The following is a 542,207-nucleotide window of genomic DNA, read 5'->3' as shown; positions in this document are numbered from 1 at the left end:
TTTAGCAACTTGTTCAGTTTTTCTACTCTGTGACCTCCCTCTGCCTCTTTCGCAGGAAATATTCATTTACTATTGAGGAGGATTTTTAAAAACCTACTAAGGGACAGTCTATAGCTAGCGAGGGGCAAGAATCTCTCTCAGACCTAGGTTGGGGATGATAATATTTAGAATTACTCTTACCTCTTTGCCTCTGGTTGATCCTTTCCACTAAGTCTGTGGATCAAGCGAATGAGCTTTGGTAGTAGGAAAGGATGAAACCTCAGGGTACCTCCATCATACTTCAGCATCATTGAAGATTAGCGCTGGCAGGAGTTAAACTGCCAACATATATACTAAAACAGCTTAGTTACAGATGTGTCCCTGGGTCAACGTATCTGGTAGGATTCTGTGTTTCTGGATCGAAACCTCTAGCAGGATCACTGGCTACCCTAACACTAGAGTGAGAACTTTCCTGGCTGCCAAGTCTTCCCTTAAATAATTTTATATAGTTTTGGCTGCGCTTGGTCTGTTGCTATGCACAGACTTTTCTCTAGTTCCGACACGTAGGAGCTACTCTCTAGCTGCAGCGTGCAGGTTCTCATTGTGGTGGTTTCCCTTGTTGTAGAGCACAGGCTCTAGGGTGCTCGGGCTTCAGTAGTTGCAACACAGGGGCTTAGTTGTTCGGTGGCATGTGGGATCCTCCTGGACTACAGACTGAACCCACGTCTCCCACATTGGCAGACAGCTTCTTTACCACTGGGCCACCAGGGAAGCCCTGCCAAGTCTGTCTGATGGCCTCCTGATGGCACCTGGCTCACTGGGGATATGGTGCTGTGGTCCCGTTGCGCCTCAGCAACAGCTCTGGCCGCTGGTGCCAGCATCCATTGTTGGAAGCTTTCTGCCACCATATTTATTTTCCAGTTACCCAAGCTCTGTTTCTGGGGATACCAACCTCTGTCTCTGTGCCCAGGACACCCCAGACCTCAGACTCACTTCTCTTCCTGTAGGTAGGCAGGTGGTCTCTCCCCATTCTTTAATTACTGTAGCTGTATAGAAAACTCCTCTGCAGAGATAAAGGCAGTAGCCTCACTGTCATTCCAGACCAACTCTTTGTTTTTGTTTTTTAAAAAGATTTTTTTTGATGTGGACCATTTTTAAAGTTTGTTAGAATATTGCTTCTGTTTATGTTTTGGTTTCTTGGCTGCAAAGCATGTGGAATCTTAGTTCCCTGACCAGGGGTGGAACCCACACCTCTTGTGTTGGAAGGTGAAGTCTAAACCACTGAACCATGAGAGAAGTCCCCAGTCAACTCTTATCTGTGTTCTATGGCCCCAGAAGCTCACTGCATAGGAGCACTGTCTGCCCTCCCCTCCCCATGGTTATCCCTCACACATTGTTGATTTTCCTCTTTCTGCTTCCTGCAGCCTTAAGTCTAAGGTTGGAGTGTCAGTCTCCATTATCTGCTTTGTGGGGTTTTCTTTTCCAACTGGGTAGCAATCTCCTTAATATTTAATTGAACAACCTAGGTTTGAGTTTATACTGCAGATCCTGCTAGTAGCAGAACTGAGCAGACAAGCCACAGAAGCTTACATCATCGTGATGACAGCTTGTTTTTGTTTATTTTTTTTATTCCATTGTGTTTTCTAATGAAATTAGAGGAAGTAGGTAGTATTCAGTAAGTGTTTATATTTACTATGAATCACTCCTGTATGGTTGTCTGTTTTAAGAAATATGATCCCAGATTTGGACATCTGAATTTAATAAGGATTTTAGAAGCCTGTGAAACTCGAGAGTGTGTCTTGCTGTTACCAAGGATGAGGAATGAGAGAGGACTTAGTACTCTTCTGAGGAGTCAGGCCTGCAGAGAGAATTCACATCTGTTATAAAGGAAACTAGCCCCACCTGTTGTTCAGATTCATTTTACTGGCGTGCAACAGGAATTCTATCCCTGGAAGTTTCTCCTTGGGTGGGTGTTTCTCTTGTTCTGGGCAACATCAGAAAAATGATTCCTCTAAGAAAAATGTGAAGGGAGAAATCCCATCTAGAGATGTGTTATTGCATTGAACACAGACAGAGGAAGTGATCTGAAATGGTTGGTTGTAAAAGCATCATCAAGTTGTAAGATGTTTATTTTGACTTTCTATTATAGTGTCTTTGAAAACTAAAGATGAAAATTGCTTTTCATTTAATTTTCCATTCATGTACTAGGTCTTCACTTACTTTTCATCTTGTCTGAGTCTCAGCATCTTGTACAATCATGTTAAAAATAACCCAAGGGCTTACTGTGAGGAGTAAGGCAGATATTGTAGAGGAAACAGCTAGTATATTCATTGACATATAATGTTCATTCAAGAGATGTTTAGTCTTTTCCTCCTTTTATATATCTTAGCCTATGATCGACATTCTAGTATCAGAATGCAGTGTCAGAATCTAGTATCTAGTCTCAAAGAATTTAACTTAATCCTAGATTTTATTTCATGTGTTTGATTGAGATCAGTAGAAAAGGACACATTGGAAAAACCATTGGCTGTGTTTGCTTAATGTATCACGTGCTTTAGCACATAAGAACTGCCAGTGAGTGGGCAAAATGCAAACACAGAGGTTTGGTTTTATGTTTTGTTTTTAAGCGCATTTCTAGAAGCTAATATGAATGGTTTCTGTTATTTTTAGGGCTTGCTGTATAAAGAGAGAAAGGGAGATTGTAGTGATGTATGTGATAGATACCAGGGCTCATGTAGAAATTAAACTTTTTGAAAAGTAATAATATTTAACAAGCATTATTCAGCACCTTCTCTGAGCCAGAAACTGCTCTTTACTTGAACTCACCAGGGGTGGAAAACAGACTCATTCTAAACTCATATCCTAAATTCATTTACTCACATCCTGGTGCTCAGCACCTGGTTCTTGCCCTCATAAAAGTCACAATTGCATGAAAGATTCTGGTCTGGAGGAAATCAGTTTAAGAAAAGAATCATCATTCTCATGATGCTAATAAATTACAAGAGCTGGTCCAAGAAACTTGCAAATTATCTTGTAAGTATTAATAATAAATCTAAAGTTTATTACCTGAATGGCTGTTTATCTATATTTTAATTCAAGTTCTCATAAATATTATAAATAATAACTTCAATATTAGGTTAATCTGAATGAAAATTTGCTTTCATTTAGTGGAATTCGAAGTACATTATTGTGTTTTTAAAAGACAGATATTATGAACTGAAATTTAGGCAACACTGGTTTCTTGGCATGTGAATGTCTGAACAATTGAAGGAGAAAATTGGCTATATGCACAGCACCCATTGTTTTTCTCATTCTTCTCAGCTGTTATTGTTGTGGCCTTTGTCAGATTGCAAACAAATGATTAATCCCAGTTGGTAAGACATTTTGTTTGTTTGTTTGTTTGTCTGGTCATGTTCTGGCTTTATACATGCACATGCATACACAATTTTAAATTTAGGCTTATATAAAAAGAATTTTATTTAAAGGTAGATTATTTGAGCACTGAAGGTGTGTTTGTACTGCTGAACTTTCTTTAGAAAATAGTCACAAAGGATGATTGAAGAGGATTTTTTCTATTAAAGGCAAGAAGTTTAAAAATTCAATTCCATGACCACTGCTACTGTGTATTACTTTGGTGCTTACATGAATGGTATTGTTGAGAAATTCCTGTTAGCTTACAATGAGTAAAATTCTAAATTAATTTCCCAATCCTGATGAATCATTTTTTAATATAGAACACTCAGTTATTTAGAATTGTTATATAATTTTTAATTATTTTGTAGAAAAGAACGAGGAAAGAGTTGCTGTGACTGAAGTTGACAACTGAAGATTAAAGGCAACAGTTGGATTATTTGTCTTTTAGTCTCTTTACAAAAATGCCTGTGTATGGCAAGATCCAGTTTTCTAACTTATTACTTTACTATGATATTTTTCTCTACTCAGAACTCTTTAGTGAGGTTCCAGTTTGGAGTAGATGGAGTAAACAAGGACTTCTCTGGGGGCTCGGATAGTAAAGAATCTGCCTGCAGTGCAGGAGACCCAGATTCAATCCCTGGGTTGGGGAGATCCCCTGGAGAAGGGAATGGCTGCCCACTCCAGTATTCTTGCCTGGAGAATTCCATGGACAAAGGATCCTGACGGGCTACATACAGTCCATGGGGTCTGAGCCCTGTCTCTTCCACTGAATACAACTATCAAACCCAGATCAAATGCATGGATTATATATTTAAAGACTCTGAGAAGTAAATAGTGACACATGAATTGAGAAAGCAGAAATGAAAATGCTGTAAAGTGAGTGGTGAGTTCCCTGTTTTTCCTCTGGGGTAATACTCAGTTTCAACTTGGAGAAACAGAAGTGGAATAATCAGCATGAACAGAAAGAGCTCCAGGACTGGCTGAAAGTAAAAACTGATACCTGACATCGTCTTCATTATATGTAGATTTACCACACAAAGAGGGGCATAGAAAAGAAGTCTAACTGATGGTAGATATGGTTTCTAAATCCTATTTGAAGGTATAAAATATTGATTCAAAATAGAAGGTGAAAATTGAGTATGCATATTGTAATCCCTGGTGCAACCACAAAATAAATTGTATGTTTACACAAAGAGATGTGGTTAAAAAAAAAAAAAAAAAAAAGAATAGATGAATTTAAATGGAACACCAAAAGAAGATCCAGAAATGAGAAATAGGCAGAAAATGAGAGGGAACAAACCCAGAAAGAACAAACAGCAAATAGTAAAATGGTAGACTTAAATTCAAGTGTAGTAGTCTTACACTAAATGTAAGTGGTCTAAAAATCAATTAAAAATCAATTTTTGAGTGGATAAGGAAAAATACATGATGTTACAGTATGCTGTGTAAAATAAGCTCATTTTGAAATAATGACTGCTGCTGCTGCTAAGTCACGTCAGTCGTGTCCGACTCTGTGTGACCCCATAGACGGCACTGAACAGGTTCCTCTGTCCCTGGGATTCTCCAGGTAAGAATACTAGAGTCGGTTGCCATTTCCTCCTTCAGTACATGAAAGTGAAAAGTGAAAGTGAAGTCTCTTAGTCGTGCCAGACTCTTAGCGACCCCATGGACTGCAGCCTACCAGGCTCCTCCATCCTAGCTATTTTAAAAGTAAAAGGATAGGAAAAGATAAACCATAGAAATTTTAAACAAAAAAGAAAATTTGAGTTGCAATGTTGATAGCAGACAAAGTAGAATTTAGGGGGAAAAATGACCAGAGATTAAAAAGGAAATTAAATAATGATGAACAATTTCCCAATAAGATGCACATAATAATCTTAAATAAGTGTGTATCCAACACCAGAGTGTCAAAATATGTGAAGTAAAAATTTATACAGATGAAAGAAGAAACAGTTATATTCATTATTATAGTTGAAGGTTTCAAAAATACTCTCTCAAAAATTGGTAGAAATAGTAGGTAGAAAATCTGGTAGTATGTTGAAAAACTGGAAGAATGAAACTCTTATCAACCAAATGGACATAAATAACATTTATTTAACATTTGAACCCCAAACAATAGAACATACATTCTTTTCAACTGCACATGGAATACCCACCAAGGTAGACCTAATTTGTGTGAGAAAAAATTTTTTTGACAAGTTTAATAGAAATAAAATCACAAAAAAATAGGTACTCTATTCAATTGGAATTAAATTAAATATCTGGAAATTTTCCAGATATATGGAAATTCAACAATACACTTCTAAATAGTTATGACTGAGAATGGAAACTAAGTTTAATATTCAGAAATCAATATACTCCTCCAAATAAACAGTTAAAAAATTAAAAATATATCATTTCAACTACTGTAGAAGTCATTTGACAGAATTCAGTTGACATTCATTTTTGATAAAAAGCTCTCAGCAAACTCAGAATGGAAGGAACTTCCTCAAGTTGATAGAAGACCTGTACATAAAACTTACAGTTAACATCATACTTAATGGTGAAATACTGATTTTTAAAAATGTGATTTGCCAATTTTGTTTGGAGTTCTTCTACATTCATAGTTGAGAGTATTTTAAATTTGTGTTGTGTATTGAGTGGTATCAAGGTTTTGTTGGCTTGGTGAAGTGAATTGAGAAATTTCATATTCTAAACTCTGAAACAATGTGAATACTGGAATTACTGTCAGTTATAGTAATCAATATCAGAGAAGACAATGGCACCCCACTCCAGTACTCTTGCCTGGAAAATCCCATGGACAGAGGAGCCTGGTAGGCTGCAGTCCATGGTCGCTAAGGGTCGCTAAGAGTCGGATATGACTGAGCGACTTCACTTTTACTTTTCACTTTCATGCATTGGAGAAGGAAATGGCAACCCACTCCAGTGTTCTTGCCTGGAGAATCCCAGGGACGGGGGAGCCTGGTGGGCTTCCATCTCTGGGGTCACACAGAGTCGGACACAACTGAAGTGACTTAGCATAGCATAGCATAGTAATCAATATGGCTTCCCTGGTGGGCTCAGACAGTAAAGAACCTGGCTGCAATGCAGGAGATCTGGGCTCAATCCCTGGGTTGGGAAGATCCCCTGGAGAAGGGAATGGCTACCCACTCCAGTATTCTTGGCTGGAGAATTCTATGGACAGAGGGGCCTGGCAGGCAACAGTCCTTGGGGTTACCAAGAGTTGGACACAAATGAACAACTAACACTTTTATTTCATCATATCAATACAGTATATTAAAGAGATAGATACATAAATCAATAGAACAGAACCCAATATCCAGAAATAGAACTGCACAAATACACTCATTGATTTTTGACAAAGATAAAAAGACAGTTCTCTGTAGAAAAGATTATCTTTCCAAGGAATGGTTATTGGAAAAATTGGAAATCCATATGTATATAAAAGGAACCTCAACCTAATCCTTACATATTGTGCAAAAATAAGTGTGAAGTGGATCATAAACTTAAATATAAAAAATCCAAAATTATAAAACCTTTAGAAGAAAGCATAGGAAAAAGTCTTCGTGACCTGGGGTTAGGCAGCAACATCTTAGATATGACCCCTAGAAAGGAAAGAAATATTTGATAAGTTGACAAATATTTGATGATATTTGATAATTTTAACAAGATTAAAAACCTTTGTTCTGTGAAAAATACTGTTAGGAGAGGAGAAAGATACACAACAGACAGAAAATATTTATGTCTCATATCCACAAAAGGACTTGCATTTAGATATTTAAAAAATAAACTGAAAAGTCAATGGTATGAATACAAACAATCCAGTTTAAAAATAGGCAACGTCTTAAACAGGCCTTTCACCAAAAAGGATATAGACAAGGTAATGAATCACATGAAAATATGCACACCATCATTAGCCATTAGGGAAATGCAAATTAAAATGACAATGTGGTAGCACTAGAATGGTAATTAAAACAAAACAAACAAAGTACTGTCACTATCAATTACTAGTAAGGATGTGTAACAGCTAGAATTCTCAAACATTACTGATGGGGATACAAAATGGAATAGCCACTTGAAAAACGTCTGGTTGTTTCTCCTGAATGTAAACATATGCTTACCATATGACCCAGAAATTCCACTCCTTGCTATTTACTCTAGCAAAATAAAAGTGTATGTTCACACAAACCCATATGTGAATGTTTATAATACTCCATATTTACCCCCTAATTGGCAATAAACCAGAAATCTTTAAATGGGTGAATGGTTAAACAAACACTGGTACGTCCTTACAGTGGACCACTACTTAGCCATAAAAAGGAATGGGTATTGAAACATGCAACAACTTGGATGAATGAAAGGAGAAACCTCAAAAAGTTGCCTGTTAGATGTCATAACATATCAAAAAAGGAAAGCTACAGTGATGAAAACAAGTCAGTGACTGCCAGGGTCTATGACACAGGAGAGGATGTGCCTACAGGGAGATAGAATGAGCAGTTGTTTTGTTTTGTTTTGTTTTGGTGGGGATGGAACTGTTCTGTATCATGATTCTAATGCCAGCTATATAAATCTATGCATGTGTTATAGTCCATAAAATTTTACTGTAAATTAATTTTATCTGTAAAATAATTACCCTTCAATTAAAGTATAAAATTAAAAAACAGTCAATTATAAAATAAAATCAGAAAATAACCTTCTCAATGAATGTCTACTGACTTCAGATAATCTCCCAAACTCCAGAGCAAGCAATGAATGACTTCCATTCCAGTCACACCTGTCTTCCTGCCTGTTTTTCCATGATTGCTCAGTTCTGTCCCAATTCATGGGGTATCTCTATTCCTTAGTGCCTCATTCACTTTGGTTTTTCTTTATTCCTTAAAGATCCAAATCACAGTATACAGATCTCCCCAGGACTGATATTTGTTCCAGCATCATATCTGGAGCTGGTTACCTGGCAGATGTGATTGGTTACAGCATGACCTTATTCACCAAGAACGTTCAGTTTTCAGAGACTTGAAAGGGGATCAGTGTTTTCATTTTCATGGTTTTAAAACTTCTTTGGGCAAGGGTGAATTTCATCCTACTGACATTCTGAACAATTTTCTGTGACCCTAATACCCCTGTGAAAAGATGAAAGCAGCTCAGAGTATTTACCCCAGCAGAAATACAGTTGAACGGAGATAATAAACCATTCAGATAAATGGAGAACAGTTGTTCTGCTTATTAACAATTGATATAGGCAAAAGAAATGCTCATCAGTTGTACCATGAGGGATTAAGAAGTGCCATAAAGAAGAATTTCCTACCATGAAAAGTGTTACCCTGCTGAAAATCATGACTGTGGCTGACTATGGAATCATTCTCCTGATCTCTTTAAGACAAGTGTAGATTCTTCATCGTCTGAGATGGTTTAAGAAAGGCCTAATAGAGGGACTTCCCTAGTGGTCCAGTGGTTAAGACTCTGCACTTCAGAGTAGTGGGCACAGGTTCAATCCTTGGTTGGGGAACTAAGATCCCACATGCCAGGCAACATGGCCAGAAAAGAAGGGCTTAATGGAAAGTTTGAAGGAGATCCTTCTGCAGCTTCATTGTGGATTCTGGCATGTTTCCTTCAGGTTCCTCTTTACTAGGTCAATATTGAAAGAACTTGAGGGTTGCAAAGCTTCTTCACTTGAGAGGAGAGGCAGATTTTCCTCCACTAATGATCAGAGTTTAATACTGGATCACTCAGGGCCAGATTCATTTGCAAAATATTTGCTCAGCTTTGATGCTTTAAAAGCCTCTCCAAAGTTAAGGAAACCCCAAGAAATGGATTATTTATGCAGCTCTGCAGAGCTTGGTATCCGCCATGGACTGTGTTTAATCCCTTCCTAAGCATTAGCATTCTAAATTTATGAAAAGTTTCTGACCTATATTAAGTATATTTCATGAAGTTATGATCTGACTCCAGTCATCTGAATGTAAGATTCCCACTCTTTCTGAGGGAATTGAAAGCCCTGGTGAAGGCAGATGGTAAAACTCAGAAACCCTGGCGTGCTTCTTTTTCATTAAGCTCCTGGCTAATTTCTGATGAGATGTCACAGATTTAATCAGTTTTCATTTAAACGGCAGCTTGAGAAAAATTATCTTCTTTTCATTAGTGTTAGAAAAAAATCTTATAACTGAATTTTGACTACATTGAAGTGATGTTTAATTGCAAATACTTTCCATTATATATTCATGGAGTAGAAAATTCAGTATTATTTTCTTTAAAAGTAAACTGGGCATCTATAGAATATTAGAGGAAACAAAGCCAAGAGCAAGGTTCTCTGAGATGGTTTTGAATTCTCTAAGACTTTAGAAATAAATGGAAAAATGATGATTTGTTATCTAGGTCCTGGACTGGAATAGAGGATTTCTGAAATAAAATGTCACTACAGGCCCTCCAATCAGCCCACACCTGTCTCTACATCTCTTGCAATCAGCTCTGAGGCTTCCCTAGTGCTCTATAATAGTTAAGACCTTGACCATGGTCATCAGAGAGAGGTGGTTTGGGATCTAAAATTTACCAGTTATTAATGGTATGATAATAAGTGAAGAAGGAAAGTTATGACCAACCTTGTATTGAAAAGCAGAGATATTACTTTGCCAACAAAGGTCCGTCTAGTCAAGGCTATGGTTTTTCCAGTAGTCATGTATTGATGTGAGAGTTGGACTGTGAAGAAAGCTGAGCACTGAAGAATTGATGCTTTTGAACTGTGGTGTTGGAGCAGACTCTTGAGAGTCCCTTGGACTGCAAGGAGATCCACCCAGTCCATCCTAAAGGAGATCAGTCCTGGGTGTTCATTGGAAGGACTGATGCTGAAGCTGAAGCTCCAATACTTTGGCCACCTCATGAGAAGAGTTGACTCATTGGAAAAGACCCTGATGCTGGGAGGGGTTGGGGGCAGGAGGAGAAGGGGACGACAGAGGATGAGATGGCTGGATGGCATCACCGACTCAATGGACATGAGTTTGAGTGAACTCCGGGAGTTGGTGATGGACAGGCAGGCCTGGTGTGCTGTGATTCATGGGGTCACAAAGAGTCAGACACGACTGAGCGACTGAACTGAACTGAATGAAGTGGTACTTTACATACATCTTAGAAAATACTCTCCATAGAAACATGTTCAGTAAGAAATAGCTTGCAGTTAGTTAGGAATATAGATTACCGAGTGCCTCCTTATCTTGAAAACTGAGATAAAATCTGTCATCTTATAAAAATCACATAAGATGATTTCCATGAAGAAGTAAATATATAGCAAAGTGTTAGTTGATCAGTCATGTCTGACTCTTTGCAACCCCATGAATTGTAGCCCTCCAGGCCCTCTGTCCATGGAATTCTCCAAGCAAGACTACTGGAGTGGGTCGTCATTTCCTTCTCCAGGGGATCTTCCCTACCCAGGGATCGAACCCATGTCTCCTGCATTGCAGGCAAATTCTTTACCATCTGAGCTACCAGGGCTTAGCATGGCATACAGTATATACAATATACATAGCAAGGCATACAGTAATGGCATCAAGGGAAGAAATATTATTTAAGGGAAAAGTAAAAAGGCATTAGGTAAGCTAGTATCTTTTTTACTAAGGAAACAGTAAAACAAGGTTAGGATGCAGCTAGAGGGTGACTTCCAGTCTGGGTCCTGTGAGATCACACCTTCAATGACTTAGGATTGTATTGCTCTGCGGCGACTATGCTACCAAGTGGGATCCTGTCACTTGTGGAATTTTAGGGGTTTCTTTTCATTCTGGAAAAGTGACAAATATTATTTAAGAATTCTTAGGAGTTAAGAATGGTTATTACTATCAGAACGTGAGATCCACATTTCTTTTACAAGTATACTAAACTACCTGCCACCCTCCAACCTCCATGCATCCACTTGCAGCCTCTTCTCTCTGCCAAGGAGAGAACTGTGGACAGAATACGTGGACTTGCCCCTCCCCTCCTCTTGCCCCAAACTAATGGCATGGTGGCCAAGGTGGTCGTTTGCAGGCTGGCCTGGAGCTTTTGATATGGTCTTCCTTGCTTGAAAAGATAAGATGTCATCTTTGAAGACTGACATGGAAGGAGCAAAGCAGTGAGTGAAGCTGAACGCTTGTGATGCAGAGAGAGATCCTGATGGCCATCATGGGCAATGAGTTAAGCTGAAATTGAAGGAAAGTAGAAACTTTGAGTATGGGTAAGTATGATTTACAACATTGAGATGGGTGCTTTATAATGTAGAGAAAGATATTCAGATTAGAAAATGAAAAATCCAGAAGGCAGCGAGAAGAGAATGGAGTAGGTTTCTGGGTACTTAGAGAGTGTCTGAATCCATGCCATGCTGTGCCTTTAGAGAGTATTATATTCTAGTACTTTTGTTTGAGGATATGAAGGGAGGTCGTAATTCTTTTGGAAAAGTCTAATATGGAGTTGCTCCATACTCTCCACTAGAAAATCCACAAAGCCTCCTGGCTTAATGAAGATGCCAATAAGAGCAGTAAATGCCCTTGCGTTTTAATCCTCCAAACATTTGTTCCTAAAATTTTTTTTTTTCTTTAATGAATGTGAGTAAAAAGGAAGTATTGCCTAGAATGGACCTAAAAGGATGCTCCATTTGTTTATGTATTTTAAAATACATATTGGCCACCAATAGTGTGTAATATTCTTCACTAGGCCCAGTGTATGCAGTAGGAACCCATCTCATGTTAGGCGACAAAGAAGTAAATAGATCTTGCAGTATGGGGTGTCCCAGCCATGTTGTTAATAAAGATAAGGTGCTGTGGGAGCTCAGAGGAGGGGCATCTAACTGAAACAGTTTGGCACTAATGGGGCAGAGAAGGTGAGAAAGTTTCCTCAAAGTATAACACCTCACAGACTCATGACCTGCCAGCAAGCTCAGCCAGGTGAAGGGCAAAGGGAAGTGCTTGTGTGAAACTCCAGGAGGAGAGAGAATGGTGTGCTTAGGAATTGAAAAAAAAAAAAAAGAAAGAAAAAAGAAAAATCTGTTCCTAGACCACAGGATATGAGAGTATAAGTGGCAGGAGATTTGTTGAGGGTTGGAGGCAGATTCAGAAGCCAGGACCAGGACATGTGAGCTGTTCTACGGCATAGCTCATGGTTTGGAGTTGATCCTTACAATGTAGGAGGTTAAGAAAGAGAGTTCATATTTGAAATGGGGAGATGACAAAGTGGTCAGCCTGGAGAGAGATTAAAAGACTAGAATTTACTAGACTTGGACTCAGCATAGATTCCTGTAATGATATTTCAGCGGGCTGAAGCAACATGATACACAGGAGGAACAGTAATTAGTTCTCATGAAGGAAATGCAAGTGGCTTTGAGATTGTTGAGTTGAGATGTCCTTGGGATATATGGGTGGTGGAACAGAATAAGTCATAGGATACAAATAGGTTTGGAAAATAGGAGAGAAATCCAAGATTAAACCATTTCAGCTTCCATTTCTATAATAGCCAGATAGTTGGCTATTTGGATAACTTTGTGCTATGTAACTAATTCAAGCTCTAGGAAACACTTTCAAGTCTATGAAAACCAATTAGAAGTCTTTTACTTCATCTATAGATTTAAGAGTCTGTATTTTAGTGAGTTGTATGGTCCAGAAATCTAATTTTGAATGGGTAAAGAAAATCAATATAAGTTCTGTCTTGGATATAGAAATGTGAAAAAAATACTTTGTTTACCTTGCTTTTGTGTATAGCAGAGAACTATCTAAAATAGGTTAACACAAAAATGAAAACCCCTAAATCAATCAATTTGCCGTAATATTTATGAGTTATGCTCTATCATATTCCTATGGACAACATAGTCATTGTAAACACACTGATGAGAACCTGGATTTGCTATAAGTGTTTGTATTAAATGTGAAGGAGGAAGAGTCACCCCTTCTGTCACCTTTGATCTCTACATTAGACTTGGCTGATACGGATTGCTCTACTCGGTGCCTCCTCTGTGGGCACATGCACAGAAAGCCTTGGCACTACACACAGAATAAACCACGCTGAATAAACTTGCTCGAAAGCAGAAAATTATTCTTTGGTTGAGTACATAAGTATAACTGCTGTACTTAAAATGGATAACCAACAAGGACCTACTGTATGGCACAGGAAATTCTGCTCAGTGTGATGTGGTAGCCTTATTGGAAGGGGAGTGTCAGGGAGAATGGGTACACGGATATGCATGGCTGAGTCCCTTTGCTGTCCACCTGAAATCGTCACAGCACTGGTAATCAGCTATACTCCAATATGAAAGAAAAGTAAAAAAAAAAAAGTATGTGAGTGTAAGGGTGATTGATAAAAGCATAGAAACTGATTAATGCTCCATTTGGAGACTCCTTAATGGCCAGGTGATATGGATAGATAGCTGGATTGACTACATAAGTGATGCTTGACTCCTGAGTATCCATATTTGGTCAAAGATGTGTGAAGGCATGTGCGTTTCATTGTGTCTACCTTGTATCTTCAAAGCTGAGCACAATGGCTGGTAGTTACATGCTTTACAAACATAGTGATGAATGAGCCAAAGAACAAATGAATAAAATGTTTCCACTAGTCACCATGGAGGGAGGATAAAACTGAAAAGAAAAGCCCTCAGGAACTCTGGACTGAGCTCAACTCCACACCCCAGGTCACTTGGCCACTCAGCTTTGTGTAGGAATTGCAGCACTAGAATTTGAACTGAACAACCAGGATGAGGGGGGTCATGTTTTGGGGATCAAACTTGTTTTCATCGTGAAAGCTACTGGGTGGCCTCTGACATGATGTGTTTAGTTATCAAACATGTCAGTTAATACCATGGAGAGAGCACATGTATTAAAAGTGACAGACATAACAAGGGTCAGGGATTAAAGGTGAATTGAAAAGGGCTTTTGACTTCATCGTGTTGTTATAACAGTTTCTGTAGGTGGGATACATGAGTGAAAAAGAATGATGAGGCATCATGGTGAGTAGTCGTTTTCTTTCTCAGGCTGCTCAAGAAATTTTTTCTACCTCGAGCTGAATATTTTTTAAATGCTGTGACAATGACTACATCTATGTTGTTTGTGGGAGAACACAAGCATAGTTAAAACAGTTACCTGTTCTTTATCACTAACTTCCATTTGTCCAATTTTTATTGGTTATTTTTTTCTGATTATAAGTAGTATAGACTTATAAAAAAATTGATGAATGATATCAAAATTAAAATGTGTATAATAGCCCCTTGAGTATGACCATGTGAGGTCTACATTTCTCCATTTTAATTTGAAGGTAGTGTTTTCTCTCTTAATCAGACATAAGGAACTACTGGAAAGCTTCCTTTGCCCCACCACCATGTTGGATACTATGATATATACTGAAATTTCCAGGGTGGCTATGGAGCTTCTCCAATGGCTCTGCAGTTAAAGAATTCACCTGCAGTGCAGGAGACACAGGCAACATGTGTTCAATCCCTGGGACAGGAAGATCCCCTGGAGAAGGAAATGGCAACCCTCTCCAGTATTCTTGCCTGAAAAATCTCATGGACAGAGGAGCCTGGCGGGCTATAGTCCATGGGGTCACAAAGAGTCAGACATGACTGAATGACTAAGTATACATATGGAAATGATAGATAGACATGGGGAAAGTCTAATAGTATTACTCTGTACCCAGTGGTCTGTTAAAATGCCACACTGGGTGGTGGTGGTAATCAGAGCACATATGCCTGAGTTCTTTCAGGGTAGATGCCAGTGTCTTTATCTTGGGATCCCCAAGGATGATGCAAAATGTTCAGCTAGCACACTGAATGAATGAATTCTTATTGAGTAAAGGGTCAGCTGTATGTGACCATAAATGGAATAAGAATCTGTTAAGAGGGAGATGGTTGCAGCCTGCAGCCACTAACAGAAGGTTTAAGTCCCTGGCTACACAAATATGTCAATTAATAGCATATTATTTTTAAAGCATTTAGATAATGATATTTGTGGAAGTTGTGAGCAAAACTAGGGAATAGTTGACCACGTTTTTAAAGTTCCATTCTATTATCTGATTTATCTGCTGGCTATGGTGTTGCGACTGTTGCTTTCTTATATTGGGTTGGCCAAGAAGTTCATTTGGGTTTTTCCATAACATCTTACAGAAAAACCCGAATGAACTTCTTGGCCAACCCAATAGATCAGTACTATTAATACACTGTAGCAATCCACTGGGTAAATCAGGCAAAGAGTAATCAAAGACTGATATATCAAGGAATTGGCATCACCTACTCTGGCTTTCTTTGTCTCTTTGGTATAAAATCTGTCTGTGGTAAAGCTTCGGGTGTTTACTAATTCAAAAGCAGCCATTTCTCTTACAAAGCAGCTTAATTTATAAAAGCAGACCCAGCTTCCATGTTTTGTTCCAGCTGGCTGGGATGTTGTTGTTCTTCCTCAAAAGTTTAGAAATAAAGACACAGAACGTGATAGCTTTGAGGTGAATAGTTTTGTGTGCAACATTTGAGGAAGAAAAGCCTTTTTCTACGTACAATATATTTCAATGTCTACTTAGCGTGCTAAGGGCAAGAATTTCCTGTTTGTCACTGGCCAGCTCCATTCAAATTAAGTAAATTCCCCTTGGGCATCAGTATAATAGATCTATCATTGTAAAAGATCTGTACATAAGGATCTTGACTAAGTTCTCTCCCCACTTTATTTCATTTGTAATTCAGTGAAAATCTAGCTGTAATTTTAGAGAGTGCAGCAAGGCAAAGCATTTCTCTGAAGACAAATGGAAGAAGCTAAAGTTACTATAACCACTTGTAGCAAATTATAAACTGAGTCCATATCTTTCTCTTCTCTTTTCCTTTGTCCTAAGTCCCTAGAAAGGCATACAACATATTTTGACATTTTCTTACTTTGAGTAGCTACTCAGCTAGGTGCTCTGTGAAGACCTCGAGGGGTAGGATGGGGCATGGGTAGGTGAGGGGAGGCTCAAGAGGGAGTGGATATATGTATCCTTACGGCTGATTCACATTATACTGCAGAAACCAATACAACATTGTAAAGCAGTTATCCTCCAATTAAAAACAAACTTAGAATAAAACTTCCTCCTTATAACTTTTAACTTACTGGTATAATCTGAAATCAGAAAACTTGCTTGGGTGCTCACCACCCAGATAGAGATCCCTATGATGGTGTTTTGCTTGGTTATTACACTAAACCTGGTCATATTCCTGCAGGATTATAGGCTGAGAATTGTGACTTTTGTTAGCAGAGTAGGTAGAGCTGGTTCTATTCAGAGTCAGATTCATGTTAACATATATTGTGTTATATACAGTTTTAAATGCAAACCAGAATGCAATGGTTTTGATTTACAATGATCAATTTAACTGTTACACAGGGTATGATGCTTAAGTCAACAATGAGTCCCAGAAGACTGTCCCCATAGACAAGCTGCTTGGGAATCCAAATTATAATCAGAATGCCAGCTTATCTATTTATAATGAGAAGTGCATCTGTCTGATGAGAACATCACTTGTTGGTCTGACAGATTCATTCTCTCCCTATACATTAGAGACGTGAGTTGCCAAGTTTTCTGAAAATTGCTAGGGAATATGGATTCAGAACAATGGAAATGAGTTGATCTTATGTCTGGTCTTCCAACTGAGATGGTTTTAACATTTACCCCTCTACCAGGCTGGCCTTGCCAAGAAAACTACTTTGTTAGTCCCTAAATGAAAGTGGACCGTCCCTAAATCAGTGTTTGTGTTCTTCCTTTTCTTTTTCTGTGCTTTTCTTGGCCAACTAATTCTCTCCAAAGAAGGACATGATGCAACTCTTTGGGCTTTTGTCTACCAGGCTGTCAGTTCGTCCAATCCCAGTCACATTGCAGCCCTGCAGCTCTAAGCTCAAGTCCATATAATATTTATAGGCATTTAGCGGTATTGCCAAACCCTCAAATCACATGTGTAATTTATTGGTCTAACTCTAGGTTTGTTTAATCATATCCTTTATTTTCAAATCCTGGAAATCAATTCATTGCAGCCCTCCAACCCAGCCTTAAAAACACTTCTATTTCTTTGCTACATTTTCCAAAATGGCAAAATAAATGGAATTGTGAGATCCAGGGGAAATAATATTGTTCTTTGTCAGTGATATTTAATACAAATTAAAATGAGTTTGAGGCTTATTTTCAAAAAATCAAAAAAAGAAATGCAAAGAAGTAAAAACTAGACTTTCCTTTTTTGGTGATTATAAACAGAATATGAGATGATTTGGGGGTTGAGGGTACTTTTTCGGGAGCCGTGTTAGGCGTTACTGACACTTTTCAGCATAAATGACTAGACTGACATCAAATACCCCCTGGAAGCATTCATGAGATGGCTCCATAATCTTCTGCTATCTGCTCAAACAACTGGATATACACTGAGGGTCAGCCAATATAGTGTCCATGTACCCACCCTCAAAGATGTCAACTTCTTCAAAATAAAGATGGCCAAAACCTGAATAATTGTATGTTATCTTTGACCCATGACCAAATCTGATTGATTTATTTTCCTAATCCAATATGACATGTATTTAGTACTTGGGAGAGTAGATCCTTAAATAAAGGATGTGTTTATATTGCAGAGATTAAGATAATCTGGAGTTCTTAAACTGTATCTGTGTAATGACATTGTACTTGATCAGTTATTGATTTCCTTTGCCCATATATTTATTTTGTTTTGAGCCCTACAGTGGAAATGGCCTGATGCTCTACACCGAATCCTGCATATTTGCACTTCACAAAGGTTCAAAGGTTTGCATATGGCCTGGAACAGTAAACATTAGTCCTAAAGTCATCCTTCAGCTCCTGACTAGGCTTGGGGTTTAATTGCTAGTTCATTAATACCGGCCACAGGGTGTGGATTTGTCAAAACAAATTCTGACTGACTGAGATGTTTCATGGTTAGAGATTTTAACCACTTCCCACTCGGTGTTTCTTAAATTTCCAACTTCAAGAGGCTGGTTTGGTAAACATGCCCTGTCCTCTAGGTCATGGGGTTAAGTATCAGTTCAGTCTTTCTGAACTTTTCACTTTTTCTGTGTAAGTATAAGACAAGTACTTACTGCATTGAAAACTAAGAGTCTATGAAGATGAAAGACCTTATTGAAGTAGCGAAGTAAGCAAAATATCTTTACAGTTTCTCACCCTGCCTTTTGGAACCATTTATCCTTTTCTTGGTGAATATCACCTCATCCTTAGGTTCCCAGTATTTATACCTTTTATAGATATTTGCATTAAAAAATAAACATAGGGAAGGACTGTATTTAATCCAGATGATTGAATTGCTAATGGTGAAATTTGATAGAAAAAGAAGAAACTTCAGATACTGAAAACTATAACTCAAGAGAAATGTCTACATGTAAAGGATATATAATATATATAAATGTCTATATGTCCCTATATAGAAAAGTTATGCAGTCTATAAAATAAACAAGGATCCCACTTTGTAGTGGTGCCTAATACAATTCATGTGTTGCACACACAAAAATTGAATGCAGTCAGTACTTAATATGAAATGTATTATACATACAACTACTATGATAAAAGTATTACATACCAATACACACACCAGGTAGCACCAGAATTCTGCTGATGAGAAACCAGAATGCTCTGCTCCATACTCCCCATTCCATTCTTACTCCTAGAGGCATCTTTTAAGTTATGTTCTTATTTTAGGCAATTTGGTAGAGACCTTGGTAATTTCTTGACTGACTGGACTTAAACAGTTCACTCTGCAATTTGAAAGATGGATTTTTGCTCACTTGTACTTCACCTTCCTTCTATTAATATTCTTCTCCTTCTCTTAATGTAACTCTAAGGTAATTATAAGCTTTGAGTAGAATCTTCTATTTCTGATAATTTGCAACACTCTCTTTATTCCCTATAAAATCTGCAAGATGGTTAAAATACACCATCTTAACTAGCTTTCATGAAATTTAAAAGACTGCTACCATATCTTATTTACCACACACTGACATTTAAGGAAGACTTGTACTCTAATTTGGAAAGCATTTTTTTTTTCCACCCCTGGGACAGTTTTGTTAAAGAGGAAACTTGTCTTCTGTTTCCATCAAAGAAAGACATAAATGCTTAGATATGAATCCCTTTTCTTGGGTGAGAAGTCAGTTTCAGAACATGGAAATAAAATAGACATTTAATAATGTATAATATCCAGTAAGTTGGCAACTGAATTCTTACTTTGTACTTTTTAAATACCCATTGGATTAAATTGTGTTGTGTCTACAAAAAAAAAAAAAAAAAAAAAATACAATGAGAATCTTAGTCCAACCCCCTTTCCCCAACATTTTCTTTCTCATTTCAGGTCTTAATTCTGTCACTCTTTTTCTGTCTTTAGATTGTAGATATTTTCACTTTATGCTAAAAATACAACCAAGTCTTTGTCCAGAGGTTAATTTTAAATATAGAACAATAAAGCGTATGGGGTCACAAAGAGTCGGACACGACTGAGAGACTTTGACTGTCACTTAATGTTATTATGACTACATAAATGTCGTTTAGTTTTAGGTCAAGATCTGTGTTGGAACTAAAATTTTTTTTTAAGAGTCCAATGTCACAACACCCTAGTTCACTGAAAAACAAAGATTCCTAACGTTTAGGTTCAAATCAGTGATTTTGTTCTCACATTGAGTCATTTGCTCAGAATCAAGCCTCATTTATTTATTTTAAAAAATTAATTTATTCATTTTAATTGGAGGATAATTACTTTACAATATTGTTGTGGTTTTTGCCATACACTGACATGAATCCGGCATGGGTGTACATGTGTTCCCCATCCTGAACCCCACTCCCGCCTCCCTCCCATCCCATCCCTCAGGGTCCTCCCAGTGCACCAGCCCCGAGCACCCTGTCTCATGCATCGAACCTGGACTGGCAATCTATTTCACATATGATAATATACATGTTTCATTGCTATTCTCTCAAATTATCTCACCCTAGCCTTCCCCCCCAGAGTCCAAAAGACTGTTCTTTACATCTGTGTCTCTTTTGCTGTCTCACATATAGGGTTATCATTACCATCTTTTTAAATTCCATATATATGCATTAATATACAGTATTGGTGTTTTTCTTTCTGACTTACTTCACTCTGTATAATAGGTTCCAGTTTCATCTACCTCATTAGAACTGATTCAAATGTATTCTTTTTAATGGCTGAGTAATACTCCATTGTGTATATGTACCACAGCTTTCTTATCCATTCATCTGCTCATGGACATCTAGGTTGCTTCCATGTCCTGGCTATTGTAAACAGTGCTATGATGAACATTGGGGTACACGTGTCTCTTTCCATTCTGGTTTCCTCTGTGTGTATGCCCAGCAGTGGGATTTCTGGGTTGTATGGCGGTTCTATTTCCAGTTTTTTAAGGAATCTCCACACTGTTCTCCATAGTGGCTGTACTAGTTTGCATTCCCACCAACAGTGTAAGAGGCTTCCCTTTTCTCCACACCCTCTCCAACATTTATTGCTTGTAGACTTTTGGATAGCAGCCATTCTGACCAGCGTGAGATGGTACCTCATTGTGATTTTGATTTGCATTTCTCTGATAATGAGTGATGTTGAGCATCTTTTCATGTGTTTGTTAGCCATCTGTACATCTTCTTTGGAGAAATGTCTGTTTAGTTCTTTGGCCCATTTTTTGATTGGGTCGTTTATTTTTCTGGAATTGAGCTGCAGGAACTGCTTGTATCTTTTTGAAATTAATTCTTTGTCAGTTGCCTTGTTTGCTATTATTTTCTCCCATTCTGAAGGCTGTCTTTTCCACCTCACTTATAGTTTCCTTCATTGTGCAAAAGCTCTTAAGTTTAATTAGATCCCATTTGTTTATTTTTGCTTTTGTTTCCATTACTCTGGGATGTGGGTCATAGAGGATCCTGCTATGATTTATGTCATAGAGTGTATTTTTAAATTCTATTTTCCTGTGTTATTTGTTGTCGTTGTTCAGTCACTAAGTTGTGTCTGACTCTTTGCTACCCCACGGACAGTAGCACTCCAGGCTCCTCTGTCCTCCACCGTCTCCCAGAATTTGCTCAAATTCATGTCAGATTCCTTACTTCTGAGCCACCTGGGAAGCTCCTTTATCATACTCTCATATATTTGGACTCTTCATCATATCATCTAGTCTATTTGCTTTGTCCTCTCTTGTAGCCGTGAATCTCCCCCCTTGACTCCTCCTCCCGGACTCCCAGCTCCTAGACCTGGGTTTCATATTGTTTGTCTTGGTTAAATCTAATATTTCTCTACTGATTTCTTAGCTTATCTTCTCATTTTATTGTAATATATGATAAAGTAAGTCCCAAGAGAAGACTGTTGTTTAGTCAATAAGTCATGTCAAACTCTTTGGCAACCCGATGGACTGTAGCTCAACAGATTCCTCTGTCCATGAGATTTCCCAGGCAAGAATACTGGAGTGGGTTATGATTTCCTTCTCCAGGGGATTCTTCCAATCTAGGAATTGAACCTATGGCTCCAGCTTGGCAGGTGGATTCTTTACCACTAGTATATTCTGCTTCATGCATTCACTCATCCTTTGCTCCTTTTGTCCTATAATGTTGTGTAAAGCTTCCCTAATACATCAGATGGTAAAGAGACCCAGGTTCAATCCCTGGGTCAGGAAGATACCCTGGAAAAGGGAATGGCAACCCACTCCAGTATTCTTGCCTGAAGAATCCCATGGACAGAGGAGTCTGGTGGGATGCAGTCCATGGGGTTGCAAAGAGTCAGACACAACTGAGCAACTGACAGTAACACCAACACTAAACAGTATGTTCACATATAATTGGTATTTATATAAATATAGTAATGTTTGATATATAATTAATAGAATCTCTGAAAGGAGTGAAGGCAAAATGTACTCTCTTCTTGAATTGCAGTATACTGATACTTTGGCTGCTGCTGCTACTGCTGCTAAGTCGCTTCAGTCGTGTCCGACTCTGTGCAACCCCAGAGATGGCAGCCCACCAGGCTCCCCCATCCCTGGGATTCTCCAGGCAAGAACACTGGAGTGGGTTGCCATTTCCTTATCCAATGCATGAAAGGGAAAAGTGCAAGTGAAGTCGCTCAGTCGTGTCCGACTCTTTGCAACCCCATGGACTGCAGCCTACCAGGCTCCTCCATCCATGGGATTTTCCAGGCAAGAGTACTGGAGTGGGGTGCCATTGCCTTCTCTGATACTTTGGCTGAGTATGGAGTTTTAGGCTGGAAAGAGTTTTGCTTTCAAGCATTGTTCATTCTGATGAGAACTCAGGTACCAGACTAAGTCTAAGGTCTGTTTTTCCATAAAAAACTTTTAGTATTATCTCAGTGTTTTAAGTATTCATATGTTTTCAGTGGCATACTTGAGGCTCTTTTTGAGCTTATGATATTCATTCAGTGAGGTTTGTTGATGCATGGCTTCCTTCAGCTAAGGAATCCTCACCTCTCTCATTTCTGTAATAATTGCTGTCTGCCACCTTTCTGTGGCTCCTTATACTTGGATAGTAGACCCTCCAGAGGTATCCTTTCTCATACTTTCTGTCTTCATTCATTAGTCCATATCTGTAAGAGCCTCTTGGCTGTTTCTTTAGTCTTTCTACAGTACTTTATTTCAGTGAGCATGGTTTAGTTTCTAAGTATGCTTTCTTGTTCTCTATTTTAATTATTCTCTTTAGAAAACTTGTTTTTGCTATTAGTTGTAATAGCTTTTCCTTTGCCTAAGTTTATCAGATATTTCCCCCTACCCCACCAGCCATTTCTTACATTATCTCTGTTTTCCAGCCTGCCTATCTGAGTATTTATCTATAATGTTGCTGGATTGCCTGATATAGTGGTGTGCTTGATTGTTTGGTTAATAAAGGAAAAAACAACTGACTATTGTGGCTTTCTTTTATTTTTTTAGAACTGTTTATTCTTAAAATTCATCTCTGAGTAGAAATTCTGGGATTAAAAGACATAAGGAAGTGTGATCAGGTATCACATTTGGGTAAAGAGGTATGATTAGGCATCAGTGGATCTCCACCATAAGAGAACGAGAGGATTGTTATTCTCAGATGCTGAAATCTAACTAAAACTTTGTCTTTCTCCTGGGAGTTTGTGTAGTTTTTTTAGAGACACACTATCAATTTTTATCTTATTTTGGATCTTGATTTTGAATCAATATTATTACTTAACTAGTAGTAATAGTTGTTTTAGTCACGTTGGTAGTATTTTATTATTTGCTTGGGGGTGAATCCAGCTCTTTGCTGCGCTCCAGAATGGAGAAGATGTACTGAGGAAGAAAACAGTGTATGTAGCTGTTTCAAATACAGAACTTGTGTTGGGTTCTGTTTTGAGTCATACTTTCGAATCTTGCACTCCACTGAGATTCCTGCACAGATGCCCCACCCACTCTGCAGTCGCCTTAGAGCATGTTTTGGACGGTGACTTCCCCTGCCTGTTCTTAATAATAGTCCCTTGTCCTCTTCTGTCTGCGTCACCATCATCTCAGTGCCCACTCTTCTTTGCTCTTGCCCATTTTCTCCTTTTTGTCCTACTGTGTTGCATAAATAGTATGTCCACATATAACTGATACTTATAAAATGTATTAGTAAGTGTAATATATAAATGTTTAATAGAATCTCTGAAAAGAGTGGAGGCAAAATGTACTGTCTTCATCAATTCCAGTAATTGCATATCTAAAGTATCACTAAATCTTTTCTATCTAATCATATACGAGTAGATGGATTCTGAATCTTTTCACTGTGGTTTGTTTTTGGTTTTCCTTTTTTGGGGGATTATTTTAGGATTTAAAATTCTTTAAAGCATAAGACCTACGGCCAATTATTAACATACTTACCTCGGATGTATTACTTCTGAGTATGCAATACACTCCTGATATCTGAAATTTCTCTTGCCACAAATACCTGTTTTTCAATAGTATAACATTTTGTGATCACATTTATTTCTGAACTTCCTTTACTCATGTAATATGTACACATTTCCCCCCAAGAACAACAACCACAGACAATTTGACTTGATCCCTTTTCCTATGATCTGTAAAAATAGGACTTAACCCTTACACTGGTTTGGCACATTCAGTGTTATATAGCATATACAACAGCCTTCCAGTAGTGAGGTTTTAAAGCGAGGCCTGTAGGTGTCCATAAACTAAAGCACTCTGAGGCTCCCAGTCATCTACTATTCACTTCATTTTTTTTCTCTCCTCTTACAGCTAGGAAATCACATTTCAGCGCCTTTGATCTTGGTGAATGCACACAGCTAGGCAGGAAATGGGAAGAGGCATTAGTGAGTAGCTGTTGGCCAGCGAGCTTTTGGAAGTCTTGCTCTGTGGAATTCTGGAGGTACAGAAAATGCCTCTGTCACCTCTGTGACATATGTGGTGTCATATTAAAATGTAAGTCACGGGGAGAAATCGTAAAAATAAAATCTAGCCAAAACAGAAGCAGGAGGAGGTTCCAGAAGACAGAGCAGAGTTTCCAAGAATGAAATTACATGACAGACATAGCAGTACCCAAGAGGATGTTGAAATTCAGAAAGTCTCTTCTCCAGGTGTGGCATGTAACAAATCTCCTCAGTGTACGCACTTTTGAAGCATGTCAATTGGAAGAAGAGCATGTGATAGTGGACAGTTTAATTCTGTTTGGCTCAGTGACCTTTTAAAAGGGAAGGGTCCTCTCAGATATTTCCAGTCCACTCATGCGTCTGCCATTGAATATGCATGGCAGAAGGTATGTGCATCACAGCAAAACTTTCCTCAGAGCAGAGCCTGCCTAATTGTCCAAAAAACGGTGCTTCAGGGGTATTGTTCCAGTGCAATAGAAGAGCTCTCCCCTGCGTTTGTCTTGCTACTGAGTGGTTGGACCATTAAGAAATAGACCTGCAGACCCCAAATTTGGAAGGAAGTAGTTTTGTCTAGTTTTATACAAATTTGTGCATACAGCTGCTGTAGGCTCTCCTGCTTCATACAATCTGACAGCCTCATGGAAAGTTCAATAAATGATTATTGCCTGGATAAGTGAGGACTCTTTCTATTGAGCTCAAGAGTCCATCACTGAGAGAGAAGTGCCTTTTCTTTTCCCCTATATGTCTCTCAAGTATCTATTTCCCCCTCTTCTAGCCCAGGGAAGATACATTTCATTCATCCATTTAACAAACATTTTCCTTAGGGCCCTGCCCAGGTGCACTGGCCACCTTCCTTGCCCTTGCACTGATGTTTTTCTGACATACCTCGTTTATACTACCTTTCATGTGATTTCTTTTGGATGCCCAATTCCCTGAGGGCTGGAATCATGACTTTCTCTCCTGGCATTCCTAGCACCTGGCAGAGCCCAGCTCTGACTAGAGATGTCCATAAATATCAATTCATTGACTAACATATCATACATACATACATATGACATACATATCAGATGTATCAGGGTGTGGAGTTGGGGTTCAAACCCTAATCACTTCACTCCAGAGTCTATGCTCTTAACACTGTTCTAGACTGCCTCTGTGAAAACGAATATCATAGTGTGATAAGTGTTGATAGCCACTGGTGTGGGAGAAAGAACACTGGCTTATAAAGTGTGTTCAGAAACTTGCTCATGTATGCAGTATGGAAAAAGTAATTTCTGATTTCTGAAACTCAGTTTGCTCATTTCTAAAATGAGAAAGTTATACTGGATATTCTTATAAAATTCATGACAGCTCTAGAATGCTCTAATGATGTATCTAGTGGTACATATTAGAATGTAGACTTGTGTGCTCTAATAGATGAGAGGAAAAAAAGCCAGGCAAGACATGAATCAAGAAGATACAAGAGATGTTTTGGCAGCGATGGAGACAGATTTAAACACTTTGAACCATGGACAAAGCTTATATAAATTAAGAGGCAGAATGAAAAACAGCGTTGGGCAGAGGTGGACAAAGGATTGGGACTTCCCAGGCAGCACTAGTGGTAAAGAATCCGCCTGCAATGCAGGAGACACAGGAGAGATGTGTGTTTGATCCCTGGCTCAGGAAGATCCCTGGAGGAGGGCATGGCAACCCACTCCAGTATTCTTGCCTGGATAATTCCATGGACAGAGGAGCTTGGTGGGCTACAGTCTACGGAGTTTCAAATATGACTGAAGTGACTTAGCAAGCACACATGCAGGCAAAGAATCTAAAGACGGCTGGTACTCGTTTTAGAAACAGAAACTCTGAAAGTTAAGTCAATTTCCAGAGGACAGAAACTGGGCGTTTCTGTCTCTAAGTTTTATGAGTTGGTACCTAGTGTGGAAGCACATGGACTGGAAATAGCAGTACCACTATATAAAAATTTACACGTGTGACAAGGAATGATACTGATCATGGATGTACTGAAAACTATCCTCAGACTCATTTAAATATTTTTAAATATTAACTACTTATTTTAAATTATTTGAGAAATTAAATGCATGTTTTAAAATATAAATATTCCTAAATAGTATGAGTGACTGTTTTTGTTTAATTAGTGACTTTGTTTTTATCTATCCAAATTATTTGTTTTTGTCTATCCTGAAAATTAGGGAAACAATGAGTAAATGTAATTGGGCACTATTTTTTAACCTGTATCAGCCACTGAAAGGCTAAAGTCCAGTCTTAGTCTAGATGCAACACGTTTTCATTAATTTGGGTGAAGAATAAATGAAAAGCATGATTTTTTTGAAAAGCATGATTTTTAAAAATAATTTTGTTATTTTTCATTTTATTCTAACAGTTTAAAAACATTAAAGATTTTAGTTGATAGACATTACAAAAATTCCAAAGCAAGGACAATTTACAGTGCATTTGTTTAATTGTTTTATTTTGTTTAGGAAATCATAATGTTCCAGAAAAGTAAAGTTAAACTGAGTTTCTAAGCAAAAAAGCAAATAGTATGACATATGTAATAACTTAAACCAGGATAAACATATGCACTCACTCCAGTAAATTGTTGCTTCTCATAGACTCCTAGATTATGTATTCTAGAAAAATCTGATTTGTGCTTAACATGTGAATTATATATAAATAAGTATTTTTTTAAGTATTCATTTTTAAATTTTTGGCTGCGCCTGTCTTCATTGCTGTGCACAGGCTTTCTCTAGTTGTGGAGGGTGACGGCTACTCCCCAGTTGCGGTGCGTGGGCTTCTCCTTGGGGGCTTCTCTTGTTCTGAGCATGCGTTCTAGAGTGCGGGCTGAGTGTTTGTGGTGCGCGGGCTTAGTTGCTCCATGGCGTGTGGGATCTTCCTGGACCAGGGATCGAACCTGTGTCCCCTGCATTGGCCGGTGAATTCTCAATCACTAGACCACCAGGAAAATCCCCTAAATAGATTTTTCTGATGTCTAAATAAACTGCTCTCCTGGAATTATACTTACTCAGAGAGGTTCATAGTGAATAGTACATCCTGATGGCAACTAGAAAAATCCTGGTTCAAGTTTTGCCTTACTACTTGTTTCTTGTGTTACTTTCAGCAAGTTGCTCAACTTTTCTGATGCTCAGTTTCCTAACATGGTAAAAAGGAATTGTTGATGACATTTGCTTTCCAATTTGTTGTGAAGAAAACAGGTGAAGGTTATAAACATATGGTTTGTGTGTTGTATAGTACATGCTCAATAAACTACTTAGGAATCACTAAATTAAAGGGCAGGATGAGTCTGTTCTGGTTTAAAGCATCTTCAGCTCCAAGTATTAACGCACTTAAGTGACAAAGCAGCAGAACATATTGCAAATAACATGGGTGCTAGAACTTGGGTTCTAAAGCTATTAATATAGTTGTGTGATCCTAGTAGGCCAATCAAATATGTGTGGAAAAATAATGAAAAATAGTTGATCAATAGTTGATCAAAAATATTGAGCTATAATTATATAATGTGATCTGCTTCAATGATTCCCACTCTCTGGACTTTGAAGTTTCTGAAAATGGTCTCTGAATCTATATGTACATATATTATTTTGTCAATCAACAGATATTAAAGTGTATTTGTTCTCATTAAAATTATTACTATTAAAAAGGGACCTACAGTCTGATACAAAAAAAGTAAGGATGAATTACCTATGCTGGGCCTCTGAGATCAGCTAAAATTGCTCATCTCCATTTTTCATTTTCACTGAGGTTTGTCCTGTGAGATTCAGCAATCCTTGGCCAAAACTCAGCTCCGTAGTACATGACTGGAATAGACTGGTGTCAGTTCTGCCCTTATCATGAAAGAATGGCTTTCTAGAATACATGTTCTTCTAATTATGCCAGTGTATCCTTTCTTGTCTGCCCCTTGGGTTGCCATCATTTTCTCTAGTAATGTCCTGATTTGCAGATGACTGCCCCACGTAGATGCGTTCTGTTTCGGCTACCCACCCCGTGTAGTACTTTGATTAATCTTAAAATTCTTCTATTTTTCAGTGGAAAGAAATAAACCACATTTCTGGAAAATGAGGAAAGCATATGAAAAATGTTGTGAACCCTGTACTGACTTTAGATTAAAGGAAGAGAATTTGAGCCAATTTGATTGAGATACCTGTGTACTTGTGTACTTTGAATTTCTTCAGAAATTGTCGGTGTGTTCAAGATGCCACATGGCGGGTGGAGGCTTCCTGTCTTACCACTCAAGGGTTCATCATGCTGAGAACTCAGTAGTCAGTTTATGCCCCTCAAGGGACCTACATGACCTTGTGATGTGCATGAATCTCTCTGGGTCTGCTTTCTGGAGAACACCTGTCACTGAGTTGTGTGTGAGAAAAGAGAGGTCTTTGGTGTATTTTACCAGTTTTGGAAGGTACTTGATGAAGTAGTCATCCCTTTTGTCTCTCATCACTTGATTGCCTGCAATTCTAAATGATTCCTTCCAATTATTCTTTAGATCTCACTAAAAGAATTCTGCTGGTCGTTCATTCTGGTTCTGTCTCTGTATTTAACACAGACACAGTCCTCATTACTTTCATCAAAGTCATTTGATAATCTCTTTAATGGGAAATCCCTGATTACAGTTGCATTCTTTTGGCAACCCTCAGGGGTTGAAATTGCTCTAATTTTTTTGGTTCTGTGCATTAGGCTGAATTGAAATCCCTTGAGGACAATCTCTTCCTTATTGAATTCCTGGGGAAGAAAAGACTATGTGTGAGCAAGTTGGGGAAATGTGCAACATTAAATGTAGTGGAAGCTGTGCCTTTTGCATCTTTTAATAGACTACTGTAAAAATATAAATGTTCTTTAATTAGTTTTACTTGTTAAATTCATATTTCTTCCAAATGTAATTCAAGGCTGAGATCATCCAAAAGATGGCCAGATTTACACTGATTACCCTGGCAGCTCAGATGGCAAAGAATCTGCCTATAATGCAGGAGACTTGAGTTTGATCCCTGGGTCATGAAGATCTCCTGGAGAAAGGAATGGCAACCCACTCCAGTATTCTTGCCTGGAGAATTCCATGGACACGGGAGTCTGGTGGGTTAGAGTCCATGGAGTCACAAAGAGTTGGACACCACTAAGTGACTAACACTTTCACCATCACAATGTATTCATTTGATTAAGGGCATCAGAGGTGAAAATGGAATTACATAGGGTTCATCGCATATCACCAAGGTCTGAAATGATAATATAGAACACAGAGAAGAAGCTTTAGAACACAGCTGCAGCAAACCCATCTGGAAAGAAACCTCAATCAAAATATTTTCAAAGATCAAACTGTTAGGGGGACCAGTGCTTGATGGAAGGATCCCACATTACTTATCATTAGTAGTTGGTAATTGGAGAGTTTAATGTATTGTTAAAACCTGTGTGAATGAAAAGGGGAAATCTTAACAATTATCCTGTGACAGCAGGCTTTAAACTAAGGCTCTCCCAGGAAAGCTAGGATGGACAATCTACCTGGTAATAGTCCAATTACTATACATCTGCACTCTTAAGCACACAAAAGACATCTCGTAATGAAAGAAACAGTCAACTAAGAAAAATAGCACTCAAACTTTCAGCAAAGCTGGGAAAGACTTGTTTGGCCAAGATGGGAGAGAAATTCTAGATGTGTTGAAAGTTGTGCACTGAGTAGCAGAGAGTGTATCTCAAACTGCTTCTACTGTCCTGCGTTTACAGGTTTGTTGATTTTCAGTCTCTATGTCATGTCTGACTCTTTACCTCCCCACGGACTGCAGCACTCCAGGCTCCTCTATCATCCACTCTCTCCTGGAGTTTGCTCATATCCATGTCCATTGAGTCAGTGACACTCTCTAACCATCTGTCCTCTGCCATCCCCTTCTCCTTTTGTCTTCAATCTTTCCCAGCATCAGGGTTTTTTTTTCCCTAAAGAGTTAGGTTTCATCTGTCAAAACGACTTGTCCCCGAGACTGTGATTTAATGAGTGATACTAGCTGGCAGTCACCCTAAGTATGCCTTAGTTGATGACTCTAAATCCTGACAGGTCTGCCGTTGTTCAGCTGTCTTAGAAGGAAGGGTTTGATTACCAACATAGAGTGGATTCCAGTCTCATGGACTACTTTTTTTAACTTATTGCCAAAGTCTGTAATTAGTAGGATGGTAATAAATAGCTTATTAACTAAGACATGTGTAGATTACCATTGCTGCTGCTAAGTCGCTTCAGTCGTGTCTGACTCTGTGCGAGCCTATAGACAGCAGCCCACCAGGTTCCCCCGTCCCTGGGATTCTCCAGGCAAGAACACTGGAGTGGGTTGTCATTTCCTTCTCCAATGCAGGAAAGTGAAAAGTGAAAGGGAAGCTGCTCAGTCGTGTCCGACTCTTAGCAACCCCATGGACTGCAGCCCACCAGGCTCCTCCATCCATGGGATTTTCCAGGCAAGAGTACTGGAGTAGGGTGCCATGGGGAAAATGATTTCCTAGGACCAGATTGGTGGTGGTGGTTTAGTTGCTAAGTCGTATCCAACGCTTGCGACCTCATGGACTGTAGCCTGCCAGGCTCCTCAAGTCCATAGGATTTTCCAGGCAAGAATACTGGAATGGGTTGCTTTTTCCTTTTCCAGGAGATCTTCCTGACCCAGGCATCGAGCCCGGGTCTCCTGCACTGCAGGTAGATTCTATACTGACTGAGCTATCAGGGAAGCCCAGGTCCAGATTGATCTAAGCTAAACCTTTTGGAAACTGCCTCAGCCAGTTAAAAGAAAGAGATCACAGACTTCTAAGATCCCTGTCAGCATCTTTTATCTGCTTTTGACAGCTCTTAAACCAGCAGTGTAAGAACTTCAAGTGAACAAAACATAAGTGTACAATTTTATGGACCTATTAAATGAGGGCCCTATATTATGTGTGCATTCTAAGTATAGACATTGATTTCATAGCAGTATAATTGATGATATTCAAAAGTGGGGAAAAAAATTGGCTTGGGAAGCAGTAAAAATGTTCAAGACTCAACCAAAATTGAAAAAAAAAAAAGAAATCAGGATACCTGCATTTTAATTTTAGTTCTTCTTTTGATTTGGTTTACAAATATATGGAATTTAATATTTCTTGCCTTAAAAATAAATCAATGAAAATGCTCATGATGGCATCTTGGCTGCTTCTAACCCTGCAGAGAGATTGCCATAGAGAAAAGTACTTAGATGCAGGGGTGGGGAGAGGATGGAGACTGTGGAGCCACATATACATATGTAAAATGACCCTGAAAATGAACTTCAACTCGGGAACAGATTGGCAGGCATTTGACTCCTCACACACTAAGGAGATCCTCTCCTCCACACCCATTGGGTTGGGATGTCTCACTTGCTAAAGAGATTCATCTTCCAAAAATATTAACTATGTTTTGTGTATTTTTTATCAAAGATTACTGAGGAAATGTGGAAATTCGTTTGTCTATTGGTTATTTGGATTTAAAAAAGAGAAAAAAAATCATCTTTTTCATCCCATCAAGACTTAGTTTGATACATTTTGCAGGAACTTTTAAAGATGATAAGACCTGGATGTATTTCTCTATGTGTGTGCAAATATTTTACATTGGTTTAAATGGTTTAATTTATATTTGATTATTTTAAATTACATTAACATTAGACATGACCCTCTCAAGTTATTTTGTGGAAGACTCTATTTCTAAGATCTCCATGACTTTGGTGCTGGCAGCCTCCCTTATCAGTGCAGTGTTAATATCTTGGTCAATTGTGTGGATCTACTTTTTAAATTAGCCAGTTCCTTCTGTGCCATTAACTAGGAAACTCAAAACACTTGAGGGCATTTCATTATTATTTAACATTCCTAATATGACAGTGGAAGTGTGGGGAGCTGGGTGAAGAAGTCAACTGAGGTTTTCTTGTATGATAACCGTTCTTGAAAACCTGGTGCAGTGAGAAAGCATTCCTTAGCAGGTGCAAGGGTGTTTGGGGGAAGCAGCTGTTGGGGTGGTTGAGCACAAGGGCTCTGTAGTCAAATAAACGTGGATTTGAATCTCAGCTCTGTTGTTTACAAGTTGCACTGTTTACCGTTACTGAACCTTTCAGATCTCTATGTCCTTAATACGTTAGCAACCATTTTATTTTATTATATAATTTCATATCCAAGGCAGTTAGGTAATGGCAGGCATATAAGGGTAATGTTCTTTAAGAGTTCAAATTTAAATTTCTTCAGGCCCAGTCTGCTTAATAATAAATGAGTGAATGTTTAAAAAAAATATGTTGTGCTAATTTCTGAAAAACAAGCCAGTTCCGTGATGACCATGATGGCGTTAATTGGTGCAGCTTCTCTATAGCTCTACCCTCTTCATTTACTACCATTTCAAGTCTTTTGCTTAAGTTTTTCTAGACCTTGCTCATTTTTCTTGCTAACATCTGTTGCTGTGTTAGGGGAAATTTTGAATGAACAGATAAAATCTTCCTACTAGCTACTGTCCTAAATATAGTCTCTGACATCAGGTCTGGCCAGAGAGATAGCCGAGGTTATTTTTAGGAAGTCAGCACATAGGGAAATTAGGTAATAGTAAGAAACTTCTGGTTTCTATCTCTGTACGTACCCCATTATGAGACACACGCATCTACACCAGTATCTTGTTTTCCTGCCCCTCGGGTATTCCGAGTCACTCCCTATCTTGTCTTTAGAACATTAAGCAGAAACTTGAGACAGGAGGTAGCAAATGCAACCTTTGCATTTGATCTTGTGATTTTTTCTGTGCAGAGCTTCATAGAATTTCATTTCAGGTTAATAAGGGGGAAATTAGAACTGAGGAGAAAGCTTAGGCTCTGCCAAAATATACCAAGGGTTACTAAGTTCAAATGTAGAAAATAGAAAATGGGAATAAAAATGGAAAAGTCCTGGCAGATCTCTGTGTAGCAGTCTTTCCTTAAAAACGGAATGGCGCCCAGCGCTTAATGGCACAATGTCATCACAGAATTATAACAAAATTGCTCTGTTTATGCGTCTTTCTTTTCTAAAGCCTGAGTGTCTGACAGCCAGATGATGCATCTAGTACCATCCTCACTTTACAGAGTGGAAAGATGAGACAGAAAACTATCACTACCCTGCCAGGAAAACGTTTCTAAGCATTTAATAACAGCCATTTAGGCTGCATCTATGCAATTCCACGCGTAAGTATGAATGTCAAAAGTTTATTGAATGTTCCAGGTGTTTCAGATACACAGTTGGTTTATTTTTGTATAAATAATACATTCAGGTAATTGAGATATAAAATTTTTATTTGGAGTTTTTATCAGCATGCTGGCAATCATAGATTAAAAAGATTTCCCTTTTTCAAAATGATACACATGAACTTACAAAGCAGAAAGAGGCTCACAGACTTAAAAAGTGAGCTTATGTTTGCCAGGGGAAGGAGGAGGGTAAGAGATAGTTAGGGAGTTTGGGAATGACATGTACACACTGTTTTTAGAATGGATAACCAGCAAGGATCAGTATAGTGCAAGGAACTCCCTCAATGTTTTGTGGTATCCTGGAAGGGAGAGGAGTTTGGGGGAGAATGGATATATATAAAGGTATGGCTGAATCCCTTAGCTGTTCACTGGAAACTATCACAGCATTGTTAATTGGCTCTATCCCAATACAGAATAAAATGTTCAAAAAATAATAATTGCCACCTCAAGAAAAGGTTTTCCTTTTTTATGTCCTACCTATTTCATTTGTCAGGTTCTTTTAAATATTATTAGTCATATATTTATTTATTTTAGCACCTTTTTAGTAAATAGTACTTTATCCAGAATCAGAATGAATGACTTATTTGATATCGGATATTATTAACAAAAAAATGTCCTATACTGCACAAAACTCACTAGACAAAGGCATCTTCCAGAAAGTTAACTCAGGTCACTAACCTCAGTGGCAACCACCAAAACAGTTATTGGTGTAATTCTTCAAGCAGGTATTATACTAGGCAAGGGATGATTACTATATCTTAATACTTTCTGTGATGGCCACTCAGGGTCGCCAGTGGGTGTACATTCTTCATTCCAAAGCACAGACTCTTCTACATCTACTTTTGAGTTTTGTCTTCTCTCCAACAGTCAGCTGTTACCTCTTATTGCTATAATAGCTCCCAGTAACAATTGCTATAGGCTTCAAACCTGATAGGAATATGAAAGTTAGGTAATCAAGCTTGATAATTAGTGCGGGGGCTTGAATCTCATGCTTAAGTAGTGGTTTAAAAAGACTCCATGGGACTGTAATTGCAGACTATAGGATATGGTTTTAATAAAGTAGACCCACAAAATCTGTTCAGATTCTCCTTTCTGTCCAGAGATGGAACCATGTTCCTGAAGCCCGCACAGCACTGAGTTTATTGCTGAAACTTGCCAGGACAGTGGGTGTGGGTCCCCAGGCGGCATGTCTGGCAGTTCTTAGTATCCAGCTTGTTGATTTGCCATATTCCTTTCCTCTGTTCTGCTTATTGTGACGTTAAAGTAACTCAGGCCATTTCATTCTCAGTCAGTCACTATTACAAATTCATGATGAAATTGGCCATGTGGAGAAAAGAATAAGTGCGGTAGATTTCTTTCATTGTAGCCATATTTGTTAATTACTGGGTGGGGTTTAGGAAGAATTTATGCACTATTTATGAACAAATTATTGATTATTCCTTCCAATTCATATGGACAATCTAGAGGTAGAACAGCTTTAATTTTAAAAATGCTTGAAAGACATATAGTAGTTAAAACAAAATCTCTGGATAAGATGACCTAAATTCAAATCTTAAATATACTATTCTTTGCTATGTACTTTTTGGCAAGTTGCCTCATTCTCCTCATGCAAAATAGGGATGATGATAGGAGTTGCTTATGGGTTGTTATTGTGAATAAGTTAAGTGACTTACTGTGTGTAATATGCTGGAACAGCAACAGGGCTGGGGTAAGCTCCATGTAAGTGTTAGCCCTTAAATAAAATGAGAACTTTTGTAGAGATACTCCATAAAGACAACATACTCCATAAACACAAAGATAAATGTAAACATTTATCTTTAGCTTTTAAAAAAAATTAATTTTGTTGTTGTTGCAATGCATGAGCTTTTCTAGCTGTAGCGCATGCGCTCTGGAGTGCATGGGTTCAGTAGTTGTAGTCCACAGGCTTAGTTGCCTCATCGGCATGTAGGATCTTAGTTCCCCTACAAGAGGTCAAACCTACACTCCCTGCATTGGAAGGCAGATTGTTAACCACCAGACAGACCTCCAAGGAAGCCTCTATCTGAAGCTTTTAAGCCCCTAAAGATAGCAGCCCCAAACTCCTCCATGACTTACCATACTAATAGTAAGCAAATGAAGAAGATACTACTCATGTTATAATAATAATAAGAAATCAGATGTGTATAAGGCAAACAGGATATAATCTAGAACCCAGGGCTTTTGAACTTATTCCGGTTTCTTCTCATAATAATCACATTGTGGCCTTACTTAAATAAAATTAACTCTAAAATCATTAACCACTGCAAGCATAAATATTAATATCCACTTACTCGTGTTTCCAAATTGCTGAGTCTACCTGTAGCATTACTTGAGCATTGCACAAATATTATTGGAGGAGATAATCCTCAAAAAGCTACTGTTGTCTTCTTTTTTACTCTTTCTTTCCAGTGGGAAAGTATATGCTTTGAAGTATATGCTTCCCTGTTGTTCTATATAGTTTTTCCCTCTCTTCTTTTATGCCCACATGTCTTAGGAACTCCTTTATAGAATCAGGTGAAGATTACCATTAATATGATCTGTTTACCATTAACATTACCCAAATTGTCATGATTTACTCTTCTCAGACTTATCATGACCCATGTAGTTTTAGGAAACATTCTAGACCCTGCAGAGTTTGTAGCCCTGATTAGAAATGGAGCAGATCTGTTCAGGCTTTGATTTTCTTTTGTCTGTGTGATCTATTATGTGTGCATGGTTCCTATGTTTAAGTCAACCGAAATGTGTTTAATACTTAAATGACTGGAAATTTATTGTTAAATATTAAAAAATAGTCTGAGATACCTCAGGACTATTATTCTGTAATCCCATGCACAGAGGAGCCTGGAGGGCTATAGTCCATGGGTTTGCACAGAGTCAGATACAATTGAGCGACTAACCAACCAACCAACCAACCAATATTGTAGATAGAGTGTTTTTGTTCAGTTGTTTGTTTGAAAGAGGTTTAGGACAAAAGTGAATCATATAGATAAATATTTTAGGAACAGCTAAGTGGAAGAAAGTTCACCTATATCTTATACCAAATTATTATGACAGAAAATCCTAACATTGACTTACAAAAACATAATGCTGGGCCATGTTTAAAAAGTTGCCAATGAAAAGGACTGCCTATATTGATGACATAGTAAAACTCATAGAATATTAGATATAGAAAGTACTAAAGTATTTTAAAACCCTTATTTGCTAATCTTTGGTCAACCAGTAAAATAGTTTTAGAACCCAGGGCTTATGAATCTACTTCAACATTTTTCTCATACTATCATATCATAGTTCTTAGTAAATAAAGTTACAGAACCCCTCTTTTAAAAGTTTTAACCATAGCGAGCATAAATATTACTATCCACTTACTTGTGTTTCTGAATTTAGACCACAGGTGTTAACAGCACTTGAATCCACAGTGCCTGCTATATAATAGATTCAATGTAGATTAATGGAATGAGTCGTAATCATAGGTGATTTTTACTTTCTTCTTTGTGCTTTTTAGTGTTTCTGAATTTTTACATTGATTATGTGATTGTTCTGTGAGAGATTTTTTAAAAGCTGGTTAAATATGTAAAACTATAGACCTGGGCATCACATTAGTCTATTAGCTGGAACAAAAAAATGATAAGTTTCCATCAGATACTAGGAAGTTTGAAGAACTGTATACAGATGCTAAGTGGTCAGATTTGTCTAAGAAAACGATATAAGCAGTTTGATCTGGAATTAGGGGAAGCTGCATAATATGGGAGTCAGTTTAGTTCAGTCGCTCAGTCGTGTCCAACTCTTTGTGACCCCATGAATCACAGCACGCCAGGTCCCCCTGTCTATCACCAGCTCCTGGAGTTCACTAAAACTCATGTCCATTGAGTTGGTGATGCCATGCAGCCATCTCATCCTCTGTCATCCCCTTCTCTTCCTGCCCCCAATCCCTCCCAGCATCGGGGTCTGTTCCATTGAGTCAACTCTTCACATGAGGTGGCCAAAGTATTGGAGTTTCAGCTTTAGCATCAGTCCTTCCAATGAATACCCAGGACTGATCTCCTTTAGAATAGACTAGTTGGATCTCCTTGCTGTCCAAGGGAGTCTCAAGAGTCTTCTCCAACACCACAGTTCAAAAGCATCAATTCTTCAGTGCTCAGCTTTCTTCACAGTCCAACTCTCACATCCATACATGACCACTGGAAAAACCATAGCCTTGATTAGATGGACCTTTGTTGGCAAAGTAATGTCTCTGCTTTTTAATATGCTATCTAGATTGGTCATAACTTTCCTTCCAAGGAGTAAGCATCTTTTAATTTCATGCCTGCAATCACCATCTGCAGTGATTTTGGAGCCTAAAAAAATGAAGTCTGACACTGTTTCCACCGTTTCCCCATCTATTTCCCATGAAGTGATAGGACCAGATGCCATGATCTTCGTTTTATGAATGTTGAGCTTTAAGCCAATTTTTTCACTCTCCTCTTTCACTTTCATCAAGAGGCTCTTTAGTTCCTCTTCACTTTCTGCCATAAGGGTGGTATCATCTGCATATCTGAGGTTATTGATATTTCTCCTGGCAATCTTGATTCCAGCTTGTATTTCTTCCAGTCCAGCGTTTCTCATGATGTACTCTGCATATAAGTTAAATTTGGAACCAGTCTGTTGTTCCATGTCCAGTTCTAACTGTTGCTTCCTGACCTGCATATAGGTTTCTCAAGAGGCAGGTCAGGTTGTCTGGTATTCCCATCTCTTTCAGAATTTTCCACAGTTTATTGTAATCCACACAGTCAAAGGCTTTGGCATAGTCAATAAAGCAGAAATAGATGTTTTTCTGGAACTCTCTTGCTTTTTCCATGATCCAGTGGATGTTGGCAATTTGATCTCTGGTTCCTCTGCCTTTTCTAAAACCAACTTGAACAACTGGAAGTATGAAACCTTATGGATGAAAGACTGATTCCATCCTACTGGAGGCTAAATTCTCTCTGGCTTCACCTGAAGAGCAGTATTGGAGCTCTCCTCCAAGTCACCAAGAAGGCAGTCCAGCCCACTTCCCATATCAATTTTAGTTAACCATACAGTATAATATTTGGTGATGTTATTCTTTTTTTTTATTTTATTTTATTTTTAAACTTTACAACATTGTATTGGTTTTGCCAAATATCGAAATGAATCGGCCACAGGTATACATGTGTTCCCCATCCTGAACCCTCCTCCCTCCTCCCTCCCCATACCATCCCTCTGGGTTGTCCCAGTGCACCAGCCCCAGCATCGAGTATCGTGCATCGAACCTGGACTGGCGACTCGTTCCATATATGATATTATACGTATTTCAATGCCATTCTCCCAAATCATCCCACCCTCTGCCTCTCCCACAGAGTCCATAAGACTGTTCTATACATCAGTGTCTCTTTTGCTGTCTCGTATACAGGGTTATTGTTACCATCTTTTTAAATTCCATATATATGCGTTAGTATACTATATTAGTGTTTTTCTTTCTGGCTTACTTCACTCTGTATAATAGGCTCCAGTTTCATCCACCTCATTAGAACTGATTCAAATGTATTCTTTTTAATGACTGAGTAGTACTCCATTGTGTATATGTACCACAGCTTTCTTATCCATTCATCTGTTGATGGACATCTAGGTTGCTTCCATGTCCTGGCTTTTATAAACAGTGCTGCGATGAACATTGGGATACACGTGTCTCTTTCCCTTCTGGTTTCCTCAGTGTGTGTGCCCAGCAGTGGGATTGCTGGGTCATATGGCAGTTCTATTTCCAGTTTTTTAATGAATCTCCACACTGTTCTCCATAGTGGCTGTACTAGTTTGCATTCCCACCAACAGTGTAAGAGGCTTCCCTTTTCTCCACACCCTCTCCAGCATTTATTGCTTGTAGACTTTTGGATCGCAGCTATTCTGACTGGTGTGAAATGGTACCTCATAGTGGTTTTGATTTGCATTTCTCTGATAATGAGTGATGTTGAGCATCTTTTCATGTGTTTGTTAGCTATCTGTATGTCTTCTTTGGTGATGTTATTCTTAACTTTTCCATTTTTGTGAAAGAGAAACCATCCCCCCCCCCGAAAAAAAAAATCCTCTTAAATAGGCGACAAATTAATAGGCAACATATAAGTAGTCCAAGAGGACACATGTAGTTACCTGTGGAAAGTGCTGACTCGAAGCTCTCCCTGTATTAATGTGATAGAACCAAATAAAATGGAACCTTCATTTTATGAATGAACATCTCTCCAATTTGACCTTGCTGAGCTTTGTTTATTAACTTCTTTCAGTATCCATGGAAAAAAAAAATCTCCATGTCTCCTTTTTCTCAGGCCACTTTCCTGACAGATAGAACCTCTCTCTCCTTTACTTTTTTGTGAATTGCACTTGAACTGCCCAATCCTGAGAAAATGAATGAATGACTCACCCTCTATTCAGTTGCGGATTTTCTGCAGCTGGCCAACACTGTCCTGTGAATGTGAATTCTGTCATCAGGGTTGAATTAAGATATTAACTGGCAGTTACTCATTAATTTCCACCATGAACAATGACTTGACTCTGTCAGCCATTTCTGAAACATTTCCGCTGACATTTTTCATGCTGAATTGAGCTGGACTTAAAAGCTGGGACAGGCACATGGGAGGAAGTCCGAAATATCAGTAATGCTGATGGGTGCCCTCCAATAGGAACTAAGGCGAATGGATTTAACACAGAATATAGAACAAAACACACAAACACACACACATGACCAATTATACTTATAACTGCGTTTCACTTTTAGGGTACCCCTATGAGTATTTGTGGCTCTTATCGTATTTTTTCCTCATGTATACTTAAAATATAGAGCAGATATTATACTTATTTTTTACAGAAAAGAATGGGTTAAATAGTCAATAACTGAGCAAAAGCTATATCCAAGTTCTGCAAATTTTCACATAAATTATTCCTTTTACCTTTCACAGCCCCACCCTTTAAATTGTATTATCCCAATTTATAGATGTGAAAACTGAGACTAATTAACTTGTCTAGAATCAGGGTGGCAGAGCCAAGACCAGAATTCAACTTTCCCTTTCTCTAATTTCACATTCTGTCCTGTACAAACATAAATATTCTTTAAAAAAAAATAATGAATACGTAATGGCAGGGTTTGTATCCATCAGGCACAATTTTCTGCCAGAATTGCAGTGTTTACCTGAAGTAAAATATGCTCATAAACAAAGCGGAGAGTGCAGCTGGTGATTACATCTGGGATGATTAACTGGCATATACAGTATTTTTTTCCTTCAGTTGCAAAATGAATGCAGTGAAACCTCAGGATAATGGGTTTATTCCCATATGGGACAAGGTGATCTGAATGATATACCCGGGAAATGCTTCATGTGGGAATAAAATTTCAAGGGATTCATTAAGTATCTTTTGTAATTCTTAAAATAGTGTTCAGTGTCTACACATTCCAGGTTAAAAGCTGTATATCACATGCATACAAACTTATACTCAAATATATACTTGGCTTGAAAAAATAGAGTATTTGTTTTAATGAAATGTAAGCAGTGTTGTAAAAAATATTTACAGGGAATTGTATAAGATTCAGGGCTGAGAGGAAAACAGTGGGAAAAAACCCTAAATACTAAGATAACATAGTTGGCATTGTCTATAATAGCTGTTTAATAACTGTCAGAATATAGAGCATAAATTGAATTGCTTATCCTGCTTTTAAAGGAAAAATTTTCTCCCCTTTAGTCCAGCCTTAGTGGGGGAGAAGAAGATAAATGTTCAGTTCTCAACATGATTGTTAGTCTGACATTTGATTTTAGGATTCTACCAGTGGAGAATGTCTGCAGGTGTCCTGGTATTTGAAGGAGCGGCTTGAAGGAAAGAAGGTGGAAAAGGAGCATCCTTCACCCTCCCCTTACAGAGTGCTCAAGTGACAGACAGCAGTGTGACACAGTCATGTCACTGTGAGTTATTCCTCGGCCCTTTCTAGAAGCACAGTCGCTGCGCGTGTGCTCAGGTAGTGATAGTCTGATGCTACATGCTGCATAGGAATAGTGATAGCAATAAAAATATGGTACATGAGGATAGATTTATTTTTTATTACGTATGTAAAAAGTAATCCAAAAAAGAAAGCCTCTGTCCATCCCCAGAACTTTCAACATAACCACCTGCAGAGAGTAGATCCTTTAAAACCAAATGCAGCTGGAAAGTTCCCACGTATAATTTCCAGACTCAGAGCCTAGGAACAGGAGTGCCCAGGTTGGGTATGGTGAGTATATTAGTTAAGACTCTCCAGGGGAACAGAACTCATAGCCTGTGTGAGTTTATTTATTTTAAGGAAGAAATTTATTTTAAGGAATTGGTTCATGTGATTAGGGAGGTCTGAAATCTGCACAGTGGATCAGTAGGTCATAGACCCAGAGAAGAGCTGATATTGAAGTTCAAGTTATAAAGGTCGTCTCCTGGCAGAATTCTTCTTGCTTAAGGAGATCAGTCTTGTGCTCTATTCTGGTCTCCAACCAACTAAATGATGCTCACCCACATTATAGAAGGGCAATGAGCTTTACTTAAAGTCTACCAATTTAAATTGAAGCTCATCCAAAAACACCCTCATTGACACATTTAGACTATAGGCACCATATATCAGCCAAGTGGACACACAAAATTAACCATCACATCCATCTCTAGTCAACTTGGCACCCATTTAACCCAGTTAACTTGGCACATCTCATTTAACCATATTTAATCACAATCTAACTATAATTACTGTCACTTTCTAAGGAACTGAAGTTTAGAACTTGACCAGAAAAGTTTTGAGGAGACAGTTTGGTCCATAACATGGGAGTTGGCTTGGGCTTCTTTATTATCATTCTTATTGGCAAAGACCATTGAGAAGAAGGGATGTTCCCTTTTATTTATTTTACCATCCTCTACATCTAGCCTTTAATGCTCCTGCCATGAGAGAATAGGATGAGAACTGGGGCACAAAATGGGGATTGAGTCCAAACATCCTGAAAGTTAGCAAGGAGGACACTCACATCAGTGGAGTAGAGATGGAAGAAGTGAATAGTTGAGATTGGTAGGAGACAGATTTGTTCTAAAATGAAAGAATGGATATCAAATACAGTAGATAGGTAATAAGATATTTTGGGAGATATATCTTTTCCAGAAGAAGTATATTTACTGAAATCTTGGGAAAACTAATTTTATGGTCAGATACAACCAAGCCATCTTCCTTAGATTCCAGAGTCCTTTGAGCAGGAAGAGCTTTGATAAACATTGATGTCGTTGGGGATATGGGATGCCACTGGGGAAAGAAGAAAGATGTTCATAGCTGTGGATTATTATCATTTGCCCAGGAGGCTCTTTGATTCTTAGTAGCATACTACTTCTACCTGAGGAATGTAGACACCCTGAGGTCTTCATGCCTCTGGCCAATCTGAATTGGGACCACAGGATATCCCTTTTACTTTAATGAGTCAAATCTGAAATTGGCTCTGAACAAGGATCTGGTGGGGATGGCAGAAGGAATCTCTTCTGAAATGAGAAGAGGCATGCCATTGAGAGGGACTCATCATCTAAACAGAGTCCTGGTGAAGATTCCCCAGAACCTTCATTGACAGTTTGAGCTTGTCAATGAAGACAATGCTTATGCAGAGAGGTGATGATGGCACCCTCTGAGGGCATCCTCTCGCTCCACGTCTAAGGGGTATTTTCAACATGGTGTTCTTACTCTTACATCTTGCCCTGACAAACAAGAAGAAACTAAACTGCCACCCTATAGTGTGCCTTTAACCATAGAGGGCAGACAGCTACATGCCAAGTATCTTTTTCCTGTTCTTTGTCCCCCTTCAAGAGCACTGCAGCTGCATGACCACACACTCATCCATTTTGTTCCCTACTTCTAGTATTTGCTTGAAGATCTGATTTGAAAACAGATAGTATAAGTAAAATACTGTTGCTTCTCCAGGGATCCATTTCCCCAAATTTCACTGTTGTTCTATGTATAGTCACCTTGTCTATCAGAAGATATATGTTGAACTGTTGCATGCAAATATTATTTCGATTTTTTAAAAACTCAAACAGCATGCTTATAGTCATCATAAGTAAATGTATATGTCCACATCACCCTATCCCTGAGTCCTCCCCCACCAAAAATGAAATAAAGGGCAAGTGAATAAATAAACAAAATTGTTCAGACTGCTGACCTTCCTGTCAACAAATGTGACACGAATTACACGAATCTGTTTTCCAGCTGGAGACGTGGGCGCAGCCAAGAGTATGCCTACATCATTAACACCACCAAACCCACAGACTGCAAACAACAGCTGTGTAAAAGGGCCTACCTTGGTATTTTGTGTGTTTTTGAGGACTTAAAAAAATACGTACATGCACACAAAGCTGAATTAATGACACCAGATGATGGGTCGAGGATAGAAATTTTTAGGAAAATGTTGTTTCTGAAAGTATATTTACAGAAAATATATTTTACCCCAAATATGTTTAATACAGTATTTTCAGTACTTTATTAAAAGGGAAAGAAAAATGGAGAAAAAAGACTCTAAACTTGCAACTCTACTTCTGTTACAAATTTAAGAGACAGAGTTGGAGAGAGAGAGAGAGAGAGAGAGAGAGATTGTGTGTGTGTGTGTGTACGCTTGTGTGCTCATTTGCTCTATCAATATAGTAAATGAAATGAATGTTGGATCACCTCTGGAGTAATATGGGAAGTCTTATCTCAGATCTCAACTTTATTTCCCAGTGGGAGATTTGGACCATGAGCAGAAAGATTTGGCTTGAGGTTAGTTTTCAAGTTCCCAGAGTTTTTGCACCTTCCTAGCACCACGCTTAGACTCACTAATCTTTCTATCTTTAAGACAGCTGGATAATGAGCCATCTGCACAGTTGGAAATGGATCTGGTTTGTTCTACATTTTACAGTAGATACAGGTCAGTTACAAAACAAGGATGGGGAAATTTGAAAACATTAAATTTTATTTCATGTCATATGATACAGTATATGTGTGTTTTTTAAGAAAAGCCCACATGTATTATCCCAGGTGGCTCAGTGGTAAAGAATCCGCCTGCTGATGCAGGAGATGTGGGTTTGACTCCTGGGTTGGGAAAATCCCCTGGAGAAGCAAATGGCAACCCACTCCAGTCTTCGTGCCTGGGCAATCCCATGGACAGAGGAGCCTGGTGGGCTACAGTTGATGGGGTCACAAAGAGTAGGACAGGACATGGCTTAGTGACTGAATACATATGCACATATAGTGTAATTGGATATTTAGATTGGACTCTTCTCATACAGCTCACAATAATAAATATTTATAAAAACCTCAGCAACTTGAGAAGGAAATATTCCCCAACAAGATGACTGACACCAGTTTTCAAAGTGGTAGAGAGAAACTGAGGCATGAAATTACCCTAGGACAATAATGTTGAAATGGGACAAAATGATTGCATTGTCTTTCCTCACATCTCTCTTCTGGATATTACCTTTTAGCACAGAGATAGTACTAGAAAGAAATAGACATTCTAAATCAAGACCAATGTTATAAAAAATTAGTATCATTATTACCATTACCTTTATAGAAACTAAAAATGGCATGCGTGCTCAGGATTTATACTGTAATAGTCTGTTACTTATCTGAGATAACTACTTTTAGACACGTCATCCTTATTAACAGGCACTTATTATGAATTCACTTATGGAAATATCCTCTCACAGAGTTTTCTCAGAGACTTTTCTGAGATCTTGAAATGAGGTCTCAGAAACACAATTAGAACATAGACATTTAGTTTCCTAGCAAACACTAATCCTTTCCAGGGAAATTCTATAAGTAAAGAAGCAAAGCTGGTTGTCAGTAGTTTGAAGTAGCTGGGTTAGATTGTGAATATTAATGTGTAAATTACAGCCTGAGTCAGCTACATACAACGTGGGGTGTATGCATGTCTTCCAATGGTTTATTTAAAATATGATTATGCATTCTGGTCTAATTGAGTTTCAAAAACAAACTTGAGATACCACTTGCAACTTCAAGATGTTTTTCTTTGAAACTTTCAAATAGGTAAGATCCTCCAAAAGTCAAATCTTAAAGTTTATTTGTACCAGTTTTAGAAAACATTCTGTTCTCAGTAATTCTTAAGTGAAAATGGTGGTTACATTGGAGGTCATAAGACCCAGTCTTAAAAGCGCCAAGCTCGAATATGGCTGGTTGGCTGATTGGGAGGGTTGCAGCACCCCTTCAACAAGAGATCAGAAATGAGGGGCCAGGAGCCAAATGCTAGGTTCAGGAGCCTTCTGAGTGCAAATCAGGGTCAGGGGAGAGGTTGTTGGCTCTTCTCTAAAGAGAACTGTTTCTCTGTTTGAAGGAGCACTTTTAATTCAAAATTATATTGAAACATGAAAGAGTTCATGGGGATGAGTTAATCTCAGGCCAAGTAATGAGCTACATATAGTTCACTATCCAGTGATCCTTCCTGTGTAAACACATTAACACAGCAACTACATAATTATGCAGGTCATTACAGGGCTTCTCCAAAGTTAAGGACAAACCCCTGGTCACTAGCCTATTGGGAAAACCCTTTGCTCAAAGAAGGCAAGGAGTATCTCTGGAATCACTGTTCTGAGTTCTTGGCTTATGACATACTTCATTCTCTGGCATTTAAAATTTATGTTCACTAGGTCATGTGATCCTTTCCACTGTGTGTTTCACTGGTCATACATTTTGTTGGTCATTTCCTCTATGCTAATTAGAGAATTCTCAGTATCTTTTGTTATACTTGTCTTAACATGATAGAAAATTTCTGCCTGGTGCTAGGGAGATTTTTGGGTTGTGACACTGTTGCTGAATTAGTTTTAACAGTTAATAGCATTATTTGATAGAGCTACAGCTCTTCTCTAACATGAATGCTGTGTCATTATGCCTTCAGAAAAAAATGCTTAAAATTGCCTTCTTTTAAACTGTGGTTTCTAATGAAAGGATTCTCTAGACTTTGCTCGTTCTAGGTTTGAAGATATTAACTTTCAGACTGAGTGTTCACTGGAGAATTTATTCCTCATTATCCCAAAGTGCTTTATTCTACAAATGTTGGTGTCTCCCTCGTTAAATATACCTCCAGTGCAAGTAAATGCAGTTGAGGCTTAGAACTCTGTGAAATCCTCATAGAGCACAGAAAGATTAAATCATATTTCTAAGAGTCACAAGTTATGGGTACAGTAGAAAGGATGTTCTTGTGACATTATCTTAATGCTAGTTATATTGGAATTCTCTTGTAAATTGGCATTTTCTTAAGGCATATTTGCTTTTAGCAATTTAAATGATAGGTCTTGGTATAAGTATGATGTTTTGTGGTGGACAGTACAGAAAGATAAATAAAAATAAAAATAAATAAGGATTTTCTTAGCCCAATTAAAAACATACATATACTTTTGACCTACATGAATCACACCACCTGAATAATTCAGATTACTTTGCCAAAAAAGGCAAGGCAAGGTATTTATGAGAGTGTCCCTACATTTAGATAGGCTTTATAGTTGGATACTTAGAAATGTTCCATTAGGGTTTCTTTGAATTTGATGCGGAATATTGAGCAATTGAGTAAGTTCTGTGAACATGCATGTCAATTACAAATATTGGTCATCTCAGTTTGTATGGAGCACACTTTCTGTTGGACCAGGCAGGATAAACCTGGGTGAGAGGATCTATGTATTATAATAATTTCATGTTAAGGTGCCAATATGCTCTTCCCTCTTTATTTTCCTAAGTCCACATTCTCCAAAGACCATAATTCCTGCATCTTAACCAAAGGTAAATTGATAAAAACATAATTTGGAAAGTGATTAGGGATGTTAAGGTAAAGAATTGATAAACTACTTGGTTTTTTCAGATTATTGAGGAATGATAGGGAATAACTGACTAATAAAACTGTATGTATTTAAAGCATGTTATTGATTATTTTCATAGTAGTGCTATAAATTTCACTTAGTCCAGCTAACTAGATGGAATTAAAATGGGTTTATGAACAATAACAATCTTCATAAAAGTTTTTTCATTATGGCAAAAATTTTTACACTTATAACAATTTTTAAGTGTACAGTATAGTACTGTTAACTGTAGACAGGATGTTGTTCAGCAGATCTCTAGTTCTTCATCTTGCAGAACTGAAATTTTTTACCCATTGAATAGCAGTTCCCCATAGCAGCCTTCCCAGGTGGTGAAGTGGTAAAGAATCCACCTGCCAATGCAGGAGATGCAAGAGACGTGGGTTCAATCCCTAGGTTGGGAAGATCCCCTGGAGGAGGAAATGGCAACCCACTCCAATGTTCTTGCCTGTAAAATTCCATGGACAGAGGAGCCTGGCAGTCTACAGTCCATGGGGTCACAAAGAGTAGGACATGACTGAGTGTGCGTGTGCGCGCGTGTGCGCGTGCACACACACACAGCAGTTCCCCATTTTCCCCTTCCTCTGGTCTCTGCAACCACCATTCTACTCCCTGCTTCTGAGTTTGACTGCTGTAGATTCCTCATACAAGTAGAATCCTTTAGTGTTTGACCTTCTGGACGGCACGGTTCACTTTGCCTATGACCTCCAGTTTCATCCAGGTTGTTGAATGTTACTACAGTTTTCACAAGACCAGTTCGGTGACCAAGACTTAGCTGACGTCAAACGGAATGTTCCTGGTCTCTGTCTCTTGACTTGACCGTGGCCCTTCCTCATTCCCACCCCATTCTGTAGAACTGTATCCTAACCATCCTTTAAGGTCCTGCTCACATGGCAACTCCACTAGGAAGTTTGTTTCCAGAGTTCTACCTTACCTCATTGGAAAACCAATGGCCCTCTTGATAGTACTTTGCAGTGCCTTTGTGTCTATAATCTATCTCAACAATTAAAGTGAAAGAACCTGAAGGCTGGAGACAATGTTTCTCTCCTTTTCATGTCTTCCACTGGGCCTTGTATTTAATGGGTTAACAAGCAATGAACCTGCAGTATCTGTGGATAGATAAATAATCATGGAAAATACATCCTGTCCCAGGTCTGAAAAAGTGAATTATAAGTGTAAACATTGTTCAAACTCTAAAACTGGTTGAAAAGCAGTTTGGATATAGTGGATGGACTACCTGAGCAAAGATACTGTATCTAACTCTTTTCTTGAGTTCATAGAACTTTCGATCTGGAAGGGAATTTTGAAATCATCAAATTTACTGACTAGTTCTCTAAGTTAGAAAACATGGATCCAAAGACTGGAATGACTTGCTTAAATGGCAAACAGATAGTATCTGCAGGAGTTGGGAACCCAGCTTTCTTGAAGCCAATGTCAGATTTCTTTTCACTCAGCTGCACCACCGCCTACATGCTGCCTATTTTGGTCTCTAAGTTGTCATGAAAACAGGTGCTGGGTCCCTGTCAAAATGTACATTGCTGGGTATGAAAAGGTATGCGAATATGTCTGTGTGTGTGTTTATGTATGGAGGGAGGAGAAAACCGTTTTGCAGCCATAGACTTTGTTAAGTTGCATACAACATACCCCACCTCTGGTCTATTCATTCTTCATGACAGCAGTGGGCTTCCTAGGTGGCACAGTGGTAAAGAATCTGCCTGCCAATGCAAGAGATGCAGGAGACCCAGGTTCAGTCCCTGGGTCGGGAAGATCCCCTGGAAGAGGAAATGGCAACCCACTCCAGAATTCTTGCCTGGGAAATCCCATGGACAGAGGAGCCTGGTGGGGCTACAGTCCATAGGGTCTCAGAGAGTCATATACTGAGCAGACATGCATTCATGATAACAGTATGATTGCTAGAGAATGATGATGTATTTTGCATCAGGCTCTTGGCAATGGCAAGAATATACCCCTGTAAAGAATGCTCTCTTGACCTTTTAGCATTACCCACACTTAATAGACAGAAAGAATTAATGTGTCTAAAAGAGGTTTTCTCCTGATTGAACACTCAATGTTCACCTCTTAAAACATGAGTGTTTTGTTCCCTTCTGTGGAAGAATGGTAATAAGACTACTAGTAATACCAACTAAAATATTTCAAGCAATTTTTTTCCCTAAGGGGAAAATGTTTTTCTAGGACAACAGTCTTCTTATATCACTTTGAATTCACACTATAAACCTTGGTAGCAAAAAAAAACACAGAATTATCCTCTTCTCAGCAGCGATACTGTATGTGGAGCAGATGCAGTGAGATAGAAGTGAGGTTAATTATAAGAGTATCAGAAACAGAATAGCATAAAACCCCATAAAATTAGGCTTCAGTGGTTAAAGCCAGCATATATCTAGAAATGGAAGGAGTCCACTACCTTTGCAGAGATTAGAAATATGAAAGAAAGGGAGGGAAGAAGGGAGATGGATGGAGGAAAGGAGGGAGTTATGTTTTGATAATGCTTTTAATGGTTGCATTTGTCCATTTCTTTATAACAATGATGAAGAAGCTGTTAGATAATGACAAGAGAATATATATATCAACAGTAGGTTCATGCCTTGATTCTGCCTCCTAAAGTCTGTAAGACCTTGGAAAGTCAAGTCACTGAACTTTTTGAACATGTTTCCTCATGTGTGGAATGGTGATCCAATCTTACCTTATACTGATAAGAAGTGAATGAGAGAGGTTGTCAGTAAGTGCTCAGGAAATGGTAGACTGTTATGCAAATACTATACTGGTTATGATTAACTTTTATTTTGGCTTCAAATATTGATAAGTTGCATATGGCTAGAAATACATGGACTCAGTCATGGACCAAGTGAGTGTAAGGGTATTTTTGAAACCATAACTTTATCATCAGGGACATTAGAATTTCAGAAGGAAAACTTGGGGGTTACTCCAATCACCTCCCTCCTTTTACCCCTCCAGCAACCTGAGGTTGGAAAGAAGTGACTTGTGTCAATAGCACAAGGGGAAGAAGGGGAAGTAGAATCAGGACTCAGGTCTTTTTATTCCGAGGATCTTTCCATTAATTCCACCAGGCTCTACATTTGTCACCACTCCTACGACTGTGATCATTATTATTATGACCAAAATTAAATTTAAACAACTTTTTTTAATTAAAAAATTAAATTGCTTCTTAATGAAATAGATAAAGCAGTGTGTATCAGTTTTCTCTTTTGTCACATCAAGGAATTGAATCAGATGGTATAAGTGGTTCCTACAGTTTCTTTTTTTAAAAAAAGTATATATTTATTTGACTATGCTGGGTCTTCCTTTAGCTGCAGCATGTGAGCTCTTAGTTGCAGCCTATGAGATCTAGCTTCCTGACGAGGGAGGGAACCCGGGCCCCCCTGCATTGGAAGCATGGAGTGTTAGCTACTGGATCACTAGGGGCGTTCCATTCCTACAGTACTTCCAGTGATAGATGCAGTGCTGGTGATACCAAGGTAAAGGGGGAAGAGAGGGCATTTCTGAAACAATGTAAAGGGGGTTGTGTGTTGACACTGTTTTGCATTTTACATTTACTTTTTCTTATCCAAATCCTAGTAAAAGGGCTAAAATAAAATTTTAGCTAATAGGTGACCAAGCATATCCTCATGGCTGTTATTATGCCTGGCTTGGTCAGACTCACACTGCTGTACCACATCCCAGGTTGGAGGTCATTCCCAGGAACTAACATGGCACTAACCAAGATAAGATTGGAGCAGGAACCAAATTCAGGTCCCAGAGCTGGAGGTGATTCACCACAGTTAATCAAGAAATGATGAAAAAGATGAGCTGAGAGGGAGAGAGGTGAATAGTGACTGAGACCTGAAATTAAGTTGTCAGATATTCAGAGGTGATGATGTGGAAAGAGGGAACTCAGAGCTGAGTGGCAGCCAGGGCTGTGCAAAGCCAGAATGAGGAGAACCAGTTGGCAAAGGCAAGACTGTAATCAAGACCAAAGTGAGAGCTGGCTGCAGGGGACCTCTTTGGAGAACAATGACACCACCCTTTTGAAAACCATGACACCACCTTTTTGAGAGAAAGTGAAGAAGAACTAAAGAGCCTCTTGATGAAAGTAAAAGAGGAGAGTGAAAAAGTTGGCTTAAAGCTCAACATTCAGAAAACTAAGATCATGGCAAATGGTCCCACCACTTCATGACAAATAGATGGGGAAACAATGGAAACAGTGAGAGACTTTATTTTGGGGGGCTCCAAAATCACTGCAGATGGTGACTTGCAGCCGTGAAATTAAAAGACTTGCTCCTTGGAAGAAAAGCTATGACCAACCTAGACAGCATATTAAAAAGCAGAGACATTACTTTTCTGACAAAGGACCATCTAGTCAAAGCTATGATTTTTCCAGTAGTCTTGTATGGATTTGAGAATTGGACTATAAAGAAAGCTCAGCACCATAGAATTAATGCTTTTGAACTGTGGTGTTGGAGAAGACTCTTGAGGGTCTCTTGGACTGCAAGGAGATCCAACCAGTCCATCCTAAAGGAAATCAGTCCTGAATATTCATTGGAAGGACTGATGCTGAAGCTGAAACTCCAATACTTTGGCCAACTGATGCAAAGAACTGACTCATTGGAAAAGACCCTGATGCTGGGAAAGATTGAGGCCAGGAGGAGAAGGGGACAACAGAGGATGAGATGGTTGGATCGCATCACTGACTCGATGGACATGAGTTTGAGTAAACTCCGGGAGTTGGTGATGGACAGGGAGGCCTGGTGTGCTGCAGTCCAGGGAGTAGCAAAGAGTCAGACACGATTGAGTGACTGAACTGAACTGACCTTGATCTGATGATGGGTTTGCTTGTTCTCAGTGCTCCCACACACATATTGCTTAAAGTTTCATTCTTAATTAGACAACCAGAGATTGAAAGTGACTATAAATCTTGCAGGGAAAGGACACTAAAACCTTTCATAGAAAAGTAAAATTTCTAAAAACCTTATTGCACAAAATATGCAAAACCCTTAAAATAATTTGACATTCCAGTACATATTTTGGGGCACCAGAAGAGAAATAAGCAAACTTATTTAAAGAGAACTTAGTCCAGAACATGAAAAAGACTTGCCTATTTCCACAATTTGGATTGACTTTGCCATAAAGGATATAATATTTGGTCTATAGTGAAACAATTATATATTTTTACCCCAATTTTGGAGACGTTCTTGAGAATTCCAACCAAATGTTTGTCTCCCAGCTAATAGTTCTGTTATCTCAGCCCTAACACCTTCACAAAAGTACTTATCTTTTTTATCCCCCTGCAATAAAACTATTTATGTTTTCATAAAACAGCTGCTCTGAATGGCTTCTAGCACCAATCATAATATTAAAAGGTTAAAAAAAAAATAGTCTCAGATTCTTCTCACTTGTTAACTTGCTTTCAGATCTGGTTTTTTTTTTTTTTTTTTAAATTTGTTGAAGTATTGTTGATTTACAGTGTTGTTAATTTCTGTTGTACAGCATAGCAATTCTGTTCTACATATTTTTATGTATATATACATTCATTTAAATATTCTTTTCCATTATGGTTTACCTCAGGGTATTGAATATAGTTCCCTGTGTTGTACAATAGGACCTTGTTGTTAATCAATCTGTATGTAATAGTTTGTATCTGCTAACCCCAAACTCCCAGTCCATCCTGCCCCACTCTCCCCCTTGGCACCACAAGTCTTTTCTCTATATCTGTGAGTCTGTTTCTATTTTGTAGATAAGTTCATTTGTGTCATATTTTGGATTCCACATATAAGTGATATCATCTGGTATTTGCCTTTTTCTCTCTGACTTACTTCACTTTAGTAGGATAATCTTTAGTTCCCTCCATATTGCTGCAAATGGCATTATTTTGCTGTTTTCTGTGACTGAGTAGTATTCAGTCATTTATGTACCACAGCTTCTTGATCAGTTTAATCTATTGAGGGACAGTTAGGTTGTTTCAGTGTCTTAGCAATTGGAAATAGTGGTGCTATGAACACAGGGGTGATTGTATCTTTTTGAATTATAGTTTTTTTTTTTCCAGATATATGCCCAGGAGTGGGATTGTTGGATCATATGGTAATTCTATCTTTAGTTTTTTGAGGAACCTTCATACTATTTTCCATAATGGCTGCATCAACTTACATTCCCACCAATGAAGTAGGAGGGTTCCCTTTTCTTTACACTCTCTTCAATATTTGTAAGTTTTTCAATGATGGCCATTCTGACTGGTGTGAGGTGCTACTTCATTGTAGTTTTGATTTGCATTTGTCTGATAATTAGAGATTTTGAGTATCTTTCCATGTACCTATTGGTCATCTGTGTGTCTTCTTTGGAGAAATGTCTATTTAGATTTTCTGCCCATTTTTTGATTGGATTTTTTTGTTGTTGTTGTTGTTGTTGAATTACATGAGATGTTTATTTTGAAATTAAGCCCTTGATGGTTGCACTATTTGCTAATACTTTCTACACGTCCATAGGTTGTCTTTTTGTTTTGTTTATGGTTTCCCTTGCTGTGTAAAAGCTTGTAAGTTTGATTTTGTCTCATTATTTATTTTTGTTTTTATTTCTGTTGCCTTGGAGACTAGCTTAAGAAAACATTGGTGTGATTTATGTCAGAGAATCAGTATTCTTTAATATAGCTATGGATTCACTACTTTTAACATGAGGACAAAGTAGAGGAGTGTGTAATTTGGAATAAGAAGGAAGACTAGGCTCATTGACACTGTCTTATCACATCTGATACTGGTGTCTCATCAGACAGAGTTTCTCACATCCTTTGAATCTATGCATTGTAAAATCCAAATATTTGCATACACATTAAAGGTCAGTCATTTGGATATTTTTTCTATATGATACTCATTTGTTTCTAAATCCTTCTTTTCCCCAAGGATTTGGACAAGGAACACTGACTTGGAATAATGTGAGAAAACCCATAGCATAATGCACATTCATAGAATATATTTTTAGTTGTCTGGACATGAAGAATAATATCTAGCTGATTAGATGTGTTTAATAGAATTTTTGGAAAGAATAAATTACCCTCTGCCATATGACCTGCTATTTATAGCTTTGTTCTGGACAATGAACATCAAAACAGAATGAATTAATTGTTCTCCATGCTATTATGTCTTATATATAGTCATATCAACATCTATAAAAATATCAAATCAGTACTGATAAAAAATAGAATGTAATTTTCCTCTATTGTCCTTGAAGAAGGAAAATTATTATTATAGATCCTGTACCTTCCCCTTCCACGGACTGAGGAGAAAAGTTCATATTTATCAAATGTAAAAGAATTTGTGTCATAAATTTGGTCAAAGGTATAACCCCAGTTCCTTCCTGACTTCCATCCCATCCTGATTCTTTCTTAACTAATTTTTTTATTGCAGAAAAATAGAGAAATCAAAATTTATTATTTAAATCATTTTTAAAAATATTTACTTATTTGTCTGTGCTGGGTCTTAGTTTCAGTATGTGAGATCTAGTTCCCTGACCAGGAATTGAACCTAAGCCCATTGCATTGGGAGCACAGAGTCTTAGCCACTGGACCACCAGGAAAGTCCCCATTTAAATCATTTTTAAGTATACAGTTCCGTGGCCTTAAGTGCACATACATATTGGGCAACCATCACTACCATCCATCTGCAGAAAGTTTTCATCTTCCCAAACTAGTACTTTATACTGGTTAAACAAAAACTCCCCATCCTCCCCTTTGTCCCGTCTGTGGTAACCACTGTTTTCTTTCTATCTCTATGGATTTGCCTGTTCTGAAATGTTGTTGCTGAACCACGAAAAGATGCCGGGATTCTTGGCCTCCGGAGGAGAAGAATTCAATCCGGGGCCAGAGCCAAGGCTTGCTCGCTCAGAGCTTTTGTGCAATAGAGTTTTATTAAAGTATAAAAGGGACAGAGAAAGCTTCTGACATAGACATCAGAAGAGGGCAGAAAGAGTACCCCTTTGCTAGTGTTAGCAATGGAGTTATATACTCTCCAACTATTTATTACAGTGAATCAAAAGAATGTCTGGAGGTTGTAAAGACCTCACTAGACCTACTCTCATAATTTAGATTTTAAGATAACAAGATTAGCCAGAAGGTTTTTTCCACAGACTGTCCTCAAGCAGGATACATTATTGTTATATAATCCTAAGGAATATAGAGGGGAAAAAAAGTTTGTCCTTTCTTCTTCCTTGAGAATCCCAGACCCCTCTCTCCTTGGGGACCCCTGGACTTTTTATCAACCTGCCTAGGAAATGACTCTCTCAGTACTAGGTACCTTATATTAATAAAATCATGCAGTATTTGTCCATTTGTGTCTGGGCTTATTTCACTTAACAGTAATGTCTTCATGGTTCATCTGTGTTATAGCATGTGTCAGGGTTTCATTTCCTTTTAAAGCTGAGTAATATTCCATTGTATGTTTAGACCACATTGTGTTTATCCAGTCATCTATTAATAGCTGTCTAGATAGCTTTCTCCCTTTTGGCTATTGTGAATAATGCTGCTGTGAACATTGGTATATAAACAGCTGGTCAAATTTCTACTTTCTTTTGGGCCTATACCTAGAAGCACAATTGCTGGATTAGTGGTAATCTTTGTTCCAGTTACCTCTGAATGCTTTAATAATTTTGTTTGGGTCTCTACGTCAGACAGCTTCTCCTTAATCTTGTTCAAAATGCTTTATGGAATATTTAATACTATAAAATTTGAAGGGATGCCAGCTATTAATGATTTTATTCATTTAACCAGTACATAACAAAAATGTGGTAAGCATTTGGAATGTCCAGGTACTTTTATAGACTTTGGATTCAGGGAATAAGATGTAAACAAGTGAGGAGATAATACAACTCCAGCATGGATATATAAGAAAATAGGAAGGTAATATGATGGAAAGTATTCAGGGCTACCTTAGTTTTGCTCTGTATGGAAGGACTCTCTGAGAAGAAAACTTTTGAGCTTGGAGACCCTAGGAATGAGGAGGAGGCAGCCATACCAGGAAGACTGTTACAGGTGGAGAGAATAATAAATGCAAAGACTCTCAGGTGGAAACAATTCAGGCCATTGTAGCCAGAGTCTGTTGTTCAAGGGCAGAGTGGTATGGATAGTGGAAGTGGAGGGTGTAGAAACTTTGCGTTTTATTTGAAGTTCAACCAGAGACCAAAAGACAGCATTAAGCATGAAGTGGCATTATCTGATTTAGAGTTTTAAAAGATCACTGATTGTTCTGTAGGAAGACAAGAAACAAGAGAAGCAAGGAAACCAGATGGGGCTATTTCAGTGGTGCAGGTAAGAGACTGTACTTGGAGTGGAAATAGTGGGTAAGTGCAAAAGAAGAAGAGAAATTGAAATCCTATTTTTTTTTTACATAAACAAGTTAATTTCTCTCTCATGTAAAACTTTGTTAAGAGCTGTTAATGGTGCTCTTTGGTAAAAAAATCTTGGTGCCTTTTTATCTTTATCATGTGTAATTTCTGTTGTTAAGGTCATTCCATGGTCCAAAATGGCTGCAGGAAATCCAGCCATTATATCACCTGGAATATATTTTGAAGATAAGGTCAACAGAACTCATCAAATAATTATAGTTAGGGAAGGAAGATATGCAACTAAGGTTAATGCCTATTTGTGGCTTAAGTAATTAGATAAATGGTGGTGGCACAGAATGAGATAGAGACTATTTGGGGACTGTTTTGGAAGGGTGAAATGCTATTAGAAATATTTGCATTTTAAGTGTTTTGTTTTGTTTTTTTTTAGTTGAGATATCTACTTTGTATCCAAGTGAAGATGTAAACTAGAAAAGTCTGGAATTCATTGAGGAGGTGAGGGTTTGAGAGATATATTTGGAAGTTATTGGAATAAAGATTTAAGTCTGTTGGCTAGATGAGATCACCTGGGTAGAACATAGATACAGAAAATGAAAAAGTTCAGAACCAAGCTCTTGGACTTCAGTGTTAAAAGTTGACAGAGAAGGAGAAACCAGCAAAGACTGAGTGCTAGGACTGACAAGGTGGGAATAAACCAGGAGTGCACAGTATCATGAAAGCACCTCATTGTCAAGGCCATGTTGATTGAGAAGACAGAAGACTTTCTGTTGGAGTTGCCAATGTGGAGGTCACATTAGTGATCTAAATGGTACCATTTCAGGAAGTAATACATTGAAATTCTACATCAAACTAAAAGTCACCCACTTCATACACTCCAACTGAAGGCCTAGCTGTATGAAGTTGGTACACAGTGTCCTGGGAGTACATGTTTTGGTTTTGTCCTTTGGATTCCCCTGTTAGATATACATTGCTCTTAAATAGAGCTTCAGAAATAATGTCTTGGTGATGAATGATTCCAACAGGATCAAATAAATCCCAGAGTGTTAAGCACATCGGGTTTATTGTTAGTTGTTTCCTGAAAACGTTTGAAGCCTTGACTCTGTTAGGTGAAATATAACTCCATTAAATTGTCTGACTTTTTAATACTTTAATTTAGTGCCATGGACCACTTTTAGTGGAAAATGTTTTGGCAGAAGGATCCCTTTTAAATGGCTTGGCTTTCACAATTCTGCCGTTCACCTTTCAAGCCTTTTCACCTGTCTATTCTGAATTTGCATCTGGCCCAATGATAACTGGGAAAGAGTTTTAATTAGCAAGGATGAAACAAGTGAAAATTGTTTAGGAAGATAATGAGATGAAAACACATTGGACTAGAGGATGAAACCCTGATTCATCCTGCAGGTGTCTGTCACTGACCCTCTGCATTACTGTGGTATCTGTAGAACCTTTTTAGCCCCCAGGTTTCACATTTGTAAACTCTCTAAATAAGGAATGGGAATTACATCCTTAAATACTATCAGGATCCTCTTATGTATTCTAAGGCATGTAGTGACAATCCATGGACACGGGTCTGGATTATACAGATCTAGCCTTACTAGCAAAGAACTTGCCCTGGATATAGAACTGGGAAATGTCATCTGACCAAAGGTGGAGATGAATGACATCACCCTAGGTCAGGATGGACTACTTATTATTGTTCAGTTGCTAAGTTGTGTCCAACTCTTTGCAACCCCATGGACTGCAGCATGCCAGGCTTCTCTGTCCTTCACTATCTCCTGGAGTTTGCTCAGAATCATGTCCATTGATCGGGGATACCATTTAGCCATCTCATCCTCTGTTGCCTGCTTCTCCTCCTACCCTCAATCTTTGCCAGCATCAGGGTCTTTCCCAATGAGTCAGCTCTTCGCATCAGGTGGCCAAAGTACTGGAGCTTCAGCTTCAACATCAGTCCTTCCAGTGAATATTCAGAGTTCATTTCCTTTAGGATTGGCTGGCTTGATTTCTTTGTGGTCCAAGGGACTCTTAAGAGTCTTCTCTAGCACCACAGTTCAAAAGCATCAGTTCTTTGGCACTCAGCCTTCTTTATGGTCCGACTCTCACATCCATACATGACTACTGGAAAAACCATATCTTTGAATATACAGATCTTTGTAGGCCAAAAGGAAGACGTAGGAATAGTACAGGAATGGAGGAAAACATGGTGGAAGGGAAAGTGTGACAGTGAAGCAAGTTGGAGATTGAAAGGCAAGAAACTGAAATCCAAGGCTTCACAGTAGTTGCTGGATTTTGGTCACAGGTCAGGCAGCATCACATAGGCTTATGAGGAATGAGGACAAGATTTGTTTGGCTTGTTTAAAGCTGTGCCACAGAGTGGGGAGATTGTGGCTCAGCTTCAGCTGGATGGATAGAAAACATGAAGCTGAACTGAGAGATTTCTCAACCGTATATATTAATAGGTGTGTAAAGAAAAAGCCTCTTGCTGTAGATGTTTGTGTTAGAACACAGTGAATGAAGGGAGAAGGTGTGGAGCCTCCGGCTGGAGAGATTGACAAGGTATGTTGCAGAGAAGGATCTGGAGCAGGACAAGAGCTGAAATGTGGAGGCTGAATCTGTGACCAGGAGATGCTTAGATCAGATTCACTCTTCATAGTCTTTGTGTCTCTCCTTCTCTTTCTTGGGTCTCTAGAAAACACGTGATTCCAAAACCAGCAGTGTTGCGGCACTTTGCTCCTGCGGCCCTACAAAGAATAGCGTGCAAGAGTTTTAAGTGGTGGCAAGCTCAAAATAACATTTGTATTGCACTTTATAATACATAAAGCACTTGAATGTAATTAACTCATTTGATTTGATCATTACAATAATGCCTGAGGCTGATAGTTATAAACCTCACAACTGATGAAAACAGATGAAATCTTCATCAGCTAAATCTGAGGCTTAGTAATTAGCAGAGTCAGCCAAGCCTACTTCCGGACCCCATGGTCCTCTGGTCCTCAATGCCATGCTCTTTTCACTATATGGTGCCAACTTATTAAAAATTAAAAGTCTGTTTTTAGGATAGCTCATAGTTTTAGGTACCAAAATACCAGTTATTTATTAGATATGAGGAAATAGAGCAAATTTGAGGATTTTTACCCCATACTTTAATGAAATTCTAAAGGCCAAGAGGCAACTGGCCAACAGCAGAAGGAGAACCAAAGAGGGTGAATAGTTGATAATGTTTATACTGAACCCAGAAACTGGTAAAGAATCCACCTGCCAGTGCAGGAGATGCAGGAGATGCAGGTTCAATCCCTGGTCTGGAAGGTTCCCTGGAGGAGTAAATGGTGATCCATTCCAGTATTCTTGCCTGAAAAATCCCATGGACAGAGGAGTCTGGCGGGCTACAATCCATAGAGTTGCAGAGTTGGATGCAACAGAGCATGCGTGCGCACACACACACACACACACACACACACACACTCGATCCAGAAACTGTCAAAGTTAGGTGATGTTTGAGTTGTTAGAGTTGCCTGGTTATTCATGACACCCAGTGACGCTGAGTCTTGGTAATAAAAACTTCAGAGAATCTGAAAGAACTCATCATTTGCTTTGTTATTTTGAGTTTACCACTGCAAGGGATAATCTGGAATTGGATCACATGATTATAAATGACTTATTTTTAGGGGCATAATAAGCAATGCAAAGGACAGGTCTGGTTATTAGTGCCAAAATATGTATTTATTCCACATGCTGCTTTTTTTCAGACCTTTTCTGATATATTGTTTCTGACTATTAAATTATACCCAAATAGAATATGCAACTGCATGTATCCAGCTTATTTCAGTGGGCACTCAGGGCAGCATAAATAGAAACAGAATAATCAGAAGCATTTAGAATTCTGTTCTTATTCATCTAACAGGCTTGTCCTTATTCTAGAATGCACGTGGTGATTTTAATCCTCTTTCCACACTTAAGACTTTCTCTGGGCCTCAGTTTCTGGAATTCTCTTTCTCCATGAAAAGATTTCCAAGACAAATATCCACCTATGACTGCTTGTTCCTTGTCCACACACACAAATCAAAGTTGCTCAAAACATGGGAAACAATGATCAAGAGTAAAAAGAAAAAGCTTATTCCTTAGAAAGAAGGAAGCTAGAAGATTTTTTCAGACTTTCTTGTTTGGGGGAAGCAGACTGCTTTCTTCTTCTTTTTTTTTTTTTTTTAGTTAAAGCAGATTTGGAATGTGGAAAAAAAAAATGACCTAGATTGTGTTGTGTTCTTCCCTGGAGAAGGGAAAGGCTACCCACTCCAGCATTCTGGCCTGGAGAATTCCATGGACTGTATAGTCCATGGGGTCACAAAGAGTTGGACATGACTGAGCAACTTTCACAAAGAGTTTAGCTGAAGTGAGCTCTTCAGGCATTGGTTTTAAGTGAGAAATTTGATTAGTCCTATAGGAAGCAATAAATGCAATGTTGGGGGAAATGCAAGGTTGAGAGCATGTCAAAAAAGTTGCACAATAGTTATGTTTAATGTGGAGGAAAAATTAAAATCAAACAAACTGAAAACCCACATGTACCAAATGTTCCCCCCCTCCATTAACTGTAGAAGTTAGAAACTGTTCTGTATGCGCCTTCCCAACCTGTACTGAGATTTTGAATTTTATAATTTATACTAATATGTCACTCTACCAGATGTAGTCTTTTGAGGCACTCTGGTTATGGAAAGCAGATGAAGTGAATTGTCTGTTGAATTGTACTTTTTTATCTTTCTTCCTCTTTTTTTTGAAATATGCTTTTCAGTTATCCCTTTTTAAGAGGACTTTGGATTAGAATTGGGCAGTTGAGTTGACTTCCTTGGAAAATGAATCTGGGTGTTAGTTAAATCTACTTGGAGGGTTTTCTTTTCAGAAGCAGACTTGAATAAAAAGTGGTTCTTGCTCTCAAATTCACTTTTAACAGTCTTCAGGCAGTTGACAAAGACTTTTGTGTGCTAGGTGCTGAGGAATACAGAAATAAAAGTGACACTGATTCTGCCCTCCAAGAATTTACAGTCTAGAGAAGGAGCCAGAATATAAACAAAGACATTGATAAACAGTTAAAAATTGTGCTAAGCGCGATGATGGAGAATAACAGGCATGCTTTATATCCATGTGCTTTGTTAATTCCTGGCCCAGCAGGCACACTATCCATCTTTGAGGTGTCTTGGTGTTCTTTCTAGAAGCTCCTCTGGGGAGAGATGATGGAAATTGATGAAGATGAGAAGACAGCAGGTTGATGTAGCATAGAGGTTTTCAAGCTGCGCCCCCCCCTTATATATATATATAATTTAGATTCTAGAAAGAATATATATATATATAAGTTATATATATATAACTTAGATTCTAGAAAGAATATATATATATAAGTTATATATATATAACTTAGATTCTAGAAAGATTCTGCCATGGAGAAGGCAATGGGAGTGAGCAGGGAATAAGGTTTGAGGCTCTGGGCTCCCCCACCTCAACTTCTCTTAGACCTGCTCTGTCTTTATATGTTGAAGACTTCTGCTAAAGGAAGAAAAGCATTATAAATTCACTGTTGTGGTCTGAACAGATCAGTCTTTGGAACTAGACAATTCTGAATTCCAAACAGTAACCCTTGAGTAGCTTGTCTTAAATCCCTTGAGTCTGTTGCTCATCATTTGTAAAATGGCACCCAAGCCCATTCTGTGGGAGTTTTCAAGGCTTGTAAATACTGCCTAGGAGAGAGGACCTTACTGAGGAAAGCAGTTCTTATTGTTCTTATTACATATATATGTGATTAGCGTGCACAGATTATGAACTTATTATAAATAACATTTTTTCCCAAAAGTTTTGTGGTGATAAAACCCTTGGATGAAATAAAGCACGGCTACTTTGGTTAATAGGTTCTATGCTTTACTTTTTTTTATATCTAGGATTTTTTTTTCAAATACTAGAAATTCATCTGGAAACTTAAATCTCACCCCCTGTTGAGAACAGTTCTTGATGTGCTACTCATTCTGCCAAATGGACAAACTCGACTGTTCTCTCAGAATACACAATTACAGAAAGCAAAAGAGAGTTGGGAAGTAAAAGACAAAAAAGTTATGTGTACATATGGCCATGGGAGAACTGCTTTAGACATATTTGGTCTGTAAATGCCTGTGGAAACTTGAATGTATCGCCTTTGTTTTTTCAGATTTTGCTCATGGGAGGGACACTTAGTTTGTTCTTTGAATTTAACCATTGTATTTTAACATACATCCTGATTTAATCATATTGGTCAAAATTTTCTTTTTATAACATCCAGACAGCTTGTGCATATAACCACATGCAGTTTTATTTTGTTGCCAACTGGTCACCATATGGAAGTCCGTTGAAATGTATTTTGATTATATAACTCTGTACATAGGCAGATCATCCCAGGGGGCTCAGGTAGCACTGTGGCAAGTGGATTCGGCTTGAGACTAAAGATGTGGTTATGATAGGTGGCATTTCTGGACTCACAGTACCTTGTTTAAGAAAAACTCATAAAATGGCAATCGATGCCTTAGATTATTTTTTTACAATGAACTCATACAAATATGTACTATCCAACTTTCTTCAGATGTAATTAATGTTGCAGATATTTCTTTAGTAATTTGACTACTCTAACAACACATTCACAATAAAAATATATATAGAAAAGAGAAGCAGAAGGAAACCTAGAATGAGTTTTTAGAGTTGTTGAAAATGCATATGTAATTTAAGCCCTTTTAAAAATTTTTGAAGTTGGGCTATTCTATGGCGCAGAGACTTCTGTCATAAAAATGAAGAATGAAAACTGTGTTTTTTTTTCTTCCTTATTCACCCCTGGTATTATAAATATTATTTTAAGGCCATTTAAAGTAAAATAACTGCCTGATTAGAATTTAATTACCTGTTGTGTTGAAAATGTCATACTTTACAGTAGAAATAAATTGAGATACATTTTTAGTCTCAACTATAGGGATATAAGGAAATAACATACAGTAGTTTTCTAGATGCGATTAGATATTTGTTTTCCATTTTGGCATTTCCTTTCAGTTGACCTGACATGATGATAAAAATGACAGCTATTTCTCAGTTGGCATTTGAAAGACTAGAGCAATAAGAAACCCAGCAGAACTCCTGGAGAATTTTCATAGGGAAAATAAGCATATTGACATTCTTTGACTTTTGTATATGGATTTTTGGCTCCAGCTGTTCCAAAGCCATTAAGAGTTAGAGTTAATCATTCTTGATTTTTTTATTGTCAGTCAGTCCCCTTATTCATAATGCTGAATAATGCCAATACTATTTAGTTTTATTTATGCTCACAGGCAGTGCTATGGCAAAAATTTCATAAGGTGGCATACTAAAATTCTTGCAGGTAAGTGATAAAATATGTGTTCTTTAGCAGGCTATTGATTGATGTTCTCAGTAAAGGAATAAATCTTTTGCACTTAAGAGGTGGTACCCAAATAACCTTAAACAATCCTACTGTGTAAAATATATCAGCCATCTCTTTCCTCTAAAGATAAACTGAAGGCTCTTTTGAAATATGTACAAATCCTTAATTTCTAAGTTTATTGGCTAAGTCAGCTTATTTAGTAATGAAAGAAATGACTCTTCATTCTTATGTGAGCATCTACTTTCATTGCAAGATTATCAAAGCTTCTTGATGGAGATTGATGCTGGCATAAGGTCTCACATGCTCTCTCCCTATGGATTCATAAAGTGCTCCTGTTCATACCAAACTTTTAAACCCAGAAAAAAATGGATGGTGTGGTAATAAGCAGAACAGTGACGTTCCAAAGACGCCTATGCCCTAATCCCTGAAACCTGTAAATGATATGTTATACCACATGGCAAAGGGGAATTAGGTTTCAGATGGAATTAAGGCTACTAATCAATTGATCTTAAAACACAGAGGTTATTCTTGATTTTCCAAGTGGGTCTAAATTAATCATAAGTTTCCTTAAAAGTAGAAGATAGAGATAGAAGAGGTGGGACTGATGAGGCTGGAGAAGGACTCAAGTCATTATTACTGCTTTTGAAAATGGAGGAAGGAATTTCATTCACTAGCCAAGGAATGCTTCCATCTTCTAGAAGCCGAAACAGGCAAGTAATCAGATTCTACACTCGAGTTTCCAGACAAGAATGCAACCCTGAGAAGATCCTGTTTTAGTCTTGTGAGACCCATTCCAGACTTCTATACAACTGTAAGATAATAAATGTATGTTGTTTTAAGGCAATAAGCTTGTGATAATTTGTCACAGAAGCAATAAAAAACTAACACGGACAGCAGAAGACAATAGTGTCTTTTATTTTTTATTTTATTTTATTTAACTTGACAATATTGTATTGGTTTTGCCATATATCAAAATGAATCTGCCACAGGTATACATATGTTCCCCATCCTGAACCCTCCTCCCTCCTCCCTCCCCATACCATCCCTCTGGGTCATCCCAGTGCACCAGCCCCAAGCATCCAGTATCGTGCATCGAACCTGGACTGGCAACTCGTTTCATATATGATATTATACATATTTCAATGCCATTCTCCCAAATCATCCCACCCTCTCCCTCTCCCACAGAGTCCAAAAGACTGTTCTATACCTGCAGTCATGGAACATCTATTACTTTTCTGTTTATTAAATACAGTTTAATTCCTACTGCAGCATCTTAGGTGTAATTAAAACATCCTCCCATGAATCAGAGTGAAAATCATACTTGAGTGTCTGTCAGTTGCCTTGATAACAGCTTTATATTTTCTCAACTAATTATATTAGGAAGGCTGGAGCTTAGTGGAGTGAACAGTGGGGTGGAAGCCCAAAAATCTTTCCACCCATGCACAAAATATACAACCATTCCTTCTCTATCTCATTCCTAAAGTGCCCTGTTAAGGTAGAAGGATGCTGGCTTATGACGGTCCTTGGGCACATGCAGAGTTCAGTTGCCTGAACAGGTTGATTTGGGGGTATAAGAAAAGTATTAAAACATAGACTGAATTTAAAAAATAAATAAAAAATATAGATTGGCTCCTCTGTCCATGGGGATTTTCCAGGCAAGACTACTAGAGTGGGTTGCCATGCCCTCTTCCAGGGAATCTTCCCAACCCAGGAATCGAACCCAAGTCTCCCGCATTGCAGGCAGATTCTTTACCATCTAAGCCACCAGGGAAGCCGAAGAATATTGGAGTGGGTAGCCTATCCCCTCTCCAGGTGATCTTCCCAACCCAGGGATTGAACCCAGGTTTCCCACATAGCAAGCGGATTCTTTACCAGCTGAGCTACCAGAGAAGCTGAAGTATTGATAGAAGGGACTTTTGAGACCATCTAGTCTAATAGTTTGGTTTTACCAATGAGGAAATTCAGGCCCAGGGTCACTCAGCTGGTAGGTAGTCAAATTGAGATGAGAAACCACATATTCTGTTTCTCCCTAGTTCTTTATTGTTTCTACTGTAGAATGAATTCTAACCAGACCTATGCAATCAGTTCCTCTGCTGGTCCAAATTACAATCACCATCAAGCCAAATGCACTTGAAGTATTACATCCAGGAACCATAGTTATATCTATTTATGTTCCCTAGATAAAGTCCCTATAGAATTCTCGTTAACACCAAAAAGCTCAAGAGGAAATGAAAAGTTCTGTGTTCAATAACAGTTGAGACCAATAATATTTGTGGATATAAGTGATATGACTTAAGCTAAGAATCACCAAATCATTCAAGCATAAAGAACAATGAGTTTATATTTTACCTTGTTTATTAGCTATAATCTCCACTACTGGATTGACCCAAAGCCTCGGTGACTTTGGGTGACTCTGATATTAAACATGACTAAATGTCTTCTCTATGTATGGTGCTTTGGGTAAATTAGTCAGCTTTTCTGAGCCTAGGCTGCTTCCTCTGTACCATGGAACTGACTGTTCTTTATGTTAGTTTCTCAGTCTTGTCTGACTCTCTGTGACTCCGTGGACTGCAGCCTGCCAGGCTCTTCTGTCCATTGGATTTCCCAGGCAAGAATATAAGAGTGGGTTACTACTGGAGTGGCTTGCCACCCCTTCTCCAGAGGATCTTCCTGACCCAGGGATCGAACCCCAGTCTCTTGAATTGTAGGCAAGATTCTTTACTGTCTGAGCCACCAGGGAAACCAGACTACTCTGTATCAGAGAGCTATTAAAAGGATTAAAGGAACAACACCTGCAAATTCCATACTGTTATTTGGAACATAACCGGTTCTGAGTAAACAGTAGCTATTTTATTGTTAAATTTAAAAAAAAATAAAACTTGCTAAAATTTCTGAAGAGCATATATATCTCAGTGGGAAGGAAAACAGAAGGAAAGCTAAGCAAGACCCTTGGATCTAGAAAATGAGAGGAAAGAGACGGGAAAGGGAGGATGACAGGGGTGTTGGGATTGGGGGTGGGGAATGAATGTCATTCCAGAAAGGGGGGAAGATTGGAGAAATTCAAAGGCTCAAGGGTCAAAGGAGAGGCTAGAAAAAGTGTCAGAAGGAAGGGCAGAGAGAAGGTCAAAGGAAGAGAGAGGAGAGGGGAAAGAGAAGGAAAGCAGAGAAGCCAGCGATGGTTTATAAAAGTGGTAATTGAGGAAGACATGAGAAGAGGGGAAAAAAAATTAACACAGAGAGTGATTGAAATCACCAGGTCATATTTTCTTCTGATTCATCTCCTAAAGGAAATACTTTGTAAAGGAGAGCTTTGCTCTTTTGTGTACTAAAGAATATAAAGTAAGAATCCCTCCTTCCTTTTTTCTAATGATGACCCTGAGCAAGGGTATGCTCCCTCTTAAACATCCCTCTTGTCTGAAGCTCTGTGTCAGTGTGATCACATAGGGTCTCTTTGATTTATGGGACTGATGTCAATTTCAATGGTGTCTCTGGTAGCTCCTTGTCAATTGATCCCTCTGGAACTGAACCCAAAACTCAAGTGATCCCCAGTCCCTTACAGATAGATGGCTTTTGTCTTTTCCCACAGTCCCCATAATCACTCCCCGAAAGTATAAAAGTGAAGTGAAAAAAATGAACGTGTTAGTCGCTCAGTAGTGTCTGACTCTATGTGACCCCATGTACTGTAGCCTCCCAGGCTCCTCTGTCCATAGCATTCTCCAGGCAAGAATACTGGAGTGGGTTGCCATGCCCTCCTCCAGGGGATCTTCCTGACCCAGGTATTGAACCCAGGTGTCCTGCATTGCAGGCGGATTCCTTACCATCTAAGCTACCAGGGAAGCCCAAAAGTGTGAAAGTCTTTCTCAATAAGACCTGGATGAAATAGAATAATGCTGTTTTCCCCAAACTTGTCTGATTATACAAATACTGAGAAGCATGTCTATCTGGAGATGCTTATTCTTCCCTCCAGGTGATTCTTATAATTACAAACTTGAAATTTTGTGCCTGTAGAAATTCAAGCACTTCAGAGTAAAGTAAATGATTGTCTCAGTACCTGGGCAGTTCTAAATCTGATACCATCATTTTCCCAAACCAGAAGTTGACAAATTGACAAATAGACTTCAGGTCTATATTCTTAAAGTAGTTATCTCTGTTTTAGCTGAGCGATCTTACTGCTACTAGTGATGATAATTTTATGGATGACTCTGGTCTATATTGTCAGTACTCAAGAGATAACCTCCTCTGTTAAGTTTTTGCTCTGCTTTTTACAAGACTTAGTCATTCTTTCCCTGCTTCATGTCATAGCCTCAGATATGAATTACAGTCATATGGTGAGAAAATTGTCTAAGACTTCTCACGACTCCATGCTTTTTCAAGTAGAGGTTGTGTCTTATTAATTTTTAAGTCTTCAGTAGTTTGCCTGCCTGGTACATAGTAGATATTCAACACATGTTTAGTGAGTGAATATTCAATAGACTGTTACGAAACTGTACCTGGGGAATGAGAAATTGAGCTTATCCCAGGAAAAGAATATGAAACAGTGGTAGGTTTGCCTCAGATCATCTTTACATTCTAATTAGGCCAGAAGCCCCAGGACCTGTCTCTACATCTCTCTGGGCATCACATTTCTTATCTGTCTAGAATGGGTGTAGAATTGATCTCAGAGGTTGGCTTGAGCTTTATCACTCTGTGGATGAACCTCTGATAATTAGGCTTTTCTTGTATGCTCAGATTGCATGGAACCCTGTAGAGAGGGAATGCTAGAGCAGGGGGTAAGGGGCCGGAAGGTGATAATGATGACTAACTCGAGATAATTTATTTTGTGACATGATGCTGAACAATAATAATGTATTGTTGTGTCAAATACTGTAGCATTCAACTCTGCCTCAAATCGCACAAGATGTACAAAAGGCAAAGACCATATGAGGTTTCTGAACTAACAGTGAATGATCACTGCAATATTAAGATAGAGAATTTACACTAATTGCGTTAGGGCTTCTTTGTATTAATTAATATTCCCCGTGAGCTGACTCCTGCCAAATTTGTCTGGCTGAATTCCTGGTGTAGCTGTTAGTAAGACCAGGATTACATCAGAAAGTGAGGCTAAGAAGATTTTATTGTGGGAAAACCTAAGGTCTAAATTTTGACAGAGGACAAAGGAATAAGGGGAGAGAGTTGGCTGCTATTTGGAAGAGAAGTTGGCACCTACAGTTTCACTTCATTTCTTAATACGGGTTGGGAAGGGAATTGGCCACTGAAGTCAAGTCCGCATGTATTTTTTCCTTTACATCTCTCTTATAAGGCAAATTTTGAAGGAAAAAAGAATGCTGTATTTCTCCATTGTGAATTGCGCTGCTTCTTCAGCAGAGAAGCAGGAGAAATTCTATTTACATACTTTTACATCTTTTCAGCTGCTCTTAACAAGCCCCCAAAGGCTGAGTTAATGTTTATTTGGACTTGTGGTGGCCAAAGGGAATAGCAAGAATTATCCTCTGGATTGCAGTGGCAGAAAATGTGAGTCCTTTCCTGAGCTGGAAGAGGTTTACCTGCATGATTCGCCCTCTACTTTCTAGTACTGTCCTGGGAGATGGAATTGACCTTTGGCTTACTAGAAATAGTGTGAACTTTGGTCTCAAATATACCAGGCTGGCTTCAAATTTCACTTTATTCACTTTTATAAAACCCCCAGTGTGTGTGTGTGTGTGTGTGTGTGTGTGTGTGTAAGTTGCTCAGTCATGTCCAACTCTTTGTGACCCCATGGATTGTAGCTCACCAGGCTCCTCTGTCCTTGGAATTCTCCAAGCAAGAATACTGGAGTGGGTAGCCATTCCCTTCTCCAGCGGATCTTCCTGACTTAGAAGTTGAACCCAGGTCTTCTGTATTGCAGGCATATTCTTTACCATTTGAGCCACCAGGGAAGCCCCGAAACCCCCAGTAAACTGAATGAAATCTTTGAGCCATGGTCTTCTCATCTGTACAGTTGCAATAACCATGCTGTGCGCTAGAAGGGTCTCACGGTTGATAGGCCCACTGCAAAATGAACATGCAGGACTCTGTTCAAACAATATTTTGAATTTCAGGATGGTGATAGCAGAGGATTCAATGAGAGCCAGAGCCCTTTAGAGCTTGTATGATATAGCAGGTTATATCTCCACAACACTGCCCCTGGATGTGCAGGCCATTTGTCTGCTGGATATAAGATGCTCCCCCTGTGTATGTCTGTATCTCAGAGCTGATCCCTGAAAACTACATTCCCACTGGCTGCTAAGTAGGTGTGAGCAATGGGAAGAAATGACAGGAGATTGGAAATTGGGAGAAGTCAAGTTCGTTCTTTCTTTCTCTTTCTCCCCTTGTCTTTTAACTTCTCAGATGCATCTCCAAAAGTGACTGAACCTCCTCTTCTGGCTCCAGCCACCCCAGACCAGCTCACCTTCTGGGGTCATTCTTTCCCTGACCCCACTTCCTGTTACACAATCCGCTGTCCCAGGTCTCTGCAGGTGGCCCTTCTTCTGTGCTTCGATAATAGCATCTTTTCCCACAGTTTCTCCAGCCTCCCTAAAGATAGCTTCTTCCTACTACTGCCTGTACCCTGCTTGGCATTTCAGCTCTTCTAAGCTCTTCTAACTGGTTCCTCTTATTCAGTGTTCTCCTGAGCTATGTCACATGGAATCTGATACACATATCTGCCTTGTGAGGTTCTTACAAGAAATTCATTGGTCTGTGTGCTCTGTCTCTAAGTCATATCCGACTCCTTGCAACCCCATTGCAGGCAGATTCTTTAACATCTGAGCCACCAGGGGAGCCTATAAGTTGGTCTAAGGCAGTGTTTTTCAACCATAGGTGGCAATCCATTCGTGCGTCATAAAATCAATCTAATGGGTCAAAATGGCATTTTAGAATCCCAAAATAACATTGAATAGAAAACACGGCAGTGCATTGTGTGTGATTAGGGTAAGTAATGTTTCATAAAACTTTTTAGTTGTCTGTATGTGTATGTTGGGCTTCCTTGGTGGTTCAGATGGTCAAGAATCTGCCTGCAGTTCAGGAGAGCCAAGTCGCTTCAGTCATGTCCGACTCTTTGCGATCCTATGGACTGTAATACTGGGGTGAGTTGCCATGCCCTCCTCCAGGGAATATTTCCTGCAGTGCAGGAGACCCAGATTCAATCCCTGGGTCAGGAAGATGCCCTGGAGAAGAAAATGGCAACCCACTCCAGTATTCTTGCCTGGAGAATCCCATGGATAGAGGAGCCTGGTGTGCTACAGTTCATGGGATTGCAGAGTTGGACACAACTGAGCAACTAATGCTTCGTGTGTGTGTGTGTGTGTATGTGTGTGTGTAGTGTGCACCAGTTCATAATGTAATAAAACTCTCTTTCTAGCAGCTGAGATTAAAAAAAAAAAAAAAGTCAATGGTCTGTGATTATCTGGCACCTAATTAGCACTCAACAAATTGTAGCAACTCTTTTTGCCATCTACATCATGCCATATAAACACAGCCTAGTCAGACAGGACCCAAAGACTTTACTGTTTCATTTGACTTTGGCTCATCAGGATAGTTCCACAGAGTTGGGCCAGCCTGTTCTGAAATGGTCAAAGCATTTACTTGTATCTATTTGATTTCTCCTAGGCAAGCCCAGCCTGAGTCACCACGCTTGGCTGGAAGTGAAGCCAACCAGGTTCAAAGAACAGAAACAATTTTAAGATAACATTTTATTTGTCTATGATTCACTGCAAATCTGTCTCCCTACAGCTGCCTTCTTTAATATGGGCAAATGTCACCTAGAAAATTGGGAGTGGGGAGAAAGTGATGTAATAAACAACTTCCTGGTCAGCAAATTAGTAAGAATGCCATTTAGGTCTCTGGCATTCCTGTTTTCCAGAGATATCCAAGAACTCTACAAAGATAACGGTGCTTCCAGATGGCCATGAGATTCAGAAATAACAAATATTACCCACACCAGCACTTGCTGATGGGAGATCTGAAAGCCACAGGCTCCTTTATTTCGCCACCACAGCTGTGAATGCCTGCTGTTAAAGCTCCAGGTTGGTCATGATGGGAAAAGTCATAGCAGAAGAATTTTTGGCCCCTTGTCGAGTTCCTATCTATTTCATCAGGCAAAGAAACTCAAGTTCCCAACCAGTCTTGAAATCCATCCAACTTCAGAGAACAAGGGAGCTGAGTAGTAGTGAAATGATGGACTTTTCTGCTTCATAACCTTGTCCCAGACCTCAGCAGAGCTCTCTCTGGGGTTGAGGGCAGCCTTCCAAGCTCTCACACCTGTTTGACCGCATGGCAGACAAGGATCCTCAGATAGGTACGGTTTGGGGTGTATGTTTTGGCAAGAGAAAAGCCTATTTCTACCACTGCATGATAAGAGTATTTGCAAAAGTAAGGTGACAGAGAAAAGAGCAGAAACGGTTAACATTTACATAGGACTTATGTTGTGCCAGAAGTTGTACTAAGTATTGGGTTGGCCAGAAATGTTGTTCGGGTTTGTCTGTAAGATGGTACAGGCACTCCTGAATGAACTTTTTGGCCAACCCAATACTTGACACATATAAGCTCATTTGAACCTCACAATAACCCTGTCAGGTGGGTACTATTATTACTCTCATTTCCTTGCTAAGGAGGTGCATAGTTAAGGCAAATAACTTGCCCTAATTCACACAGCCAAATAGTCGTTGCTGCTAAGTCACTTTAGTCGTGTCTGACTCTGTGTGACCCCATAGATGGCAGCCCACCAGGCTCCCCCGTCCCTAGGATTCTCCAGGCAAGAACATTGGAGTGGGTTGCCATTTCCTTCTCCAGTGCATGAAAGTGAAAAGTGAAAGTGAGGTCACTCAGTTGTATCCTACTCTTCGCGACCCCATGGACTGCAGCCTACCAGGCTCCTACGTCCATGGGACTTTCCAGGCAAGAGTACCGGACTGGGGTGCCATCGCCTTCTCCAAAATAGTCATAGAGCCATGATTTGAACAAGACATTCTTGACTGTACAGTCAATGGTCTTAAACCTCTACTCGGCCTGGGAGTCCAAGGATGGCATTCTAATTTTACCATTAATCAATTTACCTGATCGGTTGGGCAAATCAACCCCTCTGTAGTGTCATCTTCTCAACCATAAATAAAAGCATTTCTCTGGATCTTTGAAAATCCCTTCTAGTTGCTACCTTTCACGTTTCTTGATGTTATAGTGTTCAAAGGGATCATATTAATTCATGGAATGTATTTTATTACCCCCAACTATGTCAGACACATCACTTAACTACTTTTCCAAACTGTCCAAACAGGGATAATTTTCCACTCATCCACTCCCGAATTAAAAGTGAGGGGTCCTAGTGTTTTGCCGCTGGGTCTCTGTCTATGTTCGTTTCCTCCTCTCCATCCTAAAATTGCCTTTCCTCCTTCAGCACCTGGCAGGAAATCCCAGGAAAGCTTGGAAATCCCTGAGTCTGTCACCCTCGCCCTGAAGGGAGTGCTGAGTTAGAGGGTCTAATGGGATTCATATATGAGAGTGATACACACTGAGGAGGTACCGGGGGAAGCAGGACCCTAAACAGTGTTTCCAATTAAGAGTAAGGTCAGAGAGAATCACCCTTCTGGATGGAACCTTCCACCATCTGATGAGCTGATTAAATATCATGCTGCAGAAAGTAAATGTTTATTCCAAGCCAGGTGCTTGGACCATCCAGAACTATATTAAGCATGAGTAAGTGGTTTAATTGGCTCACCTTTATTCAACTGTTAGTGTTTACTTCTTACGTGCCTGTCAGAGAGAATCTTTGCTTTCCCTTCTACAGCTGGCTCATAAAAACATACATTCATCTTCAAATGTTGAGGAGGGAATCTTACTTTAAATACCTCCTCTCTTTCCTCAAATTTGTATAAAAATGGGAGGAAGGAAAGACAATTAAAGCATGTTCTTCTAGCTTGCTAGTCTATCAATTTTATCCAAATTCATAGAACTGCATTTTATAATTTGTTCTACGTTTTAAGTGCCGTTTGTCTTATCTCTTGAAGATGGGATCCTAGCTAAACACTATGGACTTAATATAACTGTGAAATCACCAAAATTCATTATTTAGCTATCAGAATGTCTCTAAGGGAGATCCCTCGTGATATGCACATGACATTCTTATTAATATAGGAATTTGTGGTCAGCTTGATTTGTTAGCCATAATTGACTTCATGCTTCTTTTCCTCTTGTGGTTTTGTTGTTTTTGAATTTACTTTCCAGGCATTCTTTTTCCAAACATGTACTTATTAATTCATCTGCCTGGAATGGTTTGGATCGAAAACTATATCCAGATATCAGAAATGCTCTCCATCAAAATCAAAGTAGCCATGATTGTATCCATTCCTCCTTTTCCTTTTTCTTTCTTGATTCTTGGTTCTCTAACACTGTGGTTACTCAGGAAATACTATAATAATGATTTGGTTTTGAAATTCATGATGGACTCAAAATTTACTCTGTTTAGTGACTCACTAGACTTATTTTTGAAGACAGTATGAAGAATATAGAAGTATAGCTTTTACTTAAATATGAGTTAATGTTCTTCTGCATACTCATGCCATATTATAAGTGTAGGATGTTCTTTCAGAATAATCTTAGTCTGGTTCATTGAGAATTTTTGGAATTCATTCTTCAGTAAATTGTTTCCCCAAAACATGTCCACAGAGCATTGTCTTTACAATATGCTTCTTGAAAAAAGGTGCTGTGGGTCTGACAAGTTTAGGAAGCCTTATACATTCTTTCTCTTTTCTTAAGAGGAATCCTAATAATAGAATATTTAAGACTTGGAAATTCATCAATAGAGGAGCTCATTTTTTTTAACCAGTGTAGTTCTCAAAACTACTTGACCCCATCTACCAATATCCTTGCTTTGGTTCTGTTAACTATCCTCATTATAAAGTAGCTTTCCTCAGGGTAGACCTGGGAAATGGGCCGTGGTTATATGCCCCCTGTGAAACAGAGTCACCATCATTTGTTGAACCTTTGCTATGTGGTAGCACCATTTTAGGAGAAGGCAATGGCACCCCATTCCAGTACTCTTGCCTGGAAAATCCCATGGACAGAGGAGCCTGGTGGGCTGCAGTCCATGGGGTTGCTAAGAGTCAGACACGGATGAGCGACTTCACTTTCACTTTTCACTTTCATGCATTGGAGAAGGAAATGGCAACCCACTCCAGTGTTCTTGCCTGGAGAATCCCAGGGACAGGGGAGCCTGGTGGGCTGCCGTCTATGGGGTCACACAGAGTCGGACACGAATGAAGTGACTTAGCAGCAGCAGCAGCACCATTTTAGGTACTCTAGATGTTGTAATAGCTAGCTATTTATTTGGATGCTTTGAAAGAGCCTGGAATGATAGCTTTATTTTGTTTTTAGTGTAACTTTTTCTCCATTTTTTTTTTTTAGGTGCGGGAGGGCGGGGTGGCTGCACATGGCATGCGGGATCTTAGTTCCCCAACTGGGATCGAACCCATGTTCCCTGTGTGGAAGCATGATTTCTTAACTACTGGACCGCCAGGAAAGTCCCTGATGGCTCTAAACAAGACAAACCATTTCTCTTTGACATAAACATCCAAGATGGTGAGTAGTGCAGGGAGTTAGGGCGTCTGTCTTTGCCAGCGTTTTCCAGGCACACAGATACTTTCTGTGGTGTTGCGTCATCCTCCTTCAAGGTGTCTCTTCTCTGCAGGCTGGAAACTCGCTCATCATACTCACTCATGCCCCATCCCTAAGAAAAAAGACTAAAAGGACATCCCTAACCAAAGAGAAAATAGGGGGCTGACAGCCTGCTGTGAAGAATTGGGTTTAGATTATACTCATATCCCATTGCCCAGCATACCTCGCGCACCAGGAAGTCTGGGAAATGTAGAGTTAGCCTGAAAGTGAAAAGTGAAAGTCAGTCACTCAGTAGTGTCCTACCTTTTTCGACCCCTGGACTGTAGCCCGCCAGGCTCCTCTGTCCATAGCATTCTCCAGGTAACAATACTGGAGTGGGTTGCCATTTCCTTCTCCAGGGGATTTTCCCAACCCAGGGATTGAACCCAGGTCTCCTGCATTGCAGGCAGACTCTTTACTGTGTGAGCCACCAAGGAAAACCCAAGATACAGAGAGGGTAAAGCTAAAAATCGTGTCTTGTTCAGTGACTTTGAGCTTTGATATCAAGCTACCTAATTCCAGAGCCTGATAATGAACTAATACGCACACAGTGCTTTCCCCACAAATTTCTCGTAGTCGCCTCTTTTCTTGGGCCTTTTCTCTCCTCATTTTAAAGGAGATTCATTTTCTAAGTCAGTTGTGCTTAATGTCTTTTGTTTCTATTCAGTGAATTATCTACATGAAGTTAATGCATTTTAACTCAACCCAGTGATAACTGCCTACAACCTCACATTGGATGCTTGAAAAATCTTGGGGCTTAAGGGGTGATTTATTATCAGGCACTCCCTTAGGGAATCCGCATGGATCGATCATTTAACTGGGAAGTTTTGTTTCTTGTTTTTTGCCTTACCTTTGTAAGGTAAATTACAAAACCTCAATTTACTGGAGTGTTCCAGTTAATCTTCTGCTTTATTGAGTGTCACACTGAATTCCCTGTTTCTTTTAACCTTTGTGGTGAAAAATCATTCTAGACATGGCTAAGCTACCTCACTGTTCTGTGAAGAAAAAATATTGAGTTAAATTTCATTTTAATGGCTGAAAAATGTGGAACATCGTTTGCTTTGTTATACATCTTTTTGACATAAACTGTTTTGAGAATATAATAAGAGCTGTGGATAAGATAAATTATCAAGAAAGACAAACACACACACAATTTTGCGTCCAGTTTGTAGACCCCTGCAGCCCACCTTTAAGCCCCTGATACTAGGCCCCCAGGTTAAGAATCTCTGGCGGAGAGTGCTTTGGCCTTATCATTCTAAACATTTGTTTGCATTGTAATAAAAACATAGAGAAAAAGGGAGTTGTTGAAAACATCACTCAAAAATTGAGTACATTAACTCTGCTATATTTAAAATGGATAACCAACCAGAACCTACTGTATTGCACAGGGAGCTCTGATCACTGTTATGTGGCGGCCTGGATGGGAGGGCAGTTTGGGGGAGAATGGATACATGGATATGTATGGCTGAGTCCCTGTGATGTCCACCTGAGACTGTCACAACATTGTTAACTGGCTATACCCCAATATAAACTAAAAAGTTTGTTTTTTTTTTAATTGAGTAAATAAAACAATGAAAAATACTTTTCATGTGTATGCCAGGGAAGTTACTTGTTAATTCCCTTATTAATTCCTTTATCTGTCTTATTGATTTGCCTTTCTCTTTTAAAAGCAGAATATCAAAAGCATAAGCCTGATTAACCAAGCAAGGGTTTTTGTGCAGTTGATCCTCAATAAGTGAGTTATATTTTAAGAGCTTTTCAGTGTATCCTATGACTTCAGCAGGCAAAAATAAGTTCCAGAGTTTAATTTCCCAAAAGCAAGTACAAATACATAGGGGAAAAAAAAAAGAAAAAACCCAAACCTGAACAAACATCAAATATTCTTTCTTTCTAGCATATCCTCTACTCTCTTTCTCTAATTGGTTCTTAATGGGTATTCCTTAACGGTATTCTTTTCCAAAAAGGGTTTTGGAAATTTAGGGGTATATTTCTGGTTCTCAGGAACCAGAAAGTCAGGAGGTGCTGTAAAAACTATGTAGATAGCCAGGGTTGTATCTGTCATGACTTTGTGATATTCCCCAGGACATTCATGGGGGTGAAAATCCTATTCCTAATGACCGAGTTAGATTATAAATTTATTTTACAAACACACACACACCATATTTTTTATGGTTTTTAATGCACTCAATTTTTTAAGAGTACCTGAAACTGCCATAAACTGCCATGTATATTGAGGGGAAATTGCTTTTTGATTTGGTTAAGAGCTTAACTAACAGTTGTTTTCCATTTCAGAAAATGATACTGTTTATGTTGAGTTGTTACCGTAAAACAATAAAACAGCCAATTTTTTTTTTTACGTTTATTTGGAAACAGCAGAGAATTGCAAATCAGAACATGCCATCAATGGTGAACTACAGGGAAATCAGCAGAACAAAAGAGAGAAAGAAATAGTCTTTTATAAAGGAGATGGGGGGCAGTTATAAACAAATAGTCCATTGGGGGAAACTGGAAATTCAGAGTATAGTGGCTTTTCATTGGCTGAGTGGTGACAGTCTCTCATTGGCTACTGCCGGAGTCCCGCCCCGGCTGATCCAGGGTATTTGAAGGAGAGACGGCGTAGGCGACCTATTTATTTAAATATTTATCAAAGATATAAAGAGTAATAGAATGAGGATAGCTCAGTAGGAAAATTCAGTGGAGAAAAGGGGCTGAGTAGCTTGGTTTACGCGGGAGACCAATAAAACTTCAAGACAAGAAGTTTGCACCACTTACGTAGGCCTCAGGCGTCCTTCCGTTCTCCCGAAGGAGAGGAGACACTGAGGCCTCCCCAGTTGGATCTTCAAAGCCCAGGCATAATTAGTAAGCATGGCGGGTTCTGCGCTCCAGATGGAGACTCAGCCAGAATTTGAGAGAGAGCAACATGGGGAGACCAAGTTTCAGTGAACAAGGCCCGCACTTTATTTTCCAGAGTAGTTTTTATACCTTAAGTTATGCATAGAGGATAATGGGGGAAGGGGTAGAGTCATGCAGTAAGCCAGGCTTTCTTCCTGCAAACTTATCATATGCAAAAGTTTAGGTGATTTGCATCATCTTCTGGCCCGGAAGCCTGTTAACATTTTAAGAAACTTATTTTTCTCTAAAGGTGATTATTCTAAAGTCAGGTGCCAGCCTCCAAAAAAGCATTGGACAAAGCTGCATTCCTGTAGGGCAAATGTGAGGTGGGCTCAATCAAGAAAAGAATTAACTCAAGGGTCCCAAGGTTACAAACATTGAGGCTACTACTTACATTTCTATACACCCATTATATCAATCAATACACTGCCAGGGACACAGTAGGTAAGGGGTATGGAGACTTAGCAGCAAACATTGGCCCAATAAGTGAAAAACCCTTCACCAATACAATTTCTAATCAATCTTTTAACTACGCAAAGGAATCTGTGTTTAGACAGTTTAGAACATCTCCTGCCTCTCACAGTTGGGAGGCTCTGAACAATCACATGTGGCCAGAAAAACCTATTCAGGCAGGCTAGAGGATTTCCAAAGGAGTTTGTAGGTTGAAACACTGTCACACCCAGGAATTATTAACTGGAGCTGTAAGCTAACTCTTTTTTCAGAGAGAGGTAGTGGGGGACAGCCCCCCGTAAAGTCAGAGGTGTAGGTGAAAGCACAAAGCAGAAAGTGGGCAGACTCTGGTTTTGGGGGTAGATGCTCGAGAATTTCCAGGGGGACTCCTGAGGCTCAATCCCGCCTTTGTGTATGCTGAGCCTCCTTCCTCATGACCTTTGCCATGGGCAGAGTTCCTCACTCTGGCTCCCGGCAGTGATAGAATTCCAGTTGAGCTATTCCAGATCCTGAAAGATGATGCTGTGGAAAGTGCTGCACTCAATATGCAATATGCAATATGCACTCAATATGCAATATGTCGGCTCCCGGCAGGCTACCCTGTTGCCAGACAAGAAGAAAGTCCTCTTTCCTTTTGCTGGGTAGTAAATTAGTAACCTTCTTACTGTTAGTAAAGCCAATTGACATCAAGTGGTAGGGCATGAGAGTTCCTCCTTCTGGTCTCCTGACCCTATTTTAAATGAGGTTTCTGTTTACTGATTTTCATAGTCAAAAAAAGATCACATCTGTATAAATTTACCTTCAAAACTGTCAGATTCACAGTTAGTTCTTGTACAGGTATAAGTTCTACACCACTTCTCTGTCTTATAGTACTGTTATCCCAAATATTCATATGTTGAAATATTTTTATTATGACTTCATTTTAGTCTGTATTTATTCTATAAATTACAATATATTCAAAATTTCTTTGAGAAAAATGCTCTCAGTGAAGTTCTATCTCCTCATTCTTTTTACTACTTGCTAAAGAAAATTCACTGACACTAGTTCTGGATCTTTATCATCATTCAGAGCTGTGTAGTTAAAGAACTGAGTGAATTACTACCTTCAGGAGCTGAAACTCAAGGGGGCAGTTTGACTATTGACTAGTGAAATATGATAGTGGAAATTTACTTCTTGCGTTGTTAATACAATCACCTATGAAACATCCTTAAACTAAAGGAATAAAATTATTTATGAACATAAGTTGGGATGTTTAAATTCATTTTCTCTCTTTTCCCTCCATTTCAAAAACCCTCCATAATGCAAGTTAAGTATAATGAAATATTGCATCAATGGCATGTGGCAACCTAATTGAGTATAAGCTGGGGAACCTGGTAATACTTTAACTTCAAAGCCCTTGCATTTGATTCCTTCATTACTTTGCCTCCTTTCAAAGCATTCTTTAGCCATGCACCAAGTTTGCACGATGACAAATCCGATCTCTAGAGCCAAACATAGTGTTTCAATGTTCCCACGAATTAATTGGTACGTCTGATGAGCATGCAGTGTACTTGGTGCTTCATGGACAATTCTCGAAGCCTGACACTAGGCTGAAGTCCGAATTTGTCAAGGCTTCCGTTGATGCCCCTTTGTGCTCGCGACCCTGTTCTGCAGTCCTAGGTCGTTCACTGTACCTGTGAAGTGAACTTGAATGAGTTATTTCAATTAGGCACACTATCCTGTTCATGCTTCCACTCCGGTAAGCTTCATGAAACCCTTCTTCCATGTTTCAAAGGCAGCAACAAATATCCCCACATCAAAAGCAGTGCATATTTCCTAGGTGGTTGTTTGTTTTAGCCACTCAGTCATGTCCGACTCTTTGTGACCCCATGGACTGTAGCCCTCCAGGCTCACTGTCCATGGGACTTCCCCAGCAAGAATACTGGAGTGGGTTGCCATTTCCTTCTCCGGGGGATCTTCCTGACCCAGGGATCGAACCCATGTCTCCTGGTGGATTGGCAGGTGGATTCTTGACTGCCAGGCCACCTGGGAAGCATTTCTTAGGTACTCACAGTTGATGTATGAGAACTATCAGAGTGCTTTACCCACATTGCCTAATTTAATTCTCTTAGCCTGTGTGATAAGCTCTACTGTTATCCCCATTGTACAGATGTGAAAATGACATTCTGAGAAATTTACAGTCATCAGTACCTGCAGAGGTCACACAACAGGCCTGTCATTACCAAGCCCTCTTCCCTATTATGCTTTCCAGGCTTTCATCTTTATATCCTTGAATTTCCATGAGCTCTTGCTGCCTGGAATCTCACTCTTTAGGAATTATTTCTGAATTTTGTTGACAGATGATACATAGATCACCAAAATTATCCATTCCAACTTCTTTCCAGAGTTGACATCACTCCCCACCTCAAAAATTTATAAAAATCTACTGTGGCAAATCAAGACTAAACTCCTTAGTCTGACTTTAAACAACCATGATAATCTGACACAATCTGTCTTCTCTATTTCAACTTTATTTACCTCTTTATTGATTCTCATTTACTTGTTTTGTGGATGAAATAGTCTACCTACTCACCCCACCACCAGCTCTTCTTTCTTTCGTGGCTTGTGTTACTATGCTCTCCAGTCCTTTGAGCAGAGAGAATTCATCTTCACTACCATTGACTTCCCTACGTCCCTTCCTCTCTCTCTTTCTCTCTCTTTCTTTCTCTTCTCTCCTCTTTATCAGCTGCATCAATGTCCCTGGCATATGATTGTATTATGGCTTAGTATCTAACTTTTCTTTAAAAAATAAATCTCATCACAATAAGATGGTTAGGTCCTGTTGATATTTTGTGATTTACTGATTAAGGGATTTTCTTCATTTATCATGTTGAGTCTTTCATTTTTTTAAGTAGAGTCTATCCTTCTTTCCTCTATGCTTCCACTGTGCCCTGGATACTCCTCTCCTAGAATCCTTTCTAATTCTTTACATTCTTAATTTTAGGGCAAGGCAGGAACCCTCCCTTGCCCAGCTTTGTATCTTTCCAGAACTAGAGCTAGTAGATATTCCGTAACTGTTGAATGAATGAAGATAATGCTGGAAAAGAAACTCCAGGAATTTTGTGAGTGTTACACATTTTCTTTGGATCTTGTAAAAGATAAAGGCTATGACTGAATTAGAACCCTTCCCATTAAGATGATATGATATAAAGCATAACCGCTTAATCCACGTTAAAATGCCATTAGGCAACAACCATGCTTTGACTTCAGGGGCTGGGAAGCAAACAACCTGTGTTGTCCAGCTGCTCTTGCTGGTGGCAGAGAGGGCAGATTTAAGGAAGGAAAATATAATATGATGTTTGGCCAAGATACAAGGTTAATGTCTCCGCACCTTCCAAAGAGTATGGAAGGATCATTCATCATCACAGCTGTTGGGGTTTAGAACCTTCTTCTCATCCAAATGGCAGTGTTTGCTACAGAAGGTTATTCTCCAGGGCTGCCCTAATCAGCCAGTTCGTCCTGTAGAGGCAAGGTTTGCCCTGGCTGGCTGTATCCAAGTGGTGACTTCAGCCCCTCTAAAGTCCTTCATTAAGGCAAACAACAGCCCAGCCCATAGTGGCATTGATTCCTAAAGCTGAAGCCTTGGAGAAGGACCCTGATTTTCCATTGTGCTGATGGTTTGTTTTTTTCCAGCAATATGTTTACCTCTTCAGTTTTCTCTCTGCCAAGTACAAATCACTGTATTTCCAACCTCACGGTGTCTTAACTGTGCCTTGCCGGCTTCCATGGCTTCCCTTCAATGAACAAGCAGCTGGGAAAGAGCTTTTCAAGTCACATGAGCAGAAAATCTCTAAGGACAGGATGGGCTACATCCCACATCTCCAAATCCTCACCAGACATCTTCTGTTAGGTCCCTGAGGAGACAGACGCAGAGAGGATGCTGCAGATGAATGAATACCCTGATGGGTTGGGTTTGGTCACAAACATATATGTAGTTTCCTATCCTAAGGATCAGGGCAGGGTCATGTATGATCAACTGAGGATTCCTTTGCCTCCTTAGTTGAAAGTCTAGAATGTAGGACAACTGGATCTCTTGTTTCTTTGGACTTCTTGCTAGATCAGCACACTGAACTTGGCTTTCTGGATATTACCTCTTCAGTTGCAACAAGAAGCATGGAAGCAAAAAGTTTAGGGCAGTTTTATTCTCATTTTAGCTCTCCATGAAAGTGAAAGTGTTAGTTGCTCAGTCGTGTCCGACTCTTTGCAACCCCATGGACTGTAGCCCACCAGGCCTCTCTATCCATGGGATTCTCCAGGCAAGAATACTGGAGTGGGTAGCCATTTCCTTTTCCAGGAATGGCTCTTCAGATCTTCACTGCATGTGGCCCCAGCATAAGCTACTAGATCTTCCAAAGGGCCTTCCAGGAAGAGGATGGCCACAGACCTTTGACATCAAACTGTGAACCTGGGAAAGAAAGAAGATACAGCATGTTTACCCAAAGCAAGAGAAGAGTTAGCTTTTTACTTCACTCCTTATACTTCACCCTTCCACAGAGTGTGGGTCCTTACTCTGTTTGGGGGCTCCTCTCTTTGGAGTGGAATATATGGGTAGGTACCTGGGCACACACACATGTGTATATTTCCAAAGTTAGAAGCATGAGATCTTAGGCTTTCCTGGAGGTCAAAGTGTGCCTTCAAACAAATCGGTACAGGAAATAAAGGCTTCTGTAGTTTCCAGTCTTCCAGTGAGTACACAATTAAGTGAACATAAAAAAAGGGGCTGATTTGGGTGTAGGTGAGAACACACTGTTGTCTTTTTTTCTGCTTAGTGGCTGTGCCATCATTGGGATAGCCAGACCTGGTTTAAGAACATTCCCTCTTCCTTTCTCTTCCTCTCCATCAGCAGTTTTTGATGGCTCATCTAATGAAGGATAGATATGTAAAGTCATATAGTCAGAGGTAATGTCATGTTAAGATTCTTCTTTTCCCCCATCCCTACCCTGTAATGTGTAGGGTTCTTCCAACCTGAGCTCAAGATTTATTTTCCTCCACTTGGTGGCGCTGTGCACATATGTACTTGAGGGACAGGGACAAGCCTTTGCCAGACACTCTCCGCCCGCTGTTGAGGACTGAGTGATCTTTCCAGTACAGCATTCTGTCTTTATACAGTGATGACTTCCCCGTGATGGCAGGATAGTTTTCGTTAGTGGGCACTGTGCACGTCAATAGCATAGAGGGCGAGAATATGACATGTTTGTGGTCTCAGTTTCATTGTCAACCAGCTGTGTGATTCTCATCCAATTATTTTGCTGTAACAGTTGGTGCCAAGGTAGAGTAGGGGAGTCATTCCTGTTTAGTTTATCTCTGGAGTTTGCTGGAGGCCAAACATAAAATTAGATGTGAAAGTGCTTTGGGAATTTAAACAATGGATAACAGCATATCAGAATGCTACTTGAATTCTATCCGTTCTCCTAATATGCGGGCTGCTAGTGTCCAATCTTCTCTCACCTTCCAATCCATTTTCCGCACCATAATCAGAATGATCCTTCTCAATGTATATGTGATCATAGCCATCCCCTTACTAAAATGCATATGTCTCCCTCCCATAGAATGAAAGTTGCAATGCCTTAAATGTATTATAAAGCCCTTGGCCATAGGCACTCTTCATCTCTGGCCGGTCTGTCTGTCTCCTGATAGATTAAACAGTGCATTGAACATTGAAGCCTCTCTTGCTCTTCAGATTCTGGTCATGTGGTTCTCCTGGTCTGGAAGAGGCTTCTCCATTCTTCTCTAGGTGAACTCCCACTCATTGTTCCAGATTTCACATCAGGTTAGTGTCACAGGGAGCTCTTCCGTGGTCCTCTATCAGAAGCCTCTGATTGGTGCTCCTACAAATCTGTATTGTCCTCAGATGTTTTATCTGATTGCTTTTCCTCCACAAAGGCACATTCATAATCTGGATCACTCAATACTGTAAGACTCTGGCAGCTAACACGATCTCAAGCCCATACAAGATACTCGAGAAATATGTGTTGAACGGCCAATTGGATGGTAGATTAGATTCCTAGGACAGCCAAAACAAAGTGCTGCAAACTGGGTGTCTTGCAAGAAGATAAATATATTTTCTCATAGTTGTGGAGGCCTGGCGTCTGGAATGAAGGTATCAGTAGGGCCGTGTCCTTCTGTGCCTCTCGCAAGCTTCTAGTCGTGGCCAGGGAGCCTTGGTGTTTATCTCATAGCTGCATCCCTCCAGTCTCTGCCTTGGCCCTCACATGGTATACTTCCTCATCGTCTCTGTCTTCACATGGCATTTTCCTTTTTCTATAAGAGCGTCAATCTTGTTAACTTCAGGCCAACCCTAATGACTTCATCTAAACTTAATTATATCTACAAAGATCCTATTTTCAAATTAGATCACCTTCATAGATAGCAGAGGTTAGAGTTGCCTCATATCCTTTGAGGGGACATAATTCAAACCATAATGAATCAGAAACCAATTAATTAGTAATTAATTAATACAGGTTATAGACAGAAAAGGCTTCCCCTGACTATGACAAAAATATATATAATAGATATAATTAATATGCTGGCTTAAATAATATATGTGTAAAATGGATATGTGTATTTGTGTGTGTGTATACACACATGTGCATTAAACATTCTCTATTCCAAAAAAATTCTGCAAGGCTCATTACCCCAAATAAGAAATACGGGGTGATTTATTTAAGGACTTTATAGACATCAGCCTTTTTCAGATGTAAATTTTTCTGGATGACAAGAAATGATTTCTTTGCCTGCTTTTAGAATCCTCAATTATGATAATCCATCACCTTGTAAATTCTGTGTTCTTACCATTTAAAAATTTAAGAACCTAGAGCTTGGTAGTAATTTTAGTTATACAGCAACAGCCTACCAGGCTCTTCCGTGCATGGGATTCTCCAGGCAAGAGTACTGGAGTGGGGTACCATGGCCTTCTCCCATCATTTATTCAGATTTCCAAATTAAGGGACTCTGTGGTTAGAAGTTCTCCTCTTTGTCACTTTCCGGTTCTGCAGTCCTGTAGTCTGTCCTTTCCTGTTTCCTTACAGATGATTCATGGATATACTAGGTATTTTCCCTAAGCCTCAGATTACGAGAAGCAAAATTAAACCAAAAAAGCAAATGATCTGTTAAATTACGTCCTAATTTACAACATTTGGCAGTGCAAAAATCAAGAAGAAATTTTCACAGATATCTTGGATGAAGTGCATTTTTTCAGATTAACATTGGGTAAAAGGAAGTGAAAGATTTCTTTTGCTTTTTGGTTTTAATTAAAAACTTTGAAAGTCATACATTTGAGGAGCTATTAAGTAAATTGCTCCTTTTCTTTAATATTCATTTGAATTAGTGTTGATATTGGGATCAGCATTTGGATCCAGCCACCACAAAACCATCTGCATTGGTCTTGTTTCAAGTTCAGAGCTACTAAAGCAATCCCTCCAAGAAGCTTAGAGGACATAACCTTTCCTGTTGATGTGAGCAAGCATCTATGCTGTAGACTAACTGGGCTGAAACAGACAGTTTAGTTGTAAATGCCTATCTTAGACAAAGAGGATTATAGATGAGTAACCTATCAAGACATTCTTTCAAATTCCATCCCTAAGTCTCTAAGTAAGAGACTTAGCGTTTCAAATTTAGTTAGCAAATCCCAGTCTCATCCGTTTCTAACTTTCCCTAGATATTTGTGGATGAATATTCTTTATTTTTATTTTTTTTTTCAAAGTAATGGATTTTTATGTAAGCAATAAGTAAAATCAGGATACCTAAAAGTCTGAGCAAGAGTTTAATGTATACTTATGGTTGATTCACATTATCATATGGAAGAATATTCTTTAAATTTTAGAAATGGAGGGGAAAAGTGTTGGGAGAAGGAAGGGCCCAATGAAGGAGGAATCAGGTCATTGCATTGTTTTAAGGCAGTTTGCAGGTTGCCTTCCTAGATGAAATATCTAAATTAGAGCCCTTTAAAAGGTGGAGTTGCTAAAAAACATTTATTACAAAAGAAGGTCAGCAAATAAATGAGCTAAATCCTTGTACAAGGTACAAATCAGACCTTTAATTTCCAAATACAATTGCTATCAAAAGTTAATGATTAATTCCTTGATAAAGATGTTGGTACCTACAAGTGCACTTGATGGGCATGGTTCCCCATTATGAAATATTAATACCTTGAAAAATCAAACATGCAAGTGAAAAACACACCTGTGGTCCCATCTTCAACACAGGTATACATGTGGCTGAGTCCCTTTGCTGTCCACCTGAAGCTATCTCAACATTGTTCATCGGCTATACTTCAATATAAAATAAAATGTTGGAAAAAACTATATGCAAAAAAAAAAGTGTGAGGAATAAGTATAAAAACTCTTAAACAATAGGAAATTAGGGCTGTGTAGAAATAGACTGCATTACTGTCTGTGTATGTTCAACTTATGAAAAAGCATCCCTTCTTCCACGATTCCTTTTATCAACCATAAAGGGCTTCAGGATAGCAAATTGCATATTTATCTCCATGTTGAGTGAAATATCCCTAAAGTCTAATGCCCAGGGGCCATTCAAGAGTGATGAAAAGAGCTTCAGAGAAGGATCTCCTGTTTTACTGAACCTCTCTCTCTAGTTGCATCAATTTCCATGTTGATATTATGCAAACCTGTGGCCCGTTGAAGTTCATTTCCTCCAAGGCTAGTACACTAATATGTGAAAAGCATTTAGAATCCCCAAGAGAAAGGTGTGACATGAAAGATGTGTGCTATTTGTATTAATGCCTTTGTTGTTAATTGCTCTTATTGTCTTAATCCCATAGCTATGGGAGAACTCAATGTAAATGTTGATAAAGCACATAATAGCATCCTGTGTGATAGGAATATTATAAAATGGTAATTATTTCCTTCCTTTTGCATAATTACTGAGGTTGTCTCTAGTCAGGAACGGTGAACTCTCAACTTATTTTCTGCAGCCATCTTATTAAAAGAGCTTCCAGATTTTTTTCCCAGGCTAGAAACAAAGAAACCCAAGCAAGGTCACTGAAAGGGATATTTTATTTAAAGCATAGTTGTTGTTGTTATTGTTTAAAGAATAATCAACTCCACATTGAATAATAAATAAGATTCAAATTAAAATCCCCTTTGGGCTAATTATCTGGATGTTTTCACTAACTGGCCTGTAGCCATTATGTTCTTGTCCTAAACAAATTAAGAATTGCTCCCTCATTTTTGACAGGAAGTAAAGATAAGAGAAGGAAAGAGAAGAGGACTGTTACAGAGGATTTATTGTGTATTGTGCAATATATCCCTTTTCATGTGGGTCATTTCCATGATAACCTTGTGAGGAAGATGTTATGATTCCCAACTGAAGGGTAAGAAAAAATTTCAGATTAAATATCTGACTTTCCAAAGACATCCATCTATTAAAAGAGGCAGGATTTTAACCCAACGTTTGAAATGCCTGGTTCTTTTTTTTAAATTTATTTATTTAATTTGTTTATTGAAGGATACTTGCTTTATAGAATTTTGTTGTTTTCTGTCAAACCTCAACATGAATCAGCCATAGGTATACATATATCCCCTCCCTTTTGAATCTCCTTCCCATCTGCCTCCCCATCCCACCCTTCTAGGTTGATAGAGAGCCCCTGTTTGAGTTTCCTGAGCCATACAGCAAATTCCCGTTGGCTATGAATTTTAAATACGGTAATGTAAGTTTCCCTGTTACTCTCTCCATACATCTTGCCCTCTCCTCCCCTCTCCCCATGTCCATAAGTCTACTCTCTATGTCTGTTTCACCATTGCTGCCCTGTAAGTAAATTCTTCAGTACTATTTTTTCTAGATTCCGTACATATGCGTTAGAACATGATATTTATCTTTCTCTTTCTGATTTACTTTACTCTTTATAATAGGTTCTGGGTTCATCCATCTCATTAGAACTGACTCAAAAGTGTTCCTCTTTATGGCTGAGTAATATTCCATTGTGTTTATGTAACACAACTTCTTTATCCATTTATCTGCCGATGGGCATCTAGGTTGCTTCCATGTTCTAGCTATTGTAGATAGTGCTGCAATGAACAATGGGATGCACGTGACTCTTTCAGTTTTGGTTCCCCCAGGGTATATGTCTAGGAGTGGGATTGCTGGGTCATATGGTGGTTTTCTTCCTAATTTTTTAAGGAATCTCCATATTGTCTTCTGTAGTGACTGTATCAATTTACATTCCCACCAACAGTGCAAGAGCATTCCCTCTTCTCCAACACCCTCTCCAGCATTTATTGTTTTTAGACTTTTTGATGATGGCCATTCTGACCAGTGTGAGGTTATATTTCATTGTAGTTTTGATTTGCATTTCTCTAATAATGAGCAATGTTGAGCATCTCTTCCTGTGTGTGTTAGCCATCTGTATGTCTTCGCCTGTTTAGGTCTTTTCCCCACTTTCTGATTGGGTTGTTTGTTTTTCTGGTATTGTGTGTATGAGCTGCTTGTATATTTTGGAAATTAATCCCTTGTCAGTTGTTTCATATGCTATTATTTTCTCCCATTCTGAAGGTTGTCTTTTCATCCTGCTTATTGTTTCCTTTGCTGTGCAAAAGCTTTTAAGTTTAATCAGATCCCACTTGTTTACTTTTGCTTTTATTTTTGTTACTCTAAGAGGTGAGTCATAGAGGATCTTGCTTTGATTTATGTCATTGAGTGTTTTGCCTCTGTTTTCCTCTAAGAGTTTTACAGTTTCTGGTCTTACATTTAGGTCTTTAATCCATTTTGAGTTTATCTTTGTGGATGGTGTTAGGAAGTGTTCTAATTTCATTCTTTTACATGTAGCTGTCCAGTTTTCCCAGCACCATTTATTGAAGAGGCTGTCTTTGCCCCATTGTATTATTCTTGCCTCCTTTATCACAAATAAGGTACCCGTAGGTGCATGGGTTTATTTCTGGGCTTTCTGTCTTTTTCCATTTGAACTGCCTGGTTCTTAAGGCCACGTTCTTTTCAATACATCATACTAGTTACTAAAAGGTATGAGATTGACATATGGAGGTTACAGCTTTATGTAAATACAAATACAGAGACTTGAAGGGCTTCTGGCCTTGGCAAGGGACAGGAAATACAAAGTGATGGACCTACTCTGGTCCTAGACTTAAGTAGTGCTGTGATCTAAAAATGATACATCTTTATATTTGCATTTTTGTTTCCTATTCACTAAGCTCCCTTCCCATGCTCTGGCTATGGGGTGTGCAGAAGTGGCTTTTTGTGATAAATTATCATGTTTGTGTGTAAATAAATGAAAGGATGCATCAGAGATAAGGTAGTGTTGACTGCTTTGCTATTAGCACAATGGGCTGTCTTTATGAAGTGTAATATTCAAATCTATGCACCAGTGCTCTTTCAAATACAGAATCTGCTTCCTAGTTTCACTTAAAACAATCCTTTATTTTAATTAAGAGGAATGTGGTTTAATCATCTATCTTTACAGCTAAGGGAGTTTTTCAGGCTTATAGTACTTTCAGATTCTGGGGTATATAAGTGAGAAATAGACAGACACTTTTAGGGAAGAAATGGATCTTTCTCTCTTGCTCCCTCCCTCCCATCCTTCTTTCCTTCATCTCTGGGAAGACTCCATTCTGCAGGCTGGCAGGTCTCATGGATGGTGTGTGATTTCACAAGCTGGATTCCATCTCAGAACATCGGATCCAGATCTTTCTGAAGCTTCATTCCAATGTCATTACCCCAGGGATCCCAGGGATGTGTGCACATGTGTTTATAATGGTAGGACACAGGATTTCTACATGCATCTGAGGATTGGAATCAGTGATGTGGTTTAATGAGCAGCTCTTCAGTGGGAGTTGGGGAGACAGAAAGAGTGACTGAGAGCAAAATCTTGATTTCTAAGGTTTGCCAAATTCTGTGGTGTCAGTATTTCCACCATGGCCAACTTCAAGGCCATTTTTTTCCCTTGTTACATTTCAGTAAAGCCATCTAAGATGTTTTACAGAAGATAGCAGCGATAGGAAACCATGGAGTTGAACTGATATTCACTTCTGACTTGAGACTTTATGCAATTCAAAGAGCTATTGGTTTCAATACCCTAGTGTCTGTCTTCCAAGAAATCTTTTCCTTCTTTCCTAGAGAGATGATATTATACATTCATCACATAATTGAGGAGGTATCACTTTTTATTCTATCACACACCTCATCATCAATGCTCTTTATAAAACTAGATTTGTGAAAAGATCACGACTTAATGTTTATTATATCCAGTTGGTTTGAAAATGAGATGTTTGTTTTGTTAATCTGTTTTCCTGATTAAGAAATTGAGGCAGCAGGCTATTAAAAGTTTTGCTCAAGGCACTACAATGGTTGACTAGAAATTTTCAAATTAAATAGTGGTAATTTCTTAGATCTGTTCATAGACTATTCAAAAATAAGATAAAAAACTGTTTGTTTTTTTTCATGACTCTAAAACACAGTGACTCAAGGGACTATTTTATGAATATACACTTTTTGAGAAACATAGATTAGCTTATGAAAGTAATTTTACCAAGTTAAAACTTAGAAAACAAGATAAAAGAATTTCATATTCTGCCAAGGAACTGTGCCCAGCTATATGTAGCTGCTTCTGCATCTTGCATCTTATTACTTATAGGTTCTCTAAAGAAAAGAGTCTCTTTCCTTTTAACTGTCAAAATCTCAGTCTCTACATGGTGACTATACGTGCTGCTGCTGCTAAGTCGCTTCAGTCGTGTCCGACTCTGTGTGACCCCATAGATGGCAGCCCACAAGGCTCCCCTGTCCCTGGGATTCTCCAGGCAAGAACACCGGAGTGGGTTGCCATTTCCTTCTCCAATGCATGAAAGTGAAAGGTGAAAGTGAAGTCGCTCAGTCGTGTCCGACTCTTAGTGACCCCATGGACTGCAGCCTACCAGGCTCCTCCATCCATGGGATTTTCCAAGCAAGAGTACTGGAGTGGGATGCCATTGCCTTCTCCAAGTGACTATACGTAGCAGATACTAAAAAGTTTTTATAAATAAACCAATTTAAAAGATAAAATAGCAAAGTCAAGTCTTACACATTATTTCTATAACACTGCTTGGTTTTAAGTGTTATTGCTTATGAAGTAGGAAGTTTAGTGATGATGTTTGTTGTTTAGTTGCTAAGTTGTGTCAAACTCTTGCGACCCTGTGGACTATGTTTATCAGGAAGTGATTTAAAAGCTCTCTATAAATGCATTATTCATTTTACCAAGGTTTTTCTTTTACAGTTACAGCTTTTTGTGTCCTGTTTAAGAAATCCTTGTCTACCCTAATTTTTTTTTTTTTTTTTTACAGAAAACCTTATCGTTTTACTTTTCACATTTAGATCCACTTATGTATAGTGAGGGAAAGATTCTAGTTTTGCTTCCTGTTTTGCCATCCAGTTGACTTAGTCTTTTGTTGAAAAGAGTATTCTTTCCCTATAGCTCTGTAATATCACCTTTGTCATGAGTCAAGTGATGCATATACGTGTGAGGGTCTGCTTCCATGCATTAAAATTTGGAGGTGCCACAAAAAATATATATAAATAAATAAAAGCACTCTCTAGGCATAATGTGTGAATTAAAGTAGTTCATCTTCAAATGAAAGGCCCCCAGATGTCTGAATAACTTCTATATATGTGGACCAGGTTGTGCCAAAAGATAATAAAAGAATCTTACTGTTTTAATTACTGGTGGTGTTCTTCGGGGAACCCCTACCTTTGCCAGTTCTTACACGTTATTTATTCTTTTGTTCATCCCGCTCGCTCTCCATTTATTTCAGAAATATTTATTGTTCCAAATGCTGTTTAAGTAGTAGGCATATCAGAGCAAGCAAGAAATCGTCCAAGAAATCCTCATTACTAAGGAGGTAGTAGCAGTGTTGATAAGTATGATGCCAACAATGAAAATAGAATGATGTGACCTGAGAATAACTAGATGATGATTTTAGGTTGGGTATTTGAGACTGAAATATATTTAAAATGATACCGGAATGACAAAGAACCACCCTTGCAAAAATAGGGAGAAGTGGGAGAGGACAGGATATCAGGGTGACAGACATCTATCATGATGACCCTAAGGCTGACTTGACTTTCTTTCTGTTTCTTGAATAGACCACAGCTTGGAGGATAATGAGTGAGAAGAAAGCTGGTGTTAAGATGAGGCTGAACAGGAAGGCAGGGGCAGATCATGGGGCTTTGTAGCTTGGTTCAGGAGTATGCATTTAATTCAAAATGTAACAACACACTGTGGCAAGTAAGAAGTTAGAGAGGACATAGCTTAGCTGGAATCTAATAGTGTCTTTGCTTGGGCTGCCATAACAAAATGCCATAGATTGGGTGGTTTAAACAATAAAAATTTATTTCCCATGGTTTTAGAGACTAGAAGTCCAAGATCAAGGTACCAGTGGGGTTGGTGTCTGGTGAAAGCTCTCTTTGGGTTTAGATAGCTGCCTTCTTGCTTATTACGTGCATGGTTTCTCCTTGGTGGAGAGGGAAGGGGAGAGGGAAGGGGAGAGGGAGGGAGGGAAGGGTAGTAAGTTCTTTGATGTCTCTCCTTGTTAGAGCATTAATTCCATCAACCGAGCCCTACTGACCTCAACTCAACTTCATTAACTCTCAAAGGGCCCATCTCCAAATACCAACACTCTGCGTGAGGGGTTAGGATTTCAGTATAGGAATTTTATGGGGACACAGTTTGGTTCATTGCAGATAGAAAAAAGAAGGGAGCCCAAGATCCCTCTAACATTTACAGATGAGCAGAGAAATAGAAGCCAGGAAAAGAAACTAAAAAGGAGCAAAACCAAACTAGAAGGAAGCGAAGGAGCAGAGGGTGTGTGTTGAGGCAGTGGCAGCTCAGGTGACTGAGGGGAGAGAAGGTGGGAACAGTCATCCATGAAAGTGAGGGTCACACTGAAGAGACAAGGACAGGTCTCTGCAGGTCTTTTGCCTTTTTGCTCATCTCAGAGTCAGAATCGCTAACTCCCTTGTTTCAGGACTTTTCTTCAGGGCTGTAGAGTGAACCTCCTTGGGAGAGAGAAATTGTGTCTTCCTCCAAAGCCTGTCTACTTACTGTTCAGGACAATAAAGAGAATGTCACCTTCTGGGGCAAAAGTCCGACAGATTTTACTGCCTGTTATAAAATATTCAGGTTCCCTAATGCATGTTTTCTGTCTTGTAAATGAAACCTACCTGTGTGTACCACATGCCACCTGGCTCTTCCACATTGCCTTGGAGATCTAGAGCTCAGGGAACCAGCACAAATACTGATGAACTGACTGTTGCTCTTGTTATCATATAAAGTCTTTGGTCTCTGATCTTGAATCTCACGTCTCCAGGCAGCATCCATGAAACAGGGACAGGTTAATGCTGTAAGAAGGGAAGGGTAACTTCTCAGGTCTCTCACGGTTCTCCACAGGTAATAGACAGTTTTCATTGTCCACTTGAGATCTGATTATGGTGACATACTTTCACCAACCTGGCAATATTCAGTGGCTCTGATGCAGGCATGGTGTGTATAGATGGGTTTAAATATCAAGTTCAACATGCGTGGCTTGTCGCAGGAGCCCATAGATCCTTTTGGCTACCAAGAAGAGCCCCTTGCTATTTGGTTGTACAGACAAATATTTTAACATTATCAGGTAAAGAGTTGATCAGGGTTCCAGCATATTTAAAAGAGGCACTAAGATGGTAAATACTTTACTCAAACATTGGTCACAATCAAATTGTATATTCTTATGCTTAGATGACAATTCATATTAAAGACTTGGGCCTCATGTAATATCCTAGTATTAATTGTACTTGACTAACCTTCAGACTGTGAACTGCATTTAATTAATAATAATTAGTAGTACTTCATACATTTTCCAGAGAAGGCAATGGCAACCCACTCCAGTACTCTTGCCTGGAAAGTCCCATGGACGGAGAAGCCTGGTGGGCTGCAGTCCATGGGGTCACTAAGAGTCAGACACGACTGAGCGACTTCATTTTCACTTTTCACTTTCATGCATTGGAGAAGGAAATGGCAACCCACTCCTGTGTTCTTGCCTGGAGAATCCCAGGGACGGGGGAGCCTGGTGGGCTGCTGTCTATAAGGTCACAGAGTCGGACATGACTGAAGCGACTTAGCAGCAGCAGCAGCAGCAGCAATATCCTAGTATTAATGGTACTTGACTAACCTGTAGACTGTGAACTGCATTTAATTAATAATAATTAGTAGTACATCATACATTTTCCAGAGAAGGCAATGGCAACCCACTCCAGTACTCTTGCCTGGAAAATCCCATGGACGGAGGAGCCTGGTAGGCTGCAGTCCATGGGGTGGGTAAGAGTCAGACACGACCAAGTGACTTCACTTCCACTTTTCACTTTCATGCCTTGGAGAAGGAAATGGCAACCCACTCCAGTGTTCTTGCCTGGAGAATCCCAGGGATGGGGGAGCCTGGTAGGCTGCCATCTATGGGGTTGCACAAAGTTGGACATGACTGAAGCAACTTAGCAGCAGCAGCCGCAGCAGCATACATTTTCAGGGCGTATATTACATATTACATATTACAGAGGCATGTGATATATCTCGGGCTTATTAGGTAGAGAATCAATAAACATGTTTTTAGTGTGATTTCTATCAAGGATTTTTAATTGAATTGTAGGGAGTTCCTTTGCCACTTGGTTGCCAGTTTCTCTCTTGTTAATATAAGGATATTATCCTACAAAACAGTTAACTAGAGATTTGTCTGTAAAGAGATTTAGTGGAAATGATACTGTCTCTGCATATGTGCATATATGAAGTACTAAGGGAGTCCACATATTTGACAGTCTGTTTCACCTACAGACAGCTGTCCAGAGGGAGAGCCATTGCAGACTCAGTCTCTGGTTCTAAGTGTTACTTCCTCTCCTCCACCTCCTCTTTCCATGACAGCCCTGATGTACACGGCATGCCCATAGCTCAAGTTCTGGTTGCCTGTCTCCATTTGGGTATCAGAAAATTGCTTTCCCTGACTTCTGAGTGATTCTATGCTGCCGCAGGCCAGTCAGTATTTATTCATTTCTAGTCTGAATCTTCTTGCTCATTCCTAAATGTGTGTTTTGTATGTAATTGTTTTGCCAAAATCAGCTTTACATTACGATTGTTTTCTTAGGTTTGCCAGACACTTAAAACATATCCTGTGTTTGCTGGTGTGCTCTTGGGGCTGAAGGATCTAGAAGCAGAAACAGAAGAGGGTTTTAATATCATGGAAGGATGCCCACTGTCCTGTTGGGAGGAGGGGAAGGGCAGGAATCCCTTTAAAGTCCTCCTGTCACCCCCATCCGTTGCTTCTCTCCTCTGCTGCATATTCAGCAACTATGCCTGACTAGGTAGAGCCTGACAGCAGCGACTAGCATAGGTGAGTGGATTTCAACTTTGGGGGCCGTGTACTGGTGGAATAAATAGAATATGTAATTGTTGCGCTGAGGACTGAAAGTGGCTTCACTCTCCATGGGGGTCCTTATTTAAGCCCAACATCCAAGAAAGACAAACATCTGAAGCTCAGCATGGGGTCCGCAAGGCAGGGGAATACAAGCAAAGCGTTTTCCTTACAGAATGCAAGTTTCATGGCAATAACACGGTACCAAGCAGAACACAGCTTTTGCCCTTTTCAGGACCTGAAATGGTAACCGTGGCTCATTGGTACCCACGATTCTGGGAGCTCGGTGCATAAGAATGTTCTGAGGCCAGGCTCCTTGGGAGGCTCAGAACAGTTTCTAATGGGGGAATGGTTGAACCCAGTTTTGTTTTTCTTATTTCCTCTCTTAAGTCTCAGCCAGGCATTTTTTCAAAAGAGAAGACAAGAAGGAATTCAATATTTTGCCATTAACATGGCATAAAAGAATCCTCAATATTTTGAGCTCAGGTAACCATTCTGACCACATCTTCCCTCATCCTCCACTCACAGTCTCCAGGCACACCCAGAGAGTTGAGTTTTCTGGAACATAGTACTCTCATAATTCTGTTGTCTTCATGTTCAATGTCCCCTCTCCTATCCCATTTCCACCTGGGGAAATCACATTCATCATTCAAGGTCAAGTGTAAATGTCTCTGCTGCTGCTAAGTCGCTTCAGTCGTGTCCAACTCTGTGCGACCCCATTGACGGCAGCCCACCAGGCTCCCCCGTCCCTGGGATTCTCCAGGCAAGAACACTGGAATGGGTTGCCGTTTCCTTCTCCAATGTGTGAAAGTGAAGTCGCTCAGTCGTGTCTGACTCTTTGCGACCCCATGGACTGCAGCCCTCCAGGCTCCTCCGTCCATGGGATTTTCCAGGCAAGAATATTGGAGTGGGGTGCCGTCACAATGTCTCTGAGGAAAGTCCTATTCAACCCCATCCTTCCCCACCCATTTCCCAGAATGAAGGAGCCTGGGGAAGAAATCTGCTTACTTGACCTGGTGGATGACAGAGGATGGAATGGGAGAGAGAACTATTAATAGCACAACCATGGAACACAGATGAAAGGGAACCCATGTTTTCCCTGACAAATCATAAATCATTTTGAAACAAAATGAGATGTTAAGAAACTTTTGTTGTTGTTTAGTTGCTAAATCGTGTCCAACTGTTTTGCAACCCCATGGGCTGCAGCCCGCCAGGCTCCTCTGTCCATGGGATCTCCCAGGCAAGAATATTACAGTGGGTTGCCATTTCCTTCTCCAAGGCATCTTCCCGACCAAGGGATCAAACCCATGTCTCCAGCATTGGCAGGCACGTTCTTTACCACCGAGCTACCAGGGAAGCCTTCTGTTATATATACACAGATTATAGAAATACTCAAGGCATGTTAATGCATATCTTAGTGTATTTGGAAGTATATGAATGTGTTTGCTTAGCTTTAAAAGATAAGGTTACAAATAGCAAGATGAGAATGCATGCTTATAATGTATGATAAACTCTCGGTGACAAGACTCATGTGGCTTATTTTGGGTATGCTTCATATTTTCTAAGGAGGTTCCTTATTTATGGAGCCTAAGGTGATCCCATAAGGTATTCATTTGTAGCTGAGATGCACTGAATCATGGACTCTTGGATTCAGTAGCTGTAAGTTTTGTAGTCATGAATGCAGTAGGATGGTCATGTTTCTTTCCCCGCATGGCACACTGACTCAGCTGCTAAATGCCTGAGGGACCCAAGGTCTATGATTATCCCTGTCAGGAAATATTCCCTTGCTGGAGGAAGGAATCACTTGAATACTGCAATTCTGGAATTTGAATCAACAGCCCTGAAGGTCAGGGCTATCCTTTATGTAAATGGATTTCTCTCACCTGTACTGAGCCATCTGTTTAATGTCTATGATGTTGTCAGGCAGGGGGGCATCATTTATTTCCTTCATGCAGAGACTCAACCAACACCCAAGACCTATGATCATCTGAATCCTTCCTGCCTGTCCAACTTTATTTTTCCTGCTCTGTAGTACAGATTCTCTTTCAGGCAGGCAGATTTTTCTCCTGTCATCTCCAGTTACTGTGCATTACTCACATCTTTCTCATCTCCTGAAATGTTCTTCCTCTTCCTCTTAGCTAATCAAGTACTTCAAGGTACCTCTGGAGTCCCATCACCTCCACCTCCTTTCTCCTGAGCATTTCAGTCCCATTTATCCTTCCTCTGAACTCAAAACTTACATTCATATCAATACCTTTGAGAGCCTTTGAGTTCTTACTGTGGTGCATGCTCTCTCACTCTCCATCTCTCTGTTTTCTCTTCTCTTCTCTTTTCTTTCTATGATTCTCTGTCTGTTCTTTCTCTTTCTCTCCCTTCTTCCACATCACCTTCCCTCCCTCCATCAATTATTTTAATCTGGTACTTGGTACTGATGAGCACATCTCATTAATAACTTAAACCCTTTCAAAACGGGAAATCTACATTGTGCTTCTCAGGGGATCTTTAAGAAGCTTAACATAGGGATCAAAACTATGTAGTGATGAGTTGGTTGGTTATTACCAAGTAAAGTAAGGACTCAAGACAGTCGGGCCATTCTAGGACGCAGTCAAGGGATGTGATGATACCAGGACAGCGGTAAGCTGCCAAGGGAAGATAAAGTAGTCATTGCACAAAACTGAGGAACTTGGACACAGTGCAGATATTCCGCTAACACTTGGGCATTGTTAGCACAAGCTATAGAAATGTTTTTCATAAGTTAGTTGATATTTTTTGTTAAGAACCACTAATGCACTCCAAAGACATAAGCCATGTTTCTCTTCTTTCTTTTACTGCTGAAGCTAAATTTTGGCCTGTGAAACCTTTGCTAATGTCCAATTTTGCTGGAACCATTTAGCCAACCTGTGTCTACAGATGTGTTTTTTGTCAGATATCAGATAGTTGCTTGAGTTCGGCATATATGTGTGTATATGTAAATATGTATCCACATATCCAATGTGTTCCTGACTTTCCCCCTCATCACCAAATAACATTTTAAAAATTGACAAATGACTCTCTGTCTAAAGATGAGGATAACTGTTTCATTTGTTCCATGGAGATGTCTGTCAAAATCTTGCCCAGCTCCCGGTATGCCATGCAACAAACAATAGAAAAAAAAAAAAAAAAAACAACTTCATGTAACTTCAACTAATAAAACTCATTGCTTTTCCAGTTTGGGGGAAAAAAAAAAAAAAAGAATGGCTGCTTGGATTTCATGACTAATATTCCCAAGGCTGAAAAAAAAAAACAAAACAAAAAACGTCTGTTCAGGGCAAGTTCCCACTGCTGGAGGTTTGGCAGTAATCTTTAGCTCTGTGTGACATCTTTGGACTCTGTTACCATCCCCTGAAAGTAGCTGTCCTCTTCCATCAGTTTCCTGGGTAGGGGATCAAACCAGCTATTAAGTGTCTATTTGCACTGCATGAAAACACAATTTAATGTAAGGAGACTTATGGCTTCCCTATACCTACAGCCCCAGGAGCCTCATTCAGCCTGACATCAGGCATTCTTTGAACTGATAGATGAATGGATATCCAGTGCATCTGGTTGACCAGATCATCTTAGGGTGTTCAAAGTCCTAATGACCGGTACCTGGGGATGGCAAAGGTGACTTGGTTGTGTTTGTATTTTCCTGCTCTTTTGTTGTTTGCAGTCATGGGATGCTAGGTCCTTGTGATGTGAGGGTTGATAACATTTGTTAATTCTCAGACTTCCTCGGCTGTGTAATCTCCTTGAAGAGCCCATCAGCACACTTGCTTTGGAAAATCAATATTTGGCATGATTATTCTTCCACTCATGTGTCATTGACCTTCAGAGACCACTAATAGGCAACATCTACAATCTTCCAATTTCTAAACACGTGTTTTGGAGGGGAAATTTCTCTTTCCTAGCTGAGGAATGCCAGCTACTAGTCTGGAGAACATCTGCCTAGGAAACTGGAAGGGGCCAGAGTATTTAATACTATTGAGACCTCCTTTCCATTTTCCCCCTTCTTGGAGTATTGGAGCACAGAGCAAAAGAAAGCCTTGATTTTTTTATACTTGTACTTATAAATTATTCATTAGACTGATGAGATAATAAGAGAATTTGGCCTCTGAGAAAGAAAGAAATGTTTTTGAAATAGGGCAAGCACAGATGTACAAATACAGAATTATATCAGGGACATATTAGAATATGGATCAGGTTTCTAAATGTGTATTTATGTCTGTCTTGAGTTTAAACCAAATTTTTGCATGTATCTTAAGAGTCTTAGTGTGATAAATGTGATGTAAGCTAAATCCATATTACTTCCTTTGTCATATCATGAAGACCCCAGACAGAGGTCTTTCCTGGCATGTGGGAAATGCAGACTTTCAGACATCAATCAGAACCTGGAGTCTACTGGTCTACCAGCCTCTGAGTTAAGGCTCTGTCAGCTTGAGAACAATAGAACCCATGTGACTGCTTCTTCTTCTGATTGGTCTACGTGAATGTGGTCTGTGTCTGCAGGGTAAGTTGCTATGACTTTTCATAGAAAGAAATATTTATTTGCCTTCCAAAGGAGTTGCCTCTGTGCTAATATTCCTGGAATTTTTTGTACTAATAATAAAACAAGTGAGACATCACTTTGCCAACAAAGTTCCATATAGTCAAAGCTATGGTATTCCTAGTAGTCATGTATGAATGTGAGAGTTGGACCATAAAGAAGGTTGAGCACCGAAGAACTGATGCTTTCAGATTGTGGTGCTGGAGAACTCTTGAGAGTCCCTTGGACAGCAAGGAGATCAAATCAGTCAATCCCAAAGGAAGTCAATCCTGAATATTTATTGGAAGAACTGAAGCTGAAGCTCCAGTACTTTGGCTACCTGATGTGAAGAGCTGACTCACTGGAAGAGACCCTGATGCTGGGAAAGATTGAGAGCAGGAAGAGAAGAGGGTGATAGAGGATGAGATGGTTGGATGGCATCACTGACTCAATGGACATGAGTTTGCACAAACTCCAGAGATAGTGAAGGACAGGGAAGCCTGGCGAGCTGCAGACCATGAGATTACAAAGGGTTGGACATGATTTAGCAACTGAACAACAACAACACTGGAATAAATTGGATTTTGTTAGGGATAAAAATCTCCTGATACTGGATTATCCTGTATTTCAATAACTTGTAGTAACAGAAAATGGACGTATACTGGAAATGCCCATTCTTCACCAGATGATGAGCTCTATGGAGACAGAAGCCATAGTTGCTTGGTGTACTTCTTTTCCCATTATTTCCACTGTGCCTAACACACAACAGGTTCTCTGTACCCCATTGAGTGGATGTGAATTAACAGTGGCATGAACTCGGTTTTTCATGAAATTTGGACAGGTATATTTCTCAGGAGACTTTTTCGGTCCAACACAGGAATAAAGGGATGAAATGTGGGAAGCTGTTAGGGCAGTTACCTAAGCCTGCTCTTTTCCTAAAACTTATAGTTTATCATATTCCATTCAACACTGAGTTACCTTCTCTTCTTCCCAAAGTCAACAGGGGATCTTCCTGACCCAGGGATCAAACCTGTGTCTCCTGCATTGGTGGGTGGATTCCTTCACCACTGAGCATGAAGAAAAGCTGTATAAGGATGGCTGTGTGTGTGTGTGACTGTCAGCCTGGAAGCCCAGGGACCATGCTTAACCTCTGAAAAATTGTAGGCAAATTTTTAAGTGTATGTTTAGAACTACTTTTCTGAGAACTTGTATATTTTTCACTGGATTCTCAAAGGGTAATATGACCCCCCCCCAAAAAAAAAAAGGCTCAAAGCCACTCCATTCAAAACTGAGCAGATGTCACAGATATCTAGACCTTGGATGTCTTTTCTTTGGCTTATTTGTTGGGAATAGTTTCCAGCATCTAAAACTCATGGGGTTTCCCATAAAATAAATTATCTGCTTGTCTGGAAAAATCAGATCTGGCAACTGGACCCAAATTCCTGCCTGAAATTGAGTAAGTCCCCTCTCCAGATGGGGCGTTGTCCTCTCCAGGCCCAGGAAGTGTGCCGCTTCTCATCTTTTCCCAGAGCTGCTTCAGCTACCTGCAAGTTCGTATTAATGTTACTGTTCCCCTTCCTGTAAGCATTTGGAGGGTGCTCTAGCCAGGGGCTTAAAGTTTTGAGCTCTGAAGCAGACTATAGGGTCCCGAATATTGGCTTTACGCTTTGTTATCCTGTCCCTTTGGGCAATTTTGTAAAATCTCTGTGGTTCCAATATTTCAAGGGTACAATGGATACAATAAGAGTACTTTCTCATAGGATTATTGAAAGAATTATAGGAATTACTATATGTTCAAGAATTTAGAAGAATGTCCAAAACCCTGGATAAAGCCTGAGTGTCTGAGCTACACTGAAAACTTTGACAAGATCACCTCAAATCTGTTGATCTATGGATCTCCCACTTTGCACTGATCTTCTAGAACAGCTTGCGCCTTTATCTAAAAATCTAGAATATATTTGAATAGATTATAAGCTTAACTCATTTTTTTCTCGCAACTTTTAAAGTCTGTGCTACAGAAGCTACCCTTCGGTGGACAATTTAAATGACCACATTATCATTCCAGGAGCGTCTATGTTTGTGTGTATTGTCTAAATAGTGTCTGCTAAAGATACAATGAGTATTTATTGAATTGAATTAGTAACAGTGTAGAAGATATTTGACTCTTAGCTAGGCTGAAATTGCTTAGTTCTATACTGTCTTTTGGTATGAGATTTTATCAAATCTTTGGAAACAAAAAGTCAAGTCAATTTACTGGAGGTCTCGTCTTCTAATTTCTTCCTTTTTTTTTTTTTCATTTTCTCTATTAAAAGAGAAGTAATTACATTTTTAGTAGAATATTCTTGAAAACACTTGAATTGCCTGAATACAAATGGCTAGAAACATGGATTGTTCCACAGTGAAAATAAATCCTCCTTGGGACTCACACACCTAGGGGGCTGAGATTTTGTCTGGAATGTTTTGTACATCGTTGGATGCAGCAGGGACTGGCTAAAACTGCTGAGCTGGGATGGATGAATCCTTTAAGGTGCCCACTAAAATAATGACATTACAGGTCAAATAGTTTCATGATCACAACAACTAAAAATAATGGAATAATTACAGCAGATTCTTGGGTCACCCCTGAAGTCCTTGTGGCCTATGTCTTTTCTTCAGTTCTAGTTTCTAAGTGTATTGCTAGGTTTCAACGCATGCATACTTGTCAGTTTTTGAAATCGAATTTGAAGCTTGAGTGACAGGCAATGCCCTTTTTGTTTGCATTGATTTCCATTATTCTATCTTCCGTTTTTCGCCTCTGCTGGCTTGTTTGTGGTAGCAGAGCTAGGCTGCCAGTGGCATGTCTGACTAGGGTTTCACAGTCTCATCTTGGCTTAGCCAACTAGGTGGAAAAATCCAAAGGTTTAGAAGTAACCAGATTCATCCAAAGCCTCAATCTTTCCTTCTTCTCTCCTCTTTGTTCTACCTAATGTCTGGCCTGGGAAAGTATAAATAGAGATTTCCCAGGAAAAGGATAAAAAATATTAAAGGGGAACAAATTGCTTTCTTGTTTTCTGGAATACTTATACCAGAACCTACTAAGTACATCTCATTTTCTTTTCTCGTTAGGATGAATGCTATTCTTAGATGCTTAAGTGCTTAGTCGCTCAGTCGTGTCTGACTCTTTGCAGCCCCATGGACTATAGTCCACCAGGCTCCTCTATCCATGGGGATTCTCCAGGCAAGAATGCTGAAGTGGGTTGCCATGCCCTCCTCCAAGGGATCTTCCCCACCCAGGGATCAAACCTAGGTCTCCCGTGTTGCAGGCAGATTCTTTACCAGCTGAGCTACCAGGGAAGCCCAAATGAGGGCCTGCTTAAACTATTTATTTAAAAACAAAGTAGACATTCATATAAACATAAGAATAATATCTCTTATAAATACATATGAACAGAATTCCAGTTAATCTTGATTCTAAGTTTTTGTTCCTGAAGTTCAATGCTCAGTTCAGAGTGTGTGACTTTTTCTGTGATGCCTACAGGGCTGCTGTAAATAATCGTGCTATATGTGTACTGAACGGAGTACCCAGTCACGGGCTAAAATCAACTAATCACCTTTTGCTAAGTATTAGTTCTATGCACGGGTCTGTGTCTACCCTAGAGAAGTGCTTTTTCTAATTCTCATAAAGAGAAAGTACACAAATGATGGAACCATCTGACTTTAGAACATGAATGGACGTGAACATCATGAATGCGGCCACCCATCCATGGTGTTCGAATGCTTATTACAAACAATGTTTGTAGTACAGGCTGCTGCTGCTGCTGCTAAGTCTCTTTAGTCGTATCTGACTCTGCGACCCCATAGATGGCAGCCCACCAGGCTCTGCCATCTCTGGGATTCTCCAGGCAAGAACACTGGAGTGGATTGCCATTGCCTTCTCCAATGCATGAAAGTGAAAAGTGAAAGTGAAGTCACTCAGTCGTGTCCAACTCCTAGCAACCCCATGGACTGCAGCCTACCAGGCTCCTCCGTCCATGGGATTTTCCAGGCAAGAGTACTGGAGTGGGGTGCCGTTGCCTTCTGCAAGTACAGGCTAGGGCTGGCATTTTCTGATGCCCTGTCTCCCTTAAAATTCAACTAATTCCATGCAAGTTTTGGAAAGTGAGCACAGAATCTCTGGTCTTTGGAGTTCTTTGGGAAGGGGTGCAAACTGAAAGGTGCCAAACACCTTCTTAGTGACTATAGTTTTATGGAGGCCAGTACTTGGTAGCCGAGGTCTGATGTAAACCACATTGGATCAGTGTCTAAACACCTAGAAATTTTAGATGAGTATCAAGGAAGGACATAACAGAAGGAGGAATTCTATATGCTCAGTGTCTCTGGAGCGGAGTGCAAAGTCAGAACCTGAAGTTGTTCACCAGGACATATAGGGGATGTCTGACTCTATGAGAACTTTTTCGTGTTGGTTCCTTTAAGTCTGTGTCACTGATGATCTCCTAGTAGACCTTGTGAAGAGTGTAAAATGCTTATTAATTGGAACCAAAGCATAATTTCCTACTGACTAGCTTTGATGGTTTTACTTCCCTTAGGGGAAAAAGATAGACCTTGATGAAACTACTAAAATGAAGATTAATCATATTCATAGCTTTCAAGTATATCCTGGAGTCAGAGTTGGTCTCCTGGGTCCTCCCTATCTGTATAAAATGATGTTCAGAATGATAAACCCAAGGCGCATTAACCTAATCAATGGAAATCTTTGCAGTTCTCTTCCTTATGCTGTATTGACTGTCAGCAATAGAGGCCTATAAGTGTTAGACTTTCCACAAAGAAAATTGTCACAAATGACTTGAAACTTATAATTAGTCAGGAAATTGCCTATTCCTTGAAATTTGTTTGATGTCACTAGCAAAGGACTGGTGAAAGTGTGTTTAAACTTAGTGATTCGGTGGGAAAAATTTCTTGTTAATCTTAGCATCCATAGCTTTGTTTTCTGAAAACAGTGTCATTTGATGTTTCTTCCACCTATTTGTTGGAGGAAGCTTTTGTTTAGAAAAACTTTTGATTTCTTTAAAAAGCCAAGGAAAGAACAGCATGAAAACATGTGGCAAAAAAAAAAAGGAAAGGGAATAAGAGATTGAGAGATTATCATGAGGGTTTAATTAGAGAATTACATGCCTTGTAAGATGTGTGGTATGTATAGAAATAGTCAGCATTAATTTTCTCTCAACCTACATCTTATCTCTGGACTTCGCCTTCCTTTCTCTGGCGAGAGCATTTTTGGCCAGAGCATATTGGGTTGGCCAGACAGACTGGTTGGTTCCCAAAGAAAGGAAACCTATGATCTCATGGGTCCCAGAGCCCAGCCCACTCCAGCCACTGTTGTCTGTCTTAGAACACGTCCACTGAAGTTCTTGCAGAAGTGCCCCCTGAGGACCTAATTTTTTTGGTGAGAAATGTCTGTGTGTATAGGGCCAAGGATCTACAGTGGGGAGGAGGGTGTCATAAAAGAAGCAGAATTGGAGCATTGGTGACCTACCTTTGTGCCATATCTTTTGTGCTGAGTTTAAATCTCATTCAAGAGGGATGGTAGGGGGAGGGAGGAGGGAGAAGGGTTCAGGATGGGGAACACATGTATACCTGTGGCAGATTCATTTTGATATATGGCAAAACCAATACAATATTGTAAAGTTAAAAAATTAAATAAAATTTAAAAAAAAAAAAAGAAGAAGATCACTACACTGTATGGAACATTCCAGGCGTCTTGGCAGGCTGTGTACTGTATGTGAGTTTAAGTGGAGTTTCCCTTACTTGTATGCTCACAGCTCACCTGTCTATGGCTGGCTTTCCCATGTCAACACTAACCTGTGCTGTCAGCTTCATTTCTTCCGGGCTCTGAAGGTGCACAGTTTAAGTCCCTCCACCCTGCCACTGGTTTTGACCTGTTTGTTATAACAAGCAACTTTTTGTATTTTAAGCAGAGGATTTTGGATGTTAATGTTTTAGCCCCAAGGCATCAATTTCTTGATGGTTTTCAGTGCAAAGACCCAGAAGAAGAAAAATCTTTGATTCAGAGGGCTGTCAGGGTTTTCCCTTCAGCATCGTCCTGTTCAGCACATTGTTGAAGGAGTCCAGTGCCGGGATTATTACTTCTGAACCCTGAGGGGTAGGGCTAGGACCAAAGATGCGCCATTTGTAAAGAGTTTGGACTTTTGTTTTACTTTTTTTGTCTTTTTGAGAGATAATACCTTAAAATTATAGATTGAGCAGAACAAGCATTCAGTGGGAAAATTGGGTATTCTCTCCAGCTTCCCTGCTCTAGCTGTGTGACATGATGTGAGTTACTTAACCTCTCTGAATCTTCATCTATTTTTAAATGGACATATTAAAAGAAAGGCTTTAAAAGAGCATTGGCGCCCAGAGTTGACAAAGATAGATTGATAGATGGTAGGCAATCTCCTGTTCTGTTGATCTGAGCTTCCATTGGTGCAGCTTTAATGGAGGACAGTGTATATCAAAATGTTTGTTCTGATACCCTTTCAGTTCAGTTCAGTTGCTCAGTCTGACTCTTTGTGACCCCATGGACTGCAGCACACCAGGCTTCCCTGTCCATCACCAACTCCCGGATCATGCCCAAACTCATGTCCATTGAGTCAGTAATGCCATCCAACCATCTCATCCTCTGTCATCCCCTCCTCCTCCTGCCTTCAATCTTTCCCAGAATCAGGCTCTTTTCCAATGAGTCAGTTCTTCATATCAGGTGGCCAAAGTATAGTTTCAGCTTCAGCATCAATCCTTCCAATGAATATTCGGGACTGATTTCCTTTAGCATGGACTGGTTGGATCTCCTTGCAGTCTGAGGGACTCTCAAGAATCTTCTCCAACACCATAGTTCAAAAGCATCAATTTCCCCTTCCTAGAATATATCTGAAGAAGATAAATGAATATAAAGCCAAATGTCTTTATAAAGATATTCAACGCAACCTTATTGGAAATTGTGACAAATTGGATACAACCATAGTGTTTGTCAGTTTAAGAATAGCTGACTATGCATAAAAACTATAAATAACATGAAATCTATGCAGTCATTAAAAATGATAATGTGCAAGTATATTGATAGGCATGGACAATTATCGTAGCCTATTAATGAGTAAAAAGTATCACTTACAAAAGGGAGTGCTTACTTCATCCTAAATAAATGTCCCAGTAACCAATCTTCTTTCAGAGGCAAAACCCACAAATTATCCTTGTCCCCTGATCTTTCTCATCTTCTGTATCTAATCCATCATGACACCTTTTAACTCCAAATGCCTTTCAAACTATACCCTTCCCTCCAACTGCACCAGTATCCCCTACATCCAGGCGTGGTGTTCAGTTAATGCTTGTGGAGTGAACACTGAGTATGGTCCCATTTGTGACATCGGCACGTCTGTTACATGTACGTGTCAAGAAACAGGTGATTGGAGGGGTGTTCACCAGACCACTGGCTGTGGTTTACTGTGAGGGGGTGGAATTCAGCATTATTTTTCCTTTTTTATTTGAATTTTTCTGTATTATTCAAAAAATTGAAAACTAATGCTATATGATTTACTCCCATGCTCCCCAAAATTGTTAGGAAATAGGGATAATAACCATTACCTTACCATTCTCTCTGGATAAACATAGTGCTCAAATATACTATTAATAGTACCTGTGAAAGCTTTTGTAATATGAAAACAAAGTTATTAGCCTGGTTACTATGAGCCGTCATCATCATAATAGTTTAAAATCACAGATGCTAAATTTCTTGAATGCCTGTGACCAGTGTTTTGGGTGTATTAACTCATCAAGTGTGTGGTACTATTAATGTTCCCATTTTAGAGGTGAGGAAACTGAGGCAGGACCAGATTCAGTAAGTGACCCTGGTAGACACCCAGAGCTGACAGAGTGGAGCCAGGATTTGAACCTGACAGTCAGACCCCAGGGGCTGAGCACTAACCACTCTGCCATAACCAGAACACACTAGAGAAGCCGCAGAGGTGAAACTTAGCTTCAAAGTATCAGACTCTCCCCACGGTGATGCCCTTCAAGGGAGATTCACATAGATCACTTTACAAAGACTTTCAGGAACTGCTGAACGATGTAGGGAGTGAGGCCAAGTCACGTGACCTTGGGAAGTAGTTTAGCAGATTATGCATTTAAATATTAGAGGCAGATGGCACTGTGGGAAGTAGTTTAATAGATTACATATTTAAATATTAGAGGCGGATGACATGGGGAAGCAGAACAAGCAAACGTTTGGGAAATGTTAGTTTTTATACACAAGGCACCACGTAGATACCATTCCACTGACTCTTCACAGTGCTCCAGAAGGGCTGGTTATTTTCAGTTGTTTTCCATTTACTATCACAGATAAGGTAACTGAGATGTGGATTTATTATGTTATTTGCTCAGGTCTTTACAGCTATTAAGTTGTAGAGGAGGAAATCCATCAAGACTCCCAATTTCAACCTGTCCGCTTCTATTATTCTCCAGTTGGGCAGCAATCACCAGGGGCTCTGTGTCTTAGCAGAGTGGTTAAGAGGAAAGACTTGGAGAACATCAATATTTAGGGGCTCGAAGCTGATCCCAGAGTTTACTAGTTGTGTAGATTTAGGCAAGGTAGCATCACGAGCCTCAGTTTTGTCATCCTCAAGGTGGGAATAATAGAAATATCCCTACTTCTTAAGAGAATTTTAATTACTGTCTCTCTTTAATTACTCCTGCACACATGTGTATAAACCCATACAGAGGATTACAAAGATGACAATAAAGCTGAGCTTTTAAGAAACCTGGACTGGGGACTTCCCTGGTAGTCCAGTGGTTAAGAATCTGTGTTCCAGTGCAGGGGGTGCGGGTTTGATCCCTGGTCAAGGAACTAAGATCCCACTGGGCATCTGAACTCATGCACAGCAAGGAAAGATCCCACATGCTGCAACTAAGACCCAAAACAGCCCAATGCATGTATAAAATATATATTTAAAAAAGAAGCCTGGACTGGACATTTCTAAAAATTTTGCCACCTCTTTTATACCTAATTTCCAAAGTTATAGTTAAGTGCAGACTTATTACACTAAGTTCTCTGTCTGTGAAATTTCTTGTTGACCTCTTCCTCATCTTCTAATAAAGCACGTACCCTCTGGTGTCTCAGCCTTGGCTCCTGGGTGTCTCCTAGCTGGGAAAGCCTTTCCCACCCTCAGGAACCGAATCAGCTTCCATGAACAACCTCCCTGATCACTTAGGTCCGAAGCAGTGTCCTTCTTTTCCTGATGTCCATGATGCTGAACAGGCCATTTAATATAAATTCCCTTAGAGGTTATGTATTTTGTTATGAATTTATGTGTTTTCTTTAAAAATAGCTTACAAAGTCCTTGAGACAAGAGCATTCTTTTTCATCCCCATAGAGAATAGTGCAGAGGCATTCAGTACCTCGTTGTTGATTGTTCTGATTTTACAGAAAAGGAGGAAGACTCGAATAAAGTGGCCACTATGTGGCAGGAGCTTCATATAATTATTTCAAGTCCCATAAAAAAGTAAAATGGTTTTCTTGAGTTGGTTACAGTAGCTTTAGAGGAGAAACTTTCCTTCCCCAGGTCTCAGTGTCCCCATTTGGAAAATGGAGTTTGCCCATATATTTTGTCCAACAGGTTTGACATAAGCAAAACCTGATGAATGGTTGTAAGCTATTTGGAAACATAAAATGCAAGGGGAATTCTAAGTAAAAGGACTGATCGATAGAGAGTTCAGCTTTAAAATTCTTTCATCTGCCAGAGTTGTTTTCTTGGCAGTATCAGCAAGACCTGAAATTTTTTTTAAAGAATTATTCTTATAAATGTATTGATTGAATGTATTAAGATGCTTTATTACCATATCTGTTTGCTTATAAGAAGGCATTTGTATATGTTAAATGTAATTCTCAAAAGACAAATAAATGAAAATAGTGCAAAGCAACTGAGGTTACATGGCATTTACAAACTGCATTTTTGCTCATTTTCTGTACATGAAAGAAAAGAACAAAGAGGTTGAAAGCCTTCTAAGACAATAAATGGCATATTCAGTGGAGAAGACACATTTTAATTTGCAAACATCTCCTGCTGGGAGTATGGCAGAATGAAAAGAACCCTGCCCTGAGGGTACCTGAGCATCTCAGTGCCTTTGAAACTCTAAGAGGACTAGACTTTGTTTCCTCATTTGTTCAGAAGATACAGATTAGTGTGAATGAAGAAGTGTCCCATTCCTATATTCATTGCAAAGCTTCCTATCTCCTATTATCTGGTGTGCAAAAACCAAGTTGTAAAATTTTTGTGTACTTTTCAGATTCCAGTGTTTTTCAACCTTCTATCAACATTTGCATCAACAGAGATGGGATCTAAGGTGTTATCTTTGTTATCTTCTCACCTGTAAACTGGAATGGTGGCCAGAAAAAAAAACAGAGAGAGAAAATTAGATTGGAGATTTCTTATGGAGAGATGTAATAGCTAAAGGGTATCTATATTATAGATAAGAGGTAAGATGGCTGGTGAATAAAACAGTTAAACCAAGTAGGAGCTGCCCTTGATCCAGGTATCAAGGGGAAAAAATGACATATGCATAGCCCAAAGAGATTTCTAAGAAGTAGAGATTGGGATATATTATTTCTTGACATGTCTGGAGACTCCTTGGATACAAATCCTTTAACATGTCTGAGAGGCTGCAAGAAAGCAAAGAAGCTAAAAATCAGGCTGTCATTTGGACAAAAATAAAACCCACCGATATAAATTAAGCAACATGAAATAAAAATGACTTTCTAAGTAAAAGGGCTCTTAGCACATGGTTCTGCAAGTTGAAAGAAGGTTTGGATCTGAAAGGCAAGTCAAGTCAAGAGGGGAGGTGGTGGGGTCAGCTATGGTTTAGAGCTGTATAGAAGTCAGGCCAGGGGGAGGCCCCAGTGCTCTGTGAGTGAGACCTTAGGAAGCATGACATCAAGGGAAAATGTGAGGGGTGGGCAGGAGAAACCATGAGGATGAGCAACCTGAGAGGTGGTACTTGCTAGGGAAGTGGGTAAGAAATGAAAAGGAGAGCCCCAGGTGAAGCCGCTGAAATCAGGAATCTGGGCCAGAGGACTTGGCAACAGGCAGGACGGGCCAGAAGGACAGGAGCGGACGTGGATCCAGACTTCCTCCTCAGGCCCCAGACTTCAGTGTTCCACTGTGGGGCCTGGTGCCTTTGGGTGACATTTATAGAACTGCAGTGTTGGAAGGGACTTTAGAGATCATTCACCACATCCGTTCTATGGGGACCAAACCTTCTGCAGTATTTCTACTGAGAGGGTAGGAGCACTTAATGGAAATAGGGAAGAGAGGACAGAAATGGAAACTTCTCACCCCATCTATGGGCTTCCCATGTGGCTCAGATGGTAAAGAATCTACCTGCAAGGCAGTAGACCCAGGTTCGATCCCTGTGTCTGGAAGATACCCACTCCAGTATTCTTGCCTGGAGAAGTCCATGGACAAAGAAGCCTGGTGGGCTACAATGGGCCATGAGGTTGCAAAGAGTCAGACATGACCGAATGACTGACACTATTACTATCCCTTTCTATAAATGCCCCATCAGTGAGCTAGGTTCTATGAAGCTACATTTAAAAATAAGACTCTGTAAGTTAGCTATTTATTTTGTATCCAGAGAACTCCACAGCTATATTCAAATAACCTTTTGCACTCTGACATTCTTTACTGTCCATGTAGTGTTCGGACGTTACATCAGAGAGAAACATTGCTTACTAAGTAGAAGAGAAATAGTAGTTTTTTCTAAGTCATTTTTTTTTTTTTTAATACGGAGATAGACTTCACTCTGGGTGTTGGTGATGGAGACTTACAAGCTATAGAGGACACTTGTGGGCCTAATATTTGAAGATACCTTAATGGCATTGTTACATATTGTAAGTTTAACTTTTAATTTTAAAGATAAGTTAATGGATAAAGAAAAATGTTTGAAAAAGACTGCAAACCCTAGTTTTAGTCATGTGTAGGTACTGTTTTAAGGACATCTAATTCATACTCATAACTCAGATAATGTAGGGGGTGATCAATGAATATGAGATAATTTCCCATAAGATTTCTTTAAATAGTAAACTCCTTGGGGCCTACAGTCCACACATCAATTTATACAGAACTATTTCCAGTAATATAGCCTGTCTCCAATTTATAAGAAAATACTGATTTCAAAGCAAGCTGTTCTTTGGAAATCAAAAGCAACTGTCCCAAAGAATATGTTGAACCACTTAAATCCTCAGGACAGCCCCCAAAATACACTGCACTAATGAATCTGTGAGGCAAGTTTGGTTATTCACTTTTAGATAGAAAAAAATTAATGAGATACAAATGACTCTCCCATCTAAATAAATTCACCTGTTATGACTATCTATCTGAAGGGATAAGAGAACCCATTCAGATTCTAAACCCATTAAGAAACCCAAAGGTAGGGCATAATCATATTCACATATAATGATAATTCTTTGTGAGAAAGCCTACTGTATTTTGAGCTTCCCTGGTGGCTCAGACAGTAAAGAATCCACCTGTAATGTGGGAGACCTGGGTTTGATCCCTGGATGGGGAAGATCCCCTGGAGAAGGGAAGGACTACCCACTCCAGTATTCTTGCCTGGAGAATTCCATGAACAGAGACTACAGTCCATGGGGTTGCAAAGAGTCGGACACAGCTGAGCGACTTTCACACCATACTGTATGTTGTTTTATTAATAGCAGAGGGGATTTTCCTTTTGCCTTGTGGCTAAAAAAAAAAGTGAAAGCCAGGGGTTTCCCCGAATTCTAAAAGTTCAATGGGCTTTGAAGTGTGGCAGAAGGTGCTTTTTGTCCCAATGTTAGTCTCAACAAGGACCAGCCGCTTTCTCATCAAAGGCCTCAGCCGATAGCTTTTAAACCAGGGTTTCCCTTCGTTGTCCATTGGGAAAGAACTTCCGATTCTTCAGAATAAATGAATAAATCTGTTAGCAACAATCAGAAACCAATGAGGTATGAAGCAATCTCTGGTGCTTCCTTTCTCTTCTCTTTTCTTAGAATTTGTGGTGAAAGGGGGAAAGTACAGAGGAATTCTAACATTGAATCCACAAAGCTTTGAAGGAAGACTCGAGATAAGCTGGGCATTCAGGAGGTTTCTTCCAAGTGGGTCAGAGGTCTGGGCAGAAGTGATGTATGGGGTTCAGAAGGAAGTAGGGGCAGAGCTGGGGGAGGGTAGGGGGGGGACAGGGAAGGGACAATCCCACTTCAGAAGCAGAGGAAGAAGAAACACCCCCCAGGATGAATATATCTTGTATGTTTTTCCCTGTCCCCTCACTATTGGCAGCCTTCCCTCCATGATCTGCCGTAGACTGACTGTTGATAAAGAGAAGGATGACCAAGTACAGAAAAAGAGAGAAGGAAGTATTGGGGTGGCTAAAAAGTTCGTTCGGGTTTTCTCATAACATCATATGGGAAAACCCAAACAAACTTTTGGCCAACCCAGCAGATCACCAGGTAGTAATAGTCAGGAAGAGAGTGAGGGATAAACAAATTTTTGCCTCCGTGGTCTACCAGCTAACATTACTGGAACTGATGGGTGCCCTTTCTGGGGCTCCAAGGAGCTCCATTACCACCACCCTTTATGTCTCAATACAGAGAAGAATTCAGCAAGAGCAAAGTGATAGATAAGAAGTGATTGATTAGAATAGGATGCTTATGAGGCTTATGTGCAAGCAAGACATGCCGAGCCCAAGAACTTAGTGGGCTACAGTTTTATAAGCAAAGGAAAAGTAGGGAGGAGAAAAAGAGCTTCTTTGTCTTTCTTGAGAAGATGTCATGCTTCCATTATCAGCTCCTCCCCCAGGTTGAGCAGGGGAGTTTCCTTGTCCCTGTGTGGTTAAGCTAGGTCCACAAATTGGTTTTCATGCGTGCAGAGAGCATGTCCTAAGGATCGTTAATTTACTGAGCTCACTGGGCAGGATGTGGATCTTACGCCACCATTGTTTTATTGTTTGGGGGCATGTCTCCTGCTTCTGCTACATGGTTTTGTTAAGCAAGCCTGCTTGGTTTTATTTTTAAACAAGCCAACCTGGCTTTGATGCTAAGCAACTTGTTTTTCTTTATGAGTGAGGCTAGCCCACAGTGTTTTAGAATTTCCCCGTTACTTTCTTGAGTGATCATTGGTCTTACTGTGGTCTCCCAAAGCCCTCTACATTCCCCTATCTACAGTTCCCTAATGGAGTTTCAAAGCAGCTATTTGATTATCCTTCTCTCCCTGTCATTACTACTCATAATTTAAGGTATGCAAAGAAAGTAGGTGTTAGCTATATGCAGCCAACCAAATGAGGAGGTGCAAGCCAACTCCTTGACGTTCTCTCCTCAATAGCAAAATATTGCATGTCACTAATTTTTTCAGTCAAGAAACCCACTGAAAAACTCTTCAAGAATATTCCTTGAATCTGAATTCTGATACATTGCTGACTTCTCAGAGAGCCTTAGGGCTGGAAAACTTCAGAGCCCATGGGTGCATGAAGGAAGAAAGTGATAGCGGTATTCTTCTGTAGATATGAAAAGACGTCCAAGTAAACAAGAGCTGGAGGCCCTTGGGTGGTCTGAAAAGTAGAATGGGAGGACATAGTAACAGTTTAGTTCTGGGGATCAAATAACCACCCTGGCTACAGAGCTTCCTTCCAAGGCAACATGAGAGAGACTAGGTGCTTCAATCCAGGTGTCGGGACCAAGTCCTGCTGAACATGTGCTTTTTTGCAAACGGCAGGCTTGTTCTTTGGTGTGGCTCTCTTCACCTGCAACTCTTCTCTCATTCTCTCTTGGCTGCTTCGTCTTTTGGATGAGGAGAACGGTAGCCTGCATAATTTACACTGCTCAGTCAGCAGTCAGTAGAAGAATCAATCCAAGTGTTGGGTTAGCCAAAATGTTCGTTTGGGACTCAGGAGATGCTAGGGATAAACCCAAAATGACTTTTTTGGCCACCCAATAGATTGGCTAGCTCTGAACCAAAGCCCTAGCTCTAGACCGTACTGAGGAAAGTCAGTGCAATTTTGCAATCTTTCTCTCCTTCCCTCCTCTTCCTCCTCTTCCATTTTTCCCTCCTCCTGCCTCTCCCTGCTTTGTCCTTCCCCTTTCTTCCTCCAGTGATGAGTTAGTAATACCTGAGGGTTTTTAAAATCTTCCAGCTTTCTTCCTTCCCCACTCCCTTCTTGTCTCCTGTCCTTTCTCCCCTCCTCTCTTTGCAAGATCTCCTTACCAGTTTCCACCCATTTTCTTATGCAAAGCACTTTTGAATTTGAGCCATCTGTGAATATAAGGCAGTGAAAAATATTGAAGTCACATCAAATTCCACTTGCTCTGCCAGTGAAAAATACAGATGCTTCCTGTTTTATGCTTTCCTCTCACTTTCTCTGGAGTTTAAACATGAAAATATGTTCAATGATAAAAACCAGCACATATTCCCTTTCACCAGGAAACATATTCCAAACAATGAAAGGTAGAGTTATTTTCCCAAGTCCAGCCGGGATATTTAGATGTTGGAGGAATCGTACATGGAACCATACTTTCATAGAAGAAGAACATAATTATTCACGACGGTCACATTTTATAGGTGAAGAAATTGAGATCACAGGGAATTGTTGTAATTGTTCTCAGATGTGGTCCTCATAGACTTGCCAAGGTTCACATCAGCTTATATTTTAACCCAACATAGCCGAGCCTCAATTGCTCTATGGTGCTTTTTAGCTCCCCGCCACTTTCAAAAACTATTCTTTGGCTACTGGGAGAGGCCAAATCCTTGAGCAGTGAACCATTAGCTTGAAATTCCATTCATATGCTGGTGTGAAAAAAGAAATGTAGGGCTGAGAGTCGAGACACCTGGGTTCTAGTTACACCTCTGTTGCTACCTGTGAAACCTAGACAAAAATTTCTACTCTTGGCCCACGAAGGGGCTATGTCAAATGATCTCGAAGTTTCCTTCTAGCTCTTTGAAATTTAATTATTTTTCTCCCTTTCCTTTTCTGCTGACTCAGAGTATATGACATTTGCCACATTATTAAGTGCCATAAATCACCATTTTTATGACTGCAAAGGAAGAAGAACACATTCCCATAATTTTCTAGCTTCTACCTACTATATAATCTTGCACAAAATGGACTCATTTTAGAAATTGTGACCCCATGGACTATACAGTCCATAGAATTCTCCAGGCCAGAATACTGGAGTGGGTAGCCATTCCTTTCTCTAGGCGATCCTCCCAACCCAGGAATTGAACCCAGGTCTCCCATGTTATGGTGGATTCTTTACCAGCTGAGCCACCCGGGAAGCCCAAGAACACTGGAGTGGGTAGCCCATCCCTTCTCCAGTGGATTTTACCAACGCAGGAATTGAACCAGGGTTTCCTGCATTGCAGGCAAATTCTTTACCAGCTGAGCCACCTGGGAAGCCCAAGAATACTGGAGTGGGTAGCCCATCCCTTCTCCAGCAGATTTTCCCAACCCAAGAATTGAACCAGGGTTTCCTGCATTGCAGGCAAATTTACCAGCTGAGCTACCAGGGAAGGCCTTGGGTTTTTTATATCTATGGTGATTCTAGCTTTAGTGACTAATTCAATAAGACAGCAGTCATACCCTTGGGCAGTGTCCTTAGCCTTAAAGACACTGTATTGACCATGATTCTCACCCCTCTTTGCTTCTACCATATATATATATATTTTAATTTTAATTTCACATCTGTGGCTGAGTCCCTTCGCTGTTCACTTGAAACTACCACAACATTGTTAATTGGCTATACCCCAACACAGAATGTTTGGGTGTTAAAAATAAATAAATAAAAATTTTAAAAGTCTCAAAAATATTTATTTATAGTGCTGTGCCATATCTTCTTATATACTCTGTTATAACCCTTGTAATATTTCTGCAGGATGGCACATTGTATGTCCCCGTGTTTTCCCTCTCGTTTGTGAGTATCTGGTGCTATGTGGTTATTTTCTATGTCAATGACTAGCTCCTCACCCATTTCACTAATGTGGGATATATGCTTCCTCACTGTGTATTTCTTCTGAATATCCAACGATTCACCAAATCCTTATTGATCTTATCTCCCCGCCCGTGTCATTCAAATTCATCCACTTCCCTTTCTTTCTCACATTATATCCTCCTCTAAGCCATCACTCCTCCTCCCCTCAACCACACCATTCCACATAAAAGTCAAAGGATTATTTCAAATCACAAATCTAAGCACATCACCCAAATCCAATAGATTTTCACTGCTCTTTTTTTCCTTTTTATTATTCAATTGTGCATATTTTTATTGGAAAGAATTCAAGTTTTTCACTTAAATCATCTGTACAGCAAAATTTTTGTTGAATGAAGAGTTCATACCAGTGTTATAAAGTTATATATGCATGAACTGTGTTCTTTTTTCTCTATTTTTAAAAATTATAGTCAATTTACAAAGTTGTATTACTTTCATGTATATAGAAAAGTGATGGGTTATACATATATAGTTTATGTATACTTTTCAGATTCTTTTCCATTATAGATTATTACAAGATATTGAATATAATTCCTTGTGCTATACAGTAGGTCCTTGTTATTTATCTGTTTTATATATAGTAATATGTCTGTATTAATCCCAAACTTCATCACTCTTAGTGTAATCCTTACCAAGAATCCTTACCAAGAGCTCCCGGGCAGGCAGCTCCTGGCCCTTGTCTCTGTTTCCAGTCTCCTAGTACATCTGCCTAATCAATTATTGCTCTTAGTTTTCCTTCCTTGCTATCCTCTCTTTGGAGACAAGGACTTTGCTGAGAAGGCAATGGCAACCCACTCCAGTACTCTTGCCTGGAAAATCCCATGGATGGAGGAGCCTGGTCGGCTGCAGTCCATGGAGTCGCTGGGAGTTGGACACGACTGAGCGACTTCACTTTCACTTTTCACTTTCATGCGTTGGAGAAGGAAATGGCAACCCACTCCAGTGTTCTTGTCTGGAGAATCCCAGGGATGGGGGAGCCTGGTGGGCTGCCATCTATGGGGTCGCGCAGAGTTGGACATGACTGAAGTGACTTAGCAGTAGTATAGTTATGAAGTGCCCCCTAGCAGTCATCTAGTTAACTCTTATTTATTCTTCTGGTTTCAAGTTAATGACCCTGTCTTCAAGGAAGCCTTCTCTTATCTCCATTAAGTCAGTTCCCTCTGTTAGATTTCCTCACGGCTGTTTCCTTGTTTCTATTACACTCATCATAGTTGCAGTTTTACACTTGATCCTGTGATGCTTTTAGAATTGTTTTTGGATGACTTCTCCCTCAGTAGATTGCAAGTTCCATGATGCCAGGTCTATTTTCCTGTCATCATTGGAACCCCAGTGCCGAGCACAGTAATTGACACATAATAGGTACACACTAAAAGACTATTGAACAGATAAGTAAAACCGTGAATGGAAAGAAAGAATAGAAGCTCCTGAGATCAAGAGCTATTTCCTCACCCCCACACATACAGGGTTGGAACCAACCAACCCTTGTGGCTCAGCTGGTAAAGAATCCACTTGCAATGCGGGAGACCTGGGTTTGATCCCTGGGTTGGGAAGATCCCCTGGATAAGGGAGAGGCTACCTGCTCCAGTATTCTGGCCTGGAGAATTGCATGGACTGTATAGTCCATGGTCGCAGAATCGGGCACAACTGAGTGACTTTCACACCTTCATAGAAAGCAATTAATAAATAGCGTTAAGAGAATAAAACTGATGAACCTTGAAGTATCCACTGGGATAGGAAGTTCAGAAGCATTAAATATTAAGCAATGGAGTTAATATTATGTTTTTAAGGAGCAGTACTATTAAATATAAAATAACTATTCATCAGTATAGCCTCTAACCAAGCCTCAATATATGGAAAAAAGAAATAGTTCAGATGTCAGATTATAACTCCCTTTCCTTATGTGTGTAATGAGAAATACCAAGACAAGCTTTAAGTGCTATAAAGTCAAACAAGAGAGAAATCAGTAAAACTAGGGTTACCAGGAAAAGCTCCCAAGAGGCTCTGCTTGAACTGTGCTTTGAAAGGCATTATAGTTTGAACAGGGGAATGAGTATGGCTTGTATCTTAAAGGTCCGTTTACATGATAACTCTTCGTCATTTGCTGTTTCTCATACACTGTCTACCTGGCTCTCCCAACTCTGTGTACTGGGATGCTGGAATCAATAGGCTCCCTTGCCCTCTGTCTTCAAGTTGGGTTTCCCTAAAGGGGGCCACTGACCGGAGTTCATAGGTTGGAAAGGAGAGAGCCCTACATATTCATTTCCCATGAATCTTCCTTACCTGGTCATGGTTTTATGTGTGTGTGTGTGTGTGTGTGTGTTAGTCATTCAGTTGTGTCCAACTCTTTGCGACCTTATGAACTGTAACTCACCAGGCCCTCTGTGCATGGAATTCTCCAGGCAAGAATACTGCAGTGGGTTGCCATTTCCTTCTCTAGGGCTGGTCATGACTGGCAGTACCTAATACCTCTTCTGAAGGCCCCAGCCCCTGTTGGAGCCCCCTTCTAATGTACAGCTAGTTTCAGTGGGTTACCCCTTCAGAATTAGGGGTGGTAATGGCTCTCTGATGCTCTGATCCCAGGATACACTTAGAGTCTGTATTTATCCATTGTGAGGGTATCATACATTTCCTGGCAAAAATGATTGACTGGGGGTAAAAAATTGGTAAAGAAACTGTCACTCTGTCAATGGGAATTTTCTCCAACAAAATATAGTTATGTTTTTCTCCTCTTGTTTATTCAGTTCAGATAATGCATATGCTTTACCTGAAATGGATTACGAAGCAAACGCCACTTTAAACTGATTATCACAAGCTGACTGGCAGAATGCAACTTGTGTCACTGAAAGTAAAACACTTTTCTATGTATGAGAAGATGCAAGAATCTGGGCTCATTGAAACCATTCTTTTGATATGCACCTCAGCTATCTGGGGCCAGTATCCTGTGTTCATATTCTCAGGGCTCACCATAGGGAGTGGCTGCAGTCTGATGGCTGCTAGATGGCAGGTATTCTTTTCCTTCCTGATTTCCCTCGGGGCTCACCCACTCACTGTCAGTGGGGGCTGCAGTCGCTCATGACTGTGTTGTTGTTCAGTCGCTCAGTCTGTCTGACTCTTTGGGACCTCATGGACCCATGCCAGGCTTGGCTTCTCTGTCCTTCAGTGTCTCCCAGAGTTTGCTCAAACTCATGTCCACTGAGTCAGTGATGCCAGCCAACCATCTCATCCTCTGCCATCAACCTTCTTTTCCTGCCCTCAGTCTTTCCCAGCATCAGACACTCTTCATTTACTGACAAGGCAGGAAATCTTCCATTTCTCACTAGGTATACACATAGAAACTCTCCAGTTAATCCTAACGTCATAGACTCAGGAAAGAGGAACTGTGAGAAGCCATCTCTGCTGGAAGGGGTGGGAGCGAAGGGTGGGGGTAAGGAGGAGAGCAGAATTAAAGTGAAATTTGAGCCCAGAGAAAAGCCACTGTATCACATCCATCCTGTCGAATTCATCCATCTAGGAGATGCTACCTGAGATAGGCCCCCAAATCCTTCTACACAAGAGTTTGGCAGGGGTTGGTGCTGCCTAGCTGTGGTCCAGAAGATGCCAAGGTCACTTCATCTGCCACCACATACACGTATCAGAAGAGGAAGAATGCCCAATAAACATGGAAGCCTTCCTTAGGACCAGCTTTTCAATCCTATAAGCAGTAAAATCACTCATGATTCTTCCACTTATCAACATTTTCATCGGTAGTAGCTAAATCAGTAGCTTTAGACAGAATTGTGTAGAACTACAAATTTTATTTAACCTCTAAACTACATTGATTGGTTTAAAAAAAATTAAGCCTATATGTGGCAATTGGGAATAGAATTATTTCCTCTAAAATTATCCCAAGTATTTTTAAAATAAATACTTGGTTGATGAAAATATAGAATATGTATGATCATTAGAATAATTGAACACATTGCATAATGTCTTTTGCCAAAAAAAACTTACGTTTGTACAGTGGTTAGGAGGGACATTAATCTGAGTAATCTTAATATGATCATCCTAATGACCATAATGGAATGAATCACCATATGTTGCAATTATAATTCAATAATATATATTTTTGGAGATCAACTCTTTCATGACTGTTGGAATGGAATGCAGTAATAGGAGAGCAGTAATTTTGGCTAACGCCTTAGATATTGTGAGAAAAGCCAGCATGATAGGAGAATTCATTTTCTCTACCGAATTATCAAATGTCCAAAGAAGTATCTTGGGGCAGATAAATTAGTCTTGTGTGCAAAGTCATTTCAGTCACATCTGACTCTTTGCAACCCCATGGACTGTAACCCTCGAGGCTCCTCTGTCCATTAGATTCTCCAGGCAAGAATACTGGAGTGGGTTGCCATTTCCTTCTCCAGGGGATCTTCCCGACCCAGGGATGGAACCCACGTCTCTTATGTCACCTGCATTGGCAGGTGGTTCTTTACTACTCGCGCCACTTGGGACATCCTAAGTAAGTGTTGGATTTGCCAAAAAGATAGTTCGGGTTTTTCTGTACATTGTTAGGGAAAAATGTGAATGAATATTTTGGCCAACCCAATATATGAGTCTGGCAGAGGAAGAGAGTGTGTTTCTTCTCTTTGGGGCATTTTGTGGAAGCCAAATGTGGAGTGACAATGGGAAAAGGAAGAATGGGCTGGCAGAATTCTGAAGGCCCACAGCATGTGGGATGCGGGCTCGCATGGGCGATCTGGGTTCATTCAAAGGAATTAAGAATTAAACCAATTCAAATATGCTGATGAAGGGTAGTAAAAATAGCCAGTGTTTGGTGAACCCTTGCTGTATGACCAGGAAGTGTGCGAAGTGCTTCCCTGGAGAGAATTCACACTCATGCTCACAACCGTTTCATGAGACGAATCATGATTTTTATCTTCATTCTTCAGATGAAGAACCTGAGCCAATGGTGTTAGAAAATATGCTCAAGGTCATACCAGTGGTAACTGTGAGGCGATTTGAACTCAAACTGACTCCAGAGCCCATGCTGTTAACCATTAAGTGAACTAGGATGGCATCCCATTCAGGATGTCTTTAGATTTCACAAAAAGTCAAATAACTTGGAGGCAACAAAGCCCTATGGCTGGATTGGTGCTAATGCAAAAGTACTTATAAATGCCTCTTTTATAGGCAAGACATTTTAATCTGGCCAGCCTTTGGTTATAATTAAATTTGTTATGTCCATATTATTAAAATATAACTAGATTAAAACATACCAGAAATTTTGTGGATTTTATAGAACATCTCCATTTATAAACACTAATCCAGTTAGATTGATTCTTTTCTCTGGTGATTTCTAAAGTCCTGTAGTAAAGCCTTTAAAAACAACAACAACAACAATCAACTCTATTTATGGATTTGAAGGCCTGTATTTTAGTGTATTAATAATGCCTTTTCTTAAGGTTGTTCCTGAGTTGTCTTGAAAATTGATATGTTACTTGATGCCCATTTTACAGATGGAGAATGTAGTGACCTCAAAGGATAAAGCCTACAATGCAGTCAAAGATAATTAACTCTGCACTTTGTTTTCTTTTCCTGAGCCACATCAATGTCTTTAAGCGTCATCAGAGAGGGGAAATTAGCATTCTGTGTCTTTAGTTTCTTACAGTAAGGTAAGCCTGAAGAGATTAAATTTAAATTCTTCATCCATGGTTCCCTGGACCAGAATTCCTCAGGAGTTCTGAGTTATAATCTGTTCTAGCCCTCATTTCCTTTCAAGCATTGTTTCCTTAGAAAGGGTTAGAACAGTTATTATATTCCTAATCAAATAACTGAGATGACTTAAAATTGGTAAATCATAAATTATAATTGCAAATTCTAAATAAGAAAACAAAAGATATCAGACAGTCTTTGGCAAAGATTCATTGAAACAATTAATTAAGGACGGAGAAAAGGCTGTAGTACAAGCTGGCAAAATATTGCTTATATGGGCTGGGAGCCCACTCTTATATATATAATAAAAGTGACTCATGAACCTGAAATTATAAAATTAAATGTGAGAGATATATAATATTAGATTGTCCTCAAATGAAAAATGATGTATTATCTGTATCAAAAATGGTATACCATATAAAACATTTTATCTCTGTATAGGCAGTTTGTTGGTATTAAGTTAAGTCGCTTGCTCAGTCGTGTCCGACTCTTTGCGACTCCGTGGACTGTAGCCCACCAGGCTCCTCTGTCCATGGGATTCTCCAGGCAAGAATACTGGAATGGGTTGCCATTTCCTTCTCCAGGGGATCTTCCCAACCCAGGGATCGAACCCAGGTCTCCCGTATTGTAGGCAGACGCTTTAACCTCTGAGCCACCAGGGAAGCCCCTGGTGTATGTATAGGCATTTTGTTGGTATGCTAGCACACAAAAACTTGGAATAAATAGACAACGCTATCATTTTTATGATTTGGTTGGGGCATGACAACTGCTGTTTAAAAGAAAAAACAATGCAGGACTTCCCTGGAGGTCCAGTGGTTAAGACTCTCCTCTTCCACTGCAGGGGGCATAGGTTCAATCCCTGGCTGGGAAATGAGGATACCACATGCCATGCAATGCAGTAAAAAAAAAAAAGTTTAAAAGAAAAAACAACTCTTAGTGTTTTAATACAATGAAACCTTTTATCTTACTGATTTAGATTCCAGCTCAGTTGCTTTTGGTTGGTTTACTCCCCTAAGAGGTGACTTGGGGATTTCTTTTTCTCCTAGGCTGTAGCAGAGGAAGATGGCTCTTGTGTCATTGACACTTGGCTTCAAGGTCACTATATAGCCAGCACACTGTAGGCAGAATGAAAATGTACAAAAAGGCAACCATACACATGAACACATATATACACGTTCTTAAATGCCTTGGTTAGGAAGTGACGCTTACTTTCTGCTTCCATCCTATTGGTCAGGATTAGTCACATGACCTCCACCTAGGTTTCAGGAGCCTGGGAAGTGTAGTTTTGGTCCTGTGCTCAGGAAGAAGGAACTACTCATTTAATTACTCTCTCTGATAAGATTGGTTTGAAAACTGTACCAGTAATAACAAAAATAATTCTGTTCGTTGCATTCTGCAAGATGAACAGCTTGAAGTAAAATATGTATGCATATCCTTGCACCCAAATTTTGCATAGTGTAGAAAAGTCTAAAGCATATTCCTTAACTACTCATTTCAAGACTTGCCATTATAAACTATAGGCACATGTCTCTAAACAGATATAAAAGAAATATTGGATCTCGGAAGAGACATCATCTGTCATCATGATGGCAACTTAATCTATACCTGAAAATTGTTGAAATGTTTGGACCAGTAGAGAATAGATCAGTCATCTCTGTTTCGTGAGCAAGTGTGTAAATGTTTCACTTGGGATTCAGTTGCATTAGTATTTCATAAGCATAGATATAAATTGTACTAAAGTGTACAAGGAAAATACAGCCAAAGACATGGCAAAATTGTATTTTCAGGAAAAAAAAGGGCAGAAAAAAATGTTTCTAAAAATAAAATTACCTCAGGTAAATAAAAAAAATTTTAAGTGACTGAAAAGTAAAACTGAGCGTATAACGAAGTGGTAGTAAGTCTCAATTCCATGGGAACTATTTGTCAGTTACTCTCTTCTTCAGCTGCACTTGAGTTCTGATATAAACTCAAGACTCCTGAGTTATGACTCACCATATATGTTTTGTGAATTGGAGAATGGATTAGCAAATTCAGGTTTCAAAAAGTTATGGGATTTACTACTAGACTCTTTGGGGTTATAAATTTGAAAGAAGTTGCTGCCTAGAAATATGAGCTGTGTGTAATTACTCCCACCTGCTGGGTAAAATCTTTACTACATGGGTATTGAACTTCACTCCCACCGCAGGGTGAGGAAAAATGCAGTATGACCCATCCACATCACAGGGTTTGTGAACATGATCTTTATTCACGGCGGCTCTTGGCCTGTGGGTCACTTCCAAATTCCAAATGTAGCATAACTTGAGACTGGAAACTGCAAGGCCATGCTTACTCTTGGTATAGAAAAGTTTATTTCTCCCCTGAAAGAAAAGCCAACGGACAGGGGGATGGAATGACCAATGGATCTGCCATATTTATCCAAAAGGTGGTTAAGCTCTAGGGGAAGAGAGACAGGAAGGGAACCGTTCCAGCAGAAATGGTTCTAAGCTCTGGTTTTCTAGCTAATGGACGCAACTGGAAGGAACTTGATGCATGGTCATTGGACACCCTACATGCATCCTCCTTCAGATGATGTTGGTGTGTATGTGAAGGCACTCGGTTCAGAAACAGAGAAGAGTTTCCCACTCTTAAAGGCACATTGTTGGTAAAGGATGGTGGGAACCCGTGAGACAATATTACAGTCTTTGATGAGCTGGGCATCAAAACACGGGCAGGCTTTTGTTAAGTGGAAGGGAAGTTTTCTGGGGCTGTAAAACCTGAGAAAACATGTATAAGCATCTATGCTATTGTGTAATAACTCCTTTCGTCCTTAGCAGGAGGTGAAAGAATGTGGGTGACGCTTAGGAGCAACCATGGTTTGAGTGTTGTTTTCTTTTGCTTTGCTTAACACCAGTGCCCTGACTCTCAACAGTAGTTTAGGAAGGAGAGTTCCAGAAATGGAATCTTCTTTTGCTCCAAGAACAGGTCACAATCAGAAGTGTATAACTAATCTTTTAACTAATTTCCTCGGCCCTGGAAGGAAGAAAACAGAGTTAGCAAAGGTGAAGATGCTCATCTGTCAGGAATAGCATTCTTGTTAGGGGTTTTGACCTTGTATTTGGCTATTGTGTGATTGACAGAGCTGAAGAGCTTCTTTTGTGCTAAGAAGTCTTTGGTGAAATTGCTGGCTTGGTTTTCTGTCCTTCAGCAACTAAAGTAAAGAGAAATCAGGAGTAAACGTAGAGTTCATGAATCACTGGCTTCTGTAACTGGCAATGGCAGTTTGTGTGTGTGAATTTCTTGTTTTTCTTATTTCTATTTTCCCACCTCAACCTTTTAATCACTCTTCATTCTGTGTGTTCTGTTGCCTTCGTGTCTTCCATCTCTCTCTCTCTCTCTCTCTCTCTCTCTCTTTCTCTCTCTCTCTCTCCCCCTCTCTCTCTCTTTGGCTGTACTATGCATGGCATGAGAGAATCTTAGTTCCCCAGCAAGGGATTGAACCCCTGCCCCCTGCATTGGGAACACAGAGCTTTAACCACTGGACCATTAGGGAAGTGCCTTGTCTTCCTTCTCTTGGTTTCCCTATTCTAAACCCCCTTTTCCTTTATCCTTTTATCCTTTATCCTTTATCACAGGTAAGATTTTACCTGTGATCATGATGTAAGGTGTAAGCACCGTGGAAAATGCTAGTTTCACTGTCTCCATCTGAAAAAAATGCAACCAAGGAGAGGTTGACTACATCTTTCTTTGAATTTAGAGGGCTTCCTGCCAAGAAAATTATCTTCTGAGCCTCCTTGCGGCTCGCTGTCCTCATGAAGCACACCGGCCAATAAGCTACCTCCTGATTGAGCTCGATCTGGGTCGACTTTGGCTGCAAGTTGTTCCAGCCAATGAAAGCAGAAACCCTAGGTCAGTGTTTCCCAGACAGATTTTGTGGGACAGTAAAATTACCAAAGAAAAACTGAAGAGATGGATATAGATAGAGCCTTTTGTTTAAATTTTAACAAGAAAACACTTTCTAAAACCTCCATTGTCACCATTATGTCATAAAAGCCGGCATTTTTTGAAAGATAATCTCAACACAAGTTGAATAAATTTAGCCTATGAAAAACTCACTGCCTTGCCTCTATTATCTCATTTTATCGAAGACTGGGTATGAATATCAGCCATACAGCTGATACAACTTTAGATCCTTGAGTCCAGTAAAATTGTTCCTTTTCCCATACCATCAGTTAAGCCTTGGGACTGACTACTCTGCCTCTCAGGGGTTCTTATATTCTGCTACTTTTATATCGAGGATCTCAATTTCATTCTCAGAGTTACAATACCCCAAAGAGGCTAGTAGTAAATTCTTATCCCCGATGTATAAATGGAACCATAAGAAACAAAATGAATTTGATCCACACAGAAGAGCTAGTAAATGGATCAGCTTTATTTCTACATTTTTTTTGGCGGGGTGGGGAATGGGAAGCTCTGTGCAAACTAGGGTGGTGGGAGCAAAGCATATGGGAGGGGCGAGCTATTGAGAAACACAAAGATGTGGCCCTATTCTTGAATGGATTTCCATCTAAATAGCCAGAGGTATGTACCCAATTCATAACACAAGCAGACATTAGAGAATGCTTAATTGAGAAATAGGAAAGTACTAATGGAGGGCAGAGAAAGGAATAACTCATTTCACTTGAAGACTCAAGGGAAGAGATCATGGCAGTTGAATTATGTGTAATTAAGTAATTGTGTGATTACTTGGTAATTCCTCCCCTTCATAGCTACGGTATAAGCTCAATGAGAATAAGGTCCCTATCAGATGTGAGAATCACTATATCACAGCTCTGAGCGTAGTGCCTGGTATCTAGCTCATGACCCAGAATATTTCCTGAACAAGTAAATGAATGCCTACAGTAATAGATGCTGTGAAAGATGCTAAGAAATTAAAGTTTCACTCATTGACTTTAAAGCATCTGCAAGCGCATAGGTCTATAACATGACAGATGTGTTCAGTCAGCTCTGTGCCTGTGTACAAGACCACAGATGGTGCTAGTAACTTACTTATTTCATTCTGAAATGGCATAATTTCATCCCCACTCGACTTTTCCCTAGGCATGGGGTTTGATGCCATATTTATCAAGACATCTACTTGAAAGTGGACGTCATACTGTGAAGAACCATTTTGGACAAATGTTACAGCCCCTTGCCAAGTAATGACTTATGCTGGGCAGTTGCTTAAAAAGCTGATTTTACTCATTTTATTTGCTATGCTCATGTACTGCTTAGGGAAGAGGGGAGGGCAGCAATTTTTTTTTAAGCTAGTAATTATTTGCAGAGGTCCGTGGGCAAAGCACTCAGCCCACACCTGGGAACAGAATTCTGGTTTAGACGGTGACCATGGTGATATTTCTACATCTCCAGATTGTGCTTTGCCAATTGAAATGCAGACATGTGCAGAAACAGCCTCATTGTCATTCTTTGTTTTTGTAATATTATCCTTGGCTCGGCAGATTTATTTTTTTCCCTTCTTCCACTGTCAGCACTGTTTCAGCAGTGAGTTATATTATCCGGTGACATCAGAGGAAGCAAAGTTACATATGTCAGCTTGGCAGGAATCATCCACTGACGGCAAATTTGTGACAAGTTGCATTTTTCTACTATTTTCACCTTGAGTGATGAAGTATCCACAGTTCAGAGAGATATACCATGGGGTCTCCCTTGATGGTAACCATGCTCTGTCTAATGGAGCTCCTGTTGCTTCAGTCCTGGAGGGAAGGAACCAGTGATCTTCAAGTAAATCCTTTCCTATGAGTAGTGGGAACATAGCCCCAGAGTTGATTGCCTGTATCTACGGGTAAGGGAGGCTTAACAGGCTTAAAAGTTACAGCCAGTTTCATCCTCATTAAGTTTAATGGTTTGTATAATGAGAGGCTGCGACTAATGGAATAACCAAAAGAACAATTCATGAACTATTTATGGAAGAACACCTTCACCATTCAAAATGGACATTAAACTATGGCTGGTTTCATTGCAAGGCAGAGGTTCCCTTCTTTATTTTCTGGTTAGGTTTACATACAGCCTATATAAAGTGTGGTACATACTGTATCTCAGGAGAGAGACTGAAGCTTTTAAGCTAATGAGTTTGGACTTTGAGTGTTTTCTAGTATTATTATTACTATGATTTAAATTAGTGATATATAATGAGGAGCTGGTAAAAATGACTTAAGATGTAACAAATTAATGGAACTTAAAGCCAAAAATCCAGCTGCTGCTGCTGCTGCTGCTAAGTCACTTCAGTTGTGTCCAACTCTGTGCGACCCCAGAGACGGTAGCCCACCAGGCTCCCCTGTCCCTGGGATTCTCCAGGCAAGAACACTGGAGTGGGTTGCCATTTCCTTCTCCAATGCATGAAAGTGAATAGTGAAAGGGAAGTCGCTCAGTCGTGTCTGACTCCTAGCGACCGCATGGCCTGCAGCCCACCAGGCTCCTCCATCCATGGGATTTTCCAGGCAAGAGTACTGGAGTGGGGTGCCATTGCCTTCTCCGAAAAATCCAGCTAGGGAAAGCCAAATATGCACATTAAAATGACAACTTCTGCCCTCATCCCTTGAGAACTCACAGGAAATATAAAATTTTGGTTAACGTGCCACATCGTATTATGTAAACCAGAATATAAGTGTCATGAAGTTAAGAACTATTTCTGTTCAATTCATTCTTGTATCCCTTAGGATCTAGGAAGATGCCTAACGTATAACAGATACTCAACAAACATTGAACATGAGTAGTTGACGAATATATATCCCATCCTCACTGAGATAGCTTAGTTTCATTTCTGAGGAGGGGACATTTCTTTCTTTCAGAAAAAGTAGAAAATGATCCGTATGAAAGAATTCAGCCTTGGTTGATATTGGCCCCGGATCTATCTTTCTTCACAGAGAGCTTTTCCTGAGAGCAAACCACAGGGATTTGTGGCTGTCGCCATCAATGACAGATTTGGGGTATGATAAAATGTAGAAAATGGCTAAGTAGAAGAGCGTACATGCTCTATAAAATAGAATTTAAAATAATAGCTATCAGCAGGAAGCACATGCTGGGAAAATATAAACCCCACCCGTGTGATGGCGTCAGCTACAAATTGAGAAATGAATTGGACAAGCAAACAGAATGTGTCTTCAGCAGCCCTTCAGATCAAAACATCAGAGATAACTGTGCATCTCTGGAGCCTCTATTTTCTTCATTTTGAAAGAGCTATCGTCAGTAGGGAAATGAAGAGGAAATGGGTTTATTCTCCGCACATGTCTTCGGATATTCCTTGGGAGTTTGGATGCATTCAATTCTCTTACTGTTGCTCAAAGGGCATTCTCACTGGGAAAAAAAAAAAAAAAAAAATTCACAAGCTAAAAGTAGAACATTCCAGTACAGGTCAGAAGAACTAAGAAATCACTTGTTCTTTGAACACAAGAACTCGGGTGCGCTCCTCTCGAAGGCTGAAAGACATCTTCTTTTGTGGATCTGTGATCCTTGGCGTTTTTCTGCATCGTTCCTGACACCCCCCAGCTTCAGATTCCCTGAGGTCAATGCTGGTGTCATCTTTACAGAATGACTTCAGGCTTCTAAAAATGGGTAAATCACATGTTCAAGTGGATCCATACACATCCACCTGCAAGGGAGCATCCCAGGTGGATGCCTGAAACTTGATAGATTCGGTCTTCGAGGCACAAGGCCAAGTGATGAGTAACTGTTTTAAGATGTCCTGGTTTTTCTGTCTGCAGTTGTGGCTGGGTGGTCCTCTCCACATACCTGGTCATGGGTGCAGGCTTTTCATAAAATTGACTCTCTAATTCTGCTTCCTTTTAACCATCCGTGAAGGAATTTTGAAAATCTGTGGTAAGGGAACATGTAGGCATTTGAGATTTGTAAGTGTGAACACATAATTTGAGAGTGGGGCCCAAATGACCAAAAGAAAATAAATTCTTATGTTAATAACTGTTGTTAGGAATTCACTAGAGCCAAGAATTCTAGGGCTGAGGTTCTGGGAGTTGAGTTCAGTTGGTGATGAGGTGCTTGACACTGATTAGTGAAAATTAAGTGTATGTCATTGAGAAAGTGCTGGAAATTGGAGAATCATTTGTAGTTGATGAATAACGTGGAGGGATGAAGCACAGTGGAAACTCAGGAACTGACTGCTCCATACAATTCTACCTAAATTACAAATTTCTGGTCCAAAGATGGAAATAAGGACAAGTTATTTTTCCTCCAAGTAACAGGTTAATAAAAACACACAATCAGTAACACAACAGAAAACGAGAAAGATGTCTTTTATCCATCTTTTATAAACAGCCCCCCACCTGGGGGAAAAAAAAAAAAAGATGTGTTTAAGTCTTGACTCCCAGTATCATTGAATGGGACCTTCTTTGGTAATAGGGTCCTTGTAGGGGAATTAGTAAAGATAGGATCATACTGGAGTAAGGTGGAACTTTAATCCAATGTGACTCATATCTTACAAAAAGAAAGAAGACAATGTGAATACACAGATACACAAGATGAGAGTGCCATGCAAAGAAAGAGGCAGAGATTAAAGTGGTTCACCTACAAGCCAAGGAATGCCTGGGGCTACCAAAAGCAGCAAGAGTTAGGGAAGAATTGTCCTTAGAGACCATGGATTGAGCCTGGCCCTGCCAACCCTTTGATTTCAGACTTTCGGCCTCCAGAACTTTTAGACAACAAATTTCTGTTGTCTTAACCCACCAAGTTTGTGATCCTTCATTTTGTCATTCCTGGGAAATGAATATGCCTTCCTAGACCCAGGTGGTAAAGCAAAGGGAAGACCCCAAGCCAAAAAGTGGAGTGCAAAGCTGTAGCTTCTCACCACTTGTAAGAAGACATGTATGCTCTGGCAGAGAAGAGAGTTTGCCTTTTCTGGAAGCCTGGAAGGTCCTCTGTCTTGTCTAGTAAGGGGAGGACTACCTGGAGTGTCTCAGCAGGTGAAATAGCAGCAGCCAAGACCAGGTGTCTCTGCTGCTGCCTCCAGCTGCCCAGATGAAGCATCACCAAGCTGGCTTTATTGATGACACCTTTGGCTCTAGGGAAGCTGGCAAAACTGACTCCCAGATTATTTTTAAAATGCATGGATAAAAGCCAGTCACTCTCTTATTTTTCAAATAAGACACTGATGCCTAGCAATCAGCTTAGTACATTTCATCAAGTTGCATCAGCTAGTCTTATATTTGACATCTGTAAGCTTCAGTTAACTGAAGAATAGCATCATGGTCAAGCAAAGAAGATTTCATTAAAGATGGAAATGCTTTGAGGTATCTAGCCCTTCCAAAATGATTGCCCTTGAGACACCTACCAATCCACTGTGGCTTCTGGATAATTAATGTTTTGATGATATCCACAAATCCTCCTCTGCCTTCTCAGGGGTAAGCAGAGCAGGCTGGAAATCGTTTACCCGGCTCTTTACCTGCATTCCTCATGCATACCCCTATGTAGCTTCTTCCAGTATCATTTACTCTGATCCATCAACAGATTTTCTTTACTTCCTGTGGGTCTACCTTGTTGAGGGTTTATGGAGGGGAGGGGAGGATGAGTAGATTTAGGGGGATATAAAGATTATCCAAAATCTTTGTCACTTGCTTTCTGCATTTTAGGGAGAAGAATGATGGAACAAAATACCTTATAAAGCAAAATTCTTAAAAAAATTCAGTTCTTTAGTAAAAAAGGAGATTGTGGTGTAGCTACAGCAGTAGAATGTTCAACTCATGTCACTCATTTAATGCAGAGCATCAATTTGTAGTTAGTGATTATGCAAATAGAAAAATGGTGACATTTAACTTGACATTTTTAAAGAAACACAGATGTAGAAATATTGTCTGGAAAGCATTATGACTCTGTCAATATTATTTATTTTAAAGAGCAAACCTCATTACAAGCCTATCTTGTTCATCTACCCACTTGACAAATGTTTACTGAGTACCTACCTGGTGCTGTGATAGGAGCTGGAAATACAGTGAGAGCAAGGACATGGAGCCTGCCTCCTGGGCCCTGTCTAGTAGAGACACAGACGCAGAAATAGGTGGGACAAGAGTATCTTGCTCGGAATTGCTGCTTGAGGCGGGAACTCTGTAACTATTATAAGCTGGAAAGTGATGGCTATTTGTCAGGACAAAATGTTGGGGTAAGGGGAGGGAAATAAGGTTCTAGGAAAGAAGTGGCATATTCAAAGGCTCAGACTTCCAGGAGCCTGTGTGTCTGTGGTACCAAAAGTAATTTGGTAGGACTGTTGCTTGGATGGAGAGGGAAGAAGTAGTGAGAATTGAAACCTAAAGATGGAGTCAGAGGTCATGTTGAAGATCTTGCATTGCAGTTTAAGGAAATCCTGCTTTATTCTGAAGGTCATAGAGGGCATAGCAGCAGAGCAGTGACTAAGAAAAATCACTGTGGCTTTTGTGTGAGAATATGGTGACTGTGGAAAAAAGAAGAGAGTTCCAGAAAAACATCTATTTCTGCTTTATTGACTATGCCAAAGCCTTTGACTGTGTGGATCACAATAAACTGTGGAAAATTCTGAAAGAGATGAGAATACCAGACCATCTGACCTGCCTCTTGAGAAACCTATATGCAGGTCAGGAAGCAATAGTTAGAATTGGACATGGAACAAGACTGGTTCCAAATAGGAAAAGGAGTACGTCAAGGCTGTATATTGTCACCCTGCTTATTTAACTTATATGCAGAGTACATCATGAGAAACGCTGGGCTGGAAGAAGCACAAGCTGGAATCAAGATTGCCAGGAGAAATATCAATAATCTCAGATATGCAGATGATACCACCCTTACGGCAGAAAGTGAAGAGGAACTAAAGAGCCTCTTGATGAAAGTGAAAGAGGAGAGTGAAAAAGTTGGCTTAAAGCTCAACATTCAGAAAACTATGATCATGGCATCTGGTCCCATCACTTCATGGGAAATAGATGGGGAAACAGTGGAAACAATGTCAGACTTTATTTTGGGGGGTTCCAAAATCACTGCAGATGGTGATTGCAGCCATGAAATTAAAAGACACTTACTCCTTGGAAGGAAAGTTATGACCAGATATGACTAGATAGCATATTCAAAAGCAGAGACATTACTTTGCCAACAAAGGTCTGTCTAGTCAAGGCTATGGTTTTTCCTGTGGTCATGTATGGATGTGAGAGTTGGACTCTGAAGAAAGCTGAGCGCTGAAGAATTGATGCTTTTGAACTGTGGTGTTGGAGAAGACTCTTGAGAGTCCCTTGGACTGCAAGGAGATCCAACCAGTCCATTCTAAAGGAGATCAGTCCTGGGTGTTCTTTGGAAGGACTGATGCTAAAGCTGAAACTCCAATACTTTGGCCACCTCATGCGAAGAGTTGACTCATTGGAAAAGACTCTGATTCTGGGAGGGATTGGGGGCAGGAGGAGAAGGATGAGATGGCTGGATGGCATCACCGACTGGATGGACATAAGTTTGGGTGAACTCCGGGAGTTGGTGATAGACAAGGAGGCCTGGTGTGCTGCAATTCATGAGGTCGCAGAGTCGGACACGACTGAGCGACTGAACTGAACTGAACTGATGGTGACCTGGACCAGATCAGAGTCAGGGAAGCTATGTGGGAGGCTGCTGCAGTACCGCAGGCTTGCGCTAGGTGGCAGTGCCACCGGCAGTGGGAGTGGAGACACATCTGTAAGTTACAGGAAGGCTAGATAGGCTAGATTGGTGATTATGAACTTTGGAAATGGAGAAGGAGGAGTCAAGGCTGGCTTATACATGAAACGTACGGAACTTCTTTCTATCCTAGAAAAGAATCACTGTCATAGGACATGATAGAAATTGCTGGACATAGCAATCCAGAGCTCAATGTCAGTGCTACGTGGCAGAATTGTATGCCCTTGAAGTGTTCACTTTGAGCCAGGGGTGTACGCTTTGTTCCTGAAGACTCGGTCCATAACCTAGTTATGATTTTAGACCCGTTAACTCTGGAAGGTAGGGTAATCCACAGCCTCCCACTCAGTGTTTCCAAGGCCCTGTGGTCATAAACAGAGGAGGGGCGTTCACATCCAGTGGCGGTGGGGCAGAGAAAGGTGTTCTTCCTAAAGCCAGAGTGGAAAGAGAAGGTGCCTTAGCCATGTGATGACCACTCGTCCATTGACTTCATCAACAGATTTTAGGTGGAGAGTATCTGCCCCTCGGAAAACACTACGAGGCACACATCTCTCAGGAAATCTCCATATGTTTCCACCATTGAAAAGTTTTCTTAGATGTCTGTTTATTTAAGGAAAGTGACAAAATTTCTCAGGCAGTAACTGCCACAACTGATTACAGCAAGTCCCCTACATACGGATGTTAAAGTTGCAGACTTTCAAAGACACAAACGTGTGTTCCATTAACATCAGGTGTGAGTGAAATTGCAGCTTGCCCCCGTCTTCTGTTGCTGAGGACGCTTCGGCTCTCCCATCTCCCTCCTGTCAGTAACTCTTCCTGGCTGTTCACGGGATACCGGCCCCTGTATGCCAGCTGTTATCCTGTATTACTGTACTTTTCAGGCTACTGTGCTGTAAAATTTAAAATGTTTTCTTTTTTTTTGCATGTGTTTGTTTTTTTATGTGTTATTTGTGTGAGAAGTATTATAAACCTATTACAATATAGGACTATGCAACTGATTATGGTTGTTGGGTACCTAGGTTAACTTTGTTGGACTTAAAAATGCCCACTCAGAATGGAACTCATTCATATGTAGGGGACTTATTATATTTATCTAGGTAAGAAACTCAGGAATTTTTGCCAAGACACTCTTCTGGAAATTGACTGCCCCGTATAGGACCTCCTCTTCCAGCTTCTGAGCCAGCTGTGTGTATGTCCTGCCCTGTTCTTCTAACTAGCTATGTGATCATGGGCAAGTTATTTAATTTTCATGTTTAAAAAACCTAGAAGAATGTGAGGAGGGTAGAAAATGCTATGAATGCAATAAAATAGCATACTGTTTGTTATTAGGTAACAAGGCAAAATATCTTGAGGCTTTAAACTCCTTGCTTTTATTTTCTGTACATTCATTGCTGGCCCTCTATGTCCTCAGGAAAGGCTTTTCAACTTCCAGTGATGTTTCTCTATTGTCAAATCCCAGCTGAACAGACTGCCTTTCATATTCAGGAAGTGTTTGGTGCCTGTTAGCCAAGACTGTCCAGTCTGACCAATGACATTTTCAGTGGACCTCAGTTTTTATTCCCCGTCTAGCACAAATGCTTTGTATCCTTTGACTTTCTTCTATTCATAATCCCTTATGTGTTATAGTATTTTAGGCCCTATTTTGGCATCTAATCACAGCATTTTTATGGTTGTTTACATTTTTTCAAGGACAACACATGAAACTTTGAAGACCCAAGTGCAACTAGAGATGTGGGCTGCTGGTCTGTGCTTAGTCATTCAGTCATATCTGACTCTTTGTGACCCCATGGACTGTAGCCAGTCAGGGTCCTCTGTCCATGGGGATTCTCCAGGCAGAGATGTTGGCAACTTCACATTTCTGCCTCCACTCTAAGGCCAATCATATGCTGTCGTTCTCCTTGCTTTTTAAATCTGAGCACATATTTTCACTCTGAGTCTTTTCTACCCATCTTTTTGTCTCTTAAGTTTTCACCAGGTAAGTGTATGTTTTGCCTTGCCAAAGCACTGTCCAATTTTTTTTCAGGTCTTCTTGATATATTTCTCCTGTATTTCTTGAGTCAGGGGCTTCTGCAGTCCTCTCTGAAGGAATTTCGATTTCTCTTACCCCTTTCCTCCTACGCTTTTGCTGCTGCTGCTGCTAAGTTGCTTCAGTCGTGTCTGACTCTGTGTGACCCCATAGACAGACTCCTACCAGGCTCCCCCGTCCCTGGGATTCTCCAGGCAAGAACACTGGAGTGGGTTGCCATGTCCTTCTCCAATGCATGAAAGTGAAAAGTAAAAAAGTGAAGTTGCTCAGTCGTGTCCAACTCTTAGCGACCCCATGGACTGCAGCCTACCAGGCTCCTCCGTCCATGGGATTTTCCAGGCAAGAGTACTGGAGTGGGGTGCCATTGCCTTCTCCGACGCTTTTGCAGAGTTTTGTAAATACATTCTATTGGTGTACAAATCAGCCTTTCTATTTACATCTGGTTAAGTATCCTCTGGTTAAGTATCCTCTCAGAGAAGGCAATGGCACCCCACTCTAGTACTCTTGCCTGGAAAATCCCATGGACGGAGGAGCCTGGTAGGCTGCAGTCCATGGGGTCGCTAACAGTCGGACACGACTGAGTGACTTCACTTTCACTTTTCACTTTCATGCATTGGAGAAGGAAATGGCAACCCACTCCAGTGTTCTTGCCTGGAGAATCCCAGGGGGAGCCTGGTGGGCTGCCATCTATGGGGTCGCACAGAGTCGGACATGACTGAAGCGACTTAGCAGCAACAAGTATCCTCTGACCCTGGTGGTAAATGTTTTTGGTGCCATGGAGCCCTTGGGCATTTTGGTGATGCCCGGAGACTCAGCCTCAGGATAGTGTCTTTAATATCTGTGTAAAAGACATTAGATTACCAAGAAGCCATGAAAGACAATCCAATATTCTCTTTCTGATAGAGTAAGATTCTGATAGAGTAAGAAACCCATTTCTTGGGTGGTGGATAAAGTAATAAGATGAAGCATCAGAATTCTATCAGAAATGTCTGCAATTTCTGTTGGTCAAAAATCACGGTTAATATTACTGTGGTTTGTTGCTTACATTTGAAATCGATGGAAATGCTAATTTTCAGTTAGAGTTCAGGGAAAGGGAAAAGGTGGATGTTTTTCTTCCCATCTGAGTTCATGTATCCCCTGCTTTCTATCCACAGATGCTAGGGGGTTGTCCAGATCCTAGGTTTAATAAGCCCTGCTAGCGGTCCTTTGTGGTTTGAGACTTAGCTCAAGTAACCATCTCCTCTATAAAACTTTCCCGAATTTCACTAGACCCACTAGTATAGGGACTCTACCTATCCCTATACTATTTTGTTCATTCACTATTATGCAATATTCATTTATTATTCTGATTACTATTACCATCTTTTCCTGTATTTTTCTCCTCTTTGTAAATATCTCTGTGTATAAGTATCTCTATATACAAGTATATAAAATATATTTTTTTTCTTGATCCAGGACAGTGTCTGACATACTGCAGGCACTCAATCAGTGTTTTGTTTAATAAATGAATTAAAACCCTAATTAGCTTCTGGTAAGTTTACCCCGATCACAAGTAACAGAAGGGCTTGCACTTAATTTATTCATTTCTACAAGGGGCACAGTATACAAGCATTGAACTTTAATAAGAGGTGTGCTTTCATCAGTCTTCCTGGGCCAAGTCTGAACCTTTTATTCTGCATTGATAGATACCTAATTGCTCATGAAGTCACAGTTGTGAACTTGTAACCAAGTCTTCAAAGTACTTTAATACCTTATGAACATACAATTGGAAAAAAAATGAATTCCCTTGTTAGATAAAAATATATTCTAAAGATTACCAGCAAACAAATAAATATTTCTATTTATAACCTGACAATGGAATATTACTTGTTCACAAGACACTTATTCTGAGTAATGTGTTGGGAGATTATAAATAACTCTCAGTAAAAAATGTACTTACACAATAATTTATTCTAATTAGCCTGAATGTATTAGACTTCCTACTAAGAAGCATGAATTAGCTACTCTTTGTGTAAACTTTTACTTCCATCTTGCCTAATTGTGTTCTGTATAAAGTCAGACATCAAAAATCAGCTAAGGTTAAATATCAGGACGTTTTAGTCATTAGGAGACAGTGGAGGTGGGCACAGTCTCTGATAAATAACCATGACATGAGCACCAAGACTCATATACAGAAAGATACAGGGAGCTGGAGTCAGAGGAGAGAGAATCCATACCTCTTGAACTTGGCCTTCAGCAGGCTCTCAGGAATGCTGGTGTAGATAATCTAGAAGCAAACTCTGCTCCTCTGTGTGTGTCTCTCTTCCTAACACACACTTTCTTCTTGAACTCCTCCCCTTGTGCTGTCCTAGTAAGCAAGCCTACGTCTTCAATCCTGTCCAACTCTTTGCGACCCCGTGGACTATGGCCTGCTAGGCATCACTGTCCATGGGATTTTCCAGGCAAGAATACTGGAGTGGGTTGCCATTGTTCCAGAGGGAAGGGTAATTTTTTAAGGTGACTACAAAATTCTTATATATTTTAATTCATATAAAATACTTAACAAAAAATGTTCATTCTGGCCCACAGTGAATTGCATGAAAAGATTTTCACTATGGTTTAAAACTACTCTTTATGTAGGAGATCATTGAGATTAAAGAATACCAATATTGGTGAAGTAAAAGCCATTCCTGCTTCACTGCTTTAAAGATTTCAATGTCTTTTTTCTTTTTTTAAAATTTATACTGAGTTTATGGGGGGAGAAAAATTACAATGAAAAGCTGTCAGGATAAATAAGGTCCTATGACCATGAAATGTTTGGGAAAGAATTATAATTCTTTTTTTTTTTTTTTTTTTTGGCAGCACGGTTAGGTTTCCAGTTTTAAGAGGGGAAATAAAGAACCCCATGAAGCCTTAAGGAGGCCAGGGAAGACTACTTTTCATCCCCATCTGTGAATAGTGGATGTAGAATGTACATTCTAGCTTCAGGGAAATTCTTTGCTACAAAACCATACTGAAATTTGTAAATCACACAGACCAAGATTTTCAGCTTGACCTCACGTCACATGGGGCTTTCCATGATGCCAAGGGTTCAGGTCCAGTCTCTTTCTTCCTCTTCCCTACTCCTGTCTTCCTCTTTTTTGGTTCTCACCTGAGAATGTATTCCAATTTTTATTTTCTTTTTCTCTTCAAGCCCTACAGCTCTGCCCAAGGCAAAATGCTGCAGGGATTAGAAAGATGAAGCAGCCAAGTCAAATCGATAGTGGCAGTCAGAGAACGCAGATAAATTTCAACAAGCGAATGTGTACCATTATCTCTGGGGCCTCCCACCAACATGAATGTCACTCAATTACCTGATCTAAGATTCTCATGAAACAAAAATAAAATCTCTAACAAAGTACCAGCTACTCAAAGCCTTCAAGTTAATGAGTTCAATCTTTATTAATCTCAATTTAGAGGTCTTGAGTCCACACACATTTGGGAGGGAAGCATCCACCCAAAAGGAGCTTGCCTCCCATTAATTAAGCAGAGATAGGAAAACACCCCTCCAGCTCCTGATAACCACTTCGGACATCCTTTCCAGCTCCTTAGCATTTTTGGATGGCATGTTATGGGGAGAATGACTGGAAATTGAGACTACTGACGCAAGAAACAGCTTAACTCAGCTCATCTGTCCTCTCTGATCACTCCCGGTCACTTCCTTGAAGGCTTTGTGTTGACTGAAGTCATGAAGTATTTTCTTAGACAAAAAGGATGTGTAGTTTAGAAGGTGGTGAGGTGGTGGGAATCTTGGAAAAATAATTTAGTAACTCTTCAATTGTGTATTATGTGTATGTTTGGTGGTGGTTTAGTCGCTCAGTCATGTCTGACTCTTTGCAACCCCATGGACTGTAGCCTGCCAGGCTCCTCTGTCCATGGGATTCTCCAGGCAAGAATATGAGAGTGGGTTGCCATTTCCTACTCCTTATGTATATGTACATGCACATACAAATATATGTCTATGTATATATTGTGTATTGTCTATATTTTTCACTTTGTTTCAGTGATTTTCAGGAGTGGTACAGAAATAGCAACACTTCACATGACATGTGCTATAGAAGTTTATTTTGACCTTTTCTTAGAACTGGTAGAACCTAGTCAAATTTTCCTATTTTCCTGAAAGTACATTTAGACACAGTATAGAAACTGATGCTTTGATGTTTTATTTTTGCTGAGGCCAAACGAAATCAAGGCCCAATATGCCCCCAAAGCATTTTTACTTGTCATGAATTTCCTCTGAACTGGCATTGTGTTGATAAGAGTTTTATTTAATGTATAAAATTTCAAGGATTTTGATAAACTTGATTTCTAACATGATAACATTTAAACTAGAATAATGGTGTTTTTCTCAATATATGCTAACTTTTATGCAAAAAGTAAGAAAATCATCTGGAGAGTGAACAGATAGCTAATAGAGGTAATGATGTCTTCTTCAAAAGAGACGTCCTTGATTCTTGCATTAACTTTAGAGCTCTTACTTTACAGAGCTACACACATCTCATTTTTATTCTGAGTTGGAATAAAATGTAAAAATCCTTCCTGAAGAATATGCATGTGTTTACTTTTCAAAATGATAGTGAGACTTAATTGCACATTAAGGTAAGATACCAAGGAGGTGGGTTTCCAAGGATTCTTTCTGGGGAAGTCTTTAGAAATTGATTTTAGTTGACTCAGTGGCCTCAAAGGTAGCAATGAGCAGAAGAATTCCTAGAAGGACATTTCGATATTAAAATCTTCTATTCTTACCTAGGTAGACAGCATTCCAGAGACTAAATAAATAATTGAAATTCCATACCATATTTTTCACTTTTCCCAAACCCATTTACTCTGGGGAAAAGGTACATTCTCTTTCCACCTTTCTAAACTCTTATTCTACATTCCCTTGAGTGACGAGGCTTCCATAATGGAATGCAGGTTTCAGTTATGTGACCAATCTATTTGGATCAACCAGAATCAAAGGTAAATCAATTTGGTTTTGTATAAATGACACCAATAGCCCAGCCTCACCCAGTCTGTGGCACTCTGCTACTCCTTTTAATGTTGTTGATTGGCAGCCAGGAAAGAGAGCCAAGGCAGGCCCAGGGGAGCTCAGACTTGGAGGCAGGAGGGCATCAAGGATGCTCCCAGGGGCTGAAGCTGTCAAACTTAATCAGACCCATCATGGGAACACAACACAATCAGGTTTTCAGCCCTCAGGGTCATTGGTACCCACACTGGCCTTTTTGCTGTTTCTGGAACACACCAGATCTGATCCCACTTCCTTCTCTTTGCACTAGCCCTTGTCTTCACCAGGTAACCCAGGGTTCACCTCCTTCCTTCCTTCAAGCCTCTCTCAAATGCTACCTTGACAGGGACCGCCCCATCCCCACCCCCATGAATTGTGGTGACTTATACACACACACACGAAAACATTCAATGCCCTTTACCTGCTCTGTTTTTCTCATCTTCAAATATATCACTACACAATTTATTTAACAAGAATGTAAGCTTAATGGGCAGGACATTTTCTTCCCCGATTTTTCTCAGACACTTAGATCAGTGCCTGGACCATAAATAAATAAAAATTTTGAATAGATATTTTCTGAAGAATGAATGAATGTTAACACTGAGGAGTGTTCATGGTTACTTGCCTTATTCCTACAGAGATAAGCCCACTCAGCTGATATACCAGTTTCAAAACAGCATTGGCTGGGCTGGATCCTCCATGTGTGGGTGTGAAATAGTAATAAATGAATGAAACAGAGCAGCAGCGACCCTGTTGATGATAATAATGAATCACATTGATAAAGTGCTTTTCTCCTTTTACCTTTTTTTTGTGGTGGAATTCCCCTCAGTGTCAGGGTGATGGATAATCCCCATTCCTTCTAGGAAAATGGCTATTCCATCTTAATGCAGGCTTTTAGAAATGAAAAATAATGCCTTCTGCAATCAACTTTTAATTATCTACACCAATGGAGTGCTGATGCTAAAGAAATAATCCCCAGATCATTTCCATTTGACTTCGGGATGCAACCAGGAGCTTGTAATCAGGAAAACAACAGTAGAATATCAGCTGCATTGTACAATAGTAGAACCAATCCTAAGTCTGGTGGTTGAGAAAGAGCGTGGAAGAGACTCAGTGTTTTGGATTGAACTGTGTTGCCTAAACTGGAGGAGGAAATGGGAACCCACTCCAGTGTTCTTGCCTGGGAAATCCATGGACAGAGGAGCCTGATGGGCTGCGGTCCATGGGATTGCAAAGGGTCATGTTCCATAAAAGGACATTTTGGAGTCCTTACCCCCAGGAGGTCAGAATGGGACCTTATTTGGAGATAGCTTCTTTCCAAGGTAATCAAGTTGAAGTGAGTTGATTTGGGCGGACTCTAATCCATCATAACTGACATCTTGATGAAAAGGAAGAAATTGGATATGGAGACAGACATGTGCATGGGAGACTGCCATGTGAGGATAAGAGTGAGGAGGCTACAAACCAAGGAACCACCAAGGTTCAGGAGAGAGGCCTGGGTCAGATTCTTTCCTAGCACCTGCAGGGGAAGCACAGCCTTCTGACACCTTCATCTCAGAGCTCCAGCCTCCAGGATAGTGAGATAATAAGTCGCTCTTTCTGAAGCCACCGGTTGGTGGTACTCTGTTATAACAGCCCTGAATAACTAATGCACTCAGTGACTCACTCAACTTTGATATACTCATCGAACATGCAGTTTCTTTTCCTTGCAAAACTTCCATTTCCTCATCTCTAAATAGAAACCTAAGCCCCTTGCTGCTTTAGGACTCTATAATGAAAGCTTCCTGCGTAAAGTCCTCCTCAGCTCTGCTTCTCCCAATTTAGCAGTCATTCCCTCCTTACCTCATTGTCCTCTAAATTAGAGAGTGACCTTAGAAGAGAGTTGTACATATAATCTGCACAGCAGATAAAATGCACACAGAAGGGACTCCCTTCAAACTGAACAGTTTTAATCTCTTTCTGGGGAACTCAAAGATTTAACAGTGTTACCTGAAAATAGCAGGAGTGGCATCAGTTCAGTTCAGTCGCTCAGTCGGGTTCAACTGTCTGCGACCCCATGGACTGCAGCACACCAGGCCTCCCTGTCCATCACCAACTCCCGGAGTTCACTCAAGCTCATGTCCTTTAAGTCAGTGATGCCATCCAACCATCTCATCCTCTGTTGTCCCCTTCTCTTCCTGCCTTCAATCTTTCCCAGCATCAAGGTCTTTCTAATGAGTGGCATACTGTGTTGTAATAATAATAATCTGGCTCTCATCTTATTTCTGTTAGCAGAATTCTTTCAGGCGCCCACCCAACCTCATTCTTTTTCCATATGTTTGACCATTAGGTCAAACACACATAGGTATCCCCTAGCCCCTGGAACACTAAAGTCAGCTGGGATGAGAAGGATCTGATTACATCCCAGAGCAGTAACAGTCACAGCCACCTCACCCGTGGAATTTCTTCTCCGTTGCCTCATTTAATATTTGGAGAAGGTGCGAACAGTACATGCAGCCTTTACTCCAAAGCATGTCAAAAGTGAGAGCCATGGAAAACGTTGTCCCCAAACACTTCACTATTTGGGAACCATTTTTAAATCAGTCACTTCTTGTAGTGTACCCTGCTTCATACGCTTCAGCAGAACAAAACAAAAACAACTAGATTTCCTACAGACACTATTGCAAGTATAGAAGTTGCTCCCAGAAGAAAACCACACCCATTAAATAAATTTGTAATAAAAAAAAGTTTCCAAGTGTTCTGATAACGCCACCAATTTCTCAGTAAGTGTAGCCTCTTCCGAAGAAGTACTTAGGAGGATTGGTGTACCAATGTATAAATTATTTAATATGATTAAAGTGGAAGGTGTTTCATCACCGACTCTGTTATTAGTAACAGCATTTTCAGTAACACCTTGGACTTGGAGACGTCCCTTCTGGGTACTGGAGTTATCTAGTACGGAAGCAAGAAGTACTTACCAAAACCCCATATACGGTTAAAATAGGTCACCTTGAATGCTCATGAGTTCTGGTTCTTAATCAAAGCTTATTTGTACCTGACATAATTCTAGTCTATTGAACTGTTTGGTTTACTAATTCACATTAAAAGCTGAGGACAGGAATCAGAAAATCTATTAAGAGGAAGTGAAAAAAGGAAAAAAGCACGACAGTGTTAGGTCGTTATGTCTGAGTACAGAGACCCTCCAAAACCCCAAACCACCACAGTCTCTGAGTGCACCGCTGACCAAGCTCAGTCATCGAGAGGAATAACTATGACCTTGAAATAAATCCTAAGACAGAACTCAAAGACCACGTTTTACAAGTTAAGGAATCGGGTAATATATTTACCAAAAATATGCCAGGTGAAGTAGTTGATTTAGTCTTAAAACTGTCAGTTAAGGTCATGGGATCATAGAACAATTGAAGTTACTATGCTAGTGCCTAGACAAAGAATGTGCAATAAAAGCCATGCCTGGTATTCTTGGGACCCCATAGAGGAGAGGATGAATACATATACATACACATACACAGACGTTATACATTATATATTATTATATATCTATGCATACTATGTCGGAGAAGGCAGTGGCAACCCACTCCAGTACTCTTGCCTGGAAACTCCCATGGACGGAGGATCCTGGTTGGCTGCAGTCCATGGGGTCACTAAGAGTCGGACATGACTGAGCGACTTCACTTTGACTTTTCACTTTGATGCATTGGAGAAGGAAATGGCAACCCACTCCAGTGTTCTTGCCTGGAGAATCCCAGGGATGGCAGAGCCTGGTGGGCTGCCATCTGTGGGGTCGCACGGAGTCAGACACAACTGATGCAACTTAGCAGCAGCAGCATGCATACTATGTATTATATATGATTATATATATATATTTTGTGTGTGTGTGTGTGTGTCTGTGTGTATAGTGGGTGTGTGTGCCTGCTTTGGACGGAAGTTATCCGTCTGTATTCTTTCAGTTCATTAAACAAACTTTTGGGCACTACTGTATGTCTTGCATTGACCATGCTCTGGGCAGCCATGATGGATGAGATGGGACCACGGGCCCAAGGAGCCCCCAGTCCCCGAGCAGTCACGGTGGGGGACAGAGGCAGTCACTCAGACATGTGGCTACAGGCTGATGGGAAAGTGGGCAGGAAGCGATGTCATTTGTGAGCTCTCTCACATTCACCAGAGAAGGCTTTCTGATAAAAGAAAACTTTCATCGCCTATGCCTAGAACTTTACACTCAGGACTGTTAGGGAGTAGAAAAGACTAAATAAAGACAGATGAGAAAGCGAGCTGGCTCCGTTCATCTAGTGATTTCGTGCTCTGAATCAGTCTGGGGCTGGCAGAAGCAGACATGCCCCCGGCAGAGAGCCCTAGGAACAGAGAGCCCAGGTGCATCTTTTCCAGCTCTGAGTTTGCTTGCTCCCCTGGGTTTGGGGATGGGATCACTAGATTGTGTGTTTCTACAGTTGGCTTTCTACCAGGTGTGTTATCAGACCACTGTAACTCTGAGGGAAAAATCCATCTCAGCCTGCTACTGATTCTCCTGCTCACACACAAGGACCAGGGGATCTGTTCTGTCTTCTCTCTTTATCTTTACTTCCTGGAGTCTGCCTCAGCTTTGCATCCATTGCCGTCACAGCCTCTGTTAAAGATTGACTCAGTAACTGAATTAGTAGTGTTGTCTACACCCGTGGAGCCAGCCTTGGACGCACATGTTCCAGACTTTGTCCAGCTCTTTGCCATGGGAATAGTTCATCACTTCTGAGGCCTCACTTTCTTTACTCAGAATGTGAGAGCCTGGACCAGATCATCTCTAAGGTTCCTTCCAGTTTTGACCTTCCACCGTAAACATCTGGAATACATACATTATTGGCTTATTGTATAAGTTTGGGCCAGTTATTTCAGCTCAGGGAACTGAAAATGAGTCCTGGGGCAGATTCAAGTCTTAGAAGACTTCTTTCCTAGTATTTGATGTTTCTTAAATCATTTTCTCTTTCCCTTAATTTCTTCTATTCTTTTGGTATTTTTGGTACTTGTAGAGCCCCCTGACATTTGAGCAGAAGGTTGTAAATGCTTGTCTTAATGCTTGGCCATGTTACAGGAAGTGATCCACATGTTGTCACATCTGAGAACATTTCCCCTGCACTTTGAGATCACCGAGTGCACGCATGTGTGCATACACCTACACCCAAGCCACCCGCCCACCATGCAGGAGCTTCTGAGGATGAATGAGTATTCCTGGGTCAAATAGTACAAGAGGATTTGGGCAATATTTTGGCAGGTTGAACAACACTTGTATTTTTGCTCTCTGGCAAGACCATTGCTTCATCATCCTGTTCTTACTGAAGGGCACTGCTTTCTAATCAAGATTAGTTAACTGCCCTTGGGGTGACATTTAACACTGCTGTCATGTTTTCATAAAGGATCTTTCTCCAGCATCTAGAAATTTAGATAAAGTTGAAAGAAGGAACAAGATGAAACATTTACTGTGCATCTATTTTCTGATTTTACATGTCATTTGATTTTTCCTTAAGTATTCTGAGGTCAAGATTCTATCCACTTGATTGGCAAGGAAACCAATGCCCTAATTTAGTTTAGCGACTTGTAATTCATTAATGACAGGGCTCTCTTATTCTTAAGACCATGTTCTTCCCCCTAAACCATGTTGCTTTCCTAAAGAAGTATTACAACTTGGAAATTAGGCTCTGAGCCTTTCCTGGATATTTTTCAGCCAAACTTGCTTGGACCTTGTCCATATGTCTGTCTGCTGGCTTCAGATTTGAGGCTGTCTCTATTTTAGTTAATAAGCTGCCACTCAGATGCCTGTTAATTTGTTAAAATTCTTATCCATTGTTGCCTTTCCTATTGTTTTGTTTGTCCTTGTGAGTTTGTAATCGATTTTGACTTTTACTTTTTATTGTCACTTTAGTTGCATTTCAGTAGAGTGAGTATTGTTGTTTTTGAATATATACCCAGAAGTACAATTGCTGAATTATACGGTAGTTCTCTTTTTAATTTTTTGAGGAATCTCCATACTGTTTTCCATAACATCTGTATGATTTGTATTTTCCCCAACAGAGCACAGTCATTCCCTTTTCTCCACATCCCTGTCAATGTTTGTTCTATTTCTTCTTTTTGATAATAACCATTATAACAGGTGTGGGGCCATATCTCATTGAAGTATATGGTCTGTGCATCATATGTAACCATTATCCAGCCTGAACTGTTATAATCCCCATGGCAGGTCCCAGGTTCTGCTGTTTGAAGCTTCAGATAGACCAAAATTGCCTCTTTTTTTTAAATGAAAACTGTAATGCAGTTTAAAACCGTTACCTTTCCTATGCAATTCCACAGAATCAGAGTCAAAGGAATTTGGTGATCATATATTCCAGTCTTCTCTCCGAAGCCTAAGTTATATCCCTAATAGGTGAGTTGAATCTCTCCAATGTTGATGAAGAAATTGCTTTCACGTGAAATGGTCTATTACCGTTTCAAGTCCCATTGTTGTGAAAATTAGTGCTTCTAAATATCCCTGTTAATGCCTAAAATCTGAGTCCTGTAAATTAACAATGACTAATTAAGTAACACCATAAACATTGGCTGGGGGGAGGGTGTTTCCAATTTTACCTAATTTAAATAGACCATAGAAAAGGATGATGTCTAATGTACACACTGCTATATTTAAAATTGATGACCAACAAGGACCTACTTTATAGCACGGGAAACACTGCTCAATGTTATGTGGCAGCCTGGATAGGAGGGGAGTTTGGGGGAGAATGGATACATGTATATGTATGGCTGAGTCCCATCACTGTTCACCTGAAACTCACAACATTGTTAATTGACTATATCCCAATACAAAATAAGAAGTTAAAAAAAAAAAAGGATGATCCTGGATTTGTCATTCCATCAAATTCAATGGTTTATATTCACCATTGCTGTATTTATCATCCAAAGTGATTCCAACCTAACCTATGGCATCAGTTGAAGAGACCTGAAGAAATCCACCTGGATTTCAGAGTAGCAGGACTGATGGCTGCAGTCTTACTGAAAGTTCTGTGTGATTAATGAGAAATATCTATGGAATATTTTCAGAGACTTATTTCCCACATAAAAATCTCAAGTTTGAAAAAGGCTTTATTTGCTGTACATCAGTCAGCTTGTAATAGAGTGTAAGTTCCTCAGGGTTGTGGTCTGGATGAGCAAAATGCAATCAGCTGGAATGAAAGCAAAGAAGAAAACTCCTACCAGACATTTTAAAAATTATTTTTTATTTATAATATGGAGGATCGGGGTAAAAGGATCTTTGTCCATCTTTCCACTTTGTGGAAAGGATTGAGGGCCCTTCAAGGTATTTTTGTTTGTTTGTCTTTAAATTTTTTAAATTGATATATTATTTTCAGGTATAACACATAGTGATTTGATGTTTGTATGTTTTGTGAAATGATCATCACATTTGTGTGTTCTATGTCATGAATATTTTGTAAAGCATTTGATGTTTCTCATTTAGAAACTGAAATATTGCATACTGGCAAACATACTTTTTTTTAAAGAATGACTTTCTTAATCAGAAGTGTGTTCAAATACATCTGTAAAGATGATCACCAAATTTATAGTTTTATCATTGGAAAAACATGGAAACAAATATAAAATGAATGAATGAATTTGTGGTACATAAATAAATGAAATACTTTGCTATCTTTAAATGCCACTTTGTCAGACACTTGAGAATTTACACATGGTACATTGTAAATAGCATTACTAATAGCTTAGATGCTTAGAAACATACTAGAAGGAAATACATTAAAATGTAAATAGCATCTTCAGTGCAATAAAAAATATTTTTATTTTCTTTTTATCTTTCTTTACAAATATTCCTGCATTGATTCTTTATTACTTATGTAATCAAAAGTGGCCAGTACCAATTATCCAATAAATCTTGATGGAATGTAATTGTAGAGAAGATTAGAAAGAGTAGATGCAAAGATCACCCAGTAACTAGAAACAGGAATTCAACACTCATTTTTTTTTTTTTCCTCAGTGATTCTTTGACTATACATAATTAACACCTGGAGGGCAAAACTGTCATTCTTTTTACTGGAAGATAATGCCTTTATTATCTGTGGCACTGCTGCTGCTAAGTCACTTCAGTCATGTCCGACTCTGCGACCCCATAGACGGCAGCCCCCAGGCTGATGGGGCAGCACCAGGCTCCCCCGTCCCTGGGATTCTCCAGGCAAGAACGCTGGAGTGGGTTGCCATTGCCTTCTCCAACGCATGGAAGTGAAAAGTGAAAGTGAAGTCGATCAGTCGTGTCCAACTCTCAGCGACCCCATGGACTGCAGCCTACCAGGCTCCTCCATCCATGGGATTTTCCAGGCAAGAGTACTGGAGTGGGGTGCCATTTATCTACCAATTAGTGCTGTATAACTATATTACCGTAAACTTAGCACCCGGAAGCAACACACATGTATCACCTCATAGTTCCATTTGGTCAAGAGTCTGGGTGAGGCTTAGCTAGGTCCTCTGCAATCAAGACAAAACTATAATTTGATAAAAGATTTGTGGTTATAAATTTTTCACACAAAACTTAAGGTGAAAGACAAATGAATTTCTGAATGAGAAATCAAATAGAACGGTATTTACCAAAATCCTGTTCTTCAGCTCCATCACCTTGGCAAAAAGCAGCATGACTGTCGCCGCACTCTAAAGAAGAAAGGGACAAACTCAGAGTCATTCTCTGCATCAGATGGTCCTTTAGAAAAATCAGGCATTTGCTTAATAGTGCAATTCACCCTCTTTACTTTCTGTTAGGAAGGCAAGAATAGCTGTGATTGAAGACTGTTGAAAATGTCGACTGTTGGCTTGGCAAGGTGAATATTTCTGGATCCGGTTTGTTAAGACCATGGTCCATCTACAAGGTTTCAGGAAAGAAACAAATAAAAAATGCACAAACGAAATCCAATGCCGAAATGTTAGTACTAAAGGTGTTTTTGTTGTTGTTTATAAATATTTTTTAAACTTTTTATTTTGCATTGGGATATAGCCAGTTAATAATGCTATGATAGGGACTTCCCTGGGGGTCCATTGGCTAAGACTCCATGCTCCCAATGCAGGGAGCCCCGGTTCAATTCCTGGTCAGGGAACTAGATCCCACAGGCTGCTACTAAGAGTTTGTGTGCTGCAACCAAAGATCTCGCATGCCACAATGAAAACAGAAGGTCCTTGTGCCACAACTAAGATCCAGCACAGCCAAATAAGTTAATTAATTAAATATTAAAAAAATAATGTTGTGATAGTTTCAGGTGAACAGCAAAGGGACTCAGCTATATGTGTACATGTATCCATTTTCCCCCAGATTCCCCTTCCATCTAGGTTGCCACGTAACACAGAGCAGAGTGTGTGCTATGCAGTAGGTCCTTGTTGGCTATCCACTTTAAATACAGCAGTGTGTACATGTCCATCCCACACTCCCTAACTATCACTTCCCCCTATCCTGTAAGTTGGACAGAGAAGGAGAAATATCATACGACATCTCTGATGTGTGGAACCTAAAGGTGGTTTTAAAATAATTAGAACCAATCTTATTGAGAAGTGATGGGAAAGCACTTTGCGATGGACCTCCTGGTAGCAGAGTTCACCTATGTGTGCCCCAACAATATCTCAAAATGTCATGGGGTATCCTGCACTACCAGTTGATCCTTCAGGCTTCAATGGCTATTGTGAAGCTGTGGAGGATACATCAGATCAGATCAGATCAGTCGCTCAGTCGTGTCCAACTCTTTGTTGACCTCATGAATCGCAGCACGCCAGGCCTCCCTATCCAACACCAACTCCCGGAGTTCACTGAGACTCACGTCCATCGAGTCAGTGATGCCATCCAGCCATCTCATCCTCTGTTGTCCCCTTCTCCTCCTGCCCCCAATCCCTCCCAGCATCAGAGTCTTTTCCAATGAGTCAACTCTTCCCATGAGGTGGCCAAAGTACTGGAGTTTCAGCTTCAGCATCATTCCTTCCAAAGAAATCCCAGGGCTAATCTCCTTCAGAATAGACTGGTTGGATCTCCTTGTAGCCAAGTCTGATATTCATTAAATACACAGGGACTTCCCTAGTGGTCCAGGGGTTATTAAGACTTTGCTTTCCAATGCAGGGGGTGCAGGTTCAGTCTCTGGTTAGGGAGCTTAGATCCCACCTGCCTTGTGGCCAAAACACCAAAACATAAAACAGAAGCAGTGTTGTAACAAATTCAATAAAGACTTTAAAAAGGGCCCACATCAAAAAACTTTTTTAAAAAATTAGATACCCATTGTATTAAAAGGGGGTAAACGTAAGGGGAAATGGACATTATTGATTATCAAGGACCAAGTATCTTTGTGAGTTCCCCCCAGTTGTTTAAATGCTTTGTTTTTAAAGCTGTAGATCTTAACGATCTAAAGAAGACTGAAGATACCTTTGGTTTTTTTCTGAATGTTGGCAACTTCCTTCTCTATAGCCAATTGGTATTTTTATTACTATCAAGGCAATGCTTCTCCCTGACCAGAATTATTATCTTAATTATTTGGAAAGGAAAACTATGCCTGGCTAAAATATTGGAATCCAGGCTTCTACCATAATCCATCTTTTCTATTAGTTATTGCATACTTATTTGCATATTGCATATTAGTTATTTCATTAGCCTCCCCGGTGGTACTAGTGGTAACGAATCTGCTTGCCAGCTCAGGAGAAATAAGAGACCCAGTTCCATCCCTGGGTCGAGAAATCCCCTGGAGGAGGGCGTGACAACCCACTCCAGTATTCTTGCCTGGCGAATCTCATGGCCAGAGGAGACTGGCGGGTTATAGTCCATAGAGTTGCAGAGTCATGACCAAAGCGACTTACCATGCATCGTTTATTTCAATGCTTTCTTCAGTATTATAAACACTACTGTGTTCCCCTTTTCTATTTAATACATAGTTGTCAAAGAGTGGAAAATGACATTTTGTTTTTTAAAATACATGGAACACTTTTTGGAGGAAGAAATCCATTAAAACCTGAGGGTCTCTAAGACAAGCAATTACAGGTAATTTAAAGTATTTTTTTATATTACTGTTTTCCAATGTCTTATAACAAAATTGCAATACTAATATTATAAAAATGTAACACTCATATCATTACAAAAACTGACAGAAAAAGCAAAACACATATTTCCAGACTTTAGGAGATGTTTAAATACCAAGGCTTAAAGCCTTTTTTCTTTCCCCAAGAATTTTAGTTACTTCAGTTGTAGCAAAGCAGGCTCCCTCTCTACCCTGTCAGATACCTCTGCCCAGTCCGAAGCTACTACTCTGTTCTTGCTAGTTCCATTGGGGAAAAAAAAATCCATTTCCTTCTTTGTTTTTAGCTACTCTTTATGAATGAAATGTGATTACATCTAGCAAGACTATGGAAACATCCTACTAGTATATGGGGAGCCTTCTGTAGTGCCACTTTGCTATTTTTGTCTAATGACAGATTTTAAAAATCCAATTACGCAGTTTGAAAAAAAGGAAGCCCAAGTTAAAAATATCTGACTGTTTGGCTCAGAGCAGCAGGGGCATGGTTTATAGGCCAATCTTTCATGGTGAACAGGCTTTCAGTGGTGAGAACCTCGCTTCTCCTGCCCGTTAGAATAAAAATTTTTCACTCCTCACGCTGCTCCAACGCTTCTTACTTAATTATATCCCTTTAAATAGCAGACAGTCTCCCTTCTTTTATGGGAAAGAAAATCATGTTGATTTGCCCACACAGCACCATCCTCGTGTGTTAGGGGCCTGGGGTTGACCTAATGGAAGACAAACAGATGGATCAGGAAATGAGACGTGATTTTTCACAGCATAGTTAATGTACAAGAAAAGACATGCCTGGGTCTCTGTCTAATGTCTACATGTGGTTGTTGAGTAATTCTTACATGACCCTATTGGGTTTGATTTCTTAACTACATTAGAAATAGATGAAACCATTAAGAAATCATTTTTCACTTATCATATTGGCAGATGGAATAAAACTGTTCAGTGTAATCGAGGTTGTAAGGAAATTGGCACTCTCAAACATTGCTGGTGGGTGTATGTAGACAGTGGTTTAATTTTTTCAACTGTTTGACTATGAAAATAGAGTTATTCCATAAAATAATCTAGCCTAAGTAATATCATCAGAGAGGCAGTAAAAAATTGTGTTTATAGATGCTCATGGCAGTTGCATTTATAATAAGGAAGAATTGGGAACAGCCTAAATGCACAAGAAAAGAGAATGGTAAAGACATGAGAAATACAGAAAAATACAGTGTTAAGTGAAAATACAGTCTTAACCTGAGGAAATTTGAGTACACTATGATTTTATATGTAATTGTCATATATAATGTATAACATAATAAGGTGTAATATGAATACCCTTCAAAATGAATGGTGATTTTACAAAGCCATAGGTTTTGACATTTTTTTGTTTTCTTATAAATGCCTTTCAGCATTGTCTGAGTTTTCCTTAACTAGTCTGCATAGCATAATTTACCCTGAGAAGTGGTGCTAAATAAACGCAGAATCATGTCAAGATAATGGATGTCACAGTGAAGGTCTGGGTTTGGATCCCATTGGTGTCTTTCACTAATTAGTAATTTCAGGAAATTCTTTAACTTTTCTACTTAGTTTCCTCATCTGAAATATCTGGATACTGATGATGTCTTTTTCCTAAGGATGTTGTTTGCATTAAATGAGTTCCTTTATATAGACCATTTTAATGATGAATGCCTAACAAAATATATGTTCCATAAATCATCACTATTATTTTTGTTACAAGACAGAAATGCTACTATTAAATTGAAAAGATGGATAAATAAAATAGCAAAGAAAAATCTATCTCACTGGTTTATTGATAGAATCCTCATACCATAAAATTCACCCATTAAAAGTGTATAGCTCAGTTTTACTATGTTTTTGCAAATTATAATTTAAGGAAACCTATTGAAAGAAGGTTATTTTGAAAAATAAAATGCATGTGCTTCTATTGAAAGAGCAAAACATTATCTACTTAGGGATCACCCTCAAGTGAATTTCTTTCTTCTTTTGGTGTCATTACTTGAGGAAATGGGAGTGGGCTTGGTGATAAATTTCATGCATTTCAGTGAACGTTTCATAAATTCGATGAGTGAGAAGAAGCACATGGAAGTCAGGCAAGGAAGCCACCTTTGTGTTCTGGGTCCCACGGCTGTTATCTGGGGCAGGAAGTGAGCTGGGGTAAACCTGCTCAGGGAGCGAGCGAGTCCTTCTCAATTATGAGGTTGTGGTTTTTTAGTTCTTCAGATTTTGATGTTGTTAAAGAAGTTCTTCACATGGTTCTTACAGAATATGATAAACACAATGATTAAAAAGTTTTTTGTAAGGATTCGTCACTAAAGAAACTATGAATGAAGGCAGAATGTATCCTAATTGTAAGGATATTGTAAAACAGGAATACTTAAAATTTTGGTTTCAGAATTCCTTTATGCTTCAGGATGCCAAAGAATTGTGTGTGTGTGTGGGGTGGGGGGGTTCTGTCATTGTTTTTTCATATTAGAAATTGACATTGAGAAAAGTCTGATGCAGAGGAATACCCAAGTATATATTTCCATTAGTCACCAGAGCAATGATATCACTGCATATCCTATAGCTACAGGAAAATTCCACTGTAGATTTGTTTAAGAATGAGAACGAAACAGGCAGATAACATCTTAGTATTGCCATGAAAATAGTATCGACCTCACAGACCCCCTGAAAAGCTCTCGGGATCCACCAGGAATCCCTGCATCACACTGTGAAAATCACTCTTACGTCTCTTCCCTTAACCCTCTGCCGGACAAAACTAGTTTTGGAATCTGGAATTGTCTAACAGCACACAGCAGCTAGATCTGAGACCTTCAAGAAAAGATGAACTTTATCATCACTAAAGAAGCACAGTAGCTGAAAGCACACACCAACTGAGTTTTCTTCCTCCCAGTCTGCAGACCACCTCATGTAGGTGCTGTAGTACTGGTCAGTCCTAGGATTTGATGAAAACTACTGGAGAAATTTACAAGATCTTGTTTGTAGAAAGAGTGTCTCAGTCACTGATATCTGTGGATTGCAGCTCTATCTGAGTTATAGCAGCAGCCCAGGACATATCATTCATATGATAATTCTTTCTCTTCTCTCATAGATAGATAGATAGATAACCTGTCCAGAGAAAGGACGAAGAGGAATTGGATGAGAAAAACTAGTACATACAGAGTAGGTACCAGTTTACTAAGTACATTTGTTGTAGGTTTTCTTTTCCTCTGTTTTTTATTTGGTTGATTACAATATTAATGCATCCTCTTTACAAAACATTACATTAATCCTTAAGTACAATAAATGGTTTCCCTGATAGCTCAGTGGTAAAGAGTCTGCCTGCCATGTAGGAGGTGCGGGTTTGATCCCTGGGTCAGGAAGATCCCCTGGAGAAGAGAATGGCAGCCCACTCCCATGGACAGAAGACGTTGGCAGGCAGTCCATGGGATTGCAAAGAGTTGGACACGACTTAGCAACTAAACAACAACAACAACAAAGCACAATAAGTAAAAAGAAAGCTTAAGTTTTCTTTTTTTTCCTCTTGTAATCTTCTCCCAAATCGCATTTCTCCTAAGACATCCATGTTAGCATTTTGGTCTGCATTCTTACAGCCCTTCTTGTTGCCAAGTTATAAGCACAGATAAATTGGAAGGCTAAGTGAAGAGTCTTGTTTTGTTTTGCTTTTTCACATAAATAATGTATCTTAGAAATCGTTCCAAATGTCAAGGACGTGCATTTCATTCTTCTAAAAGGAATGCACGTTATGTCATAGTGTGGATAAAGTGTGGTTTATTGAATCATAATAACTGATAGGCATTGAGGTTGTTTATAGTTTCTTTCATTTTATTAACAGTATTGCCATGCAGAGAATATCTGTTGTGCAAAAATCTCCGTGACATGGGTTAGATCCCCCCAAAGTGGAATTGCTAGACGAAAAATGTCCTCATTTTAAAATCTGATAGACATTATCCTCTTGAGTGCATATCAAGTTACATAGCTGCCAGTGATTTATAAGGAGTTCGATGCACCAACTCTGTAATACTGCATATAATCACCCTTTGAAGATTGTCCAGCCTAATGAGTGAATTATGGTATTTTGTTTAGTTTTGCATTTCTCTGGCTATCAGTGAATTTGAACATCTTTTCACATTTTTATCGGTCATTTGTAGTTCTTCTTCAGGGAGGTATTTGCCCATATACTTGGCCTCTTTTTTACAGGACTGTTTGTCTTTTTCTAACAAACTTATGCAACCTCTTTATGAAAGTTAGTATTTTTGTTTCAAATATTTTCCACCACCTTATTGCTGTCTTTTAAGCTTGATTATAGTTTCTTTCATCACAACTGATACTTTTAATTTGTGTGCTCTTAAGTTGTTCAGTATCTTTCTTTAAAGGGTCTGAGTTTTGTTTCCTTTAAGGACTGCTTTTACCCTAGACTGTCCCCCAAAATATGAGAATGCTGTGTTTTCTCCTAGGATTTTTATATTAGTATCTGATTGTACTTTCTCATTTATATATTTAAAGCTATATCTTTGAAGTCATGTAAGGTACATAACTCATTAATCTTTTTCTCAAATGGATAGCCATTTGCCATAACACAATTTAGTGGGCATTTTGTATCTTCCCATTCCTTTGAATCGCCACCTTTAACACAGGGCTGTTAAATAGCTTCACAATTAAAAGCGCAGAGTACTGCTAGAATCAGACTTCCTGGATGTGCATCCCAGATCTGCCACTGAAAGAAGTATGCAACCTGTGATGTATTTAATACCCTACTGTTCTACAGATTTCAGAGCTGTAAAATGGAAAAAATAATAATAAATTAAACTTTATGAGGATTAAATAAGGTAATATGAACGTGTTAGACACTTAAAATAGCTCTTGATATTTTAGGAGCCCTCAATAAAGTTAGCTCTTATTAAATGTTTACAACTCCGTGTATGTATACCTGGGAATCTGCTCAGGAGTGTTCTATAGCAGCACCATCCAACAGAACTTGCCATGTTGATAGAAATATTTCCTATCTGAGCTCCCCAGTGTGGTAGTCACCCGTTACACTGAACACTTGGAATGTGGCTAGAATGACTAAAGAAGGAAACATTTAATTTTATATAATTTTAATTTATTTTAACTTTAAATAGCCACGTGTGGCTGGTAGCTACCATATTGGACACTGCCAGTTTAATGTTTGCCAAAGGCTTCCCTGGTTATACTTCATTATAGAAAACAGGTTTTCTTGAACTCCTCACTAAGGATTGTTATAGGACTGGATTTGGAGTTTTATTAAATGAATTTTGTAATTTTTTTCTTTGATCTGTTTAAGTTGAGAGCTTGTAGGAACAATAAATCTAGTCCCTAGTTGGAATCAACTCATTCTTGAAATAAGCCTTATTCTTTCTTATTTGATTCTTTGACTACATAGTTATATTTAATTTGCTAATTTTATTTAGAATCCTTCTACATTTGTAGTTGAGATTATTTTAAATCTGAAGTGTACCTTGAATGGTATCTAGGTTTGTTGGCTTTTAAAAATGAATTGGGAAGTGTCAAAGTCTAAACTCTGGAACAGTTTAAGTACAGGACTTACTATCAGCTCTTGAGAGTTTAGGAAAAGTGGTAATAAAGCCATCTGGCTTTGGTACCTTGGGGTGGGTGGGGTAAGGGGCATGTTACATAAGCATGTTTATTCCATCATTTGCACTAGGTAACACTGGAAACAGCAGTGAAAACTGGTTACATAGATATTATATACCCATTAAAATCGTGCTATAGAAAAATGATTTAGTTCTCATCTGACTGGTGGACTATACAAATATTAATATTGCTTTTCTTTGAATAGTAGCACTAGAATGACTTTTTCCCCATTTGCATCTTTGCTTTCTTCAAACTTTCTGTGAAAAGCATGTTTTTAAACCACCTTTTAAGCGTAAGTCAGGAAAGCAGTGGTTGTGTTTCATTCCCAGAAACCAAAACAGAACAAGACAAACCTGCTGAATACTTTTGGTGTTCCACGCACCAGGTAGGAAATAAAATGAATCAGCCCCCACTGCTCCCCTGACTTGTAGAGCAATGATGGTAACAGCTAAAAGGTTGCATAGAAAAGCAGGCAGAATGGGACGAGTGCTGTGGAAATGGTCCGTTCAGGGACATTTTTGTTTGGTCCTAAGGCCCTGTTCCCTTTCTCTACCACCAGATCTTCCTGGTAGCTATTTTAAATGAACTTGAAGTTTTCTTTTAGGGTAAGGTTGCTGGATAAAAATATAAGACACCCAGTTAAATTGGAATTTCAGATAAACAATGAGTAATTTTTAATATAATTATACCCCACGCTTATTTATATCTACTAAAAAGTATATATTGTTTAGCTGAGGCTCATATTTTACTGAGCTAAATCTGACAACCTTACCTTAATGTGAAGTCACTCAGTCATGTCTGACTCTTTTCACATGGACTACCTACCAGGCTCCTCCATCCATGAAATTTTCCAGGCAAGAGTACTGGAGTGGGTTGCCATTTCCTTCTCCAGGGGATCTTCCCAACCCAGGAATTGAACCCAGGTCTCGCGCATTGCAGGCAGACACTTTACCGTCTGAGCTACTAGGGAGGCCCAACCTTACCTTAGGCATAAGTTATAACATCATATAATAGTATAAGGTAGCATTTCACAAATAACTCCTTTAGAACACCAATTCTGTGAAATTCAGCAAAAATAACTATGTTGCAAAAGGTCACTCACTGCTTGCTCTAACTGTAATTCAGAATGATATTCACCTATTTTAACAACTTATTGAACAGAGACATATTAATACACCTTTTGTTACCTGAACGACGTTGACTGGAGTGTTGCAGTATTGACTCACCTAACAGTATTCACTTACACAGGCATTAGTTTCTGCAGAAATCTCTGGGTCAATAATGTGTTAACAATCAGTGTAGACTGGCAACTGACAAGTCGGAACAGATTCTGGTCATTAATGCCTCTGTGACTCTCCTGAGAATACAGTTTACACCATTGAGCATCTGCTATTTGCCAGACGCCCCACTGGTGTTTTACGTCCCTCAACTCATTAAATGGCCACACCTGTGCAGAAGCTAATGGGCTCGTACACATGTAGAAACTGGGGCTCAGAGAGGTGAAGCCCTTTCCCCAAGGTCACACAGTACTGAGTGACGGAGTCTGAATCTAACCCCTCCACTTCATCAGTAGAGGTTCACTGTATGAATTAGCTCATGAGAGGCACTGAGGAGTCTTCAGGAAAAGAAGCTTTCTGACACTGTTTAAATGACCATTTCCTAGATGGCGCCACAGACAATGTGGGTGGAGTATTTTACAGTTTCCCACGAATTTTGATAGACGTCTCACCTCTGAGCACCTTTTTCAGGTAATTTTCAGTTTCAGATTGCAGTCTCACAAATCCACTGGGCTCAAAAAGTGACTTTTCTGTTTCGGGATTTCTGAATTTTTCTGAACCTTTTGGTATTTTGTGTTCTCCAAGATCTCCGTTTCCTTCTTTTTAAAAACACAACTTCTTATAGCAATATCTTTATATGGACTACCTTTTATCATAATGTTAGCTCTTCAAAAAGTCACACAGTGTTCCATAGATGTAGTCACTGCTCAAACAAGATAATGTGTAGAGCTCTTAGTTCTGCAGTATTATTCTTGTTTATATATGTAATTGGAAAAGTATGGGGTCAACCATGACTGTCTTTTGAGTTATACCTAATATGCTATACCCAATTAGTTATTCCTTTTTTAAAAATGAATTTTTATTGGAGTATAGTTGCTTTACAATGTTGTATGTATTTCTACTCTACAGAAAAATGAATCAGTTATACATATACATATATCCCCTCTTATTTGGATTTCCTTCCCACTTAGGTCACCACAGTGCATTAAGCAGTTCCTTGCTATACAGTTGGTTCTCATTAGTTGTCTATTTTATTCATAGTATCACTAATATATATGTGTCAATCTCAGTCTCCCAATTCCTCCCCACTTCCCCTTTGGTATTTATCTGTTCTCCATGTCTCTGTCTCTATTTCTTATTTTGCAAATAAGATCATCTATACTGTTGTTGTAGATTCCACCTGTATGCACTAATATATGATATTTTTATCTTTCTGACTTACTTCTCTCTGTATGACAGTCTCCAGGTCCATCCACTTTTCTACAAATGACCCAATTTCATTCCTTTTGATGGTTGATCCAGTCAGTTATTCTTAATGCTTTGGTGAGCACAAGATCTACTATAAAAGAACTATCTGGATTCAAGGATTCCCTGTGTCACTAGGCTTGTGATTGTGAGTCTTTCAAGGCTTTGGGGCTAAATTATAATGCCATAAATGTCTTAATTTACTGAGCTGGCAAAATATAAGTAGATGAGAAAAACTAAGATTCGGGGAGCTTAGTTGTTTTGGCTAAATCCATAACTATTTAGTTCAAAAAATCTTACCAATGTGTGTGAAGTTGTAACTTCAGCACTCACCAAGAAAATACTGCATATAACTTATTCAAGTGTTTTTCAGTGATGTTCTTAGATGCATGTGGTCTAGCCAACAGAAATTACTTTGAATAAAGAAAGCCAAGAACTACTTGAAACTGTAGGGTTGATATTGTCATTTCTATCCTTTTGTGAATAGGATGTTCTTATTATAATAGTCTTATTTTTAAGAAATGAATGAAAAACCTTAACTATTTTTAAACTAGTTGAAAGAAACCAGATGGGAAGATGGAAGAAATTGTCAATAATGAAGAATGCCTCTGTGCCAAAAACTTTCCCATATTTATTGATTTATTCATTTATTGTTTTAACTCAACCTACAGTTCTAGAAATACTTATTGAGTACTTAAACTGTGTCCAGCAGTGATCCAGACATCCATATTACATCATTGGACAAAACAGGCAATGATCCTGCTCTCATGGAGTTTATATTCTAGTGCGAAAGTGAAAGTCACTCAGTCGTGTCTGACTCCTTGCGGCCCCATGGACTACACAGTCCATGGAATTCTCCAGGTCCGAATACTGGAGTGGGTAGCCATTCCCTTCTCCAGGGTATCTTCCCAACCCAGGGATCGAACCCAGGTCTCCTGCATTGCAGGCGGATTCTTTACCAGCTGAGCCACAAGGGAAGCCCAAGAATACTGGAGTGGGTAGCCTATCCCTTCTCTAGGGGATCTTCCCAACCCAGGAATCGAACTGGGGTCTCCTGCATTGCAGGTGGATCCTTTACCAACTGAGCTATGACAGAAGTATACCTTTAGCATATAACCGTCTCTAAACTAAATCCTAGTTACATAAAGTCATGTCAAACATGATCCCTACTTCCACTTCAAAAAAAAAAAAAATACAGCATGTATAGAATGACAGCTTTTGTAGACAATGAAATAGAGGCATGCTTAAGTTAAAATCTGTATGTGTTGAAGTCCAGACTCCAGTCTTTCCTGTATACCTCACCCACTCCCTGCTAACCACGTTTGAAAATTACTGGCTATTGTCTTCAACAGTAAGGAGTTAATTAATGTAAGTTCTTGAGCAAAAGAATGATGCAGTTAAGACGATACTTGAGAAATTGAATTCTGGTTGAGTATTTGGAAACCCAGACATATAGGGGAATGTGAGGGATGTAAAAACTGTATTGGGTCCAATAGGACAGAACCAGAAGTGATGACAACAACAGGTTGAAATGGTTGGAGGGATAAGCACTCAGCATCAGAAGAACTTGAAGACTGGGCCTGAGGAGCTCCGAGGGGTGTTCATCACCCTTGTTTTCAGTCCAAGACCCGCTTAGGAAGCCACCCCACATGAGCTCTGTACGCTGATGGTGACTTTGGTCACCCTGACAAGTTTAGCTCTGATGGGGAGGATACCGAGAGTCATAGGCTGTGTTGTATGGGGCTGCCAGTCTTGCCTCTCTCCATCCATGAGAGATGACAAAGTCGTTAGTAAAGCTTATCCTTCTCTGGCTTCCAGAGAAGCAGGTGCCATTTTTTTTTTTTTTTTTTTTCCCCTGTGGCCTGCACTGTCCTTGTCTGTAAAATGAAGGTGCTGAATCGGATGACTATTATGGTCCTTTTAAATGCCAAGTTTCTGTGAGTCACTTTTTGGTTGTGTGTATCAAGTAGCACATTATTTGAGGCCTGCCTTTGACAATATTTAGAGGTTAAAGGATGCAGAATCAGCCTGAGCCGCTTTGGGCACAGAATCAATAACCATTCTTCACTTATTCCAGGGAAGAAGGGCAGGACTCCCCTTGGTGTTCAAGGTCCTTATTCATAATAGGAGTACATGTCAGCATCCTTGATAATGACAGATTCAGAATCAGGAGACATTCACTGAGTATATACTTTCTGACAGATTCTTTTATTTAAAAATTGGTAATATGAGTAAACAAGGTAACAACTTTTTCTGTTAAGTGATTCAGAAGGATTTCTGTGATTCAATAGGATTTCAAAGATCTGTTAAATTTTGGTGGATCTTATAAAAGTCATGATTTCTAATTGTGTTTAAACTTGTATTTGTTGTGATTTAGGAATTTATGTCTAAGTTAGTTACATGATGCAATAGTTAACTTTCATTATCATGAAGGTCAGAAAATGTTACCGAGAATAAACACTATCTCTGACACCTAAAATAGCTTTCTTCTCTCCTTTATCTGATCCTTCATGTGATGGAGTTTTATGAGCTTTGGCAGGAAAACAAAGAAATATGCCTCTTGGTTTTTAGGAACAAAGAAGCAGCTCATTGAAAACAACTATTTCAAAACCTATTGAAATATTCCACCAAGAATGGATGCCCTCTTGTCAAAAACCCTGTCATTTCTTGCTCCTATGTTTCTCTCCTCACAGTCAGGCATCATCCAATTTGCAGTTCATGTGATTATTAAAACATTTATGAATCTGCCTTTTTGCCTGGGTTACAAACATCTGTTTTCCAGTTCTGTTCATACACATTTGGGAGCCCTTTATGATGGAGCTGATACACTGACAAATACTTAATATGTTTCATTTAAAAGAATTACAGTCTGATCCTTCTTGTAAAGAAGTGGGCAAAGTACAGTTTCTGCTTCTTGGTTACTGTAGTCTGTTCTTGAAATTACATCTGCGTTGTGTCATATGCAGTGATGAGATCCTCCAAAGGAATTTCTGGTTGTCAAAGCCAGACCTAGAGACTGTCATAAGGACTGAAGTAAGTCAGAAAGAAGAAAAAAAAATAACCAAATATCCTACGTTAATGCATATATCTGGAATCCAGAAAAATGACACAGATGAACTTATTTGCAAGGCAGAAACAGAGACACAAATACAGAGAACAAACGTATGGACTCCAAAGGGGCAGGGTGGGTGAGATAAACTTGGAGATTGGGATTGACATATATACACTACTAGGTATAAAATAGGTAACTAGTGAGAACCTAGTGTATAGCACAGAGAGTGTATAGCACTCTCCTCAGTGCTCTGTGGTGACCTAAATGGGAAGGAAATCCAACAAAGAGGGGATATGTGTATACATACAGCTGATTCACTTTGCTGTGCAGCAGAAACTAACATAATATTGTAAAGCAACTATACTCGGATAAAAATTAATAATAAAAAATAAGAAAATAAAAAAATGGTACCAAAATTTCCAAATTTCGCTTAGCCTATGGGATTTGCCCACTTGCTTCAAATCTGAGTGTTGCCAGGGACGAATGCACAGCGAAGCTTCCTAGATCATCATGAAATCACCAAGGAGAGATACACCCCAGGTTGCCAGAAGTTTAACCTATGAGGAGGCTATGAAGGGCAATCCTGGGAGGGGGAAAAAAAAGACAAGGGGATTCCTCATTCCTCACAGGGTTTAAGATGAGAAAGTGTTGAGTAGGAGGTGCTCTTAAATGCATCAGCTCTCCTACCCGCGCAGTGGGAATTATTAGCCCCTGATATTTTCCCTGCACTTAACCTTGCAGCGCTAGCTGCTCAATGACATCAAGCGACAGTTAAAAAAAAAGTTATCTCATTTTAGCTTCAAGGACTTGGCTTGCTTTGAGGCTGTTGCCCTGGAGCCTTTAAATGCAAATGAGGGAAACCCCAGGTTATAAAGCATCTGCTTCTGCAGACGGGTTTGCAAGCCTGTTGCCTTAGCAACATTTGTCCTTGTATTCCACAGACCACCTTGACAGAATGCGTGATGTGACGCGCAGAGAGATGGGGGGAGAAACTAGAAAGAAAAGCGAGCGCACGGAGGATGTAAAGATGGGTTAGTGGCTTGGGATCCTTCGGATCGTGTCCTTGTAATAAAAATAGAAACCTCATTTCCAGAAATAAAAGAAGCTGGGGAGAAATTAAAGCCTTGATTAAAGAGGGGAAAAAATAGCAGAACTAGCTGGACATGAGAGAGCAGAGATTTTCCAAAAATAGCCCTCCCATCAGCCGCGCTGCAGATGTGACACTGTTGCTCAGCCAGGCAGGCCATCTGCTGCAGTGTTTCCCTGGAAACTCCCAGCCACGCCCCTCCCGGAGCTCCTCCGCCGGCCTCCCCGGCTCCAACCCAGCGCAGGGAAGATGCTGGCCCGTGACGTCACTGCTTCTAGCTGGGAGGGAATCCCAGGACGTCCCTAGGGTGGAGCCAGTCATGGTTGGCTCTAGATGCTGGAAACCTGGGGTTTTTCACCATAAAGAATTACAAAGGCCAAAAAAAAAAAATGCAATTCATCACAGTCTGAAAAAGCACTGTTTATTTTAATAGATTAGCAATTCGTGATTTAAAAAAAAAATGAGATCTATAAAAGAGTGCTAGCCTACAGGGGCAGCGCAGCAGCCAACCCTCCCACGGAGTTGTAACGTAACCTCTTTGGATGCATGAAAAAAGAAATGAAATGCTTTTGTTAACCACTTTTAAAAATAAAGGTAATGAATGTTTCTTCTCTCTATATTGTGCACTGCATTGTGGCTTCTGCCGAAAACTGGGATACGGTTCTCCGATGAGCTGTGGCTCCGTAGAGACTGACAGCTGTGGGATGTCTAGCTAGGATGCATTTTGTCATTCCATGGGTGGTGGGTGAAATAAGGCTTTACCTGCCTTTTCCCCCGCTACTACAGAGGGTTAACCTCTGGGTAGAGGATTGAAAATATGAACAAAGAGTTGATTTTGAAAGATCTTGTTGTCTCTAAATGTGTTTGCCTCACGTGGTCAGAATCATGGCAAAAATAATGATAATAATACAATACAAGCTTTAGTAATGTTGAAGTGGAGCACCTCAACTAAAAGTAGATATGATATTCTTGGAGATATGATCTCTATTCAAGAACTGCAGATAATTACAGTTTTGGTGTCCTGTTGTTTCTAGGCAGTAAATCACAGTAAAAATAGTAAATGCTTAGGGAATAACAATCTCCGGTTTTTTTTTTGTTTGCTCTGAACAAAAATGAGGCTATGATTACAACATATATTGATTGAGTGCTGATTACTGGATACTCATTATTAGTTTTTGTGGTCCTTGCAGGCTAAATGTTGAGTCCATGAATCTCTCTATTGTGTTAGCATTGCTAGGAAAGGGGTCATATTACTTGAAGAAATTGGTCTTAAAGGAAAAACATTGGAACATACACTTTTATATTTTTTTGTTCTCTTCTCTACAGTATTTGTTGTTTGGCTACATTTAGAGGGTGCATATCCTTACATTTACAGTTCTATACCTGTCATTCAAATTTTTGTTACCAAAATACATTTGCCCTTTTTCCCCATTCGTTATGCATCCTCTTCACATTTTCACAGTTAAATTGTGTGTCTATAAGGGAAACATACACACAACCTGTTTTCAGGCCACAAACAGGAAGACATTCATAAATGTATTTGTCCTTTCAATAGAATCTACATACAAGAGCCTCCGATAAGGTTTGTCTGGAAATAAAGGCCAATGCTACTGACTTCACGTTATTGCAATGTGTCAGCTCTATGTAAAAATGTATTTGAAGAAGGATAAAAATCAAGACATATACAGGAGCTCCTCAAGGCTTTTTTGAACTTAATCCTTTGGTTTCTTAACTCCTTCCATTCTAGCCTATTAGGAATGAGATGAGGAAGAGTAACTGTAAAGCTGTTAACATTTATAGCAATCAGCATATAAGTGTTATGAGCATTATCATCACATGTAAGGTTTCATTTGTGAAATGAATCTTTCAAACTCTAACTTCTTGAAACAGAAAGGATAAAGACATTTTGACCCACTCTAAATCTTATTTTCCCTGCTGTCTCCTTCAGCCATATTAGGGCAAGTCTATCTTTCTCAAAACCATTCAGCCAGCCCACAGCTCTTGTCTTTTCAAATTTTGAATTTCACCGTTTACCTCTTAGCAATGGAAACCTTTGGTTATCCCCCATGCCTTCTCAGCCTTTTCTTTTCCTCCATCATTTCTACCACGGTCACACCTGGCCCTGGTTTTGTCTGGCTCCCTGGAAACAGGCTTCTCATCTGCCTTTACCAGGCAGGTCCCAGGTGTTCCCACTTGGAGGCGACTGCCCTGTCAAAAAGGAGGAGATAGAAAACTTAGAATGGCTGGAGAAAATAGAGAAAACAAGGCTTTGCAGACCTGCTTGTTATAAATAGATGCTATTTCTGTTTTGCCAGTGACAGTACCAAGCAAACAAGCAACATTATGGGTCTGAGAACAGTGCATGTTAAAGGCACTCAGTTAATCACAGGGAGAAGAAAAACATTGGCTTTCTCTCAAAGGTCAGATATTTTATAATGGGAAACTGTGGCATTACCTGCTTTTCTTTACTTCACATAGATGGGAGAAATGGGACAAAATAGCATGCATTTGTTTTGTTAAAAAAAAATAAATAAAATCATATTAAAGAAAAAAACAAGCATAGCTAGAAAACACCAGGCAGTTCTGGGGGAAAGTAATCAGATTTATGATTACTGGGCAAGATATTAATAAAGGGCAATTTTAAAATGTTTAAAGAAACCCGGTTCCTTAAAATGATAAACAACTCTCTAATTGGAAATTAGTATGTAAGCTATAGCTGCTACTTTGTCTTTTAATAATATGAAATAACTCTGGGGTTCCATTTGGTTACATTTCAAAGATATAATACCTGACCACTCTTCGGTTGAAATCTTGGAGAAATAGAAATGCATTTTCAAGTTTTATGCTAACGTTTTCTGGGATGTGCCATTCAATAGGAGGATGTATTTTGCTATTTCTGTGACCTTGGGTATGTCAGTCCGTCTGAACCTTGGTTTCCTTCTTTTGTTGAAGACAGAGACAGTGATACTTGACCTTGTCCTCCCATATCGTGGTGAGGTGAAAAAAGCCTGTGTAAGCGGACATGCTTTTGTAAATAGTGATGCATATCGGTTCACTGCTACGTGTGTGTGTTTGTACTCGCTTTCTCCTGCTTCAGAGGCCATCCTCGTCCGTGTCAGCTGTGTGTGATCATGTTGCCCTCTAGTGACCGCAGTTCGTAGAGGCCTTGAGGAAGCCCTGAGAGAGCAAGGGAAGTTACTGGATTTAAAGGAGGTAAGGGAGAGGAGGCTGGTGGTAGGCGATTCTGACTATTAACCAACACAAGTGACAGGAAAAATAAGCAGCAGTTTTCTCTGAGTAAGAGGGACCCGATGCACAAAGTGAGAAAAAAGAAAGGAAATAGAATAGAGAAAAAAATAAGATGCAGAACTCAGTGGCCAGGAAGGCTTCATTCTTGACCAGCATGGGATCTTCTCCAAGCTCGAAGTAACCAGCCCCCCATTAACAGGGAAATAAGATGATTAACATAAAGGTCTGCTGAAGTGCTTTGCAAGACCAAAATTCTCTGAGTCAACGGAAGAAGATGAGAGAAAAACTAGAACCATAAGAAAGAGACAGGAGAGAAAAGTGATGAAAGATTTGCCCCCCAAAATGTCCAGAGTGATCTTTTTACTGTGTCTAAAGTCACTTCAATATTTCAGGATCTTAATCACAATCAAGTGGCTGAATGAAGCAAACACATTGGGAGATTTGTTGATTCATATGAGTGTAAGAAGCATAATGGAGTCTTCCCCTTGAGAACCCAGGAACCTCAAGGACTAATTTCCTCCTTTGGGAAATAAATCCCTCTTTTCTTAGAGCTATCTGAGATCAAATATTACTGTGGGAAGCTTTTTAAGTCTAGCTTCCCATTTCAGATGATAAAGTTTACAATCCTGAGTGGATTAGGCTTATGTGGTACATTCACTTAAACCAATTGGGTCTTATAGAAAAGTCATTGAAGTCCACCAGAATTGTGGAATTCAAATAAGGACGGCACACATCATTGTGAAGTTCTGTCATTGCTCTCTGTAGACAAATGAATGAGTGCTTGAAATAATCTTACTAGCAGACATTAGACTTCAATTCAATGGAAAGAGTACTACAGGCTATCAGAGGGGTAAGTTTTAGTTCTGACGTTGACATTTGCTAGTTGCATGATCTTCATAATCATGGAGGAAATAGCAACCCAGTCTGATATTCTTGCCTGGAGAATCCCATGGACAGGGGAGCCTGGCAGCCTACAGTCTATGGGGGCGCCAAGAGTCAGACTGAAGCAAGTTAGCACACGTGCATTAAATATTTATAATGTGCCAAGTTTGCTATGTTGAGCTCCCAGGTAGTAGTGATGAGCAAATTCTAGTATTTCTAAGAGTTGTGATAAAGATCAAACAGGTGTATCTTTTAAAACTCTCAGTACTGTAACAATAAAAAGTGTTGTGCATCCCTAAAGCAAACAGAAACAATGGAAAGTTTTCCAACCCGGAGAGCACTATTTAAGATGGAGGTTTAGTTTGGGAGCATGTGACCCATGGCAACACTGGAAATGACATTGCCCCATGAACATTTTTCGTCCAGTGAACACAAAACCTGTTACCTCTCTAGAATTAATTGTCAGAGAATTTTTCATTCAGTTCAGTTCATTTCAGTCACTCAGTCATGTCTGACTCTTTGTGACCCCATGAATTGCAGAACGCCAGGCCTCCCTGTCCATCACCAACTCCCGGAGTTCATTCAGACTCACGTCCATCGAGTCAGTGATGCCATCCAGCCATCTCATCCTCTCTTGTCCCCTTCTCCTCCTTCCCCCAATCCCTCCCAGCATCAGGGTCTTTTCCAATGAGTCAACTCTTCGCATGAGGTGGCCAAAGTACTGGAATTTCAGCCTCAGCATCAGTCCTTCCAATGATTTTCATTAGCAAGTAGATAAAGCAGTTATTACACATCAGGCTGCAACTCTTTGTTTAAATATGTTCCTCCTATCTAGAAGCATCATGTCTAGTAGCACCCTGTCCCTTTTTTCACAGAGAGAAAGGAAATGGTCCCTTGTGACCTCAACATCATGTCCCTCCTAACAGGTATCACCTCCTCTACCCCTGTTTTGCCCAGGACTTCTAAAACTATTTCATGGGGCCACCAGGTGGCAGTTAGGGCAAATGGTTTTAGGCTTCTCTACCTGGCTTTCCCCAAGGTAGAGGAGAAGTGGAAAACCAGGCCCTGGAAATTATAAAATGATATTGTGAAGCTCCGGGCTCTGTGTTTTCACACACAATATCTCAGCCAATCCTTGTGCCCATCTCTGCTAAATTCAGCCATTAAACAGATGGAGATAAACAGGGATAACAAGGCACCTTCTCTAATGGAGAAGAGCTAGAAGTACCACAGTGTAAATACAACAAAGTGATGAGATATCAAAGTAGAGTTCCTTTCAGAGCAGCACGGGGTCTAAAAACTAAAGATAGGGAAGGGGTGGACTGTGTGATTAAGGTGACATTTTCAAAAGATTTTAAGAGTTTTCACAGTAATTTAAGAACTAGTCCATTTCCCACCTCTTGGTCTCCCCCGCCCCCATTTTTCTTTCTTTTCTGCTCACCTGGTTTGTGATATTTCTCCTTCTGTAGGTTGTCTCTCTCTTTAGTTTTCAGATTCTATAAATTTTACTTCTCTTTGCAAATAAATGAAATCTTGGTGTGAATCTTTTCAGGGGCCTGTTGCAATGAGAATTGAAGATAGGGGGACTTCCCTGGTGGTCCAGTGGCTAAGACTCTATGCTCCCAGTGCAGGAGGCCTGGATTCGATCCCTGGTCAGGGAACTAGATCCCACATGCCGCAACTAAAGAGCCTGCACTGTCAAATGAATAAAAATAAGTTGATTCATTTTTAAAAGATAGAGAATTGAAGATATGACTCTAGGTTCCTTACTGCTTTGGTGGAGAATCCACATACAAAAGTTCACTAAAGTAAAATGAAGAATGAGACATTTGACTTCTTACTCCCTCTTTCTATAGTGAGTTGCTAAATGTTAGAGTTGATTTAGCCAACTATTGCTCAGTATTTCAGGCTCTTAATAAGAAATAAGTTAAGGCTATTTTTTTCCCTTTCATACAGCACATTGCTATTTTAAACCTAGAACGTCTATTACTCAAATTGGCAAAGAAATATGCCACCAATTCATTATTCATTTTCTGGAGACTGTGAATGACTTGCTACGTATATGTGTTCTCATTGGCAGAAATTCTGGGTAGCTATTATTCTCAGTTTGTACACTCTCAGTTTTTTATTTCAATACATATTTCAAGATGAAAATTCAAGAATACATGACTTCAATAGACCTGTTCTTTTCCGGCATTTGAACTTATCTCTTGGGTAAAGTTAGGAACAATTGATTTCTGATTCTGTCACTTCTTTCTCATATTTCAAATCATTACGTGAAACTATTGAGAATAACTTTTTGGAAGTTTGTCTTCTCTTGGGTGATAAAAAGTGCTTTTAAGTTTTTGGTCCATTCCTGTTTTCACGGGACATGCCCTTTGATTATAAAGTTTTTCTGCTAGAAGAGTCATAGGACAGCAAGCATGAAAACTGGGAAAATGATTTTGTGGGCAATTTTTTTTGTCATCTGATTGCATTTTGTGGGAAATAAATGTTCCCTTTCAAACTGTCAAGTTGTTTTGACTTCACAACAAATGCACAAGGAAGTTCGTAAACGTAGAACAATAACCAGTAACTAGAGAGTGCTGAGTTCTGCTTATTCTCCCTTTGTATCACAGCAGAGAAATGAAACGTGTCTTACAAATGTCCATGCAGCAACTCGGGGTCACCTGGCACGCTTGTTTTTCATCGCTTCAGAAAATAGGATCCTGGGTGAATATTCTGGAATGTGCAGAGTGTTACTGTTAGTACTTGTGGGGACTTCTGTCAAGGGTTGTTACTTCCTTTCTCCTTTTATGCTGCAGTTTTCTTGAACTGAGTCGTTCAGACAAAAAGCACACATTTCCTGAATTCCAGCTGTGGGAGTGTTTCCCTCATAGGGCTGTGTCTCCCAGAGCCAGGTCTGGTGAACATGCTCATGAGCCCTGGAACATGTTCTCAGCTACGCAGAAGTGCTTAATCCATTCAGAAGTCAAAGACTCACACATTGGTGGCAATGAATTGAATTGTAAGCATTCTTTATTTATGAATGCATTAGTTCTACTCCAAGAGCAAGAACACCCATTATATAAAGTGAAATAACACTCAAGGGTATAAAACGTTAAACAGTTCTACAGTCTTGGGGATTATTTTAAGAAAAAATCAAGCATCTATCTTGTTTTGTTCTTCTTGTTAGTTTCATTTTAATTTTGGAGGATAACTCAGGTACTCAGGTTATTCAAATATGTGTGCTTCTATTTTATTTTTGTTATTCTTAAAAATCGAGGTGTAGTTGATTTGTGCCGATCTCTTCTATACAGCAGAGTGACTCAGTTTTACACAGGTATGCATTCTTTTTAATATTCTTTTCCCAAGCATCTATCTTTGCAGTATTCTGTCTCTTACTACACAAAGGAGTTAGAGTTAAGTGATTAAAATTCTTGAGAACTAGAATTGAAAAATAATTTTTATTGATGTACAGTTGATTTACAATGCTGTGTTAATTTCTGCCGTACAGTGCAGTGAGTTATACATATATATACATTCCTTTTCATAGTATTTTCCATTATGGTTTGTCACGGGATATTGAATACAGTTTCCTGTGCTCTACAGTAGTACCTCGTTGTTTGTCCATCCTATATATAATAGTTTGCATCTGCTAATCCCAAACTCCCATTGCTTCCTTCCCCCATCCTCCCCACCCTTGGCAATCACAAGTTTGGACAACTAGCATTTTTGAGCTATATTGAGTGAAGTCAAACATTCCTGTTTGTTCTTTTCTGAATTTCTTTTGGGGTTAAGAAGGGTCAATACTGGTCTTGCTTTTCACAGGAGTAAAGGTTAGACCAGACAAGCACCCCGAATCATTAACATCTTATTTCCCAGAAGTGACTAAGCGCAAATCTATCAGCAGAGTACATGCCAGGACCCTCTCTGCTTTTTTCTGGCCTGAGCTTCTTAGGAATGTACTCAAACAACCACAACATTCCTGATCACTGCCTCCAGGTGTGAATAAGGAAAAATGAGTAGCAGTGAACCAGAAGAGGTTAGGCCATCTATTTTATCCTAAAAACTGCTTGGAGATAAGACATTTTTGTTAATTAGCAAGCACAGTGGGAATATAGATACATAAGATATTAGCAACATTCAGAAATATAATTTCTGTAAATCTTTATTCTATCCTCTCTCAGATATTGATAATATGCTTTACTTTTTCTCTTGTTTTTCTAACCTGTTATTTTTTTGAACTGTAACAGTAAAATTATCCTTGAATTTTTACATTGTGATTGGCAGTGCTTCTACTATAACTTCTTGGCACAACTTTATTAATAGTCATATTTACTAATTTTTGCCAAAATCTGAGTAAAGTATAGAGTGAAATAACATGTATGTATTCACTATAAATAGATATTAAGATTACTGTACTTAGTTCAAAAAAATAATACTCAAATAAATTTCACACTTAACAATCCCATGCAATTACATAACAGTTAGGTAGCCCCACTGAAGCAGGATTGAAGTTGATAACTTCCCAAGTCTTTTATAGTTCTACTTCTTTTCAGTGCTAATTTTCATTATTAGCCTGAGTATCTGGTTAATTTCAATGTAAAAAAAAAAAAGGTACCCAATTACCCCAATTATGATATGACTCTATTTTCAATATCATAGTGGTATTAGTTCTATTCATTTCGATTTTTTAGTTTTTTCACTTAGCTTTGCACATATGAATGGGTTAGAGAATACCTCTGTGTTTTCTATATACCTTATATAGTACGTGTGCCAGTCCATTAGATTGACTTTTCTCATTAACGCACCCTCTGTCAATCACTGTTGTATATATAAACCAAAAATATTATATCCTAATTTATATTATAGATAATTTAAGTAAGTTTTATTAGACAAATATGAAAGCAATTTAAGACTCTGACAATTAAGTCATATAAATATATGTATATTTGTATGTGATGTATATACATATCATAGTTTATATATATGCAGCATGTTTGCATGTCTACTCTCCACCAAGTTAAATCCCCTTTTATCCTACAAACTTTCCTTCAGGAATAAACTTAAATCTTCTATTTGTGAAATCAAAGAGAATTTACTGCCAGAGAAACACAAAGAAATGTAGGTAAATAACTCAAATGACTAACTCAGGCTTAAGACCGTTTGATAGTTCTTTCTGCACCAGTAAACACAGAAAATTTGAAAGCAGCTTTGTGCCAACTCAGTGGAAAAAAATCTCTCCTTAAGAGAGCATTGTCTTCAGTAGGAAATGCTGCCGTCTACCTTGCATCACCGAGCTAATTAGTACACCGGAAAGACGCATGATATTTCCTGTTGGCAACCATGGAGTGTGAGAACTGGAAGGCTGCTACCTCTGGCATGTGCCAAGGCCCCCAGATCATGTAAAGAGGTGAAATGGCACATGCCAAGAAAATCGCAACTACAGGAAGAAGCAAATAATATGAGGCTTTGTGTCTCTGCTACAAATGTAAATACTCATTTACCAGGAGCAGTTTCAGATGGACAGCTTTTGGATTCATGATGCTATAGTTAGCCAGGGTGCTGTTGATTGGGTGAGACAAGCACGCAGCAGTATTGTGAGCAGGGCCCGGGTGAGTGAGAAAGCTCAGCTCCAGCCATGTGGGAAGGGGGTTAAGACTGGTAGTTTCAGGGCAATGTCGAACTTTCTTCTGGCAATAGCCAGACAAAGCCACAATTGGAATATCACCCTCTGACAGGTTCTAAAATCTCTTTCTCTGACCCTCTTAAGGTCCGTAAAGCATCCTTGGTCAACAAAGGGAAAAGCATACAGTCAGTGAGGGAAATGTTGCCAAGACATTGCCCATGCAGTTCCTACTGTGATCAGTTTGGGGTTTAATGCAGTTTAGAATTCACCATTTTGTCCTTAATGGAACACTTAGAATTATTGGAAAAATAGAAGCAGAACACAGTCATCTTTCAAAATCTCAGACACAGCTGTCCTGTTCCCTGGAAGTCTTTAAGACAAAAAGTTGCAAACCTGTCTCTTCTCATTCCCCAACTCCAACCCAGATGACATTGTCTGAAAGCTTTTTACATCTTGACTTTTACTACCTGAAATGTAACCGGTAGGAATATATTATTGTTAATCAGGACTATGAGAATTAAAGACTGGTATCTTTCCTTCTAACATTGAAGCTGAAGCCAGCTATACTGAGAGCTTGATTTGTAACTGTGGAGCCTGGAAGAGAGTGAAGTGTCTTCCTTCCCTAATTTTCAAAGAAAGATGCTGGGTGAACTTGGGGGCAGCCAGTGGTTCCTGATGGAGAAGGACATGGCAACCCACTCCAGTATTCTTGCCTAGAAAATCCCGTGGACAGAGTAGCCTCGTGGGCTTCTGTCCATAGGATCGCACAGAGTCAGACACGACTGAAGCGATTTAGCATGCATGCATGCATTGGAGAAGGAAAGGGCAACCCACTCCAGTATTCTTGCCTGGAGAATCCCAGGGACAGAAGAGCCTGATGGGCTGCCGTCCATGAGGTCACACAGAGTTGGACACGACTGAAGCGACTTAGCACAGCAGTGGTTCCTGGAAGATAACAGAAAGGAAGTTGCAAAAAGGGAGATGTCTACAGACAAAATTTTCATGTCTTGAAATATTGCTAATGTTGTGTGGGTCTCCAACAGTAAATACAGTAATTCCCCTACATATAAACCTTCAAGTTGCAAACTTTCAAAGATGCAGATGTTCATTCCAATAACATCAGGTATGAGTGAAACTGCAGCTTGCCCTCCGTCTGCTATTGCTGATGACCCTTCAGCTCTACCATCTCCCATCTCCTGTCCCTCCTCCAGTCAGTAACTCTTCTTGCCTGCTCACTTGATGCCAGTCCCTGTGTGCCAGCTGTCATACTGTACTACTGTACTTTTCAAGGAGCTGTACTGTAAGATTGAAAATATTTTTTGTTTTGTTGTGTATTATTAGTGTGAAAAGTATTATAAACCTATTACAGTACAATACCATGTAGCTGGTTGTGTTAGTTGGGTACCTAGGCTAACTGTGTTGAATTTATGATCAAATTAGACTTACGAATACTCTCTTAGAATAGAACTCATTCATATGTAGGGGACTTACTGTACTGGTTTCCTTCCTTTCCTGTACCTACAAGGTGACTGCTCCCAGGACCTAGAACTTGAGTGGTGGGAATGAAGACTACCCATGGGGGAAGAAGAGTTTAAGAAGTGGAAAATTCAGGGCAATTCATCCTGAGAGAAGTAGAAAGTTACTAAAATATTTTGAGCAGTGAAAAGTCGATGAATTCAGTGCAAGAACAAAAGATGGTAGAGGCTTATCTTAAGAGTCCAAAGTGAGAACAAAAAGCCTAGATTCATGACATTGCAGAAGAAATAGAAGATAAAACAAGTGTGCATTATGTGTGCAAGATGTTAAGTAACAGGATTTTTGACTGATGGAACTTAAGATATGAAGGAAAGGAAGGAGTGAAACGTGACTCTGATGTTTCCTACGAAACTGGTGAAAGAATATTTCTGTCTAATGAAATAGGAAAATTGGAAGAGAAGACTAATTTGGGGGGAGAACATAACTTATTTTTAGATATATTAAGTTTATCAAATTTATTGTTGTATCTTAGGGCTCAATTACAAACCCAGGTATAAATTTATGTGTTTTATAGAACACTGTTAACGTGAAGGAAATACATGTATTTTGTTAAGTGATAGAAACAAGTTAAAAGATCATATTATGTTATGATTCTACTTTGTAAAGAAAAATGTTTTTCACATATATAAAGGACAATTTAATGTTATATGCTATATTTAATGTTATATAATAATTGTGAACAGTACTTTTAAAAATGGCCTTGCATTGCCAAATCTTTTAATTATTCTACCTTGAATGCATTTTTGTTTGTTATAAAGCAATCAAAGTTATTTTTCAATAACTTGATAATTCCTATTATTCAAGTTTTTCTCGTAGTCACAGAAAAGCTAGTTCCAGGACAGTTTATAGAACCCTATAAAAAACCTCTGGAAGTCAACAGAATTGCAAGGATGAATAGTTTTCATTTTCTCCGATTGTTCTGTATGCTATAGACAGTATGTTACATTTTATGAAGCCAAAATCAAAATACATGTTTTAAAAATAAGACATTATTAAAAATAGTACCTAAAATTTGTATGGATCAATGGGATGTGTAGAATTGATCCTAGAATAGAGTTGCCTGGGATCTTACTGGTGTTTCTTACAGAGAAAGAAACCTGGTTAGTCATACAATGAAGGAAAAAGAGAAAATGACCCACAGCTTTATCCAATATTATTTGTATTATCAAATCTTCTGATTTTTGTACCGTTTTAGCTGACTCTGGCCACTAAAACTTTAACTAAACTCTGTATTTATCGCTGGGTGTTAGCAAGGGTCACATAAAAATGGCCATTTCCACATTTTTGTAGTATCACATTTGATATTTTCTTAGATACATAATTGGGATTCTTTGTATAAAGATCTATATAATAAATTCCTTCTCTATTTTTTTTTTGAATCCAACATGTTTTGTTTCTCCTTCAACAGTATTATGTTTCTCTTTACATATTAACATTATGGAATTTATCACAATTTCCACTTTCTGCTATATACCAAGTCATTCAAAGCTAATTGTGTTGCTTATTCACAGTAACCGTATTTGCTTCTCTTACATATGTCATGACTTCCAAAATTGTATTTCTATATGCTTTGTCTCATTGACTCTGTTTATTAAAGTTGCATACTACCTCAAATTCTTTTTGAAAAAAAAAATCAGAAGTGAACATTATAAATAAATACTGACAATGTATCTGCATAAATGAAGAGGCTGTAAAAGCAAGCAGATATATTATGGCAACATAGTGGGATATAGTGGATATAGGGATGTACTGATATAGTGGGGATATGGTGGTAAATCTGTTGCCCCACAACTCAGGAGATAATTGTAAACCCTGTAATGCCCATAAAAGCAGTAGAACCTACTTAAAATCATAGCATTTTATTGTCTATGTATTTCAATAGGGAGATTTTTGAAAGATATCACCATCTTTATTTTTGTTTCTTAGTTTTATCATGCACTTCAGTTTCATAAGTGTATATAAGCCTAACTGTCAAGGCATTAAAAATACAGTGTATTGATTTTTAGTTGCAAAAGAAATTCATAAACAGAATAATCATTGAAACTTGTGTGCAAGAGAAAGTGATGAGGATGTTTTGAAAACTTGTAGAAAGACCAAGATGGTCAACATCTTTCTCTTTGTAACTTTGCTACTTTTATGGACATTTGCAAATACCCTAATAATAGGTATTTATGGGGCTTAATTTTAACCAAGGTAGAGAAAATAAGAAAAGCTGCTTAAAAGAGTGGAAAATCTTCTAGATACTTCCCCAATCCCTTTAGAGCTTGGCGAACCTGTCTTGTCATCCTCAACCTCATGTTTGGTCTTCATTAAGTAGTGTTTTCTTTTTGACACTGGCTAAGTTCTTTGGAAGGAATGATGCTAAAGCTAAAACTCCAGTACTTTAGCCACCTCGTGAGAAGAGTTGACTCATTGGAAAAGACTCTGATGCTGGGAGGGATTGGGGGCAGGAGGAGAAGGGGACAAGAGAGGATGAGATGGCTGGATGGCATCACCGACTTGATGGACCTGAGTTTGAGTGAACTCCAGGAGTTGGTGATGGACAGGGAGGCCTGCCGTGCTGCAATTCATGGGGTCGCAGAGTCGGACACGACTGAGAGACTGCACTGAACTGAACTGAAGTGCTCTGCAGTTTATAAGCCAACTTCCATATATATCATTAGATTCAACCCTCACAACAATTCCATATGTATAATCTGATTTAATCCTCATAATAGTTATCTCAGCCTTTAGTTTAGAAAACTAAGGCTTTAGCAAGCTAAGAAGTGGTTTGCCTAAATTCACACCTTTAGATTATGGGCGAGTCAGATCAGATCCATGCCTGGGAGCTCTATATTCCATACCCCTCCCACTTAATGGAACAAGGATTTGGAGTAAAATTGCCATCAGCAAAAAGAGTAGGACAGTGACTTCATTACTGAAATATTAGAGGTGGTAGATAGTATGGATTGCAGTGGAGGGTAAATTCTGGAGCCCCTAAAAACATTGATGAATTTACCTTCTATTAATTATGAAACAAATAGGTTGGAGAGTGAGGAAATGTAGGTGTTGTTCCAAGAACCATTATTGATCAAGTCTGTGCTTTGATAATTATTTTCCCTTTGTGACAGTAATTATACTAATTCTCTCCATAGAGACCTTCTCTTCTTTATATTCTACCTTTGTTTGATTCTTAACCTCCTACATAAGAGACTTTCATTCAGTGTCTCATTTTTCTCTGTTGTGAGAATTAATTAATACTCTTAGTAGCATTCAAGTTGGAGAAGGCAATGGCACCCCACTCCAGTACTCTTGCCTGGAAAATCCCATGGATGGAGGAGTCTGGTAGGCTGCAGTCCATGGGGTCACTAGAGTCGGACACGACTGAGCGACTTCACTTTCACTTTTCACTTTCATGCATTGGAGAAGGAAATGGCAACCCACTCCAGTGTTCTTGCCTGGAGAATCCCAGGGATGGGGGAGCCTGGTGGGCTGTCGTCTATGGGGTCACACAGAGTTGAACACAACTGAAGTGACTTAGCAGCAGCAGCAGCATTCAAGTGGTTGGTTTTCATGGGGACTTTACGCCCTGGTGAATGCAACACCCTGTTGGAGCCTCCCAAGTGGGACAGAGAGAGATGAAAGATGTAATGTATCCTTTTGGTTCTTAATAAAGCACTGTTGATTGAAAAACAGGTGGTGTTGTGGTCAGATGGAGACCTACCATCTGACAAACTCAAGGTCATGGCTAACAGAGCCTCTATACCAGTGCTTGTCAGACTTCCAGTGACATAAATAGAAAACACTGGGGGAAAATAAAAGTACCAAGTCCCAGCCCCCATCCAACCCCTTATAGTTAGTAAGTCTAGGATGTTTTAAATAGCTTTTCAGGTGATTCTGAATTTAGAGGCACTGGTTGACAGATTCCAATGCAAGTCGTCAAGATTTGCACTTTCACAAATACGGTAGTAAGTTTGGCATGCTTCCAGGTGCATTGGGGGCGGTTTTGGGATTAGCAGTTCTCCAAAGGTAGATCTTGGGTTGCTTGCCAAACATTTTTATGGGAAGTACAGATATCTCTATTTCACCAAGAGTCTCAGGCAAACTGAAATCTGATGATCACTATTGTTAAGTCCCAGAACCAGAGCTGTTTGACTGCAGAACAAATGACATGACCAAACTAGCTTCTTTGAATGAGCATGAGTAAGAAGTTGTCCATCATGTTTCTTGAGGCTCAGATACATTTGTTCTAGAACTTCTGAAAAAATATATACTGTCAAAATCTTATTTCCCGGTATAAGGATTAAATAGTTGGGGTTCTATTTTGTCTTGTTTTGAAGAACGAGGTTCCTTTTTTGTCTGAAAATGTTGTGATCCACCTGAAAGTTTGTCTGTCTTTGAGACAATTTAACCCTAGAATCAAACCCCCCAAAAAAGTTCAGTTTATTATGACTTTCAAGAAAATCTTGTTGAATTTCAGAATTCCTTTATTTCCTGATCTCTCTCATTTCTTTCTTAAAATAACATATCTGCTCTAAAAACAGAGGACAGATAATATAAATATTGAGCAAAATGAAAAGGAATTTTAACTTCTTTATCCTTCTAGACTGAGGCAGATGAGCTGGCCATAAAGCAAAAGGGAGTTCTTTTGGTTCATGTGCCATGAATTGGAGTGTGGATATTAAGGGTGGAAACAGGCTATTAGATCATCCATTCACTTTACTCTCCAAGCAGCAATTAAATGTGTTTTCTTTTTCTCTGCTCACTCTTTGCTCAAGGAATAAAAAAGAAGAGCATTTTAGCTTCTTACAGAGAACTCACTGAACGTGGAACACTTTTCTGTCCACATGTGTGGTGGCTGAGTGGAGGAGGCAGGAAGGAAAAAGGGTAGTGGGGATCATAGTTAATCTACAGGATGATTTTGGCTATTCCCCATGGCTAATGGGAACAGCTTGGCAGTCAGATGCAGCTCTCAGAGAAACAACCGACATCTATTATCCATCCTAAGTATGTGCTCCTACTTCCAGTTTTTGGTTGTTTGTTGTTGTTTTTTTAATATTTTTTTGGTGTGGACCATTTTTAAAGTCTTTACTGAATTTGTTACAATATTGCTTCCGATTTATGTTTTAGTTTTTTGGCCACAAGACATGTGGGATTTTAGTTCTCTGACCACAGATTGAACTAGCACCCCCTGCAATGGAAAGGCAAGTCTTAACCACTGGACCCCCAGGGAAGTCCCCCTACTCCTGGTTTTAATGCACAGTGTACTCTGAGATGAGAGTGCTCTTATCACAGTGCTAGTAACAGATGCACCATGAATTGCATTCCAGGACTCGAGATGGGAATGAGAAAACTAACTGCCCCCACCCCCCCAAAAATATATAAAACCAAAAACTTAGGAAAAAAAGAACAAAATAAACCACACTATAACTCTAGCCTTGAGGGATCATCTCCTGAAACTGGTGTATGAAATCTCTCAACTCTTTTTCTCAGATAGAGAAGACAGATCCACTACAGTCCTGATTTCCTGCCTTTCTTTGAGGGATTTCTCTCTTTGTCATGCACTTAATCTTTTCCCTTATCTGAATGTTAACTCTGTGTGAAGGTCTCCCAATTTTCCAAGTTCTAGAGATGGAGCAGAACATCACAGAGCTTGATGAGTTTCCTGTTAGAAATGTTTTAGAAAAGACTTCATTGTGTCCCCACTTTTCTGAGCTTTTGTGTGAGCCCTGTATGCCCAAAGTTTTCAGCACCTCCTGGAATGTAACAAAGCCTACAGAATTGGCATTTTCCCTCATTTTATTACTTTCTTTTACATCCCTTACTTAACTGCATCGGATGTCTTTGTTCTGACACTTTATTTAGAGCATTTTGACTGTGTTTTGGTGGGCAACAGGGACACATATCTAGCTTATTTTTCCCATCTGGGCAGTTTTAAATATAAGGTGATTGTGTGTTCCAGAGATAAGCACGTCAGTCTTTTCTCCTACCAGAAAAGGTTCTATTTTAGTCGTCTGTAAAGTAGACAATAGGGGCTGAGTTATGAGTTGTTAGTAGACCTGCTTACAACTAAAATTATCAACTGAAACCACAGTTGATAGTTTCTCCCTGCCACTTTCTGGTTATGGTTATTGCTTGGTTTTTAGCTGAAATTCTGACTTTTTAGCAGGGTCTGTTAACTTTTCAGAGTGACTAACTTTAGTGGTTAATTACATGGGTTCTTGGGCTTCCTGGGTCACACAGTGATAAAGAATCTAACTACCAATACAGGAGGCACAACTTTGATCCCTGGGTTGGAAAGATCCCCTGGAGAAGAAAATTGGCAACCCACACCAACGTTCTTGCCTGGAGAATCCCACGGACGGAGGAGCCTGGTGGGCTGCAGTCCATGGGGTCACAAAGAGTCAGTACCACTGAGCAATAACACACACACACACACACACACAGTAATTATCTTTAAAAAGTAAAAATGTGATTTTTTTGTAAGATGATTTTAGTAAGGTGTTTTATTTAACTCAATATATCTAGAATATTGTAATTTTACTGTAATCAATATAAAAATTATTAATAAGATATTTCAGGGACTTCCCTGGTAGTCCAGTGGGTAAGACTCCATGCTCCCAATGCTTGGGGTGCAGGTCTGATCCCTGGTCAGGGAACTGGGGGCTTCCTGGTTGGCTCAACAGTAAAGAATCTGCCTGCCAATGCAGGAGACACAGAAGACTTGGGTTTGATCCCTGGGTTGGGAAGATCCCCTGGAGAAGGAAGTGGCACCCAACTCCAGTATTTTTTGCCTGGAAAATCCCATGGACAGAGGAACCTGGCAGGCTACAGTCCATGGGGTCACTAAAGAGTCAGGACAGGACTCAACGACTAAACAACAACAACAACATGAGTTATTTCCTCTGTATTTTCTTTGTTTAAACAATTCATTAACTAAAACCATCTTTGGAAACCTAAGACATCCTTCCAGGTAAATGTCTGTAAAAAATATAAATACCATTCAGGTCTACAAACAAATGCAGCAATTGCCAGAGTGTGGTTATCTTTTACAGTCAGCCCTGTGGTTTTAATGTGAAAAAATAACATAAAAGCTTCCTGTCGATTTGGCTTAGAGGATTATCTGATTCAAAAAGTAGTAAATGAGGAACAGATAGAGCTATAATAGTGTCTGCTTACACAAAAACTAAGGTATGTATGTTGTGTTTTAGGCATGATTCTATTGCACATTTGATAGATTACAGTTTTATATGCACTGGGAAATCACAGAAATTGTGTGGCTCACTTCATTGTGATAGTCCTTTATTGCGGTGGTCTCAAATGGAACCTGCAATATCACTGAGCGATGTCATATTTGACAAGGATTAGATAATGTAGGAGGGAGGGGAGTTTAAGTGTCTATAAAAAGGTGGCGTGAGGGGTCCTGTGATGGCCCTGCTTGGTGCCTTGACTGGTGGTGGTCACACTAATTTTTTACCACATTTGTTTTATCACATGATAAAATCAAATAGAACTATCTGTATGCATCCACTCAAAACTGGTGAAATCTGAATGCTTTGAGTGAACTGTATAAACAGTGATCTCTTGGCTGTGATAGAGAAGTATAGCTTTTGTCAAGATGTTACTATTCAGAGACACTGAGTGAAGGGTCCTGGGACCTCCCTCTACATTTTTTTTGCAACTTCCTATGAATCTATAATCATTTTAAGATGAAAAGAATTATGAAGACCCTTCCAGGTCTTCTCTTTTGTGATGTAACCTTTGTTTAAGAAAACTAATCATTTGCTCACCAGTCTTCTCTTCCCATTTGAAGCAAAGTCAACAAAAAGATGTTAGAAGAGAAGGGTAACTAAGGTCACCTGAGATTCCAGGAGTCTGTAGCCCATGTTCTTTCCTTTGTCTTGGCCATGCAGTGTAGCATATGGGATCTTAGTTCCCTGGCCAGGGATTGAACCCATGCCCCCTGCAGTGGAAGTGCAGAGTCTTAACCACTGGACCTCCAAGGAAGTCCCTGTAGCCCACGTTGTTTGCAGCAATACTAGTGAGAAGAATGAAGGCTGGAGCCCTGGAGTGACTCTGTAAAACAGTGGTTCTCAAACTTTGGCATACATCAGATTCATTTGCTAAAATACAGCCCCAGTAGATCTGGGGTGAAGCTCAAGAATTGACATTTCTAGCAAGTTCTCATATAATGTTGGTGTCCATGCTTACATTGTTGGTCAGGACCCACACTTTGAGAACCACTACCACAGAAAATCAGAGGGTAGGAATTTTAAACTCCCCCAAGAATCTTCTAAGTAAAATGCAATGAAATAAACTATTAACAATTTTTCTACCTTGACATCTTTTTTTTTATTTGTATAGTTCCCTCCCTCATTTGTTGGCTGATAAAAATGTTATTTTTGGTTCTTCATCTGTGTGGGCTCAAGAAGTATGTCATTGAGTTAATTTACAGAGTCTCCTGTTGCACATCTGTCACATTCTCAGAAAATATTATCCCAGAAAAATCCATCAACACAACACATCAGCCCCTAAATGTACTGCACACTTGGCATGCAAGAGAGTGAAAGAAACCAATGAAATGCAAAAAGTGATCTATACAGAGGTCTCAAAGTGAGCTACAAAGTTATAGCCTATGACAGAATTTGGAATTCCATTAGGGGTTCATTTTTATGAATTTCTTCAATGGTTTTCTAAAAGAGAAATGCTGTCCTAGGCAGAGCATTGTAATGATGGTTGACCATGGTTTGGAGTCAAATGCCTCTTTTATCCCCATTTAATTTTGTTACTTACAAGCAGTCTTCATATGGTCATGATAAGTAATGCAAGCTTCAGGTTCCCCCTGTATAAAAATATATAATAATGCCTCAGTTGCAAGGATATTTAGGAGAATAATTAAGAAGATATCAAAGCAATTAGCACATTGTCAGTTAAGTTCTCAGTCAATAGTTGTACTGATGATATTGAAAAGGACAGCGCTGATGGTGATTATCTGTAATCATATTTCTTGATCATGTTTTGGCAGGTATACTCTGAGACAGAAATTAAATAACAATTACAACCATTGCCGTTGGTCATTGTTTTATGAGCAGTTACCAAGTGCTCAATGAAAGCTCATACCAAGCTCTATTAAAAGGATTGTCCTCTTTTTTTTATTGAAGGATAATTGCTTTATAGAATTTTGTTGTTTTCTGTCAAACCTCAACATGAATCAGCCATAGGCATACATATATCTCCTCCCTTTTGAACCCCCCTCCCATCTCCCTCTCCATCCCACCCCTCTAGGTTGATAGAGAGCCCCTGTTTGAGTTTCCTGAGCCATACAGCAAATTATCATTGGCTGAGGAGTTTTAAAATCTATTTTAAAATTATTATTAATTACTATTATTAATTATTACTATTATTACTATTAAAAAAATTCTATTTTAAAAATGGTAATGTAAGTATTCATGTTACTCTTTCCATACATCTCACCCTCTCCTCCCTTCTCCCCATATCCATAAGTTTATTCTCTATCTCTGTTTCTCCATTGCTGCCATGTAAGTAATTTCTTCAGTACAATTTTTCTAGATTAGGTATATGTGTGTTAGAATAAGATATTTATCTTTCTCTTTCTGACTTATTTCACTCTTACATGTAGAGTGAAAGTGACTTATTTCACTCTTACATGTAGAGTGAAAGTGACTTATTTCACTTTTACATGTAGCTGTCCAGTTTTCCCAGCACCATATAATAGGTTCTAGGTTCATCCATCTCATTAGAACTGACTCAAAAGTGTTTCTTTTTATGGCTGAGTAATATTCCATTGTGTAAATGTACCATGACTTCTTTATCCATTCAACTGTCAATGGACATCTAGGTTGCTTCCATGTTCTAGCTATTGTAAATAGTGCTGCAATGAACAATGGGATACATGTGTCTTTCAGTTTTGGTTTCCTCAGGGTATATACCTAGGAGTGGGATTGCTGGGTCATATGGTGGCTTCCTTCCTAGTGTTTTAAGGAATCTCCATATTGCCTTCCATAATGGATATATCAATTTACATTCCCACCAACAGTGCTATAGCATTGTCTTTTCTCCACACCCTCTCCAGCATTTATTGTTTGTAGACTGCTTGGCGATGGCCATTCTGACCAGTGTGAGGTGATATCTCATTGTCATTTTGATTTGCATTTCTCTAACAATGAGTGATGTTGAGCATCTTTTCATGTGTTTATTAGCCATCTGAATGTCTTCTTTGGAGAAATGTTTGTTTAGGTCTTTTTTCAACTTTCTGATTGGGTTGTTTGCTTTTCTGGTATTGTGTGTATGAGCTGCTTGTATATTTTGGAAATTAATCCTTTGTCAGTTGTTTCATGTGCTGCTATTTTCTCCCATTCTGAGGGTTGTCTTTTCACCTTGCTAATAGTTTCCTTTGCTGTGCGAAAGCTTATAAGTTTAATCAGGCCCCACTTGTTTACTTTAGTTTTTATTGCCATCACTGTAGGAGGTGGGTCATAGAGGATCTTGCTTGATTTATGCCAGCGAGTGTTCTGCCTATGTTTTCCTCTAAGAGGTTTATAGTTTCTGGTCTTACATTTAGGTCTTTAATCCATTTCGAGTTTATCTTTGTGGATGGTGTTAGGCAGTTTTCTAATTTCATTCTTTTACATGTAGCCGTCCAGTTTTCCCAGCACCATTTATTGAAGAGGCTGTCTTTGCCCCCATTGTGTATTCTTGCCTCCTTTGTCACAAATAAGGTACCCATAGGTGCATGGGTTTATTTATGGGCTTTCTGTCTTTTTTATTGGTCTATATTTCTGTTTTTGTGCCAGTACCCTACAGTCTTGATGACTGTAGCTTTGTAATATAATCGGAAGTCAGGAAGGTTGATTCTTCCAGCTTCTTTCTTCTTTCTCAGGACTGCTTTGGCTATTGTGTTTTTGTCTTTTGTGTTTCCATATGGATTGTGAAATTTTTTGTTCTAGTTCTGTGAAAAATATCATTGGTAATTTCATAGGGATCACATTGAATCTGTAGATTGCCTTTGGTAGTATAGTCATTTTCACAATATTGATTCTTCCTACCAGGAACATGGAGTATCTCTCCATCTGTTTATGTCATCTTCGATTTCTTTCATCAGTGTCTTATAATTTTCTGTGTAAAGTTCTTTTGTCTCCTTAGGTAAGTTTATTCCTAGATATTTAATTCTTTTTGTTGCAATGGTGAATGGGATTGATTCCTTAATTTCTCTTTCTGATTTTTCGTTCTTAGCATATAGAAATGCAAATGATTTCTATGTATTGATTTTGTGTACTGCAACTTTGCTAAATTCACTGATTGGCTCTAGTAATTTTCTGATTCTATCTTCAGGGTTTTCTATGTACACTATCATGTCATCTGCAAACAGTGAGAACTTTATTTCTTCTTTTCTGATCTGAATTCCTTTTATTTCTTTTTTTTCTGTGATTGCTGTAGCTAGGACTTCCAGAACTATGTTGAATAATAGTGGTGAAAGTGGACACCCTTGTCTTGTTTCTGCTCTTAGGGGGATGCTTTTAGTTTTTCACCATTGAGAATGTTTGCTGTAGGCTTGTCATATATGGCCTTTACTATGTTGAGGTAGGTTCCTTCTATGCCCATTTTTTGAAGAGTTTTAATCATAAATGGGTGCTGAATTTTGTCAAAGACTTTTTCTGCATCTACTGAGATTATCATATGGTTTTTTTTTTAATTTTATTTTATTTTTAAACTTTACATAACTGTATTAGATTTGCCAAATATCAAAATGAATCCGCCACAGGTATACATGTGTTCCCCATCCTGAACCCTCTTCCCTCCTCCCTCCCCATTCCATCCCTCTGGGTCGTCCCAGTGCACAATATGGTGTATCACATTGATTGATTTGTGTATATTGAAGAATCCTTCCATCCCTGGAATAAACCCAACTTGATCATGGTGTATGACCTTTTTGATGTGTTGCTGAACTCTGCTAAAATTTTGTTGAACATTTTTGCATCTATGTTCATCAGGGATATTGGCCTGTAGTTTTCTTAAATTAGTAGAATGAAAGAAATCATAAAGATCTGAGCAGAAATAAATGAAAAAGAAATGAAGTAAACAGTAGTAAAGATTAATAGAACTAAAAGCTGGTTCTTTAAGAAGATAAACAAAATTGACACACCTTTAGCCAGACTCATCAAGAAAAAAAAAGAAGAATCAAATCAACAAAATTAGAAATGAAAAATGAGAGGTTACAACAGACAATGCAGAAATACATAAGAGACTATTATGAACAACTATATGGCAATAAAATGGATAACCTGGAAGAAATGGACAGATTCTCAGAAAAGTTCAATCTTCCAAGACTGAACCAAGAAGAAATAGAAATTATGAACAACCCAGTAAAAAGCACTGAAATTGAAGCTGTGATCAAAAATCTCCCAAAAAACAAAAGCCCAGGACCAGATGGCTTCACAGGAGAATTCTATCAAACATTTAGTGAAGAGCTAATGCCTATGCTTCTAAAACACTTTCAAAAAATTGCAGAGGAAAGAACACTTCCAAACTCATTCTGTGAGGCCACCGTTAACTCAGATATCAAAACCAGGATTTTCCTCTTTTTTTTTCACATTAAATCTTCACATCCAGCCTATGTAATGAGATGGGTACTATTCTCATCTGCTATATGAGTCTGGTGTCTTCCTCATGGTTACCCAGTGTGTTAGTTTTCTAAGGCTCCGTAACAAAGTGCCACCAACTGGGTGGATTATATAATAGAAATTTATTCCCTTATAGTTCTGGAATCCAGAAGTCTGAGATCAAGGTGTCAGCAGTGTTGGTTAATTCTGAAAGCCTTGAAAGGAGGATCTGTTTCAGGCTTTTCTCATTGGCTTGTGCATGGTGGTCTTCTCCCTGTGTCTCCTCTCTGTCTTCCCCCTCTACACATCCGTGTCCAGAGTTCCCTTTTTAGAAGGACATGAGTCTTACTGGAGTAGGGCCCACCCTGGGGAACTCATTTTAACTTGATTATCTCTGTCAAGACCCCATCTCCAAGTAAGATCACATTCTGAGGTCCTGGGGGTTAAGACTGCAATATATCTTTTCCTCCGGGACAGAGTTCAACCCATAACAAGCAAATAGAAAACCTTCAAGCTGAAATTTTAACCTGACTTCATAGGCAGTGTTATGCATAGAATGATTGTCTGTCCCACTAAAATGCCTACGGTGGGTAGATACTCCATGATGGGACAAGTGCCCTTGTAAGAAAAGAAAGAGACCAAAACCCTCTCTCTTCACACCATGTGAGGAAACAGCAGGAAGATCAGTTCAGTTCAGTTCAGTTGCTCAGTAGTGTCTAACTCTTTGCCACTCCATGGACTGCAGCATGTAAGGCCTCTATGTCCATCACCAACTCCTGGACTTTACTGAAACTCATGTCCATTGAGTTGGTGACGCCATCCAACCGTCTCATCCTCTGTTGTCCCCTTCTCCTCCAGCCTTCAATCTTTCCCATGATCAGGGTCTTTTCAAATGAGTCAGTTCTTCACATCAGGTGGCCAAAGTATTGGAGTTTCAGCTTCAGCATCAGTCCTTCCAATGAATATTTAGGACTGATTTCTCTTAGGATGGACTGGTTGGATCTCCTTGCAGTCCAAGGGACTCTCAAGAGTTTTCTCCAACACCACAATTCAAAAGCATCAATTCTTTGGCACTTGGCTTTCTTTATGGTCCAACTCTCACATCCATACATGACTACTGGAAAAATGATAGCTTTGATTAGATGGACCTTTGTTAGCAAAGTAATATCTCTGCTTTTTATTTTTTTATTTTTAAATTTATTTATTTTAATTGGAGGCTAATTACTTTACAATATTGTAGTGGTTTTTGTGATACATTGACATGAATCAGCCATGGGTTTACATGTGTTCCCCATCTTGAACCCCCCTCCCACCTCGCTCCCCATCCCATCCCTCTGGGTCAGCTGTCTAGGTTGGTCATAGGTTTTCTTCAAAGGAACAAATGTCTTTTAATTTCGTGGCTGCAGTCACCATCTGCAGTGACTTTGGAGCCCTAAAAAATAAAGTCTGACAATGTTTCCATTGCTTCCCCAGCTATTTGCCATGAAGTGATAGGACCAGATGCCATGATCTTCGTTTTCTGAATGCTGAGCTTTAAGCCAACTTTTTCACTCTTCACTTTCACTTTCATCAAGAGGCACTTTAGTTCTTCTTCACTTTCTGCCGTAAGCGTGGTGTCATCTGCATATCTGAGGTTATTGATATTTCTCCCGGCAATCTTGATTCCAGCTTGTGCTTCATCCAGCACAGTGTTTCTCATGATGTACTCTGCATATAAGTTAAATAAGCAGGGTGACAATATACAGCCTTGACATACTCCTTTTCCTGTTTGGAACCAGACTGTTGTTCCATGTCCAGTTCTAACTGTTGCTTCCTGACCTGCATTCAGATTTCTCAGGAGGCAAGTCAGGTTGACCCATCTCTTTCAGAATTTTCCACAGTTTATTGTGATCCACACAGTCAAAGGCTTTGGCATAGTCAATAAAGCAGAAACAGATGTTTTTCTGGAACTCTGTTGCTTTTCTGATGATCCATCAGATGTTGGCAGTTTGATCTCTGTCCTCTGCCTTTTCTAAATCCAGCTTGAACATCTGGAATTTCACAGTTCACATACTGTTGAAGCCTGGCTTGGAGAATTTTGAGCATTACTTTACTAGCATGTGAGATGAGTACAGTTGTGCAGTAGTTTTAGCATTCTTTGGCATTGCCTTTCTTTGGGATTGCAATGAAAACTGTCCTTTTACAGCCCTGTGGCCACTGCTGAGTTTTCCACATTTGCTGGCATATTGAGTGCAGCACTTTCACAGCATCATCTTTTAGGATATGAAATAGCTCAGCCGGAATTCCATCACCTCCACAAGCTTTGTTTCTAGTGATGCTTCCTGAGGCCCATTGACTTCCCAATCCAGGATATCTGGCTCTAGGTGAGTGATCACACCATCGTGATCATCTGGGTCATGAAGATCTTTTTTGTACAGTTCTTCTGTGTATTTTTGTCACCTCTTCTTAATGTCTTCTGCTTCTGTTAGGTCCATACCATTTCTGTCCTTTATTGAGCCCATCTTTGCATGAAATGTTCCCTTGGTATCTCTAATTTTCCTGAAGAGATCTCCAGTCTTTCACATTCTATTGTTTTCCTCTATTTCTTTGCATTCATCACGGAGGAAACTTTCTTATCTCTCCTTGCTATTCTTTGGAATTCTGCATTCAGATGGGTATATCTTTCTTTTTCTTCTTTGCCTTTCACTTTTCTTCTTTTCACAGCTATTTGTAAGGCATCCTCAGACAACCATTTTGCTGTTTTGCATTTCTTATTTTGGGGGATGGTCCTGATCACTGCCTCCTGTACAATGTCATGAACTTCTGCCCATAGTTCTTCAGGCACTCTGTCTATCAGATCTAATCCCTTGAATCTATTTCTCATTTTCACTGTATAATCATAAGGGATTTGATTTAGGTCATACCTGAGTAGTCTAGTGGTTTTCCCTACTTTCTTTAATTTAAGTCTGAATTTGGCAATAAGGAGTTTATGATCTGAGCCACAGTCAGCTTCCGGTCTTGTTTTTGCTGACTGTATAGAGCTTCTCCATCTTTGGCTGCAAAGAATATAATTAATCTGATTTTGATATTGACCATCTGGTGATTTCCATGTGTAGAGTCTTCTCTTGTGTTGTTGGAAGAGGGTGTTGGCTGTGACCAAATGCAATGGGGTGTTGTTTTTGCTTTGGCTCCATCTCTTCATTCTTTCTGGAGTTATTCTCCACTGATCTCCAGTAGCATATTGGGCACCTACTGACCTGTGGAGTTCATCTTTCAGTGTCCTATCTTTTTGCCTTTTCATACTGTTCGTGGGGTTCTCAAGGCAAGAATACTGAAGTGATTTGCCATTCCCTTCTCTAGTGGTCCACGTTTTGTCATGGACAAACTCTCCACCTTGACTTGTCTGTCTTGGGTGGCCCTACATAGATTGGCTCATAGTTTCTTTGAGTTAGACAAGGCTGTGGAAGATAGCCATCTGCAAACCAGGAAGAGGGCTCTCCTCAAACACCAAATCCACTGGCACCCTCAGCTTGGACTTAGCCTCCAGGACTCTGAGGAGTAAGTATGTGCTGCTTATGCTATCCAGTTTATGCTATTTTATTATAGCAGCAAAACTGACTAATATACTGCAGTATATTGCATGGCTTTGTGCTGTGGGACTTTGAAGGGGACTGCATCTCATTAGCAGTGCCAGGCAGTCAAGTTTATTGGATCCTCACATTCAAAAGACACTTTAATTTTTTTTCATATTGTGCCAACTCTTTCTATAAGATACATAAAACTTATAAGAAAACATAAATTTGCCATCTTTATATTCTACTTGTTAGCAGGATCCCTCCAAGGAAAGGTGTGATTGATAATGATATTAGACATTACATGGGAGCTTTGAGGCTCAGTAGAAGTGACCTCCTTGTATTTTTAGAAGTTCCTTATCTTAAGTCTAAATATTGAATCTTAGTTAAGACCAAACCAGCCAGAAGTTATATAAACCAGTTGTTTCTGTGTGATTAACCAAAGCAAAAACTAAATTAAAGAGTTTAAATTTAGAGTTTGAATTTACGCTGTCAGAGTCAGTATGCAAAATTAAGGCAATGACTTCATTCAGGCCATTGCATTTAATGAGGAATGTCTCAAAGAAAAGGAAAGGGATATGGAGTCTTGTTGATATTGAAGAATGAAAGGTTTGTTGTGGGGATTCTTACGTACTACTGTTTTCCAGGAGCACAATGATTTGTTAATTTACAATATTGTCAGTTCCTCCTTTTGTTCAAGATGAATGAGTGTCATTCAACCCTGAAAAACTCCAAAGTGAACATCTTAAACCTCTTGCATGAGGCTCTTGCAAACCTCTTGCATAGTCTCTCAAGAATTTCTTGTTGGCATCATCCCTGTAAAATGTGTAAACCACTTGTTTAGGGGTGGTGGCAGAAGTCAGTTGTTTTAGAGTCCTAAAAATAGGGCTCCTTAAAAGTGAGATACTGGAAATGAAAAAGACATGTTAACATCGAAGATTATATTAAAGAGACAATAGTTGAACTCTGAGGGTGCCAGTCCAGTGGTTTCCAGGAGGTTGGTGAAGGAAAATCTTTCAGTTTAATATATTTCTTAGATATTAACAATATGTCCATGCTCCTGGTGATTTCTAGTCATGGCTGTTTCTCATATAAGAGAATGAATGACCTGAACTTTCATCAGACTTTGTTAGTGGCCCAGGCAGTGACTTGTCTTAGGATAAATCCAGCTTATACATGATCTGCTGCAGTGGTGAGTTCTTCAAAGTCAATATCAAATTGAACTTTAAATTTTGAACTTCAGCTCTCAAGATTCTTCAGATCTTGGAGAAAAGGGCTCACTTCCAGGCAGTTTATCATCCCAATAGGAATTTGAGCAATCAAGTTTTAGTTCTCAGTGATGCTGAGTCAGGGAAAGAGAGAAAGGTTATAGCTGGATACTGAAGGAAACTGGAAGATATGAAAATTCTGTAAAGACTGATAATTTAGTCAAAATAGCAGACCCAGACCAATTTACAGGTAGGCAGCAAAATTGGTTCCTCTGTAGATGAGGAAGAAGTCATTGCAATGTCTCCAGACAAGTCAGAGTTTGCATACCCTTCAATTATCTGCAGTTTATAAAAAGATGCAAAATAGCTCAGTGATAACAAACATGCCTACAATCTGATTAAACTGGAAGGATGTGTTATAGTTTTCTACTGAGACAAAATTTATTGCCATTGTCACCGCTCAAAAGATCAAAGATACTCTCAAAGAAAGATGGTTCTTGATCACAAAATATGGCTGATATCATCTGATTTGGCCTAGTTCTTTACATAGGTGTAGTAAGAATGAATGAGCAAGAATGAGATGGCTGGATGGCATCACTGACTCGATGGACATGAGTCTGGGTGAACTCCGGGAGTTGGTGATGGACAGGGAGGCCTGGCGTGCTGCGATTCATGGGGTCACAAAGAGTCGGACATGACTGAGCGACTGATCTGATCTGAGCAAGAATGATAATATACTGTATAGGTCTTTCTACATTTGCTTTTCTGAAGGTTTCATAAGGAATCTTGGATTGGATTTTTACAAGCCTCTTTGAGGTCAGTAAGCTAAATAAACTAAGACCTCACCAACCGAATCTACTTGTAGTATTTATACATTTGGGTGAATTCTCTTCTGGAGTTCCCCAAAATATCCCAAGTTTTCTGGTCCTGCCAGGAAATGACTTTCCACACTCACCTGTAAAGCAGGGAACCACTGTAAGCCAGGAATCAGGCCAATTTTCCCAAGAGAGCTTTGTAAACAAGGCTCCATGAAATCAACCTTGGTTCCTTAACAGTGCCTGGTCATATCTGATTAAATAAGTAAATTCTCAAATAAACTTTCCAGGCAAGAACATGGTTGCATGCCTAATGTTTCCAATATTTCCTGATAACAAGTAAGACAGATTTATATTGAACCTGTGCAAGTAACTATATCATCATGAAAATCAAAGTACTTAAAAGAGTTTCTGAATTCTGAAGCAGTCAGATAGAAAGAAAACACATTTACAAACATTTTCTCTTTACAAAATCATATGCCACTGAATTGTTATGAGTTACAGATGGCTTAAGAGAAAGAGGTTCCCTATATCCAGAAAATAGACCATGAAAACATCAACAATATTCCAGAATCCCGTCATTCCCTTATCAGATCATTCGATTCTAAATAATTCTTATTCTGCTCCATCATGGCTTAGTGGTCTCATAAGCACATGTACTTTTCCACTAGGGTTCTGGAAATCCTGCCTCAGTCCCCTAGACTCAAAGTTGTTTAAGAAATGTTATCAGAAGGCTTTGTCCCAAATCGAAAGAACCTGGCATAGCCTTTATCCATGGGGCTCAGAGACAATCTTTTGTTTAAGACAAAATACTCTGGCCTGTAGCTGATTTGCAAGAGCTTTCAGGAAGGCACCAAAGTAGAGTAAAATTTATCTTTAGATGACATAAGACTTAAAATGACTGTGGTTAACTTATTACTGTTAGTTTCCAAAAGCAAAAGATCTACTGAGGGTTCATTATAAGAATCCCCATTGGAAAATCACTGGTTTAGAAGATGTGAGTTTCAAATTAAAGAAGTAAAGCTGTGACTGAGTTAGCATTTATTTTTAAAATAACAACTTTATTTTGATTTAGTTTGATTATAATTCACATACCATACAATTGGACACGACTGAGCACACATACCATACAATTAACCCATTTAAAGTAAATAATTGGCTTATATTCTCTTGTGAAGTTATCACAACAATCAATATTAAAACATTGTCATCAACCCCCAGAAGAAACCATATACCTATTAGTAGCCATTTTCTATTACCCACAATTCCCTCAGGCCTTGGCAACCACTTTTCGTCTCTGTGTGCTTAGCTGCTCAGTTGTGTCTGACCCTTTGTGGCCTTTTCGACTGTGGCCCACCAGGCTCCTCTGTCCACAAAACTTTACAGTCAAGAATACTGAAGTGAGTAGCCATTCCCTTCTCCAGGGAATCTTCCTGACCCAGGGATTGGACCTAGGTCTCCTGCGTTACAGTCAGATTCCTTACCTGCTGAGCCATCACGGATGCTTTTTGTCTATAGATTTTTCATATATATATATATATATATATATATGTATAATATATATTTACATTTTTGTGTATAGATTTGCTTTTCTGAACATCTCATATAAATGGTTACACAGAATACATGGCCTTTTGTGACTGGTTTGTTTTACTTAGCATGTTTTCAATGCTCATTCCTGTTGTAGCATATATCAATACTCCATTTCTTTTTATTGCTAAATGGTATTCTGATGTATAGATATACTTTATTTTTTCTACTGTGAATAAGGCTACTGTAAACATTTGTATATGCATTTATATGTAACATACATTTTCATTTCTCTGGGGAGTATACCCAGGAGCGGAATTTCTGGGACACATGGTACTGAGTTAACATTTTCAAACTAACAAACTATGATGAGAGTGTGCTGCTGTTGTCTTAGTATTAGGCAAGGCAGTACCGGGGTCAAAAAGAGACATATTAGGGGTAGGAAAGGTACTGATGATCCTCTAGGAATTTCCTGTACAGCACACAGTTTCTGAAATATTTATAGTAATGATGTTTTACCTTAATTTATCCTAGGGAAGGCTAAGCATTGCTTCTAATTTGACAGTGATTCCCATGCAACTCATTAGAAGTAACATATCAAATAAACCTAATTGTTTTTAGTATCTCCCTTTTTACAAGGTGAAATAATACATTCTTGTGATTTCCAGGAACTCTTTGGGAAATATCAAAGACAGTTTTAGATGCAAAAGATATCACGTAGGGCTCAGTTTCGGGAAGGAAAAAATACCAAAAGTCAGCAGATTTAAACACCTGATTAAGATAAGACCAAGGGTTGTTTGAAACACTACTTTACTACCTGCTTAACTAAAGGGACAGTAGAAGATTTTAAAAGTAAACACAGATGGTAATGTGATTGTAAAGAATCTTAACTTTTTCAAAAGTAAAAAGATTTTGTTTTCTTAGATAATCAAGAAGATAGTAAAGTCAACATAAAATACAGGAAATTGTTCTAAGACACAGAATCTTTGCCTTCTAGGCAGATTACTCAGAAGAAGCAAAACATTTACAGCTTTTATTAAAACTGGACCAGTAATCCCATAAACGTTTGTCTTTTTAATGGAGAGAAAAGCTAGTTCTACTTGCGTCCGTATAGTGTTTGATACTGAATGTCATTTTGAAAAATCTTATAAATGAACTCCTCGAACTTTAGCCAGGTTTGACTACAGCTTTGACTCTCTTTTCAGAAGCCCCTACAACTCTCTGAATCCACTTGGATTCTGTCCTACACATTAGCAACTAGCCATTTGATTTTAGGATTAAGCTATTTTTTTTCTTAACAAAAACATATCCTGCAAATCTTGCTTCCAAAGTTGTACTTCTCTGCCACTATTAATCCTCATAGAGTCTCATTCACATACATCATTATAAATTTAACCACGGTAACTTTTATTTTCCAGAGGAAGAAGGGAGATGAGTGATTGTGAACTGTCTGTTATACACCAGCATTTTATAGCAGACTAGCAGAACTCACACTTGAACACATTTCACAACTTTTAGTAGCCATTCATATCCCTTATGTACAACATTGCAAAATGGCAAAAAGGAATACATTTGTTAACAGACCCCAAAATGTCTAGCCTCGCTCTAATATGGAGTTGGCCAAAAAGTTCATTCTGATTTTTCTGTACTATCTTACGGAAAAACCCAAATGAACTTTTTGGCCAACTTAATACATAAAAATAAAAGGGAAAATGTAAATAACCTTAAAATTATGTTTAGTGATCATCATTTCAATAGTCTGTCTTACTTTTTCCCCATTTCCCCCCCCCCCATTGGATTTAGATATCCAGTAATTCAGCTTCATATCAATCCAGTTTTGAGTAAATAACTCGATTCAGTATCAATTTCCTTAATTTCTGGGAATTTTAGAAATATTCAGTTTATACAAATGATATTTTATCTCTAAGCCAAGTAAAATCAAGCTCCTGTAAGAGATTTTACAATCTAATCTGGTAATACTTTCCTAGGTACAAAAATGTTGGTTGCTCATACAGTGAGAGGGAAAGTCCTTTCTGAATTACAGACACACAGAAATGCAGACAGAGTTTAGCTTCAATTTTAAAATTTAAGCTATGGGTGAAGAGTAAACACAGAACTACAGAAGTTACTGGTCCCTAGCAAAAAGCTCTTCCCTTCCCAATAGATATGAATTTTCATTGATTTGACCTTAAAATAGAGAAACAGAAAAAGAGTAACAAGCCAAACTCTCTGTCATCTTCACCCAAGAGGGACAAGATCTCCACAAATCATTAATCCACTTATAGAGATCACCAAATGGTCAGGCCACAAAACCCAAAGAAGGTCACCAGAAAACAAGTGAATACTCAACAGGAATGCCAATCAGACCCTTGCCGTGCTATCAGTGAACCAGAGTTGACATTACAGCACCAGTTAGAACCAGGGATTCATCACTGAATCCCTGGACTAGGAATGGAGCTCTGTGGTCCCTAAGAGGCCTCATTACTTGTCTGGAGTAAATAAGGATTTGGATGCAAGAGCCAATCTGTTCGAGTCATGATACCAAACTGTCAAGACAAGATGTACCAGGCAATGAAAGAGATTATTTGATTCAAAATATTGCAAATGATACTGCAATAATATTAATGATGAAGATGCTGAAGCAAAGGAAAGGGGTCTGGGGTTATACAGAGACAGATAAACAGGGGATTCATCTACAAGTCTTATGCGGATAATGAGGAAGGGTGGCCACAGGTCTTATTTCAGTGTGTACAAAGACTGGTTCTTTGCGGTTAGTTGTTGGCCAGAACACAAAAGAGTGGCGAGATCTCTTAATCATTATTTCCCAGGAGCACAAGATTCAGGTAAAGTTCAACATTTTCAGTGCCTTTTATATTCTCTTTCTCATCTCTTTCAAACAATCTTCCTGGGAAAATCCCCTGGAGAAGGAAATGGCAACCCACTCCAGTATTCTTGCCTGAAAATGCAATGGACAGAGGAGCCTGGCAGCCTACAGTCCATGGGGTCACAAAGAGTCGGAAATGACCGAGCACACATATACCGCAATATTTGCTATTCTACTCTTTAACTGATCCTGTCAAAACAATTGACATAAAACACCTAGCAAAGTTACACTATAGTTTGGTTATTTATTATGCATTACTACCTCAAGGAAGATTTGAGGCACTCTTTCCAAGAAAGCAATGAAGTAAGAACTGTTACAGATGGCTTTGTATTTGACTAGAGGCAAGAAAGAGGACTATGTAAGTGGATCACAAGCTTTTTGCCACTGAGACCCACAGTCCACAATGTGTTCATTGATATTTTCATGTGTATTTATTTAATTCCAGAAATAGTAGAAAGATTTTTATAACACAAAACATCACCTATGTGATGCACAGTGATATTTCTATTCTATTCTCTGCTCCTCTATCTCATATTTTAAAGGGAATTGTGACTCATTAAGAATCGATTCTCATAACACACTGAAAAACACAGTTTGAAGTACACTGGCTAGAATATCTTTTTAAATTACATTTTTTAATTATAAAAATATTTAGCAACCTTTTCAAAAATCTTACTATCATTTTTGTGGACTTTTAAATATACAATTATATTGCCCTCTAGTCTTTTTCCACATACTTTGTGGCAAATTCCAAAGTCTATTTTAATAGATTAGAAGTTTCCAGTACTGTTTGGACTCTGATGATGTTTTATTAGAGATAGTCTGTAATGAAAAATTGAAAGAAAGGATGACTTTGTAGTTTGCAGACATGTATAGTCATTCATTTATTCAACAAATATTAAGTACCTTTTAAATTCTAAAAATGGCTCTGGGTAATAGAGACAAATAGGAATGGCTCTTACATTCTAACTGAGAAAAAAATGTTGAAATTTATTGAAAAATAGACATTTTCCTTCTCATATTCCACTTGACTGGCTCCTTCTGAAAATGTATGTATGTGCAAATATCACTTATACTATCAAAGTATTAAAGAGTTCTTTTTTATGAACGGTGACAGTAGATGATAATTATGTTTGTTTTCCTTCAAAAATAAATTTGGCAACTTGATATCAATCCTTATTTTTTTTTAAATTATCTTACTAGCTTATAAAACCTCAAAGTCTAGAGAAGACAGGTAACTGCTCATTTCCACCCCACCCCCCATCATGAGGTGATGATTGACAGCCAGCTCTAACTACACAAAAGAGGGCAGTAAGACCGCATTAACTTGGATACCAGTGCCTCTCAAAGTGATTTGAAAATCAATAGCAAGCTCTGAAATTCACTGTGTAAGAAATAGTAATGTTGAGGGTCATTTAGAAGAAAGATTAGTCTAATGAATTTTGGCACGCTGTTTAAGGCAGAAAACCATGACCATGTGCTAAGTACAACCATATTTTGAGCCGTGTGTGATTCAAAAGAGTGATTTAATAGCTGTAATCTAAGAAGTGTTGAAAACTCTGGCCCACTTTATGATTCCGAATCTAGGACACACACAAACAGGATGAGAAATCCAAGAATCAAACTGATGACTGTGTTGAGCTCTGGAGAAATTTCATTTTAAGACACCAAGCCAGATTTTTTCCTTCCTTTCTGCACACTCGCCTCCTACAGTTTTCCTTGGGTGTCTTGTGTGTGAAGAGGAGGATTTAGCTTAGTCTCTCTGTCCATCTTGTGCTCCTCCACTCCCCCTCTAAAGTACCATTTCAAAGCTGGGGGAAAAGTAAGGGATTTGACCCTCCTACAGTGAATGACTGTAGGGCTTCCCAGGTGAGTGAATGAATGGATGAATGAATGATAGGGCTTCCCAGGTGATGCAGAGGTAAAGAATCTGCCGCCAAGCAGGAGACTCGGGTTCGATCCCCAGGTCAGAAAGATTCCCCTGGAGAAGAAAATGGCAACCCACTCCAGGGTTCTTGCCTGGAGAATCCCATGGACAGAGAAGCCTGGTGGACTGCAGTCCATGGAGTTGCAAAGAGAGATCACTTAGTGACTGACCACACAATGAATGATAATGATGATAATAGCCAGTCCTTGTATACTATGTGTTAGGGAAAGTTCCAGACAGTCTACATCTCTGAACTCATTTAGTCCCTTCAGTCCCATGAGATAAGTACTGTCATCCCCCTTTTGCAGAGAAGAAACCTGAGTGCAAACAGTTATGAAGTGAGATCACACACAGCTATTGAGTAGCAGGGCTAACAACCAATGCCAGGCCATCTAGCCTCAGACTCCAGCCTCGTAACTACTGCCAACAGACCACCTCTTCAATGAAGAAAGCTCAGAACGAACAATTTTAGTATCCGAGTGCAAAATGAAATATAAGTTAGCTCAGCAGCTTATTGTTTACTTGAGATCAATAAGAGTAAACAATAAACAATAAGAATAAACAAACACAGGGCTCGGGACTACAGTTTTGATAGATCCCTCTGATTCCAATCCCAAACCCTAATATGGGTCGCAGAGATACTCTGACCTGGGACTCACCTTCCAGGTAGAAACCACCAAAAAGAGAAAAAAGTTTTGACTTTTTGCAGTTAAAAAAAGAGGCACGTAATTACCTCCCTTAAGAAAAACAGAAATATAGGATTTTTTTTTCCAATCAATACAGAACTACCAAATAATAGCTATCTGAACAGTAGCTATTCTGTAGAATAGCTACAGTAGAAATATAAATAGGAAGGGGAAATATAAATAGGAAAGATACACTAACTTTTCTTTTCCCTAAACTCTCATTTCTGTCAAATGCGAAAGCCTGTGGGTTTTACTCTTGTTCCAGTTTATATAATCACATTCCAAACTACTTGCGTGAAAGTTTCCCCCCACACACATCTCTCCTCTTATCAACCTCTTGTAATCAACTTTATACAGGAGTTATATTTCATTCATTTCTTTGTCTTTGTCCTCTTTTATAAGTTCTGGGACTTGGCTGTCAACTGCATCCTGCAGTGGGTAATTAGATGGTTCATAAGCTCCCAACATGTTGTAACGCATGTCGTACCCCTGTGTACTTATCTGCCCCAACTTGATAAGATGAGTGATCCTGGGACACCATTGTCATGCACACCCCCAAACCTGGGCGTGTAGCCTTCAACTGCCTGAACTTGTTTGGATGGAAATGGGATTGCTCAAACACCTCGATATCCTTCCTGTGCTGGTTTATTTTGAAAGGTACATCAGAAGAGAAGCTCACAGAGAGGAAAGTCTGGAGAGGGAAGAAAGAGGTCCCCCAAAGGCAGGAATCCTTTGGGAAAACCAAAGGTCACAGGCTACTTAGTTTGGACCCTGTGTATAGTAACATAAGTTTATTTCACTTAAGAAGGGGTCATTGATGAAATATGCAACTTTGGAGAAAGTATCTGGCTGTACCAGCCCATTCCACACTTCAACTCCGATCAGGAGCAACCTGTAGAACATAGACACCTAAGGTCTCAATCATCTGTTCTTTTGTTCCTGAGAGTCTTCATTTTTCCCTCCTGCCCAGTTCTTCTTTTTCAGTGCTCTGTGATGAGCCCCTCTTCGTTTCTGAAGTTAATTTGCATCAACATTAACTCCCTATTGTATTCATTTAGTACCTTCTTTTCAATAACCCTTTAGAACTTGATTCCCCATCTCCTACCAGGGCCCTGCCCCCATAGCTTTTGCTAAATGCCAAAAGCATTCAACCATTTGATCCCATACAGCAGCAGAGAGAAATTTCTCAAAGGATCAGTGTAATCTCTGTGATTCAGAGAAGCTTTATGCAGCCTCCAGCACCTTCCCTGGGCTGGGTTCTCCTGGATTCTGCTTCTCCTCAGTGTTCTCTTGATCTCTTTGCCCCTCCTGACCTTTCACTTCCTACCTTCTCTCTGCCTTCCCCATTATCACTTACAGCTACGGTTATGGAAGAGAGAAACTTAAAAGCTGTGGGCTACCTTAGGATCTGCTTCATAACTTGGAAAACAGAAATGACACTTCCATTTTCTATCTGGATTTGATGATGTTTTGAAAACTTTACTTTTTACTTTAGAATGATCTTAGGTTGGCATCAAAGTTGCAGAGAAAGTACAGAGTTCCCATCCACTCTTCACCTAGCTTCCCCAAAGGTTGGAAGTTTGCATAAACACAGTAATTTGTTAAAGCGAGGAAATTAACATCAGAATAATACTATAGAAAGCCCCCTATATATGCCAAAAGCGTGTTCATTAAGTCCAATTTGTCCAACAAAATTAGCCTAGGTACCCAACTAACACAGTCAGCTGTAGAGACTTTACTGTACCATAATAGGTTTATAATGCTTTTCACAAAAATAATATATAAAAAACAAACTCAGAGAATAAACATCTTTAATCTTGCCATACAGTACCTTGAAAAGTACAATAATATAGCACTACAGCTGGCATCCGTGGGCACCTTCACATCTTTAAAAGTCCTCAGCTTGAAGCTATGTATGTACTGCTGCTGCTGCTAAGTCGCTTCAGTAGTGTCCGACTCTGTGCGACCCCATAGACGGCAGCTCACCAGGCTCCCCCATCCCTGGGATTCTCCAGGCAAGAACATTGGAGTGGGTTGCCATTTCCTTCTCCATTTGTATGTACAGGGCTTACTATATTAACTAAACTTCATACTTTATTTGGATCTCACTAGGTTTTCTACCAGTATCATTTTTTTTCTGTTCTTGGATCTAATCCATGATGCATTCACTACATGATTGTTTTAAATGGTGGTTAAAAACAAAACATCTTCCAATGCTCCAATCACTGAAGGCACACGTGTGTATGTGTGTGTGTCTTTATCAAGTCATGCAAGTAGAAAGGCTATTAATTAAACATGACGTTTTTCTTTGTAGCCTCTTAGATCAGTCACTACTGACGAAGTGGTCAGGGGTTAAATTATCATCAAATATTAAATATCTTGAAGCATTTGCTCTTCAACTACAACTACACACCAGCTTCATCCAAGGAATGTTTGTAAAATAGGCATAGTCATTCCCCACCCAAGCTTTATTGAACAGTAGTCTCTGTAGAGTGAAGACCAAAATCTGTGCTGGTGTAACCTCCTCAGCATTGAGCGGTCATGGCCAGAAAAGATCACCTTAGACCTTCCCATTACAAAAGCTAAAACAGACTCCCAATTTTATATCCTCTAATATAGGAGGTATATCTGAGTGTAAATATGTACATGTAATAATTTGTGATGAATGTCAAATGTGTTTAATAGCTCTCCCTTGCAGAATATTCTTTTCCCTGCTCATATTTTCAAGCCTGTCTTGACTCAAGTGGACTTCATGCCCTAGACCCGTACCACTCTCAGTCTTGTGCATGTGTGTTAAGTCACTTCAGTTGCATCCGACTCTGTGTGACCCTGCAGACTGTAGTGCACCAGGCTCCTCAGTCCGTGGGATTCTCCAGGCAGGAATTCTGGAGTGGGTTGCTACGCCTTCCTCCAGAGGATCTTCCTGACCTCGGTTGGTCAAACCCACGTCTCTTATGTCTCCTGCTTTGGCAGGCACATTCTTTACCACTAGTGCCACCTGGGAAGTCTTACTTGATAAATTATTCTCTGTGAACCTGGCTCTGACCTTTACAAACTTGAGAAAGTTCATAACTTTCTTGTAATTGTTTTCTGTGTGATGGAGGCGAATTGTTGTGACTAACCTGCAAAATTGCTGTGAGCAGAAACCACCTAACATATGGAAGGCTTAGGATACAGTATTCTTTACCAAATAGTGATAATCCTAAAAATCTACACCACCTGGAAAGTGAGAAGATTTATAAAAATCACAAAATTGGGAATGAACAGTATTAAATCCTGCGTTTGTCTTAGTTTCTTATATACTCAGAAATGCCTCCTCCTAAGAATTTCCAACACAAGCTCCAATTCAATAGTTCTTTCATATATAGTGTGTAAAGGAAAACCAACTTACTGGCAGTTATAAACGAGACAAAAAAAACTTGCCCAAAATGCTGAACTTGTGAAAGCAAGTATCAGAAGCAGAAATGATCAGGATTCTGCATAAGGGACTAGCAGTTCTGTGGCTGAATTGCAGCTTTGGAACTTACAAACACCTGGCATTCACCTCATTTTCTATCTCTTCTGCCAGATATGTTCCCTTTTGAAAATATCTGTGGGTTTCTTTTTTTTTTTTAATTCACTCTGCAAAGTGATAGTAAATGTTATCAAATTTGTATATAGTTATATGCCCTTGACTGTAAAGCCCATGACAAAAATATATTACATTAAATTTCATAGAAACAACCTTGAAAAATAGAAAAAAAAATATGCTTGTCATGATGGATTACAAGTTCTCAATGAAGAGACTTTCCTATTTTGAGGCAATACATTTTATTTTGTTGATATGCTGTTATTATCTTCATGTTTCAGACAGTAATCTGAATAGATTAGGAAACCACCAAGGTAACATAGCTGATACGTGGATAGAAGCCACATAAAGTGTATGTCCTAAACATCATGGAATATTGCCTTCCTGTCTGGTGCTCCAGAGATGTGTGGGCATGCCTTGCAGGTTCCGGAAAGTCGGGCACTGGGAGAAGTAATAATTTAGTTTCACTCTTATCCCATGAGCCCACATCCTGTTCCCATTGTCCAGTGTTCACTTTTTATGGTTTCTTCTCCACCTGTCTTTTTTCAAAAATAATTTTATATATTGTTTTGGCTGTACTGCATAGCAGATGGGATCTTAGTTCCCTGACCAGGGATTGAACTGTGGCCCCTGCATTGGAAGCACAGTCTTAACCACTGGACCACCAGGGAAGTCCCTCCATCTTGCCTTATCTTTCTCGTCAATAGTTTTTCTAGGCTTTCAAAATATATGACTAACCATTAACAGAGAAATTAGCTTTGAAATTTCATTTCACTGTTTTATGTTCTATTACCTAAATGTGGATTCACTTTTTTTTTCATTGATTTCCCCATCTATATACTCACATGACTGTGAAACTTCATAAAAATCCTGAGATTTTCCTGAGTGGGCCACAAAGAGATTCTCACTCTGTCAAATCCTCCAAGAGCTCTTTTTAAATTCATCATCAGTCTAGAAATTTAAACCAACACTGAAAACCAAGGGCCTGAAAGATTTATATCAGCTTTTAAACCTCCTCCCCGATGTTCTGGGGCTGTGTCAACATAGGCAGAGAGAAGTAAAGAGCCAAGGATATTTAAGAATCCCACAGTGTGAGAGGTGAAGGTCTTGGAGATCTTTTAACCATCCTCCTCCATTTTAAATGTAAGAAATGGAATCAAAAACCAATAGTAGAACTGTAACTGCCTACCTGCTATCTGGGTACTTCTGATAATAATGGACTATTGTGGAGAAAAAATAAAGGTGTTTGATTTTTTTCCCAAAGATTGGCATCTTTAACTAATTACCATTTTTCTGAAATTAACACAGCCAATGAGTAACTCCTACGTAAGAATAATTTCATAAATACCATAAAATCAATTCAGTTCAGTAATCAGTTGTTGAGTGTTTGTTTATTGGGTTATGTTTAAACATTCTGGGTCATCCCACAGTTAAGATAGCCACAAAAATACATAAATGTAAAGAGTTAATATAACTAACTGAATTTTTTGAGAGAAGAGTTAAAAATTTTTAATGTAAAAAAAATAGTAAAGCCAAAAGTAAGATAAACATGTAAAAAAAACTAAAAATAGGAACGTCCCTGGTGATCCAATGATTAAGACTCTGTGCTTCCAATGCAGGGGGTACAGGCTTGATCCCTGGTCAGGAAACTAAGATCCCACATGCCTCATGGGGCAGCCAAAAAAATAAATAAAACTACCATGTCATCCAGCAATTCCACTCCTTTGGTATATATCCGGGAAAAGTGAAAACATTAATTTGAAAAGATACACATACCCCAGTGTTCATAGCAGCATTATTTACAATGGCTATGCCCTTGTGTATATGTATACACACACACTGGCATGTTACTCAGCCATTAAAAAGAATGAAATTCTGCCATTTGCAGCAGTGTGGATGGACCTAGAGAATATTATGCTTAGTGAAATAAGTCAAAGACAAATACTGTATGATATCACTTATATGTGGAACAAAAAAAAAAAAAAGAAAACATAAAGGAATGTATATCCAAAACAGAAGCAGACTCACAGATTTAGGAAAAAAGGAAAAGAAAACTTGTCGTTGCCAAAGGGAAAAAGAAGGGTGGATAGACAAATTAGGGGTATGAGATTAAGAGGTATGAACTGCTGTGTATAAAATAGATAAGCAACAAGGATATACTCTATAGCATAGGGAAGTATACCCATTATCTTACAATAATCCATAATGGAATATAATCTGCAACATACTAAATTACTGTGCTATATATATGAAACTAATATACTATTATACATCAACTATACTTCAGTTTAAAAAGAAAATCTATGCCATCAAACTCTGGAGACATACCTAAAAGAAAACCAAGTCCCTAATAAACACAGAGAGAAAAGCGGATTAACTCCAAGATTCATAGTTGCTGTAATAATCAAGCAAACCATTTGTCAGGATACTATACAACATTCCAAGATTAAAAAAAAAAAAATCTGAGAAATGTTTCTTGTTTTAATAATGAGTGTCTACAATTTGCCATGCACACACACACACACAAAATCGGCTGAAGGCTGTTGTAACTGGACTTGTGATTCACTTGGAAAAGACACTGAAAACAAACTATGATATGAATGAGCATGAAATGAGTGCTGTCGTAGTGGTTCCAAAATAATATTATGAGATTATAGAAGGAGGAAGGATTCTGAATGGTGGGATTTGAGAATACTTCCTGGAAGAAGTGGCCTATCGACTGGGCCTTGAAAGCTGCCCAGCTCTGCAAAGGAAACAAAACAGCTTTCTTCTTTTGCTAATCAATTGTAGAGAAGTGTAATTCTTCAGTATCATGTGACAATGACAGATTTTTATTTCCTCTGTCATCTAGAATTGTTGTCAATGAACATTGACTAATCTGTGTGATATTTATCAAAGCCACACTTAGTAACTGCAGTGATCTTTTAAAATAAAAAGTAAGGTGCGTTAGAAAGGTCTCAGCATAAAGGAAGCATTAACATCTCATCTGTATAAGCCTGTGACCTTTTGGATGAGAAGTCTGAACAATGTGCAAATGATAGTTTCACAACAGCAATGGCACATACTGCTGTGTAGGAGGAGAAAAGGAGCTTTGGGTCTTGATTTGAAAACCCTCTTATGAAATGTGAAACTAACAACTGACATGATTAATCCATCCAGCCAGGCACGAGGGAATGCTTACATTTTGCAAGTGAAGTTACTTCCTCGTCCCTGAGGTAGCACATATATTCCTGCAGTAATACTTGACTAAACCAGATCCAAGAAGAGGTAATGCTGTTGTTGTTGATGTTCATTTGTTCAGTCGTGTCCAACTCTTTGTGACTCCATGGACTGCAGCATGCCAGGCCTCCCTGTCCTTCACTATCTCCCGGAGTTTGCTCAGATTCCTGTTAATGGACAGTATCTAACAGGTTAGTCTCAGTTTGTCAAAAGGACCAAGCCACTGTGATTTATCCTGACTTTTGATTCTCCCAAACTATTAGTAGATATAGTTTGGATTGTTTACAAAATATGGCTTCCCTAGTTTGGGAGAAAGAACACTGAAATGTGCTTTCTGTTTGTAATTGTTAAGACAGGGAAGCAACCTAAGTGTCCATCAAGAAATATATGGATAAAGATGATGTGTGTATGTATGTATGTATCTATATATACAGATGATGTGTGTATGTCACACACACACACATATATATAATGGAATATTCAATTCAGTCGCTCAGTCGTGTCCGACTCTTTGCAACTCCATGAATCACAGCACGCCAGGCCTCCCTGTCCATCACCAACTGCCGGAGTTCACTCAAACTCATGTCCATCGATTCGGTGATACCATCAAGCCATCTCCTCCTCTGTTGTCCCTTTCTTCTCCTGCCCCCAATCCCTCCCAGAATCAGGGTCCTTTCAAATGAGTCAACTCTTCACATGAGGTGGCCAAAGTATTGGAGTTTCAGCTTCAGCATCAATCTTTCCAAGGAACACCCAGGACTAATTTCCTTCAGAATGGACTGGTTGAATCTCCTTATAGTCCAAGGGACTCTCAAGAGTCTTCTCCAATACCACAGTTCAAAAGCATCAATTCTTCGGCACTCAGCTTTCTTCACAGTCCAACTCTTACATCCATACATGACCACTGGAAAAACCATAGCCTTGACTAGATGGACCTTTGTTGGCTAAGTAATGTCTCTGCTTTTCAATATGCTATCTAGGTTGGTCATAACTTTCCTTCCAAGGAGTAAGCGGTCTTTTAATTTCATGGCTGCAATCACCATCTGCAGTTATTTTAGAGCCCCCCAAAATAAAGTCTGACACTGTTTCCACTGTTTCTCCATCTCTTTCCCATGAAGTGATGGGACAAGATGCCATGATCTTCGTTTTCTGAATGTTGAGCTTTAAGCCAACTTTTTCACTCTCCTCTTTCACTTTCATCAAGAGGCTTTTTAGTTCCTCTTCACTTTCTGCCATACTCAACCATAAAAAGGAATGGAATTGCCATTTGCAGCAACATGGATGGACCTAGAGATTATCATACTAAGTGAAGTATGAATAACTCATAGACAATATCTTATGATATCACTTATATGTGGAGTCTAAAAAATAATAGAGATGAATCTATTTATAAAACAGAAACAAACTCAACTTACAAACATAGAAAACAAACTTATGAGAGAGTTTGGATAGCATATTGAAAAGCAGAGACATTACTTAGCCAACAAAGGTCCATCTAGTCAAGGCTATGGTTTTTCCAGTGGTCATGTATGGATGTAAGAGTTGGACTGTGAAGAAAGCTGAGTGCCGAAGAATTGATGCTTTTGAACTGTGGTATTGGAGAAGACTCTTGAGAGTCCCTTGGACTACAAGGAAATTCAACCAGAGAGGGGAGAGAGGAGGAGAGGGATAAATTAGGAGTACTGTATTAAATGATATATACTACTATATATAAAATAGATAACAAGCATTTAACTCTATAGCACAGGAAACTATATTCCACACCTTGTAACAACCTATAATGGAAAATAGTCTGAAAAGCATATATATACACACACACTCATTTATATAATGGAGTCATCTTCCTGTACACCTGAAATTAACACAATATTGTAAATCAACTATACTTCAATTTTTTAAAAGGTAAAAAAATATATAGTAAAGAAAAAAAGAGAAGTGTATTAACCAGAACAGAGAGAGCTGTCAGCTGGTACAGTTAAGAAGCACTAGGATTAAGTGCTATCTAAGAGGCACAACAATGATAGTGTTTTAGCTCAGTAAGACCTTGTTTTAAAAAGCTAGTTTATCTATTGCTCTGAAGATATCAAAGCAAGATATTCTAACCACAAATTAGGGAGAGAAATGGTAATTCTTAAAAGACATTCTCTGCATTGTGATGTCAAAGAAGTGTCCCAGGCAGTCTTCTGTAAACCCCACTTTGTGATCCCACTGAAAAGGGGAACGTGGTCTCAGCACACCTAAAATAACTCAGAATCCACCACTCTTTGGAGAAGCGTGCCATTTATTTCCACTGACGATAAGGCGGTTAGAACAAGTAACCTTTCCCCTGCCTTAGATGTAGTTGTGCTTTCAAAATGAACTCTCTTTTACCCAACTCACAGAGGAGGCTGCTTTTGGGGGGAACACAGAGTATCAAACACAATTAAGAATAAAAGCAGGACTCCCTTTGAATGTAGAAGAAAATTAGTCCAAACTTCTTGTTCTAAATGAATGGAAAATACAGCTTTCATGGCACCTAGGTCCATAATATTATGGGAGAAATATGTGATACTTGCTGTTTGGGGTTCTATTTGGCTGTTGTTTACAGATAATTCAGATAAGTTCAGTTCTAGGCATATTTTTTCCTAATTTCCCAATGAGATTGATGTTCATTCTCTCTTTATGTCACAGTGCCCTTTTGCAACAATTTCACAGAAAAACATTAAGAATATTCCTGTGTAATTTGGGGGGGGAGTCGTTTCAAGATGATTTCTTACTGTGATGAACAGACTCTGAAAATAGTCTCCTGACCTCAGGTCAGTCTCTTGCTGCCTCTCCATGAAGGCAGCAGGGCCTTTGACTTGTTTTTTTACTGATAAAATTCAGCAAGGTTGACCAGATATATGTAATTTCCTGTGTGTGTGTGTGTGTGTGTGTGTGTGTGTGTGTATTACCTGATTACATTACAGATGATTATATGTCTTGCTGGAGTTTCTCCTTTTCTTACTGCCTTTGAGGAAACAAATGGCCATGTTGGGGAACCCCACTCAGAACTGAGGGTGTCCTCCAGCTGAGAGCCACTGAAGTAGATTCTGTCAGCATTATGAATGACCTTGGAAGCAGATTCTACTCTCGTTGAACCTCAAATGTGGCTACAGCCCTGGCCAACACCCATGAGTCCCTAAGTAAGGCACCCAGTTACACCGTGTCCGGACTCCTGATCCACAGAAACTGTGGGATAATCAGTGTGTGTTGTTTGAAGCAGCTAAGTTTGTGGAAAACTTTCGTTGTATGGTAAAGGTCAGTTTTCATTCCAATTCCAAAGAAAAGTGAAAGATCACTCGTGTCCGACTCTTTGCAACCCCATGGATTGTAGCCCATGGGATTCTCCAGGCAAGAGTACTGGAGTGGGTTGCCATTTCCTTCTCCAGGGGATCTTCCTGACACAGGGATCAAACCCAGGTCTCCCGCATTGCAGGCAGAGGCTTTACCTCTGAGCCACCAGGGAATCCCCAAGAAAGGCAATGTCAAACAATGTTCAAACTTCTGCACAATTGCACTGATCTCACACACTAGCAAAGTAATGCTCAAAATTCTCCAAGCTAGGCTTCAACAGTACATGAACTGAGAACTTCCAGATGTTCAAGTTGAATTTAGAAAAGGCAGAGGAACTAGAGACCAAATTGCCAATATCTGTTGGATCATAAAAGCAAGAGAATTCCAAAAAAACAGATACTTCTACTCATTGACTACACTAAAGCCTTCAACTGTGTGGATCACAACAAGCTGTGGAAAATTCTGAAAGAGATGGGAATACCAGACCACCTTACCTGCCTCCTGAGAAATCTGTATGCAGGTCAAGAAGCAACAGTTAGAACCAAACATGGAACTATGGACTTGTTCCAAATTGGGAAAGGAGTACGTCAAGGCTGTATGTTGTCACCCTCCTTATTTAACTTATATGCAAAGTACATCATGTGAAATGCTGGACTGGATGAAGCACAAACTGGAATCAAGATTGCTGGGAGAAATATCACTAACCTCAGATATGCAGGTGACACCACCCTTATGGCAGAAAGTGAAGAGGAATTGAAGACCCTCTTGATGAAAGTGAAAGAGGAGAGTGAAAAAGCTGACTTAAAACTCAACATTCAAAAAACTAAGATCATGGCATCTGGTCCCATCACTTTATGGCAAATAGATGGGGAAACAATGGAAACAGTGAGAGACTTTATTTTGTTGGGCTCCAAAATCACTGCAGATGGTGACTGCAGCCATGAAATTAAGATTCTTGCTCCTAAAAGAAAAGCTATGAAAAACGTAGACAACATATTAAAAAACAGAGACATTACTTTGCTGACAAAGGTTTGAATAGTCAAAGCTATGGTTTTTCCAGGAGTCATGTATGGATGTGAGAGTTGGACCATAAAGAAAGCTGAGTGCTGAAGAATTGATGCTTTTGAACTGTGGTGTTGAAGAAGACTCTTGAGAGTCCCTTGGACTGCAGGGAGATCCACCCAGTCAATCCTAAAGGAAATCAGTCCTGAATATTCATTGGAAGGACTGAGGCTGAAGCTGAAGCTGCAATACTGTGGCCACCTGTTGTGAAGAGCCAACTCTTTAGAAAAGACCCTGATGCTGGGAAAGATTGAAGGCAGGGGGAGAAGGGGATGACAGAGGATGAGATGGTTGGATGGCATCACCAAGTCAATGGACATGAGTTTGAGTGAACTCCGGGAGTTGGTGATGGACAGGGAGGCCTGGTGTGCTGCAGACCATGGGGTCACAATGAGTTGGACACGACTGAGTGACTGAACTGAACTGAAGTTTGTGGTAATTTGTTATACACTGATAAAAAGCAGATGTGCTTACTAAAACAGGGAACAGTCATCAGTCCTGGTAAAGGGATTTATTTCCCAATAATTTCCATGAATACTGTGTGGATAATGATTTTGCTGATTTGCTTTATTCTTTTATTTCTTCATATTTAGGATATTAAAGATAAATTCAAATTTTCAACATGCTGATAACCTCAGTCTTTCTTCTCCTTGTATTTGTGTGTGTGTGTAAGTTTAGTCATGGTACAGGAGATGGTTAAAAAGGTTTTTAGAAAAGAAAAATCTTATTTCTCTGAGATAGTTTCTTAAAGGCTGCCTCAGTTTTTTCCAAAATATTTTCTTCTGTAACACCTCCACATTCTGCTTTGGATTTTAGTTCATGTATTAGGAGTCCACCGTCCATCCAACAGGTCTTTCTGAGGTGTATGATTTGACCAGTCCCCTGCAGGACTCTCAAGTTTTCAAGCCAAGGAGGAGTAAGACAGCCTCATCCATCAGGGTATGACAGTATTAGAATATCATTCAAAGGACAGGTCTAAACTACATGTTTAGAGACTACAATGTTTGGAGCCTGACTTGGCTCACAAAACCATAGTCATTATCCAAGTTAGATACTTCAGAAAAGTATCCAAGTTAGATACTTCAGAAACTTAAAAAAAAATCACATTGTTTCTTTTCTCTCTCCCTCTATTTCTTATTCCTCCCTCCTCCCCTCCCTTCTTTCTTACCCTCCAAATACTTATAAATTGTGGCCTTTATTAGCATAGAATCATAGACACCCATGGCTGTAAAATAAAGTGTCAAACCAGGCTCCTCCGTCCATGGGGTGCTGGAGTGGGGTGCCATCGCCTTCTCCGTAAAATACTCCTTTAGTCTCTTGTAAAAAATATCTTGTCAAAAGAATCTTAAAAGAGTCTTTGTGGTGATAAAAAGAGGAGAGCCAAGTTTTGTTTTTAAATAGTCGGAGAAGGCAATGGCACCCCACTCCAGTACTCTTGCCTGGAAAAACCCATGGATGGAGGAGCCTGGTAGGCAGCAGTCCATGAGGTCGCTAAGAGTCGGACACGACTGAGCGACTTCACTTTCACTTTTCACTTTCATGCATTGGAGAAGGAAATGGCAACCCACTCCAGTGTGTTCTTGCCTGGAGAATCCCAGGAACGGGGGAGCCTGGTGGGCTGCCATCTATGGGGTCACACAGAGTCAGAGACGACTGAAGCGACTTAGCAGTCCTAGAGAGCCTAGAATAGTTCTAAATCCTAGCAACTCTTGATCAGGGCTCCATATGCTATTTCTAAAAAGTCCGTGGACACTTGAGAAATTGGAGCACTTTCCATGACTTCCTGCCAGTGCTTCCAGGTGGGGGCTCTTTTCCCAGAGGTTATGCCTCTGATCTGCTCGTGGTCTCACATTCCCTGTCACTAGAGCATACTTCCCTGGTGGCTCAGAGAGGAAAGAATCTGCCTGCAATGCAAGAGACCTGGTTTCCATCCCTCCATTGGGGAGATCCCCTGGAAAAGTGAATGGCTACCCACTCCAGTAGGGACAGAGGAGCATGGCGGACTGCAGTCCGTGGTGTCGTAAAGAGTTGGATGTGACTGAACGATGAACACCTTCACTTCACTTTTCATGCCTTTGACTTGCTTGTGGTCTCATAGTCCCTGTCACTAGAGCATAAAGCCTCCAGATCCCCATGGAACCATGACAGGGAGGCTTGGCTGTCTACCTGTGCCTCCTAGAGCCAGGACCCAGTGGGAAAAATAGCTCTGGTGCTGACATTTCTAGGAACAGGGTGGCTCAGACAGTAAAGAGTCTGCCTGCAAAGCGAAACACCCGGGTTCAATCCCTGGGCCTGGAAGATCTCCTGGAGAAGGAAATGGCAACCCACTCCAGTACTCTTGCCTGGAAAATCCTATGGATGGAGGAGCCAGGTAGCTACAGTCCATGGGGTCACAAAGAGTCAGAGACGACTGAGCGACTTCACTTTTTCGCTTTTCACCTGGGAAGACAGACAAGCTCTCTGGGTAAAGCCAGTCTAAATTTTTAAAGTGAAATTCTAGTGATAAAAGGAAACGTTTCACTTTGTGGGATCATAATGCATTTTGGACCATGCCAATGGGAGACAAAAGGAAATTTCCTACCAAGATATCAAATGATTTATTGATTTTTTCAATTCACACAGATGGGCAGAAAACAAGAACTTACTATTATTTTTCTCCTGTTGTGAAGTTTTATCAAGTTTGTTTGTTTGTTTGTTTATGTGGACTCTGTTTAAAGTCTTTATTGAATTTGTTATGATATTGCTTCTGTTTTATGTTTTTGGTTTTTTGGTCTTGAGGCATGTGAGATCTTAGTTCCATGACTAGGCCTGGAACCTATACCCCCTGCCTTGGAAGGTGGAGTTTCAACTACTAGGTGGCCAGGGAAGTCCCTTTCATAGTGACGTTTTAACCAACAAAATGCATCTTTCACGTGAAGAGCAGTGTAATGACCATTGCTCCAGTGGTATGTGAACCAAAGGTGATTAGAATGTAATTTACATCCAAGAGTGCTCGTCCTCTGTCCCTCATGCATGATCAGCGCTTGGGGTTTGTAAAGAAATATAGCATCTATTTTTCATCCATCCATACACACACACAACAATCTGTAAATATTTTATGAACACCCATATTAAACACAAAATCCTTCATTACCTTAAGTGCTGCTGTGAAGCTGAACGTTTTAATATAAAGTTATCAGAGCAGAATAAAGACAAGGTTGTATGTAAATAGGAATGTTAAGTGGTCTGCTTTGCATGGCAAGTGTATTGAAGGTAATAAGACACTTCATCAAATTCATCTATTAACCTTGTGGCATGTGGAGTCATGAAGGTCCAGAAATAAATGAATAATCGTCTAAACCATTAGGAAGGGCTGTCCCAGCCTCTGATTAGAGATCCTGTGGAATCATGAATTATGTGAAATACAAACAGCATCACTATTGGGTCCTCAGTTTACATATTGAATTTGCAACTTCTCATTCTTACATCACAGGAGTTGTTTTTTCACTTACTTGAAAGAAATAAACTATTTAAAATTTGAACATGACCATACCAGAAGATGACACAAACTCATAGGAATACTTATGGAACAGAAGGAGGGAAATACAAATTTTCATTTTCAAAAAGTGGACATTATTGGAAAATATATTTTAATAAATGTTCCAGAGACACTTCAACATGTTGTCTTGAAACGCCCGCTACTCCTCCTTTGAGCTTACCAATTTCAGCGTGACGAACCACACTAAATTTGGTCTTCAGCAGTAGAGTAGAACAGACTTGACTGGCTCACAAAAGCCAATTATATGCAGCTCTTCCTTGTGTATTACATATGTATTATGTAATACATTCAGTAATGTATGTAATGCATTCCTTATGTAATACATTCAGTGACATCCTCTTGGTAGCTTGAAATTGGTCGTGTTGGGAGCATTTACACCACAAAAAATTGGCAAATGATAGCGATCAAGCTACAAATGCTGCAGACTCATTTTCTCTCCACCCCCACCCCGCTTTAAGTTAAAATCATGATCCAGTTAAACATTGATTATACTGATCAAGCACTTGTCAAATATTTTCTTGCTCTCGTCACCACTTTTGATTTTATTTTCCTTCTGCTCTCCTCCTGGTGCTTCTAAATTAAAGCTAATTGCAGGCCTTTGTATTTAAGGGTTACAGCAGTTGTAGCAAAATAGAAAATAGGTGAAATGTATTTTGGGGCTTCTTTGCCTTCTCAACCCAGGGATCGAACCCAGATGTCCTGCACTGCAGGTGAATTCTTTACCATTTGACCACCAGGAAAGCCTTTTCTCCTAAACTTTTCCCTTTCCTCTCTCAGAATCTTGTGTTCTTTTATTTACAACATTGTGTTCATTTCTGCTGTCCAGCAATGTGATTCAGTTATACATACATATACACTCTTTCACTTTTTTTTTTCCCCTTTTCAGTCCTTTCCCAGTTCTACCGCAGCTACTACTGCTAAGTCGCTTCGGTCGTGTCCGACTCTGTGCGACCCCGTAGACGGCAGCCCACCAGGCTCCCCCGTCCCTGGGATTCTCCAGGCAAGAACACTGGAGTGCTTGCCATTTCCTTCCCAGTTCTAGGTCTTCCTAAATCAGAGAAGTTTCCAGAAACAGTGAGACTATATTTTCCATAGTCTGAGACATTCTTCCCAGAAACTAATCAGAGAAGTAGAGCTAAAGAAGAAGAAGAGGTTGAAGCTTTATATCAAACCCTGTCTAGTTAGGGGTAGCTTGGTCAAGAGCTTTTGAACACAATTAACAAATTCTTTAAGCACAATTTAAGAAATGGAAGTATGAGCGGCTTCCCCAGTGGTCCAGTGGTTAAGACGTCTTGGCCCCAGTGCAGGGGGCCTGGGTTTGAACCCTGGTCCAGGAACCGGATCCCACATGCCACAAGACCCAGTGCAGCCAAATATATAGATAATTTTTTTTAAGAAAGAAATGGAAGTATTAGAATTGGGGTCTTGACTCAATGATACCGGAATTCATAGATTAGAGGGAAATGAAGGAGAGAGGAGTCTGGGCATTAATGAATCTCCAAAGTGGGTTAAATCCTTTATTATGGGAAGACTTTGCTTTTGCTCCTATCTAAAAAGTCCTGTAAAGCCTGTTGTTACATCCATTGCAAGTCTTTTTACGTTTGACTGTGGACACATGTCCTTAGTTTGCTGGAATGTCACTGTCAGGGAACCGTGGGGACAGCCTGGTGGGTTCCCACACCAGTGCACTTGCAGACACATCTCCTGCACCGTGAATCTCTGGGTGGACTCGCCTTTGGGTCTCCTCCTGAGGGTGGACCCAAGGCACATTAGGTTTGGTCAGGATGGGTCTCTTTGTATATGTTCTGGACTACATTCCTGTTCCTGAGGCCAGTGGAACTTCCTGAAACCAACCTGAGCTCTTGAAGTGTGAGACCAGAGCCAGCATGCATTTTTAGAACAGGATACAGACACACAGCATGACCGCCTTCTAGAATACCAACGGGGCACAGAGACGGTTGAGGCAATGGCATTATTGGTGGCTTTTTTCCCATTAGCTTGCCTTCATGAGAAAAAATCAACAAAAAACACCATTCACTCATCCATTCAGGTTAGAGCATTGCTTTTTCAAGTTTCCAATATTAAACTTCTATTTTTCCTGGCATGGGGACCTAGTAACTAAATACTAGCTGATAATATCTTTGTTAGGATCTGTCACTGGCCAGTCTCAGAACACCAGACCCCGAGGAAGTGATGCACACAGGTACATTTGAGGTGGGAGCAGAGAGACAGCTGAAAGGGTGCTTGGTTGGGAGATTGAGGTCAACATAGAAAAGAGGTGCTAGGCTTCTGGAGGTCAGAGGCTCAGAGAGGGGCTAAGAGAGTTCACTGAAGGCAAACTCCTACCTCATAAATTTGCCTCTAACTCCTCCTGCCTCTGTGTCCCAAAGGATCATGCATTATTGATCAAACTGTCAGTCTACCTTTGGACTGTGTTTCAAAGGGTACTTCTGTTATCTTAGAGATCTGTACCAAAATATTAGTGGTTCTCAGTAAAATAAATCAGTATTTCCCTTGTCGAAACTGGAAACACCTCTTGGAACTTTTATCAAGTTATTTGGTGAGAAAAAAGATTGGTAAGCACACTTTCAATTGAAAGGAGGCATATTTCTTCAAGTTCAGAGGGCTGGAGAACTGTGTTTTGACTGACAAAATAATGACCCGTTGAGAGAGTCCAGAATGAATTGGCTGAATCTGTGTTCGTTTCTCCATAAATTTGCCCAAGTCAGAAGAGAAAATCCACAGAGGTACAATGATGAACCGTTTGATTAAGCATGTTATCAGCCTGGTCGGGGCCAAATTCTCCCCTCATATATGCATACACACATTCTTTCCTATGACTTGCATATGTGCTTTGTGGTTATAGGACAGATTTAGATTTGTTTTTCTTTCTGTCTTTCCCAGTCCCCAAAAGCATCATTTAAAGTTTTTGGAAGCAATTTAGAGATGCTATGAGACTCCCCACCCCCTCTCAACTTCTGGAATACTTGCAGTTTTTTTTTTTTTCCTGGCACAAAAACAATCAGAAAAGAATACAAATGCCAGGATAGCTTCCAAAGAGAGACATAAAAGTACTGCCTATATTATTTGTAAACCACCATGACTTGCTTATTCTTACCTGCTGTTACCAGAAAAGTCATTTAAGCTCTAAAAGAATAATGAAAGTCATATATTTGGGGGACAGTGGAGTTTGGGTCCCTCAATTGCAGAAGTACTGCTTTATAATCGCAGAGAATGGTTGATTTTGTTTGGCCAGGGCTTAATTAAAGTTAGGTTTGAGAGGTTTGAGAATGAGATGGTACCTTTGAATTACTGGAGACATTTTTTTTTTAATTTTTAAATTATATTTAAAATTTTTTAGATGTAGACCATTTTAAAAAATCTTTATTGAGTTTATTACAACATTGTTTCTGTTTTATGTTTTGATTTTTTGGCCTCCAAGCCTGAGGGATTGAACCCACACCCCCTGCATTAGAAGATGAAGTCTTAAGCACTGGACCACCAGGGAAGTCCCTATTTTAAAAATTTTTGTAGTATAGTTGGTTACAATGTTGTGTTAGTTTCAGGTGTACAGCAAAGTGAATCAGTTATCCACATATCCACTCTTTTTTAGAGTCCTTCCCCGTAAAGGACATTATAGAGCATTGAGTAGAGTTCCCTGTGCTATATAGTAGGTCCTTATTAGTTTATCTATTTTATACTAGTATATATATGTCAATTCCAATAATGGAGACATTATTTTTAAAGCAGCATCTTGAGACATAATATAAATTGATTTGGAATTGGTTATCATTGCACTTTATTTCTAACATTGAGTGATTATGAGAATATGGTATTTTGATCATTTGTGGTAGTTTGGGAACCTGAAATGAGAGAAAAAGAGCCTTAAAAGATGGATGTGTTTCAGAGTTACTAAGAACTATGTTGGATTTTTTTGCTGATAATAAAAATATATTTGTAGACACTAACATTTTTCTAATATGTGAATGTTAGACCATCTTCTGTCCACAGAGCATTGTCTAGTCCTAAGTGATAGCTCTGTGTATGAAATTTTCAGCATTTCTCCTCCAGAACCACAGGGATTATTATCTTTATATTCTTTCTTATAAATATCCCTATGAATACCAAAAGCCTACAACAAATTTGTTTAAATGGCTGGAAAAAAAAAAAAAGAAAAAAAATTAATTCCAAGCAGAAAATCTGAGTAAAGACGGTGGCAGTGGGTCACTTAATGATCCCTTTGTGCTTCAGTAACTAAAAATATTAACATCAACATCCAAGTGCAATTTGCTGAATATTTCATGTATTTCAAAACCTTTCCCGGTGTTGTATCTCCACCCTAGTTGCAACTTCTTCATAGAGCTGACTTAATCCTCAACACACCCACACTTCATGTGAAAGTTTTCATTCAGGTTTTGAGAGTTTGGTATGACTGGGGGTCTGGCAAGAGAAGCTTTTCTTTTAACAATTCTCCAGGTAATGTTTTAGCTTTCAGACGACCCATGCATAGATTAAGCAAGGCGTTCTGGGGACTTCCCTGGGGGTCCAGTGGTTAAGACTTCAGCTTCCAGTGCTGGAGATGCAGATTCAATCCCTGGTTGGGGAGCCATGCCTCCTGGCTAGAAGACCAAACCATAAAACAGAAGCAATATTGTAACAAATTCAGTAAAGACTCTTTTAAAAAGATATTCTTATGTAGCTTGCCTGGTGGTTCAGATGGTGAAGAATCTGTCTGCAATGCAGGAGGCCAAGGTTCAATCCCTGGGCAGGGAAGATCCTCTGGACAAGGAAATGGCAACCCACTCTAGTATCGTGGCTTGGAGAATTCCGTGGACAGAGGAACCTGGCGGGTTACAGTCCATGGAATCACGTAATCGAACATGACTGAGGGACTAGCACTGTTCTTATATATGAATTGTTCTTCAACCCTACGGTCTCAGAGGCTGTTCTTGAGCCTTCATCGTCTTTCCACCCATTAACATTGAAGCATAGCTTTGACGGGGCAAGAGAGTGAAAGATTAGTCATGATTCAGTCTGCTGTTTTGTACACTGCACCTCTGCGCATCCTCCATGCTCATCTTTTCCAGGCACCTGTCCTCAGACAGTGTTACCATCTCCCCCATCTTAACCCCAATTTAAACATCCACAGGAAGCCAAGCACAACATGCCCATCTGCTCCAGATGTGTCCAATCAAGTTCTCCTATTTTAATTCTGTTCCAGATAAATCTTCCAGCAATGTATAAACAGGTTGCTTTTTAAGAAGTAAATCTTTCTTCTGGAAAAAAAGGAAAATCCCATGCATTTTGGAAACTTTGGCCATTTTCCCTTTAAAAAAAAAAAACACCTCATCTAAAGGAAATGCACAGCTTGATCCTCCTGTTTGCTGTTTGCCAGAAAGGGAGAGGCAGCTCGGTGTTTTGTTCCCAGAGCCTCAGCTTGATCCGGGCTTATTCTCTGACTGAGCAGAGAATCTGCCCCGCAGTCAGATACTTGCCTTTGGCTGAGATTCATTTCTGGGCAGCTTTGAAGGGAGCATCACAGGACGTCAGACAAGACAGCCAGACTCGTCGGGTGATCGGGAGGACCCCAGCCTCTTCTGTGTTCTTTCGGAGCCTCCTCCCTCTCCAGGGACTGAGCCCCATAAGGATGCCTGATTCAGTTATCCATTGAGTCAACAATTATTTACTAACAGCATACTGTGGGCTAGGCTTTGTTCTAGGGTCCAGGGATTCATCAGTGAATCTCCCATGAACCTGGAGACAGACAATAGGAATGTGTAGCAGTGTATCACAGGGCAGGTGGAGGTGAGCACTCTGATTTAAAATAAGGATGAGGAGTGACCTGGGACACCAGGGCTGGGGGCTCAGAAGGGCTTTAGTCACAGTGATCAGGAAGCCTCCGGAGTTGAGATGACATTAGAGGCACCTGCAGGGGGTGAGTGGAAGGTCAGAAAGCCGGGCTGGGACATGGTAGATTGAATGACTGCAGAGCCCCAACTGGCAACAGAAGAGGAGCGAGGGGAGGGCAGAGGGAGATGAGGGGAGAGAAGCAACTGCAGGTCAGACCATGAGGACTGAGCTCCGCGAGCTCCAGTGTATGTGCCGACCCTGATTTAGGAGGTCTGGGCAGACCCGGAGTCTGTGTGCCTCAGACACACCTGGGAAGCCCTCGTCACCGCTGGTCCCCAGACCATCTCTGAGTAGCCAGGATCTGGGTGCCAGAGCACGACTACTCCTATATGTGGAATAGGAAGGCTGGGAGGCTTTCGAGTTGAGAGGGAATGCAGCATTTGATTTGTTTCAAAGAAGGCAACCTGGCTGCTCTGTGGAAAATAGCAAGGGAGGAAGCAAAAGACCTATTAGGAGACAATAGGCACCATGGAGGCGAGATGTAGCTGTGCTCACACCAGCATCACACCCAGAGCCATTCAAGGCAATGTGTGGGTATGCTCCGCAGCCCAGGTGGGAACGTACCTGGTGGTCTTAACCCGTGGCCTTGTGGAATCTGGCAAGTCAAAAGCTCTTTAATGATTTGGTGAAAAGAAAATCTGAGACGCTCGATTCCTAGAACCTCATCTGCCTCATCCCTGGATTTCATTTCCGTTCCCCATGCCCGTGTTTCTGTTGAGTTAAATGTGAACTCAGTATGTCCTGTCACTATAATGGATGTATCCCACTGCAGGGGAGGGATTCTCATCCTTCTCCAGAATAAGTGAGCTTGTCTTGTGCTTGCATTACGATGGGGCACGTGAGGCCCATAGACACATGAGGTCTATTTCATTTTTTAGACTTTATTTTTGTGTCCTTATATAAGACATTTGACTGTAAGTTCATCTCAAGGCAGGAAATTTTACTTGGAATGGAAATTAATATCCAGTCAGTGGCATATTGGGGCTTCCCAGGTAGGGTAGAGAACCCCACCTGCCAATGCAGGAGACTGAAGAGACTGGGATTCGATCCTTGGGTCCCAAAGATCCCCTGAAGGAGGGCATGGCAACCCACTCCAGTATTCTTCTCTGGAGAATCCCATGGACAGAGGAACCTGGTGGGTTATAGGCCATGGGGTAGCAAAGAGTCGGACACAAGTGAAGCAACTTATCACACACGCCTGCAGGCATGCAGTGCACGTTGCTATGGGGGGATCATCTTGTTTACTTAGAATTCGTCACCTGAGTTACTTCCTTTTTAATAGTCCTGAATCTATAATGAAATATTAATGATATATCAGTTCAGTTCAGTCACTCAGTCGTGTCTGACTCTTTGCGACCCCATGGACTGCAGCATGCCAGGCCTCCCTGTCCATCACCAACTCCTGGAGTTTACTCAAACTCATGTCCATTGAGGCAGTGATGCCATCCAACTATCTCATGCTCTGTCGTACCCTTCTCCTCCCACCTTCAGTCTTTCCCAGCGTCAGGGTCTATTTCAGTGAGTCAGTTCTACACATCAGGTGGCCAAAGTATTGGAGTTTCAGCTTCAGCATCAGTCCTTCCAATGAATATTCAGGACTGATTTTCTTTAGGATGGACTGGTTGGATCTCCTTGTAGTCCAAGGGACTCTCAAGAGTCTCCTCCAACACTTGTTGGAGTCTTCTCCAACAGTTATAAATGATCATAGTTCATGATATATTCAGAGGGATATTCTTTCACTATGATTTTATAATTTTCCTGAGAAACCTTCCCAAATTTCTTGAAACTTCTCTGTTCTAATGTTTCTCAACGGCAAATGATTCCCTGCCCGCCCCCCCTACCCAGGACATTTGGCAATATAAATTGCAGACATTTTTGATGACTGCAGAAGGAAGAGGCTACTGGTACCTAGTGGGTAGAGGTCAAGTGAAGTGAAGTGAAAGTCACTCAGTCGTGTCGGACTCTGCGACCCCATGGGCTACACAGTCCATGGAATTCTCCAGTCCAGAATACTGGAGTGGGTAGCCTTTCCCTTCTCCAGGGGATCTTCCCAACACAGGGATTGAATCTGCATTGCTGGCAGATTCTTTACCAGCTGAGTCACAAAGGGTGCTGATAAACATCCTCCATGATCAGGAGAGACCCCACAACATAGGATTGTTTGGCAAAAAATGTCAACAGTTAAGTTTGAGAAACTCTGTCACTGTGGTGACTGTGTGACCTCAAACTGCAGAAAATGTCATCCACCAAAGTCCCCAGCTGCTGGGCTCCGAACTCCATCATGGTTTTTGTACCCAGTCAGCCCTTCACACGGGCTGCCCTGAGCCAATGACCACACACGGCAGGATACCGAGGGTTCCCTGAAGGTCACCTTCAGCTTCTGGACTCCCCAGCACCCTTGCCAAACCTTGCTTAGACAGCACAGCAGTCTCAGACACTTCATCTCACTTTCCGCTTTCCTTCTCTCCTGCCCAAGTCAGACTAGCATCTCAGAAGAAGACCCTCCCAGCATTTTCCCTCCCAATTTTCTCCCAAGACTTTTTCCCAAATAAAATCCTTGCACAGTGTATTCTGTTCTAGGGTCTGCTTTTCAGAGGGTCCGATTGATATGTCATGGCATTAAATAATTGACAATAATGAACTTATGAACCTTCCCCATTGTAGGGATAACGGAAGCAAGTGTTCTAAGACACAGAAATGGCTCAGAAATAAGAACTTTACTACTAAATTGTTGGACTTCCCAGGTGGCTCAGTGGTAAAGAATCTGCCTGCGAATGCAGGAGAAATGGGTTCAATCCCTAGTTGGGAAGATCCTCTGAGGAAGGAAATGGCTATCCACTCCAGTATTCTTGCCTGAGAAATCCCATGGACAGTGGAGCCTGGCAGGCCACAGTCCACGGGGTGGCAAAAGAGCTGGACACAACTTAGTGTGTAAACGACATCAACAACTAAATTGTTAGAGCAACAGAGTAAGTAAATAAGCAAAAGACAGAAATATTTAGTATGATATTCAGTTCAGTTCAGTCACTCAGTCATGTCTGACTCTTTGCAACCCCATGAATTGCAGCACGCCAGGCCTCCCTGTCCATCACCAACTCCCGGACTTCACTCAAACTTATATCCATCGAGGCGGTGATGCCATCCAGCCATCTCATCCTCTGCCATCCCCTTAAGAGAACCCAATTATTAAAAGAAGAGAGAGAGAATTAGCTATTTTTCATGTTTAAAACCCAACTAAGACCTCATCTGAAGCAACTAAAACAAGGAACCAGCATTCTCTCCCCCAGCTCCTATGCACTTTTGAGAATGGGAACTGGTTCCAGACATGAACATGAGGTCATCATTCCTAATTAGAGGAACGATTTCTGTTCTTGAATGTCTAAGATGAACATGCCTCCACCCTCAGAGAGCCTGGCAGTATTTGCAGCTCTGCCTGCTCCACGTGTGAGCTCCTCACAGCCTCTGGTCAATCAGGGTCCCGGTGTGGATGCATCACCACAGGCCACTCCGAGCCACACCCTCGCCTTCACCAAACATGCACCTCCCTTCCACTGGCTTCCAGACGCTCATCTCTCGGGGTAGATTGCCCACCGGCGACAGTTGCTCTCTGTGGATTGCCAGCCGGTCGGTGAGTCTCTCCTGGATAAGACTGTCCCTGATGAGATGGCATTCACCTCCATGCAGGCGGCCACTGGAGACAATGGTCCTGAGACTCACAGATCCTGATCCGTGCTGTGTTATGAACTCCAGCCAGAGAACCACTCAGATCTTATTCCTGACTCATAGGAGACTAGGTTTTCTTTGGATTGAACCTCTTTTTATGCCTCTCAAGATTTACTCTGCTGATACCTAAAAGGGTATTCTCCCTCTCAAACCAGCATGCTGGTTTTTCTGAAGCAGACTTTCCCTGTCCCCAGCTAGCAATCTCAAAGAAGCCCAGGAGATGCTGATTCTTCATTCTGGTGCCTACAGGTCCAGGGCTGGCTTATTGTAGGGCTGCATGGGTATTGCGAGGATGGGTGTCTTTGGAGAAAACCCTGCCGGAGGGCCTGGCATTTTCTTAATGCCTTCAACGTGCCAAGCCTTGTGCAAGTCACTTTTCAGGCACCAACTTGTTTCATTCCTACCAGAGTCCTGGCATGAGTATGTTTTATCCCCATTTTACTGATGAGAACACTGAGGCTCACAAAGTTTTAAGTGACTTGCCGCAGATCACAGTGTTAGTAAGCAGCAGGGGAGTCACTGGGCTGTGCTTTTACATTAGAGTCTGGGGAATAGCAGTCTTAGGACCCAGGTCTGCCCTTTGAGTCTGTTTATGTTTTTCTGGCTGATAGATAGAGTAGCACAAATAAGGATGCCTCTACCACAAGCCAGCGTCTCCACTCAAGCACGCAGGTAACTGGCAGTCCTCCCTGGGTGTACTCGCCAGTGCCAGCTGACTGAGGGCAAAGGCAACTCTCCTAGGGCAGGGCCCAAGCTTCTGATTCCACCCCAGGGGTTGGGAGCCAAGTCAAAATGACCTGTCACCACGTTGCATCAAGATCCCTCATTTATATGCAACAGGCACTTGGGAAAGGCTGACAGATTCCTACATGAATAAATGAAGGAACAAACAGGAGCCTTCATCTGTATAAGTCACAAGGCCTTCCAACAGAACCAGAGTTTGAAGCTCATCTAATTCAAAATTCTGCAACATCCCCACCAAGTGGTTATCTCAGTCCTGCCTGGCTCCTGGGTTGGCAGGGAATTCGCACACTTCCTGAGGGAGTCTGTCCAACGTCGTAGGACTCTGGCTGTTCAAAAAGGGAGCACTGGTCGAATAAGACCTTTGAAAAGGAAAAGTCAAGGGACTGGAAATAAGAAGGAAGGACTTTACAGGCTGGCTTATCCACTTAGAGATTCTGTTACTTCAAAACTCTTGGTTCAACTTGAAAACGTTACGCTGAGTGAGATAAGCCAGACACAGAAACACAGATGGTGTGACATTCCACTTTGTCTGGATACACAGAATAGGCCACGTCACAGGGACAGAAGGTCAAATGATTGTTCCCAGGGGCTGGGGCCAGGGAGAACAGAGAGTTATTGTTTAATGGGTGGAAGATTCAATTTGGGATGATGAAAAAATCCTGAGAATGGACAGTAATGATGGTTGCCCAGCAATGTGAATGCACTGAACTGTACACTTACACATGGCTAGTGGTGGCTCAGCTGGTAAAGAACAGGAGATACCATGCAGGAGATACAAGAGACATGAGTTCGAACCCTGGGTCTGGAAGATCCCCTGGAGGAACAGATGGCAACCCACTCCAGTAGTCTTGCCTGGAAAATTCCATGGACAAAGGAGCCTGACAGGCTACAGTCCATTGGGTCCCAAAGAGTCACACACAACTGAGTAGGCGTGCACATACATTTTATCACAATGAGAAGAAAAATGAGTTTGAGGGACTTCCCTGGTGGTCCAGTGGTTAGGACTCCATGTTCCCAATGCAGGGGGCAGGGTTTCAATCCCTAGTTAGGAAACTAAGATCCCACGTGCAGCACAATGTGCCCAGCCCCGACCCCCGCAAAAGGTTTCAAGAAAAGTACGTATAAACATGACCAAGAAGTGTTTAATTCATCAGTTTCTGGTATGCAGTGATATCTTTTGTAAATGAGAATTGGATGTTCTGAGGCTTTTAGGAAGAAATTAAGGAAAACAAGTTCCCTTTGTGGAAACTTACCCTTCTCTAAGAGGCTGGTGGACTATGGATTTGATGACACAGCTTTTAACTTGATGGCATGGGGATCAAGGCTATAGGAATTTTAAGTCTTGGAAAGTTCAAGATGGGATATAAATGGACATAGGGTACCACTCACATGGGGCATGTGTACCCCTGGTGGACAGAGCACCACGTGCACGGGGAAGAAGGCTGGGCAGTCATTCTCTCTTTGAGTTTCAAAAGAAGCCATTTACTGGGACTTCCCTGGTGGCCCAGTGGTTAAGACTTCGCTTCCTAATGCAGGGGGTGCCAGTTCGATCCCTGGTCAGGGAGCTGAGATCCCACATGCCTTGCAGCCCAAGAAACCAAAACACAAAGCAGAAGCCATATTGTAACAAATTCAGTAAAGACCTTAAAGAAGGTTCACATCAAAAAAAATCTTAAAAAAAAAAAAAAGCCAGTTACTCTTAGCGACTCAATACCTTCCTCTCTCAATCTGAAGAGCAAGCATGACATTTCCCACCTCAGATGGAGACTAAGCCAGTTGACCGGCCAGGAGTCAACAGAAAGGGTACACATGATCTTCTTTAGGCCAGATATACCGTCCGCCTTCAATAAGTGGTTCGGCATGCCTGTGTGATGTGGTTTCCTTCCTGCAGTGGTTCCTGCTGGCAAAGCTGCGATGGGTTTCTCTATGCAGACCACTCATTTCCTCTAATTGCTTCCAATGAGAGGTGGGAGGCAGAAGGGTGGGTGCCTCGCTCAGGGCTGCTGTTCTCCCCATCAGCCTGACCATCCCTAGAAGCAGCCTTCATGCTCAAGATCATATTTGGGTGAGAAAGTCAGGTCACACATTCTGCGATTCAAGGATCCTCAACAGGTAGCTTGATCCCTAAAGATCTAACCTCCTTCCTTTGTTTTTGTTTTGAGTTTTTTTTTTTTTTAATTTGCCCAAATTAGGCAAGTTAAAGTGTGAAAGTGTTAGTCGCTCACTTGTGTCCAAGTCTTTCGGACTCCATAGACTGTAGCCCGCCAGCCTCCTCTGTTCATGGGATTTCCCAGGTGAGAAAACTGGAGTGAGTAGCCATTCCCTTCACCAGGGTATCTTCCCATCCCAGGGACAGAACCTGGGTCTCCTGCATTGCTGGCAGATTCTTTACCATCTGAACCACCAGGAAAGCAACTTAGGCAAACTTTATTTTTTCTTAAGATTTTTTTTATATGGACCATTTTTAAAGTCTTTATTGAATTCATTACAATATTGCTTCTGTTTTATGTTTTGTTTTTTTGGCCATGAGACATGTTAGCTCCCCAACCAGGGATTGAACCACACCCTCTGCACTGGAAGACGAAGTCTTAACCACCGAACCACCAGGGAAGTCCCTTTATTATGAGTTTTTAAGGAATTTTCTTTCTGATGATAACAATAATTTTTACTCATTATTTCAAAAGATGGAAAAATGCAGAAAAGGTTACAAAAGGAAATTAAAACTACCCTCTAACCTATTAATCTAGAAAGAACCCTATTAAAAAATTTGGACCTCCCTATGTTACTTTTAAACTGTCAGTTGAGAAAATATCATATATACAGATTTGTATGTTACTTAACTCTGTTTAACATAAAATCAAAAAACCTAATTTTTGAAAGCTGTCTAAAATACCATTCCCTAGTTACATGTTTTGGAGTACATGTGGTTTTTATCATAAATAATGTATCATGACATCCTATACCAATTTCTGTCTTTATTTCTGATATGATTTTAGGTTTGAGTCCTAGAAAAAATACTGGACTAAAGGGTCTGTGAACTTTTAATTTTCCTGGAAGATTAGTAAAACTTATTATACAAATTTTAAGTGTGCCACATGACACTCTTACTTGCAATAAGGATTATCCTCTTGGTTAATATGGTAAGTGAAAAGTAGCATTTTGTTGTCTTAATTTGCATTGCTTTGATGACTGGTGATCTTAAAGATGTTTAGACTTTTTGTTTCCTCATTTCTTCATCTTTTATGAATACCTTCTGTAGGGATGTTTATATACTGTGTCAAACACGTAAACCGGTTTACATTGAGGGGATTAATTAGTTATTCCAATTGTCACCTAAGGGCAAGGTAGAGATTAAATTCATGAGGGGAAGAGGGATTGGGGGCAGGAGGAGAAGGGGACGACAGAGGATGAGATGGCTGGATGGCATCACCGACTCGATGGACGTGAGTCTGGGTGAACTCCGGGAGTTGGTGATGGACAGGGAGGCCTGGCGTGCTGCGATTCATGGGGTCACGAAGAGTCGGACACGACTGAGCGACTGAACTGAACTGAAAGGACAAGTAAGCTTTTTGTTTATTTAAAGGAGAACAGGAGTAGGAGGTTTCCACAGCCAGATGGAACGAAGCCCTATCATATGGTGAAATAGATCTGGGGGCCAACCCTAGTAGTGGTCAGAGGCAGTATGAGGTGCTAGAAGATCGAGGGTGTTTTGAAAGAAAGAAGGGACGTGGCACATGAGGGGGGGGTGGGGAGGACTCTAGCAACAACTTTTTTGTCTATTTTTGTCTATTAGTTTCCCGAGTCTGGCCCTGCTGATAAGCGTCATGTCATTGTTGTATTAGCACTTGTAAGATGCTGGCTTTCCAGTGACCTGGTCTCCACTCTACTTTTTGAAATACTCTGAGCTCCAGTGAATACAACTAGGTCTTGTTGGTGGCGCATCCAGCAGAGGTTCTCCCAGGCCGTGCTTGGAACAGCCTCCATCACAGAGTGTTTGTGTCTTGTCTCCTTGTAGGTGGGGAAGCCCCGTAATTGGTCTGCTTGGTCCCTGTGTGACAAACAGTGCATGGAGGACCTTGAGCTTGAGAGTTTCAACTGGACATAAAGGCAGTAGTTCATGGACATCCCTTCTGCCACATTGCGTCCAGGGTATATGCTGAGCTGTCCAGCACCCCCGGGGGCACACTGAAATGTTACATAATAGGCATGGTAGAGAAAATACTTGGTCTTTTTTTTTTTGGTGGGGGTCAGGCCATGGAGCATGTGGGATCCTAGTTCCCCACCCAGGGATTGAACCCGCACCCCCTGCATTGGAAGCCCAGTGTCTTAACCACTGGACCTCCAAGAAAATCTCCAAGACACTTGGTTTTGATAGTGGATGACATTTTTCCTGAAGCACTTCTGCAAATGACAGGCCCTTACTCCTGCTTGTCAGAAATCAGACATTCTAACTCCAGGCTCCGTGTGACTTACCTCTGGCTGGGTGAAGTGACTGCCTGAATACACCTCGGTCTCTGTGCCTCAGTCTAAGTCACACTCTCTGTTTAGAAAGCTGTTACAAACCTTATGACACGTTTTTGTTTGTTTGTTTTTTAAATATTTATTTTTCATTGATTGATGATTGATTTACAGTATTGGTTTGATTTCTATCATACAACACTATGAATTAACCATTGGTGTACATATGTCCCCTCCCTCTTGAATCTCCCTCCCACTTCCTACCCATTCCCAACCCTCTAGGTTATTTCAGAGCCCTGTTTGAGTTCCCTGAGTCAGACGCAAATTCCCATTGGCTATCTATTTACGTATATTAGTGTATCTGCATCCATGCTGCTCTCTCCATTCATCTCACCCTCTCTCTCTTCTCCCCCACCCTTGTCCGTAAGTCTGTTCTCTATGTCTGTGTCTCCATTCCTGCTCTGCGAACAGGTTCATCAGTACCATCCTTCTAGATTCCATGCATATATATAAAGCAAAAAAACCTTATGACCTTAAGACATTGTGAAGTCACCCATCCTGAGCTAGAAAGGCCCTTCGAGATCACGTAGCACAAAGGAACCGCCCATTTTACAGATGAGCAAACTGAGGTGCCGAGAGGTGGAACTTGCCCAAGGTTACCTGATAACTTGGTGGCATAGACTGAACTAAGTACTCTTGGTTTGGAGGTCTTTCCACTTCATCGTTCTGATTTCTGTACACTCATTCATAGCTGTCAAGTAGAAGGCCCAGAGAGCAGGATGAGAGCCTGAAATCACAGGACTAGAAGCATGCTCAGCAGTTACCTGAGAGTCCAAGGGTCCAGAGGACCTTGGCCTTGCAACTATGGAAGACAGAGCAAGGGGAAAAGGGCATCTCTCTTGACTTCCAATGCAGTGTTCTCCCTACACTGCACTGCGCAGCATGAAAAAGCCTGTTACCTCCAGGACTGGCAGAGGTTGGCCCATTCAAATGTTATTTTCAGTTTCATGCCTGCTTGGGGTGGTGCATGCTGATTTTTATTTCATGGGTGTACTGGAGACTTGATGATGAGGTTCTGTAAGCCTCCCTCTAGGCCGTTGTATTGTTACCATGTCGTCTTCCTGTAAAGGGAGCCGTTACCGTGAACCAGAAATCTGTCTGGTTTATTGCGATGGTTGTAGGCAGGAGGAATCATGGTGTGGCTTCTGAACAGACACTGGCTGCTCTTTAAGTTCAATGAAGTGAAAAAGAGGCAAGTTAATGGACTACAGACATATGCAGGCGAGCTCTCAGCCAGGCCATAGGTTGGTTTGGTATGTGCGTGCTTACAAGATGGGCAGAAACACTCATGTAGGCACTTCATCAGCGGACCCATGGACCTTCACCAGAATGAGCTCCCATGGCTTGCTTCCTAGGGATACTGTGTCAGGCCATCAGTACTTTTTAGAGATGGGATTGCTATTGTTATCTCTTAGTCACTCAGTCATGTCCAACTCTTTTGCAACCCCGTGGAACTGTAGCCTGCCAGGCTCCTCTGTCCATGGGATTTCCCAGCAAGAATATTAGCTGCTGCTGCTAAGTCACTTCAGTCATGTCCGACTCTGTGCGACCCCATAGACAGCAGCCCACCAGGCTCCCCCCTCCCTGGGATTCTCCAGACAAGAACACTGGAGTGGGTTGCCATTTCCTTCTCCAATGCATGAAAGTGAAAGTGAAGTCGCTCAGTCGTGTCCGACTCTAGCGACCCCCTGGACTGCAGCCTACCAGGCTCTTCCGTCCATGGGATTTTCCAGGCAAGAGTACTGGAGTGGGGTGCCATTGTCTTCTCCGAGGAATATTAGAGTGGGTTGCTATTTCCTTCAGCAGGGAATCTTCCCAGACCAGGGATCTAACCCGCATCTCCTGCATTGGCAGGCAGATTCTTTACCGCTGAGCCACCAGGGAAACTCAGAGATGGGATACATGTGGGTAAACAGGTGATGCCATCTTGATGTTTGCAGTGATTTGTTGGTTTCTATCAGTTAGATATTGTTGCGTTGCATGCCATGGGAGCACTCAGTGGCTTGAACTAATGAGCATTTATTATTGCTCACAAGCCCAGGGATCAGCAGAGTGGTTCTGCTGATCTGGATCCGGCTTGGCTGAACTTGAACAAGCCCTTTCATGCCTCTGCAGTCAGTTTGGGGCTAGGATGCTTGACTCACGTTTGGCTACTGGCCGGCCATCAGCTAGGACTGAACGGATGACTGGCTCCCATGTCCCTCATCGTCCAGCAGAGTAGCTGAGGTTTGTTCATATGGTGGAGGCAAGGTTCTGAGAGAGAGAACTGAAGCAGGCACAGAGTTGGAGCACGGGCTGCAAGCTAGAACACTCATTTCTGCCATGGGCTGTTGGCTGTGGTTTTGGCCAAGTCACAAGGGGATCCCACACTGAAGAGGATGGGAAGTAGGCTCCACTCGATGGTGGAGACCTCTAAAGTCATATAACAAGTGGCATGAATAGAGGGTGGGATACAATTGAAGACATTCTTACAATTAATCTACTACCAACTTACAGAGGACTTTAGGATTGCTTTCTACTCTAACTGGTGTCAATCATGTGACTTAAAGAACGCTTCTGAAAGGTCAGACATCTTTCATGAATCCACTGTCCTCCAAAGGGACTGAAATCTTGTTCCACTGTCAGCTGTCCCCAAGGGCTCTTGAACTATTTTGCAAAACCCACATTTGCTTGAGATCCAAGCACCTGGATATATTTGTTGACCATTTACCAGTTCCTGGTTCTGTGTGCCTGGGAGAGGTCCCAAAACACAGTAGTCCTCTGGATGTAGAGGAAAAGGTGTGTCCATCAGAGAAGAGGCTTTTTGTCAAATGCCATTCACTGCACTCCTGCTGGAGTTGGCTCCCTTTTAATTTAGAGATTAGTAGGTTCTTCATGTTACTTAAGTTGTTTGCTTTAAATCAGTTCCTTGATTCTGGGATCCAGATATCACAACATGTATCATGTCTAAGATCAGACAACCTGGGAAGTAAAAACAATCTGTTCCAAATTAACTACACACTCACTATATAGGGAAATATATATTTGCATATATTATATACATACAATATATGCAATATATAATATGTAAACACATAAGTTTGCCTGATTATTTACATGTAACATGTTGGACCATAAAGGAAGCTGAGCACCAAAGAACTGATGCTTTTGAATTATGGTGTTGGAGAAGACTCCTGAGAGTCCCTTGGACTGCAAGATCAAATCAATCCTAAAGGAAATCAGTTCTGAATGTTCACTGGAAGGACTGATGCTGAAGCTGAAGCTGCAATACTTTGGCCACCTGATGCAAAGAACTGACTCATTGGAAAAGACCCTGATGCTAGGAAAGATTAAAGGCAGGAGGAGAAGGGGACATCAGAGGATGAGATGGTTGAATAGCATCACCAAATTGATGGACATGAGTTTAAGCAAACTCCAGGAGTTGGTGACAGACAGGGAAGCCTGGTATACTGCAGTCCATGGGGTTGCAAAGAGTCGGACACAACTGACTGACTGAACTGAACATATATTCAATATATAGAAATATATAAATACATATATTTGCATGTCTTGATTACATGCATCTCACCATATGGGAACATATAATATAGATATAAACATAGATTTTCAGTACACATTTGTAAGTAAACACATTTGTGGTTCACATTGCCAGCTTGTTCATGCCAGTCTACCAGTGACTGGAACCAAGACTAAAGGGGAAAAATGCATTGCTATTTACAGTCAATGTGGATGGCACTGAATGATTGCTTCCAAAATGGTTATTTTTTGCACATTGCCAAGTAAATAAATATAGAGACAGAAATTATTCTAACCCCCAAACTGCCATTTAGAGAAGATTATTTATAGTGTCAAGAGTAAGAGTGATTAGCAATTTGGGGGGTGGAGTAATGACCTGCAGTGTCCATACCAACACTATTGATTTCCAGTAAGTTCTTTAATTCTCAGAATATTTCTTTTTTTTGAGAAAAATGTTGAGCAATAAAATTTTGTAATTGAGATGGCTATGTTGTCAAGGAAACATAAAATTGAATGAATCCATAAAGAATAAAGACTTAAGCTTTGACTTAAAAAGAACATCTCACAAAGTTTCCTTAGTTTTTTTTTTTAATTTGAAACACAAGTTTCCTTAGCCAATTGATAATGAGATTTTTATGGCATTGGTGAGAGAAATCCGATTCTAGATCTCATAATTCCTTCTCATGCACTTTGTTACATCTTTCTCCTGACATTCACTCTTTACCAGGCAGAGTTACTTTGTTGAACACTTACCATCCTTGATTACAGCCCAGTCCTCAAAAACCACAATTTTTCCCTCTCTGTTGGAATTGTTAGCCTGAGGAAGTGGAAGGATCATAAGATGGAAATACCCAGTGACAGCTCGAATAAGCCACTAGCTAAAGAAAAATATGTCTCTGCTTTTCTTCTCTATTAGTTTCCGTTTGTTTCCTTGAAAGTGAAAGTGAAAGTCGCTCAGTTGTGTCCGACTCTTTGTGACCCCTTGGATTATACGGTCCATGGAATTCTCCAGGCCAGAATGCTGGAGTGGGTAACCTTTCCCTTCTCCAGGGGATCTTCCCAACCCAGAGATCGATCCCAGGTCTCCCACATTGCAGGAGGATTCTTTACAAGCTGAGCCACAAGGGAAGCCCAAGAACACTGGAGTGGGTAGCCTATCCCTTCTCCAGGGGATCTTCACGACCCAGGAATCGAACTGGGGTCTCCTGCATTGCAGGCGGGTTCTTTACTGTTTCCTTGAAGAGCTACAGAAAAAGGGAAATGTCTCTCTCCACATTAGGTCGGGATCCTTCATAATGACTTTTGATGATTACCTTTAATTTTCAAAGTTTTCACTTTAATGCAGATTTAATGATGTGGACAGACTAAGTTCATTTACCCTCATTCTTCCTTTGAGGAACTCTTAGAATTCTCTGAATTCCTGATAGTAAGAAGAGAAACAGGTTAATTTCCTTTACCGGTTTCTCCCACTCTCAGAAAGTAAAGTGGTCCCATGAAACCTTTCCTAAGTCGAATGGGGGTAGAGTGAATGAACAATTCACTCTTGCTAACAGAGGCAAAAATAAACGTATATAAAGCACAGATGCTCACAGACAATATTCAGAGCTATGGAAGCTGGATACTGAGTGCTGAGTGTTATTTCCGGGGAAGTTTGGTGGGGCCACATTCACTGCTCTGTTCAGTGTGCATATTGCTTTTATAATGGCTCACTGGACCAAAAAAACAAAAACGCTGAACCCTACTTTCTAGTCTTTCTTCGTAAAAGCAAAAATTGTCTTCCGATTTCTTTCGGTTAGTGAAAGCAGGTAGTCATGTAGGTCTTTTGTAAAGCCAAGTGGTGTTGCTGCTGCTGCTAAAGCGAACTTTAAAAAAGTAGGGGATACCTGTACTTTTCTCTTTTTTTTTCTATTTTTAAAAAATTTTTATTTTTCTGTCTCTTGATGACACTTCAGATAACAAAATGGATATTTTCTTAACTTGGTGATTTTTATTCATCAGTGACCCTTCCTAGGTACTCAAGAAGTTAATGGCCCCCTGATTCTTCACTTTTATACTCTTTAATCCTTAGGGATAGATTCCTGACCTCTGTGGGCTCAGACCTTAGACAGGAAAAGAACCGTCAACTTCTCACCAAGCCTGCCTTGCTGCTGGCCCTGGAGAGCTGGCCTGGTCCCGGCCTGTTCTGCTCCTCCAAAATAGCATTCTTGTTTACCAACTCCAAAATGAGACATCACTTTTTATCAAAAACAAATGAGGACAACATTTACTCCCAGAAAAGACTAGTCAGAGGTTACTCTGATTTTAAAATGAGATTGTGCACTATCAGAATTACATAATCAAAATCATAATTGTACTTAGGTCTAAGTTTGGCTTACAAACCTCATTAGCCTATTTATAAATCAGGCTAGTTTTAACAACCATTCTTAAGGGAACTTTGATTAATGATTTTGTTTCCTTTTCAAGTGTAGTTAAATGTTTTTCAACACTTAAAGCCTTGTGCATTAATTTAATATGTTTAATTTCCTTTTAAGTACTTTAACTTGTCTGACTTCACAAATGAGATACTCATGAATACTTGAATAACTCATCAATTAAGTACTTATAAATATGAAATATTATTTTTAAGTCCTTAAATTTCTAAAAGTAAGATTTCAACTGAAAACCACAAGTCTAAATCGTTGACTCAATTTCACAGTTTAAATTGGAATCACAGTTGCAAGTTACTGGTATGCTAATTGGGCAAAATATCTTGCTATCAGAAGTGTATACAATATCCAATACAGACTCTAATGCAAAATTATTTGATACTATGGGGTTTTTTCCTTACATATATATATTTTTTCTTAATTTTATGTCTTCCCAGGGCTAAAGCATGCTGACCCATCAAGGAATCAATGAGACCATTCCATGCATGGAGTTCTCTTCCCTTATAGATGTTGTGCTTGCCTCTTCAGCACACTGAGATTTCTTGAGACTCAGAGGGTGACCTGTCCTGAATAAGGACCGGGTTCTAACCCAGACATGACCCTAACTGCCATTCAGGAAGAGTGAAATAAAGACAAGCCAAAAAATGATTCCCCCAGAGATAGTCATGTCACATCCCTGCAACCTCTGATGTGATTGAGTTGGGCTTCCCTGGTGGTGCAGTGATAAAAAATCTGTCTACCAATGCAGGAGACCTGGGATCCATCCCTTGGTTGGGAAGATCCCCTAGAGGGGGTAATGGCAACCCACTCCAGTATTCTTGCCTGGGAAATCTTATGGACAGAGGAGCCTGGTGGGCTACAGTCCATGGGGTTACAAAGAGTTACAGGTCCTGAAAGTAGGTTAGGGTTTAGTCAAGCAGGCCCTAAATGCAGTCACATGTCTACTTACATGGGAGACACAGAGGAGAGTTTGAGACAGACACACAGCAGATAAGACAGTGTAAATACAGAGGATGATGTGGCCACAAGCAAAGGAATGTCGGCAGCCATCAGAATCTGGAAGAGACAAGGAACAGATTCTGTTTGGAGCCTCCAGAGGGTGTGTGGCTCTGCTAACACCTGGAGTTCAGACTTTGGGTCCCTAGAGCTGTGAGAGGATATATTTCTGTTGTTTTTAGCCACCCAATTAGTGACCATTTGTTACAGTTGCCACAAAATATTAGTTCAGACAGTGATGTTGTGGAAATTAAAAATTAAGGTATAATAAAGACTTTGACACTGTTATTTATAGGTTTCTAAGAGAAGGCATTTTAGTCAATTGTATGAATATTCTAAATTAGTAATTAAGATTTTAAAAATCTGTTCTGGCTAATCATGGTAGTCAGATCACAAATACCTGTCAATCTTAGTTAATTAGTGTTTCCAAGGGAGTAGGGGGTTGAAGAGGGATGAAACAGGTGTTCAGGGTTAGACAGTGGTCCCCACCCTTTTTAGCACCAGAGGCCAGTTTCATGGAGGACAATTTTTCCACGACCTGGGGTTGGAGGGGATGGTTTGGGGATGATTCAAAGCACATTACATTTATTGGGCACTTTATTTCTATTACTGTTGTATCAGCTCCCCACCTCCGATCTTCAGGCATTAGCTCCCAGAGGTTGGAAACCCCTGGTTAGCAGATGCAGGCTATTATATATAGGATGGATAAACAACAAGGTCCTGACATATAGCACAGGGAACTATATTCAATATCTCGTGATAAACCATAATGGAAAAGAATTTTTAAAAGAATGTATGTATGTGTATGACTGAATCACTTTGCTATATAGCAAAAATTAACACAACACTGTAAATTCAACTATACATCAATAAATAAAATAAAAAACTAGAGTTTGGTCATAATTTATATAAGGGGGGAAAGCTTGCCATTATATTATCTCCAAAAGTCCTAAACATTGAATTCATCAACCCACACGTTATGCATTGTTTTAAAAATAGTGCTTTTAAACCGCTAGATTCCAAGCCTGTGCAGAATCAAATATATCGGCATCTTAGTTTGATTACTTGGTCTGAATTGGAAACATTTCCAATGACTACCAGTTGCACACATCATTATCCACTCATAATTGGTTGTTTAATTCGAAAAGAGTAGGTTCTGCTCCATCACCTAACATCTGTTCACTTGGCTCTTATTTCTATTCAACCAAATCCAATTATTGTCGGGAGAGGCTCAGGGTAGACTCGTATCATTTGAGAATGACTTCCATTTCTTTGTAGATCCTTCTTTGTTTTTCTCATAGCCGTTTTGTTTTTTAATGATGAATGCTTTGAAGTTATTTTTCTGAATCTGTGCTTGTATCCAAAATCAAAAGGCTAGGCACTGAAACCTTATTTATGTTTGAGGTCATATAATGCCTCAAAACATAGCTTTAATGCTAAAATTATTAAAGTATACTTAGAAGAACTCTTTTAACAATTCTGAGGGCAACAGATTTTTTGCAATTCTCACTTCGATGTTACTATTGTTAAACATCGTTTTAATTTCCAGTTGTGTTGAAACTCAAGTGTTTCTTGACTTTGATCATGGTAGTGAGAAAGTATTCAATGTTATTACTTAGGGATCATGTGGTTCCTAATTTAAGACAAAATTCTCAGCAAAGATAGTTAGTTTGATGTTTCATGTTGTTTGTGGTTTTTTTTCCAAAGCATGCATTGGTTTCTCTTTTTAATTGAAGTATAATTGACATGCAATGTCACTTGGCTTCAGATGTACATCATAGCAATTTCGTATTTAAATACATTTTGAGAGGGTTACTATGGTAAGCTTAGTTATCATCTGTCACTATATAAAGTTATTGCAATATTCTTGAATAAAGTTTCTATGCTGTACATTACATCCCCGTGACTTTCTTACAACTAGAATTTTGTACCTCTTAATCCCCATTATCTATATTTTGTCTGCCTCCCTAACCCCTTCCTTCTGGCAAACATCAGTTTGTTCTTTTTTTTTTTTTTTTTTTTTCAGTTTTTTCTTTGTATCTATGAGTCTGTTTCTATTTTATTATGTTTGTTCATTTGTTTGTTTTTTAAATTCCACATTATAAGTGAAATCATATGGTATTTGTCTTTGTCTGACTTATTTCACTTGGCATAATGCCCTCTAGCTCTATCTGTGTTTGCTCTAATGTCAAGATTTCATTCTTTTTATGGCTGAGTAATATTCCTCTGTGTGTGTGTGTGTGTGTGTGTGTGTGTGCATGCGTGCGTGCTGCATCTTCTTTATTGATTCATTTCTCGGGCTGAGAGTCCCTTGGACTGCAAGGAGATCCAACCAGTCCATTCTGAAGGAGATCAGCCCTGGGATTTCTTTGGAAGGAATGATAGTAAAGCTGAAACTCCAGTGCTTTGGCCACCTCATGTGAAGAGTTGACTCATTGGAAAAGACTCTGATGCTGGGAGGGATTGGGGGCAGGAGGAGAAGGGGACAACAGAGGATGAGATGGCTGGATGGCATTACTGACTTGATGGATATGAGTCTGAGTGAACTCCGGGAGTTGGTGATGGACAGGGAGGCCTGGCGTGCTGCGATTCATGGGGTTGCAAAGAGTCGGACACGACTGAGCGACTGAACTGAACTGAATATTCCTCTGTGTGTGTGTGTGTGTGTGTGTGCGTGCGTGTGCTGCATCTTCTTTATTGATTCATTTATCAGGCGCTGAGGTTGTTTCCATATCTTGGCTATTGTAAGTCATGCTTCAATGAATATGCAGATGCATATCGCTTCTCAAGTTAGTGTTTTCCTTTTCATTGGATAAATACCCAAAAGTAGAATCACTGGATCATATGGTAGTTCTATTTTTAGTTTTTTGAGGAACTTCCATACCGATGCCCATAGTGGCTGTACCAATGTACATTCCCACCAACAGTCCATGAAGGTTCCCTTTTCTCCACACCCTTACCAATTCTGACAGGTGAGAGGTGCTATCTCACTGTGGCTTTGAATTGCGTTTCCCTGATGATTAGTGATAGTGAGCATCTTCTTAATCTGGCTGTTTGCTTTTTTGATATTAAGTGTCTAAGTTTCTGATTTCCTTTGGGTATTAACCCTTTATCAGATATATGACTTGCACATATCTTCTTCCATTGAGTAGGCTGCCTTCTCATTGTGTTGATGGTTTCCTTTGGTGAGCAGAGGTGTTTTTTCAACGGTTTCTTTCTTATATACACAAAAATTTCCAGAATAAAACATGTTACAATAAAAGGAAGACTTTTTTAATGGCTCTGAATTTTGTTGCATCATGACACATCTAGAAAATTTGGGGTACTGGCAGAGTAAACATGCTTAAGAGGCTCTGGTAAAGCTGAAAATGGGGTGAGGAGAAACCTGCTTTACACTGGTTTCTATCACTTGTTCTTAGGGCAGGATTATGGGAAAGACTCTCTTTTATTCCTACAACCTCCTACTTAACAAATGACAAGACCCAGCATCTTATAGTAAGATCATACCTTCTGGTAGAATCATCATGGTACAAATTATTTGAATCATGCTCTCTGTATGTATTGATGAAAGATATATTATGATGACACTCTGGTCCTTCTATTTCCAGGGAAGTCAGTGATTTGAGGAGATTCCCTAGTACTTCAGCTGGTGAAGAATCTGCCTGCAATGCAGGAGACCCCAGTTGGACTCCTCAGTTGGGAAGATCCCCTGGAGAAGGGATAGGGTACCCACTCCATTATTTTTGGGCTTCCCTGGTGGCTCAGATGGTGAAGAATCCACCTGTGATGTAGGGGACCTGGATTAGATCCCTGGCTTGGGAAGATCCCCTGGAGGAAGGCATGGCAACTCATTCTAGTATTCTCACCTGAAGAATCCCATGGACAGAGGAGCCTAGCAGGCTACAGTCCATGGGGTCACAAAGAGTCGAACACGACTGAGTGACTAAGCACAGCACAACACAGTAATTAGAAAGGATTTTAAAGAGGTTTGATTGCTTTCTTTTGTGAGTATAACCCTGTAACAATTTTTACTGCCATTAGTACATATACGTTGAAATTAGTCATACCAATTTTATCATTGGCAAGACATGTAAATAAGATTCAGTGTACATCTCCATCACATTAAAGAACTCCTGGCCAGAACATGTGCAGGTTTCCTGGCTGTGGCATGCAGTCATTGAAAGTCTGTAAGCCAGAACATAACATGTTGAAACCATGTGAATCTATATGCAGATGTGTGCACTTTTTAAGTTCTGTGGTGAAAGGGGAGGGTAATAAGAAAAAAAGAATAAAGAAGGAGCATTCAGAGCTTCCTGAACACAAAGAAACATCTATGTTGCCATTATTTGGGCTATGCATTTTTTTTCTAGTGAAATGATATACATGTTTAGTATATAACCTTGGAAAATACACAAAGGAAAAAAAATAAAGCAGTTAAAAATCCTGCCATCCAAAAACAAACATTTTGTAATATTTACAACTAGACTTATGTTTATGCATATTTGAAATATTTGTAATCATACTTAGTATTCAAATTCTGCCTTTTCATAATTATCAAAAATTTAATTTTAAAATTTCTAGACTGTCTTGTAAAATTCTGAGAAAACCAAGGCAAGTTCATGGTGATCTATTATATAGATCTTCTACCCAGTGAGACATCTTGACAGTAAATGAATGCTTTCCTTCAGATTTGAGTTATATCATTAAAGGAATTTGCCTGTTGGTGTTAGGATCATTTAATAGTACATCAATCAATAGTACATCTATCAGTATAGTTTATTCCAAGCAGAGGCTAGCCATGGTATCTGGGGATAATATGTAATTAGTTATCTAAGTCAGAATGCCAGGGAAGCATATGAATAAGCAGCAAAAAGATGTTGGGTTGAAAAGAAAATACTTGGCTGCCTACTAGATGGCTTACCCTTCAGTTGCTGCTTTCTTTGGACTCTTCCCAGGGATTCGACACATGAAAGACCCATCTCTCAGGAAGAAGTCATTGCTCAGGGCTGTTTATCTTAGTTGAGTACAGCCAGGTATAAACCGGAGTAAAGTCACATCTCGACTTCCTGTTGGGCACCACTATCTCTGCATTGTTCCATAGCTAGAGTCTCTCCAAGACTATTTCAAGCCACATTTCTTTTAATAGCATGGGTAGTATAAGCGTAGTCCATTCAAAATCATGACTGCAGAAATATCTGAAAGGACAAGTCCTAGTGGACCCATAGAATTCTTTCCATTTAGGATTAATCCCATTATGTATTGTTTTTGCAGTGAAAAACATTCATGCCATAGGTCATCATAGGCAATGTAATTGAAAGAATATTTTGCCAACAGTATTACTGGAAAGTGCACTCATTCATGATTTATTTTTAAATGATTAGGACCCTTAGTTAACCTATAAGGATATCACTTAAATTAGAACTTTTAAAATATGCAATGCATGTTCAATAGCATCCAAGTATTAAATAGCATCTTAAAGAGCGTAAGAAATGATTAAGACTAATTAAGTGGATTTATTGGCTAATTGGTGTTTCCACATGTATTTATTTCTGCAATTATTATTCATTTGCTGATTTACACAGCACTCTTCTCAAAAATTACCCTGGCATTAAATGAAGCTGGAAGACATCTCCACTTTGGAAAACTTACTAAGCCAAGACCTTTCAACTTAAAGTTGGGATGGTACTCAATCAAAGTCTAGCAGAATTGATTCCAGAGTCAGAAGTTTATTTATCGTTCTTAACTCCTCCTTCTCCATTCAGACCAACCTAGTAAAACTTTTCCTCTTCTAAACCATGTGTATCTAATCTATACCACGGCAATGATACCATTTCAACTGTGTAGAGAAGTTTAGCAAATTTTCATCCACTAATGGCACCCCACTCCAGTACTCTTGCCTGGAAAATCCCATGGATGGAGAAGCCTGGTAGGCTGCAGTCCATGGGGTCGCTAAGAGTCGGACACGACTGAGCGACTTCACCTTGACTTTTCACTTTCGTGCATTGGAGGAGGAAATGGCAACCCACTCCAGTGTTCTTGCCTGGAGAATCCCAGGGATGGGGGAGCCTGGTGGGCTGCCATCTATGGGGTCGCACAGAGTTGGACACGACTGAAGCGACTTAGCAGCAGCAGCAGCCGAGGTTATCTACTAGAGACACTAGCCCTTAACATTTTAAGAAGAAATTATACATTGATCACTCAGGAATTATATTTCCTTTCTATACAAATTAACCTTTCATATAAATAGATCAGCTGGAGATGCTTTCAGCATGTTTCCTCAATTGATAACTAGTCCTTGGAGCTATTGTTTCCCTAAGAATTATAAAAACCAAAACAAACACAAACCTGTTTACTCTGTCTAGGAACATGGATCAGTGTTGAAGACCGGAGATATATTTGACTCCCATGGAGAATAAAAACTCTAAAAATAAGCTTTCTATCTAATTTATTTGTATATTCATTTAATTGCTCAGTGAAGGCAACCACTCTTGAAAGTAACCTATAGGTAAATCACCTTATTTAAAAAATCAAGGACTTTCCTGATGGTCCAGTGGTTAAGAATCTGCCTGCCTACGGGTTCAATCCCTGGTCCAGGAAGATCCCACAGCCTCAGAGTCTAAAGCCCAAGCACCACAACTACCAAGCTGGCACTCTGGAGCCCATGCTCTACAACGAGAGAAACCACGATGATGAGAAGCCCACACGCCACAACTAGAGAAAGCACGCTCAAGGCAATGAAGACCCAGCACAGCCATAAATAAAATAAAGTTAAAATTCAAGGTGGCGGAACAGTTACTGGCCACGAGATGCAGAGACACATGACGAAGGAAAAAAAATTAATTTAGCTCCCTAAGGCACTGACATTTCATCAGTTAGGTGAGGAGAGAAACAACAGAGTTCAGACTGAATCATTTTGAATGAGGAATAAAATAGAAATAATGGAACAGCTAGTTTGGAGAGAATCTGTCATGGACATATACCTCGTCTGACTTCATAAGCCTCACTCGCACCCTTTCTTCCAACAGATTCTACTCAAGCCACATATTTCATAGGACTTCAAGCTAGAACCAGTCTCTGGAAAACTAATTAAAAGCTGAAAAAGACTGATCTGAGATTGACCACTGTAAGATTGTTAGCACACTTTTCAATACAGTCAGCCAGCCAGGATGATAAATAAAAAAATTAAAAATTATAGGGGCTTCCCTGGTGGTTCAGTGGTTAAGACTCTGAGCAGGGAGCATGGGTTCATTCCCTGATCAAGGAACTAAGATCCCACATGCCCCAGAGCAGCTAAGCCCATTCATGGTAACTCTTGAATCCACATGCCACAGCTAGAGAGCCCAGACAATGCAAGGAAGACCCCACACGCAGCAACTAAGACCCAATTAAATAAATATTTTAAAATTATTAAAAGGAGCTGTATCTGGAAGGGATGACCTCACCAAATTTTATCTTCATAATTGTTAGACTCCATCAAGAGAAAAACAAAGGTTGTCTTCTGCGACTGCCTGAAACAGATTGGTCTTGAATATATCATCAGCAACTTTAAAAGAAAATTTTCTATGCATGCACATCCCTGAAGATACTTTATATTGCAGAGTTAGTGAATAACACAAGGAAATATAAGCTTAAGGGACAGGTGAAAAATGAAATTATGATCTATAAACTCTGAACATTACTTTAGAACACAGTGGTAGATACAGTTGATTAAAGAGTGCCATCCAGCTGTCAGGAATAACTGTTGTAGGTTTCTGAAAACCATCATTTTGTTATGGTGTTAGATTTGAATAGCTAGAATTACATGCTTAGAAACACGTCTAATGCCTTAGAGATGAGTTCCTGGAGGAAAGTAATTCACCAGTTATTTGGAGGCCAACAAGCAATGTATGTCATTTTTGAGTCACAAAGGAAATGACGTTGTTGTAAACTCTGCTTTGTCATGCACACAGGTGCTAGACCAAGACATTTATACAAAAGAGAAACTTATTTGTAGAAAGTGGTCCTTTCCTTTAAAAAAAACACAAAACTTTATTTATTTATTTCTGTTTGGCTGTGCTGGGTCTTTGTTGCTGTGTGGGCTTTTCTCTAGTAGTGGTGACCGGGGGCCACTCTTCGTTGAGGTACCTGGGTGTCCCACTGCAGTGGCTTCTCTTGTTACTGAACACAGGCTCTAGGGCACACGGGCTTCAGTAGTTGTGGCTCGCGGGTTCTAGAGTACAGGCTCAATAGTTGTGACTTAGGGGCTTAGTTGCTTTGCAGCATGTGGGATCTTCCTAGATCAGGGATCAAACCCCTGTCTCCTGCATTGGCAGGCGATTCTTTACCACTGAGCCACCAGGGAAGCCCCAGAAGTGGTCCTTTCTGTAAACTGTATCTGCATTCTTCCCGATCACAACATAATACATAAAGTGACATTTTTGAAAACATTGCAAATGTCATGAGTTCTTTATTTAGAAAAATCCAATGATTAATAGATTATCAGTTATCCAATATTTAGTTATAGTTATAACTAATAGTTATAGGATATGTTTAATAGTCTAGGATAACTATAACTAATACTTATTGGATAACTTATTGAATTTCTTAATATAAACTAATAGATGGCCTGGGATTTTATGTGACCCTTACCTCTTCCCAGCAGGTTTTAAGGAAGGAAATTTCTGTTTTACCATTTCATTTCTGATTCTTTTGAAACGCGGGCACAATTAGTAATGAGAGTGTGCATTTATAAACGTGTGTTGCCACTGGGAATTTACTGAGGATGACTCAGATCCCATTCTATACTGGAAAAGGTGCATTTGGCTGGTAAATGAAAAGATCGGGCCAATTTCTTTCTTGTATCAACCCTGGGTAAAATGTCCTTTAAGAAGAAAATAACAATAATGAATTTGTTGTGTAGGCAAAGAATTTAACTACTTGTTAGCATTCGAATGGGCCCTAAGGAAGCATGCAAGTTAATTAAATCAGAACTCCCTTTTTAAGTTTGCTACCAGCTGGGCATCAGTTGGCCTTCCCAAGAAGGTGTCACTGAAATCAATAGGTTTGAGGCTTAATGTTGAGCCTGGACAACAGAGTACTGGGAAAGTGACACCACACCACGGTTTATTAAAGAATATCCCTGCAAATACATTTAATGCTTTTTTCTCCTTTCTCCATTTGATTCTGTATCTCTTCCTCAAGTTGAAGCAAGAAGTAGCCTAAGGATGTTTTTTACAGTGAGAGAGAAGAAAGGAGTGAAGTTGATCCTAATTTTAGTACCTTATTAATTATCAGCAGAATATTTTTGCAGGGTCAAATAGTAATCAATTGATCAATTAATTAGTCAATTAAAAATGCCAAGAGAAAGGTGGTCATTAGTTAAAGGAACTCATTCAAGTGATTTGTGGTCTGGGTTTTATCAGTTCTATTCCTAGAGCATTCTTATTCTTGTTGGGCTTAAATGTAGTTGAAATTTTAATCCCTTGATTGATTTGCTTTATTAGCCCACCTCTGATGTGAGTGAGTGCTCAGTCGTGTCTGACTGTTTGTGACCCTATGGATCATAGCCTGCCAAGCTCCTCTGTCCATGGGATTCTCCAGGCTAGAATACTGGAGTATGTTGCCATTTCCTTCTCCAGGGGATCTTCCCAATCCAGGGATCGAAACTGCATCTCCTGAGTCTCCTGCATTGCAGGCGAATTCTTTACTGCTGAGCCATCAGGCAAGCCCAATCCCTACTAGGTTTTTAATAAGGGGCAGCTTTTGAGAAATTAAAAATCCTTATTCTCATTTCCCCAAAGAAAAGGTAATGCAGATGTCATAATGCTTTGGGGGAACGTTTACAAAGTCATGCCCTGCCCAGGACATGTTTCTGGTTTCTTTAAATGTATCTTAACTTGCCCATATGTGGTCAACTTCCCCTTCTGGAATCTATTGATAAATCATGGCAGAAGGAAACCACTGCATGGAAACAATGTCTAAAGGAGACCCTCTTTATCCCAGAGAGGAAACTCAGAGAACAGGGCTCAACCTGGCTAATGTCAAAAGGCCTACTCCTGGATTCAAATCAAAAGTGTCAATGCGGCCAATTAGAAATAGGAAGAGGGTGGTTCAACTGAAAATCTGGGGCCTTGGGCATTTTCTGGAATGTGTACAGTCAGACTGTGCAAGTGAGTCAGCAGAGAGAAAGCAAGCCGGGGCACCTCTCTCCAGAGCAAGGAGTCATCCTTCGCCTGTGGGTCAGGAGTGTTTGTCTTGGAGCGCTGCGTCTTCCAACCAACTGCTTTTCAGCACAAATGGCAACGTTATAAAGTGTGAAGACATTGGGCTAGGAATCACCAATGCTGGCCATGCCATTTCCTACTGTAGGAAAATGACCCTGTCATCACCCTCTTGATGTCTTGGTTTCTTTCCCCAGGAACTAAGGATGTTTGACAAGGTGACTTGGAAGCTGTAGGCTGGGAAGGGCAGCCAGGATTTCTATGGGTGTTCAGTTGCTTTGAGGGTAGCTTGACTGTACACACGGGGGTGCAGAGCAGGAAAGGGGGCAAGAGACGTGAGCATGACCCTTGTAAGTCCTTGGCACTCACGTTTTAAACCTCCTGGGATGCATCTCTCTGCCTCTACCAGTCATGGCTCCTTAGATTCTCTCTCTGTTAGCATCAGGATCTACTAGCAGAAACTGTGTGACCTTTCTGAAATGTATTGTGAATCCTCCCCGGCCCCAGAACTCTTCTTAGAGATACGAAGGTTATCAGCCCTGCTCAGCTGGCCAAACCTGACAACACTGGGCGCGGTTGCTTTTGTAATCTGTTCTCCAATTTCAACCTGCACCCACCCAATCCCACATCTATCGAGGGGTTCTCTGTTTTTTCTGCTTTTAACTTTGGGTTAGACTTTTCCAGTAGGCATGCCTGAAAGAGGAAACTTGATTGTGTGTCTTTAGATTGCCTTCCTCTCCACCTTAATAAACATCAATAAATTCAGACTCCTTTCCTTTCCGAAGCCCTAACTTCTTTGTGGCAGCAGCGATTTTTAAAATATAGACTTTCGTCATTCCGTCTTCTCTGTTATGGCATCTGTATGCACTGTGGTGTATTGTTTAAGCACACTCTTTCATAGATCTGAATTCGCTTATTGTTTTCTCCAAAATATGTTCTACCTTAGACACTATCTCATCCTCTCCTCTGCCAGATATTGATTATTCATACATTCGCTGATCCCAACCACTTCAGCTTTACTCATTGTTATGTCTTTGTAGCTCTTCTTTCCCTTAAATACAAGGGCAACCTATTGTCTTCACAATTACCCTGTCTCCTGCGTCTGTTATATTTCCAAAGCCCAGGGAAGCATCAGAGCATCGTCCTGGGTTTGGTGCTTCTCTTCCACAAGTCCTTTCATTCTCTTTTTAGCTGTTTTACCTGCTGCCACCTTTGTGTAGCTTCCCAGGTGGCGCTAGTGGTAAAGAACTTGCCTGCCAATGCAGGAGAAGTAAGAGACTCAAGTTTGATCCCTGGGTCAGGAAGACCCCCTGGAGGAGGGCACGGCAACCCACTCTGGTATTCTTACCTGGAGAATCCCATGGACAGAGGAGCCTGGCGGGCTACAACTCCATAGATTTGGACACGACTGAAGCAACTTAGCACACACACACCTTTCTGTGGGTCTTCCCTATGTAGTCCCCACCACAAACATCTGCCCTGGCTGTTACAAATGAGATGTTCAGGGACGAGCCACTCTTTTGTGGCAGGGCAATAAAAAACAATATGAAAGAAATTTTTTTAAAAAATTGGACTCTATGGTGCTGTGATGTCTCCTTGGAGGAGAATGATGTATGGAATATGAGAAGCAGTGTCTAGCCAGGTACCAGTGCTTTGAGATGAATATACTGGATGATCGTTCCACTTTCGATGGCCTATGGTCAATTTCCTCCATCACATCTCACCAAAGATAGCTTTGATGCATGTGTCTGTTGAGCTTTGTGTTTCAAAGGCTTCCATTTCTGATGGCTGCCTCTTTGCTGAGGTGTAGGCTACTTCCTGTCTTTTTTATAAATTCTTTTTCATGCAGCTGTCTCAGTAGTAAAGAATCCGCTTGCAGTGCAGGAGACTCAAGAGACACGGGTTCAATCCCTGGATCAGAAATATCTGGAGAAGGGCATGGCATTCCACTCCAGTATTCTTGTCTGGAGAATCCCCATGGACAGAGGAGCCTGGGAGGCTACAGTCCAAGGGGTCACAAAGAACTGGACATGACTGAGCGACCTAACAACCACAAATATGCAATTCAACAAACATGCAATTCAGCATGGTGAACTCCACTCCACCTCCGACCTTACAACATTCAAATATTATTGGACCACTTCTGTTTTCCAGAGAACTAGTAGACAGCTGCTAAGTGCAGAACACATGTATCAACTATTTGTGATTGTAATTCCCTTGTGATTGTGATTGTAATTCCCTCTGTGTCTTGGTTCCAAAAGTGATAATGCTCATCCTGTAGCTTGAAAACTCCCCATTGGGTGACACTCTTTTATGAAAATATGCCATTTTATACACTTGTTTCTGACAAAAAGGAAAAAAATGTGAAGTCCACCCTAGTTCTGTCCAGACAAGCACAGAGAGAGGCGTGTTGGATTGCCAGACAAATATTTTCCCCTGATTTTGCTCAATGAACTTGATTCACTGGAGGGCCCTTTGCCCATTGAGCAGGGGAGGTGGGCTGCCTCGGAAGCAGGCGCTGCCCCACTCTCCGCAGGGCGCCGGAGTGAATCATCGTTTTCATGAATGAGAAGAGGAGGAGGGAAGAAAAGACAAAAAGCTTGTTGCTCATGGCCTCAAACAAGGCAAACATTTTTGTGAATAATTTTCAGATAATATATGACGGGTTGACTTTTGGGTTCTGTTGTTGTGAATGGAACGCAGAGAAAAAAGAACTTGTTTCAACACAAGTTTTATCTGATATCCTATTCATATGCCCATTCTTTGTAGAATGTTTGGCAACTTTTCTAGGGTACAGAGAAGGCACAGTGTTGAATCATGTTGCTTTCAAGTGTTGTACGAACCCTGGCTTGAAACTCACTTAAGGAGATGGTTGATCCCACCATATAGACAAGGAAAAATCTGGCCAGGGTGGATACCTACCTCATTTCTGAGGAAGATTAGAGCTGGGATATATGTTGCTACAGATGCAGTGCCTTTAGCAGAAGCCAAAGTGAAAAGCCAGAAAAGGCTAACATAGATGCCAGATGTATTTTTCAAGTCGAAGTATAGTTGATTTATAATATGTTAGTTTCTGATGTATGGTAAATGATTTGTTTTATATATACATGACATTTTTCATTCTTTTCCATTATAGGTTATTGTAAGATATTACCTATAGTTCCTTGTGCTATATGGTAAATCCTTGTTATTCACCCAAATTTATATATGGTAGTTTGTGTTAATCCCATACTTCTAATTTATTCTTTCTCCCCCTCTCCCCTTTGGTAAACCAAAAGTTTGTTTTCTATGTCCGTGAGTCTGTTTTGTAAATAATTCCATTTCTACTGATGTTTTAGATTCCGTGTATAAGTGATATCAATTTAATATTTGTCTTTTCCTGTCTGACTTAATTCACTTAGTATAATAGTCTCTAGGTCCATCCATGTGGCTATAATAAATAGCAATATTTTATTCTTTTTCATAGTCTATATTTCATTGTATGTGTGTACCTCATCTTCTTTATCCATTCATCTATCAGTGAGCATTTATGTTGCTTCTGTGGCTGGGCAATTTATTGCAAAGCATATTGAATTTCTTTTTCACTGATGTCTGATGACTTGAGTTTTGTAGAATCCACTCAGAGAGAGTCTTCCCTCACCCAGGAATAAGAAGCAACAAGGTCAAGAAAGGAAGCACAGGGATAAAAGTAAATGACAATAATAATAATAATGTTTACTTCTGATTTCAGGCACTGGCTATCTTTGGCCCCTGTCCATCATTTAACCTTGATAGCGGGTCCAGACTTCTGAGACTGATACACTCCATGGCATGCACCCTCTTGACCTCTTGACTTCCTGCCCTTCCCAACCTTGTCCTTCTCCGCTTGTCCTTGTAGTTTTGTGTTTTCCATTCTCAGCTCATGCTGGTCCTTCTACTTGGAACTTCTCAGTTCCCGTCACTGAATCTAGGCAGCAAGGTTTAGCCCAGGCATTCTCTTTCCTGCGTGGTCTTTCCACACCCTTTTCTGGGCTAAGCATCCTCTCTCCACGTTCCCAGATCCCTGGATGTAACTGTGTCAGAATCTTCCTCACTTCCATTGACCAAATCCTAAGGTCCTCAAGGGGAAAAGACAGTGCCATTTGTTCATCCACTCATTCATTCATTCATTCAACAAAGATTTATTAGATTCCTATTATATGCCAGACTCTGCCTTAGAGACTAGAGAGAAAGTAGTGAACAAAACGTAAAATTCTTGTTCCCTAGATGTGTGTACATTCTAGCAGAGGAGACAGAAAAAGGGGAAACAAGCAAGCCAATATGTCCAGAACTGCAGAGAAAATGGACACGTGTTGATGCGTGCGAGAGTGCCTGCTGTTTTAGGCAGGCAAGTCTTCACTAAACAGAGAGCTCTCAGCTGAGACTTCCAAGGCAAGAAAGAGCCAACTATGTGAAGATCTGAGTCAGGGGACCCAAGTATAAGAACCCAGAGGAGGATTGAGCAACCGTAGTAAGCAAAAAAACCTAGAGAGGGCCTTGCGGCTGATGGACTGGCAAATCCCAGCAGCAGTCAGGGTCAGCTCCCTCGGGGCCTGAGAGTCATGGTGAAAGCGGTGATCTTATATCTGTGTGGTGGGAAACGCTACGACAGCTCTAAGCACGGCGTTGTCGGATGAGCTTTTCATTTCGCAGAAACCACCTTGGCTGTGTGTGATGTGAATGGATTTTGCTTTGCGTCCCCAGAGCCTAGCTTAATGCCTGCTTCTGTTTCACACCCTGACACCCAAGGCCATGCTGCTTTTCTGCACATGAAAATTGCCTTTTCCAAGGCATGTGCTGTCCAGCGAAAAGGCAAGTTGAGCATCGTTTCAATTCAACACACGGTGCAGAGCTGACTTCCTGCTCTGGCCTCGGCTATCTGCTGGCCTCCACCCAGCTTTTAAAAACTTCCTGAGGTTGACATTGCAGCAGAGATTTGTTTCTCAGTTTCAGAGATAATCCCTTCAATGTTTGTTCATCCCATTTAAACCTAGCTAGACCACCTCGGATGTTCAAGGAATTGCCTCCAGGCAAGGCCACAAGGTGGGGCCATAATGAGGAACCGGGGTACCTTCTCAAGTTGAAGCATTACTTTCTAGAAGATGCTGAAGGCAGGAATCAAGGCTTCTGTTCACTCTGACTTTCTTCTAAGACTTCTAACCAGTGAGTCAACCTCAGTATACCTGCAATGACCCATATTATTAAAAATGAAATTCAATAAGCAGTGCACAGGGACTTCCCTGGTGGTCCCTTGGCTAAGACTCCATATTGCCAATCCAGGGGGCCTGGGTTCAATCTCTGGTCAGGGAACTAGATCCCACATGCTGAAACTAAGAGGTCACATACCATGACTAAAGATCCTGTGTGCTACTAAGCATCTTTAGAACTAAGACCTGGAACAGCCAAATATAAAAATAAATATTAAAAAAAATGAAGCAGTGCAGAAAGGCATACAGACTGCCACCTGGGAGTTGACGTTCGTGCAACCTGTTTCACATCCTTGGGGGCGGTGGCCCTGAGCACCAGAGAACGACCTGCGCTTTGAGGTCACTCTTAGGTCTGCTTGCAGTGCCTTGAATCCACGATGGAGTGATCATGGATAAATTTGTTTCAGAGACTTATCAACCCTCTGGGGATGGAATCTGTTTATTATTATTAGTTTTTGGATTATACTATCATTTTTAAAATATAGTTACATAATTTAAGAGACTGACTGAGCATCTTCACTTTCACTTTTCACTTTCATGCATTGGAGAAGGAAATGGCAACCCACTCCAGTGTTCTTGCCTGGAGAATCCCAGAGACGGAGGAGCCTGGTAGGCTGCAGTCCATGGGGTTGCTAGAGTTGGACAGGACTGAGCGACTTCCCTTTCACTTTTCACTTTCATGCATTGGAGAAGGAAATGGCAACCCACTCCAGTGTTCTTGCCTGGAGAATCCCAGGGACGGGGGAGCCTGGTGGGCTGCCGTCTATGGGGTCGCACAGAGTCGGACACGACTGAAGCGAGTTAGCAGCAGTAGCAGCAGCAGCACTCCAGAATTACAGAGTAATTGAAATAGAATCCTAAGAGTAACCTTTTTAGGAAACAGCTGTAACCTGTTTCCTGTAACCTGAGAGCCCCCTCCCCTAGCTCACTAGCCGCAAGCCCTCTATCTGATCTGGGCAGTTTTGGAATAGCTTGAATCCACCCACCTTCCCATTCCCAGGTAGAAATTAGGGACTTTGTGAATAGCCTGGTCCTCTGAAAAATGCTCAGTTGTGGTAATCTTTTAAAGAGATTGTTTCAAATCTGCACTCACAAGGAAACAGACCTTTTGCCACAAACTGAAAACCACTGATAGAAGTGGCCATGCCGTGTGCAGGCGGCTTGTGTGACGATAAACAGTGCAATGCTAGGTCCAGGGCCCCCTTCCAGATGCACTCCTTGAGACATCCCTGGGGTCCAGTAGTTAAAACTTTGTGCTCCACTGTAGAGGGCTTAGGTTCGATCCCTGATTGGGGGACTAAGATCCCATATGCTGCAGGGTATGGCCAAAAAGAAAAAAAAAAAGAAAACTAGAAAGGAAGATATTTTTTGCCCACATGCCATGGAAGAATGGGCCTATTTCTTCGTCAGCACAGAGAGGCGGCTCCTGAATGGGTCTGGCGCCTGAAGCCTTGGTCCCACATGCCTTTCCACCTCTGCTCCTCCATAACTGCCCTCCTCCTTCAATGGCCCAAATGATGCACCCTCTCCTTCCTGAGCCTCTGCAGGGATTCCATCCCCACCACCACCCGGCTAATTCTGACTCTTTGTCCTGGTCTCTCTTTATGCGTCATCTCCTCCAGATGAGGTTCAGTGACCCTCTTTTGAGCTCTCACAACACTTGGGTTTCCCCACATTCTGTTGTATATCCACTGAAAATGCCTATCTTCTGGTCAGGTTCCATTCCTAGAATATAAATGCCTTGAAAAGACTCACTTATCTCGTTTACCATTGAATCCCTGCCATCTAGCGTGGTCCTTGGCACCTGACAGCCCCCAACCAACATTTGTTAAGTAGTGTGACTCTGCATGCTGTCTGTCTCCTCATTTCTACAGAGTGAATGACAGTAGGTGTTATTTCACGTGTGTATTTGCCAAGTATCATGGATGTACCCTGCATTTTGCTAGACATTGTGGTTCAGATGGTAAAGAATCTGCCTGCAGTGCGGGAGACATGAGAGACCTGGGTTCGATCCCTGGGTTGGGATGATCCCCTGGAGGAGGGCACGACAACCCACTCCAGTATTCTTGTCTGGAGAATCCCCGTGGACAGAGGACCCTGGTGGTCTGTAGTCCATGGGGTTGCAAAGAGTCCGACACAACTGAGCAACTAGGCATAAGCATGTAGAATATAGAAAAGAATAGAAATTAGGCATCTTGTCTTGAGGACAGTTAAAGGGAGCCGGTTAACCCAGTGGAATGGTTAGAATACACATTTATGATAAGATGTGTTTGGTTAACCATGAAGACTATGAAAGTTCTGGAAAGTTCAATGCATTCTGGAAGTGCTAGTCCTGGAGCTTGAAGGACCCTGAAGATTCCCGGATCTTAACAGATGCCCATTCCTTGAAAGATGGTGGTGGAAGGAAGGCAAATCTCCACTCTGTGTTTTGGACTTGGAGGGGGCTGCAAATTCCTTTCCCCTCTTCCTATAGACAGGGACATGACAGAAGGTCGTATTCTGACTTATCCTTTCTTAACCTGCCTTCATTCCTCAGTTTGAAACTTACCTCACCACCAATTCTTCTGAATTATCAGGTCTTTTCTTTTAAAACACATTAAGAACTCAAAGAGCATTCGTGGAATCAGCTGAGAGAGCTAGCACTGAGCAGGTCTATGGAGGCTTGTGGTAGAACAGGTGCCCTGGGAATCAAACTTCTAGAAGGTGGAAAATGGCTCAAAGAGAGAAATCCTAAGACACCAAAGATGGGCTTTGCCAGGGGCAGGTTCTGAGGGAGTGTTTTCTCCTTTCCTGGAATGAATGGAGTGGTGAGATGTGTACTTAGCAGACTTCTGGGTTAGGGAAATCATGTAGTGTTCATCCAAAGTCATAAACTCTGTCTGAAGGAAAACTCCAGACTAGAAATTATTTTATAATATTATCCATAGATTTTTCTCTCTGCTACTTAGCAGACTTTCCTGGGACTGATTAGAATGCTTCTCCACACAAAACACTATAAATGTATTTTCTCAGTGGAGGAATTAAGAGGTCCAGAGTGGTGGAGGGAATATCTTGGTTTGAAGCATCTCTCCTTAAGAGTCCATAGGAAATACATTACCTTTCCCAGGGTTCTGATTTGATTTTTAATGACTTAGTGACTGTACAAAACAAGACACTCAGGAGAAAGTACATGCAGATAGACAGAGATCTACATTTAAAAAAAAAAAAACAAAAAAACCTGTTTCTTTCTTTTGGGCTCACAATCCAAACATAAGTATAATTTAACTAAAGCCAAGGAAAAAGCACCTTTTTGTGGTCTGCAGGCGTTTTCTGTTAAATGTATCAGAAGCTTTACACATTGAGAGCTCTAACATTCCCTCTTGGAGTCTTCCATTGAGACTTAATTGCTGTTGTTTAGTTGTTGTTGTGAAGTCGTGTGTGACTTTTTGTGACCCCATGGACTGTAGCCCACCAGGCTCCTTTGTCCTTGGGATTTCCCAGGTACAAACACTGGAGTGGGTTGTCATTTCCTTCTTCAGGGGATCTTCCCGACCCAGAGATTGAACCCATGTCTCTGCATTGGCAGGCCAGTTCTTTACTGCTGAGCCATCAGGGAAGCCCATGACCAGAGACCAAACCTGGGCCATAGCAGTGAAGTGTTAGTTACTCAGTCATATCTGACTCTTTGTAATCCCATGGATTATAGCCTAATCAAGCTCCTCTGTCCATGGGACTCTTCAGGCAAGAATACTGGAGTGGGTTGCCATTTCCTTCTCCAGGGGATCTTCCCCAACCAGGGATCGAACCTGGGTCTCCCACATTGCAGGCAGACTCTTTTACCAATTGAGCCACCAGGGAAGCTTTGGGCCATAGCAATGACAGAGCCAAATCCTAATCACTAGACCACTAGGACGCTCCCATTGAGACTTACTGCAGATATATTTATTCACACTATCCATTTACTCCCTAGATGGCCTGTATTTGTTTTGGCTTGAAATGGGAAATCATGAGATCTCTTAGCCTGACATCACAAAACTTATTGGGTTGGCCCAAAAGTTTGTTCGAGTTTTGCTCTAAGATGGTATGGAAATATCCAAATGAACTTTTTGGCCAATCCAGTAGAACAAAGAAAACAAGCCAAATGCAAAGATCAAAAAGATAAAGTTTTCCTCTACCATAACTATGCACCTTTGTAAGGAATGTTAATCAGGTGACAAATGAAGGAAATTATTACCCGTCGTTGTGTAGCTGGGCAGAATGACATGTCTCAGTTATGTTCTGGTGTTTTAAGTTGCGAACATTTCTTTCCCCCTGAAGCAGTAGAGGGTGCTGTGCTGACATGATTCAAGAGGTGTTGAGTTTTCTATACAAGGCTGGGACCTTGGGCTGCCCTCTCTTTTCGAGTCAATTCTTCTTCCCAAAAGAACTAGGAAGAGGAAAAATAAAATGAGTCCAAAAGCCATGCTACAGAGGACAGGCAACAAATTTTAAGGGAACATGGCAAATGATCCAATCCCTCTAAAACTCTTCTACAAGTATACTGTTTTGAAGTCTTTGGAAGAGCCCAAAGTATGGCAAGTTTAAGAAATTATATGGTGGCACTTGCCTGGTAGTCTGGTGGCCAAGATCCCATGCTGTCAATGCAGGGGGGTGCGGGTTCAATCCCTGGTCAAGGAACTAGATCTCACATGCTGCGACTAAGACGCAGCACAGCCAAATACATAAATAAAAAGAAATGATAAGGTGCCTGAGACTTTATCTGGAAACAGAAGGCAATATTTTGGAGCAGGGTTTCTACAATTAGAGGAGACTTTTGACAAATGGTGAAATAATTCCTAAAATCTCATTACTGTTTGTTCTTGCTCTTTGTATATTGATGGCAGTCAAAATGTGACCAATAAAGATTTGAAGTATATTGTAAGACTACCCCATGCTTCTTTCGGAATTAAACATTTTAGAGCTGGTCAGCTCCATTAAATACAATACTGTTAATGTTTCAATGTACTGAGACATGGCACCGAGTGGTTGAGTGACTTGTCCAAATCTAGCAGTATGTTGGGGCTTCCCAGGTGGTGCAGTGGTAAAGAATCCACCTGCCAATGCTGGAGATGCCAGAGACAAGGGTTCGATCCCTGGGTTGGAAAGATCCCCTGGAGGAGGAATGACAACCCACTCCAGTAGTCTCACCTAGGAAATCCCATGGACAGAGGAGCCTGATAGGCTGCGTCCATGGGGTGGGAGAGTCCAACACGACCGAGCCCCAGCAAGTTAGCTGTATGTCAGCGGCAAGACCAGGACAGGAACCTAGAGCTCTTACCCCTCGTTCAAAGCTCTGTTTTGCTGCCTGCTTCACACGTCAGCATTTTCTATGCTGATGGTACATAGTCATAATATCCTACTATCTATAATCAGAGATGATTTCAGTTTCCAAAGCAGTTTACATGCTTTTATCTCACACTTGGGTGCCAAAATATCTTTTGAAAATATGTTCTTCAATGATTTGCTCAGAGCAAGCCCTGCCCAGTTTTATGATGGGCTAATGGAGAAGCTCTATGAACCACATTTACACCTACTCAGTCAAGTGTCCTTTTTTCCAGCCCACTTCTTCCTACCTGCAAACTCCCTTCTTAGTGTGTGATTTTGCTATTTTGTGTGAATAGTGGAGTAAAGTTCAACTGACTCAGAGTAGGGAGCCTTGGCCAGATAAACAGGGCTGTGTAATGCCTCCCTCACTTGAGGCCCAGCTAAGTGTGATGCAAGATGATCAAAAGGGTTGCCAGTACCACTGATGCTTCACATGAAGGTGGAAAATTCAGCGGCCCAGAGAAGTCTGTTAAGTATTCTTCTTAAGCCTGTGCCCTGAGGAACACAAGCAGGTTATCTGACAATTGGGATCATTCCTCTAAGGGTGTCTGCAGAGCATCTTTGCAGCTTTCTTAACATACACTCCCTGACGCAGTAGAATGCGAAGACAGAGGCAGGGCCATCCCTTAATAAAGTCTGGGCACCTGTTTGTGGGGATGTTGATGGAAACAGAACCAGCCATGCTGAGGGTCATGCCAGGAAAGCGTAGGCTTTGAATTTCTGCTCTGCCTTTCCTAGATGACTTGAGGGAGGAGAATGGTCACCTGGGACTTCCCTGGTCCCAAGGAAGTTAAGACTCCATGCTTCTACTGCAGGGGGCACGGGTTTGATCCCTGGTTGGGGAACTGAGATCCTGCATGCTGTGTAACACCACCCAACAATACAAATAAAATATTCTGTTTATCAGGGTTTACCCGCACTGTACTATGCATCCGTCGAAAATGCCTGTCACCTGAAGTTTGCACAATGCGGCTGAATTTGGAAACCATTCCTGAGATGCAGGAGGGAGTCAGGGCCGAAGCTTCAGAGGGAACTGGAGAACTGCCTCAGAAGAGGAGAGAGATGAGAGAAGAAAACATGCAGGGATCAGCAGGAAAGGTGGCTCCTATGCACAGGAAATGCCCTAAGTGTATAGTCCCCCAGAATCCGGGAACTAAACAAGATCATCAGTGCTTATTAAATGTTGAGAAAATTGATGGGGGATATGCTCTTGTCCCCTATTTTATCCTTTCAGGAGACACTCATGATATCAAAGGTTTTTTTTGTTTGTTTGTTTGTTTTTAATTAAAAGAAGTACCACTTTACTTAATAGGTTGCAAGCATAAGGAATTTTTATTATGTCATATAATACTAATAAACAATATATATTATACTAAGAAAGAACCTACGGGAATAAGCATCAGGACATAAATAAGCTTAAGAAGGAGTTTATTTCTGGTAAGCAAAATTAAGATAAAATCACCCACCACTAAAGCCACCCAAATGGATGTAACTATATCATTTGAATACTATTTAAAATTATTTTTTGCATGCATTAAATACTGTTTTTGAAAAATGAATAAACACTATGTATTTATTTTTTATTCAATGATTATAAAGTACATTTTACTAAAATTGTACTTTAAGTCTTTATCAGTCTTCAGGAACCTAAATTTTAATATGATAGATACTTTTAAATAAGGTTTTTAAACACCATAAATACTAGTGTTCATAAACTATTTGCTAATAAATAAATTATGCTGTACTATCAAATATGAGACTTTTCCATTTCCCAATATTTCATGCATTTATTTAATAAAACAAAATTATTTAGAATTTTGTGAAAAACGGAGTTTGCAAATTCAGTTCAGTTCAGTTCAGTTGCTCAGTCGTGTCCGACTCTTTGCGGCCCCATGAATCGCAGCATGCCAGGCCTCCCTGTCCATCACCAACTCCCGGAGTTCACTCAGACTCACGTCCATTGAGTCAGTGATGCCATCCAGCCATCTCATCCTCTGTCATCCCCTTCTCCTCCTGCCCCCAATCCCTCCCAGCATCAGAGTCTTTTCCAATGAGTCAACTCTTCGTATGAGGTGGCCAAAGTACTGGAGTTTCAGCTTTAGCATCATTCCTTCCAAAGAAATCCCAGGGCTGATCTCCTTTAGAATGGACTGGTTGGATCTCCTTGCAGTCCAAGGGACTCTCAAGAGTCTTCTCCAACACCACAATTCAAAAGCATCAATTCTTTGGCGCTCAGCAAATTATATACCCTTAATAGATTAATGAAGAAAATTGAATTAATTTTGATATTATTTCTGTATTCTTTACCCTTGGACTTGTAGTGTGTAAAAGTCACTCAGTCATGTCTGACTCTTTTGTGACCCCATGACTATACAGCCCATGGAATTCTTTAGGCCAGAATACTGGAATGGGTAGCCTTTCCCTTCTCCAGGGGATCTTCCCAACCCAGGGATTGAACCCAAGTCTCCTGCATTACAGGCAGATTCTTTACCAGCTGAGCCACAAGGGAAGCCCAAGAATATTGGAGTGGGTAGCCTATCCTTTCTCTAGTGGATCTTCCCAACTCAGGAATCAAAGCGGGATCTCCTGCATTGCAGGCAGGTTCTTTACCAACTGAGCTATCAGGCTTTCTATATAATATGCACATTATTAGTATAAATATGAATGTAATATTAATATAAAGTGGTGAATGTGAAACTGTTAGTCCCTCAGTCATGTCCAACTCTTTGAGATCCCATGTACTATATAGCCTACTATGCTCCTCTACCCATGGGATTCTCCAGGCAAGAATTCTTGAGTGGGTTTCCATTCCCTTCTCCAGAGGGTATTCCCAACCCAGGGATCAAACCCAGGTCTCCTGCATTGCAGGCAGATTCTTTACCATCTGAGCCACCAGGGAAGTCCGTATAAAGTAATATATTCTCACAAATCACCCATTAATGTACATGTTGGTTACAGAATATAGTACCTTCCACTGCCCCAGGATGGAGAATGCTAAGTGTGTAAAGAATCTAATGGTAAATAGAACCAGACAGAACTGACCTAATTCCAGCTCTGCTACTTAAGAGCTATATGACTTTGAACAAGTTTTTTAAACTTCTAGATCTTGTTTTCCTCATTTATAAAATAAAAACACTAATATCCACCTCATGTTATTGCTTCAGTTCAATTCAGTTGAGTTCAGTCACTCAGTTGTGTCTGACTCTTTGCAACCCCATGAATCACAGCACACCAGGCCTCCCTGTCCATCACCAACTCTTGGAGTTCACTCAAACTCATGTCCATCATGTCGGTAATGCCATCCAGCCATCTCATCCTCTGTCATCCCCTTTTCCTCCTGCCCCCAATCCCTCCCAGCATCAGAGTCTTTTCCAATGAGTCAACTCTTCGCATGAGGTGGCCAAAGTACTGGAGTTTCAGCTTTAGCATCAGTCCTTCCAAAGAACACCCAGGACTGATCTCCTTTAGAATGGACTGGTTGGATCTCCTTGCAGTCCAAGGGACTCTCAAGAGTCTTCTCCAATACCACAGTTCAAAAACATCAGTTCTTCGGCGCTCAGCTTTCTTTTTTTTTTTTTTTTTAATTTTATTTTATTTTTAAACTTTACATAACTGTATTAGTTTTGCCAAATATCAAAATGAATCCGCCACAGGTATACATGTGTTCACATCCATACATGACTACTGGAAAAACCATAGCCTTGACTAGACGGACCTTTGTTGGCAAAGTAATGTCTCTGCTTTTCAATATGCTATCTTGGTTGGTCATAACTTTCCTTCCAAGGAGTAAGCGTCTTTTAATTTCATGGCTGCAGTCACCATCTGCAGTGATTTTGGAGCCCCCCCCCCCAAAAAAAATAAAGTCTGACACTGTTTCCCCATCTATTTCCCATGAAGTGATGGGCCCAGATGCCATGATCTTCGTTTTCTGAATGTTGAGCTTTAAGCCAATTTTTTCACTCTCCTCTCTCACTTTCATCAAGAGGCTTTTTAGTTCCTCTTCACTTTCTGCCATAAGGGTGGTGTCATCTGCATATCTGAGGTTATTGATATTTCTCCTGGCAATCTTGATTCCAGCTTGTGCTTCTTCCAGCCCAGTGTTTCTCATGATGTACTCTTCATATAAGTTAAATAAGCAGGGTGTCAATATACAGCCTTGATGTACTCCTTTTCCTATTTGGAACCAGTGTGTTGTTCCATGTCCAGTTCTAACTGTTGCTTCCTGAGCTGTATATAGGTTTCTCAAGAGGCAGGTCAGGTAGTCTGATATTCCCATGTCTTTCAGAATTTTCCACAATTTATTTTATTTTCAATTAAAAATATGTATGAATGAAACTAGTCAATGATTGTCACTTTGTAGACACTCCACTGGTCTTTGCCTTTTCCATCCTCATGCAAAAAGAATTCTAGCATCATATTATTATAATTATTAAGTATTTTTCCCTATCTGCTGAAAAATAGTTTAAGACTCATCCTCTCAATTTCTTGTGTGGAGGTCAGTTATGACCTGAATATGTTGGTGGAGAAATAGGCTGCTCACCTAGACTTCAGAAAACACGTCATCATTACACATCTCTGGCATACATGTATAGCCTTGTTTTTAAATGTCTTGGGTAATCTGGTTGGTTGATTCAGATATTGGCTATCAGTGACATCAACTTAAAGGCAGGCTGGATAAGTGATATTTTGCTACAGTGTTTAAGAAAAGCAATTTCCTTCCTAAAAGTTTTTTAGGAAACAAGCCTAATTATTTTTTGGAGGGGAGGTAGCAAGTGTAGTGGAAGAATCGTTAATATAATATTGCTTCTTGGGCAGATGATTCTTCTCAAGAATGTGCCATGTAACCATATGAGCTAAGCACTTTGGCACTCCATGATTCGCATGGAAAATACAACTCCCACATCTATTGTCAATGAAATGATTCCTTGACTGGTTGAGATCAAACCACTAGCCAGTTTCAAAATTACCTCATAAACCACCAAGACAATAGGAAGAGAAGGCTCACTGTGGCTTACCTTTTCCCCATATTTGGCAATATTTTTTGTAGCTCATTGGTAATGATATTTTGAGGAAATCAAAAGTAGTTCCATACGATGTAATGGGAGATGTGTCAATTCTTCTTTTTTTTTAATTGAAGTATACTTGCTGAACAGTTTTATATGTTAACAGGTGTACAATATAGTTATTCACAATTTTTAAGTTTTACCCCACTTACAGTTATTATAAAACATTGGCTATGTTCCCTATGTTGTACAATATATCCCTGTAGTTTATTTTATACCTAACAGTATGTCCAAGTATGATATGTCTTAATCCCCTACTTCTATATTCCCCTCTCCCGTCCCTCTTCCCACTGGTGGCCACTAGCTTGTTTACATCTGTGAGTCTTCTTCATTTTGTTATATTGACTAGTTAGCTGTATTTGTTAGATTCCACGTATAAAAGATATAGTATAGTATTTGTCTTTGTCTGTCTTATTTCACTTAGCGTAATACCATCCATGTTTCTGTAAATGCCAAAATGGAACAGTCAACTCTTTATGTGTCCCTCTAGCAAATGAGCTGATTCTCCTAGTTCTGAGCACCATCTTTCTAACCTTGTAAGGTTACAAACATTAGAATCACGTTTACCACCTGTGAAAAAAATCTGACAGCAGTGGTATTTTGTTATTTGGGTTTTCTCCCCCCCTTTCTGCCACATCCTCTGATAATGATTTTCATGGGCTGGAAGCACTGTAAAGAAAGACATATTTAATTGAATTTATTTTAAATGAAACCGAGAGCTTCACTAGTGATCTCATAACCTCAAAGCACTTTACAAGCTGTGTAATCGTTGAGGATGCTAAAGATAGTAAATGCAGTGTTTAAAACCTTCACAAATAAATCCATATTTAAATCTTATTCTACCACTAAGTAGCTTTACTTTTGATGTGCCTTTTAAAATCATGGATTTCTTGATGGAGGTATTGAGTTTGGTTCTGTCTTTGTTTTGTATGTTTGATTTTTTTTTTCCAATGTTGTAGCTTAGGCCTCACTTTCTAAGACGTTTTATTATATGTAGAAGTAAGATGCTACCATCACTGTAGCTGTGGTATGAGTAACCAAAGAATTTTATTTAATTAAATTACTGAATGAATCTCTCTTTTCTATTTCTAAAATAAGGATTAACATATTTCCTTTCTTGTAGAGGTTTTCTGAATATAACATGCACATTATTATAATAAATAATAGACTTTTAAAAATAGAACATGGTTAGCTTTGTTGGTACTAAACAAGTGTAATCTTCATTTAAGTATATGTTTTCTTAAAGACTCTTTTGATGTGAACCATTTTTAAAGGCTTTATTGAATTTGTTACAATATTGTTTTTGTTTTATGGCCCTGAGAGCATGTCAAACCCACACCCCCTGCATTGGAAGGTGAAGTCTTCACCACTAGACCCTCAGGGAAGTCCTCATTTTGATTTTTTAAATGCAGCCATTGACATGAGTAGTTCATAAATTATAATCTCTGACTCTATTAAATAGAACAATTGTATTAATAGGGAAAAAATGTTTTTAAGTATTCTCCATTTCTTTCATCCATTCATTCCATATATTGGTCTTAGGGTCTACTCCTAAAGTTACTTTCTGCAAACAGCTGGCTTCAGGTATGAGAGATGTGGTCCCTGGCTCCTCTCCAGTGGAGTCCTGGGCATCACCTGTGCTTCTGGTCCTTGTTTTCCCTAAGTTCTTGTTACTAAATGTGACCCTGGGGCAGCTTATGAAAGGAAGAATATCCGGAATGTTCTCTTTCCTTTAGTAGACCCTTTCTGGTTCTGACTGTAGAAGACTGTGCAAATAGTCAATAAGAGCCCCATTTGATATTTTCAAAGAGTGACTTTCTCTGACACAACTGAGACTTTTGCTCTGTAATAGCAGTCCTTACTTTGTTCATCTTTATACATATCAACAGTGGATGAAGTACTTTGCAGAAATATATACTGTCCTCAGACATCAAAGATGCTGCTGGCTTTAAGGCCACCTCCTTGGTGTCCAAGCAGGACCAAAATCTGGAGACAAGAAAGTTGAGAATGAGTGTCATATCAAGTCTTAACTAAGCATGGCCTTTTGGCACAACCATTTAACTTAAGAACCTTTTGTGAGAATAAGGTAATTATGAAATATGTTGGGTTTTGACAAATGCTTTTGAAAAAGCCACATAAAATAAAATAGGAGATCATCTCTAATTCTTATGTAAAGAAGATCCCTCCTCCCTTCCCTAACTCATTCTACTCCACACCCTGCTCTGCACCTTGCCTCAGCTTCAATACAACTAACAGATCAAAACTCAGCTTTCCTTTCCATAAGCCATGTTCTTGACATTCCTATTCTTAGTCATGTGTATTCTGGTCCATGCTTTGATTTTCTTTTTTTCCTCAGGTTTTCTGTTGATACCTACATGAGTGTCAAGGACTTTCCTTTGCTTCTTTTGGGAAAAAAAAATACGGAAAAATGACTGTTTAGTGGAAAGTTTTACTTTTGTTTCGGGTTCGGAGGATTTATTAACCAAAAAAACCACTCGTTACGGACAATAAACAATTTCAGTATTTAAAAGAGGATTATTTTACTTAATTCCAATATACAGTCATTAAAAGAAGAGAAACAGAAAACAGTAACAGCACATGCGTGTATGTGTGTGCGTGATAAGTCACTTTAGTTGTGTCTGACTCTTTGCAACCCCATGGACAGCATCCTGCCAGGCACCTCTGTCCATGGGATTCTCCGGGCAAGAATACTGGAGTGGGTTGCCATTTCCTCCAGAGGACCATCCTGACTCAGGGATCGAACCCTCATCCATACGTCTTCTGCACTGGGAGGCGGGTTCTTTACCACGAGCACCATGGAACAGCACATACATCACCTAACTGGGCTGACCAGCGCCCAGACTTAAACAGTGCTGGGAAGTCCCTGATTAACAGCAATCTGTTGGGAAAAGGCTGAGAAAAGGTCCCAGGTAGTCCATCCACTCCACGGCTGAGACTTCAAATTGCAGTTTTGGGGGCTCCCGCTTTTAGTCCTAGGCCGCAAACCAATATCATGATGTTATCATCAGTTTGTGTTCAAAAATACATCTCTGAGTTTACTTGGACTTTTTTACAATGCAGTTTGTTTTTATCTTGCGAGTCATAGGATTTTGTTAGACCCCAGGGGGTTGGCCAGACCTCCATGGGCTGAAGAATTCCAAGACCCACTCTCTTACCTAAACTGCCACCTGACTAGCCATGCTTGCGGGCAGGCATGGAATCCAGGTGGTGTCCAAGCAGGTCAGAAGCAAGGTCAGAGGCCTGCTCTTCTGCTTCTGAAACCTGACTGAGACTTCCTTCATTTTAACTTCCCTAACAGAGGTGAATCTAGAGTCTATAGGGTATAAAGTCATTGTCGTGAAAAGGCAGCCATAGCACGCGGCAGTGCAGAGACAGGGCTTACCCCCTCTTCACTTCTAGAAGCCACCTCTTTGGGAGGACATCCCTTTGGAACAGGAGCAGCATCCATCCCATGGAATTTGAAAACACTGAGCTCTGAGTGATAAAAGACTGAGTCATAGGTTATCAATGTGCAGAGGCCTCCTATGCCTCTGCCTCAAGGGCATACAAGCCTTTTTTTTTTTTTCACTTGTTGGAATTTGATTCATTTCCTCTCCCCACCCCCACCTTTGGCTCTCAGATCTAGAATTCTGAGTTTATCTATAGGAGGGGTTGAGATCTGGCTGGTCCCAAGGAGCCTTACATTGCTGTGTTAGAGACACGAGCAGATGGTTGGTGGACAATAGTCCATAGAGAGATGCTTCCCGTTGAGCTTGTGTGACGGGGCTTGGAGAAGCCCAGTATGGGATCCAGAGATGCAGTCCATCTCTGAATACTCTCATCATGACTTCACTGACTGCTGATTCTGAAGTCGTTTCCATGGCTGGTCTTTACCACCCATCTCCTCCCTATCCCTCTTGCAGAAACGGTGTAAAGGAACACTTATAAAAATGTAACTTGGCTAAGTGATGGGAAATGACAGGATGAGTTCACTGAAACATCAGTCTTTAAAAGCTTTTGTCAAAGCCCTCTAAAGAATTTTCCAACCTAAACTGTTCCTGGTGTTATTCAGCCAAGCCTCTGGTATCTGCAGGCACGCCATATGCAAAGCTTGTACAGATTTTATGTCAAGTTGTCTTTACACCTCTGTGATTTATGGCTGTAGAAGCACCAGCTGCCTCACCTCTGTTGATCCTTACTGCAGAAAGCAGGCTCTGCCCTGTGAGCCTGGTGAACACCAAATGGTGCAGGAAGCTAGTCACAGATTAGGGATTTGCTTTTGTCTCTTCCTTGAAACCAACCTGCTTGTTAGAGAATTTTAGGTGTTGAGTAGAGAGGTGTCTTGCTTGGGCTTGCTTTTCAGTACCGGGAATTCAGCTTTGGGAGCCTCAGTTGGGATGTAGGTGTGTATAGCAAAGGAATGGGTGGAGGCTCCTAACTAATAGGGAAGGCATCTTTGAAGCAGCTGAGATGTGGGTCTGGGATTCTGGGAAGCAAACACTTTTTCCCAGCACTGAACTTTGATGGGAGGATGCTTTGATATCTGTGGTTGCGGAATAAATATGATTCACTCTGGGGATTCTGCACTGCAGTTAAAGAGACCAGAAAAGGCAAATAAAAAAAATCTGAAAAATTATCTTGAAATACTTCTCAGTAGTTTCAGAATTCTCAAGAACATTCATTTCTTCCTGTGTGTATGCACTCAGTCACTTCAGTCGTGTCTGACTCTTGGCAACCCCATGGACTATAGCCTGCCAGGCTCCTCTGTCCATGGGATTCTCCAGGCAAGAATGCTAGAGAGGGTTGCCATGCCCTCCTCCAGGGAGCTTCCCTACCTGGGGATTGAACCTGTGTCTCCTGCATTGCAGTTGGATTCTTAACCCACCGAGCCACTTTGGGAGCCCTCATTTCTTCCTAGTCATTATTTATTAAACTTTTCAGGATATCATCTTGTTTTTTGATAGTGTTCATGTAACAGCTAGGAATACAGGGTGAAATCTGCCACTTTTGAGCTGTGGGCCCTTGAGAAAAATATACAAATCTGTCTGTGCCTCAGTCTTATCAAGTCTAAAGTCTGGAATATTATATATGTCATGCGGTTGTTTTAATGTTTCAGTTAGATTATCATACTTAATTGTCCTAAGTATTTTATGAGTATTATTTTTATTGTCATCATTAGATCACTTCCTATTATTATTTATGTTGTGATATAAGGAACCATAAACAAGTTTGATTCTACAAAGAAAGAAACTTAAGACTTAAGAAGGAGACTTGAAAAAAATATAGTATTAAAGTTTTTAATCATCTTCTAGGTGGCCCAGCAGGACTAAATTTTATTAGGCTATTTTAGCACTTGTTGAGAGTCATGTAAATAAAGTCATCACTAGCAGAACTGTTCTAGGAGAGGGATGATGATGGAGCTATTAGGACATATTGATCAGTCTTGAATCACGTATCTGTATAACTGTGAATAAATCATTTAATTTCACTGGGCCTCAATTTAAAGAAAAAATTAAAAATTTAAAGTCATAATAATGATTGAAAGTGAAAGTTAATTGCACACTTGTTTCCAGCTCTTGGCAATCCCATGGACTGTAGCTCACCAGGCTCCTCTGTTAATTAAAGAGGTTGAATTAGGTGATATCGAAGGTTTCTTTCACCTCTGTGATCCTAAACATTACTCAATGCCTACTGTGTCCAGAGCATCTTACTTCTACAAGTTATTGCTGGCAGTTCAAGGCTGTGGTCATATTCCTATTTTATAATGGGGCAGCTGAGAACTTAGTTGCTGGTCAACTTGCACATAATTCAGCCTTTATTATGTACAGAAATTATTTTGTCCAACTGATATGTTTCCTTTCTTTCAGTCAGTAGATTTTTAGAGAAAACAAGGAACTACTTATACTGACTTATGCATTTACTATAGCAAATATACTCAAAGTGGAGCCAGTGAGTCCTAAAATTGGATTTTAAAAAGTGTATTATGCTCAACATCACTCATTATCAGAGAAATGCAAATCAAAACCACCATGAGGTACCATTTCATGCCAGTCAGAATGGCTGCGATCCAAAAGTCTACAAGCAATAAATGCTATAGAGGGTGTGGAGAAAAGGGAACCTTCTTACACAGTTGGTGGGAATGCAAACTAGTACAGCCACTATGGAGAACAGTGTGGAGATTCCTTTAAAAACGGGAAATAGAACTGCCATACGACCCAGCAATCCTATGCTGGGCATACACACCAAGGAAACCAGAATTGAAAGAGACACATGTACCCCAATGCTCATCGCAGCACTGTTTATAATAGCCAGGACATGGAAGCAACCTAGATGTCCATCAGCAGATGAATGGATAAGAAAGCTGTGGTACATATACACAATGGAGTATTACTCAGCCATTAAAAAGAATACATTTGAATCAGTTCTAATGAGGTGGATGAAACTGGAGCCCATTATACAGAGTGAAGTAAGCCAGAAAGAAAAACACCAATACAGTATACTAATGCATATATGTGGAATTTAGAAAGATGGTAACAATAACCCTGTATGTGAGACAGCATAAGAGACACAAATGTATAGAACAGGCTTTTGGACTCTGTTGCAGAGGGAGAGGGTGGGATGATTTGGGAGAATGGCATTGAAACATGTATAATATCATATATGAAATGAATCGCCAGTCCAGGTTCGATGCATGATACAGGGTGCTTAGGGCTGGTGCACTGGGATGACCCAGAGGGATGGTACGGGAAGGGAGGAGGGAGGGGGGTTCAGGATTGGGAACACATGTACACCCGTGGTGGGTTCATGTTGATGTATGGCAAAACCAATACTATATTGTAAAGTAATTAGTCTCCAATTAAAATAAATAAATTTATATTAAAAAAATAAAAATAAATTAAAAAATTAAAAAAATTTTTAAAGTGTATTAGAAACATAGAGTGAGAATGAAGATTACACTCTTGAACTCACAGACTTAAAAAACAAACTTATGGTTGCCCGGGGGGAAGGGATAGTTAAGGAGTTTGGGATGAACATGTACACACTTCTGTATTTAAATTGGTGAGCAACAAGGACCTATTGTGTAGCACATGGAACTCTGCTCAATGTTATGGAGCAGGCTGGATGGGAGGTGGGTTTGGGGGCGAATGGATACATGTATATGTATGGCTGAGTCCTTTCGCTGCTCCCCTGAAACTATCATAACATTGTTAATCGGCTACACTCCATTACAGAATTAAAAAGTTAAAAAAAGAAAAAAAAGATTACGCTCTTGAAGTTCTGCAGAGATAAGTGCTAAAATTATATCTCCAAACTCTTTTATTTTAGACACTCGAAGGAATTTTATAAATAAGAGATTACTTAATAAAAAGACAATCATGCTCAGGCATATCTTTTAAAATTGTATTGATTTACTTTGGCTGTGTTGGGTCTTGGCTGCTGCGCAGGGTCTTGCTCTGTGTGGGGCGAGCAGGCCACTCTCTAGGTGCTTTGCACGGGCTTCTCATTTCCATGGCTTCTCTTGTTGCAGGCTCTAGAGGACACGAGCTTCAGTAGCTGCAGTTCCCCAGCTTGAGAGCACAGGTTTAATAGCTGTGGCCCACATGCCTAGTTTCTTCGTGGCATGTGAGATCTTCCCAGATCAGGGATTGAACCTGTGTCTTCCTGCATTGGCAAGAAGATTCTTTACCACTGAGTCATCAGGGAGACTGCCTCAGCAATATCTCTGATGGCAAGACAACTCTGGCCATGAGATGAATACTTGAAATCTCAAAAACCCTAAACTGTGCTGAGATTTTTCTCAGATCCATAGATAGAACCTCGTCACCAAAGTTGAGAACATTCTATCAGTCAACGGGATCAAATCAGATAGAAATCCTTCAGCCATGCACTGGGCCAAAGCATGTCTGTCTGTCCTGTTTTTGTAGGACTGAGCTCTTGAGAGCAGCGTGGTGCCGGCAAAACAGATGAAAGACGGAGGGTTGCTCCCTGGTTTCTGCTCCTCTGAACTTGAGTCAGAGTAGAGAAGCAGCAAAGAAAAGCGATGCAACCTAGGAGAACCAGTGCCGTGATCCAAGTTTTCTTCCATGTGCCAGCAATACTGACGTGTCTGGCATGATTATGCTCAGACGTTCTAGTGATGGGGCGGCAGAGATATCTGACTTGTGTAAAATAGCATGTTTTGTGAAAAAGATAACAGAGGGGGAAAAAAACAGTCATATTGCTTTAGGATCTTCGGTCTTAGAGTATCTGTGCCAGGGAAAGTTATAGACTCTTTCTGCTCTTTTATGCTTAGACTGTGTCTTAAAGACTGGTTTCAATATTAGATAACATGTTTTAAGGGAGACTCTGACACTTGGTATCCTGATCAGAAAGGATAACTGATTTATTGAGAGTCTGGAAACCATCCCTGTGAGTTATGGTTGAATCCTCTGAGAAAGTTTAACTTGGATAAAGTAGAGGAATGGCAAATGCCTTCAAATAGGTGAAGAGAGTCTTGTTTTTTGCTTTCCTGGAAGGTAAAATGAAAGCTGAAAGGCAGATTTCAGGTCATCATCTTGAAGCCCTTTGTAACAGTTAAAACACAGTAGAAATGGGGCAAGTAAGAGGCCATGGGTTTCCTGTCATTGATGTCAATATACTGTAATATGTGAGCATAATGCTTGGTTTCCTTGGCAGCTCAGCAGTAAAGAATCCACCTGCAATACAGGAGATGGGGTTTTATCCCTGGGTCAGCAAGATCCCTGGAGGAGGAAATGGCAAGCCACTCCAGTATTCTTGCCTGGGAAATCCTATAGACAGAGGAGCCTGGCGGGCTACAGTCCATGGAGTCACAAAAGAGTCGGATATGACTTAGCGGCCAAACAATAACATATGCATCATACTATATATACTACTTTTTTTGGAAGAGATAAAAAAGCCACCAAATTGGTCTTGATTAGAAAACTAACCTGAGGATGAAATACCTGGGATTTTTGGGAACCAGTTACCACTCTTCAAATCTATGATGTGAAAAGAATAAAACATGACGACAGAAGGACCTTAAGAAGTCAGCACAAAGAAGTATTCTGTAGAGACAGAATATCCCAAATAGAGACAGCATCTTTGGAGATCGTGGTTGTCCCCTTAGGTAGAGTAGGAATAATAATATTGGCTTCCCATTTACCTCAAGACACATTGTGAAAATGCATGACTCAGTGTTCTCAAAGAGCTTTGAAAGGCTGCCGTGGTGAGTGAGTCACAGTAAATGCCTTTCAAAGGCAATTATTTTGATCAGAATGTCACTCAGAATCAGTAGGTTGTCCTGTGAATCACTTGGGGAGGGTGACATAGTTCAAATTTGTTATATCTTTATAAAAACTAAGAAATAATATGTAAATAATAAGATACTTAGTTTTATATCCTAATTTAAAATATTTTGTTTTCTGGAGAAAAGAAAACACTGCCTATACTGAGGTCCAATGTCTTGACTTTTTAAATTTCCAAATGTATCTGTGGCATCCAGCCAAGCCAGTTAAAATTATATCAGGTTATTTCATTTTAAATCCATTTGGAAAAAAGCCCCCGTCTCTGGGAAGTATAAGTAGCAAAAGCAGAACCATCACTGAAGCTAGATGTATCAAAATGACCTGTGTTGTGTAGCCTAAGGTGGTTTCCTGGAGAAGTGTCAACAGAATCCCGAGAATGAATTCTGGGTTGCGTTCTGCAGGAGAGTCAAACTCAGTCTACTCAGTGCACTAAATGCAGCCAAGGGTCAAGAGATGGGAGAAACCCAGTCATATCCAATTACAAATTCCTCTTTGCTCCTTGCGGCTTCCCAGGTGGCACAGGTGGTAAAGAACCTGCCTGCCAACGTAGGAGATATAAGAGGCTTGTCCATGGGGTTGCAAAAGAGTCAGACATGACTAAACAGCTAAACAACATCAACAAAAGCACACTAAACAACGTCAACTGGCGGGCTACCGTCCATAGGGTCACACGTGGTCAAACACGCCTGAAGCAACTTAGCACACAGGCACGCTTTGCTCCTTGACTTTGGATTCTCCATCTGTACCTGAGCACTGAGCAAGGTTGAATATGGACAGAGCACCCATGCTTTCCTGTGGGTAGAAGAAAGCAAATTCTGACCTGGTCACACCCTGGACATCTAGAAATCATTACCAATTATTCTTGCGTTTTTCAACCTCGATATCAACATGATTTTGCAATACAACTCAAACCTCCAAGGACAACTAGATTTCCAATATGTGAATCATACCTATGTAATACTTCTTTCCACAGGTTTAGGTATACATTTTCCCAGCAGAAAAGTTTTTAAAAAAGTTTAAGAATGCTTCAAAAAGTATGTTGACACTAATGATCTGAGCACACTCAATAATATTTTAAAAATAGGAAACCAATTGATGAATAAGTCATTGAGAGGTCCACGTAGTAAAAAAACAAAAACAAGTCTATGTCGATGGCTGTCAGGTCCAGTTTGTCATTCCAGTTGTAAAACTTCACAAGCTGTCTCTCCTGGAAATTATAGTCTTAGAAGCACACTGAGTGGGAAACCTGCTTAGATGAACTTCCCCTTGGTTGGGCTGCTCTGTGCAGGCCTGCTCACCCTGTACTTGCCCAGCCTCAAGGCTGAAGAAAGAGCCTGGAGGCAGCAACAGTGACCTCAGCGGTTTAATGGATAGGCGATCTTACATGTCTGAAGCCAAGTCCTGGATCAACATCCCGCTGTATGCGCACAGAGCAGGCAGGACAGGGCAGCAAGGCTTTACTCCTGGGGGGTTACCTATTCTGGGGAAATTGATGGAAGGCTGGCTCATTAGTTACCAGGGAAACCAGAAGAGGGGCATCCTCCTCACCTGCCTTTGGTAAGCTATCCCAGTTGTTACCCTTTCGTCGCTAAGGCACGTCTGATTCTTTTGTGACCCCATGGACTGTAGCCCTCCAGGCTCCTCTGTCCATGGGACTTCCCAGTCAAGAATACTGGAGTGGGTTGCCATTTCCTTCTCCAGGGAATTGAACTCAGATCTCCTGCATTGCCAGGTAGATTCTTTACTGTCTCAGCCACCCGGAATGCCCCAAGCTATCATTGTAGAGACATTCTAAAGATTTGAATACTCACCAGCTGGGGCTGGGGGCAAGTATGTCTCTGTGCCTTAGAGGGAGGGTCAGTCAGGTGAGTAGGGTGTAGATGAAGCAGGAACTAGTGGAGCAGGGGGCACAGACAACAAGAAAACAGCCATCTTGGGTGGCTTGATTATATACCTTTCTATCATCCTTCTATTAAAACCAATAGCAACAAAAATCCCTTTCGGGTAAATAATATTAAGGACACAAAAATATTTCAGGCTTGATTTGGAGCTATGTTTTGTGTGTTCTGAAACAAAGCTACAGCCTTTAGGAATTGTTTTTTGGGTCTTTGCTGTCAGGGCCAGTATTCGAGGTCCATAGAGCACTTAATGGGCTTCCCTGTTGGCTCAGATGGTAAAGAATCCACCTGCAATATGGGAGACCTGGGTTCGATCCCTGGGTTGGGAAGACCCTCTGGAGAAAGGCATAGCAACCCACTCCAGTATTCTTGCCTGGAGAATCCCATGGACAGAGGAGCCTGGAAGGCTGTAGTCCATGGGGTCAAGAAGATTCGGACACAGCTGAGCGACTTAGCACAGCACAGGACAGAGCACTTAATTGGATCAGGAATCAAAATATTCTTCCCAAATCCATTGCTTATGAGCTGTGCTCTCTTGAACAAATCACTTCACCTTTCAGAGACTTGAGTTTTCTCAGGTATAAAATGATAGGATGGGTCTAGAGAGTTGCCTCAGATCAAGTTCCTTAGGAAACAGATTCAGAGAGAGATCTGAGTTCAGCGAGCTTGCTGGGGAGGGCTTTTAGGACCGCCCTTGAAGGAGGGAAGGCTACAGAGGAAGATGGACTGAGCTTTATTTACAACGGGATCCTCAGCTGAATCCCCTTACCCTAGAAATGAATTACATGGGGGTCAGCCTCCAGGCTTTCATGTGGCACGAACACGTGTATACCTGTGGCAGATTCATGTTGATGTATGGCAAAACCAATACAATATTGTAAAGTAATTAATCTCCAATTAAAATAAATTTATATTAAAAAAAATACTCCCCCCCCCGGGGAAAGGTGTGGCTTCAGGCAGGAAGGCTCCTTTAGGCCGAGGGGAGTTCTGTGAGGAGGAGTAAGCTTTGAGTTGTCATCAGGCAGCATTTCCTGTAGTTTAGTGAGTAAGTGTCTCTGAAGGCTCCTTCTAGAATGAGTACCACAGCATCGCTATGATGGTCACAGCATTATTTTCAGTATTAAATTCTGTGGTGTTAAAGTATTGTGCAGGCTCTGAAATCAGAGTTTTTTAAATATCTGACTGCTGATGAAATTTGTTCTCTTCTGTGTATATATTTTCTCCCCATCTAGAGTTCTAGAACTTCCCAGTTCTAGCACTTTCATGTCCACTGAGGAAAAAGAATTTTATTGTTCTACTTTTATAGCTTCTATTAGTCCTCCTTTCAGACAGATAAGCACTATGTGCAATTTCATTTGCATTTTTGTGACATATAAAAAAAAATCCAGGTAATTCCCTGGTGGTCCAGTGGTTAGAACTTGGTGCTTTCACTGCAAGAACCCAGGTTCAATCCTGGGCTGGGGAACTAAGATCCTGCAAGTCTTGCAGCACAGCCAAAAAAAATTCCATAAAATACTCATCAAAGAAGTTTCTGTGAGTTCGTTTCTCTTTTAAGCTATTGCCCAATTCATTATTATTATTATTTAACTGTTCCCAATTTCCATTTCTTCATTAGAAAATATTTCTTCTTCCTACCTCCTGGCCATTATTCTCCATTCTTCCAGTCAACTTACAGCCAATAATTTACCCCTCTATTATTAGTATTTAGAAAATACAACTCTTTACAAAGAGAAGGTTACCTTTTATCTGCATTCAAAATCATATGCCCCAGGGACCTTTGATCAAAAGAGAATGAGTGTGGAGGTAACGGAAGAAAGTGTGAGTAGTGAGTTGATGAATAGACAGGAGCTGGTTAAGGAGAGCAGAATATGATTCAGAGATGATCATCGCACACTAGTGTATGATGTGTGCTTACGGAAACTTGATGACCCAGCCTTGAATATCTGACTTAGGAAATTACATAGGAGTCTGGGCTTTTCAAAAAGTGTGCATGCCATTGATCAGTGTCTTAGATCAACTTATTCAATGAATGATGACGATATCAAACGGGACTGGAAGACATTAGGCAAGAGGGTGATGATGGAAGTAAAAAAAGATACAGGAAAGGAAAAATAAGGATGGCAGTTCTTCAACCCACGGATGAGGCAGCCAACACATTTCACGTTCCAATCCCGATCCCATTTTTTAGATGCAAACAACTCTCTTTTACTCTATTGATAAAACAAACATACAAATAACAAACAAGAGGGACTTCCCTGGTGGTCCAAGTGTTAAGACTCTTTACTTCCATTGCAGGGGACACAGGTTCGATCCCTGGTCAGGGAACTAAGATACTGCATGCTTTGTGGCAAAACAAAACAAAAACAACCTCATATATTTACTGTATCATTTGCCTTATCTCTGGTTCAATCACACATCCCTTAACCCACCACCAACCCACCATTCACGCTTCAAGCAACAGTGACTACCGCCTCCGCTTCTATTTACCATTCAGTTTCATTCAGGCAGCTACTCAGCTGGCAACTAAATATTAAAAAAAAGAAGAAGAAGAAGAACAAGAGCATTTCTTTCACCTGAGGCATTGCTTTGTCCTCTTTTCTTTCTGAGATGCCCTCTGTTTTCTTTCTAAGTCCAAGTAGAATATTGAATGACTTGTCCATTGATCCACATTTATTCTATTTTGAGAAGGTTCCGTGACCCACTTCTAGACAGCCCCAGGTTCAATAGTCAGTTTTCTGTGTCCTCCCATAGGCTTCCTTGGAATCTTGACACGTAGGACATTCTACTACAATTATTTGTTTCATGTCAAAGATACCTGTTTAGTGTCTCGTATATGCCAGGCACTAATTGAAGTGATTTTGCAGATGATAATCTGTCTGATCTTCATCAGACTCCATGAAGATAGGTACTGTTATTTTGACCAATTTATGAGTCAGAAAACAGAGGCATAGGGAATTGACTACATTTCCTATGGTCTCATAACTAAGAAGAAGAAGGGCTAGGATTCAAGCCCAGGGTCTGGTCCCACGGTGCTTGCAGTTATCCACTATGCCATACAGTTCTCTGTCCTTCGTTAGCTGATCTGTGAACTCCCTTCTTCTCATGGTAAAAATAGCTTTTTTTATTATGTAATGGTACTTGTCCATTGTCAAACCTAGTCAAGGTCTAAAATATATTGAAGAAAGAAAACATCACCTAGAGTCCTTTTACCCTGAACCTGAAAAAAATCATTAAAATGTTGATTTTTATCAGTTTGTGCATTTGTTTAATGTACCACCTACCCACACCCACACAGATAATTAAATGGGACCATATCATTATCATTTTTTTTTAATCTGGTATCTTATCGGCCCTCCTTCTCCCAGAGTTGCCTGTCCTGGTAATATTCTTTAAAAACAGATGTGTGGGAAAAGTCCATTTATTTTCTTCTCTCATGGCCTCATGTCTCATTTACGTTCATGAAAATTGTTGGTTTTTCAAAAATGGGATCATTTCAAGTCTATTTTTGTGTGTGTTGCTTTTCTCCCTCCACAATCCCTCCAAGTCATTTGGCAAAGTCCTAATTCATTCTTTTAACCAGGGACATGACATTGACCCCACGGTGCATTCAACTTCTATTCTATGGCTTGGTTTTAGGGTCTGGACTCTTGAAAATAATACAACGGCTATGTATTTCAGACACTGTACTGAGCACAGTGAGATCCTCCTGAACAAATATTTATTTCATTTTTTAAAAATGAATACCTATCCATTGAAGTCAGATTTTCAGAAGAATAAACTTAGTTTTCCTTAACTTATGAAATGAGTGTGATCCTGAATACTGAATACATGCAATTTCAGTAAGGAAATGATAATTTAAATATAAGAGAAGAACTTGCAGTTAAAAAGTTTCATATAATACATGTTTTCGAAGTTAAACAAGTGTAATTTTTTGGACTGATATGAAAATCAGATTTTAATATAGAATGTTTGCTTAGAGTCATCTACTGTGAACCAGTATTAAAACACCTCTATCGACAGACAGTTCATTCCTCAGATACCCTGTGCTTTGGGATCCAGTTCCTGGTTTTCCCGTTTGCTTTCCTACTACAGGTAGGTAGGTTTAGTCGCTCAGTCCTATCAGACTGTTGCAACCCCATGGACTGTAGCCGGCCAGGCTCCCCTGTCTATGGGATTCCCCAGGCAAGAATACTGGAGTGGGTTACCAATTCCTTCTGCAGGAAATCTTCCCAACCCAGGGATCGAACCATGGTCTCCCACATTGCAGGGAGATTCTTTACCGTCTGAGCCACCAGGGAAGCCTACTATGACTGTGTACAAATACATGTTCTGCTGAAAGCTCAGCCTCTCTGTATCACATGAGCAGAATTGAATCTCGTAAACAGAGTTTTGGGTGAAGTAGAAAAGAATAGCTTTGTTACTTTTCCAGGCAGAGGGGCACACAGCAGACTTCTGCGTTGGAAAACTGTGTGTTCCAACCCAGGAGGGTTTTCTAGCAAGAGATCAAGGGTGGGGTTGCTGCCGAGACCCTGTGCAGGGTCTCAGGTGGTGTGCCTCCTAATCTTAATAACTTTCTCTGGTCCCTGAGTCCTGCCTCAGGTAGTTTCTTGGCTGCTATTCCCTTGATTAGCAGCTGTTCAAATCCACCCTTTGGAACTCAGAGAAGGCCATGGAAGCTAGAGTCTTGCCTACAAGAAATGGGGTGGGGGGGGGCACACAAAAAGACTTTTGTGCCCAAGAGCCCCACAAAGTCCTTCTGGGTTTCAGCTCAGCCCACACCAGGCCATTGCCAGCCCCATAAACACATAGGTTCTTTCATACAACTAGGTCTTTGTTATCCCTCAGCTTGGAGTAACATTTTTTATTCCCACAATAACCACTGTTAATTTCTGCTCATCTTTTCCTATGCTGAAGTGCTTCTTTCTCTGCAAAACTTTCTCGAATCTTCTCTCCTGATCACTCTTATGCACAGTTCATGACTTTCATTCATTTGATCCCCTTGAATCTATCCTATACTAAAACATAGCACTTACATCTTCTATTTTAATTCATCTATATCACCTATAAGACTGTGTTTTGTTTTGTTTAATTTAGGATTAGGAGACTCTAGAGATGCAGGTTCAATCCCTTCATCAGGAAGATCCTCCAGAGAAGGAAATGGCAACCCACTCCAGTGTTCTTGCCTGGAAAATACCATGGACAGCAAAGCCCAGTGGGTGAGAGTCCATGGGGTCACAAAGAGCTGGACATGGCTGAGCAAGCACACATCATATATTAAATTTAGGATGTGGTTTTCATCTTTTTCTCTAGTAGTCTTCTCAGTGTCTACAAGGTGTTCAAATATATTTGTTGAATGAGTGAGTATAGACAAAATAGAAATGTTCTGGATCAGAATCATGAGAACTTCCCGGTAATCTCTAATATTAAAAAGCTCAGTGGCATCTTAGAAAAAAATAATCTGTGAGCTCTGAGGCTTTCCAGAGGGCACTTCCTCGGAAAAGGAGGCGTGAGGGCTCTGATCAGTCCTTGAGTAAATATCCTTTGAGGCCCCTGATTATTCAGACGTTGACAAAAGAAAGGCTCTCCAAGTCCTGCCACTATTACTATAAGGAAGTCCCAGCTCAGATGATTCATAGTTAAATATTTGCATGTCCTCTGGCTAAGAAAAATAAAAGCCATGGCATTCCAGAACCTTTAAGCATGTACCATCTAGGGACTTTCCCAATTATTTCTCCTTACAATCTGGTAACCAAGGAGGTCTTGTTTTATAAAAGCAAGACATGGGAAATGGAGAGGAAGTAGATCAGATATCTCCTCGGAATTCAGCATGTAGCCAGGCCAACAGATGAATGCTTAAAATTGATAATTACTGTTTTGATACTTTGATATTTCTGTTTTCTGTTCTCTGCCATCAGCTAGAAAGATGATGGAGCATGGTAAATGTTATGAATAAAGAAGGGAAAAATACAAAGAAATTGTTTTCCCAAACCCCACAGTGGGCTGAGCTCACAGTCTATAGACACCACCAATCTAGGTTCTTTGTGGAGCTCAGTGTCAGCTCCACTCCCCTTGGTGGGCAATTTAAATGAATTTCTCTCACAACAGCCCCAAGTGTTCAGTGTTATTATCTCCATTTCCCAGATAAGAAAGATAGAAAATAGATGTTAGGAAAAGTTTTGGGTTGGCCAAAAAGTTTGTTCGGGCTTTTAAAAACCACCCCAAACAAACTTTTTGGCCAACTCAATTTAGTTGCTCCAGTCAGCATTTGAACTCAGGTGGTAAAGAAGGTGGCAGTCTATAGAGAATTTCAGAAGTGCTGTGTTGAAACTTATGCCTCTGGACCCATAAACCTATTTCCTTATTGCCTGAAAACGTCCCTTTATAGCTTTATTTTTCTGGTTTAAGGCAATGGAGTCTTTCTATGTCACTAACATAAATCTCCACAAAATTTACAATCCATTTACTACTCAGTGTGGGTGAGCTTATCAAATTCTTTCTAGAAAAGAATTCTTATGAAGAAGAAGAAACAGTTCCCTGTTATCCTGCCCTGTCTTCATATATGCAGTGCCCAGAAAGCTCTCTATGACAATTCTTTAGCAAACCGTTGTCACTCTGTAAGCCAGAAGGATATAGTTGCTCATATTTAATAATATGGATAATGTTTGAGAGCCTAAAAACTACTGAGGAGACTCTTCTGAAAGCCCCTTACAGTGAAAGATTTTCCAAAACTAGGAGGATAGGGGCTTAGGCCCCTATTAGAAAACTAAGATCATGGCATCTGGTCCCATCACTTCATGGCAAATAGATGGGAAACAATGGAAACAGTGAGAGACTTTGTTTTTTGGGGCTCCAGAATCACTGCAGATGTTGACTGCAGCCATGAAATTAAATGGTGCTTGCTCCTTGGAAGAAAGCTATAACCAACCTAGACAGCATATTAAAAAGCAGAGACATGACTTTACCAACAAAGGTCCATCTAGTCAAAGGTATAGTTTTTCCAGTAGTCATGTATGGATGTAAGAGCTGGACCGTAAGGAAAGCTGAGTGCCGAAGAATTGATGCTTTTGAACTGTGGTGTTGGAGAAGATTCTTGAGAGTCCCTTGGACTGCAAGGAGATCAAATCAGTCAATCCTAAAGGAAATCAGTCCTGAATATTCATTGGAAGGACTGATGCTGAAGCTGAAACTCCAATACTTTGGTCACCTGATGCGAAGAGCTGATTCATTGGAAAAGACCCTGATGCTGGGAAAGATTGAAGGCGGGACTAGAAGGGGATGAGTTGGTTGGATGGCATCACTGACTTGATGGACATGAATTTGAGCAAGCTCTGGGAGTTGCTGATGGACAGGGAAGCCTGGTGTGCTGCAGTTCACAGGGTTGCAAAGAGTCTGACACAACTGAGCGACTAAACTAAACGGAACTGAGGGGCTAAGGCAGAGAGGATAAGAAGTGACAAGCCCCCAAGGCAGAGATGAGCCTACTGTGTCGCCAAAAAAAAATCTTTTCATGGATGTAATAATCCCATCAGTCTGTTTCTCTGTTTGCAGTAACTACTTGCTTTCTTTCTTATTTAGTTAGTTTTCGTTGTGAGGCTTGTGGGATCTCAGTTACCAGATTCCCTCCCAGTAAAAGCACAGAGTCCTAACCACTGGACCCCCAGGGAATTCCCTCAAAAATATATTTTAAAGTCCTTGTGACCCGAGGAATGAAGGGAAGAGACTGGCCAAGGTCAAGTTACATAGGAATTTGTAGGCCAGGGTAGGGTTGAGATTTTATTCTGAATACAGTGTGGAGTATTTTAGGAATCTCAGCCAGGGGCTCACCTGATGTGAGTGGACTTGTGAAGAGCACTGAGGCTGCTGGGTGACCAGCGGGTGTGGCAGCCAAGGGCACTATCGTGAGTCTGCGGCTGTGTCCAGGCGAAGCAGGATGGTGGCCAAACCATGGTGGTTTCAGTAAAGATGCAGACGTTGCTGGATTTATGATCCACGTTTGAGGTGGAGGCTGCATGAGATCAGTGGTATTTCTCATGCCTTTAAATAGGGACCACATGGTCTTTGCTTCATTCAGTTCAGTTCAGTTCAGTCGCTCAGTCGTGTTTGACTCTTTGTGACCCCATGGACTGCAGCACACCAGGCTTTCCTGTCCATCACCAGCTCCCGGAGCTTGCTCAGACTCATGTCCATCGAGTCGGTGATGCCATCCAACCATCTCATCTTCTGTTATCCCCTTCTCCTCCTGCCTTCAATCTTTTCCAGAATTGGGGTCTTTTCCAAGGAGTCAGTTCTTCACATCAGGTGACCAAAGTATTGGAGTTTCAGCTTCAACATCAGTCCTTCCAATGAATATTCAGGACTGATCTCCTTTAGGATGGACTGGTTGGATCCCCTTGCAGTCCAAGGGACTCTCAAGAGTCTTTTCCAACATCACCGTTCAAAAGCATCAATTCTTCGGCGCTCAGCTTTGTTCACAGTCCAACTCTCACATCCATACATGACCACTGGAAAAACCATAGCCTTGACTAGACGGACCTTTGTGGCAAAGTAATGTCTCTGCTTTTAATATGCTGTGTAGGTTTGTCATAACTTTCTTTCCAAGGACTGCTTCATATGAACATGTAAGTGATTAGTTCTGTCCCTTCCTCAAAATCAAATTCTGATTGAGAGTAGAACTCTGAGTGATTGAATAAACAAAGGGAGTTACTGCGGGGGGGAGGGGGGAGTTGAGACAGTAAAAGAAGGCACATCTAAAAGGCATATCACCTATTAAACAGCACTCCTGAGCACCAGGGATTCTCTGGTGGCTCAGACAGTAAAGAGTATGCCTGCATTGCGGGAGATACGAGTTCAATCCCCGAGTTGGGAAGACCCCCTTCCTTCTCCAAGAACACTCCAGTATTCTTGCCTGGAAAATCCCATGGCGAGAGGAGCCTGGTGGGCTACAATCCATAGGGTCACAAAGAGTCAGACATGACTGAGCGACTTCACTTTCACTTTCACCTGAGCACCAAACCTGATGTTCTGCGAGGTCTATTTTCTTGTGACAGTGGGAGAGCTGGAAAGATCTATGGGTGTCATCTAAGCTAGTCATCATTTCAGAAATGAAAAGACTTATGAAAAGTGATTGAAAAGGCTTAACTGAGTTCACAGATCTAGTTCTTGGTGTTACCAAATTTAGAGCTTTTGTCTCCTGGCTCCCAGTACTATGCTTCATTAGAACTTTTTCATACCTAACCTAATTTGTTCCTAATAGTCTTGCAATACACAAGCCCCAAATTTAAAGATTATTCACTGTTTGCCTTAAGTCATCCAAGGGGCATTTGGAATTTTAGGACAAATGTAACACATCATTAGAATTATTCCCACTTGTTTTCTCTCTTTAACAAGAGTAACCCTGAGATGGGGGCACTAGTGGTAAAGAATCCACCTGCCAATGCAGGAGACATAAGAGACGTGGGTTCAATCCCTGGATTGGGAAGATCCCTGGAGGAGAGCATGGCAACCCACTCCAGTGTTCTTGCCTGAAAAATCCCATGGACGGAGGAACCCAACAGGCTACAGTCTATAGGGTTTCAAAGAGTCAGACATGACTGAAGCAACTTTGCATGCATGCATACAACCATGAGATGAAGTTTACCCTCTCGATTTTGGTTCAGATGGGTTGCTGTACAGTCTTAACTTGGTACATGGCATACCATCATATAATATTCTACAACAAGGGCCCCCCCCAATCCTCCAGGATCTAATGCTAGATGATCTGAGATGAAGTTGATGTAATAATAATAATGGAAATAAAGGGCACAATATATGGAGGCTTCTCTGGTGACTCAGTAATAAAGAATCTGCCTGCCAAGCAGGAGACACAAGTTTGATCCTTAGGTCAGAAAGATCCCCAGAGAAGGAAATGGCAACCCACTGCAGTATTCTTGCCTAGGAAATCCCATGGGCAGAAGAGCCTGGAGGGCTACAGCCACAGGGTCACAAGAGTCGTAGACAACTTAGCAACTAAACAGCAACAGCAGCTGCCCAATAAATGTAATGTGTTTGAGTCATCCCCAAACCATCCCTCCTGCCCTGGTCCTTGGAATAATTATCTTCCATAGAACTGATCCCTGGTGTCAAAAAGGCTAGGGGCCTCTGTCCTACAACTGTCCAGTGTGTTTGATAAGCACTCAGCATTCATGATCATCGTGAAAGATAGCCTTGAAACATATGTGTGGACACGAAAAGGATGATGGGAAATCAAGCAGTCAGGTAGATGAAACTGGATTCTTTTCTCAGACAACTTGGACTTGTCTTCACAAAGCTCGTGCTGGTTTTATGAAACCTTGGAAAAATTTCATTCTCAGTGAGCCCAGACCCCAGTAAGAGAAAAATGACCTGTAGTTTATGGGATGTTTTTACATCCTTAAATGCAGGGACATCTTATAAACATATAGTTGCTGGCATTCTTCAGTGAAATCTTTATCAGCTGGTGAAATGGTACTTTGATAAGTACAAATGTGCCAAGGTGCCCATTCTGTAATAGGGAGGATGTTTCTATTTAAGCTTATTAGCATCTCAAGTAGTAAGCATCTCACTGCAATGGTTTCGTCTGTCTTCAAGTTCCTAGTTAAGCCCTTGGGAGCTCAGTCCTGTCAAAGGAGCTTCAAGGGGAAGTTCAGAGCTCAGATCCAACTGAAGAAGGGAGAAACAAGATAAGGAATAAATCCCTGATAAAGTAGATGAAAAAGTAAAATCTGCTGCTGGTTTGAGTGACTGGCACTGAGAGGTGGGAGCCAGATAACTGTCAGTTTGTGGAGTCGTGGTGTTTCAAAAAGGAGAACACTCTGGAAACATCTTTTTTCTTCTTGCCATTATCTTTCTGTGCTCTGGTACTTCTGCCCTATGTAGCCTACCTGGCTGTGACAAGTTTGAAAGCAAAAAAAAAAAAAAAAGAAGTTGAATGTGTATCCTGGATGCATATCGTTAATAAAAAGGGCAGAGACAATTCAAATGGTAATCTAAGAGTAACCATAAAAAGGAATTCATCATTTCCTTTCCTGTGTCCCTATATCCCAGGAACTCCCTTTCTCTCTCTGACTTCTTGAAGAAGAGTTTAAAACTAATGAGACTAAGTATCTTCATCAGTGAAATACTTTAATATGGTAGCGTTGACTTTAAAAGGTCATGAGATTTGATAGACAGCATATGAAAGTAGTCCCCGTGTGGTACGGAAAACCGAGGTTTGGCCTGAGTTTTGGCCCTAGCAGGACCTTGCCAGGTGAACATCCAGAAAACCTCATGACTCCTAGTGCCTTGTTGTGTATGTCTATTAAGTGGGGGTGATAACAATTACAATAACTCACACTTAATGAGGAGTTTTCATGTTAGATGTCCTGTTAAGAGCGTTCCATGCATTATCTAATTTAACTTTCACAACCAATTTATGAAATAGGAATTTCTCAGACAAGGAAAGTGGGGTTTAATAATTGGCCTTGGTCAGAGCCATTCAAGAGCAGAGGAAAGATTCCAACCCAGGCAGCAGGACTCTGAAGTTTGTTCCCCTGTCAGCCTCACCTGGAGGTTGAATGAAATACTGTTTGTAAGCATGGGAATGAAAAATATTCTCAGTAAGAAAGGTTTTTCTTTATCATTTGTATTTTTAAAAAATAGATCATAATCTCAAAACAAGTGTGTTATCTAAAAAATGTGCTTAGCAAGGTTGGAGGCAAGGCCTTTAGAAGTCAGGCAGGAATGATTTCAAGAGAACTTGATTTTGTCCTTCCCCTCCGTTGCTGGAGGGTGAGATGGGAATGGTTGTAGGACTTCTGTCACAGAACTAGATATATGGGCACAGGAAATGAGAAACATGGCCCTGCTGCACAGTTCCCAGAGATGGATTAGCCATGTGATATTATATTCATGGCATATTTCATAGTGTGTGACAATACACAGGCATGTGTACACGCATGCAGACACACACACACACACACACCCCTTTTGTCCTATTTTGGGCTGCCATCTGCAGAGGCAGGCTTAATGACAGGGATAATTCTGGCCCACCTCAATCATTCTGAAATTGAAGTTTTAGGATGGTACATGCATGCTTAGCTGCTCATGGTATCTGACTCTTTGCAACCTCATGGACTGCAGCCCACCAGGCTCCTCTGCCCCGTACAGCATCTATCAGCTCCTGGAGGGAGAAAAACCTCATTCTGTGCCTCATCCCCTCATAGCTGCTTGATAGGAGCACCGTGTCTGCCAAGATCCCTTTGGTAGCCAGACTTGAGGTTGGTGTTGCCAGAGCACTTTGAAACTGGTGTGAGGATGTAATAATACTACCTTCTGGTAGAGGATGTCTTAAGGAAACAGAAATGGAATTATGTAAAGGAACTGATATGTACCACATACATTGACTGGATGTGCCAGCCGACAAGCTCAGCACTTTATAATTATTGTCTCATATAACCCTCATCACAGGCCTCCAAATTAGGTTTTGTTATCTCCTTACCACAAAGAATGAAGGCTCAGAAAAGTTTAAGAACTTTCCAGAGTCATTCTGAGAATAACTGTCAGAGCTGGGATTCTAACTCATTTCTTAGATCATACACCCTATCATCTTTTGCTATCATAGAAGTCAAGAAAATACAGCAGTAGACCAATCTGACCTGATGCCTGGTTTTGTCAATAAAGTTTTATTGGAACAGAGCCATGCCCGTTTGTTTCTGTATTGTCTATGGCTACTTCCACAGTACCACAGCCTGGTTGAATAGTTGCAACAGAGATCATATAGCCCATAAAATGTAAAATGTATCAACGTTTAGCTGTTTACAGAAAAGCTTTGCCAACCCGGAACAATGCCAGAACACTACAGAATCAGCTCAAATCATTTATCACAGTGTGTCTACATTTTTACATGTATTTCCAAAACCCAGTGGGTATAGGTCTATAGAATTCCTACTTTAAGCTTAGTTTTATCTGTGTACATGTGTTTTGTTCCAGGTAGGAGGCATGAGGAAACCTAAATTCCAGACAAATCCCCAGTCATGAGTCACATTTAAGAGGGGTCTATGTATCTTGTATTTCTAGAACATGTTACTCTCATAGAAATAGAAGTGCTTCCTAAATCTGTTTATTTAGCAGGCAGATGAAAAACTAGCATCCTTTAGTAGAGAGGAGAGAGGAGTTATTCACTCAGGGGGAAAGAAGTGAGACATGAGTTAGCTCATGGGTGAAACCCACATTATGTCATCTGCCGGCTCTATGCTAAGAGGGTAAGGTCATAGGAATGAAGTATTTGGCCATCAGGGTTTTTAAACTCTTAGATATTTGAGGCACATTTGAGGTTCTGCAGATTCTGTGGATTGTGAGGCCAGAGGATAAAACCAAAAAGAGTAGCAGTTCAATTAGAGCTGCCTTAATTCCTGCCTGTTGCCCAAACCGCACAGGCATGGGCAGAGTGAGTTGGCTGATTTCATTTGTTTATTATCTGTGTCCTTTCTCAGGTGTTGATGGATGTGCTAAATTCTCCGTTTTTATTTATTATTTTTTTTGTTTTCTAATTGTTTTATTCACTTTCAGACTGAGTTATCTTTTTCCCAGTTATTCTTTTTTTAATTCATTTGTTTATTTATTTTACTTTACAATATTGTATTGGTTTTGCCATGCATTGACATTTTTAAAGAAAACCATTTTGCAATGTTTGAAAATAGATAAAGGAAAGGCACAGACATTTTAAAAGAAACCTTGTGACTTCTAAAGCATAAACACAGAAGTGTTTCTGAATTAGTGAACAAACTATTACAAACGACTTTCTAAGTGGCGTTGTAGTCACAGTGACCCATGTAATTCCAATTAAAGTAATTTATACTGTGTGAAGGTAAAGAAAGGCCTATTTGAGTGCATATGCTAAGTTGCCTCAGTCGTATCTGACTCTGTGCGACCCCATAGACGGCAGCCCAGCAGGCTCCCCCGTCCCTGGGATTCTCCAGGCAAGAACACTGGAGTGGGTTGCCATGTCCTTCTCCAATGCATGAAAGTGAAAAGGGAAAGTGAAGTCGCTCAGTCGTGTCCAACTCTAGCGACCTCATGGACTGCAGCCCACCAGGCTCCTCCATCCATGGGATTTTCCAGGCAAGAGTACTGGAGTGGGGTGCCATTGCCTTCTCCATGAGTGCATATATAAAGCACTAATTAGTATTGGGTTGAACAAAAAGTTCATTTAGACTTCTTCATACCATTGTATGGAAAAACCAACATGAACTTTTTGGCCAGCCCTATATATCAATTTAAAGTATTTAATATTAAAAAGACTTGAAAGCAGTGTGTCCTATGTGAGCATCTGCTTTGTAATTTTTAATGCCATTTTTTGTCATAATCCTCCCATTTGTTTTAATTAATGATATCATTCATAAAAAATACATTTAAAAGAGTATTTCAGCCAAGTCCATCTCTGTGTTACTTGAGTTCATGTTCATGCATGGTTTTTTTTTTTTTTTTATGGCTTAAGTATTCAGAAATTTGCACACTTCGGGCAGAGTCAAAAATCTCTAAGTTAACAGAGTGAGAGAAAATACTTTAAACCCTATGTCTGATGACTTAATATCCAAAATCTAAAAGGAACTCCTACAGCTCAATAGCAAAACAAATCAGAAACAAAAATTAATAGTAGCCAGATTTTAAAGTGGGCAAGGGATTTTAATAGAAATTTCTTCAAAGAACAAACACAGATGGGCAGCAGGTACGTGGAAAGACGGTCAATATCACTAATCATTAGGGAAATGAAAATCAAAGCTACAAGGAGATATCACCTCACACCTGTTATAATGGCTACTATTATTATCCAAACAACAGAAGTTGGCAAGAATAAAGAGAAATTCTCACTCTTGATGGGAATGTAAGGGGTAGGTAGGAATGTAAATTTGTGCTGCCGTTATGGAAAATACTACGGAAAAAATTTTAAAATAGAACTGCCATATAATTCAGCAATTCCAAAATCTGAGTATTTACCCTCAAAATTTGCAGTAGGGATCTTGAAGAGGTATTTGTACTCTCATATTCATTGCAGCATCATTTGAAATAGCCAAGATATGAAGGCCACTTAAATGTCTATCAGTAAATGAATAGATAAAGATGTGGTACATATATACATACAGTGAAATTTTATTCAGGCTTTAAAAAGAAGGAAATCCTACTAGATTTAACAACATAGATGAATCTTGAGGACATTATGCTAAGTGAAGTAAGCCAGTCACAGAAGGACAAATACAGTATGATTCCACTTATAGAAGTATTTAAAGTAGCCAAACACTTAGAAGCAGAGAGTAGAATGGTGGTTGCCAGGAGCTGGGAGCAGGTGAAAATGGGGAATTGCTGCTCAATGAGTGTAAAGTTTCAGTTACGTAAGATGAATAACGTGTAGAGATCCATCGTGCCCATGGTTAACAGTACTGCATTGTACACTTAAACACTTCTTATGAGCGTAGATCCAATGTAAAATGTTCTTACTCTAATTTTTAAAAAATCTTGAAGCTAAATAAAAACCATTATGAAGCAGCCAAAATAGCTCCTAAGTTTCCTGTTTTAAGCTCAGCTCGTGCTCTGTTATGTGCAGTTTTAAACAGGGTGCGCCTGGTTTCCCACAATAGAACAGATTGAATATTGAACATTAAAAAATGAAAGCGAGACTAACCCTCACAAGAGCTAAGGTTTGTTCACGCTGTGCTTGGCACTGGTCGAAGTCTTTTGCAAGAGTCTGATCTTTCCAACAATTCAATAAGTGAGTACTATTGTTAGTATTTTAATGCAGAAACTAACATGCAGAAAGCTTTGATAACTGATGAAGTTTGCACAGCTGATCAGAGGCAGGGGCCAGGTCCACAATAATTTAGATTCTTAATTCCAGGGCTTGATTGCCTCCCCAGAAAATTCCACTCCCACCTCTCAGCTGCTTCTTGATAATTTTGTTAAGTTATAAGATTGAAAGAGGGAAGAGAAGGGGATGACAGAGGATGAGATGGTTGGATGGCATCACCGACTCAATGGACATGAGTTTGAGTAAACTCCAGGAGTTGGTGATAGGCAGGGAGGCCTGGCGGGCTGCAATCCATGGGGTTGCAGAGAGTCGGACACAACTGAGCGACTGAACTGAACTGAATGTCATATTTACCTTTCTAATTCTATGTGAAGTTCAGGGTCAGCATTAGTGGCCGTCTCCTCACAACAAGTTTTGGGCTTCCCTTGTGACTCAGCTGGTAAAGAATCTGCCTGCAATGCAGGAGACCTGGGTTTGGTCCCTGGGTTGGGAAGATCCCCTGGGGAAGGGAAAGGCTACCCACTCCAGTATTCTGGCCTGGAGAATTCCATGGACTCTATAGTCCACGGGGTCACAAAGAGTTGGACACAACTGAGCAACTTTCACTTTTAAACAAGTTTAGAAATGTTTAAGTTTCCTGTACCAACGGATGAATATTGGTGCATGTTATAAAGATTTAACTTAAACAAGGTGAATGGAAGTAGAGGTTTCTTTCTTAAAAATAAACAATCATCTGTTTTCTAGAATTCTCTGACATGCATCACTTCATTCCCTAGCAATGCAGAACAAATGGGGTGTTACTCTTATGTACGTCAGAAGTAGATGAACTTAGATTCAGGCAGGAGCCATTTCAGTTCTGCAGAGCAGTCTGGGATGATTAATGAATACTAATTGATGGTGATGAGATCTTTAAGAATAAGAAAAATAAATTGTCTTCTGGAAGTGTTCTTGGAACCTCCCCTTCCTCACCTCATTTTGAAGTTGTGGATAGACGTGATGGTTTTACAATGCCAAAATAATCTGTTCCAAAGAAGAAAAAGTTAATTTAACCATTTAGATGGCCTTATACTGAAGTCAGTGATATAGAACTTTGAAACTATTTGAACAGCTTGTTTTGGCTATCTGTAAATATATATAATCTTCCAAACGCAAACCTCAGAAAATGTTTCAAAGAATAGTATGTAATTCTTACTTGGTTTCATTTCTTGTCAGCTTTTATTGTATGTATTTAATCCAACTTGTTAAATCTTCTTATGAACATCAATAACAATATCATATCAATACTCTTCCCGGAGAACAATATCATATTTAATTTTCCAATTCTTTGTGAGGTTCAGGGTTACTCTTCAATTCAGAAACCTAGTATACAGTCTTATGTAGATTAGCAAATGTTTACCTTTCATAAAAGAAATTTAAAGAGTACTCTGGTTTGTTTATGCATTTTCTAACGGTCCTTCCTGCTATTAACTTCAGAAACGTTAAATGTCCACTTAGTCCTGACATATACATGGCCTCGATGACCTAACAGGCAGATTTGCAGAGCAATAACCTTGCCAGCTTATGTCAGCCACTTGCTGCTTAATCATCATGAATCAGAGGCTTTTATGAGAAGTCTTTAACCATCCCATGACCGATTTGCTCACCAAAGATGTACAGATTTTTGCTTTATTCGGAAAATTATTTAAGCCCTAATCGTGCATATGTAAGAAATTGTTGAAAAATTTAACAGTTATGCTACATCAGACATTACACCGTTCCGAGGTCACTTTTCTGATGTCATCAGATCCTATAAAATGTGATTTAAAAAATTCAATCCTGCTCAGAAGGAGTCCATTAGAAGAAAATTGTACTATATAAAATTGTAGCTCAAAACATAGTCTCCCCAGGAAAATAACAGCCTGACGGTGATGACCTTTATAGGAAGGTCACTGTAACACAAAGGAATTCCTGTAAGGTAAGGTAGCTTAGTATCTAAAACCTGAAAACACATCAGGATTACTAAAGGAACTTAAAAAATATAGGTCAGGTCCTCTCAAAATATGAGAAGGTGGAACTCAGGCAGATGGAATTACTCCATTTTCACTGCAACCGCCTGGGCTCGTAGATGTGGTAAGTGTTTTGTTTTTATTTATGTATTTATTTGTTTGGCTGCACTGAGTCTTAGTTGCCACGTGTGGGATCTAGTTCCCTGACCAAGGATTGAACCCAGACACCCTGCACTGGAAATGTAGAGACTTAGCCACTGGACCACAAGGCAAGTCCCATGGCAAGGGTTTTATGTGCCTCCCTCATATCAGTGTATCCCAGGTTCATGCACTTCAAAATGATATTAGGGAAGAGGCCCATTGTAGCTCTGCAGAAAACTCTACAGCGTTCCTCTGGCAATTCAAAATACAAAAGCCACTTCGTTTATTGCCAGATGTTAATGTAGTAAACATTAACATTTATTCTACAATTATTCTACAATTATGTTCTGCTGCTCAGGAAAGTGGAAGACCTGAGAATCTAGAAAAAGGAATTTTCTCAGACCCTGTTTCTGCCTGAGGTCTACCAGACAATACCTTTCTAGCTTGATTTTTTTTTATATACAAGGAATTAGCTCACAAAAAAATATCAGTACTTACTATGTTAGTGGGCTTCCCTGGCAGTGCAGTGGTAAAGAATCTGCTTGCAATGAAGGCCGAGGGTTAGGCAAGTTTGATCCCTGGGTCAGGAAGATCCTCTGGAAAACAAAATGGCAACCCATCTCAGTATTCTTGCCTGGGAAATCCCATGGACAGAGGAGATTTGCAGGCTATAGCCCATGGGGTCGCAAAAGAGTCGCATGCTTATAGTGACTAAATAGCAGCAGCAACTGTGGTAGTAGTCATGTATTTAATTACCCAGGCTTAAGTTTCGGCCTCTCCATCATTTCCTCTCTGGTGACACAGACATTAACTCTACTGAAGTCTGTGGGTTTTTTGTTTGTTTGTTTGTTTTGCATTTTGGAAGATTTATTTTTAACGCCAAACCCTTACTTGCTATTACATAACATCTGTTCAGTTCAGTTCAGTCACATCTGACTCTTAGTGACCCCCTGGACCGCAGCATGCCAGGCTTCCCTGTCCATCACCAACTCCTGGAGTTTATCCAAACTCATGTCCATTGAGTCAGTGATGCCATCCAACCATCTCATCCTCTGTCACCCCCTTCTCCTCCCACCTTCAATCTTTCCCAGCATCAGGGTCTTCTCAAATGAGTCAGTTCTTCACATCAGGTGGCCAAAGTGTTGGAGTTTCAGCTTCAACATCAGTCCTTCCAATGAACACTCAGGACTGATTTCCTTTAGGATGGACTGGTTGGATCTCCTTGCAGTCCAAGGGACTGTCAAGAGTGTTCTCCAATACCACAGTTCAAAAGCATCAATTCTTCAGTGCTCAGCTTTCTTTATAGTCCAACTCTCACATCCATAAATGACTACTGGAAAAACCATAGCTTTGACTAGAAGGAACTTTGTTGGCAAAGTAATGTCTCTGCTTTTTAATATGTGTCTAGGTTGGTCATGGAGAAGGCAATGGCACCTCACTCCAGTACTCTTGCCTGGAAAATCCCATGGACGGAGGAGCCTGGTAGGCTGTGGTCCATGGGGTCGCTGAGGCTTGGACACGACTGAGCGACTTCACTTTCACTTTTCACTTTCATGCATTGGAGAAGGAAATGGCAACCCACTCCAGTGTTCTTGCCTGGAGAATCCCTGGGACCAGGGAGCCTGGTGGGCTGCCCTCTATGAAGTCGCACAGAATCAGACACGACTGAAGTGACTTAGCAGCATGTTGGTCATAACTTTCCTCCCAAGGAGTAAGCATCTTTTAATTTCATGGCTGCAGTCACCATCTGCAGTGATTACATAACATACTTATACCTGAAAATGATTTAAATTATACATTTTACATAGCATCCCCTTTTAAAAAAATTAGCATGTTTTTCCATAATACCAAAAGAAAGCAGATGTTAGATTTCACTCTCTGATGGTAAATTAGCTTGATCTTTTAGCCAAGGTTCGTTAGTTGGCTTTATATGAGGAAAATAAGGGAGAGGACGGATGAAATTTCATATTTAGTCACTGAAAATAAGCCTGAGAATAACCAGGCCTATTGCTCTCTGGCAATTCAAAGCTCATGCTCCATGAATGAATGAATGCAGGAAGTCTGACAGTCTGGAGCCATGTACATCCCAACTACACTAAATCAAAATTATAACCATTTAGTTGCAGGTGTGAATGCTTCCTTGTTCTGGGATAGTGCAAGCACTTTACACTTTGAGAAAAGAGTTAGATCCTATTCTCTCCATTGGCTGGAAGTGCCAGTTAAAGACAGGCGTGTCTCTCATAGTCAAAGCTAACCGTCCAAAAGCATCCACAAAGGCCTCCGTCTTTTTTGACTTGATACTGAGCTCGTCATATATTAGTGGTGGCCGCATAGTTATCCTGTGTCTGTCATTTCCAAATTCCAAAAGCATGAGGAAAATTCAGACTGGCATGGCTACTGCTTAAAGCTATTGGTTAGTTTGAGGGCTTAGTTGTTTCCTACATGGGTACCTGGAGTCAAAGCCCTAAAGGGACTTCCTCCCAGTGTTTTCTCAAGCAAGCACAGGGGCCCAAATATTTTGTGTTTTCACTGAAACACAATATATGAGTGTTTTTACATTTAAATTTTTGTTTGTTTGTTTACATATTCACACAGCAAAGTCAAACAGAATGGAAGTCTATGTCGTTTTTGAGTTGCTAAGTAGTGTCTCTTTGCTACCCTATTGACTGTAGCCTGCCAGGCTTCTCTCTCCATGGGGTTTTCCAGGCAGGAATACTGGAGTGGGTTGCCATTTCCTTCTCCAGGGTCTCTTCCCAATTCAGGGATCAAACCCATGTCTCTTGCATTTCTGGCATTGGGAGGCAGATTCTTTACCTCTGTGCCACCTGGGAATCATGGAAGTCTATATATGACATGAAAAACTAAAATGTCTCTCCTCATCTCACACTTTATTCCTTCCCTTTAATTCTATTTAATTGTCTTGAAGGAAGAACTGTTTTTTTTTTTAATTTTATTTTATTTTTAAACTTTACATAATTGTATTAGTTTTGCCAAATATCAAAATGAATCCGCCACAGGTATACATGTGTTCCCCACCCTGAACCCTCCTCCCTCCTCCCTCCCCATACCATCCCTCTGGGTCATCCCAGTGCACTAGCCCCAAGCATCCAGTATTGTGCATTGAACCTGGACTGGCAACTCGTTTCATACATGATATTTTACATGTTTCAATGCCATTCTCCCAAATCTTCCCTCCCTCTCCCTCTCCCACAGAGTCCATAAGACTATTCTATACATCAGTGTCTCTTTTGCTGTCTCGTACACAGGATTATTGTTACCATCTTTCTAAATTCCATATATATGCGTTAGTATACTGTATTGGTGTTTTTCTTTCTGGCTCACTTCACTCTGTATAATAGGCTCCAGTTTCATCCACCTCATTAGAACTGATTCAAATGTATTCTTTTTAATGGCTGAGTAACATTTGCTATGTGGGTGTCCGATAACATCTTGGGCAGAAACAAGCAGGCGTATATATGCCGATGGGTAGCCATAGATAGGTAGCTGGCTGTCTAGAGTTCTTGAATGGAAATAGGACAGTTCTTCAAAAGGCATGTCTTCCTTTAAGCAAACATTAGGGAGCATCATTGGAAAAAAAAAAAAACAAAACAACACATTTAGCTTAATCTGTTCTCCAAGTAGTTAAATTAATTAACATAATCCATGGCAGATGTTTTCCCCTTTAAACAAATTAGTGATCTATTGATCAGTAGTGTTATTTCACATGTACTCATGTCTCTATATGGAAGTCCCTGTTTTAATCATAGGCTCATTAAAAATAGGAATCCTTCAAGTTCCTGGCTATGATCATCAGGTGCCCAAAATTTTCAGTGCATAGTAATAGAAGTTCATTGTCAGCTCACATGCATCTCATATAACAAGCAGCTTCAGGTAGCCCAGATTCATAAGCTCTCTTCATTGACACCTCATATAATAATGACATTATGGGAAATTTATCTAACTGAAATCTCCTCTTGAATTGGTGTACTTATTGCTTTCCCATGTGCTTTTAAAACATAAAGATCCGTGACCAAGATTTTTAATACACAAGAAATGGCTTTAATGTTCTGCATTAAATAGATTGAGGAAGGCTAGACAAAACAGTACTTGCAAGATTTCATGCTGTGAGAGTGATGAGGATGATGGGTGAAATTAATGAGTCTGGGATGGTCGTGACGACAAAGTTGTTTTTAAAATGTCACTTTCTGGAAGAACACAAACTTGAAATTCAGCAAGCATGAATATAGGAAGGCTTCTTCAGAGAGGTCGTGACCACTGTCACAGATACACACGTGGCTACTTAAGATCATGCCTAAGCTATGGACTGCATTTTCGTGTGCTCCTCTTCCTCTCATCAGCCTTTTACCAAGTTTTTTGACATCCAGGGTACTACCTAGTAACTGGAATCCTGTGGTCTCATTTTTTGCCAATTACTTGAGAAGGTTATTTGAGTGGTTCCCGTATCTACTTTCTTTTTCCCCTTTAATTATCACTACACAGATAACCCTGGCTCCAAGAATCAATTTCCTTCACATACCTGCCTAGAAGTCCTCTTTAAGCCCCTTCTGTTTTTTTTTTTATTGTTTTTTTTTGTTTTTTTTCCATCTCACTTCCATCTATTTCCTGTTTATTTCAGGAAAACCTCTTCTCATATCATGTCTGGTTTTTTCCATCTTCTCTCTTTCTTGACTGTAAAATGAAATTTGTCAGGAACAAAAGTGAGTGTTGGGATGTCCCTAGAAATATTTTAAAATGATGTGAAGAAACCAATGCAATCACTCTTTTGAACTTGCTTTAGGGTCAACTCAAATATTTCCCTTTCCCTTTCCATCCCTTGTGGCTCAGCTGGTGAAGAATCTACCTGCAATGTGGGAGACCTGGGTTCGATGGCGGGGTTGGCACGATCCCCTGGAGAAGGGGATGGCTACCCACTCCAGTATTCTGGCCTGGAGAATTCCATGGACTGTATAGGCCACGGGGTCACAAAGAGTCAGACACGACTGAGTGACTTTCACTTTCCATCCCATTAGGGTGAAATTTCCCTCATATCTTAGATCTGTTTTTCACTGAAAATATTAGCAGATTTTCTGCATTGTTCATGATGAATTATTTTTTTCTGCTTTTTAAAAAATTAATTTAGTTATTTATTTGGCAGCACTGGGACTTAGTTGCGGCATGTGAGATTTTTAGTTGCAGCATGCAAGATCTTTACTTGCAGCATGTGGGATCTCATCCCTGACCAGAGATAGAACCCAGGCCCTCTGCACTGGAAGCATGGAGTCTCAGCCACTGGACCACCAGGGAAGTCTCTCTCTTTTCTTTTTTTCTGTTTTTGAAAATAATCTTATACTCTAAAATCACAATGAATTGTGATTTGTACTAAAAAAGACCAGCTAGTTTCTTAAGTTTTATAGTGTATTTTGAGCTTCCCTGGTGGCTCAGACAATAAAGAATCCACCTGCAATGCAGGAGACCAGGGTTTGATCCCTGGGTCAGGAAGATCACCTAGAGAAGGGAAATGTTACCCACTCCAGTGTTTCTGCCTAGAGAATACCATGGACAGAGAAGTCTGGCAGGCTACAGGCCACAGGGTCACAAAGAGTCAGATACGACTGAGTGACACACACAGACATATACACCAGATTGTATAGCATTGTAGAGCGTATGTATAGATTTGGGGCATATAATAGATGAGCTAGGTTTCTGTGTTAATCTAGACTGAGACCCAATCGCTATCTAAAACATACCTTTTATGGGAATATACACTCCAAGGTAAAACAACTAAAGTCACTTTGCACTCCAAGGTAAAGCAACTATTATAAAAATCACATTTTAAACAAATCCAGTTCATCCGTTGCATTACTTCTGTTTTCCAAAGGTGGGAGGATTGGGAAAGGAAAAATTATAGTTCAAAAACAGGCTACCAGACTTTTAGAGCAAGGTCCAAATCTTTTGCAGCTTTGTATCCTACCAGAGTGCATTTAGTACTGCATTTAGTAGGTGTTAAATAATTCTGTGTAGGACACGTGAGTTATTAAGTGAACCCAGTTAAGCATCACAGATATTGATACCCCCTGCTCTGAATTCCTCCAGTTGAAAATTACCCATTAGTTCCATTTTCTATTGATGCTATTTATAAGGTACCACAAAGTCAAAGGCTTCTTTTTTTTTTTTTTTTTGAGAGTCCCTTGGACTGCAAGGAGATCCAATCAGTCCATTCTAAAGGAGATCAGCCCTGGGATTTCTTTGGAAGGAATGATGCTAAAGCTGAAACTCCAGTACTTTGGCCACCTCATACGAAGAGTTGACTCATTGGAAAAGACTCTGATGCTGGGAGGGATTGGGGGCAGGAGAAGAAGGGGACGACAGAGGATGAGGTGGCTGGATGGCATCACTGACTCGATGGACGTGAGTCTGAGTGAACTCTGGGATATGGCGATGGACAGGGAGGCATGGCGTGCTGAGATTCATGGGGTCACAAAGAGTCGGACACGACTGAGCGATTGAACTGACTTGAACTGATAAGGTACCATCAAGATACTTTTAGGCATTCTATTTTAAAGATATGTGGTGAATCAGAATCCTGTTGATCTACTTCTATGTTTCATCTTTAAATGGCTGTGCCTTTCTAGGGACAGGACATATCTTGGCAGTCTACATGGATATGCAAATTTCTCATCTGCCACTTAATAATCTATCTTTATGGAAAATCATTGAACTTATGACTTTGTTTTTCTAAACAATCTATTCTCCAGATTATGATACCATACATTCCAAATTTATAATAGAGGACTGTTTGTACAGACTGAAAAGAAAAGAACAAATAGGAGAACTGGTTCACTCTGAGGTGTCTTTGAGGTACCACACACATGGGAAGCAAAAAAGGATAATTCCTTAATCTTTTAAAAATATATTTATTTACTTTTGGCTGCGCTGGGTCTTCATTGCTGCAGGCAGGATTTCTCTAGTTGCGGTGAGCAGGGGCTACTCCCTGGTTGCGGTACATTGGCTTCTCTTGTTGCAGAGTGTGGGCTCCGGAGCGCTGGCTTCAGTAGTTATGGTGCTCAGGCATCGTTGCCCTGCGACATGTGGGATCTTCCTCGACCAGGGATTGAACCCGTGGCCCCTGCATTGGTAGGCAGATTCTTAACCACTGGACCACCAGGACAGTCCTCCTTATCTTTATTATGTCTCCTTGCCTGGTGGCTCAGACAGTAAAGCGTCTGTCTACAATGCAGGAGACCCGGGTTCGATCCCTGGGTTGGGAACATCCCTTGGAGAAGGAAATGGCAATCCAGTCCAGTACTCTTGCCTGGAAAATCCCATGGACAGAGGAGCCTGGTAGGCTACAGTCCATGGGGTCGCAAAGAGTCAGACACGACTGAGTGACTTCACATTCACGTGCACTTTTTTTGGAAATTTCACACAATATTTCTAGATGGCCAGGGCTAGAAGTGTGGTATAGGACATGGTATTCAAAACTATGAGAAGTCCTAGATTCCCCATAGGATACATAGAAGGTGGTTGTATCTGTAAAGCTCTCTTTCTCTGTGAAATAGGCAGCATTTGGAGGTAGCAGAGGAAGAGACAGGGTGGCCCTGGAAGTGTTCAGTTACCAGTCTCACATGAAGCTCTACCTGATAGTCTTTGGTGACCCTGAATGGACCGCATGGGAGCTGCTGGTCACCAGTTCTGCCTGCATTGCTGGTCCGTGTTGCCTCTCCTGAGCCATCTCCCTTCTGACTCTCCGCCTTCCTGCAGCTCATCTCCTTGCAGTGACAGGACTGAGGCTCTCAAGATGCACATTTGATTTCAAGATGGATGTGATAAATAGATGGCTTCCTTTAAAAAAAAAAATTTGAAAGATTCTAAATGAAGTGAAGTGAAGTTGCTCAATCATGTCCGACTCTTTCCAACCCCATGGACTGTAGCCCACCAGGCTCCTACGTCCATGGGATTTTCTAGGCAAGAGTACAGGATTGGGTTGCCATTTGCTTCTCCAGGGGATCTTCCCGACCCAGGGATCGAACCTGGGTCTCCTGCACTGTAGGCAGACACTTTACCCTCTGAATCACAAGGGAAGTATAGATGCCTTCCTTTAAAAAAAAAAAATACTGAATGAAAGATTCTTTAAATTCTGTAGTACTTTACAATTTTCAAATACACACATATAATCTTATAGATTTTTTTTTAAATCTCCCATCTCTGTGTTGCCCCTTCCCCACTTCTCTCACCCCTCTGCTGCTGCTGCTGCTGCTGCTGCTGCTACTGCTAAGTTGCTTCAGTAATGTCCAACTCTGTGCAACCCCATAGACAGCAGCCCACCAGGCTCCCCCGTCCCTGGGATTCTCCAGGCAAGAACACTGGAGTGGGTTGCCATTTCCTTCTCGAAGACATGAAAGTGAAAAGTGAAAGTGAGGTCGCTCAGTCGTGTCTGACTCTTAGCGACCCCATGAACTGCAGCCTACCAGGCTCCTCTGTCCATGGGATTTTCCAGGCAAGAGTACTGGAGTGGGGTGCCATTGCCTTCTCCGCTCACCCCTTTGGAACCACTAATTTATTCTCTATATCTGTGTATGCTTCTTTTTGTTTTATTCACTAGTTTGTTGTATTTTTTAGATTCCACATATAAGTGATAATATATAGCATGTCTTCCTGTGTCTGACTTTTTTAAGTATTCCATTGTATGTATTGATAAATACCACAGCTTCTTTTCCTTTCAAATCTTTTTTTAAATTAATTAATTTGTTTATTTGGCTGTACCAGGTCTTAGTTGCATCCAGGCCTGCAGGATGTTTTGCTTCAGCAAACTCTTAGTTGCAGTATGTGGGATCTAGTTCTCTGACCAGGGATCGAACCTGGGCCCCCTGCATGGGGAACTCAGAGTCTTAACCACTAGACCATCAGGGAAATCCCCTGTACCACAGCTTATTTATCCATTTGTCTGTTGATAGATTCCCTGTTTTGCTTGACTGTATTGAAGGAACAAATCTTCCTCAGGGTTTAGAGGAAATGGGATGATGCATTTCAGCAGAGAACATAGATGGATGTGGGTGGTAACTTTCGTAGATCTCCTCCCTTCTTTGGGGGAGATCAACTTGGAAAGGATTTCAAAATACACCCTAAGTGGTCCCTGCACACCATCCTATGATCCTTTCTAATCCTGCTGTGTGGTTACAGAGGACATGGAAAGTAAGCATTGCCATAAACAAACAGAGGATAATACATTGTAAGAAGGCAACAGAATATGTTTTTACTTGAACGTTGACTCTTTAGATCTGAGCATGCTCCTCTACTTCCAGAAAGCTCCAGAGTATTGTAAGTTTTTGTTTTCTGGAATCATGAGTTGGGTACACCTCTTTCCTCTCAAAGTTTGTAATTCCTGATGGGAAAGTTTAGAAAAAATTCCTTCCCTTCTTACCCCAGTAAGTGGCGGCTTATTTTTGTGAGTTTATAGGTAACAAAGGCCTGTTTGGGGTTAGAAAAACATAAAGGTGGATGAACATCAGTTTACATTTCGTTAGTGAAGACATTGGGTTTCTCTAACAGAATGGAAGGTTGCTGAATGACATAGCACTGGGCCTGGCACACAGTTGGGGCTCATTAAAGTCTGATAAGGTTGCTTGGGTTCTAATACTGGATGTAAGAGTATTTACCATCTCTAGGCCACTGTTTCCTCATTTGTAAAATAAGAAACACTAGGGCTTCCATGGTGGCTCCATCCTTAAAGAAACTGCCTGCAATACAAGAGACTTGGGTTCGACCCCTGGGTTGGAAAGATCCCCTGGAGAAGGGAATGGCTTCCCACTCCAGTATTCTTCCTGGAGAATTCCATGGACAGAGGAGCCTGGTGGGCTGCAGTCCATGCAGCTGCAAAGAGTCAGACACGACTGAGCAACTCTTTCTTTCAATGACTTTTAAGTTGTGTCTTAGCATGATATATAGTAATATAACTAATATGACACTATATTATAGTAAATAACTACTAGAACTCCTTTTGGGCCTTCCAGGTGGTACAGTGGTAAAGAATCTTGCCTGCCAATGCAGGAGACACAAGATATGTGGGTTTTATCCTGGATTGGGAAGATCCCCTGGAGTAGGAAATGACAACCTGCTCCAGTATTCTTGCTTGGAAAATTCCATGACCAGCAGAGCCTGGTGTGCTATAGTCCATGGGATCACAAAGAGTCAGGCATGACTGAGTGACTGAGCATACACACAGAACCTATTTGCTTTTATCATGTGTGGCTTGGGGGCAGTGACCACATCTCGCTAGATAAGCACTGTGTCCCTACTACTCAACACTGTGCCTCTTCCTTAGCAGATGCTCAGTAAATATTTACTGAGTCAGTGTTGTTTGTATTCCAAGAGAATGTTTAACCTCTTACTGTCTCAATTCCCTCCTCCTCTTTCAGGCCTTCACATCCACTCTTAGTAAATTTACATCCTCTGGGCTCTTCTTCCAGGAGTTCAAAAAACAAGCTTTTATTTTGATCCTAGGACATGTTAACTCAGATTTTTAGAACAATCATTTTATATTGATTAATGCATCCCAGGTTAGACTCCCCTTCCTCCATTCACACATACATGTAATTTGTTTCTTCTCTCTTTCCTTACCTGGTGATGTTAAAATAGCTAACCGACTACTTATTTCTCCAGGAATTCTTAACTAAGAGAACATGAAACCTTTGGAAGAGTGCAGCAGAGCTTGTGAAACCCATTGAGGGTTTCAAAGGATTCATAAACCTTGATATCGTATGTAATGTGTGTGCCTTATGGGAAGAGGATTGAATCTTTTTTTTTTTTTTTTTTTTTTACTAGATTCTCTAAGGGCACTTTGGGACCCATGAAAGGTGAAAAATCCACTCTAGTACATGAGTTAGGTCTAGTCATTTAGAAAATCCTGTACTCTCCTGTCTGTGGTTGCCTCAAGTTCTTTAAAAAAAATTTGCAAGATAAAAAGAAACCCATTTTGCATCATATAATTCCACCCTGCAACAAGATCTGCTTACAGAAATGCCTTAAATCTTCCATCTTTCCATCTGAGGGGTCCTCACTCCCAACCCACTCAAGCCAGGAAGCCCATGACTCATATCACAAGGCAACATCCTCTTTGTATTTCCATGACTGACCCTGTCTTGCTCCTCTGACACCAGACAAGTGAATTGCCCTCACATATACCATGACTTGTGGGAAGGTGGTATTTTTACCACAGTGAACTTGGGGTATACAGTTCATGTCAGGGTCACCAGCTTTAGCAAAATAGAGGCCCATTTAGTGGAACAGTAAGAAATGGAGATATTGTAATAGAATAAAAGGGACACCAAAGGCATAGTCATGGACCAGTCTTGAGACATATTATACTCTAGACATAAAGGAAGTGCTTCAGCTCTTTGGGCTTTATTTTCTTGTAGACTAGTGTGGATATTGGACACAATTATCTACAGTGTTCTCCATCTTTGGTCTCTCTAGTTGTGGGATTCTGGTTGGCTGACATTGGACAAGCTAATAGGAAGTCCTAAAGCCTTAGAGATCCAAAGTTTTCTAGCCTACCAGAAAATGGGCTGGAAATTCAACAAGTCCAAAATATTGAATGAGTGAAGAAAGGAGCCATTTTAATGAGAAAGAATACCTAATACTGAAAAGATCTCATTTCTTCCAAAATTATAAAAAATGCATTCTGATTTTTTAAAAAAATGAGTTTCCTAAAATTTTACAAATTTCTGAAATAAACAGATGAAGATAGCCTGCTACTCCTCTCACCAAAAACCATAGTTAAGAATAAAAGTGCTCACAGTGCTATATGAAAAAAATATTTATAAAGCTACACAAAGTAAAGCAGCATGATAGACCAAAACATAGATTAATGAAATAGTTTCAGAAGTCCAAACTACCAATCAATAATAATCATCATAATGATAAAATTATTCTAAATTTGTACTTATAATTAAAATAAATAATTAAGAAAATTACATAAAATAATGATTTTAAATTTAAAATAATTGTATATGCAATAAAACTATAATAAATCTATAATTACAGTGATATTATTTGATGATTATAATTTATTAGAACAATAATAAAGTAATAATTTACTTATTACATTAATCACTACAAAGAAACAAAAAGCCCAATAAAAATGGGTAAAATATTTGAATATATACACTTAACCAAAGATATATGAATAACCAAAAACCTTAAAAATGTGCCAAACAGCACTTGTGATTAGGGAAATGAAAATTAAAAATCAAAATGAGAGCTTGCTAAATGCCTAACTTCTTCTTGTTGTTTGGTCTCTAAGTCATGTCCAACTCTTTGGGAGGCCTGAACACCAATTAGAGAGTCTAAAATTTAAAAGACTGACAATAGCAAGTGTTAAGAGTACAGAGAAGGTGGAATTCTCGTACACTGCTGGTAGAAACATAAAATGGTACAATCACTTTGGAAAACATTTTGGTAGCCTTCATAATAGGTTAAAGATACACTTCCCATATAACTCAACCAGTTCATTACTAAATATTTTAGGAGAAATAAAAGCATATGTCTGCACAAAGAGTTGTACACAAATATTAAGATCAGCTTTATATATATAATGGCCCCACACTGGAAACATTCCAAATGTCCATCAACCGATGATAAACAAATTGTTTAAAATTGGATGAACAAATAGAATACTACTCAGGAATAAAATGGAATGAACTATTGACATATGCCACAACATGGGTGACACAAAATGCTGAGTGAAAGAAGACAGACCAAAATAAGACTGCACATACCATAATTCATTTCCATAAAATTCCAAAGAAGGCACACTAGTCTATACAAAAGCTGACTCAGTTGTTGCCTGGAGACAGAGGGTAGGGAGATGAATTTGATCTAGAAGTCTAAAAGAAAAAAGAAACTATAAAAAAGATGTAATTATTTATCTGATCTTGAATAGAAAAAAACCCTTCTAAGCATAAAGACAACATTTTTAAATGAAAGGATTGACTTAATTTATTTTTAAAATTTAAAGGTTTACATAAAATAATTATAAATTTAGAAGATATCAAAGGAGGTGATATTTGCCATAAACATAAAAAATTATATCCTTTAGATATAAATAGTTATAAAACAATAATGACTTAACAGGACATCCTTATTGTAAAAGAGCAAATCATATAAACCAGTGTTTTATCAAAAAACAAAAAAATAGGGAGGGAGGAAGAAAAGAAGGAAGGAAGAGAGAGGGGGAAGGAAGAAGGAGGGAAGAAAGGGGAGAAAGAAAGAAACAGATTCACAAAACTCCCAGCAAAAATGAGATTTTCTCCCTCTTTGTTGTATCTTTGTTGGTTGTTTCATTTCAATCTTGGTGTTTTTCCATATGTTCATAGTTCCTACAGTGGACTTGGGTAATCACAAAATAGTTTCGAGAAAGAGAAGTTCAGTGAACTCAGCAGTGTTCACGGCCTTCCAAATGAAGGAGGCATAGCAGGTGTCTATTCAAAGGAAAACAGAATCTAGGGGTATGTGTGTGAGAGAGAGAGGGGGAGAGATGCTGAGAAGGTTATGATTAGCAGGAAGAAACAGGGCCTTAGAAGTGGGACACAGTCCCTGCCCTGGACCTTGACTCCCAGGCCGGGCCTCACTTCTGTGTGAATCCAGGCCGTGTTGTGCTGTGCTTAGTCGCTCAGTCATGTGCGATCCTTTGCGACCCCATGGACTGTAGCCCACCAGGCTCCTCTGTCCATGGGGATTCTCCAGGCAAGAATACTAGAGTGGGTTGCCATGCCCTCCTCCAGGGGATCTTCCCAACCCAGGAATCGAACTCAGGTCAATCGTGCAGGTGGATTCTTTACCGCCTGAGCCACCAGGAAAACCGGTGAATCCAGGCTATTCAAGTACAATGCCAGGAGCTGGTGGGCACTTCAGAAATGCTTGCCGCATCAATTGCTGAAAGATAGTAAGGGGAAGGTTGCATATCACATTCAAATATATGAAGAAAAATGATTCCGTGTGCATCATAAGCTACATTTCCTCATAATCCTCATTTTTCAACCGTTGGCTCAAAACATGGGTTGCAATTGGACATGGACTATGTAGTCAACATTATTATCAGGCTATATAAAAGTATGAAAACATCATCCTGAAATTCAAGGAATTTGGAGCCTAGCTGGGAAAATATACCACACAGGAAATAATTAGATAATAAAGCTGTTTCCTCTGTTTCATTGTGGGGCAGAACTCATTCTAAAATGAAGAGATTATAACTTTCACAGGAGCACACGCTTTCAATATCTAAGAAAAACAATGTTTTGAAGAGGGAACAATTGCTATATTCAGTCAGTTCAGTTCAGTTCAGTCGCTCAGCAAGGAGAGTTCTGTTGGTGACAAGAGCTAACATCCCGTGAATTAAGTCAACATGTAAATAATGTATTCTTGGAGTCTGCGATGCTCTCACAGGAACAGTAAAGGCTGGTTTTTATGACTCTGGTTTAAAATCCTGAAGCTTCCTTTGGAGAAGAGGAGCAAGATGTTGATGGTGCTCATTGGAGCAACTGAACTCTAGCCCAAGCCTTGTGAACTTGCTTGCTCGAAGCCACAGGATGGAAATCGCATAGTTTGGTGCCTTGGACCAGAGCATTCATTACAACTTGTCAGAAGAGAAGAAATAAGTGAGAAAGAAATTAATTTCTAAAATTACTCAGAATGCATAGTCCCAAACTATAAGCATAACACAATATTAAAACTAGATAGGAGAGTGGGGCTGGAGAAGGGATAGGCAACCCACTCCAGTATTCTTGCCTGGAGAATTCCATGGACAGAGGAGCCTGGTGGGCTACAGTCCATAGGATTGCACAGAGGCAGACACCGCTGAAGCAAGTAAGCAGCAGCAGCGAGAGAGCAGATAACCTCAGCTGAAAATGAAATACTAATGTCTGAAAACAGTGATGAACATTCAAGAATGTCTATAATATATCGCCTTCCATTTACTTTCCATCTTCACCATAAATAGACATGAGTTAACGTATGTTTGAAGATTCATTTCCCTTTTATTGAGCTCACTCAACAAAAGGTTTTTAGGTTTTTTTTCCCATCATGTCCTGCTTTTATAAACCAAGATCTAATTTGACATGATTACGTAATTGTGTGACCACCTGTGCCCTTCTACCACTTTTTCCTTTCAAGGTAGAGAGTGTCTTTCTTCCCAGAGCCTTATAGAATATGTTACGTCACTTAATAGCAGTAATAGTCTTCTCACAACAACTAATTTATCTATTTACTAAATTGTTATCAAGAACCTATTAGTTGGCAGCCACTGTGCCAGGTGTTGGAAATAGAAAAAGGAATAAAACACTTTCTCGTCTTTGGAGCTTTCAGCTGAGTGGGGGATTCAGACAGTTAAAAAGATAATTTAAAAACAGATGTGACAGGCACACAGAAAGGTGCAACAGACTTTCATCTGACCCCAGCATAACATTTCCCCAATTTTCATTAGAAACAGAATGCTTTAATTGAACCCAATTAGAAAACCAAAACTTCCAGCCTCTTCTGTAACTAGATGAGGCTCTATGACTAAGTTCTGGCCAAGGAGATGCAAGCATAGTAAGTATTCAGTGAAATTTCCAATAAGACTCCTTAAAAGGAAATGATTAAGCCAAAATAAGGATTCTTTTAGTTTTCCTCCCTTCCAAGAAGTCTAATGAAACAGTTGGAACCCCAGCTGCAATTCTGGACCATTAGGTAACCTTGAGTATATGAGGTGATCAAGATTCTAGTGACTGTACAACCAGGATATCAGCCCCATGCAGCCTCCATCTGACTTCTTTTATGTGGGAGAATAAACCATTGTCCATTTAAGTCCTATAGTTAGGCCTATGACCATTGCAGCCCCAAATAATACTAACTGATGGATACAGTACTTAAGAGAAATTATAGCAGCAGTCTTGGGGAGAGAAGTCAGAAACAGTGTTCCTATAGAAGTCACATTTGATCTGAGACTCAAGGCCTAAATGAATGCAGAATGTGTAGAAAATTTTTAAGGAAGAAGGAATACCATGTGAAGTTCTGAATTGGAAAGGAACTATCTACAAGATACTATAAAAGGTCAACATAACAGGAGTAGAGTGGATTAGGAAGAACCAGGCAGGAGAAAAATCTGGAAAATTTCATAGATGCTCCATTTTGCAGAGAGTGCTGTAAAGATATGAATAGGTAGCTGCAGAGCAGAGGTCTAAAAGTAGAGGCATAAATGTGGGAAATATTAACATACAGATGGTTTCTAAAGTCTTGGGAATTAATGAGGTCACCCAGGAAGAGTGTCTAAAGTTAGAAGAGGGCCTCAAAACAAAGAGATATCACTTCACACCAGATAGAACGGTATCATCAAAAAGTCTACAAATAACAAATGTTGGCGAGGATGTGGAGAAAAGGGAACCCTTCACAGCTGGTGAGACTGTACCAATACATTACTGTACATACAGTAACTACATTACTGTAGCCACTATGGAAAACATAGTGGAGTTCCTCAAAAATAAAAACAGAACCACCATGTGTGTGCTCAGTCACTCAGTTGTGTCTGACTCTTTGCGGCCTCATGGACTGTAGCCCACCAGGCTCCTCTGCCCATGGAATTTTCCAGTCAAGAATACTGGACTGGTGTGCCATTCCCTTCTTCAGGGGATCTTTCTGACCCAGGGATCGAACCTGCATCTCTTATGTCTCCTGCATTGGCGGGCAGATTATTTACCACTAGCACCACCTGGGAAGCCCATATAATCCAGCAATAATTCCACTCCTGGGTATATATCTGAAAAAAACAAAAACAAAAAGAGTAATTCAAAAAGATACATGTACCCCAGTGTTCACTGAAGCACTATTTACAGTAGCCAAGAGATGGAAGCAACTTAAATGTCCATCGCAGATGAATGGATTAAGATGTGGTATATATGGATATATACTGCTGCTGCTGCTGCTGCTAAGTCGCTTCAGTCATGTCCGACTTTGTGTGACCCCATAGACGGCAGCCCACCAGGCTCCTCCGTCCCTGGGATTCTCCAGGCAAGAACACTGGAGTGGGTTGCCATTTCCTTCTCCAAGGCATTAAAGTGAAAAGTGAAAGTGAAGTTGCTCAGTCGTGTCCGACTCTTAGCGACACCATGGACTGCAGCCCACCAGGCTCCTCTGTCCATGGAATTTTCCAGGCAAGAGTACTGGAGTGGGGTGCCATTGCCTTCTCCATGGATATATACTGCTGCTAAGTCACTTCAGTCATGTCCAACTCTTGTGCGACCCCATAGACGGCAGCCCACCAGGCTCCCCCGTCCCTGGGATTCTCCAGGCAAGAACACTCGAGTGGGTTGCCATTTCCTTCTCCAAGGCATGAAAGTGAAAAGTGAAAGTGAAGTTGCTCAGTCATGTCCGACTCTTTGCGACCCCATGGACTGCAGCCTACCAGGCTCCTCCATCCATGGGATTTTCCAGGCAAGAGTACTGGAGTGGGGTGCCATTGCCTTCTCCATGGATATATACTACTCAGCCATAAAAAAGAATGTTCTGCTATTTGCAGCAACGTGCATAGACCTGGAGAATATTATGCTTAGTGAAATGTCAGAGAAAGACAAATACTCTATGATATCACTTATATGTAGAATCTAAGAAATAATACAAACGAATATATATGCAAAGCAGAAAGAGACTCACAGATATAGTGAACAAACCTAGTGGTTACCAAAGAGGAGAGGGAAGTGGAGAGGGGAAAATTGGGGGTACAGGATTAAGAGACATAAATACCATGTACAAAATAGACAAGCAACAAGGACATACTTTACAGCACAGGGAATTATTCCCATTATCTTGTAATAACATTTAATGGAGTATAATCTGTGAAAATACTGAATCACTATGCTGTACACCCAAAATTAATATAGTGTAAATCAACTATACTTCAACATAGAAATATTGAAATATTATAGAAATAAAGGCAGAAGAGGGCCAAGGACAGAACCCTGATACCAAACAATTAAAGACCAAGTAAAGGAGACCCTCCCCATCTTCTGTTTAAAAAAAGAGAGAGAAATAAAAAATATCAGCATAATTCAGGGTCACAAAATCTAAGAAATCACCTGGGGCAGAGGGCAGAGGGCAGAGGTAAGATGGGTTTCCTTTGGTTTTGTTTCTAGCCTGAAGGGACGACTGATGGAAGATTTCAAGGAGGGTAAACAGCTTTCTTTGCAGTTGCCCTGCTGGAGAGACTGGTGGGTGGAGGATGAATTAAGCTAATATTTACAAACAGGATGAGCTTACGTAATAAGTCTTTAAGATCCTCAGTTTCATTATTTGTAAGATGGGGATAGTAACACTTACCTTGTAGTACAGGATGAAGATTAAATAAGAGAGGGGAATGGGTGTAGAACTAGATAAGGAAACCAGGCTGTTGTGATTCATTCACCCTTCAAGACTGATGGAAACTTACGTGGAAAATTGTCACATGAGGGATCTTAGTTTGTCAGCTTCTTGACAGTTAGTATATACATATTTTTTAACGTTCAAGAATTTTTATATTTCTACACATAGATTAGTATTGCCCTATCACAGATAAACCTAGAAGGGCAGAGGTCTTTGTGCCCTGATGGTTAAGCATGAAACCAATGAGGTCTCCACTGCAGTATTCCCCCTTACATGGCCTTTTCCAGGAATCCAAGGCAAGGAGTCCTAGCCATGTGTCCACTTGCTTACATGTTTATATAAAATTTGCAAGAGAAGGCCATTAAATTACAATTCATTAAGACCACGGTCTCTTTCCACTCTGATTTTCCCTCCCAAGATATTCTCCTTGTGTAGGTGGAATTGGAAGGGCCCTGGGCATTTTGGAATCCAGTGAAGGGAAAATTGAGTTGGAGGTACATTTACTTGGTGTTCAGTGGGATGTCTGCTATTTCAAGGTGTCCCAGAGTGGGAAATGCTTCCACAAATATGCTAAACCCACTGTGCTGACTCACGTGGCATCACGTCAAGAAGATGCAGGGCCAGAGATTGTTTTGTGAATGAATGTGTTCTCGTGTGCCAAGGACCAGTGGGATGTGAGCCATGACAAGACAAGCCTGAAATGCATGGAGCCAGAGCTAACCTGTGGAAAATTCTACCAGGCATACATCCTATGGCATTACAACCAGAGGGTTCACATCCATGGACGTCTAGGCAAAGCTCAAATTCTATTGCTTCAAGACTATCCATAATAATTCAATGTATGCAATATATATTCACCAAATTGTTGTTGTTCTTTGGCAATGGAAATGGCAAGGAGTTAAATTCATCAGAATTTTGATGCCTGTAGGGCACAAACTTGCCATAGTGCCATAAACTGTGAGCGTGTCTGTAACAACAATTTATATAGGAAGAAAATATAATAAAGGTTTTCTGAAATTTGACCTCCCTGGTGGCTCAGATGGTAAAGGATCTGCCTGCAATGCAAGAGACCTGGGTTCGATCCCTGGATCAGGAAGATCCCCTGGAGTGGGGCGTGGCAGCCCACTCCAGTGTTCTTCCCTGAAGAATCCCTGTGGACAGAGGAGCCTGGCGGGCTACAGTCCCTGGGGTCATACAGAGTTGGACACGACTGAATGGTTAACACTTTCACTTTCAAAGATTTATAGGACATTGTCAAAATAAACTGTGATGTTGAAAGAAGCTTGTTTAATTATTAATAATAACAATTTCAATCAATCAGATGAAAGACTGATTCCCTTTCCATTTTCTTTTTATAAAAAAATTACAAAACTAATGTCAGGTAAAGAGGCAATCAAAAAATATCCAGGGAGAAAAATATCATAAATGCATGTCAGGCAGTTAATTGTTGTTTTTATGAGTTTTATCATGTGTGTAGTTCTGTCAGATTTTACATTTTGTGATGATTGGGTTTTAAATATGGATGTAATTTTGTCCCTCATAATTTGTATTGACTGTTTTGCATTCTTCCTCTTATTCCTTGAAATGATATGCAGCTCACGCCCTGTAGAACCTGAACCACCAGCGGGTCCCTCTGTGCTGTCTGCCTGCAGCGAGACCCAGGGCCCCTCCTAACAGTGGCCCCAGGTCCCCTCACCCATCCCCAAGGACACAGCAGTTAATGATATGAGAGCCTGCCTCCAGGTCCAGATGGTTGGAAGGGAAAACAAAGCCTAAATGCCAAAAACAGGAGCATTTGACTGGTGCCTGGGGAGTAATGCTGGCTTTTGACACCTCCGTGACTTATGCGAGAACTAAAGGCACCAAACCTCATTTCAGAGAGTCCCAAATTTGGTTCTAGCTCTGCCCCTAGGTATATGGCTTTGAAAAACAAGTTCAGCTACCCAGAGTGTCAATGTCCTTATGGGTTCCGTAGACTATTTCATACATATGGTGAGGGCAAAGCTTGTGCACATGAAAAAACAAAACAAAACACTCTCTTGTAAGGGGCTCTTCAGATGTAAAGTCCACGTGATCCTTCCCTTCTCCGCCATCGTCAAGGAATCAAGGATTTAATCCCACTCATGCACTCTTATTTTGGAGAGACTGATGCATGCTCTGAACAAGCATCGCAGGGCCATTTCAGAATGCTGTTACTGAAATGCATTTGGCATTTCTCAGGCAGAGGGGCCTAGTGTCATGAGAGAGGAGGTGCAAGAGGACCACTGGTGACCAGAGTCTTCTCTGACCTTGAACTTGAATGCCCTATTGAACCAAACATAAGAGCTGCCTGTACCCAGAAGCCACTTACTTAATAGGCTGTGAGTAAGCAACACCTGTGTTAATTGTGGTCATGCCTGGTGTGGCGGTACCAAGCCTTCACTCTTCCTGGCCACGTATAGCACATTATTCCATGAAGTCACCTTGTAATGTGAGTTTTATTATCCCATTGTTTGCCCAGTGATATGGATACATCTTTTAACAATGGCCATCCTTCAAAACTATCTGGTTGTCTATTTCTTCTATTGGTCCGCCAGCTCTGGCCGCCAGAATCATCTTGACTTACTTGGCTGTTTCACCTGAGTCAGGACTCTTCCTTAAATAACCTTAGGGACCCTGAGCTAGTTGCTACATTGCTCCTCTTTCAGGGCTCACGATCCTTGAATGAGTTTCCACTGGTCTTGGAGTAAAATCCAAAATCAAAATCCTTTTAAAAAATTTTTATTTATTTTTGGCTGTGCTGGGTCTTCATTGCTGTACCAGCTTTTTCTCTGGTTGTGGTGAGTGGGGGCTACTCTCTAGTTGCGGTGCGTGGACTTATCACCGAGGTGGCTTCTCTTGTCGCAGAGGCTCTAGGCGCGTGGGCTTCCGTCCCAGCAATGTGCTCAATAGTTGTGGCACTTGGGCTCCGGAGCCCAGGCTCAGTAGTTGTGGCCCACAGGCCCAGTTGCTCCGCGGCATGTGGGATCTTCCCAGCTCAGGGATCGAACCCACATCACCTGAGTTGGCAGGCAGATTTAAAACCAAAATCAAAATCTTAACGTAACTTCAAAGCCCTGCATGGTCTCCCCAGCACCTAATTCTCCAGCTTTGTCACGCGCTGCCCTTCTGCTCACTCTGTGCTCTGTTCCTCCCAGCCTGCTTCCCTCACTTCGCTCAGGCTGCTTTCGGTGCCCAAGAGGTATCCCACCCCCTCCACAAAGCTACCTCCCACTCCCCCTCCAGATATCAACCAGCTCAAACATCACTTCCTTGGGGATGTCTGCCCTGATGATACTCCTTCCAGATTTGACTGGAGTCCCCCTGGTGGCTCAGATGGTAAAGAATCCACCTGCAATGTGGGAGACCTGGATTCAATCCCTCGGTTGGGAAGACCCCCTGGAGAAGGACATGACAACCCACTCCAGTATTCTTGCCTGGAGAATGCCATGGACAGTCCATGGGATTGCAAAGAGTCAGACATGACTGAGTGACTAAGCATAGCAGCACCCTATCCTAACCCACTATAGATCGAACTATATCAAATTGCTAGTATTATCATTTTGACCTACAAAACCATCACTAGCCTATGGTTCTTACTGCTCCCTGTACATCATAACCCTCATCACAATTGTTATTAAGTCATTACTTGAATATTTGATGAGTATCTGACTCCCTGATGGATTATAAACTCTGGGAAAATAGACATCCTGTCTGTTGTGTCTGTTGCTATTCAGAAAATAATAAATACTTACTGAATATTATTTATTCAACCACACAGATACACTTTTTACATTTTCTGCATTCATGATATACATGGAATATGCAGTGTCGTGAAGAAAAGTGTTATTTGGTCAAGTAGGTTTGTGTTGCTTAATTTTTTTCAGGCTTCAGTCATGAGATGTCATTACTTAATGCTTTGCAATGTTCTTTGTGGTACTTTGGCTGTTGTGTTCTTTGGTTATGACATTGCCTTGTGTCTGTGAAATACATCCTGGGTGTACCATGAGGTTCTTGAGACAAGCCTGATCTTTTAAGTTTCCTTTTCTCCGAAGAGACATCTCAAGATTCTCTCTGTAAGAAGAGTGGAATTTTTCAAAATCTCCTGCTAAGTAAACAGTCTCAGATTACAAAGCAAGAGATGTTGCAAACTACTTGAAAGGATGCAGTTTATGAAGCAGAAGTGGCGCAGATGTCATGGAAGACCTAGTGAAAAACCAGAAATGGTGGTAGAACAAATATCACCACTTTCTAAGACAGCAAAGGCAGTTCACATGTAACAGAGGCTCATGAGAACATTAGGAACCCTCACAGCCCTGCTTTCCAGAGGAGAAAGCAGGGCAGGTCTTCGACTGCATCAGAGGGGCCCTCATTAGCCCAATCAAGGGTCCCCCTGAGCCCCCGCCAGGCCTCGCACACATGGGGGTGTGCAATTAACTCTGCCCACGCTGCTGAGGCTGCAGTCCATTAGTCTGAGTGAATCCTGATTGATTGTGTTCTCCTTGGCCCCTCGTAAACATATGCCTTGTTGTCTGAATCTTCACACTTTTTTCATATTGTAAAAATGTCTTTTCTCCAAGTCGCATTACAAGTTGACAAGCGATGCCTGGTCAAGAGCAGTGGGGATGATACTGCGCAGAGTTCCCTGTGCTATGCACTTGATTTTTGTTGCTCATCTAATTTTATTGATTTATTTATTTTTGATTGGAGTATAATTGCTTTACAATGTTGTGTTAGTTTCTGCTGTACAATGAAATGAATTGGCTGTATATACACCTTCCCTCTTAAACCTACCTCTCACGCCACCTCACCTAGCCTACCCATCTAAGTCATCATAGAACACAGAGCTGAGCTTCCTGTGCTTTATAGCAGGTTATCCATTTTAAATATAGCACTGTGTATGTGTTAGTCCCATACTCCCTAACTATCTCTTCCCCTCAACCTTCCCCCTGACAGCTGACCCCAACCATGAGTTCAGTTCTGCAAGTTTGTGTGTTTCTATTTTGCAAATAACTTCATTTGTATCATTTCTTTTTAGATTCTACATGTAAGCAATATTAGACAATATTTCTCTTTGTCTGAGTTAACTTCATTCAATATTATGTAACAATCTAAGTGGGAAAAGAATTTGAAAAAGAATAGATACATGTATATGTATAACTGAATCCCTTTGCTGTACACCTGAAGCTAACACAACATGGTTATACTTCAACTATACTTCAATATTAAAAAAAAAATTTTTTTTTCTTAAAGAACAATGGAGGTGATATTCAAATCAACAACTAGCTTCTGGCCCCCCTTCCTGCATCTCTCAAATGGGAAGAACAGTATCTGCTTTCTCGCCTCCTCCCTGAGTTGCTGTGGGCATCCTTTGAAATGATGGCTGTGTAAATGCACCAAAATGGTACATCGGTCAGCACACAAATACAAGGGCTTCTTGTAACTCATCACTGAAGAATTTCCTTCCACTCTGAAGAGATTTACTTACTTACATATGGTTATAAAACTAGAAAACTGGTGAAATTTTTCTAATGGGAGCTCTAGGCTCCAAGTCCCTAGGTCTCTATTGGAACAAGATTAGCAAAGAGCATTTTGGCAAATGATAAAAAAGATCTCTTTCTTCATTTCTGTCTCTGTTCATCTTTGCTGCTCTTTTCCCAAGCCCTTCAAATGAGTCCTAAATATAGAATTTAGTTATAAAAAAGATAAATTAAGCAGAACACAGATTGGTGATTGCCAGGGTCTGGGGTGGGGTGTGCAAAAAAGGGAATGAGGAAATCATAGCAAGTTATGGAACTTTTCTATATATTGATTTTGAAAATTACACAACTGTACATGTTAATCTTACAGAACTGTACATTGAAAAGGGTGAATTTTACTGTAAATGTAAAATTTTAAAACATAGGAGAAAAAGAAGCACCAATAGTCCCACCAGCCAAAGGTAAGGGTTATTATTATGTTGGTATATTTCTGACTGGTCTTTTATGTTGATGATGGTGTTTTTAAACCACTTCAGTATTCTTGCCTGAAGAACCCCATGAACAGTATGAAAGGCAAAAAGATAGGTCACTGAAAGATGAACTCCACGGATCCATAGGTGCCCAATATGCTACTGGAGAACAATGGAGAAATAACTCCAGAAAGAATGAAGAGACTGAGCCAAAGCTAAAGGAACACCCAGTTGTGGTTGTGACTGGTGATGGAAATAAAGTCCAATCCTCTAAAGAGCAATATTGCGTAGGAACCTGGAATGTCATGTCCATGAGTCAAGGCAAATTGGAAGTGGTCAAACAGGAGATGGCAAGAGCGAACATCAACATTTTAGGAATCAGAGAATTAAAATGGACTGGAATGGGTGAATTTAACTCAGATGACCATTATATCTACTACTGTGGGCAAGAAACCCTTAGAAGAAGGGAGTAGTCCTCATAGTCAACAAGAGAGTCTGAAATGCAGTACTTGGGTGCAATCTCAAAAATGACAGAATGATCTCTGTTCATTTCCAAGGCAAACCATTCAATATCATGGTAATCCAAGTCTATGTCCCAACCACTAAAGCCAAAGAAGCTGAAGTTGAATGGTTCTATGACAACCTACAAGACCTTCTAGAACTAACACCAGAAAAAGATGTTCTTTTCATCATAGGGGAATGGAATGCAAAAGTAGGAAGTCAAGAGATACCTGGAGTAACAGGCAGGTTTGGCCTTGGAGCATCAAATGAAGTATGGCAAAGGCTAACAGAGTTTTGCCAAGAGAACGCACTGGTGATAGCCAGGCTGAATGAAGCACACAAGCCGGAATCAAGATTACAGGGAGAAATATTAACAATCTCAGATATGCAGATGACATCACCCTTATGGCAGAAAGTGAAGAAGAACTAAAGGCCTCTTGATCAAAGTGAAAGACAAGAGTGAAAAATCTGACTTAAAACTCAACATTCGGAAAACAAAGATCATGGGCATCCAGTCCCATCACTTCATGGAAAATAGATGGGGAAACAGTGGAAACAGTGGCTGGCTCTATTTTTGGGGGCTTCAAAATCACTGCAGATGGTGACTGCAGCCATGAAATTAAAAGACGCTTGCTCCTTGGAAGAAAAGCTATAACCAACCTAAACAGCATATTAAAAAGCAGAGACATTACTTTGCCAACAAAAGTCCATCTAGTCAAAGCTATGATTTTTCCAGTGGTTATGTATGGATGTGAGAGTTGGACTATAAAGAAAGCTGAGCACCGAAGAGTTGATGCTTTTGAACTGTGGTGTTGGAGAAGACTCTTGAGAGACCCTTGGACTGCAAGGAGATCCAACCAGTCCATCCTAAAGGAAATCAGTCCTGAATATTCATTGGAAGGACTGATACTGAAGCTGAAACACCAATATTTTAGCCACCTGATGCGAAGAACTGACTCAATGGAAAAGGCCCTGATGCTGGGAAAGATTGAAGGTGGGAGGAGAAGGGGATGACACAGAATGAGATGGTTGGATGGCATCACTGACTCGATGAACATGAGTTTGAGCAAGCTCTGGTAGTTTGTGATGGACAGGGAAGCCTGTCATGCTGCAGTCCATGGGATCACAAAGAGTCGGTCGTGACTGAGTGACTGAACTGAACTGAACTGTTGTTTAATTGCTACGTGGATTCCGACTCTTTGTGACCCCACAGACTGCAGCACGCAGGCTTCTTTGTCCTTCGCTATCCCCCTTAGTTTGCTCAGATTCATGTCCATTGAGTCAGTGATGCTACCTAACCATCTCATTGAATTTTTCCTTTACATCCTTTGGAAAAACAATGAACTGTTTGGCCAATACACTAGTAATGATCATACAGTACACACATGTACATTTATGTATGTATAGATTGATTGATTGAAAGTAATAAACATTCAAACATAAAATAGTTAATTCATGCAACTAATACAAAATCCAAAAGTGCAAAAAAATGTACTATGAAGTCTCTTCTCATTCTTTCCTTAAGCATCTGGTGCCTTTCCAGGTTTTTTTTTTTTTTGGTAGCTTTTTATTGTGGTAGTAAGACAGCTTGAAATTTACTGTCTTAACTCTCTTCAGTACAGTTCAGTGATATTGGATATATTCATATTTTTTGCTATAAAAATAGTAAAGATATATTCATAATATTTTGCAAGCATCCCTACTACCTTCATAATTCTTTCATCTTATAAAACTAAAACTCTATCCCCATTAAGCAAAAACTACCTATTCCCCTCTCCAAATCCAAACCCCAGTAACCACCATTCTGCTTTCTGTCTAAATGATTTTTGACTTCTCTGTATATCTTATATAAGTGGAGTCATATTCATACATTATTTGTGTTTTTATGACTAGCTTATTTTACTTAGTATAATTTCCTCAAGATTTCTCCAGATTGTAGCATGTATCAGGATTCCCTTCCTTTTGAAAGCTAAATAATATTCCATTGCATATGTGTGTACATATATGTGCATGCTTGCTAAATTGCTTCAGTCTTGTCTGTCTCTTTGCAACCCTATGGACAAAAACCCACCGAGATCTTCTGTCTATGAGATTCTCCAGGCAAGAATACTGGAGTGGGTTGCTGTATCCTCCTCCAGGGGATCTTCCCAAGCCAGAGGTCCAATCTGCATCATTTACAACTCCTGAATTAGCAGGCAAGTTCTTAATTACTCGTGCCGCCTGAGAAGTCCCTGTGTGTGTGTGTGTGTGTGTGTGTGTGTGTATATATATATATATATATCCAGTTTTTTTATTTTTCATGAGTTACTACTTGCATGTACTTCTTTTCTAATACCAACATTAAGATGCAGAATCCATACTTCTGCATCCTGCTTTTTCGTTTTAACTTATCAAAATATTTTGGAGATTGTTCCAAACCATATATATACATAACTTTTTAAAATTGTTTTTAGTACTGTGCAGTATTTCCATGTTTGGATATGTTGTGATTTATTGTATTGCTAGCTATCTGGATGGTTTCATTTCTTCTGCTAGTACAAACAATAGTATGATGAATATCCTTGTAAATTTTTTCAACGTGGATTATTATGGAAGAACTCAGAATTGGAATTGTGAGGTCTAAGTCTGCATTTTAAATTTTAATAGATAAGGCTAATCTGCCCTCTTTAGAGTTGTACCAAGTTTTATTCCAATTGATAATGTTTGAGAATTATTGTTCCTGCATTGTGTTTTTAAACTTTTAATATTTGACCAACTGATAAATGAAAACGGGGCTCTCAGTCCTTTCAATTTGTATTCTTCTTATTATGGCTAATTTTGAGCTTCTTTTCATATGTTTAACAGTGAAATCTGAACTGTCTTTTCATATCCTTGGTTCATTTTCTATTTGATAGATAGCTTCTTTTTTATAGATTAGAGAATGTTTTTGTATAGATTAGAAAAATTAGTCCTTTTCACTGTGATGAGTTACATATTTTTTGTTGTTTGTTTGCCACTTGCCTCTTGTCTTTTTGCGGACTTTTTTCTTGACTTCCATCTTTTACTTAGTATTTATGTGGTTGGATTTATCATCCTTCACATATGGCCTTTTCTACTCCAATACTATTTAGAAAAAAAATCTCTGAAATAATGAATTCTTGTACTTTTATGATTTCTTTGTTATCTGATATTTGACCCATCTGGAGTTTGTTTGATTATAAAATTGAGGTAGATTTTCAACACTTTTATTCCTCTAGATCATGAGTCAGCAAACTCTTTCATAAATGGCTAAAGACTAAATATTTTGCCCTTTTGGATAATATGGCCTCAGGTAGCTACTTTCCATTGTAGTGAAAAGTAGCCACAAATAACTCATAAACATATGGGCACAGCTGAATTTCAGTAAAGCTTGTATATAACAGGAAGCTGGCAGGATTTGCCCAACAAACTCTTGTGTGCTTACCAGTGTGGAAGACTGCTTCATTATTTCAACAACATGTATTAAATGAATAACTTTCTCCCACTGATACGCCATGGCATATTTATCATATACTTTTATGCTTTTACTCAGGTGAAACTTTTACAAGACTCTTCATTTAATCTCATTGTTCTGTCTTTCTACCTATAGGCTCATACCACACTGTTTTGGGCACTATAGTTTACATATATTTTCAACATCATAAGAGGTCAGCTACCTCTCAAAACTCTTATTTTTCAGAATTTTATGCATTTGATTATTATTCAACGGATTTGGATGTCAGAAAACAACTTCAAGACTAAGAGTCATTTTTTAAAAAAAACCTTTCAATAGGGAAAAAATGGAAAAGCTTATTTCAATTCTGTTAGTTCAAAATCATTTTCTCAGATGAACAGTAACAACTTCTGAATAGGGAAGAGAGAGATTGGACTTAATTCCCTCTCCATTAAAAGTACCTCTATTTATTTCTTCACCCTCTAGTTACTATAGGGTATTAAGTGGATGAACTAGAAAATGCCACCTGATTGTACAAGAGTCGTCAGTTTCGTAATTTTTGATTTCTTCTTTCTCTCATTCTTTCTGGCTCAATAGATAGTAAATCAAGGTTTGTTTCCTTGTATATTATAGGTTTCATTCAGCCCCTTCTAGCTTGTCAAAAAATAATTTTAACTAGAAAAGTAACATAAACTGACTTTATTTTTATATTGAAGTATAGTGACTGATCTGATCTGATCTGATGGTTGATTTACAATGTTGTATTAGTTTCAGTTGTATATAGCAAAGTGATTCATATATATTCAAATAATACATATATATTCAGATTCTTTTCCCTTATAGTTTATTACAGAATATTGGGTATATTTCCCTGTGCTATACAGCAGGTCTTTGTTGATCAGCTATTTTATATATAGTAGTGCATATCTGTTAATCCCACACTACTAGCTTATTCTTCCTCTCCACTCTTTCCCCTTTAGTAACCATAGGTTTGTTTTCAATGTGTGTGGGATATTTGTGTTTCGTAAGTAAGTTCATTTGTGCCTTTTTTTTTTTTAAAGATTTCTCACATAATCAATATCATATGATTTGTTGTCCACTGTTGTACTTAACTTAGTATAATCTCTAGATCCATTCTTATTGTTGCAAATGGTATTATTTCATTTCTTATTTATGATTCAGTAATATTCCAGTGTGTGCGTGTTTGTGTGTGTGTGTGCATACATGCAGAGAAGGTGATGGCACCCTACTCCAGTACTCTTACCTGGAAAATCCCATGGACGGAGGAGCCTGGTAGGCTGCTGTCTGTGGGGTCGCTAAGAGTCTGACACAACTGAGCGACTTCACTTTCACTTTTCACTTTCAGGCATTGGAGAAGGAAATGGCAACCCACTCCAGTGTTCTTGCCTGAAGAATCCCAGGGACACGGGAGCCTGGTGGGCTGCCGTCTATGGGGTTGCACAGAGTCGGACACGACTGAAGGGACTTAGCAGCAGTAGCAGCAGTGCATATATGACATGAGCTTACTTTAGCAAATTTGAAAACTATAGAGAGATGGAAATGTATATACAAAGGTATGAAAGAGATGGTTAGAATCACCCCTTAATATGGGCCTCAGAGATAACCCCTGTTAGGATTCCTGTTTCTCATTCTCTTTTATGTACACTTGTATACAAGTGAGAAAACGCAAGTGTTTGAGATACATGCAAACAATGCATAGTGAAATTTCCTATGCTGCTTTTTCCATGTGTTACTCTACTGTGTCAGTTACTATTTTGAAAGACTGCCTGGGTTCCCAGGAAGAGATGGATCCATCCCTTTGTCCTTAAAAAGTGAACTTTTAGAGTTTTCATGGACATGAGTGCCCTCTTCACTGATTATTTCTTCAGGCTTTGGTTTGGTGTTTCTTTTTGAGTAGCTGCATTCTCTCTTTTCCCCTTGCTGTGGGGCACCCGTCCCTCCTCTGTTGTTGACGGTGAAATGAGGGGGAGGCCGAACCCAAATGAGAAAGAAAGCATCTTGCCAGCACTCAAGGTCTCCTATTATTATCAATTTTTTGCCAGATATACCCCCAGGCATTTCTCTTAGCATCTTCCGGTGCCTTTGCCAACCTTTATGAAGAACAATCCTACTTTAGAAAGTCACTGTGATACTGATTTCTGAGAATAAGTATTTAGAAGAGGGATGTTCTCTTTTGAAAACTGATCAAGTGGCTGGGTTGCTGAAGTGCTATTTTCTCTAGGTCTCTGCTCTGTCTTGCAAACTCATGGCACCACCAGGGGTCTTGAGGGCATCTTGAGAAAGAAGAGCTCACATTCTGTCCTTTTTGGAAGGAAGATGGTGTGAAATCTAATTTCTTTAAGTCACAGGTGGTCTGCCATATTTTCAAGCTTCAAAATAACTTTCTGTTTCACCCCAGCTGCTATAGTAGCACCGGTAAAACCCACTGTACTTAATTGTTGTCAGAGGGAATTTTAGACTCCCACCCAGAAGTGGTTTTCTGGTGTAAAAGAAAAAGCATGTCTCATAACATATCAGAATGGGACTATGAAGAAGTGTTACATCTTTTAAAACTTAAGAAACAAGTAAAGATTAAAATATGCACTTGAACAGAACTGAAGAGCTTTGATGCCAAAGCAGAAGACAAATGACCAAGAGTGAAGATCAAGAGGCAAAATGAAGTTAAAGATGAGGGAGACTGAAAAGTTCCGAGTCAGAGGAAAGAAGGACAAAAAGACATGGATCAGGGAAGAGGAGAAAACTGACATCAGTTCAGTTCAATTCAGCCCCACAGTCATGTCCATGGATTGCAGCATTCCAGGCTTCCCTGTCTATCACCAACTCCCAGAGCTTGCTCAAACTCATGTCCATTGAGTCAGTGATGCCATCCAATCATCTCATCCTGTGTCATCCCCTTCTCCTCCCGCCTTCAATCTTTCCCAGCATCAACGTCTTTTCCAGTGAGTCAGTTCTTTGCATCAGGTGGCCAAACTATTGAAGCTTCAGCTTCAGCATCAGTCTTTATGAATGAATATTCAGGACTGATTTCCTTTCAGATTGACTGGTTTGATTTCCTTACAGTCCAAGAGATCCTTGAGTCTTCTCCAACACCACAGTTCAAAAGCATCAGCTCTTTAACACTCAACTTTCCTTACAGTCCAACTCTCACATCCGTACATGACTACTGGAAAAAACATAGCTTTGACTAGATGGACCTTTGTTGGAAAAGTAATATGCTTTTTAATATGCTCTCTAGGTTGGTCATAGCTTTTCTTCCAAGGAGCAAGTGTCTTTTAATTTCATGGCTGCAGTCACCATCTGCAGTGATTTTGGAGCCCAAGAAAATAAAGTATGTCACTGTTTCCACTGTTTCCCCATCTATTTGCCATGAAGTGATGGGACTGGATGCCATGATCTTTGTTTTCTGAACGTTGAGTTTTAAGCCAGCTTTTTCATTCTCTTTTTTCACTTTCATAAAGAGGCTCTTTAGTTCCTCTTCTCTTACTGCCATAAGAGTGGTGTCGTCTGCATATCTGAGATTATTGATATTTCTCCCTGTAATCTTGATTCCAGCTTCTGCTTCATCCAGTCCAGCATTTTCCATGATGTATTCTGCATATAAGTTGAATATCAGAGTGACAATATACAGCCTTGACGTACACCTTTCCCAATTTGGAGCAAGTCTCTTATTCCATGTCTGGTTCTAACTTTCTTCTTGACCTGCAAAGAGATTTCTCAGGAGACAGGTCAGGTGGTCTGGCATTCCTATTTCTTTCAGAATTTTCCATAGTTTGTTGTGATCCACACAGTCAAAGGCTTTAACATAGTCAATGAAGTAGAAGTCAATGTTTTTCTGACATTCTCTTGCTTTTTCTATGATCCAGCAGATGTTGGCAATTTGATCTCTGGTTCCTCTGGCTTTTCTAAATCCAGCTTGAGCATCTGAAAGTTCCCAGTTCACATACTGTTGAAGTGTAACTTGGAGAATTTTAAGCATTACTTTGTTAGCGTGTGAAATGAGTGCAGTTTTGCGGTAGTTTGAACATTCTTTGGCATTGCCTTTCTTTGGGATTGGAATGAAAACTGACCTTTTCCAGTCCTGTGGCCACTGCTGACTTTTCTAAATTGCTGGCATATTGAATGTAGCACTTTCACAGCATCATCCTTTAGGATTTGAAATAGCTCAACTGGAATTCCATCACCTCCACTAGCTTTGTTGGTAGTGATGCTTCCTAAGGCCCACTTGAGTTCGCATTCCAGGATGTCTGGCTTTTGGTAAGTGGTCACACCATCATGGTTATCTGGATCACTAAAATTTTTTTTTTTGTATAGTTCTTCTGTGTATTCTTGTCACCTCTTCTTAATATCCTGCTTCTGTTAGGTCCAAAACTGACATGGCTCAGCAAATAACAACAGATAAAAACATCACCTTGCTCAAATGAGTAGAAATATTTTTAGGTGTTTTTATTGATGTTAGTATGTTTTTTGTTTTTTGTTTTTTTTAAGTGAGTTTGAAAATCAGTGAATGATGAAAAGGAAGGAAACCAAAGACCTGGCAAAAATATTTTTAGAACAAGTTCAGAGAAGAATACACATAGGTTTAAATCATAGGTTCTGTGCAAATAATAGCAGACATTTGAAAATGGAAAAAAAAATTGTGTCAGATAATGTATGGAAGCCATATTGGTAGCAAATGAAATGTCACAAGAGCAAATGATATTCTGCAGAGCTGAGAGCTTGACACTTGTCTTCAATAGTTTAAGTGGCTCTTCAACAAAAGAACTGAAAAAGGAAGATCTGGAACCCATAGGTGTGCCACATAGAATATTGTTCAATAGAAGCTAGTATTAACAATGTGTTATTACACACTCTCATTGCTATTATTATCTTAAATAATTAACACTGCCAACAGTGAAAGGGGAGATTCCTCACACTGGACTGTTCAGGCAAAGTTTGGATGAACCTCAGACAGGGGTGCTGTAACAGAGTCCCTGCCCTGGGACACTAGGCCTTCTCGAGGTTCCTTCCAGTGCCAGCGTTCTGTGGTTGGGTGATCTTTGGGCTGAGTTCTATACATTAAGAATTCTTACCTCAGTAAGATCATTTTTTAAAAGATGGTCTCAGGGGCTGCCCTGGTAGTCCAGTAGTTAAAAATCTGCCTTGCAATGCAGGGGACACAGGTTTGATCCCTGGTCAGGGAACTAAGATCCCATATACCTCAGGGTAACTAAGCCTACGAGCTATAGCTCTGAGCCCACACATCACGAATAGAGAGAAGCTAGTGTGCTGCAAATAAGACCTAACGCAGCTAAAAATGAGAGTTTCTCCGGTGGCTCAGTGGTAAAGAATCTGCCTGCAATGTAGGAGCTGCAGGAGACCCAGGTTGGATCCCTGGGTCAGGAAGATCCCCTAGAGGAAGAAATGGCAACCCACTCCAATATTCTTGCCTGAAAAATCCTATGGACAGAGAAGCCTGACAGGCTACCGTCCGTGGGTCACGGAGAGTCAAACATGACTCAGCATGCAGCCAAAAATATTTTAAAAAAGAAAGGCTTAACAAGTCATATCACCAGTTTTGATAGAGACTAGTATTTGTATACCCAATCTCTATTCCCCACAGCTTTCTTACTGTCAGGCGAGTCTATGCTCGGTTCTGTCTCGTCACAACAAAGATTTGGAGTGATGGACATTAAAGCCCTCCGCACGTCACAGCTCTTGGGTCTTGGACAGACCGTGTTATAGCTCTCAGGTCTTGAACAGACCATGTTATAGCTCTTAGACAAATCAGTGTTACAGCTCTGTGTTACAGCTGTATTTTACTTAGAAAATAGCAGGAGAATCCATCCTTGAGGCATGAGGGCATGCTGACCCAAAAATGCGAAGAGAAGAGCACCCCAGCGCGCAGGAGAGGGGAAGAGAGAGAGCCCCGGCCCTTTGGTTCCTCTTTTTATATGTTTTTTCCTCCCACTGGGCCTGCCCTATGTAAATTGGGCTAACCAGGAGTGCTGTTTGTTCTACCTGAGGTCCTTACTCCGGTCCTCAGACCTTCCTTTGACCTTTCTTTGTTCTATTTTTGCGGGCTTTTCCCTTCCTTGTCTTTTAACTGCCACTATTTTGGACTCCTGTTTCTTATTCCAACTACCTAACATTACTAACCAAAACTTGGCTTTATGGAGGTAACATCGTACTCAGATTATAAACATATCTCAACTTATGCTGCAGATCAGGATGATCGGGAACTGGGTTCTAGCCAGAGATATAAAGTGGGAGTTTAGAGGAATATCTGGGAATCCTGACAAGAGAGGATTGAATATATTGGTGTAAATATTATCCCTTCTCTTCCTTTCATTCTCCTTTCACTCACCTAGACTAAGATCCCATGCTGGGACCATGAAGCAGGTTTAAAGATACACTTTAACTTCCTAACTTCTTCAAGTTGAAGACTGAGGGATGTCCCTGGTGGCACATGGATAGGAATCCATCTGTCAATGCATGGGACATGGGTTCGATCCCTGGTCTGGGAAGAGTCCAGATGCTGCAGAGCAACGGAGCCCTTGCACACAACTACTGAAGCTCCTGTGCCCTGGAGCCCGTGCTCAGCAGCAAGAGAAGTCATCGCAATGAGAAGCTTGCACACCACAGCTAGAGAGTAGCTCCCACCCACTGTAACTAGAAGAAAGCCCACACAGCAACAAAGACCCAGCATAGCTAAAAATAATTAAATAAACTTATTAAAAAAAATTTTTTTTCCATAATTGACTGTAAGTAGAATAGAGCTTCCCAGGTAGCTCAAACAGTAAGGAATCTGGCTGCAATGCCAGAGACCCCGTTCAATCCCTGGGTCAGGAAGATCCTCTGGAGGAGAGCATGGCAACCCACTCCAGTATTCTTGCCTGGAGAATTCCATGGACGAGGGGCCCGGTGGGCTACAGTCCGTGGGGTCGCAAGGGATCGAACATGATTGAGCGACTAACACACACACAGAGAACAGAGCTCAGAATTCTTCAAAATCATCTACATTTGAATTCAGAGAAAATGCAAATTCTTCCTACTTTCACTTCCTACTAGAACAAGACAGATTGCCTCCTGGCAAGTGTGGGTTATTCTGCCACGAGAACTGCAGCGTCAGTAGCTCAAATTCTGGTGTCATTTACTCTGTTTCTACTGGGACAGGTCAGGTGTCAGCAGGGACCATAAGCAAAGAAACACCCATCCCCTGGAACCAGCAGTGTGAAGAGGAGGGGAGCTGGTGACAGCCTGTCTTCTGCTGGATCATTTTCAGGGGTAGCAGACTACTACATCCTGGGGCTTTTTTTTTTTTTTTTTTTTTTGCAAAAAGGAAACTGAAGGACAGACATCTGAAGGAGAAATTAATCCCTGTGAATAGGTGACAAGCCGTGATAAGCCTTCAGGGTGCACGTCAGCGTGGCACAGATGTTAGTGTGAGAACTATGACTCGTTTCAAGAGAAGTGGGGAGCAGGGTGGAGGAGGGGTCGATGGCAGAAAAGAACAAAAACAAAAATCAGAATCAACTTTGCAAGGCAGCTGATTGTTTCTGAAAGGCTGTGTATAGGGCCAGAGAACAAAACATTAAAATACACCCGTGTGACAAATTCGTGATGAAACTGGAGTTTTCACCTCTTGATGCAGGCACTATAAATTTGTTCATCCTGTTTGAAGAGCAGTTGGGCAATATGATTTAAGAGCCAAAATGCAGGCACATGCATTTATCTAGTGACCCAGCTCTTAGAAATGTATCTGAAGGCTATAACTCAAAAATTATATTCAATTAAGTTGTATGCCTAAGGTGTTTTCCTGTTTCTATAGTAGGGAGAAATGAGAGCCAAGTGTCTGACATTCAGAGAATATTAAGTAATTCAATATGCTAATTTCCTGGGAAGCTATGCAACACTAAAAATTATAATATTTAAGATAGAGAAGCATGGAAAATATAAGATATAGAATACATAACAAAATCAATTACGTGACATCAAATATGTAATTATTATTATTGCACGTGGAGAAGAGCAAAAAAACCTTTAGGGAGAAATACTTTTGATATTGTGAGATTGGGGTAGTATTTTTTCCTCACTTTAAAATTCTCTTGACGGTTGCTAAAATAAGCATACATTGTTTAAGTGAAATAGAACAAGAGCCTAAAAGGAAGAAAGTGGAAATCAATCAGTCTGAACATCTCTTTTTTTATGGATAATAGGTTGACTACAAACCTTTTGTGGGAGAGAGCAGGCTCATTTCATTGGAAAGAAATAGTCCTTTTCCCAAGTGCCTAGTAGATGTCCTGTTACTTTCCAGGGGCCAATAGTAAATAACATTAAAAAAAAAGTCATGCTAGCCTGATCTGAGCTGTTGCTCTCAAACTCCCCAGCTTGCTTACTCTCAACTTCCAACACAGTGTTCCTCTATGTTAACCGTAACACCTAATGGCTAACACCTAGAGACACCTAAGGAGAGGGAGGGGAGACATGGTTTTCAGATGACCTGGGAGTTGCAGAAGCATCGTTCTCTAGAACCCGTCTCCCATTCACAATTTAGGTTATACAAGGAAAATGGAGACAATTTAGTCCCTGCTGTTGTTGGATAAAGAGCATATAAATGATAATTTAGTCTCTACACATGAACCGATTAGAGACATGGATGGACCTAGAGACTATCATACAAAGTGAAGTAAGTCAGAAAGAGAAAAACAAATACTATATATGAACACATATATGTGGAATCTGAGAAAATTGACATACACAATCTTATTTATGAGGTAGAAATAAGAGACACAGATGTAGAGAACAAACATATGGACACCAAGGGGTATAAAGGGAGGTCGGGTGGGATGAATTGGGAGACTGGGATTGACATATATGCATACGTTGATATTATGTGTGAAACAGATAACTAATGAGAATTTACTGTATAGCACAGGGGACTCAGTGCTCTGTGGTCACCTAAATAGGAAGCAAATCCAAAAATGAGGGGATATATGTGTATGTATAGCTGATTCACTTTGTTATACAACAGAAACTAACAGAACATTGCAAAGCAACTATACGCCAGTAAAAATTTTCAAAAAATATAAAAACCAGCTGACTTGAATGACAGCCAAATAAACTCTTAAAAAATATGACTAAATAAATTATCATTGAGTCTTTGGAAAACAAAATCAAGATAAATAAAATAAGTGATTCCCCACTTCTGCTTCCCACCATCCCACCTAGAGGGCATTCTTTACACTTGGCATGTGTCCTCTAATTTCACTGTCCTAATAAGAAACAGCATATTAAACAGTGTATTAAAAAGCAGAGGCATCACTTTGCCAACAAAGGTCGGTCTAGTCAAAGCTACAGTTTTTCCACTAGTCATGTTCAGATGTGAGAGTAGGACCATAAAGAAGGCTTGACTGCCAAAGAACTGATGCTTTTGAACTATGATGTTGAAGAAGACTCTTAAGAGTCCCTTGGAGTGCATGGAGATCAAACCAGTCCATATTAAAGGAAATCAGTCCTGAATATTCATTGGAAGGACTGAGGCTGAAGCTGAAACTCCAGTACTTTGGCCACCTGGTGCGAAGAGCCAACTTATTAGAAAAGACCCTGATGCTGGGAAAGATTGAAGACAGGGGGAGAAGGGGATGACAGAGGATGAGATGGTTGGATGGCATCACCGAGTCAATGGACATGAGTTTGAGTAAACTCCGGGAATTGGTGATGGACAGGGAAGCCTGACGTGCTGCAGCCCATGGGGTCACAAAGAGCTGGACACGCCTGAGTGACTGAACAACAACAAATGAGAAAATAACCTTACAAAGGGGATGGATAGAATTCTTGGAGGATAAGAATGAATGATGTGTATCACATGACTGAGATTTTGTATTATCTCAGGCTATAAGACAGAGCTAGTAGGTGATCAGGCCAGGTCTCTGTAACAGCAAGAGAGAGGAGAAGGGGGCATCTTGTGGAAGGAATAAGTACCCCAAGTCCTTCAGTGAGACAGAATCTAGAAGCTCAAGCAGAACCCTGGGTGTGAGGCAGGATGAGGGGAAAGAGTGGTTTGACTTAGGCGTAGGAACGGCACCGAATTGCCAGACAGCTAATCCCACTAATCACCACATCAATGGTGAGAACAGAGTTTAAGAGACAAGCTTGGGTTTAGGAAGGAAGCTGGAAGGAAGGACAGGTGGCTCTGGGCTGATGTCATTTTTTCAATGATAGCATGCTGCAAACCTGTTCTTGAGAAACTTCAGTTAGTTCAATGTTGGATAATATTTAATAATGTTCTTTGTTGCACTGTTATTATTACAGTTTTCTAGAAATTCAAGTCTGTCTCAGCTGGGATCAGGAGAGATGGTTTTGCCCATGTGAGGGCCAGAGTTCAGCAGGGGAAACCCTTGGATTGGAGACAGTGGTGGCGGGGTCCCCCAGAAAGGGAAAGACCTCCAGTGGCCAGTGTAGGTGACCCCATCTACTGTCTCTGAACTTCCGGAAATTCTTAAACTCCTCAGGCAGCTTTGCAATGGGACTTCATTAATTAAAAAAAAAAGAAAAAAGAAACAAAACAAAGCTGTTTAGACCTTATAGTTAAATTTCCTCTCACATTTTTGTCATCTTCTTTCATGAAGTACCTTACACTCTATCAAGGAATAACTTCTCCTTTCATGGTAAAGAAGTTTCCACCCCAAGTACCTTCATGGCCTGGGGATACAACGGTTGTCTAATCAGTCCTTAAGGACAAGGCTTTACTATTTATTCTTCCCTTCCTTTTTTTTTAATTTTTGGCTGTCTGCATGGCCTGTAGGATCTTAGTTCCCCAACCAGGGACTGAACCCAGGGCCCCGGCAGTGGAAGCATCGTGCCCTAATACTGAACCCGTGGGGCATTCCTTCTCTTCTCTTTTTAACAGACATGCTACTCTACTATGAACCTTATTCTTGGCTTTATTTTCAAGAATAAGCTACTTCCGCTTTCCAGTTTGCATCATAAGATTCAGCAAACTAACCCATGATACTGTTGTGTGTGATAATCTTGGTGATTTGTTGAAATATTTGTCATTTCTTTTCCAAAGGACATTTAAAAGCTTGTGAAAACAGGACAATAAAGCTGTACAATGAAATAGAAAATCAGAGGTAAAACTGGTCTAAGCTGAAAACTCATGTAATTGTTGGTTTGGGCTTCATATTTGCCTGCAGGCTTCTTAGTACTCAGAGAAAAAAGGAAAACACATTCTATTAATATGTCCCAGCTCTTTTCATGGATGCTCTGGCCCTTGTCTTTAATCCACCCTGTGTTTTTTTCTCACGCTCTTCTTCTGTTAACAGTGCTCTCTTTCCTTTTGGTGCTGATGGTATTGGTTCTTCTCTACCCTCCATCTGGGGCTGTCAGGCTGCACATCACCTACCCTTCTGCATGGTACCCCATCCTCTTGACACTATGATTATCCAGCAGTGGGAATCAGGCCATCTCTTGAGAGTTTGCATCAATGAGAATCTTCTCAGGGGTTCATGCACAGACTTGGATGGAGGAAAGTTTATTTCCTACCAAAGATACTAAGTTGGAAAAATATGAATCAGGATAAGCTATTGGCCATCATCCCTGTCCCAAGGAACAGGCCTGTCTCCAATGAGAGGAAATAAAATGAAGCTGAGAAGATGGGCCAATGGAGAGAGAGCAAGTCCTGTGTCCTGAGAGCTGGCTCTTGTCCCTGAGCCCGGAGGCCTGGTGGCTGTAGCTCTTAGATTCTGTCCATGACCCAAGAGTCCTTCCCGGCAATGAGAGTGAGCAAATTCCCTTCTTTGATGAGTAAGTCCGAGTACAGCTCTGACATTTAAAATAGAAAAAAAAAAAAAAATCCTAATTAACACATCTTTTATTATTGGAAAGGAATTGGAATATCAATTTAACAAGGAGCCCGTTTTATTTTCTAAAATTAATTTTGAAAGCGTTTTCTCACAGGGGACTTAATAGCACGTATCGAGTAAGGTAATGGACAATGCCCTCAACCACACGTTTACAGTAAGTGCAGGAGTGAATTTCATGTGATGGTTTCTAGTATAAACCTTGAACGGAAGCCAAGGGCATACATTAAAGCAAAATTGAGCTAAAGCAGTTCTGTAAGGACTTGCCCAGTGTACACAGTGTGTTCAATATGCTAGTGGTCTAACTACACCCAAGGACAGAGTTTCAAGAAGTAGAGGGGGAACTTCGGTGGTGGTCCAGTGGTTAAGACTCCAGGCTTCCAATGCAGGGGGCTTGGGTTCCATCCCTGGTTGGGGAACTAAGATCCCACATGCTGCATGGCGTAGCCTAAATAAATAAATAAATAGAGAATATTATCAACAATAGTAATAATAAGGTATAGGAACACTTTTTGACAGTCTTCTCCATGTGGCCTTTTTTCCCCCCATTTACTCAAGCTTCTGATAAGGAATGCCTAACATATATACTGAGATTTTACTTTCTAATCTGAAAAGAAAACCATCTTGCCTCTGCACAGAAGTGACCCATGTGGCCCTTGGGAATACCTATAAGAGCTCCAGATTTTTTCCTTGAGGCATAAGGTTTGGATTTGCAGCTCTAAAGTGAGTCATCAAGTCATTGATGAGAACTACAGTCAGAGAAAAATAGTTTTGACCTGGAATTTTTTTTTCCAAAGTAGGAATTTGTAGTTACCCACAGTGATACAGAAAAGGCACAGAGGGACTTAGCTCCCCAGTGTGGTCTTCAGAGTGAAGTAGTTTTTAAATGTTTATTTCTCTTCTTCCCTTCTCACCAATTCCACCTAGTGTCTGAACCAATGTATTTATCAAAGGGATGTAATCAAAGAGATGGAGAAGGCGATGGCACCCCACTCCAGTCCTCTTGCCTGGAAAATCCCATGGATGGAGGAGCCTGGTAGGCTGCAGTCCATGGGGTCGCTAAGAGTCAGACACGACTGAGGGACTTCACTTTCACTTTTCACTTTCATGCATTGGAGAAGGAAATGGCAACCCACTCCAATGTTCTTGCCTGGAGAATCCCAGGGACGGGGGAGCCTGGTAGGCTGCCGTCTATGGGGTCTCACAGAGTCGGACACGACTGAAGTGACTTAGCAGTAGCAGCAATCAAAGAGAAATGCATTTTTGTTAATCATGGCTAATATGAAGCCATTCTTTCTGTGAGAAATTAGTAATAATCCTTTCTTGAAGTTGCCTCTGATTGTATCTCATTTTGATTATCATTATGCTTCCCATGCCTGGCATGATACCTAGAACAAACTTTAAATATTTGCTGAACTAATAAACTAATGAATCAATTCAAGTGATAGACTCAGATTTATATTTTAATATTTGTCTGTTTATTTGGCTGCATTGGGTCTTAGTTGCATCGTGTGGGCTTAGTTGCTCCATGGCATGTGGGATCTTAGTTCCCCTATGAGGGATCAAACCCGTGTCCCCTGCATTTGGAAGGCAGATTCTTAACCATCGGCTCACCAGGAAGTCCCCAGATTGATGTTTTAAAACTTGAACTCTGAATATATGCTGGAAATTGTACTGGACAAGAACACAACTGGAAGGTCTCATATTCGTCCAGATGAGGGTCGCCTGTGGCTCGAGTGAGAGCAGCAGCAATGAAAACTGAAACAATGGTGGTGATTTGAGAGAGATTTAGGAGGTCGATTGATCACATGGAGAGACAGGGGAGAGAGTGGATGAATAGGACAGCTAAATAAGGTGCCGGGGCAAAATGAAGAGGTCAGGTCCCTTGCTTAAAAATTATTATGAATTTCAAGATGGAGATAGACCTTTAAAATCACCACAGAGCCCTTTAAATTTCTACAGGAATCCTACTCATAAAGCCAGCTCAGAATGAAACAGCCTCTGTTCACTATGGCATGGCACTTACATTTATGCATGAAATGCCTACCCTGTGTTGGGCACTGTTGGGCACTGAATTTTACCTAAAAGCCATACATTAGGATAAAAGCTCCAGTAAAGAAGGATCAAAGCAGAGCTCCCTTTCATACTACCCGAGAGTGTTTCTACATGTAGGAGATTGTTCCTGTTTTTTCTTCCTGATTCTTGAAGGAATATAGATTTTAAAGAGAATTTTAATAGCTGAGAATGTGTCACTGGTGATGGTGGTTTAGTCGCCAAGTCCTGTTGGACTCTTTTGGGACTGCATAGACTGGAGCCTGCTAAGCTCCTCTGTCCATGGATTTCCCATGCAAGAATACCAGAGTGCGTTGCCATTTCCTTCTCCAGGGGACCTTCTTGACCCAGGGATCGAACCCACATCTGCTGCTTGTCTGGTGGATTCTTTACCACTGAGGTACCTGGGAAGTCCTACTCTTTGGCTACTCACCCTCATTTATATACATATCATTCTATATTTTTTAATTGTTAGGTTAAGAAAATGTGTTGCCCTGGCAGTGTTACACACTAATAGCAACTAATACTGTCATTCTGTTTTAAATCTAAGTTTCCACTTAACCCGGAAGCTAATTACCATTCAATTCAGGCAAGATTTGCAGACCAGAGGTTATCACAATTATGTCCATAATGGCTTTTCAGATTCCTTTCAAGAGGCATTCTAGGGCCTCTTTAATAAAAGCACTAGTCCTCATGAGGTCTTCATCCTCGTGACCTAATCACCCCAAGGCCCGGCCTTCCAATGCTATGATGTTGGGCATTAACTTTGAATATGTGAATTGCAGAGGGGAAGACATAAGCATTCAGACCGCAACACCCTCCCCTGATGCGCTGCTACTAAGCTGCTCTGCTCCCTTTCACTGTCAGACTTCTTGAAAAAGTTGTCGTCGTTTCCATTTCCCCACTCTCATCCATCCCTGGGCTATGCCATCCTTACCTGTTCACCTCACTTTCCATGTTGCCAAATCCAGTCATTTCTCTGCTCTTGTTTTATTGTGTTTCTGCAGTATTCAACCTTGTTGACCAGTCTTTCCTGCTTGAGGTGCTTTTTTAGTTTGCCGTTTGGAACATCATTCCCCCTTGGTTTTTCTCTTACTATTCTTTTTGACTTTATCATCTTGTATTAGATCCTTCTTTTGAAGGACTTTTGCTGGTTTTACCTTCTTTGCTTGACCAATAAATGTGGATGGAGTGTTTCTGGAAATCTTTTTCTCTACTCTTTCTAGGTGACCGACCCTTGGTGATCTGTGTGATCTTTGCATCTGTGACTCTCAAAATTGACCTCTCCCCTGGACATCATACTTGACTACCTAACTGCCATCTTGATGTCTCCAGGTAGATGTCCAGAGATCTCTAAAACTTTTCATTAATAAAACAGAGTCCTTGGTCTCTCTCCTCCAGTCCTGGTCACCATTCCCATTCCCAGCCTCCTATGTTTTAGTAAACCTCATCACCATCCACTCAAGAACCTCAAGCTCAAAGTTTGAAAGTTACTTCTTTTCACTTTCTCATCATCTTATTAGTTGACCAGCATGCCCTGTTGCTTCTACCTTTAAAACATCTCAAGTCTGTTCATTTTTATTCACTTTCAATTCCATCAGCCAAGTTAAAGCTACTGTCATATTCATCTGGGCTACACAGTGGTCGTCTGACTCCAACCTCATTGGCCTCCTTCTATTCCTTAAAGATACTAAGAGGTTTTCAGCATGGGGCCTTCACATTAACTGTTTTCTCTTCCTGGAACTCTTCTCTTGACCCTTGCAAGATTAGCTCTTCCTTATCATCCCAAGTGTATATCTTCTACTTAGAAAAAGGTCTTGGCCAAGTCCCTAATCTAAAGTGCCAAGTCCCTAATCTAAAGTATCCTCAGAGCCACTCTGACATCCACTCTCCAGAGTGCTCCTCACCATCTGATTGTGTTCCTTGGTTTGTTTGTATGTCGGTTTATTGTCTGGAATAAAATCTCCATGCAGGCAGCTAAGCATCTTGTTCCTGGAACATCCTCGACACAGGGCCTGGCACAGAGTAGTCCTCAATACATCCTTGATTAAAAAAATGAATAACTTACATTGCCTTTGGAATAATTCTTGTATTCTTAGTTACACATTTGCTGTATCCAGGAGACTGGTAATAAACACTTGGGAATAAATTAGTCTTTAAAATGACATGTAATCCTTTAAATAGTATCTTCCAAGTTACCAATAACAAGACAAATAAAGATGAACATGATATGATTATAAATTAGCTAAGGTTAAAACAACACCAATAAATAGCCAAAAATAACCAAGAAATCACTATGGATTTAGCCTCTCAAATTATAACTTTAGTTGACTTACACAAAAAGTTCATAAAGAACAATTTCTCAATCATTATTGAAATGCACCTTATCATTAAAAATTAGTGTAGAAATAGTCATTTAATACCCCAAAGTAAATTTATACAAAGCACTTGATCATCTTTGATTAAATATAAACATCTAAAAGTAGAAAGTGTTTAAAAAAATTTTTAAAAAGCCATAGAGAGTTCAAACTATTATATAGTGTTTTTACTTTTAAATTAGGAATGATATGGATGAAATGACAATAATGATAATAACAATAAATTAACTCTGTATGTTCTTATAATTCAAAAGACATTCTAGAAGCTTTACATGAATTATGTCCCTCCATCCTCACAGCAGCCCTATGAAGTATGAATCATCATCATTTCCATTTTTACTCATGAAAACTAGAGTTCAAAGAGGACGGATCACTTGCTAAGGTGACCAGGTTAGTAGGTGACAGAATCCAGGTCTGTTACAAGAAACAGAAGAGGAAGATCAGATCCTCAGCTGGGAAGCAGATAATTATAACAATTAACTTTTGTAAAACAGTTCACTTTATAACTGAATAAACTATACAAGTGAATAGATTATGCAAAGCCAAAATACCTTTATGCTTACTTGAAAGTGGGTTCAGAAGACAATGCCTTGTGTAACAATAGAGCTTGTCTAGAGAAAGATATTGGGCTGAAAAAGTGGAGATTCTTTATCTAGGATATCCTGCCAGACTGATTTAATTGCTCAACAATTCTCAGAACTCCCACCCTGGAGAGGACATATCTCTCTGGAGATAAGATTAACATTTGCAAACCCACCCAAGAAAGTACTTTTCAAGATTTTAACTGACTTCTTTGTAAATATTTGCCACCGAAGTTTTATTTATCTGTTTTATTAAGATTTGTTTTTTGATGTGGACCATTTTTAATATCTTTACTGAATGTGTTACAGTATTGCTTCTGTTTTATGTTTGGTTTTTTTGGACACAAGGCATGTAGGATCTCAACTCGCCGACCAACCACCAAGGAGTAGATTTTGGTTACAGAATGTTCACAGCAGGACCTGAAAACCTAGTTCTGTAAACCAACAGAGCTCTCCTGACCATGGTGAGAAGAGCTCCAAGTTGTGACTTAAATTGATTCATTCAACAAGTACCTCTGGGATCTAGCCCATACACTATTCTCAACACTGGATATTCAGCAATAAACGAGCAGCTAACGAACACCTGGCCCTCAGGAAGCTTATGGTGGTGGAATGAAGGAGTTTATGTATTGAAAAGAAAAAAATAAAATCAGAGTGGGGGAGGGGACAAGAACCAGGTTAGCGTGTTCTATTGCTCTTGGATTAGTCACTGAGGGTAGCCACCAGAGGGCTTCCTAGTCATACCTGGTAGAGGTAACAGGACACCACCTTTCCCTTTCTGTCTTCCCACCTGTGACTTTAACACACTGAGATGTAGCATCGAGGTGATCTAAATGGATATATCCAAATGGAGATAAAATTTATAATTTTTGCCCCTGAGCCTCTACAAGGAAAACAAGAGGTTTCACCTTTTAAAATTGAGACTATCTCTGGAGCCATCAATCCGAGTCAGATGGATGTAAATGCCAGCTTTTTCCTTTTCTTTTTCCTTTTGAGTTTTGCCAAGGAAAGTGGTATGTTGCTCTGAAGATTGTATTCAATGTTCTCTAAAATAATTTGATGAAAAGAAATCTGGCCATTGTCTTATATGAAATCTCCACCTTTTTTGCCCACAGGCTGAATCAAACAGGATGTGTTTCTGTTTTTCTGGTGAATGGTGATGACCTTTAAAATTTTATTGTTTGTTTTTGCTTTCCAACTAGAGATGGACATGGTGAAGAAGATAGCTAGCAATAAAGATGTGCACAAAGGACTTCCTGGTTTGACCTGAAATTCATCAAGTTGTAATCTTACATGTATCAATGTTCTTTTCTCACCAGTCTTTTTCTTGGATAAAACACATGCTTTAGTCAAACTGTACACCTTCATTTCCCCACCCCGACTTGCCATGACGTCTATCCCTCCCCTTCTTGCATATCTGACAAAAGCCTTGTCTTTAATTTTAGCTTTAATGTTCCTTCCTGACTCCTTACTCTTCCCAGACTGGTGAATTGCTGCCTGGTCTGTGACTGATAGCCCTCTCATACCAATCCTACCTAATGGATAATAAACCCACAATAACAGACTGTTAAAGCTAAAAGGATTCTAGCAGACGTGCAGCTGCCCAACTGGCTTCATCGGAAACCTTTGAAAATGTTCAACTATATGGATTTCTAGGTCCCAGCCCCAGATTCGAGAGACTCACACAGAACCCAGGAATCTATGTTTTACAAAAGTCCCTCGAGGTGCACAGTCAGGCTAGGGATCCATGGCTGGCAGAAATCTTTCCTTTTTATAAATGAGGAAGCAGAAGTTGAGCGATTTGTCCAAGGTGACAGAAAGTAAATTGCAAAGTCAGAACTTAGACTCAGTGTTTTTTCACTACACCACTCTTTATGGCTTTAGCCACCATCTAGTAATGGATTGGTCTATCATAGGGCATTAGCCTGCAGAATCAACCATGGTGTGTGGGGACAGTGAGGGGTGGAGAGAAGATTTCTAGATCAGAAGTCAGCTCTTTATCAACCAGGTGAGCTGCATGTGTGACATGAATGCATAGCCTCATATGAGGATGATTTTCTTCATCTGGAAAATTGGGATAATGATTCCTGTTCTGTTTTTGCTGACAAGATGAGATGTACATGAAGTGCATGTAAACTGGAAGTGATGCTGCTAGTATAAAAGAGTATCACCAATGACAATCAACACAACTCATGCACTGGTCATAATAGTGAAAGTTGGAAGGGATTCTTCAGCTTCAAGATAAGAAGAACTAATCAGCCCATGGCTCAGTCTAGACCTCACAGGGATTTCTCTTGTGGTAAGGCTATTGCATCCTTGATGACATCACTGACTCAATGGACATGAGTTTGAGCAAACTCTGGGAGATAATGAAGGACAGGGAAGCTTGGTATGCTGCAGTCCATGGGGTCACAAAGCATCAGACACAACGTACTGACTGATCAACAGCAAAGCTAATGCAAGGTCCAAAGTCTGGTCTGAAGATTTGCCATTTTAGTTTGCTCTTGAGCCAGGCTTTGTGATACTGATTATCATCATTTTCCAGTAGCTGAAATCTCTATGGTAGCTTGAGAGAGTGGAGATTAAAGCAGATACATTATAACCTTTTGATACTCTTTCCCAAACCAATGGTTCCAACATGAAGATATCTTTTTTTGAGGGGGATGCAAAATTACAGTTTTGAAAGGTGCAATGGACACTCAATCTCAAAACCCAAGAAGACCACATCTTTTTTCAAAGTCAGTTTTGCCTTAGGCTTGTTATGAATCTAGATTATTTTGTTCTGCCAACCTTTTCATCTTAATGGGTTGTGAACATTACCCAGTTCTAGAGGGGTAATTCTAATAGTTATTCCAAGCCTAGACAGTAATGCTTTCTGAACATACCTCTCATCATAGGGGAAACTGTTTGGTGCCTATCTATCTATAGCTTTTATCATCTCTTTTTGAGCAAGATACCAAGAGGCAAAACAACCAAGAGTAAACTGCCTTATCGTGTTCTCTTTCAGGGAAAGTAGCCTTTCTGTTTACAAATGAAATCAGCTACTTGACACCAGTCTTTTCCACTGTCCTGTTGTCAAGCAAGAAAATAATAGATCAAAATGTCACTAATTGAGAACAGTAAAACATCACTGATTCAGATTACCTAATAAGAAGTTTGAATTCTGTCTTCAAAAGAACCTTATTTTCCTTCTTTTCTTTTTCACTGTGCCTAGTACATTTCTGTACCTGTCCCTGGCATATGTCTTCTTAGTCACTAAGTTGTATCTGACTCTTTGCAACCCTGTAGACTGTAGCCCACCAGTCTCCTCTGTCCATGGGATTTCCCAGGCAAGAATACTGGAGTGGGGTGCCATTCCCTTCTCCAGGGGGTCTTCCCAACCCAGGGATCAAACTGGCATCTCCTACATTGCAGGCAGATTCTTTACCACTGAGCCGCCAGGGAAGCCCATATGTCTTCACAGGCAATTGTAATAGTTCCCGCTGGGAGACAATGGTATAATAAACCTGTTTCTTTATTAACATTTTATGTAAAAGGGAAACTAAATCAGCCAACTAAATGAAGAGTTAGGAAATCCGGAGTCTCCTTCCTCTGTTACCTCAGTTCCTGCCTGTGTAGTATAATGAAACAAGGAAGACAAGATTGTCTTTGCTGCCTCTACGTGCTCAGCTGTTCTCTGGTGATAATATTACCTTGAGTGATTCTTTGGTAGTTTCAGTGAAAGGTTTTTATTTCAATCCTTTGTATTTGTTCAGTGACTATTCACTATTTATTATGTGCCAGGCACTGTTCTAAGCATTGTGGGTACAATAAGGAACAAAATGGACCAAACTCCTGCTCTCATGGAGTTCATACTCCTCTGCCAATAGAATTAAAAAAAAAAAAAAAAATGGGGCTTCCCCAGTGGCTCAGTGGGTAAAGAATCTGCTTGCAATGTTGGAGACCTGGGTTCGATTGCTGGGTCAGGAAGATTCCCCTGGAGAAGGAAATGGCTACCCACTGCTATAAAATTAATGTGTCTGCTTGAACACTTAAAATGTGTTCTCCCAGTTTTCACAGACCCAGGACTTCTGCAGGACCTGAGAGAAATAGGGTAGAATGAAGCCAGTGGAATTCATGGCACTTTATAATTTTGTTCTTTCCTCTCCATCTCTCTTTACTCCCCTCTCTTGACCTAGACCTAGAACAGCACAGATTCAAAATTTTACAATTTTTGTTGCCAGCAAATAGTTATCTTCCCTGTGATTAAACTGTAATGTGAGCAGAAGCGGAGAAGGCGATCGCACCCCACTCCAGTACTCTTGCCTGGAAAATCCCATGGATGGAGGAGCCTGGTAGGCTGCAGCCCATGGGGTCGCTAGGAGTCAGACACGACTGAGCGACTTCACTTTCACTTTTCACTTTCCTGCATTGGAGAAGGAAATGGCAACCCACTCCAGTGTTCTTGCCTGGAGAATCCCAGGGACGGGGGAGCCTGGTGGGCTGCCATCTATGGGGTCGCACAGAGTTGGACATGACTGAAGTGACTTAGCAGGCAGGCAGGTGAGCAGAAGATGTGAAGGAAATCAAGATATAGTACCTGCCCTCAAGAACTGGCAATTTAATTGTAGAAACAAAAAGAAAGAAAATGTTCCAGCTAAGAGCCAGGGAAGTGGTACAGACATTGGCATGCCTTATGAGTTAGAAAACTGAGATCTCACTAAGTGTTGGTGAACTTTAGGAATACTTTTCAGTGTGTGTATAAGAATTGAATTTGAGTAGTACAAGTAGTTTCTAAATTTAAGAAATCAATGATCTCTAAATGGAAGAAAAGATAAGGTGCACAAAATACGATGAGGATAGCAAAACAAGTTTCCTCCCCGCCACCAGACTTTTAATTTTATATTGGAATATAGCTGATTAGCAATGTTGTGAGAGTTTCAGGTGGACAGCAAAGGAATTCAGCCATACATATACATGTATCCATTCTCCCCCAAACTCCCCTCTCATCTGAGCTGCCATGTAAAGTGGACAGCAAAGGAATTCAGCCATACATATACATGTATCCATTCTCCCCCAAACTCCCCTCTCATCTGAGCTGCCGTGTAGCATTGAGTAGAGTTCCCTGAGCTATACAACAGCACCTTGTTGGTTACCCATTTTAAATATAGTAATGTGTGCATGTCAATCCCAAACTCCCAAAATATACCTTCCCCCTCTTCTTCCCCTCTATAAGTTTCTTATTCTGTCAATCAAGTATACAGAGCATAGCTTTATTGATAAGATTTATTGATGAGGCTATTGTGATGTCATCAACAAGGGCTTTGAAGTACAGAACATGAGAAAGAACTAATCGGAGAGATTGACTTGAGAGCTGCAATTTAAGAACAATGATTGGTCTTCTAATGTATTATTGAATAATGTCCAGCTTACAAAAAAAATGATGAAAGTTTGAAAAGGTGTACCTCTGTGCCTTGGACCTTAGCCCATCTGACCTCAAAGAGAAGCTCTTTGAATCGCTGTGGTGGTTGGATGTATTCTGAGCCACGGTAAGGCTCATGCTGATCACCATTGTTGATTCCCAGGGATCCTTTTGGGAAACGTCTCTCAGATTAGGTGATGTTTACCCACTTGGCCTCTTCTGAAGACTGTCCCTGTAGGTTCTTAACCCTAAAAACATTCATGCCCCAACCCATACCCTGTTCCTACAACAGTTAAGTTGGTTTTCCTTTTGCCAGTGCTTTCTGTGGTCACATGATGAAAGGCATGTTTAAAAGGAAAAGAAAAAAGGGCTGGATGTCATGGTTGACTTTGGAAAGTTCCCAAGAAAAAGATCCTGGGAGCTTTCTGAGTCTCAACATGTTTCCTCACAGGTCTATATAAATTGAAATAAAGTGAAGAGTAGGAGACTGAATTTGCCACTTGTGTTAAAACAGCAGCTGTTAGCCTGGTGACATTCATTGTTATATATTAAATAGATCTACACTGAGCTGGCGTGAGCAAGCCACCTGTCTCTCCAAGCTTGGTGTTATTTAGTCACTTTGGGGGAAAAAAGACCTCTAGAGGATGATTTTAATGCCCAGTAGACCTGGGAAGACAGGTACAACTCAGTGAATGAGAAATATGAAGCGAAATTTCCAATCAGAGTTCTTATCAGCCTTAATCAGCAGGACCCACCTCAATGTTCCTTTTGACATATTTGCCATGGTGGCTTCAGTTACTTAAATATTGCAAATCATATTCCTTAGAATAAGTTGCAGAACTTTTAAGGAATATGAATGTTACCTGTATAAATGAATAAAATATATTTGAAAAGCCTCTCTCTTGACATAAATAGTTAGGTTATTAGACCAAGATCTGATCTAAGCGAGCTTCCTCTGTGTCTCAGTGGTAAAGAGTCTGCCTGCAATTCATGAGATGTGGGTTGGATCCCTGGGTCAGAAAAATCCCCGGAAGAAGGAAATGGCAACCCTGTCTCTTGCCTGGAAAACCCCATGGACAGAGAAGCCTGGTGGGCTACAGTCCCTGGGGTCACAAAAGTCAGACATGACTTGCGACGGAACAACTGATCTAATCACTTTCTCAGTACATACGCTCATGTCACTGATTATTATTAAGCAGAAGGTCTGATGTAGGGATTTGCCCTCCATCATTTATCACGTTCCTGTAGCCTGGGACTATGCCTCTCCCTCAGGAGGTGTTTAATAAATGCTGGTTGAATTAATGAATGTACCAATAAGCATCTTCTCAGTGGCTATCGTGTCATGAAGAAGGGATAGGGTCACAGAATAGAGTTGTCTCCTCAGACTCTGGCTCCAGGCAGAGGAACTTGGAGACCACCCAGTGGGAAGGGGATACCCCTTATGTTTTTGTTTTGAGACTTTCTCCTTATCCATTTGGCTGCTGATCATGAGAGTATCTCTCTCCCCCAACCAAAATGCTTCATTTTTCAGAATACTATTTCAGTGTTACTGGTTTTTCTCTCAGCAATTCTATTTTCAGCTCTCTGACTTTTCTCATTGTGATCTTTAGATGATAAATTAGTAATAATAAAAATCAATTAAAAAAAAGAAAGTTTTCTTTTTGGAACATAGAAGTGAGGTTTATGCTAGGGAAAAGGGACCATTGCAGATGGGATTTTCTCTCATTTTAAATGTGCTTCTCTAGCCTCTGGGAAATCACAAATGTTTATGGGCTTCCCTTCATGGGAAAGCAACTGAATCCTATACACTTTAAAATTTATATTAAGAATTAGCCATGTGTTGGCTCTGTCGAACTCAATGTTCATTTAGCAATCAAGAGTTCAAAAGGGATTTTATTGTTATTGTTGAAATCAATAAGGTCTTTCTATGGCAAACTGGTCTTACAGTGTCCACCCAGCTCATCCTTATAGCCTTGACTTCTCCTCCCATTGTGTGCTGAAGAGTCAAAATCCCAAGGAGAGATGCAAGAAAACACAGACCAAATGCCATTTCAACGAACTCTGAGAGCTCAGCACTCTGTGATGACCTAGATGGGTGGGATTTGGTGAGGGGGTGGGAAGGTCCAAGGGGAGAGGATATGTGTACATGTATAGCTGATGCACTTTGTTGTACAGCAGAAACCAACATGACATTGGAAGGCAACTATTCTCCAGTTTAAAAAAAAAATACACCTCTAGGAGACAGGATTCTTTTGTAATATTTGTCATGCTTTGCTTTCGTATTGTTCTGCAAAGAACACTGTCAGTTGAGATAAGAGATTTTTACTCTGTAAAGATCAGACTTAATATTGACATTTGCCGAATCTCCTAATAACTTGTAGTATTTCTTTGTATCTTTGCTACATTACTGCAATGCAGGTGTTTGTCATTTATCACCTGGCTTTCTAAACCTTCTGCGTAATTGGTCTCCCTCTTTCTGGTCTATGCCTTTTCAACCCTTTCTCTGAAAGTGTAGTGATATTGCTTCAAATGTGTCATGGACACTTCTTACAAGTCCTTCCGATACAGCTGCTGCTTCTCTGCCAGTCTTATTGTTCACTGCTCTTTCCTCTGTCTTTCTTCCCCTGATCCTTCCCACCATTCCCCCCTCTTACCTCTCTCTCTCAGTCCTTTCAGTCACGTCTGACTCTTTTGTGACCTTATGGACTATGGCCCACCAGGCTCCTCTGTCCGTGGGATTTTCCAGGCAAGAATACTGGAGGGGATTTCCATGCTCTCCTCCAAAAGATCTTCCCAACCAAGAGATCGAACCCATGTCTCCTGTGTGTCCTCCATTGCAGACAGATTCTTTGCTGCTGAGCCACCAGGGAAGCTGACTCCTGACAACATCCTTAAAGATGCTATGCCCCCTGAAGGTCCCTGGCATCCCTGATTTTAAAAGTACTTTCCTGCCTCTCCTTTCTGTCCCACATCCTTCAGATGCCTATTCATCCTTGAAATTTCACACTCAGTTCAGTTCAGTCACTCAGTCGTGTCCAACTTTGCAACCCCATAGACTGCAGCATGCCAGACTTCCCTGTTTATCACCAACTCCTGGAGCTTACTCAAACTCATGTCCATAGAGTTGGTGATGCCATCCAACCATCTCATCCTCTGTCACCCCCTTCTCCTTCTGCCTTCATTCTTTCCCAGCATCCGGGTCTTTTTCAGTGAGTCAGTTCTTAGCATCGGGTGGCCAAAGTATTGGAGTTTCAGCTTCAGCATCAGTCCTTCCAATGAATATTCAAGACTGATTTCCTTTAGGATGGACTGGTTGTATCTCCTTGCAGTCCAAGGGACTCTGAAGAGTCTTCTCCAACTACTCAGCCATAAAAAAGGACAAAGTAATGCCATTTGCAGCAATATGGGTGAACCTAGAGATTATCATACAAAGTGAAATAAGTCAGAAAGACAAATACCATATGATATCACTTATATGTGGAATCTAAAACATGATACAAATGAACTTATCTACAAAACAGAAACCAAGTCACAGACATAGAAAACAGACTTGTGGTTGCCAAGCAGGAGGGAGGAGGGGATGGGAGGGACTGAGAGTTTAGGGTTAGTAGATGCAAACCAATACATTTAGAACAGATAAGCAATGAGGTTATATGGTATAGCACAGGGAGCTATATTCAATATCCTGTGATAAACCATAATGGAAAAGAATATTAAACATGAATATCTATAGGTGTATAACTGAGTCACTTTGCTGTAAAGCAGATTGATGCAATGTTGTAAATCAACTCAAAGAAAGAAAGAAAGGGATATCCTTGAGATTGCATTTTAAGTGGCAGCCGTTTTTTCACAGAACCTTCTCGACCATCTGAGTTTGGGTCAGGCACCCACCTGTCTTTCCCCACAATGCCCACTTCCTCCACCAAGGCTCTGATGGCCATGCTTCTGTGGTTCTCGTCTGTTTATCTCTCCACTCCCTTCTCGATTCTAGAAGCTCCTAAGAAGCAGACTCTGTATTTATCTCGTGCTCATTTGTATCACCAGTATCACACACAGTGTCCGGCACTTGGCGCTAAATAAATATTTGTTGAATTTTTAAAATTTAGAAGTCAACACTCCCTTAATCAATTGTAAATAAATAAATTGCCAAGATGTTCTGATACCTATTACAAAATGTCAAATATGTGACATAAAACTGGACCTTTGGTTAGGTCTTTTTCAGTACTATAGATTTCGTACATACATGCACAGACCCATATTCATTTTCTCTCTCTTTACTAAAACTCTAAATAAACCCCATGTTAAATATATTAGGCTGGTGTGTCTGTGTGTGTGCATATTTGTTTTACTTGACCAAAATAAAACAATAGCCTGAAAAATGATGAAGAAACAGAGAGATTCAGTTGCTAATATTTGAGACATAAGTTTCTTAAGTTCAAAGGATAATTTGAGATGGTCATTTAAAAATGTGGACTGGGACGACCCAGAGGGATGGTATGGGGAGGGAGGAAGGAGGAGGGTTCAGGATGGGGAACACATGTATACCTGTGAGGGATTCATTTCGATATTTGGCAAAACCAATACAATATTGATGTATAGAACAGTCTTATGGACTCTGTGGGAGAGGGAGAGGGTGGGAAGATTTGGGAGAATGGCATTGAAACATGTAAAATATCATGTATGAAATGAGTTGCCAGTCCAGGTTCGATGCACGATACTGGATGCTTGGGGCTGGTGCACTGGGACGACCCAGAGGGATGGTATGGGGAGGGAGGAGGGAGGAGGGTTCAGGATGGGGAACACATGTATACCTGTGGCAGATTCATTTTGATATTTGGCAAATCTAATACAGTTATGTAAAGTTTAAAAATAAAATAAAAAAAAAATAAAATAAAATAAAATAAAATAAAATTACAAAAAAAAAAAATGTGGACCTAATATGTGGATGTCAGAACACAGATCACAGGTCATTAGAGAGTATTAAAACTTGAAAAATAGCCACAGTCTACAAAAGAGAAGAACCAGTTGGGTCCTGTTTGACAAGAGCCATTTAAATAAAACATGATGCTAATGGTAGAAGTGAGATGATCATTTAAAAAAATTATAACAGGAAAGCTGGGAGCTGGTGGTGGCCTTGAGAAAGGTGGCGGTCTACAGCACTGCAATTGTTGAGTCATGTCTGATTCTTTTGAGACCTCATGGACTGTAGCCCACCAGGCTCCTCTATCTGTGAGATTTCCCAGGCAAGAATACTGGAGTGGGTTGCCATTTCCTCCTCCAGGGGATCTTCCCAAGCCAGGAATCAAACCTGCATTGCTTGCGTTGGCAGGCTGATTCTTTATCACTGAGCCACCAGGGAAGCTCCAGATTGAACCATTACTAGGTACTGAATACCAGGCAACCATATATAATGGAATGATGACTTCACAAGTCTTTGTAAACCCATCTCCTGACAGCTTGAAACTGGAAACACATTCTTATTCTAAATAGTCTTCATTTAGTTAAGGCCTTTTTTGACACATTTACAAGCAAATATGAACTTTCAAAGATTCTTACATTCCATACAAGCAAGGCTGGTGACATGAGTTCACCAACATGTACACAGTACAAAGTAGCAGTACTTTTGGAATGCTCTGTTCACTTTGACAAATCTAACGTTTCTCTATTCTTGGTCCTCTGCTTACTTTGCATAAAGAAAGTTCTTGTTGATTTAATTTAATATGCCCAGTTAATCATCATCAATATATTTATGAAAGTAGCACCTTTTCATTGCCTTAGGCATCAAGCCCTGTTATATAAAAGATTTGTGTATCTTTATTCCAGTTATTTCTTTGCTTTTGGATATTTCCTAGCAGAGGAAATTTGGAAATTTCCTAGCAGAGCAGATATTTCCTAGGATCTACTTGGTAGTATAGACTTACTAACGGTTTTTCCCTGTTAATGTTTTCGTGTTGTTGAGTTATGTTGTTCTCAAACTCATCATGGTCTCAGTGATTTGAGAGTGATAAAGTGAGTCTTAAGTAAAAATCTGTTAATTAAAGCAAAGGATCAGCTTTTATGAGAAACCAGTCTATCAGCAAGTGCTTGTGGTTTAAGTCCAGAAGGATGATTGTGTGTAGAGAGAAAGAGAGCCCCAGGGATCTGGAGATTATAAGGTAGGTGCCCTCTTACACTGGCCGAGCAAGGCTCTCCTTTCACTCTATTTAATTTCTGATTTTTTTTTTTTTACTGAGATTCTTTTTAGAGATTTCTGGGAAATGTAGTATAATTTCCCCTGACCACACACCTTACAGCTCAGGAGGTATTTTGCTTTCTTCTTTTTTTTTTTAAATAAAGCTAACTCTACTTATACTTCTTCTCCTTTATGCTTGAAACTTGTCATGGATTTCTTCTCATCCAGTTCCATCCAATTCTTTCTTGTCATTCACCTTCCCCATCTCCCTTCCCAGATCCTCCTACCCCTTTGTATCACTTAAGCCCTATTTTATCTATGTCGTCTGTGTCTCTCACCTTTAGTTACTTGAGACAGGCACAGAAAAATAGGACTCTGACATAAACCACCTTTTGCAGGTCCCATGAGATCTTGCCTCATCCTTGACAGCAACCTAAAAAGTACATCCGGGACTGTGGAATATTCTCCTGTTTCAGTCTTTTCCTTCTTTTGGAATTTGGGGATGTTTTCACAGAGTGATTGACCAAGAAAACATTCCAAATCCCCAAGGAGCACATATACTTTGCCTTATGGTCAATTCCCAGAGACCAAGCTTAATGGAACATTTTGAACTTATTTCTTCTCTCTCCCCGTTCCTCGCCTCTTTTTTTCTCTCCTACCTGCCCCCCACCCCTTCTCCTTCATAAAATCTGACTTCAGTTTAGCTTTCATGTGAGCTTGACTGATTTAGACCATTCAATTTGGCACCAAACACACACACACACACAAGTGCTATCTGACTGGATGGCATAACAATGAAAAGAGACTTGTTTCTGTCCGGCTGTGCTTTGTTATGGGGAGTGGCTCCTTACACCAGAGGAAATACTGTCAGGCTAAGAAGATGTTTAAGACTGTATGCAATCAGAGATGAACAGAATGGCTGCAAAACGTGGGCTGTACAGGGACTTCCCTTGTAGTCCAGTGGTTAAGATCCCACCCTTCCACTGCAGGGGGCACGGGTTTGATAACTGGTCAGGGAACTAAGATCCCACATTGCCACATCTTGTGACTTAAAAAAAAAAAAAAAAAGCAAAAGATGGTCTAAACTTTAATAAAAAAGTATGGGGTCTATAATTGCTAGTTGCTGTCACTCTCAACAATAGAGAGTTTAAGGAATATTTATTTCACGCTATGATTGTTCTCTCTTCCAAACATAACGTAACTTCCTACTACTGACATTCATCCATTTTTCCCACCTGTATGTATACGCTTCTGTACTAGGTTATGTGGGTAACACAGGCAAGGGGAGCTTCTGGAAAAGGACAGGGCATTTTATTATTAGCCATAATGTTAGGGAACATAGGCCAACAGCTTACTTGTCTAAGATCAACTAGTAAGTGATGCAGCTGAGATTGAGCCATATGTATAATGTTTTAAGGTATTGCCAAACTATTTTCCAAGGTACTGAATTATTTGACATTTCCAGCAGCGGTAGATAGAAATTCCAGTAAATCCACATCGTTGCCAACTTTTGGTGTGGTCAGTCTTTTAAATTTTTGACATTTTAATGTATGTGTGTGTTATAGAATCTCATTGCGGTTTAAATTTTCATTTTCCTGTGACTAGTGATGTTGAGACGCTTGTTTATCTTCTTTGGTAAAGTGACTATGCAGCTATTTTGCTCATTTATTGATTTGTGTTCTTGAGTTGGGAAAGATTTTTAATATGTTCTATATACAGGGTTTTTTTTTCCATCGGATATGTGATTTACATAGATTTTCTTCTAGTGTCGGATCAGGCTTACTTTTTCATTTCCTTAACAATTTTTTTTTTTTTAGAGAATATGTTAAATTTGATGAAACCGAGTTTCCCAGGTTTCCCCCCAACCCCAACCTTTGGATTTTGTTTTTGGTGTTGTAGCTAAGAAAACTTTGCTTTACCAAGATAATAAGAATTGTCTCCTACTTCCTAGACAGATTATGGTTTTCAGTTTAACTTTAATGTGTATGATCCATTTTAGGTTAATTTTTACATATGATACAAAATATAGGTCAAAGTTCTTTTTTTTCTGCACACAGGTCTTGAACTGTTCCAGCATCTATTATGAAAAAATGGTCTTTTCTCCACTAAATTGCCTTTGAATTTGTTAAAACTCAATTGACTCTTTATGTGTGGGTCTATTTTTGGTACCTCTTTTCTGTTCCACAAATCTGTTGACTTATCTTCATGCTAATACCACACTGACATGATTGCCTTAGCTTTATAAATCTTGCAGTCTGGTAAAGTAATTCCTCCAGCATTGTTCTTTATAAAACTTGTTTTGGCTCTTCTAGTGCCATAGTATTTTCAGAAGATGTTTATTTAGAATCAGCTTGTCAATTTCTACAAAAAACCATTTTCTGGGATTTTGATTTTGATTTAGAGATTCTGGATACAAGTACCTTATCACATATATGAGTTGTGAATATTTTCTCTCATTCTGTGAGATGTCTCTCACTTTGCTGATGGTACATTTTGAAGCCAAAAAGTTTTTTAATTTTTGCTGAAATTTAATTTATTTCTATTTTGTCACATCTATCTGTTTTGTGGTACTTTTGGTATAATTGAAAAAAAAATGCCTATTCACCCAACATGATGATTTATTGCTCTGTTTTCTTCTGAGTTACACAATTTTTGCTCACGTATTTAGATCTTTGATCCACTTTGAGATAATCTTTTTGTATATGCTGTGAGGTAAAGGTCAAACTGTGTTATTTAGCATGTAGACATCTTTTCATAGCACCATGTATGAAAACACAATTCTTTCCCCATTTTATTGTTTTGACAGTATTTTAAAATCAACTGACCAATCCATGAAAACGAAATGTCTTTCCATTTATTTAGGTATTCTTTAATTTCTTACAACAGTGTTTTATAGTGCTCCATGCAAAAGACACTTCCTTTGTAAAATATATTCCTAACTGTTTCATTCTTTTTGATGCTATTGTAAATGGAATTATTTATTTAATTTCATTTTTGGATTGTTAGTTACAAGTGTACAGACATACAGTTAGTTTTTATATATTGATTTTATATCCTCTAACCTAGTTGAACTCAAATATTAGTTCTAATAGTACTTTTGTGCCTTCTATAGGATTTTCTATTTTTAATACCATGTCATCTGGAAAATCCCATGGATGGAAGAGCCTGGTAGGCTGCAGTCCATGGGGTCACTAAGAGTCAGACACGACTGAGCGACATCACTTTCACTTTCCACTTTCATGCATTGGAGAAGGAAATGGCAACCCACTCCAGTGTTCTTGGCTGGAGAATCCCATGGACAGAGAAGCCTGGTAGGCTGCAGTCCATGGGGTCGCACAGAGTCGGACACGACTGAAGTGACTTAGCAGCAGCAGCAGCATCTGTGAATAGATATAATTTTAGTTCTTCCTTTCCAATCTGAATGTATTCTATTCTTGTTGAGTCTTTTTCTTATGAAAGGATATAGTATTTTTGACAAATGCTCTGCATATAGTGAGATGATCGTGTGGCTTCTGGCCTTAATTTTATTAATATGGTATATTACATCAGTATGGTGTATTGTGTACTAATACAGTAAGTTTGTAGGCTGAACCAATCTTATATTTGGGGGATAAACCTTACTTGGTCATAGTGTCTAATCTTTTTTATGTTTTGCTGGATTTGGTTTGCTAGTATTTTGTTGAGACTTTCTGTATCCATTTCAAAAAGGGATATTATTTGGTAGTTTTCTTTCTTGTGATGTCTTTGATTTTGGTAGCAATGTAATACTGACCTCGTAGCTTGAATTGGGAAGTGTTTCCTTTTCTGTATTTTTGGCAAGAATTTATATTAATTCTACTTTAAAGTGTGGGTAGAATTCATCAACAAAGCGTTTGGGGACTGGGTTTCTTTGGGGAGTTTTCTGATTTACTTGTAGGTGTATTTAGATTTTTTTTTCTTCTTCTTCTTGGGTTAATTTCATTGATTTGTGTCTTTCTAGGACTTTACCTGGTTCATCTAGGTTGTCTGTCTTGTTGGCATAGAATTTTCAGAGTACTGCCTTATAATCCCTCCTTTTTTTTTCTTTGTAAGATTAGTAGTAATACTCCCTCTTTCTTTCTTGATTTTTAGCATCTGTCTTCTCTTTTCCTTTTTGATCAGTATAGCTAAAGATTGATTCTTTCAATGAATCAATTTCTGGTTTTGTTGGTCTTTTCTATTGTTTTTCTGTATCTATTTATTTCTGCTGTAATATTTATTATTTCCTATCTTCCACTTGTTTTGAAATTTGCACTTTTTTGATATTAGCCTTACATACTATTATTTGACAAGTTTAACTAAAGTGTCATCCATGCCATTATGTTTAGAAATAAAAGCATGAATTTATTAAAGAAAAGTGCCTTACAAATTCCACACTGGTTATGTTATTTTTAGCTTTATCATTGTCTCTTCTTTACAATTGTTTTCAATGAAATACGTTTATTTTATTCTGCTGTAACATCTAAACACCTGGTTCTACAATGGGAATTAGTTGGTGTGGGATTGACAAGCAGGAAAATATTAGTAGACTAGGCGATTTACTTTGGCTTATCTGTGAATTATTCTTGGTTAGAGAAGCCAGATTACTAGAGCAGAATTATAATCTTTAGCCAAAAAGAAATTAAAAATCCCTCAGTTCAATGCCCTCTGTACAGAACAGTAATGCTCAGCTTTGTGTAATTTGCGGCTTGTGTTGGGTTGGTCAAAAAGTTCTTTGGGTTTTTCCATAACATCTTACAGAAAAATCCGAACAAATGTTTTGGCCAAGCTAATAGACGTCTTAGCAGATCTCACTCTCTCCTGTGCCCACCTTCATAGCAGGCACGCCGGCTGAAAACTCCGTATCTGTCTCATATCTCAGCTCCCACTAGTGCAGTTCTGTTTAACGTGTAATCTGCATTTCCATTCTTCTGTTGCTGTTGTTTCATCGCTAAGTCGTGTCTACTCTTTTGCCACCCTATGGACTGTAACCTGCCATGCTCCTCTGCTCATGGGATTTCCCAGGCAAGAATACCGGAGTGGGTTGCCGTTTCCTTCTCCAGGGGATCTTCCTGACCCAGGAATTGAACCCGAGTCTCCTGCATTGGCAGGCCGATTCTTTACCACTGAGTCATCTGGGAAGCCCACATTTCCACTCTACTATTTTTTAAATAACTCCCACTGTGGCTGCCTCCAGCCATGCTGAGCCATTTGCCTGGGAGGTCCAAATTATCTCCCTAGCTACCAATTACTATTTTTTGTTTGTACTCTGGTTATAAAGTTTCATAGTCTGAAGTGATCTATGCTTACGGTGGTTTTTCTCACCAGTTGTGTTTTTACAGTGTGATTTTATAGTGTGATTTTGCAGAAAATGAAGTTTTTTTAGTTACATAGATTGCATTATAGTGGCAATATATTTTCGGTGTTACTAGAGTCTTTTTTTTTTTTTTTCCATCTTCACTTACTAAAATACAAATGTGCTAAAGTAAAACAGTGTAGTTCCTTTTGTGGACTGAAGTTGAGACTTCAAGAAGGTAAAGCCAGAAATCTGAAAACAATAACAGAAACAGACAAATCTTATTTATCTTGCCCTGATTATTTGTACATTAGACTCGTGTGTTGTGGGAGGTGTGTTTGCATGTGAAGAAATGTATTGGGGGAATTTAATGAGAAAATGTAAAAGGATTTAAAACCTCTGATGTAAAGTGACTATAAAGGCTAATTATATGTATCTTCTTCAAACCAGCATATTGTACATCTTAAACTTTCATGAAATTATATGTAAAGTACAGCTTAATAATTAAATGAATAAATAAAGTGAAGTGAAGTGAAAGTCGCTGAGTCGTGTCTGACTCTCTGCAACCCCATGGACTATAGAGTCTATGGAATTCTCCAGGCCAGAATACTGGAGTGGGTAACCATCCCCTTCTCCAGAGGATCTTCCCAACCCAGTGATCGAACCCAGGTCTCCCACATTACAGGTGGATTCTTTACCAGCTGAGCCACCAGAGAAGCCCAAATAAATAAAAAGTGTCCCTAAAAATGTAATTAGAACCTCTTATTTGTCATTGATGAGGCAGGTAGTTAAAATTCTCCACAATTTAATTAGTAATCTGTTATTTTAATTTTGGTCCTGGGGTGATTTCTTAAAACATTTTTGGAGCCACTTAAAGGAGAAAAAAGGTCATAAGACTTTGTAGAGCTTCTTCCGTCCTGCAATTCATGTTATTATTGGGCATCATGTGTTATAAGCTATAAGTAAATATTCTTTCTTCATATCATTTCCAGGAGTGTTACATTTTCTGTCTCTTATGCATTTGAAAGTACGAGGTTTGGAAAGAGAATAGCTATTATTGATTCTGTAAATTAAGGACATCCACATACATTGCGACCTTACTTTGTAGGAAGCCTTCTTGTCTCCTCCTCAGATCACCTCCTGCTGCCATTCTAACACACTGAAATCATATATGTGAGCTTTATAGGAGTGCGCTGGCCTACAAACTGTGTAATGCACTAATGCCAACCTTTCCGGCACCTTCTTACTAAAGGGCATAAATACCCAAAGCACCATTCTGTGAATAAGGAAAAGCTGGATATTAGTTTTAGTATAAATATGTAGTATTGCTTCAAATATCTGTATAGAAAGCATAACAGATTAAACTGAATATCTGTGGAAAATTAATAATATACAAAGGATCATTTCTGAATTTCTGATGTTTTGTGTTTTATTTTGTCTATTCTCTGAGAGTTTCTTTTATATACATGTGTGTGTGTGGTCAGTTGGGTCTGATTCTTTTGAAACCTCATGGACTATAGCCACCAGGCTCCTCTATCCATGGGATTTTCCCAGCAACAATACTGGAGTGGGTTGCCATTTCTTCCTTCAGGGGATCTTGCCAACCCAGGGATCGAAGCCATGTCTCCTGCATCTCCTGCATTGCATGTGGCTTCTTTATCTCTGAGTCACCGGGGAAATCCTTATATAAGTAAAATGTTGATCATCATCAGAAAGGTTGAGGACTTTGGAGATATTTATAGCAAAACAGGAGAAAAAGAAAAGAGGAGACTTGGAAGAAACGGGATCATCGTCTTCAGTGGTTTCTGAACAACTATGTGGAGAGGAGGAGGCAGACACATGTTCCTGATGTGAGGTCAGGATCTCAGTCTCCTCCATAATAAATCACCTTAAAGTTAACAAAATATGCCCTCAACCCTCCATGTTGTGGACATTCGATATGATAAATATTTTTGTAAGTTTAACTGCTCATACATTACCTAACTAGCAAGAGTCAAGCTTTGGGGGTAGAGTGAGTCAGACTTTTATTCAAATAGTTGATTATTTCTTCTAAGTAAAGCAGTCAGAGAGCAGAATGAGCTGCCATCAGCAGTAGCAATCTCCCCCATCGGGACAAATGTTGAAACTGAAGTTGACTAACTCTCATGAATGTACTGTTGATGACTATAACACTGTCTCGGATGCTGAAGGGTTTCCTCACAGTACCACGGGGATTCCCACCCCCCCCCCAACCTCCATGATTTTAGAGGTCTATAACAAAAAGTTTCAGGCTAAAACTTAGGAGCTTGGGAGAATTCCAGGAACAGTGATACTGTTTAAGCTACTCCTGGAGAAGCTCCAAGCCAATGGAGATGAGAAGAAGAAACACATTGAGACCTTTGGCACATGTGCTTGGAGCCAGGGAACATGTTAAATTGGAACGTTTGAGACATTGCATTCAAATGCTCGTGTCTGACTAAATCACCACATGATGTGAAATTAGGAGCTTGTGGTTAGTATCTTTTTGTGTGTCTATATTACAAAGATGATTCAAAGAATTACTGATGAATCATGAAAACTGTGCCTTTCCACGGTCAAGTGCAATGGCTCATTTCTCTTAACTTCCTTCATGTCTTTGCTAAATGTCTCTTTACCAGTGAGGCCTTAACTGATCACCTCATTTGAAACTGCAGTGCTCTCCCTATGCTGGAATAAACTGTGCCCCTTCACTGCTTCAGCCTTCTCTTCGGCACTTATCAGCATTACGCTACTGCATCTGATTTGTTTATTTCTGATCACTTTCCCTCCACTAGAGTATAAGCTTCATGAGGGCAAGGATTTTCATATGATCTGTTCATTGCTACACCCCTGCCTTACAATGCTTAGCATACTATGGATACTCAATAAAATGTGCTGAATTAAACTAACAGGGAAACACTGCACCCTACCATTTGTAGGTCGTTGCTTATCTAAGTGCTTAGTCTCTCTCATCAACTGTGAACTCTTGCAAAGCCGTTCACAGAAATGAAGAAAAAGCATGCCTTTGCATTTCCATATACTTCTGATGCTACCTACATCACTTCTCCTTTGTCTCATTGAGGAAAATAATGGCCTGGAAAGAAAGGAGACGGGTATATACTGAACACAATGTACGAGTCATTGTGCAGAGGGTTTTGTATCCATCATGTCATTTACGCCTCCTCACAATCCCATGTGATAGTTATTATAATCCCTGCTGATCCAGATAAATTCAAGTCTCAGAAAATTTAAGAAGGGAACTCCCCTGACCAGCCCAGTGGTTTTAAGACTTCTCCTTCCAATGCAGGGACTGTGGGTTCGGTTGCTGGTCAGGGAGCTGAAATCCCACATGCCTTGAGTCCAGAGAACCAAAACATAAAGCAGAAATAATATTGTAACAGACTCAATAAAGACTTTAAAAGTGGTCCAAAAAAAAAAAAAAAAAAACTGAAGAAACTTGTTCATACTCACACCATCTAGCAAAATGAAAGAACTAGGTTTTAAATCCAGGTCTGACTCACTGATAAGGAGAGCTTCCTCTCAAATAGAGTATTTGTGTCACTCCTTGATCAAAAATTCTCTTATACTCTCACATTCCACAGATTTCAATTCTTTTTTTTGAAATATGGATCCTACTCACCCAGAAAACATCTTCGTTTGTGGATCATTTACACATAACCAGCAATTATTTTAATCTCAGCATGTAAGAGTCCATGGAGGAAAGAAGAAAGGGAGCTTTGGTATTCATAATGAGAGGGGACTTTTTAAAACTTATTTTGTCTACACATGGTACATGATTCAAAAAGTACCAAAGTGTAAACAAGAAAAGCCCCCTAAAGGTTACTCAATGATTTTGTGTCTGATATAGTTAGTTGGGTCTTCCTTGTTGGCTCAGCGGTAAAGAATCAGCCTACAATGCAGGCAATGTGAGTTCCATCCCTGGGTCAGGAAGATCCCCTGGAGAAGGAAATGGCAAGCCACTGCAGTATTCCTGCTGGGAAGAAGCCCATGGACAGAGGGGCCTAGTGGGCTACAGTCCACGGGGTCGCAGAGTCAGGCAGGACTTACTGACTAAACAGCAATATAAGTAGTGAGCATTTGGTTGTTCTGATGGGTATGTGGCAAATGTCCTATTTAGGAATATTTTAACACAGATGCTGGATATCCTTTTCTCTTTTTCACCCATCAGCCTCACATAAAGACAAAACGGTTGCTTGTAATGCCACATGCCCTGTGTAATTATTGCCTGTGGTAACCAGGCAATCTTTATGAAGCTCTTACTGTACAATTTTCTAATCTCACTTAACAGTGATGAGTTTTGTGCACTAATCTGCATAATGCCCTCTTGATTATATTTGCTGGATGTGCGTTTCAATGTACTGGCATTTAGGTTAAACATTTCATAGTTCTCATTTCATTAGTAGGCCTTTCTTCTTTTTTTTCCTGTCTTTTTTTTTTTTCGGCTGTGCTGTGCAGCACTTGGGGTCCTAGCTCCCTAACCAGAGATTGAACCCATGTCTCTTGCAATGGAAGCGTGGAGTCCTAATCTCTGGACTGGCCATGGAAGTCCCAGTAGACTTTTTTAAATGTACTTTTATGTGAGAATCTGGTTTCTGAGTGGGAAGAATATCCTCACTAATTCTTCCTAAGAATAATACAAAAGGTAGTATGTACAATGTGAATTTGTCATTGTCAAGAGTGAAAGAAGAGACTTAGAAAGAGTAATTTCAGGTCATCATAACATAGTCCTTTTGCAGCCAGGGTAATTGGACTATGTCTCTTTGGGTTGAGAACTCTGCACTAAGGGACAGGATTTAGAGAAGGAAACCCTGGATTCCAGTTCCTCAACTTACTGACTCTGTGTTCTTTCTTGGTCAGGAACCCTAACTCCTCTAAACTTCAGTGTCCTTCATTACAAAATTAAGGGCATAATAATGCCTCTCCCCTATGGTTGGTACAAGAATTAAATTGGATAATGCACCTTGTATGTTTAAGAGCACAGTTTCAGGAGCCAGACTGTGTTGGTTTGAATTGTGCTATTTGGGCAAGAGACTAACACACCTATGCCTCTCTTGTGTCCTCTGCAAAATAGGGATAATTATAGGATCTTACTCAAAAGTTACTCAAAATGTTCTGAATATTTATTGGAAGGACTGATGCTTAAGCTCCAATACTTTGGCCACCTGATGCAAAGAACTAACGCATTGGAAAAGACCCTGATGCTGGTAAAGATTGAATGTGGGAGGAGAAGGGGACAACAGAAGATGGGATGATTGGATGGCATCACCGACTCAAAGGACATGAGCTTGAGTAAACTCTGGGAGTTGGTGATGGACAGGGAAGCCTGGAGTGCTGCAGTCCATGGTGTTGCAAAGAGTCAGACACGACTGAGCAACTGAACTGAACTGAATGGGAATTTGTGGAGAGAAATGGTGTTCCACAAAAATTCAAATTTTGAAATCCAAAGGTGCCATGATATAACTGAGAGGGCATGGGATTCATCTTCAGCCTTGGAATTTCATCACCTTGGGTTTGATCTCGGGCAAGTAACGGCAGAGCATCTCTGCTTCCCCATCTGTAATGTGAGGACCATATATCCCCTCTTCCTATTTCACAGGGATACTTAAACCTGTTAACAGAGGTAATATATAGGAAAATGCTTTGTAAGCCATAAAATTAATATACAGATATTAGAGTTATGGGTATTCTGAGAAGCAAGCCAAAGATTCCAAGTAAGATACTAAATGCTTTTCTTGCCAACTATAAATCCATGTTCATTGTTAAGCTGGATGGGTCTTAATCTTTTCTATTGAATTCATTCTGAAAAATACAGGATAGAATGCTTTAGATTAGTCCTTTAGAACAGAGGATCTATCAAGTGTGTGCTCAGTCACGTCTGACTCTTTGCAACCCCATGGACTGTGGCCCACAAGGCTTCTCTGTCCACAGGATTTCCCAGGCAAGAATACTGGAGTGGATTGCCATTTGCTCCTTCAGGGGATCTTCCTGACCCAGGGATTGAACTTGAATCTCCTGCATTGGCAGGTGGATTCTTTACTGGGAGCCGCCTGGGAAGCCTTCTATTAAGTGAGTGAATAATTGATTCCAAAATCTTATCCTTAGAGTAAGGGGGAGTATGTGTCGTCAGTAGAGCTGAAGGCTAAACAGAGAGGAAGGAGTAATCCTGTCCTACATTCTCATGCAGTCACCCTAATTCTCAGATTAGAGGCTGATGTACCCCATCTCTTCTTTGCCTGCCTCTCTACCCCTTCCATTTAATATCTCCAACCATATCTCCAACTACAGCCTTGTCCAAAGTATAGGTCAAGGGGAGAAGTGGTGAGCATTCATTCTGACCTCCAGCCTTTGTAACAAACATAAAGTACATTCTTCTAAATTCTGATCATTAGGGAATACAAAATGCTACATGATTTTTTTTTTTTTTAACAAAATAGTCCAGTAGCCCCAAGAAGAAGAATGCGACTGTAAGGGATTCAGCTCATTGCTAGGAGAAGTGTAGCTGATAAAATTCTCTTGCAGAAGTTGTAAAGAGTCGCTCAGTTCAAACCCTTCATTTTAGTACAAGGAGTCATCTTGGTACATTTCCTCTGTACATTTCCTCTGAAAACAAACTGTTTATTGGAACTCAGTGAGTGCTCCCTAGACTCAGAAACCCAAAGATCTTTCACCATAACTCACCATGGACTTAGGTCATCTCTGAGATGATTTGACTTCTAGGTCCCTGAACATACTTAGAATGGACAGGAGCAATGGGGGGTTCTTATGATGAGAAGGTGATGGTGATGTATCCCTTTATTAATAGAAAAATGATGCTACCCCTGACTCATTCTCAGGGTGATGAGTGTTTTTCATTGAACTCATGGCCGGTGACCTTGTGCTGAACCGTTTGCCATCTTTGCCTCATTCCTTTCAAGCCCAGTGGTCGGGGAGTGTGAGGCAGCTGGCTTGCTTGTGGAGTTTGCTCCGGAGGTTCAGAAACAGTTTGAAACTGTGAGACAGAGTCAGGCTCACTGGTTCTGCATGGAGGCAGTGACCCTTAGCATCTGTGCGCTGTTACTTAACACTGTGGAGCTCTCTGGCTTGTTGAGGAAGCACTGAGAGATAGCACTTAGATCCCTGCTGAGCTGATCACCTTAAATTAGCTTCCATGGTCTGGAGGTCGGTGCAGGAACAGGGATTCTCCAGAGTCTTGGGAAAGTGTGTGTATGGGGGTGGGGAGAGGGGAAAGGGTCTCTAAGATGGGAAGGAGATTCAGTTAATGCTTCCATGAAAAATAGGAGTGTCCATCCTTAATTCATGCTAAGAAAGCATGAACTCCCTGAGCTGTAGGCTATTTCTTTAGAGCAATCTGAGGACTTGAGCTGCTCCCAGAATGCAAAGAGGATGCAGACCAAGCAGGTCTCAGGTAACCCCCTTGCTTCCCCCCTTCCCCCTTAGCTTTTTCCCAAGAGATGAGCTTTCGAATCAACTTCTTTCTGTCTCTGTTTCCTTCTTGTGTTACCTGGGTGATGACATTGACTCTCTTCACAGGAAAGCACTAAGTGAGGATTAACTGAGTAATGAGAGCAAACTGCGGGGGTGATGGGAACGCTCAATAAAACCGCTGATGGACGACTCCCAGGGAGAGGGACCCTCCACTGATCCTTTTAACTGGGTCTTATCAGCGCAGTGTACCACCACTAGCTCTGTGGGCTCCTCAAGCCTTAGCCCCCTGAACCCTTACCTCTAAGCAGCTTTTAACTGTTCTCTGAAATGATTCTTTGGTTCTGCTCATGATAGGCAGGAACAGCAGGTCTCATTTTCCTCTGTCTGTGGAAAGACATCCAGGAGACAGGAATGTTGGCCAAGTTACCAATAATGCCTACCATTCCAATCCTGAGAAGAGCAGCTTTTCAAAATATATTCTTTCCTGAATATACCTTTTACAGACTTTCTGGAGGACAATTTAGTAAGAGATGCATTCAAAATTCTTAGAAATGTGCATGTCTCTTGCCTGAGGAATTCTATGTTCAGCACATCACCATATGTCTTCTTGTTTACCTTTCTGCGCTCTAGAGTGTATGCCTTCAAGAGAGAAGTTAACTCCTTTTGGACTTTGAATGAACCAGTTGCTTGCTGCATCTGTCCACTAGAGTGCCACCGGGTTGAGGAGTCAGCCTCACAATGGGCCACTGACCTTCCACAGTGTGCTTATTCTCTGGTTGTGGGTGTGTTCGTGGAAATCCACATATTTTCCCAGAATCATGGAGATGTAGAAAAGCTTGCGTGATCATCGTCCACACTTTCTATTTGTAGATGAGGAATCTGAGACTCCAAGAATACAAGTGTCTTACCCACTTGTTCATACCTATTCAAGGCCACAGAAGGAATGAGAACCCAGGGCCTATAACTCTCATCTGGGCTTTTCTCTAGTTACAGAAGCTTAACAAGTAGCGATGGAGAAGGCAATGGCACCCCACTCCAGTACTCTTGCCTGGAAAATCACATGGACGGAGGAGCCGGGTAGGCTGCAGTCCATGGTGTCACAAAGAGTCGGACACGACTGAGCAATTTCACTTTCACTTTTCCCTTTCATGCATTGGAGAAGGAAATGGCAACCCACTCCAGTGTTCTTGCCTGGAGAATCCCAGGGACAGGGGAGCCTGGTGGGCCGCCATCTATGGGGTCGCACAGAGTCGGACACGACTGAAGTGACTTAGCAGCAGCAGCAACAAGTATGGAGAAGTCGTTGTAGGGTGAACCTTTATAAGGTAGAAAAAGAAATCATGTTTGTTCCAAGTATCGTAATACTCCAGAATCCACTGTTGAAATATCAACAGCTTATTCTGCATAATATAGAGGGCGGGGCCATGTACCTCAATTCAGTCCAATTTTGCATCCAAGGAATGTAAGTTCTAAAATAAAAGGAAGGAACAATATCAGTCACTCAATGAAGCCTTAATGTACTGTGGGCCTCTATAGTTGATATTCACTAGGGCAGCATGGACAAGTGGTAACTAAAGGCTAAGCTGTTTATTGATACATGCTGTAATGGTTAATTTTATATGTCAACTGGACTGGGCCACAGGGTGCATTATTCTGGCATCTCTGTGAGAGTGATTCTGATGAGATTAACATTTGAATGGGTGGACTGACTGAGTAAAGCAGATTGTCCTCCCTGGTGTGGGTGGTCTCATCTAATCAGTTGAAGGCTTAACTAGAACAAAAGGGGTGTGTAAGAGGGAATTCCTGCTGCCTGACAGCTTTTGACTGGGACATCCATCCTTTCTAACCTTCACACTCAGACTAAGGCAGAGGCTCTTTTTGGATCTTGAGCTAGTTGGGTTTTGAAATGGAACTTATGCCATCACTTTTCTTGGTTCTCAGGTCTTTGCACTCAGACTAGATAGAACTACACCATCTTCTCTCCTGGGTCCCCAGCTTGCTGAAGGCACACCTGGGGAATTTTTCAGCTTTCATAATCACATGAACCAAGTCTTATAGTGAATCTCTTCATAGATATATATATTTTTTAATATATATTTCAAATCCACATTTAAATATAAAGTATATATTTAAATGTTTAGCTGTTTAAAAATATGTTTACCCACACACATCCTATTGGTTCTATTGACCTGGAGAACTCTGATTAATACAAGTAGGTTTTTATACTTAATCCTCATAGAGAACCTCTGAAATAGATACTGTTGTTGTTGCTATCATTATTATTGTTACTGTATCTTAAACATGAGAAAGTTACACTCAGACTGGTTAAGTCACTTGCCCAGAGCTGCACCCTGTGTCTAGAAGGAGCCTGAATTTCCCCAGAATCCTGATGTTCCATGCTCATGACACACTCTCCTAATGTGTCTTCAAAGTCTTAAGCATATGAGTGTCCTTTGACTTAGTTATCTAATTCTAAGAATTTACCCTAAGGATTAATCATGAGTGTGTAATTATAATGATGTATCTCTAAACATTTCTAATAGTAAAAACTTTTGAACAACCTAAATACTAAAAAGTAGGTGATTGGTTACATGATCTATGATAGAGTTACACAGTGAAATACTACATTCATTACAAACTGTGCTTTCAAAGACTATTTATTTACGTGGGTAATCATTCACAAGATATGACTATTAAAAGCATGTTATAAGCCTAAGGAAACATGATGACTAAATATAATGTGGTATTTTGGATGGAATCCTGGAATTTCATTTCCTTATCATGTTTCCTTAGGTTTAAGCTGGAACAGGAAAACTAAAGTAGTAAAAACTGAAGAAAACTGAACAAATTCTAGACTTTAGTTAGGGATAATGTGTCAAAATTGGTTCATTAATGGTGACAAATATACTGTATACTAATAGTGTATTAATTATATTATGTTATATAGTAATTTATCATTATATCAATTATATTATTATAACTATTAGATTAATTATTAATTAATATAAGTATATTAATTATTAATAAGATGCTAAAATAAGGGAAAATGGGCTTAAGGTATATGGTAATTCTACTATCATCACATTTTTTTGTATATCTGAAACTATTCTAAAATTTTAAAATTATTTTCAGACAGTTACAAGGCATTATATTCAGGAGGGTATCCTCTTTATAGAGAAAAAGAATTCATATATAAGTGCATTGCAATAATGAGAGGGAGGAAATCACAGTGTTAACAGGAATTATTTTGGATTGGTGAATGTGATAATTTTTGTTTTCCTGTTTTCCAAGTTTTCAGTGTTGAATGTGCATTTTTATCTCATTTAAAGAAAACAATAAATGCAGCTTTAAATTGATTACTCCCATTTCCTTCCACAGTGTCTGAAACTCTGGCCATTAAAATGCTCCTTTAATTTAAAGATAATTAGAAAATATATTCCCTGGAGAGTAACCCTTTAACACTTTATTCCATATTATTGCATTTGCATGGATTAGCTGGGCAAATAAACTGATTTGGGAAAATAGACAAAAGTGTCTTCAGAGAGTTTGTGGAGCAGAACACCGGGAGCAGAGGAGAGGGAGGACCATGCCAGGAGCTACCCTTGTCAGTCCTGGTGCCAGCTAAAGACTACAGTGATCCCAGAGGGCAGGGCTCCTTTACCTGTGCACGGGTGATCAAGGTGTATACAGTGTGATTTCTGTTTAGGGGGAATGTTTTCCCATAGTTTGATTCAAGACAAGAAGTGCTGTTTTTTGTTTGTTTGTTTAACCAGAATAATTCTCTTAATGCAGACAATTCTTAGATCTGAAAACATACCTTCGCTGGACTCACTGTGTTGTAGAGAGGGCTAAAAGGGAGTACAAAGCTTAGTTTCTGATTTAAACCTGCCACTAATTTAACATGTGACCATGGAACAAAACCCTCCAAGCTTATGTTGTTGATGCCAACTCTTTGCGACGCCATGAACTGTAGCCCACCAGGCTCCTCTGTCCGTGGATTTCCCAGGCAAGAATACTGGAGTGGGTTGCCATTTCCTGCTCCAGGGGATCTTCCCAACCGTAGGTACCTCATCACTAAAATGAAGAACCTGAAGATCACGTGTTTTCACACTGTGTCTTAGGGTGTCCTGAAAGCTCCTTCGAAGTCCTCGAGGGGCCAGATTTGGATTAGAGTCTTGGACAATTTACCTGAATTCAACCAAAGTACTTTAACACTTACGTGAGCTACGTCTCAGGCTTCTGTATGCAATTCTGTTTGAGATCAGGGGTTGTGTTAAATTCAAACATCTGGTGACCCTCAGATTGTGAAAAATGGCTTAAAGGGAAATCCAAGTTAAAAATCAATTTTTTTCAGACCCATTCTCCATACAATCAGAAGAGAGACAATGGCAACCCAAAGGAGCAAAATCAGATTGAGGTGGTTTCAAAAATAAGATATTCTGCCAAGAGAGTCTCTGAAGCATTCCTTTTTCTCTCTGTCAGAGGTGATGTGGGAGGGCATTTTTTTCAGGCTATTCTGTTATGACTCATGTTGCCTGTGAAAGCCTTCAACCTGATCCTTCTGCTTCACAAACTGGAAGGACAACTTGAGTGAGTGACAATCCAAAACTTTTTGCAACCTTGTATTGAGGAATCGATATTTAGAATGGCAAAGAAAAAAAAAGGCAACAAGCAGGAAAAATACACTAGGGAGATTTATTGCCCTTACAAGTTAAGGAGACCCCCGGGTTACTCTCATTTTGAATGGAGGTGGTCTAAACTACTTGCAGCGGAACAGATGGGTCTTGTGTTTTTCCTGACATTTCAGATCTAACCCTAATGCAGATGAGCCAAGGCTGGAGGACCAGTGGACAGAGCCAGCCATGGTAGTGCTTCCAACGATCCTGAAACTAATTCAGCCACTCTGAGCCCCTCAAGGCAATGATGCCCAGGAGCCTGATAGAAGGTCTTAGGACTTCGGCCAGTGAGAACAGATCATGTGTCGCCTCACAGGCCCTCTTGATCCAAACTGAGCTGGGCTCAAGTCTCTAAAACCTTCACTTGTATAAATAATCCCTCTCTTTTCTCCTGAACCCTATGACAGTTATTAGAAAGGACAGCTATATATCAATAGCAGGAGAAGGGTAAGAAGAAACACCCTTGCCGAAAGTCTTGGTGGGTTCCCGAAACAGATAAACTAAGATCAATCATATATTCTCAGCAAATTAAAGCATCTATTGAAGGAAAGTATTTGACAAAACTCTACTATATTGGGTCAATTTTCTGTAGTGTATTTCTACAGGGAATATGGTCTATAAATGGCAGATTTTACTTTCCAAAAGGAGGTGTGAAGTGATGGAATTTGCAAAATGCACAGTCAATTTATGTTTAGCTGAATGTTTTGAATTTGACATTCTCTTCAGGTCTTTCCTTGCTTCTTTCTTATATCTGAATCATTGTGTTTATTATGTGAAGGCAACAATTGTTGTTTAGTAAGTTGTGTCTGACTCATTTGCCAGTAGGGATCCCATGTAGGGACTGTAGGGCCGCCAGCATCCTCTGTCCATGGGATTTCCCAGGCAAGAATAATGGAGTGGGTTGCCATTTCCTCCTGCAGGGGATCTTCCCAACTCTGGGATCGAACCCATGTCTCCTGCATTGGCGGGCAGTTTCTTTATTTCTAGCCACCAGAGAATCCTGAAGGGAACAGTTTAGCCCCAGTTTATTCCCTGATAGACTTGTCAGTATCTCTAACACGAAAACAATATATGAACGTAGATACTTAAAACCATATGAAGTTCATAGAAATAGCTACAAATTCTCTAGTCTTTACCTTTATACATATTCCCAGGTTTCCATGTTTATTCCAATATATCCTACACTTTTTTTGTTTTAATTTTCCTTGCATCACCCCCCCCCCAGTTCCTGCAACCTTCATTCTCATTCCATTTGATCCCTACATCACAGTCTATAGTTTTCACATCCTATGTGTTAAAATTACTCACCCTATTGAAAACTATGGCTGGCCAAGTACAAATCAACAGAATTATAGACAGACCCTTGCACATCTCCTCATTATTTAGTTTCTGCTTCTGCCGATTGCTGTGTAATTAGCCTGATAGCAGAGAGATTACTCTGTGAACTCTAATAGGACAACGACCAGGGCGACAGTACAGACTCTAGACACTTTGCTGAGCAAGTTGCCAAACGATCAGCATAGCATCGTGGTGAAGGCTTTGAAACCAGCCTGCTTGGGTTCACATGATGACCGTGCTGTATAACTGCTTGGGTAGTTATTTATCCACTTTAAGTTTCATATCCATCACCCGGAAAAGTGTATAATAATACTTCATGTTATCTGAAGTATTAAATGACCTTGAGATAATAAAAGTGTTAGGTGTTACAGACTCTATTGACATTTGCATAGTTACCTTCTTCCTCCTTCCTTCCCTCCTCCCCCTCTCCTTCCCTTCCTCCTGCATTCCTTTCTTCTTCCCATCCTTCTTTCTTTCCCTGCTTCTTGGTCACTTGTTTCTTCTTCCTTCCTTTCTTTTTCTTTCTTTCCTTCCTTCCTCCCTTCTTCCTTCCCTTCCTTCCTTCCCAGCCCATTTCCTGAGGACATACTTGGGAACACTAACAGAATGGATGTCTAAGGCAGTGGTTCGGAAGTGTGGTCTCTTCACCACCACGGGCAGCATCGCTGGGAACTTGTTAGGAAAGCAAGTCCTCCAGCCTTACCCCAGACCACCTGAATCAGAAACCCTGGGGTTGGAGCCCAGCTCTCTGTGTTTTAGCCAGCCTGCCAGATGATCTTGAATATGAATATGCTGGTGTGAGGTTTTAAGTCATGCAAATGAATCTCTGCCTCCAGTTAAGGTAAAAAGGGAAAGGCCTTGGCTTACGCTGCCTTTGGGCAGCATGACAGGACGTGGAAACCCTGTTAGAATTACTAGAAAAGCTTGGTCTTGAGCAGCTCAGTCTGTCGGGGGTGTGCCTTCTACTCAAGATGTAAATGAGATGGAAAAACAGCACTCGTATCAGCTGCTCTGTAATTATTTAGTCACTCTCAGGTAACTAGACAGCCTGGGAGTGTTGATCAAACATGCTCCTGGGTAATTGGCAATGGGAGCTGTGAACTCTCCCCAGTTTAATAAGTATTAGAATACGACAGCAAGAACTGGTGAGTAACAGAGAGCAACTAAATGCCCGATCTTTCGTTGTCTTCCTTGAGGGATGTATTTCTTGGTTTTCTGGATAGTATTGTAAAACAAAATGTTCTCAGAGGGTGAGACCCAAGAGGAGACCTGTCTGGTACCATAGCGACCATGGCAATATTAGCATACATTCAGATACACAGAAAGACTCCACGGAACCTTCATGTTGAATGATTAAATATACATTTTCTGTTGACTACAACCCTTCACACATGTCTCATCTGATACATGAACATTATTTTTCTTTTTTCTGCCTGAAAATAATTTTAATTAACCTACACACACATATACACACAAACAGAAATGAATAAAACTGCTGTATGTTGATACAGAACCAAAGAGCTAAAAGACGGTGTCAAACCCGATAAATGAGAATAGGGGTCAGTGATTCAGAAATGTTTACACATCAGCCTTCAGGAGACTGCATAGAATAGTGGTCAATAACATAAATCTGATACCAAACTCTCTGGGTTTGAAAACTGCCTCTACCAGTTAATTTTTTTTTTTAATTGAGATATAATTCTTTATGGTAATCTTTAATTAATCTTTTAATTGGAGGAAAATTGTTTTACAATGTTGTTTTGGTATCTGCCATACAGCAGCACAAATCAGTCATAAATATATATTTCTCTCCTCCCTTTTAAACCTCCTTCCCCTAATCCTATCCCACCCATCTAGGTCATCACAGAGTGCCAGGCTGGGCTCCCTGTGAACTTTATTCTTTTTAACTGGACTTCCTTTCTTGCTCTTTCAGAGAAGAACCTGTTAGCATATTCTCAAGATTTGTACTGGCCACAGCAAAGAAAATGGAAGACGCTACACGCCCTTTATCTAAAGACTTAATTTTCTGCTAAAATATTTTATGATGAAATTCTAATGCCATTCCTCTTTGGGATATTTTTTCCTTTTATGCTTTGGAAAGTATATTTGTATTTGTTGTTAGTCACTGATGTGTTTTTCTGGTCACCTTTTCCAAATCAACTCTATTGCACTTATCTTGAAAAACTGAAATAATAGCTTTAAGATAAATCCTAGTGATAAGTTCAGAGTCACCAAAATCAATAGAAGAAATAGAGAAAAATGAGAGAAATACATCATTTTTGAAAGTTAAGATCCTCATATAAAGTTCTTTAAGCACTCAAAAATAACTGCAGTATTTGTTTATAGTGCTCAACAATAGTGCAGTTACTGAATCAGAATGATAAATTCGTTCATCTGCAAGTTCAGTTCAGTTCAGTCGCTCAGTCGTGTCCGACTCTTTGCAACCCCATGAAGCTCAGCACGCCAGGCCTCCCTGTCCATCACCAACTCCCAGAGTTCACCCAGACTCACGTCCATCGAGTCAGTGATGCCATCCAGCCATCTCATCCTCTGTCGTCCCCTTCTCCTCCTGCCCCCAATCCCTCCAAGCATCAGAGTCTTTTCCAATGAGTCAACTCTTTGCATGAGGTGGCCAAAGTACTGGGGTTTCAGCTTTAGCATCATTCCTTCCAATGAAGACCCAGGACTGATCTCATTTAGGATTAACTGGTTGGATCTCCTTGCAGTCCAAGGGACTCTCAAGAGTCTTCTCCAACACCACAGTTCAAAAGCATCAAGTCTTCGGTGCTCAGCCTTCTTCACAGTCCAACTCTCACATCCATACATGACCACAGGAAAAACCATAGCCTTGACTAGACGAACCTTTGTTGGCAAAGTAATGTCTCTGCTTTTGAATATGCTATCTAGGTTGGTCATAACTTTCCTTCCAAGGAGTAAGCGTCTTTTAATTTCATGGCTGCAGTCACCATCTGCAGTGATTTTGGAGCCCCCCCAAAAAATAAAGTCTGACACTGTTTCCACTGTTTCCCCATCTATTTGCCATGAAGTGATGGGACCAGATGCCATGATCTTAGTTTTCTGAATGTTGAGCTTTAAGCCAATTTTTTCACTCTCCTCTTTCACTTTCATCAAGAGGCTTTTGAGTTCCTCTTCACTTTCTGCCATAAGGGTGGTGTCATCTGCATATCTGAGGTTATTGATATTTCTCCTGGCAATCTTGATTCCAGCTTGTGCTTCTTCCAGCCCAGCATTTTTCATGATGTACTCTGCATAGAAGTTAAATAAGCAGGGTGACAATATACAGCCTTGACGTACTCCTTTTCCTATTTGGAACCAGTCTGTTGTTCCATGTCCAGTTCTAACTGTTGCTTCCTGACCTGCATATAGGTTTCTCAAGAGGCAGGTCAGGTGGTCTGATATTCCCATCTCATCTGCAAGTACTTCAATGCAAATTGAATTCTTCTAGCCTAGTATTGTCCAATAAAGGTATAATGTAAGTTACATATATAATTTAAAAAATTTAACAGCCAAATTAAAAAAGGGAAAGAGAAATGTATGAACTTAATTTTAATAATACAATCTACTTAGCTCAGTATACCCATAATATTGTATTTCAACATGTAATCATATAAAAAATATCAATGACGTATTTTACATTCTTTCTTCATACTAAGTCTTTGAAATCTAGTATGCATTTTATGCTTACAGCACATCTGAATTTCAGCAGGTCACATTTCAATTTTTCAGTAGCCACCTGTGACCACAGTCAAGGCAGATTTGGACATTAAAAGGTTAAGCCTGTAAGATGCTGTCTTAAATAAAGTACCCCCAAATATAATAGGTCATCAGATGGAAATGCATACACCTACAAATAATTGTTGCCAAGACAGAAGTGTGTTGAATATAAAGCTATTGATTTGTCAGTAATTCTATGTGTTAAGAAACAGTTTTTCCTTTGACTCCAAACTATCCTTAAAGGACAGCATTGTAATTCAGTTGACAAATAAATATACATATTTGGAGGTGAAATGTTTTCATGCCATCCATGTTGAAATTTGAGGAGCTTTCCTAAGCATTAGATTTCCTTGATTTTCAGATATGCTCTTCACATATCAACATTTATGAACACAGAATACATCTTACACAATGTATGTGTACATTATTATAGTTGTACTTCTTCTTTTTTCTTAAACTTTATGTCCTTCTTAACTCAGAAGGTGTTGTTGGACATTGTGTGGTTGTGTTTTGGAGAATATGTTTCAGCACTTGAGAGGTGCATTTCTTAGAGTTTTTATGGACGATCAGAACTAAAAGGTGGAAACAGGCAAATAAACAGGGGAATTAATTTGGTATGCAAAGGTGAAGGAGATACAAGACAGCTTTCAATTCCAGCTCCACTTCAGTCTCAGGGAATATAAGTGAGTAAGATCTTATGGTACTTGACCTTGTTAATATCTACATACTGTTCTGCAGAGGCTGCTGGACTGAAATTTCCCATTTTTATGGTAGAAGAGCTAGCAATCTCTGGATGATGAATGTATTCTCTAAAAAGACACCAAAATAACAGCTCATCCTGTGTGTTTTCTGGGGCTTCCCAGGTGGTATTTGGTGGTAAAGAATCTGCTTGCCATTGCAGGAGATGTGGGTTCGATCTCTGGGTCAGGAAGATCCCCTGGAGGAGGGCATGGCAACCCACTCCAGTATTCTTGCCTGGAGAGTCCCATGGACAGAGAAGCCTGGTGGGCTACAGTCCATAGAGTCTCAAAGAGCTGGACGCGACTGAGCGACTTATCGTGCGTACAGTGTGTTTGCTGCGCCACTGCCTTCCTCCAGGAGTCATTGAGAGTGGCTGGCCTACATTCACATAAAAGCAAAACTAGACCCTCAGTGAATTTGTTCCATTAGACCAAGCTCTAAATCCCTTTAGGCAAGAGAGATAAAGGAGCCAAGGAAAAGATGGTCAGGACACACAGCCAAATTTACAGTTCATTCTAAGTCTATTTGAATTACTTAAGATTATTCATCTTTTGTGGTAATAGTTCAACTTAGTTTTTATACATCTCACATTTGACTTTTGGAGAATTCAAAACATTTTAAAAAATATCAATTCCAGTAATATTGCATGCCAAGGTAAATAAGCAATTAGAATCACTACAACATCAAGCTTGGTGAAAATACCTTATCATAACCCTAATGTCTCTTCTGTATGTGCAGACTGAACCTGGTCTCTCTGTCCACTCTCTAACAAATCTTTGGAGTAAATTCTCATTGTGTCCTCATGCCCTGTTAATCTCGAGCTGCTTCTGTTGTACCGGTTCCAATAAAGAGATGGAAACGTGAAAGGACTCAGTTCATGGTGTCAGTCAATGGCATCAGAGAACTCAGGGTGCCTGAGTGATTAAGAATTCTTCTGTTGGAAGGTGATCCTCTTATAAGGGTCAGGGCCGAGAGTCCATATCATTGCCTCATGCTCCCTGTCTTTATGTCCAGCTAACAGGATGCAAGCAGAGAACTTCTAGTGTGAAGACTCCTCTGGAGGAGTCAAGAAGGAGTGTATGCCTCCCTGCAGGGGGAGTTATGCTCTCTTGTGTTTAATGCTTGTGGTTGGGAAAAAGGGGTTGTTTTTGGTTATTGTTCATTTTATTTTGACATTTCAAGAGAAGAAGACACTCCAAACACTTCCTTTTGCTTATTTCCTCTTGAAGATCTAGCACAATTTCTACAACCAGCCTTTTCCAGGAGGGTCACCCAGAATTGATGGCAAAGACTTGATATGCTTAGCTGTGGCTTCGATATTAGAGAGCTCTCTAAATGGACCACCCCCCATCCTTTAGTTTCTGCTGCTTGATGGATATTTGGTCATACTCTTCAGCTAAAAATGGAATTACAGACATGTAGGAATTTGTCTGAGCAAACTCTGGGAGATTGTGAAGGACAGGGAAGCCCGGTGTGCTGCAGTCCATGGGGTCGCGAGGAATCAGATATGACTTTGTGACTGAACAACAAGGAATATGTGACGTTTTAACCCACATAGGGCCTTCTGATATTAATATGCCATCAGACGCCTTTGCTCATCTTTCAGTTCAGTACAGTTGCTCAGTTGTGTTCAACTCTTTGCGACCCCAGGGACTGCAGTATACCAGGCTTTCCTGTCCATCACCAACTCCCGGAGCTTGCTCAAACTCATGTCCATTGAGTCAGTGATGCCATCCAACCATCTCATCCTCTGTCATCCCCTCTGCCTCTTGCCTTTGATCTTTCCCAACATCAGGGACTTTTCCAATGAGTCAGTTCTTTGCATCAGGTGGCCAAAGTATTAGAGCTTCAGCTTCAGCATCAGTCCTTCCAATGAATATTTAAGACTGATTTCCTTTAGGATAGACTGGTTTGAAATCCTTGCTGTCCAAGGGACTCTCAAGAATCTGCTCCAACATCACAGTTCAAAAGCATCAATTCTTCATTTCTTAGCTTTCTTTATGGCCCAACTCTCACATCCATACATGCCTACTGGAAAAACCACAGCTTTGACTAGACAGACCTTTGTCGGCAAGGTAATGTCTCTGCTTTTTAATATGCTGTCTAGGTTGGTCATAGCTTTTCTTCCAAGGGGCAAGCATCTTTTAATTTCGTGATTGCAGTCCCTGTCCTCAGTGACTTTGGAGCCCAAGAAAATAAAGTTTGTCACTGTTTGCATTGTTCCCCCATCTATTTGCCATGAAGTGATGGGGCCAGATGCCATGATCTTCGTTTTTTTGAATGTTGAGTTTTGAGCCAGCTTTTTCACTCTCCACTTTCACTCTCATCAAGAGGCTTTTTAGTTGCTCTTCGCTTTCTGTCATAAGGGTGATGTCATCTGCATATCTGAGGTTATTGATATTTCTCCCAGCAATCTTTATACCAGCTTGTGCTTCATCCAGGCTGGCATTTCACGTGATGTACTCTACATATAACTTAAATAAGCAGGATGACAATATACAGCTTTGACGTACTCCTTTTCCAATTTGGAACCAGTTTTTTGTTCAATGTCCAGTTCTAACTGTTACTTCTTGACTTGCATACAGATTTCTCAGGAGGCAGGTAAGGTGGTCAGGTATTCCCATCTCTGGAAGAATTTTCCAGTTTGTTGTGATCCACACAATCAAAGTAAGTAGATGTTTTTCTGGAGCTCTCTTGCTTTTTCTGTGATCCAAGAGCTGTGGCAATTTGATCTCTGATTCCTCTGCCTTTTCTAAATCCATAGGTGATGTGAAATACAATAGTTTCCCCAAACCAAACCTGTCTAAATCCTTTATCACAGGCCTCCCCTTACCCTAAAATTGAGAGAGAAAGAGAAAATTCTATCTGAATCAAAAATACTGGTTTTGAAGAGTCATATAGGGAAGGGGACAAATGTGAAATGCTCAAACATCGATTCCCTGGTCAGTGGATCAACAAATAGAAAACACTGACCATAGAACAGTGGCTGAAGTGCAGAAAAATAGTTTACTTGTCCACTTCTGGCATAGCCTTTGTCAGTTCTGGCCAAACTCTGCCCCTCCCTGAACCTGGAGCTTCTGTCTTTAAAATGGAAGGTAATTGCCCAGGGGCGGCTGGAACTCACAGTTACACCGCGTGATGAGTGAGCTCATGTTAATAAAGCCCTTGGAAAGAAAAGCAACGTGAAAGAGCAGGGCTATTACCGTTCCAAGATTATTTTATAAAAGTGAACCACCTTAAGTTCTGTACGATGATTAACAAGCTATTAGGGCCAAGTTATTGATTCTTCTGTCTTTAGAGTAGCTAATGCAGTGTGTATCAACAGGCCACAGACCCCAAAATAAGCTTTCCTTCTTCCTGTGTGTCTGTGCCCTGTGATGATGCTTTCCTTGGGAAAAAGCAAATCATTTAACATACACAGTGGGGCATCTTCATCTTGCAGGTGCTTAGAGAGAGGAAAGAAAAATACAACTAAATTGATTCTGTGTTTCTTTTGTTTTTGCTGATTTACAAAGATTAATACAGATACATGGAAGAATAAAGACATAAAAAGTAGAAGGATAAAAGTAAGACATTACTCCAGATTCGTTTACTCTGAAGTAGCTAGTGTTTGTATGCCATGCACATGATCCACTTACATATTAACCATGTTGTTTTATAAATTTCCTGCTCTACTCCTCACAAATAACAATATCATGGGTGATTTCTCCTGTCAATATTGTTTTCATCTGCAAAATAGTTCATAGGTGGTATGTTGTTGTTTAGTTACTAAGTCATGTCCGACTCTGCAAGCCCATGGACTGTAATCCACCAGGCTCCTCTGTCTGATTTCTCAGGCAAGAATACTGGAGTGGGTTACCTGTTCTTCCTCCAGGGCATCTTCACAACCCAGGGATTGAACCCACATTTTCTGCTTTGGCAGGTGGTTTCTTTACTACTGAGCCCCCTGGAAAGCCCTACAGATGGTATATACTATTTGCTAAACCATTTAATCTCCTGTGGATGGATACTGTGGGTGTTTACAGCATTTTTGCCCTCTTAACAGTGTTCTGATGAATCTCATGCACACATCTTTGAGCTCTTGACCAATTTTCCCACTGTGATAAAATCCTGGGTGTGGACTTAGTGAGTGAAAAGACTTGGAGATGATGTATTTTTAAACATTTCACCCATTTACCCACCAAAAGGTTCACACCAGATTCCTTCCCACCTATGCTGTAGCAGCCTGCCGGCTTGCCCTCAGCCTTGCCAACCCTGGGTATTGTCAGTGTCTTTGATCTTTGCAGGACTGATAGGGGAATGGAATGTCTGATGATTTTACGTTACATTCTAGGCATGGCGTATCAGACTATAACTGAATACAGTTGTTATGTGTCGGGGACCTGGTTTAACTCATAGCACACTGTTTGCATCTGTGTAATAACTGACGATGATATAATGAGGCTTTCCTGTCGTTTTGAAAAAGCAGCCAAACTTTCACGTGGTTTAAATTACTTACTCATTCACACTCCCAATGTACTAGATCATCAGGGAAGCCCTTTGGAGATGCCCCCAGTGACCCAGTACAAGTGGTTAGCTGCACTTCTCTACAAAGGAGAGATTGTTCTGACCCAAAGACCACCCTCGAGAGAACCATCTTGGAAGGGGCCCTGCTCTACAACTGAGATTGCTCCATTGGGTGGCTTTTGCCTTCAGCAGTAATATTTTCACAGTTTTGACATGTTTTAAAGCTTATTGTCTTCAGGACCAGGACAGGTAATTGAGGAGCCCTCACACTTCATCAGAAGCATTTCATCTTTCTCACACAGCCACACACAAGGCAACATATTTCTCTTTTCACTGACAGATTATGCTGAAATTTACTAGGCCTGGTCAACATGAAAGCAAACACATGTTTGGGCAAAGATTCAAATAATTCAAAGCCATAGGGTCAGCGTTATTCTAATACAAAAGTTAGGACTTTGCCCTCTTCTGACTGCCCAAGAGGCCAAGTCCTCAACACACACACACACACACACACACACACCCCAGCGTTTTTCATTTTTCTTTGTTTAAAAATATTATTTTCAAATATTGGATTCAGTTTTGTTTTTTTATGAAGACACCTGTGATTAGTTTACACTGAATTACCTTCTGGCAAGTTCATCACCCCAGAGTTTTTGGATTGGATGTCAACTAATCAGTTTTAAACTGTGCCATTAAACCCTGCCATAACATATTTTCCTCAAATCCCTTTAAGAGAGTAGCATAATGAGGAATAAGAAATTATCTTGAGCCAGTATTGGGACGCCTGGTATCTGGACATCTGCAAGTGTATGATTTCTGCTCAGTTCCTCAGTCCTCTTTCTAGATAGCCATCCAGCAGTGACTGACCCTGATCCACGCAGCTGACTTGGGCCGGATGTCCATACGCCCTACTGTGTGTTTCTAATTACTTTCTGTGCTTAAGAGTGCACACTGTCTGCTGCCGTCTATTCCTTAAGCTTCTATGTCCTTTGTTTCCTTCCAATATTTGTGGCTTCCACAACCCATTACACAAACTTGGCACTGAAGGGCAGTGTGAGTAGGGCACACTAGCTTCTAGAGCTGAGAAGTCCCACACCAGCCAGGAGATGGATCATCATTACCATTTAAAAGATGCCATATTCCTCCCTAGTCCTGCTGGCCCAATACACTTCACTCTCAGTTTCTCAAACATCCTTACTTGAGTGTTAACAAAAGGTACTTTTTCTTAAGGTTCAGTTAGATCAGAAGCACTGATCATCAATTTTGTGGTTAGGACTCAGGAAAATCATTGACATGAAGATCAAGATGAGACCTTTTAATGCAAAGAGCATGTTGAGTGGATCAAGGGACTTGGTTTAAGTCCTAGCTTTGCCTCTTATTAGTTTTAGAATCTTAGGTGATTCAATTCATATATTTGAGTGTTAGTTTTTTCATCTGTAAGATGTAGTGAAGATAAATGAAGTCCTATATGGCTGTGCCTGGCCTGGCATAATATTTGGGCAATGGCACCCCACTCCAGTACTTTTGCCTAGAGAATCCCATGGACAGAGGAGCCTGGTAGGCTGCAGTCCATGGGGTCGCTAGAGTCGGACACGACTGAGCGACTTCACTTTCACTTTTTACTTTCATGCATTGGAGAAGGAAATGGCAACCCACTCCAGTGTTCTTGCCTGGAGAATCCCGGGGACGGGGGAGCCTGGTGGGCTGCCGTCTATGGATCGCACAGAGTCGGACACGACTGAAGCGACTTAGCAGCAGCAGCAGTAGATACTTATTAAGAAGTAGCTGTTGTCATGATTTATCCCTTCACAGCTTTACATTTATGTGATTGACTATCAGTAGCATTTCTCTAACCCATCTTGACTAGACAGGTACTACTGAATGTAAAAGACATCAAATGAAATGATCCTATCTTAGCTGCAAAGAAAAGTCTAAAAGAAAACATCTAAATGCATCTCTTTTGGGTGGCATTTGCATCAGTAGCCAACAGCCACAAAATAAGTGTTTTGGGGCAGAAGATGGAACGTCAGTTTTCTTAGGGACCTATTCATTTATTGAAGTATAGTTGATTTACAATGTTGTATGTGTTTCTGATGTACAGCAAAGTGATTTAGTTTTATATATATATATATATATATATATATATATATGTATGTATGCATGTATATATTCTTTATAAAATTCTTTTCCATTATGTTTTATCACAATATATTGAATATAGTTCCCTGTGCTATACAGTGAGACCTTGCTGTTTATCTGTTCTATATGTAATAGTTGACATCTGCTAATCCCAAACTCCTAGCCCTTCCTTCTCACGTGCCCCCACAACCACAAGTCTGTTTTCTATCTGTGAGTCTGTTTCTGTTTCGTAGGTAAGTTCATTTGTGTCATATTTTAGACTCAAGATATAAGTGATATCATATAGTATTTGTCTTTCTCTTTCTGACTTACTTCACTTAGTATGATATTCTCTAGGTCCATCCATGTTACTGCAAATGGCATTATTTCTTTTTTATGACTGAGTAGTATTCCATTGTGTAATTCACATCCTCTTTATTCACATATCTGTTGATGAACATTTAGGTTGTTGCCATGTCTTGGCTATTATAAATAGTGCTTCTGTGGACACTGAGGTGCATGTATCTTTTTGAATTATAGTTTTGGTTGGGACCTATTTAGAAAATAATAGTTCTATATCCATATTGATTTTTTTTCCGTTTTATTGAGATGTAACTGACATACACACTGTATAAATTTAAAGTGTATAGTATAACTTAACTTGCATTGCAAAATGATTACCACAATTAAACTTAGCTGAGATCCACCATCTTATACTGATACAAGAAAAAGAAAAAAAAAGCAAGAGGAGAATTGTGGTGTTTTTTTAACCTGTGAAGAGAACTCAAGATTTATTCTCTTAGCAACTTTCAACTATACTGTATTGAATTTTTACATTTCTTACATAAATCTTAGGGGAAATGTGTAGGCCATTAGTGAGTGTGATATTACCAGGATGACAATCTGATTTGCAATTGTTAGTATGGCTAAAGTTGTCTGATTTAGATCAGAGGTCAACACCCTACCGCCCACAGGCCAAAACCACCTGCTTTCATCTGTTGTAAATAAAGTTTTATTGGAACACAATCATTTATTTACATCTATGGCTGCTTTCATACTATCATGGCAGAGTTGTTCAATTGCAGCAGAGGCCCAGAGACTATATTGCCCACAAAGCTGAAAATGTATACTAGCTGTCCTTTTACAGAAAACAACTGATTTAGTCAACCCTTGATTTAGATGATAGTAGCATTGTTTCTGATTAAATAAGTAGTGACTAGTACTGGCATGTAAAGTTCCTACTACTTAAGGCCTGGGAAAAACTATATGGAAATATATTGATTAGCTATGATTCTTATGTGGATACATACAGAGGTAGGATTGGAAGCTAGAAGATGTGACTAAAGTCCTTTCCACGAGAAATACTGTCTGTCTCTGGCCAGGTCACAGTGGGTTGTCATTGTTGTTTAGTTGCTAAGTTGTGTCCAGATGTTTTGCAACCCTGTGGACTGGAACACACCAATCTCCTGTGTCCATTGGACTTTGCAGACAAGAATACTGGAATGGGTTGCCATTTCCTCCTCCAGGGTATCTTCCTGACCCAGGGATCAAACCCCTGGCTCCTACATTGGCAGGCTACTATTGAGCCACTTAAGAAGCCCCAGAGTGGGTACAGCCTGATCAAAATCAGTCCATCATGTGTCTAAGGAAACAGGATTATGACTATGTAATGGCTATAGAGAAATATAAAATAAAAGCATTTTCTACAAGTGTTATGCTAGGTGAGAAATATTTAATTAGTAAGAACGGTAAGAGTGTATTTTGTACTGAGAGGATCTGTTTTGGAGCCCAGACCAAGTAGACTGTACCTCAAAAAATTAAAGGTCCGTTTAGGTGATTTCGTTTAGGGGGAAAGTTTATGAAATCACAATGTGACAGATTTCCAGTGAAGAGATAGGAAAAAGTGTTCATCCATCACCATGGGTTGCCGTGAACTACCTGCATGGATTTTTACAGTGTTGTGTCCAGGATGGATGAGTGCATGCTTATGTGCACCCCATAAAAGGGAAAAGACCTGACTCGTGATCAGAAACAGAAAATGCCCTTCAGATGTTTGAAACCCTTCTGACGCAAAAATATTGTGTAATCCATAAACAATTCTTTGTGAGTGTTTTAGTTCATCATATGTCTAGAATATAGGATTCATTAGCTCCCTTCATATACAAAACAATTGCTCCAGGGTGTGTTTATCTGTTGTTAAATAATAAACATTATCCTAGAGGATGTTTAAGTTTGTGAAAAAGATGAATTGGTCAAATACGTACACGGAAATGTAATTGAGGCCCTTTTCTGTCTGATCACCACCCTCCGCTCCCCATGCCCCCGCACACGTGCACCCTGCCTTCCCACCCTATGACCTGTGACGCGAGCTGCAACATCTCTGGGGCCCACAAAGCCTATGCCTGGGATAAGCTTCCCTTTCAAGCGCCTATCAGGCTTTCAGCATGGGCTTTGAAGAGATAATGACATGACTGGGCTCTGACATACACCATAAAGTCAGCCCAGCAGAAGCAAGTGGAAGATTCTACTTGCCCGATAAAAATCAGTTGCTGTTTCCTGTCTTGAAGACGAAAGTTGAGCAAATGAAAGGTCATCTGTGTTTATATTAACAATGCAACAGCTACACTGCCTTTTCGCAACAACATCGGATCATTATTTATCCACTTATCTTTTTTTTTTCATCATTCCTTTGAACTGCCTGCGTTTGCTTATCATGATATTTCGGAGTCTATAAACAGCCCAAGTATAGCTGTTCTATTTCTCTAAATAGAGTCTTAGGTCATTTTATTATCCAAGGTTATAAGTCATCGGAATGCCCCCATCTGCTGTGCCTCCCATCTGGGGTAGGTTTAACTCTTTCAGATGATGGAAAATCTAGGAAAGCCATTGTGATGTTAGTTACTTTTTCCTACCACACTGTTTTCCAGTGTATCATTTTCCATAAAAAAAAAAAAAGAAAAAAAAAAACTCAAGGAAGTCATTAAATATTTCTGTTTCTTTAGAAATGACATTAAATGTGATGGCTTCTCTGCCTTCACTTACTCCTCTTTCTGGTTTTCTATAGCCCTGATTATTTTCCCCTGGGAGCACAGCCACTCAGAGCTACTTTTCACCAACTCAGAGAAACCTTTAAAGATGGCTTTCCAGGGCCTCATGGGCAAATCTCTGTAGCAGAGGAGCTGTGAGTGGGGCAAAGAGACAAAGGCTGATTAGCCCAACAACCTTGTCCATCTACCATCCTTTTAGATGTCATTACACACATGTAGATGGTTAGATTTTCTTGCATGAGCATTTTGGGGGTAACAGCACATTGGTAGACCTGTTTTCAATCCATTTGATTACCTTCAATTTGATAGCTCCTTCAGCAGTGATGAAAAAATGAGCAATGAGGTTTTGATGAATCCCAATTTATCAACTGACTATGAGATACTTCAAATGTGTGAGGCAGGATAATGTCTCTTTCAGTCATCTGTTGGAGAAAGATGCTCAACAGCAAGGGAACTAAGCAGTGTTTACTTATATTGATGAGCTTATATACAAAATAGGAATGGAGACAGATTCAACCACACTGCTGTTTTCCTCCAAGTTATCTTTCTCAGCTGGAGCAGGTTAGATTGTTCCATGGCAACAAAGTACTCCAAAATTTGGCAGTTTGCAAACAACCAAAGTTTATTTTCCAATTACACTACATGCCCAGTAGTTAGCAGGGAGTTCTGCTCCATGGTATTTTGTCTGAAAGGCCCACAGTGATGGAGGAATCTCTTAATACCAACGTGTATTACATCAAACACATTGGTGGACTATCAATACAAGTTATGACTTAAACTTCTACCTGGGAATCACTTCCACTCTCTTGTCTATTTCCGCAGAAGTGAAGGCCAATCCAACTCTGATGTTAGTGTCTCAGAAAATATAATTAACCCCCCATGAAGGGAAGCAGATAGGAGTGAATCACAGTAAAATCCACCACTCCCTCAATCCCAATATCTTTTCTTCATTTGAGCGATTTCTTCTCTTTTTTTTTTAACCTTTATAGATCCCTCTTAAAACATCAATCAGGAAACAGTGCTTATGGACATTAGCTTCACTGGTTCTAAAGCAAGGGTTTCACTGTTGGAATGTGTAGTGTGACCTTGTTAGCAGATATCAACCTGAGACTTAAATGAATGACCTGGTTTTAGGACAGGCACCATCCACAGAACTACAGGATTTTCTGCTTGATGGTTCCACACTTACGCACAAGAGGAGAACCCTCTTCACGAAAAGGACCAGAGATCCTGTCTACTCGGTCAGCTGCTGGATTCCTCTAATAAGTTACCAGAACCAGGGACCCAGTAACTACTACTCAGCCAGTCCACAGAACCTGTGTGTATGACAGCACCCTGGTAGTTCCCAAGGACCACATCACTCCGTGATGGAAACTCAGCTTGTTTCAGCAACAGTAATGGGTTTTCTTGGACCCCTCAGCTCACCTGAAGATGTCTCTTGGTTGGATCTGTCCTGTCTCTGGGGCAGTTGGTTCAAGACAAGAGAAATGTCTACAGACTGTCTCATACCAGGTAAGTTAATTATTTTTGTTTTGCTTTGGGCATAGGACCTAGTCATATTTCATCCACTCTTAGAAAGCTTAGATTAGTATTACATATGGAAGCTCATTTATTCCATTCAGTGGGTTTAGGTTTTCCAAATGATCATTGGCTGTGTTGACACCACGGTATAACCTTATGCAAGTCAGCAGAGTGATATTGGACCTTAGTGATCTAACAATGAAGGTGGAAGGAAATGTGTGTATTTTTTTTTTCCAAAAAAATAACTAAAGAAAAAGTTGTATGTTTTACAACACGAATGGGATCAGCAATATACAGAATATTTATCCAGAGTTTCTCTTCTCTTTGTGTTATAGAATGATGGAGCCCAAACAGGGAAATTGGCCAGAAAGCAATGGCTTCATGCTTGGTGAAGTGGACCAAAGTGAGAAGGTAAATGTTTTGAGATTCTGGCTTCCTTGCCAGAATTCTTGCCCCACCATAAACATCCATGCCCTCCTTTTACCATGTTGGCGCAAACATAATGAGGCCTTCTGCCCACTGGCAGTACATCGCCTGCTATCTGCTGATTACTAATGCTAGAAAATACCTAGACCCTTGGGCAATAACTTATGCAGATATGTATGTGTCTAATTATAGGGAAATTGTTAGTACATGACTTGGACTAGAGATACACAATTAATAATCTAGGCAGAAGTAAAGCTTTGTTTTCCAATGCAAGAAAATGAGAACTTCATTTTAATCATTTTTTTTCCCTTTCTCTCTCTGTTTGTCTGTTTTGATACCCATGCATGAAACATCATAAACTGCAATAGAAGAAGTTCTTACAATGTGGCCATTTCTTCTCAGACATCGGACCTACTACATCTGTTTCCTGGATTCCCATCCATCCACTTCCTGTCTGTCCAGAATTCTGTGTCCTTATCATTGTTCATTATGGTCATCATGTACATTTTAAAAGAACAAATGTAAATTAATTAAAGTTTATTATTTCAAGTATATAGCTACACGGTGTCTGTGCATAATTTTTTGTTTTTCCTAATCTTTTTTCTTGCAGGTCAAACAACTTAAGTCTGAGAGTGACCTGTGTGTATGGAAATTAAATGCTCTGTAGGTTCCATTGGGCAAGGAAGTTGCTTAGTGAAATCACACAGTCCCATTCTTGACTGCACTACCATAACTTGCATTTTCAAATCAGCGTGTCTCCAGCCTTAGGACAGTGCTGCTATTACCGTTGGCAGATTTTGCAACTTAATTTTGACTCATTTAATGAACCATATAAAATCACCTGAGGCCACATGAATTCCCTTTCAAGTGATGAGAGCTACAGTCTTCTTCAAGATGCCCTTTAAAAATAAAGTTATTTACTTATCTGTTTGGCTGCTCTGGGTCTTACTTGCAGCACACGGTACCTTCACTGCATCATGCATGAAACTGAAACGTTTCAGTGCACACACCCTGTGGTTGTGACAAAAAGGCTCAATAGTTGCTGCACGTGGTCTTCGTTTATCCAGGGCATGTGGGATCTTAGTTGCTGGACCAGGGATCAAACCCACATCCCCTGTGTTTCAAGGCAGATTCTTAACCACTGGACCACCAGAGAAGTCCTCACAATGCCCTTAAGAATCCTGAATTTCTTGAATATAGAATTATTTCTTCTTACCAACGAAGCAGGGGATGTTGTAATATTCCATCTACTTCATTGTGCTTAAGGAGAAATCTAGTAACATATCTATGAGTGGCAATGAATGATATGTTCTGTGTTCTCCTAGGACAAACCTGGATGATGGTTAAAGAACACATGGGCACAGCCTCAGTGAGTAATGGGAGCTTGAAGGTTCTGGGTGAGGTTAGGGGTAGCTGTAGAGAAAGTCTGCTATAGGAGCATTTCTGTTCAAACTCAGGACTGAAATGCCTCCCAGTAGCCCCCTGTACACACACTTTTTTTGTAGTATCTGGCAACTTGCATTGTCATATTATGTTCATCACTGAAAATGTGGACATGCTTTTCTTTTTTTCTGTAAATAATGTGTTAACAGCAAAACTGTTACAGAGGCGTTTAAGTAGAGGTCCTCAGAAATACCTGTTTCCAAGGTCAGAGCCCACCTGGAAAGGGGGTCTCCATATACCCCAGTCTAGACTCATTTTGTATTTTATTAGCCTATCACTATCTCAGATTGTTTTTATTCCATCACTTATTTTACAAAAGAAAAGAAAAATAAACTTGATTAGGTGACACCATATTTGCTCTGATTATCCTCACAAATGTAAATGTTTGAACTTTGTCAGTGGGAATAATGTTTACCTTACAGGATTATTAAGCAGGCTAAAATAAATGCCACAAGTACCTAAAAGGTATTACTTCACAAATGGTAAATATTACTGTTTATTAGCTTAGTATGTTGCCCTTCCCCAAAACATTTGTGTTCTAAAGGAAGGCAAGTAACCAAACCAAGGTTAGAGCAGTGAATTTCTTTTTTTTTTTTTCTGTTTTTAAAATATAAATTTATTTTAATTGGAGGCTAATTACTTTACAATATTGTATTGGTTTTGCCATACATCAACATGAATCCACCACAGGTGTACACATGTTCCCAATCCTGAACCCCCCTCCCACCTCCCTCCCTGTACCATCCCTCTGGGTCATCCCAGTGCACCAGCCCCGAGCATCCTGTATCCTGCATTGAACCTGGACTGGCGATTCGTTTCACATATGATATTATACATGTTTCAATGCCATTCTCCCAAATCATCCCACCCTCTCCCTCTCCCATAGGGTCCAAAAGATTGTTCTATACATCTGTGTCTCTTTTGCTGTTTCACATACAGGGTTATTGTTATCATCTTTCTAAATTCCATATATATGCGTTCAGTTCAGTTCAGTTCAGTCATTCAGTCATGTCTGACTCGTTGCGACCCTGTGAATCGCAGCACGCCAGGCCTCCCTGTCCATCACCAACTCCTGGAGTTCACTCAGACTCACGTCCATCCAGTCAGCGATGCCATCCAGCCATCTCATCCTCTGTTGTCCCCTTCTCCTCCTGCCCCCAATCCCTCCCAGCATCAGAGTCTTCCAATGAGTCAGCTCTTCGCATGAGGTGGCCAAAGTACTGGAGTTTCAGCTTCAGCATCATTCCCTCCAAAGAAATCCCAGGGCTGATCTCCTTCAGAATGGACTGGTTGGATCTCCTTGCAGTCCAAGGGACTCTCAAGAGTCTTCTCCAACACCACAGTTCAAAAGCATCAATTCTTGGGTGCTCAGCCTTCTTCACTGTATTGGTGTTTCTCTTTGAGGTGGATGAAACGAGCCTATTATACAGAGTGAAGAAAGCAGTGAATTTCTAGTTTTGGAATTGTCCTCTTCTGTTTCCAGGAAAGGTAGATTTTGGCAGGATGCATGTATGCAAGATGGGCTTCTTGGAAGGCACCTGGTATACCTCTCATCATTAGGGAGCCCTGGGCCCAGCCCACTAAGGATAGAAAATTCAAGGACAACATGATAGGCATCAAAACAAATAACACATATTGATAACAATTAAATGTGTTGATATTTAGTGATATATTGATAAATAGATGATGATTATGCACGAAACAGGTTCTCATCTTGTTTTATATGTATTCATTTACTTAGTTCTCTCAACAACCCTATTAAATAGGCCCCATTCATTAACCTCATTTTACAAATAAGGAAACAGAACCTTAGAGGGCTTACGTGATTTGCTCAAGCCCATATAGTCCATCTGAAGGATTTGGTTCCGATTTTTCCGGACATCAAAGTCCTTGCCTTTTCCACCATATCACACGATATTTAATATTAATTGTGCTGTCCACTCTTCCTGGGCTGACCCTGGATATTCTTGGCAGATCTCATTTAGGGGAGGAGGCATTTTCAGCAGTGGTCAGTTAAACAATGATTAAATTTAATTTACTGACTTAAGCCAAAGGGAAGTGGAAAGAATGGGATGACTGTGTTTCAGGGGAAAGATTTGTTATATTTGTGGTTATCGTCTACAACAGTGTATATATCCCTGAGAGGGTGTCAGAAGGTGAGGCCAGAGCGGGGTGGTAGCTCATCATGTATGCTGTCTGCCCACAGAGCTGTGTCAACGTGGACGGCCAGAGTGTGGGGAGTGAAAATTCCTTCTGGTGGGCTAGGAAAGACGTATTAAGGCTCTGTTTCCTATCACCTTTACTTGAGGACCAAGCAGCCCAGCATTGATTGGAAGGGACATGTGATGAGGTGTCAGAATGAGAAAGTCTCTAAAGGAGGTTCCAACAGACTCCCCAACCCCTGCAATTAGGGAGGAGGTGATAAGGGACCAAAAGGTTAGGGGAGAGATTAGAAATGCAGGCAAGTCTTACCAGGCTCGTGGCGGAAAGATGAGATACGTCCAGTAGCAGAGCTGTGGAAACTATTAGAAACAGAGCTAATTGCAGCCTTTTTAGCATACTTCGGGAAATGGAGGGCATTTTTCCCCTTTGGGGCTTGTAGTTTTTCCAATTGTCCTTGTTCAGGAAAGGGTTCATTCTTTGAGCCGTGTTGCCTCGTGCTCTGATTTCTCAACTCCATGAAGGAGAATAATTAGAGATTCATAGTGAACCAAAATAGAAAAGGCTAAATGTGTGTAGCAGAGAAGTGGAAAATGTTCTGTCTTGTAAATTGTATTGTTCCGGTTCCTGGCAACAGGAAGGAGCGGTTCTCACCTATGCAACTGAATGGATGTTAGAACTCACCCCTCTTTTCAACCAGCCAATTTTCAGTCTCAGTGGTTGATACTGGGATCAAGAAGGGTCCTAAGTTTGGTCAAGAGTAAGAAGAATTTCTGATAGCATAGACACCTTTTCTCCCTGAGGTTGAGAGATGGATGACCTTCCCTACACATCATAGCTGTGTCCCAGTTTTAGAATGTTTCTCATTGTTAAAACTTGGGCATTTTTCAGTGTTTTAATTTACTGAGAACCTTTTATGAATCAGGCACTGAGCTAGTTATTCACATGTTATTCATTCAGAACAACTGGTCTTGAGCAACCACAGTGTGTCAGGCACAACCCTGGAATGCTGAGAGCACCACGCTATCTCTTAATTCCAGAAAATAAAGAGGAGAATGGCCACCTATTTTACAAGTGAAAAAAATCCAGGATTCAGAGGAGTGACATTCACAGAGTTGTGCAGTTAGCATGTGACAGATGGGAATCAAACTATTAGGAATTCTCTAACTTACTGAACTCTTAATGCCTCCAGAAGCCCAGATCAAGACCTATTCCTGGTTCCCCTGTCCTGGAGCAGGACTTTCCGGTGCCCAGGCTCCTAGACTTTGTTGTCTCATTCTGTTCTCTTTTCACCACTGCAACTTAGGCCAAAGCCTCAGTTGCTGATGCTCTCTGCCTCCCAGAGTGACAGTGACTTAATGTGACAACAAAATTTAAAGGGATGAGGCTAGAGAGGACTGCCAGTGATCATCTCCTCCCAGCTGCATTTGAACAGTGGCCTTCTGGAGATACTGTGCTGGTGTTTTAATCTGATGAGTTAAAAATGGAGATAGATGATGAAAGATGGCAGGTAGGCAAGATGGGAGCCAGGTGTGTGGGGACATGCCTATTGAATCAGACTCTTTCTAGTTTAATCTATGGCCCCAGTTCTAGGAGCTGACATCATGGCAACCCAGAGTCTCATTGGTTTCCTCCTTGGTTGGGTGGGCAAAGATAGCCCTGCATGACAAAGGTATTCTGAAGGGATTTCTTCCAAGAAGCCAGGAAGACACATTTAAAGGCACCTTTATTTATTTAGCCAAACTGAAGGAAAATAAAGTTCACAAATACCGTATTAGTTCAAGTCAATGAGTGGGTGGCTTTGTGGGGGATCGTTGTTTTCATTGCTCTGGTGGACTGACCAAAACAATTCTCTGTCTCCTGGCAGAGCTGGAGAAGTTCATTTTGTATAATCCATACACTTCATTTGGGTCCCTTCTGCAGTTGCAATGTGAGCTGTTATATCAGTGGTCATGCTGTTAGAATGATCAGTAATTCTGTCAACGTGTCTGATGAACAGTTTACAAACTTCAGTGTTGTATCTTTGCCGTGCAGATCAAAAACTCTCTTGCCACAGCAAACACACTGTCAGGAGATACTTTTTTAATCAAATAATATAAAATAAAATCAAACAACTTCAAAGTTCTAATAGTCAAGATAACTCATGAATAGTTCATTTTTAATCATTCTAGACGTACTTTGGGATGTTTTAGTACATCCTAACATAGGAAAATCCAGCTGTTGCTTGTTTTCATAGACACATACCATTACTTCTACAGGAAAATATTTTTTATTGACAAAATAGTTTTTTTTTTTTCCTGACCAAAATAAAGTTTCTTTTAATAATGTTTATTTATCTATCATTTTCCATCTTTTGAATTCTGGAATAGGTCCAAGCCTAATACTGTCACTAAATGTGTGTTCTTTCATTTTATTCCCCAATCTTAATTTCTGAAGTTTTCAACAGATGATTTGCTTGGTACAAGGATGAGAAGCTGAAGTTGGCTTGATAGTTGTCAAGTACCTTTTGTTTTCTCCCAACAATGATTTATGAAGGAACCTCTAGATTTCAGAGTTTATCTTTTCCATCTTCATCTTTCATTGCTTACGTAAGCATGAGTCTGATCACTGAGATGATGTTCTTTCTTCGACAGAGTTGTGCCAAGGTCTGTTTGGATGTAAAACCATCATTGATTAAGCTGTCATCATTGAGTCGAGATGAAGCTATGTGTATTGGATCTGTGTGAGTCATTATAGATGATGATATAAGGATAGTATATTTCTTTGATTGGAGATCCCAGTGACTTAATAGTGCTTAATAATACAGAAAAAAAATTGTTTAAGGATCAAAGTCACAGTGTACCAATGCTGTACCTCAAATGACCAAATATTAAAGTGTGTGTTAGTCACTCAGTCATGTCCGACGCTGGGGTCCCATTGACTGTAGCCCCCAGGCTCCTCTGTCCAGGGAATTCTCCAGGCAAGAGTACTGGAGTGGGTTGTCATTCCCTTCTCTGGAAATATTAAACGCACACGCTTAAAGAAAATTTTGTTGTGTTATGGCAGCCTCAGCACCGACACCTTCATCACAGCTCTGTCACAGTGCGTCCTAGCCAGGCAGTAGCAGAGTGTTTGGGACTGTATTCATGGATGTGTTCCAATAAGCATAATAATGTTCAGGAGTAAATGGGAGAGATTTGGGGTTCATTTTTCCGACATATTAGGGTATCTTCTGCCCTTTAAGCTCACTCAGATGCAGAATTCATCCAAATCGAGGCTCTAGGTTCTTTCTAAAACTCTTCATGGGTGTGTGTTTGTTTAACCTGGCTGACACTGATGCATTGCTCATGACCCAACTCATCTGGGAAAGTCCCCAGTTTCCCCAGCCTGCCCCAGCTCCTAGTCGGAACACAGTGTCCCTCCTGTGTGCTCCCCTTAGTGATTTCTTTTCTCCTGGCACTTATTACATTATATTGTAAAAAGTCTATTACTAGGGAAGTATTTCTCCTTCCTTTATGCACGCATTTCTTAACAGGAAGAACTAAGCCATGTTTATCTTGTCTCCCCATGGCCAGCCCAGGGCCTGCCTATATAATAAACTCTGAAGAAACTTCCATTGGATGGTAAAATACTTTTTTGAAAATCCCGCAGGGGCTTCTTTATTTGCACCAGAAGTCTCCATTTCATCTGGTTGGTTTTTAACAAAGCCAAGATTTAGGGAAAGAGGACGGAGGAGCATTATCTTATAAAACACCTTAGCTCTGCCTGATGAACAGGAAACTGTCAGTTTGGAGTTCTTATCAATAAAGATCGTCCTTGAAAGTAAATTTCAGAATTTTAACTACTCTCATTCTCTATTGTAACATCACCATTTCTTAGGCGATTGCTAGGGTTTTGAGTACTGTTTTCAAAAGGAAATATTTGATTGAAATTCATTTTCTTTGAATATTTTTATTACACTTAATGAGCTACATTTTCTCAATGTGCAGATCTCACTCTGGAAATATGACGGGAACTTTAAAAAAAAAAACTTTTTATTTTGTATTGGAGTATACAATGTTGTGTTAGTTTCAGATGGATAGCAAGGGACTCAGCCATAACCTATAATGTATCCATTCTCCCCCAGACTCCCCTCCCACCCAGGATAATGATAGGCACTTTTGATAGGTAACTCCTTTAAATGTTTTGTTGTTTGTGGAAACCCTTAGTAAATTTTAAAACAGCATCCACCTTAGAAATAACATTTTAAATTAAACTTGGGATACTTAGATTCATGTGCAGTTCTAGGAAATAATACAGAGAGATCCTGTGTACTTTTGACCCAGTTTCTTCCACTGTTAACATCTTGCAGGACTATTTACAATATCACAAGCAGGATATTAACAAGGATACAGTCAGGACACAGAACGTTTTCATCACGATGAGAATCCCTCGGGTTGCCATTTTATAGCCGCATGTGCTTTTTTCTCTTGCCTATTCCCATCTTAAATCCTGGCAAACATTAATATTGTTGTTTCAAAAATGTTATATAAATGGGATCATCCCGTCTATAACTTTGGGGAATTGACTCTTGCCATTCAACATAAATATTTGGAGTTTCTTTTATCACAATTATCTGGAGGTTTATCCAGATTATGTGTATTTCAATAGTTCATTCCTTTTTGTGGCTGAATAGTATTTCATGGGATGGCTGTTGAACCATTCACCCACAGACGGACACCTGGGTGAGTTCCAATTTGGGACTGTTACAAATAAAGTTGCTATAAATATTCATGTACTAATGTTTTTGCATGAACATAAAATTTCAGTTGCCTTGGAAAATGCCCAAGAGTATAATTGAGGGGTCATTGCATATTTAGTTTTCTTTTTTTAAGAAACTGCTAGAATATTTCCAACATAGCGGTACCATTTTACATCACCAATAGCAATATGAAAGCGATCCAGTTTTTCTACATTCCCCCCACCCCAGAAGTTCATGTTGTCACCTTTTTATTTTAACCATTATGGTAGGTGTATAGGGATATTTCATTTTGGATTTAATTTGCATTTCCCCAATGGCTGCTGATGCTGAACCTCTTTTCATGTGCTTATTTGCCATCTGTATGTTGTCTTTCGTGAAATGTTTCTTCCTGCCTTTGCCTGTTTCCTAATTGGATTGCTTTTGACTGTTGTGTTTTGAGAGTTCTTTATGTATTCTTGAGAGCCGTCCTCCATTGGATATGTAGTTTACACATATTTTCTCCCAGTATGTAGCTTATCCTTTCTTTCTCTTTACCAGGTCTTTTCCAGAGCAAAAGTTTTTAATTTGGACAAAAATAATTTTTTATACTTAATAACCAGATACCTATGGAAAAACTTGTCCAAGATCATGTAAAATTGTTTTTATGTATTATGAGATCTCTCTCCTCTAATGTCACACAAATTTAGCCTTCACAGTAATTGTTTTACTTCCTCAAAGCTTTTACTATAAAGTTATTTCCGATAACATTTGTTGAGTACCTACTCTGTGTTGAGTAATAACGATACAGAACTCATAATTTGTGGTTTATTTGCTTTAGGCACTTAGGTTTGCTTGATTACATCTAAATTTTTATTTGGTAATTTCCATTCAGGAAGTTCATGATAGTCTTGTTTTCTAAATCTTCACTGATTTATGATGAAAAAGAGAAAAAAGGCCTTAATTTTGCTTTTAACTGTGGAACCTAAAGAAATAAAATGAAATAACTTGTATGTCCCTCTCTAAAACAGAACATTCTCACAATCTTGACTTTTACTCCTTAAACCCTATTTAGCAAACCATCCTATTCTTAGGACATAAAAGGTTGTTTTCAGAATACATCAGAACTAAAGAAAAAGTCATCATAACTAAGCACTGTTGAAACCTACTTATAATATTAAAATTTAAAGGCTATTTTACAGTGCCATGTTTATAAATATGTGAAAATGAAATGCATGTTTGACAATAATTAAAGTTAGCCACTGAAAAGTGCAGAGGTAGAATTATAAATGGCTATTTCTATGTTTTTAATTTTACTAGTGTCTGAGTACTTTAAAAACTATCATCATTTTGGGTTGTCATGGTCATTATTATAGAGAGCATTTTTTAACTTGTGAAGATAAATGAATCTGATTTGGCTGAACTTAGCAAAGAGAACAAAATGAAGACTAAAAGTGCCACAGGATAACATGGGTCATCATAGTTGTTTCCATGGTGATAGACTGTGCTGTCAAAAACTCAGTAATTCAATGTGATTCAATGAACATTAAGACAGAGGATAAAAGGTAGGAGTTCACCAGGATGTATGCCATCTTCACTTTATATGATGTTATTAATTAAAATAAAGGGCTGGATATTTCTCCTAGTGAGATTATATAAAGATATTGTTACATGTATTCAGACTTGCCTGAACATGGCTATGTTGGTTTTAAATGAAAGATTTTTCAAACACACACACACAAAAATTCATAAAGGGAATTTGACTTAGAATTGTGTATTCATAAGAAAAGACCTTTTCTTCTCACATTCTGAAAAGCTTTCTCGTTCATTAATCACAGTTAAAGCCAGGGAAATTTTTTTTATCAGTATCCTTACTCTTTTTGTATTTAATGATCTTGTTTTTCAGGTTAAAATATTGGCACTGAGTCAATAGAGAAGAGATCTTTAGTGGTCACATACTCAGAGATTAAGAAAACAGTTTTAGATTTAAAATTAGGCATTTTCCCTGATAGTTATGGTTGGTACACGCTTTAGGCTAGATTTCTATGACATAAGCACATGTAGATGAATTGGCAGTGGCCGTGGGCTGCTTGATGTTTGTACCATCTCCGTGGTAGCAAACACCCAGGCTACAGGAAGCACATACTTGGCTCTCCGAATCCATTTAGCTTATCCACCTGGGAATTTGCAAACCTTCCTCTCACTTTTTATGTCAATATCAAGACAATTCCTCTGATTTCAAGGGAACTTGAAGATTTCAGAAAGTAGCTTTTCTCTTGGAGGCTTAAGAGAGAACATTCCAACAGCCAACTGGTTTTTCAAACAGAAATTAAAAGTGTAATGCTGACAGTTGGCCCCAAAAGAAAAAGGCATCAGAGACCTTGGGTTACAGGCTGCATTTTACCAATGTAGGACCCTCACCTCTGATACTTAATTTTCTCATAAAAACTGAGTTGTAAAAAACTTGAACTGTATCACAGGATTGTTGAGACTTCAAAAGAAACCATTTTGGTGGCAGCCTGGATGGGAGGGGGATTTGGGGGAGAAGGGATGCATGTATATGTGTGGCTGAGTCCCTTCCCTGTTCACTTGAAACTGTTGCAACACTGTCAATCAGCTGTGTGCTGGGCTGTGCTTAATCGCTCAGTCGTGTCCGACTCTTTGTGATCCCATGGACTGAAGCCCACCAGGCTCCTCTATCCATGGGATTCTCCAGGCAAGAATACTGGAGTGGGCAGCCTATCCCTTCTCCAGGGGATCTTCCCAACCCAGGAATCGAACTGGGGTCTCCTGCATTGCAGGCGGATTCTTTACCAGCTGAGCTACCAGGGAAGCTCTAATCAGTTATACTCTAATACAAAATAAAAAGTTTAAAGAAATAAAATATATTTAAAGCTCTCAGTTGAGTGCATGGATAAAGTCAGTTCTTAATGAATGAGTTACTCTTCCTGTCTACCACAGATGTCAGAAAGGTCTGATCCCATTCATGTTTCACTCAAGGAAGGATGAATTTCACTGACCACGCCCAAAGCATACAGAAGGTGAATTTTTCGCCATTTCTATCAATTGCGGAACACACAATTGTTACCCAGCTGGTGTAACACAGGAAAGACAGAGTTACACAAAGGAGGAGATGGTCCACTTCTCCCCACTATACACTGAACCCCTCCGGTCCACCCCCACCGCTGACCCCCTGCTTTGCACCAATTCCAAGACTGTCTTCCTTCTGCAGGTTTACCTGAACCTCAACTCAAAAGAATTGCTTTCATTATGAGCTAGAGGAAGTCAGATCACTTTCTGCTGCAGTGGCCCTCCGGCTCTCTGGCACCTTCAACGCCCTCCTCCTCTGGAAAGCCTTCATCGTTTTGTGCCTTACAAAGCAGTCCTATTGTTTCTTCTTTCCACTGAAGGAAAAGGTGAACCATCTCACTTAGGGCTGCTGCACAACGGAAGTCCCTGGAAGGAAAGCTTTGAAAGTAAAACCCAAGTTGCCCCTGAGATTTTCCAAAATCCCAGTTGTTTTCCCTTTTGAAAAATTTTCAGTGAAATTTCAAAATCCTCCTTGACAGTGGATCAAACGCTTGTGATTGGGCCAAAAGGCTTATTTCACTGTGTACCCAAAATAGTGTACCTTGACTAAGAGAAAATCAAGATTAGAAATTGTTTGAGGACATGCTGTGAAAAACAGGTTCTGTTGAATCTACTCTCTTTTCAGAGGGTTGCCAAGCTAAATTTAAACTAGTCTAATCAAGGTAGGTGATGGATTCCAAACTAGGGAATAAAGTGAGTTTTGTATTCAGTAAAGTATAATAATATTTGGTGGAGGATTGTGGAAGATGCTAAATGTATCTTTGACAACAGGAAAGCATACATCTGTCTTTATACTAAATGATCATTTTCCCTTTGTCTTTTACATCCTCATAAATCTGGGGCCCAACAAGTAACCAGGCCATTCACATATCTGCTCCCCTTACTTTAAACAGTTAAGTTGATAATGTATCAAATCTTCCCCTGGGGCAAACAACCATGGTGGATAAACAACTAGAAAGATAAGTAAAGGAATAATGGGAGAGAGATAAATAAGGGAATTGTTACATATAAACAGATGCAACAAGATGGACCTGGTACTTCATTGTACAGCGGAAACTAACACAATTAGATTTTAAATTAGATTCCAATTTAAAAAAAAAAAAGAAGTACAGATAATTATAAACAAATTGAGGAGTTGGGAGTGGGCAAAATAAGCGAAAGGGGTCAACTGTATGGTGATGGATGGAAACTAGACTGGTGGTGGTAATTACTTTGTAGTGTATGTGGTTATTTAATTAAAACAGTGCACACTTGAAATCTATACAGTAAAAAAATAAAAACTAGAGCTAAGCAAGAGAAAGAAATAGACCTGGGAGCTCAAATAGGAGGGAACTTGGAAAAAGCGGCAGCTAACACAGCAAGACAGCGGTGGTTACAGGGTCTGGGGGAAGAACTGAGGGCTGGATTTTACAGTTTCCCTTTTGTACCAGAATTTCTCTGCATGAACACAAATTCCTAGTAAGGATTCTAGATTGCCTTGTGGGCTTATGTACATTTTTCCCCACAATTACAGCTAGCAATCTACATATTATATACTAAACTTTCCTAGAGAGAGGACTATATACGATTGTTTGTTATTTACATCAACCTGGTCCTGCCTTTGCTAGGAAGTCATGCTTTCCCGGAATGTATTTTGTTTACGAAGTTTCTTAAATTCAAAATAAGAAAAAAAAAGTGTGGCTCTAGAAAATAGTCTAGTAATTTCTGACATCATGGACTCTCCATGTATTCCTGTCTTGGATTTGAATCAGTGGCAAAATGCTTTCATACTGCCTGGAAATTGAGATATACAACATAACTTCCTTATGTTTACCTCTGATGAATCATTTTACTTGCACAGCATTTTGAATAGATGAAACACATTTTCATCTTCCACTTTTCTACTTTGTGTAAGTGCCAAGGCACCATCAGCCAAGTCATTAAACCAGTTGACTTATTAATGGATTGACGTGATTCAAGCATTTCCCAAAGGGTGAACCCATATTTGGGTAATCCCATGCACTTCCACAGTATTTTTCTGTCTACTCCCCAATGCCATGAGGAAGAGCATCATGTTTTTCCTTAGAAGTGTGACAGTTTTTCAAAATCAAAAGTAGAAGAGATGCTACTGAGCAGTGGAAATCCAGCAATTAGAAAGAGCATATCTAACCAAAGAGGCCACCTTTAAAAATCATTTGGGGACTTCCCCAGCAATCCAGTTGTTAAGACTCCATGCTTTCAGTGCAAGGGGTGCAGGTTAACTCCCATTTAAAAACTAAGATCCCACATGCTACTCCATGCAGCCAAAAAAAATGAACAAGTCATTTTGCCCCTCTGGGCCTTGTCCACTTCCCCTGTAGAGTAGGAGGTGGGACTAACTCACCTCAAAGATTCCTGGGAGCTTTAAATAAAAGTCAGTAAATAAATTGATAAATAAATCAATAAAATAAATCAATAAATTGATTTCTGGAGTTAGACCAAAGAAAGAAGTCTTTCCTAGCTGCTGCCATAATTATAGTGGTGATTCAAAGAGAATGTGGGGAGGGAGGCAGCCATCCCTGGAGTTTCTTGAAAGGCACTACCAAGTCGGAGCATCACCCGAGGACCACATAGAAATAGCCAGCAATCAGGGCATTTGCTGATGTACCATGTCTACAAAAGAATCTCCCCAACAGTTCTGCTGGTTCATCTCTTCGTTTCACAAGATTATTGAACCACTTGATTTTACAACTTCTCCACAACTTTACTCTGTTTGCTTTTCTTTGGGGTGATATGTGTGCTCCAAATGGGTGATTGAAGGACTGAACATTAGTCCTTATTAAAAATGAACTTAACCCAAAAGATGGACAACTATGCCATGGCCTGATTCTGCTTTGTCTTCATTTCTCTCTTTTCATTAATTCATTTATTCCTGTTAGAATGACCTAGGCTCATTTTTCTTCTCATGATGTCCAAGATTTTTTTTTATTTATTTATTTAAAATTGGAGGCTAATTACTTCACAATAAACCTGCATGCGAGGCAGCAAAAAAGACACAGATGTATAGAACAAGATTTTTATTTATTGAAATCAATTAGGAAAGCCCTAGTTGACTGTCACAAACCACCTCAGGATTCATCAAAATTGAGGATAATTCATATGGATTCCTAATTATTTTAAATTTGGCTCCAAGCACTTGAAAATCACAAGACTCCACAGTGGCTTTGTTATAAGATGAGGAAAAGCTCAGGTGAATCTGTTTTTCAGGAATACTGTTTTGGTCTTGGAAATACCCCTCTCAATGCCAAACAAGGCAAATATATAGTTGTTATTATTCGTTCCTCTTCAGTTCAGTTCAGTCAATCAGTCTTGTCCGACTCTTTTCAACTCCATGGACTGCAGCACACCAGGCCTCCATGTCCATCACCAACTCCCGGAGTTTACTCAAACTCATGTCCATCAAGTCCGTGATACCATCCAACCATCTCATCCTCTGTCATCCCCTTCTCTCCCGCCTGCAATCTTTCCCAGCATCAGGGTCTTTTCAAATGAGTCAGTTCTTCTCATAGGTGGTCAAAGTACTGGAGTTTCAGCTTCAGCATCAGTCCTTCCAATGAATATTCAGGACTGATTTCCTTTAGGATGGACTGGTTGGATCTCCTTGCACTCCAAGGGACTCTCTCAAGAGTCTTCTTCAACACCATAGTTCAAAAGAATCAATTCTTCAACACTCAGCTTTCTTTGTAGTCCAACTCTCACATCCATACATGACTACTGGAAAAACCATAGCCTTGACTAGACGGACCTTTGTTGGCAAAGTAATGTCTCTGCTTTTGAATATGCTGTCTAGGTTGGTCATAACTTTTCTTCTAAGGAGCAAGCATCTTAATTTCATGGCTTCTGTCACCATTTGCAGTGATTTTGGAGCCCCCAAAAATAAAGTCCGTCACTGTTTCCACTGTTTCCCCATCTATTTGCCATGAAGTGATGGGACCAGATGCCATGATCATAGTTTTCTGAATGTTGAGCTTTAACCCAACTTTTTCACTCTCCTCTTTCACTTTCATCAAGAGGCTTTTTAGTTCTTCTTTGCTTTCTGCCATAAGGGTGGTGTCATCTGCATATCTGAGATTATTGATATTTCTCTCAGCAATCTTGATTCCAGTTTGTGCTTCATCCAGCCCAGCATTTCTCATGATGTACTCTGCATTTAAGTTAAATAAACAGGGTGACAATTTACAGCCTTGACGTACTCCTTTTCCTATTTGGAACCCGTCTGTTGTTCCATGTCCAGTTCTAACTGTTGCTTCCTGACCTGCATATAGATTTCTCAAGAGGCAGGTGAGGTGATCTGGTATTCCCATCTCTTTAAGAATTTTCCTCAGTTTGTTGTGATCCACATAGTCAAAGGTTTTGGCATAGTCAATAAAGCAGAAATAGATGTTTTTCTGGAACTCTCTTGCCTTTTCAATGATCCAACAGATGTTGGCAATTTGATCTCTGGTCCCTCTACCTTTTCTAAATCCAGCTTGAACATCTGGAAGTTCATGTTTCATGTACTTTTGAAGCCTGGCTAGGAGAATTTGAGCATTACTTTACTAGCATGTGAGATGAGTGCAATTGTGCGGTAGTTTGAACATTCTTTGGTATTGCCTTTCTTTGGGGTTGGAATGAAAATTAACCTTTTCCAGTCCTGTGGCCATGCTGAGTTTTCCAAATTTGCTGGCATATTGAGTGCAGCACTTTCATCTTTTAGGATTTGAAATAGCTCAACCAGAATTCTGTCACCTCCACTTCCTAGTGTTGCTTGCTCTTAATGGAGTATAATTTGTAAAAAGAGTAAATGACTGTACTGTACACCTGAAACTAATATAATATTGTACATCAACTACATTGCAATTAAAAAACCATAACATCCATATGTGTTATTTTTCTAATTTCCATATCCCCAGAATAGGGGCTTGAAAGGAAATCAGATCTCAAATCAACAGGCTAATCTGTTGTATTCTGTACTAAACTTCTGTTTGTTTGCATATTGCCAGATATTTATTGAAATCCTACCACATACAGGGAACTGTTTGTATCAGGCAAAACTTTTAAACCAGCATTGCGGCACATGGAATCAGATTTGAAATAACACTTGATTCACTTGCACCCTTGCATCAGAAGGACCTAGGCTGTCTTTTCCTGATGTGAATAGAATGTGTCTTTAAAAGCAGCTGAGTGTCAAGTTTCCCTTTTCACTAGGCCTCAGGATTTGAATAGACTAGCAAGGGACATCATCTGGCATGTGATTGACATTTATGGCTGTTCTTGCTGGCAGAAGAGATGTCCATGTTGGTAGCATCAGTGAAACTCCAAACTTTGAACTTGCCCTCGATGATTTGATGAGTATCTCTTCTTGATTCAGGGGCTTCCTGGATGGCTCAGCAGTGAAGAATCTGCTTGCAGCGCAGGAGATGCGGGTTTGATCCCTGGATTGGGAAGATTCCCCAGGAGAAGGATCTTTTTAATTCTGCTGTCTGCTCTTCTAAAATGCCATATGTCTGACTGTACACACTTAGTGATAGCTAGGAGTATAAAGTGTTGGTCATCAATAAAAATCACAAAGTTAGTTTTAAAAAAAAAACCTTCTGACACTCCTTCTACTGGCATGAAATCACAAAATGTTAGTAGTCACTGCGGAGAAACAAAGCGTGTGTCCTTGTACAAAGAGTTCACGTTGGCCATCAGTGTATAAGAATACCAAGAGACAGATCTACCTTATGGTTTTTTTTTTATGCTTTTTTTAAAAATTTTATTTTATTTTTAAACTTTACATAATTGTATTAGTTTTGCCAGATATCAAAATGAATCCACCACAGGTATACATGTGTTCCCCATCCTGAACCCTCCTCCCTCCTCCCTCCCCATACCATCCCTCTGGGTCGTCCCAGTGCACCAGCCCCAAGCAGCCAGTATCGTGCATCGAACCTGGACTGGCAACTCGTTTCATACATGATATTTTACATGTTTCAATGCCATTCTCCCAAATCTTCCCACCCTCTCCCTCTCCCACAGAGTCCATAAGACTGTTCTATACATCAGTGTCTCTTTTGCTGTCTCGTACACAGGGTTATTGTTACCATCTTTCTAAATTCCATATATATGCATTAGTATACTGTATTGGTGTTTTTCTAGTGAGGATTCGGGTGTAACCCCAAACTCGCATATTCTCTTAGCCAGCCAGTTCCAATTTTTGATAAAACTGAAAAGCTAAAGTTTAAGATAAGAGTTGGTTTACAATGGATTGCATGAGAAAAGAAATTGTGAATTTCTCTGAAGACTTTTTTATGAAACGTACATCTCAGGCATTGACATTTTTGTGGGTGATTATTAACTTCAGTAAAACATTATTTTGAAGTTTAGATATTTAATGAGTTGATATGACACAGGCTCTCCAGAGCTTGTATGTTCTCTTCAGTTGGAGTCTCTGCCATATTTTTAAAATTAAAAAAAAAAGTCTGATTTTAACACCATAGTTTAACATTATAGAGGCAACTGTGAAATCATTGCTATATTTAGTAATGTACTATTACCTGGGTCTAAAGTAGGAAAATAAATTTATGTTTACCTGCAAATTGATATTGTTGTACACACCTGAATGAAGAAAACCACATAAATCAGCAAAAGAATTTGAAATTTTCCTATGCAAGATTTTCCTTTGCTTTTAACACACAATTAATGTGTGTTGCCAGGGGCTTCCCAGGTGGCCCGGTGTTAAAAAAAAAAAAAAAAAGTCCACCTGACAATGCATGTAGATGCAAGAGATGCAGGTTTGATCCCTGGGCTAGCAAGATCCCCTGGAGAAGGGCACGGCAACCCACTCCAGTATTCTTGCCTGGGAAATCCCATGGACAGAGGAGCCTGGGGACTAAGAGTCGGATGTGACTGAGCGACTGAGCACACACATACACAACGTGTGTTGCCACTTGCTCAAGATTTTGCTTTTAAAGGGATTTCTAACCAGGTTCTTTATTTAATCACTAGACATAAAATAGCCAAGGCTTAAATTAGCGTAATATCTCAAGATCTTGAATATGACACTTTAATAATTTTTACATAATGGTAGCTTCAGGGGATTGAAGCTGCTCTTTTAGCTGGCCCAAGTCTGAGAGAAGGATCCAAAGTCTCTGAGTTATTTGATTTTATTTCTTTTTACCCCCTAAAGCGCTGGAAATGGTTGGCTCTGATGTGCTCCTAAAACAACCGCAAGATGAGGAAAAACAGACTGAGATGAAAACCGAGCTCACCCACATCCTACGTCAATTAGCTATTTTCTTTCTCTCTGTAAACAAGTTGGGGTGGGGGTGGCAGTGTTATAGCTTTTACGGGAGATGTTCTCTGTACCCCCAGCCCCCTCCCAGAGCTCTCTTCTGCCGCCCCCACCCCTTAATCCCCCCACGTAAGCTGACAACAGGACATGTTTTCTCCGGCAGTGCTCCTTGTTTACTCTGACTTCATCTTGAAGGTCATCGGCACACTGAATTATCTTGGGAGAATCTTCAGGAGAATGTGTATTTGTGTGTGTGTGCGCGCGCGCGCGCCAGAGCGCGCGCACTTATGATGCTTCGGAAGGATGTAAGCCTGATTGTTATTTCAAGTAAATAACAAGTTGAAAGAAGAATATTAAGGAAAGTGATTTTAAAATTTAAATTCGTTGTTGACGAAATGAATATGCCAAGAGCTCAGCAAGAACTTGCTTGTGTCTCTAGCCTTAGAGCAACAACAAAACTTGATTCCAAAATGGCTGACACTGAATTTTTTTAGGCATGGGGCTTTTAAAAAGATATTAAAAGCAACATAATCATATAGCAAATGCAAGCTATTATATATAGAATAGATAAGCAACAAAGTCCTATTGTATAGCTCAGGGAACTATATTCAATATCTTATAATAAACCACAGTGGACAAGAATATATATGTATAACTGAATCACTTTGCTGTAAAGCAAAAATTAACACAACATTGTAAATCAACTATACTTCAATAAAATAAATTTTAAAATTAAATAACATTAAAAGCACAAGAATAAATAAAAATAACGTAATCATGGACAGTGTACTGTGTTGGACCAGATCATTAGAAAATTCCCTCATACATTTATTCATTAAGCACCTGTTGTACACCAGGCAATGTACCATCAAAGATGAATAAGATGTGCTGGAATGCACAGTCTAACAGAAGGGATATAAAAGCAAAGAGTGGAAATATATGTGGCAGTAAATATTTGGATATAGCGGTATGACCGAGTAAGGGTATTTCAGTTAAGTCTTCAAGAGGAATGTAACACAGAAAAAAAGAAGAGGGAGCTAGTACTTCTGGGAAGAAACCACCTATGCAACAATGTGGGGTCACGGCAGAGTACCATATATTCAGAAGGGTAGGCAGTTCAACATAGCTATCATGTAAACTTCTGCAATAGGAATGGACTGGCATGCAAAGAGATCATTCGAACCAAAGTAATTGAACTGAATTTTAGATAGGATAAGGTCTATAATCTGACAATGATGTGTTAGCTTCCCCTGCACAGCAAAGTATAATCCACCACACGTATATTTACATATATCCCCTCTCCCTTGGATTTCCTTCCCATTTCAGTTCAGTTCAGTCGCTCAGTCGTGTCCGACTGTTTGCAACCCCATGAATTGCAGCACGCCAGGCCTCCCTGTCCATCACTAACTCCCGGAGTTCACTCAGACTCATGTCCATCGAGTCAGTGATGCCATCCAGCCCATCCCATTTACATCACCACAAAGCAGTGAGTGCTATACCGTGGTCCTCATTGGTTATCTATTTTATACACAGTATCAATAGTTTATATGTATCAATTTGAATCTCAAAGCCATCCCAACTCCCTTCCCCCCTTGGTAACATTGTAAAGCTACTCTATTCCAATAAAAAAATAAATAAAAATAAAGTTGTTTAAAATTTTTTAATAAAATAGAAGAATACAAACATGCAAAAAAAAAAAAAAAAAAAGGAAGAAATCTGGCAACATGATGTGTAGGTGACTAAGAGCAAAGAGAGATCATTTAGGCTGTCAGGTACCTAAAGAGAAATAGAATAATTTTGTTGAGCACCTAATGTGGGGTGGACATCACTTATTTTATGTATTTCACCTTCTTTAATTTTCTCCACAGCCTTGTAAGTTAAGGTTGATGTAAGTAAAGGCAGTGTTCAATGAAGGGCATAGAGTGTCTGAAATCTCTGTCTTGGGCTATGTATCAGGAAAGTGAGGGGCACTTTAAAAAGAGAGGGGGTGATGGTCAGCTGGTTGCCATGGTTTAGTCACTCATCTGGATGCCTGTCCACTTTTTGAACTAAAGAGGAGTCAGTTGGCAAGAAAAGAAGGTAAGTGGTCTCCCATAACCATTTGGAGGAAAACTTATCTCTGGGGTTTGCCTTCAATTCCTTTTTAACAAAAAGAGCAGATTTAAAAAAAATAAGGAATGCACAGATTTTTTTGACCTTTCAATGCATGACATCTTTTAGTACCATTTTATATCTTGATATAATAGTAATTATAATTTTCTAGATGTCCCCAAAGTAGAACTTTGTAGAGAATGACATGCAAGATGTTCTTTTGAACCCCTGTTGGACTTGCTGCAGAAATCTCTTGTCTAATTTGCCCTTAAATCTCACCATCAGGGTTATCTGGTTCCTTGCTTGATGATGTCATTTTTATACCCAGCTTGCTACCTACTGCAGCAACCATGCCATGGGCTCTATCCAGAAACCTGGACTGCTTCCAGATATTGACTTCTGGCAGAGTAGCAGTGAGAAGGAAATGGGAAATCTGAAAGCAGAGCTCTCCCAGCAGAGGAGCAGGGGGCGGGGGGCTGTTTTTTGGAGGAAGAGTCTTCCTTCTCTCTTCAGTTGTTGCCTTTATCACACTCATGTTCTATCCAGTGGTTCTTTGTACTTCCAACAAAATTTCATGTCTCTAGCAATTGAATTAGGAAATTTGGAAGAACTGCAGTTCTGACTCTTTTAAGACAGAGATGAAATAGTTCAAGCTGTTTATAGCAACTTTTTACTTCTTGACCTGAGAAGATTCTGCAGGTTTATTTGGCTGTATGTTTAACTCTGGATCAGGGAAACTGGGAAATAATTTTTATATCCTTAAATTCCAGTTTAATTTTGTGTTTTGTTATGTTTTACTTGCTTGTTTGGGGAATTAAAAGTTTGGATGTTCACCTATCAAACAGACTTCTTTCTGGTCAAGAGAATTCTGAAAATAAACATTTAACTGAGCATCTACTACGGTGATAACAAGACAATGTTTGCCTTAAATGAACTCTGAATCTAGCTGAAGGGAAGACACATAGGGAGTGAAGTGTTGATCAAAATTGGGCTATGCTTGGTGCAACGATGGAAATGTAAAAAATGATGCTGTAAGCTGAAGGGGGGACACTTGGGACTTTGAGATTACTGAAGAGGTGATATTGGAGTTGGACTTTGAAAAGTGGTATTCTTGATATAGAAAAGAAGGAAGGGCATTCTAAGATGAGAAGACAGTATGGATAAAGGTACAAGGCATGGAAGGGTACATCTTATCCAAGGGATAATATATAGTACAGAGCTACTTAGCATCTGGGGCGGGGGTGCATGTTGGAGGTTAGAAAAAGTAGGAATAGCTAATTCTAGAAAGACAGATTGACTTTGTTGTAGAAATCTTTATGTGTCACACTGAGAAGCTTTGAGTTCAATCTCGTGGCAACTATGAACCATTACATGTTTCAAAAGATCTGATGAAAGAACAGAAATATAGATAATGCTGTTCCAATAGATAAAGCTCTGCTTTGAGTCTGGCAGCACATAGTATGTCTGCCCCATTTCCAGTATTCTGTTTATGCCTTTTGAATCATTTAAGAATAGAAATAATAGTGTTTTCTCAGATACAGAGTTAAACCACTCTAATTCCTATTATTTTCTCTTTAATTTATCCCAGTAGATATTTGTTCCAGATAGACATTTATCCCAAATAGACACTATCACCATAGCAAGTAACATGAGTAGGGTGGGTGGGATCTTCACGGAATATCCAGTTTGGGAATATTAGTCTCCATTGGCATCTACTCTTACTGACTAGAACTTTCTAAAAAGTCCTGAGAAAATTCTGCTACTTTGTATGTGTACTGTTTTTCAGATACTAAGAATCAGATTTAGTCCCTATAACTCAGTTAAACCTCACCATGACTTTAGAGAATTTCCTGAGGTTCTAGGTCTTTCCTTATAAATTCCAAGTGCTTCTGAAAAGAAAATTTTCATGATACTTCTTTCCTTGGAAACCATTTTGTGGTCGACCATGGAAGTAAAAAAGGAAATAACTGAGGTGACATGTGTCTTTCTCCTTAATAACATGGTCTGTTGGGAATTAATGTCTTACTGATGAAGACTTACTAAGACTTAGAGCCCAGTACACAGAAGCTATTGAAATGTTGTGTCAGTCCAGAAAGTTACATTCATCATTTCTCATTCTCAATATAAACGAGCAGTAAGTCACCGCATAAAGGACTATATGCATTAGGGCTGCCCACGTAAACTTCGCTTCTGCATGCGTAAACATGTTCTTATTATCACAAATAATCAACAGGAGAGGAGCAAATGCAAGTTTAGCTTTTTGCAAAAATGTTTACCACGGTTACTTTAAACTGTTTATAGGAAAGAGAGAACTACAAATGTCCTTCAGGAGGCAAGCAGGACCATATGGCCCAGAAGGCTTTTCTGTGATACAATGTTTGGTTAAATTTTAGGCAACACATGGTCCTCCCATCGCAGTTATTTGTCATTTCAAACACTGTTGTTGATATTCAACTCCTGAAACAAATAACACCAATCTAAAACATTTAGAAGAACTTAAGAAACGAGGTTCATTCTAGAGCTACTGGGAACCAGCTGCCCCCATGCAACCCGTCCTCTCTGGTCAGCTGTGGTTCTTACACACCATGCACCCCTGCCCCAGAGAAACGCACACTAACCTTCAAAACAAACACTGGATAGAAGCCACCTTCAGGTTTTCCACCTTGGGGCTTTGCAAATTTTTATTTTATTTTCTGTAGGAAAATGCCACTTCCCAGGTGTAGTGGTAAAGAAGCTGCCTGCCAATGCAGGAGACATACGAGACACAGGTTTGATCCCTGGGCCCAGAAGAAAATGGCAAGCTCCTCCAGTGTTCTTGGGCTTCCCTGGTGACTCAGATGGTGAAAGAATCTGCCTGCATTGCAGGAGACCTGTGTCTGATCCCTGGGTTGGGAAGATCCCCTGGTTAAGGGGATGGCTACCCACTCCAGTATTCTTGCCTGGACAATTCCATGGACAGAGGAGCCTGGCGGGCTACAGTTCATGGGGTTGCCAAGAGTTGATCACGACTGGGTGACTTTCACAACTTCTTTCACGATCCAGTATTGTTGCTTGGGAAAAGCCATGAACAGAGGAGCCTGGCGGGCTATAGTCCATGCACTCACAGAGTTGGATACAACTGAGCAAACTGAGCAAGAAAATAAACTCTATTCAGTGGCTTGGGTATGGCTTTCATTTCCGATATGTATAGCTTGTTATGCCTTGAAAAGTGTCTCAGATATAGCCTGGGCGTTAACAAGGTGTTAATTGGATAGTAAGACAGCATTTCTTTCTAAGTGGCCATCAGATTAGCTTAGACACAGGCTTTGTTGGTTTCTCAAAATTCAAGTTGCAGTGAATGAGGTTAGCAATGAAGAGGCAGACCTCGTCCCGAGGCCTTTGTTTGCCACGTTCTCTGACTCATTCACACTGACAAGATGAAAACTTATCTTCGTTTAGCCCTCAGAAAGTCACCATGGCAAGAAAACCTTAGGCAGGTGCTTCTGAGCACCTTTCAGACTTGTATATTTTTTACATACATTGTGTTGATGGTATAATCCCTTAAGAATAACTCCATTTCAATTAATTTTTTTGTCCAAAGTTTATTGTCCAGTCAATGGAAAATAAATCATTTGTCATTTTCCCTTAACTAAAGGAAGCGAGGTTTGTGGGCCCCATCTCTTCTATCTCAAAAAGATCCCCCACCCCACCCAACAAAACACACAGAGAGACACTCGTCTCTGTTTTCTATGTTTTTGTATTATTGGAAGGTGTTATGAGATAGTTAAAGAAATGAATGAAAAGTTTAAAATTTAAAATATTTACAATGCAAGTGGGAAAGGTCAACAGAAACTATAGCAGACACTCAGTGTGATACATTTTACACCGTAGGTACTGAAAAAGTACCGTGGAAGCACAGAAACCAGAGAAGGACTGATTCTAATAGGTATGAGCAACAGAATGAAGACGGCTTCATGAAGAGGTGGCTTTTGAGTAGTCTTTAGTAGGATTAGCTTGCTTTCAAGACATAAAAAGAAGGGAAGTAATACAAGAGAATACCTTGTTCTTATTCTTGGATGTCTTCCTTCTTTCTTTCATATGTGTGTGTGTGTGTGTGCACGCACGCACGTGTGCACACGTGTGTGTGTATATGTAACTTGTGTGTGTGTATATATATATATACACACTTGTATATATATATATACATATATGTATATATATGTAACAAAAGTAATGGTGTTATTTTTTGTTTTTTTCCTTTTTTGGTTTCTTCCTTGTCTGTGACTCAAACTATGCTGCATTTTGTTTATAGCTCACTTTGTCAGTAAGACGGAATTTTTATAAAACAACATAAAACAAATATAAAATACAAAGCTTTTAAAAGTGTAAAGATGGGAGATAAGGAAATCTATATGGTCAAAATTTCTCTGCATTTCCCTCTGTAGTCTGACTATCCCACTAGTAGATTTTAATTGATCCAGTCTTTAAAGTTGTATTGCAGAATGGTTGGATTAATATCAGTACTTTAATCATAACTGGTCATTATAAAATGGCTTATAGTTTACAGTAGTGGTTCTAAAATGGCAAGTATCTGCTGCTGAGGTATCCTTTGCCAATTTCTAGGTTTATTTGAGTGGCAAGTATTGGAGGACTCCTGGCCTTAGGTAGGCAGGGTCAAGGGTGGTCAAGACAGCCACTGCACAGTGAAGGATCATCCTACATCCCAGCCAGTGCTTGATCTCCAACAGATACTCACGTTGGTGAAAAACTTATTTATAATCATTTATACTAAGGGCCTATTTTATATGTCTTCTTAATTACATAGTATATATTGAGTTTTTTTGGCATGCAATTAACATGTAAATCAATTAAAAATGTATTTTGTTTTACTAAGAAAATTTCTACATATTTCACTATTTCAGGGAATCATATCACACTAATAACTAATGTCAAGTCATCACTATGATGTGAGAATGTTTAAGTCTTCTGAACAGAGATGCGGGCATCTGATTGCTTGTTTGTGGTTTTCAGAGCCAGCATGCTTGAGCATGTACTTATTGAAACACAGGAGAATACAGTGGCAAAAGCATGGAATCTGCACACTGCCTGCATACCCTTCCCATCCATCCTTACCACCGACGAGCTGTGTGACGTTGGGCCGATTACTTACTCTCTCTGTGTCTCATTTTCCTTATCTGCAAAATGGGAATAAAACTAGTACTTAACCGTAGATATTAAAAAGTGAAATCTAAAATCAATGCCAGGCATATATTGGATTGACCAAAAGTTTTGTTCCGTTTTAAATAGAAATAAGTGACACGTCTCTTATTTTCACCAGTAACTGTATTGAACAGTGTAGTCACTGAACAAACGAACTTTTTGGCCAACCTGATAGTAAGCATAATAAAGCTTTAGTAATTATAACAAGCTCACATTCCTTCTTTAAAACTCTTGGGACTGGATGCACTTTAGAATTCAATACTTTGAAGAGTTTTTACAGATAATCTGGTGCATTTTCTGTACATAGTATGTAACTTTTATTAGTGAAACCAGGAGAGCACCTATAATCAAACACATACATTTTTCTGCAGAAAAATCTTCTAGCTATTAACATTAACTGGGGAAAATAAGGACCACATCAGTTTCATGCATGTTCATGTCAGGGTTTACTGCCAAATGAGCGACAGAATCTGTTTGAATTTCTGAGTCATTTGGGTGGTAAAATTGTGGAAGGATTACTGATCTATATTGTATTGTTTGTTACAGATTTATTTTCCCTCTTTTTCTTTTATGTGACAGGCATGATTTTGATTATTTAAAAGGTATCTTTGTAGATAAAGCATAGCATCTACAAATTCAATTTTGAGATAGTTAAGATGCTTAACAAGCTATTATTAAAAGATGTTGGGTCTGAGTGAATAAAGAACCACCAATATATATGTGTGCTCAGCTGATCAGTCCTGTCTGACTCTTTGTGATCCCACTGACTGGGGACCGCCAGGCTCCTCTGTCCATGGAATTCTCCATGCAAGAATACTGGAGTGGGTTGCACTTTCTCCTCCAGGAGCTCTTCCTGATCCAGGGATCAAACCCAAGACTCAAGTCTCATGCATTAGCAGGTGGATTCTTTACCACTGTACCACCTCCACTAATGTATGGCCTTTATTTTTAAAAAAATCATTATTTTATTTGATCTCCATCCAGACCTATAAGATAGGCACTTACTTTAAAAAGAAGAAAACTGACTTAAAAGAGAAATTTAAAACTTGTCAAACACTTCAATCTCAGCAAGGGGAAGAATTAGCATTGACCCAGAGCTTGTGGACTCTGAATTCTGCCCTCTTTCCCCCCATTTCTCTTCTGATGCATCAACCACAGACTGTCTTCAGCCGGTGAACCACAAGTGATTCTCTGGGGCTCACACTTCAGGAGGGTACAGAGAACAAATAATCATGAACAACTTCCCATCACAAAGTTAATTTTTGTTTATTTTTTTTTCTCATTTAGTATCTGGATGTATTTCCCCCTCCTTTGCTCTTAAAATAGTTTCCTGTAGAATAAGTTTCACCATTTTCAGGTTTTTCTTGATCTAAACTCCTTTTAAAAAAAACACCCCATGACCTCAGTCAGGTTTCCATTCGAGAAAGAATACCATTGGCAGTGCTCTTAGTGGAAAGAACACTATAGTACAGGGAAGAGAAAATGAATTCAAGTCTTGATTTAGCTTCACTGGACAACATGATTAAGCATAGTAAGTCACCTGCCTTTATGAATTTTAGTTATTTTTATTTGATTTACTGCAAGCATGAAATGAGGTACCATACATAATGCAGCCAGAATAACATCTGCCAAATAAGTGCACGTTCGATGCTAACCCACTCTTTCTATACCTATAAAATAAAGGATGTATACTATCTCAAGCACTTCTCTCTTTCTGAAATTCAGTTATAACAGAGCCCTTCCCTTGTGGCGTCAACTCCCTGTGGATTATTTGTTGATTTTCTGAGTTCTGTGAATTTCATCATGGCCTAATTTGATCCTTAAATAATAACAAACTGCTAATTTTCGTGTTTTTACCAATAAATTGTATTTCCAAGTTGAATCAAAACAACAGTAGAACAGGCACTACTCAAGATACAAGACAAATAAAAGATACTGCATTAACCAGTCAAAATATTTTTTTTTAAATCAAGAAGCAATCACTGAATAGCTTTTCTTGATTTAGATAGCAATTAGGTTAATAATCAGACGAGCCTGATAATCACAGCTGAGGAACCCAATCAGCCAGATTACAATGTATTGCTTTAAACCTCTTAAAAGATCACATCGCAGCTGAATAGGGGGATTTACTTATGACTAATGTCCCTTGGTCTTTACTAATTGTTTCATCAGATGCCAGTCCTTAAAGGAAAAATAGTTCCAATCTTTTCTTCGTAGAGCTATTTTGTTTAATTTTAAAATTATTTCCTTTGTAGGCTCAACAGAATTTTCTTCTCCATAACAAGAAAAATTCTCTAAGTGAAAAACAGTGCTTTTTGCATCCTTCTGTTTCACACAAATTCAGCAATGTGTTCTCATCTATAGTGTTCATAATTTGCACTGTGGTTTGCTCATATTCCCTTCTTTTCCCAAAAGAGAATGGGTTTTATTTTTCTAAAAGCACCTGAGAAAAATATGCATCTTTATTGTTACTCGCTGCTGAAAAGTAACAGGTATTGTCTTAACCAAACAGGGCATAATGACCAGGAGAGGTTGGTTTGTAGTTCGTGTATTTATATACAGAGTGAATATATATGTGTGGCCTCATGGTTAATTAATATGATATATGCAAATTATTCAGACACTCACGCTTCCTAGCTACAGAAGGTTTGGCCCTCAACATGTAGGAATTTTAAAGGTGCATTGGATCAAGGTTCAGAGATCTTTACTCTGACCTTCCATACCTTTAACTTCTAAAACATGGATCAAAAGCTAAAAGGAGAAGAAAAATCACAGGAGACTTTATCCCAATTGTGACAGATGTCAAAAGCCAAAGCTTGATCACTCATAGGCTCAGGGAGAGAAATGGAAGGCTCCTATGACTAACGTCATTCTGCCCAGTTTTCTTTGGTTTTCCTGTACGTTTGGCTTTGTGAATTTTGGTGTGATATTTCCATCGTATGTATGAATGTTTTCATCATCCACATTTTGTATATCTTTGTTGTTTCCTAATGTCAGGGCTTCCTCTCCCTTCTCTCCAGAAAAGAATCATCCATGATAAACCAATAAGTAATGTTATTTGTACAGATTAGCATTCCTAGAAAACTTTGATTTATTCTAGAGTTTGTATTTGTGTCCCCTCAAAATACAGCTGAAAGAGAATGAAGGATCGGTTGTGTCTTTCTCTTAGGAAATCTCTCTCCTGATTTTCTTTCTCAGTCACTGACTATTCATTCTCTGTGTCCTTAATTCTTTCTCTGCTACTGAAATTCCAAATGCCCAAGAGTTCCAGGGCCTTTTTCTCTTTACTTATTACACCCAGTCCAGTGGTTGCAGATACCATGTGCATAGATTGAGCTCATGTCCCTGAGAACTCCAGACTCACAGGTCCGTGTCCAACTAGGCATCTCTAGTTTCAGTCAAAACACCACTTTTTGGGACTTCTCTGGCAATCCAGTGGTTACAGTTCTGAGCTTCCACTGCAGGGGGTGCAGGTTTGAACCCCGGCCAGGGAAGTAAGATCCTACACTAGTTAATTAAAAAATAAAAGTAAAGATAAATTTAAAAATAATAAACAATAAAGCAAAAAAAAAAAAAAATCACTTTTCCTCCAAGCAGCTCTATTGCTGGTCTTGTACGTGTTCATAAATACCCCTACTCTCTACCCAGTTACTCAAGGAATTAGGTAGATAAGCAAGTTAGGTTTCTGGGAGTTATTCCTCTTTTCCTCACTATCTTCCCATGCCCACATCTAATCTGTCCATATCCTATAATATCTAATTCCAAATCTCCCCTGAATCCTTCCAGTTTTTTTCTATCTTTACTTCTCCTTACCCCAAATCATGATCACCTCTTATCTAGTTTCACAATGGTTTCAAACTCATCTTTTTGATGTTACTTTGCCCTTTCTGATGAATCCTCCATAGAACAGCCACAATGAGCTCCTTAAAACATGAATTCCATTGCTCTCTTATGTAAAGTCTCTAATGGCTCTTCTCTCCTTTTAGGATAAAATCTAAACTCCTTATCCTGTCCTGGATTTGGTCTTATTCCCCATCATTCACTCTCTTGTCTGCTGTACTCCAGCATAACTGGCTTTTATTTGTTGCTGTTCCTGTTAGACCTGAGGGTCTTTGTACTTGTTGTTTTTCTATAACTAGAATTCTTTCCCTTCAGATCTGCAGAAAGGGCTGTCTGTCATTCAGATCTCAGGTTACATATCACTTATTGGATTTTTAACCCTTCTCTGACCTCAGTCCTTGACCTTCAGAGCACCTCAAGTTCATTTTATGCAGTCTTTGTCGCTGCTTTTACTGACTTGTCTTTTTTCTGTCTCCTGCCCCTTTTCTTAGTAGTGCTAAAAAAAAAAAAAACAGAAAAACCCTCTCAAAATAGAAGGTAAGCTCCATGAGAGAAGGACTTCATCTGCTTGTTCATGGCAGCAATTCCAGCCCTGGGAAGAGTGCTTGTCACGTAGATGGGACCCAATAAACCTACAGAGTGAATCAATGAAAATCTCAGAAAACATGATCTAAAAGGAATCAGACCATCTATTTGGCTTCCCACACATGGTGATTAGTGGCAGTTTGAAAACTGTTTATCTGTGTACAGCTGTCTCACTCCTTGCAGAGCTGAAGAGCAAATGGGTTGTGTCTTCTCAGAGGAAAGTAACTAAACATTTAACTTGAAGTAAGCAGTGGGCCATCAGCTGCTCTAGGCTGTGAGCGTGGTGACTGACTGCGGATGATCTGTTGGAACACTTTCTGGGATGGACTTTTAAGTACCTGTCAAAGTTTACAATTTGAGAGCAAATGTAAGTGAACCTGAATGCCTTTCAACTTGAGACATTTGACGCTTGAGAAATCACCTCGCAAAAAAAAAAAAAAAAGAGAGAGAGAGAGAAATCACCTTGCTTTCACTTTGTTGCTGGCTAGATCCACTCATCTTTTAGTTTTAGGGCCTGAATCATCAGTTTCTCTAAATCCATTTATAAACTCAGTCAGCATTTTGCTCTGTCAGCTTGTGAATATAAGGGGGTAACGGCAGGCTTGGGGGTAAAAAACTTGTTTTTCACCGATGCTGCCTTCAAATACTTTTCAAGAGCCCACAACAATAAAAAATAAGGGGTACTATTCTCAGTACTTCATCCAAATACAGAGTATAGCCTGCTTTCCTCCTCTTTTCTTTTTGTTTCTTTTATCTCCACTTTAGGATTATCCAAGAAATAAAGAAAAGCCAATCATTCTATTCATGTAGGCAGAACACACCCCAGCATGAAACCTATGTTTAAATGTTAATAGATGATATAGTCTATAATACTGTAAATTTTCATAGAGCTAAGGAAGGAAAAAAACAGAGAATATATATGTATATAATAGAGATAATAGCAAGAATTGCTGACTTTTGAATACAGGGCTCTGTGATTAATCTTTATGAGCTCAGTGGCACTTTTTAAAATTTTTCCTTTCTCATTAAAATACAACTTTCTCAAAAATGCTGGCTCTGATTTGTAAATAATGGAAAAATATCATGGATGATGCCGATGAAGCTCATATTTTTCAAGTTGACCCTCTTGTCTCTTGTTTTAACAGTGCTAAAAACACTTCTTTAAAATTCATTTTAAAAGAAAGTTGAGGTATAAACAAGAAATTTCCTTATTATGGAAAATTAGCTAGCAAAAAAACTTGTCTTCTGGCCTAGTTTCAATCACAGTCCACAGAGGGACGAAAACAAGGGCTTTCTAAAATATCCTGGTGTACTAGGGTAGCCACTTGTCTGTAAGTAAAGATGTGTGTGTGTGTGTTGCATTCAGTAGAAGAGCTTAGACATGTTATTCTCTAATTATTTACCTTCCTCTGTAACTAACTTCAAGTAGCAATCACCCTGAACACCTCCTGTGCTTTTTTAATGTTTAGTTATTTAACCAACTATTTTTAAATTGCCTAGTCTCCTCAACTACCAGAGAAATTAAATAAAATAGCCACAGACCTCTAAAAGCTAAGTAAAATCACGCTTCGAGTCTCTGGGCTTCCAAATAAGAGGCTTGTACTTGAAAATGTTTAAATGTTAAATTCCCTAAAATCTAGGAAAGGAAGTGAAGCTGTGTGTACCTGGCACTCTGTCTTCTTGATGCAGATTTTTTTAACATTTTCTTTCACTTGCTTATTATGGAGAACTCAGTTTTCAATTGTGCTCCACCATTAAATTCTGAAGTCAGGGTGCTGGAGCCCTGAAATAAATTCACGAAAAGTAAATGTCACTACCACCTCTAAAAAGGGAGCTTCAAACTCAAGTTCTTTTAACTTGAAATTGACTAGCCTCAGTGGTACATTATGAATGGGGAAAATGTTATCAATAGCTGAATCCCTTACATTCAATTAAAGTTTGGTGTTTTCAAATGACTTTCACATACATTCCCTAATTTAAATTTATTTTGGCCTCCTGATATAGCCAGGGCAGGCCTGTTTTATAGATTAGGAAACTGAGGAGCTGGGGAATTTATCTGGTTCATAGACAGGCTTCATTCTGGTAAGAATCCCAGTTCAGTGCTCTTTCATGCAGTCCTGAAGTGACCCTTGATCTAAACATCATCTAAAGTGATCCTGCAGAAGAAAAATAATGTTCTTGTTAGAAAACACAGTTTCTGAACACAGAGATATTAACACTGTTGCAACCTGTGCTTCCAGTAAAATCTAGGAGATGGTTTCATTTTTCCTTTAGATGATGTTTGAGATGTCCTTTTTGGAGAGGTTCTGTGACTAACTGGTTGCATTACTTATACAAACCATTAAATCCATCCAGGCCTTCATTTTTAAAATTAAATATTGTCCATAAACTTGCTGATATCTAGGGCAATTCCAGCTGTAAAATTTTAGAATCCTGAGGTTCTTCCATGTTCAGTCCTTGTTTTGTTTTTTATCAGACCACCTTATCCCAGGTAAAGCGGTTCTCTTAACAAGGGAAGGGCGTCTCTTGTGCCTCAGCGGCAAAGAATCCACCTGCCAAAGCAGGAGACTCAAGTTCAGTCACTGGGTGGGGAAGATCCCCTGGAGAAGGGAATGGCAACCCACTCCAGTGCTCTTGCCTGGGAAATCCCATGGATGTCCTGGTGGGGTACAGTCCATGGGGTTGCAAAATAGTCAGATGCCATTTAGCAACTATACAACATTAACAAAACAAGGAAAAGCCTGCCATCATTCACAAAATCATGTGTCACTGCAAAGAATGCTCACCTGGAGCACCAGCAGCTTCTCTGCCACTGATCACACTGCCTCACAGGCCCATTCATGCTGTCACACCTGCCATCATATCTGAAGCCTGTTGCTTTCCTTCGTTTTTTGAGACAGAGAGAGAGGCCCTCAGACCTGTGTGGTAGCTGCAGGATTCAGGGCTAATAGGTGCCAGTTGAATGCTCCTTGACCAAGTTTATTTCTTTAAGTAAAATAGTTTGGGGGTACATAGCTGGTGTTGTTGACCGTCAACTTTCCCAAACTGGTGAGCAGGCCAGTTAAGGAAGGACTTTTTAAAAATATGCTTTATTTCTGAGAGGATATGACTATATCAAAGACAATAATTTTAAATATATATATATAGAGAGAGAGAAAGAGTGAGCTTTTTGGACAAATATATTCTGATTTTTCAAAATGTTTGTACTTCCTAATCTAGGAATTACTATTCTGGAAAACGAAGAATTATAAGACTATTATCTTCTCATGCAAAGAATTTTCTAAATAGGGGTCTTTGGGGCACTATTATTTATGAACAGGGAAAGATGGAGATGGGACTTCCCTGGCAGATCAGTAGTTAAGGCTCTGAGTTTCCAATGTGTGGGTTGTGGGTTCAGTCCCTGATAGGGGAACTAAGATCCAACATGCTGTGTGGTATGGTCAAAATAAATAAATAAATAAAAAGATGGAGGCAATACCCAGTATTAAGAAAATGATTATATAAAATATAGCAAAAACTCTCCCTTGATATTGTACACAAGTCATGAAATTGTGGTGGGAGAAATACTGATAGAAATAAATCACAATATAAAAAGTATAGAAAAAACAGAAAAATATGTAAAAGTGTGTCAATACAAGAAGGAACTGATATCAATGGTAATTAAGGGGATGGACCTTTATGTCATTTAAAAAAATTTTTCTCTTATAAGGGAGCATAGTTGATTAATAATGTGTTAGTTTCAGGTGTACAACACAGTTATTTCAGTGTTTGTATATATATATGTATACACCAGTGTGTGTATACAGTGTGTGTAGATACATGTATCTATTCTTCTTCAAATTCTTTTCTGATTTAGAGTATTACAAAACATTGAGCAGAGTCCCCTGTGCTATACAGTAGGTCCTTGTTGGTTATCTGTATTAAATACAGCTGTGTACATGTCAATCCCAAACTTCTACTTTTCTCTATACTTCTATATATTCCACATTTTCTCTGATGATACTAAATGTTACTTCAACTTTTTAAAAATCCAATGGCTGGATGATCCCTTGGTGGCATTGAAAATTACATCCGAGTATATGTCTGAGTTCTGATTCCAATGTAAACACCAGTCACATTACATAAAGAAATAATCTAAATACTCTGGGCTTTCATTTCTTCAGAAGTAAAGTGATTGTAAAAATAAGCTGGTTTGTTCCTTAGATCTCTTCCAACTGTGATGTTGTAATTCTTTGCAAGAAGTATTAGACAATGAGGTCTAAAGACCTTCAGGATGGTGTCCTGACAATACCAACCTTCTTTCCCCTCCATTTCCTTGTGGAACCTAGTTTGCTGTGGATCGAAAGCAATAACTAATAATAGATAATAAAACTAAATACTAAATAATAGAAGTGCCTAGAGCAACACAAGCCCTCTCGGGATTGCATCTCCAAGCCCTTCAACTTCCATCCCTTTGTTGTTGTTCTTTTTTAATTGGAGGATAATTGCTTTACAATATTGTATTAGTTTTTGCCATACATCAACATGAATCAGCCATAAGTATACTTGTCTCTCCCTCCTGAACCTCCCTCCTGCTTCCCACCTCCCTTCATTGTTTTTTAACTTAGCCCCATTTTGACCTTGCTTCACATAGAGACAGATCTTTCAGATATAAAATTTACAAAGATATGCTGTATCTTTTTAGAATAAATCTGACATAAAGACAAAAGAGTGGAGAAAAGAAGCTTGAGCTCTTACCGTATCCAGAGACAGTGAATATGCCTCTGTGGTTCTGGATTCTACGTTCCTGGAATTTCAACAGCTATTTGGCAAAGTGATTAGGAAGAAAACTTGCCCCCTTTTACAACCGCCTTCTTACTCCTACAACCCAAATGCACGTGTGCTGTCGGCCTCAGCTGTTGCCCTGAACCCACCAGTGTGCATCCCTCACCTGCTTGACTGAATGCTACGATAACAGATGCTGAGAGATTCAGTGCATCCCCAAGCCCAACAAACAGCCGCCGCCTAAGACAACTTCTTCCCATGAGTGAGAAATTTTTTCAAAGAGCTCAATTCATAGAGATCATTTATTCATTCAAAAAGCACCTTTTGAGTGTCCAGTAGAGGCCGTGTATTGTGCTAAAGTGGATATAAAGATAAGCCGAGCCTAGGTCCTTATGTGTATATAGTGTAGAGGAAAACTACACACTCCGTAGGAATAATGAAAATCTAAAGCACAAGCGAGTAAGGGTCACAGGAGCAAACCGTCAGAAGGTTACGGAAGCCAGAAACGGCGTGGTGTGAAAGGTCAACGGCATTAGAAAGGGGACCCAAGATTTTATGGTCTGGCTTCCCCCATCCCAGCTCTTCACGGAGGGCAGCCTTTCGGGACGGCTGACTTCTCCCTCCTCTGCTTGAAGTAGCCTGATGCATATAGTACCTCTTGGATACTTTGAAAATCCCCATGATAAACATCTGGACCCGACACAGAAGCCTCCAGGAAGCTATCTCTTCGGCATGCACCTACAAGCAAGCCATAAACACAACCTATTAAATAGTACATCATGCTCTGGGATTGTCTCCTAAACCCTAGTCTTTTTTCCTCTTTATTGTCTCCTCAGGAGCATCACACTTAGCCAACCATTAGGGCACAAGAAATGACCCTCCTGCAAGGGGGGTGGTGGGGGGACACTCACTCTTAGAAAGTTACAGGGACACAAGATAATTAGAGAGTCCACTCCGCCTCCCGTTAAGGGATAAATCTTGTTTTTCTTCCTCGCTTTTGTCTGTTTGTAACCCGGGGTCAACTGTCGTTAACTCTTTTGGTTCTTGAGAAAAATCCTTTCAGTCCATATTTCCAGGCCCAAATCTTAACTCCAAGTTTCTTTTTAAAAAATCCCCATTTGAAAGCTAAGTAGAATGGTAACAGATTAGAGACTGAAAAGAAAGGAAGAAAATAAATGTAGGTATTAGTGGGGGAAAAAAAAATCCCTACAGTTACTTGAATCTCCTTAACTTTAGCTGGATTCTCAATGTTGCATCACTCAGAATTAAAGCTTTCCATGATTTTGCCGGAAGTATCCAGGTTAGCGGAACTTTTCAATTACTGTTTGCATTTCATTAAAAAAAAGATCTATATATTCATTCTAGGAAAAGTTCTTTTCTGTGCTTTTTCAACCACTTCCAGCCACATCAGAAAAACAACTTCTCTGTTGTCCATCTATTATTCTATTCATACTTCTCTTCCCAAGCTGTCACTAATTAGCATCTCCATATATACAGATTCACGAAATCTTAGCATTAGTTTCAGCAGTGAAATTCTTCTTTTGACCGCAGGGGAAGCAGAGGGTGGGACAAGTTGAGAGACTAGCATTGACATATATACACGACCAACCGTGTGTAAAATAGATAGCCAGAGAGAAACTTCCGTATAACACAGGCAGCCCAGCCTTGTGATGACTTTGAGGGGTGGGCTGGGGGTAGGTGGGAGGGAGGCTTCAGAGAGAGGGAATATATGTATACTTATAGCTGATTCACGTTGGCGTACAGCAGAAACTAACACAACATTGAAAAACAATTACCCAACAATTAAAAAAAAGCAAAGAAAAATTCCTCTTGGCTCCATCATTCAGACCACAAAGCAGAGAACTGCCCCCTTTGGGATATGACCTTTAATACATTTGCATTCTGATTTCATCTTTATTTCCATGTCAGAATTTAGCTATTTGCTCTTTCATCTACTTAAAAATAGTTCTCACCACCCTTTAGAAAGATATACTAACTGTGGTACCTAACAATGGGTCTATTGATTTTTTTAATTTAAATTTATTTTTAATTGGAGGATAATTGCTTTACACTATTGTGTGGGTTTCTGCCGTACATCAGCATGAATCAGCCATAGGTATACGTATGTCCCTTCCCTCTTGAACCTCCCTCCCGCCTCCTACCCCATCGCACCCTCTAGGTTGTCACAAAGTACCGGACTTGAACTCCCTGAGTCATACAGCAAATTTCTGCCGGCTATCTAATTTTGCATACAGTAATGTATACATTTCCATGTTACTTTCTCAATTCATCCTACCGCCTCCTTTCCCTTCTATGTCATCAAATCTGTCCTCTATGACTGCATCTCCACAATGGGTCTGTTGATTTTTAATAAGCAGAATCATAAAGAGATGAAGTATAGTTTTAATTATTTTAGAATTCTTGCTGTTTTGATTGATGCACTAACTTTTCACCATATTGCTGCTAATCTTTTTATTATTATTATTACTCCTAATCCTTTAGGAATTTTTGGCAACTCAAGTGTCTACCTGCCCTTACTGGGTCTTCTTCAGAAGTCACCAGCACTTGGAGCCATTTCTGCCTGGACGCACACAAGCAGCTAGTTCCCGTCAGGACTTGTCCATTTCCACGGGAGCACTGATTCTCTTTCCATTTGACTCAGATCGATGGGCTTATCTCTGCTTCTATCCAGTTATCTTTTTCAGCATCAATTGGATTCTCTATCTCTATGGCTTAGTAGATGGAAGGGCATGCTGACCTGACCAGCTGCTTTCTTTTATTTCAGAAAATCTATTTTCTAATCACTTTTCCTCAAACCTAAGTGGGTCTGTGTTTCCCCCTACATTTCGTAATTTATCACATTTACATTTTTGGTGGCTTATTTTGAATTGACTTTCTGATAAGAGGATGGTGATAGGTCAATCACCATCAAGCATTATACCGAGCAAGTGAGAAGTACTCTTCTTTCTAGGTTTCCTTTAGAAGTGCTTGTTTTACGTACAACTGATGATCCAGGTAGACACTACTTGGATTTAATAAAAAGCAAACGGGGCTTCCCTGGCAGTCCAGTGGTTAATACTTCCACTACAGGGGGCATGGGTTCAATCCTTGGCTGGGGTACGAGGATCCCACATGCTGTGCAGTGTGGTCAATAAATTAAAAAAAAAAAAAAAAAAAAAAGGACGAAAAAGATTTTGTTGTTTAAAGTCTTTTCTTGAGTCTACTTGCCTTCTCAGCTCCAACAGCCCCAAATAAGGTTAAAAAAAAATGTTATTTAAATTATAATTCTAACTTCTGGACAGTTGTTTGACTCTTTTCTAGCCCACTTTAGGGCTGATGCTCAAAACAGTTGGAGACTAGGTATGAAAGGAAGGCTAGTGATGGGGACAGGGGTAAATTAGCAATAAGCGCCCATGAACACCTGAGGACAGTCAGCATTGCCTGTATTTCAATAGGGGGAGCGGGGGTGGCATACTCTCTCCTCTATGGCCACAGGACTGAACGTGCCCATGGTTTCCCATCGGATGATTCCACTGATCTAAAACCCCCTTATAATTTCCACATGGCTAATCAAGGGATAAACGGTGGTGCAGAGAGAGAGGAATAGGAAGTTACTTCTAAAAATCCTGACATGGAATTCTTGGCCTCCATTCTTTATTTCCCCTACGAATCTTGTTTGTTTTTTTTTTAATGTTTGACAATATATGAAGAATTTTTATATAAGGAATTATACATTCTATAAAATATTTGTTATATATGGAACTTTCACACACTTTTAGCCATTGCTATATTAGATTCTTCTATACTTCCCAGGGCTTCCCTGGAACTCAACTGGTAAAGAATCTGCCTGGAATGCAGGAGACCCCGGCTTGATTCCTAGGTTGGGAAGTTCCCCTGGAGAAGGGATAGGCTATCCACTCCAGTATCCTTGAGCTTCCCTGGTGACTCAGACAGTAAAGAATCCACCTGCAATATGGGAGATCTGCGTTCGTTCCCTGGGTTGGGAAGATCCCCTGGAGAAGGGCATGGCAACCCACTCCAGTATTGTTGCCTGGAGAATCCCATGGACAGAGGAACCTGGTGGGCCCCAGCGTGGGGTCGCAGAGTTGGACATGCCTAAGCAGCTAAGCACACAGCACATATACTTACCGAAAAATAGTAAGAATATAGAAAATCTGAACAACATAATTAATAAGCATATTTAAAAGAACATATGAAGAATGCTAAACCCAACAAGGAAAAAATACCTAACCTTTTGGAGAACATAAAAATGTATATAACAATTGACTACTTATTCCAATAATGCAAAAATCAATAATTTTTAATAATTGTTTTCACATGAATCATAATACAATTTTTAAATTAATTTTTGGTGACACAGTGGTAAATAATCTGCCTGCCAATGCAGCAGATGCAAAAGATGTAGGTTCAGTCCCTGCATCAGGAAGATCTCCAGGAGAAGGAAATGGCAACTCACTTCAGCATTCTTGTCTGGACAGAGGAGCCCAGCAGGCTGTAGTCCATAGGGTCACAGTCAGACACTGAGAGACTGAGCATGCACGCACACATAGTCACTTTATAGTGTTGGATTCGTTTCTGCTATGCAGCAAAGAAAATCAATTATACGCCCTCACACTAATCCTTAATGAAATATATTTAGTACACATTCATCTTTTTTAATTGCATGGTTTTCTGTTGCTGAAATAATATAAAGTACACCAGAATAGTTGGAAGACCATATTCTTGTAGTCCTATTTTTATGACCTTGAGTAAGTCTTGACTTTTCTGATCCTAAGTCTCTCTCCCTTTAGTTTGGGATAATAATACCTACTCTGTAGGCTCAGATGGAACATCTGTAGGTGTGTTTTGTACTTTGCAATATGGATCTTAGTAGTATTTTTGTTGTCTGTTTCATTCCCCATCCTCCCCGTCCCACTCCAACACTGTAAAGAATTGCTGACCTGAATGGAAGTGGGCGGGAGTCATCTAGCGAGGATGGAAGGCTGAGTCCTTATTTATTTAATGAACCTCCCCTGACAATTCTGTTACCATGAAGTTTCTACTTGGATTTCTGATAATGCCCCCTCTCTTCGTTTTGACTTTCTGCCATTTGAAAGATACAAGTTAATGAAGAACTTAGTATTCTTTGCTACTTCATGGACTGTAGCCTGCCAAGCTCCTCTGTCCATTGGATTCTCCAGGCAAGAATACTAGAGTGGGTTGCTATGCCCTCCTGTAGGGGATCTTCCTGACCTGCATCTCTTTTGTCTGCTGCATTGGCAAGCAGGTCTTTACCACTAGTGCCACCTGGAAATAACAGGAGGAGAAGGGGATGACAGAGGATGAGATGGCTGGATGGCATCACTGACTCGATGGACGTGAGTCTAAGTGAACTCCGGGAGTTGGTGATGGACAGGGAGGCCTGGTGTGCTGCAATTCATGGGGTCGCAAAGAGTCAGACACGACTGAGTGACTGAACTGAACTGAACTGAATGTAAAGTGAAAGTGTTAGTCACTCAGTCAAGTCTGACTCTTTATGACCCCTCGGACTGTAGCCGCCAGGTTCCTCTGTCCATGGCATTCTCCAGACAAGAATACTGGAGAGGATAGCCATTCCCTTCTCCAGGGGATCTTTCCAACTCAGGGATCAAACCCAGATTTCTTGCATTGCAGGCAGATTCTTTACCATGTGAGCCACGAGGGAAACCCATTTAATTTAATGCTCATGTCTTTTATGTTCTAGTTCAATCCTGGGTTCTAGACCCAATCTAATTCACTCAATCCCTTAATCTCCAAGTAGCTGACCAGTGAGAAACCTGGCCCATTTTTGTGTGGTTTCCTGAGGCTTACAGCATCCTGACCTCCCCTCCTTACATGTTCTCTCTTGGCGTCCCAACCTCTGCACACAATACTATTGAGATGTCTTTTCACTTAATACTTTTATTATTTACTTACCACATGTATGTATAGTAATGTATTCCTGCACATTTGCACAGAGGACAGCACCCATGTTTTAATGAACACAGACATGTTCTTCCCATACTTGTAGATAGAATAATAATGTGAAATTAAAATTGCAGCTTCATTTAGCATAGTTATCTTGCATGCATAACTCAGTCACTCAGTTGTGTCTGTCTCTTTGCAACCCCATGGACTGTAGTTCTCCAAGCTCCTCTGTCCATGGGATTTCCCAGGCAAGAATAGTGGAGTGGGTTGCCATTTCCTTCTCCCGACCCAGGGATTGAACCTGCTTCTTATGTGTCCTGCATTGATAGGCGGGTTCTTTACCACTAGTGCCCACCTGAGATCTTGACTGTTATATAATGATTCTAACAATATTGTCCATTTCTCAAAGCATTCTGGGAATTTCTTGGAATCTCTGCATTGAGAAATGACTGTGATAGGAAGATTTTTTCTGGAAGTTGAGGAGACTGGTTATATTTGAAGGCAGATTCCAGGAACCTCAGCTTCCACTCTCTCCCATGAGGTTTCCATTCTATATTGAGGTGTATGCGTGCTCAGTCATACCTAACTCTTTGAAACCCCACGGACTGTAAGCCCACCAGGCTTCTCTGTCCATGGGATTCTCCAGGCAAGAATACTGGAGTGGGTTGCCATATCCTCCTCCAGGAGATCTTCCCGACCCAGGGATCGAACTTGCATCTCCTGAGTCTCTTGAGCTGCAGGCAGATTCTTTACTGCCTGAGCCACTGGGGAACAGGCACAAAGATTCCCCCCAGAGCACCCCCTCCCGACAGGATGCTAATGATGCTGCTTGCAGTTCTGCCCAGGAAGTGCTCTCATGCTACCGCTGTAACTATGGCTGCAGTTACATGTTATGGAACAGGTGCAGCAGGGATGATGCCACGTGCTCTACTCAGGTAGTCTCAGCTAAAAAATGTAGCTGACTCTTGTTTAATGATCATTGGTTTATTCATGCAAAGCACAGAGAATTGCTCTCTACTATTACCTAGTATTGGGCCTTCCTGATAGCTCAGTTGGTAAAGAATCTGCTTGCAATGCAGAGGACCCCAGTTCAATTCCTGGGTTGGGAAGATCCGCTGGAGAAGCGATAGGCTACCCACTCCAGTATTCTTGGGCTTCCCTTGTGGCTCAGCTGGTAAAGAATCCACCTGCAATGAGGTAGACCTGGGTTCGATCCCTGGGCTGGGAAGGTTTCCTGGAGAAGGGAAAGGCTACCCACTCCAGTATTCTGGCCTGGAGAATTCCATGGACTATATATTCCATGGGGTTGCAAAGAGTCTGACATGACTGAGCAACTTTCCCTTTCTTTCATTACAGAGTATTAATGCCAAGAAGACGTACAGGTAATAATGTTTCTTCCTCTAGAAATCCATCATCTTTAAGATTTTGGCACTGATTTTCCCTGCCTGCTTCCTGGACCTTACTCACCACCTTGTCAAAAAGCCCCAAGAGTCGGTATCTGCTACCCTGCCTCCTTGCATCATTCCAAAGGTTCCTGGGTACCACTGCTTGACCCTCTCTTTAGAAAGTCCCTTCTCATACCCTCCTTTCATGTTTTCACTTTGAGATCAGTCCTCTCTTAAGAATGGATATATTTCTAATTTAAGAAGTGGGGTAAAGGGGCAAAAATATGAGGCTTAGGTGTTAAATTAATTTACATTCAAATTTTCGCTCTGTCACTCACAAGTAACATGATCTTTGGCAAGTTAAATTATTAAAAATAACAGTCATTAATATCACAGAACATTTATTAACCCTTATAGATCAGGCATTAAAGTAGGCACTTTAAGTGGTTTTTCTCAACTAACTCAGCACACTAGTTTTTGTATCTGTTCTAAAAAATAAGGTCAAATAAGCCTATCTCATTGAACAGTAGTAAAAATTAAACCGATAACATCAAAGGTGGTAACAGTATTAAGTGTCTGATTATGTAGGTGTGAGGGAAAGGGAAATTGATTTTAAAACATATGTGACAGGGAATTCCTTGGTGGTCCAGGGATCAGAACTCAGCACTTTTGCTGCCAAGGCCCAGGTTCAATCCCTGGTCAGGAAACTAACATCCCACAAGCCTCATGACGTGGCCAAAAAATTAAAAAAAAATTTTTTTTTAATTTTAAACAAATTAAAAAAGATATATATGACAGAAATTGTAAAAAAAAAAAAAAAGAAAGAAAGAAAATCTGTTAGAGAAGATATCTATATCTGTATGCTCAAGGACAAATGGAGGAAAAAAGGACCAATTACCTGAAGAATAACAGCAAGGTATGTATAGAATATTCTAGGGTTGAAACTAATAGAGCAGAAGGTCATATATGAAAGAAACAATTCACTCTGTAGGGGTCCTCCCGCACTGATACTATCACCTTTCACAAGGTGTCAGTTAATTAACTTATTTTTCTCCTCCGTATACTCACAGGCATTCAGGATACAATTGATCCTATACAATTATAGAAAACTTTTACTCCAGGAGGGTAAACAGGGAGTTTCTTTCTGACTTAAAAGGAAACAATCATGATAACAGTGCTGAAAGTTAAGCATAAACTTGTATGGGTGGACACCATGCAATTTTGTTTCCAGAAGGTTCAATAAAATATTTTCCATGTTCACTTTGATTCAAGAAGCTGACTCCTTTTGCTAACATGTGAGAATTACCACTGATTAGAGCATTTGCTGCTCATGATAGTAGCTCCCCTTTTTTCCTTTGTTCTTTATCTACAACCTGCTGTAATATTGACAGTTTTGCTGCTGGAAAGAATAACACAGGACAGCTTTTCTTAAGCTCCAAACTGAATTTTGTGGTTAATTGATTGGCCAGCTGGCCCTGCCTTCTCTTGACCTCTACAAGAGCCAGCAAGATTGATGGTTTTCAACAGCCTTCATGGTGCACTGAAGCATTCAGATCTATCTTTTGTTATTGGAGAAACACTAAGTTCTTATGTAGCACATTATTTAGTAGACTCCGACGCTGATGAGTTGGGAGGCCAGCAAATACCCAACTGGAAGACAATGTTTGCAGATCAAAGGAGCCGAAGAGACAGAGAGTTCATAAAATGTGAATACAATTCCAGGGGAGGATTGATGATTATGGAAGCAGAAAGCCAATCGAGTTAAAGATTCATTCTAGCAACAAGCCCCATCGGCTCACTGGCACCCATCCCTCTAGGAAGTTTCCTTGGCTTTTCAAGTTCTACACAAGGAAAGAACAAAGCTATCAAGGATGCTCTCATTCCGGAAAGACGGCTGCAAGATGGCCTGAATCAGAGGTCAGCAACTACCACTGAGAGTTCATCCCATCTGACCTCGTAAAGAATACAGCTCAAACTGCGGTTCAGCAGGAGTGGTTTAGCGTCATCAACACCAAGGAGCCCCAGTGAATGCGGCAATTTGGAAATTACTGGGTGGGTCACTTCTTCAGAAACTTTTTCTCACCTGCAAAGTGAAGGAGAGCTGAAACACACATCTTCGATGTTCTTTTTCAGTCTTCATAGATTCATGTCATGACTCCAGTGACAGAAGGCTATGTTAACAAGGATAGGTTCTCTTATTTGAAGAGTATACCCATAATGCAGTAAAAAAAATGAAATATATATTTTTAAATCAACTGTTGGCCTAGTTTTGCCGCCTGCATCTCTCAATTGCTATTTAAAAATTTCGACTCTTAATGACTTTGAAGAATAGGTAAGTTGGGATGGTGGTAGAGAAAGAATGTTAATTTAAAAAAAAAAGGTGAATCTAAAAAGTAGAGCTAAGTGGTAAGAAAAATTAATTTAGTGTCTCCTGACCAAGATAATTGCATGTGTTCCTTAATCTGTCACAAAAATGTAACTTCACTGTCTGTACAGTTTAGTGAATAAAATCCCTCATTTTGGTTATTGGTTCCAATCTTGGAAAAGATGCTACTAGGGATAATTTAATTCTACTGTCTTCATTTGTGCTTAGCTAGCTGAGTTATCAACACATTGGAGATTTGGGAAAACACAACAGATAATAAATTTCTGTATATGTCTCATTCTCTGCAACAATCAAGAAGTTGAAATTGCCTGATCTTTTCAAGTGAATGCGCCACTTTGACCCAGGCAAAGGAGAAATAAAACAACAATACCAACCAGCCATTTCAAGCATCCTTCTGCTGCATAATAACTCAGCAGTAGGCTTTACTAATGGTGTTTATGAGCTGCCTGGCTGGGATTAGCCCTGAAGCAAGGAGGTATTTGCCCAGTGGGCTTCTTCTGTGTGGGGGGCCTTTTTGCAGCCGGGGGCTCTTTTAGGTGACTTGGCAGGAGCAGTCTCTGCAGGCCAAGGCCTTCTGCAATGAGCTAACTGCCCCATGATTGCTTTACTGTCCATGCTGCATTCAGAATGTTTTAGGACACCAATACAGTGCCATGAAAATGACTATGTAGGACACGCCTATGCTGAGAGGTCATGATGGCTGTTTTTTAGGTATTATTTACTTATTTATTTGGTGCCGAAAGCAAACAGACCAAAACCACTTTTCAGAGCTTAATCAAGATCGTTGTTTCCTCAAATCCAACAGGACTGTAAGTGCAGTGAAGAGAGGAGAAGCGATCATCTACCATCAGCCATGAGATGAGAATGGAAGTAGGTTATACACAGAAGTAGGAGGTGTACGAGACAGGTGCAGAAACCACACAGTGATGGCTGGATGCAGGCAGAGTTGAAGGCAATTGAGAGCCAAAGGTTGGACCATCCAAGGTGTCCTTTGGCCTTAAAATAATTCAAACTCTTCCTGAATTCAAGTCAAAGGAAATCAGTAACGCTCAATATACTTCAGGTTTCATTTGACGCCCACAACTGAAACTACCTCTTTGGGGTGTGTATATTTACCTCAGCAAAGAATATAATTGAATCTGGAAATTATCTGCAGGGCTACCTGTTCAGACCTGTTATTTCAACTCCCTGAAAACAGCTGTATTGTGTTCCACTGGGGAGATTTCTCATGATGGTCCCTATTTACTAAGAAGGAACTATGCCCACCTGCCCTAGGGTCCAGAAATGAACTGGAAACCTATATCTAATTCATATAAGATGTAATGTCAAAGAAAATTAAGTTAAGGGATGGATCCTGGCAGGGTCCCAGGAAATCTCAGTCAGATTCCCCATCCCTGTAACTCATGGGGAATATGAATTCATGAAATCCAACAGACTGAATCCAATTTATTTGTCAAATTCAAAGGAGTGAGTATTACAAAGGGGCTTGATACAAGTGAGTAGCACACTTGAAAGTCTAGAGGATCTCTGTCCTTTCAGTTCTTTACATAATTTTTTGTAATTATTGTTTTCTAGTAAAGAAAGTTCAAATAGATGTGTGTACCCACATATACATATCACATTTACATATCTACTTGAATACATATGTATATGTATCGTCTTTGGGGGCTTCCCCAGTGGCACTAGTGGTAAAGAACCTGTCTGACAATGCAGGAGACATAAGAGACCTGGGTTCGATCCCTGGGTCGGGAAGATTCCCTGGAGGAGGGCATGGCAACCCACTCCAGTATTCATGCCTAAAGAATCCCATGGACAGAGGAGCCTGGCGGGCTATGGTCCATAGTGTCACAAAGAGTCAGACATGACTGAAGCAACTTAACATGCATGCATATCTTCTTTGAGGTCAGTCAAGGACACATAAGGATTTGTCTGATGTAACTTCAACATTCTGCTAAGCTTAAGGAGGAGATGTAGAAGGATGAAAAGGAATTTAAGGAGATAACTCTGAATCACTGAGCAGGTGCTCATTAGGTACCCAGTGTATGGAGGATACACATGCAGGAAGCAGAACATGTGGTCCCAGTGTTTAAGGTGACCAAGTGAGATGGAGGAAAGATTAAGAACACGAGGCAACATAGCTGGAACTGCCACTAGCTAGCATGTGCCAAATGAGTGATCAAGAATACAAGCGTGGTGTCAAAAGAAGTGAGCCATGGTTATGGTCTGGAGATGGTACACTGAGCCCTGGTTTTTGGGTGAGATGACGCAGCGGTCAAATGTCTGGATGCTGGAGTCAAGCTGCATGGGCTGACATCTCAGCCCTACCACAAAGAGCTACAAGACCTCAAGGAAGTTACCTAACCTTTCTCTGCTTTGATTTTTCATCTCTGACTTAGAGCTGATAGTAGTCTGTCATAGTTGCTCTCAGGACTCAATAAGTTAAGAAAGCGCTTAGACCCGTGTTTGGTGGACTTTGTGAAGGAGCTGGACCTTCCGATTGCCTTGAAGCATGTCTTGTCTTAGGATAGGGAGGGTGAAGCTACCACACTTTATGAAGTGACGGGTGGGAACGCAGGGATGGGGAAATGCCTGGCTGGTCTGGGGCATGTAGCAAAAAGATCTGTAACTGGACCAGAATACTCCCATGAGAGTGAGATTCATGGGGATCAGACTGTTAACCCTTAACACTAAGGCAAGGGCTTTCTTTTCCATTCTATAAGACAATTTCCCACCCCTCTCTTCCTCGTAAGACAAGTAATGGTGCTGTATACGTAACAGAGCACACTTGTGTGTAACTGACTTGTTACTTGTATGTAACTATGAGCAGAATTAAGTACCTATAATCTGACAACAATTTCACAACAAAATCAGTTTACCAGATAATGATATGCATAATCAGTGGTGTGCTGGTAACCACCTCTCCAGATTAAAAACAAAATCTTAGTTTATATAAATACTCTTATCATGGTCAGTTGAAACTATCAAAGTGATGTCACTGAGCAGGGAGTCGGGAAGAGACCCATCACAAGATGGCTCTTGTGAGCAGGTGTGAGCACTGCCTCCTACTTGGTCTCTACGAGCACAAAATGAGCTCCCTGAAAGCAGCAACTATTTCTTATCCTCTTCTATATCCCCCACACTAGGCATCTAAGTTATACTATATGTATGTATATGTATAGATGATAAGTCATCTGTGTGTATGTGTATCTTATAGGTAAGTAGGTACACATAAATGGATCTGAAAAAAAAAGATGGTGATTGGCATTGCCTTTATGCATGCATGCTAAGTCACTTCAGTTGTCTCTGACTCTCTGTGACCCTGTGGACTGTAGCCTGCCAGGCTCCTCTGTCCATAAGATTTCCCAGGCAAGAACACTGGAATGGGTTGCCATGCCCTCCTCCAGGGGATCTTACAGACCCAGGGATCAAACCCATGTGTCCTGCGACTCCTGCATTGCAGGTGGATTCTTTACTGGGGAAGCCCCTCATTACCTTTCTAGAACCAACTTAAATGATGGGTTTGCTTTCTTTCTGTTTAGTATTTGTAAATAGTATTTGTAAGGAGTATTTAAGTTTACTCTTTGCACATCATTGATAACATGCTCAAAGTCAAAAGCTTGCATGTCCTTCAGAGCAGATCTCTGCTGAGACCTCTGTGTCCTGAGGGCTGTACTGCCCTGAACCAGCCTGACCTGATCTCCCTCCATTATTCTGGTGGGATTAGGAAGGGACTGCTCCAGTGCTGTGGGTCATTCTAGGTAAGACCTGCCCCTTCATCTTCTACACATGAGAAGCTGGTCCATGGGAGGAAAAGCCTGCAGCAGGGAAAAGGAACAAACCCAGAGGACTTGAGGTTCCAAGATTCTCTGGAGTGTCCAGCCAGAAGGATTGGGGGAGGGAGAGGGGAACAGTGAGGCAGAATAACCTACAAACAGATGGGCTGAACCAAAGCCCTGGAGACACTCTCCTTCTCAATAAGGAGTTCTCTAAGCCAAGTGGCTGTTAGGGAACAGCCCTGGCTTGAAAACTCATTTACACCAGAGTGCAAAATGACTAATTTGAGAGAAGCCTTTGATCTAGGGGAGAGGGAGTTAGGAGAATGAGAGTTAGGCTGCCAGGTGTCTTCCCACAGTCCCTGCTTTGCATACGATGCACACTCAATCCGTGCTTGGATGACACTGAGTTAGCATGATCCAAGGGAGCCTGGAACTGTCTAAGTACGTGTGCGTGTGTTGAATGGTGAGAGAGCATTTTCTCCCAGATCTTCCAGTTCTTGCAGGTCACTGTCTTCTTACTCACCCACACATCTCTGACTAAATCCTACATTTTTCAAGGGATAGTCTGGCTGGACCAGTCACTTATCTGAGACGGAAGCTATTTCAGGAAGACCCGTAAGAATTCTCCACTTCCCTTGCCTTCCAAGGGATGCTCACATAGTAAACCAGAAGAATCATAGTGCTTGGAAGGATTTCAACTCATCTGACTCTTACTGCATCTTCAGCCTCTTCTCTCACCATGGATGTCATGTTCCCAGGTCCCTTTTGGTCACTACTCTAGACTCAGAGCAAGTGACTCTACTTATCCTCAGTACATACCACAGATGCTCATGTCTTAGACCCCCATCCTCCCCCTTACAATCTTTTCCTAGAGGTCTTTCTCTCCAGTGCCAAGCTAATAATGATGCTATTTGAGCTCTCTGAAGGCAGGAGCAGGGACTCTGCTCAGTCTTTTGTGTGTGTGTTCCTACTTAAGCATAGACAGGAAGGACTGAATGTCTGACCTCCTCCTTCTCAGGTGGGTGGTACAGCTGTCCCATCATTTTCCTTTCACTACTGAGAAGGGGAGAAGCAGGTGGAAAGGGACCTCCAGATAACTTCATCCCTTTCACAATATTAAATCACTGCCTCAATTGTCCACTAACCATAAGAAAGCTTGGGCAGAACCACAGAGTTTCAGGAGAAGCCATTTAAGGATTTGATTCAGATGGTAAATAGAACACAAATGGTGTCTCAACTGGACTACTTCATTTCTGTGCAATACACAGTGCAAATGAGAAAAAAAAAAAAGTGGTGAAGAAGCCATGGTGGGCTACTGCGGTGCTCAGGCAGAAAGTATTAGCCATGCAGTGCTGCCATCATTGGGCAGGAGGACGAATGGACAGTGGTAACATCCATTTGGAATTAGCATGCTTTAGGGACAGCCTTAAAGACAGTTGGATGGCATCACCGACTCAATGGACATGAGTGTGAGCAAGCTCCGGGAGATGGTGAAGGACAGGGAAGCCTGGCGTGCTGCAGTCCAGGGGCTCGCAAAGCGTCAGACACGACTGAGCGACTGCACAACAAGGGACAGCCTTACAGAGAGAAAACAAGACAAAAGGCACCCAATATTGGCAGAGGTTTTGCCATACCTCTGTGATGGAACAACAGACTGGTTCCAAGTAGGAAAAGGAGTACGTCAAGGCTGTATATTGTCACCCTGCTTATTTAACTTATATGCAGAGTACATCATGAGAAACGCTGGGCTGGAAGAAGCACAAGCTGGAATCAAGATTGCTGGGAGAAATCTCAATAACCTCAGATATGCAGATGACACCACCCTTATGGCAGAAAGTGAAGAAGAACTAAAAAGCCTCTTGATGAAAGTGAAAGTGGAGAGTGAAAAAGTTGGCTTAAAGCTCAACATTCAGAAAACGAAGATCATGGCATCTGGTCCCATCACTTCATGGGAAATAGATGGGGAAACAGTGGAAACAGTGTCAGACTTTTTTTGGAGGGGGGCTCCAAAATCACTGCAGATGGTGACTGCAGCCATGAAATTAAAAGACGCTTACTCCTTGGAAGGAAAGTTATGACCAACCTAGATAGCATATTGAAAAGCAGAGACATTACTTTGCCAACAAAGGTCCATCTAATCAAGGCTATGGTTTTTCCACTGGTCATGTATGGATGTGAGAGTTGTACTGTGAAGAAGACTGAGCGCCAAAGAATTGATGCTTTTGAACTGTGGTGTTGGAGAAGACTCTTGAGAGTCCTTTGGACTGCAAGGAGATCCAACCAGTCCATTCTGAAGGAGATCAGCCCTGGGATTTATTTGGAAGGAATGATGCTAAAGCTGAAACTCCAGTATTTTGGCCACTTCATGTGAAGAGTTGACTCATCGGAAAAGACTCTGATGCTGGGAGGGATTGGGGGCAGGAGGAGAAGGGGACGACAGAGGATGAGATGGCTGGATGGCATCACTGACTCGATGGACGTGAGTCTGAGTGAACTCCGGGAGGTGGTGATAGACAGGGAGGCCTGGCGTGCTGCGATTCATGGGGTCGCAAAAAGTCGGACATGACTGAGTGACTGAACTGAACTGAACTGAACATTAATGAAAAGAGAGAGGTTCAGATGGGCTTGGTGACATGATGAGTTCAGCTTTAAGGTCAAGATGACTATTTGAAATCCAAGTTCCTATTTTAAAATTGATTTTATTTTTGGCTGTGGGTGGGCTTTCTCTAGTTGCGGCAAGTGGGGCTACTCTCCGGTTGCAGTGTGGGTCCTTCTTATTGCCATGGTTCCTCTTGTTGGGCTCTAGGCACACTCTAGGCTTCAGTAGTAAGAGTTGCACCTCATGGGCTCTAGAGTGCAGGCCCAGTAGTTGTGGTGCACAGGCTTAGTTGCTCCTCAACATGTGGGATCTTCCTGGACCAGGAACTGAACCCATGTGCCTGGTATTGACAGGCAGATTCTCAACCGCTGAACCACCAGAGAAGTCCAAATCCAAGTTTCTTACCCAGCAGGCAGGCACATGAGATAGAATCTATGTGTCCTCCACCCCCGCTTCCTCTCCTCCCCGCCACCGGCCCCATATATACGGCCTAAAAGTTTGTTTGGGTTTTTCTGTAACATCTCAACTGACTTTTTGGCCAAGCCAACATGTGCCTCACCATAGGATACCTATGCCTTACATTCTTTTGTTTTTGCTCTACAAGAGATAATAGGAACTGCTGTTTGTGTTTATTTTGACAGAATATTTCTTTCATTGAAGTGTAGTTGATTTACAATGTTTTGGGTGTACAGCTAAGTGATTCAATTTTATATATGGTGGTTTAGCCGCTAAGTCCAAGTCTTTGCAACTCCATGGACTGTAGCCTGCCAAGCTTCTCTGTCCATGGGATTCTCCAGGCAAGAATACTGGAGTGGGTTGCCATTTCAATCTCCAGGGGCTCTTCCCCACCCAGGGATCAAACCTGGGTCTCCTGCATTGCAGGTGGATTTCAGATTCTTTTCCATTATAGGTTATTATAAGATATTGAATATAGATCCCTGTGATATATTGGGGAATCTATTTATCTATATTTTTAATCTATTGTTTGTGTATCTGTTGTTTTAGCTTTTTAAAATCTATTGTTTATCTGTTTTATATATAGTAGTCTTTATCTGTTGATCCCAAACTCTCTAATTTATTCCTCTCCCGCCTTTTCCCCTTTGATAACCATAAGTTTTTTTTGTTTGTTCTTTATTTTTCCTGTGTCTAACTCTATCTCTGTTTTGCAAATATTTTCATATGTATCACTGTTTTAGATTATACATAGAAGTGCTGTCCTATGGTATTTATCTTCCTCTATCTGACTTACTATAATCATCTCTAGGTCCATCCATATTGCTCATTTTGCTTTTTCCTGGTGTGATAAAACATGATGGGAAATATTCTAATTTTTGTCTTTTTCAGAAATGATAAAATTTACTCTTGGCCTTTCATGTCAAAAGAAAGTAAAAGCAGTCTTTTTAAGGTACCACAAGAGGCTTCCTCAAGAGGCTAAAGAATTGCCAAAAATTTAATGCCAACTCTAGATCATCTTTTCTTTCCAGACCTAGTAGAGAGTAGGTACCTGATACACATTAATGAAGGGACTGAAAAATTTGGAATGAATGAAAGGATCGTTTTTTAATTAAAAACATATAGAATACATTTTTGTAAAATGAACATAATAGGCAAAACAAAATCTCTTCTTCTAAATTTCAGAGTTTCTACACTTGCCAATAGTAACATGTATAATGGTATGTGTATGTCCCTGGTGACCTATTGGATTATATATTTTTTAACTTGGGGGGAAAAAAAGAGTAAAAATCAGTTTTGACTGAAACTTGTGATATTGCCTCAAATCTGCCACTGAAAACATAAATGAGGTGAGGCTGGAGGGGCAACTTTAACTCAGCCAATAGCTCAGTTTTTACTCTACCCAAAGGACACAGGAGGTAACTTTGACCCACTTGACTTCTTCTTTTTTTTTTTTAACTGTTTACTTTGTATTGGAGTATGACCAAATAACAGGGTTGTGATAGTTTCAGGTGGACAGCAAAGGGACCCAGCCATACATATGCATGTATCCATTCTCCCCCAAACTCCCCTCCCATCCAGGCTGCCACATAGCATTGAGCAGAGTTCCCTGTGCTACACTAAGCCCTTTAGATGGACAGGACACACTGCTGTATTTAAAATGGATATTCATTTGACTTCTGATGTCTGACTGAGAAAGAGGCTGCTTTGAAAAGATAGATTTTTGGAGACTGATTTTTTTTTTATACTTGTTATAAAGGAGGGCTTGATATCTTCAGGTTCCTAATTTCCCTTCCCAAGTATGATTCTAGGGGTCTTGGTGGATGTCGCTGTGGTCTGCCATTCCAGAGATAAGAGGCAAATGAGATCTTAGAAATCCCCTAACAAATGAAATGTGCAGCATTTCATCCATGGATTCCTTCCGCCTGGAGTCTGTCCCCTGGAGTCCTGACTCTCCCGTGGAGCATTTGATGCCACTGAACCTTAAAAAGCCAGGCCCGGAGCATCTGTTGAGGAGCACAGCCTGGTTTTTGTGGATTGGAAGCATTTCTCTAAACACTAGGGTCTAAAGCATTTTTAAAGAGGAGGGGGAGGTCTACTCAGGAGACCCGTTATGGGTCCCTTTCAACCGGAGTCTGAACTGAGAATACTCAGCAGATGGTTGTGGAGGGAAGTGAATTGCCTGCAGCCTTCAGTCATTCCTGACAGATCTATTTTAAAGCCATGAGGTTGTGTAACAGGCTACAAAGGCGGTCATGATTCTAATTGTTGGGCCCCATTAGATGGAATCTTTCCAGAGACCCATGGTTTCTTACAGCTCCACAGTCTACCCCCAAATGAAAAGCATCCTGCTGGCTAATTAACTTGCAGCTCTTTCCTCTCTATTGTGTCCTGATTTTTTTGTTTTAATCCCAGACCCTGTTTAGCAGAGCTGATGGCATCTTCTATTATTTCCCCCAAATATTTTAGGGCGAACAGTTTCAATCAACCACTCTGATTTCATTGCTTTTATCCTACATTTCATTCTTACAATGGAGGGAAGGTAGAATCAAGATAATAGGTGGGGGGTTGGAGGGAGGGGCTATATGTATACCTGATTCATGTTCCACAGCAGAAACTAGCACAGCATTGTAAAGCTATTATCTTCCAATTTTAAAAAGTAGAGGGATGATTTTGAAAATTTTAGCTGTCTGTTCACGTATCAATTCAAGGATCCCAAAACTCTGTGATCCTTGGAAGACATATTTTACCCTATTTTTTTAAAGTCCTGTGTCAGAACATACAGCATGATTAATTTGGTTTTCATTTATTTCAACACCCCCTATGAACATTACTAACTAGTAAAGAATTCAATTTCATGACAAAGTATGCGGCATTGTCTACTGCCTAGAAGTTCTACTCAAGCAAGTACATTGCCAAAGCAACATCAGAGGAATTCATGGAAGACTGGGAATGGGAAAAAAATCGTTCTCTTGGAATTGTAATCATCACATAGGAAATGAAATGCAGGGACAAACGAAAGGCCGTTGAAGAGAGAGATCTTTATCCCTCTGACCATTTGGGAAGCAGCCCCAAGGAAATGGCTGAAAAGTCCCACGAGTTGTTGGGACTGAACTGTGTGATCAATGGAATAAAGAGGCAGAAATGGAGAGACAAGGGGTGGAGTCTTAGAAGGCACAGAAATCTGTAGCACCTAGGTGAGAATGACCCTTCAAAGCTGAAAGCAACGGCAGCACCATTTCAGGGCTGGGAGCAGGGTAGACTTTTTCTAAGGAGGGTTCCAGCCATGTGCCTGGGGAAGGACTAAGACCGTGGGAGTCTAGGGCTGCCGAAAATCAAAGATATTAACTAATGGAAGGTAAATATTTAAATTAATAACTCATAAACGTTCTCCAAATGTCAGTAACAGGCTTTCATTTAACAACAGTTGGCAAATATCATGTCAGTGGAAAATACAGCCAACCTTTGGCTCGTCCAGGACGTTGTCATCACCATCCCTCTAATATTTCAGAGATTAATGTTTCAAGACTCTTCCCAACAAAATTGTACTTGGGAGTCCACTTGAAAAACTTCTCCACTTCCCTTCATTCTTCTTTGTTAACTTGTGATTCTGGATGTTCTAAATACATTTAAATTGTATGTACCTATGGGGCGGTAGCTTTCTATGTGCAGACCCCAGGACCCGCGATATCAGCAGCACCTGGGAACTGGTTAAAAGTGCAAATTTTTAAGGCCACCACAGACCTACTGAATCGGAAGCTGGGGATGTGGCCAGCTTGTTTTTTTTTGTTTTTTGTTTTGTTTTTTAACAAGGCTTCCCTGTGATTCTGCTGTGCACTCAGGTTTTAGAACTGCCGCTCTGTGGGAATGAGCAGGTTCTAGGGCATGATGACTCGAAGGACCGTTCTGGAGGAAGCCTTTGAGATTCATTAAGTAGGTAATAGTTGATCAACTTTGATTCAGTCCCTGCTCAGGGTGAAGCATTTTGTTGTTATCATCCGTATTAAATACAGAGCAGAAGCAGCATTCCTCGCACTCGTGGCCACATGAACAGAGAGCAGGGTGTCAGAGCCCAAGGTCTCTGCAAGTCCTGGAAGAACCACCAGAGATCAGGACCCTTTGTCTTGAGCTATTTTAACATGTCTTTTGCTTACGAAATTTGTTTACTTGTATCATTTCTTTACCAACATTGGCCGCTCAGCTCCTTGTTTTATTTCCCACCTCTAAAAAGAGAAGGAAGTCAAGGATGAAAAGGAAAGAACAGCAACCACACATTCAGTCCTGGGGGTGGAGCGCTTGACCATTTTGTTCTGATCTCTACCTGCCCACAATTGTTCAGCACCACTATGGTGATTTCCCCCTACCGTCCCCAATCTTCCATTTTATATCCCTTGTATTTCTTAATATGCTTGTGTGAATGTTATCAGAAGACTCCAGTAAATCCAGGGTCAGTGTTCACAAACATTCCAAGTGTTCAGTCCCTCAGTGGTGTGTGACTCTTTGAGACTCCATGGACTATAGCCCAACCAGGCTCCTCTGCCCATGGAATTTCCCAGGCAAGAATACTGCAGTGGGTTGCCATTTCCTCCTCCAGGGGATCTTCCTGACCCAGGGATGGAACCCACGTCTCCTGCACTGGCAGTCTGATTCTTTACCACTGAGCCACCTGGGCAGAGGGGACTATATTTTCTTTTTCTTCCTCATCCCAAGGGAAGCATCTTTTTTTTTTTAAGTTTTTTTTTTGTGTGTGTGTGTGTAACTATTTCCAAAGTCTTTATTGAATTTGGTACAATGTTGTTTCTGTTGTTTATGTTCTGGTTTTTTGGCCATGAAGCATGTGAGATCTTAGACCCTGGGATTGCACACACCCTGCATTGGGAGAAAAAGGCTTAACCACTGAACCACCAGGGAAGTCCTAGGGAGGCCTCTCTTAATCTCATGATGTTTCCTATAATTCCTATAGTTTCTAAGTAATTTCTATAAGTAGGCTGACAATGGAAATCTTGGGAAGATGAGGAGAAAAACACCCCCAAGATACTTAGCACAGAGTCTGATCCATACAGACCCCAATTATGACTGGTTATTTGATGCCAACACAATTATTTTGCATACTTTGAAACTTCTCTGTCTCTTTCACATTAGTATCTTTGGAATTAGTCATAGGGAACCAATTCACAAGAAAATTGTCTTATTTTGTTATTATACAAAGAAGATACAGTATGCTCAAGGACATTAGTGTTTGAATCTATGATCCTGGCATGCTCATAAAAAAAAAAAAATTCACCATTTAAATAAATTTCCTAATCACTCCCATCATGTGGAAGAAGATTTTTACTCCTTCATTACTGTAATAGGAGACCAGGGAACAAGCACATTAATTTGCTTTTGAGGCCAAGAAGATTGGGGTGGAATGTCCTTTTGTTCTAACAAAATAGAAGCTTTTCTTCCCTTCAGTTTAATCAACCCCATATTATTTGAGATGTACCACTTGGTAGAGACGGGCTCCTCAGGTAGCCTGGCTTAGACGCATTTCCCAGGCCCTGCCTATCTGCACAGATGCTGGAGAAGGCTACCTCGACTGACTCCAAGAATGTCTCCGGGAATTACATGATATTCGTGGAAATCAGTTCAGAATGCCTTCCATAACAAGATCCACCATAACATCCTTGGTCTATGGATAACAGCTTCCTGGACTTGAGCCATTTCCTCTGGGGTTCACGAAATCCAATAGATATACCCAGGGACTGCTTTTGCTTCTGATTATCTGGGACTGCTGTGAAGTGGCTTTCTCCCTTGTATGCTATAAAAGTTTCTCTACAGCTTATTCTCTGAAAACATGGAAAACTGGAGTCAAGTCTATACTAGAATGTCAAGTCAAATATGCTGAATAACCAAGAAAAGTCAGGACAAGATATGATTTGTTAGGCATACGTCTACATTTTGGATTGTCATCCCCATAATTATTTCACCCATCAGAGGGATTTATCCAGCTGAGATATGAAAACTTGAGGCAGGACATAAAAAAGCAATTTTCTCCTCAAACAGTCAGTGTGACCAAATTGTCTTTCTGATTCATTAGGGCCTACCCAGTGTTGAGCACATGCTGGAATGTCCAGCCAGCCCCTGTGGGATTGAGTTATATGGAAGTCAACTACTGCGCCGAGCATTAAATTAAGAGCTTGAGTCCTTGACAAACTGACTTTCAGTTGACCCAGGTGACATTTGGTTTTGTAATCTTGCATTCGCTTTCTTCCCATCCACCAATAGTCTTGAATTTTGTTTCTATTCTTTTTAAAAAATTATATTGGATTGTAGTTGACTTGAATGCTGTGTTAGTTTCAGTGGTACAGCAAAGTAAATAAGTTATAAATAGAGATATCCATTTTTTTTTCAGGTTCTTTTCCCATGTAGGTTATTACAGGATATTGAGTAGCATTCCCTGTGCTATACAGTAGGTCCTTTGCTTCTAACTTTCTCTTTCCTCTTTTTCTTTCTTTTTTATTTTTATGAGAAAGAACACATCCCCGTGTAAAATCCCCGCCAGTACAGCCCAGCACTGTTTGCAGCACTTAACTTAGTCCTTGAAACACGTCGAAGGGCTGACTGATCTTTCACTATGGACAAACATCCTTAAGGATCTAGGACAAATCTCTTATTTTTCAACAAAATAAAATATGAGGATTCAGAAAATTACATGAAACCAAGAAAAACTTTGAATGGATCTTGTTTTCTGTCCCTGTGTTCCCACATGTGTATACATCCTTGTATTGGGTTGGCCAAAAAGTCCTTTGGGGTTTTTCCAAAAGACGGTATGGAAAACCTGAATGCACTTTTCGGCCAACCCAGTATTTCCATTTATTTGCACTCTTTAGATGCCTTGTTGGAGAAGGCAATGGCACCCCACTCCAGTACTCTTGCCTGGAAAATTCCATGGATTGGAGGAGCCTGGTGGGCTGCAGTCCATGGGGTCGCTAAGAGTTGGACACGACTGGGCAACTTCACTTTGCCTTTTCACTTTCATGCCTTGGAGAAGGAAATGGCAACCCACTCCAGTGTTCTTGCCTGGGGAATCCCAGGGACGGGGGAGCCTGGTGGGCTGCCATCTATGGGGTCGCACAGAGTCGGACACGACTGAAGCAACTTAGCAGCAGCAGCAGTAAATGCCTTTTACTCTCACAGTTCTAGTTTCTTACATCTGCTTGTCTCAGTCCAGTCTGTTGTGACATTGAACTAGTTTTCATTAAATACGTTTTTGAGTGTGTGGGTTCAGGAGAGAGGAGGGATGATGGGGAGGTAAATTTATTGAATTTTGAGTAAACAATATTAACAAGAAGTGTTGGAAGTGTTTCTCAAAACATATGGTAGCATAACAACAAAAAAAGTAGTAATAGTAAGGTGGAAAGAGAGCTCTCATTAGAGCAGAGCTTTTCCATTCAAGGGCTTCCCCAGTGGCTCAGATGGTAAAGAATCCGCCTTCAGTGTGGGAGACCCCAGTTTGATCCCTGGTTGGGAAGATCCCCTGGAGAAGGGAATGGCTACCCACTCTAGTACTCGTGCCTGGAGAATCCATAGATAGAGGAGCCTGGTGGGCTATATAGTGCATGGGGTTGCAAAGAATCACTCACAACTGAACAACTTTCACTTTCCATTCAAGGTAACTTTATCTCTACACAAATGGAGGTCATTAAGAGTCCTTCTGTGTGTTAAATTAGGTATCTGCAGGAGTGAGGAAGCTTCAGATTTTTATTGTGTGCCAGAGCCTCTTTTCTTGTTAATCATGCTCTAAAAATCTCCTAAGACATTGGACTGGTGACTCTAAACCCATTAGAATAGCTGAACTAAGAGGCTTCATGAAAGGTCCTGAGACCCACAAAGAAGTGAAAGCAGGGTCTGGATTAGCTCTGCTTAGCAGACCACTTACTGGGCGATGCTGCCTCCGGCTCCCACTGCCTATCTCAGAAAATAAACTCGGAACGACTGGCCAAGAGCAGCTGCCTTTTATCCATATAGCTGAATTATTTCTTCTTTGCTTAAATTTAATAAGAGAAGCGACTTTGTGACTTCGGAATGGAGGATTCCATCTTCTGCTGCTGCTGCTGCTAAGTCACTTCAGTCGTGTCCAACTCTGAGACACCTTGAAAAAGCAAGTGGAATAGAAGGGTCATGCATTTCAAAGAGACACAATGACATCCTTGTAAATGCTTCATTTAGAAATTGCAGTCTCCCATGTGGTAATTAGCATAGTGGAGTTGGTTTGATATAGTGGAGTATATTGTTATTAAAAAGCAAAAATCCATTTCAAATATCTTTATTCTCTGTGAGGAAAAAAATGGTTAATACATACAAATAGATCAAACAATGTTGCTGTTAACTTTGCTGACATTGATGAACTCTCTGGAAAGAGAATGAAGTTGCCTCTGTTAGAGGATGTCAAGTTTTAGTTGGATAATTCCAGGTGATGTTGGAATAGATGATCATGAAAATTCTTTCTAATCCTGAGAGTATGGTTACAAAATCCATCATTGTATTAAAAGAAGAATTTTTTTAAATGTTTGCAAGGAAGTAATAGAATAATGAAAGGGGAAATGCAGAGAAAATGTTTTTAGTTGCAGGTAAGCGGTCACCTCGCTTTGTAATAATTATTTTAAACTGCCTGTTTGTGGCAAATGCAATGCTATAATCAAGTGGCTTTTACAATAATAAAACACTTTCCAATTAAATACACTGGGAAGAATTCAATGATGAAAAATAAAAGGGGGGGGATCCTATCCTTTAATAAAAGCTTACTTATAAGCTCCTCTTTTAAAATTAATCTTTCTGGTTATAAAAGTAGTATGTGTTTATTGTAGAATGTTGGAAGCTACCAGGAACTATAACCTGTAATTGTCCCACTAGAGAAGATCATTCTTAAGACTTCTACTATTTCGGTGTATTTCTTCCATATATATATTCAGTCACATTGGCACTACTTTTCCATACTATGTATCCTATTTTAACCTGTCTTTTCAATTTGTAATATAACTGTACATCAAACAGAACCGTGTCTCAAAACAGAGCCAAAGTGATGCACTTGTTAGTATTTTGAAAACCCTACCTGGATGACCTGGACAAAAAGGAGTGCATCTCTGCGGGGGAGGGGACTTATCCTCTGTTCACTTGGTCAGTTATGTATTTGGGCTTAAAGTCCCAATGACCAAATCAACCATGGAGAAAAGAATTTCTTTTAGTGGCCATGTGGAAAAGCTAAAAAGGAGATGGACAACAAAAAATAAAGGTAGAAAAAAATAGATTTTAATGAAAATCAGAGCTTAGAAAAACCGGTGTCCAGGTTTACTCAGATTGATTTCTTACCCTGGAATTTTTTTTTTTTTAAAGAATTATTCAATTCCTTTTTAAAAAAGTTTTTATTGTAGTAAAAGTCACATAATATAAAACATACTCTTTTAACCACATTTAAGTATACATCGGAGAAGGCAATGGCACCCCACTCCAGTACTCTTGCCTGGAAAATCCTGTGGGTGGAGGAGCCTGGTAGGCTGCAGTCCATGGGGTCGCTAAGAGTTGGACACGACTGAACGACTTCACTTTCACTTTTCACTTTCATGCATTGGAGAAGGAAATGGCAACTTGCTCCAGTGTTTTTGCCTGGAGAATCCCAGGGACGGGGGAGCCTGGTGGGCTGCCGTCTATGGGGTCGCACAGAGTTGAACACGACTGACGCGACTTAGTAGCAGCAGCAGCAGCAAGTATACATCTCAGCAGCACTAGGTACATTCACACTGTTGTACGACTCTCACCATTATCCATCTCCTGATTTTTCACTTTCCTGAACTGAAACTGTCCCCATTAAACACTAAGACCCCCGACCCCCTTCCCAGTTCCCAACGCCCTCCACTCGGCCCCTGGCATCTACCAGTGTACTTTCTGACTCTATGAATTTGACTGTTCTAGGTACCTCATATAAGTGGAATCAAACAGTATTTGTCTGCACCTAAGGTATATTGGAATGCATCTTTAAGGTTAACAATCTATGTCCTGTAAACAGATTATAGCTTCTTTTTCTGCCCCCTGTGCTATGCAGTAGGTTCTCACTAGTTATCTGTATTATACATAGCAGTGTGTATGTCAGTCTCCATCACACAGTTCATCCCCCTACCCGCCCTGGGCCTCCATACATTTGAATAATTCTTTAGCTCTTCCATGCGCCTGTACCTTGATACACTTTGTCAATAGTGGTAAATTTAGTACAATTCCTATTTCCAAACCTTCAAATAATTTGTGTAAAATTACAAAGTACATACTTCCGGTCCTGCATACATGTAGTTCTTAGCCAGGGGAAGGGCGTGCAGATAAGTAAAATACTGCTTAGGAGTTGTACATCTAGACAAAGTCAGAGAAGAAACAATACAGAAGAAAACGCAAAATTTCCCATCGCTTCTGTGGGTCTGATATGTTTCCCTTTGGTTCTTTGCTTCAACGCTGAAACTGAGTCAGTGGGTGATACCAATGATTATAGCTGACAATGACAAGTGGTTCTGTATTTTCACAGCATCACAGGGAAAAGGGACCTTCATGGGCCAGTCTATCCTTTTCTCAGATTACTTCCTTTGATTTGTCAAATTTGATTTTTATGGTGGTCAGCATCAGGCCAGTTCTTTCTGAACAGAATCACCTCTCTGTGGTGGTCTGATTGAATGGAATACATTTATAAGAATTTAAAAAATCCTCCTCCAGGAGTTTTATAAAAATCTATGATATTAAGCTGGACAGATACTTCTAAGTAATAAGGGAATGAAATCCTCTACTGTAGCTGTTTAGCTCTGTCACAAAAGCCCTGAAGATTTTAGCAAACATCCCCAGACACTATGTCAAATGTCTTAACAGGTTCCTATTGTTTCAGCTCTTGCCTTGAACAGTAGGTAATGAAGAAAAAAGATGTTTAAAGAAAAGCAGTTGCTTTGTTATTCTGTCTGGGCTGACTTTTATCTGATTACCCCACCATAGATAGCCCCTGAACTCTTGAGAAATTGCTAATTTTCATCTAAAATTAGAAAGTGTGACTATGTGGCGAGGCGGTTGACCAAAGTTCGTGGGCTCAAGTAGGGCTTGTCTCTCACTGGAATTCTCAATTGTTGTATGTCTGCTCATGCATATTAGAACCCACTTGCATTTTTATTATTATTATTTTAATTCCCAAGTTAAATTCAATAAGCTTGGGAAAGAACCAACAAGTCCTAGAATCTTGCCTTTATATATTAAAAACCAGGTATAATTGTACCTAGGCTTCCCAGGTGGTTCAGTGGTTTAAAAAAAAAAAAAAATCCACCTAACAATACAGGAGATGCAAGAGACTTGGCTTCAATCACTGGGTCAGGAAGATCCCCTGGAGGAGGAAGTGGCAACCTGCTCCAGTATTCTTGCCTGGGAAATTCCATGGACAGAGGAGCCTGGAGGGTTACAGTAGATGGCGTTGCAAGAGTCAGACACGACTCAGTGACTGTACCACCACCACCAGACTAGTTTTATGGTGCTTTGCTTTATTGCGCTTCATGGGCACTGTTTCTTTTTCCCAAATTGAAGGTTTGTAGTAACCCTGCATAGAGCAAGTCTATTCCTGCCATTTTCCCAACAGCATTGGTTCACTTTGTGTCTCTGTCAAATTTAAGTAATTCTCACAGGATTTGAAACTTTTTCATTGTTACTGTATTTGTCATGGGGATCTGTGACCAGTGATCTTTGATGTTACTGTTGCAATTGTTTTGGCATTTTTTAGCAATAAAATATTTTTATTAAGTTATGTGCATTTTTAATACATAATGCTTTCGCACACTTAATAGACTACCATGTAGTGTAAACTTAATGTTTACATGCAGTAGGAAACCAAAAAAATTGTGACTAGCTTTACGGCGATGGGCTGGGAACTGAACCCCCACAGTATCTCCAAGGTATACCCATATTCCACCTCCAAACCTACCAGTGTGAAATAAAATAAGGATTATTTTGAACTGAAGGCAGCTGGGAATCTACAGATGCAGGAAGAATTCTCTGCCTTCCCCTTATCTACCTGAAAGAAGTGGGGGAAAATTTCCCTTTGAGGAAGGTGCCACCTACCACTGAACCCCACTGGCCCTGTCCAAGGCAGAAAAAGTGACTCATTGAAGATGGAGAGTCAGTACCAAGATGATCTGGCATGAGTGGATATTGCCCAATAGCCGACTGAGTCACCAGGGAAGCCCCCAAACAAGGTTATCTGTATTCTGATTCCCTTCAGAGTGGGCCCATTAAGGAGCATGCAGCCTATTACATTCAGAGCTGAATTCTGAAGCAGAATAGGAGTTCAGATTGAGGGGAGCTGATTCCAGGAGGTGGAATGTGAAGCAGGTTAGTGGTAGAGTATTTGTCACATCTTTGAAGCACAGATTCTTCAGGTGGTAGAAGCATAAGATTTGTGGGAGTCCATATCTAAAAAAAACTAAAATGGTAGATTGAGGCCGGTCTATGGAATGTTAGTTGCAGTGTTGGTTGCATGAGAGTTTTGTTGACTATAGAGATCTGACAGAGGCATTTAAGGAACTCTCAAGCGTGTTCTCCAACACCACAGTATGAAGGCATCAATTCTTGGTTGCTCACCCTTCTTTATGCTCCAACTCTCACATCCATACATGACTACGGGAAAAACCATAGCTTTGACTAGATGGACCTTTGTTGGCAAACTAATGTCTCTGCTTTTTAATACACTGTCTAGGTTTGTCATAGCTTTTCTTCCAAGAAGCAAGCGTCTTTTAATTTGTGTGTATATTGGGGGGATGTTGATATTTTTAGAAATTAACATTTCTATCTGCGTTGATTCTTTTACTTTCCTTTCATTCAGATGCTGAAATTATTACAGGAAGGAAGGAACACAGCATGGCATGCAAGATTCTATTTCCGGTTTAACTTCCCACTCAAGCTTAGTCCCAAAAGAGAGAGAAGACTCCTAACTGTTGGGAAAGAAATGTCTTGGGCAGAACAGGTGAAAGAACATAGCTATTCTAGACCTTTAAAAAAAAAAAAAAAACATTTTAATAAGATGGAGGAAAAGAGGGAAAAAAAGAGAAATGCTTACAGGTACCTGGGAAGACGAGATGAAAAATCAGCCCTCCACTTCTTGGATCATACTGCTAAGAAGACAGGAAGGCACCCACAGTTCAAAGGCCCTCATGAATACATGTTCATGAATAGGGACCTTCATCTTGGCAGGAAGGGTGGGGTGGACGGGATGGGCAGACACACAACTACAAGAAGAGTGACCCCGGAGAAAAAAAAGGCTGTGTATTCTGTTGAGGCTGATGGCTTCACTGGAAGCCACAACAAAGCTTCAGGTTTGTATGCCAGAGCATCAGGGGCCCCCAAACCGTAAGGGCCATGCAAGCTGAGACATGGTGTCTTCTCAGCGCTCTAGGGGGATGGATGATCCCAGGACCAAGGACTCTCCTCTGCTCTGGTCCTGTCCCATCCACCCAGTACCCAGGGGAAAACCATCTCTGCATAGAGGATCCTAGGAAGTCCAAGGTTACTTTTCTCTCCCATCCTAGAGATGATGGATTTAAATCAACTTTGAGAAAATGAGGGTATATTTTTTACTTTTTTGAATTATGGACTGAGATTTTTACCTACCAGACCAGATAAGATGGAAACTGTTCCAATTCACAGAGCAATGAGACAGGCACATTCAAACAATTATGAAATGACAGGCAACAGATTTTTATCCACAGACATATCAATAAGCAAACTTATATGACCCTGCCTCACCATTCTTCTTTCTCATCAAGATACACACACACACACACATACAAACACACGATTCTGTGCATACACTCATGAGAAACATGTACATTATGATTGGGTAGGAGCTAAAGAACCTGCCTGCCAATGCAGGAGACGTAACAGTCGCAGGTTCAATCCCTGGGCCAGGAAGATCCCCTGAGTAGGAAAGGGCAACCCACTCTAGTAGTCTTGCCTAGAGAATCCCATTCACAGAGGAGCCTGGCAGACTATAGTCCATAGGGTTGCAAGAGTCAGACATGACTGAAGCGATTTAGCACGCATGCAGGAGCTACTTATAAACCCTAAGTGAAAGAGATGTGAAGCCATAGGTTGATTTCAGCACTTAAAATCTTTAACACAATACTGTATTGCTTCCCAGGTACCATGGATGTTTCTGGAAGAGAGATTATGAGGATGCTTTTGAAGGAGGAATTTCCATTTTTCCTTTTTTATAGTCATAAGCTGTTTGCATTTGTTTATAAGCAGCATGCATTTATTTTGTAACTTGAACAAAAAGAAGTATAAAAGCTAGTTTTAAAAGACAGTGTTGGGATATCTATTTTGGTATAGATTGTTTTCATTTTATTTCTTTTAGTTTTAAAATGATTCAAGTGACGATATAAGAGGTGAAAACTTGAAACTGTAAAATTATGACCTTTACAGAAAGGCGATTATCTGTAAAGGAATCTGTAATTCTGGAATAAGCAGATGAAACAAAGAAGTATGTATAAGACCATTTTAATAACATAAGTCTAATGTCAGGTCATGGTCGACTATTTTGTGTAATACCTTATTTTGGGTAATTTTTGGTACTGGCTGGTCTACTGAACCTAGTTTATGTATTTACATATAAGATATACATTTAAATCTTTTTAGTGATTTCTTTTTATTTGTGCTTCTTGACATGTTTAAGCAAGTGATATCTTTCCATATAAGGGGCCAAAGAATTTGAGGCTATGAGGCAGGCTGACAAAGAGGAAGTGTATCATCCTGTCTGAGCAAGCAAGAAAAAGAGAAAGGAGAGGGAAAAATTCTTGAAACATTTAGCTCTTCAGAAAAAAAGAAAAAGAAGTGGCCATTATTTCTCCATAGCAGTTGATTTGTCACTTTAAATAAAAGCTCTAGAAACAAAGGTATACTGCGAATACAGCTTTGAGGTTCAGGCTTTATGTGTTTAATGGGGTAATAGGTCAGAGGAATCAGTTACATGATTGATCAATTACATGTCTGATCAATTCCCTTTGGTTACACCATCCTTTGAATCTCTAAGGCCTGGTCTACTGATATGCATGAGCAGCCGGAAGTATCATCAGATACCAAAAAAAAAAAAAAAAAGTATCTTTTTTGAGGATAAAATTAACAGTTTTTTTCTGCATGTCAGTGAAAACAAAACGTTGTGATGGGGAACAGTCTAGTTAATCTCTAAAAGTACGAAAATGTGGTATTCCAAATCAGATGCCTTATCTAGGTGGACTAAAGTGCTCTTGGTTATGCTGTTTTCCTATTTCAACACAAATAGCAGTTTTGCATAGAAATAAGGATGGGAGGAACCAACTATGGTCTCCAATGCTCTAGAAGTATTTTCATAGTCCTCAAGACCCAATGATGTCCTAAAGATGTACTGATTGGCAATACTAATTGAAAATTTTTTGAACAAGTCCATAATCTATGTACATTTTCCAGCTGTATATTGTAGCTCCCAGGGATTGGCAAGGCTGAATCAGAATATCTCTTTGCCAAGACTTGTCTGCAAATTCTTAACCTTTTTTTGTTTGCCAGGAACAAAGAAAACTTGTTGTAAACTTCGCTGCTGCTCTAACATAGGAACAGTCTTTTCTGAAAATGCAAATTAGACAAATAATCATTGCATCATCTGCTGCATGCACTTACATTTGGTTTCTGCTATTGTGTGTATATATTACTTTCATACCTTACTTGATATGTTTTATAGCCCTTTAGCATTTTCAAAGCACTTGCATATGTGAATATCATTTGATCTTTTCTGAGATCCAGTGTTTCTAATAGACTTCATGTTCAAAAACATTTGATACTTAAATTTATATGGTGCATATATCATACAACAAATGTTCTGATTATTATTATATGGAAAATTGTGTTATATCCCAAAACATAGGTTACACACATTTGGCAAAGTAAGCCATTGTCAGTTTTTATTGCCACATGAGCTGGATTTTCAAATACTACCAAATGCATCTGGGTGTTTTTTTTTTAAGGTAAAAGCATCATTTAATGATTGCTTTTCCCCCAATATGTAGGAAAAAGCCAAGTATTTGGGATCAGGTGGATGACTATTGAAGATTTGACTAGGCTTAAAAATTAAATACACTGAAAATTTTATTGTTAACACATAGTGACTAATAAGCCTATTGCTTTAGGTAAAACTATTTTTGATTGTTCTATTTTGATTATTGTTCAGGTGAGAGTTATCAGTTATCATTAGTTGTGACTAGAGAATCAATCAAGAACAGCAATTCATGGTTTTGTGTGGTGAGTAACTACTGTACCCAGGTGATAGCTGACACTTCTCTCTCCTGGATCGGAAAGAGATTCTACTGATGGATGGTGGCAATCAGAATATATTTGAGCAATTATATAAGTAAAAATGAGTGATTTTCAGTCCGACTAAGATCAGGAGGTTGGCTGAAACCTGTTTTGTTACCCCATCAGTCTGCTCCCCACCATTGGAGGGAATGTGCAGCCTGCTTGCGTGGTTACCCCGAGCAGCTGGAGTCTGCAGTGACTTCACTGTCCTTCCTCCATGTTGCCGTCTTGTCTTTTCCTTGCATGCACCAGCCCCCTTGCTATGTTTTGTCTGGAGTGCTTTTCCCCCTTCTCTTCACATGGGAAGGTGCTCCTTATCTTTCAGGTCTCCATTTAAGTTCACTTCCTTGAAAAACTTTCTTTGTAATAAAGACTAGGTTGAGTCCTCCTTTTAAACACTCTTATAGCATCCAAAATATAACTTCCAAGTTGTGTATGTCAGTTGAGGCTAAAAGAGGGTGATTGTGTATTTGGTATCACATTCAAGAGGAAGAGGATTAAGTATAAGAAGCTTTATCAGATGAAAACAATGATTGTGTTTAGCTGTATTTCTTAAAGGCATTTATTTATGCATTGGCGAAAACTGCATTAACGAGCATTGTGTACCTGATGTGTGGAAATTTTTTTAATTAAAAAATAGTTTTAATTTTAAAAATTGTTTTTCGTCACACAGTGTGACATGTGAGAACCTAGTTCCCTGACCAGGGATGGAACCTGTGCCCCCTACATTGGAAGCACAGAGTCTTAACCACTGCACTGCCAGGGAAGTCTCCTAATGTGTGGGTATGAACATATCTATAGCTCTGTGAAATATACAAGGTTAAGGATACAGCCTTTTTAAAGCTTGAGGTTTATTTGGAGAGATAACAGAGAGATATTCTACACAGACTCGTATTGGGTATAATATAATGAGGTGCTAGATCATATGATGGGCACAGGGCTGGCTTCTGTGGGGCCATTGGAGAGCTGAGACAAGGTGTCTAACTTGTAGTACTTGCACACAAGATTCATTGGGTTAATCCAATATAGTTACTAAATTGTCCATAAGATAGATAAAATAGAAATGTATTAAAATATTACCTTATCAACTTAAATTGGTTTAAATATTCTCTGCTGCTGCCGCTAAGTCGCTTCAGTCATGTCCGATTCTGTGCATCCCCATAGACGGCAGCCCACCAGGCTCCCCCGTCCCTGGGATTCTCCAAGCAAGAACACTGGAGTGGATTGCCATTTCCTTCTCCAATGCATAAAAGTGAAAAGTGAAAGTGAAGTCACTCAGTCGTGTCCGACTCTTAGCGACCCCATGGATTGCGACCCACCAGGCTCCTCCGTCCATGGGATTTTCCAGGCAAGAGTACTGGAGTAGGGTGCCATTGCCTTCTCTAGCAAAGATCAAATCCAGGACAGAGAAACAGGAGAAGAAAATAAATATCTAGAAATGGGATTTAGGACAGGGAAACACTATGTAACAGAAAAGACATAGATGTCAAAATATAAGGAAAAGATGGAAAAGGAACAGAAGAAGGAGTCTGCTACCATGAAAATGCAGAGAGAAAAATATTCCCAGGCAAAAGTTTCATAAGAAGGCAAAAAGGTGAAAAAGTGCCTCTGTTTGTTAAAAGAAGAACATCTGATATAGTGTAAAGATATTTTTAAAAAAAGAAGAAAAGTTAACTCTAAAGATATCAATAGGATTCTACGGCCATAGTAATTTTGCACATAATTAAAAATCTGGCTGACATCACTGAGAGTAGTTATTTTCAGGAGTATCAACTGGTAGACTACTAAATACACTGTGAATTATTAAGTTATAAATAATGTCTCTCATATGAGCCAATTTAATATTTGGCATTCTAATGAATAATATTATAAAATTAAGCTATTATTATAATAACAATGTGTTGTTTTCTTCCTTTTGATGAGATTTTTTGAGACTTTGAAATTTTTTTCCAGTTATAAGAGAGATCTGCATTACAAGACCCTTCAATATTGCCATACAATGTGGCTATTATTTCAGAGTTAATTAAAGTTAATGTAGTTCTGAGAATTACTAAGCTCCTTGAGATAACGGGACTTTCTCAAAGTCTTGGAAAGCGTGAGCTGTTTGTTTTTAAAACTTGGGATAGCTTTGAAATAATCAGAACCAGTGTATTCAATGAATACTTACCTTAAACATTAAAACTCACTAACTCTTAAAATGTATCCGGTCATCCCTCAGTATCAGGAGTGTTTGGTTCCAGAACCCACTCCCCTCTCATATCTAAATTCAGAGATGCTCAAGTCTCTTACATAAGATGGGGTTGTTTTCCAGTCACTAAGTCGTGTCTGAATCTTTGTGATCCCTGGACTGTAGCCCACCAGGCTTCTCCGTCCTTGGAGTTTTTCAGGCAAGAATCCTGGAGTGAGTGGCCATTTCCTTCTCCAGGGGATCTTCCTGACCTAGGGATTGAACCCCCGTCTCCTGCATTAGCAGGCAGATTCTTTACCACTGAGCCACCAGGGAAACCCTTTTAAGATGGTGTAGTATTTGCAAATAACCTATGGACATGCCCCTGTATACTATGAATCATCTCTACATTACCTACACTATCTAAAACAATGTAAAGGATATGCAATTATGAGTTGCAGTGCGTGGATAATTTAAGTTTTGCTTTTTGGAAATTTCTGGAATTTCCCGCCCCCCCCCCACCCGAATATTCTCAATCCATGGTTGGTCAAATGCTCAGATACAGAACCCATGTGGATAGAGAAGGCAGACTGTATATCTGATGGATGTCCCTTGCCACAAATTAAAGGCTGGGATGTTTTTAAGCTAAATGTATCATTTATACATTTTTTTGAGGACATAGGCATTACCTTGTAGAAGCAAATGGCTTCAGATAATATTTATGAGAATATTATAATAATGGAGCTTCATGTGGGATTTGGAACATTTTCAAATCTGGAAGGAGATTTCCACAAACCAGATTTCCAGTGGGGGAGCCTAAGAAAAACTGACAACAATGTAGCACACATATTGTGTTGCTGTATTTACTAAATTCTAAATTACCTGATGTTATAAAGGACACCCAAAGCATTCTGTCAGATAACACCGGAGACTTCCAAGATCAAATCAAACTCAAGCCAAGCAGAACAGTTTCACTCATAGAGATTTGAAATCTGTGATAGATAAACTTGCATTTTTTCGTGACCTTGTTTCATCAAAGTGACTTCGTCAGAAGTTCCCCCAAACCTGTATTTCCTTCTTTGTGTAACCAGGATTTCTCGTGTGCTGAAGACACATAAGCAAAGTACAAGCAGGGTAGACTTTGATCTGTATTTCTCACATTTTCACAAGTGTACTCTGTATTCAGTGGTTGCAGTGCACATGTGTATACCCTGAAGCTACACACAACTTTTCTATCTTTAGGAGTTATAGTCTAAATAGTAAAACTGGAAACAATGTAATAGAGTGTATAATAGAGGGGCTAGAATGCAGGCGTGAACTCAGCTAACTCAGGTCAAGATCTTCACTCATTAAACTGGAGATAAGAGTACTTACAAGGGTTGGCCAAAAAGTTTGGGGTTTTCTGTAAGATGTTATGTAAAACCCAAATGAACTTTTTGGCCAACCCAATATGTTATAAAGATTGAAGGCAGGAAGAGAAGGGGACGACAGAGGATGAGATGGTTGGGTGGCATCACCGACTCAATGGACATGAGTTTGAACAGACTCAGGGAGCTGGTGATGGACAGGGAGGCAGTGATGGACAAGGGAGGCCTGGCTTGCTGCAGTCCATGGGGTCGCAAAGATTTGGACGACTGAGCGACTGAACTGAACTGAACTGAATATGTTACAGGACTGTTGTGAAATTAAAATGGAATAATGTATATAAAGCTCTTACCACAGAGCCAGCAATATAATAAAGGAGCAATAAATGGTATTTGTTCTTTTTACTCTCTTATATAATATTGTCATGTGGATACACAGTGAAAATGTAATTGCAGGCTATATCTATATGATAATAAAGGCAAATAGATATAGAATATCCTTTGGATTTATTAATTTATCTTAATAACTAAAATTTAAAAAATTAGGAAAATCTAAATGATTGATTTTGGCATTACATAGATTTATTATATTTTGTTTTTTTAGTGCTTAGATTACCAATATTTAATTTTATAAATGTAGAAGTTAAGGCACTGAGATTGAAAATCCTTATTCCTGATCACGGAACAAGTCCATGACAGAAAAATAACTTTGCTAATCAAACCAGGTTGACTATTTCTTCATTGCCCCCATGGAAAGCAATTAATATAGAAGGAACTTAAGTGTGTTTACCTCGAGATAAATCGTGAAAATAAAAATCAAGCAGAAGATTTAATAACATTCATTTTCATGAGAGAAATAATCAAAGGGACAGTTAAAAAAAAAGTTTAAAACTGTTTAAGATTAGGAATTAGTGACCTCAAACAAAGTCTGATATTGAAGAGAAAGATGATAGCTTGAAAGATTTAAATTGAGTGAAAACATCTCAGGAGAATGAGAGCTTTGGCTATTCCTGAAGAAAAAGAAGTGTATTCAAGTGTAGTTTTCTAAAGCTGAGGAATGAAATGGCTCCTTTAACCCTTCAATTCAAAGGGATCCTGGGTGGGCGCCATTTAGCTGTAGTTAGAAAAACTTCTTTGTTTCACCTCTGTCTTCTACTTTCTTTTAGTTGATTCTCTAGGTAAATATGAGTCATTAATAAATACATGACAGACAGTTGGAAAGAGATCCCTGAAATAAGTAACAGATGAGTAGAGTGCTTGCTCAAATTATATTCAAAAGAAGAGGATGAGAATAGCACTACAGATTCGCATTTTAGTGACATACCCAGGGGTTGTTTTCTCTTGTAAATAATTCCCATATGATTTGGGCTGATTCCATGTCAGTGAGAGAATTAGTCCTCGTGGGTCTGTGAAGCCACCCCAAGAAAGAAGAAGTGTGTCCAGCTGTGTTGGACCTCAGCCACACACAAGATCACCAGAGAGGCTTGCTCCTTGCTCAGCGTCCTCCGCCGTGAACCCTTCTTCGGCACCCTTTCAAGTTTAAGACAACATTTCACAGGGACTCCTTAGGGGCTAGATACTTGCTATGTATCTCCACATATGAGGGCTTCCCTGATAGCTTAGCTGGTAAAGAATCCACCTGCAATGCAGGAGACCTGGGTTCAATCCCTGAGTTGGGAAGATCCCCTGGAGAAGGGAACGGCTATCCACTCCAGTATTCTTGCCTGGAGAATCCCCGTGGACAGAGGAGCCTGCAGGGGTACAGTCCATGGGGTTGCAAAGAGCTGGACACGACTGAGCAGTTAAGCATACAACACACTCATCTCCACATATGCAGCTCATTGAATCATGATTTTACTTCTCTCTTTTTAACTCCCCTTCTGCAAGCAATGTTTACTCAAGCCTCCAATATTGTTCCTACCTAAAAAATATGCAAAAAAGCAAACGAAAGCTCTCTTCTCACTAAAATTATTTTTACTTGGGAAAGTGTGGTTATTTTTCATATTAATGAAATGATGTTATTTATGTTTTACATATAATGGAGTTAGCATTATTTTTTACACTTTTTTATTTAATTTCCTTTTTTTGGCCACACCACACAGTTTGCAGAATCTTAGTTCCCTGACCAGGGATTGAACTTGCGCCCCCTGCAGTGGAAGCACAGAGTCCCAATCACTGGACCACCAGGGAATTCCCTAGCATTTTTATTTTTAAATGCATTAATAAATTTGAAAATGTTTTCCTTAGTTTTTAATTTCAAATAGGCTAAGTATTGGTAGAGATGACCCACAAAATGAAACACTCTCTAGGGGTCCTGCATACTTTTAAGAGTGAAAGGAGTTTGAGATGAAAAAAGGCTTGAGAAGAGGAGGCCTATATTGTGTCCTTTTTTCTCATCACTCTCCCCTCTTTCTTTTATCTCGGCCCCATGATTCCCTACATCAGATTTTTCAAAGTTATTTCGATATTAAAGAATTTTTTTTTATTTCAGTTTTTTTATTTCTGATTGTTTCTCAGCAATGATTAACACTGCTTACCTCTCTTTTCTTAAAATTCTTTCTTCTATGACACCAAACCCCTCTGATTTTCTCAGAACCTTCATGATTGCACCCTCTTTCTCTCTCTCTTGGGTCCTATTCCCTGGGATTTTTTTTCCTCTCAGTGGCCTCTACATGCTTGCCCTTAAAGATATTTTTTCCTATCTCTTTTCCTAACATTTCTGGATCTGAAGTCTTTCTCATGGTGTGAAACAAAAGCATTCCAGTTGCCAGCTGAAAACCTGTATCTCAGTCAATGGGTCTAAAACCAAATTCAACAGCTTTTATTATAGAGGCTCAATTCTCTTAGTTACCCAATCTTAAAATTCCAGAGTAATTTTTTATTCCTTTTCCCACAGCCTCACATGTATGTTCTGCTTGTTCTGTGTTTCTCCCAACCATTCCGAGACAGTGCATCTTTGCAAGCTTATCATCACAAATCTATAGTTATTTATTAACTGTCTTCCCCTTCTACCCATGTAGACTTTCACTTGCCTAGTTTCCTCTACACTTTCCACCAGAATTACCATCATCGGTTTTCAACTTTTATTTTAAATCAGAAGTTTTTTCCACCACCCCCAAAAATAATCCTAACATTTAGCTATAGTTGAGTTCTACAGATGGATTTCCCTGGTGGCTCAGACGGTAAAGCGTCTGCCTACAATGCGGGAGACCCAGGTTCAATCCCTGAATTGGGAAGATCCTCTGGAGAAGGAAATGGCACCCCACTCCAGTACTTTTGCCTGGAAAATCCTATGGATGGAGGAGCCTGGTAGGCTACAGTCCAGGGGGTCGCAAAGAGTCGGACAGACTGAGCGACTTCACTTTCACTTTCACAGATAGATTTACCACTGAAAACCTGAGTGAGGCTTGTTTGAAGCTTCTTCTAGGCTATGCCATTATTTGCTACTCAAGGTATTGGAACAGACCTGTGTATCTAAATGTTTCTTACTCATGTTTTCCTTCATTTGGTCCTTCTGTTTTCATACCACACTGGCCTCTTTTGGCCCTACCTTCCTGTGTATCTGGTGCTTCCCATTCCAGGGCCTTTCTGTAGTTCTTTAGCATTGCTACATTTTCCTCTTGTTGGGTTTCCTCCTTTATATGAACAACTTTTGTGGCTTTACTAAGTTAGTTATTATAAATCCATCAGCTTCCCATCTTACAAAATTTGAATATATCTTACCTATTATTTTTTATCTTCTAGCTTTGCTTTCCTTTTCTGGTGGCTTAAAGTGTTAGTTGTTCAGTCATGTCCAACTCTGCAATCCCATGACTGTAGCCCATCAAGCTCCTCTGTCCATGGGGTTCTCTTAGGCAATAATACTGGACTGGGTTGCCATGCCCTCCTCCAGGGGATCTTCCCAACCCAGGGACTGAGCCCAGGTCTCCTGCATTGCAGGCAGATTCCTTATGGTCAGAGCCACCAGGGAACCCTTAACTCAATACCCTCTTATTCCTTTCCTGACCCTCATTTTACGGGCATTTCACAAAGTGTATAAGTTATCTATTGGTTAGTAACAAATCACTATGAACTTAGCAGAATAAAATAACATGCATGAATTCTCTCAGTAGTGCTGTGCATCAGGATTGCTCTGGCATGGCTTAACTGGGTCTACTTCAGGGTCAAGGCTATAGTCAAGGATCTTGCCAGAGCTGAGGTTTTATGTAAAGGTTCAAAGGAGGAAGCATCCTCTTCTATGCTCAGGTGATGATTGACATTTCAGTTCCTCGTGAACTACTGAATTGAGAGCCTACGTTCCTTAGTGACTGTTGGCCGGAGGTCACCCTCAGTCCCTTGCGACATGGCCCTCCCCTCCCGACATGGCAGCATGCTTCATCAAAGTCAGCAATGGAGAAGAGTTTTCCTAGTAAATTAGAAATCATTATTTTGTGTAAGCTAATCGCAGAAGAGAGATCATTTTTGCCACACTTTATTGGTTAGAAGCACTCACTCAAGGTAAGGGTATTTATTACAGGAGGGTGTAAATACCGGGAGGTGGATGCGGGGAGTGGGGGTTGTCTTAGGGTTTGCCTGGCATAGCATGCATCAGTGATGAACACATGGATCCAAGTCCTCATTACTAACTGGAAGTCCTCATTCTTTCCCTTCCATCAAGCTTGTAATTCCCAGGTGGTGCTAGTGGTAAAGAACCTGCCTGCCAATGCAGGAGACATAAGAGACGTGGATTCCATCCCTGGGTCAGGAAGATGGAAAGTAGGAAATGGCAACCCACTCCAGCATTTGCCTGGAAAATTCCACGGACAGAAAAGCCTTTTGGGCTATAGTTCATGGGCCTGCAAAGACTTAGACACGACTGAGCACACATAATTCCATCAAGATTACACCCCCCATCACACCAACAAAACTGTTCTTGTCAAGGTCAGAAGTGACCTTGACCTTGAAAAATCCACTGAACTATCCTGAGACTCTATCATGGCTCACTCCAATCCCAGCCTCCAATCCCAAGTTTACAATTTGAATAGAAACATAGGCAGACTAGTCTATTAAATAATTGAGTGGCACTTAGTGTACACCTATAGCTTTATAGAATAGTCCAGAGTCTATACTTCCAAACACCATTTTCAATAATAAATTAAGATACATAATTTCTAGGCTGAAAATGACTTCACTAATCAGGTAGTCTTCTGGGTGTCTCAATTAAAATTGATGTCCATCTTTTTTAGTAACCAGATTAACAAATGAGATTGTGCAAAGTTGTCCTAGTCAAAGTTAGGCATTTACTTCTAGTGGGTAATTATTTTTGTATCCCCAAACCAAACTACATATTAAGAGCAATTACATAATTTGGGCTTAAAAGTTATCTTTGGGAAATGCTATCTGGGATTTAGTGGAAATGAGAAAACCAGGAAAGTACTAACCATGATATTTCAGTGAAAATTCTGAAAAACAAATCTATAAAAAAGGAGAGAGTGAGAGAAGAAAGGAAATTGATAATACCCTGTCATCTGCAGGAAGTGCTCTTAATTAAGGAGAGTAAAACCCCAGTCATTTATAAGTCTTCCAAGAAAATCACTGTATTCTGTCCATTTTTATGTTTCTTTCTACTTTCTTTTTTTCCTAAAAAGCAATTAAATATTAATTACATTAAGAGGAGAGATTGCTCTGATAATATGGTCAAGAAAAGAGAAGTTTCTTACTGTTTCTTTGCCAAAGGTTTCCAGCCAACATTGTAAAAGAAGAATGTAAAAAAGGGAAACTATGCAAGTTGAATTAAAAAATCCATTTTCAAATGTTATGGGGGCAATGTAAAAGGATATTACATGCTCAAATACCTAAATTTTGTTTTTAACTTTTGAAATGGATTTTGTATTGATATTACTAAGGGTATTGCATAGACACAGTCTTAGGCAAATTTTCGAAGTTCGGGATTTTGAAATCCTAAATTCTAATCTATGCATCTAAAACATTATAAAGTAAAAAATAATACCTACCTCATAGAATTATTCTGAATGTTAAATGACGTATTGACAAATGAAACACTTAGCACAATGCCTGAGATACAAGCTGATGCTACATTAGTGATAGCTGAACAATAAACTCCTTAAACAAAAGTACTTTATAACTAGAGTGACTATAATTTATGGGCCAATACAAGGATTTTTGAGAGTAAGCAAACATGCTATTAGTAATTATGCCTGAACCACAAGTATAAACCAGGAGAGTCCTAGGAATACAATTGGGTTGGCCAAAAAGCTCATTGGGGTTTTTCCATTTTATCGAGTGAAGTTATTGGCCAACCCAATAGAAGGTGTGGTTGCTCTATCTAGAATCAATTATCATAGCTAGCAATAAACATTTCTTTTCCGGAGATCACATATATGCAAGACAAGCAGAATCTTGATTCAATTATGTATCAGTAACTCACCTAAAATTTCAAGAAACAATATTTATTAGGATTATGGTTTAATCAGAGCTTGGTTTTACTGAAGATCACCAAAGATTCTTCAAATATGTCCACAGGGTCACTTGGCTTATATCCACTTTTCTTACAGAACAGAAATTTCCCTATGGTTTTACTGTCTGGCTTATTGAAGCTAATATATGTTACAAATGTTTTCAAAATGTTTGCTTTCTTTCTTTAGCTATCCTTGCAGTGAAGGTGCAGTCATTTCAAAGTGCCCATGATTTCTATCAGAAATTAAAATGATGCTTAATGAGAACAAAACATGTTTTCACTTGAAATGCAATTAAACCAACTTGGAGAAAAGGTGTTTTTATTTTTTATTTTTTTCTTCTTTCTAACCAAGATGAAAACAGCTGTACTTATCAAGCTGCTTATAATGGTATAAGAATTTCTCTTTTAGAAGCATTTGCTTTAGGATATATAATTTTTAAAAAATATCATTGACATTGTAGATAATGTTATTTTCATTCCAATATCTCTTCAGTTACAAAGAGAATCTTTATTTTTATAACTCATGGCAGGCTCACTTGATCATATATTAATAGGAATTTTGTGGAGAGTTGTTCTTAAAGGCTTGTGTGTGGAAGGTCTCCCAACAAGATTTTCATTTCCTGACTAGATATGATTTCTTCATGATTATGCTAAAATTTTAATTATTATAATGCCTCAAGATAGAAATCACTTCTGCATAAATTTTTAAAAATTCCCCCGAAGTAAAAACTGCAGATCATTTCCATAGTCTAGAAAAAACATTTCTCTAAGCTGCTAATTTTTATTTTCATTTTTATTTGTATGTTTTGGTGTTTTGTAAGTACAACTTATGTCTTAATTTACTACATGTTGGCATGGCTAGCTGATGTTTTCTTAAAACCTGAAAACAAAAAACAACAACAAAAAAAACCCTGTTTCTTTTTCCACATAAGAACACTTTTTTTCTTGATCTTTCATAGTTTAGGTCCACAGAATCAGGAGAAATAGCAAACATTGTCTTGTGTATAAATGCATAATATACAGACAATAGAAGCAATACGCAATTTCCCATGATAGTAACACTTGAAGACATCATTACCAACAACAACAAAAAACCATTACTGCTATTAAGAACTTGCCCTTAAAAGTATAACCTTAAGCTTCTGTTTGAAAATAGCATGTAATAAGGATATGAAACTCTAGAATTGTAAGTAAGATAAAGGTGATTTGGATTAGTTATGCAGCTATGAATACTTCTATATTCTAATTTTAGGCTCGGTCTACACTGGATAACAAGTTAAATGTTTTGACTAGATTAATTTATTAGTCAATTTAACTTGAATGATTAATTTGTGTTATTTTCCTCCTTAGAAAGAACCACAGAATCCTATATTTTCAACATAACTAATAGGAATAAATCACTCTTTAAGTACCATGAAAGATAAAATTCCGATAACACAGAATCTGCTCTCAAAGACCTTTTTCCTCTGTTTACGTGTAAATAAATATACATTCATCATCAAGAAGGTAGAGAGAGCTTTAGTCAATGATACATGAGCAATATAATCAGGCATGGTCCTTATTTTCCAGGGTTTGCACCATAAGGAAGAAAGATTAAGGCCAGAGAGGAAGGTTAAAATTATATTCTTTTTTTGTACTCTGGAGCATTTTGATAAGAAATATATGGAACAAAACTTGTGTTTTGGGCAGTTCCATTCATGGTGTCAGTGATGGTGTTGGCAAACAGACACCATACTTGTGACACAAAAAAGGACATTCCCTTTATCAGCCAGGTGCCCCTTATCCTAAAACTCTTGAAGAAGCTGTACAAACCCATGTGCTCAAAGTGTGGTAAACAGAGAAGATGCTCTCTGCACTGAGGAGAGAAGGATAATCTCAACCATTCAGGGTTGATCACGCAAGAAAAAACCCAACTATTTAGTCAAATGTCAACAGGGTGAACCCTAACTGTTAAACTTGTCTGCCTTTTTACTATATTCTTCAAACTATATTTATAGTCTCCTTCAAATAGGAGTAAATGTTGGAGACCCTTTTAAAAAATAGAAAATTAATATAAATTAGTCACAGCCCTTGGAAGGGACTCCTGCAAGTGTGGAGCCATGAAACTTAACTTTTGTTGGTTTCACCATAATTCCACCTGAATTCACAGATATTTTCAAGACACAGGAAGTGTGATTAAAGACATATAAGTCCAGTTAAATATTAGTTCTATTATCCCATTAAAACACTGAAGGATAGTTCATGAGTGGCTTTTATTACCTTAAACTCTTGTCTACAATATCACTGATGTTTGTATACACAATTTCACCAATGCCGATTGACCAAACTGGTTATCTCACATCTCAATTCCAACATTTCCTTCAGAATTGGGGTTCAGTTTGTCAAAATTGGGGTCACTATGGCCTTCCATCATCCATTTCATCTTGCCTTTATAGGTAGTCTGTGGGCTGAGTTAAAGCATGTTCTGTTATTGAGCGTTTTGAGATTGTTCCAGGATTTGAAAATTTTAAATTACTCTGGTTTCTTGGAATTAGCTAATGCATACCACAACTTTCCTTGAAAAACATATTTGAGCCAAAGTGGCTTTAGGGAAGTGTTTTATGTTTTAATAAGGTTGAGAAAAGGAGATAAATTCATCTAGTCATAGTAATGTAGTAAATCTTGTTGAAAGGAACCATTCTCTAAATGACACAGCTATAATTTCATTCCAACTGATTTTGTGGACTTGAAACATTTCACTCTGCTTTTCTGTCTCATAAAGAAGTTTCCGTTTGGGTTATTTGTACAGATCAACAGATAAAGCCTTATGTACTAGAGCTGAAACAGCTCTGTTAAATGTCTCTCTCATCCATGCCAACAATTTCGCTTCTTCAGGACCATGGACCTTCCTTAGGAACATATACGCATTTCCCTAAAGAATCCTTAGGCTGTGATATATTTTTGAGTTAAATTGTTATTATTTATAGGAAAATTCTTTATGTCCACCATGAATGCACATCAAAGTTTACATAGCATTCATCTCCATGGCAGGCGCTTTATCTTACTGATTATTTTGGCAGAGAACATATACCAAAAATCTCCCTGTGAGAAATAAAAACAAACCTCCACCCTCCAAAAATAGAAAAAAAGCCACAACTCTTCAGATCCCCTCTGGACCTGTGAGTAAAGCTTATAAACTTTCTTGGAGTCCATTTAATGCCTGTGAGTCTGGCTGAAGCTCAGAGAAAGGGCTGGAGATGGGATGGTCTACAAATGGAGGAGCTAGGATTTCTGAGTTGGGCTTGATCTTCTACCTGTGAAAGTTTCTACATTACTTCCCCATGTGCCTTGTTTTATCCTCTCAGAAATAAGAGGTTCATCATCTGAGGATGTAAAATATCATGTGAGAGGACTTTTAGAGCCTGGAGAGCACCTTGGACGCATTTTCTCCATCATTCAGCTCCTCATTTTACTGACAAGGAAAATTATGGCTGGGGAAATTGACTCCCCGAATCCATGAAGCTAGGAAGTGGCAGAGCTGTGAGAGTCACTGCAGATTCCAGACTTTCTTCCTCTTTGTCATTATTTATCCTCTTTAATATCTGCTGTCTAAAGCACTGTATAAATTTAAATGTTTTTATAATTGCATTAGTTTACTATTGTTCTATAACAGATCACTCCAGTCTTACACTGAAAAACAACACTCATTTATCAGCTCCCAGTTCTGTTGGCCAGAAGTCTAAGCAGGGCATAACTGGGTCCTCTGCATCAGGTCTTAGAAGAAAGACCTTGGTTGAAATCAGGCCATCAACTGGACTGTGTTATGAGCTACAGCTCAGGTCCTCTTTCTGGCTCATCAAGGCTGTTGGCGGGATTCATTTCCTTGTGGTTGTAGGACTGAGGTCCCTGTTCTCTTGCTGGCTGTCAGCCAGGGTTGCTTTAAGCTCCTAGAGGCTGCCCTCCATTCTTAGGCATGTGACCCTCTCACTAAATGGCAGCTAGTTCTTCAGAGTCAGTAGGATAATCTTTCTCTTCAGGGAAGGCTCAGCCCTCCACTTAAGGACTTCCCTGATTGGGTCAGACCCACCCAGGATAATCTCCCAACCTAATCACAGGAGCCATAACCAATAATATCCATAGGTCCCACCCATGCTCAAGAAGAAGGGATCATACGGGGTATGTGCAGGATCATACAGGGGATGGGAATCTTGTGATTAGAACTGGGATTCTGTTTACTAAACCTAATCATTCAAATATTCATTTTCCTTTTTTTTTTAAACCTCCTTTTCCCCTTTACTGCCTCCCATTGAGTCAGTTAAGAGTCATCTGTCCCCCTGAAAACCCAGAAAGGGATGATGAGAGGAGGTGAATTAGGAGCAGTGAGATGAAAACTTCAAGTCCGTAAAAATATCTGATTTTTTTATTAGTTTTACTTATTCTTTGCAGACTTAAGTGCTGATAAACTGTTAGTTGCTGAGTCGTGGCTGACTCTTTGCAACCCCCATGGACTGTAGCCTGCCAGACTCCTCTGTCCATGGGATTCTCCAGGCAAGATAACCTAGCATAAATCAAAATTGCCTATTCAGTCATAACTGAATGGTAAAAAAAAAAAAAAAAAATCACCTATTCTCTTGACAAAATGCTTCTTTTAGTAAAGTTGGCCTGGATTCAGAGAGGTTTGTTAGGAGCAGCAGAAGCTAGAATTCAGGGGACGGTGACGACCAATAGAGGTGCTGTTTTTCTAGTGCCTCCTGGACACTTGACTCACATGAGCTCATTTAATCCTCCCCACAGTGATCTGTTACAGTGGGTGGCATAGTCCCCCTATTACAGATGAGGAGACACATGTGAAGAGGCAGAGTCAGAATTCAAAGTTCTGTCTGGTTCACCGGTGCTCTCTTGAGGACAGGCTTCCATCTAAAAGTTCAAGGTGGAGACCATGACCCTCAGAGGTTCTCAAACACTTACACAGAGAGTAGAGGATGGTAGATGGGGCTGGTGAGTAACCAGCAGTCTCTAAGACAGAGGCTATTTTAACCAATCATAAAACATCAACTCTATAAAGGGACTCTACATCTCCCTTCTAGAGTTATCATTAAAGTTTTCAGAAATCAAGATGAAGGCTTGGCATCATAAAGTTGTTTTTCTTTACAGGGGAATTTACAGATAAGGGATGAGTTGACCTTTATAATACCTCATTATGATGGTTAATGAGAAAATTATTGATAGTATTATATAAGTTTGCTTCTTTTTAATATGAGCAAATCAGGCACAGAGTAAGTAAACGCGGGGGCTCAAATGGATAAGAACATAAAAATGTAGTGATAGAAACCAACTTGCCTTGTTCTTGAGTCCTGCTAACTATACCTCTGGTTGAACAAGTCAGTTAGATTGAGCTTATAATGAGAACCTCCTGTATAGCACAGGGAACTCTAAGTGTTCTGTGGTGACCTAAATGGGAAGGAAATTGAAAGAAGAGGGCATATATGTATACATGTGGCTGAGTCACTTTGCTGTACAGCAGAAACTAACACAACATTGTAAAGCAACTATACGCCAATAAAAATTTTAAAAAAAGATTGAGTTCATACAGCTGCAGAGCTGGGAAAAGTTGTGATTACTTTGTGAAAGCCCCTGTTGCGTTGGGGTAAAAAGGTAAATTTGGAAAGATTTCAAAATCCTGCAACTGCTGCTCAATCGCTCTGAAACTGAATTTCATGTAAATTGGGAATTCTTTGAATATATTTACATCCTATTCATTTTAATAAACGTATGTCAGATGTGTACTTTATGAGATAGCACAATGATTCCTGAGGCATCATTCCTGTGGAGCAGAGAGACAGGCTTGAAAACAAACAATGACAATCAGAAAGGTGCTGAGCTGAGAAGATGTATAAGGAAGATGCACATACAGCAGCAACCAATTCTGTGAGGGAGCATCAGGGAAAAACAGAAAAGGTGCGTTTTGAGTAGGGTCTGCCTACTAGGCAGAAAAGGGAATGAATTTCTGTGCTGTGCCTAGTCAATCAGTCGTCTCCAACTCTTTGCAACCCCATGGACTGTGGCCTGCCAGGATCTTCTGTCCATGGTTATTCTCCAGGCCAGAATACTGGAGTGGGTTGCCATGCCCTCCTCCAGGGATCTTCCCAACCCAGGGATGAAACCCAGGTCTCCCATACTACAGGAGGATTCTTTAAAGAATTTCTAGGGAGAAGGAAAAACAGACTTAAAGCTACAAAAGTAAGAAAAATACAGTTCAGTGTGAGCAGAGTATACCAAACACCAGGAGAAGAGAGAAAAGAGGTTGAATATTTATGCAGCACTTAAATTGGGAAGGACTTGACTACCCTCTAAGGAGAAGTTTCAACTTTATGGCAACAGGAAGCCAATAGAGATGTTACATAAAGGATGACAAGATAATAGCTGTATTTTAGAAGATTAATTCTAGTAGCAGGAAGGAGGATGGCTGCCTGGGAGAATGGAAACTGAAGCAGTAAGAGGGGAACTTGGAAAAGATCTGTTACAGAATGACTGAGCGCCCAGATCAGGGGAGAAGCAAAGGAGACAGATGATGAGGCTAAAAACTGCTTCTGATAAGAGTGCTGGGACTGGGGCACCAAATGGGTGAAATCAGGAGAAGAAAGGGGGATGTGAGAAGAAAAATGAAAGATGACACCTAGTTTCTGATCTTCAACGATGTCTGCTCTGGGGGGAGTGGGAAATGGAAGAATGGGAATTGATTGTTTAGTTTGAGGTATCTGGAAATAGAGGCTTGGAGTTTAGGATAAAAATTACACACACACACACGTTTGTGAATTACCAACATTTGATATTGTGGCAGTGAGTGACATTTTTCTAAGACTATTGTGTATTTAAGAAAAAAAATAGATTTTTGTACAGCACATGGAACTCTGTTCAATGTTACATGGCAGTCTGGATTGAGGGGGGAGAATTGGATACATGTACATGTATGGCTGAGGCCCTTTGCTGTTCACCCGAAAACTATCACAATATTGTTAATCCACTATACCCCAATAGAAAATAAAGTTTAAATTTTAAAAAAAAGAAAAAAAGTTTTAAGTATTGGGTCATGAACCAGCATTTACGATACAAGTAGGGGAAAAAAAAATCAGGAAAAGGAGACAGAGAAAATTCTGCCACTAAGATACTACTCTGGGCTTCCCAGGCGGCGCTAGTGGTAAAGAACCCACCTGCCAATGCAGGAGATGTAAAGAGACACGGGTTTGATCCCTAGGTGGGGAAGATCCCTAGGTGGGGAAGATCCCCTGGAGAAGGGCATGGCAACCCACTCCAGTATTCTTGCCTGGAGAATCCCATAGACAGAGGAGCCTGGTGAGCTATGGTTCATAAGGTCACAAAGAGTCAGACACGACGGAAGTCAGTTAGCATGTGCACATGCAAGATATTACTATGAGTCCCAGGAGAAGGTTTTAAGATGATGTTTGTATCAATGTTCCCAAGCATGAGGATTAAGAGGACGATGCTTCATATGACAATTAGGACGGCACTGGTGAATTCTGAGCAGTTCCAGGAGGTTGGTGGTGAATTGGGAGAGCAGATAGATTCCTTGAGCTGATAGAAAAGAACGGAGAGTGTTTGGTCATAAAGGGAAAGGAAGGGACAAGAGAGGATTTTTTTGTCTGAGCCTCTTTGTTAGAATGGAGAAAGAGAGTGTTCACAGAGAAAACTGAGTAATTGGAGTGACCTGGCATTAGAGATTGGTGGGTGGATTCAGCAGTAGGACAAGCGAGGGAAAGAATTAGTAATAGTTTGATGACAGGGTCTTAGGTAAGAGGGGGGGAAAGTACATTTTAAAAGAAAATGAGTTGAGAGAAGATATTTACTCTTTACCTTGCACTTCTGAGATAGAACTGTAGTTTTCGTACCCATAATAAGCACACACAGATGTAAATCCTAGCCTGTTGCAGGCTCTCAGGGGTTTACTTACTATTATGAAAATAAAGGTGACAGCTGATTTCCACCTCATTCTGTTTAGGTGATCTTTTGGAAACCACAACAGATACAACAGGAAAAAGAAAAAAAAAAAAAAAAAAAAGATGGTGGAATTCCAAAGCAAGATAATTACCACCTAAGTAAAAGAGAGTTTCTCTTCCTACCTACAATACCTACAATACCAGGGCGGGTTTTGGTCAGTCTTGAAGATGTAAGTCCCAGATGGACAGAAAGAATTATTTGTACCTGCTTCACAGGATCTCACAGAGTTCAAATCGCTTTAGGATTGAATGAAGAACACTCACAAATGCTCATCCAAACGAACTTCTTAGACATTCAGTTGAATATCTAGGTTCCAGAACACCCCCAGAATTTCTCAAAAAACCAAAGAATCTTACATGCTAGTTAAGACACTAGGCAAGACCAGAGCATCCTGGACCATTTGAAAGAGGTAATCTCCATCTTGTATTTATGGGAAAGAGTTGGAACAAACTGAGTCTTTATGATTAAGCAGAAAAGACAACATTTTCCATAAGAATGTAATCTTCTGCATGGTTGGTCCCCAGTTATTTTTTGGATGGTCATTTAGTTTCTGTCAAGTTAGCTAATTATTCTGCTAAATCATTTTTACAGGATGACTTGCTTTCTTGAGTTGTTAATACTTGTGAAATTCTTCTCCCAAATGAATGAGGATTGAAAGATGTATATTTTTTAACACACACATATACAAAATTTCCCAAACATCTAGTGTGTTGAAAGTTGGTCCGTTGCAAAGGAACCAGAATTCTAGGCCAGGGTCCAGGGGTGGAGATGACTATAACATTCCACTGAGAGCTTCACTCTTGGCTCTGAGCTCGAAACGAAAAATCCCTCATCAAGTCAGAAACATGAAGTATGGGGCTCTAACTTGAACAGGAACTGAAAAAAAAAAAAAAAGGCGGGGAGAGTAGTATTTGTAAAGATTTAGTAAGGAAGTTAGAAGGAATTATGTGGGAAAGAAGGAAAAAGAATAATTGTGGTGTTATTACATGCCTGGCCAGGTACATAATATTGTGGGTCAGAGTTTCATTTCATACAGACCAGTTATCATGATGACATTGTGAAGTAATTTCCTATATACTATAATCTGTTTTGGAAACGCTTTCTACCAGGTGTCTCTTCTGGGACATACCAAAGCAAGGAGTTGATCTGTTAAATTACTCACACTGTTCAAATATTTGAAGTACTAATTCATCACTCACGACCTTAAATTTGTATTTTCACATCATTATAAATTCAACAGGGGTGAATCTTTCCACAATAATGAATAAAGTGACTCTTGAAAGGAAAGATGTTGACCTTGGAGATGATCTTGTGGGATGACTCTTAAAAGACATCGAAGCATCTGAATCTCTCTCTGGGCTGTATATTAGATGTTCAGAGTCCGAACTCCACGCATGTATGGACAGATCCATTGTTATATGGATATACCTAGTGGGGAGTGAGGAAAATATCAGGGGAGTTAAATCTAAACACAAAGATAATTGCGAGGTGGTTACTTGGAGCAACTTGCTAAAGTGGCTGTATATGGACTTACCACTCTGTAAAGTGAAAAATAATCCTATGGGATTATATGATGCCAAGGCTAGAAAGGGCTTTTTAACTCTCTGTTAACAATAATGTGTTGAAAGGTTTTCATTATCATTTTGTTAGAACAGCCTTGCTAAAACCTGGTCTCTCTGTCACATCATACAAATGCAAGGGAGGAAATGGAGCCAATAAATGTAATCTACAGGTGAAGTGTGCAGAGGCAATTAGGAGAAAAGGTAAGTATTTCTGTGGGATTTTAACATGTCATAGAAATTATCACCTCACCTCTTAAAGTTTTGAGAAGTTATCAAAATCTGATCAATTAGTCAGGGGTTTTATTCTGTATATTTCTTACTGGGGAGGCTTATTCAATAGAAATTATCCCAAAATGTCATGCCTGGTACCACAAGCATCATTATTTAAAAATTTGACCAAATAAACATAAGCATGGGATTCCCTAGTAGCTCAGATGGTAAAACATCAACCTGTAATGCTGGAGACCTAGGTTTAATCCCTGGGTTGGGAAGATCCCCTGGAGAAGGAAATGGCAACTCACTGCAGTATTCTTGCCAGGAGAATCCCATGGACAGAAGAGCCTGGTGGGCTACAGTCCATGGGGTTGCAAAGAGTCAGACACGACTGAGTGACTAACACACAAACATAAGCAAACACACATATACGTATATATAGTGTTATATACTATAAATGAAAGCAATTCTGTTTATCCTCACTTATTCACCAATTAACAAAATATATGTAATTGTCTATGATGAAACAAGCACAGTGCTAGAGATATACCATAGAACATGAAATAGTCTTTGCCCTCAAAAAAAGTAATGTCCAGTGGGAACAGGTCATTGTAAAAAAAAAAAAAAATCACAAAAACACTGTACAAAAAGTCACAAAAAGATCCTTGTAAAAATAAAAAACACACACTAATGGGACTTCCCTGGTGGTCCAGTGGTTAAAATTCTGTGCTGTCAATGCAGGGGGCATGGGTTCAATTTCTGGTTGGGGAACTAAGATCCCACATGCTGTGCAGCACAGCATTAATAATTAATTTTAAAAAAATTAAAAATAACCACACACACAGAATTAATTACAAGCTAGAAGAAATGTTATGGAGGAGACATAAGAATGGAGTGGGAGATTAAAGTTGGTTTCAAAGGAATGGAAAGCTCTTCTAAACAACTGAAATTTAGCTGGAGCCTGAGAGCAAGTGGAATTAGACCCAAAATGGGAGATGTGGGAAAATTCAAGCAGAGGAAACAGCAAGTGCAAAGGCACTGAGGCCAAAAAGAATGACAAGCATCAGAGGCATGTTTCCAAGAAGCCTTCATGGCACGGGGCAGAGAGAGTGAGAGATGAAGCACAGTTAGTTCAGGCTGGAGATAGTGCCTAGCCCTTCAAGGACATGGCGTGTGGTTCTGGGAAGCAAAGGATGACTGGGTTAGATTTGCATTTCAAAAAGACTTGGACTGCTGTCTGTAGCAAAATAATTGGAGGGAGCACAAGTTCGAGTGGAAACCTTTAAGATGATCAAAGCAAAGATAGGATGAAGGCTTGGATTTGGGTGGTTCTTAGTGAAGAAAATAAAAGGAGACAGGTTACAATGACGGGACTTGGGAAGGGGTTGGCTTCGGAAAGGAGGTGTCAAAGATGATTGTCAGGGTAGGTGATTGGTAATTGACTGACTGAAATGGTAATATGAGAACCAGGCTTTTTATGTTCACCTTATTCTATTTAAATTCATTCTATGCAAAACCAGTTAGTCCTTACTAGGAGCAATGTATGGTGCTGGGAATTCTCATGGATAAGTGATATGAAAAAAAAGTAGATAAAGTGATATATATAATTTCCACCTTTTAGTAGATAAAGTGATATATATAATTTCCACCTTTTATAGATTCACAATCAAATACAGTGTTTCTCCTTTCTAATAGATGAAATAATAACTATATGCCACAAACATAGGTGTTTATAAATGCAGATGTCTACATACATGTATGTGCATATATGGGTTTCCCAGGTGGCTCAGTGGTAAAGAATCTGCCTGCCGATGCAGGAGACATGGGTTCGATCCCTGGGTGGGGAAGATCCCCTGGAGAAGGAAATGGCAACCCATTCCAGTATTTTTGCCTGAGAAATTACATGGACAGAGGAGCCTGATAGGCTACAGTCCACGGGGTCACAAAGGAGTCAGACACAACTTAGTGACTAAACAATGACAACAACATGTGCAATATATGTATATATATATTTGAGGTATTTGTATCACAGATATTAAGTATATATTGAAAGGAGATGAAGAATATAAAAATAAGTAGTTAGTGTGGAGTTCAGAAAGATAAATAAAAAAATTATGTGAGATTGTATTCTTAAAAGAAATTAAAATGTTTCAAAGACTATTAAGTTTTACATCTCCAACTTATTACAGATCAGATTTATGACTTTAGCCCTGTTTTTCAAAGTGTCCACAAAAAGAAATTAGACTCTAGTATTCAGATGTATAACCCGTTTTTTATTCTATGATGTATCCCTACAATCATGAGAGTAATCCTATCATTAATAATAATGATAAATAATAATAATAACAATCATTGGTGTGGGATGTTTACAAATCATACACAGCAGAAAAGCATAAATGCAGATTTCATTTTAGTGTTGTTGAAATGTAACCTTTTTTTTTAACCTGTTTAGTATTTTTCTTAGGATTCTAAACTCACAATTTGTTAGCAAACCGACTTCACAGCAGACCGACTCTTCACAGCAGACCGAACATGACTGGCTCATAACTTTGTTGAATATTTTCCAGATGTACTGGAGGACACCATCGCCAGTTTTGCAAGGGTATCTTGTTGGTCAGGAGTCTTTTGTTTAACAAACTCAGCTTGGGTGTTTATTCTAAGAGTCTAACTAAACATAGAGGACAATTGCTAATCAGTGAGTTCTTAAGGCTGCTTTTATTTCATCCTCCTTACACAATAGTCTTTGCTTGTTTCAGTTTTGTGTGTTTCCCTTTGATTGCTTGTTAATATCTTTTCTGTAGTGATAGTATGTGAAAGTAGTATCTAATCTCTGAATTAGTATATAATTGTTGATCATCACTATAATTGTGCAGATAGTGGAATATACATGGAATCACTAGTAGTGAATTTGCCATTCACATGAAGCTAAGGAAGTTTCAGGGCCTTGGATTTCCTTTAATAGTGTTGGATCTAAATTTGTATTTTTAATTTTTAAAAAAATCTCTCAAATCTTAAGAGCTTCAGGTCTTAGAAAACTTATCTGGGTCTGCTTTTCATCTGTATTGTAATAATTAATTTGTTTTTATGCTTTTCTTATATCGTTTTGGCTTTATGAAAATGGGTCAATTTTTTTTTTCTGTCTACTATCTAGCATTTAGTTCAGTAAATGCTTTGTGAATTAGTGAATAAGTCATGTGCCTTTACTATTACATTTGGAAACATTTAACAAAATTATTAACTCATCATGTTCTATCTGCTGTGAAGAGTCAATCTGATAACAAAATTTTGAGTTTAGAATCCTAAGAAAAATCCTAAAAAGGTAACATTCAAACAACACTAAAATGTATGTGGTAAAGGAGATTTTCTTTTGTATCCATGCATCTTTATGATAACTATTTTGTTGCAAAGTTTAAAAAATAATAAATTATCTTGTTAGTTAATTTTTTTTGTTAGTTAATTTTTAAAGTTCAAAATGTCTTCAGAATTTTAAATGAGATTCCCGTACTGTCAATATGTACAATACTTTGCAAAAATGTAAAATATGGTCACATGTTAATGTACTTTCATTCTTCTTTCTTTTTTCTTTGCAAAATTTTCTTGAAGTGTTTTCCAAATGGGAATGAATGAGAGAAAAGGTATATTTGACCAGTTTCATAGATTCTAAGAGTGCTTCTAATAGCTAAAACATAGCCAAAGAAAAGTGTTAAAGCTTATGATAGCATTTATTTTAAGCTGTCACTTACTATAACATCTCCATTTTGTCTTTATTTCTCAAGTTGCTTATTTATAAATCTCCACTCTGTTTTTCAGGAGTTGACATATGTTGACAGGCTAACAATATATTAGCTGAGAACTGATATACCCCGTATAATATATCCTCTAAGAGCTGAACAATACATAGTAAGTTTACAAACTTATACTATGAAGAAAAGTCATTATTTCTAAAGGGAGGTTCATATTCTGATTTTCAAGAAAGGAAACAAATTTCTCTCCTTTCTCCATCCTGTTCTGATCATTTCCAAAGTTTGATAAAAATGTAAAACAACAAAAAATTCATCTGCTACTTCCTGACCACAGAGGTGAATAATTTAAGAATCATCTCATTGGGTTTTCTAACAGCTTCCTATTTTATTTGGAAAGATCTGAAACTTCATTTTTTAATTCCAAAATACATTTCTGCTTTATATCCTTCAATTCTAAAATAACGCTACATCTGCTAATCTGTAGCAATCAAATACTAAGCATTTACAGGGTCTCCAATCCTGGAGGAAAAGTTTCCTTTTTGAAAGGATTCCCCTTTTCTGAGCTTTGCTGTTTCCTGTTTGTTAAGTAGTGGCCCCACCTGGAAAAGCAGAGTTATTTCAGCCATCATTCACTCTCAGTTTACATTAGACTCTGTGGAATATTATAGTGCTATTCAGTATTCATAATCTCCCAGACTTTGCTGTTTTTATGGCCCAGTATAATTTATATGTGGTGTTTGTTGGAACGTTATCAGAAGCTATTTGGACATAACATTTTTCACAATAAATAATGATGGCACTACTGCTAAAATATATTTTATTAACTTAATTCACCCAGTAGAATTCATGTTTAAAACAATGCAAATTAAAGGAGAAAAAAAATCATTAATTTAGGACGGGTTTTAAATAAATGTCCTCCGTGCCTTACATAGCAAGAAGGCACCCAGATTTCATCTTTATTTGAAGGGTGACATTTAAAAAAATACACTAAGAAGGTTGTATGTAGGTAATGGTTCATTTAACATTCATCCCCGAGGATGGAAAATCAGGAGCAAATCCCTTTTAAAGAGGAGGAAGTAAATTTCACCTAGGGATGGTTGGTACTCACCTCTTACAGACAACACCATGGGAGCCTGCACATGAACGTTCTAACTTAGCCACAGCCGTCATCTTAACTAGAACAGAACGTTTTCTTTACTTGATTCTGGATCATTCCGCCCTGCAGATCACCCTGACCTTTCCCTGTTGTCCTTCGCGGCAGGGTGCTAACGTTTTCTGGATTTCACTGCTCTTTAGAATTCTCCACCAGAGGGAGGACAAGGGAAGCGAAGCAGGTTTCACCCGCAGTTCTGAGGGAACTTTGAATCCCAAAAAACTAGAAGGATCTCCGGTCTGTCTCTCCACTCCACCTCCCTGTACTCTTTCACAGCAGAACGGAGGGACTCCAGCTATCTCGGTAATTTTATCGCGGATTGCTTTTCAACCAGGGTTTTATCAGTTGACTTACAACTTAAATAAGTTATAGTGAGAGACACTTTGGGAGGGCCCCCCATCCTACCCTTTGCAGAGAACAGGGTATTCTTTTAGGAAAAGCTGAAGAAGAGAATTCTGGCAGGCACGTTGCTAAACACAGGAAAGCAGGGCACAGACACATCCGAGGAGCAGTTAACAACCTTGGAGCCCTCTAATCATCCTTACGGTTCCCTGAGCCCTTCCTCTATCCACAACTCCCTTATTCAGTCCCCTTTCCACCCAGGAGTTTCTCTTTGCTCTGCGTGCGCGTAGGGTTTTTCACGAAAGTCAGAAAGGACCGAAAGCCAAACTCCAAGGGGAAAAACAGCAACCGTTCCTTTCCTTCCCACGGGTTCCAAGCCTTGATTTGGCGGGCAGGTGTCAGAGCGGCAAACTTTTGACTCCAGTAATTTTCTCTGCTTTGCAGGGCAGGGACCAGCCCTCCGGGGCGCTGCCTGGCGGGGAAGGGGCGCGAGAAACGGGAGCCCCCGCGTCCCTTCCCTGGTCTCAGGATCTCCCGGGGCCGCGCGCCCCGGTTCCCGCGGGCGCCGCCGCGGCGGCTGCGTGCAGCTTCCAGCGACCCCTGTCGGGGGTGCCCGGCAGCCGCCCCGCGCGCCGCCCCCCGCCCGGCCGGGCTCGGGGAGGGAAAGGGGCTGCGCCCGGGAGCGCCGAGCCCAGGCTCCTCCCGGTGGCGTGTCCGCGCCTCAGGGTGGGGGTGTGGTGGGGACGAGGGAGGGGGCGAGGCCAGGGGAGGGCGAGAAGGAGGCGCCAGCGTCCAACCTGCGGGTGGGTGGCGGTGGGGCAATTGAAAAAGAGCCGGCGAGGAGTCCCCCCCCAACTTGTCGGAACTCTGGGCTCGCGCGCAGGGCAGGAGCGGAGCGGCGGCGGCTGCCCAGGCGATGCGAGCGCGGGCCGGACGGTAATCGCCTCTCCCTCCTCGGGCTGCGAGCGCGCCGGACCGAGACAGCGACAAGAGCGGACCGCGGCGGGAACCGAGGACTCCCCAGCGGCGCGCCAGCAGGAGCCACCCCGCGAGCGCGCGCGACCGCGGGACGGAGCGCCCGCCAGTCCCAGGTGGCCCGGACCGCACGTTGCGTCCCCGCGCTCCCCGCCGGCGACAGGAGACGCTGCCCCCCAGCGCCGCGCGCGCCTCGGCCCGGTCGCTGGCCCGCCTCCACTCCGGGGACAAACTTTTCTCGAAGCCGATCCCAGCCCTCGGACCCAAACTTGTCGCGCGTCGCCTTCGCCGGGAGCCGTCCGCGCAGAGCGTGCACTTTTCGGGCGAGATGTCGGAGCGCAGAGAAGGCAAAGGCAAGGGGAAGGGCGGCAAGAAGGACCGAGGCTCCGGGAAGAAGCCCGCGCCCGCGGCGGGCGGCCCGAGCCCAGGTGAGTGCGCCGCGCTGCCGGGGCTCCGCGAGCCTGCTCCTCCTTTTTTCCCTCCTCCTTCTCGGATGCCGTCGCCTCTCCCTCGCCTGCCCGCGCGCCCTGTGCACCCGGCGCCTGGCTCTGCTCCCGGGCGTCCGCAGGGCCAGGCGATGCTCGCCCCTCCCTGGAGCCGCCCCTTACCTGGGCGCCGAGCCCCACCCGGGCGTCCGCGCCCCGCGCGCCGGGTGAGGGCGGCAGCCGGGCCCGCGCCCCGGGAGGATCCGGACGCGCCGCGCTCCCTGGCACGGCCTTTGCCCAGCGCCGCAGAGCAGAGCCTCAGCGGGAGCCGGACCTGGCGTGCCGGAGCGGAGGCCGGGTGCGCGCTGGTTCTGCGCCAGTTGCGCTTTGCACGGGGCCCGCCTGCCCTCTAGCGAGAAAAGCGGGAACGGGTGTCCCCCCTTCCAAGCGCCTGGCTCGGAAGAAGGGGTGCTCTAGAGAGAGGCCACGCGAGCGCTCGCGCAGCGGTGTTTTGGGCTCCGGGGAGGGACTGCAGGGTCCGGGTGTGCACGGACGTTCACCCTGCGTCAGCCCGGCGGTACTGGTGTTCGGATCAGCGGAGAGAGATTCCTAGAGGTCAGCGAAGCAGATCAAACCCAGCCCAGCGCCAGGACTCAGGTCCACTCCAAAAAGGTTCTCAAACTTTCGGCTTTGCAGTTCTATTTCTCGTGACCTCTTTGATCAATACGGTTAATTTATGTTCCCAAGAGATGCCCATAGGCAAAAGTTCACTTGAACTTTTGAACCCAGTTGCTCGCTGGTTGTAATAGAAAAGGAAATGCAGTTGAGACTTTCTAGAGAAAAGTCTACTGCTGGGTCATCGGAACACGGACGTGAGTGACAGTTTCACTGTCTGTTTCACTGAGAAGGTCTGATGCTGTAGACATTACCTTGGACCTAGGAGGCACTCCATATAGATACCTGCTTATGAGTGATTCAGTGAAGATGCTAAAAAAAGGGGGGCGGGGAGGGAGAAGAATATAAGGGCTTTTTTCTGCCTCTGCGATTCCCAATTCTTAATTGATCCAGATACCAGTAAGTCACTTAGAACATCCCCCAGCACAGTTTATAAAGCGCTTGTGAGGAATTAATTCAATAGCACTTGGTAGTACCATGACTGAGAAAGATAACAGAGGTATTTGCCTGTTCCCTGCAGGAAGAAAACAAGATTTGCCTAGTCCTCTTGTTGGCATCACTGAGAGCATTTCAGAGCCGGGCTTATTGGCAGAAACCTTAAGCAGGTTTTGAGCAAAACAAATTGAACAGAGAGTAATTGTTTGGCCACTGACCTACCGTTCCTGCGCCTGTTTCTATGATAAGATACTGCTGATCCCGCTTCACCTTCCTTACCTTGCATTAGTCCTTAGGAGGGTATAATTGAAATTTTCCTTACCTCCCCCAATTTTGGAGATACCCCATCGCGGTTTATTCAAGCAGGGCTGAAATGGGGGAGCTGGATTAGCAACCTTCCTAAGTGACATTCTCTACTGCCCGTTCATAGATCAGCCTAGTGCGTGAAAGAGCTCTTAGACCTGACCACACGGTAAAGTTGTTAAGAGTTTTTTGCGGGGCTCTTTAAGTGTTGTCCTGTCCTGCCTGGGAAGACTCCGCCTTCAGAAGTTTCTAGGGTCCTCTGGAGGTGGTCTGATGAATTAAGGAGGGGATGGTGGTTTGAAGTAGCATCTCTTTCAGTCTGCACTTTGTCAAGGCTTCAGGGCAGCAGTGCCTTACTTAACATAGGCATTTCAGATAAGCACCCCTGGAGGTGGGATATACTTTAAGAGCCAGCAGGCATTTCTGGGCCCTGCAGACCTCCTCTACTAGGTCCACAGCTGTGTGGGGACCATCTAATGTTGTCTCCTGACACGGGGTCCCAGAGCTTCCTTGATGACTCTCATTGTGCTATGCAGTTCCATCGCTGTAATCCCCTTTAAACCAGATAGATTGGCATCTTTAAGTGACATTCTCTTTATTTTTTCAACTTTTTGTTTTGTATCGGGGTATAGCCGATTCCAGGCGAACAGCGAAGGGACTCAGCCATACATACACATGTATCCATTCTCCCCTGAACTCCCCTCCCATCCAGTCTGCCAAGTAACTGAGCAGAGTTCTCTGTGCTATACAGTAGCACAGGTCCTTGTTGGTTATCCATTTTAAACATAGCAGTCTGTACTTGTCCATCCCAAACAAATGAACTTACTGACAAAACAGAAAGAGACTCACAGACTTAGAGAAGAAACTTATGGTTGCCCGCTCCAGCGTGGTGGGGGTGGAGGGGGAGGAGAATGAGGAGAAGGGATAGTTAAGTGATGGTTTCTTTACTATCTTCGCAGAGAATCTGGGGTGAACTTGGCTCTAGATTAGCTTTTGGTGTGTTTGTCTCTTTTCCATCAGGTGGGTTGTCTTCTTTGGGGAGTAACTTTTTACCCCTCCTCCAAGGCCCCTTGTGCTTGTTAAACCCTAAAAACCAGATAAGAATATTTATTCTTCGTTGGGCTCAAAAAGAGCCATCAACTGAAAACCTGCTTTAGGTAACAGCACATGGCATTAAGTAGTACCGCTTGGAAATCACTGTTGTTGCTTCTTGTCCTTTCCCTTGTAATGCTATCAGCATACTTTCCCTTATCTTAGGAGAATAAATAACTGAGAGCCACAGTGGTTTGGGAGAGGAAAAACACACCTCTTGGTCAAGGTTTTTTGCACTCTTTAGTCCTCAGGCATTCTCAAAGGAAATGACCTCTAGAGGCCATGATTATAACATTGCCACTTGTAATACCAGCTCGAGTTAGAACTTACGAGGACACCCATCTCTTAAATAGCTCCCCCATCAGTGTCCTTCAATCCCAAGTTTCACCTCTTTCTTAAAACAGCCACTGAAACTTTCTGTCCTCTATGACGCCCCTGCAGTGGCCAGGCCTCCCTTTGGATGTTATAATACTACTTCATGACAGTCAAGGGAGAGATAAGACTCAGAGAACTCAGCCACTCAGCCCTGCTGTGTGCCGTATTATATGCAGAGGCATAAACACATCTGTTGGAGGGATCGTTTTGGGGGGGAAAAGGTTTCTTTAACTTTCATGCGACATGTGTGACTGATACGTGATACATACGTAGCTATGTTTCATAGCATCGCATTTTTCTACAATTAACTGAATATTGAATTGCATACTATTGGGGCTGCAGATGCTCAGCAGCATTATCTCTGCTGCAGTAATGGCTCTAATAGGTCCCAAGCCCTTGGGGTCATTGATTCTTCTTTGCTCAAAAAAAAAAACAACAACAACCTCAGCATTATCCTGGGCTTTGTAACTCAAATCCATGTACCAAGAGCCCTGTAACTTCCTGCGCCTCTTGCATGGACTTCCCATGTCCAGGCTCTTCCTCTTGATTCAGCTCAACAGACTTTGTCTCTCGAAGCCTGAATTGCAAACCCAGAGCTTCACCCTCCTCCCCAAATTTGGTGTCTGGCTCTAAGCTTCTTTTATGAACCTCTGCTTGCTGATGTTTTTGTTTCTTTAAAACACTGCAAAGGATTCTTTTTTCCTCTTAAATGACCTGGAACCAACTCATTATCAACCCTAGCTTAGTTCTAGAACTACTAGGTCTCCCTTCATCTCTGGCATCAGGGGTCATTTGTAAGTACAAATGGTGGATACATCAAGACCCTTAATATCCCAAATGAGTAGAAGCCGGCCAGGTGCTCCCCTGGTGACATCACCCACCTGTTTTGTTAACTCAGTGTCTCCCCAGGCTGAAGTGCTTGTCAACATTCTTGGGTATAAAGTGCACCGTCACGACTAGGGCAGCGTGTGTTTACAGAACAGAAAGAATGCCCCATGATCTGTTTTCAGCCTGCTGGCTTGTAACCACTTAGATTATGTAATTACGAAATGCATTAAATGTTCATTTTAGAATGAAGTTGGGTTTATTTTGGAGAATGGTTTTAAAGCAGAAAGAGTGGGAGAAACTTGAGATACTGTTCTGCTATCTGCAAAATGAGAAAAGGATACTGATGGAAAAATGGGGAGAAAAGAAACACAAAATATGTATGTAATTAGAAAATATTGAACCAGTGTGAAAGCAGTAAACATGTTATTACATGCCAGGCACTGGGATGGACACTTTTATACTTATTAATAAGGGAGCTGCTATTCATTCACTATCCTACCATGTTTCAGGCAATGTAACACATGCTCCTGTCCTTTAGTATGAAATTGCCTCACTATTACAGGATCCCTAGTCCTTAGCACTACAGCCGAATTGCCTGGGTTTAAATCCTAGTTCTGCTGCTCTTTACTTGTATAGTCATGGTCAACTTACTTAATCTCTCCATGCCCGTTTCCTTATTTGTAAAATTGGGATCATAATCATGTTATCGTAAAGTTGTTCTGAGGCTTAAACGAGATAACAGCAGTAGTAAGTGCCCCATCAATATCCAAAGCGTCTATGCCTTTGCCAAGATATTTGATTAAAATTTTCCAAATTCACCTTGTATGGTAAAAAATAATCCACAGCTGGCCTTAGATGAGAGTGAGTATAAATATTAATATCTACTACCTGTAAATAGAGAGAAAAGTGGATAAGTATGTCAAATACCATCACTGCATATATGTATTATGAAAACAGTCCTGAATGGAGTCTAAATATTGAAAGTAGAGTGAGGTGCAACATCATTTTATCTCTGGCTGAAAAAGGTTGAGGTTTCAAGCTCGAGAAGGTTTGAAACATGAGTCCTTTTCTGATCACACTGAAGAGTCGATGCTTATATAGAATGCATGTGTAGTCTTCTCTTTGGGGACTAGTACCAGTTGAAAAGGAAACTGTGTATCAATGTGCTCTTGGTTATCTTTTAATCAAGTGTAACCATATATTGCCAGCAAGGTTCATAGAATCCAGTGCAGGTATTTCTAAATATAAAGAAAATAATTAATATTTAAAAATCTATAGATTTCATTATTTTATCCCCCTACCCCTCTCTAGAATGGCTATAGGCTGCATGTCTGTGCTCAGTCTCTGTGACCCCATGGACTGTATCCCACCAGGATCCTCTGTCGATGGGATTCTCCAGGCATGGGTACTAGCGTGCTATAGGTAATGCTTAAAAGTTCTAGGCGTGTGAATTTTAGCACATCAATGTTTTATTAGCATTCTCAAGGTCACAGGTGAAATTTGACACTAACAGTATCAACAGTTATCCTGTTTTTATATGACAGAAGAAAATAGAGCAAACGTCAATATTGTGCATGAGTGATTTAAATTTTTTTAAAGAAACAGAAAAGTGGACTTCTAGTATTTTGGTTAACCCTTGAATTCTCCTCTTGACAAACAGAAAATATAGAAACTGATATCATACAGTATTAGCTTAAAATCTCTTTCTCTTCATGAGAGGGAAATAGTAAGTATACTATCAGTTACATAAAATGAATTTCCTCAAAGGAACATGTGCTTTGGTGGGTTCATCCTAATCCTACACATTTACACACGTGTCCTATTGTGGGTTTTAAGAGATTTTTTAAAAGCAAGCTACCAGAATGCCAATAGATGTCAGTGTTTGTTGCTTTAGAAAAAGTGAGCTGTTAGAACTAAAAAAAAGTTTCATCCTTCATTTATTCTCAATTTTGATAAACATAAAGCTGGCTACTTTGAAAAGTTGACAGTAATACCCTCTATAACCTTGTTACCTTACTTCATTTAGGATTGACTTAAGTCAGTCCTAAAGAAAATCAATTCTGAAGCTGAAGCTCCGGTACTTTAGCCACCTGATGTGAAGAGATGACTCATTAGAAAAGACCCTGATGCTGAGAAAGATTGAAGACAGGAGGAAAAGGGGATGACAGAGGATGAGATGGTTGGATGGCATTCAGTGGACCTGAGTTTGAGCAAGCTCTGGGAGATGGTGAAGGACAGGGAGCTGTGGTGTGCTGCAGTCCATGGGCTTGCAGAGTTAGACACAACTGAGCACAACAACAACAGCAACCTTACTTCTTACATTTTGTAAATGAAAATATCACATTTTCACAGCCCTCTCTTCTAAATATGAAAAGATGTCTCTGCAGTTCATTCCTTAAGGAATTTAGGAGGCAGGCTGAAAATACACATCGATGCCTTTTTTTTTTTTTTTTTTTTAACTGAATGAACAATTATTTGAGAATGTGTTACATATATCTTGGATTTATTTTGCATTTGTAAACTATAAATTAAGTATGCATGTTTCTTAGGTCACCTTATTAACACTGAGTAAGTGCGTTTTCGAGTCCAGCTCCAGTAGGTCTGTGGAGCTCTGCCTTTGGAAGGTCAGATGTGGTCAGAATTCTTGTCTTTCCGTTTCACCAGTGTCTCCTTTTTCTGGCCTCCAGAGGGTGCTCCAAGAGCATTACACTGCGATTCCCCAAAGAATGACTCCTTTTTTCTTTCCTTAAATGACTTCGGTATTCTGGGCAGTCTTTGGGGAAGAATGGGATCTGGATTTCCTCAGAGTTACTACCTCAACTGGAGTTTGTTTCCCAGTTAGACCAAAATAGACCAAATTTGCTAAGAACTCTGAATCAGAACATTCCAAGACATTATTCTGATGATGACTATGCAGTTGTCCATTTGCAAGGGCGCATCTCTGAAATTTACTTTTATTTTCTTTTGATTTTATGGGGATATAGTTGATTTACAATGTTGTGTTAGTTTCAGGTGTACAGCAAAGTGATTGAGTTATACACATATATATATGTATGTATGTATCAACTTTTTTAAGATTCTTTTGCCTTATAGATCATTACAGAGTATTGAGTAGAGTTCCTTGTGCAATACAGTAAGTCCTTATCCCTTATCTGTTTTATATGTGCTGCTGCTGCTGCTAAGTCGATTCAGTCGCGTCTGACTCTGTGCGACCCCATAGACAGCAGCCCACCAGGTTCCCCCGTCCCTGGGATTCTCCAGGCAAGAACACTGGAGTGGGTTGCCATTTCCTTCTTCAATGCATGAAAGTGAAAAGTGAAAGTGAAGTCGCTCAGGCGCGACCGACTCGTAGCAACCCCATGGACTGTAGCCCACCAGGCTCCTCCATCCATGGGATTTTCTAGGCAAGAGTACTGGAGTGGCTTGCCATTGCCTTCTCCGGTTTTATATGTAGCAGTGTGTATATGTCAGCCAGAAACTTGCCCCCAAAGAACTAGCATCTTATAAGCATCTTTCGGTTGCCTTTTAGAGCGGTTTCTTTGGCATAAGTTCAGGCAGTATCTACAAAGATATTTAGTCATATTGAAAAGTTTCACTATAGCATTGGAAACTTACACATGAACACATCAAAATTAAACTAAGGATCTTTAGGGATATGTCCATTGTCATGTCTTCAGACCGTATCCGCAACCCCTAGCTAAATGTTTATGAACCTTACTTTGATTGAACTACACATTTTTGAAAACGGGTTGGAATGACTAATTCTTTTGGATATGGGCTAATGTTATAACCCTGTCACAGAGGCACTGTTATTTGCTCATGGTTTATTCCACCCTGCGCTGATCACCTTCACCGTGAGTTCCTCCAAGTCTGTTACTCCCTTCTCTTTTTAAAGGACAATATTGTTCACATTGTTCTGGTCCAGGTAAGGTATCACTGATGGAAAGTAGCCTTTGCTCTGTGTTGGTGTTCCAGACCTTCTGTTTTATAGCTTCAGTCGCAGGCAGCTGGGTCCTCTGGGCAGCTGTTGAATTTTAGTTTCAGTGATGTGAGAGAGTCAGGGGAATGCTTTATTAGGCTGAACCATCGGAACTTGTCATTTCTGTAAATGATGCATGACTGGATATTGTCAGTGTCTTATAGTTTTGTATTTGGACTCTCTTTAGTAGCTTGACTTTATGCCTTACATAGTGTTTTTGAAAATAGAAGAATGCCAACTTTGAAAAAAATTCATAGAAGTTTTGTTAATTAAGTGAGGTTAAAGTAATATATGGTATAGAAGAAATCTGGGCTAGGAAGTCATTAAACCAGTGGCATTTTCTTCAATAAATAGACCAGGTCATGTGATATCCATGTAAAATGAATTCACCATAAACGTAGGGTGCCAGGACAAAGAGCACTTTCCCTTGGAGAGAAAAGTAATACATTCTACCATAACATATCACTTAGATTTTTTTGAACCTTTTAGCAAACTATTGTTTTGCTTTATCTTACCCACCATATTTCTACAGAGATGTGAGTGAGAAGTATTGGTGACTAGTGAGCAATCTTGGCCTTATTTTATGGAATAATATTTTTTAAAACTTGACTCAGTTTCCCTGTACTACAGCAATTCAGTTTTTCTAGTAGTTTTAATAGAATTTTACTGTCAAGTGAAAATGTGTTCATTTTGAATGGCCTCTATTACTTTGTAAAGAAGGATAATATTAGACAAAGCCAGATTTTTAAAGTATATATGTATCTGTTTGCAATTGCAACTCATCTGTTTGTTACATATAAGCTCACAATTGTAAAGACAAACTCCATTTTTAAAGGATATGTCAGTTTCCTTAACTATTCCACACTAAATATAAAACCAGTTGTTAAAAGGAAATGTCTGAATTCTAACTTGGAAAAAAAATTTTTTTTCAGAACAAATAAGTCTTATGCATTTTCAAAATGTTCTGAATACTGACTGTTTTATATTTAAAGACTCCAGAATTTAAAGTGAAAATTCCTGTACATTTTGTAACTTTTTCAAAAATGTATTTCAATCCTAGATAAGGCACGGTTTGGATATTAACTATGCATTAAAAAAAATTCTCTATTGAAGCCCTAAAGAGAATTTTTTATCTTAATTAACTGTTTCCAGCTCAGTTCAGTCACCCAGTCGGGTCTGACTTTGAGACCCCATAGACTGCAGCACACCAGGCTTCCCTGTCCATCACCAACTCTTGGAGCTTACTCAAACTCATGTCCACTGAGTCAGTGATGCCCCCCAACCATCTCCATACCAACCAATTAACTGTTTAGTACATCATGTATTTGAAATTTTCCATTGGTGTATAATAATAGGAAATCATATTTACACGTGAACTGGTAAGAAATGCATCCAAAAATCAAAAAAGAAAAAAGTAAAGGAGATAGTCAATAGGTATTTAAAAATAAACTAATGTCCATGATAAGAGAGTTTTCTTTTTTAGAGATAAATGCATGCATTGCTATTTAGAAATGTGGATTTTGTGAATTGAATGCCCTTTCTGTCCTTAAGTTTATCGGGAGTTACAAAAGTTTCTGGTTTTCCCTGGATGTTTCTTCTCCCCTTTCCTCATGGTATTCAGTGGACTTTCTGTTGTATTGAGAGACAAGTGAGGGGGGCAGAAGAGGATCAGAGACTTGCTCTAGTAGAGGTCGACATGAAGTAGGCTGCAGATTTCTCCTGGGATACAGAGCACTCTGTGGTGTCATGTCTGCAATGTGAACATTTGTGTTGGGTTGACCAAAAAGGTCATTAGGGATGTTTAATGTGAACTGGTATATGGAAAACATTTTGTGTGTGTGGAATTTCCTTTCCCTTTCTTCTCCTCCAAACTTGGAAAGTTGACTTTTTAGTTACGAGTTTACACTGTATTAATGGTTACGAACATTTAACTGAAAGGGTTGTTTTGTATTTGTGTTCTGTATTCATGTAATATGTGAGTATACGGTAGGAAGATTTCTTTGGACAGAGGCCAACATTCTATCCATTTGTAACCTCGGTTGGGGCTGAGCTGAGTCTAAAACATGTACTCATGCAGTTCAGCATAACCCAAATGAATGCTTTAATTTCTCGTTTTGATGGTTGTCTTTTCTTCTCTCCAAACCCACTGGAGTAAAGGAAGTACACAGTGAAGGATGACATTTGGAATCCACATCTATATATTCCACAGGGGATGGGATGAACCGTCACCCCTGCAAAAAAAGCCCGTGTGTGTTGTGCTGTGCTTAGTTGCTCAGTCATGTCTGACTCTTTGCAACCCCATGGACTACAGCCCGCCAGGCTCCTCTGTCCTTGGGGATTCTCCAGGAAAGAATACTGGAGTGGGTTGCCATTCCCTTCTCCACGGGATCTTCCCAACCCAGGGATCAAACCCAGGTCTCCCACACTGCAGGCGGATTCTTTACTGACTGAGCCATCAGGGAAGCCCATACCTGGATTTAAGCCCTCCTAGGCGTGGTCCCACTTCTGACACCTTTGATCCAGCCAACTTCTGACAGGCAATATCCTGACATTTGGCAGCACTTTAGAACTGAGCAATATTTTGCCTTTTCCCCATATTTTCTGGCCTGTTCACCTTAAAAATAAAAACCCCATTTCTGAATGAATGTGACCACTGAGGGAAAAAATTGGCTCTGTTCTTCCCTGACCAACAGTCCAAGTGAGAATTGAATTATCATGTTTGAATAGAGTGTGATTCAGAATATACCAGCATGAAAATTTGACCTTGAGCATCCCAGAGTAGAGGTTTCTGGGACACTTGCATGGTGGCCCTGTCTTAATGATGGCTGTGTGGCTCCAGGGTTGAGAAGTGCTGGTTTTAGTCCTCCGGAGGAGTGGTTGAAAGGCAAGGCTCTGGTTCTGTCCTCAGACTGCGTGGTGTGAACTCTGACAGTGACAGGCACGTAAGCCTCAGTTTCTATGTGTGTACGCTGTGGGAAATATGACATAATTCATGTGGTTGTTCTAGGAATAATGCTGAGTATTGTGCTGGGTACAGAGTAGTTCCTAAATGATCCCTTTTTTTTGTTTGTTTGTTTGTTTAATTATTAACAAAACCTAAGCACTTTTCCAATGTATCTTCTTACTTCATGCGTCTGTATCAATATTGTCTGAACTTTAAGTCCTCCAAAAATAACTATAAATACTGTACATTTTTTTACAGGGTCCTATACCCAGAGGTTCTTTGTAAATAACCACTGTGTTGTTGATAATACATGTCAAATATTTATTAGGCATACCTTCTATGGCTTTGGACTCTTGCTGAGAGTTGGATGCCATGTATATAACACATTCCTAAAAAGAGCAGCCAGATATTCTTGACCTTGAACTTCCCTTGAATTTTGGTCTATAGATAAACTCGTATTTTTGGCGAACAGAGGAATACTAGGAGTGATGTTTTAACAGATGGGTGCAATAACAGTTTACGTGTACTTGTGTTTTTAATAATATACTTCTTTGAAAATATATGCCAGTTAGTTCTTTAGTTATAACTTCTGCTTTGCTAATCTCCCATGCCTTGATGGTCAGCGATAATTTTGTTTTACACATAGTGCCTAGCAGAGTGCTTTGCATACAAATATTTATAGAATTAAGGAGTGAGAATCATTTGTATATATTTGTTGACTATTTTGTTTCCTGCGTTACAAGGATAGATAATTGTAATGATGAATTGATTTTAATTGGAGCATATTGTGTTGCACTATATAATTTATTGTCTGAAAAAATTTTCCATTTGTGTATTAAGTTAACATTATTTTGTGTGTGTATGTATATATATGTATATATGTATATAAAGCCTGCTTTTATATTTTGGTATGTTCTCTTTTCTCTGCCAACAGAGTGACAATATCTGTATTAAGCACATGATGTTTCATTGTTTGAAATTATGGAATTTTCTGCATTTTCCACTTTAAATGGTTTTTCAGTAAATAAAGAAGGGGAGCCTGCCTTGAAGCTTGTGAAATGGCAGATTTTTATAAACAGTTATAATAGCAGTAATATTGAAAATTATTGTTACCTATCTGAGAAATATACTGAAGACTGTACTTTGCCCCCAGAAGGGTTAGTTCGAAAACAGAAAATAAACACTGGTTATAATTTCTTTAGTGAGGTCACCTTGCTGTATGCTTGAAATTTTCCCTGGGGAGCAGAAGAGAGAACGATTCATGCATTATCCATTTTGGGAAAGAGTTATACATGTACAGGAATTATGGAAATGAGCTGGTGGGTTTGTCAAGAGAAAACCAATTATTTGAATACTGAGTTGAATAGAAAATGAAATACATAGTTTTCCATATATTAAGTTGAATAAGAATGAGAGATTTGGGTCCTAATGGTTGTTTTTTAGGTTTTGTTTTCACATGTTGATTGTATGGTGTGTTCTCCATTGCCCTTGACCTGACAGGAAGGAGAAATATGGATAGAAAGAATTATTTTATATATTTTGGTATTTGGAAAGCAGCGTCAGAGTTTTAAATATTGTGTTCATTATTCATGCCCTATTGAAAAGGACTGGCTTGGGACTTAGCTTGAAGTCCAGTGGTTAAGACACCACGTTTTCACTACTATAGGGGCACAGGTTCGATATCTGATTGGGGAACTAAGACCCTGCATGCTACACAGTGTGGCCCAAAATTAGAGATTGGGCTCCACTGGGGCACGGGAGAGAGAACAGCTCGTGCATTATCCATTTGGGGAAAGAGTTATACATATAACAGGAAGGTAGGTAAGACAAGGCCATTATCTTCCACTGGTAATTAGCAGAAACTAAGGGACCCTGTAGAGAGTATAGACTCTGAGAGCCACAGAATCTCTCCCCTCTCAGATCGAATGTACAAGACACGCCCTTCACCAAGAGAGCATCTGAGTTAGACTGTGCAGAGCAAAAAATGTCACCACTTACAAGATGCTACTCGCAATAGAGAAAATATTCACAAAACATAAAAAGGTCAGTGACAGCCTGGTATCTGAATTTGGTGACCATAGCCACACTCTAAGATAAAGACAGGTTTCAGTTTTTCCTTGCACCCCTCCACTGACGGTAGGCTTACTTCATCTCATCTCTTGAAATTGTGATGAAAAGGCAGGATGCAGCCACCTTGCCCTGAGCCCATCAATCTGGGACCAAAACTCCCTGGAGCCAGAAGGGTAGTAGCAACTGTCTTATAGGGATTTACATCTGGACAGGCATGTTTGGGAAAACTTCAGGGCACCTATACCATCAGACATCATAGGATTCCCTGAGAGAGGCAGCCAGAGGCTGAATGGTCTTTTTTGTCATTTTAGACATGTGACTTTGTAAAGTTAATGCTGACCTTAATGCAAATGCCCATTTGGGATTTGTTGCTATGAAACTCTAAGGCGGCTAGATGGCATGGCTTTTGAATAATGTTGTTGCTCTTGAGCAAGATAAGTTATAAGTGTATCAGGAGAACAGTGTATCCATCCCCCAGTGGTCTTACAATTCTCACATTCACTCAGAGAGAAGTCACCCTCTAGAAGATTCAGTGTTTTGCTAGAGTCAATATGTCAACTCCCTATAAAATATAAGAATAGACTCCCTACTCAGAACTTAATAAGAATCTAATTTTTTGTTATGAATACAGTGGTTCTTTGTTTAAAGCTCCCTTGACAAAAAGGAAATAATAGATATCCTTTCAATTGTCATTTTTCATGGTCCATTCGTAACTAAAAGCCTCTTATTTAAGTAAAAACATGGTTTCATGGACAAAGTCACTATATTTCTGGTCACTTGAGGAAATAAGAAATGGGAAATTTTATTACATATTGATATACATATTCAAAGGTCTAAGTTCTAAATTCGCGCATTGACTTAATATGTGGGTATATGCTTTTATGGAAACAAGCTTTATTTTCAATTACTTCCAAAAAGCATTAATAAATAATTGTATTTAAAATGGACTACAATTACCTTTTAACCAGTCAGAGAGGTTTACATTTTATAGGATTACTTTTGTGATTACTCATCCTATGAATATTCGGGATTTGGTATAAGAATGGAGTCATTACATTGTAAGGACATTTACAAGCATATGTACAAAAATAAGTAACTTTCTATCTTCTATCACCTTAGTTTCTATAAAGCAAAAAGCATACTTGAGCTATTTTTTATCTATTTTATTGACTTTGATTATTTTATTTATTTTAAATTTATCCTTCTTAGGTTTTTGTTTTTGGTTTGCAGGATAGAGGTCAAAACAGTCTCAGTTTTACTTCGAGCATTTGATTTGGTCACTTATATACTTTTGATTCTTAGAGAACAAACCAGTGTCCTCACCTAGAGGAATTTTTAATTGAGCAATCATACGTGCACATTTTAGCAATTCATGTCTCCTGACATGACTCTCAAGGTCATGTCTGCCTTGTACTTGTTCCTATCACCAGGGGCCAGCGTAGTGATGGGGACATAGTTGTTGGTCTTAAGAATTTATTCAGTGATCGAATGAAGAAGGAAATACCTCTAATTTACTTAAAACAATGTGTTGTGGGAGTTTATGAGGATCAGTTTAATTATTATGTTTCTATTAGTTAATAGTTAATAAGAAAGTCTGAGTGGAAATTCAGCAGTACTAGCAATTCATGGATTTGTTCCTAAATTGACCATGTGTGGTTTTCCTACTTTAAATTTGCACGTTTTATCTTCAAGTTCTCAGTGAGTAATAATCAGTACTGAATTATTCAGACTAATAAATAGGAATTCAAAATTTATTCGACCCTAAATTGTTTTGGTTACATTTTCTCTTAAGTACGTAAAGGCAGTTAAGAAACTAAGCTGATGCCGGTCAAGGAATTAATATTTATAAATACTTAGACCATTGCCTGGAACATTGTGTTTGTCGTGTTAGGAGTTTGTTATGTAAATAAATAACAGTCGTTCCTGGTAAGTAGTGAAAAGAATCTTAAACAATATTAATACTGCCTAAAAAGTAAGCTCTTAAATACAACCACAGCAGCTCTGGGGGAGAATCAGAACTGAAAAGGTTATCTTAGAGGTCATGTCCTTGAATCACTTCTTTTAAAGTGAGGAAACCACAAAATCCAGCAAGAATGTCTGTCCCAGTACTAGAACCCAGGTGTCCAGATTTCATGGTAGCCATTTGAATTCCTATAATGCTACATTTTCAAATCTAAAATGGACACCTTATATGAATTCGATGTTTATAGTACTGTAGGTGTTATTATGCTTCCAAGTAAGAGATAATATTTCTATCATCAGATGGCTGTTTGGGGTACATCACTGATATGATTTTAATTATTTTGAGGGGTGCAGTAAATTTAAATCTGCTAAATTTTTGTATCTAATTGTCCCTTGTTATAGTATCTGGTGCCCATGTGGGTTCAATAAATATTAACTGACAAGATGACTAGTAAAGGAAGTCGACTTAATGTCATAACCTGAAAGATGGGAGTAGTGTGTGTGGGGGGGTGGGGAGTGTGAATTCACAGATGGTATGTGTGTGAGCTGTCTCAGTGCTCCAAAACTTTGTTAGCACTGATACCTTGATGCAGCAGGCTCTAGCAACAAGAAAGACCTCTGTGGGCTGAGTATTCTGTAGAAAAGATGTTCAGGCAAAAAGGAGCCATGAACACTTGTGCCTTGACAGCTGCTCGGAGGCCACCAGTGACTCCCTTGCATCTGTGAGCCCCTGACCAGTCACTGATCACTGTGACATTTTACCACTAACAACCTGAATTATCTTTGACCCAGAGACCCAGGGGGTCAAAGGCCTCCTAGTCCATTATTAAATTTCCAGAGTGGTAGTTCAATTTGCTTTAGGAGATTTATTTATGTTTATTTATTTAGCTTTTTGTGGAGGAGAAGGAGGGAAACAGGAGGAAAGACAGATGCAGTTGTTGTCTTTTCCTCCCTTAAAGGATTATTCTTTTGTCCAGACCTTTACATGGAGGATTTTGCTAAAATCCTAAAAGAGAGGAGGGTCCCAAGCCTCAGCATGGGGTGGTTTTCGTCTACGCCTCCTACGGTGTCCTCAAGGTTACCGAGAACCATCATTAAACTGGGGCTTCGCAGAATAATAACCCTCTCTCCACAGGTTGGACAGGGAGGGGCTTTGCCTGCAGGACAGCCCAGATCCTTTGAGAGTGGAAGGAACTTAAAAAGTTTGGCTGATTCATATTCAACTGGCCCTTTTAATGAGGGCCTTAATTAGTGGCTAGAAGAGACTAAAGAGTTCATTTGGAGCCCATCCAAGGAGCTGGGAGGGCAGACAATGCTGATTCCCAGCCAGTCACAGATTGAAAGACTCTCCCAGGTCATACCCCAGGGAAGCAATACTGGCTGGGAGCGCTGGAGAGTGAAAGCCTGGCTTCCGCATGTGTGTGTGTGTGAACCTGTAAAACTGTCCAATAATCAGTCATCTTTTGAGAGAAAGAGGAAAGCAGTAGATGTGGTGAAGGAATCCTAGTGTGATGGGTGGAAGGGGTGCTGCTCAGGTGGGCAGAACAGAGACACACGGGCAGACAGACAGACAGAGAAAACATACAGTGTTCTTATGATCATTTAAAATACCTGGGCTTTATTGTCTTATCTCAAAATTATGACTTTTTTAGATGAAATGTAAACATTTTAGACGCGATCTGGAACATTCAGGGTGGTATGACCCTAGACTGAAGGTGTAAACGTTTTAGATGTAAAAGAAAGCTATCAGAGGATTCAAAATCTGCATTGTATCCATCGGTGGTCTCCATAAGACTGTCCTGCCGTATCCCGTGTAATGCTTTCCAAGTACATTTTATAGTGAATACCTTTACAGAAATCTTAAGGTATTCGATAAATAATAGTCACGTAAGGTCTAGGCAAGCAAATCTATTGTATGTAGGAAATTGTCTTCTGTAATTTTTGACGGGTGAGCTAGTACTGTGGTTAATTTATCTTGGGAAACACCTGGAAGATTTTTTAGGTATGTGAATTATTTAGTGAAAATATAGAGCATGATAATAAATATGTTCATAAATGACTAATACAGAAGCCTTTCAGGTGAAATACCCAGGAGGAGCTGGGTACTGGCTGTGCATTATGAACTCTGATAACCTTAAGGTAGCTGTTCCTAAAAAGGATATGATATAGTTAAGAGTTAGGAGATTTTACCTCTACCAAGACCAACAAGTGTGAAGCAGCAAAGAAACAGACTAGATAGAGTTGAGAAACGTTTAACATATTAGCTTTAAACATGATAACATTGTTTAATTTTTTTCTGTGTTGATTTTTCTTCAGATTTATGTGTGAGACGTTTCCTTTTATTTTTTGTTATAGGCTCTGTTGTTTTTCCAGAAATGATCTCCTGCACTAAAATGTACAACATGTTGTTTTAACAGTGTCAATCATCTTATTAACAGGAGGATCATAATATTAAGTTAATTTAAGGTACCATATATTTTCTCTGTGGTAACTATGTATTGTCATCAAGGATACTTGTAAACTTTCCATTATGAAGATTCACAGATTTATCTGTTCTCCTGTTGATAACGCAAATATTTTATGGAAAAGCAGCAGACTTCTTTTTTTATTTGTCTATTAAAGAAGTTTTATTATTTTTTTCTTTTTTTTATTTTATTTTAAGAGAAGTGGATTAAGCTATTGCGATTGTTGGTGTGAACGTGTGAACAAGTCATTTTGATTTTGCCTTTTTTGACATCTGTAACACTGGGTCCCTCACATAGAAACAAAAAAATGTTTTCTGCATGCTATGCATTTCAAAGATTTATTGATAAGATATAAAGTGCAAATCAAGGGTCTGAGGAGAAGTGTATGAAAGAAAACTTATTTCTCAAAAACTTAATCTAAGTGAAAAAATATTGGGTAAACCCTGGGTGCCTCACTGTGGCCTAGAGATATATTTAAGTGTATCATCCAGAGGTCCATTTATTACCAGGAGAGGATCAATGCCACTTATTCTCTTTCTCTGTGGCACAGCTCCAGGAAGGAATTTTAATTGATTGGTGGGAAGATTTTAACACACAAAACTTATAAGCCAAGCACTATTATTTCTAGTCCAGTGGCTTTACCACATTATTGGGTAATAAAGCTAAAAGCTGCCAAATGTTTCAGAATTTTTTCCAGAAATTTACATCCTCTCTGAGAAAGAGCTAAGAGAAAGGGCTTCGTCAGCATGCAATTGTGGTATTAGATGAAATATACAGTTCGGTCTAAAACTAAGATGTGGTGAGTTGTCCCTGTACTTTAATCAATCAAAAACTGTTGAGAAGTTAGTTGTCATTCTCACTGCCACTCCTTTGAAAGTAATCTGCCTTTCTTCTCTGAACGCTTTTAAGATTTTGTCTTTTTTTTTTTTTTCTCCTTTCTCTGGTTTCACTGTGATGTATTTAGGTGTGTATTTATCCTGCTCAGGATTCACTGGGCTTCTTCAACCTGTACCTTGGCTTTATTCTGGGAAATTCACACCCATGTCTCTTCAAAGAGTTCCTTGATCCCATTCTCTTCTCTCCTTCTGGAACTTTAATTAAAAGTGTATTGGAGCCTCCCACCCTAATCGGTTCTCTTTATACCTCTTTTAAACTTCCAGTCGTTTGTCTCAGGCCATTGCTGTATTTCTTCTGATCTGTCTTCTACTTCGCTCATTGTTTCTTGTGCTGTGTATGGTCTGCTACTAAGATTTTTCATTTCAATCCTTTTTTTTTTTTTTCCTAGCAGTTTCATTTGGCTGACCCCCTTTCAAATCTTCCATGTAGCAGTTTATATTCTCCTGGTCCCTGGAGATATTCTCAAGTTTGTTATTTACTTTAGCAGAATAAGCACACCTGTTTCATCATTTCTGTGTGATGCTTTTAGTAAATGCTGGTTCTCACTCACAGCTTGGTTGTTTTTTTTTGTGTTTTTTTTTGTGCTTAGTTGTCTCTGACTCTGTGCTAGTTCTTGCTCAAGACATGGAATGAAAATGAATTAAACAATTAATTGATTTTTTTAAAGGGGACTTCCCTGGTGGCTCCATAATTAAGAATTCACCTTCCAATGCAGGGGATGCAGGTTCGATCCCTAGTCTGGGAGCTAAGATCCCTCATGCCTGAAGGCCCCCAAACCAAACCATAAAATAGAAGCCATGCTGTCACAAATTCAATAAAGACAAAAAATAAAAAGACAGAGCAAAAGCACATGCATGCCTGCCTGGGTCTGGGTTTGTTCTTGCGGGATGCCTTAGGACCCTACCAAGTTCATGGCTGCAGATGCCAAGGCTTCTCACTCTGCTTATCTGGGTTTACAGAACCTGCCTTTAGCCTCAGCCTTCCCTTCCTGCTTCTCATAGGGTTAAGACAGTGTCCCTTAGTTCTCTGGGGTTGGAGGAGACGTAGATTTTGTTTTGGTTACCTGTAAGTATAGCTTTGCGGGGCCTCTGCATAGGAATAGCCCTTTGGCGCCTGGGTTAATATGGAGAGGATCCCATATTTCCCACCTCAGGCCACCCCTGGGTCTTGACTTCTGGATCCTATATCTCCAGGTGGGTAAATGCTCTTAAAGAAGCTGTGTGTGTGTACTGCCAAGGTTATTTCCTTTATATTTCAAGATTTTCCTCAGACTTTGTCCTAAATGTTCCCAATTGTGTCAGATCCTTTTCAGGTGATGCTTATTATACGTAACAACATTTTTAGTTGTTTGCAGCAGAGGGTTATCATGGAAAACTCACCCTCTATTACTAGAAATCATTAATCAGTAAGAAACTAAAAACTTTAGGGCGATATGAATGCCTCACAAGAGATTTGATATCCTGAAGAGCCCTCAAGTTAGGGATTTTCCAGAAGGTAACATTTTGAGGATGAATTGTTGCATTTCATTGACCTTTGGGATCTAAGCAGTCTTATATCTGGCCAATTTCGAGTTAAGGAGATCTCTAGGAAATGCCTCAGGTGGAGGTAGGGATGGCCTTTATAAACCAAAAGGTTAATCCTGAAAACTTCAATGAAATAAGGAGAAGGTGTCACAAAACATGTAATAGGACAAGGTTTAAATCCCACTGAATATAATTGCTGTGGTCGCTACCCAGTTTACAAGAGAAGGGGTAAGACATTACCAGTGTGCCAAGGAATCAGGTTAAAAACCTGCTTTTTTGTCTTCTGGTAGAATTCAGTCATCTTCAAGAGAAAAATGAAGACTTGACCAAGGTCTCACAGCCGATTACTTGGTGCCCCCGGATGTCTGTCTACAGAAGTGGGCGTGCCTGACACTTCACTTCCTGCCTTGCCTGGGCCTTAACTTCATGGGTCCCTCACTATTTTTTTTAATTGGAATACCATTGCTTTACAATGTTGTCTTGGTTTCTGCTGTACGGTACAGTGAAGCATCTATATGTACACGTATATCCCCTCAGCCTTGGACCTTCCTCATCCCATCCCTCTAGGTGATCACAGAGCACTGAGCGGTGCTCTCCGGGCCTGAGAGCAGCCTCTCACTCGCTATTTTACACATGGTAATATACGTATGTCCAGCGGCCGTGTTCTGTTGCTGTAGGGCTCTGAGGCTGCTGGTGTTGCACTCCATCAGGGCCTACTTCAGGGCTTCACGAATGAGTGTGTCCTGTAACACTCTGCAGGTGTGTGCATGGCGTGGACTGATAGTGTGCAGAGGTAAACACAGGCCTCTGTGCTTTTCAGTGTCCCTTGCAGAGATGGTTTTTGCACTTGAATTGGCAGTGTGTGCTCTCGCTGCTGTTGGAGTTCTGGGCAGAAAAGTAGATGTGATGTTTATTGAGGGGGGGAGGGGGCAGGGAGCAGCTGCAGGACGTGGGGAAGTGGTTGGACTCTGGTAATCGTATTTGGCGGGTCAAGGGTGAGATTTAGCCTGACGCGATTTGGACTCTACCCTGGGCCAGCGAAGCCGTGTTAAAATCAACTCCAGGTGTTTCCGTTATTCTTACTGCCTAAGTATTATTAAAGCAAAAAATAATGTGTTTTAGGATATGAAGAGGAGGGAATGGGTCACTCATTGCCTGGGAATCACTGATTTGTAATAGAGCCTGTTCTCTCTTGACAATTGCTCCTGCATGTTGAAAATGCACCATAAATCTCGAGTGCTTGTTTCAATAGTAGTTGTTCCTCCAAGTGAGCAGTTAGCACTTTTGTCTTCAAGAGGACGCTCACTCAGTCAACCTCTTTGAGTGTTTTATGCTTTTTCCTGCAGAATTTGGACTCTGCGTGGGCGTAGCTACAGGTTTCCAAGTTAAATCCAGAATGAAGACATTTTAAATCATTATGCTTATTTTAAAAATCTCAAGTATTACCAAATGATGGATGATAGAAATATGCTGTAGAAATACGTCCATGCAGTAAAGGAGAGAAATTATAACACCATGGAACATCTTCCAGGAGATGCTTTTGACGGTAGAAATGTTGGTTTGCAAATTCCTAAGTCAGGGTCAGAAAAGATGAAGGGTAACCTTTGGGTTACTACCCATGAAGGGTAGTACCATTTAAGACAGGTTTTTCTTTACAACTTCTGCTTATATTATCCTAGCCCCATTGCTGTAGAATTTTCTAGGGTTACATACCTTCCTTTTTTAACCTTGAATGCCTGGCAAAGTTGTTGAAGCTCAATCTAGGTATGAACTTCATACGGGTATAGGAGAGAGCTGTTCTTAATCCGTGCGCACGCGCGTGTGTGTGTGTGTGTGTGTGTATGTGTGATAATTGTTCAGTTGTGTCCAACTCTTTGCAACCTCATGGACTATAGCCCTTCAGGCTCGTCTGTCCAAGGAATTCTCCAGGCAAGAATACTGGAGTGGTTGTCATTTCCTTCTCCAGAGTATCTTCCCAGCCCAAAGATCGAACCTGGGTCTCCTGCATTGTAGGCAGATATTTTACCATCTGAGCCATCAGGGAATGGTTAAGAAGCAACCTTATTCCTGAAGGATAAGTTATATCTTTCTTTGGCACGTAATTTTGGCATGAGGTGGGAGAGATAGATGTCCCATGACTGTGTCATCTATGTCTTCCCCTTCCTTGTCTCCCACCCCAATTTCTCCTCATATTAAATACAAAATTAAGGGAGTAATACTTTGTTCAACTCTGTGATCCTCTGTGGAGACTTCCCTGTTGAGGCAGCCTGCACTCTTGCAGAGAATTTTTTCTGAGAGTAAGTTTCTCACAGGGCGAGAGCATGGCTCCAAATTAAAGTGAAATTGGACTATCATCATCTTGGTGGCAGAGAGCGTGTCTTGCACAGCTATAGGTATTTACAGCTGTGACTTATATGTAATTGAGTGAATGTGAGTTGCTCAGTCATGTCCGACTCTTTGCGACCCCATAGACTGTAGACCTCCAGGCTCCTCTGTCCACGGGGATTCTCCAGACAAGAATACCGGAGTGGGTCACCATTCCCTCCTCCAGGGGATCTTCCCGACCCAGGGATCAAATCCAGGTCTCCTGCATTGTAGGCAAAGTCTTTACCTTCCGAGCCACCAGGGAAGCCCCCCCCCCCCCCAATCTTATATATAACTAGAGCTCCTTAAATATGATACACAACCCATGGGTCAGCAAGTTGAACAGACCATTAATTAATGATTCATTAATCAGTGTTGTTAAAAGGCGTGAGTACCAACTCTTCTTTCTGCGGCGTTGCCCACACTTGCCTGTTGACCACGTCCTGCCTGTGACGCCTCCGAAATGCCTTTCAAAGGAGACCTCCTCTCTCCACCCTCCCTACCTCTCCCTGAGCCCTGCTGGGCTTAGGAAGCTCATTTCCCCCTGCCTTTCTTCTGCCTCACCCCCACTTGCAGTTCATTCTCTGTGCTGCTGAGAGACTTACTGTCTAAGAGTTGAACTGGGACATGACAGTCCTTTGCTTTAAAAGTCTTCTTAATTCTCTTTACCTACAGATTGAGATTTCTGTTCCTAAGGTTGGCACTTGCCTGCAAGGCCCCAGGCATTTCTGGCTTCTTTTCCACTGCTCTTTATCTCCAGCCACACCCCTTCACGCCTCAGCCACAGGAACCTCTCACCGCAGGGTGGTCTCAGAGCTTTGTGCCTGTGATCACGTGGTTGTCTCTGCCTGGCAGGTCTTTCTCCCATTCTCCACCTATCTAGTTCTTCCTTATCCTTCAAATTCACCTTAAATCCCTCCTCTACAGAGCCTTTCTAACTCTTTCACACAGTTGACTAAATCTTCCCCTATGCTTCCATGGTACCATCGCTTGTACCTCTTCGGGGATTCTTTTTGCTTATTACAAGTTTAAAAAAAAAAAAATTTATTCCCCCATCTCTCTCCTGATAAGGACATCATTTGATATCCTAGCACAGTATCCATGTGGAGAAGGTGCCCCGTGCATGTTGAAAGAATGAAAGTATCTGAGTAATGGTTCCTTTGTGGACACCATGACTTTTTCCTAGAAGTTGACCTTGACCATCATTCATGCTGTCCACTCTATGGCTGTCTGTAACTTGTTCCTATTCCAGTAAAGTCCTCAAGCTAAGACACACATAAAAGTCAGCTGAAAAGCCCCTCTCACGCTGCACCATGCAAGCATTCTCCTGGTAAGGAAGTCTACGTCAAATAGAATTTTTGGTTTGGCTCTTTCTGTACAAGTTTTGGTCAGAGGAAAAGCCTTCAGATCTTTTAGGCATCATCTGCATCCTCTGTTCTGTAGCTGTAGGAAATTTAGATTAGCGGCCATTATTCTGTGAGGAATCCTGAATATGTTTAATATCAGTTCTTTTTTATGGGTTGTCATCAGATCTGTGTCATCTGTTTTGTTCTTATTCCTCAGGATGTGTCAAACCCAGCATGGTCTCTGGCCCAGCAGCGTTAGCAGATCATCCGGCTTCAACCCAGACCTCCTGAATCAGAAAGTCTGGGATGAGGCCTGGATGTCTGCGTGTTAACAAGCCCTTCAGGTGATTTGATTCAGATGCCTACCCAACTTTGGGGATCGTGCTTATGGAGGGACCTATTCAATATAGGCGTTTGTCTATCTGGATAAGTCAGAAGAGTTGTCTGAAAGTGATACCTGTATCTGAGAGACTGCTGTGATTATATAGTTTCAAGCAAATTGTCATATGCAGATGATGTCTTGTTAGTAAAGGGAGTTTTTTTAAAAACCCGAAAGATGATAAATATGCACGTGAGTAATCCATCTAAGAGCCACTTGACACAGAAGCAGAGATGAAAGGCTTTGACAAAGAAAAAAGAGCCAAGACTTTCACAGTACCCTTTGGAAGTGATAAAATTATGTACAAAGACCAAGATGTGTTTTAAGTGTGTGTTCCTGTGTGTGTGTGTGCATGTGTGTGTCCATGAGTGTGTTTTTCAAGGCTTACTTTAGCAATATTATAAAGAGTGAGTGTATCTAGGTCAAGATTGTTTCAGTAGAAAACTATAAGCTTATTATATGTTTTTCTTTAAGTTTTTCCCTCTAAAAAAGAAAACATTTCATGGAAGAATCATCATATTTAACATCTGTCAGAAAAATTATATGAAAACGGTGACCATTGGAGGTGAAACATGTGTCCTTTCTTTTCTTACTTAGCTATGATAGTTCTCAAGTTCATTTTCTTAAGGCTTTTTTACTGCATCAGAAAGATAAGCTGGTGTCGAATTGCTGATTTATTACAGGAAGTTTTGCTTTCATTTGTTCAGCAAATAGTTCTTAATTCTATGTACCTAGTAGTTCCTTGTATTGTGCCAGATGCCGGGAATAAACAATGAATAGAACAGAAATGATTCTTACCCCAAAGGAGAAGGTAATTTTTAGTCTAATGATTCTATACTTTCTAACAAAACTCTTATACACAAAAAATCCAAGAAGAGTAATTCTTGCTTTAAATTCTTTTTTGTACTACCCACTACTTGAACTTCATGAGCTCATAAAAAAAAATTAAATGGGAATTTCTAAATAAGTATTGTGCCCCATTCTATAATTAAGCTTTTTAATATGAACAAATCTCAACCAAACTATTTTCAAATATAATATCATTGCTAATTGTTTTCCAGTTAATTTAAGAATTAATCATAAATCCCTGGATATCAACCCTTGTTTTGAAAGAAACCTTTTTTTAAGATAAAGTACCACATACATAACTGAATTATTGATGATTTTGGATGTTTCAGTAATCAATGAGAAGGTGATTATGTTAATATGAATTATGATTATAAGGTATCAGGAAAGGACAAGAGTGTAGGTGATTGATAGTAATGTCCATTGAGCTTGCCGTACCTTGAAAGTTAATCTTTGAACCAAATCCAGAAGAAGTGCTTTCCTTATTGCTTATTACATATGAGAGGAGTAGTTTATCAGTGAACATGTGGACAGTGTGTATACTGATGTACTACTAAGTCACGTCAGTCGTGTCTGACTCTCAGCGACCCCATGGACTGCAGCCTACCAGGCTCCTCTGTCCATGGGATTTTCCAGGCAAGAGTACTGGAGTGGGGTGCCATTGCCTTCTCCAGTATACTGATGTACATGTGAGCTATGCCCAGTTAAGTACAGGAAAAACCTATGGTGGAAGAGTTGTGTCATCTGGACTCAAGGTGGGAGTGAACTTGTCATAGCCTTTATAAATATTTTTATAGGCAATAAAGTAAAACAAAACAAAGACAGTTCTCCTCATTAAAGAAACAAAAATGACACATACGTTTGAAACTAGGATGCTGGCTCTCTTATTACTTTCTGTTTAGCATCCCTTACTTACTGGTACTATTTTAGGATCTCGGTTCCTTTGCAGTTTGAATGTCTATAAATTCATGTTGCTCTGTTGTAAATGATGTGCATGCAGGAGATTTTCAGCACCGCTCTCTTACTGAGGGTCTGGCCCTATCTTTCAGTAATCTGCGATGTCATGATTTATAGCACAGGTGAAGAGGTTATGATTTTGAGATTCTGCCTGCAAGACTTTGACTTGTGTCTTCTTCCTGCTTGAGTGCTGCCTCAGTGTCTTCCCACCTTCTCAATTCAGCCTTCATGTGCAAGCCTTGGATTCCTTTGCCTTCACACAAGCCAACAGAGATATTCAGAAGGAATAGGTAGAAATAAATTCCATGGTAATACAACTCACAGTTAGTAAATCATCGCATGTGTGCAATCCTCATATTTCTGTTTTTAAAATTACAAATATATAAATGGCCATAAAAAAGAAACTGAGGAAATTCAGTCCCTGAACCATGTCTGATTCCCAAACCCATGTGCTTTTTCTCTGTAGTTCATTATTCCCCCTTTTTCTTCAATGTTCATCTTTATCTTCTATCTTTCCTATATTCTTATGCTGCCTGCATTTTTAAAATGTGTCTTTCATTTGACATCTTACTCAAGTATTTCATCTCAATCTACTTCTCTAATTCTCATTTCCTCCCTTTAAAGAAATAATTGCAACACATTTTAGAAATATTTACAACGTATGACACACTTCCAAATCTTTCTAAAATCTGTTTTCCTCAACTTCTCTATTTTTTATTTTAAAGTCACTTATCTCTTTCCTGCTAATCCTCATTACAGAAACCCAGCATAATTTTGTAAATAATATAAATGGTCTCAGAGTTCTCCTGGGAAGAAATAAAATTGTCTTCCAGACAGCATAATCAAGGTACAGAATCAAGTCTCTGAGATAAAGTTTAGAGAGCCTCCTAATAGTGTTACTGTCCCAATTTGAGTCCTTAAACCAAAAGTCCATTCTTTCTAAAATAATAATTCATTATCACAATCCTGGAATAGTTCCTGCTTAACTACAATGTATTATTCCCACTTAACATTTATATCTTTCCCAGTCATCTTGACTATAGTTGAAAATCACGGACAGTCATTAGGGCATACTGGCATAACTTCCCAAATTTAAACAGGATAGACAACTTTATAAACTACTAACACAGTGATAGCAGAATTTTTAATGCTGATGTTTCTGTGTGTCTTGGCTGTGTTGGGTCTTAGCTGAAGCCACAGGATCTTCACTGTGGTGCACAGAGTCCCTGCTTGCGGCCCTGTGCTCAGTAGTTGCAGTGTGAAGGCTTAGTTGCTCTGCAGCATGTGGGGTCTTATTTCCCCGACCAGGGATCGAACCTATCTCCCCTGCGTTGCAAGGTAGATTCTTAACCACTGGACCACCAGGGAAGACCCCAAAATCTTTTCTTTTGATTAGATGCAGTTGTTCAGGTTCTAAATGAGTGAGATGTTTCATGATTATATCTCTAGTTTTCTATTCTGTAGACCTCATTTCTCTGCTCTAATAACTATACTCACCAGGGGAGTTTCTATGAGCAGGGTTTGGATAAATCTGTCCTCTTTTTCTAGGTAGGAAATCATCATTAAATGGCATTATATACACTGAATAACTGTATACCAAAATAAAGTATTCATTCACAAATTTATAACATTTATTTTCTTAATTTTAAATTTGATTTCTCCATCATCCTTCTCTAATCATTATATCCTATCCCTAGTTGCAAGCATTTTTTTTTATTTTCCTGAATTAGGTGATAGAGAAGCCCCAGCAAGACAGTAGGCACTCATGGGCAAGTCTGGGTCAGTCTCTTGTGGGGTTACTGCTCCTTTCTCCTGGAGAAACACACAAGTTTCTGTCTGTGCCCTCCAAGAGTCTGTTTCCCAGTTTTGTGTAAGTTCTGGCAGCTCTATGGCAGGGTTAATGGCCACCTCCTCCAAGAGAGCTTATGCAATACCCATGTCTGCTGCACCCAGAGCCTCTGCCCCTGTGGCAGGCCACTGCTGACCTGTACCTCCTCAAGAGACACTCAGACACGGTTCTGTCTCAGTCTCTGTGGGATCTCTGGGAACCTTTCCTTCAGAGATGGGCACAATAAAGGACAGAAATGGTATGGACCTAACAGAAGCAGAAGATATTAAGAAGAGGTGGCAAGAAAACACAGAAGAACTAAACAAAAAAGATCTTCATGACCCAGATAATCACGATGGTGTGATCACTCACCTAGAGCCAGATATCCTGGAATGCAAAGTCAAGTGGGCCTTAGGAAGATTCACTACAAACAAAGCTTGTGGAGGTGTTGGAATTCCAGTTGAGCTGAATTCAAATCCTAAAAAATGATGCTGTGAAAGTGCTTCACTTAATATGCCAGCAAATTTGGAAACCTCTGCTGTGGCCACAGGACTGGAAAGGGTAAGTTTTCATTCCAGTATCAAAGAAGGGCAATGCCAAAGAATGTTCAAACTACTGCACAATTGCACTCATCTCACACACTAGCAAAGTAATGCTCAAAATTCTCCAAGTCAGGCTTCAATAGTACGTGAACTTTCAGACGTTGAAACTGATTTAGGAAAGGCAGAGGAACCAGAGATCAAATTGCCAGCATTCGCTGGATCATTGAAAAAGCAAGAGCGTTCCAGAAAAACATCTGTTTCTGCTTTATTGACCATGCCAAAGCCTTTGAATGTGTGGATCACAACAAATTGTGGAAAATTCTTCAAGAGATGGGAATACCAGACCACCTGACTTGCCCCTGAGAAATCTGTATACAGGTAAGGAAGCAACAGTTAGCAATGGACATGGAACAATAGACTGGTTCCAAATCGGGAAAGAAGTACGTCAAAGCTGTATATTGTCACCCTGCTTATTTAACTTCTATGCAGAGTACATCATGAGAAGCGCTGGGCTGGATGAAGCACAAGCTGGAATCAAGATTGCCGGGAGAAATATCAATAACCTCAGATATGCAGACGACACCACCCTTATGGCAGAAAGTGAAGAAGAACTAAAGAGCCTCTTGATGAAAGTGAAAGAGGAGAGTGAAAAAGTTGGGTTAAAGCTCAACATTCAGAAAACGAAGATCATGGCATCTGGTCCCATCACTTCATGACAAATAGATGGGATGGGGAACAATGGAAACAGTGACAGACTTTATTTTTTTGGGTTCCAAAATCACTGCAGATGGTGACTGCAGCCATGAAATTAAAAGATGCTTGCTCGTTGGAAGAAAAGTTATGACCAACATAGACAGCATATTAAAAAGCAGAGACATTACTTTGCCAACAAAGGTCCATCTATTCAAAGCTATGGCTTTTTCAGTAGTCATATATGGATGTGAGAATTGGACCATAAAGAAAGCTGAGTGCCAAAGAATTGATGCTTTTGAACTGTGGTGTTGGAGAAGACTCTTGAAGGTCCCTTGGACTGCAAGGAGACTCCTTAGATCCAAGGAGATCCTAAAGGAAATCAGTCCTGAATATTCATGGGAAGGACTGATGCTGAAGCTGAAACTCCAATACTTTGGCCACCTGATCTGAAGAACTGACTCATTTGAAAAGACCCTGATGCTGGGAAAGATTGAAGGCAGGAGGAGAAGGGGAGGATAGAGGATGAGGTGGTTGGATGGCATCACCAACTCAATGACACATGAGTTTGAGTAAACTCTGGGAGTTGGTGATGGACAGGGAGGCCTGGTGTGCTCCAGTTCATAGGGTTGCAAAGAGTCAGACACGACTGAGCAACTGAACTGAAAACTATGTATAGCTAGCATTTACCATAAGCATATCATAGCCTCCTCTGCTTATCTGGATGGGAAGTTGGTTTCTTTTATATTCACAGGTAATATTTTGGACATTTCATTCTGTATACTCACTTCATTCTTGGACCTCAAAATGTAGATCCCACAGGAATTATTCCCTTTCTGCAGTCTGCCTTTATGAAACCAGCCAATTCTAATTGCTAGATGAAATTCTGTAGATTCCTTATGATGACTTGCTGATGCTCTGTAACAGCTATCTGCAAACACTTCTGTGAAGAGCCATCTTTGCAGTTTAGCATGAAAGCAGGCATAGATGATATACAAACAAATGGATGTTTGTGTCCCAATAAAACTTTATTTACAAAAACAAGTGGTGGACAGGATTTGACCTGAGGGCTATATTTAGCTTTCTTCTGCTCTATAATCTCCATTGAAAAGTTGGAAACTTGTCATCTCCATATTCTTTCATAAACATATATCCTTGGTATTTTCTCTGGCAGTCCTTATTCTGACTTTTTCTTAACTGACATTGCATATATTCTCTGGCCTATTCTAGCATTTTACTAGGAATCTGAGTTCTCATGAGGCCTTCAAAAGGCTTTTGATAAATTTATTCCAATATGGTTCTTTAAAAAAATCTCAAAATAAGAGGTTGATCAGATCAGTGAGTATCCTTTATTTTATATTATTTATTTATTTTTAATTTTTTGGCTATGCTGTGCAACATGTGGGATCTTAGTTCCCTGACCAGGTCTTGAACCCACGCACCCTTCATTGGGAGTTCAGAGTCTTAGCCACTTGATCACCAGAGAAGTCCCAGTATCCTTTATTTTCGAGTTTATGCTACAAGTCCACCGCCCACCTCTCCTGCATTTGTTCTCATAATTGTTGAACCTTGAACTAATGCTCAGGATGCCAAGCTGTTGTGAGAGAACCAGTTATGCTGCAGCCCTAAAGGCATGGAGTCCTACGCTATTAGGGAAAACCAAGTGACTCAGAAACAGAAACGAACCACACATCTAGGGCCAAATGTAGAACAGAGTTAAATAGCAGCTTATCAGTCCTTCTCTTTGCTCCCCACCCAGGAATACTCCTCCAACTCCAGCTTCTAACCCTTCCCCAGGTTTCACAGCTGACCTTTGCTCAGTGTCCACACTGGCTCCATCTCTGGTGTGGGATCCATAACAGATGTCACCATCCTTCACGGGCACAGTTCTTTTCTGGTTACTTCCCCTTTTCCTTGGAACCAGGTTGAGGTTTGGTTGGTGTTTAATTGTCCTTGTGGTTGGCCTACTTCTTCTTTCCCCTCTTTTGAACTTCTGTGGTTGCTTTACAGTTGACACACTTTTAGTCCACTGGCTCTGCTTATTGCTTAATTTCTCGTTCAGAATTTCCCTTCCAGGAAGGGGCTGGGATGGGGCATGGGGGGATGGCAGAAGGTGGTAGTAAAGTTGACTAGATTTTGTGGTGGACTGGATATAGGGCATGAAGCGATGAGAAAATGAAATTTTATATGTGTCAATCCCAATCTTCCAAACCACCCCCCTCAATAGGAGGAAGTTCCAAGAGGAAGGGAATATATGTATACACATGGCTGGTTTGCTTTGTTTGACAGCAGAAATGAACACAATATTGTAAGGTAATTATACTGCAGTTTAAAAAAAATGAAATTTCAGATTTGCTCCACTGAATGGATGTTTGTGCCATTTTTTGTTTGTTTTTTAACTAAGCAACACGAATAAAGGTCTAAATTTCAACCAAGAGATCTAGGCTGGAGACACTCATATTCACACAGGTATTCATGCTCATGGTCACCTCCGAGAGAAGGATGCATGAGAAGATTTAGAAGTAGTGTTTTGTAAAGATCGGTGACGTTGAGGTGGAGCTTAAATGTTTGAATGAAGGGTACACTTGGTCTGAGAATGCAAAGTTCTTAATACCATATTTTATGATTCTTAACTATTTTTTCTAGATCTAGCCAGTCCAGTCTGAGGATGGGTATATATACTTATCTTTGTACAGCAGAAAACAACCCAATATTGTGAAACAATTATCCTCCAATTAAAAATAAATTTTAAAATTAGACACTAAAGAGATTTGCAAAAAGAAAAAGAAAGCACAAGTTGGAAGTTGTTTCTTTCTCTTACACAGCTTTAAAGACCAGGGGAAAAATATTTTTAAGCAACCTCGATATGAACTCTCCAAAATAAATGCATGCCTGATTGATTCAATACATTTTAAGTCAGTTGTTTAAATATGATGAAATGACTCTGCCTTTACATAGAGAATAGTCTACCTTTCCCAACATATAAAGAAGCACTCAGATGTCTAGTTCAGAAGAAATTTTTAGGAATATATGATTCGCCCTTTGTCATTTTCTCTTCTTTATCAAGTTTTTGAAAAGCAAATTAAATCAAGTACCTATTAACAGTTAACTATTATTTTGGTTATCAAGGGTTAGAATTTGAGCCTGGTTGGTAACTGATTAGATGCCACATAAGCACTGCCCATAAGCATGTACTTAGAACACTTCCCATGAGAATGTAAAGTTTCTCATCATTTACTTTTGTCTCATTCTGTAAGATTCTGAATTGCTCCATAAGGGAAATGAAGTCTTATTTCTTTGTAATTTACCTAGGAAAATAAATGTTAAGCCTTCCCCCAAAAGATGTCCATACTGGAAAGACTTAGTGGAGACTGGATTAACTCTGAAAATGCTGAGCAACTTTGTAGAGAACTGTCCTATTTCTGAAAATACTGTGCCCAGATAACCCGTGTCCAAATCATCTGAGATCCTTTTTGAAAAAGCACATTCTTGGCCTTTTCTCTGACTCTAGTGCATCCGAGTCTTCTGATGGGTCTATGACTATTTCATATCTGTTTTGGTAAACTTGCCCAGGTGACTTATATGGGCCCAAGGTTTGAGAACCTCTGGCTGGGGAGAGGGCAGTCTGCCAGACCACTGACAGATCCCTGTCCTATTTACAGATATTTTTGCCGAAACTCCATGTTTATATTCCTTAAAAAAAAACCTTATTGTGCAAAATCATACACTAAAAATAACAGGTCTTCTGGGATAGGAAGGGATGAGTGAAGAGAAGTGAAAAGGTATGAAAAGTGAAAAGTAACTGGATCACTAATAAGAATAATAAGAAACTCTAGCCCAGTTACGAGCTTTTCAGGTGGTGCTAGTAGTAAAGGACCTGCCTACCAATGAAGGAGATGTTAGAGACTCAGGTGTGATTCCTGGGTCTGGAAGATCCCCTGGAGTAGGAAATGTCAACCCACTTCAGTATTCTTGCTTGGAGACTCCCACGGACAGAGGAACCTGGCGGGTTACAGTTCATGGGGTCGCAAAGAGTCAGAGGTGACTGAGCACAGCACAGCCCAGTTACAGCTCCAAAAACATTTGTTCTTAACAACACAGTCAATTCTTTATACCCTTAAATCTGGAGACCGGTACTTCTTTTTCAGGCATTGGTCCTTGAGGGCATTCTTTTCTAGCAGAGATCAGTATTAACTTCTTAATCAACATTTTTTTTTTAATGACCGATACTTGACATTAGCTGTTAAAGTGCTGCACTCAATATGCCAGCAAATTTGGAAAACTCAGCAGCATCCACAGAACTGGAAAAGGTCAGTTTTCATTCCAATCCCAAAGAATGGCAATGCCAAAGAATGTTCAAACTACTGCACAATTGCACTCATCTCACATGCTAGCAAAATAATGCTAAAAATTCTCCGAGCCAGGCTTCAACAGTACATGAACCATGAGCTTCCAAATGTTCAAGATGAATTTAGAAAAGGCAGAGGAATCAGAGATCAAATTGCCAACATCCGTTGGATCATCGAAAAAGCAAGAGTTCCAGAAAAACATCTGCTTTATTGATTATACCAAAGCTTTTGATTGTGTAGGTCACAACAAACTGTGGGAAATTCTTCAAGAGATGGGATACCAGACCACCTCACTTGCCTCCTGAGAAATCTGTATGCAGGTCAAGAAGCAACAGTTAGAACCAGACATGGAACAACAGACTGGTTGCAAATTGGGAAAGGAGTACGTCAAGGCTGTATATTGTCACCCTGCTTATTTAACTTATATGCAGAGTACATCATGTGAAATGCCAGGCTGGATGAAGCACAAGCTGAAATCAAGATTGCCAGGAGAAATATCAATAAACTCATATACGTAGATGACACCACCCTTATGGCAGAAAGCAAAGAACTAAAGAGCCTCTTGATGAAAGTGAAAGAGGAGTGTGAAAAATCTGGCTTAAAACTCACCATTCAAAAAAGTAAGATCGTGGCATCTGGTCCCATTCAGATCAGATCAGATCAGTCGCTCAGTCGTGTCCGACTCTTTGCGACCCCATGAATCGCAGCACGCCAGGCCTCCCTGTCCATCACCAACTCCCGGAGTTCACTCAGACTCACATCCATCGAGTCAGTGATGCCATCCAGCCATCTCATCCTCTGTCATCCCCTTCTCCTCTTGCCCCCAATCCCTCCCAGCATTCATGGCAAATAGATGGGGAAACAATGGAAACATTGAGAGACTTTATTTTCTTGGGCTCCAAAATCACTGCAGATGGTGACTATAGCCATGTATTAAAAGACACTTGCTCCTTGGAAGAAAAGCTATGACCAATCTAGACAGCATATTAAAAAGCAGAGACATTACTTTGCTGACAAAGGTCCATCTATTCAAAGCTATGGTTTTTCCATAGTCAGGTATGGATGTGAGAGTTGGACTATAAATAAGCTGAGCACCAAAGAATTGATGCTTTTGAACTGTGGTGTTGGAGAAGACTCTTGAGAGTCCCTTGGACTGCAAGGAGATCCAACCAGTCCATCCTAAACGAAATCAGTCCTGAATATTCATTGGAAGGACTGATGCTGAAGCTGAAACTTCAATACTTTGGCAACCTGAGGGAAATAACTGACTCCTTGGAAAAGGTCCTGATGCTGGGAAAGATTGAAGGCAGGAGGAGAATGGGACAACAGAGGATGAGATGGTTGGATGGCATCACCGACTCAATGGACATGAGTTTGAGCAAGCTCCAGGAGTTGGTGATTGACAGGGAAGCCTGGCGAGCTGCAGTCCATGGGGTCGCAAAGAATCAGACACAACTGAACAACTGAACTGACTGATTGACATGCCATCATTATAGCACTTCTTACAAAAATAGGGAAATGTCTTTCCAGCTTTTTCATCTGTGCCATCAGCTCCTCCAGTCATAGTGGAAAATGTAGCAATTCTTGAAGCCACTAAACCAGCTGCAACTCACAATGCACATCTGTATATCAACTTTTTTTCATAGGATCTTCATGTATTACTGAAGCCATCTTTTTAATCAGAAGAAAGCTTGTCTGGTAGTCCTTTTTAAAATTATTGTCCAGACCATGCCTTTTTTTTTTTTTTAACCCCAAGTGAGCTGGGGGTGAGGTAAAGTTTCTTTTTTGAAATATATTGTGCTTGAAAATGGAAAGTTTTACAGATTTGAATACAGAAATATTTAAAATATCTTTATGTACTTAAAGACTATAATACAATTTAAACATAAATAAAAATAGCAAGAGGTTTATAACAAATATGATTAAGTAATATTACACTTAATATATACAAAGTACATAGAAACTGATGGTAAAAGTCTTAAGATCTCAATAGTGGATAGTTAAAAGGAAAAACTCCTTAAAAGAAGAAACATAAGCAACCAATAAACATGTGAAATAAGCTTTGGTACAGCTAGTACCCAAATAAATTAAAAAAAAAAAGACAAGAACGAGGCTTCATTTTCACCTATTAAATTCATGAATATTAAAAAAGTGATAATATTCTAATATTTACGGGAGAATGGATGAACTAATTGCTTATATTTTTGAAAGACAACTTGGTAATGTACATCATGTTTTGACCCACTCTTTTTTTTTTAATTGATGTATAATTGCTTTACAGTGTTGTGCTATTTTCTGCCATATAACAAAGTGAATCAAAAGTGAGTATAATATAAATCTGTAAAGTTTTTGTTTGAAGATTTGTTTTAACTTTTTATTAAAATCCATAAATTACTTTTTCCAAAATTCAAGAAAAATTACTGCTACTTAAATAGTAAAGTTATTTGAAAAATAATTTTGTTAGCTTCACTGTCAAATTTAAGCCGATTTCTGCCGATTTGTAGGTTTGGGTTCTTAAGGGCCTTGGAAACTTTTGTAAAAGTCCTTTCTTCTCTTTTTAGTAGAATGACAATACTATTGTCATTGGATGCTAGAATTCATAGATCAGATCAGATCAGATCTGTCGCTCACTCGTGTCTGACTCTTTGCGACCCCATGAATCACAGCACGCCTGGCCTCTCTGTCCATCACCAACTCCCTGAGTTCACTGAGACTCACATCCATCGAGTCAGTGATGCCATCCAGCCATCTCATTCTCTGTCGTCCCCTTCTCCTCTTGCCCCCAATCCCTCCCAGCATCAGAGTCTTTTCCAATGAGTCAACTCTTCGCATGAGGTGGCCAAAGTACTGGAGTTTCAGCTTTAGCATCATTCCTTCCAAAGAAATCCCAGGGCTGATCTCCTTCAGAATGGACTGGTTGGATCTCCTTACAGTCCAAGGGACTCGCAAGAGTCTTCTCCAACACCATAGTTCAAAAGCATCAATTCTTCGGCGCTCAGCCTTCTTCACAGTCCAACTCTCACATCCATACATGACCACAGGAAAAACCATAGCCTTGACTAGATGGACCTTTGTTGGCAAAGTAATGTCTCTGCTTTTGAATATGCTATCTAGGTTGGTCATAACTTTCCTTCCAAGGAGTAAGCGTCTTTTAATTTCATGGCTGCAGTCACCATCTGCAGTGATTTTGGAGCCCCCCAAAATAAAGTCTGACACTGATTCCACTGTTTCCCCATCTATTTCCCATGAAGTGATGGGACCGGATGCCATGATCTTAGTTTTCTGAATGTTGAGCTTTAAGCCAACTTTTTCACTCTCCACTTTTACTTTCATCAAGAGGCTTTTGAGTTCCTCTTCACTTTCTGCCATAAGGGTGGTGTCATCTGCATATCTGAGGTTATTGATATTTCTCCCGGCAATCTTGATTCCAGCTTGTGTTTCTCCAGTCCAGCATTTCTCATGATGTACTCTGCATGTAAGTTAAATAAGCAGGGTGACAATATACAGCCTTGACGAACTCCTTTTCCTATTTGGAACCAGTCTGTTGTTCCATGTCCAGTTCTAACTGTTGCTTCCTGAGCTGCATACAAATTTCTCAAGAGGCAGATCAGGTGGTCTGGTATTCCCATCTCTTTCAGAATTTTCCACAGTTGATTGTGATCCACACAGTCAAAGGCTTTGGCATAGTCAATAAAGCAGAAATAGATGTTTTTCTGGAACTCTCTTGCTTTTTCCATGATCCAGCGGATGTTGGCAGTTTGATCTCTGGTTCCTCTGCCTTTTCTAAAACCAGCTTGAACATCAGGAAGTTCACGGTTCACATATTGCTGAAGCCTGGCTTGGAGAATTTTGAGCATTACTTTACTAGTGTGTGAGATGAGTGCAATTGTGCAGTAGTTTGAGCATTCTTTGGCATTGCCTTTCTTTGGGATTGGAATGAAAACTGACCTTTTCCAGTTCTGTGGCCACTGCTGAGTTTTCCAGATTTGCTGGCATATTGAGTGCAGCACTTTTAACAGCATCATCTTTCAGGATTTGGAATAGCTCAACTGGAATTCCATCACCTCCACTAGCTTTGTTCGTAGTGATGCTTTTTAAGGCCCACTTGACGTCACATTCCAGGATGTCTGGCTTTAGGTCAGTGATCACACCATGGTGATTATCTGGGTCATGAAGATCTTTTTTGTACAGTTCTTCTGTGTATTCTTGCCATCTCTTCTTAATATCTTCTGCTTCTATTAGGTCCATACCATTTTTGTCCTTTATCGGGCCCATCTTTGCATGAAATGTTCCTTTGGTAACTCTGATTTTCTTGAAGAGATCTCTAGAATTCATAAATCATGTTTAAATCTAAAAATTAGGTCGATGACTTTCTGCTCATAAATTCCTGAAACGCTATGTACACAAAGAAGAAAAGGTCTCCTTGACTCACTTTGGAGCTTAACAACACTGAAAAATGACCTGACCTCTTCATTTTATGAACAGGAAGCTGAGTCCAGAAAGAGAGAGAATGGTGATCTGGGCCATGATTGGTTGGGGTCAGTCTCTGGGATTGAACTTGGTTCCTGAGCTCCGAATGATTTCCAACCTCTGTTCCTTGAGGTCTGGGATTCTTTTGGCGTGATCCTCTCTCCGGCCCTGAGTAGGAGGCTGTGAAGGGTGATGTGATGCACAGCTAGTGGTTCTACTCACCCTGATTTATCTAGTTTTATACACAAAGGTCCTATCTATCATTTCTTGATATAGAGTTGCACAGTTCTTCATACTGGAAAATCAATAAGCTCAGTTTCTCTTTGGAAATTGTATTAGGTGTCTGGTTGCTGTAGCTAATTACTGCAAACTTAGAGGCTTAAAACAACACATGTTTATTATCGTGAAGTTCTGAAGGTTAGAATTCCAAGACAGGTCTCATTGGGCTAAAAATCACAGTGTAGGCCAGGCTGCATTCCCTTCTAGAAGCTCTGGGAGGCAGTCTGTTTTCTTGGCATTTCCAGCTTCCAGAGGCTGCCTGTATTCCTTGGCTCAGGTGCCCATCCCCCTGACTACAAAGCCAGCAACATTACACCTCTGCCCATTCCTTTACCAATGACACCTAGGGGGTAGTATTTGCTCTTAAGGATTCACGTGAGTAGGTTGGGTGAACTGGCTGATACAGCATCATTTCTGCACTTCCAGATCCTCACCTTGATCCCATCTGCAGAGTCCCTCTTGCCTTTTGAGGCAACCCATTCACAGGCTCTAGGAATTAAGATTGAGACTTCTTTAGGAGTCAATATTCTGCCTACCAAAGGAAGAAATGTGCTTTCTTTGGTCTCAGCTCTAAGTGGGCAATCACTTTAAAAACTTTAATTTAGAAGACTTTATAAACTGCTGAAACTTTCTGAAGACTTAACGATATAATAAGAATATCGACCAACATTTATTGAGGGCTTGCACTGCAACAGACGCTGACTACTCAGTGCTTAAATGCATGATCTTATTTAATCCTTTTAACAGACCTATGAGGTAGTTTCTATTATAATCTCATTTTGAATGTTTAGAAACTGAGGTCTAAAGGATTCTAACAATTTGCTCATGGTTGCATAACGTATATGGCGGCAGAATGGGATTTGAATTTAGGTCTGTCTGACTCAACCTTTTATCCAGTAAGCTTCTCTACTTACACTGAGTCATCTAGTAGTAAAAGTGTAACAGAGTATAATGAAATATTGAGAGTATAATTTATGTAGAGAAAGCCTCCATGATAGTTCTTTTTAATATGAAAAATAATTTTTTACCATGAATAAAAGCTTTCAATATGCCATTTTACCAATGAGCTATGTTTAACTGATTAGTATTGGTTGGTTGTAAGTAAGATTTAATGATGAATTCTCAGAGTTTTCATTTAAATAGAAAAGAGAGCTATTTTGCATGTCTAAGCTGAAAGTAAATAGATCCTTCAACATTTTTTAGTGCTCTTAGATTCTATAGGTAAAGAATTTATTTTAGAAGTTTTATCATAGCTTAATTAATAGGCTCTCCCTCCACGCCTGTTGTTGATGTTCAGTCACTCAGTTGTGCCTGACTCTTTGCAACCCCATGGACTGCAGCACACCAGGCTTCTCTGTCCTTCACCATCTCCTGGATCTTGCTCAATCTCATGTCCATTGAGTCAGTGATGCCATCCAATCATCTCGTCCTCTGTCATCCCCTTCTCCTCCTGCCTTCAGTCTTTCCCAGCATCAGGGTCTTATCCTCTGACCCAACCCCAGATGTAAGCACCGTGGAGAGCAGGGTTCTTGTTCTTCTTATTCAAGTTTGTTTCTTGAGTACATAAAACAGTAACATCCATTCAAATGGGCTTCTCTGGTGGTTCAGTGGTAAAAAGTCCATCTGCCAATGTAGGTTCAATCTCTGGGTTGAGAAGATACCCTGGAGGAGAAAAATGGCAACTCACTCCAATATTCTTGCCTGGGAAATCCCACAGACAGAGGAGCATGGTGGGCTACAGTCAGTGGGGTTGCAAGAGAGTCAGACGTGACTCAGCGCCTGAACAACAACAAACCATTCAATAGACACTCAATAATATTGGATGAAAGAATGGAAATTGAGAACTATCTAAGAGAATAAAGCTGGCCATCTCTATGAATGAGCCAGTATCTGGTTACTAGTTGGATTTCAGGTCTTTTCAATATGGAATATTCTAATGTGTTTGGCTGAAAGACAATGTAATAGGTTCATATTGTATGAGTAGGAAAGGTACATGATAACCCTGATAAAGCCAAGGTGTTTTTGCATAAATCTGTGCATCAGAGAGAAACAAGTGGCTTATTTAATATGAAGTATTTGACTCCTGTACCGACTTTATTACTTTATTCATTTTCCTGTTCAGCAAATATTATTGGGCACTGTGCTAGTTACTAGGATAAAAGATGAATTAAAAGAAAAAGTTCATGATGTAAAGGAGTGTTATCTCTCCTGGTTAAAACAAATACTTATTAAGATAAAATGCATTGTATTAAATGGAATAATAGTGGATTTATGGGAATACAGAAGAGGGACCCTTAACTTAATACCCAAAAAATACTTCAACTGGGCTGGTCATCTTGAATATATTTTGGGAAAGGTGTAATTTAGATTTATTGGAGATTTGCAAAGATAGGACACAGTTCTTATATACTCTTCATCCAGCTCCTTATTCCCTTGGTGTATTGATCAATACTGAAAATTAACATTGGTACAATGCCATTAGCTAAACTTTAGGCCTTATTCTGATTTTGCCATCTTGACTATATAACCTTTCTTGCTAAAATGAAGTCATGCATCTAAGTGCTTCATTTCCTTTTTGATTCTAAATCTTCTTGCTTTATGCTTGGAGGGTTTTCCACTCATTGTAGTATTCTATGAATCTAAAATTTTTATGACTTTAAAGGCCTATTGTTTTCCTTTCCTGGCCTTCCTTGTATCAATCTTTAGGTTCCTAGAATGTTTAGTCTATTCCTTTACATTGGCAGCCCTTCCCTTTGAACATTTTAGTGACCCTTCTTGATAGTTTCCAGGTGCTTTTTTTTTTGTCTTGAGGAATGACCATAGCCACATGCAGTTTTTCAGCTGTTAATTATATGATTAGGTGCCATTTGGATTCATATGAGCTAGTATTTTTTTACTTTTCAGATGATTTATGGATGCTGGCAGTCAAATCAGCACTAAGAATGAAAAGTAATTATTTTAAAGATGCAAAATATTTTCACCACCATCTTTCATTAGATTTTTACAGCTGTGTGAAATAGATATGGCAGATCTAGTACCCATAGCTGCCTTCTTTTTATTAATTTTTTATTGGAGTATAATTGCCCCCCTTTTTTTGACCACACTGCACAGCATGTGGGATCTTATTCCCAGACCAGGGATTGAACCCTTGAGCTCTGGCATTGAAGCAGAGTCTTAACCACTGGACCACCAGGGAAGTCCCCTCTTACTTCTTTTAAGGATAAGATGATTGAGTTTCAGAGTGCCTCTCTGGTCCCACAGACCAAACAAGCCTTAGACTCTGAATTTGCAAACTCCTGATTCTTGCTATTCAAGGAAACTATAAAAATCTATGAGCAGTAGCACAGGATGTTATATGTGGAGTTTAGTCATTTAAATTCATGAGCTAGAAACTATTAGCAAAGAAGCCAATTAAACTTCTTCCTAAATAAAAACAACCAAAACAAGAGCCTTTCTAGTGGCGTGCTTGTCCCTATGGAGGAAGTGAAAGTCACATGTTGTCATGCTAAGTAAGCTTCATTTTATGCAATGTGTGTGAATCTTTGTGCTGAGAAGATGCGATTGCAATTTGGGAACCAGTGGATTCTCTCAGAAGGTACAAAAAGCAGCTCACTTGTACTTTCAAGAGATGCTTTAGTGAGCTAATTTTTTGTGCCAAATAAGGGAAACTGTGAATTCTAACCTTCCTTATTGTGATTGTGTGTGTTGTCTAAAACCGGACTCCTTTCACTCTGATCTGATCCTTTGACTTCCAAGGACTGTACAGGAGGGTATCACAGCCTTGTAGCTCTGTTAGGTGGGTCACAGAATTAGACTGCTTTTGATGATCAATGATCTGCCACAGATTTTCTCACTGTAACGTTTCTTTGACTCTGGTCATTTTCTGTCTCTTCAACAAATTCATGACACTGGGAACCCTAAGATAAGAAACTCGCCTTTCTTAACCTTTCCTGTGGGAGAGCAGTAAAATGATAAGGATTCAGCTGTTAGGTTGTCTGTGGACCAGCTCAAAAATGCAAAGAAAAGTCTTTAAAGCTACACAAGCTTTGAAGATACTCCAAAGTCGAACGTGGGCCCTACTTAAGGAAGGATGCAAAGCTGGTTATTTAACTGTAGTGAGCAGAGCATAGAGAAATTTAACTTTGATCGGATTGGCTTCAGTGCGTCAGAAAGCTTCCCTTCGATCCTGGCATTCACTTTTTAGTGTCATTCAGTTTAATAAGTTATCAGTGAATTTAAAAAAAAAAAAAAATCAGAAACATGGTTACCAGAAAAGCTGACCTGCCTAAATAACAAAGGAAGACACTTTCAAGGTCCTGAAAGGACGCACTGATTTTGTGATTAGCTCTGCTAGAGTGTTTTCTTCTTCACTGCAGGTTTTAAGGGGCTATGTGAAAAGTAGACTATAGGGTGCTATTATTGGTATAAATTAGGGCTTTGTTCAAAAGCAGGGTTTTATGTTTGATGCAGTGCATCAAAGTTTTCCCACAGCTGTTATTGTTTAAAACTACTTCTAATCATGTGTGCACCTACTCATCTTACCTGGGAATTTTATCCAGTTTAGAACATCTGAATGAGGTTCTCTCAAAAGAAAAAAAGAATTTTAGTGACATCCGTTAATTAAATGATTGTTATTCTAAATATTAATTAATATTAATATGGACACTTCAAGGTCATGTTCCTGTCCAAAATTTACTGAAGCACATCAGAAAGCACATTTTCCATTACCATAAGAAATCAATATAATATCAAATTCTCAGTAACTGGATATTTCTCAAAGTCTCTGTTTAAGTGGCTTGTGGGGATAAATATGGCAGGTATGGACAGCAAATGAAAAAGAAAAAAAATAGCTTTGGACAACAGAAAAGATCAAATTTATAAACATATGTCAAATGGAATTTGCTGTATGTCAGTTAGGTCAAACTAGAATGGATCCGTTTTAACCCTGTGTATTGATGGCCTTAAATGAGGCTTGCAGGTTAACCTCTCTGTGTTCCTGGGTGAGATGTTCTCATAATTGGGGGCAGCTGTGGCGACAGGACTAATCAGGCAGGCCTGTTGAACACTTAAAGCTGCCAACAACGGTGCCGCTGCTGTGATTGGCTCCAGATTCATGGTCACGGCCATTTGCCTTTACACCTTGACGGAGCATCAGTAATCTCTTCAGACCCACTTGGTGCTGGGTTCCCGCATGGGAGCTGTCTCGTTCCAGTGAACGCTAGACTGAGACAACACTGGGGTGAGACGCAGTGCGCTCCACCCTTGTGGCATTTGGGGGACGATAGGCAATTGCACAGTGTAAAAATATGTATATATTTTTGCATCATACCATTTTTAAGTATTCTGTCTTGTTTTATTTCCCCATAAATCATCAAGGTAGCTTAGAAGAGACAGCCATTTTCATATACGCTTATCTCCACTTTCTCCCCCAGACTATATGTTTTGCACTTGGAATATGCAGAAATGATCTATCATGGGGCGTATGCCAGGATTTATCAGGGCACTCTTAATACATCAATAAGATAAATCTTACATTTGACTTATAAACCTGTTGGACAGAGCAAACTGTTCAGTTGGTTGCCTGGGAGTTAAGAGCAGGAGCTGGGACTTCCTTGGCAATGCAGTGGTTAAGATTTCACCTTCCAGTACAGGGGATGTGGGTTCCATCCCTGGTCTGGGAGCGAAGGCCTCTTGGCAAAAAAAAAAAAAAAAAAAAAAAAAAAAACATGAAACAGAAACAGTATTGTAACAAATTAATAAAAACTTTAAAAATGGTCCACATCGATTAAAAAAAAGGAGCAGGAGCTCTGGATCAGACTTCTGGGGTCCAGATACTGGCGCCCCAGTATGCCAGCTCCGTGACTGTGGGAGGTTGCTTTACCTCTCTGTTTCTGTTTGGTTGTCTATAAACTGGAACAATGCACATATCTTCTGGAATTGTCACAAAACTTAAAAGACTTAATAAACATGATGTTCTTAGGACAGACAGTGCTTGATATTTAATACATACTAGGTTACTCAACCAGTGTTAGCTATTATTATTCTAAAGGAGTTTATTGTTGAAAGTACTATTGTAACTTCACCTTGTAAGTCTTAAGACCACTATTATAGTAGTTTTATAGTTTTATCTTTGACCTTTACTATGAAATACTGGGCACAGCCCTACAGAGCTGTATAGAAGATGAAGATTGCTAATTTCAACAAACATTAATTTTTCAGGTTGAAAAATTCTCTTACCTAGTAAATCTGTGCTTATTGCCCTTGTAGAATTGTACAGTGTTGTAAATCTCTCACAGACATTTATGGAGAGGTGATCTGATTGTAAGAAACATACAATTACTGTGGAGGCTATGAAATGAAATAATAGTTCCTAGATTTTTGTCAGCTGTCCTGGCTTTAAATCCTTGTCTGCAGCTTGACAGCCTTGTGACCTTATACAAATGTTGGCAAAACCCCCCGTATCCTCACCTGTAAAATGGAAAGAATGGTTATCCACTTTATATGAAATATGTACAAGGAATAATAAAGAGGGAAATTGACCCAAATGGTAAGTTTGGGGATGTGCATTGATCATAATAGTTACTGACTAGTTAAGGAGCAAATTTAGACCTTGTAGACTGGGGTCAATCGATGAAGATAGTTGATCAACTTTGATTTGAAAGCAGAGGAGATCATATTAAAATGTTTGCTCTTCTTAAAATGGAATAACAGCCTGGCCTCTGCAGGAGCCTCTGAGATAAGGTGCATTAAAGGAGATGGGAAGGAATGTGGTTGTGATGACTGGGGTCTTAGCTGCTGCAGAAATCAAGTAGAAAACATTTTTTTAATTTATTTTTAATTGGAGGATAATTGGTTTACAGTATTGGGTTCTGCCATACCTCAACATAAATTAGCCATAGGTATACATGTGTCCCCTCCCTCTGGAACCTCCCATCCTACCCCTCTAGGTTGTCACAGAGTCCTGGCTTGAGTTCCCTGAGTCATATAGCAAATCCCCACTGACTATCCGCTTTCCATATGGTAATGTGTATGTTTCCAGGCGACTCTCTGCATTTGCCCCACCCTCTCCTTCCCACCTCACCCCCCGCGGCCATAAGTCTGTTTTCTATGTCTGTGTCTCCGTCGCTGCCTCCAGTAGAGGACATTTTAATGACGATGGCCAGATGAGAGAAATCCAGGAGGATGTAAAAATGGCAAAGTCAAGGCAGGAATGCCTTTTTGACCGTTTTCCAGTTAGATTTACATTTCCTTTTTATTAGCATCATATGGCAGAAGAGCATAAGAGTCCTGATCCAGTGGAATGCATAAAAATGAAAATAATGTCAGTGGGGCCCTTTGATCTCAAATTTTAAAAAAGCCTTTTTGAGAAAGTGGGTGTGGGTTTTGAAGTAATATTTGGACCTGGATCGCTTCTTTATCAGTATCTTCTAGATCCTTCCTTCTACTTAGTTTTTTCAGCAAGGAAATTTTGTGCTAAGTCCTTGAGATCCCATGTGTTTAATACACTTAGACATCTGGATGTTTATTGGCTTCTCCACTGGCTCAGTTCAGAAGACACAGGAGTTGTGGGTTCAATCCCTGAGTCAGGAAGATCCCTTGGAGAAGGACATAGTAACCCACTCCAGTATTCTTGCCTGGGAAGTGGAGCCTGGTGGGCTATACAGTCCCTGGGGTCACAAAGAGTTGGACATGACTGAGAGACTAACACTACGCTGGACATTTGGATGTTTGGAATAATATCAGATCAGATCAGTCGCTCAGTCGTGTCCGACTCTTTGCGACCCCATGAATCACAGCATGCCAGGCCTCCCTGTCCATCACCAACTCCCAGAGTTCACCCAGACTCACGTCCATCGAGTCAGTGATGCCATCCAGCCACCTCATCCTCTGTTGTCCCCTTCTCCTCCTGCCCCCAGTCCCTCCCAGCATCAGAGTCTTTTCCAATGAGTCAACTCTTCGCATGAGGTGGCCAAAGTACTGGAGTTTCAGCTTTAGCATCATTCCTTCCAAAGAAATCCCAGGGCTGATCTCCTTCAGAATGGACTGGTTGGATCTCCTTGCAGTCCAAGGGACTCTCAAGAGTCTTGTCCAACACCACAGTTCAAAAGCATCAATTCTTCGGCGCTCAGCCTTCTTCACAGTCCAACTCTCACATCCATACATGACCACAGGAAAAACCATAGCCTTGACTAGACGGACCTTTGTTGGCAAAGTAATGTCTCTGCTTTTGAATATGCTATCTAGGTTGGTCATAACTTTTCTTCCAAGGAGTAAGCATCTTTTAATTTCATGGCTGCAGTCACCATCTGCAGTGATTTTGGAGCCCAGAAAAATAAAGTCTGACACTGTTTCCACTGTTTCCCCATCTATTTCCCATGAAGTGGTGGGACCAGATTCCATGATCTTCGTTTTCTGAATGTTGAGCTTTAAGCCAACTTTTTCACTCTCCACTTTTACTTTCATCAAGAGGCTTTTGAGTTCCTCTTCACTTTCTGCCATAAGGGTGGTGTCATCTGCATATCTGAGGTTATTGATATTTCTCCCGGCAATCTTGATTCCAGCTTGTGTTTCTCCAGTCCAGCATTTCTCATGATGTACTCTGCATGTAAGTTAAACAAGCAGGGTGACAATATACAGCCTTGACGAACTCCTTTTCCTATTTGGAACCAGTCTGTTGTTCCATGTCCAGTTCTAACTGTTGCTTCCTGAGCTGCATACAAATTTCTCAAGAGGCAGATCAGGTGGTCTGGTATTCCCATCTCTTTCAGAATTTTCCACAGTTGATTGTGATCCACACAGTCAAAGGCTTTGGCATAGTCAATAAAGCAGAAATAGATGTTTTTCTGGAACTCTCTTGCTTTTTCCATGATCCAGCGGATGTTGGCAATTTGATCTCTGGTTCCTCTGCTTTTTCTAAAACCAGCTTGAACATCAGGAAGTTCACGGTTCACATATTGTGCCAGTCAAAATAGACCCATCACCACCACCACCACAAGCCTGAGCCTCCACATAGGGACTGTGACCACCTGCTCAAGACTGCTCCTGCCCCTCCTTTGATTGGGTAGCGACAGATTCCTTAAATGGCCCTCTTTTTGTACATGTGCCTCTTTAGCGCAGCCTGTGGGCGTGATGTTTAGCTGTAGAATGTGATCAGTCATTTTCTGTGGCCTTAGTGTAAGCATGGGCTTCCCCAGTGGCTCAGTAGATAAAGAATCTGCCTGCGATTCAGGAGACACAGGAGATGCAGGTTTGATCCCTGGGTCATGAAGATCCCCCAGAGAAGGAAATGGCAAGCCACTGCGGTATTCTTGTCTGGAAAATCCCATGGATGGAGGAGCCTGGTAGGCCACAATCCAATGGGTCACAAAGAGTTGAACATGCCTGAGCGACAGAAAAAAAAAAAAAAGAGTAAACATAGTTTTTGACTGAGCTGTTTGTGGCTCCTATCTTCAAAAGGAACATTTAAAAGAATCCTGCTGTTTCAGTCAGCTTGTAGCAGTGAACTGGGGGATGTGGAACGTCGTGCAAGTCTCTATGTGAAAAGCCCCGCTGAAGACTGAAATGCTTGAGAGATGAAGGTTAACACTAGTAAGAAGCCAGCGCTGCCTTAGTGGTCCTACATTGTGAGTAAGAGAAGTAAAATGCTGAAATTTTGCTCCTGAATTTATTGTATTATAATACAATTTTATTTATTGTATTATACTGTTGGATAGTGACATGTTCTGTGCATATGTTATGAGGATTGTTCCAAACGCTTGTAAAAATATTATTTGGTGATACACATTCATCCTTGTATAAGGAGTTGGGCATAGAACTGCTAAAATGGTATTTCTGGATCCAACTATCTTAACTATACTTTGAAGCCTAGTCTTCGTGTGTTGACTCGTTTAGTTTATTGCCAGTGGTATGGAGTAAGCTCGAGAATATCTTGTAATAAACCCCTGAACTGTATATAGTGACTTTCTCACAAGTGCAGGTACCCATATGCTTTATCTCATTCTCCAGATATCCTTGCTGAATACACAGGGACGCACAGCAGGTTTCCATTTAGGCTCACAGGGAACTCTAGTTAACTGCAGTTAGGGACAGTCTATCTGGAGGATGATTCGGCTGGACTTGAGGCAGCATGAGCCTTAAGTCACCACATGTGGCAGCAAATAGTGACCTGTGAGATGGTCCCTAACATAACTTAAGCCCACACACTGCCTCAGTAGCAGTGATTTTAATCCTAGGTGTATTGTGAAATACCATTGCTGCTAGACCTTGCTGCCTTATACACAGTTATATTTACAAAATAGAAACCTGATACGTTTTCCCTTTTATAGTCAAACTTGTGAGTACAATTCAGAAGAGAAGACCAGATGACTAAGTATAATAAACTTTTCCATTCTGTACATTGTGACCATAATTTTCTCAATAAAGGACTTACAGAGATTTTCCTCAGTCACTTATTTACCTTTAGCATGACTATAAAAACAGGGCATCCTTCTGTGTAGAAGACTCATTCATGATATTCGTGTGGCTTTCCTTAACTAACATAATTGCCAGTCACCAGTTTTCACTGTGAGATCTGCACCTGTGTGCTATCAGGCTTTTAAATGGTTTTATGCGAGGAAGACTTCACTGCGGGTCGTAGCTGAAAGCGCACAGTGATTTGATAATGTTTTGCAGGTTTCCTGTTTAATTTGCTCAGTGTCAAGGCTCTTCAGTTTAACTGCACAGTCAAACGTGGAGAGTTATGAGCTAGTTTTGCACCATCAGGACATCCAAAGAAAGAAACAATTCATCTAGTGTCCCATGCTATCTGCATATCTCATCAGCACACACACGCTCAAATGCATTCCTTGTTCTTAACAATACAGTACAACATTTGATAATAGCAGTATTGAACATATTAAAAAAAATAAGTACCCAGTAGACAAGTAAAATGAGAGGATTGCTTAGATGGATAGTTCTTCTTCACCTTTATCACAAATACTCATTCACACATTAAAGAATTGGAATAAACAAGCATCATGCCTTCAATTTTTGTGTGGTCAGCATGTAAAATTATTGTTTTTGAATTATTGCCACAGTTTTTTTCTTCTCCATTGTACAACGTATCAAATAAAAAATGTAGACATGCAAAAATAGCCTTTTTAAGTATACAGTCATACCTGCTTGCGTGGACTTAGAGTCGGGAGAGCATGTTTGTGATCTTTGAAAGCCCTGTAAAACACGTAAAGCCTGTAAAAACAAGTGCCTGTAAAATGTGTGGCATGGCTCTGAGGGTTTGGGGGTTTCTATTTTTATAGGCTGCTCCTTTTTGCACTTTACTGTCTGTCTCAGTTGATACCTTTCTAAGGGTGTGGATAGGTTCATATTAATGTCAAGCAAGTTTGAAGTAGATTTAAGCAATGACTGTTTAAAACTTGCTCTGTCATTAAATTGTTTCAGGGTGTGGAAATGCTGCCTCCCAGAATCACAATGAAAGCAGAATTACGAACTGTGGTAGACCAAATACAATTAAATCATTCCAAAGATGTTCAGATCATTTACTACACTGGCAGCAGTAACTTAGCATTGTGTTTACCTTCAATCAATTTTTAATTAGGGCTTCCCAGGTGGCGCTAGTGGTAAAGAACCTGTCTGCCAGTGCAGATGGACGTAAGAGACACAAGTTCGATCCCTGGGTTGGGAAGATCCCCTGGAGGAGGAAATGGCAACCCACTCCAGTGTTCTTGCCTGGAGAATCCCATGGACAGAGGAGCCTGGAAGGCTGCAGTCCACAGAGTGGCACAGAGTTGGACGCAGCTGAAGTGACTTAGCACACACAGCAGTGGTTAATTAACAGACTGTTTACTCTTAAACAAGAATTGAAGGCCATGTAAATTTTTTTTTTACAGGTTTAAAATCCATGTACTCGCTTTAAAATATTGCCCATGATTTAGAAGCTACCCTTGGTCTTACAAAGTTATATCTGAATTTTAGAAAGTGCTTAGTGGAGTGCTTTCTCAGTGAAATAAATGAGATTATTTTATATGAGTAAACTGTGTGAGAAACATACATAGTTTTAAAATGTATTCTAGTAACATATACGTATTATTTTATAATCTAATGGAAGGAAATTGACTCTATTGAAAGTTGTCTCATTATGAAGAGAGGAGAAAAAGCACACAAACCGTGTCGTCAGCGTTAGTTTGCACACTTATCAAGAGTCTGAACTATCCAGGGGTATTCCATTCGGGTGGCTATGTGAGAAGAAATAAAGAAAAATGTATGTTGTTGCCCAGTGCTGTAGGATGCCTCCCTTTGGGCTCCACCTGGAGTGAGCGAGGAACTTCATGTGTACTTTTCTAGAAGGTATCACCGACCGCAGAATACCCAGGGGCAGCAGCGCAGTCGTGTGGCTGGCCTAGTGGGTCACAGATTTGTTTCTCCATTTACGGAGAATTTTAACGCCTCAAAACAGCTGTTCCCTGAGAAGCTGTGTATCCTCACGTCATAGCTGGTTTCTCCTGAAGACACAGCAGAGACATTACGACAAGTGGACTTCCAGGGATGCTGGAAGCTTCTGTGCTTGTGACAGTCTTGAAGCTACATGCAAGAGAGAGAAGCTTAGGCTAATCAATAGAGGTATATCCAAACCCAAACACCAAGAAATGTTTATACGTTGGGGTCAGCTTAAGGAGTGGATATTCTAGTTACGAAAGGCCTTGCCTCTCAAGGTCTGTGCCTCATTATGTCATAGATCATCTCTTAAGGACAAAAAGATGTACCAGTCTTGCATGTGAACCCCCAAAGGAGAGGGCAGATGTGTTGGGCTGCCAAATAAGAGACTGTTTTCCTTCCATCAAAGGGTTAGTGGGATTGAAGCCCCAAAGTCATGGTTACCAGGTTGAATGTAGGAGGATTTCAGTGCCATACCACTCACAGAATTTTAATGGAGAATGTAATCTTAAGAGCTACATTTGTAAGTTACAGGACAGATATTCCCAAGAATCTCAATGACTACAAAGTTAGCCAAGACTTCAAAAGTATTTACTGAAAGCTTGAAACGTTTTTAATGGCAGAAAGATCAGATTAAAAAGGCAAGAAAACTAAGAGAAACCAATATTCCTTTTCCTCCCTTTCTGTGTGTGTGTGTGTGTGAGAGTATGCGCACGTGTGCGTGTATGTATGTATATCCTTATTTGCAGAATCATGTGAAATTTAGTTGTAGATATCATGACATTTCAGCAAATACTGCCTAAGAACAAGGGCATCTTCTGCATGACCACAATGCAGTTATCACACTTGAGAAACTTAATTTTGATACAGGACCTTTATTCAGATTTCCCCAGTAGTCCTAATAATGTTCCTTATAACTATTTTTCCCCTGAAGCAAGATCCAATCACTAGTCAAAGTCTATTGCATTTGTCAGTTTTGTTTAATCTACATCAGTTTCACAGTCTTTTATCTTTCATGACATTGATATTCCTGAAGCCTAGGCCAGCTGTTTTGTCAAATATCCCTCAATTTGAATTTGTCCAATTGTTTGTTTGCATTTGAAATCAAGACTCTTACTAAAGTCATAATAAATAAAGAAATGAAGATAGGAGGGTAATGGGGAAGGAGAGGTGACAGAAAGAGACAGTGGAGTAGAATAAGAGAAAAGAAATTAAAACAGATCCAAATGGACTTCATGAAGATTTCAAACAAGATGACAAGATCTAGTAGATTTGTATTCAGGCTGTATTGGTAAGCAAATGAATGGAGAGGCGGGTGAGGGAACATGGTACTTATTGAGAGTTCAAGACATCTCAAATATTGTGTTTAGAACATTTTGGGTAGAGACAAGGGAATGAACCTTGAAAATCTGGGCTGTATGCCAAGCTAAACACAAAATTAAGTGAAAACAACAACAAAAATTCAAACTAGTTCTTTTAATCTGTACATAAAAGAATGAGGTGGTTTATTTTCCTTAATAGATATAAACTAGTTTTTGGGTATCATTTAAAACCCTTTACTAGGTTTACAAAATTGAAAATGATCTTAGGAGTTAATCAGTTCAGTTCAGTTGCTCAGTCGTGTCCGACTCTTTGCGACCCCATGAATCACAGCACACCAGGCCTCCCTGTCCATCACTAACTCCTGGAGTTCACCCAGACTCACGTCCATCGAGTCAGTATACAAATACTATACCAGATAGATGAGAATTTAGTCTGTTTTTAAAACCTCCAGAACAGAAATTCGTGGACCACATCTTAAAGGGATGTCTCCTAGGAAAGCTCTTCAGGAAGTAAATCTTATTTTCAAACTGTCCAAAAAAAAATAACCAGAGAAAATCATCAGGTGTCAGAGGCTAAGAACAGCTGAAATATTGATTCAATTTTCTAGCTTGCTGCTGTGTCTTCACATTCAGTGTCTGCTTCTCCACCTCATCTCCCAGCCTCTAAATAAGAAAAGGGGGCTGTGTAATTGTAGGAACGCTGTTAAGAAGTCACAGTGTTCAAATAGTTTTTGCTGTAATTTAATGGAAAATTTATATACTCATTCCTGACGTTTTTGGAGGGATTTTCTTGGTAAGGGCAGAATGGTAGAAAAATAAATATATGCAGAGTGGGAAAGGTACACCATTTCCTGTGCGTGCCTAACATGGTTCTGATTGCCATCCTTGGAGTCTTGATGCTGCACATAGTGAATAATTGCTCTCTGGATCTGAGAGGTGCAGTCTCCTTTGGTGGATTTGAAGAATTAACTTCTCGTTAAGTCCTGAACTGGAGCAGAAATAGACTTTGTACTTGGCTTTTCTAAGACTCTATTGAAACAGAGATGTTGAGACATCACCTTCTGCGGTGTTGATTAAGTGAAATTAGGCGTGCAGAGGAAAATCCATTCGATATGCTTTTATTTTTTAAACTGTTTTATTATGGAAAAAAAAAAACACCAGACATTCTATATAGTATTATAGGGATTTCCCTGAGTCCAGTGGCTAAGACTTTGCCTTCCAATGCTGGGGTGAAGGTTCAATCCCTGGTTGGGCAGCTAAGATCCCATATTCCTTTCAGTCAAAAAGACAAAACATAAAACAGCAATATTGTAACAAAGTCAATAAAGACTTTAAAAATGGCCTACGTTTAAAAAAAATCTTAAAAAAGAATCGTATACTAAATCCCTGCTTCTATATATTGACTGACTTAACACAGTCAACTTCTTGGGGAATTTATTTCATTTTTATGCCTAACCATTCCCCACTGGCTTCCCAGGGGAAACTGATGGTAAACGACTGGCCTGCCAGTGATACGGAGATGCAGGTTCCATCCCTGGGTTGGGAAGAGTCCCTACACGAGGCCACGGCAACACACTCCAGTATTCTTACCTGGAGAATTCCATGGACAGAGGAGCCTGGTGGGCTACAGTCCATAGGGTCGCAAAGAGCGACTTAGCACATCCCCACTACCATTTCATATTGAAGTAAATCTCAGATATTCTAACATTTTATCCATAAAGATTTCAGTAGAGAATAGGTACTCTTTGAAGCAGTCTTGCTTAAGATAGTAATGGTATGTAAGCATTTAATATAAGTGAATGAATGACTGAAAGTCACTCAGTCGTGTCCGACTCTTTGCGACCGCATGGACTATACAGTCCGTGGTATTCTCCAGGCCAGAATACTGGAGTGGGTTGCCTTTTCCTTCTCCAGGGGATCTTCCCAACCCAGGGATCGAACCCAGGTCTCCCACATTGCAGGCGGATTGTTTACCAGCTGAGCCACATAAAATGTCCTATAAATTAATGCACAATATAAGCACTCTCCAGTCTCTGTTGAGAAGATTTAGAAGGGTGAAATCCAATCGAACTGATAATGCGATGGGAGTGCGGTGGTCTTCTGGAAAGGTCATTTGTTGTTTGTGGGAGAGTATCTGTAGACCCAGTAAAAGTGTTGTCACCAAAGAAGAGTGATGTCACCAAAGAATCCCTGTCTTGAAGAAATGAGTGTTGTTAAGATTTATGAGCGCTCTTTGTTCTCTGAATTACTCCGGTTGATAGCATAGTCTAACTCTGACTCTCCAGAGTGTTGTAACCGTGGACAAGAGACACTTACCTGTCTCTGAAAATAAGCTTCCTATTTGAAAAAAACGTGTGTGATACCTGTTGTACCTATTCACAGAACTGTCATGCAGATTAATTGTGATCTGGGATATGACTGTGCTGTAGAAATAACGGCCCAGTTGCCTGTTCTTCTTTAGCATAAGATTTTGATTCTTTGAAATGACCAGTCTTCAGGATTTTTAATAGTACCAGAGGATGTAAAGATGGAAGAAATTGCTATCTTGAATATATATATGTATATATATATAAATGTATTTTTTAGAATATTTTTAAAGAATAGATTTTTATTGAAGTAGACTTGGTGTACAATATAGTGATTCACAATTTTTAAATGGTGTACTGTATTTTATGCTTTATGCTTCCCTAGTGGCTTGGACAGTAAAGAATCTGTCTGCAATGTAGAGAGCTGGATTTGATCCCTGGGTGGGGAAGATCCCCTGGAGAAGGAAATGGCGACCCACTCCAGTATTCTTATTTGGAGAATCCAATGGACAGGGGAGCTTGGTGGACTGCAGTCCATGGGGTCACAAAGAGTTGAACACGACGGAGCGGCTAACACTTTCACTATATTTTATAATTATTATAAAATAATGGCTATGCCCCTTGTGTTGTACAATATGTCCTTGTAGCTTATTTTATGCCTAATAATTTGTACCTCTTAATCATTTACACATATATTGCCCCTCTCCACTTCCCTTTTCCCACTGGTGACTGCTAGTTTCTTCTTTATATCTGTGTGTCTGTTTTAAAGAATAATTTTATAACCTGAGCTCTCTATTTTATCTGAGCATTTTTATTATTCTCTAAGCAGAGATACATTTTGACGGACACCCCCCTCCCCTTTTCCTTCTGTCTCTCAGTTAGTAAAACCTTTGTGAATGATCTCTTGATCAGGTTCACCAAAATGAACATGTTTCTCTTGGAAAGGTTACCATGTGATCAGAACTTTCTTCCTTCTCTTTTCTTTTTTAGTCTTGCCTCCCCGTTTGAAAGAGATGAAGAGTCAGGAGTCTGTGGCAGGTTCCAAACTAGTGCTTCGGTGCGAGACCAGTTCTGAGTACTCCTCTCTCAAGTTCAAGTGGTTCAAGAATGGGAGTGAATTAAGCCGAAAGAACAAACCACAAAACATCAAGATACAGAAAAAGCCAGGGTGAGTATCCTGCATGTCACAGCAGGGGCCATGCCTAGCAATACAATGGTATAAAATACAAAAATTACTAACAGCTTAGTAAATAAGTATACTATCAACAAACCGGATACATGATAAGTGAAAAGATTTTTTGTTATACGGGGGCTAGAAATTGGGTCATTATATAGGGAAGAATTTCAAAGTATGTCATCTTACAATTTCTGGACAAAGGAAGGATGGATGTGGAAAGAACTGTAACATGTGGCTAAAATAGAAGGGGTGAGAGAAGATAATATTAGTAGCAAGCTGCTGTATAGCACAGGCAGCTCAGCTCAATGCTCTGTGATGACCTGAGGGGTGGGAGCGAGGGAGGGCCGAGCAGAAGGGGATATATACATATATATATATATATATATATATATCAGATTCATTTCATTGTGCAGCAGACAAACAACACAAAGTGATAAAGCAGTTACACTCCAATTAAAAAATAAATTAAAAAAAGAATTCAAATCAAAAATTTTTTAAAAACTAAAAAATATTAATAGGAGCTATTGTAGTAGTAAGTAATAGATGAGATCCTAAAATCCGGTATAGAATACCTGTGCCTTACACAATCAAGCTCAGTTGGGAAAGAATCTGCCTGCAATGTAGGAGACCCAAGTTCAATTCCTGGGTAGAGAAGATCCCCTGGAGAAGGAAATGGCAACCCACTTCAGTATTCTTGCCTAGAGACTCTCATGGACAGAGGAGCCTGGTGGGCTACAGTCTGTGGGTTTGCGAGAGTCGGACATGACTTAGCGACTAAACATATATCATCATGCGAAGAGTTAGAATGTGATCAGTTGAATCTGAACTATTCTCAAGTAAATTTAATATGTAAAATTAATGTGTAACTGACAATTCTATTAAGCTCCATCACCGTGAGAGCAGATTAAAATATCTAGTAATCCTAAGTAGCAAGAATGCCCTCCTTGAGGAGATCCCTATTTGGGAAGGCTTCATGTGACCCCTTATAATCTCTATGTATTCTATACCTACTCTAAAATGATGCTCTTTTATTTATTTTTTCTTAATTTTCCCCCCTTATTTAAGAACGTTTACTTCTAATCGCAAACTACATTTTGAAATTACAAAAGAGCTAAATGCCTTGGGTTTTTGCTTGTGAACAGTCCTTTCATCAATGTGACATGTATCATAGGGGTTCACAGCTCCAAGGCGACCTTTTCTTCTACTTACACTTCAGAGGATTCCAGTGAAATCCCAGAGATGATATATGAAGCAACAATGAGAATCACCTCCTAGACGTTGATTTTATAGGGCAAATACCAGAAATATCAAACACACATGAGCCAGAAAAAATAAAGCGATATAAGGGAAGTGAATTTAATCTTACCAAAGTGTTTAATGACTGTGAGAGCCATAATTAGGGATGTTTTCCTGTTTCTATGGTTTTAATAACTACTCTGCTTATCCTTATTATTGATTGTGTCAGTACAGTGTCTTGATTTGGAAGAATAATACAGAAGGAAATATCACTGTAGCAGGTGGTACTTCAAATATACAAAAAAAATATAATAATAATTCTGTGAAGTGACAGAGTGCTTTTGTATATAATCTTATTTGTTTGGTTTTTTAACCAGTTTCCCCTAGTAGTAAGGGCAATTTACTGCACGTGGTGATTCTAATTTTGCAGGTTAAGAAATCAAGGGTCAAAAAACTGTTGTCTTCCCTTGAGTCACCCAACTAGCTATGAATAAGCTGGAACACAAATCAATGTCTCAGACTCTTTAATGTCTCATTCCTTCTCTAAAAATGGAAAGCAGACATATTTTATCACATGTGTCCATGTGGGGAAGGGAGGAGAGAGAGCAACTTGAAAAAATAAGCATGATTCTTTTTGGGAAGTTTAACAACAAAGAAAAATTACTTTTAGCTAGGTTTTGGTGTCTGTTTTGTTTTTCATCAATTAGCCAGGTTAGTAAGAAACAGTTATCTGCATAAGCGGAGTGATGTCTCATTTGTTTCTATGTGGCTATATTTGAGAGCAAAAATATTTAAGAACCCATGAAAAGCTTATATGCTAGAAATGTGGAGAAATGAAAGAATACTAGGGCGTTTTATACTCAGGGCATCGAAAGATTGTAGAGAGATTATCTAGTACAGCCTTATATGAAGCAATCAAGTGCTGAAACCCTGTTAGGGCTGGGGGGCTTTAGGATTTTTAAGCAGCCCATCTATTTACAAATAGTGGTCTAAAAACTTGATTATTTATGCTGAGGTAAATTCTACCTTGCGGGAGGTTAAAATTTATTAATAATTAGGGAAACAAAATAGCTAACACTAATATCAAACAGTAAAACTAAGTGCTGAATTACAGGTTACTGATGCTAAGTGCCGTGGGAGTTGGGAAGTGGGGAAGACCCCAGGAGCTTCAGGAGTCACTGTGAGGGGGTGGATTTGACTCTGCTAAAGAGAGAGAGTCCCCCTGGATGGGTAGGGTGGGTTATAGAGTAGAGCAGTAGCAGGTTCTGTTTCTGGGACAATAAAGAGGCCAATTGAGTTGGGCCAGTGAAAGAGTGGATGGGAAATTTTGCCTTGGATAAGATGCTGTGTGTTGGCCCTGGGCTAGAAGCTGGATCCAGAGAGATGAACAAGAAGTACGTGCTGTCTCAGAGGCTTGGTCTCAAGTGGGGAAGGGAAATATAAGCAGTTATAATTCTCAGTTTTAAATTCGATGATAGTGATGATCATAGGATGCTTTAGAAAGGTACTCACAAGGACGGTGGAAGGGACCCAGGCCTGGACTGTGGAGGCTTCCTAGAAAGAAGGGGAGGAAGGAGGGAAGGAGGAGAGGATTATCCAGGCTGAAGGAACAGAACGAAGCAGCTGCAGATTGCAGGTATTTAACGTGAGGATACCTGAAGAGAAGAAGCTGAATAGGTTGGGTAAATAAGACGACAAAAAGGAACAACAGGAAAAAAGAGAGACCCCCCGGAATGAATATGGTTCTAAAAGGGCACATGTATAGGTAAAGAACTAATTTGTTACATGGCTTGGATGACATGTAAAAGTGTCATTAGTATTCAGAAAGGCATTTTCATGTTGGCTTCATAGGCTTAGACAGCTAAGAGCACTGTCTACATATTAATAAAATCCCATTATCCCGGAAAGGCCCATGTTCAGAAATTACTTCTTTTAAACAATAGCCTTGCTGGAAAGAATTAAGTGGGAACAAAAAAAGACTTTTATTCAGGTAATGTGACTGCACATGACTCTTGGCAAAGCATTGAACATTTTTGAGCCTCCAAAAATAAGACACTTTATGTAAAATGGGCAGCCACTGATAAGTGATCAGCTAATTGTGTTTCAAAATTGGGTATTTGATCATTTCTGAGGTTGTATCTTTAAAAAAAAAAAAATTAGTGCTGTCTTTTTTTAAGGGATCAAACTGAATCTAAATTTAATTAACATTTGCAAGATGCTCTATTATTTCAACTTTCAACTTAGAATGGATACTATTGTTATTATACCCATTAAAAAATTAATATCCTGAGAATGAAGGAAATTCGATTTCTTCCTGTAGATCTAATGTTAATAAATGGTTACTCTTGGACTTGAAATTGATCTGTATCTATGTCTTTTGTCTTTTTCACTCCATGTCTCATGTCTTTTCACAACTACTTGTGATTTTGCCTTAGTATCCAGTGAAGTCATAACATGTTTAAGGCAAGGGACATGTTTAAGGCAAGGGACCTGTTTAGGCTTAAACTGCTTAATAAAAAGCATTCTTATTTGTCAGCTTCCTCTACATGCTCATAATTTTTCATTATGAAGACATTTCAAAATGTTAACAATTTGTAGTGGTTACTTGCTTACTTAACTTTATCTTACTACATTTGCTCTTAGCCCACAGGCCAAGAAGGGATAAACTGTCTCTTAGGCTATGATCACAAGCAGAGGTGAATTTGAGTGTAAGGTTTAGGATTACCCTGGGACCCTCTTTATTTAAAGTAAAATGTTGACTCTCTTCCAATCCTTTGCCTAGATTTCTTTTTCACATTTTATAATCTAGATTGTTTGTAACAGTCAGAATTTCCTTTTAATTCCTTAGTGTTATGAAAAGATTTTACACCAATAGGGACTCGCTATTATTTTGTAAAGTCTTATCCCCTCTTCAGCCCCTGCTCCTACTAATAAATGACATTCCTACATGTTCTTCCTATGATTCTGCATTCATGTGTAAGCCTTTTTGTTTGTTTTATTTGGCTGAGCAAGGTGTGGGACCAATTAAAAGAAATAGAAACTGCCCTGGTCTTAAGTGTCTACTTATCCCTTTGTTTTTGTTTCCTTTGCCTGGTGGACGATTTGATCAAGAAAACTGGTTAAAGAGTTTGATTGTGTGACAGGTTATATTTCAGGTCAGCCTGTTGGCTTCACTTGCATATCTGTCTTGTATCAGTCTTTTTTTAAATTTTATTTATTTATTTTAATCGGAGGCTAATTACAATATTGTAGTGGTTTTTGCCATACGTTGACATGAATCAGCAGTCTTATTAAAGGCTGACTTCCTGTTGTTTGTGTATGGTATACATTTTTGGATGCTCTTAATTTTGTATCAGGGGCTTCCCTGGTGGCTCAGTGGTAAAGAATCCGCCTGCCAATGTGGGTACCATCCCTGAGTCAGAAAGATCCCCTGGAAAAGGAAATGGTAACCCACTCCTGTATTCTTGCCTGGAAAATCCCATGGATGGGGGAGCCTGGTGGGCTACAGTCACTGGGGTTGCAAAAGAGTCGGACACAACTTAGTGACTGCTGCTGCTGCCAAGTCGCTTCAGTCGTGTCCGACTCTGTGCGACCCCATAGACGGCAGCCCACCAGGCTCCCCCGTCCCTGGGATCCTCCAGGCAAGAACACTGGAGTGGGTTGCCATTTCCTTCTCTAATGCATGAAAGTGAAAAGTGACTAAACAACAATAATTTTGTATCAGCTCTTCATTTCTGTTCTTGCTTTTTTTTTTTTTTTGGACTCACCTTGTGGCTTGTATGATCTTAGTTCCCTGTTGAACCCAGGCCCTCGGCAGTGAAAGCCCTAACCACTGGACTGCCAGGGAATACCCTGTTCTTACCTATTGTAATTTTGTTTAAAATTGATTCTAATTGGTTTGGTCAAGTTAAAAAAAATTAAGGAATGATTTCTCTTGTGATCAATTGTTTCAGGGTTTTTGACTCTTAATAGAAGAGATTTATACACATCTCTTTCTTTTATTAGTTGAGCTATTCCAACAGGTCATTTTAACTTTATATGTAAGAAGATCTTAGATTCCTTAGGTATAAAATGGGAATAACCAGTGTCTGTTTCATAGCATTTATGTGAAGCATTTTATGCAGTGTCTGATCTGTAGTTTCATAGTTGCTGCAGTGGCAAGTGACTTCATTCTGGTAGAACCAGATGATGACGGACATTCTGTAGTTTCACCATGAAATCCCTCTCTCTTTTCTTTACCCTTCTCACTATCAGCAGTTCAACAGTATCTGAGCTGTGTTAACATACACACGAGAATTCATATATGATTCCTTAGGGATCAGAAGAATGGGATTATATAAACTGAGTTGATCCTTTCTACATGCGTTTAAGTTGCCTTTGCCTGTAAAATATGGTGGAAGAATTAAGTATGAAAAATGAGATAAGCAGCTATGGAAACCTTGAATCTATCTTGTGAGGGAGAACTAATTAAAAGAACACAGTTTGCATTTTGATATAAAAAATGAAGTTAATCTTTATAACTTCCATTTATAAATGTTTTATTGCTTTATTGTTACATTGTATCATTTTTTCTTATTCCAAGACAATGCATGCTTATTAGGAAAATCTAAAAATTGCAGGAATTTAGAATGTCATTATAATAGTAGTGGACACTTACTGGGAGATTACTCTATTTCAAGCATTGTTTTAAACACTGGGTATGAATTAACTCTTTGAAAGCTTTTAGAAAATGAAAATCCACCAAAACATGGACCCCTCCCAGAACCCCAGATAACTCATCAATTAAAGAGCAAAAGGTTAATTTTGTGATTGGAAGTTCATTCATTCTTCCAAGTTAACTTTATTCTTATAGACAAGATATAGTAGCCTATTGAAGAAAGTAAAATAAAACTATATCCATACTTATTAAGGCCCCAAATGGTTGCAATGTATAATTCTCAAGAAAGGTTTGTCTGTTTCTACTCTCTCACTATCTCCCATTCCTGCTTTAAGACCCAAGGATTGAAAAATCTCACAGTTAAATATATGATTATAGTTCAAAGGAGTTTTTTGTGTCCCTGGAGAAATTTGAGTTTCCATTGAACTGCAAAAAGGATTGCCAACCTCTTTGACATAAATGCTTTCTCTCTTCATAATGTTTTTAAATATGCAGCTCTCATTTAAGCTTTCGTTTAAAAACAGGATTTATTTTTTCAAAACTAATTGAAACCACTGATCTAATTAAATCTTTTCTGCATAGAGATATTCTTATTAGGAACTGCTTGACATGTGGCAGTCCAGACTTGAATCTGTCTAAAGAGAAAACCTCTTTCACATGATATCCTATCCTTTTTGAACACTGAAAAGGTCCTTCCTTATATATCATCCAAAATATGCCTTCTTTTTCCTGTAAGACATAATTCTACCTTCAAGAGCTTCACCAAATAATTTCCTTTTCCAGATAGTAAAGATGGAATATATTTATATATATCTTGTTCATAGCTCCCTGCCAGTGGAACCTCTCTTACTTTAATAGCATCTTCTCTGGTGTTAAGATATCTAGGCCCTATTCAATTCTGATCACCTTCTAAAGTCCTCTAGCTGTTGATATTCTTTTTTAATCAAATGCCACTTTGAAGCATAATTCAATACTCCAGATATGATCCAGCCTATGAGCAGTGTATTGAGACTTTTATCCAATTTGATTTATGCTCTTTTAATATTAATTTGGCCATACAGTGGTACTTTTTTCTTCTTTTTTAAACAGTTGTTTAAAATGGAATAATATTAAACATGTGGCTGATTGAAATTCATTTTTCTGTATACATTGTTGTCAAGGCTCTTCTTTCCCAACCTGTATTTCTACTACA

General features: G+C 40.0%; 4 long non-coding RNA genes across 8 annotated transcripts; 2 read left to right on the top strand and 2 right to left on the bottom strand.

Moving 5' to 3' along the window:
- The first annotated feature begins 56,929 nt into the window (after positions 1 to 56,929).
- On the top strand, positions 56,930 to 386,321 carry LOC129643057 (uncharacterized). The gene is made up of 5 exons (XR_008710038.1): positions 56,930 to 57,133; positions 57,599 to 57,663; positions 385,028 to 385,405; positions 385,750 to 385,825; positions 386,209 to 386,321. It is a non-coding gene; the product is annotated as an uncharacterized LOC129643057 (long non-coding RNA).
- Positions 165,941 to 169,365, bottom strand: LOC129643060 (uncharacterized). 2 transcript variants are annotated; one of them, XR_008710045.1, is made up of 3 exons: positions 169,065 to 169,365; positions 168,311 to 168,484; positions 165,941 to 166,620 (listed from the first exon to the last, which is right to left on the bottom strand). It is a non-coding gene; the product is annotated as an uncharacterized LOC129643060 (long non-coding RNA). The 2 variants fall into 2 exon arrangements; XR_008710046.1 differs by having other exon boundaries at positions 168,311 to 168,479.
- On the top strand, positions 168,510 to 261,800 carry LOC129643058 (uncharacterized). Of its 4 annotated transcripts, none has more exons than XR_008710042.1 (3): positions 168,510 to 168,696; positions 169,374 to 169,489; positions 260,964 to 261,800. It is a non-coding gene; the product is annotated as an uncharacterized LOC129643058 (long non-coding RNA). The 4 variants fall into 4 exon arrangements; XR_008710040.1 differs by lacking the exon at positions 260,964 to 261,800 and adding an exon at positions 238,731 to 240,148; XR_008710043.1 differs by lacking the exon at positions 260,964 to 261,800 and adding an exon at positions 183,804 to 184,030.
- Positions 386,322 to 413,409: 27,088 nt separating the features above from the next.
- Positions 413,410 to 421,075, bottom strand: LOC129643056 (uncharacterized). The gene is made up of 4 exons (XR_008710037.1): positions 420,955 to 421,075; positions 418,557 to 418,769; positions 417,882 to 418,000; positions 413,410 to 416,264 (listed from the first exon to the last, which is right to left on the bottom strand). It is a non-coding gene; the product is annotated as an uncharacterized LOC129643056 (long non-coding RNA).
- Positions 421,076 to 542,207: the final 121,132 nt, after the last annotated feature.

Source organism: Bubalus kerabau, chromosome 2 (genome assembly GCF_029407905.1).
Source record: "Bubalus kerabau isolate K-KA32 ecotype Philippines breed swamp buffalo chromosome 2, PCC_UOA_SB_1v2, whole genome shotgun sequence".
Lineage (NCBI taxonomy): Eukaryota > Metazoa > Chordata > Mammalia > Artiodactyla > Bovidae > Bubalus > Bubalus kerabau.
This window is presented reverse-complemented; position numbering and strand designations above follow the sequence as displayed.